Below are 576,716 nucleotides of genomic sequence, written 5' to 3'. Positions count from 1 at the left end.
TCCTAGCAGTTTACAGTACAAACCATCCTCCTAAGTAAAGGATAAGTAACATGGAACTCAGCAAGTATGCTACCCAACTAGAACAAATACAATTTTGCAGTCCATTGATTTCAAATCACAATGCCAAGTTTTATTTCATCTGTGAATATCTCCCTGTGTGCCACACACTAAGTACTTTTTTCAGAGTGTCTCTTACACCTGGTCCTTATTATCCTATCCACATTTTTGACAAGTTAAGAAAGTGAGTCAGAAGCTGAACAAAATAGACTTTTTTGGCATTTATGATGTTGCAGATATCGGCGTTGTTTCCCCTGCTCTGTTAATACATGTGCAAATGGATTTAGTGCTCCTGAAAGTGAGAAACTAATAAACACTTGCTTGAGCTAGGCAAAGGGGTCACCCACATGTCACTGAGGCTACAGTTTGGGCTCCTGATTCTTAGATTTTATTTAGTGAAGCTTCCCGACATAACCCAAGGATAGTGGCACATATAGTGGACAGATTTTGTCTCCCAGCCTAGCCCTTCTGTGCCACTCCAGTAATATATAGGGTCAAGAACTGTTCTGTAAGGAGGTAGGTGAAAATTCCTCTGGCTCAGCATAGGGCTGACATAAGCAGCTATATTTTGGTCCCCTCACAAGCCATGGTGGAGAGGCAGAAAATTCTGGATGATTCTGAGCTGCTTCAGACTGCAAAGACAGCCCGTAGGCAACTCTCGAAAGGCTGCTGTAAATTACAGCAGCCCCGGGTTGCTCTGACTGATACCAAGCACTACGCTGGCCTCAGAGCAGTCCACAATTCTGAAGGAACCAAGAAGGCTTACTCATCTTTGACCCTCTTTTCCTGGGCTGTGTCTTCAGTGATGGGCCCAGCGGGAAGTGCCACACCGAATTTCAACCCTTTCTACCACCATTTTACAGATGGTAAGTTTACATAAGGTGTGGAGAGGTGAGTAAGTCACTTGCTAATGGTACACAGGAAGTTGGTGGCAGGGTACAGGACAGAAGCCATCTCTGAGGTGAAAGACCCATGATTCATTTACTAGACTGCAGTGCTTCCCCAAAAAATGGCTTCAAATCTGTAAAAATGACTGCTTCCTCAAGGCAGCCCAGGGCCTCCCAGAGCTCTCTACCAGGCAGAGGAAATACATATGTAATCTGTATACATTCCCATGCACCGGATACCAGGATCATAGATCAGCCTCCTGTCTGCCTCTCCCCACCTGTCTGCCTGGTTAGCACTACAAGGGAGGGGGAGTTTCTTTGCTTAGGAGAACAGAGAGACTGCAACTGTGGAGGGCTCCTCGCTTTCTCCCTCTCCCTTCTGCACCTGCTCAGGTACCAGCTACAATGTAGCCTATGTGTAAGATGTTTTTGATTGACAAATTCTAATGTGAAATATTACAGTATGTTCTGTTCATTGGGACATGGTATGTTGGCACAGCTGTGTTCTTCAGATGTTCTCCAGAAAACTGATTTAGGGCTCGTCTAGGTGAAGGATTTGTGTGTAGCAAGTTATGGACCCTGCTACCGCACACTAAAAGCTCCTAATGCACTTTGACCTACTCCACTCTGAAATGGCAGTAGGTCAGTGCACGCTAGGAACTTCTAGTGAGCAGCAGTTAGTGCGTGACATTCTCATGTGCTGTAGATTTACACCCCAGTTTACAGTGCACAATCAGTTTGGCTAGCTAAGCCCTCAGCCTAATGACTGTCCCTTAATTATGATATTCCTAAATAAGTTTAACTAATGCAAAGCAGTTTACTGATGATTCACTGGATGTTTATAGGTGAGAAATTCTGATCAATACCTCACTCAAAGGCAGCTGGGATCGGGTGGCATTTAGCCAAATAGTTCCAGAATATACAATTTATACTCTGATTTGCAAGCTTGAAGGGCTTTGAAGCCTGAGACACTCGTATTTTTTCCCCTTTTTCAAAAAAATAAACAAGCTAGGAAAGTTTTCATTCAAAGTGTTACAGTAAGAGAAGACTATCAAGGTTATATGATTAAGCTCTGCAAAATTAGAAAATGCCAAAGTCAAGATTGTACATGCAGTCCTATGCAGTTTTTTTATAACTACAAAAGGATAGTAAATTGCCCCAAATGAAATTGGAGAGGCTATCCTTAATATTCTGTTCAAAACTGCTGTGGTGTGTTCCTGTGAGATGTTAATCTGGTGCCACAATCCTGTCCAGAGACAACTGGATTTCACTGGTGGGTAAATCTACTGTTGGTAATACAAAGTTTGCGCAGTGTTTTAGGATTGCTTGGGATTAAAAGTATTATAGATTCGTAAAATAATTAGTAATAGTAGTAGGGTAATGTGGGGAAACTTGCATTTCCACTGTCCATGCTGAAATAGTGCTGTGATTATACAGAGGACTTTGGGCTCCAGGGATGTCACTCTGAACTTACATTCACAAGCACTAACTTCATTTTGCAGAGCAGGAGGAGACTGCCATTTTTCAAATAATGGCCCTGGTTCTGCTCTTAATTGCAGCCAGTCAAGTCCAATGACATCAAGTGTTAATCTGGCATAGAACAGCATTCAAATACATTTTAAAACATAGAACATATCAAATCCAACAGATAGACTTGATGGCTATCATTCCTTTACTGTCACTTAATGTGCATTATTCAGTACTTTCAGCCCACACTTGTAGCCAATATATAAAGAATGTTGCTTTAGAAAACTGAGTAAATAGAATTTACTTTAAAAAACTGAAGCAGGCCAAAGTGTTGCTTGTGACTAAGGGTGCCTACCAAAATTCCAGCTGAGGAACAAGCAGGCTTGGACTCTCTCAAACCACAGGAGAGACAAATGCTGCTCTTTTGTGCAGAGATGCACTAACAAGGCAGAGTTCAGATCATGTAGAAGCTGATATTTGGGTCTGAAGTTGATGCAGGGCTACAGGTCAGACTTGACTCTGTTGAAGTCTGGACAACTGCTCCTCTGAGATGTTTGGTACTGTGAGAATGACCACACTAGGGATTTCAGTCCACAAGATTTCAGCTGCATCCAAACCAGAACATGAACAGAGCAGACACTAATCTACTCTGCAGGTCACTACAACCTGGTGGCACAGGGGCGTGCTCCTTGTGCCCCCCACAGAAGCTGTCCCAGGTAGAGCCATGCTGGGATGATAGCTTCCAGCCCTGGTGGTGGTGGCAAAAGGCACGTTTTAAACAAAGTCTCCACAATGTCCCATCTGGCGGGAAGTGAGGGATGGGTAGGAACCACCACTAAAAATTAGGCATCTGCCTATTTAGTTTACCCCACATAAACTCTGAAAAATGAAAAGAAGCTCCTTCCAAATGCAAATCCCACAGAAAACCAGAAGCACTCGAGAGATACCATATCTGGGGCTTCAGGTTTGAACATCCTCCCCAGCAAAAGGGGCTGGATTTGAGATCAGTTCTGACCCATCTCCAATTTTGCATGAAGCATGTCAGGAAAAGTTGACCATTGAGAAGGCCTGCATAGTGCTGAAGGCATAAGTACCTAATGGTGACAAGAGCTCTGTAATCAATTGGACAAGAACCTCAAAGCAGAAAAGGAATTTCTGTAAGAGGACTCTTGCCATTTGGAGAAAAATTGTAACTTGAACTGAATTGTACAAAAGAAGCAAGGGAATAAAATGTGGGATGGAGAAGAATATTTTATAGCAATTTCAAATGAAGGACAATACATGGCAATATTTGGGATGTAATGTTAGACTGCATCAGATGACTAATCTGAAGGAATTGCATGTCTGTGTTAGTGGAAATGTATGAAGTTGCTCAGTTTTAATTCAGGTACCTTTAAAGATGTCCCTGTCTAACTGAGGAGAGGACTAATATTTGAATTGTATGAGCACTACTGTTGATCTTGTAATGTGGGGAGTGGATAGCTCGACTGCTAAAGGGTAAGGTAGTGATTCAGTATTAAGAAGCTTTAAACATGATCACAGGCTTGACTTGGGACTCTGTGCATCACGTCCCAGTTAGATTTCCTGGTGGGGGTCAATTAACCATTTGGAAAGTCCCCCATTAGATGCTTGTGGGTATCAGCCATGGCAAATGCACCACGTCAGGCGCGTTGCCTTTTCGCCCCTTCAGAGCATCAATTGTTGTGCCTCCCCTCAACACCGTGATTTTATTTCCCAAAGTTGAAGAGAGGCACCTTAAAGTTAAGCTCCCAGTTGCATTTCCTGAGAATATGCAGTGAGTGAATAATTCTTATTTTTTTCCCCTTTAAGTGGGAAGTCATTGAATTTGTGATGCCATGCAACAAAGCCACTGCTCTGGAATAGAATATAGTAGGGACTGCCTCTCTTTAGGTCCCTTGTTTGAATCCAAAACAGTTAGTAAAAAATTTTAATCATTAGTATCTGAAAGGTTTGGTGGTCTCAGTTCAGCTTCTAGTGGTCATGTATACACGCACAAAATCATTCAGTGATTGATTCCCTGTGGAGCAGTTTCAACAGCAAGGACAAAGACAAAATCCTTGCTATCATCCCTACAGAACAACATACATATTAGCAGGACAACCGTTAGTGCAAGTTTCTACCATAGTCTATGTAGTAAGTATTGTGTGGCAGAGCACACCAGTCTCTAGTGCTGTCAGTCAAACACCCACTGTTCAAGAACGCCTGTATTCACTTTAAAAATAAATTGTTATAGCTCTGGATTCGAATGCGTGAGGTACTTTTACTATCTACAGTATAACCTGTGGCTCTTTCTAAGATGTCAGTGGGTGCAGTAACATTTTACACTGTACAAACAATATCAGTGGCATGTTATCATATTGACAACTCACTTCAACAGGGTGGTTAACTACACAATGATTTTACTACCAGGGAAGATTCAGGTTCACATCCTGCATTAGGTAACCAACTCGTCCAACTGCTCGAACCTCGCAGATGTCTCCCATGATCCTGCACCTCACTACCACTGATGAAGGCAAAATCATTCCCTAAAATGGGGAAAGGACTGCAAAGTCAGGGAGCAGCTGGGGAGAAGGAGTTTGTCTCCCCCTCCCCCAACGATTAGGCAATGAGGCCTCAATAGCAATACCTCTATAATTAAACAAAGAATGCTCTGTGTTTCGTAACCCTTGCCATAAACCTGCAGAGGAAGGAAGAAGCAGAAATGGAAGGATATTTCCTAGATCCCCACTCCCCAAGCAGCACAGCTCCCTTAGCCATGTTGTCCCTGGAACATTGCCACTGCTGACCAACTCCTCACTCAAAGAGCGTTCTAATGTGCAGCGAGGGTTTTACCATCGGTTTCATCTTGATAGTGCTCTGGGTCATCTGCTGATCTGGCAACATTTCCCATTCCCTGAATCTACATTGTGCCTTCCATGAGCTTCAAGGGAAGGGGATGAGGTTGTTTCAGCCCATTTCTGCTGTTCTGTGCATAATGGCCAATTCTAGTTCGTATTTGTGCAGTTTATGGCTCATGGAGGGGCCTAGGTTATATCCATTTAGGGATTACGAGTATTAAAGGGACACTCACACATTTAACAGAGATTAACAAACTAACATCTGACACCACACTTGTCAGGTAAATGGATAGCATGAACGTGAAATTGTATCAGTGTTGTACTGGGTCAAGTCAGCACCATATAAAAATCAATGGAACCATTAGCAACATCAATAAAGACATTAAGTCAAGTCCTGGTTCCACTGAAGTCAATGACAAAACTCCCATTGATTTCAGTGGGAGCAGGATTTGGCCTACAATGAACAGTTGTACCAAGAGACTCCAATGATCAGTTAGGGGAAGCTAGAGAATAATTTCCTATCACCTTATATTAAGTGTTCAAGCAGTCTAATTCAATTAAGAGTTTGGACTCTTATGTGGCTAAGAGTCCTCACAACTCTTGTAATGTACTGACTTCCTGTGTACAATATTGCTCAGTAATGACCCTCTTAAAGAGAGACCTGCTGTTACTAGCAACTAAAACTGGTTTCCTTTATTTCATGTGACTAGATGGCTGTCTATTTGAAACTGAAGGACCTGGGTTGTAGCCTGGTGTCATTTGTATAGAGCTGTCTTTTTTCCTGCCTTATCTGGCTCAGTATTAGTATTTCATCTGTGTGAGCATTGAAATGAAATAAATCGTTAAGTAGCATTTCAGGCATCCTGCTTTATTGGAGGAATTCTTTCTCACAGCATGTATGCTACACTATCTACTCTATACATTTTGAATATTACTGGTGACATTTGTCAGCCTATTCATCTCCTATATGCAAGGCTTCACACTACTTTAGAAATGGATTCTGTTCTTTACCTTCTTTCTTATTTTAATAGGATTTCTATAGATTGCAAGAAGAGTACAAAATCTTCTTTGAGTGCTCTTCAAACAACAGTTTTATCTTATATTTTACCTTATATTTTAGTGGAATGCATGTAGACTGTATATTCCTGATTTCCTGTTTGCTTTCCACTTTTCAATAATTTTCAGCTCTGATCATTTTTCCTAATTCTCTGTAAATTATAAACCCATTTAGCCCATTACTGTCACATGACTATAATTTTACACAGACAAAATATAATTTTATTCTGGGCCTAAATTCCAAGTCTGAACTATTTCCCCATAATGTGCATAAGGGAAATACTTTACTTTTTCTTTTCTTTTTTAGTTAATCACAGGAATATCTACTCTTCTGCTATGGGATTTTAGGTTAATCCAAATCTATCTGATAAATGTATAGCCATTTTTAGAGCATTACAGAGCACATATATTTCCTTATCTTCCATCTCATTTTTCCTTGTATTTGTTAGGACTTGCATTGTGCCTCTTAATTTTTCTATATCAAATGGCCTTAGCTGCAGCAACTCAGATGCATAATGTCCATCTCTGCAAAGCATTGTCATTTATAGAGTAGTCAAATTACTCAAAGTTACTCCTTTTATTTTGTATTACTGTTTAAGAAAGATCCTGTAAGTTTTACAGTCTTTCTGTAATAAAAATAGTGTAAGCACAGGCATCCCAAACTACAGACAGCTTAGTAAGGGGTGAGATTTGACTCCCAACCTTTTCTGTCAGTGAACCTGACTCCATTCCTGATCTACATACAGCCTAAAAATTATGCTAATATTATTTTTAATATAGCCAAATATTAAGAGTTAACTCAGCAGACTGGGTTACACAGCACTTTCAGCAGCCACCCTAATATGCCTCTTTGCACCGCACCAGAATAGAGCACATTTCCGAGCTGGCTGGGTCCAAACAGCACTTTTCAGCTGCCCCCCTTATTTGCTCCTGGACTCTGTAGGCTAGGCAGAGCAGCACTTCTCAGCTGCCCTCTTTATATGCCCCGTTGTACCACACCAAAATAGAGCGCACCTCTGAGCAGGCCAGGTCCAAACAGCACTTTCAGCTGCCACCTTTATATGCCCCTGGACTCCACGGGCTAGGCAGAGCAGCACTTCTCAGCTGCCCCTCACCACTCTACAATTGTTCTAGTAGTAATCCCCTTGATGAGCAAACCCCATAGGATTTTTGGGCACTCCAGGGATCTTTGGCTTAGGTAATAGAAGTGTTGTTACAGAGCAAGATAGGGAAGCCAAGAACACAAAGGAGTAAATGCAGTTTGGAGAGAGAGATTGGCAACCAGTGTGATTATAAGAGTTAGTTTATTGCCAGGTATATAAAACTTATGATACTAATAGTAATACCATACAAAGAGAGAAAAACAATCAAATGCTTACAATACTACACAATTACAGCTGGGGTATTGAAGAAAACTAGCCCAGGTTTGATTACAAAAGTAGAAATTGTACCTGGACTAAAAGAGAGAGCAAGAGAGAGAGAGAGTGTTGGGGGAAGATGGGGGGGGGGGGGGGGGGTCTCCCCACTCCATGCGGCTCAAAGGTTCCCAGGAGATGGGCTGTTCATCTTAGCATCTGGAGCGCTTGGGACAGGCAGAGCCCCCAACACAATCAGTCAGGAAAAGGGGAAGTCCCGGTGGAGCTGATGCAGCATTTGGATCCAGGCATCAGAATCAGATGTTTGAACTTGGGTAGGGGGTTTTGTAGAGAAGAAACAATGGTTCAAGGGAGAACACTAGGTTTGTTTATGGGTAGACAATGACTCAAGGGAGTATACCAGAGTGGTTCTCTTTATGCTGGACAATAGGAGCTGATCATTCCTGACTATGGGCAGTGTTCCTTCGAGGGAGCTCACAATGCAATCAGGCAGATTCAGTGTTTCGGATATCAATAACTAGAATGGTCTCATAATAGCGGAGCTGGGTGTGTGCAGGTGTGGGTTCATTTACATCAGGAGCAGAGATCTCCCATCATGCAGTGCGTCCCTGCTTTGCCAATCCCAAAGTTCAGTGCGGTTCCTGCTTTGGAGCTTGGTTCTCCATTCGGTATGCTAATTCTTCAATGTAGATGAGGCTTCTGTTCTCCATTCGATGTGCTAATCAGGATGTCTCCTTTTTACATCTTTAATGTGGATGAGGCTAGGGGAGTTGCCTTAATCCTATCATCCTTGTTTGAAAGGGTTTAGGGTGTGTTTCCCACTGCCTTTTCATTTCTTTTGGTTTCTGGTTCAAGCAGAGGCTGGGGTGGGGGGATTCATGTGAGCCAGAGAGAGTAGGGGTTTGTGCCCTGGTTCCCCAAGAACACAGAGCTTCCAGGTAACAGTTGGGAATCATTAGGAAAAGGATAGATAATAAGACAAAATATATCATATTGCCTCTTTATAAGTCCATGGTGCGCCCACATCTTGAATACTGTGTGCAGTTCTTGTCGCCTCATCTCAAAAAAATGTATCAGAATTGGAAAAGGTACAGAAAAGGGCAACAAAAATGATCAGGGGTATGGAAAAGCTTCCATATGAGGAGAGATTAATAAGACTGGGACTTTTTATCTTGGAAAAGAGACAAATAAGGGGTGATATGATAAAATCCTGACTGATGTGGAGAAAGTAAATAAGGAAGTGTTGTTATTTACTCCTTCTCCTAACACAAGAACTAGGGGTCACCAAATGAAATTAATAGGCAGCATGTTGAAAATGAACAAAAGGAAGTATTTCTTCACACAACACACAGTCAACCTGTGGAACTCCTTGCCAGAGGATCTTATGAAGACCAAGTCTCTAACAAGGTTCAAAAAAGAACTAGATAAGTTTATGGAGGTCCATCAATGGCTATTAACCAGATGGGTAGGGATTGCTGTTTTCCAGAAGATGAGCATGGGCAACAGGATGGATCACTTGATGATTATCTGTTCATTCCCTCTAAGGTTACTGTTGGAAGACAGGGTACTGTGGAAGCTCCAGATTTAATATTAACTCCTCAGTCTACAGCCTAGTGTTGGTCTCTAGAGAACTCATTTCACTCTTTCCCAGCAGGGTCACCACTGGCTGACAGTGTGGGGTGTTTCAGGCTGCCAGCTGTTCCACAGTCAACTAATAGTGTTCAGTGAACTCATCCCCATACAAGTCCAAGCATGACTGCCCTCTCACTTACCCCTGATTTAATACAGGTGTAATTCCACTGACTTCAATGGTGTGAGAGCATAGAAAGGCCCATAGTATCTTGCTAGAAGATTTTATACACGGATCTTAAACAGAAGGCCAAGAATCAAACTTGACATGTATTAACCACCACTGCAGATGGAACATACCCAAGGAGTTCTTTAATTTACAGTCTATATTTTTATGCAAAAACAGTTGTATATCATGTAATCTGTACGGGGGCAATGAGAGGGGAGAACTCTAGGGGAATAGCTCTCCCTTTTTAGCAGAGGCATAGGAGTTGGGCTTCTTTGTTCTCCTTCTATAGAAGCCCAGTTAAAAAAAAATCATTGGACCTGGAGGATTAGTAATGAGAAATAGAGCTTGTTGCTTCTAGGTTGCTAATCTGAAGCCAGTCCAGGCTGTTACTAACTACAAAGTGTTCCTATCAGAAGGCAGTCACATCCATGGTCTCCAGGAAGATTTTAGAGATCTCAGTGCCATTTCCTGTGGACACATGTCCAGATCACAAAACCACTTTTACCACTGGAAACCTTGAAGCAGAGAGGCCAGTCACTGACGAATGCATACAGAAAATGGACCCATAGAGGTGTGTGACCCGTCCGTGCCTAGGGTAGCCACCTGAAAATGCCAAGGTCAGGGCAGGCTGCAAAAGGAGAGCAGATTCTCCCAGCACTGGTGGGTGGCACTGAAGCCAGACTTCCCAACCAGGTACAAACTAGGCTTCTCATTTCCCCAAACCAGTTATCAAGAAGCCCATACACAAATAAACACAGTCCCCTTTACTGTATTTCAGTCTCCGGCTCCCAATCAGCCACTAGGTCCAGTAAAGAGACCAGTTATTTAAACTCTATGCTCTTTACTAAAAGGTTCCTCCTGACCCCAAAACACCAGTTACAGTACCAGATCAATATGAGTTTGGATCTTACCCAAAATACCAGCCAATCCTTTAGTAACTAAAACTAAAGGTTTATTGTAAAAAGAAAGGGACAAACAATAAGAGAAATGTTAAAGGATTAAAGCAATCAGATACAGACAAATGATTTGAAAGTCCATATACATCAGGTTTCTAGAAGAATTGTGGAGTTTGCAGACTTGTACAGTCCCTCTAGTGCACATCCAGTACCTGGATGGGTCTCAGTCCTTTGTTTCACAGCTTCAGTTGCAGATGACTTGGTCCAGAGGTAGATAGATTGCTGAAAGCTGAACAGGATGGAAGACAAAATGGATGCCAAGGCTTCTGCCTTATATATCCTCTGGCCCCTGCCATGCTGCTTGTGGAAATTTACAGGAGTAAGATGGAGTCCAGAGTCACATGGGCAAGTCCTGGTGACTCATCAGGTATATCCCTGGCTTCTCCCCCAGGGCCCCTTGCACCTGGGAATGTCTTAATGGGCCATTAAGCAGGCTATTGTTCTGCAGCTATCCTGTCTGGGGTGTGTCCCAGACAGCACAATTTGAAATACAGATATATCAAACATATCTGTAACTTCCATTACAATATAACACATGAACATAAACATTATCATCTTACTTAGCACATTATAGCCTTTCTAACAGGACCTGACATGGCATATCTCTCATGAATTATTATGATTTTGACATACTGATGTCAAACATCATAAATGCTCCCCCCCACACCCCACAATCCAGCCAGGTGGTCCCTCCGTGTCCAGGGTGAAACACATAGATTGGGTGGTGAGGGGAAGCTTTTCCCTGTTCTGTGGATATAAGACTTCTGTTTCTAAGGCAAGCAGTCTGGCAGCTTTCACAAGCTCTTCATTCACATGTAGATAAAGGAAGAGACTGAACCGATTTAGCCAGTATTCTCCCATTCTGATTAAATAAAGTGTCACTTCTCTTCACGATCCCTGAAGGACATGGATAATCAGATCTGATATCTGAAGCCTCCAAATGCCCTTTTGCTTTCCCTTTTGTAGGAGATGGAATTACTTGCATATTTGAGGGATAGAAAAGTCAGCAGGAAGAAGAGAAAACTGGATTTTGTGCTTATCCAGAAGCAAAGAAATCTTAGAAATCTTTAAAAACTTCTGGCAGGAGGAGTTTGAAGAGCTCTTACTGCCTTTCCTGTTTAGAGGTCTTGATCTTATTATTAGCTGCAGAACAAACTAAGGAAAATCCCTGCCAGGAAAGATTTATTACAGTTTTCTGTAAATTCTGAGGTGGGAAATGACTATTGGCTTGATAAGGAATTCTTCTATTTGTAATTGAATTAGTTACTTTTGTAGCTCAATAGATTCAGAATTAATAGCAGATGAAATACTGCCATTAAACCTGCTTTGCAAACAAGGTTGTTGACTTTTCATTTACCCCAGGATGACTCGAGTTAAAAGTTGCCCCCTGTGGATAATAAAGGGGATGGCTGAAAAAAATAAGAAGCAAGTTAAAATGAAATGAATTACTTTCTAAAAAAGTTTTCTATCTACATACTATCGGCATTACTGAAAAAGATAGTGTAAGGGATTAACTAAAAATCCTGACTCACTCAGTTTATGTAAATGATCATAAATCTTAACCTCAGCAGTTTCCTGTAATCTGGGGACACTGGACAAGCAAAAAAAAGTTGACTCCAGAGTTCTAATTCCGGTCCTTAGCTGTCACTGGTAAAAGCGCAAGCAGCAGGAATTCCAGTTGTAAACACTGATGTGCTGCCAACATTACAACAAGGGTATCCCACACTTTAACTCATAATAAACTTTGGGTGCAAGGAGTTCATGTGCTTGCAAAGGGGAGGGGTCTGGGATGAAAGCATCTATTAATTTGGTCTCCCATTTAAACATAAATGTTCTTTCATAGCCACAACCAAGGAGAGAGGCACCACCAGTTGGCAAACTAACTTTAAGGGTCATAGCATGTTTAATTTTTGTGCAGTTGCTCAAGGGAATGGGATCAAGTAGCCTTCTTTCCCTCCCTGAATTGCAGTCCCTGAATTCTCCTGAGTCATGGTCAAACCTCAAAGGCAAAGACCTTTGGCCAACTCATCCTGTTGAAAAAGTGGCAGGAATTGCCTCCCATGTGGTGGATCAGGGACATGTGCCACCAATCCTGCAGATGTCCTAAAACCTGGAGTGAAATTCTAAATATCTCAGAGCATCCCTGGAGGTTAGGCCATTTCTACAAAGTTCAAGGCCCCACTCCAGCAATGTACTTAAACACAAGCTTAACCATCAGCATGTATTGCTACTGACTTCAGGCATGTACTTCATTGCTTTTTTAGATTAGGGATTAAGTGCCTTGGTTCTTCTTCTTTAAAGCCTCCCACCTTTCAATGGGAGCAAAGTTCAACAATGTAACTTTTTAAAAGATAGTATTATTTAATTTCCTCGAGGCAATTAAAAAAGGCTCTAAAATGTTTAATATTAGTCGGACTGAATTAAAACAGCACAGTGCAAACATAGAATATTTTTCAATATGATGTAAACATTGTAATAGACACTAGTATGAAATGATTAATAATAGTTAATAGGAGGAGGGGGAAATATATTTCTTGTACTGAAAGGGACATGAAGAAAATCAGCTTTTGATGTGTCATTTTTTAGGTATGACAGCCTCCCTTTAAATTTGCTTTGTACGCTCTTCTCAGAGCCCTGAGCATGCTTATTTCCCCCCACTTTCCTCCCACCCCCAACCTCCAGCAATATTGCAATCACTGTTTTTCTAGCCACAAATCAATGTATGGGACAGAATTTCTTTCAGGTTCAATCAACATTACCACTTAACTGACCAGAGGGGTCACTGCTGAGCAAGGAGAGAGAATGTAGTCTTTTAAAACTGTGCAAATGCCAATTTCAGAAAAGAGAGACAAGATGAGTGAAATAACATCTTTTATTGGACCAGCTTCCGTTGGTGAGAGAGACAAGTTTTTGAGCTAACACAGATCTCTTCTTCAAGTCTGAGAAATGTAGTCAGTGCCATAGCTGTATACAAGGTGGAATAGATTATTTAGCATAAGTAGTTAACACATATTTCAAGGTACCATTCAAGGCAAAGTGGCCAATTAACACCTCTCTAATATAGGAGGGAAAAGAGAGGAAAAAAATCTGGGGGATGAGAATGGTCATAATAAACTATAAATTGAGTATTTCTGTTCAGTCCATGATTTTTAGTGTCTTGCAAAGTTATGAATTTAAGCTCCCAGGCTTGTCTTTTGAAGATGTTGTGCAGGTTTCCTTTGAGGACAAGGACTGAGAGGTCAGATAGAGAGTGATCGCTTTGTGAAAAGTGTTCACTAATAGGTGAAAGGGCTTTTTTGTCTTTTATCATTTTTCTGTGTGCGTTCATTTGAGCGCCCAGTGATTCTCTCATTTTACCCACATAGTTGTTATTGGAGCATTTAGTGCACCGGATGAGGTACATCACATGTTGTGATAGACATGTATACGACCCATGGATCTTGAAAAGTGAGTTGTGGGGAGTGTTGATCGTTATAGTAGTGGATATATATCTACAGGTTATGCATCTGTTCTTCTGTCAGGGTCTGGTGTGCCTTGGTCTGTGAGGAGCTTGCTTCTGATGATGAGCTTGGAGAGGTTGGGGGTTTGTTTGAGGGCCAGAAGAGGGGGTTCAGAAAAGATTTATTTCAGGATGTGGTCCCCATTGAGTATGGGTTGTAATTGTTTAATGATGCTCTGTATGGGTTCCAGAGTGGGAGGTAGATGACAACTAGAGGTGTGCAGTTAGAGGGGTTTTTATTTCTGTATTGAAGCATGTTCTCTAGGGGATATTTGAGTGGCCCATTCCATGCTGTGTTCCAAGAAGTTGAAAGCTTGTCCCTCTCACCAACAGAAGTTGGTCTAATAAGAGATATTTCCTCACCCTCCTTGTCTCTCTAATAACCTGGGACCAACACAGCTTCAAAAACATGGCATATTTCAGAAAAGAATTAACAAAGAGCTGCTGTGGTTTTAGGCATACTAAATATGCATTTTAAAATGTATCTAAATATTTATTCATATGATAGACCATTCTAGCTCTTGTCTACTGAGTAATGTGCATTACATCATATAAAAATGTTAGTCTAGTGAATATGTAAATGTTCTCTAGATACATATCTTAGTTGACCTATTAAGATTGCTTAGTAAATGTAATGCATCTTAAATCCTGCCTAAAGAACAACCATTGATGCTTATTGTTTCAAACCTGACTTACTTTTTTTCCTTTATAGTGTAATACAATGAAATGTCATGGCAAAATAATATTGGAAGCCAGGAATTAGGGAACTGCAAATGGCTGACAGTTATTGCAGGAAATTGCCAGATCTTTGAAAGATCTTAAATGTATGTGGCATTGTCGGCCCGGGATTGCATGTAATTCCATGGGGATGGTGCACAAGAGCTCTCTGGGAACTAAGAAAAGAGAGGGGGGTTGAGGCAAATTCACTCCGGTTATAACACCTCCGGAGAGCTAGCACCTAGACAGGCTCGTATATACTGGTTCAGACTGGATTCTCCAGAGACTAACAGACAAAGAAAGGACTTTTGGATAAATAGCCTGAATTTAAACTGATTCAGGGCTTTCTTTCTGATACAGCAAATGGACAGGAGCTCTTGTCCAAGGGGAGGCCCCAATCCTTAGAGAAGGGTTGGAAGGACTGATACCTGCAAGAGCACCAGGTTGGAGTTGGAGTCACCTCTGGTAAGCTTTTTAGCCTGCCTGTAGGTTCTTTTATTTTTGTAATATGTTTTCTCTGTAATGCTTTCATCTTAAGAATAAATGTGCTTGCTTATAAAGGAGTGTGTGTAACTGTGGGCAATTACCTGGTCATAGCCTTCGGAGAGAAAGCAAAATGTAGATGCTAGCCTTTTAGTGGCTTTTTGCTAGGGAATAACACAGTGTAGGCAGGGAACTATGCAGCCTGGAAAAACACCAGTTAGGACAGGGAGAGGCACAAGTCTCTGCACAAGAGAGGTTATGGTTGGAAATCAGAAGCCTAAGAGTGAGTGCCTTTGCTGGACAACAGAGGGAAAGAGAGGTGCAGTTAAGATATATGAACAGCCATACTGGGTCAGACTAATGCTCCATTGAGTCCAGTATCCTGACTTATGACAGGAGCTAATGCCAAGTGCTTCAGAGGGAATACAGAAGAGGGCAATTGTTAAATGATCCATCCCCTGTCATCCAATCCCAGTTTCTGGCAATCAGAGGCTATGGACACCCAGGACACTGGGTTTCAACCCTGAGCATCTTAGCTAATAATCATTGATGGACCTATCCTCCATGAATTTATCTAGTTCTTTTTTGAACCCAGTTATACTTTTGGTCTTCACAACATCCCCTGGCAATGAGTTCCAAAGGCTGACTGTATGTTGTGTGAAGTACTTCCTTTTGTTTATTTTAAACCTTCTGCCTGCTAACTTCATTGGGTGACCATTGGTTCTTGTGTTATGTGAAGGAGTAAATAACACTTCCTTATTCACTTTCTCCTCACCATTCATGATTTTATAGACATCTGTCATATCCCCCCTTAGTCACCTCTTTTACAAGGTGGAAAGTCCGTCTTTTTAATCTCTCTTCATGTGGAATAATTCCATATCCTTAATAAATTGTGTTGCTCTTCTCTGTACCTTTTTTAAGTCAAATATATATTTTTGAGATGGGGTGACCAGAACTGCACACAGTATTCAAGATGTGGGCATATCTTGAATTTATATAGTGGCATTATGATATTTACTGTTTTATTATTTATCCCTTTCCTAATGGTTCCTAAAATTCTGTTAACTTTTTTGACTGCTGCTGCACAATGAATGGATGTTTTCAGAGAACTATCGACAATGACCCCAAGATCTTTTTCTTGAGTGGTAACAACTAATTTATATACCATCATTTTGTATGTATAGTTGGGATTATGTTTTCCAACATGCATTACTTTGCATTTATCAACATTGAATTTCATCTGTCAATCTGTTGCCCTATCACGCAGTTTTGTGAAATCCCTTTGTAACATCTTGCAATCTGCTTTGGTCTTAAATATCCTGAGTAATTTTGTATCATCTTCAAATGTTGCCACCTCATTGTTTCCCTCTTTTTGCAGATCATTTATGAATATGTTGAACAGCACTGGTCCCAGTACAGGTGCCTTGAACAGTGACAATGGTGTCCTTCATTCTTATTGTGCCCAGGTAAGTAAATGGCCGTCTAAATGCTGATTGCCAGATCTTTCATTCCAACTTCTTTGTTTCACTGAATCTGTGCAAAGCAGCCCTAGGACTGGCTTAAACAACCATCTGAGGATTTCTCTTTGTGTAGGAGAATCCCTGAGGGGCATAGAGCTGCTGTAGCAACTTCCTATGCCACCTACTCCTGGCCAGAGATGGAGGGCTTGTGGTTGAAGAAAAGAGATATGGCAGGACTGTCAACGCCTGGTGACTGTTAGAGCAGCTAGTGCAAATTTGAGCAGCAGCACAAAGGTTACTCTTATTTATGCTGAGACCCAGCCAGTGGCAAGTTGACCCAAGGATTGATCCAAAGCAAGGTGCGTTAAAACTACCTTTGTACATGCTCCCTGCTGAGTTGTGACAAGTGCCCCTTGACCACAAGCCTGGATTGTTTGGCCTGAATGTTGAATGAATGAATAAAAGATGGATCTGAAACAAGTCCCCACTGCCAAACTTTGGGGAAGTTAGGATCCAGATTCAAACTTTGTTGCTCATGTTCATCTCTATCTTAAATCAAACCTTTGGATGCTGATATGTAACATAGAACCAAATCCTGAAGTCCTTGATCAGTTTTCACTCAGACATGGGTAAATTCTCATTAAAGTGGCCTAATTACAGATGATAAAAAAACTGAATAAGGCCTTCAGCGTCTGATCTATTGTAGGGAAAATCTGGCCCTCATGAAGTCACTGGCAAAACTTGCACTGTCTTCAATAGGGCCAGGATTTCACCCATCATTTTTATTTGCTTGGTGGGAATTTTGCTTGGTCATACATTAGCTCTAAAAACTAGTAATAAAAAATAAACTCTATTACTCTCTCTCTCTTATGTAATGATTCAACTGTTACGATCATTATCCTACAAACACTTTTGAACACACTTATCTTTAAGTACGTGAGTAGTCCAATTGACTTTATTGGAACAGTTCACATGAGTAAAGTTAAGCATGTGCTTGCAGAATTGGGACCCCATGCAGCTCGTTTGTTAGTTCTGGCTTCCCCAGAAAGTTCAGAAAGCTCTAGAACAGGACTTTTTCAATACTTTAAAAAAAAACCCCAACACTTACAAGTACAGGTCTTAGAGCATAAGAACAGAAAAAAGATGGGGAGGTTTTAATTTTTCAGTGGAGCTGGCAAAAATGTAGGAGAAAAAATCACACAAGCAATTTTTTTTTTGAGTCGGTACAGGTTCTTTCTGTAGTAACTATACTGCACCCCACACAACAATTACAAAATTTAAACTTTTGCACCATCATGCTCCAGATCAGTGCATAAAATTGCACCCATTTTAATCAAACTTATTTCCCTTCTGTAAATTGGTCCTGTGCTCCCCTATATTTCATGTGTACTGTGCAAAATATTTTGTCAGATTTTAATCCCTGCCACAGAAGTGAAGGAAAACAATATTACATAAATTGTATTTTTATTATTGAGGCATTGTCACTATGCTGTTCAGATTGCAACAGTAATTCTATTCTGAGCCTTATTTTGCCTCAACCTATAATCTTTGGTAGGAATGAGCTATTATTCTGATTTATTTTTTGTATATTCTGTTAGGAGAAAAGAAATAGCTACATTTTCCAAATGCTAAAATAAAGAGGTTGTACATGCAAAGCAACCAAAACCAACCCTCATAAATTTGAAGAAAAGTTTTTTTTTTTTCCCAGCCATCTCTCTTCACCAAAATGGAAAATAGTCAAATTATTTAACAAGCATTATTTGCCTAGGAATCCAAACTAGGCAAAAGGTAGTTTTAGTGTTAGACACTTTGGCACATTTTGCCAAGTGATGGTCCCATTCTGCTTTTTCTTAGGTTTTGTTCAGCCTCTCTTGCTCTGAGCAGTTTGCAGCTAACACCTGCAATAATGGTACTACTTCTGTGGTGGATGAGTATACTTCTGTCTCAGGGAAGTGCATAATCCTGACAGCTGCTCCATTTGCTAGGTGTTCTCCAGGTTTGTTCATCATGCTCAAGACAGTCTCCAACATAAAAGACCAAGAAAAAGGTCAAAACCATTGCAGCCAAAAGGTCATGCAGTATATATACCAGATTGCTTACAACTCAGTGGAGACAGCTATAAAATCTGTGACAACAGTGGTAACCATGTGCAAATCCTCATTATTGAAGCCTTCTGGCCTATCAGTGGAGGTGCAGGTGACTGTTGAATATTTGCCTTTGAAAGCTCGGACTTTTCCTGTGGAAGGACAAATGAGCCTTTGCAGACACTGAAGGACTCAAAGACTGCTCTAAGGTCTCTAGGTCTTTACCTTACTCCTTCTAAGAGTCACATTATCATTTTCCATTGCTAGAGACAAGGATCCTTCTTCTATCAGTTCAGCTTCAGGGGTGGGAGAAGTCTGGGATCTCTAATAGATACATTTCTGTTAATCTGGAGCCAGATGCTCCTGAATGCATTCCCTGCTCATTCCCAGCAAGTTTCAGAAGAGGAATCAGAACAAGAAAAGCCTGCTCACAGACCCAGCTGAGGCCCATCATTTTTGGTGCTTCAGTTAGACGTACATGGCAGTGGATCTTTCAGTCCCTCTGCCCAACCTACCAGGTCTCCCATCTCATGGGTAGATTCTACATCCCCAGGTGATATTCTGTGTCTCTGCATGATACTGAATGCTGCCCAGTTCAGCAGCTTAGCCTGACTGCTCTATAGAAGTCCAGAAAATGCTGCCAGGGAATAGAAACTTTCCATCAGACGTCTTTATGAAATGGAAGCAGTTTATCATCCTGGTGAAATAAACAGGCTCTTATCCTCACCGGACTTCCACTCCCTTAAATATGGACCACCTCAACAATACAGTCTCTCCCTCAGCTTGGTGAGAGTTCACCTGGCTACAATGTTGTCCTTTCACCTACCAATAAGAGACTCAGCCATGCTTCCTCCTCTTACAGTGATACGATTATTAAGATTGAATGTGTGTCCTTTCATTTGGGAACCACATCCTGTGACATCTCCCAGGGCACAACCTGCACTGTGGAATGATTGTGCCCCTTAACTCTCCAGCCAAGTCTGTCTCATACACTGCAATGCTAGTGACAAGCTACCCCTGCAGGCTTTGCTCTCACACAGCCAGCAGTATGTTGAGCACATCCAGTAAGTTGCATGAATGCTCCTCTAAGCCACTCATGAACTGTACACAGAAAGATACCAGCAAATCCCCCCTGCAGCCCCAGTCTTGCACCCCAGAAATATGCTTCTTGCACTGCTCAAGACCCCCTGGCTCAAAGTAAACTCACTAATTAGTTTGTCTTACCATCAAAGGGTATGAATATGCATGAGCTTTTGTAACCTGAGTAGATTCCCCAAACTTCAATCAAAACCACACTGGATTAGATAAAATTTTCAAATAAATGTATTGACTACAGAAAGGTAGATTTTATGTGATAAAGTGGGATTGGCATAGACGATCAGAACTGGTTACAAAAGGAAATAAAATGGCAAAACTGCAGTCTACATCTTGAACTTTACCAAGCTAATAATTCTAAAAGTAAAAGGATTTCTCTCACCCAAAACTTCACTACAGTTCATGCTAACTAGGATGCCTTTTAGTTAGGACCAGCCAGTCCCAAAGGAGTTTTCTTTTCTTTCAAGTAATCTTGTTTCCTTGTGTAGAGGTGAGGGGGGAGAGGCAGGCAAGGTGATGTTGTTGCTGTCCCTCGTTTATACTCTTCTCCAGGTGCTGGAAAAATCCATGCTGTGTCATGGGGTTAGGCAGCCCACATCACGTGCATGAGCTGCTGACCATCCCTCAGGTGAACTGTAAATTTCTTGATTACAACTCCCTTGCTGGTGAATGGCCGGGTCAGCAGATCATGGTCTCTTAGCACCTGGCTGGGTGTTGGCTACCCCTCTATTGTCTCTGCAGAACTAGACTGTGTGCATTCCCCAGAATTACAACATGCTCCAGTAACAAACATATAGCAAACTCTCATAACTTCCTGTACAATTATGATACACACATTTAAATAGGATAATGAGTTTCAGCAAATCATGCCTTTTCAAATGACACCTCACAGAGCATACTTCGTACAATGTATGATAACCATATACAAGTGATGAATATGGGGGTTACAGAGTGTTATTTTGGGGCACTCTCCAAATTGATTGTCATGCCTCTGATCATTGTCAGTATGTTCCTCGTACCATTTCTCATTGAAAATACTGCATTCCTAATGGTGATCACATCAGCTCGGACAGTCTTAGAGATCTCGGCATTAATGGCTCACTCACCATATGCAGTGGATAAAGTAGAGTTTAAAACATACAGAGCTGCTATGCCAACACCTCAGATTCATATTAAAGTAGGTGGCTTCTACCTAAACAAACCCAATAACCAAGTGGATTGTCCAAGTGGATTAGTCTATGCATACTTCCTTGACAGAGATTCCAATAATAAGAGGTGTTACAGCACATTCCACTAAGACTAAGGTGGCCTCAACTGCATATCTTTACCAGGCTGGAGACAGACAGGACATGCCCAAGCTCAGGCTACAACCAACACTGCTATCCAGAAAGTTCTGGGCGTGCACTTCCCCTATACTCTGGGTATGTGGAGACAATGATCTACAAGAACTTGAATTACTACAATAAATAATGATTTTATCCACAAATATTTTATATTCCAAAATGAGCACAAATGTCAAAATTTAAACACACTCCTGCAGTTTACAGAAGAAAATTAGATTTTGGATCGTCATTGTTCCACCAATGAAATCACTATGTAAAAATTTACAGATGGATTTATGTACTGAAAACTTTAACCATTAAAGTGCTTAACCTATAAACACAATAAGCACTTAGCTATGACTCAGAATCCTCCAAGTTCTTCAAACATTTAAATAGCTGAATATGCTCACATCTATAGGATCAGTGCACTTGAAGTAAGAATTTATCTTATTCAGCTGTATAAAGTTTAGAGGGAGTTGAAAAAAATGGTTTAGCTATGCTATCTCAGCCATAACTGCTTTGCATAGAATCAGTGAGGTTTTAAGACGCTCCCTAATAGTGGGGACTCCGTTCTCCTATAATTTTTTCTTTAAAAACCTGGGAAATTCCTACACTAAAAAACTCCATTAACCTCTAGTTAAGGTTGCTCAAGTGATCACTATAAACTGTAGCCAAACTATATGAACAAGAACATTATAATTAAATCTTGGCATGTATAGCATTATGTGGTATTGGCATGTATAGCATTATGTGGTATTATGTATCACATTGTGTATTCCAGACAAAAAAATCCATTAAAGTAACTTATATTAAAAGTACATAATAAAATGTACTGACACAACATTAAATGTGGAACATAAAATAATAATGAAAATTGCTGGCATATATAACCCATCTAAGTTAACTCCTCAGAATTAGCTTTCTAATTAAGTGCCCCATTCCTGGTACTGCAAATATACAAGGCTGTATTACTGGATGAAAAGGAAATGTACAGTACATGAACATTGACAAACGTATCAAATCATATTCCTGAGAGTAATTATCACATAAAAAATCTATCAATAAAGATATATTGGACCACTGTGACAGTGAAATTACAGAAAATTTCTGTTATTGCTCTGTCAAAGGCATCACGCTTCCAGCCCACAGCTGCATGTCACTTGTTTAATGTATTTTTCTGCCTCACACGATATATTCAGATTCTACAGAATCTTTGCTTGTCTTTCTATTTTTTTAAATAAAAAGTAATTTCTAGTCCTCAGTGGTTGCCTCCCAAATGTGTAACAACTGTAACTGATGTAACATTATATGCCTGAGTCTGTAGAGAGCCTGAAGTAATGTTCATGCAAGTGGTAAATTCTCCTTTCTCCCATTAATCTAAATGGGGTGTTAACTCTAATGACTAATAATGCCACTTTGAATATAAGGATAATTCATTGTTATTATAATTTCAAATCAATTTGATTGCTGACCTTTTTACCACCCCCATCCTCATCTCATCTGTTAATGGAATCCACAAGAGATGGGAGTTGGGAATTGCTGCAGGGAAGGAAATGCACAGGGAAGAAAGGAATAGACGTACAAAGACAGGGAAGGAGAAGAGAAACAGAGAAAGTAAGATGAGGAAGTAACAAGAACAAAGGGAAGACATAACAGTGGTCCTAACTGTGACAGATATAGCAATTGCCTTCAATATGCTTGAAGAATCTTATTGAATTAAGTTAAAGTATCTCTGGGGTCCATTGTACTAAATCCATGTTTGCGTTATTGTAAGCTGGGACTGCAGGTAACCTTTCGAGGGGGGAAATATGATATAAGGCCTGGATGATCTAAGAACTATACTGAACAATATGTCAGACAAGAATGGACTTTGGGGACAATATATATGGAGTGGATTTCCTGGGAAATATCTAGCAGGAGGTGAAAGCAAATTCCCCAATTCCAGTTATGTGAAAAAACAGCCTTTTGAAGCTATGCCCTGAGGCATGTGCCTTTGTGTACTGATCACCTGTGAGGTTATGAGGTCAAGATCAAGGGCCCAAACTGTATAAAGGAAAGCCTTAATTATTCAAGGTGGTTCTAGTTCTGAATCTGAGACAGTTAAGAACTTGTAACCACCGGGAATGCCCTGTTGTGGGATTTGAAGGACTGACACTTACCGGAGCCCAAGGTTGGCACTGGGATGACCTCTGGTAAGCTTTTAGCATGTGTGCAAGTTCTTTTGTTGTTTTTAATACATTTTTTCTATAATGCTTTCACTTTAAGAATAAATATACTTGCTTATAAACAGCTGTGTGGTAACTTGTAATTGCTGCCCATTATAGCTGTTCATAGCTTCTGGATTAAAAACAAAGTGCAAATGCTGGTCTGTTTAGGCAGTCTGTCTTACTGGGATTATCACAGTATAGGCAGGGAACTGTGAAGCCTGGAAAACCCCAGTCAGGAGGGAGAGAGACATGGGTCTCTTCCTAAGAGAGGTGACACCTGAGGAGCCAGGAGCTGAGAACGGGTGCCCTGGGTGGACCACAGAGGGGAAATACAGATGTAGTTGCCTGAACTTTGACATTACCAATGCATATACTTTCCTTCTGAGGGATGCTGAATGTGGCAATAAAGTATTGAATAAATAATAACTGTGAACTGAAAGTCCCTATATACAGAAAGGATAGTGCAGTGGTTAGGGCACTAGCCTGGGACTTGGGAGCCTTGGATCTAAGTCTCTGCTCCACTACAGAGTTCCTACGTAACCTTTGGCAAATTACTTAGTATATTTGTACCTCAGTTCTCGACTTGTAAAATGGCATTGCCCTATTTCACAGGGGTCTTGTGAGGATAAATACATTAAAGAGTGTGAGGACCTCAGATATTGTAGTAATGGGGGTCATATAAGCCTCTTAGACAGATTTTCTGCTCTTGATCTTTGTGCAATCTTCCTACTGACATCAGTGCATTATCCCCTGAGTATTGAGAAGAGTACTAGCTGTAGTCTTAAATGTATATACTAGTCCCAGTACACGCTTAAAAATGGAATTGGGCCCTCTCCACAGAATGAGTTTGACACCACCTCCCTCCCAGCCCTAGAGAAGGAGGTGAGCTATTGGGACAAAGAGTGTGGTGATCCCCAGCATCCCTTTGGGGCTGTGGGCAGACAGACATGACTTACAGCAGTCCTGATCCCTGCTACACAATCCCCTTTCTCAGTGTGCAGGTGGCAGAGTCCCTCCCAGTGTTCCAGAGGCTGGTCTTGGCAGGAGTCACCAAGATCGGAGACCTCCTGGACTATGACTAGGGGGATTGGGTGGATCCCCAAGTGCTGTGTTGGCACATGGCGCTCTCCACCCTTCAAACCCCACCTGCGCGAACTTCAGGAGGTGATGGCAGCCTTACCACCCACTGCACGGGCCTACTTTGAGCGGGTCCCACCCCTCACCCCAGGCCCTCCGGATCTTTTCTTTGGGCCTCTGCCTCGCAAGCCCCCAGCCACCTCCTCCGCACACTCCGAGCTGGCTGCAGGATCTGCAGCTGGCGTTCTTCTAAACTGTGCCATGGGCACATATGTACACGCTCATGCTCCACACTCTCCATTTCCTTGCCCTTGTGTGCCACCCTGATACCAAGCGGTGGGACTTTTTACCATCTGTCGAGGGTGAGGTAACCCACTGGGCCAGCCTGTATTCCACCTTGGTTCCATGGCCTGCTGGGGATATCTACTGGTGGCTCCTTCATGGAATCCTGAGCACGGGCATGTACCTGGCACGGTTCATCCCTCATCCTGATACCTGTCCCTTTTGCAGCATGAGGGAAACCCTGGCACACATATAACTGGAGTGCATCAGGTTGCAGCCTCTATACCAGCTCTTCCCAACCTCCTCCTGAGGTTCTGGCTGCACATCTCTCTATACCTCCTGATTTATGCACACCCCATCCGTGTCCCCACAAAGTCATGGGACCTCCTCATCAACCTCCTCCTCATCTGGGCCAAGGTGGCCATCTATAACACCAGGGAGAGGATGTTGGCCAACGAGGTGTTCTGCGACTGTGGAGCCTATTTCTGTTCCTCCGTCCAATCACGTATCTGGGCAGAGTTCCTCTGGGCTGCATCTGCTGACTCCTTTGCTATTTTTGAGGAGCAGTGGGTGCTGTCTGGGTTCTCTTCTCAGTGTCCCCTCAGGTTCCTTCCGTTTAGCCCTTTAACCTTTACGGCTGTTCCTGTTTTTTCATTTGTTGTCCCCTGTAATCAGTTGAGTCCCAGCCTCAATAGCTACTCCCCTTAGGTTGGGGGAGGGATTTTCAGCCACAGGCTTGTGCCCACCCACATCCTGGAAAGCAAATAGTAGCAGCCCTGAGGCAACTCTACGTTACATCAGGACCTAGCCAAAATGAGAAATAAGTGGCTGAGTAATATAGGAAACAAAGGCCGTATTCAGTTCCTTCTTTGTTCCGGAACTGAACAGAGACATGACATACAGGAAACATGAATTCTGAGAACTTGGCAGGCCTGGAGATTTATCCTTATTGTTCAGGAAAAAAATCACAGGATTTTAGTTGATAGGTTGGTGATTCAAGATCCCTCTGAAGTACACCCCATATCCAGGGGGATGGCAAGGCCTCTAAATCAAAGAGATCACAGAAAGTAAGGAAATTCTCTTGTTTACACAGAAGTAATGAGTAGTCTCTTTGGCTCACACAACATGAAAGCAATCACTCTGGGTTACACAATAGTATAAATAGTACTTGTATAATGCTATGCATTTATAAGCTATGTACAAAATATAGACTTTAATTAAATCCTCACAATACTCAGGGTAAGGCTATATATAAACATTATTGTTCCCTGCTTTGAGGTTAAGAACAAAGTTTTCAAACTTAGGCCACCAACTTCAAATCTGGGTGCTTAAAGTTAAGCAACTAAATACATATTTAAGGACTTAATTAAGTGGCCTGATTTTCAGAGGTGCAGAGCACCCACAATTCCTATTGACTTCAGTGGAAGCTACAGATACTTAACATGATTTTCAGGGGTTCTGTTTGCTGAAGTGCCTGAATATGGGTTTGCCTGCCTTACTTTTAGCACCCAAGTTTGAAAGCTTTAGCTCAAGTGACTTGTCCAAAATTACAGAGAGAGCGACTGTTAGAGCTGAGATTTGAATTTAGAAGTAACAGGTTATTTATCATCCCCAAGTGCAAGACCACAGGTGTGAAAGGGAGAGAGAGACAATCTCATTCACAACGCAGGGGAGAGGAGTTGGAGTCTGTTATTTACACACAATATTGCTGGTGGTGAAATCTCTGATTTATAGAGCAGGATACAATTTTTTCTGACTACATTGAGGAGTGACTCCCTTTTGGTTACTCTGTCTAGGAGAACATCTCTGCCCTACACTGTGAAGAAGACTCTCTCTGGTTCACCATGTGGCTGTATCTATACTAGATTTTTTAAAAATCTTACTCTCTCAACAGCACAGGTACAACTCTGGCAGATATGACAAGGATGAGAACATTAGTATCTATCATCCACCAGCATTTTTATTACTGTAGGGTCTAACATTGTGTCCACCTCCTCTTCTCCACTTTGCTCCCAAGCCAAATTAAAACTTAGTCACTATAGCAGCCGAAGCCCTTAGAGTCATGTGATTACATCAGACTCTAACTGTTTCATTAGGAAAACCCAAGGTTGTGAAAAGGTTGAGTATGTGAATCAAGTGTAATGGATGCAGGAACAATTCCGTGTCTAAAACACTGCTTCCAAGACCTATAAACTGTTCCCGTTTGTCTCAATGGCGGGTGATTAACTGCAACATTCACTCTCTGGAGTCCCCACCAACCCATCAGTGCACAACAGCAATGGGAAGACCTCTTCCAGCACTGTAGCAAGCATCCACACTACAGTGTTGTTACTGTAGCTGAGTCAGTAGTGTAGATGCTGCTTGTTGCAGCACTGGAAGAGGTCTTCCCATTGCTGTAGTATAGTAAATCCCCCCTCCCCCCCAAGAGGAGCTAGCTGCATTTGCAGTGGGAATAGGTGGACCTTCCTAGGCAGTATATTTTTCACAGCCCTGAGCAACATAGTTAGGGCGACCTAAGTTTTATGCACAGACCAGGCTTCCATGGCAGAAGAGAGCTGTGGGACTGACACACCCTATCCAACCAGCTGCAGCCAGACTCTCTGGGGAGGGAAGAGAGTCCTCCTACCATAGTCACTGCACAGGGAAGGCAGGCGAGAGGCCGCAGTGCAGTCAGGAAAGGCCCAGCTGGCCCTGCTCTGCCTGCCTGTCACTGTGCCACCTCCCCCCCCCGCACAGCCCCTGCCAGCTCTCTAGTCTGCACCAATGGGCGCTCTCTAACTCGGAGCCCCGCCCCTCCAGGCGGTGCAGTGGGAGGAGGGCGTCGCTCCCAGCCCAGACTGTGCATGTCCGAAGTGACGCATTGCAGGTACGAACCCGCCAATCAGCGCCCTCCTCCTCTAGTCCCTCCCTCATAGCCCTTTACTAAATGTTCTTCCGCCAGGAAAAATAGCCCCGTGCTCGTCCTTCCTCCCGCTCTTCCCCAACAGGAGCCCTCCCGCTCTCCCGTGTCCGGCGCTTCCCTTCGCTGGGGCCTGAGGACAGTGCGGGTACCGATTCGGGGTGCGGACAGGGTTCGTAGTTACCGGATCGGCGAGCCGGATCTCGTTCCTACTTCGCCAGCCGACCGGAGGGGGTGGGGGGGAGCTGCGCGGAGTGATCCTCGAGGAGAGTGAGGAGGTTTATGAGGCGCTGCTGGCCAGCGGGCTGGGCTCAGTGTGAGGCGAGCCGCAGAGCGGGCAGGTGGTGAGTGCTTCGTTACAGCCTGTCGAGCCAGTACACCCCTTCCCCGCCGCCGGGCCGAGCCACCATGGTGAGTACCTGCCAGCGCTGGTGGGCTGCCGAGCCTCGGGGCCGCTTTCATGTCCCGCTCCGCGGCAGGGAAGCCCGCACGGAAGGGGGGGGGCCGGTGGGCTCGCGGCAGTGGGGCGAGGTGGTCGAGGGGGCAGGAGAGGGGGCAGGGCTGGGTTCTTTGTGTATCGGGGGGGGGGGGGGGAGCTGACTCCCGCGCGCGCGGCCCGGCCCTTCCCGCTCGCCGCGAGCGTTGCCGATTCAAAATTCAAACTGCCAGTTGGGGCGAGCGCCATGATGCTTCGCCTCGGGGCGGGCGGGGGGGGGCGGATAACGGTTTCCCGGGGGAGGAGGCCCCTGCAGGGTGGGGGACGCCTGCCGCGGTGGCGCCAGCCCCATCCCGCGGCCCGAGAGCGCGCGCGTCTGCCCGGACCTGCGGCGGAGCCGGCCGGGTGGGGAGGCACCGCGGAGCCGGGCGGTTTCCCTCGGCGATGAGGCGTGGCGGGCTCGTCCGGCCGCCCTCGCTTTGGGCGCCTGCCTCCTCAGCCGGGAGTTTTCACCCTCGTGCTGCGCCGGTGGCGGAGGGTTTTCGTTGCCTTTCGGGGACGGCGTCAGCCTAGACGCCCCGCTCGGCGGCTGGGGGTTCACCTGGCTGGCTGGCGGGTCGGGAGGGTTTGGGGCTGTTGCGACGTGTGCGCAGAGAGAAGTACGTTACCGGGCAAGGACGAGGAAGAGCAGCGAGCGCCTGTTCGTGCCCGGCTCCTGCCAGGCGTGAGAGACCTACCGTGCGAAGACGGCCTCTTTAATTCAGTGGCTGTTTTCGGAGGGCAGCGGGGTGATTTTAAACCAGTCCCTAAAATAGCAAGCGTGTGACTGTAGCATCCCCTCTGGGTGGGAAAAGGGGCTAGTTTAACAAGGCTCCAGACTATGCCATTATTCTAGATGAAGTGGATGAATAGACAAAACAGATGCTGTGTATCAGATACAGGCTTTCAGTATAGCAATGCACGAATTTCATGCTTGCTTTGTTTTGTTAGTCTCTTCCCTCCCCCCCCCCCACCCCAAAACTGGATTAGCTTGCAAGAGTCAAGCAAGTTCTTAATATAGAGATGGGTGTGACCAGGAAGCATGGTGGCATCTTCGGGATGGCTGTGGTCAGTACCAACAGACCAAACTTGGTTAAACTTGTGAATGAGTATTGCCCAAATTGCAAGTACTAGACTAGGCAAAATGCTTTGCCCAGGGCGCAAGCTGTGGCAGCCTACATGTAATTCTAGTTCTTACATGCCAGTCCAGCTATCTGGCTGCTGATTCTGTGCTTCCCCACCAGGCTGTGAGCACTGGTTATGGTTAACAGGTGTTTGACTTAATGCTAAATTCTGGAGTACAGTAGCTTCTGTTTCTGTGGTTTGCTTGATATATTTTGTTTGGCTCCACCACTGCCTGCTGTAGAACTAACTTAGAGCTGTTGATGGTCTGCACAGCTGACAGGATGGCTAGTTCTCTTATTGATTAGGAATAGGCAAAGGCTTGCCTTAACTAGTACACTGATCCCCCTCTAGGGGGTGCATACACTGTTCAGGAATTGCAGTGCATAACTAATAGCTTTCTGCTTCAAGTGCTCTAATTGCTGTTTTAATCACCTGACCACAGGTAGATTGTTGAACTGCAGACCTAATGTTGGCTGCCTAATGGAAAAGATTTAATATAATGATGCAAGCTTTTTAAGGAAATGTTTGAGGGTGCCTTGAAATGTATTAGAAAAGTTGGAGGTTGTGAACTGCAAACAAAAAAAATCATCCCTTTGTCACGCAGATCAATTTAAAGTAATTATATTCTTTAAAAGATTATATATTAGAATAAAAGTAAGGGGGGGAGGATGCTCAGACTGATTTTTTGACAAATCAGTTGCTGATGGTGGATAGGAGACTATCCTTGCAGAGTGGACAGATTATACCTTCCAAACTACTGGGTAAACTGGCTTTCCTGAAACAAGGTGTGAATAACCTATGGTCTGTATATACTGGCCTAAAGGCACAGTATGAGTACCTGATAGTTTCCCAAGACAACTCTGGCAGCAAAGTACTTCTGTAGCTGCTACTCCAGCTCCAGAATGAAGACATAACCTCTGCTATGTCTCTCGGCTGTATTGGGTGGAATGGCTGGTGGGGACATCTAGCAACAAATTTGCTGACTCCGCCTTCAATTGCTGTTTTGCAGCAGTCCCTGCAGAGCTGGGCTCTTCTGAGTACAGATGGTGTTTGTTCAATCCTGCCCCACCCCCAGTGCAATGGACTGTTTGACTTTCTCTTCTGCTATACATCTGGGGCTTCAATAGACAGTCTCCCTCCTATTCCAGACCTTATACCCATTTTGAGTACTGCCACAAACAGGATAAATGTTCTGGGCAGTGACCTATTGGGTGATTTATATGGGCCACTTTCAGAGGAAGGAAATACTTGGGAATCTTATATTGAGGGAGTGGGGACACTCAAATAAGATGAATATGTAAAGTGGCAAATAGGATTTAGAAACCCCTGGGGTACTGACTTTCTCACTACTTAACCTGTTAGTGTTGAGTAGGTATAAATCATCTAACAGAAACGTATGCACCTGTTCTATTCTGCTTGAACTCTAAAAGAACTGAGAAGATATTGCTTGCTTGTTTTTTGTAGTGTGTGCTTTGAATGATGCTCTAAAGGCAGACAAATATAATTTTGCATATAATTTATAATTTCCTATGAACTTGACAGGCACTATAGTAATGCCCCAGAGCTTGAAAATACACTGTAAAAATATTGGACAGTTATCCAATTCTTAAACAAAAACTGTATTAGAGCTGATGTTGAGCATGTGTAGTTTAACATCTGTAGCTAGAGAAGCTTACAAAATAGTGCACATACTATTTATCCAGTAGATGCTACCATGTCTATTACTCTGCCAAACTGAGGTGCTGTGACTAATTCAGTGCTGTGGGATGGGTCACATGTAACTTAATGGATGCAGTGAACAACTATTTTTGCTTTTCTGTGGTCATTACTGCATCAGTTCTTTCACTTTGTAGGCCACTTCCCTTCAGGTCTGTGAATTGTAGTTCAGCTTTGCTGATGTGCTGGGCAAATTCATGAATAATAGTGAAATGGAACATTTGAAAGCTGGGGTTAACCCCCTTATCCCTTCAAATGTCACTTTTCAAAATAAAAATTGGAATACATGAGACTGTTTTCAATTTTCCTTTTTTGTAAATTACATATTAATTCACTCTTACTGCTTTTTCAGCAATAGATGGATTGGGTGATTCCCTAGATGAAGGTCTTGATTCTCATATGTGAAACTGACTGATAATAATGGCAATACTAAAATGTCATGCAGTAGTCCTCCCACATCTTAATTTTTAAGGCAAGTTTTTAATAGACACATCAAGATCACTTGTTTTAGGAAACATTTCATTTAGTTTATTTTAGTTTTACTTTATATTGGGATTCTCTTCAAAATAGACCTTGGTACGCTTCTGAAACTAGCATCAAACTTGGAAGAACTGACATACCTTGCATATTAAACTTGTAGAGACTAAATTCTTACCTCTTTACAACTGATATGTTTATATCTGTCTAGAGGGGACTGGTTGGCTCAGGAGACTACTAATTGGATATAGACTCTTGCCTATGTTAACTGCTCTATATTCAGCCCTGTTGAGTATTCGGTCATTACTAGATAGCTTTTTAACAAGATAGTGACCAGCCTGCTTTAGTAAGATGTGTATTGTCTATTGATAACAAATTACTATTTTTTTGTCAGCTCTGTAGCTTTACGACTAAGCTGGAACACTAGAATGCAATAAGCACTGTGGCTCAACTACCTAGGAATACTTATTTTTAAAAGCATGTTTATTAACTCTTATGAATCTGTTCATTCTCCAGTGTCTTGCTGGAATATAATACTTTTTTTTTTTAATATTATAGGCTGATCAACTGACAGAGGAGCAGATTGCAGGTGAGTTTCAAGATGCTATGCTAACAAAAAATCCAATTGAGACTTCATTGAATTGATTTGACCTTAGCTCATGTAGCAAGTTGTTTTCTATATTTAGAAACATTTAACTTAATTAAAATATGAACAAGAAGCTGCCATCTAGTTTGCAAGTATAACTTAGACTTGGCTTTACCTTCAGACAACATTGGATGCAACTGTCTTATTTCTGAAATTCTGAACATTTATCTCCTTTAAAATAGTTCAGACTTCATAATATTCATTATTTAATTATGGGAAAGCCTGTTCTTTCAGCTCTGCTTTGCATTGTTAAATTAGGCCCTTTTTGAGAAGTACATGACAGCCTCAATGTAAGGATTTAGGGTACCATATTCCTCAACTGTTATAAAGCCTTAAATATTACTTTGGCTCAATTTACTAACTGTTCCTTTAAAGTTAATGATTTTGCAAAATTAGTGTTAGTCAGTGTATATGCACATCTCTAAAAGTAAAGCTCTACATACGTTCATCCTGAAAGGTGCCTATTTCCTGTAACCAAGCTTGTCCACACTCATTGTAACATCAAATATAAGATCTTCAGCATTCTGAGGATTCTGCCAAACAGGTCTTAGTTGCCTTCTGCTGACTGCTCAATTACACTACCTTGAATATGCAAGAACTAATATTTTAACTTGCTTTTTGCATAATAGTAATGTTTCCCCAGTTAAAATAAGAGTTGGTACATGTGGAGACTTCGTGCATAATGTTTTATGCTCTTAAAGTGAGGGTATGTTGGAGGATTTCAAAGGTGTAGTCAAGGTCTAAATTTCCCACACATCCTGAGATAAACATTGACTGTTTTGGGGGGGGGGGGCACGGAGATGGCTTTCATCATTGCTGCTTTTGCAGAAGATGAACAAACTAACTTAATTAAATTAGTCATATGTCTTCTGTTACTATAGTGTGTTATCTAGTGATATAGAACTCAATCTTAATGGTTAGGTTGAGTTAGAATGGGGCAGGCTGTCTCAATAGACATTGAAAACTTAAATATATTTTTAATATCTGGGAAGTACTCTTAATGGCATTAGAATTAGAGGTAAAGTTGTCGGTGTTCAAAATCAACACTGAAGAAAAATATAACCAGAGTCCCAAGTGTAAAATTACTGCTACCTGTGTTTAATGCTTAAGAGCAACATATCTTAACTCCATATTCAGAAAAAATCTAATTTTAGATGCATATAACCACTTTTCCTAGCAGTTATATTTTTCAAACTTTTTTGTATCCTCGGTCAGCATTTTGTTTTGAATACAAGTCACAAACTGAAGAGCATCAGGGGACAGTATTGTGTATTTTATGCTGAAAGCTGAATACTCTTGCTTAATATCCAAAATTAGACTTTGATTTCAGGAGTCCTTAAAGTCAGTTTAAGGCTTATCTAATACCTTTAGAATAAATACCATGGCAGTAAAACCAATCTAATCCAGCATCAGATCTTGAAATATGTAAGCAGCTATCTAAACTTTTTTAAAGGGTTTTATAGCTGAAGATTAGTGACTTGTCTGATCATCTCTGTCAAAACAAACTTGGCTTGTCGTGGTCTTTTTTTACTGGTTGCTCAATTTAAGGGTTCAGTATTCAGCTCTGACAGGTTGTAGTAGTCTGTACTGGTAACCTTTGAGAGGACACAGGAAGTTCAATATTTGACACTTGCAACAAGAATGCAAACATGGACAGCCTTGTGTTGATTTAATTGGACAGCAATGACTGCCTGGTGGCTTTGAAGTAAAAAAGCAGAAATACAGGACAGCTTGAGGCCTACCTATTGAAGTGGTTCACTACTCAAGAGTTTAGCCATAATTGACTTATTTTTTAATGTGATAATGTCTAAGGTTCTGTTATGCCAGTTGTACATGGCACATTACTGATTCTGGAAAGTAAATAAATTATATTTATATTTATATATATATATATATGCTTACATAATCAGTTCAGTTTACATTACTTTGTATGCCAGGTTTGATTATGCATGCATTACAGTGCATCAATAGAAGTTTGTCACCAGGATAGAAAATGAAATGGTTCTAGATTTCAGGATCTAGAGGTGTTTAGGGGCTTTCCATCATTTGATTTGTTATAGTCTCATCATGAAAATTAAGTGACACTTGACTTCCTTGAAATGGACTTCGAAAATTCCGTTTACTGAGAGCACCCTTTAGTTTACTCTGTGCATTTGACAGTGCTTTGATGTCAGTAAACTTGGGGAAATGTCACTATTAGCATCACCATGGCACTACAGCATTCATTTACAAATGTACTTGATGCAAGAAAAGACTCTTTAGATATGGACATGAGAGCCTCAAACAGTCTGGAAGAGCTGGAGCAGGTTATCTAGGCAAATGGAGAAATTTCACTTTACACAACATAAGTGAGGATAGGTGTGGTTGTCTAAGCATATTGTTAAATCTTGAGATTCTAAAATTTAAAGATGGAGCTCTAAGGAAGAGAATGCACAGCCTGGAAATAAAAACTGAATTGAAATTGTGGTCCTGACACTTGAATTTTGTTTCCAGAAACTTTAAATCTTGGATGCACTCTGAATGTGTGGTATACAGCTAGTAAGTGCATTCTATAGTAAACATCAGTGTATCTGAGATGGCATCCACCATGTCAGGTAGGGGTTTGGGTTCTTCAGATGTTGTCACTTTTTGTCTAAAGTGACTGTAAATGGTAGCTTATTCAACAAATGTCTTCAGCTATGTCAACATACTATGATTACTGGTATTACTAGGTGGCTTGAGACCCAAAAATACTAGTGTTGACACTTGGATTTGGTGTTGGAGGATTGTGCTGCAAAAGTCCAGTTGACGGACTCCTCTTTATAGACAGTAACTCTTTATTCTTCATAGTGGCTCCCACGCTGCATCCTTAAGTCTCTGAGACATTGATGAAAGAAGGGTTCTAAAGAGCTAGTGGCAAAGGTCAGTCTCTGATATAGAGAACACCTGAAATCTCTTCCTGGTTGTATGGAAAAGTTAATTGCTTCATTAAAGCATCTGAAGTCCCAGTTGACAGAACTGTTCTGGGTTTTTTGAACTGCTGGGTGAAGCCATATGGTCTTAATTCATGCTAAAGTTATTGCTTGATACTGCAAGTTACCTTTCTGCTTCATGGATGAGATGTGAATTTGACTGTTAGCCTCTGCAGGTGCAGAAGCCTCCTCCAATGAGGATGGGGAAGTCAGCAAGAATTGTTCCTAGAGTTTCTGCCACTAATGAATGAATTTCTGGAAATAGTTGGTCTACCTGTCTTTAGCAGTGGGATCCATCTTTTTTTGGATGACACAATCAGTGAAGGAAATACTGGGGCCCAGATCTACAAAGGGACTTGCATTGTAACACCTAGAAAATCAAAGGAACATCACAGATCCACAAAGCCTGAGTTTTATGTGACTAGGCTTCCTCTACAATGAATGAGGAGAGATGTACCTTAGAACAAGTTAAAAATCAGAAAATGGGTGACAAGCTGCCTAAGCTATCCAATGGAAGATGATGTGTTCAAAGCCACATCACAATCTTGGAGGTAGGCACCTAGTTCCCTTTCACATTACTAAGTGGAGAGAGGTGCCTTCTTGCAGCCCACACTAAGATGCCTAATGCCAAACAACCACCAAAGGGAGGAGGTGGTGGCAGTGCTCACCTTATCTTTTAGACCAGTGACTAGAACACTTACTTGGTATGTGAGACCAGTTGCAATTACCCCCTCAGGCAGAAAGTTTGGAGCTGGTTATGGCCTTTCCTCTGCACAGATTTTGAATGGTGCCTGCTCCAGTAGGCAGCCTCTGAGCATGCCTACTTGATTGGGCCCCACATGCCATTTAGGTGGCTGAATACCCATCTTTTCCTGCTTCCTGAATCTCGGGATTGGGCATGAGCTAGCTCTGTGGACACCTAGAGGGAGGCAGCAGTGAACATGCACCGACAAACAGACTACCTTCCACCCACTGGGATCTCTGACCCCCCCAAGAACTTAGTGAGTAGGTACCTACAGTGTTTAGTGGGAATCACGTGGAACCTAAAACTAGGACTTGAGCATGTAGGCACTGATCCACATGGTACTTGCGTCCATTAGTGGAGGAAACTGACCATTTCTCCAGTAGGAGAACAGGGTGCTAGAATGTCTGAGGTGGCGATTAGGTTCAGGAAGCTGTCCTAACAATAATTAGCAAAATCATTAGCTAGTTTAAACTTTCCCTTTGTGTTGGGGGATTTGACTGGTTCAAAAATTGGTTAGTTGATGAGTCAAATATTGGTCAAATGGTCAAACTTTAAATCACTATTTTTAGCCTAGTAAGAAAGAGCAAGACTTTGTGGTCTGCAATAGGCTTTGCCATAACCTTGTACTTAAGCCTTATTACAAACAAGTTACTTAACTGAATTACTTTAACTCAGAAAATGAAAAACCAATGAAGTGATTTCCTTAAATAAAATAATTACCTTCATCAATGTTAGGTTCATATTTAAATATGAATGTCTAAAGATTGAACAGTTAGCAACTATAATTTCTTTTGTATGAGTTTTTTATTTTCCTTTAAAGTCCTTTTTAAACACATTTATGCTAGGCAGGCAGTAGGTCAGCTCTTCAAGCAGCCTAATGGGTTGTACATCTTGTCTTTGTGTTGGGGAGGGGACTTTGCACTGGCCTATGAAAGAAAATTAAATTGACCCAGCTACATCACTCAGCATGTGTGAAATCCACATCTCTAAGTCCCAGTATAAACAGTACTAGGTCGATAGAATACCTTCTATTGACAATGCACCTGAGAAGCAGCAGCTTAATCTACACCAATGGGAGAACCCCTCATGCTGGCTTGGGCAGTGTCTATGCTGAAGTGCTGTAGCACCACAGCAGCACACCTGTATTGTTTCAAGTGTAGATAGGCCCTTTGTGACTTTAAACCCTTTCCACTCCCTTTGAGTTAACTTCTTTGTTTGTATAGTTGGTTTAAATTGCAAGCTGTCCAGGGCAGGGATGGTCTTAACTTTAGTGTGCTTTGTAAATGGCCATGTGAATTGTATATATTTCTATGCTAGGCTTACGTGCAGTGTTTGGTTTGAATCTTGTAGAACAATCAAGATGCTTAACTTCCAATTAGTTCACCTTTTTCCAACAGCTGGCATTAGCATGTAGTAAAGTGAGTTATCAGAACACTTAAGTAAGCTTGCTAACAGACTGCATCATGGTCCTATCCAAAGGGTATTCTTGCTGGAATATTTAAAAGTATTTGACTGGTCAGTCGACCAGCTTGCCAAGGCTACTTTCTGTTTGGGGGAAGATTGAGAAAGTGGTGGTGAAACAACTTGGTCAACACTTCAAGAATCCAAGCTTGTTTAATCAAGTCAGTTGAGTTTCAAGCCTGGATATGATAAATGTCTCCTCTCTTGGTCAACATCAGCGTAGTTGTGCACAAAGCCTGCTCATATTTGTCAGCTGATTTTATACTGTTGAACACAAAAGTGGCTATTTTAGCCCATGTCTACAAATGGCAGAGGGCCCTGGAATGGTTGCAATTTGAGTATGAAGAAGATACTACTGGATGATCATCTGTTCCATAGCTTTCTTGAATGTACCACAAGACTTGAAAGACTCTAACATACTCATGTTGAAGAGGGGTATGTGTGGTACAGTAATTCGATGTGTGATGACCTTCGGTGTCATTTTTGGACAACAAATGGCTTTCCTCGGTGCCTCATCAGAACTAGAAGAGTTGATTGGTTGAGGTTTAATGTGCTTATAATCCATTAGCATTGCCCTCCATTCAGCTAATCTACCAGAAGATGACAAAGGAAATACTGACTTTTTGATGGAGTCTGGCTTTTATTACTTGAATAGATCCTGGTATTGCCAACCCCAAATGTTCAAAAATCATGATTTATGTAAAAATCTTGTTTGCCTTCTGCTTTCTGAGCCTTTAGGGTGCACTGGGGTCAAATTTTGATGCTTTCTCCACAGTTACAAGGGCTAGACCCTTCACTCTTGGGGGGGGGGGGGAAAGGGTTGAAATCAACAAATAACCACTTGACTCCAGGAGCTGGGGCTTTAAAGAAAATAATTTATCATGAGATTCAAGATAACCCTTAGTTAGCAACACTGCCACAGCTGCCTCCAGAAGTCCATGTAGTAGTAATGGTCAATGTGTTTTCATGTACTGGACTTGGCCAGGAGTCTGCTGTCTTCTCTGATGCAGCTCTTGTAGTTAGCCATGGCTTTGTCAGCTCCAAATTGACCTATTGCAATATGCTTTGCTTGAGACCACTCCTGAAGACCATTTGGAAACTTCAATTTCCTAGACTTTTTTCTCACTGCTGTAATGGAGATGAGTATCCCTTTTGCCAGGGAATGACTTAACTGTGACTCTTTAAGCATGCTAAGTAACAGCTAGTTGCATGTTAAATATAGAGCTGCAAACTGGTTTTATAGTGCATTTTAATAGACTTTTGTCTTAATGTATGCCTGTGCTTGCTTCATTAAAAGTAACAAGATGAATTAAATTTACCAAGTGCCTTGGGATATTCAGCATACAACATATGAGACTGTTGGTCACAACTTACTGTGACTGCTGCAGATGTATGTGTAGGTGAAAACTCTTGGAATATTTAGCGATTCTCTACACTTAGAGTGCTGCACTGGCACAACTATAGCGCTTAGTGAAGATGTAACCTACGCTGATGGGAGAGCTCCCAAAAGCATAGGTTACATCTCCCTGAGAGGTGGTAGCTGTGTTTGTTGGGAGAAGCCCTGCCATCGACATATACTGACTTACCCACTGGTGTAGACAGTACTAACTGTTGCTAAGGGGTGTGGATTTTCTATATCCCTGAGTGAGTTGAACCTTGTCTACATTAGCAGTTATGCCAGCAAAACTTGTTGCTCAGAGGGTGTTTTTTCACACTCCTGAGTGACAAGTTTCTGGCATATGTGCTTGGGTGGATAGCATCATGTTACTACCACTTGTTTAGGTGGTTTTATTATGTTGGTGGGAGAGCGCTCTCCCATCAACATAACATGGCTACCCAAGCGTTTATATTAGCAAAACTTAGGTCACTCGGGTGTGGTTTTTTTTTTTTTCCCCATGCCCCTGAGCAACAAAAGTTTTGCTAGCATAAGTGCTAGTGTAGAAAAGCCTTAATTATAGACATAAGTTTCTGTAGAATCAAGCCTCTTGGCCTTTGGAGGAAAAAGCTGCTTAAAGATATGCTTGTAATAGGGTGTTCATCAAGAGGCTATTATAGAGATGAAGTCTATAGCTGGTCTAAACTAGGAAATTAAGTTGGTGTAACTACATCACTCCAGGGTGAAAAATCCACAGCTTGAACAATACAGTTAAACTAACCTAACCCCTGGTGTAGTCAGTGTTTGCTTGACTGGAGGACTCTCCTGCCTCTTCGGTAGGTGGCCTACCTGTACCCATGTTGTGCTTAGCTGGCAGAATTCTCCAAATATTTTAGTCCTTAAGCCTCAAAATAGAAACTAGCTTCATGCAAACAAAATGTGAATTAGTAATCAAACCTCCTGGGGTTTAAGTTGAGTGCCAGTTGCCAAAAGTAAACATTTTTGGTATGGACTCTAAACAGCTTCATTATTGGATTGTACAGCAAAACTGTTTCTTGTACTAACCTTGCTTGGAGAATGTACTTGGTATTTGGGGGATCACTTGCAGGTGTTTACATCTGTCCCTGGTACATTAGATAGCAGTGAGGCACTCATCTCTAAGCTGATCTTTAATCACAACTTTTTAGGCAGTGCTAGAACTGAAACTATCTCCTGGAAACACACAATTGCACTTCACCACCTGCGTGGATTGATTACTATTTTTCGTGAAGACTAAAGTGCAACTGAGCACTCAGAAGTTGAGCTGTCATGATTCTACAGTTGTATAAGAGCCAAATACTTCTGAACTTTTTTCACTTAAGTATGAAAAAGGTTGCTGTTCAAAGGCTGCTTTTGTTTAGGATGTTGACTGAAATTGCTGTAACTGTCTACTTTAGTAATGTATTTAAAAGTGCAAATGTTTCTACAATAGTATATGAAAAAGCAGTTAATGAAGTCTCTTTTGTTCCAAGGTCTATGCTATTTTGAAATTGTTCCTGTGGCTTAGAGGCTTATGGTGCTGATGGTCACAAGTCTTAAACATGGCCTTGCTTGGTTAAGTTTGGCAAGTGGGTCAGTTGACTGGTCAAATGTCAGTTGATGACCTTTTTTGATCAAAGTCAGATGTTAACTATTCCAGCAAGAATGTCTTAATGTCAGTGGCCACCGGCCTTTTGATTGCCTCATGATGCATTGTTTCAATTTTTCAAACACTTCATTGTTTTGCATTTCTTTAGTTAAAAATCAGAATTTATTTTTAAATTTAAGCATAAGTACCTATGGCTTCTCTGGTGTCTCATCATAAGACATAACTTGAAAGCAGTAGGTACAAGCATCTTATGTAACAGGAGTTACCAATTAAAATCAAGCTATGTGTTGGCAAAACCTTTGGAAGTGGACTTGATTGGGTTTATTTGCTTCAAGCATGCTTCCTTTAGATCAGCAAAAGTAAAGAATTTAAGTATAGCTATCCAGTAATGGACTATGCTGGAGTATAGAATACACTAATGCTTGGGCTAATAAAACAAATTGGAAAAACTGATTCATTTCTGTAGAAAATTGTTTAATTTTGACTGTTACCATTTGTAGTAAAAAAAAAAAACTTTCATCTATTGGTAATCCTTTCATATTAGAAAGATATGCACATTTCTCAAACACACATCCTTCAGTTAGAGAGCATGTTCCCTGTAGTTACTGACCTGAGGGCCTCTTCCTTCTTATAAATGAAAGGATTGAATTACATTTAAGGTTTCCCATTTTAGGTGTAGCTAACCTCAGCAAATATTTAAGCTTTTAGCAAACTTGCTATGCTTTACTTCATACTTCAATTGAATTATTCTGGAGATAGAGGTGGTAGACCCGGAAACTCTACATGCTCTTCAGAGCATGGGGCTCTAGACCCCATATTCTAGAAAACTAAAGTCACTGCCTGAAATAACCAATAACCTACCTAATCTAAAATAAATTGTTTATAGCTGATCACAAGTAAATAATTTTTAGACTTTTTGATTATTAAAACCAGCAACTCAAAATTTCAGATGACTAATCTCTTGTCTTGTCAAACAGAATTCAAAGAAGCCTTTTCACTATTTGACAAGGATGGTGATGGTACTATAACAACAAAGGAATTGGGGACAGTGATGAGGTCACTTGGTCAAAACCCAACAGAAGCTGAGTTGCAGGATATGATCAATGAAGTAGATGCTGATGGTAAGCTTTCTAAGAAGCAATTTATTGAAAACAAAACTATTTAAATGTTACTAATAACTGAATTATCTTGCAGGCAATGGCACAATTGACTTTCCAGAATTTCTGACAATGATGGCAAGAAAAATGAAAGATACAGACAGTGAAGAAGAAATTAGAGAAGCATTCCGTGTGTTTGATAAGGTACTGAAGTATTGTGTATGAGGTTTGCAATTTAGTTGAAGGATGGAATAAAATGATTCCAAATCACTTGTCACTAAATCCCAACTGACTAGTCTATAAATCCTATTTACAGTAGTTAGATCATACCTAGTCACTACCACTTTCCACTATTGTGGGACTTTGGATGAAGCAGTCATGTAACAAATGGAAGGCCTGGACATATTTTGGGTGCTAGTCAATGGAAAATTACTCCCCCTGTTGGGGGTGATTGTGAAATTTTAAACCTTATTGGGAGGCATGTTAAAACATTTAATGTACATTTGGGAGTCTTTCAGAAGTTTCACAAGGCAGACAAAATTGTCAGGTGATACTTGAGTAAGGCACTTAATTAAGTGCCTATGTAAATGGTCAGCATACTTGTTCACAGCTGGAAATATCATGGCTTCCATAAATTAACAGGCACTCAGGTGTCTAGATACCTTGGCTGTACCTCATGGATTTTGCTGATATATTCAAGTGCCCTAAAAAGCTGCTTAAATTCAAACAATGGCTTGTGCCTCAAACTTAAATGTACAAAATCGTGGAGTTGAGAACTGCAAGAACTTATTGCATGTACATAACTGTTTAGAGTACATATCAAACCGGAACACTTAAATTTTTTTGAATGTTATAGTTAATTTAGTCTATGTATATTTCTATCAAGTTGTTGTACAGTTAAATTGACTGCATTTACTTTAATCTAAGAATTAAGACTACTGAAAACAAATCTGAGATGGTCCCTTGTCCTCTGCTCTCCCCATTACATCACCACTTCCAATTAGTGACACTAAATTGTGTCAAGTGCTGTATGTAGAGTAAATACAGAAGTTATTCGGATTAAATTGAATTCTCTTTAAAAAGTTTTAAACTTGTTTCTTTAGGATGGAAATGGTTATATTAGTGCTGCAGAACTTCGCCATGTGATGACAAATCTTGGAGAGAAGTTAACAGATGAAGAAGTTGATGAGATGATTAGGGAAGCAGACATTGATGGTGATGGTCAAGTAAACTATGAAGGTAAATTTCACTAACAATTGATTCTTGTTGCTTGGTCTGAGGCACTACATGATCACTTTCCATAATCCTTATACAAGTGAAGTCAAGCTTCATTCAGTTACACCAGATTACAAGAATGTGGGAAGTATCTCCTTAGTGTAGGGATTTTATGGAGAAGGGTACTTAACTGTATATACTTAACTAGTACAACTTTAAATCACTCCAACCCTTCAAATAGCTACATAACTATGTGGCTCCCAGTTAAATATACCAGTTTATTGCTGCCTTTGCTTCTAGAACTGAAGAATGGCTGTGGAACCATTATTTGGACCGGTTTCATCCAGGTGGTTAATGTGGTGTCATAAAATCCTTCCCAAAACTAATTCAACCATAAGCCGTAGCTCCTTCCAGTATGTTGTAAATGAATGAGATTAGTTAAGTGGTGGTTATATATGTATTGTATTGCATTTGAACTCTGCCCCCATTAAGGCTATTCAGATGAAAAACCTACTAGGAAATGGAATCCATTTAAATTGTTTTAGTCCAGAGTTAAATCTTAATTCTTATACACCTGCAAAAGTTAATAAAATGATCCCTCTTCAATTTGAGGAGAAAATACCTTAAAGACAGTAGTTTAAAGAACTCTAAATTTAACTAGTATGTAAAGCATTTCATATGAAATAGTGCGCCAAGTTTGTTTTCCTTACTCTCTGCTATCCTAAGACTCTTAAGTTTTAAAAACCTTAAGTTTTAAATTAAGTGCTTTACTTGATCACGTGTTAATGTGTTTTTGTGCCAAAGTGATAGTTTGGAATGAAGCTGGATAGTGTTAAGATACTTCATTTTATCCTTGAATTATACACCCATTGTAAGGACCCTTGTTGATATCGTGTCCACAGATAATTCTAGCTCAACTCAAGGGCAACCAAGGGAGTCTTTATGGATACCTTAAAGGGTAGGGTGGAAGAGGGTGGAAGGATTTGATTCTTTTAATTTTTCTAATTGCTAAGATTACATATACCTTTCTGTACATCTTAAACTCTGTAAGCATTTGGCTTTGGAGTGAGAAGCCATTTAACTTGTTATGTTAGACCTGCTGTTAATGGGACCAAAGTTGCTACTCCAATTTATATGGTCATTAAAGAGGGTAATCAAGCAACTATTTGGACTTCTAGAAATTAGTATGTGGAATTATAAAAACAAGCAATTATCAAACTGTTTTGACAGAATCTGTCCCTGTACTCTCCCTATATCTGAGACTATTTTTCCACAGGAAAGGTTCTGCTTTTTGTGAGGGCAACTAACATTAAGCACACTTTAATGGCCAAGACCAAACAAATCATGATTCACTATATACATTAAATCTAGACTCTGGTTCAGAGCTCTATTTTAGTAGTTAGCGTCCTTTCCTTCCACCCCCTCCTTCCCCCCCCCCATGGAACTGAAGCAGGGAAATGAGACCAAAGTATGAATAAGGCATGTACAATTAAGAACTGATACCTGTTCCACCTCTTGCCATTCTTCCCTCTGCCACCAAAAGAGAATGAGCAGCACACTTCTTTCTTCCAGCAATCTTTGGCTTCTCCTTCTCCCTGTGCTGCTCAGTGGCTAGTCAAGGACATCCACCCTCCACCAAGAATGCCATTAATGTCTTCAGCAGCCTCAAACTCTCACCATCAGCATGCTTATCCCTAGATCAATGAGATCCAGATGAGTAGATTCCAAGGTCGGAGGGACTGTTATTACAGGAGGCTAGACTACATCACCACACCTGCCATACAACTTCCCCAAAATAATTCCTGAACATATTTTTTTAGACAAACATTCAATCTGGATTTAAAAATTCAGTAGTGGAGGATCCGTCATGACCATTGGTAAATTGTTCCAATGGTTAAGTACCCTCACTGTCAAACTTGCACCTTATTTCCAGTTTAAATTTCTCTAGCTTTGACTCCCAGCCATTGGATCATGTTATGCCTTTCTCTGCTGTATTGAAGAGCCCATTATTAGATATTTTGTTCACCATGTAAACAGAGTACAATAATCACCCCTTAATCTTCAACTACTTCATTAACCATTTTGTAGCCTCTTCTGTCATGAAATACAAAATTGAAATAACTAGTTTAACGTCTCCCCCCTCCCATGAAAATGACTGGTAATGCAGCTTTTGTTCAGTGATCAAGGCTGGTCAGATAACAAAGAGCAATAGTATTGTACAGAGTGGAAGTCTCTTCGAAGTAGAAAAATATCTGCAGCTACTAAGCATTTGCTAAAGACATGTAGTCAGAAGGTTTCTTTGACTTAATTATGGCCTTCTAGAGATCTGTTTAAAAACAAATTTTCTAATTTGCTTCTGGTATGAGGCAAGACAAGGCCCCAAAACATTATGGGACCCAGTACCACAAATGAGCCTTCCAGTTAGTGGGACAAGTTGACCCCAGTAAGTTTAGAACTAAAACTTCAGAAAGTGGTGTGCTGACATGCAGGTCACAGGGTTCTTCTGGAAAAGAGCATAACTTCAGATACCTTTCTGTAAGGCATTTCAAACATTCACTAGTATAATAGCTATATAAATATACTAATCCTTACATTTTGAAGAGGGTGTTTCCTTTCTGTTCTGAGAAACCTTGTAGTCTAATCACAACTTAATTTGTAAGATACTAATACAACTTTTTTTGCTTTGCAGAGTTTGTACAAATGATGACAGCAAAGTGAAGACATTGTACAGAATGTGTTAAATTTCTTGTACAAAATTGTTTATTTGCCTTTTCTCTGTTTGTAACTTATCTGTAAAAGGTTTTTCCCTTACTGTCAAAAGAATATGCATGTATAGTAATTAGAATTCCATTCCTCCATGTTTTTCTCCCTTTATCTTACTGTCATTGTTCTGATGATTTTTTTGGAAATTTGATCAAAGTAACAAATGTTGCATGTGGCTTACTCTGGATATTTAAGCCCTTCTGCACATCTAAAGTTAGTTGGAGTTGGTCAAATGAGGGAACATCTGGGTTATGCCTGTTAAAATAGCTTTCTTTAGGAAACTTAGCATGTTGTTGAAATGTGGAGCCTTAACTCTGCGTGGACTATTGACAGTCAACAATATGAAACTTAAAAGTTGCACTATTGCAAAACGGGTGTATTATCCAGGTACTCGTACACTATTTTTTTGTACTACTGGTCCTGTACCGGAAAACATTTTCTCCTATTACTATGCTTTTTAACTTTTTGTTTAGCCACTTATTTTCAAAAGAATCTGCTTATGGCACAATTTGCCTCAAATCCATTCCAAGTTGTATATTTGTTTTCCAATAAAAAATTTCAATTTACCCATATTGTTTCTGTGTATCCTTGAATTATTTATGGTATTAGACTAGCAACTTTGCAGTGAGATTAGCCACATGCAGGTCATGACTTGCTTGTGGAGTGGATTAGATACTTGTTAAAATTGATTGTAAGGTGACTGAGACAAGGAGTGGCCATTTTCTTCATGTTCATTCTAAATTTGGAGAAACTATTCTAGATTTGTGACTGCAATAAATTGTCTGAAAGGAAGGTACTTCTGTAAAACCTGTTACTGTAGTTTGACTCACTGCCCACCATCTGAAGCCTTTCTTCTGTCACATGGATGATGAATCCATAGTTAACCTAATAACTAAAATTCTGTTTGCTTTCCTTGAGATTGAGATTAGTCAATACTCAAAGTAATTACTAGTTTCAAGATTTTATCAAGGAAGTGCCAGAGAGCATGTGCTCCTAAATCATTTAGGATCACGACTGATTTAATCTAAAAACAGATATTTCATAAAGTTACTAAGTCCTGTTTTACAAATTAGCCATGATTGTGGATTATAGCCATTAGCAAAGTTGAGGTATGGAGCAAGTAAGCAGCACACAAGTAAATTCACTTCATTTGGATAAGGACTAATTTAATGCAACCCTGAACACATGTACCACAACACTGGAGGCACCATGTGGCTCTTCTCTCAAATGCATCCCATCCTCCCCCAACTTGGAACAGCAGTAATGGCAGAAGTAATAGCTGAGGGCCTGCTTCACTCAGGGATAGCAGCAGGGGGTCCCTATATAGTCTGTCACATAGTCTTGGAACAACACCTCAGGAAAAACAAATAATATTGCATATTGCCATGTTGCATGCACGTTGGCAGAATGAAGAGCTAATAGAATGAGGTGGGTGTGGGGGGGAAATGCAGAACATATTAAAACTAAAAATTAAAGTGCCTTTTTCTCTTCCATTCAACACCTTGGATTTGTGGAACATTGCTCCTGTTAATGATTACCTAAATCAATGCACTTGATATGCTTGTTCATGGGTAAGAAATTAAAAGTATGTACATAACCTGAAAGAGCTTTAAACAAGGAGCTAGTGAACTAAATTGAGGGTACTGATTGGCTAACTGAAGCAGCAAGCTAAACTTCCAAGAGGGCTAGCTTTCTCAATATGCACCTTTTTAAACAAAACTCTCCTGCAATATTTCCAAACCATGCTTTACTTAGTGGATACCTAGCTCCTACTGAGCATGGGAGGAGGGAGAACACCTCAGTCCTAAGCATGTCTCATGTAAATCCAGCATCAACTTTCAACATCCACAAGGCTAAATGGGTCTGTGCCTGGCTTAAGCAGCATCCATCCAAGAGGAAGGCTTGCCTATTGATGAGGGTTCTCTAGCCTGGGATTTTGGAAACCCTGGATGAATGTCCTGCTCTGCAGATCCGATATCTTGGACAAGTAACTTAAACCCAGATCCTCAGTATTTCTAATTGAAATGAGTTAAGGACCTAAATACCTTTGAGCATCTTGGTCTTAGTGTGTCTGCCTCCATTTTCCATAAAAATGGGAATAATAGTATTTCCCCACCTTGCAGGGGTGTTGAGAATAATGCATTAGATTGAGGTGCTCAATAATTTGGTAATGAGGCCATGATGGCTGTCTACATGGCAATTAGACATCAGGGCTGGCCGGTGCCAGCTGACTCAGGCTTATTTGGTGTGGGATGTTCATTGCAGTGTAGACTTCTGGGATTGATCTGGAGCCTGGGCTCTAGGACCTTCTGAGGTGGGAGGATCCCCCAGTTCATGCTGCAGCCTGAGCCCAGAAGCCTAGACTACAATGAAACAGCCCTGCAGCCTGAGTTAGCTGTCAGAGACCAGCTATGGGTTTTTAATTAGTGTGGACATAATGTTACCTAAAACCGTGGGTCTGGATGTCTATCCTTACCTGGTTGAGCCAGATACAAGAGGTCCCCAGACTCCTCCAACTCACCCTTACTTGGCATAGCGGTCAGTGCATCCTTTTATTCTGGGGGTATGAGTGCACAAGCAAAAAGGTAGTCTCTGTATTATAATCTCAGCATGCTTGAGAAAAGGAAGTTTTCTACACCCTCGGACAAAAAAGTTCAGTCCCAACACAGACCACACATCCCAATATCTGGCTCAATGCCATTACAAGCCACAGAGAAAGAAAAGTTAATGTCCTAGGCATAAACTATTTGGCCTGCAATCGTCCATCTCCCACCCATCTATGTCCAAACACCAATTTTGATGAACTGGTCAAGGCATCAATAAACCACTCCCCTCAACTATTACAGCCACCTAATGCCATTTGCCTATTTGGACACTGACTGTGAACACACATCATCAGCCCAATGGGTCCTAGATCTTGTTTGCACTGGATACTCCATTTTACCTCCCAACACCCTTCCTTGTTACTCTTCAGGGACCCTTCTCGCAAGAATTTACTTCAACAAGAGTTCGCCTCCTCCAGTTAGGAGCCATAGAAAGAGTACTTCAACAAACATATACTAGGCAAAGAGTTCTGCTTTTGGTATTTCCTAATACCCAAGAGGAAAGGAGGCTGGACACCCACATTAGACCTCAGAATTCTCAGCAAATTTATGAAAGCCTAAAAATTCAAGATGGTCACTAGCAATGATCATTCCAGCATTGAAACAGGGATACTGGTTTCCAGTGCTTGACCTTCAGGATGCCTACTTTCATATCTCAATCCTATCTTACAGGTGATTTCTCATATTTACTCTAGGACAACCACTACCAACACATAGTGCTCCCCTCTGGACTATCAACAGCCCTGAGAGTCTTTTTCAAGGTTCTTTCAGTAGTAGCCACATACCACACTCCCAAGGGATCATGATTTATCCTTATTTGGATGATTGCCTCCTCAGTGCCCCATCTCTCCTAGAGGCTCAATGCGTCACCAAAGCTGCACTATGCCCATTTACAGAACTGGGCCTACAGATCAATGCCCAGAAGTCAATCCTTGTTTCAGTACAGCACCTGGAATTCATAGGTGTAGACCTCAACTCACTACAGGTCAGAGCTCTTCTATCTCAACACAGAGTCCTCTTCCTGGTCCCACTGATAGAGACTGTACAAAGAAGCCCACAGATATCAGCCAGACACGGCCGCTACTCCTGGGGCATATGGCAGCGAGCATGGTGGTAATACCACATACCAGGTTTCACATTCGATGCCTTCAGATATGCTTCAGCTCAGTCTACAGACCAAACGGACAGGTTATAAAAATCCCTGTCACCACCCTCCAGGATCAAAAAACTCCTTAGACTGGTGGAAAGGCTCAGCCAATGTTCACAGAGGGATTCTCTTCTCGCCACCTCACCCATCATTGCTTCTCACCTCCGATGCATCACTCATAGGAAGAGGTGCACATCATTACACAAGGCAAGTGGTCACCCATGAATATAGCTCTTCACATCAATCTCCTTGAGCTGAGGGTGGTCAAGAATGCTTACACTCACTTCCTGCCACTGATCAAAGGATCCCACACAAGTTCTAACAGACAACACAGCCTGCATGTACTACATAAATTGATAAAGGGGAGCCAGGTCTCATTACATTTGTACAGAAGCTATGAGACCATGGAACTGGTGTATCTCCCATGATGTTACACTGTCAGCAGCCTACATCCCGGGAACTCAAAACTCCATAGCGGACAGTCTGTCAGAAATTCCCATATGACCACAAGTGGGAGCTTAGACCCAATAGTACTTCACAACCTATTCAGGCGGTGGGGGATGCTGACCACAGATCTGTTCACCACTTACCTGAACAAGAAATGTTCATGCTACTACTTCAGAGCAGGGATGGGACAACACACCCTGGGCGATGCTCTTCTCCTCCCTTGGGACAAGAACATTCTCAATGCCTTTCTTCCTTTACCCTTACTGTCAAAGGTCCTGCCGAAAATAAAAGGAGATAGCTCACTGATTGCTCCTACTTAGCCGAGACAGACTTGGTACCCTTACTTGTCACAGCTTGCAACTTGTCCACGGATCCCTCTCCCAGCCACTCTGTACCTTCTCTCGCAGAACAGAGGACATACCCTACGTGGCAATTTTCCACCTCAAGGCATAACTCCTTGGGTCCTACCCCTAGAAAGCTCCTGTTCGAAGGAGGTGCAAAAGGTACTGTTACACAATAGAAAATCCTCAACACGACATCCTTACCTGCAAAAATGATCCAGGTTTCAGATGTGGTGTACTTCCCAACAAATCTCCCCAACATCTGTGACTCTTCCACATATCTTAGGCTATGCATTGACCTTAAAAAGATTGGGGCTATCTCTAAACTCTCGCAGAGTCCACCTAGTGGCTATATCAGTTTTCCCCAAACCAATAGAGGGATACTCAGTGCTGTTACACCCAACCACAAAAAGATTGCTCAAGGGTTTAATAAACCTCTTCCCACAACCTAGATTTCCTCCACCCGCATGGGACCTGAACCTGGTATTGAAAGGACTGACTAGGTCTCCCTTTGAAACCGGGGCCAACTGTTCGCTTACATACCTCTCAATGAATATGGCCTTCCTGATAGCCATTATCTCGGTTAGGAGAATAGGGGCGACAACAGCTCTGATGGCACATCCCCCCACACAGTATTCTTTCAGGACAAGGTTATGCTCAGGCCTCACCCAAAATTCATCCCTAAGGTAACCTCCCCATTTCACATTAACCAACTAATTCACCTTCCAACCTTCTATCCCAAGCCTCACCGAGACAACAGGGAGGCTATATGATATATCCTAGATGTCAAGAGAGCCCTGGCCTTCTACCTGGACACGAAAAAAGCCTTCAGGATGTTCCCTAGACATTTCCTCTCCATTGTGGAAAAATCCAAGGGCTCAGCAATATCAGCCCAAAGATTCTCCAAGTGGGGGTCTTGAACTGCAATGTTACTAAGTTTGTCATATAACCCCTCCAGACACTATTCGTATGCACTCCACAAGGTCGATCTCCTCCGCTGTTGCCTTCTTCAAGAACGTCCCTATCTCAGAGAGCTGTAGAGTGGCACCATGGGTGTCAGTCCACACTTTCGCAGAACGTTATGAGATCACTAGGGACTCCGCCCCGATGCCATCTTCAGTGCTACAGTGCTGTCATCTGTAACTGACCCAACTCCGAAGTCCCAGTCCTCCAGAAAGAGTACAGTTTGGGAGTCACCTACAGGGGAGCACCCAGAGGGACACTACTACTACTCGAAGAAGTTACTCCCCCTGTCCAGTAACAATGATTTTTTGAGATGTGTGTTCTTACGGGTGCTCCACAACCCATCCTCCTGCCCTCTACTTGGGAGTTCTTGTCAGTGACTCTGCAGTAGAGAAGGAACTGAGGACAGTTAGCCCACATGCGTTGACTAGCCTCATGGTGCAGCACGAGGCGAGACAGCACATACGCGGGCCTAATGGACACTGCTACTGAATTCTCCAATCAGCAGTGCACGGATGCAAGTGCACCTACAGTGGAGCCCCCAGCGGGACAAAGTGAGTAACTTCTTTCATAGAAGTGTGTGTGCGTGTGTCCAGAGCCAGCCCCTGTGTTTGTGGTGTGTGTTACATCACAATGGCCCCTTTCAACAGATACTGGATATCAGTTGACTGCTTAGCTACCAGAGGGTGAGGGATGGCAGCTTGGATCTGTCCTCCTATTTACTGGCCTGCATTGTCCCTCCTGGGGCTTGTTGCCAGCCATCTCCTTCAGCACGAATGTGGGGAAAGGGGAGCTGGAGATCATCCCACACTAGACCTGGGGGTTGATAGCAAGATCATAAAGGCTCAGTCAAGGCACAGAACAGTGATCTCCTAGCAACGGAGTGGCTAGTAGGACAGGGGGCAGCCCAGCAAGGCTACCTCAGGCTCCTGCTGCTCCCCTTGCAGTATCGCAGCCCCTACTATGTAGGCAGAAAGGATATAGGGAGCGAGGGAAGATGCTGGGGGGACGCACTCCCCAAACCAGGCTTAACGTTGAGGACGAATCTGAGAGTCTACTGGAAAAGGTACTTTGCTGTTACACCCTGTTTTTTCTGAGGGAAATAATACTGCCTGGGGACTAGCAGTTGGGCCTGAGCCCTGTAGGTGATAACTGACTGGAAGTGCTAAGCCTGGGGACAGCTAGGGAGCCATGGAGGGAGTAGGTGACTGACTGGGAGCCGGCTAATGCACCTGGGAGAGGGTGAGTAACACTCACTGGGAGTGACAGCTGCTGAGTGGAGGGAGTAACACCCTCTGGTGCTGGGGCCGCTGGTGAGTCTAAAGGGAAGGGGGTAATAGAGGTGAGAGTGGTGGCTTTTTTAAAAGAGGTTGATAGGGAAATCCTATTTTAAAATGGCCCAGGAAGTTTTAGTACTTTGGCCATGTCCACACTACACCACTTTGTCGGCCTATGTTAGGTGGGCTTACAGTTTTCATGTTCACACTCCCCTTCTTCTGCCAGTGGTGCGCGTCCTCACCAGGTGCACTTCCACCAACTTAACGGGTCAGAGTGTGAGACTGAGAGCTTGGGCTTGCAGCTCGGTGCTGAGCAGTGGGACTCCAGCTGTCAGCACTGCTGGAACTCACAGCTGGAACACCCTTCCTCACCGCCCCCTGCTCAATTTCAAAATAGGGCCACTACCAGTAGTGAAACTGACATTGTCAATTTCTTGGCTCCAGCTGTCAGCCACCCCAGCAGCCAATAGGCTAGACACTGCGTCACCCAAATGATGTCAACCTAAGCCTTACGCCTCTCCTCGAGATGGATTTACTAGGTTGGCGTAGCAGGCGAGTTACAGCGGCAGGAGGAACACTGTATGCTTACATAGTTAGGGCGACGTAAGGCAGCTTACCTCGACTTACCTTTGCAGTGTAGACATGCCCTTTGCGCTGGGGTATAAGGGCAGTTTCTGCACCTGCTCATTTGACATTGTGGATCAATTGCACTTCTCTCTGCGATTCAGACTCACTAGGTAGAGGGAACAGTCATTTATCTTCTAAGAGGTTTTTCTCCCTGACCAACCTCACTTTCTTCAATTTGTCTTCTGCGTTGGCTCCAGGCATATGCATTCAGCTCCTCGTGGAGCAGTCAGCCAGCTGGCCAGGCAGAAGCTGTCTCAGATGTGGCTGTGCCCAAATTCCTTATGTAGCAGGTTCAGGGTGCCACAGTTGCAATGCTCCCGCTCGCTCTCCCTAGTCTGCTTTGAGCAGACCTAGGTTTGGAGTGTCCCTTCCACACAGGCCAGGCAGAATGACCTCTTACAGCAATGCCTATGCTAGCCTCACTAGCTGTAGCAGAGACCACTCCCTCCATACAACTCCTCACCAGGCATCCAAAATTAGGAACTCAGGCGTCCAAGGTCCTCCTCCCCTCTTAAAGCAGGCACTCAAGGGGTTAATTCTCCCCCTGTGTGTATACAGTATTGAAGAAGAATTAATAATACCTAGCTCTTAAATAGAAGTCCTTGAGGGCTTAAGTGGGACTTCAGTGGTGTATTGACCTTTTTCTAGTCCTCTGCACAGGGATGAACTTCACCTTTAATCCCTTGAGTGTCATGCCCACAAGATCTTCTGTAGCACATTCTTCAACCTCGTAATGAGAGGGGGGCTCTCAAAGGTCAACGTCAAAGTTGGGCCAGAAATAACTTTGTCCTTTACACCATTCTGTCTATTTGTCTCATTTTTTATTTCCAGGACATTGGCATGGAAACAGAAGCTTTCCCCTCTGTAGTTAGTCTGCTTATTCTGTCTGGGTCATGTAACAATGTCACAATCTATTGTTTGTAACATCCTAATTGGTCCCCCACTGCTGTTTCATGCAGTCACAGACATCTAAGCTTTATGGAAGGAATCCTATAGGAACAGTGAGAAAATTAAAGAGGAGAGAATTTCGTTCCATGCAACAATTTGGCAGTTGGCAGTGATGGGATATGCAGAAAAAACGAATGAGTTTAATAAGATTTTGGCTAAATAGCATTTTAAAGTTGTTGTGAGTGGTAAACAGACTTTTTAAGATAAATTCATTTTAAGTAATGGAGAAGCATGATACACAGCAGGGCTGGGATTTTTCAAAGATGCCTAAAGGAATTAGGGACCTATCTTCCATTGAATTTCAATGAGATATGGGCACCTACCTCCCTTAGGCCCCTTTGCAAAAAATCCCAGCCTGTGTTTCTATACAAACCAATCCACATTACAGTAAAACACCACACTAGCAACAACTGGGATTGAAACTAGCTCTTGAACAGTGTGGACAGGTACTTTTTCCCCAGTGGCACCATACTAGCCAAACTGTGCTTTAGACTGCCTCTTGTAGGCACTCCATGGCCTTCTTTTTCAGCTTTTATTTTTTTTTTAAATTTCTGTGAATTTATGCATGTTTATTACAAAAAATTAAAAATGGGTGAACACTAGTGTAAAAAATTAACTTTGTGGTTTTGTGGACAGGAGGAAAAAAGCAACAGCGAAAAATGAGAGTACTTGTGACCTGGCTCCAGTTAACGAACCACCAATTCTCCTTCCTGAGTGGGGATAGAGTGTAGGGAGTTCTAACACTTCTTTTTTTAGGACTACAGCACTAACATACACACACACACGTGTGTGTGTGTGTGTGTCTTCCACTGTACTGCCTTACTTTAACAGAGAGCCTTGCATTTACAGTTAGACTAATTTATTAACATAAACACTAAAGTAAATCCTAAACATAAACCCTAAAGTAATGTATTGGATTTTCTTAACATAATCAGTTTAATAATACCACTCAATAACAGCTTTTGGAGAAATAATAAAATAAAAAGTTTGGAAAAATAAAAGCTTTTTGAAAAATTGGTAAAAATAAAAAAAATGATGGGCCTTCTATAGCACAGTTTTATAACATAATTATAATGTGGTTTTCAGACAATAGATCAGCCAATATTAGATGCCCACAGCACTGTCACAACATGGTGTTTGTCTAACATGGTTTCGACTATAGTATAGACAAGGAGACTGTCCCTCCATTACATTTTCATTATCCGTGGGTTGATTGTCATCTCATCTCTGCCATTGGGAAAGTTAAAGAACTTACCAAAGAGAGTCTGCTAGAAATCACATTTATGCTCCCAGACGTTGTACCCATTTTAATATGCTCTTCCCATCTTAAGTTCTCATGTCTTAGTACACACACAGATAGTTTTCATTCTAATTTGGATCATATCACTGGAAAGTTCATGCAATGATTCAATAATACCCAAACATTCAATTAAAAATAACATTTAGTTTAACAAAGAGCTACTCTAAAAGAGATCTTTACATGTAGTCTAGTCCTGTCTCAAGTGATGAAGTTATGTGTTTGGGATGACAGTTTAGATAGCCTGTACATCTCAAAGTATAATTATAAGTTATAAACCAGCATATTTAGCCTAAAGAAATAATTGTAGAAACATGTGGATGCTGTACAATAAATCTCTGTTTCTTGACAGACCTTTGAGAAGGAAAAAGCAAGAGAAGCATATTTGGGCCTGAGAGATACATGGTGGAAGCGCTCACTCAGAGTATGCATATTTTAGCTCATATTTTTTTCAGCTCTCATTTTCTTATTGTTCTTAGCATTTTGTCAGTGATGCAAAATTGTAATTATTATGGGAACCATAGCCATTATGTACCCACTCTTTTAAGTCCCATTCCTGCAAGCAGTTGTGCATATGAATAACGTTACATACAGGAATATTCCCATTGACTTCACTAAAGTTGCTCACTGTGTGTATTTGCAATACTGGGCCCTTAGAAGCCATGAATATGTTAGAATAAGTGGTTCCTGAATAACGCACATTAAACATACTCTGTTAAATGGGAAAAATAACAAATTTTCAGGGAGAAAACACCATGAGGTAAAAATAATCTAAATGATTATAAAAATATATGAAATTTTATATATATATATATACATATAAATATATGAATTATAAAAATATATGAAATAATGATCTAAAGCCCTTTCAAGTCAATGGGAAGCGTTCTGCTGATTTCAACGGGCCTTGGATGGACTGTGCCTAGAACGAAAGTTTCTTAATGGATTAAAACTGTGAATTTTTATAATTATAACTTTGAATTGGTTCACAAAGGAATCGAATATGTTAGACTTTTTAAGAATTCTTCATATATATCACCACAGCTTCTGTCTGAGTGTCCATCCTGTTTTATGCTAGAATTGTGAGTGTATGCATACATGACTTGTTTTCTACTCTTTGGGAGTCCTTGATGTTTTCACTTGTATGGCGCTAACCCATAGGCATGTGTTTTTATATTTAAAATCAGTACATTTTTAAGCATGTGGCCCAAAGCAAATGCTGTCAGAGTGGTGCCTTCTGAGAATTTTCAACATTAGGGAGCTGTCCCCCTTGGCCAGGAAAACAGTGGATCCAATAGGCCCCCTCTGCAAACATACCCAAAGGAGGGAGCTAACAGGGAGGAAATCTAAGCAAGATTTTCCCTTTTTTTTCTTCTTCAATTGTTCCATCAGTGGGGCAGGGTTTCTTCTTCCCTGGGGCTCACCCACAATTCTTGGGGAATCAGCTGGGAACCATGGCCATCTAAACAGAGAACCTATGCCTCTACACTAGCTGTTTCCCTGGTGGAACCCCCCCACACTCCTTGCTAGTACAACTGCAATGGGGCTATGCCGCTGGGGTTTCTGCAGAGTGTGGCAGTCCCTAGACCTCCCTTGAAATGGGATCTTTACCAGGGTTGGGGGAGGTGCTGTGGAAATGTAATAAATTTCCACCATGAACTCCTCTGAGTGAGAAGACAGGGAAGAGATAATGTGATCTTCCTTTTGTTGCTCTGCTGCCAGCCTACCCCTGCCGTCTTTAACCTGCCCACTCCTACCTGGTCCCAGGCCCCTGCATAGGTCTTCTGGCTCTGAGAGAGATCTCCAGATGATCTGGAAGAGGTACACATTATCGCAGATGAGGTTAAACTACTTTTGCATGCAGGAATGTGATTTTTATTTTATTTTAGCATGTACTTTGCTTAAAGTTGGTTCTGATCCTAGTACACTTTATTTGCCCATCATAGGCAGGGTCTAAAATGAATTTGCCTTTTTAAGGCCCAATCCACACTACAAAAGCAGCTGATATTGAGCTGCCTGCCAGGGAGACGACTTCATAAACACAACACCTTTAAAATACCTTTCTTGGCTGACCCCCTGCCAAGGATGAACCTATTTCCCTCTGTTAGCATTTCAGAAAGTACAGTGAGTACACTGAGAAAGAAGTAGATTTGGGGCATCTGGGTAAATCCAAAATCCTCATCTTCCAGCTGCATGTGCGTGAGAAGAAACCTCTCGCAGTCTGGAGTCCTCTCTGTGACTGTGGAGTGCAGAATGCTCACAGAGCCTCTACAGGCCAGCAGCCACTGAGGTAATTTGCAGCTGAAGAGAACCCAGAGCAAACTGGCAGTTTCCACTGAGAAGCACATCTGACTCCATTAACTTTTATAGCAGGACTGACAGCAAAATGTTCCGTATCCAATATTTTGTACATTCTTTTTTTGTATTTTTTCCCCTCCTGCTCTTCTATACCTAACACAAATTGGATGTTTTACCTGAAAACACTAATAGCTATGTCCATTCAGGGATAGAAAGCTAAGATGAAAAGAGTCATTCAAATGGTGTGTTCCAATTCAATTGTGGTTTGGTCCCTTGAAATGGGGAAGCAGCCACTGTCTTGCCAATCATGTTGAAATGTAGAAATTCATTGTTACAGCAGTTTAAATTGGAGGCTTGATTGCAGCTCTTGGGCACAGGTTTTTCTGAGCAAGAGCAAGATGCTTCTCATAGGTAGCTTTAAAACATCCGGCTGATAGTTCATTTGGGTGTTTTAATGATTTTCTTTAGAAAAAGAAATATTTGTTATTAATCCCTTTACAGATGAAATGACCAGGATTCAATCACTTTTGAAATGTGAGCATTTGTCAGGCTTTGAATGAATGGATTTAATTAAAACAAAGACAAATGCCAGTTTGAAATAACATTTCAAATACACTTTTATTAGAAATACAGAACTGCGCATGAATCTCAGCCTAAATAATGTTTGTTTTTACTAGCCAACACCTACGCCAGGTACTTATGTAGTACGGGATTTTATTGAAGAAGCCCAGCTCAACCCAGTGAAAGCAACATATAATTTTAAAGGAGAAGGCAGAAAGAGACTTTCCATCTTTCAACCAACAGCTGATCTTACGCTACCAGATGTTTACACATACATTCCTCCTAGCTTTGTAGATTTGGCAGGAAAAAAGCCAGCTACATATTCATTTAAAAGCACACCAAGGAAAAGTCCAAGCACCTTATGTTTTAAAGATAAGGTAAAAACAAAATAGTGGTCACAGCTATCTCTAAGTGAGAAAAGATAGGGGGAACCTAAGGTCACCTCGCCTAGCTAGCATATGTTAAATACAACTTGTCCTATCTCCACTAGAGCTGTAAAATGCATTATTTTATTTGTTTCTGTTGTCATATTTTAAAAATGCACCTTTGATCCCAGCCTAGTTAAGCCCTGAGTGCTATTGTCACAGGCTGGGCTTTTTCAGGCCCACCTGCTGGCCATCTCAGAGTATAAGCAATCCCAAGGTAAACATTCACTAAAAGCTTTTGAGTTTCCTGCTCTGTGGCCAGCACACCCTCCCCCCACAGCTGCCTCTTTTTGCCCAGTACATAAAGCAGCTGAGCCTGGTTGTTTGATGGGCTCTGGCCACTTTGATCTTTCCAGGTACTTAGCTTGTCCCAGTCAGATACCTTAATCCTGCAACAAATATAGGAAAGGGTTAGACTGTTTTTAGGTGGCTCCTAGCCCCCCTCAAGATTCCAATGAGTGATATAGTTGTCACTGGGATTTTGGTCTCTCCCTTCCATGTCAACCAACTCTGTACCTAGGGCAGGAAGAAGGCCAAGAGGGGCTTCCATGCCTAGCTAGATGTGGGGGAGATAGGACCTCCCCAAAAGGAGCTCTTTGCCCCTCAAATGGTCCTCAGAAGACCATAGCCACCTGTATTGTTCATGCCACCTGCAATCTCCACGTTTAGTAATGTCTGCAGAACTGCCAGAAGGGAAGAAGGAACAGGATTCATATTTTTAAAATGGCTTCTAATAGCTGGGGGAGGAGAACACTGAGTGTAGGCTCTCTCTCTTTCGCTTCCCCTTGACCTCTGCAATTGCCATGGGGAAAGCCTTCATCCTTGCCTGACTGCTCCCTGTCTGAGCCTTCTCACCAACTCGCATGACATAGTAGTTTCAGTGGAGCAGATAGAGAGAATACGAGTAAGTTACATATGAACTTTGAGTCTTTCAGCCAGGTGCACCAATACAATGGGTTTCTTGAACTAGCTCCGGTGGAGGTTTTTTGCAGCTGTGCACACACGTACTCATGAGTGCATCTGTTCCCTCCACATCTGAAAATTTAACCTCTTAATTTAAATCTAGTTTTTCAGCATTCTACTCAAAAATATGTTTGCATTTAGGTGGGTATAAGCATTCTTCTGCTCTTCAGAGGAGTGTTGCCATGCTTACACAATCAGTGCTTAGAATGAGCTTTTAGCTCCTGGATGAAAGGTGATATGCCATTGGCTCCATTCGGAGCTAAACTTGAGTGGAAGCAGACCCTTAAAACATAGTAATACAAAATGATGGGCCTGGTATACAGGGCCCCCACAAGGGGGGGAAGTGTACACTTTACTGGGGCCCAGAGGCCCTGGGGGGCCCGGCTCAGGCTGCAACCCCATTACCATGAGGAAAACATTTTTTATGGCTCATGAGATTGTATGTATGGGATGAGGGATTGTAGTATGTGTGAGGGAGGGGGACCATGTTACTGGGCCCGAAAAAATTATGCTTGGGCCCTGCTGGTTTATGAGCCAAATTCCACCCTCAGGTACATGCATACCATTCCTGTTGCTTTAAATGGGAGTTGTATCTGTGCCTGCAGATCTTAGTGAAGAAATCAGTACTATGAAGTGAAACCTTGATGACTTTGTCCTGTGTATACTACCCATTCCTTCCAGGATATTGACACGGCACCAGGGCAATATGATCTTTTCCCTCTTCCAGTGCCCAAGTTTGCATCCAAGTAAGTAAATCAGTGTTCTTATCCTCTTATTTTCTTAGACATTCTGTAAAGACTGTTTTATTTTCATGTATTTTTTACCTGAATTTCAGAGCTGCTGAACACCTACAACTCCCTTTTATGAGTCTTATCCAAAGCCCAAAGTCTCCCATTAACTTCAGTTAATCAGGTCCTAAGTCAGTGTCCTGACTCCCATCTCTATTATAGGCCCTGATTCAGCAAAACCCATCCTGTTCAATAAGCACGTCCTTGACTTTAAGCATGTTTCATTTCCACAGACTTCAGGATCTGAAGCATGTAGTTCAGGTTAAGTGTGAGTTTATGTGCTTTGCTGAATTGGGGCCACAATATGTTTCCATTGAGAACTGTTTGGGCTGAGTAGTGCACCTCTGAAAAACAGTCCTTTTACATCTGCAGGTACTTAAACATGAATTAAGATACCTAAGTCATTTGAGTTGGTAAATTGAGCTCTTTACAGATAGTAGTAGTAGTGAATTATCATTAATGAAAGTGGCTTAGCTATCTTCCTCTATATACCTATGGAAAGATATGCTTAAGTCTTAGTTTTACAGTATATTTCACCAATACAGAATGATTTCTGTTATGTTGTCTACTGCGCTTTGGAAGAATGACAGACAGACAGATGCATTTTCTTATACTGAAATAGAAACAGGTAGAAACTTGGTAAAACTGTAAGTAGCAATAAGAGTGTGTATCAAATGACCTTAATTGCTTCTCTGTCAAAACTCAGGCAATTTATGTTTCGTTCTGCAATTCAAAGATTCCCAACAACTTACTTCACTCCTGTAAGTACTATGTAGGCAAATATTAACTGATGATATAAAGTTTGTGGGTTTCTAAAGAGGGGGGGAGCACACATCTTGTAGTTCCTTTTTATATTTAAGCAATGCTCTTTACTGCTTTGTAATATACTTAGCATTCTGAGTTTGCTAAGGCCCCGATCTTGCAAACAGTGAAGCTCATGAGTAACTAGGCACATAAGCAGGGGTTTTTTTTGTTTGTGTTTGTTTTTTTACTACAATGAGACTACTCATGTGAGAAAAGTGACATATGGGCATAAGTGTTTGCAGGACCAGGGCCAATATGACTTTTGAAAATGATTAAACACCTCAGCTTTGCTTTGGCAATTATTCAATCTCAAAAGCCACGTATGGTGCGTATACTATAAAACAACAGAGATTGTTGCTATTTAACATACCACTGTGGAAAAAAATACATGAAAGAGAAAATATCTTGTAAGGCCTTGTAAGGGTTTGAAAGCATTTGGCTGCCTCTTTGCCTTGTATGTTTTGGAGCTGTGGATAAAATGAGTAACTGATTCAAGAGGAGTCAAAGTATGAATATTTCTTCAAGTGACTAGCTTGTGAAGAAAAGAAATAGGGATGGAAATGCCTCATGCCAGTGTGAGAGGAGAATGATTAGCTAACTTCCTCCCTTGCATTATCCTATAATAAAGCTTAAAATGCTTCCATCATTTGCAACATTTAGGCCTGATTCTGATCTCGCCAGTTGTGTATATCCAATGACTTGAGGGGAATTACACCTGCTTTATACTTGGTGAGACAGGACTCAGACCCACTAAAAGTTCCCCTTCATTCTTCCACTTAAAATGTTCCACATGTTGTTTATTAAATTGTCAATCACTCTAACCATTCACAGAATAAACGTACCAACATGCGCAATTCTGACATCTTGCTGAGTCAGCAGAGGGATCACACCCACGAATTCAGGGTCTGGCCCAGTAAATCCTCCATACACAGAACTCCAGTAAAGAAAAAAGCTGGCTTGATGCACTTTCACTAGTGATTACCAAAATCTTAGCCAGGTCTAGATCTAAGAGGCCACTGAGTATTAAACAAACTTTATTGGGGAATTATTTAATGACCCAGATTTACACACAATACACTCATATACCATACCCTTTCTCATACACACTTGTATTTCTTACAAGATGTTGTGGTTTTGTTTCTGTTTTCATCCCCACCCCGTCCAGGGATACTCTGGGCACTTTTCCTGTTTGCCTGCTCTCAAGACCCAATTTATGCCCTGATCCTGAAGACACTTACACATGATTAATTTTAAGCATGTGAATCATCCCATTAACATCAATGGGATGACTCACGTTAAGCATGTTGCAGGAGTGGAACTTTAATGATAACTACTTTTCTTGATGAATTGTCTGCATCAGATTCCTTTCAGAGCCCCTCAACACAGCTCCTGAATAGGTGAGAGGGGACACTTCAATAAGACACAAGGCCCTGGGCTCAGCATACTACCCAGTGCCCAACCATGTCCTTTGCTATCCAAGAAATAAGGGGCCATCTTGAGTTTCATATTTTATTACTAAGTGCTGACTCAGAGGTTTTATTAATTTTGTTAAAGCTGATAACTACAAGACATCCTGTAGTTCTGGTGATACCATTGTCCATTCAAGCTTCCTTTTGTGCAGTTTGTTACAATGCCACTTATCCTGGTGTTGTAATTATGGGATGCCTAGTCTCGATTCTCTGTTATTAAGTGAACTCAGAGTCATCTTCTGGCCTATTTTTTACATAAAAGTGATTCACCGAGTAGAATGTGTTGTACTACAAAAGAAAGGGAAGAGAGTAGTTCTACAGTACATGGTAGGAAACAGAGGTGCTGGTTTATTGCCATGATTCATGCATGTATTACACAGGTAGTCCAAAAATGGGCCTCGCACGCAGTTAGCCACAACAATCTGCAAACTATAAAAAGAGATCCTTCAGTCTAAGAGCGAGAAACTCAGGCACGCAGCTTGAGACAAGGGAAGGTAATAACTCACAGTGGGGCGAGATGTCAAAACTCATTAGACACCTGCTCGTGATAACTTCCTTAGCAGGCAGTTCTTACAGAAAATGTTCGCTCAAACTGAAAACAGACACAGGTGATTTAAAACCTGATACAATAGCACAAGACAGAATTTAGACTACACATATTATAGGCTCAATTGTGGCCCAGCTGTGCCTCACAAGAGCACGTGCATGGGGGGAAGGGAAGGCGGACCCATTTCTTCACCACCTTTTGCAATTCACGTAAAGGATAGCAGAACCACAGCCATAGTGCTCTGGGAAGTGCAGGAACTACTGCCAGTGTATTCTCTTGAGATCCCCTGGGCAGAAAGGGGGCAGAGGGCAGGCAGAGCCATGGCAGATTACTCTTCCGCAAGCACAATTGAGGAGGGAAAAATACATTGTGCATAGCATTCAGTGTCTATAATTTAAAACATGGAAGGTGGTGTATGAAGGGGTGTTTGATAGGATGGGGAGGTGCCTCCCCCAGAAGATGTTTTTGGAAACTTCTGGTGCTGACCATTGCCTGGTTCATTCCAAAGGCAAAACATTTGCTCTTTGGATGTATTCTTTTGATTCCAAGGATTCGTCACACCGGGCCATGGTGATGTTTGCAGTATCTAACATGGGGTGAACTCCAGCAGAGGCAGGGAACTCATCCCCAAACCTCCCATCAGTTATTAACACCTGGCTCCTGAGAGATACATTTGGAAATTATTTTAGTAAAATATGCATATGTTATCAAGGAGATCCTCTGGAAATGCAATTTATTTTAGCTGACTCACTGATTAAGAGCCAGTATCAACAGTGAGAATGCTTCTGTACTCTGCCTTTTCCACTTCAGGAATTTATGCTTAAATCTGCTGTCTTTTCCTCAGTAGATGCACCCTTTTTCTTTGGGATTAAATATAATTATCTATAGATGATTAAAATGTACAGACATCAGCAATTTCAGATTCCTAATGTGGACTAGAAGATAATTTTGACTCACGAAACAAGCTATTTGTGTCACTCGTCAATCTGTTCTAGAAGGAACATTCTCTTTTAAAAAATAAAAACCTAGTAAATGCTGAGCAACTGTATGTGAAAGTACAGCAAAGGATTGTGTTTAGTGTAAATTATCAAAGGATGTTCTCTCACTGTTAAATAGACGTTAACCTTTTATTTGAAAATCCTCTAGGATCTCATTAACTTCTCCATGCCAGGTGGCCCTTTGTGATAGAAGCGCCATTCTGTGTAAACACCATCTCCTTAAATGGGTTATTGATACAGCTGCCATACAGTATTTTGCAACAAATGAGCTATAACATCCTTTAAAATTGTGCCTCCAGCTTCAGAATTGCAGTCGAAACCTGTATGCTTTGCTGACAGATTAGATCTGTTTGGCTGCTGCTCAGGAGATGGTTCAGTGCTTCCTGTTTATTTTATCAGGTGGTTATTCTGTGGCAGAAATATTCTCATTTAACCTCAGACTAACAAACAGTTGGATCAGTAATATTAATATCAATAAGGTTTTTGATTATGTATTTTATGTAATCTCACAAGCAATTGCTGCCCTTCTTAATTTTACCCTAGTGTAACATACAGTGATGCATTAGTAATACCGCAGTGCTGCTATGTACTGGGCTAGCTTTTCAATTTCATTAATGCACATAAGCATCCTGTGAAAGGCTTAAAATGTAGCTCTGGTAAGGGAAAGGATTTTGTGAAAACCCTGTGTCGGTGTTCTATATTAACTCTTAATTATAAACCTAGCCATACATGCAGAATGAAGTCCTGCTTTCTGGCTAGTTAATTGAACGGTTAGGGAAAAAGCCAGTACTATAAACAGTCCCACATCCATAGCTAGGTGCAGTTCAGTTTCTCAGCACATAAAATAGTAATTGGTTTTTATTTGGTATTCTAGCTTTTATATATTAATTTTTTTTAATGGTATGGTCAGAATAGTTAATGGCTGGCTGGATTAAGGGCGGTGACTTTCATCTTGGGTCCTCAACTCCTCCAGATAATCAATACTTGCCAGAAGATGACTTTTCCCATTAATCACTCCAGTCAAATTTGCTCATCTTACAAATCAAGAGCCTGATCCTTTATTAAACACTGCTTGCAATGAAGGCACTAACAAAACTTCCATTTGCTTCAGTGGGCATAGGACTGGGCCCCAACACATGGTTTTTCCCAACTGCCAGCCCTACAGACCTAACCTGGTATCTGAAACTAGCCTATGGTCCCAGTCCAGCAATGCAGTCAACGGAGATCCCTGGGCAGGCCTTGCACGTCTCCATCGCTCCAGCAGCCCTCAAACGAGATCCTTTGCATTTAGTAGTCTCTTCCCTTCCAGTTAGTCTAAAAGCAGTTATCTAACTTGTGAGGCCTTTGCTTTGAGCACTCCAGTCTACTTCAGTATCATTTTGGTGCCTGTTTCCTTGGTGTTCCAGCACTTCAGTGCCTGCTCCAGTCCATCTGCACATCAGCACTTGCCCCAACCTCTTCTGTGCTTGTCTCAACATGCTTCATCTTCTTGGCACATGTACATGGCTACTTTCCCTCAGCACCTCAGGGTGCTCTTTTCCTAGAACAGCAATGCTTTGTGTTTAGGAGGGCACTTTGCTGCTTGCTCCATATTCTCAGTGTTGGAAGACCTTGCTATTCTTCTTGGTGCTAGTATTAGTGAGTGTGTCCTCCCCTCCCCAATGGCCTTTTCTTTAAAGGGAGAAAGGAAGAGTGCTCAGTGGCTTCAACCCATTCCAGTGTGGCAGAACTATGTCCAGACAGATGGCCATGCTCATGACTTCATCAACCTAGGAGTTGACCATGACATGCAGGGTTGTGTACATAGAGATGTCACTGTGTGTGTGGAAGAACCCCCTGTAAATCTTCTTGGAGATTCCTTCAAATCTGTCTCACTCATCCAATAGCCTCCCCTCAGAGTCTATGGATTCTCTTTAAGGTATCTCAGAGCTTGTACCTTATTTCTATTTGTTGCTCTGGGGCGTATTTTTAGCCATAATTAATCATCTTGAATTGCCTCATCATCCTGGAAGAGTCACCTCTCATCAAAGGAATTGACTGGGATATTAGGAGGCATCATATATGTGTCAGCCACAGTCCTTAGGGGTCAAAATGCTTGAAGAGTTGAGGGATCCCTGATCATTTCACTCAATGATCCAGGTGTGAGAATCCTGTCAGAATGATAGTAAAATAAGTAGAAGCAGAGAAGCAGAACAACAGGCAAGTAAATGTCCCTTTTACACTTTGAAATGAAGGGGCAGTAATTCCCCTTTTGTTGATCGTCTTGTAGCCCTAGGTCAGCATCAGCCTCGTTTATCTGCTGGATGTGTCAGTTACTATGTACGCCAGATCTGCCAAAGTACCAGTCTATTTTGTGCAGCTGACTCTTCAGACTGCTTTTCATTCTGAAGCTTGTTTTCCTTTGTCTGCCACTTCTGTCCTACTTTACCCTTATCGTTTACCCCTTTTTCCTCTTCCATAACTCTTGACCATAGTTTTGTACTTTGACTGTCACTCATATATATATATATAAGAGCCAAGTTGACCTGCTTCAGACAATTCTGGTTTATTACTGTAAATTATCGACAGGAGAAATGTCACATCATGAAACTGAAGTTAAGGAAAATGCTGCGTCTATTTACAAAATGAATCCCACCTCATTTCAAGCTGTCTTCTCCTGTTATTTTTTCTCTCTCTAGTTTGGGTTTTTGTCATTTATTTTAAAGGCCATTTATCCCAGCTATGGTCTTGGGTTTATGGGAGTTCCAGCCTATGATAATATACCACGAGTATTTGATTATGAACTAAGACATCCAGATCTGTGTAAGACTGCAAAAGCATGTTGCAAATTTTTTCCGTGCATCTCTCATGCCATTTTAGCTTTAAATGGAGTTTGTAGTTCATGAAATTGGCCTTAAGTCATCTACATGCTGTCACTAGACATTTTCTTAATAGCTGTTCTTTCCTGTATTTAATTTCTTGACAAATGCCAAAATGTGATGGCTAAGTGAAATTTCCTGGGATTTGAACAATACCCTACCTTCACAAACCTTTCCCATTGACAAACAAAATCAATTGCCACAAGAAAAAGCATGAGATGGTACAAATGCATTAAAAAGCATTATTTTTATGCTTGATGGAACAAGACAGAAGCTAAAATAAGAACAGAAGGGAAATAAATAAACAGATATTAAGCTACCTAATGGATACAAATAGATTTGGTTGGATTTATAACCTTTAGAGACAATAATTTTGTTTGAAGTGTGGCATATCAGATGCCACTTATGGCAGACAGTCATTTAAAATGGACTGGTATAAGTTATTTTATTTTAATGGTATGAAACATTGCAACATCCATTTCAGTTTGTTCATACATTAAAAGGTTTGTTTTCATTTCAAGATAGGGCTGACATCCTGAAGTTCCTCAGGGGGCAGGCAGAGCTGTCATAATTGATCAACGTTCCTCAGATTTGCTATGGCTAAAGGAATATTTTGTATGGAACAGAAGCTAAGAAATTAGAATTGTTTGTACAAAATTTAGGTTAGAATCTGTGTCTCAATGAGACTGAAATGAATATTAGAAAAATTATTTTAAAGGAAATATAAAATGATAACAAAATTACATATATATGATGCGCTACTTTAATGTCACTGTTTTTTCTCTCCTCAAAGTTGTTGTTCATTTTCCTAACCCTTAAGATTAGTTTCAAAATATAACTTTCTAGTTAAAGAGCCTGATCTTGCTTTCTCTGCTTGACTGGAATGGGGATTTTGGCTGTGCAAAAGTTGTAGGTTTGGGCTTAAAGTGGGGCAAAGTGCAGGGGAGGAGAAGAGAGACTGTAACTGAGCGTATGTCTACATTGCTGGTGGCATTGTCGGCAGTGCAGGATAGATTCTGTAGAGTCGATTGAGTGGCACTGGAGACCCGGGGGTATGTCTATATTGACAGCAGCACTGTCAGCACTGCCAAATCGATTCTGCCGGATCGATTGACAGCAGTGCAGACCTGCTCAATAGATCCAGAAGTTGATGCCATTAATCCACCCCTGCAAGAAGAGTAACACTGCATCGACCAGAAGGCATTTCCCATCGGCACTGCACAGTGGGGATGCTGCAGTAAGTAGAAGTTAGGAAGTCCGTGGGATATACTCAAGCTAATCTACTTAGCTTGCGTATCTCCCGTCGATTGCCACCGAAATCCGCTGGCAGTGTAGACCAAGCTGCAGGGGGAAGTTCACCCCAGTGCTGATATCCTGCAAAAAAGCCATCTGCATCACTTAAGTTCCATATTATGGGCCTGATTGTCCTGGCTGTAAATCAGAAGTAACTTCTGTGAAGCTTCACCAGTGTAAAACTGTTATGAGGTCAGCAGCAGGCTCTTAACAGGATGTTTACAAGGTGCATTGGACCAGAATTTGTTAAATACCCTACAGTATTTCAACTCAACAATATGAATTGATGTTTAATGGATGGGAGGTGGTTTGTTATATTGCATTTATTCTCATGGATGAGGAGCGAGAGGCAGGTTAGCTGAAGAGTGAAATAGAAAGAGCTAAGCCCCATTCTCAACAATGAATATTTCATTTGTGTATTGCAAATCTATTGGTTGGAAAGCTATAAAAAATTAGCAGAAAAATTCTAGACCCTTATATTATGAGCGAGATCCTAAAGCTGATGTAAATTAATGTAGCTCCGTTGACTTTGGTGGAAGTATGCCAATCTACAGCAGCTGAGGATCTGGCCCAGTTGTTTGTTTATGAAAAAGAAAGGAGTAACATGAGAAATAAGCACAAGCGAAGAATAATGACAAAATCAATAAATAGTTTAGCAATTTTAAGAAAACATTGACATCACCTTCCAGAATAAAAAGTCAGGCACCATATATTATAGGTGGGGCTGGTAGCACTGCCTATTATTAAGGCTGCCTGACACTACCCAGTATAAGACCCTGTTTCCACTTGCTCATAACTTTGCCAACATTTTAACCATTTAGACTTGAAATTTTCTGCGCTGGGTGTCTGCCTTGGGCTGAACTTTTGGAAAAATGTCCGCCATTGCCAAGAATGAGGCTAGGGAAAAAATGCATTGTTTTAGCTGTGTTAAATAATGCTGGAGTCCTTTTTTCTTAAAGTTTAGCAACACCATGCTTGGGAACCAGAACTTGAAATATGGCAGGGGTTGGCCTTTGCGTCAGGAACATGCCTTTTGCCACGCCTGTGAAAATCCCCCCACATTTGGCCAAGTTATAGGCTTTTGAACAAATTTGGTTTGCACATATTCCGTAGAACTTGCTACAGCTTTGCAGCTAAAATCTCTGAAGACTTAGTCTACATTGGGTATGCTCCAGCCAAGAGCGGAGCAAGTTTTCCCTGCAGTTGCAGCTCTGGGCTGTGGTGGGTTTGGGCACCAGAACAAAGAGGTCTCTATGCCCTATCTGCTGGGCCCAGGCATTGTGGAGAGAGAAACAGCCTGATTCAAATGCAGAGTGGACAAGGTCCAGAACAGAGAAGTGGGAGATGGTGGTAGTAGGTTTGGACAAGACACAGGTGGGGGATTGGAATCTGGTGTGGAGGAGAAGAATACTGAGACTGGGAGTTGGGAGAGGGGAGAGACTGGGCCTGGGAGCTAGAGAGGGAAACGGGGACTGGCAGCTAGTGGTGGAGGGAGACTGAGATTAGATGAAGAACTAGGTGAGGAGACTGGGCCTTGCTGGTCAAGGAGACTTGGAAGCAATAGGATGCAGGGGGAAGGAAGTCAGGGAGAGGGAGATATATCTGATGAAGATGCAGGAGGAAAACTGACATTGGTTGGGGAAGGAGACTGGGAGCCACAAGGATGGGGGGAAGCAGGTGGAGGGTCAGGAAGACAGATCTGATGAGGATGATGGAGGAGAACTGTGATTGGCTGCACAAAGAGACTGGGACAGGGAGCCTGAGATGGGGGAAACTTGGACAAAGAACCAGGAATGGGGAGACTGAGATTGGATGAGGAGATTGGGACTGGAAGCAAGCAGGGATGGGGAATGTAGGGTGGATATGGGTGGGAGGGGGAGATAGACTGGATGAGGAGCCAAAAGTGGTGTGTGGGGAGGATTGGGATTGGCTTGGCCTCTCTGTGTCTCAGTTCTCCATCTGTAAAATTAAGGTAATAATACTCCCTCAGCTCACAAGGGTGTTGTGAAAATAAATTCATTAATATTTGCGAGGCACTCGGATACTATAGCGATGAGCGCCATAGAAAAGCCCATGGGGAAATTAATAATTCTCTCTTCAGAGCAGGGTTTGAATAGCATGCAGCAAATAAGGCCTGGGGCCACCCATTAAATGGAGGAAAAAAAAGAAAATATTGAATAGCTGTTCATTCAGTGAGCACCATCCATCCTGTGCACTGTATGATGCAGGGGTCCAGTGCAAAAATAGTATGTGATCATGTAATTACACTGTATCCTAGTGCATGCACACTAGGGAGTCAAATTAAGAGTGCACAGGCAACCTTCATTCTGGATTTCCTAACTTTTGAGTGCTTGACTTTGCAACCTTAATCATGTTCTTGTATTACAGTTTTGTGCATGAGTGCAATTAAATGAATAACCAAAGATAGTGACAGGGATGTTAAGCTAGATCCTGGTATAGCTTCACTGACTTCAATGGAACTGCATTACTGTACACCAGCTGAGGACTGGGTGCATTGTCTGGTAACAAAGTCCCCGATGTCCTTTGAGTTCTTTTCTTTTACCAAGCATCATGTTGGTAGAAACGTTTACATGAACAAGCAGGGCCTGACTCACCACTACAGTGCTACAGTTTATGGTGGTGGAACTATTAGATTTCAGTGGTGTTATACCAGAATAAAATAAGAGTAACTCAGTGGTGAACCAGGCCCTCTGGTTTTAAACTTACCAAAATAGATTTTGTTTGGATATAAACATTTCCTTTTGGTATTTGGTGGTGCTGATGTCCAGCCATATGACGGCCTGACCTGCTTAGGAGCTTTTATAAATCCCACTGGCAGCCTCTCTACCTTTACAAATCTGGCCCTACAACAAAAGTTATCTTGTGGCTCTCCTTGAATATTCTATTGAAATCGTATCAAAATTCAGGTACTGGAGCAGTGAGCAATTAATTAGTTCTTGTGGAGAACTTTTACCTCACATGATGCTCCTGTTAGTTTCATATAGTAGTTTTGAGGAGTTTAACAAGAACTAGAACATAAATTGCACAACTTTGTGTCACTGTCATCATGCCTAGCTATTGGTGATCTGAATGCAGCCTACACACTGATGAAATGTTTTAGAATTGCTTGATAGTGATGCACTGGGAGTTAGTAATTCTCAGCTTCTTGTTTCCATTACACCATTCATTTAGTATTTAGTAAAACATTTGCTGTGACTTAGCCATTATCATCTGCATCAGTGAAAGTAAATATAAGTACATAGCCATCGGTGATTGCAATTCTATTCCAGTGCACCTACTTATCTGCATGAAGAAATGTTCCATGACTTGGTTCTACGGACTAAGGGCTAGATTTTTAAAGGTATTTAGATGCCTAGTGAGATTTTCAAAGGCACCCAAATACCTTTAAAAATTTGGCCCTAATGGCCTGATTCTGCAACCTTTACTTATATGAGAAGTTCCTCCCTCATGCATTGGCTTATATCTATTTGCATGAGTAAAAGTTGGGATTCTCTGCATCGACAAGCCCACCATTGCTGGAATACTATGTGCAGCACAGGTACATCAACAGAACTTCACCCATTTACACCAGCTGAGACTCTGGTCCATAGTCCTTTATGATGAGAGCTGTAATATTAAGAGACCTTTAATAGGAGACAGGTGGATGTGAAAACTAACATAGTTGGGCCAAATTTATCTCTGTAGCACTCCACTCACTTCAATGGATTTATACTAGGGATGGACTTGGCCCAATGTTGAACTCTCTTTAGCCTAAACACATGCATTTTTAAGTGACAGGAAACAAAAATCTATGTCTATCAGAGACAATGTGTGGGTGGGGCACACAGGGTCATGTGCCTCCCCCAGATTGGCTGCTTGGCCTGTATTGAACATACTCTCACAAACTGAGCATGCTCAGTAACATCTGCTGAAGCCACTGCCCTTACTCTGCCCCCCCTCCCCATTATGGGAAGATACAGGTCATCTCTGTTATCACAATGTAAGCTACCAAAACCACAGAACAGCAAGTTGTTACAACCCTGCTGTAGCGGCCTACACTTGTGTCCCATATGCTCTTGGCTTGCTGGACAAAGCTTAGGTGCTGGAACTCTAAACGCCTGCTCCAAGTGCAGACCTCATGTCTGACCCCCCTCTTAGTAGTGAGGACCCAATTGTCCAAATGCTAGGGCCCTTCCAGAATACCAGCCCGAGGGTTACCTCCCTGAGCACCTGGCCCTTGTTCCAGGCACCCCTCCCCCCCACCAGCCTACCCCAATCCTTCTTCCGCTGCTGGCCCTCTGTCACGCCTTTATAGCACCAGGTGTAGCCCTGCCCCCCTTAATTGGCTCATTTGGGTTTACCTGCTCTGCCATAGAACCCTGTGCTGGAGAATGTAAGGCAGAAGTGGTACATATATGCACTACTGTGGGTTCTGTGTAGTATAACACCATTCATTATTCTAGTCCAGTAAAAACGTAAGCAGAATATTTCACCGAAATTTGACACCAGAAGAAAAGCTCTGAATTGTCCTAGCTGGTGGGAATGCGCCTTTAAGAAATCCACTTTTGGTTGTGTTGTAGAAAGAAGGGCCAGGGCCAGGTGAATATGAAATGAAAGAGAAACCACCTCATCCTCTGTCTTCGTGTTTCCAGTCCAAAGTGCCTCGGTTGCAGCCAATCCGTTCAGTAAGTAGTCTGAAAATATGATCCAGTATAATAAGGTATGGCAACTGCCTGAAATTAATCAGGCAGAGTCAGCATTCAAAGCAACAGTTACACAGTATCTCTCTGAAAGGTTACTAATGATTAGAAAGGCAGGACTTTGGACTAAAGAAAGAACATGTTTTCAAGGAATGTTAGCTACAAAAAACTTTTATGTGTGGAATATTTCCCCTTTTCAGTCATTGGGGTAAATCCAGCTCATGTTGGTAGCTCCTGAAAGTCATCCTAGTTCTCTGCCAGCTATTGGGTGGCCTATATGGAATAGGTTTGTTGTGTCAGTTTGGTTTATGAGGAGGAGAGTGACAGAGAGAGAACTTTTGGAGGATGAAACTACGTTACAGTACTGTGTGAGAATACAAGAGGCTGAAGAAAGTCAGTGTAGCCTGGTGGAGAGGTGCAAAGTGATTGCACACTTGAGGAGTCAGAGACCACCCATCAGGGCCTTCCAAAACATTCAGAATGTGAAAAGGAACCCTGGGGCTTGTGAGTAGGACTAAGCTTTGGGAACAGAGCTTACTCCCTCCTACAATCTTATTTTCTTTGGTAGAGCCACATCACACGTTAAATAGCATTGGCTTGTATTTTTAATAAAGTGCATGCAGCATTCTGTAAAACACTTGACTATGCCGAGGCAGCTGCTATGCTGTGTCGGCTCCTTATTACACTGATCAGAATCCTCTCATTGTTACTTTGTTCTCCCCCTGTCAGTCTGTCATATCCACCTCTTGTCTCGCATCTTGAACGTTGGTGCTGATTCTGCACACACTTATGCAAATACATAACTTTAAGCCCGTGAGCAGAAACTTTTAAATCAGTTGGATTACGCACATGCATAGGTATTTCTCAACCCGTGGGTCGGGACCCAAAGTTGGAGCACCCAAATGTTTCAAAGGGTTGCGTGGCTCCTGCTCCACGGGGCTGGCTGGGCTCTCCTCCTGCTCCAGGCACCTCAATCTCTGGGGTCCCAGCACCACTCAGGTTTGGACCAGTGATCATGATGACGGGAGATCAGGTAGGCCAAATATGAATGAGTGGCACTACAAGCCCATGAGCCAGCTCACAACTCCACTCACACAAATTTGGCCCAGTCAGGGGGATGGGGCCAAACCTGAGCGGCGCTGTCACCCTGACGGTTGCAACAACTAAAGCGGAAAGCGAAGCCCAGTCAGCCCCCATAGCACAGGAGCTGCGGAGGCCATCACTGTGGGGTGAGTGCTGGGCAGGACCTAATCCCCCTGGGGTCAGGACCCAACTGAAACCACCCCAGGACCACCACCCCCAGACTATTTACTGGGTTGTGATGGGCCATAGACATTTACAAATGGGTTCTGATCCCAAAAACATTAAGAACCACTGATTTAAAGGATAGGGGTCTTTTTGTAAGCTCTTTCTGGACCATCTCTTTATTGGAAGTGGCAGGACCTAGAAGATCGAGCACAGACTTGGGAGATCTTGGTTCTATTCCCAGCTTTGACACTGGCCTGCTGGGTGACCATGGGCAAGTCATGGCACTGCTCTGGGCCTTGGTTTCTCCATCTATAAAATGGGGCTCATGACACCTACCCATTTGCAAAGTGTTTTGACAACTACAGCTGAAGAATGCTATATGAGAGCTAGGAGTTATCATCTGTGTTTGCTCAATGAGGCCTGATCCCTATTTGGGACCTCTGGCACTAACCAATACAAACATTACAAGTAGTAATAAGATACATATTATCCTTTTGCAATGCTACTAATGGGACACATTGTTCTTTATTCTGCACACATCTCCCTCCTTTACTTACTTACTTGTTTCTTCCATTTTACAGAAAATACCAGGTCCAGGAGCTTATGAGCCCACAAGGCAGTTTCCAAGGCAACCACGAACTATTGCGAGCCTGGGTCATGAGCACAGCATCTTCTTTAGCAATACATTTGGGTTTTAGAATAAACTGTCAATGGACCTGATTCTGAGAGAAAACAAAATCCTCTCCCTCTCCCATCATCCCATCCTCAGCCCCTAGAAACCTATTCTTCACCCGATGTATTTGCCCATGATGCCTTTATGATTAGAAACTCAACTTTTGCCAACAGTTCCAACGCAGTGGAACCTGAGATAGAGCAGGAAATAAATGTGCTAAGTATAGACAAAGTGGGGGAGCCATTGGCAAATGTTGCCTCTTCAGTGGCAACCACTGTATGTGTGATCCCCCTTCCCAAGGGGTGCTGTGATATTTCATGTTTGTTAGGTGTTTTAAACATGCTTAAGTATTATTCAGCATGAAGCATGGGAGGGAAAAGAGAGCAGGAGGTAACAGGAACAGAGGCAGATGGAGAATTTGAGAGGAAAGTTGGAAGTAACTGAGAGAACAAAAGGAGAGATTTGAGGGAGTAAGAGAAGAAAGCTCATGGAGAAAGAGAGGAAAAAAATTTAATAATGAGGGGAAAGTTTAAAGAGAATAAAAGAAAACCAGCAATAAAAACAAATGTCTCAAAAGGATATAAGGAACTGAAAAATAAGGTGCTAAATAGAAAGGGGGAATGAGAAAAGAGAAAAAATATGTATCTCGGATAAATGAAAGAAGGAAAAAATGGACGCACTGTCTGGCCCCACTTCAGAAAGGTACTTAATTACATGAATCATTTAGGGCATTGACTTCAGTGGAACCAACTCACGTGCCCAAAGTTGCACGTGAACTTTAAATATTTTTCCGAATCAAGGATTCTATCAGGAACAGCCGTGACTGCTACAGTTAAGGCTGCTTAAGTGTTTTTAATCTGACCCCAATTTCCACCTACTTATATCTTTCTGAAACTTTCAGCTTTGAGTTGCAATTTTCCAGGTTTAGTCTCTTTCCAAAGGTGACTTTGTGCATGTTTGTATGGTAAAGTTTGAGCAAAAATGGTTCAATCATTTTTAAGCAGGAGTGAAAAATATTTTTCATATATACTTTTTAGATCATTGGGAGTTTTGCCCAATTAGTGCACAATCCAGCAAGGTGCTGAGAGCTCTCCATTCCCACTGACTTCAATGACTGAGCATCTCCCAGTGGTATTCAGACCATAATTTATCACTGCTTTTTACCAATTTATTGCTGACATCTAGAAATATTACTTAATCTCAGCTACACATGAATTCCAGTATTGGTGTTACCTTGAAAGCTAGACTCAAAGTCCAGCAAATAATTGCTTGTCCAAGGCATCAGCACTTTGATTTTTACTGTTACTGATAATATATAGCGAGGTAAAAAAGAAATGTTAACATAAGGTTCAAAGTATTAGCTCCCTAGCAAAGCACTAGCAATTTTATCAGGTGCTAGAATTCTGACTGCGGTGTCTACAGTGAGGCACAGGCGTGAGATTTAGGAGGCTAGGTAACAATACAGGGAGAGGCATGGGGGTGGGAGAGCCATTTGAAAATACTGAAGTGGTTAGGTAAGGTTTACCTCATGTCCCTGAGTTTCTGAGGTCAGCGTGGGTTACTGGGAGGTAACGCCTACTGAGAGACAGAGCTTTGAAACTTCAAGCTAAGAGCTGGAGAAGTAATATCTCTGATTGGTCAGCCTGGCAGAGAAGGAGGAGAGAAGAAAAATCTCTGCTGATCTGAGATCATATTAACAGGGAAGTCTTTTGTAGATCACTTTTTTTTATTTACTGGAAGAATTTTGTTTTATGGGCTCCATTTCTATTTTTCTCATGCAAAAGCCCCCCACAAACTTTCCACTGATCTCTGCAGCAGATGTTCTTGTTCAAGAAGTATTGAATTAGCCCCAAAAGCAGTGGTCCCCAAACTTTTGGGGTCACACCTCCCCTTACTTGGTTCCCCCACAAGAGTCGCAATCAAAAGCTGGGCTGGGGTTGAGAGCTGAAACTGCAGCCGCAGGGCCTGGAGCCAGGAGCCTGGGCCTGGGCCTGGGGCCAGGAATGGGGCCACGAACAGAGCTGGGAGCCAGGGCCTGGGCCAATTATGAGGCTGGGGCCTGGGCTTCAGTTGGGAGTCAGGGCTGGCCAGGAGTGGGGTGCGGGGCCTCGGCGCAGGCTGCAGCCAAGAGCTGGGCGCATGGTCCGGGGCCGCAGCCGAGAGCCGAGGCTGGGGTTGCAGCCAGGTGGGTGAGTGGTGATGGAGTGGAGATGGGGGCAGAGCGGGTCTCAGTGACGCTTCCTCCCTGTCCCTGTGGGCTGGCCCAGGCCCCACCCCGCCCCCCCAAAGGTTCCTCCACACCCCTCTAGGCAGGTGTGTCCCACAATTTGGGGACCTCTGCCCTAAAGGTAAGTTTACTTCTTAGATTCGGATGTTTAATGCATGCAGTGAACATGGGGTTTGTGCACTATGCTACATCGCTGCATTCGTTGGGTTATTCTGGTAACCGCACACATCCATACACCACTTTACATGCATGTGATACAGCAGGAATGGGCAGAGAAATATAAAGTCAGTGACATGAGCAAACTCTTAGAATTTTTCACCTTGTAATAAATAGCTTTCTTGTCTCTAATGGCGTTTTAAGCCTTCTTTGATGGTGATATTCTCCCTGCATAAGACCCCTCCAAGGCACTGAATTTCAGGACTTCAGGCCATCAGAGGCAGAGTAACTGGGCTTTATGTGGTGAAATGCAGGGAAGTGCAGGGAGCTACAGAAGCCTAATCCCCACCCCCATCTGGGCTGACCTATGCAGGTCTGCTGTGGAGACCCAGTGTGTGATATGCAGGGGGTGTGGAGGAGACTGTGCACATCTGGTCCGTTGGGCGCACCTGCACCATGGGGCTTAAGTGGCACAGGGGAACCTCACGCTTACTCTCTGCACCAGAGTGAGTTTCATCCTGTCTGAGGCTGGGTTTGCCATTGTTTTGTGAGCTGAATCAGCACCTTGGGATTGGCAGCAACACTCCCACTTATAACAGGGGAAGCCTTGGAAGCTAACCCAGTGGAGCGGAAAACCTAGAGAGAACTATTAAAAATAAACGAGAGGCTACAATTGGTGAAACCTCTCTGTCTTCTTAGAGATGCTCTGACTGCTCTTAATTGTCTAGTTTGGGAACTGGCAGGAAAACATCAACTCCTTTTGTCTGAAATGGAAAAAGAGAGGAGAGTGGGGCAGGGATCTATAACTGCCTGAATGGAGGAAAAAGACAAAGGAGAGATAGATAGGGATAGGGGAGAAAACTCTGCTTTAATCAGCACTAATAAAGCTCCCTTAGATTAAAACACATTCAAGCAGAAATCTATAATATTCTTCTGCATGGTTTGCCACAGGGAGGCTCAAGTCATCTCTAATGTCTGTTTGACCTTATTTTGTCTCTATATTTGGAACTGGTGTTATTGCTGCTGGAACACTGTGTCCAGGTCTGGTGTCCAGAAATCAAGGAGAGGAGATTGGAGAGGTTTCAAAGAAGAGCCACAAGAATGATTAAAGGATTAGAGAACAAGCCGTATTGTGATAGACTTTAACAGCTCCATCAATGTAGCTGAACAAAGAGAAGATTCAGGGATCACTTGATTACAGTCAGTAAATATCAACATGGGGAGCAAATATTTCATAGGCTCTTCAGTCTAGTACAGAAGGCATAGCATTAATCCAATAGCTGGAAGTTGAAGCTAGAAATATTTTTAAGTCAGGGTAATTAACCATTGAAACAATTTATGAAGGGTGGTGGTGGTGGATTCTCCATCGCTGACAATTTTCAAATTCAGATTGGATGTTTTTCTAAAAGATCAGCTCTAGGAATTATTTTGGGGCAGTTCTGGGGCCTGGAGGTCTCACTACAAGATCATAATGGTCCCTTTCGGCCTTGGAATCTATGAATCTCTATCAACTGGGTAAGCCCAAAGTAGCTTGCATTTCACCTCCGGAGGGACTGGAGCATGAGTGGTAAGTATCTCCATGTCCCTGGTGAGGGAGATCCCTTCTCTCCTTGGGATTCTTTTAGGCTTCAGATTTGGTAGCATTGTTTAAAATGGTCTTGGTAGCCAATGAGCCAGGAACTGAGCTGAAATAAAGATAAATTAAATATGAAGAAGGGCTTCTTTATTCAGGCATTATGGGGGATAAGTGTTGGTAAACTTAAGTCTAGAATGGAAATGTATTTTAAAGATGGGAGGCAATGTGGTCTTATGGCTAGGGCACTGGTCTGGGTTCTGTTCCTGCCTCCTGCTTGACCTTGGGCAAATTGTTTCCCCTCACTGTGCCTCTGTTTTACCTCCCAGCCACCGTCTATTTAGATTGACAATGTATTTGTACAGTTCCTAGCACAATGGTGCCCCAGTCTCAGCTGAGACCTCTAGACACTACTGGAATTCAAATAATGAAAAATAGTTTTAAAGGATATTGTGTCATGGTAAACCAAGTGCAATGTGGGCTCTAAGGCAGGGAACAAATTAAGTGGATATATGGGTCTTTGTCTTTCCAGTACTTTGGACCTTGTAAGTACTGTGTGGTACCTTGTCACTTGTAAGACCCTGTTACAAAGTTAATTCTTTAACCCCATCTAAATGACTGGGATGAACTATTGAAGCCAGTAATGTATACAGAGGCGAATCTGGTTATATCAGATATCTGGTGGGCAGACTGATAACGTGCAGTTCCCTCATTACAGAAGATGCAAATGGTTCTCAGCTTCCTTTACTGTACTGAGCATACATGTGAGAACTGCTGGTTTACTAAAGAGTTACTGGTCACACTGATATGCCCAAAGTGACCTTTCCTGAGAATCAGGCTCCAGCTATGTCTCTAGCGCACTGAGCATGCCATTTGCTCCAGCACCTTACATGGAGGTGCTTCATATCTCATAGGGTTGGGCCTTAGGGCCAAACCTTCAGTGTTCACTGAAGGCAATGCATGATTTTCACCAGCTGGTCTTTTGGTTGGAGAATTCCCTCTTCTGTGAGTGGGTCTGTGGTATTCACCTTGTCAGGCTGTTGTGGAGAGCCAGCTACTTTGCTTAGAGGGAGGGAAGAGGAGACTGAGGGCAAAGGTGTATGAAGTCAAGGCTTTACTTAGCCTGTAGCTTTTTGCAGCTTCTTCTGGCGTATGGCATCTGATGGCATAAACAAGGAATTAGGTGTTAGGTAAGTGTCGTGGCTGTATCCTCTGGAGACGTCAAGCACATCCAGCCACCATCAAGATGGGCAAGAGGGCAGTCCATGGCCAGATGGATGCTGTTTGTTCATGAGCTTCACAGGGGCAAGGTGGAGAGCCCAAAAAGCCCAACAGTAAAGATGTAAATTAAACTGCCTGGACCCACACCATCTCCTTTTGTAATGGAGAAGATCTTTCAGTTCACATAGTTGTTCTGAGGGGCATGTGAGAGCTGATCCAAAGGAAGTAGGAGACACAGCTCTGCGTTGTCCAGCTGCCAAGCAACACACCATTGATCCAAACATTGTCTGTGGCCACTGTTCCTTAGAAAGGTCATGTCCGATGTACCATCTAGAGGCTCATCTATTTCAGAAAAGGGGCATCTTGATCTTAGTTGGCATTTTTGGGGTGGCTTTGAGATGCAATTGTGAAGTAAACTGTCTCGATAGTTGGCTGCATGCAGTAATGTGTCCAGGACCTTGCCTTTGCACCTGATTGCTGGGGGAGCAATGCCAGCTGGGAACGGAAGGTTGGAAACTGGAGTAGCCCAGGTTGCACCACTGATGATATGAAGGGCAGTGCTAATCATTGAGTCCAGTTTGTCACAGTGGTGACTGGAGCCCCTTGCTGGTGCACGGTATTTTGCAGGTGCAGTAATGAGGGCATTGGTGTTTGTCCATAAGGTTGCAGTGTTAGTGTGTTGCCAGCAAGCCAGTGGAGCAGTGCGACTGCCGCCTGGATTTAGGTATGTGTTTTCTTGATGTGTAGTTGAAAGGATAGAGGGGGGTCAAGCTTGATCTCCAAATGTGGTTCAAAAATGATTTGCTGATTGTTCGGAAGGACCTGCAGCTGTCACTGAGCTGACTGGTTAACAATATGGAGATGACACTGTCCTTAGTGCATTTAGTTTGTCACCACTTCAAGAAGCACTTGGCCAAGGTGTCAAGGTCAGATGACAGGCAGGACTCGAGCCCCTTGAAGCTCATTTTGGGGCCAGGCAGATGTTATTAGTGTACATGGACTTAGTTGCTAAGGTGGGCAGCCTGTCAGCTGTATATATATTTTAAGGAGCAATTACAGATCCCAGGAGAAATCTGTTGTTCATATGATGTGGCTGACTTGAACCATCAGCACACATGACAATCACTGCACTGTTAGAAATCATCTGCATACTAAAATCTACAAGTTTCGTGTTATAGAGTATGGAATATAATTTTAGCTCTAGTCCACAGTGCCTAGCTGTATCCCATGCTGACAGAAAGTCAACAAAAACAGTCCCGATATTTGTCCTGCCTCAAAGGCATCCTCAATGAAAGATGCCAGTCTACCATCTGATTGTCAGCGCTACAGCCCACTTGGAATCCTGCCTCGTAATGAGGTAATTGTGGGTTGATTAAAGGAAACAGTCATTTAAGGAGCAGTTTCTGGAGCAGTTTCAAAGTGATGCTGATCAGAGTGATTGAATGGCAATAGTTCTTCGGGCCATTGCTTCTTTCCAGGCTGGAGAAGTACACTGTCTGCGACCTTTGCCAGACCTTTGGAAGTGCACAGCATTCCAGGCAAGAGTTATAGAGTCTAGAGAGTATATTAGCAGGAGGTTGCAACAGGATGAGTTCATGTGATGCTCATGTGATGCAGGAACTCCCCATGGGTGTTGTCAAACCCAGGAACCCTGAAAGGTTTTAAGAAGGCAATTGCTGATTCCAGTTCCTCACTATTGAATGGCTGGGATGAGCTATCATCAGCGGAGGGGGCTGACTGACTCATTCTGAGAGCAGACAATACCTTCTGGTCATGATCACTATTCGTGATTACTGGTCAGCTATTGCCCGCGAGGTGGGCTGCTGCAGCATTTGCTGACAAGTGCAGGCTGTTAGGACTCACTTCTGCCCAAAGGCAACAAAGAAGGCCCTGGGCCCTACGGTTGGTATGTGTGAAGTCCAGACTTTCATGACACAGTCAATGCAGACTTTTGCAACTGATACAGTCCTAACAGCAGAACCTATGGAGAAGCTGCTATAACTGGTGGCATCCACTCTTACTGAATGGATGGCTTTGTTTTTCTACTTCATCAATCTGTTTTTTAAAAACAAACCCGACATCTCCATGATAATGGCATTCTCACCTCATAGTAAAACACGTTCTGTCTGGGCTTTAAAAGAAACATATATCTACATAAAATGGCAGTGCGCCACAGAAGTCAATAGATGTCAGTGTCCTTAGGCTCGGTACATTCAATCTTGTCCTATTCATTTTGCTGTTTATCTAAAAGCAGCTCCTTTTGTTGTGATGTGGCTGCCTCTAAGGAGGAATGCATGGCTGAGTTTTCTTTATGGATGCTTTCAACTACTTATCTGCACATGGATAACGGGGAAGTTGGGTTTCATTTTGTCATTCAGGATTTCAGAAAGCATTTTAATTGCCCTTGCTTTCTGTGCTTATTAAGCTTTTTTTTAAAAAATGAAAAACTGGTTACTCATCGATTGCTGTAGCTCTATTGACTTCAGGATCTGGCCTCATATGGGTCTGGGTAGTGTTTCTAGGCTGAGTAGAATAATAATTGGAATCTGTGCGTCAAAAACTAAGCTAGAGCCAATAAAATGATGAGCAGGTCTACACTTAAAACTCTGCATCAGCGCAGCTGCCGCTTTAATGAAGATGCTCTAAGCCTACAGGAGAGAGCTCTCCCATTGGTGTAGTTAATCCACCTCCTTAAGAAGCAGTAGCTATGTTGGCAGGAGAAGTGGTGGGATGCTTTTAATGTATCATATTATTGTTATCCCACTGAGAAACTGTCCCACCAACATAGCATTGTCTACGCCGGTGATTAGATTGGTATAACTACGTCGCTCAGAGGTGCGAAAAATCCACACCTCTGAGCGATATAGTTATGTCGAAGTAATTCCGTAGTGTAGTGCCTAGTATTTCTCTGATGGGCCCAAACATAAAGTGAAGTTCAACTGCTTTTCCTCCTGTTTCATACAGCTTCTGCAAACTACACAAAGGAAATGATTGACTATGCTTTTTTTGTTTTAAAAGAAATATTGAGCTGTCCAATGTACAAATCATGGCTCCAGTCCTGCAAACGTGTAAGCATGTGAGCTATCCTGTTGAGTAATGAATGAGACTACTCCAGTGACGAGGAATTACTTTTGCACAATCGGGCTACTATGTAGATATAGGATAATTTTTGGGGAGTTGAGTAGGGTGACCAAGTGTGAAAAATCGGGACAGGGTGTGGGGGGTAATAGTCGCCTATAAAAGTCAAAGCCCCAAATATCAGGACTGTCTCTATAAAATCGGGATATCCGGCCACCCTCGAGTTGAGAATATAGTGGTAACTTATTGCCCAGTGGACTGAAGGAGCAAAAAAAGGCTTCCTGTGTAATATAACTGAAAGAAATATATTCATTATAATCTTGAACCAGTTATCTGATATGATCATGGATCCTAACCACACTATGTTCTGTTAGATGGTGGATAATATGACTGGGTAGATAGACTGATATTTCGATGATATTCAGAGTCTTGATTAAAGTGGATTTTAAAGCATGTAAGGTTTCTGCAGCTGTCTCCACAGCAAGTATGTCAATATTAGGAAATGGCCATGGTGTACATAGCACCTGTATGCGCACACAGAACTCTTCACTCCAACTGCCTGCATCGAGTGCTGAGGAGCTGTCATCATATTACGACTTGTGCTGCTTGTTTGTCTCTGCTGTGTGCACACCACTTTGAACGGTATGAATACCTTTTCTACTAGCAAACAGGCTTTGATTCAACCAGGTCATGATAATTTATTAGGGCTGCAAAGCCATTAAGCACATACACCACAGATAACCTTTTGCTCAAAGACTGCGTGTATGCTCCATGCTGTGATAGTTGGGCAAGTTGTACTTCAGTGCTTTATAGTTACCATATGCGTGTGCCTGGCAGTTGCACAGAATGTGTCCTTGGTTAAAGTCTGTTGCTAAGCAATCGTTTCAGATAAGGAATATCTACAAATCTCTTAGGGTTAGCTTATGCACTTGGTACTCTCTAGGAGGGCTGTGGGAAAGCCTCACCGTGCTTGGAGTCCCTAGAAGGAATTCTGGCTGGAGGCTCCTGGCCAGGGCACACCAGTCTGGCAGCTATATCTGCTTTGGGGACAAGTGCAGTGTATTCTCTCTGCCACGCCAGGCCTTTTGTGCTGGATAGTTTGGAAGTTTATGATCCCATTTTCACTCAGTCCCACCCTGTTCATATGTGGACAGCGCATGCCCACTGGGGCCTAGGAGGGAGTAGGATTTGTGCTTCCCAGCTACACCATGCTAGGCCTCTGCACACGGTGCAAGGGAGAAGGCAACAGAGTTTCCTTCCCTCCTCACCCCCACTTTACTTGTGTGCACACACCATCCAAGAGCTGACCCCAAATTATGGAGGCAACTCCATATTTAAGGTTGCCTTGAGATCAGCAGTGATGGAATCTCTTGGTAGAGCAGGTCAAAACTTTTCCAATGAAAATTTTTTAAATAAATAAAAAAAAAAAAAGATAATTTCTACACAAAACTCAACTTTACTGAAATTTTCTTCTGCAAACTTTTTCAAATTTTTACTGACCCTTTTATCAAAATGATTAGTGACATTTTTCATTTGCCCCAAGTCATTTTTTTCATTATATATTTTCCGATGCTCACTCTGACAGCGTAGAGTGAGTCATCAGGGAATTTAGAAAACTCTCCAGCCAGCACCACACTTCACCAGTTGGAAGCAATTATAAATCACTAGCAATCGAAAATGACGACAAGGGGAGACTGCTTGTCTATTTCTCCTTATTTCTGACCAACAACTGGGCTATAAACCCTCCAGTGTTAGCTCCATAGAGCTCTGTACTAAATTTTGGACCCAGGCTAGCTAGCTATCACAGCTACAATACCCAAGTTATTAGCATTCTCTGTCCTAGCTGCTTTTATTTATAACCCAAGAAACCAACAGATAATTACTTCGTAAAAAGACCAGCTGCAGCACAGAGTGAAATACTGAAGTTCTCTCACCTACCCCACATCTTGATCCCTGCTTCATTAATAGAATTCATCAACCAGCCTCCCGCTCTAGCTCCCCCTATGCTATCTCCCTTGTCTACTGCCCCTCCCCAGCCTCCCATGGACCTGCTAGGCTTCCTGGGACTGAGATTATTCTTTGGTGGACTATAGGGATTCAGCCAGTACATAAAGTGCCTCCTAAGCAGAGCTGCAAACTTCGTTTCCAAGGGAACTTTTGCTGTAAGGCTCCTACGCTCTGCCATACCCCTATTTCTGGGAGTAGTGGGAGGGAGAGGGAAAGTAATTAGCTGTATGGGCTGTGGGCAAGCGTAGGTTTGTATTGAAAGGGAGTATGCGTAGTGGTCTGTAGGATGGGGATAAGGATGTGTATTACATGTGGCTGTCAAGACAGGCTGTAGGGCAGTTTGGATGGGAATATTTTCTTGACTAGTGAGTTCCTAGTGAAATGCACTCTTCTCACCTTAGCCGTAAGCTAGCTAATTTTTTGGTGGGTGATATAAAGCTGGGCTCAAACTGCATGAGCTGGATGTAGATCTGGATTTTGAACAGCTCAAAGGCTGGACTTTTGGTTTCACCCCATTCCTAATTTATACTGGTGATTCCTGTTCTATGAAACTCTGCTGGTTTTGGTCTTACCAAGGCCCCATGTCACAACCCCAAGAGCCAGCAAATGCTGTTTTCTAGCTGGCAGCAGCATATATAAATGTGCGGGCCAAGAAATGACTGTGCTCCCTTGGGGATCAGGAGGCTAAGGATTTAGATGGCTAAAAAAAGAGGAGAAAAGTTTTACATCCATGCAGTGGCTAACCATTATTTGGAAAAACCAGAACTTTCTGTGTTTGCTGGGTGGTTGTTGGAGTTCTGGCTTAATATTAAAATGACCTTCACACAGCCTCTCTCTTATTCCTTCCTGGAGAAAAAAAGCCATTTTCTCTCCATCAGCTCTCATTTCAGAACTGCGGCTTAGAAATTCTGCTGCAGCTGCCCTGGTTATTGATGCTGCAAATTAAACTACTGTCTTTAATTTCATTATACATTAACCCCTTTAAGTCTGCTCCTGGATCCTGATGTATATAATTTTAAATCACTGGACCCTTATTATCAATAGTTGGTAAGATGTGCATTTTATGTGTAAATGTCTTTATAAATGCTTCTTTGCAGTAAGTCCTAAGGCAGCAAAAAGGTCATCTATCTTGTCTAATCGAATCTCTCTTTATATCTATGCCTGCAAATACCTATCATTGTAGTAGCTAAGGCTATGTTTACACTGATGGTGGCAAAATCGCTGCCGCCAGATCGATCTTTCAGGATCGATTGAGCGGTCAGTGAGACCCGCTCAATCGATCCGGAAGTCGACTCAATAAGTCCACCCCCTCAAGTAGCGTAGCGCTGAGCCGACGGGGACACAGCGCAGTGTAAACAGCGCGCAGAAGCAGTCGACCTGAGTTACGCAAACGACTTTGCGTAGTTTGCGTAACTCCCGTCGACTGCCGCCAAACCCCGGGGGCAGTGTGAACAAGCCCTAAGTAAATCCACCAGGGAACTGGGAAACCAGCCACTGTAGTCTGAGCAGAGCTTAAAGGCTCTCTATACTTTCATTTTTTCCTTTGTAGCAGCAACAGAATAAAGGTCTTTCACCAAAAAGAAGCATCCATGAGACAAAGAGACATTACATTCCTCATCTCCACCAGGAAACAGAACAAGGGGGCTTCTCCTTCTTCTTCGGTCTAGGACCTTTGAGACTCTAGCCCAGAAAGCCACTCTTCATTCTCTTCCCCCACCATCTTCAAAACAGAAGCAGTGGGGGGGTCTCTCCCCCACCAGAAGGTACGAGCACCACCTAGACTATTGCTCCCCTACCAGTAATAATACAAACCGTCTCCATTTGCGACCCCTCTTTCCACTGGAATGGGGCTTTGCCAGTTTCACCCCTTCCAGCAGCAGCAATACTGTCAACTTCAAAAGCTGAAAAATCATGTGTCAGAACCCCTAAATTTTTATTGTGGATTTTTTAGGGTTTGTCTTTTGATTTTTGACTTCCCCAGCGTGTGTGAGAGAGACAATTAGTGTTGCCAACACGCCTAGATTTACAAAGCTGATTTGCATCTGCTCATCCTCTGCCCAGCAATTTGTTCTGCCACTCCAGCCTCATCTCTGCTTCTCCTGGGCCTCTTCACCCCTCCCCTCCCACGCTTGCTGGGCAGCTGCAGGTCCCTTCCCTGCCTTCCAGGTTGGGGGGCAGCTCCAACTCTCCACTCCACTGCCCCTTTCCAAGCCAGATGCTTCAGGGAGGGAAGGGTGGTGGGGGGTTGAGGGGGAACTGTCCCCTCACTCAAGGAGCAGGGCGGGAGGAGGGAGTGGAGTCACCCTGAGCTGCCAGGATCTTTCTGCTCCCTCCTCTTCTGCCAGAACGGCGCTGGCTCCTAAGGAAAGCAGATGGCGAGGGGAGGAGAGCTGCCTGATTCCTGCAGCAGCTCTGATTGGCTGCTCTTCCAGGAGGCAGGTAAGTGGGGAAAGCAGCCAATGAGAGGGGGATGTCTCCCAGGCAGGGCTGAAATTCACCAGGGGGCTGGAGTCACATCATCACCAGACTGGCCGCATCCTCGGACGAAATCCTGTGACATGCAAAGAAATCACGAGCATGGGCAACAGTGCGTAGCAGCACTGCACGGGTGTGCCAAGCATATGCAACATACACCAGCTCTCTGAGGCACCTCAGAGCCCTCAACTTCTCCTTTCACTCTAGTCTTTTGGGGAGCTGGGCAGCCTCCCTGCACTCTGGATAGCTTGGGCTACATTGTTTGTGCCCACCGACCATTAGGCCAGCCACTCACCTTCGTCTCTTCTTAATAAAGGGAAGCTCCAGTTTCCCACCTTGGCCTGTTGCACACTTAGTGCCCGTTTATAACCCTTTTAGATTTCACCTGTGCAAGTGTTTACAAATTCTGGCCACAATGCATTAGGTCATTTTCTAGCTCCACTGCCAATATGACTGAAGTCATCCCTAGATCCTGTCATCTGGTTTGATCACACTTGTATTTTTTCAGCAAGCCAAAAGTATATTTTTGCTTTCATTTTGGCAGTCTGAAATCAAATCAGTTCTGCAGTTTATGAATATTTTGACAAGATTTGTTGTATTTAACTGCTCTGCTTTTGGAATCTAAAAATAGAGAATGCAAAGCTGATAAACAGCAATACTGTAAAGGGATGATTATATAAAAAACACGTTCGAAACCTTTTCATATTCTTACTGACTGCATCTAACAGACTAACAGGTCTAAGTGACCTGTCCAAGGCCACAGATGGCTTCCCAGTTGGTAGTCAAGAGTTCTAGATTCCTAGTCCTGAGTCTCAAGCCCATATGCCACAGCTCTCTCTGTATCAGAGTATTTAGAACATACAGTGCACCAACCTTTGGAAATGTAATTGTCAGTCACACTAAACAAACAGAAAATGCCAATTGACTTCTGAGTGATATTTTTCAAAGGTTGGGGGCAATACTACACCCATTGAAGTCAATGGGAATTTTGTCATTGACTTCAATGGGAGCAGACTTGAGCCCATTAGCTGCATGTTTCACCGCTGGTATTCTTTACGGCTAATGGAATATCGGTGAAGGGGATTTCCAACAATTTTGTGTTTTGCCTTCCTTGCTCAGTATTGCTATTGTAACCATGCATCATCTTAACAATCCAAATACAGAAGTGACTGGATTGCACTTAACAAGCTTGGCTAAAACCCTCCTCTGTGGAAAGTTTGCTGGTAATGAAATGGAGCATGGTAAAAGTAATTTCCACTAAATACACCTCTAATTAATTTTCCTATCCCTCCATCAAACATTGTGCTGTAAATAGCCTAGCATAGCAGCTGCCACCTTACATGTTAACTGAGAAGAACCTACGACACCATTGTCTCTGGTTTCTTATCATTCACAGAGAGGCTAGAAGTATCTGTTGTACCGACTAGTCCATCAAATATGAATGAAGCAGATAGAGTGACTGGCTACACAAAGATAGCCATGTTGATTACACTGAAAACACACACAGGGGAGCGTTTCAGCCTTGTGGATGGAAAACATTGGAACAAAATTGTTTAGAAATTAGTTTAACGGTGTGCAGTTTGCAGCTGTTAGGTGATGAATTCTGCCATTCTGGGTGAGCAGTCTTATGGTTGGTTTTTGTCTTATCCAACCAAATGTATGGTATATTGGAGAGGGTGCATGCCGCCTTTTACATTTCCAATTCCACCCTAACGATCAAGTCTGTAATATGGTGTTAGCATTTAACAACAGGAACATTGAAAAGCCTGCTGTCTCTGGAGAACGATAGCAATTCTTGTTGCTTAGTGTTTAATGGCCTCCTCTCCCCCTGGACTTTGTGCCAGTGAGTATTTTAATGAACAAGGTCTAGAAGAATATTATAGTCTCACTTCATCTATTAGGACACTTTGCAAAGAAATTTATTTTGCAATGCCATAAATTATACAAACAGGCAAACTAAAGATACATGCACAGCGAGAGTCTTCTGCAGCAAACTAATTAGCAGAATGAATTACACTGTAGAAAAATCACTTAACCTTTGTAAGTTTCCTGGTACAGTATTTATTAATGCTGTTGCTTTGTTTTGAAGCAATCTGTGTGTGTTATCTAAAAAACACACTCCAGAGAACTGATATACATCATTAAGATTCCCTTTGAACACATTAATTATATAGATAGCAAAAAAAAGGAACGCCTCATGATTGTGTCATGTACACAAAGCAAAGGGGGTAAATATGTGTCTTGTTTGAAAAGTCTTGGAAAAATTAGCACCCAATGCTGCAGTCCTCACTTGGGCAAAATGCCCATTGATGAGTAAGGCTGAAGGCTTTGTTGGGCAAATATGGACCACATGCACGAAGACTGACTAAATAGATTGTGGCAGGATTTTGCTGGTGGGCTCAATGGTAATGGAATAAGATGGGTAAAACATTTTCTGTCAAAATGCTTTTTTGATGGAAACTGAGTTTCAGCAATTAAAAAAAAAAAAGTGTCTGCTTGCTGCAGAAAATTTCAATTTTTTCTTCAAAACCCTGAATGTCCAAAATTGGCTAAAAACTTAATTATTTTGGCTGGAAATCAAAATATTTTAATTCTGAAATGTTGCCACAGTGCCTGATGGCAGTTGGAGTTCATTGGCCTTATGGTCGTATTCCTCTTTGTGGATTGCACTCATCAGCAGGACTACATCTCCCATGATGTACCATGGCCATGTGATTTCTATGAGGCATTGACTCCCTCCATTAAGAGAGGAGACCCTGGTGCATCATGGGAGATGTAGTCCAACCAGGGAGCCTGTCATCCATAAGAGAATAGCAGTGTGAGGCGTTCAAACTACAACTCCCATGAGGCACTGCAGCAGCATTTCAGAATTGAAATATTTTTTTTCAGCCAAAATATTTCATTTGTTTGGATAACTATTTCAGAGTTTGATTTTCCACAGAAAATTCAACTGCTTATGGAAAACACCCTCATTGTCCAGCCAACTCGAGGATGGACCCCTGCTGGTTTTGAACCACCTTCAGAAAAGCCCCCAGTGCTACTACTGCAGTCTTAGGCTTGCACAAGTGGCCATGGCCGCCATGCTTAACCTCTATATTGTTTTTGGCCTGTGGATCCATATAGTCATGCTTACCGTCTTCCCTCCCTTTCAATATTGCCGAAGAGAGAGCTACCACAAAATACTTTTCTGTGTTGAGCACAGTCCACCTGTACTGGCTGTCCTTTGCCTGTAGCAATGTAGCACTCTTTCCCTGTAGACGAGCTGCTGTAGGGATGTGGAGTCGGATTACAAACTGTGGACATCCTTTAGATGTATTAGATTATTCTGGGCATAGAAGAGTTGAAATAATGGTAGTTTAAAATATTGGAGTGATAGTCTCTGTGATCTATAACACATAAAGAAGACAATTTTGTTGGTCTTGACATGCCTCTCTTCATAATAGTTGGCTAGACACTTTTTAAAGTGCTTAAATACTTACCATCTATTGACAGTACAGTGCCTGAACTGGCTAATACAGCCACATGAATTTTCTACAGTAGCGCAAATAATGGACTCTCGATAAGAAAAGGAAACTTACACCTGTAAGGGAGAAGAAAGATGATCTAGTTGCTAGGATCCTTGCCAGAAACAAAAGTTCAAGTCCTTACTCTGCCATGGACAACCTTTGTGAGCGCGAGCTGGTCACTTAATTTTTCTGTGCCTCTGTTCTCCCAACTATAAAAGGGAGGTGCTAGTACTCCTTACATCTCACAGGTGTTGTGAGGATAACTACATTGATGTAAAATACATCACATAAAATACATGTGATGTGTGATAAATATATTATATTATGTAGGTGTGAAAAAAGCTAATATTCTGTGGTGTATTAACAAAGGAAGTTGTGGAATACCCACCACTGGAAGTTTTTTAGAACAGCATAGACAAACACCTGTCAGGGACATTGGTTTACTTGGTCCTGCCTCAAGTGTGGAGGATGGACTTGACCTCTCGAGGTCCCTTCCAGACCTTCGTTTCCATGATTCTATGCTTAAAATGATTGTGAAGATGCTCAGGTACTAGGGTAATGGGCACCATCTAAGTGACATAGGGAGTGTAATTCCAAAATTAGATCAGAATAAAAAAATAGTGCATTCAACAGCATAAAAGATAGCAAGTATAATAAGTTCCCGTTACCAAATGCCTTTTATCCAAAAATCCTAGTTAGCTACATCCACCGTGTGGTCCCCTGTAGCCCTGTGTTAGTTAATCACCCGCTAATAACGTCTCAATTAGCTTCTTAGTGCCTGTTAGTGCTAATCAACAGCTTTGTATTGTACAGCAGTTCTGAGCAGTTACCTGAAGTTATTGAGACCTAATCCTTTTTCAGCAGCAATAGCAGTGTGGCAAGACAAGCTCTTTATTAAAGTACAAAGTATTAAGCAAACCTCAGTATTCCTCCTTTCATTCCCCATATTTGTATATCAGTGAAACTGCAGCTTAAAAGAGCACTTCTGTTTATCCAAATGCCTGGTTATCCAAAAGTTTCAAATGTCTCCCAAGATATAGGGACAAACAGGCATGTACTGTATATCTTTTTACTATGTGTACATGCATATATAAATGTACTGGTGAACTGGAAAATGGAAGCACTATTCAATTTTCCTGTGGTAATTATTCAAAAAGCCAGTGATTTAGCATTCTTTGAAAAACTTAAGTGACCATGGTAACCTGACCTTTGGCTTGTTTTCTTGGAATATAGAGAAAGAAAGAATGCAGTGAGATAGGAATAAGGTGTCATGGGATGGGATGATCACTGAGTTCACAATTTTTCAGATTATTGGGCCACTGAAGTTTATGCCCACTTTGCAGGCATGTAAATGACTGTGCAAGATGGAAGATAGTCGGGAATCAGGCTCAATAAATTTCAAGTCAGTGGCATTATTCCTGATATACACAGGTGATAATTAAAGTTGATTATCGTTCCAAGGAATATTGGGCCAATTCTTGCTGTCTGAGAATCAATGACTTTAAGGTTATTGGGCCTGAGTCTTCTCTGCCTGCCAGTCATTTATGCAGGTCTTAAGTGACCATAAAATATTATTGTTTTGGTCTGGTGGTACTTTTCACTTACACCTGTGTAAAGTGGATGTATACACAAGTGTCAATCGGTAGCCAACAAGTCTTATTGCTTTCACCCAAATACAAAGTGATTCACTCCAATAGGGAAAGAAAGCGTTAATACCCCACCAAGCCGCCTCACAATGTGTGTGTGTTCAGTTCACCCTATGCAGAAGGTGGGGCATTTGGGAAGTACATCTTTTATAGTATGTCTAGGTGGTAAGTTACAGAGCACTGCTCATGTCACTTAAAGTTTAAGTTTAACTAGCCCATGTGTGCCAGCTTTGTGTTTGGTGCCATTTGTCTTTGGTGTATTTTCCCATCTTTCATTTTGAATATTCAATTCCAGATGTTAAGGGGCACAAAGATACTCCCTAATACAAAGCAGTCATACAACTTACATTATTTCCTTGTACCACTTTGTACCTATGTTTCATAATGCTCGTCCATCTAGCTTTTGATAAGTTTTGTATTTGCCTAAGCCACGTGTTGAGCTATTCTTGTCCCAGGGCACTGTGGGGTATGTGACTTTGCATGAGCTAACAAAAATAAGTATCATACAATTTAGCATGATTACCAACAGCTATAGTTCTATATATATAATATTATATTTTATATTAATACCATGTGCATAACACTTGAGTGTGTGTGTATGCAGAATTGTTATAGTTGTGTTGGTCCCAGGATATTAGAATGACAAGGTGGGTGAGGTAATATCTTTTATTGCACCAAATTCTGTTGGTGAAAGAGACACGCTTTGGAGCTTCCTCAGGTCTGGGTATCTTACTCAAAATGTCACAGCTAAATACTAGATAGAACAGATTGTTTAGCATAAGTAGGTAACACGTATTTCAAGGGGTCATTCAAGGTACAGTGGTCTGTTAACTCTGCTCCAGTCATAGGGAGGAAAGAAGCGGGGAGAAGCAATGGTGGGGTGAGATTGTTAGTGGCTTATAGATTGTTGTAATAAACCATAAATCCAGTGTCTCTGTTCAGTCCATGATATTTAGTGTTTAGCAAAGTTCTGAATTTAAACTCCCAGACTCGTCTTTTGAAAGTGTTGTGCAGGTTTCCTTTGAGGCTGAAGACTGATAGGTCAGATATGGGGTGATCGCTTTGTGAAAAGTGTTCACACACTAATGGCCAGTATAAGGGACTGCAAAATCTGGTCCTAAATCTGTAGTGCAAGTAATACTGTAAGCGTTTCTGGTTCCGCGGAGGCCACAGCGGCTTCCTACAAACAGGGAATAGCTCGCGTTTGGCGAGTGAGTAGTCCTACTAGTCCGCCCTTAGGCAGGGTGAGCAGCAGTTACTCGCTCCGGCCCTCGGTCAGGGCGGGCGAGCAAAGAGTCAGTGGCTCCAACCCCTAGGCAGGGTGAGCAGAGGCAGATCGCTCAGGCCCTCAGGCAGGGCGAGCGAACCAGGAGTCAGTTGCTCCAACCCCTAGGCAGGGTGAGCAGAGGAGGCAACAGCTTCCGGCGGGGTCAGGAGAGCAATCCCCCTGGGGTGGCTAGGGCAAAGGGGGAAGGGGAGGGGGACGCAGGCCCACCCGTCTTCACTGCGTCCCAGCCCAGGGCCCTAGTAGTGGCAGAAGCGGCTGCCACTGTGCCGGCAGGGCTCCCGCCGCAACACACCGGCTATAAGGCGGCTTCAGCCACAGGCCGTGGCTGTCCCTGGGCTAACTGACCCTAGTACCTGCCTCCTCCGTGCCACAAAGGTGGTCCTCCAGGGGTTGCGCCGTCAGTCCTTCCTCGTCAACCGGGGGTAAGGCGGGGAGCTCCTCTTCAGGGGGCAGCTCCTCAAGGTCGTTGGATGTGGGGAGCGGCTCAGCCTCGGGCAGCTCCTCCAAGTCCAGCCCCGCTGTAGGGAGGGGCTCGGCGGCCGACAGTTCCTCCAGATCTAGCCCAGCCTCCGGGGGCGCCCGCCACTCGGGCCGCTCTGGGGTCTCGGCCCAGTCTGGCGGCTCCAGCATACGGCCCCGCGGTCGGGGTAACTCGGCCCAGTCGTCCTGGCCGGGTTGCCTAGTCCAGCTTCTCGAGGGCCCTATCCAATCCCCGGGCCCAGGTGGGGCCGGGGTTCCTCGTCGGCGGTTAGGCTCGGGCCTAGGCCTCTGCTGGCAGGGCAGCACGTCCGCCTCTGGCAGCAGTCTGGGCTCTACTGAGCTCAGGGGCCAGGCTTTTGTACTTCCCCTTCCTGTTGGGGCTCCGCCCTGTGGCAGCCAATTGGCCGGGCCGGGTTGTCCTATCCCGGCCTGGGCCCTTTGTTGCCGGGCAGACTCCAGGGCAGGGTGTGAGTTAAGCCAATCAGAGCGCGGGCGTCCTTCCTCAGGCTCTGGTTCCGTGGGCGGCCACAGCGGCTTCCTACAAATACATACTGAATAATTAAGCATCATTTACAAAGCAGAACTTTCATCTGGATCATGCCAACCTGAAATCAAATGGCAAACAAAATCTAGAGAGAGCTTGCTATGGAGGGGTAACTTATACAGATAACATAATCCTAATGACTTCTCTGACTGGCAGCGTCTCTCACTGTAGCCATGAAGTCTTTGGACCTTAATAAAAGAGCTAGAATTCCAGTCATATTGCTCCTGAAGATTCATGTACTTACAGTTGTCAGCATATCTCAGCTTTGCAAACAATTTACTCAAGAGTAAAAAAAAGGGGGACTTTACCTCCCCACGGTATTAGCTGTTGTTTCCTCAAATCAGCATCATCTACTACCTTTCCCATTTCCACCTTTCTAATTTGTGAATCAAGACATAAATCTACATGCTGGAGTAGGGGAGAATACAGGAATGCAGGAAAAATTCCAAATGCTACCCAGTAAAGGAAGCAAAAAGATCTGTAAAAATCAGATGGAAAGTAAAATAAATTAAATTTCCCTAATCTTCAGGCGCTGGTACTTCATTATCCATAATGTAAAAGGGAAGCAGCTCTTAAGAAACGGCCAATTTAGAGTAGTTATGGATCAACACACTTTAGCCTTCTTCAGGCAGTCTGAAAATTGTATTCCTTGTTGGAGATTACAAGTTAACTCCGTGTAGCTGACTATGTCATTAGGTTTCTCAGGAGCAATATAAAGTATTTTACACATGGGCTATTTATTTAGAAAATCCCCCAGTCCAACAGAGGTCATTTGTAGAGACAAATGAAGCAGGTTTATTTTATTTCTCCTGGAGACTTATAAGTAGAACATACATTGTGCGCAGATGTGTCATGAGATTAGGTTAGATGACAATGGTGCAGGACCACAGAAAGTCACTTGCTTCTGACACTGAACAGGAATATTATTCGAAGGAGGAAATATAGTAACATGAACCCTAAAGCTGTTCTGTCTCTACTTCACTGTAGAGCTTCTCCCTCAAACCTCCCCCATTTCTTCTGCTGCTTGGCTTTCTGTTACAGATTTCAAGGAACAGTATTTTCAGCATTCTTTATTGGTCACATATTAATTTTTAATTATTGCTATCATAACACTGGCATTTAGGTTTTATAAACTTTAATTAAAAATAGTTCCAAGTTGTTGAAACTTTTTTTAAATTCATCTGTGAATTTGCAGTACAAAAATTCTGCATTCCAAACATTAGATTTACAAGCAGCCATCCTATGTTGACAAATTTTCCTACTACATCTAACAGTCTATTTCCTTTTTGACATTTTGATAACTTAACATATGTTGCACGTATTTAATGATTGAAAGCACTAAGTGCTTAGCTAGCCTGCTGATGTGTATGGTATAATTATTGACACAGATGAAAACATCTTGGCATGTGCATGAAATATTTTGAGATGTTGGATTAAGTACCAAACTAGTTTGACAAAACATCAGTATGAGGTAAAACTGAAGCAATCTATCAATAGCATTACATGTATTCTGGTGTCTTAGTGAATAGACAAAAAATTGCCTTGGGAGGGGGGTTTCACATCCACTTTTCCTTCTAGTCTCTCTCTTGCAAAGAAAATGTGTATTTCTTGGGTTTACAGCAGCATCTTTAAAAATCTCCCTCCACAAGCACATAACCCACCCCAATAAAAAAGCAGATGATGATCCATCTGACATAGGCTCTGAGCACAACCTGCCTGATGAGACCACACAAGGGTCCAGCTCAAGTCAGATCCTAGCGGCGGTACTATTTAATTAGAGGTCAAAAAACTATTCTAGAACCCATGAGGATACATCAGAAAGTCATGTTAGTAGCGTGGCTAAACAACAATTAAAGGTATGCCTGGATGGGATTTTCAAACGTGTTCAGCCTTGGACTGACTTTAGTCTCATTTAGGTCAATGGTAAAACTCACAGCACCTTTGAAAATCCCATCCTGTGTGTGTGTTTGGGTAATGGGGTACAAATGTTTGGAACATATAAATGCCAAACCATAAGTCAACTTTTTAGGGTGTTCCAACAGAATGTAATTTGTGTGGTTGCCTTCCACAGAGTGTAATAGGATGAATATCAGCAAAAAAATCTATTGATAGTAAGGTCTGTGGATACAGCATTTGACAATAGACAGAAGAATGAGAGCATTTGGTTGGTTGCAGAATGTTTGACACCACATGTGTACCACCATTAGCCAAAGATAAGTACAAAAGCAAATGGCAGAACATTAGATTCAAATAAAATAAAGCATTTCAGCTTAATGCACAAGATCCCTGATATGTGATCAATACTTGAGTAGACTCGTGAAATTTGCACCAGAGTGATTACACTGAAGTAGTTACACCAAAACAAACCTCTAATGTGGACACACTGCACTGGTTTTACATTGGTGCTGTACATCTACGCAGGTGTAGCCACAAGTACAAAAATACTGTCTAAAAAGCCTGCAGCAAAACTGTAATGGTGTAATATATGTGAAAGGCTTCTACTAGAACAATAGAAAGTGATATGATTAATCATGGGAGATAGCATGGGCCTTGTGATTAGAGAAAGGAACTCGGAGACAGGCATTCTGGGGTCTGTTGGTTCTACACAAGGCTTTGTGGTGGTGATACCTTGGCCAAGTCTCTTAATTCCCATATGACTCAATTTCCCCAACAGGACAATGAGGATGAAATACTTAACCCTGCCCTGCTATCCTTTGAACAGCACCTTAGTAGCCTTGAAGGAAAGGCAAGAGTAAAACTGTTATAACTGGTACTGAATTGCTTGCTGTCTGGATTTAGCTGGTACCTGGTCTGGCAACACAATATAGAAATTTGAGACAACATTTATATTATCAACCTAGAACAAGAGGATTTTTAGCCTTGGATACTTTTGCAAAGCAACTGTTCATTTTCTAATTGCCTCCGCCAGACAATGACCTCTACACCAACGGTTCCCAACTTGGGGGAACGCCAAAGATTACAGGTGGTCCATGAGGCTTCAGTAATATTGAGGTCATTTAGCGCTGTTCTGGCCAGGCGCAGCAGCCTCAAGCCCCATGCCAGCCGGAGCAGAGGATCAGGCCCCCCAAGCCGGCTGGAGTGGAAGAGCAGGCAACCCTCAGCCCCAAGCTAGCTCAAGTGGAGAAGCAGGCATCCCGCCCCCCCCCAGCCAGCCAGGTGCCCGGCCGGAACGGGGCAGCCTTGCGCTGGTGGGGGCCCGGAGCAACCCCGGCCAACCCATCAGGGCCTGCCGCCTCCATTATCCTCAGTTCATGAGGGATGGGAAGAGGTGCGGCCACAGGGAAGGCTTAGTTTCTTACTCAGCTAAGAATAATTTATTATTATTATTTATGTAATTTAGTGTTTGTTTATAGGGGTTCTGTGTTTAAGGCCAGGGTCGCTGGTGGGATGGGGGTGGGACATGTGTTTTACCTAGTGTTAACTAGTGGGGCTTTCACTCAGAAAGGTTGGGAACCACTGGCCTACACTGATCACAAAAGCACTTTTGACCTACTCACCAGCCTCTCATTTAAACCCTTGAACTCATAGTCTCCCCAAATGGTACCAGTTTGCCGGGAAGCTGGTTTTCATTCACTGTTACTCTCTTATAGAGGGTCAGTTGTGGGACCGGACTTTGCTGTTGTAAAAACCAGCCGATAAAGGAAAGGACTTTGTCGTACCTGTGCTGTGATTGGGATGGTGCTCCTTTAGCGCAGGCTCTTATACCCCTGAATTGCAACTCTCACCCCCCATCCTTTATACAGCACTTGATTACAGGATGAGATCCTGGGCTTATTAAGTTTGCCAAATACAATAGGTCTTGCTCAGTTGTCCTCAGCAATGTCATTTAAGTGGGGCCATAACAGAATTTGTAAACTTAAATGTTTTTAATCAAATTAAACTGGATTTACTTACATAGGTTATGGATGGTAGCTTGTAGGACACTTCTCAGTGACTGTTGACTCTAAACCCTCTCTAGTGACACGTGCTTAACTTTAAGCACTGGAACAGGGTCTTAGAAATCTGGACTGCTGGGACCAAGAGCTCATTGGGCATCACAGATTCTCAGCAAAACAATAGGCAGATTTATCTGGAGGATTTCATTTTAATAATGAATAAAGGAGACCTAAAAGGTTTATTTAAAAATCAAGGGTGGTGTGTGTGTGTGTGTGGGTGTGTGTGTGTTTTTTTTAAATCAGAAATTCAGATATTGCCTATCCTGGAAGAGGCTGTGAAGAAGCAGAGAAACAGTAGGAGTAGGACATCACAAGTCTTAACAAAATGAAAACTGATTGACGTGAGAGGGGAAGTGAATTTGAATTAAGGGCTGAGAAAGCTCCCAATACACTTAAATCATCCAAAAAGTCTTCCAATAAAAGACTTGACATTCCTGATATATTTAAAAGGCGAAAGCAAACCTCCGTGTGTGGGAAGGAGGGAGGTGGGAATAACCCTCTGTCTCATCCTTTATAGATCACACACAAGCAGAAAAGGGGACACAAACCCATTTCCCCCTTCTATGCAAATCACTTTTAAGGTTAGACTTTACATATACATCAGCTGTGGTGCCACATGTCGTTCCAACAGCTCAGCAGCTACAGAGCGTCGGCCTGGTGGCGCTGTACCCTCTAAATTACAACCAAAAGCAGCCACAACAATTCTGATAGGGGCCTCTGCTTGATGCCGGTCAAATCTGAACCAAAGGGCCAGTTTTTCATCAAATAATTTGTTCACCTTATGGGCAGATTACAATATGTAATGGTCAGTCCTCTGGCAGCTGAATGAAGATCTATTTAACTTGATAGTACTAGAGCTGTGACTGTGCATACCCAAAAGCTGATTAACAACATTATTGGCCAAAATGAGTCAAACCCACAACAATGACTTCTATGGAAGTGTTTACATGGTTAGTGTTTCCCCTTTTTTGTATTGAGAGGAGCACAAGAAAAGCATAATGTACATTTAAATTGCATTAAAGCCTAACAGCTGAGGCCACATTATTCCTTCCCCTGGCTTAGTTCCTTTATGGAAGTATTTTATCCCTGTTCTACTTGTAGACATACAACAGCTTTTCCCATGAATTGCTATGTAAATGCTAAAATGCCTTTTGCAACTGGAAACTCATTGGGCACATGAGGCTCCAGTTAATATAAAAATATTGGTTCATAACTCTTGAAATATTTGTGGCATGAATATGTTAAAAACATTTAAAGCAGCAGGAAATGACTGTGTGCGAGAAGCTCTTTTTCCACAGGGGTCTATTTATTCATCTGGTGAAAGCATCTTGTAATTTAACATTCTTTTTAATATTACATGAAAAAAGAACATTCCAAGAATGCTCCATTAACAGAACATTCAGGTTTACAGCAAAGCACTCAAGTCAGGAAGTGCCAAAATTAAGGGTGAATGTACAACCTTAACTCTGTGTGCAAATTACAAGCCAGTCTTGAATTGCATCATCACATACTAATTTGCAAATAACACAATAAATCAGATGGTCTTTCCAACAATTTTAGATACAGTGTAGCACATGTCCCTTCGCTGTGGGTGCATTTGAGTAGAGAAGAAAAGCCGGATTGCTAGGTATCCCCCAGACTTGGCCTGGCTAATTCGAAGGATGAGCCAGGTCACTGAGTAGCTCAGTTAACTTTGCAGTGAGCAGGCCATGCAGAGCATCATGTCTTAGGTGAGCCCTTAGCAAACAACAAAACCCTCTGCTACATGTGTTCAGTGCATAATTGTCAAATGCTCAGGTAACACAGGCAGTCAAAAGCAATTTTCTCTGGATCAAGGCTGCCGTTCCAGGCCCCATTGCAACTATCAAACCTCAGTTGGTTTGGCTGCAAAAAGGTCACACAAATGTTTATCATGGGAAAAAGTGATTTTAGCCCCATGCCACCATTACTAAAGAAATGACCAAACTGTTTCTTACCAGCACTAAACAGGGCTTTATAAAATAAATCATTTTGCCACCTGAATCACAGCAGTCTCTGCTGTTCCCATTCGAATACCCAGCTAGAGGATTTTCAAGTAAACACCCCAGAGGACTGTTCTGTATTTGGAGTTATTAGTTATCAAGAAAAGACAAATAGCACTTCTGAAACATTGCACTGATCAGTATCATGAATTGCTGTTACCAACAGACCCAGAATAGAATTTTTGTACCGTGCAGAGTACGGTAGCCCTGCTGATGCAGCTCTCTGTATTCTCTGTACACATGAGGACACTAGGAGGCAGATTCTCAGCTGGTGTAAATGGTCAAAGCACCAATAACTTCAGCAGAACTATGACAATTTACGTCAGCTATGGATGTGGCTCTTGTGTTTCTGTGTAGAAGAGCTCAGAGAAGGCAGCCTGGTGGAAGGGAATAAGGCTTTGCATTTTTTTTCATAGTGTGAAAAATTTTTTACTGCCTGCAGGGAAATATAAATACTTTTATTTTATTGCTCTACAAAGAGAGAGAAAAGGGTCTAAACATTTTCCTTCCTGTTGGAGGCACCCTGGTTACTCAAGGTAAAATAAAACTGAGGTGGCATGAATAGGGCTTGGATGTACATTAATTCCTATGGAATCCAGGCTTCTAAAAACCCAATCTACTTTAGAGGAAATTTTAAAAAAGACAGTGGGTTAAAAACCTGCCCCCTACTGAAGTCAATGACAGAACTCCCATTGATTTCAGTGGAGTCAGGATTTCACCCAGTATACTTACTCATTCACCTGACCTATACATATTGCAAGTGTTCTGACCACAGTTAGGGGCTAAGCATTCAAGTTCTATGGGCCAAAACTCCTCCTCCTATGCACACTGATACTGCAAATGTCTTCCATATAGGGATAAGTGTTGCTCAACTTGCTCAAGTGAGTATTCTCATTGGCTTCAATAGGACGACTCACATGAGTAAACTGAGCAACAAGTTAGGCTTACAAGCAGGTAGGAATTAATTTATTTTTTCTATTTAGGGAAGGATCAGTGAAGTACAGACTTAGAAATATAAAGAACAGAGGTAGCATGTTACCTTGGAAAGATCTTTAGCAGCACTAACGACAGTACTATAAACAGAAGATTCAGCAGATGAATACCCCACAGCCCTGTAGTAATAATTACCCTCTCTACATAAAGGGCAGAAATCTCTCAAATGTCTGTACAGTCCTAGATTGTAAGTGCCCAGCTACCAAAGTTCAGATCCTGAGGGGGTAATCAGCACTTACAACAGCCACTGAACTCAGTGGGAGTTATGGGTGCTTAGTATCTTCCCTAAAGTGCCCAGCAAGTCTCAGGTTTGGGCCTAAGTTCATTACATGCCCGCTTTTAGTTAATGAATTAGGCAATATAACACTGCCGCAACTACTACTGCACAGATGCAGGGCGATTTTATGCATGTAATTCCAATTCTCATTAATGGGAATATCATGTTCACTTACTATGCAACAACTGCAGCAGAGACCTTTTGGTACAATTGTTGCTGGCAGATGACTTGCATTCCTTGACATAGACAACATACTTCCTACTAGTAGTCTGGGATTATTGGACTAGCTGACATATACAAGGCATTTCATACAGTTTCACATACCTCAAGAAGCCTGTCCTCTGTGAAAATTCCAATATTCTCAACCCTGAAGCTCTACCTCTCCATGCAATCACTTTTTAAAAAATAACTCATGCGAGTAAGTAATGGAGACAGTGGTGCAGGTGGGAGGGGTAAAAATATGGAAATCTGTGCTACTCATTTGATATTAGGGAAGCCCCCATCCTCTCTCCAGTTCGCTAACAAGATGAGAGTCATATGTCACTTTTTAGTGCAATGCTTCATAGACTGAAGCAGAACAAGAAAATGTTGATGCTGGAGCACAGATTCCTTTTTCTGGACCATACAAAGGGCTCACTCCCATTGAGGTGAATGGGAATCGGGCTAACTCCTCAGCTGATGTAAGTCAGCATAGCTCTATGGAAGTCAATGAATTTGTGCTTATTTATTGCAGTGGCGGATCTGCACCTGGGTATATGAGGGCAGAACTGGGTTCAAAGTAAACACCTTACTGATGGATCAACAGCCTTTACCCCCATCCAACCTGTTGAGCAGGCTGGCTTTATAGCTTCCTGTAGGAAAACCGGTTCAACTCCATCTGCTCTTGCTCCTGCAATTCATTTAATTATGTTGCTTTAAAGCTGTCACATTCCACTTCCTGTGCTGATGGTGTCACTGCAAACATGCAAGCTGATTCAGAAATGCACCATATCCCTGCAAGCCAGTTTCTGGCCTGACAAGTCTCATGGAAGTCACCCATATCTCTTATGACCATAAAATGACATCTCAGACTGGAGGCCCAGACATGGATATACTCATTTCACTGCATATGCTTAGGTGAGTGGACAATAATCTGGATTGTCACACCAAAATGATACAAATCAACTGAAGAGCTCACTAAGATGCTGATAAAAAAGACCATTGAAATCTTGGTCCTGTTTGGCACGGAAGCCTTGAAGATTAACCCTAGAATGAAAAAGAGAATTGGGGGAGCATGGTTCTGTTCCACATCAGCAACGTGTCCTGTACATACAGTAAAAGGGACACACCAGAATTAACATTTCAAGTAGTTTTTCAATTTCCAATTCATTGTAAACAATTCAGACAGCAAGTCTACAGAAGCATCCTGAGGGTCTTTACTCATAAACCCTCTATATTTATATAGCACGAAGATATAAATTCTAGAGTAAACAAGTCAGAGACCACAATAAATGGTGGAGCTACAGTATAAAGAGTACTTTAGTGCAAAACCATTTAAAAATAGTTGGAAATAATGGACCAGATTATCAGCTATGAATTGCCAAAGCACACATGACACAAGATAGGGTGTGTGTTTGTGTGTAAAGGTGACCTAAAGTTCACCTTTTCACTCCCTAGATCCTTGTGCTGCTCTGTGCAAGGCTGGTTCCTTTGTGTCATGTTAGAGCAGACTCAGGGCTGCTCTAACTTATTGCAATGGCCACCCAGGGCTGCAAACACAGCCAAAGACTGGCATAGCATAGGGGTATGCCAGCCACACCCACTTTCCCTAATATGCCAGCAGAAGGGAGAACGGCTCCACATCACCAGAAATTCATTCTTACACAGATACTCTCTGGCCAGGCAAGACAGCTTCAGGGCCAGATTACAGTGGTGATGAGACACAAAGTGGTCCTACTACACTGAAGAATCTGGCCCAGTATTCCTGATGCCAATTTCATTTGAAGCCACGGCTGATCAAAAAACTATAATGGAAATAAAGGTAATGCATATATATACACATATTGCTTCCAAAAATTAAGCATGGTTATCATCTATGCAGTCATGGTGTTTTATACTGAATAAAGATGAATAGGAAAAAGCTCTGTCAAGAACAACAGTAAAAGAAAAGCAAAGGGTACAAATATAATACATTGCCTGAAATCAACAATATATTTTCTATAAAAGGTGCTGGAGTATGTAATTACTAAGAATGCTGCTCAGACAGTTTACACTAGTTGGCCTGATGAAGTGCCTTGCAATAAATATTTAATCTGAAAGAAAATAATATTTTTAATACTAGTCAAAATTTGAATGAATCAGGTCTTTGGTTTTTCCACGTCTGTGATTCATGCTACCACAGCAGCCCATAGAAAAGTGTCTCTTAAATTAGATTAGTCCAGTCAAAAGCTACTGTGAGTATTGACTGTGTGTGCCGTGTAACACTGCAGGGTGAAGATAAGAATTAGCAGGTCTTTTAAAACAGCTTTGTAAAATGTGTTTTGAAGAGATACAGCTATTCTTTTGTCATCATTCCTCACATACTATGTATCTGAGTGCACATATATGTATGGCCAAATTTGGCACTGATGTAAGTTGGGCAACTTCCCTTACTTCAATAGAGTTGCACCTGCTTACGCTAGGTTTGAATTTAGCTCACGGCTGTTTTTAAATTAAGTCTTTCTCAAGAAAAGTTGAAAGGTGCATGAAATTTGATTTCAACACAAGTGCTTCTTACAGCTACACTCTAGCAGAATCTACTGTCAGTTTAGTCATCTAGCGACTGAGGCACCTCCTGCTGAAATCAACAGGTGTCTTTCCCTGACTTCAACAGATCAGGCATCTATGAAGCCAGAAGACATTGTCCTCTCTGTGCCCTGTCACTTGTTCTTTAAGGTTGAGTTTTTCCAAAGCTAAATACACAGATCAGAGTCCCGTTCTGGAATTATTTCACCCATCATCAAGTTACAGTTGTATTTTTCTGTGTAACCCAGAGATTCTTCTGTGTATATTTCTGTGCTTAGTTGAAAGGAAGAGCTTCATAGTTCCCGGGGTATGACAGTGAATGGGACAACAGGACTACTGGATTCGAGGTCCAGAGCTGTTAGGAAACATTCAACAGCAGCTTCATTTTTCCCTTGAGCTTGCAATACTTCTCCGAGGCTGTTCCAGGCTTGGTGACTCGTGTTCTGTATCTGGACTGCATCTCTCAGAACCTTCTGAGCTAGGCTTCTCCGCCCAAGCCTGCTCAGTATGGGCCCCTGTAAGTAAACAGCAATTTGGTATTAGTGCATAGCAGTATTAGCACTGTCAATTCACAGTGTGCTCCACAATGGTACAATACATGGTATGCCCCCAGGCGCTAGCACTCTGAGCAGACAGAAACAACAGATCAGTTGTGATATTTCTCAGCCTGTAGGGAGAGGATCTTCAGCACAAAATGATTCCTGGAGAAGAGGAGTTGTCCACTCCTAAATTACACATTGATTTGATTGTGGATGGATTTAACAAAGGTTGTAAAGTCTTTGATCATATAGGAAAATATTTGGGAGACCAGAGAGCAAAGGCGTAAAGCAACACTTGCATGTCTGCATTACTAAACTGAAGTGAGCAGATTTTTCTGTGCCTGGGGGGGAAATACCCCAGCTCTCACATATGATGGACCTTGCCAGTCAAAAAAAGGTTTTGTTTTCTTTAAGGAGAAATGTTTTTCCAAGAATGAGTTTTCCCCACAGTATCCTGGTGACAGACAGAAAATAGCAATTTCAGACGTGCCCAGTCCTAGTATTATTTATTTTGTATTCCATTAGCATTGAGAGGCCCCAGTCTGGGTCCCAAAGTGCTAAGGGCAGAGAGTAAATAAGGTCCCCTGCTCAAAGAGCTGTCCGTTAAGAAAAGACACAAGTGGGCGCAACAATCTGGAAGAAACAATAATAAGAACATGTGTTCATATATGCCAAATAAATTGCAAGTAATCAATATCCATGTAAGAGGACAGCTGCCTCACAGGCACCCATTTGTGGCCTGGGAAAGTTTTGCAGCACCTTGCCTCAGTTTCCCTTCTTCAGGGTTCCCAGAAACTCCACACACAGCTTTCTTTCTCTCTGTTCAAACACCCGTCCTTAGGGTCCGGGTTTATTAACATCAAAGTTCAGAACAAAACTGAGAGTCCCACATAAAGTCTACACAGTTCAACTCAATTCCCTTCTTGTAGTAGGTCACTTCCAGCTTTTCTTAGCTGGAGTGGTCTTTACTTCTCCCCTGGAGTCTGCACATGGCAGCTCCTCCCAGACCTCTGCCCTGCCTGGCATTCCCAGACCTTCCTAGATGGAGGTATTTTCAGGCACAAACTCTTCTCCAGCTAATGGGGCTGTTGCAGGTTATCCTGTTCGCTGCAGGTCTTCTGCAGTCTCTGCCATAGCTTCCTCTTGTTTCCTGTTCCCCTATGGCTCTTTCTAGAGCCCAACTGCCTTCTATCACATTTCTATATTCTCTATCATTTGTTTAAAATGTGCTGTCTCTGTCATTTCTTCAATCAATTCATTTGTGAGGATATTCACTTTTGAACAGGTAAGAGGTGTCAACCCAAGTGATTGGTTGCAGTGTTACTGGAGTGAATAATCGCAGAAAATGTGTTGCGGTATTCGCCCACTGTAAGCATAATGTGCCCTGCTATGGAAATCGTTTTGCAAGGAAGTACTTCATTTCAAATACACTTGTAAAGATATACAGAAAGGGTGAAGTGTCAGTATTTTAGATGATTACCTGACTTCAGTCCTTCTCTCCTGTGTTTGCTTTGTGTGGATGCAGTCATACATTTAACTGGAAGCCTTAGTGATCTTTGATGGGCCTAGCTGTGTCTAGCTAATATTAAAAGATGTGCAATATTTTAAAATTCTTGTGGTCACAACCTAAAACATTTGTTTGATGACTGATGGGGGATTTTTCTGCAAGTAGGAAAGATTTTTTTTTTCTTGTTGTGTTTACTTTACTATAGGTAGCCAGCAGGTGCACAATCCGTCACCATGACTAAATCCTGTATAGCAGCAGTAACGTTACCAATAACTACAGAAAGACATTACCCAACAAGATGCCACATGCTTTTGAGCAAACAAAGGAATCCTCAACAAAAGTGTCTTTGTTCAAAAGAGGAGCACACATTATTTTAATCTGAAAATCCATTTATAACTATTTAATATAAGACTTGAACTTTCAAAGCCCCAAAACGCTTTCTCTCTATAGCGCTTTCTCCCTCTGTGTTTACAAAACAGCCACTGAAAGTAAGTAAAAGGCAATGGGCCAAATGCTGTTTTACACATGTGCTTATATCCTTTCCCTTCAATGGGAGTTGTATAAGCCTACTCAAGGACAGATTTTAATCCATTGTGGGTAGCTGATTGGAAACAGAATCAAGCGTTTATGACCAGACGCTATGTAACTTGTGCATCTAAAACTCCCATGTCAGGCCAATTTTACAGATGGGGAAATTGAGGCACATAGCAAGCAAGTGACTTGTCTAAAGTCAAATAGCAAGTATATTGCAGAGCCAGAAATAGAATATAGATATCCCAGATCAAAATTGCATGCCTTAACCAGAAAAGAGGAGGTTACTTACCTGTAACTGGGAGTTCTTCGAGATGTGTGGTCCCTATTTGCATTCCAAACATAGGTGCACATGTGGGTCATGCGCCAGAGCCGGATGGAAGTTTTTCAGCAGCAGTGTCCGTTGACCTGCATGGCCACCTTACATCGCCATGTGCTCCAAGGTTATAAGAGGCTGTGTGGGGTGACGCACTCTCAATCCCCCTCTTACTGCAGCATAGAGAGTCCGCAGCAGAAGGGAAGGTGGGCAGGTATTGGAATATAGATAGGGACCATACAACTCGAAGAACCTCCACTTACAGGTAAGTAACCTCCTCTTCGAGAGAGAGATGGTCTGTCCATGTATTCCAAATGGGGGTGAGTATGGAGCAGTGATCAGCTTGGAGGTGGGTGCGAGGACGCGATGGGTAAGGCCTGCTGCAGGACAGCATGGCTGTCGGTGGGAGGAGTGGAGCCCAGAGAATCCTGCTGCGGCTGAGGAGTACGCACCGCCGGGCTGTCAGGACTCTCGGTGATTGTGGGAGCTGGCATATCTCACTTCTGCTTCGCCTTGCCCCCTGCCTTAGGCAGTGGCCCTTTGAGGTCGATACGTGATGTCTCACCCAATCGAGCCCAGTTGAGGGAGGAAATGGGGTGTGTCGCAGCGGTCCGCGATGGGGACCTGCTGAGGTGTTCGTGAGAGTTCTTGCCACTGTCCTTGTGTGCCTTCTCATGTCTCGGCAATGCCGGTGGATCCGGCGTGAAGCCGAGGGCGGAGGACACACCGCTGGTGGTGGGTGGTGCACTATCAGCACTGATGGTCCAGGATCAGACTCTGCACGAGAAACTCGCAGAGGCGCAGAAGCCGAGTGCTGCAGGTACTTGACGGGAAGGACTTGCAGATGTTGCAGCAGGCAACGACAAGGTGTGTAGAGACAAAGCATGTGCTTGTTGCTCACAGAGAATGAGCAAGGGCACGAGGCACAATTCTTGAACCCCGGAATGCGGGGCATAATCACCCGAAGGTGTCAGGAAAGGCCCCATACAGGACTGCTATATGCACTCACACACTCGCTCACTCACTCACACACAGAAGTAAGAAGAAAGGAACTAACTAACTAACTACAACAGGCCGTTCTCGTAGAGTGTAGGCGCGTGAAGAGAGGATTCCGACTCCGACCATGCGGTAAGAGGGAACTGAGGCCACGTCGCCCTGCACGGCCTCTTATAACCTTGCATGGAGCATGTCACGACGTAAGGTGGCCGTGCGGGTCAACGGACACTGCTGCTGAAAAGCTTGTGACTCCGACACACGATGAGCATGTGCACCAGCGCTTGGAATACATATAGGGACCATCGCTCGAAGAAGAGCCATCCTTCTTCCTAGGGAGCACACTGAATGCTCAGGAATCCCATAACTATTAAAATGGATCTCAAGTTCCTTGTGGTCCGGGATCCAAAGAATCACCTTCAAATTGGCACTAATGGACATCTGTGTGGGTAGTCTCAGCAGAAAGGCTGAAGAAGTAATGGGCGACACACACTGTTATCATCTAGAGATGGCTCCTTCAGAGTTAGCATGAGGCACACTGATGGGGAAACCTGTGTTGGGTCTGATATGTAAACAGGAGAGGTCAGTCTTTAGGGTCATCAATCTAATGCCTTTCATGAACATTAAAACAAAACCCACCTAATAAAAATAACAACAGCATGCAAAACTGTCCTCGTGCAGCACGGTTTTCTCGGGTCAGTCTCAAGAGAATTTTGCAGTCAAGGATCATCTGTTGGGTTGACTCTGTGCATATCATTGCACATTATTTTCTGTTCTGCCTGTATGACAGCTGGCATGCTGGAGTCTGAGGCACTCCCTCTGGTTTACTTCTCCCTGCAAATACTTTGGGATACTACATCTGAAGGAGGCTGTACACCAACTCTGCATTGCATTATACTGTATTAGCACAGGGTGGATCCCAAAGCATGGGGTAGCCCACTAGTCAGAAATGTAATGTTACAAATAAATATTTGGCTGATTGTAAGTAAAATAATCATTTAAAAAGCTATCCATTTAGCTCAGCAGAACAATCTACAAGTTTACAGAGGGCTAATCCAATGCTCTTTGAAGTCAGTTGAAAGACTTCCATTGACTTCAACACGTTTTTTTTTTGGATCAGTGAGAAACAGTGATACGGTTTTGGAGATAAGTTTTGGGGAATGTTGCTACAATCAACATTTCTGAGCCTCTTGCTGGGAATGGCTGACTTGCTGAAACATGACAGTATGGAGATTTCATCACAAGTGATTGTTAATGCTACTTTTTCCAGGCTTCTGCAATCCTAATTTAAAAAAACAGAAGAAGCACTTTAATGTTTAGTATTTAAAGAACAAGTTGAATGTAGCTCTTTGTGGTGAGGCTGTACAGAATAGCTACTTTGAGCCTCAGACAGTATTTGTAAGCTACAGACTCCCGAAACGTGCAGTAACATACACCACTGAACACGGGGTTTCCCTGAGGTATTTGTTCTTGGGAGCTGCACCTCACTAGTGAATTCCGTATTTCCCCAAGGAGTGTGGCTAGCTGTAAACAATGCCTGAATGTTGTTGCTATGTAGAGGCCATCTGGAATCTGCTTACAATGCAAAGAAACTAATATATTCGCCGAGCCACCCACTGATGGGCAATTTACATTTTTAGCTGGAAGATTTTTTTAGATTTTCTAATGAAAGTTCAGTTCCTTAGTTTCCATAGAAACACATCTGCTTGATGTGCATGCATAATTTCAAAAAAATCAGAGATCTAAGGAAGATTAGCAATTAGTATAAATAAGAGAAGGCAAATGCTTAAGGGTTTCATCTTCCTATTACAAGCAAAGGGAGAGGCTGTATTTTTGTTGTCCTTTTTCTCTCCCCCCCCCCCCTTTTTTTTTTTTTTGCCATATTAATGCAGAAATCAGTGCATGGCATGGGCTTTCTTTTCCAGTTCAACAGCAGGATTCTTTTGGCTGTCAAGAGGGCTCTTATGAGCTTCCGCCTTGCACATTTATTTAGGTCAGTGGCTCTCAACCCATGGCCCAATCAGCACCCAGCTGCAGCCCATGTGACATCCTCAGGGCCATACAGGTAGTATATATATTGTGTGGATGTGGCCCACATAGAGAGCTGCATATGTGGCCCACAATGGTAAATAGGTTGAGAACCACCGATTTAGGTTTATACAGATGGTTAGTACATCCTAGCACTACAATCACTGATTCTTTGTCCATTGATTTCGGTGGGCTTTTAAGGTCCTAATCCCATCCTCATTTACATTAAGAGCAAAACTCCCATAGACTTCAGTTGTGCAGGATCAGGCTCTAGCTGGGGGAGGGGGACAGGCTGGTTTTTAAATTGCTATATATTGTAATGTTCAGTAAAAAAAGTCACTGTCCTGGAAACAGTGCAACAAGAGCCTCCCCCAGTACTATGTTAAACAAAGATACTGCTTTCATATGCTAATTGTCTTGCTCTAACTATTAAAGCTTCGGTATTGATCTACCCAATGCGTCTGGAGGTAACTACGACAAATTCATTTATTTTTTTCCTTCTATTTTTTTTTTGGTTGAAGATAAATGTTAGCGCTTGTGAACGTAGACTGATAGCATTGAAATGATATCTTTTCTCTCTATCCACTGCTGAAAGATTTAAACCAACACTGTAGTCTTTTTTATTTTTAAACTTCCTTGTAGTGAGAAGCGGTAACAAAGTGACGCTGGTGTAACTTATCAGTGCTTGCAGACATAGTGCAGATACTGAGTTTGGCACTATGATTTAAGGGGACTTATGCCTGTAACCAGATTCACAGAAGGTGGTCTGCAAAGAAAAAGAAACATTGAGCTTGTGGGTGGAATTCTCAGAAGTGCCTATGGCCCAGATTTGCAAAGGTATTTAGGCTGTTAGGTGCCTAAATACCTTCGAGGATCTGGACCTAAGTGTCTTAGGGCTCATCTACATGGAACACGGAATTCAAATAACTATATCAGTTGAAATCTATGCTTTTCGTTATTTTAGTGCAGTCCATATATTTTGAAATGGGAATGCCCTATTTCAATATAATTTACTTTGGGGAAAAAAGTAGTTGTTTCAGTTTCAGTTTCCATGTAGACAAGCCCTTAGGACTGCAACAAAAGTCTCACTGAGAATCAGTAAGACTTCTAAAGTCATTTAGGCTGTTTTGAAATTCCCCTTTGTGGCTTTTTTTTTTTTTTAAATTTATTTATGATGAATGGAGAAGGCTCCTAAAAGGGATTTTGTTTGTTTGTTTTAAGTTTTTTCCATCAAACTTACACATAACAACCAACTGATTGAGAGGGTAAGTTCTTTCTAGTTAGAAAGTTAAAACACTGTTTTCGCTAACATCTGTTTAGTTCAAGTGTCTTATAAACAAGTGGGAGAAAAACTTTCTTTGTTAATGCCTCAACGTCTTCATCCCCTTCCAGAAAGGGCAGAGAAAGTTCCCAATCTTGGGGATCTCCAAGCAAAAATAAGGAATAGAAGACCAAGCAGAAAACCCTTTATTTTGGGGGAAAAAAATCTTTCAGGTCATCTTTATACATCACAAAGAAGCAAGGGGACATATCCAATTTTATCCTTTGCAGGATAATAATAATATAATATATATATAATAATAATGTGTGCAGATGTCTTTCTTTACTCAAGAATCAATGTCCCATGTAATATCCCTTCTCCCCCTTCCCTGCTGAGCAGAGCAGAGATTTCACCCAGTAAGAAGAACAGGGTTGGAATTCCCTTCCCCAGGAAAAGCCAATTTTCTTTGGAAGTCAAACATGCTGACTATGCCCTTACTCCCAGTGATGTCACTGACGGTGCACAGCAGCCAGCAGGATCAGGTTCTGTTTCAGAAAAGTGCCCATTGAAAGCAGGTTGTGCTTATTCAGCAGTATCCTGCAAAATGCCTTTGAAACACATTTGAAACCTTGTGCTAATATTCTCATGTAACGCAAAGTCTGCGTTGCTGCTGGGTAACATTCACCTGTGTAACTATTTAACAATCTAAACAAGCCATAAGCAGTATCTGGTGCATAAATCAGGAAATGACAAAAAGCCCTTTTGTAAAATGGCAAAGATTTAACCTGTGACAGTCAAGGCTTCCTGGTATCACAGGACAACAGATTTGCCATGGGATGATTCCTGCTGTTATTTCTCTTTGATAATCACCTTCCTGATCCATCTCTTTCAAAGGAGATGGGATTTTTGAGCTGCGGGGAGTAGTTATGGTGTCACCTCCCCGCACGATGGTCTGCCATCCGTCAGTTATTTCATCTTGCATTCTGTTTGATCAGTGAGGGTTGTGCGACATGCTAGAGCTAGATCCTTGGAAGGCCTTTTACAAAAAATGCATGAAACATAAAGAGCTCTGCCGGAGGAGTCAGTGGGTATCTGCCAAACACACTGAATTAGACAGCGTGAGCTAGATTCACAAGGCAACGTAGGCGTTGCAATGCTGAGCAGCACCAGGCCTAACTTTTAGGTGCCTAGGAAATCACTGGGGTTCACAAAGCTTCTTAGGCCCTCGGGTTCCCTCCACAATGAATGGGGAGAGATAGGTGCCTTAGAATGGGATACACAAAGGCCAGCACATTAGGAGACGTCCTGCCTCAGCTAGCCAATGAGAGATGCCAAGGCAAGGGGTCTGTCTTAAGCCCCACACTCCTTTTCAGGGAGTTTGGCACCTAGGCCCATGCTGCCAGGAGGCACCTCCCTCTCCTTGGGAGAGGCGGAAAGAGGAGGACCTTCCTCATAACTTTTAGCCCAGCAGTTAGGGTACTCAGTTGGGATTTGGGGTCTGGTTCACATGAGGAGGAGAAGGGATTTGAACAAGGGTCTGCTATCTCTCAGGTGAGTGCCCCAGCCACTGGGCTATGAGGTATTCTGAGGTGGGGCTTGCTCAGTGTCTCCTGCTGAAGCTGTTCCAAGGTGGATAAATAATATGAAAGACGGAGAGCGAGCGAGCACGCAAGCATGAGTGGCTCTGTGGCGCTCACCTGGGAAGTGGGACAGCTAGTCCCCTTCTCCAGTGACTTTTACAATTATTTATCCACAGTGGGACAGCTTCAGCACAAGAGATTGAAGGAGCATCCTCCCCCGCATAAGAAAATCCCATAACCCAGTGGCTAGGGTACTCACCTGAAACGTGGCAGGTCCCTGTTCAAAGCCCTTCTCCCCTAGGGCAGACTTGAACCGGGGTTCTCTCAGGTCACAGGGGAGAGTCCTAACCACTGGGCTACAAGGTGTAAGAAAGGTTCTTGTCCTCCTTCAGCTGCTTTGTGTGAGTTCGCATACACGGCCCAATGCGATAGGCGAGATCTGATCACTTCCCAGATGGGGCCCGGCAGCTGAGTGAGGAGGAAGAACGCCTATCTGCCCCTGCTTGTGCGCTGCTCTAGGGCTGAGGCATCCAGATGCCTACAGTGCAGCTGCAGTGTGCATGCTCAGAAGCAGAAACAGAGGCACCAAGGGAACTTTTACTGCAAAAATTAATTTGCAAAATTAATTTGCAAAAAAGCAATTTTAGGAGCCTGCAGTTTGGTGACAGCTGAGCAGGGGTTTTGTGAATCTCACTGAGGCCTGATTCTGGGAGTCAGGGGCCTAAAATGGCTGCGGTTCAGATGCCTAAGTCCTTCTGTGAATCTAGTCCCACATGACCTCATTTGCCCCCTTGGTATCGTGGAATGGTAGGAGCCAAAGTTTCATCTTTTAATGCTGCTGCTTCTGCAGTCAGTGCAGCTACTACCCCCACTCTCTACCTACCTCCCCTTCTGAAGCAGCATTTCCTGTCAATCAATGAACCTAAAGTGCTACATTTGTGAAGGCTGGAGGAAAAATGGTAGAATGTGGAAAGAAAAAAAAAGCAAAGAAGAGAAGGGAGTGACAACCAAGCTTCAGCAATGCCTGGCATCTGCCAACATCCCGGATGCTACGCAAATGGGCTTCAGACCATGGTACTTAATGGAGATACCATCCAAGCATAACTAAAAAATCAGCTCAGCATGGAAATGAACAGAGATCACATCACTGCTCAGACCACTCAATCTCTCTGCAGCTTTCACCACAGTCAATCACAAGGTACTAACGACCCACATCCATGACACAGCTGTAGGAGATGGTGCAGTACTGTAATGGCTCGATTTAGCTCCACAGTGTCTATCCTGTCTCCTTTCTCCATTGATATCTACACAAAAACACTTGAAGAGGTGGTGAGATGCCATGCACTCTGCTGCTAACAATACGTTCTCTCTCTTTCTAACTTTCAGCAGATGCAACCACTGCCAATTTAAGGATGTCACAATGACTAGAGGACAACAGCACCTAGATGAAGAACAAATGGCTCAAATTTAAACCAGGCAAGTCTGAAGTGATGCTGTTTGAAAGTGGGGATCCCCTTTGGATACTGTCCTCCCTGTCTATCAAAGTCATGAAGTCTGAGAGTTCTGTCTGACTTAGTGTTAGACTCAGACAAGCAAGTAGCTCAGGTGCTAGAAAAAGCCTTCTCTCACCTTCAGCTGGCTAGGAGACTCCTTGTCTTCTTCCCCTCAAAGACCTGGTCACAGTGATCCATGCCCATGTCTCACCTCCAAACTGGATTACTGTAACTCACTGTATCCAGTGCTCAAGGTGGAAGCAAGACAAAGGTTTCAGCTTGTGCTGAATGCAGCAAGCCCATCTCTTCAAGAGGATGAGCTATAGCAAACACATCTCCTTTGTGTTCCTATCTCTCCATTGGTTCCCATCATTGCTCATTTGGGATTACCTGATCTTCAAAGCCATCAACCCAGAAGGACACAACTACATCACAGGCTGCACCTCCTTCCACAACCCCTTCAAGACAACTGTGCTCACTTCAGACAAGGCAGCTTAACAAAAACAGGAGAAGCAGCCTGAGAATCAAGATAAAGCATTGTGAGCTGAGAGGGTTCATCTGGGGAATGAGTTTCCTGAGGAGATTAGTTTGGTACAGAGGCAGATCACCTTTAGCGCTTGCTGCAGGTCTTTTCTCTTCTGAAAAGCTTTCTCACCACAATCAGAATGAGTTGAGGAAAGGGGAAAAGAAGATTTTAGAAAAAAGTGCTCCCAAGCAGAGGTTCCTGAGAGAAAAGCCAAAGATACATGAAGCCCACCAGGGACCTCACTGTGTAGATGTGAGTTACCTGGAAAGGGTTTAGATACCATGGCAATAGGTTCTACAGAAAACACTGTAGGATTCAGAAGAGAAGTGAATGGATGGAGGAAAGAAGAGAAAGGTACAGAAAGGAAAGAGAAACTGCCTCTTTCCTCATGTATTTTCCCAGCCATCTACATCCCCCCTGATACACTTCCTGAGGCAGCTCATAATTGAAAGGGAGCCGGTTCCCCAGAACTTCCTCTGAGAATCAAAGGGAAAACCCCTACTTGCAGCAGGAACGCTCAGTGGAAGGGGATGCACTGTGTCCCCCCGGCCCTGCAGTATCTATTCTGGTTCATCAAACGTTAACAGGCATGCTGCTAGTGTGTTTGAAGCTTAAATATGATAAAACATTTATGACATAAAAGTAGGCCCTAAGGCAGCGTTGCACAAACCAGGAGGCTCTGATTTCTTCCCAAGGAGACTGAAAAGAGCAGAGGGAAAATGAAAAGAGGAATGTTTTTTCTGCCTTACTGGATTGTCATCACTTAGGCTGCAGCCAAAGCAGAAATGTCTGCGGCGTGCTCAGTACTCTACATACAGTTCTGCTTTCACTGAGACCTGCATGTAAATGAAGCAGAAAGCAAGTGACCCTAACAGGATGTCTCATCCATATGTCTAAAAGAGAATAACCAAATGCACCGCTTGTTTCACCCCCCCTTTTTTTTTCCCCTGGGGGAGACAACATTTTTCCAAGGCCAGATCTTTGTAGTTGTCATAGTAATGTTGCAGAAGTGCACTCAGAAGCCCCAATCAGGGATCAAGCTCCCATTGAGCTATGTACAAACATACAGTAAAAGAAGGTTCCTGCCCAGAAAAACTCAAAATCTAGGGCCCCAATCTCGCAATTCACTTTGCACAGGCATGCTGTTTATCCAGCGTGCAGCCGCATTGATCTAAACCTAAACAGGTAAGCCAGGCAAAGAATGGGAGAAAAGGGATACACACAAACAGAGTGCTGCTTGGCAAACATGAGGCTAGTTTTATTTATATTATTTTATCTTACGTCAATTGTGGTCTAGACAAAAAGTGGGTTTACATCCACTTCCTGTTCCCAATATCCTGTCTGATTACTGTGTCCCAGAATCCTTTGCCCTGACTGCCGTGGGATTTCAGGCTAAGTGCATGAGACTGCAAACACAAGTGGAAGCAAAGGATTTTGGGAAATGTCTTTCTCTGTTCACATCTCCTCTTTCTTCTCCCCTCCTATGTCTCTTGATGTGTATGTCTATATTTGGTCACTGTAGCCTCTCTCTCAACTTTGCAGTCTTATGCACTTTGTTTCTTTTTCCACCTTCTGCTCTCTCTCCCTTTTCTTTCCTTGGTTACAGTCAGCATCAGGAACATACAGAAGGCTATTATACTTAGAAGTGGTACCTAGAAGATCTGCAGAAGGAAACTGACTAGGGTGCTAGTCAGTTTCCCATTGTAGCCACTTGAGTGTGTGAAAGTGTCTTGTGTGGGGTGGAAATAGGAAGAGCAGTTTAGGGAGCTGCTCACCCCTACAACCAGCTCTAGATTTTTCATCCACACCTACCCCAGCCCTACTCTCTTTTACAAATATTTACAGTGGTGAGGCTCGAATACCTCTCCTGTCCCTTGGCTGGTAGGGAAGGAAGCCTATGACAAAATTTGAGAAATCGTGCTGAAAGTCTGCAAGGCTCAGATTTCTCTCAGCAGGAAATTTCACCTGCTATGTGCTTCTTTTTGAACCCAAGTTTTTGTAGGATGGAAGGGGGCAAGATGAACAGAAGATATTTTCTTCATGACAAATGAGAGATTTCCATCACCAAAGTTTGGCCTAGCATGAAAACCTTTCACTTATGGGGGAAGGGAAGAGCCTTGAAGAGATTTTCCTTGGCCAGGAGGGGAGCTTTTGAATGTCTCTGTTGACTAGCTGTCTTGCACTTACTATCCCAGGACCAATCAGTGATTTAGAAAATCAGTCCTTCCTAGGAAGACTCTAAGTGATGCAGTTGCAAGGCAGACCTGCTTAATTTCTACTTTGATGCCTGAAAGTCTTGGGTAGATGTTCTGTGACCCGAAAATTCTGTCTAAATGTACTGGTCATTAACAGGACCTTATAAACTATAGGCCCAATCCTGCAAAAGTTCACGCTCAAGTTTACTCATATCTCTTTGCATGCCATCCCTTACACTGGAACAGTCGCTCCTTTTTTTGCGTATCAAACAATTGTCTTTTCCTCCTCACATCGTCCACAAAACACACTTTTCCTGCTAAGCGTTACAAAAATGAGCCCTGCTAGCTTCTCAACTAACCTGCAGCTCACAGTGGCATCCCATAGTCCATGGAATAGTCCTACTGAACCACACACTAGAGTAAGCACCACACTTTGCAATAGGGATGGCATAGTGAGTGCAAGGCGACTCCTATAATGTAGGCCTGGTTCACTCTGCAATGTATATCTACTTCAGACTAACAAGTATCAAAGAGTATGTCTACACTGTACAACAAGCCTAGAATCTGACTCAGCTTTAAGCTCAAGCCCCGCTTCTGTCCATACATAAATCAGTCTAACTTGGGTAAGCAAGCACTCAGGACCCAGGTCCTAAGACCCTGCTAGAGGATGGGTCAGAGTCCAAGTCCTGGGGTGAGTCGGGTCCAAGCCCTGGCATTTTGCAGTGTGGATGCAGCTCAAGCTGCAGACCCAACTCAGAAGGTCTGCGTAGTGCGAATGCATCAGCATGCCTGTGGGGACTGGGTCCAACAATTGTAAACCCACGTTTACAATGCAGCATGGATGCTCCAGCATGAGCCTGGAAACACAAAATCCACAAGGCTGGGTCCCACAGACCTGGGTTTACAATGCAGTGTAAACATACCCACAGACAAGCGGACAACTCAGAGCAGTTGTATGTCATTGCTGCATCAGGTCCTATGATTTTATTGCAGCCTTCCTCACAGTAGAAAATAACTATGCTCATAGCCAGCTGTAAACAAATGTCTCCTGAACAGAATGGAGTTATTTAGAAAATCTCGATTTGCTTGGTTTTCCACGCCTGGCAAGCTCCTGAATAACACATATTATTAATGACATCCTCTGAACAATTACAGCCAGAGCCTCAGAATGCACTGTCATTGCAGGAACAGCTGCTAGGAAATGTAGAGGGATCTAGGCAGGAATGCACCAGTATGTTCAAACTAGCACATCAATCTTCAGCTCTGCAATGCTTGTGAACTCATTGGGAGTGTTTCTTTATCTTCTTTACCCTGAAATGTCTCATAAATCATATACCTTTATGCATGAAGAGATTTTGTTATATTATAGATAGTGCCACATTTTCTACTACCCATATATAAAGTCCAAGAGAGAATAAACTCAATGAGAAGGTAAAGAATTTAAAAGCTTTCTATAGCTATTGAATGGGCATTAATGGGGTGGAGGCCCAGTGGTCCACAATACAATACTTACTACAGCAGGGTACTCGCCATGGATGAGTTCCTGCTTCCCTCTTTGTGTGTGGCTAGCTCGACTGGATGGCTTCCTGAGGACTGAGAGAATTTTGCTAGCTCCTGTTCACCAGCTTGTAACACTGCATCTCACTACAGGGAAGCAGTTTATTTGCATTGTGTCTTAGTCTGCTCTGTCTTCAGTGAAAATGCATGAGATTTAAACAGCACAGAACATAGCCTCTGTCTGTTCACTTGTTTGTTAAAAGAAGCTGATGTCAGAAGACAGCACAAGAGATGACTGGTACTGAAACAGGAGGACAGGAAGATACAGGTGTTCATAGTGATACAAAAGACCTGTTAAGTTGTCAAGTCTATCTCCCCACTACAGCATGTATCAGAGATTGTCCTGAGATTATATTTGGTTTTAGCCAAAAGGCCAAGAAGTCATGTGTGCTAAAGAAACCAGACTCAGAAACATGAAGAGGGTTACAGTCTCAAGAAGGGCAGGGGGAAATCCTGCTCAAACTTCCTTCTAAGAGTACCCACAGTCCAACTGTAGCTAATCTATCCTTCATGGGTAACATTATCTATAAGGAAGCAGCTTCTTATCTACATTAATATTCTAGATCCCCTCCAGTCTGGTTTCAAACCAAAATGTAGCATGCAGACAGCACTGATTATGTTGCTGAATGATATCTAGGGGACTATGGACAGAGGCCACAGCATCTATACTAATGTTAGATTTGTTGGGAACTTGTAATTTTAGTCACTAAATTCAGCAGGCATGTCTGAATAGATGCAGGAAGCAGACCTGTTGAGTAAAGGTGCTGTTTATTTACAGAGTCATTTTTCATAGTAGCATTGTACTTTAGAGCCCCAGATAGACTTGGTACAAGATACCTGAAAGATCACTATCCAAGATGCACTCCTCTCCAGCAACTGTCTTTGATGGGGCTATGAAGGCTGATGGAACACAGGTTGGAACTTGCTGGGGCTAAGGACTGAGCACTCTCAGCAGAGAGGCATCAGCTATGGAATTAACTATTGCAGGAGATCAGGCTAAACCCAAGTCCTTTAGGGCCAGATGCGAGTCTTATACTCTCCTATAATGGTTGAATGGTTCCAGAAATCACAGGGCTCTAGAAAATATACCACCAAGTTCTGTTTCTTCCAAAATGGCTTAAATACATGGGGCATGAGGAGGGCTAGAGAGTTTGGCTCCTCTTTGAGTTTGGTTCCTTCTAAAGCTATGCAAATAGAGCCTAGATAATGTGGTAATGAGCCCCTCCGGGACACATGCAGTAAACAACCAATCACAACTGTGTGATGTATCATAGCAGGGAAGCTGCCACAGTGACACCTTTAGGTAGCTAGAAAAGACTTTTAAGAAGGCTGCAAGGATTTTTTGTCTTCCTTGGCAACAAGGAAGATACACCTCTAAATAAAAGGCACTTACTGGACTCAACCCTATTGCAGCTCCAAGGATGTCTATGGAGTTATACTGGGGATGAATTTTGCACATTATACTTTATCCTGCTGTCTGGGCCCCCATGCCATTTGAGCAAGCCTTGTGTCTAGACAAACCCTGATGATGAAGTTGTGCTGTTCCCCAAAGAGAGAACACATGTACAGAAGGTCTCTAAATTATAGCCTCTGGTTTACAGGATCACTTATAACCTTGCTTATGCCAGCTTTACTGTCTATTCCAGACTCAGGCGGGAAGCATGACAGCCATGCAGGCAATCTAATGGGCAAGCTACAGGAAAGAACTTGAAATACAACACTAAGAACTCTCCAACCACTCTTAGTGGTACTTAGAGCACAGTAATTCTTCAGCACAGAGAGGGATTAATGGTAATGTTTTTGCTGGCCTGAAGCTGCCAGTTCACTAGCTGACTTGAACGGGGGAAAAACTGTATCTGGCAACACGTACGTAATGCCTGAGACAAAAAAGGAAATGACACATGCACCTTTTTAATGGGAGCATCCAAAACCCACAGTTCTCCTGCAGGAGCCAGATTAACTAGAGGATCAGCAAAACTGAGCTCTCTCTCAAACTCATCTGCTTCCATGCTAGCAGCCGAGCTGAGTCTGTTCTAAGGATTGCTTTTCCCCAAGGAGAGTTCACAGCCGTTATTTTGGGATATTTGAAGCACAGGAACATTCCTAGGATTCTGCAACGTGCTTCAGAGTTGGAAAAAAAGAGAATCTGCTAATGCCCAAGATGGATTAGAAGGAGGCGACTAGTTCCATCAGCAGGCCAGGCATTGTCCTTGAAGCCTCATCGTGTAGGGGGGATTCATAGGGCACATGCCAACTGGATCATATACACCACCACTGGTGTCCTCTCAGAGGAACAGAATAGACTTTGGTTTTCTGTGGCTTCTTTTCTAAAATGCTACCTCAGCGTGCTTTGCAGAACAATTTGCTGGTTGCTAGTAATGGGGTAACTTTGCAGGCAAAATGCAGCAGTCCTGACACACGCACACACACTGCTAGCATATGCAAGATCTTGGACATTTTCTGTTGCCACACCCCCATGGGCTGTGAGCCTGTCAGATCTCACAAGCTAAGCAAGGCCAGGCCCAGTCACTTGGATGAGGATGTCCAAGGCAGACCAAGGTGCTGCAGGAAATTGTGCTAGCGATGACATACTGAACCAATGCCCCAGCATGGTGCCAACAGGCACTGTGTTGCTGGAGAACCAGCTGTCTTTTGGATGAGATGTAAAACCAAGGCCCAACTTGACCAACTGTCTTTGTTTTTGTAGGACAATCCTGCCTTTGTCCTTGCTGTGCGATGTGCTTCACCTAGTGAGTTTGTCCCACAGGTGGTACATGAGGACACACGTCCTGAGTAAATTTACCTTCCTGGCAGAGGAAAGCAGAAGGGAGTGGGGGCAGGCTGCAGGTTCTTTACCTGGCTCTCCCCTACTCTGCAGAATGGGAGCACATAGGGACTGAGACAGTGAGAATGGAGACAGGAAAATCAGTAAGAACCTGGCTCTTGTGCTGAGTGGTGGCACTGGCCCACACAGCCTGTCTCACTTAATGTGAACTGCGGTGACTATAGAAGAATGAGAGATGGGTGTCCCATTTCTCTCCATCTACTGATCTTCATTGCTCTGACTCTCATTCTCTCAGGTGGGAGAGAGAGAGAGAGTGATGGGGTTTGAACTGGGTGGTAGCCAATGGTCACCCCACCTACAAATGAAATTAAGCCATCTCTGGGGTGCTATGCTATAGCTGTTTAAAAGTACAAAGCAATGCTACACTACCATTATAGATAGACTCATAGACTATAAGGTCAGATATATGATCATCTAATCTGACGTCCTGCACAAGGCAGGCCACAGAACCTCACCCATCCACTCCTGTAATAGACCCCTAGCCTAACACTGAGTTATTGAAGTCCCCAAAAAATGATTTAAAGACTTCAAGGTACAGTGAATCCACCAGCAAGTAACCTGTGCCCCACGCTTCAGAGGAAGGTGAAAAAACTGCAGGGTCTATGCCAATCTGCCCGGAGTGAAAATTCCTTCCCAACTCCAAATATAGTGATCAGCTAAACCCTGAGCATCTGGGCAAGACTCATCAGCCAGACACCCGGAAAGAATTCTCTGTAGTAACTCAGAACCCAGCCCATCTAACATCCCAGCACAGGCCATATTTACCGCTAATAGTCCATGATCAGTCAATTGCCAAATTAGGGTGTCCCATCATCTCATCTCCTCCATAAATTTATCAAGCTCAGTCTTGAAGCCAGCTAGGTTTCTTGTCCCCACTGCTCTCCTTGGAAGGTTGTTTCAGAACTTCACTCCTCCGATGGTTAGATGGCAAAGAATAACAACCTAGCTAACTAAAACTGCGGCAGGCAGGTAGTCCGTAATTCTCATAGCTAGAAAACTGGTTAGGACACTGGGTTAGCATCCTAACATTCTCATTCTGGTTTTGGAAGCAGTTTCAGATAAACTGGCAAAAGGCATTCTTATTCTGGAATTATATGGAGTTATATGGTATCACTATGGCAGTTTAACTATACCGATAAAGTTCCCCATGTAGACAAATCCTTACTCTTTACAGAACTGCCATGTGATCTTTATTACCCCAGTTTGCCAGAATACTGGATTTTACGTGTTCTCTGAAAGCATTAAGCAGCACAAAGGCTCCCTAGCACCATACTGGGGTTACTTATTAGGACCAATTCAGAGGGCAGAGTGCCATCTAGTGAATCACCAACACCACTTCCCACACCACCTAGGTGCTACGTGGCCACCTTCCTTGCAGAGACTGACTCACCCGTCACTCTGTTTACTTTGTGAGATAAAATGAAATCACAGCACAAAATGGTATGGTTGCAGGCCACCAAAGAGCCATCAGATGGGGGATAATTTGTAATGACTATTGAGCTGGTATAGCTCTGAACCAACACCTAAAGCTGTTATAAACATATAACCTTAGAGGTAGCACCTGGATTAATACCTTTTCCTTCAGTGGCTAGTAAGTTTCACACTACGGTGTGGAATTATTCTACTAGCAGGTGAGTAGCTCTTTGGTTGGAAGCAGTGTAAATACATTGCTTGACAACCCCTGGAAAAATCAGGCCAGCAGCAGAAACAATGATCAAATTGTCCTTCCTTAAGTTTTTCAGCAAACTAATGGTAAAAGCCTTAAATATAGTGAACCAGCTAATTCCTATTATCTCATAGAAGAATATATATGAGATCACTTTCTATGCTACAAGGAGATTTAAAAAAAAAATCAGACATCGCAAGAGTCATTTTTGGTCTTCTGATATATATTGAAAACATATGGCACTACAAAATTGAGCACTGCCTTCTTTTGTGACTAGTAAAACCCTTTGCGGCACACTCCTTAACCTTTTGCTTTAATGAATTGCAGCAGTGTCGCTTTTGTGCTCGCCGGGAAAGGACACAATTATGTTCAGAGACAAAGAGAATCTGAGCATTTGTGATTCTCAATGAGGTCATAATGTGGAAGAGATCTTAGGACAGCAGTGTGACGGGAGTCCAATGGTTGTACATCTAGGGACCAGTGAAGAGAGACAGACATCTTCAATCACTGTAGAGTCAAAGCACCGGCAAAGAAAGGACTCCAGCAGCAGTACCCAATGGGAATAATGTACTTTATAAAACATTTATGTTTTCAGCGGGACATTTCCAATTAAGCTCAATTGGTATGTGCACCTGCTGGGAGTGATTCTCCTTTCACTCATTTTACCTTTATCTCTAGCACAGAGATATGGTACTGTCAGCCTAACATTGAATCAAGTGTTAATTTTGCACTGAGCAAGTAGTGAAAAGTTAACATCACTGCTTTGTGTTTGTTACCACAAAGTGAAACCTTTTTGGGATGCTATTAATTAACACAGTCAAATTCAGAGTTATGAATGTGCTTTCTCAACTGTATGGCACTAGGATTGATAATGCTAATAAACCCCACAGGGATGACAAGTGTATGGGCCCTGATCCTACAAATGGTTCCATGTAAGATGGGTGTGACTAGAGCATAGGAGTCATGAATTGGTAGACTATCAGTGCAACACAGGGCAGAAACCCATCATGATTAAAAATAAACACAATAATGTTTTGAAAACATTTCTTGACCTGTTTTAGTAATAACTCCAGAATGAATGTTCAAAATGCTATTTATTGCTATCATTTATGCTGTTTGCTATATTTGCATTTCACTCAATTCAATTAAACATTGAGAGAGAGATACTGTAACTTCTCTTCGTAGTCACTGCCCCAGGCTCCTTCCCAGATGCCTTCATACTTATCAATTCAGCTTTCATCCCTGTGCTGCAGCCCAAACCCCTAAGGTTGCCACCCCTGCGGTACAGTCTCCTTGATTTGCCTTGAAATGAGAGATTACATTCATGATGCTGTGGTAGCAGGGTCTATGTTTCAGATATTCTCCCCTCTGATCAGTTAATGGGGTCAGAACAATTCTGTTTGCTTTCTACAAGAGGGTCTCTTGGGCAACATGCTTCACAGCCATGCTCTGAAGGGACACCCTTCAATTCAAGGCAGTCAACGAGAATTCTAATTACAACATTTTACAACATTATTTATGCAGGCAGGTAAGAAAACAGAAAAGGAAACATGAAATAAAATGGGAATCTACAGAAATCGCAACTCTCTAAGTAGCCATTGTTAATGTTAAAAGCAAGCTGGGCTGTAGTGGAAGACAAAGATATACTTAATACAATTTATTATGACCTATTCGTTTAGCTTGTGTTGTTCCCTCACTGTGTCTCCAGCCCCGCTTTGTTCTAAGGGCCATATTCTGATGTCAGAACACCAGTGTGAAAGCAGAGTAATTCTATTGACTTAAATGGAAACATGGACATTAGCCTGTCTCTCTCAATGTGCCTGACGCAAAGCACATGAAAGCACTGACTCCAGTGAAGAATTTACCCTGATATAACTGAGATGAGCATGTGGCCCTCTAATATTATGTCTCTGCCTTCTCCTGAAGGACTGAGATGAAAGTCTGGTGCCCTCTTGCCTAGCCATCTTAATAGAGTTGAATAAAATATTTTATAGCTTATGCAAGTGTGCATGAGAAACAGCAATTGCTTTCATTATGTACTTGGGCAATTTGTATTCTCCTCCTTGGTACTAGGGTGTTTAGTGGACAATGTATGGCCCCTCTTTTGTAGATGCAGGTTTCGCTCTCAGGGCCGGAACAGATACTTAGAAATTCCATCCTTTTGCTCCTGACCCAAGTGAATTTCAATCTGCTGCTTTCTTCTAAGATAGTAAAAAAATTAAAATTAAAGAAAAAATGGACTGTACATCACAGTCAAGCTTCCCTGCACTAACTCAGCAATGCTGTAGTTGGGCTCATAAAGCTTCAGGAAAACATACTTTGTTTTGCCAAAACTGATGTCTGGGCTTTGGCTTTCATAGATTCACAATTTAAATCTTGTAGTTTAGAGTCAAAGCTAAGCTGCTAGTGTCCCTTAAATCAAGTTTTGTGAAGAAATTAAAGGTGAAACCCTAGCTCATTGACTTTAATAGGACCCAGAGTTCACTCTAAAGAGCTCTCCTCAAGCCCTTGTTTAAAGTTTGTGTAACCTTTTCCCAGAGGGGCTCCTCCCTGCAGCTGACCACTAGTAAAATTAATACTCCTAGAGAATCCTGATCCTATAGCATAAACTGGCTCAGTAACCCTCTTGGCAGAGTCTGGCCTATTTGCTGACAGATATATTGCTACCCAAGCACAGCATCAGGCATTAAAGCAATTTTTTACCTAGACATTTCTTGTCGATTGTGAGCTCTTTGTTTTTGTATTGAAGATTTAGAGGAAAAAATAGTCACTTGGTACAGTTGACCTGATGCTTTTTTTTTTTTTTTTTTGCGTGTCCTTGATGTGAATCAGTTTGAGCCCTGGTCAACACTTACCTGGCGATTTGGCGGCAGTCGACAGGAGTTACGCAAGCTACACAGAGTTCTGGATCTATGGATGCATTCTTTAGACCTGTTTTTATTTAGACCTGCAAGTTCCACTGGAAAAGGTACTCCTCATTTTAAGTCCTAAACTGTTGTGTAGAGGCTGCCTTTCAGTAGTGGAGGAAGTGAGCCTGCCTCAGTTTAAATTTGTAATACACCTTCAGATGAAAGGCACCAAATAAGGGTCAGGTCAGGATCATCAACTTATTTTTAAGACTCTTTAGTTTACAATTTTAAAACAGTTTCCCCCATTTTATTGTTGCTTATAACCAAATGCAACAGCAATTTGCTTCCTTCCCATATTTGTTTTGTATGCTGGCTAGGTGTGAAAGATTGCTTTGTAGTATTTGGTGGCATTACTGTTTCTTTAAACAAAAAAAAAGGGGGGGGGGAGGAGATTTTAAATCTGTGCGCACGTGCGTGTGGAAAACAAAACACAGAATGACATGGACTTTGCAGCATAGGTCAGAGTTTGGCCTTGCCAACTTTTGCAGTGCTTTTTTTGTTTGGTTTAGGGTGTAAAGGTTGCTGTTAAAGAATCCTTTTATTGCTGTTCTCATATATAAAGAGCATAACCATGGTGTTACAGGGTCAGCAATGCAAAAGAGTGGTTTGCTATAAGGCCCCTTTTGTCTCAGTTACTGTGATGGGATTAAGTTAAGCAACATTTGTGGATGTGAGGAAAGCAATGGACTTAATATACCTTGACTTTAACAAAGCTTTTGAAATGGTCTCCCACAGTATTCTTGCCAGCAAGTTACAGAAGTATGGGTTGGATGAATGGACTATAAGGTGGATAGAAATCTGGCTAGATCATCGGGCTCAAAGGGCAGTGATTAATGGCTCGATGTCTAGTTGGCAGCTGGTAACAAGTGGAGTGCCCCAAGGGTCGGTCCCGGGGCTGGTTTTTGTTCAACATATTCATTAATGATCTGGAGGATGGGGGTGGATTGCACCCTCAGCAAGTTTGAGGATGATATTAAGATGGGGGGAGTGATAGATATGCTGGAGGGCATATCCAAATTGGAAGATTGGGCCAAAAGAAATCTGATGATGTTCAACAAGGACAAGTGCAGAGTCCTGCACTTAGGACGGAAGAATCCCATGCATGGCTACAGATTGGGGACCGACTGGCTAGTAGCAGTTCTGTGGAAAAGGACGTGGGGGTTATAGTGGACAAGAAGCCAGATATGAGTCAACAGTGTGCCCTTGTTGCCAAGAAGGCTAATGGAATATTGGGCTGCAATAGTGGGAGCATTGCAAGCAGATTGAAGGAAGTGATTATTCCCCTCTATTCAGCACTGGTGAGGCCATATTTGGAGTATTGTGTCCAGTTTTGGACCCCCCCATAACAAGAAGGATGTGGACAAATTGGAAAGAGTCTGGCAGAGGGCAATGAAAATGATAATGGGACTGGAGCACATGACTTATGAAGAGAGGCTAAGGGAACTGGGCTTGTTTAGTCTGCAGAAGAGAAGAGTGAGGGTGGATTTGATAGCAACCTTCAACTACCTGAAGGAGGATACCAGGGAGGATGGAGCTAGGCTGTTCTCAGTGATAGTAGATGACAGAACTAGGAGCAATGGTCTCAAGTTGCAGTGGGGGAGGTCTAGGTTGGATATTAGGAAAAACATTTTCACCAGGAGGGTGGTGAAGCACTGGAATGGGTTACCTAGGGAAGGAGTGGAATCTCCATCCTTAGAGGTTTTTAAGGTGCAGCTTGACAAAGGCCTGGCTGGGATGATTTAGTTGGGGTTGGTCCTGCTTTGAGCAGGGGGTTGGGCTAGATGACCTCCTGAGGTCCCTTCCATCCCTAATCTTCTATGATTCTATGAACATCACCTGTGCTTTGGGAAAGTTACTCATTTCTCTTTACTGAACACATTCCCTGATGTAACTCAGTGAGTGCCAAATCCCTTGCTCCATGGAGGTGTTGAAGCAGCATCAACAGACAGCCCACACTCCCGTACACCACAAAACAATGGGCTGAGGCAGCTTTCTGCCCCGTGGCATGCTTGTGACTGAACCTCTGCTATGAAATAATCTCTTTATCAAACAGATCACAGGGCAATAAGTACAGTACAAGTAATTCCAACAGATAGCTGAAGCTACTGCTCAGGGGAAAGTAAATTTAAATATAATCCCAAAAGCTCTATTAGATCCCCATCTTGTCCCCAATCCTCTTGAGCAATAGAACTACACCGGTGCTGCTGCCAGTTGATCTGCTGCAGCTGCAGGGCCTGGGTCAGGATTTGCGCCTTAAATCTTGTAGCTGTATTTCAAAGTGTTACATTTTACAATTTGACCCTCCCTTAAAGTAAACTATAGCTGCTCAGCCCCACTATGTCCTAGGTGTTCAGATTTATGGTGAGGGGGATTTATAGTGAGAGAAGTAATACCTAGATCAGTATTTCTCCTCCCCCCACCCCCATTGAACGCTGGGCTCCCCTTCAGACCAATGAGCCCATTCACACAGCTTATGCAGCCCCTATATTGTTACAGGCCTAATCATCATCCATACTCCTCCTTTGTCCTGGCTAATCCTTTACTTCCCTACACACCACAGGGACACACCTTGCTCTTGTTGCAATGCTGGTCTAGACAAAGATTTCTAACATTTCCATTTTTGTAAACATTCCTCAAATACCTGTTTTCCTGTCTAAAGAAATCTGTCTAATTAAATACTCACTAAAATTCTTGACACCTTATAGCTCACCCATAGGTTTTTGATTAGCGGGAGTTGGATGCTGATCATGATCACCTCATCCCTTCACAGTAGAGTATTCCTTTCCCTCCATTTTTAAGGAATTGTGTCACTGAAACACATGGATCTGCACTTGAAAAGAACAGAATAGGCCAATCCTGTCCTGGCTTCTGTGAGTTCACATGGGATGTACAACAGGGCAGAATTATGCCTCTGGCTGTATCTTATTGCTAATTTTCTTCCAGATGTGTTTAGACTTTTTCACCTCATTCTTTCCTCTGGCTCCTTTTCTCTAACATCATAATGTCATATGCTGATGAGAACAGACCGTCCAGTTCTGTAGACACTTAAAATTTAGATGGTCCCAGCTACATCATTTGAGGTGTGAAAATTTCACTCTAACTCCTGGTGTAGACACAGCTAAATCGATGGCAGAATTCTTCTATTGACCCAGCTGCTGCAGCTTGTGGAGGTGGATTAGCTACATCAATGGAAAAATCCCTTCCATTGTTGTAGAAAGTATCTACACTACAGTGCTGCAGTTGTGCCTTTGTAGCACCCAGGCTGTAGACATGGTCCAAGTGCTCTATTGACCTATGCTTGAGCAGGGGGTTGGACTAGCTGACCTCCTGAGGTCCCTTCCAACTCTAATATTCTATGATTCTATGCCTCGAGAAACTTTGCCTTTACTAAATGCAAAAATGCCTAGGATCTATTCCTCTCACTGAATTCCATAGGAATACTGACCTTTACTTCTACAGGAGCAGGAGCAGGTCCTTAGTTATCACAGTAAGTGCATACGACATTTATAAAATAAAAATAAATGCTATCAAATAAAATACTTAAGTGGGTCCTAGGTTGTATATGTTAACAGACTGGTAATCCACCCCAACACCCTGCTCTGATGTTCATTGTGCATTAAGGGATCAATTATGACTTTAGGAAATCTTTATTACAATGTTTATTTCATTTGATATAGTTAGTTCAGTTCATTCCAAGCACCCACCCTACGCTCTGTTGTGTCCTGCAAAGACCCAATTACTCTCAAAGGAGAAGTCTACGGCCTGCCATCCATGCATACTTTTACCATAATTTCTATATTCAAGCAAAGTTCAGGAATTCTAAGGACTTTATTTTCCATTTGGATGCAAGGGAATACAGAATTCCTGTTAAAAACACACACTATTAAACTGTATCTCCAAACCTGCTCAACAGTAGCAGCTTTAGTAAATACTGCACTGGGGAAATATTTATATAAGGAAGAGTCTAATCATTCTTTTTCTAAATCACAATCTGAGAGCTGCTTGAGAATTATTTGAAATTACTATTCACATTCCTAACCTTCACCACCGATCAGATTTCGTCTGCCTGTCATGTTATTCCTGGATGTGCTGAACAAGTGCTATGTTTCAGCAATATGGTGTCTCTTTAGTGCTGGTTCATGTCACGTTAGATGTAGGTGTTAAAGTATATATAGTACATGAAATCAGCTTGACAGGTTTGTAGAGTTAAGATCTGAGTAGGATGTGGGCTGCTATGCCAAAAGAAAGGGTCTGGTCTACACTACAGACCTAGATCTGTATAACTATATAAAATCCACCCCCTGAGCAATGTAGTTATGCCGCCCTAGCCCGCCCATGTACACAGTGCTATGTTGGCAGGAGAGCTTCTTCCATTGACATAGCTAGGGGTTCTTGGGGAGATGGATTAACTATGCTGATGGGAGATCTCTCCCCCATCGGCATGGAACATCTTCTTTAAGGTGCTACAGCGATGCAGCTGTGCTGATGCAGTTTTAAGCATAGACCTGCCTCAAGGGGATAAATTATGCCACAAAGTAAACAATGCACTTAAGGCATGAGTGAAAAGCTGAAACCCACTAGTGTATTTATACTGACCTATGACCCAGCAGCACCAAAAGCACAATCATGGTGTTACTTTTACAGCACTGCTTCATTTCTGGTCTCTAGCAGGGGTTCCTCCTTCTCTCCTCCCAAGTTTTTGCTACTTCACTCCCCCTCTTTCTGCCACCCACCAGCCCCAGCTGCCATTCCTCCTTTGCGTTCACTATTCAGCCAGCAGCTCAAGTTGCCTGCCAGAGAAGGAGGCTATGATGTCTAATACATTAGTTCCTTTCCACAACAGAATGGTCACTTTGGCAGGGAAAAGTTATCTGGGATTCACTGCATTCCTCCTTTCCTGCATATGCTCCAAATGCTGCATACTGCAGTAACCTTCAGTTTGGCTGAGGTCGATGTAGATTCTCCTTCCAAGTGCACTCTGAGCATCAACCAGAAAAGGTTGCTCAGGAGACTTGTGAGATGCTCTTTCCACCTAAGACGCTCGAACCCAATCTGATCCCCATATGGTCAGCCTCGCCTTTATTGAAAGCAGAGGAGGCCAGTATTGCTATGCATAACAAAGCGTTGCTTTAGATTTTCCTCAATTCAGGCCCTGGGAAGGTGTCACCCTCTTATCAGTGCCACTGACCACCTTGTTTGTTTCTAAACCATTTGGTTCAGACCATTGTCACATAATGTCCCTCTAGCTAAAATGCCCCTTCCCAGTGACCGAAAAGTTAGTGAGTTACCAAGAGGTCCAATTTTATTACACTTCACTTTTCTCGCTCATGTCATTTTCACCAACACTGTTCTCTCCCAGCAGATATCATGGGACAGAATATATACAACTCTTTGGCTTTCCGTATTGGAAGCATTCTGGGATGTTAACATTTATCACTGATATTAAAGCAAAATTAAGGCATGCTAAAGAATGGCAGCTGTACCCCTTTGTTTGTATAGTACAAATTTTTATTTAGGTGCCGAACAATCTTAATCTTTTACTTATTCCATGTGTAAAAATCTTGATAGCTCTAAGTAATGATTATATGCATATTGCCTCAGTCCATTAGAGACAGATGTCACATGTGTCAGTGAACCAGACTTTTTGCCAAAGCTTTTGTTTGAAGCAAGGGAAAAAAGAAAAAGGCAGGTCACAATAGTACTAACGTGCTTCATGACACATACACTAAAACGTTAAGCACATCTAATGTATAATCATGTGTGTCAGTTGTCATCAATGCTTCCATCATCTGGAACACTGTGGAGGTGACTCAAATACTGTACATTTTGTCTAAATGCAAATGAAAAGGCACACTGAAGCTTCTGTGTATCTCAATAAGCCTTACACGATGGACGCTATTTCCAACATGAGCCAATCCTGAGGCCTGTTTCCCACTCCAGTTGTGCCCTGTTTATTCATAGCTATAGCTGGAAATCGCATGGGACTAGTCTGATTTGTTGTCAGGTTTGTTACGGTTTGCAGAACGAAGACCATGGATTGATTGAGTGGTCTTGATGTGAATCCAGATCACATTGGATTTTTGGGGATCAAAGCAAAAACCAGGTGGTATGAATCCACTGAATCAAAACTAACTGAACGGATCTGAATAAAGCAGCAGTATAATTTACCCAGGCAGATTCATACCTCTCTGATCTCCTATTGTTTAGCTCCTAATACATGCAGTGTGGTGTGGTGAACAGATGACACCTCTCTCACAAGAGCATCCATTACTCTGATGCTAAGTGCTAATCTGTATCAGCAATGTAATCCTGTTTGAGGAGCTTCACTGTAGCATTTACATGCTTATCTTTGTTTAGTCAAAGCTGGCAAAAGGCATAAACAAATAATCTTTACTGTACAGCTTGGCAATATGGAGTGAGTGCAGAAGAGCTGTCATTTGTTTTTGGGAGGTTTTTATTTTCAGCCTTTCCTCCTCAAGCACTCGCCAATAGTTACAGACGCTTTGACGTAATTGTCATCTGGCTGCATGCAGACAGATGATGCAGCTGGAATACACTAAAGTTTTATCTGCTGTCTCTTTGTTCATTTTAATAAAACAACCGAAGAAACTGTGCAGTGGGAAGGCTGGCATAAATATGCAAACACCGCCCTTTAGATATAGACTAAAGGGGGACAAATGAATTAATGTCGTATAACAATGGAAGGTTTATTCTATAAATACTTTACAAAATACGGTGTCCTCTCCCAGCCCCTTTCCAAAGGCCAACTGTGTATTTTCATTGCAATGGATTACACTGTACTGTTCATACAGAATAGTCACAGGGGAGTCCCTTACAGGAGACTGTACAAGGAGCCTTCTCTCTTTTCTCTACCCCTCTCTATGAAGGCCAGCAGAAGCATAGTTGGGACTCCAACCACGGTATGAATCTCTGGGAAAAGGAGCGGCTCTCTGCCCCAGCCGGTATGGAAGAAATTCACCATGTACCCTTTTTCAAAGGGTGGTGGAACCCCTGCTCTAGCATGAGCTGTTTTTGAGCCCCAGGGTGAATCAGCCTGAATTGCTCTGGGGACTCCTGCTGTTGGGTAGCTCCTCCTCAACTCAGACCCTCACCGAAGCCAGTGGCTACAAGCCACACTGTGGCCCATGCCCCTAAGGAACAAACAGCATGGTTTAAACTAATGGAGGGACTGTTGCATTCATGAGCTCTGTAACACATTGACATCTTTAATGTACTGCAAACTATTTGTTCAGGTGTTGTCTTGTACTCCCATTCATTCTAAGGCATTCTCTGAAGGCCGCCACTAACCATTCTTTCTTTGTTGATTTTGTACCTTTCCACATTGCCCAGAACTGATTTGTTTCCAAAGAAAATACCAGTGTGGCTCCATTAGCGTTTGCTCCCCTTGGGCCTCACGCTGTAAAGCTTCCTCCATAGCGGCAGGAGTCCCTAGGGCACCTTTGGCTGAGTCAACCAACATCCCTCCAAGCCCTTGAGGACAGCACACTGGAGCAGATGCTCTGAAACCCCTTGAAAAAGGGGTTCTCTCATGCACTGCCTCTACAGTCGCTGGGGCAGAGTGCACCTCTCTCTCCCCCCCCCCAGTTGGGCAGTGCTTCTTGGAAGGCACTGAGACCCCTTCTCTTCTATTGGTAGCTGAAGGCTCTTGGCACCTCAAGGACTGAAGCTGAACTGCTATCACAGAGCCTCAGAGAATAAAAGCGCATAGGTTTGTTTATTTCCTACAGACCCATGGTTGTTATGTGAAGTATGAAAAAAAGGTATTTGCTCGCCCACCCTCCAAAAATAGCATGAATGAGGACTGATTTAGGCCAACACTGTGTTTGATAATGCCAGTGAACCATGACTCCAGAGAGCAGTTGCTGACAGACATGCTCAAGCCTGTTTCTAATTAGCCAGCTCCCCACACACCGTGAATATGCTTCTCAGAATGACTGTCTCCTTTCTATGTCTTCATGGAGGAAAGGCTCAGCTAACCACACCAGTCATAAATCTCCCCCAACAAAAGGTGATTTAACTTGAAAATCCCCTGGTGTTCTGTCAGGACACCATACAAAATGGTTGCAAATCCATTAAACTGCATCTTGCAAATATGTATCTGTGGAGGATACATGGTAACTAGCATTACATGAATCCTACTGTCTCATGTGTTTAGACAAGGCATATATGAGCTTCCTTTTTCAAATTAACATTCTTGCCATCTGACTTTCATTAGTCTCTCTCAAATATTCTGTTAATCTTGTATTTTCCTCCAGAGGCATTAATATTGATTTTTTATCTTGCACACACACAGGAAGGTCATATTGTTTCCTACAGGGTAAATTTCATTCAATAAGGAACTATGCTATTAAAGCTGGCTTGACATTATTGTCAATACAGCTAAACTGCCATGATGCTTTTCTTTTGAAACCTGAATTTAACTCTCTTGATTCCAGTTGTATCTGTCATTCAACTTTTGATTCACAAGCCAAAAAACTTCGTTTAAAGAAAGGGGAAGTTGGACGAACGTTTCAGTGGAGTCTAGTTAACACCCAAAACCAATATTATACTTTTGGTACAAAAATATAGGCAAAGATCAAAATACATGAAAATGACTAGTAATGGAGCCCCTAAATAGGAAGCAGGGTTACCTTGTTATGACCCTTGCCTATGTATCTGCAAATGTTAGGGGGCAACTGTTAGACCGGTTGGGGCTTTAAATCAGTGTGTTGAGGGGGCGTGACAGAGAATGATGAACATGGCAGTTAAGAAACATGCTGATTCTGTCATTGTTCATTTAAAACATTCCAACATTTGGGATTTTTTTAAAAGGTGTAGGCCAAGATTTTCAAAGATAGGAGCGTGACGTTAGGCACCTGAATAAGTGGCCTGATGTTCCGAAGACCAGCGGACTCAGCAGCTCCCACTGGTAGGTGCACACTGCATTTAAACACCCGTGGCTGGCCCGTGTGAGCGGGCTCGGGCTATGGGGATGTTTCATTGAGATGTAGATGTTTGGACTTGGATTTCAGCCCAGGCTCTTGATCACCCCCTTCATGGAGTCCCAGAGCCCGGGCTCCAGCCCAAGTAGCCCAAACAGTCCTGTAGCCCGAGTCAGCTGACATGGGCCAGCACAGGTATTTAACTGCAGCATAGACATATCCATTGAATTCTTGGCCATAGAATCTTTGTAATATTGCTTTTAGGCATTAGCTGGACCCACTGACCCATGCTTCCAACATAGTGCCTTTTTCACAATTCTCTGCTGTGAATTTCCCAACTACTGGACTGGTGAAGCCTTCTTCTGAACCACACCAGAGCAGGGCTTCCTTCCTGCAGGCACTGGCAAATCTGTTAGGGGATATGGGAGGAGGAGAAGTGAGCTGTAAGTAGATGGGTTATTGGGCCAGTGGGAGAGGAAAAGGAAGGATTTCATCCGCATGGAAAACTCTAAGGTCCAAATCCACAAAAGTATTTGGGCACCTAATTCCCCAACTTCGGTGTCTAAGTCCCAATTTTCAGCTCCACTACGGTCTACAAAACTCAGCTGCCGCCTAACCCTATAAAATACCTGAACTGACTGGCCCCTCAAAAGTTTTTGCAATAAAAGTTCCCTAGGCACCTATGTTTCTGCCTCTGGGCATGTGCACTGCTGCCTCCCTCTAGGCGCCCGGACACCTATCTCCTACCTAAGCCCCAGAGCGATCCACAAACTGGAAGTCGTAAAGGGGTGGAAGACAGACATTTGTCTGCCTACCTTGCTTATGGGCCCTATTCAGTAGGTGTGCTCAGAGGCTGCCTACTGGATTGGGTCTCATGCAAAATCTGGCTGGAGGAGGAGGAGGTGGTGATGCCCACATCATAAAATTTCGAGGTCAGTGATTAGAGCACTCATGTGGAATGTGTGCAACCCAGGTTCAATTTCCCTCTCCACCTAAGGGGGAAAAAAGACCCTTGTTCAAAACTTCCCACCTTCCCGGAGAGTACTCTAATTACTGAGCTATGGGATATTCTGATGTGGGACTCCCTCAGTCTCTCCTGTGGAAGCTGTTCCACTGTGGATAAAGAAAGAGTCATGGGAGCTGGAGGACAGGACACAAGGTCTCTGACCTCCCAGGTGGGTGCCCTAACCCGTGGACTGCAGAGTCATTCTCACGCTCTTGGTCTCTGGCCCAATGACTATTTAAGTATTTATCCACAGTGGAACAGCTTCAGCAGGAGAGACCGAGTAAGTCCCACATTGGAACATCCCATCACTCAGTGGTTAGCACACTTGCCCGAGACATGAGAGACCCCTGTTCAAATCTTCTCCCCGTACAGGTAGACAGGGGATTTGAATGTGGTCTCCCACATCCCAGGTGAGTGCTCTAAAAGTTATAAGTTGGGCAACCACCAGCTGTTTTCTGTGCAGTGGGGCAGGTGCCTCACTCATTCTCACAAGACATGACTTAGATGCCTAACTCACCAGACTCCAGGGGTTTCTGGTTGTGGATTGCAAGCAGAGATTGGCACCTCTCTGCAGCCTCGACTTAGGCAGCTATCGCTGAGAGGAGCAGGGGTTAGGACACACCCTTCTGATCCATATCTCACTGGCTAACTTAGGCTGCTCCCTGCTTTGTGTGCTAGCTTTTGTGGATTGAGATCTTAGGCACCTATCTTTTCCATTTATTGTATTGAGACTTAGGCACCGAACTCAGGCTGTGTGGATCACAGTGTTGTTCCTGTGATTTCCTAAGCACTCTCAACACATTTTGCCAGAGTGAGCATAGGGACAGGGGATTTCCCAACAGCAGGGGAACACCTATATAGTGGATTAAGCTGATTTAAAGACTACACTACCAAAGTAGCACAAATCTACCCTTTTAGGGGCTAGGATCTGGCTAACTGTTTCCTGATCCATCCCTTTATGATTGCACACTCTATATTAAGAAGATCTAAAAATCTCAGACCTGGTTCTCCAACCTGAGTCACAGAAGACAACACTTGTCTTCCTTAGGGTTTCTAGAATCTCCAGTAATATTACTTAAATTTTTAAAAAATGTAATATGCTTTCTTCAAGGTTGCTCCATTTTTGGAAAGTCTTGTAATGAATGACTAAGTGCCTGTTGTAAAGCTCTTTCTACTTCTATCTCTGGCATCTTTCTTAAAATTAAAGACAGTGCTTCATGGAATGCTGCAGAACTCTCCTGGCACAAAGATTTTGTTTGCACAAAATTTACAGAACAAAAGGATAAATGCAGTGTTATTGCCAAGAGGATGCAACTCTTTTCTTTGCAAGGAGGCAAGAGCTATTTTTTCCAGGCCTTGGCATGCCTTATGCCCAGAATAAAAGAGGGCTGTGCTATAAAGCCTTCAGATTTACATCTGTTTCTGCTTCCCCTGTCCCTCAAAGCACTGCAGTAACAATTTATCAATAGAATGGATGGCATGTCACAGCAGTAGAGGTAGGAAAGACTCCTCTGATGAGAACAAATTTTTGTGGGAAGGAGAAATTCACATATCAACCTCTTGGTTCCCTCTTCCACTAGAATAATGCTTTAATAATAATAATCATTATTATCTAAACAGTGCCATAAGTGTTCTCAGAACTGTACAGCAGATCTGTGCTAAATAATAATAGGTCTTGCCCAAAAGGGTTTATGGTCCAAAAGCAGAAATGAAAACAATAGCATAGGATACAAGACAGATAATGATAGTAATAGTCTGCACTTACATAGTGTCCATCGTTCAACAGCATTGTACAGATATTAACTGAGCTTCACAACCTCCATATTATTAGTATCAGCTCCATTTTAAAGAGGTTCAGAGATAAATGGTGGCATATAGTCACATCCCAGATGGCAGCACAGCTGGTCTATGTGTAGGATAGTCAGAGCCATGGCTCTACCTACTTCGAACCCTTTTCAATTAATTGCTTTCAATACAGATCAACTCAGCAGCAGTCCCTCTGCTCCCTGGAGGGGGAAGATTCCATACATCCACATGGCGGCTTAAGGGGTAACAACAATCTCGTTTTAGGTGATTTGACAAAGGTCATAAACCAGTATCAAAGCTGTGAATAGGACCCAGGAGTTCTGATTCCCATAATCTTGTTCTAAGCACTAGTTCACACCATCTCTTGAAATGCCACTGCACATGCCAATGGATAGCCAGTGGCAAAACGGTGTTTCATGATAAAGCTATCAGAATAACATTTGACTTCACAAATTCTTATGCTATGGTATCTATTACTAGTGTCTTAAGTATATTACTGTATGACGTAGAGGTTTTTTATGTTATCTGTTTCTGTTCTCAAGTATTTTATTACACTATAATGACTGAGATACCAAAGTGATAAATGGCTTAGAAATACCATAGATGACAGATTAAATGGAGACTTACTAAGGTGTAGCTAATAAATATGAATATAACAGTCTGGAGAAAAATGTTTTACCTTTTATATTCCTTTCTTTTAAAACAGGTTTGTATATGGAAATTCTAGATGGAATCAAAGTGTTGCTTTTTAACAAAGTAGAATTGATATTCACTCAGGACAGGATGCAATGATAAAATTTCTAGGCACCATTAATGACCGCTTCTTGGAGCAGCTTGTTCTGGAACCCACAAGGGAAGAGGCAATTCTTGATTTAGACCTAAATGGAGCACAGAATCTGGTTCAAGATGTGAATATAGCTGAACTGCTCAATAATAGAGACCATAATGTAATTAAATTTAACATCCTTGTAGGGAGGAAAATACCAAAGAAACCCACCATAGTAGCATTAACTTTAAAAAAGAGAACTACACAAAAATGAGGAAGCTGGTTAAATGGAAATTAAAAGGAACAGTCACAAGAGTGAAATGCCTGCAAGCTGCATGGAACTATTTAAAAACAATAATAGAGGTTCAGTTAAATGTATACCACCCTCCCTGCCCCCCAAAAAGCCAAAAAACAACCTAGAAGAATACCAAAAAAATTCCACCATAGCTAAACAGAGTAAAAGGCATCCTTTGAAAACTGATGATTGAGGTGCCAAAGGCACACTCGAGGAAGACAAAGCCATTGTGGAGAAGCTACATGAATTCTTTCCATTGTCTTCACTGCAGAGGATGTGAGGGAAATTCCTACATATGAGCCATTTTTTTAGGTGACAAATGTGGGGATCTGTCCCAGACTAAGGTATAAAGGTATACAGACTAAGAGGAGGTTTTGGAACAAATTGATAAATTAAACAGTAATAAGTCATCAGGACCAGATGAGAGAGCTGAAGGAATTCAGATATGAAATTGCAGAACTACTAACTTTGGTATATAATCTATCGCTTAAATCAGCCTCTGTACCACATGACTAGAGGATAGCTAATGTAATGCTGATCTTTTAAAAAAGCTCTAGAAGCAATCCTGGCAATTACAGATTGCTAAACCAAACTTCTGGACCAGGCAAATTGGTTGAAATTATAGTAAAGAACAGAATTATCAGACACATAGATGAACCTGATATGTTGGTGAAGAGTCAACACAGCTTTTGTAAAGGGAAATCATGTCTCACCAATCTATTAGAATTTTTTGATGGAGTCAACAAGCATGTGGACGGGTGTGATATAGTTGATATAGTGTACCTGGGCTTTTAGAAAGCCTTTGACAAAGTCCCACGCCAAGAGGAAACAGTCATGGGATAAGAAGGAAGGTCCTCTCATGAATCAGTAACTGGTTAAAAGATAGGAAACAAAGGGTAGGAATACATTACAAGTTTTCACAATGGAGAGAGGTAAATAGCAGGGTCCCCCAAGGATCTGTAGTGGGAGCTATGCTGTTCAACATATTTATAAATGATCTGAAAAGATGGTGAACAGTGAGATGGCAAAATATGTAGATGATACAAAATATTCAAGATAGTTATGCCCAAAACAGACTAAGGGTTTCAAAGGAATCTCAGAAAACTGGGTATCTGGGCAAGAATATGGCAGATGAAATTAAATGTTGAGACGTGCAAAGTAATACACATTGGAAAACAACTATATATACAAAATAATGGGGTCTAAATTAGTGTTTACCACTCAAGAAAGAGATCTTGGAGTCATCAAGGATAGATCTCTGTAAACATCTGGTCAATGTGCAGCGGCAGTTAAAAAAGCTAAGAGAATGTTAGGAACTGTTAGGAAAGGGATAGATAATAAGACAGAAAATATCATAACACCACTATAAAAATCCATGGTACGCCCACACCTTAAATACTGTGTGCAGTTCTAGTTGCCACATCTCAAAAAAGATATATTAGAATTGGAAAAGGTACAGAGAAGGGCAACAAAAATAATTACGGGTATGGAACAGCTTCCATATGAACAGAGATTAAAAAGACAGACTGTTTAGATTAGAAGAGGGACGACTTAAGGGGGGATATGGTAGAGGTCTGTAAAATCATGGATTATATGGATAAATGAATAGGGAAGTGTTACTAATTCCTTCACATAACAAAAGCAGCACAAGTCACCCAATGAAATTAGTAGGCGGCAGGTTTAAAACAAACATACGGAAGTACTTCTTCACATAACACACAGTCAACCTGCAGAACTTACTGCCAGGGGTTGTTGTGAAGGCCAAAAGCATAAGTGGGTTCAAAAAAGAATTATATAAATTCATGGAGGATAGGTCCATCATTGGCTATTAGCCAAGATGGTCAGGGACACAACCCTATGCTCTAGGTAACCTTAAACTCTGAGTGCCAGAAGCTGGGATTGTAACACAGAGGATGGATCACTCGATAATTGCCCTGTTCTGTTCATTCCCTCTGAAGCATCTGGCACTGGCTGCTGTCAGAAGACAGGTTACTGGGCTAGATGGGCCAGTGGTTGACTCAATATGGCCATTCTTATAATAAGGCAATATTGATTAGCATGATAGGCTGTGGTCTCGGCACACCAGCGGCCTAACTGTCACATTTTTTGTAGGCCTCATAGCAATGGAGACTTTTAAGGGCAGATTTGAAGGAGGATAATGAATTAGTTTTGCAGATGTTTTATGGAGAGCCTCTCCCTGGCGTGAGAGGCAGCATGGGAGAAAGCACAAGGATTCTTGTTTGAAAATTTAAGAAGTGGGAGATTGAGGCTGACATCACCGATCAATTGGAATCATGAGTTGACCTTTCGATACTGAATGAGAGATGGTAGTGTGGGAGTATGTCATGAAGGGCCTTGAAAACGAAGACAAGCAGCTTATGTTTGATATAATAGAGAAGAGGGAACGACTGTCAGGATACAAAGAGAGGGGTGACGTGGTCAAAGCGACAGACTAGGAAACTGATCTTTGCAGCAGCATTCTGGATGAGCGGGGCAAGACTGCATTTGTCAAGGCCAGAGAAAAGGATGTTGCAATAATCAAGATAATGAGACCCTGGATGATAGTTTTAGCTGTGTGGAAGGATAGTAAAGGGCCGTATCTTAGAGATGTTATGCAGAAAGAATATGCAAAAAACTTTAGACATAGCCTGGATGTGAAGACCTAAGAGTTGAAGAGGACACCCAGGTTGTGGGCCTGAGTGACAGGTAGAATGGTGATACTGTCCATATGATCAAGAAAGGAGGTAGCAGGGAAAGGAAGATAAAGAGTTCTGTTTGAGCCATGTTGAGCTTGAATTGATGGCTAGACATCCATGCAGCGACGTTAGAGAGAGAGGCTGAGATTGTAATGTGAACAGAATGAAACATATGGGATAGAGAGTTAGATCCGTGAGTCATCTGCATAGAAATGGGAGTTGAATTTGTGTTTGTGGATGAAATTGCCCAGAGATAAGGTGTCGAGGGAGAAGGGAAAGGTACCAAGGACAGAGTCCTTGGAACCCCCCCACAAAAACCTAATATGCTTAACAAGGATTTTCATGAAAATTAAAAATGTACCGTGGAATAATTCCCTATGGAAAAGGAAAAGAGTTGAAAAAGTTAACATGAGCCATGGTTAAACAGTGGCTCCAGAGATAAGTAGTAACTGAGCTAACATGAATACTGTGGTCTTCCGTTTTCATAAATGAGTGCATTTCATCTTCAGGTTTCCAGGTAAAAGTGCTTTTAATTAGTGTCTTTTCTATATTGTAAGACATGGGGCAAATCCTCAACTACTGTAAATTATCAGAGCTTCATTGACTTCAATGGAAATATGGTAATGTACACCAGCTGTGAATCTGCCCCATAATTTTTGTGATTACCTCACATCAGCATGAAACAAGTCCCCAAGGAAGTAAATGCTTGTCATCCTCAAAAATATTAAGCAATCAAGCCATGTTTTTATTATCTGAATAGGCATCTTGAAAAACAAGGATGCATGTGCCATACCATGAACTAAAAATGAAATAAATGAATAGAAATAATTCATTTCCATGTTCTAATCAGTGGAAGCTGTTGTCTTCAAATTACCCTGATGCTATTGAAAGCAAGTTTGGAGACAATAGGTTGACTCTCCTGCTAAAAGGCACGTGAAATTGCATCCTAAATAGACAATGAAGGCATAATTAAACAGTTCATGTCTCCTTGTAAAAGTTCTCTCTTTTCCTTCTGCCTTGAATTCAGCAGGCAAAACAAATTCGGAAGAGCAGAGGACTTAAACAAAGCACCATATAATGTCAAACCTTGTAAAAAATGCTTAAATCCAATCAATACCAGTACCCACACCTTAGTCTAGGGCACCATAATGCCATGCAAAACTTGTTGTAAACTCAGCTGTTCACATTTTAGCATCAGCAGCAAAAGGTCTTTTACGATCAATCAGCTAAAAGGGTATTGCTGTCACAAATGGAACAAATTCAAGAAAATATACAGCAAACTGGAGTAGTGAGAGTGTGTATGTCTTATATTCACAGACGATGGTATTTTTTTTTTTTTTTAAACAGGAATATTTTATCGATATGCCTGTAAGAAACCAAGATAACCGAACAGCCCCCCCGCCCCCTAGAAGTGTTTGCAAAGAGTTCAAATCCTTGCTGCAACCACACGATTCACCAGAGCTATGTGCAGCTGACCATCTAGCATAGATGCAGCCTTAGAGAGACAAAGGGATGAAAATATGGCTCTGGCATTCTAATCAGTTCTGTATCAAACTTTAAAAAAAGACAAACATTTACACTCAAGTGTACATTAGCTACTTTTGAGCATTACAGCAGCGGCAGGAAATAGAGGGATAAAGGACAGTGGGTTTTAGGCATCTTTGAGTACTCTAAAATGTCTTCTCTAAAGCTGTTACTTCATAAGAGATTCATTGCCAAGAATACCTGCATAATACGTTTTGTTGTTAACCTCATATTAAGGTGTGTTGGTAAAGAGACTCAGGGTCACTTCTAGCACTGCACAGAGTCTCTTCTAGAACTTGTATGAAAATCCAAAATTGTCGTCCGTACAAAATACAAGAAAAAATGGGATGACAAAACACCAAAGTGACCACTCTCACAACAGCTGAAATAACTGATGTTTTAACATGCTGTACCAGGAGCTCACCACTTCTCAGAAGTGTTCAGTTATATTAAAGTGATTTTTTTGGAGGTAAATTGTCTCCTTTGGGCCAAATTCTGCACCGTCTTATGCCCCATACGACTTCTAATTTCCCTTAATATCTTTTTTAAACAACTAATCAGTATAAAAGACCTTCAACAACTCTTCTATAGGCTAAATTAAGCCTAAATTCTTCTAGTCAGTGGAGAACCAGGAATGGGGAGAAAAGGTGCAACACCCAAACGAGTAGGAAGTGAAGACATTATACTTCCATAATCAGCTTTCACGTATGGGCTATAATGATGCAACCAGAAGCTTTTCAGCAGCAAGAGGATCTGTAAGTATTTTCCATAACGGAATTTACTGTAGGTGTCTTTGTTCAAGATGATTGTCCTTGATATAAACAAACAGAGGTGGGGTATTTATTGGGTAGCCATGTGCAGTTGAGTGAGTTTCACTTTCCATTACTCCTCAGTCTCCAATCACACTAACAATTTCAAGACTAAGGACACGGATCCTTAGATAGATATAGAACACACAGCTTCCTATATACATTCCACCACAGGTGCTCGATTGCTCTTGATGTCACTCAAACCAGTTCCAGGGTTTGAACTTCCCATGGACAATTGCACGGCATTCTTGGTAGATGGCCTGAGCCTATGACAGTCCACAAGAGCCAGAGTTTGGTGACCTTCAGAGCACAGTGTAAAGTCTATTTGTTTGGTCACACTCAAGTGATTTTACAAGAGGGAATGGGGGTTTTGTAGTACCAAACAAAAGGTTCTATTGATTTGGGGTAGAATGATCTTACTCAGGCTTCTTTGTGATGGGTGCCAATCTAGACCTCTAAATATATTTGGCTGTCTCTCCAGAAAATGATAGAATTCTCAAATTATTGTACTCAAGTGCTAGTACATCCAGTATTTATATAAAAGTCATATTCTATAGAACTTCTCTGTGAATTGGATCAAACAAATTTTCATAACTAGCTTATTATTTCCATGTGTTCACACACCCGCAACAGAATAGAGGAATATCTGATAAGGATTGTTTTCAGTATTAATCTTTACAAATAAATAAATAAATAAATAAATAAATAAACACAGGGATTATGTGGTGAAAGCAGCCAGAAAACTATACAGCTTTCTGATAACATCCTTATCATCCTTGCTCCAGGCTTCAAGAGAAGCCAGGAATCATTACAATCCTTCAGTGGAATCAATAAAACCCAACTATGAGTCGAGTAAATATTTCAAATTTTTTTATCCTGCTTGACGTCAGCAACATCGGTGCCCATTTACTTATCTTTTACATGCATGATTCTCTTTCTCCCTTCCTGAACTAAAGCATGATGTAAATTGATCAAATTCAGCAAAATGGTGTGTGATGCAGGTTGGGCAGGAGTCTTTTGAATATCACAATGCACCTTTTAGTTTAGCTTGCAATATTATTTATGGATCGTCCGGATCTGAATCCTCTCCCTCGTGCTGGACATTGATTTTTTCAGAATCAAAGGAACCATATTGCTAAATGAAATGTGGTACATTTTAATTTCTTATCTGAGGGGCAATAAAGGTTAGATGGCCTGTACTTCAACCAGAAGGAAGCTGCATCTGCTCATGGGTCCAAATTCTGCCATTTTCATTGACATATTAGAGTATATGTCAGTACAAAACTGGTCCATTATCATCATCATGGAGTTCCTTCTACACAATTTTATTGGCCATATACTAGAGGAAATGATCATTAGTTATCACTGAGTTTGACTGCCCAGTGATAGTGCAATGCACGGAGATGTGGGTTAGATGCCAAAAGAGCTGCATGCTCAGTGAAGGCTGTCTCATCAGTCCCAGGGAGAAGGATGGGGAAAGAAAGCAATTCATAATCCTTTCAAGTCACCTCCTCTGGCCAGCCTAGGGGTTCCACAGGCAAGCTCCAGAGGGAGCATAGTCTAGACCATACAGGCCATGAGAAATGGTTGGTCCCAGCATGGGGCATTGGAGGAGAGAGGACTGAATGAAAGGGGAAAATGAGGAGGAATGTGGAGCAGCTTTACCCCCATCCATACTACCCGAAAAATGAAAAGACCTTCAGTTCAGATGGTTTTAAAGGGCCAGACTGTGAATCACTTACCTTCATTGTTGAGCAGTTACTCAAAGAAGTAGTTCTATAGACTTTGGGGGGACTACTTGAGTGAGTACAAGTGTTCATCAATGGGAGAAGGGGTTCCATAACCTGACCCTAAGTATTTTTCATGTTAAAACAGTAAAATATAACCAAAATTACTTTTTTAGATTAATTTTACTGCCATTAATTTGTATTTGAAAAAAGCCCCAGATATCGCTTTGTAGCAAAGGCTTGGGGATTCTGTGGCATTGCCTATGAAGTACAAGTCCTGGCATGAAAACAACATAATTATTATTAAGCATTTCTGAAATGTCTGTGGTGTACTTACTTGTTGCTGTACAAGACACATAACGAAGACAGTCAAGGCTCTCAGGAGCTTACAATGTATTACATTACAATCTACTCCAGTAGGTATACTGCATGTACACCTGCTGCACATTGCACTTGTGCTGCACTTCTGCAGAGTGACAATGTGCACTGAACAGCTCAGTTCAGTGTGGAAAGAACACAAGCTAGAACACTCTCCTGTAACACCTAGAGTCACAAGTGTTTCCAGTTAGGTGAAGAAAGAGCCCGTTTGTTTAACTATTTTAGCTTTGCCCTTGTCTACAAGTGAAGTTATCGATAAGCTGACAGACTCATTCATTGCCAGATTTGTGCCCTCAATTTTAAAACAGCAATGCTATTCACACTGGAATTTTCCAAATATAGACTTAACAACCTAGTTCTGACAGCCTGAGGGGAGAGGCATGACTACTTCACTAATTGGTGCTGATACCCTCGGGACAATCAGCGCCGTCTACAATAGAATTTTCTCTGAAAACTGACTAGGTCAATTGGATGGATGGCAAATGTACTATGTCAAACAATAACTCCTATAGGCGGAGAAGGTGCTTTTATATCAACTTTTTTTTTTCCTAACGAGTCCAACATTTATATTACTACACCCAAAAAACTACGTTAATATTATTGAAGTTCCAAAGTCAAGCATTCAAAAGTTTGGAATTGCCGGAATTAAAGTTGTCTTAAGGTTAAATCTTAATTCAGCCTCCATGTGCATATGGATTTCATAGTTTTATAAATTTTAAGGTCAGAAGGGACCATCAGATCATCTAGTCTGACATCCTGTAAATCACAGGCTATTAAATGATACCTGTACTGAGCCAGTGACTTGTGTTTGGCTAAAGCATATATTCCATAAAGGCATCCAGGCTTGAATCGAAGACATCAAGAGATTATAATACAGGCTTTAATGACATGATCACATACTATTTTTTCCACAGGATCCCTGCCTCATCCAGTGCGCAGGATGGACAGTGCTTGTTTGAATGATAAACTATTAAATATTCTATCCTCATTACTCAATGGGTGGCCCCAGGCCTTATTTGCTGCATGCTATTCAAACTCTGCTCTGAAGAGAGATTAAGTTCCTCATGGGCTTTTTTATGGCGCTCATCACTACCATATCCGAGTGCTTCACAATCATTAATTTATTTATTTTCACAAGTCCTCTGAGAGATGAAGGATTATTGTTACCCCCATTTTACGGATGTTGAACTGACGAAAAGAGAGAGATTAAAGCAAAAAGTATCCACTCATTTTGGGTGTCCAATCTGAGACACCTGAGGCCTGATTTTTCAGAGTACTTAGTATTATGTAGCACCTCATATGTTCAAAGCACACAGCCCCAACTGACTTCAGGTGCCACTGTGAGTGTTCAGCACTTCTGCAAATTGGACACCAGGGTCTCAAGACAGGCACCCAGAAAATGAGGAACATTCAATTGGCCACCTTTGAACAGTTTAAGTGACTTGCCTAGTGTCCCACAGTAACTCTGTGGCAGAGACAGCAACAGATTCAGTTCTACAGGGCAGCATTCAACTGCCTTAACCACGAGATCTTCCTTTCTCTTCCTGCAATCTCTGGCCTCATTCACTGCACACCTTTCAACTTCTGCTACAAATGAAGCGGGGGCCCTACAGACAACAGCCTCCTTCCCTACACAACCCCAATTCATCCCCAGAGTAGGTCTGTCCTGTGCACTGAATGAGGCAGGGATCCTGTGAAAAAATAGTAGATGGTCATGTAATTAGAGACTATCAGATTCATGGGGGATAAAGTAAGGTTGCATGGGCAATTTATCTAACTTCAACTTCCAGGCCTTGAATCTTGTTATACCTTTGTCTGCTAGACTGAAGAACCTAGCATCACATGAGTGCTCCAGGCACAGACTCTCTCCTGCCCATTCTCCCCAAACTTGACCCCTTCTGTCCTGGTCTCGCCAACCTATCCCTTTCCCAGTCCTGTCACTTCTCCATCCCTGGCACCTTGTCCCAGTACCATTCTGCTTGCCTGCCCAGCCCCAGTCTCCACTCACCAGACTTCTCATCCCAGTCCTACTGTCCCCTTCTAGGCTCATGGCCTGAGTCCCAGTCCCCCTCCCCACAATCAGTCCCAGTCCCTACTTCCAGCCAGTTCCAATTCTCCCCTCCCGGCTCCTTGTCTCTTCCCTCCCCACCACAGATGTTCAATCCCACTCTCCCTTCCTGGTTCCTCAGCCAATTTCAATCTTCTCCCCAGCTACTTGCCCCAGTGTCTTGGACAGTCAGTCCTAGCTCTACCCCCAAACCCAAGCTCCTTGTCAAATCTGCCTTCCCTCCCGCATCAGCCAACTGACTCCCGGTCTCTCCACCATTTCCCTCACCAGCTCCCAAACCCAGCCTCTCTACCCAACCAGTCCCAGCCTCTTTGCTCCACAACCCCCCACCCCAACTCCCAGTCACAGTTTCTCTCCTCCCCCCACCAGACTCCTTGTTCCAATCTATTCTTTTGCTTTCTCCCAGTCTGGCTTTTTGTCCCTTCTTCATTCAAATCAGGCATCATCTTCCTTTGCTCTGCCTGGTGTCAGCTGGGGAGTCACTGACAGCATAGGAGATACAGGCTCCTTGCTCACAGTTATGGGGGTCCGGTCTCATCCCAGACCAGAGCAGCAATTACAGGGAAAGTTTGATTTCATCCCTGTCGCCTTACAGGAGTTGTAAGGGGCTGGAGCATGCTCAAGTGTGCGTGGAACCTTTGGAGATTTTAGCAGCTAAACTCTATGAAGTCCTTAATGGGGATGTGCAAACTGAGATTCTTCAAAGGCTTTTCGCTCGATCAAATTTGGGTGGATTTTTACACAGATGGCAAAGAGACATGCTTGATATAAAGACCACACTCTTGCCAAATTTCAAGCACGGGGGTATTAGAGAGTCTCAAAGAAAAGATCACCAGAATTTTTTAACATAAGTAAAGAAATGGTGTTTTAACCCTAGTTTTGTTCTGAGAAATGGCTGAACCATTTTGGCTAATATTTTCTAAAAAATTCTGCCTGGGGGAGACACCTGGCATAGAAAATTTCAGCCCAAATGGTTAAAGTTTGATAAAGTTATAAGCAGAACTTCTGTTTTGGTGGGTTTATTAAATTTCACTTTTGGGGGTTTATTTATTTTTAGCAATTTTTTAGTTTTATGTAAATGATCAAAAATCAGGAGTTTTGGGGGTTTCTCCTTGTTCATCCTGTAACGTGTAATCTCTGTAATGTTCCCTAGTGTGCTTTTACATAGTACAGTTTCACACAGCATTAGGGAACCTTAATGCAACCAACAGGGTCTTTATGGACCAATTAAGACATAACACATTATTGCACTTTACAAATCACCCCGTAGTCTGCATCACTGCTCTGTGTAGAAAGCCCTTAGATAGAAATAACCATTTCTGGTGTTTATTGCATATACACAAATTTAATTTTTTTTCTATAAAAGTGTAATTTATCCAGTTCAAACCAAAAATCACAATCTCTAATTACAAGCAACTGAAAACAAGCTCTTATAATAGGAAGTACTGGGGAATCTTAATTGTAGGTGGTGCTATCAACCTGCTTATAATACAATACAATAATGAAAGCTATTGGTAGCTATAAACTGATTAATGTTTCTACATTTGTGATTTTTCTGCATTCATGACACTAACAGAAGAAAAACTGTCCTTTACTATGGTCTCCTTTCAGGTGCACAGACTGATCTAGTACAGCATTGACCATGTATTTCACATTGTGATCATTAACCAAGAGAGATTCTATTGTGCAGGACCTCCCCCTCCTTACCTCTCAATCTAGAACCCATAGGTTCACTGCAGCAACCTAAGAATATAGTTATCTGAAAAAGTCACATCACAACAGCATCAAGGATATAAACTTGGAGTGATAGGGTAGCTGCTTTATCATCTTCTCCCTATAAGCTATACTGTAGCTGTTTGTTTCCTAGTTGTGCAATTAGGGCTTTACACTGATTATTCATTATTACCATATCTCTTTTGTTGCCTGCAGCTCCCACTGTTCTTATTTCCCCAGTTATCTTTTCAGTTTGGTTTTGTCAGCTTGTGTGTTTGCTGCTTCTTCAGTTTTGTAGTCACCCACAGATTTGATCATAGTTGAATTGAAGTTCCGCACCAATGTGGACACAAGAACAAATGTATATAAACTGGCCATCAGAAAGCTTAGACTTCAAATTAGACAGAAGTTTCTAACCATCGGAAGAGTGACATGCAGGAACAGCCTTCCAGGGAAGCAGTGGGGGAGGGGAAGGGGCAAGAAACCTAGATGGCTTCAAGACTGAGCTTGATAAGTTTATGGAGGGGCTGGTATGATGGAACAGCCTAATTTGGCAATTAGCTGATCTTTTGACTACTAGAAGTAAATATGCCCAATGGCCTGTGATGGGATGTTAGATGGGGTGGCTTATGAGTTACTAGAAAGAATTCTTTCCGGGTGTCTGGCTGATGAGTCTTACCTACATGTTTAGGGTTTAGCTCAGCGGTTCTCAACCTTTTTTTCCCCGAGTACCACTTGGGCCCGGTACAGTCAGGTCAAGTACCACTTGACCCGACTGTACCCGACCCGAGTACCACTCGGGAAAAAAAAGGGAGGGGACTTGCGGCGGGGTTTCGCAGCAGCGGTGGGAGGGATTTGCGGCGGGGTTTCATGGCGGAAACAATACCCGCCGCCGAAACCCTTCCGCCGTTTCCCCATTTTCGGCGGCACGGTTTCGCACGGGCGGGTGGAAGGGCCCTTCCGGCGGCTGCGGATTCAGCGGCGCGCGTACCACCCAGCCTTCCGGTAAGTACCACCGGTGGTACGCGTACCACCAGTTGAGAACCGCTGGTTTAGCTGATTGCCATATTTGGGGTCAGGAAGGAATTTTCCCTCAGGGCAGATTGGCAGAGGCCCTAGGTTTTTTTGCCTTCCTCTGCAGCATGGGGCACAGGTCACTTGCTGGTGGCTTCACTGAACCTTGAAGTCTTTAAACCATTATTCGAGGACTTCAGTAACTCAGTCATAGGTTAGGGGTCTATTACAGGAGCGGGTGGGTGAGGTTCTGTGGCCTGCATTGTGCAGGTCAGACTAGATGATCATAATGGTCCCTTCTGACCTTATAGTCTATTAATCTATGCTACAGAAAGACAAAATAGCCAACAAAGAAAGACACAAAGCAGTCACATGGAGTACAGAGTAATTTTAAAAAAAAGAGGATCAGAAAATGCCAAAGAGGCCTGGGGAGTGCTACAATTAGCACAAAGCATCTCTGATTAAAGGCTGACAAATATTTCACCACTATTACGTGTGGCCCTGTGCTCCACCAGGAAGTTCTCTAAGGACCACGGTCTGAAAGCTACAGGCTGAGTACATACAGATTTTTGTTTCTGCGATGATGATGAAGAACAAAAATATCCCCTAGCTTGCAGCTCTCCAAAAAAATCAAAGGGTGACATTTACCCTTGTGCAAAGGTCTAAAATAGGGCCTATGCACCACTAAAATCCTATTCAAGGCTGTAAATGGGGAATTTTACCTTAAAGACCATAGATGGGTTCAGTTTTGGGTAGACACAAAAACCCACCAGAAGATTTATAAACATTTTACATGTATCTGCAAACATTCACTTCAAACCATATTTTCAAATGTAAGTGCACTGCTTAATAAAAATGCATGGCTGTTAGTGGGAAGCACATCGAAGATCATGATAAAGCAGTAAATACGCTTCCAAAACTATCAATGTCGCAACAATTAAAATATTTACTTCTGATACAAGTGCTAATTAGTTAAAGACGTTCAATCCAATCCTGAATTAGGAGGTTCAAACTACCCGAATGATTCTTGGAATAAAGTAACTCACCCTCTCCATTAGGGAGACAATGGCATCCACTGCTACCGTCAGACCCTTCCCCTCTTATTACAGCTAATCAGGAGCATAAATACCATAATGAAGCTGAGCCCCTGAAAACTCACCAGGCTGTGCATAATTTCCACGCCAGCTGGATTCACTGTGAGTGCCTCATCATACAATTGCTTAGCCTCCTCCAAACTGCCTTTCATCTCTGCAAGCCTCCCACGCATGTACAGCACAGTGTGAGATGTGGGGAAAAGGCTAGCTGCCTCCTGGATACAAAAGCCTGCTTCTTTGAGACGCCGCTGTTCCATGAAGAGTTCGGCTATAAAACAAAAACTACCATTAGTATAAATAATTCAGTAACCTTTATACTTGTAATAATTACACTTTCTCTTTTAAACAAATTAAATTAGAAGGGCTGGATCCTGCAAACGCTTCCTATTACAGTTAATGGTTTCTACTGTGAGTAGCTTCATTGAATAGGACTCCTTTTCGCAGTACGTACGATGCACACAGTAAAGTCTCAATTAAGGAAAGCGTCCCTGGCAAACTTTAAGCACATCCTTAAAGCGCTGTCCTGAAAAGGGGTGGACTTAAGTATGTACTTAAGTGTTTTCTGGATTGGAGCTAAACAGGTGCTCGATTTGGCCCTAAAAGAGCGGCATTAGTAGCTATTTAAGGCCATTTCCAAACAGATGGAATGAAGGCAGGATAAGAAGTCATGGTTGTTTGGTAGGAGGTTTGACAGTGTCAGAGTAATAGGATACATTTAACTGAGGGGAGGAAAAAAGTTTCTTATTTAAAGAGGAACTCCCACTTTGATTAATTTATCTCAATGAGTTTTCTGATTCTCTATAAAGGTCTATATTCTGTGTATTATAGAATACATGTCATATTTATTACTAATATTCAAAAACATATACCCATCATAAAGATAGAGATCTTAAATGAAAACACTAACTGAAAATGTGATTGCTCTGCTGTTTACTTTTCTCACCAAGAAGTCGTTACACTAATACTTTTTTGCAAAGAAAAAATGCAACAAGCATACTGATGCACTTTACTGACACTATCAATTTGTTTGTTAATATAAACACTGAACAAGATTTATTATGAACTAAACCCAATTCCGAATAGTCTTAAAAACCTCACAAAAGGCTTCACAACAGGACATTAAAATTTCGTTGGGCCACATACCCAAAACAGGAACTTCTGTTCATTCATGCCACCAGGGAAAAGCAACCTCCATTTTTTTGTTCTATCACCCGGTTATGTTACCTGTGTTAATGCAGAGGTGGTGGACTCATTTCTATATTCATTCCATAGTACAGTAAGCTGCCGCCTTGTAAAAGCTTGGTTCAACATTTTCAAACTCAGATGCTAGGCAACTGATTGCGTATTTCCACACTGATTTAAATGGCCAGATTTTCAGAAGCAATGAGTATCTTCAGCTCCAAGAGATGTCAATGAAGCTGTTGGGATTCAGCATGTCTGAAAATTAGGTGCTGAATCTTTAGACACCCTAGTCTGGAAATATTGGCCTTAACTTGTTGGATGACACAGGTGGTTCAAGAGATTGGTAATAGGATATGAAATTTTCTGCCTATAAGTGACCAGATCAAAAATACATCATAGGTTGATAGCAACCAAAAATCATTGCCATTTGAAGGCTGTTCCGTGGCTTATAAGATTGGGACCTCAGTCATTGCAACTGGCACTTTTATTAGCAGACTCAGAGTAGTCAAATAATGTAGGGACACAATTTCTGAACCCCATCTAATTCCTGAGGGTGGTCTTTCCAGGCCATGGGTGGGACACTATGGAGAAGCTTGCAAGTGGTTAGCCAGGCCTGGGGCTGTAATGTAGATAAATGATGCCATTCTCCAGGGTAGTCAATATGGCCTGTTTCATGAGCAAAACATTCCATTTTCAAAAGGAACTCACTTTTTAAAAGAGGCTCATAGGCTCTGAGAAGTTCTGTGTGTTATTTGCAGGAAAGAAATGGCATGCTTAATCAGAATAAAATCTCAGCATACATTCCCTTCAAGGCTCCAAGGGGATGCAGATATCTGCAGATAACAGAAAACCAGGTCATATATCTCATCAAGCTGAGGATGTGCTGAACCTTATTCAAAATGTCGTGGGCAGGCAGTATCTTATTTGCACTTCCCAAGGAAAACAATGTTTTCCTGCCAAGTGTTGTATGGCAGCTGATGTTCATATGGTAACAATGCCGACTTGGGTATGCAAAGTGACAACTCACAGCCTGAAGAAAAATACACCATTCGCTAACACAGAAGTAAAGTAGCAGCACAAGACCAGGGATAAAATCGGGGCCCCACTGAAGTCAATGGGAGTTTTGCCACTGATTTTAATGGGGTCAGGATTTCACCCTTTATTAAGAGTCAGCACATGCACTCGGCAAGGAATACGTTGCCAGCAGTGAAAAGTGCACTAACATCCTTTAGGTTTGCACAGAGGAAGAAGAGCACCCAGTACCTAGAAGGCCTTGATTCAACAAAGTATTTAAATATGCATTTAACTTTAAGCACCTGAACAGACCCACTGAAATAATCTGAAATCAGGCACATGCTTAAGTACTTTGCTCAATGGGGGCCTGAAGGAGGATAACAGGGGGAATATTGCATGTGCATATTACCATCTTAGTTGCTCTGCTACCAGCCAAAACACAATGCGCAACACAGTCCATATAAGGTAAGAATGAAGGTCAGGAGAGATGACTGTGAGATCACATACAGCCCCCAACAAAAATATGCTATCTGAAGTGTACTCGTTCTTCCTTTCAGCTGTGCCTGTGTGTCTGTAAATCCTCTGCGGTAATCACAATTATTAAAAGGAAGTGCAAACAACATGGAATCTAAGTAAGATCTACACATTGCATTTTACAGTTTGGTAATGGAACATATTAAACTTCAGTCCATTTCTTTGCAGGCTCAATAGTCAACAAAAGATGATATAATGGTGTCGGAGGCTTAATTTGCATGAAGAAAGAACGACATTGGACAACACCCAACACTGTACTTCGTTCTTTTTTAACAGATCAGCTGAGAATAAGGACCTTCCTGACAGAAGCACAAGGAAAGGGCTTTTGGGTTGGAGAAGAAAGTAAGGAAAGGAAATACCCAGCCAACTAAAAGATACCAAGGAACATATTTTAGGCTTACACGTTTCCTAGAAATTTATTTTACACTTCTATTAGTCATTCATTCCATTTATAATCAAAGCTGAAGAACAAGGAGTCATTTAATTTAGATGGATAATGCTCCCATCCTTTCGCCATTATACTAAATATTACCCTAGCATGCCATCTTAGAGCTGTCCAACATGTAGGATCCCATAGCATGCTTCCTTGCATCACCTAATCTTGCTGTAAATTGACTGGTTACCTTGTTGGTACACTGGCAACCCCCTAATAGGCAGTTATATTTGGAAAAGTTGCCATACCAGGTACATGGCCCAAAGCAGTGCAGGAGGTTGCTCCTCAAATGGAGTGAACAGAATAAGATGGGAGCTGAGATCTGCATTTCCTTACTTGTGAAAGGTTCTCAGTTTCAATGAAGTCATGCAAGAGCATTAAACTGCTGAACTGAGGAATGACTCTCCCTTCTGTGCTATTTGCAGCCTAGGATTCCAAACAGGCTGTATTTGCCTGCATGGACGCAGCATATATTTGACAGCACAACTAGCAGTTTGACACCTCCAACGTCAATCATCCTCAGACAGGCCCAGCTAGAACAATGTACTTGTGCTATACTGAACTGAGCTAAATGAGCAGGGGTTCTCAGAGAGTTTCACAGCATGACTACTCGAAAGAAAGATCATCTCAACCACTGCCTCTTCTACCAACCTCCCGGGGCAACAGCAGCAACTGCTACCATGGACAGTTATTAGGAAGAATTCAGGCATTTTTAACTTACTTTAAATAAGTAAGTGCTGTGTCTGTGAGTGGGGTGAGGGAGCAAACAATCCCACACTGCCTCCTTTCCCTCTGCTTTTGAAGCCTGGCCCAGCACTCACTGAAGTCAGTGGGAACACTCCAGGTTACTTCAATGGATGCAGAATTGGGCACTGAATCTCTTCCTCCCATCCGCTCTATTCCTTTCTCTCCTTTGTTCCCCTGCATGGTGCCCAGCCACCTATCCCTCTTTTCCCCTACTCCTGGGGACACTCCTTTCCCACTAGCGGCTCCAGATATCTCTGGCAACATCCTGTAATGTAAGAGTCTGAATGCTGGGTTTGGTGTGTGCGGGTGGTTCGCATAGCCTTTCCTATGCAGCAGTAGCCCCCAGTTGCCTGGCTCCACTCCATGTTCCCAGCCATTTCTGCTGGCATCCAGTCTTATTTACAATGAAGAATCAGCAGTAGTTGGAACAAAAGGAAAGGTGCCAACGTCATATCACCTAGCAGCAGCAAATGCTCGGTAGACCACACTTTGAGAACTTCTGCCTTAGACTTTCTAGCTGTTATTTTTGTTCTTTGAGACCATAGGTTATCTTTAGACAGCATGCTGTTTAATAGTCCCCCTCAAAAGTAACAACAGTATAATAGCCATTTCTACACCAAAGTGCCCCTAAGAGGAGTATAGTTTAGTGCTGGTCCTTAAACTACGACTTTATTCTGGGGCGTGTGTGTGTGTTTCAAAGTGATATGAAGAATAATTCTCCCCATCACCATCCTTTCCACAGAGGGAGGAACATCGGGAATTCTATCCAAAAGAACGAAAGGTACTTTAAGTGACTTTCTCTAACGTGACCAACCCAGAGCAAAATCTCAATCTTTCTGAAGTGTGAATGTAACTCACTGGTACCTGAGATGCAACGTTTATCTCTGACAAGCAGACTGTGTTGCACCATTCTATTCTGTCTGGCAGCTGGATCTGAAACACTGACCTAAGCATCATCTGAATAAACAATGCCACCGCAAACTCCGGTGCTTCATAATGCAACAAATACCTCATAGTAAAATCACCATGGGGGGAGAGAAGCCTTATTCCCTTAATACACAATATGGTGCTTGGTCACAGGCTTCATGGGGCCCAAAGGGTGACTCAGCAACTTTGTTTGCAAAAGTTGCATAATAATGTTAGGAGAATGGCACACAATTACTACCGGTCACTTTCCATACCAATGATTCCCAATGTGGAGTCCCTGTGGAGACACGCCATGGGCTACGGGGCAGAGGAGGTTGAGGGGGGCGGGTCCGTCCCATAAGCCCGGGCTGGAATGTGCCAGAACAGTGTTCCGGCACTTTTGCTGCATAGAGGGTGCCATTTTGTTCTAAAAATGGTGTCTTTGGCACAGCATGAGCTTGCATGCTCCATGCATGAAAGGTCATGTTGGCAGGGGCGTTCCCACGCTGGCAGGCGCATTCTGGGAGTACCGCAAATGAAAGGGGCCTGGGATTGTAAGTCAGAGATGCCAAAGGGGTCCTTGGGGGAAAATGTTTGGGAACCACTATTCTATACTATGGATCATTCCAAACAAAGTGCTGCAAAACGCACCAAAGAGCCATATTAAACTTAGGGGCAAATCCCTTAAGTGAGCACATAAGGACGGTAATTTTGGCCCATGCACCACAGGTTGTACTGGGAACCTCCAAAGCCAAAAGCATCAGTCGCTACAGCTGCAGCTAAAAATCCAGGCTCTGTAGCTGGGGGCTGTAACCCACACAAGCTTGGTGGATCGGTGCACCGTACACCACACACTGACCAGAATTTACACACATAAGACCCAAAAAGCAGCAGAGATGCCAAAGTCCTGCTGGTGTAGAGACAGTCAAGGACAGTCTGCATGGAGAGGCCACGTGCAACTTGCCCACATTGGAGCACTGCTCCATGGCAGGAGGGAGGATGGTCGACGGCCATGTCTACACATTTTGCAGATGTTTTGATGAAAACCCCCAAGCAGGGGCAGCTCAGTGGTCCAAGTCCACTACTAAGACCAGGGATATCCAATTACTTTTAAACAATGATTATTTTTTAATCATAACACAATTAACCGGTGGAACTCACTGCTACAAGACATCATTAAGGCTAAGAGCTTAAAATTATTCTAAGATCAGACATTTATATGGTTAAGAATATCCACAGTTGCATTAGACAGGGTGAAAATGTATATAGAATATAAACTGTCATGATGTAGAGCATAAGCCAAATGCTAACTGATGGCAGTCAAGAAGAAAGTTCTCCTCCGGGCAGGGTTTTTTTTATTATGAAGACTTTTTGCATCTTCCCCTGAAGCATCTGGTACTGGCTGCTGTCAAAGACAGGACACTGGACTAGCTGTACCACTGATGTGATCCTGTATGACAATTCCCGTGGCCCTATGATCATGAGTATTTTCCATATCTGGCATGTGAAAATATCCTACTTTTTTCATAAATATTTTTTGTGTGCACCTTATTCCCATCTAACGCTCTGATCCTGAGAGATGTTGACAAACTGGGAGTTGCAGATGGTCCATGCCTCTCAGGATATGGCCCTAACTCTGGAACTCTCATTAGCCATCATTTGCCAGGCTCCAAGCTATTAGTGTACCTTTCACTGCTGGACCCTACAGATTGTTTAGTTTTATGTAATTTTTAATGGTTTTTTACCTTATTTTTTACGTGCTGGGTTTTGGAAAAAGTATAGGAACAGAGGATTTGCCACTTCCTATTAAATAACTAGTCCACAAAGTCCAGTATGCTGCTTTTGGCAGTGACCAATATCTGATGGCTCAGAGGAAGGTGCAGAACTGACTAGGGGGTGAAGGAGGGCCCTTTTGGTTTCTCTGGGCTGTTCACAAGAGATGTTGGATGGAGGCAGTGACAGGACAGAGATCCTCCCCATGGTTCAGAGATGTTTGCATTTGGTGATTTCTCTCAGGCTCCTCTCTAAACAGAAGCTTGGCCTATGTTGGAGGAGCCTGGAGCAGGGTCTGCGAAACTGGAAGACCTAGTGATACCCATGCTGATTTCTTTCTTTCACCAGTAACATTCCACAGGGGACATAGCCACCTCACATTATTGCTCCTTCCATCCAGATTCAACATGAAATGCAACCTCCCTCCCCCCCGTTAAACGTTCCAGACTAGAAGAATAAATACTGCGGGGCAGCCTTCCTTACAGTAAATCTTTGTTCAGCTGAATACTTGCTTTGTAGTAAATGCTCTGATGTGAAGCATCAGTCCTCCTCCCGCTGGCTCCAGCTTCTTATATTTATCTAGTTTATGTGACTGGAAAGAACACCCAGCAAACCAGTAGCATTTAAAAAGAATTCATGTGACGAAGGGGCAATTCTAAAATTTCAAAGCTCTTTTTTAAACAAAAATATTTAAACTGTTTCAGCAGCTGCTATCTCACTGAAGGATAATATCTGATCCTCATGATCTCATCAAAGCTGGTAAAGAAATCTTACAAACCTGAAATAACTTTAGTAACAGAGCAATGTTTGAGGGGGCTTAGGGAGACTGCAGACTAAGGAGGGAAAAAAGCATATACAACACCAGCGCAAACAGCACTAATGTAAGTACTGCTGGGTGAGCTGAATGGCCTTACACAAGAATATTTGGAGAGGAATAGGCTATGCCCCTGCCTGTCCCCTCCACTGTTCTACTCCCTGCTGTAGTATCTGTGATGCGGCTGCATGGATCCCGGCCAGTCAGGACTAAGGATTTCAACCTTTAGCCCCAAAACATTTTCTTGTGGAACAAAGCCCAACTCCTCTAATGTAGCTCCTGTTTCCCAGGAATTGGCCCATAATAAATCAAATAAATAAACTAAAAGCGTTTTGTGAAGGGGAAAAAAAGCTTCTACTGTAGATAACTCCAGGGAACAGATGTTTTCCATTAGCTCACTGTGCCATGCTGCATTGGCTCTCTTCACATTTACGGCATATTCACTGCAATATTTGTAAAGGGTACATTTCTGATAGGTTTACTGAAATAGAAAGTGGCTCTCCCATACCCACCACAGACTGATGGGTGTGGAATAATTATCAATCATTTCTTTTTAAGTGTATCTCTGAACAAAAATCAGCTCGAGATCTACCTACTAGATTGTGTTTAGCAGGCATTTAGCCAATCTCACATCAAATTACAAGAGCTACTTTGCTGTGAACGGCCATATTTGGTAAAGTTCTCGGATAGGCAAGAAGTAATTTGTCAGATTAAGAGTGCTAGTAATGGCAAAGTGGACACCGTAGTCAAAAGAAAAGCTTAAAATAATTGATACAGGTGGAAGTAACAGAGCTCTGCTTATTAAGACTGGTTTGCAGTATTCAAAAGCTAGTACGCAGATGATACATACAGTTGCGAGTAGCCAGCATCAAAACCATGAAGTTCAGAGTAGAAATAGCTCTACAGAACAAAGATATTTGAAAGTTTAAAAACACTGCTTTTCCATGATAATATGTTGCACTCTGACACAAAAGCCGTCTTGCTGAAAGGATGCAATAAAACTCAGGTGAGGTTCAAACCTAAATCTGAACTTAAAGTTTTTTTAATTACTCCCTTTGCAAAAAAACATACTTTATGTTTTCAAAAAAAAGATGAAAAAGAGCACTGACTGACAAGATATTAACAGGGAAACGCTGGGGAGAACATTCCCTAGGTCAAATTTCTTGCTGCGAAGGATTAGCATCATTATAAACATTAACTTCTCACATCCCTCTTTCAGAATACACATTTATTACAACCCGCAGTGACTGGCAAATAGCATACTGTTCTTGTGGTATTCATAATTGGGGTTCTGAACAGTAAAAATACTACATACCATTTGCAAATCACATCAGAGGGATTACCTACAGCTGCCTCTGGTGTGGGGGTGAGGCAGTATTTTTAAGTTATTATTAATTTATTTTGTTTTGCAGTAGTGACCTGAGGCCACTCAGATCAGAATTGATCCTCAATGTATTATCTGCCAGCCGTACAAACATAAAATAAAAGACCATCTGAAACACAGTGTTTGTGCCCCTCCCCCAAGAAGGGGATGTAATGTTTAATCAACTCTCTCAAAAGGGAAAGAAAAGCTTTGCCACACCCCAAAGCCTGAGTGCAAGCTGCCAATCCTGGAAGGAGGAACAGACAGTTGGAATGTGTTGAAGGAGACTTTGAAAGGGGCAGCATGGACCCTGGTTCTCAAGGAGATGTCCACTCATTTAAACACATGCTTACACCATGTTCCTGAATACAAATGTTCTGCTGAACTGAGGCGCTGCTTCCAGGATCTGCAGCAAACAGCATTTAGACTTATTAATACAAATACCCTGACAGGACTGTTGACACCTTTAAGAAAAGCCATTACTCCAAAAGAACTAGGGCTTGTTATTAAAAGCCCAGAATCAAACAAACCCAAGCTGCCTAAAGGCATGGGTGCTCAGCTTATTGTGTGCTGGGACCTTGTGGCAATAGGCTGTACATTCAAAATTCCCAAGAGACTTAATCGTTTATGGTAACAATTTTATTCTATTCGGGTTCCTGTACTACACCCATTGTATGGTATTATGTACCTTCCACGCTGCATAAAGCAACATGACTGACCTCTGTCGAGGGTGATTCCCTCTCCTCCATTCCTTTCCCTAAGAGGGAAAACTGTCTTTTTTGTTACCATACATATAATCTGAGGGCTATTTTGTTCGATGTCTTTATGTGCTTGTTAGAGAAGACAAAGTTGAAAAACTGCTCCATGCACTTAAGAGCAGAAGGTGGTGAGGTTTGGGTTGGTTCGTAGTTCCTGCAGGAGTTTGTTCCACAGTCTTGGACTAAAGCCCAGGAAAGTTGAGTTTACCTTAGTGGTAGACTGCTCCATTGTGCCTGAGAAGTTGAGGATGGTTTGCATCATGGACTATGAAGTGGTCTTTAGGATCTATCTGCCCCATACTTGTTTGCTTTGATTAATGACACTGAAGTCTTTGCCCCATATTAGTATGTGCTTTAGTAAACAACTCCTTTACTTCATAATGAACTTGCCTTTCCTTCGTGGGAGTTTTCAGAAATGATATATGCTGTGAGTACGGAGTATTATAATTACTACTAATAGCTGAACTGATTTGATGCTGGTGCGTTGTGTTCATTCTCGGATTAGAAAAGTCACAGATGGAAAGATTTAAGTCCCTCCCTTCACATGTGCAGGATAGTGTCCTCAACACGGGGCGTGAAAGGTAGTAGCTGTTTATATACTTACTCTGGCCTTGATCCTCAGCTGCAGCCAAGGAGTGTGTAAGTGTTGTGCACTGGGCTGGTTCCTCTGAGACAACTTTTATGCCAACTGCCAACAGTCTCAAGGGACCAGGGATTGCTGGAGCACAAGGGAGCCTTGGCCATGCCTCCTAACCCAACTGTAGGTAGAGTGTGTCATAGGAGTCATTCGTCCATATGTTTCCTATTTAACAACCTCACTCTGCTGGGGTTGTTCTGTTGTGGTTGTATATGTTGGCTTTAGGATCTCTTTAGCTGCTGGAGGACCACAAGGAGAGCTTCACACAGTCAAGGACCAGAGCCTGTTTTATCTCTCTCTCACATATACACACAGACTTCTAACTTGATCAATCAGTCCCATTAGTTTTCATGCCTGGAGATATGAAACAGCATAATGGCTCTAATGGAACACAGAGCTGTTGCCTGGTGCTCTGAATGCAAGCGTTGGGACGTGCTGAGCTGCATCCTGTCGGTGTCTGGAACAGAGGAGTGCTTTGCTACAAGCTTATTTTAATGAGGAGTGGGGAAACAGTGCTTAGTTCATCCACTGATCTATGAAGCCTCTCTCAAAGAAATTAAAATATTAACAACAACAAAACAAGAATATTTCTAGCACTTGTATAGCACTTTTAATCCACAAATATGAAAGCCTTTCATAAGGTTGGCTAAGCAGCCTCCTCCTTTCAGAGATAGGAAAACTGAGCCACAGAGAAGTTAGGTCACTCATCCAAGGTCATATGGAGACTCACTGGCAAAGAGGGGAATAAGATGACCCAGATTTCCTGATACCCAGTCTGATAATGCCCTATTCCATTGAATATAACATGCCATCTTTTTTATCTTTGCAGGGAGTGGGTGTGAAGAAGGGAGGGATCAAAAATATTTGGCTGCAAGAAGCCTGAAATGCAACTAGTTTGACTTTTGATCTCCATATTGCCACTGTAGATGTGCAGAAATGTGTTGACAGTTATTCATTGACACCACACCCATATTTTCTGTCTATAACACCCAATCAACCTTAATAGCTTCTTTCCAAAGATGCCCTTAGGAACAAATCTTTCATAAAGTCTCTCCCATCCATAAGAAGCGATTTCATTTCATTAGTAAACACAAATGCTGGTATGTCTTAATGCCTATCAGACATTTGCTGTGCGAACTCCGACCCCTCTTTCAGCCATATATTGTCAAAAGCAAAATATTTTAATTAACTGATTGATTGATTGAGTCTCATTCTTTAAGAAATCCTGACTCCACTGAAATCAATGGGAGTTTTACCAGGATTTCATCCCATGTTTCTATCTACTTTAGGGTTTAAGACTCCCCAGAATGCAGTATGTAATCACTGATACAAGTGATGTCACCATTCATACAAATAGATGCAATAGCTCCATGTTTACACATAAATATGTAAACATATAAAGCCAGATCACTCTCAGATTTAAGATTACATACACTACAGATGACTTAAATCCCTTCCAATAAGTATACTGCCAATGAGATGGGAGAAGATTATTGGTATGGCCATTCTACCAACGAAATGGATTTTAACTTTTAAGATGTCTACCGCCATTGTCCCTGAGATTCCTGAAGCCCTTGACACAAAAATAACATCCTGCAGTTTAGGGGTCCCATCTTGCAATCTTTCTACTGTGCAGTATAGTGAGGGCTTACAGGATAAAACTTTATATATGAAGGGAAGATTGGACTGATGTGCCAATACAGGGCAGAATTAAGGTTGCTTAGGTGTTGCACACAGAATGTGGGAGTATGTTAACAAACAGTGCATTGGGACAGGTGTCAGAATAGTATATTTAACATTAGATGATTTGCATAATTAATTTTTTATGAGCTATCACATGGTATATGTTCTTTGCAATAGCACTTAGCAGCCTTAACTGTTATTTAATAAAGCTTTTTGTTTTGGAATGGATTTCTTTTCTCTTTTTAAATGACAGTGCTTTCCTCCCTCCTTCCCCCCAAAACTGGCTTTCAAACACAGAAGGGTCCAATGGTTTGCTTTTGATCTTACACACCCACCTGCCATACCCAACTGGAGATGGAATTCTTTAAAGGAGGTCATCTTATTTTCTGGAAGCAGCCTTCACCAACTGTTGTGCACGTCACTGTACTATGTCTAAAACTACCCAAATACACTTCTGTTTCCTCACCCCTCAGAAAACGAAAAAACTCATTGATATCCATGCTAAAGAAAGAAGAAAAAAAGCAAAGAATGAAAGGAAGCCTTTTACATATGTATCATGAAGAGCTCATTAAACTGCACCCCAGTAACATAGACTGACTTCATTAATGAAATTAGTAACCTCCTGCTTATGGCATATATTGCACAATACCATCTAAACCATGATTCAAAGCCACTCTAAAGAAGTTGAAGCATAGAACTAAACATAAAGGATCAGAGGAGTACAGTGTAAGACAGCAAAATTACTACAAAGAAAAAAGTAATCCACATATAAAACTAAATTAAACCTTTAAAAAAGTCACTCCAAGATTGCACTGAAAGGCAATCATAACCAATAGCAAGGTTATGATAAAAGCATTCATATAAAAGCTCTCCCTTGAGAAATATCCACTAGTAAGTGTGGCAACGATCACATTGGCTTCTATCATGGCCTAATAACATGGATTTAAATCCTGACTCCAATTAAAGACATTGGGAGTTTGTGGTCATTGACTTCACTCAGGAACATGCAATACACTACAAATTAACAGAACTTGTTTATTATAAACTTCAAGAAGAGGAACAACAAATGGAGTCTATGAGAAGCTACTTTTCTCTTCTTATGAAGGGCAGCCACTACTTCAATCTTGCTTTCCAAGTTCCCATATTCCCATGTCTCTGGTGGGTCTGTCATAGCAAGGGGTAAATCATAAACCTATATCTTCAATGCTATTGTTTTTTCACATTGCAGCAAAGATGTAAGCTACCTAAAGAACTCTGTAGGATGATGGACTACAGACACTTGGTTTCTTGGCACAGGAAGGTGAGCTAAACCTCTAACTTTGCTGTTCAATTCCTCCTAAAAGCCATAAATAAGCTGAATTACATAGAACCTCGTTATTTCACACAAATAACTAGAATACCCATTGCAGATCACTGAATTTGATGAATTGACAAATAAATAAGCAAGTACTACCAAAATACAGGATGACACGTGACATAATGTACCTTGTTCACTCCTTTAAACAAGTTTTAATATATTTATATTTAAGTATATTAAACTTAAAATTTAAATTTAGCATATTCAGTAATATCGTAGCAAATATACTGCATTATATTTTGTACAAGTACAGAAGTCATAATGATAAAAGACAGCTATTAAATCTTTGCTGAGAAGTAGGGTGAGACTGCTAGGTTTTATGTGAGATTTTTCAGATGTGCAGAGTAGCCATGTGAGAATGTGCACGATTCTGCTGAACAGAGTGCCAGATTATCAACTAGGCATCATCAGGCCTGGTGCAAATGGTAGTTGAAGGGCTAACTAGTAACTTTGCAGATAACAGCAGGCACAAAATTGCGGGCACAAGGATCTGTGGAAGAAAGCTGTCTCCGCAAGAACAGAATTCAAGAGCAAGAATTTTCAGCTGATCCTGAAAATTGACCAATAACACAGGGAGTGTGCCATACCATTTCAGTCCTTAACTGACAACCTTATAGAACCCATTCATGAGTTCTAAGGTCAACCCCAACTTGTAGACTTATTTCTTAGCCCCTCCCCCCTCCTTTCATGAACTCTTATAGTGACATAGAGAAGTCATGTAGGTCAAACTGACAAGGACTTACTTATCTCAAAGAGATTCAGGCAAGCAAAGGGAAAATAAAGAAGTTTTTTTTCCCCATGCATGTTTAATAATTTTCACTTCAGACTGGTCAAAGATTGAGCTGTCCCTGGTAGAAAGAATATTCAATACATGTTTTTGTTGAGTTCCACTGTAATTAGCAGCAAAAAGGAACAAACTGCCCCCTACCAATAAGCTTTTTAATAAAAATGTGCCCACTATCTTCTTTTAAAAAGACTTCTCAGTGTGAAGCTTGAGGAATTTTCTGTATGTTAAAGGAGGAATGCAGACACAAAAGCTGAAAAAATCCTGATACTGAAGTCTCAGGTCTGATGTATTCAATTAAACAAATCAAAACAAATTTTATCATCATCATTGGTGGGATCACAGTCAGCCCGTGAAGAAGGACCTCAGAGGAATAAATTCACTTGCCACTCTGGCTGATTTGGGGGGGAGAGGGGCATTTATTATATTATTTAACATCAGTATGTCAAAACCATAATAATTCATGAGAGATATGCCGTGTCAGGTACTGTTAGAAAGGCTATAATGTGCTAAGTAAGACGATGATGTTTATGTTCATGTGTTATATGTGTAATGGAAGTTATGGATATGGTTAATATATTTGTATTTCAAATTGTGCTGTGTCTGGGCGACACCCCATTCAGGATGGCTGCAGCACTAGCCTGCTTAATGGCCCATTAAGAAATTCACAGGTACAAGGGGCCCAGGGAGAGAAGCCAGGGATATACCTCATGAGTCACCAGGACTTACTCATGTGACTCTGGACTCCATTTTATTCCTGTAAAATTCCACAAGCAGCATGGCCAAGGCCAAAGGACATAAAAGGCAGCTGCACGACATCCATTTTGTCTTTAGTCTATATTTAGTCTCCAGCCTACTTCTGGATCAACTCATCTACAACTGAACTGAACTGAAGCTGTGAAACAAAGGACTGAGACCCATCCAGGTACTGGATGTATACCAGAGAGACTATTCAAGCCTGCAAACTCCACAATTCTACTAGAAACCTGATATATATGGAATTCAAATCAAATGTCTGCATCTGATTGCTTTAATCTTTTAACATTTCTCTTATAGTTTGTTTCTTTCTTTTTATAATAAACCTTTAGTTTTAGTTACTAAAGGACTGGCTGGCAGTGTGATATTTTGTGTAAGTTCCAAACTTATATTGATCTGGTATTGTGGCTGACCCTTTGGGGTCAGGAGAAACCTTTTTAGCAAAGAGTATAGAGTTTAAATAACTGATCTCTTTACTGGACTTCGTGGCTGACTGGGAGCCAGAGACTGAAATGCAGTGAAGGGGGCTGTGTATATTTTTGTTTTGGCTTCTTGATAACCAGTGTGGGGAATCAGAAGCCCAGTTTGTGGCTGGTTGGGAAGTCTTACTTCAGTGTCACCCACCAGTGCTAGGAGAATCTGCTCTCCTTTTTCAGCCTGTCCTGACCTTGGCATTTTCAGGTGCCTACCCAAAGCACGGACGGGTCACATCACTTACAAAAGTTCAATCATAGTGGAGTATTTGCAAATGGCTCTAGAACTTGTTACTCTCATTCTCTTTAAGTTCTGCACTGTGTCTAATTGCAAAAACAGTCAAACATACCAGCTTGTAGCCAAATTTGTTCAAGAGTTGTCCATAGTTGCATGGGTCCTTGCCTCAGGGCAGTATTCTGAATAGTTACTTCAGATATGGCCTGTTCCAGTCTTGAAGCAGCAACAGAAGAGGCTCTCTGTGATCCTAAAAATAAACAAAACAACAATGAATTTATAATCCATCATTTTTCCTTGGCTAATTAAAGACTGTGGGTCTGAGTCTTCACTCCACTCTGCCAGTTTTATGCTCATGTAACTCCAACGACTTCAAAACTGATATAACAGAATGGAGAATCAGGCCCTGTATATTCGTACTTTGTAACAGATTAATTTAATTGAAAAGATCCTGGATTACTCAAGGGCTGCAACTCAAACAAACAAATTAACAGACAGACAGTAATTTTAAAAAGGTCTGCTTAGCATCCATCAAGGAAGCAACCATATTTTTCTCATCTGAAAACGGATAATTCCCAAATCAAATCTATGGTAAAATACTTGCTAATAATCAGATTTATTTATAAACACATTGTCAAACTACAGATTATGGAACATTAATATGAAATCTCAGTACAATATCACAAATTTGGTTAGAACAATTCACCCAGCATGTAAATTTCAAGTGACATCAATATCATTCTACTGGTTTAGATGCCCGCTTGATTTTTCTTTTAACCTCCAGGAGTGGAAAACCTCAGAGCTTTGACTATATTAACCTTTAATACAACAGCTAAAGCATAATACATTTAGAATTCCCATCTTTGCAAACATAATACCATATCAAACACTGGTCCTTACAGAAGTGCATGGACAGAGTGCCCTGAGGCTTGCAGAGCCAGGCACGAGCAGGCTCTCGTGACCATGCTGGTGCATGTGTATTAGGGAGTACTAGGATGCCTACCACCCAAGAAAAGGTTACAAAATGTGAGGAAAATAAACCTGATCTGAAATCAGAGTTTGCTTTTAAGCTTCTAAAGACGTACAGGTAATAAAATAATGTCAAGAAAGTAGATTAAATGTGACTTTAAGGCTGAGAATACCTCTCTAAGGAGCTGCTGTGACAGAAGCTGTTGTCCAGACAACATTACCCCTTAACGCACTGTTAAGTATTGACCTTGTAGACCAAATGATCCTAGGGTTAAACCCTGTCCTGACTTGCTAGAGTCACATGGCAGGAGCAATGCTGGCTTTGCTACCTAGAGACATTCTGTCAGGATGGCTCGGAGCAACAGGGGGGACAGATGGGTACAAAGCCTGCTGAGGCATACACTGATGTTTTTTTAAAAGAACTGCTTGCATTCCCAGCAGGAGTGTGCTGCACACATATTGTCAAGCCACACATCCTTGCCAGCAGACCAGGATCCACTGGGGCTCTGGAGTGCCAGCAGGCATAGCAGCCTGATCCCCCGTCTAGCACTCTCGTGAGCGCTGAGTTGGAATCCTGCCCTATTGGGTAGATGTTGCTGGGTGGAAGAGGAATAAAATGCTCCCTTTACCCATTTGCCTTCTAAGACACCTGTGCAGCACAGGGCAGGATTTGGCCTGTAGCTTTTATATAACTCAGAGCCTGCCTGTGAGAAATATGAATGCCTGAGGATAATCCAAACATACAAATGAAAGGCTAGAATTGCTTCGGGACATATTTGTTTCATTATCTCACTGCTAACTGAGTGTCATTCATTTTAAGCAGCAAAACTTCAAACGCTTTTGGTGCATGCACCTACTACTTTGAAAATGTAAATGCTCTCTTCCTGGATGCATTCTTTAAGTTCTTACATACTTTCAAAGACATTCCTGGTCTAATGTTCCAAAGAGATGACAATGTGGTAATGCAGTAATTATGGCTTAGCTGTACAGTAAAAGCTGTTCAGCTTTGTTCAGAGAATTTATTTTATTAAACAGTTTCTTTTAACAGATCAATCTTCAGCCCCGTTTTACTTTACAGGTTAACCTCTCCCCTCCCCCCTTTAGAAGTTACGGTATTTCACTGAAATGTGGCTTCATGGAATTTTCATTCTACATTTGTTTAAACTAGAGAAAAGTAACCCTTTTTAATGGGCTCTCATCCCAACGCTCCACAGTGGCCTGCTTCATTTCTTCACCGTGAACATGCAACATTTACATTGCTGCTAATGTTGTTTATGATGACCATCTTAAGGTGATAACAGATCTCCTAAATCCTAACATTTCAAATTATTTGCGGTGTTTTGATTCTGCAATCAATCGATGCAGATTCTTAAATTAGTGACCATCACCACCTTATCTGAGTGCTTTAAAAACAGTATGCAATTATATATTTCTCTTCCAAGATGATCCCCTCTCAGAGTGTCTTTTTCGAGGCATGTTACTTAAAAAGCCCAGTCCATGATGTATGGAGCTATTTTATTGATTTCATTAGTGGGGCAGACATGAGTGTTTCATTCACATCCCCAAGAGCCTAGGGAAACCCTGGTCTCCTTTTGAGACAGATCTGGGAGACTGTACCACTTCAGTGCAACTTTGGTAGTCTGCAGAGGTTCATGCTGTGCCATGTGGGTGAACACCTACTAATAAGTTAGCAAAGCATCTATCTATTTCAAAGCAGACTTTCCAGGAACATCGTTTCTGAGTTGTACTTCAAAAATTATAGTTCTCTCTATCCCTGTGATGTATTAGTTGGGTAGTTTCAAATAACGTAAACTCTGTGATTTGAGTTTGATCCTGCCAGAAGCTGAGCTCAACTTGGATGGTAGTCAAAGAGACTTCAGCTTGCTCAGCATCTTGCAGCATAGGGCTGTTAGTATCTAATAAGCTGAGTGGCTTTTACATTTCCTTAGTTTATAGTTGTTCCCTCTTCTATGCATAATTAACCAAATAAGTGAAGCATGGTAGATGCTATGGCAATACAAATAATAAACAACATTAATAGGTAGAAATTACAAAATCATTTCCCATGCAAGTGTAGGATATAGTCTCCTGCTAGAGGAAATACCCACGTATTAAGCTCATGTTACCTTGATCTTAGCCGGAAGCAAGAGAAGTGCAAAACTGTCTCTTTCAACAGAAGTGTAAATCTTTATGTAAAATCAAACAACAAAAAAAGCACTGAAATCACACACCTCAGACTTAATGTCATGCCCCAAAACTTGCAGATGTTGGAGTAATATATTATTTCATCAATTAGTTATTTAGTGCACTTTCTCCTTTTAACAACTCACTAGATAGACCAAACTCTACATTTTGCAGTAAGGTTCTCCTCACATTTGGGGGAGGAGTCAGAAAAATAGGAAACTGTTTTTGCTTATTGCGTAAGTCATATAAGTGTATCTAAACAAGTTATAAAGCATTGTTCAAAGATCGTGAGATCAAAAATCAAGTTTAATATTTCTGTCTGAGAAAAAATCAGCCAGTGGAGGAAAATCAAAATGGTATCACAAATCAGAAAAAGAATGAAACAGCAGGGCAGCTGACTGGTATCAGTGAATTTAGTTAAGAGCATTGCTCCAGTCACGAGGAGCTGAAGAAAACAAAGAGGAGTTAATGTTGCTGGCAGGAAAAATAGAGTCTAGCACAGAATAATCTCAATGCAGTATAGCTGAGAGAAAGGATGGTGTCAAACAATGTGAATAACCCTTCCTGCAGTGAGGATGCCAGAGACTGTGAAATGACTAAACAATACCATTCCACTGCAGTGTACTCCTAGGGGATTTCTGGACGGAAACCAGAGCCTGCTCCAGAATGATCCAGAATCAAGGCAGTTACAGCTGAGGGTGCAGGGGTGAAGGCAGGGCCTTCCGCTCCCACCTTCCACTATGACCAAAGGGACCCAATCCAGGGCACTGAGCCCAGCAACCTTCTCCACACGGAGAACAGCAGCAACAGCCAAAAGAAGCAGACTTTGGAAAGCCCAGACCTTTGGAACTCCTTCCCCAAATCAGCCAGGGTGTATGGAGTAAATCAGGTCCTTGCAGCATCACCCATCCTCCACAATGGGAGCAACAGCAGCCTTCACACACCATGAACTCTGAAACTTGGACTTTGGAGAGTAAGGGGGAAAAGGGCTCCTTGGCTATAGACAGACTGTACATAGTACAAGTCTTGTGTGTGAGAGAGAGGGAGTGTGTGTGTGTGGGGGGGGGGGGGGGGGAGGGGAAGGGGGAAAGAGATCTGAAACCACCCTGGAGATTGACATGGCTCAAGGGTGTCCCAGTCATGCCCATTTCCTCTGGTAATCTGGCAACCACACAAGCGATTTCTGGAAGGAAATAAAAAAACCCATGATTCATAAAGACCCAAATCAGAGCTCCTTTCACAAGTCAGTAAGCTTTAGTTACAGTGGAGGGTGCAGGGGTTAAGTCGACCTAGTTTTCTCAGGTTGGACACCAAAAATTGAGGCACACAAAATTTTAAAAAGTTCAGTTTAAGTGATTTGCCTGAAATGATACACCGTGTCAATAGCTGAGATAGGAATAGAACTCAAGTCGCATGAGCTCCTGCTCCTATCCTCTTGGCTATAATGCCTCATTGCAAGAAACCTGTTCTTGAAAACACAGCTATAGAGACAATGTCCTTAACTTCCTTGTAAGTCAACTGAAGTAACACACTCTCTTACATTAGTGCTGAATTTGACCTGTTATCTTCAATAAGCCAAATACAAATGGCAGGACCCTGCCTCATGCATGTAACGGAAAAGGGGATTTAAACAAAGTACGGAGACTCATCATAGCAGAGAGTAATACAAGGAAATGGAATAAACAGATTAAAAATTACATGAATAGATGTGCACTGAACTGATAAGATTAGTGTTAAAAATATATACTCTAAGAGCTCAATGCTGCAAACGCACATGGGAGCAGTCCCCATGAATTCAATGAGTAAAGTTCACATGCGTAAATGTTTGTAAGGTCAAGTCCTAACCTTGTCATGCATTTTATCTATCTGTAGGGTATATATCTTAATCCTACACAATTTACTAAGAGGTGTGTATTTAACACTGAAAGACGTGGCTCAAAAAAAGTGGCTGTTTTCTGCATGTCATGTCCTTCTCTCCAAGGGTAAGTCTACACTGCATCTGGGAGTGTAATTTCCGGCTCAGGTAGACATACTTAAGTGAATGGGAGTTGCATTGCTAAGCATGCACCAGCATCAGGCCTTGTAGTTACCACAAATTAACCATTTCCTGGCCACTCTTTTTCTCTTTTTGTAATCAAGTGAGTATTGTTGAGATAAACCCAGTGATTTACTTATAAGGGCAAGAATGGGAGAAGACAGGAAAATTCTCTCCTTTAAATTATCTTTTCTAAATGTTAACTACTTCCTGAGCCCCAGAGAATACAGCCACTCCTCCTCTTCTATATATTTTCCAGAAGTCTGCATAACCATATGCTAAAAACATTACAACATGCTATTTGCATTGGGCAGTGGCTTCAAGACCTTCACATAACTTCCCCCTCTCTAGGAATTTCTCAGATTGATCATTGGGTAACATCTACAGGTAATCTCAGGGGGCTCAGTGCCATTTCTGGTTACGTGGGGAGTAGCTGTGAAGTTTGTTGGAATCACCAGTTCTCATATACTCAGATTCATCCAATTCTACATTCACCATTATGAAGAAGCGGAAGACCAGCTTAGGAGGCCTAGAAAGTCTAAGCTTGAAACAGTACTAACTACAGGCAGTTATTGCAAAATCTACAAAATAAGATTCCAGGAATGTCAGTGTGTATGTCACTCAAAAGAGATTTTAGGCTTTAGAATAAGTGTGAAGTGATAGAAGCAGCTACAAACATGGTTGAGAGATCTTTTTGTTCAGAATATTACCAGGTTGAACCATCACTGGGTTTCGCGGTCTGCTACCATCCAGTTTTTGTTCTTAGCCGTTTTGGCTTTACAAATTACATCCATGTGGTGGACAGTTACAGTTGCCATGTATCGATGCCATGCCACGAGTCCTAGACCACTGTGACATCAGAGGGGACTCAACCAATTACCATTCTTACTCTACAGCTAATTTAAATGCAACAGTTTCATTGGTTTTCTGAGGGAGACTGCACCGATGGTGCATTACTGGGTCTAACTGCCACACCTTTGTGCCCAATGGCCACCCTCACCCAGCACGATAATCCTAGACACAAATCAACACAACCACCCACACAACACCACAACCAGTATACACAATAACCCCAATATACATAGCCCCTCATGGCAGAACACACCCCTTATGTGCCACCCTCACAAATCAACCCAAATCTCCCAGCAGAGACCCCTACAGACAATAAACCTAAACATCACTCTGAAGTCTAGAACGTCTGTTTAATCAGTGATGGAAACGGCTTACAAGCATGGCTGAATGCTCCTTTTGTTCAGAAAGTATCACCAGGTTCAATCACCACTGTGATTCGCTGTCTGTTACCATCCAGTTATTAAATTCTCAGTCATTTTCAGCCTTTTTTTTTTTTTTTTTTAAATACACAGCTTTATAAATTATATTCATGCGACAGCAAGGGCTTTCACCTACTAGTAATAACAGTCGGCTCTTATCTAGCACTTTCCAATCATAGATATCAATGTACTTTACCAAAAGAAGTAAGTACAATGATATCTATTTTATAGATGGGGAAACTGAAGAAGAGATAAGTGAAATGACTTGCCCAGGGTCACACACCAGGCCAGATGCAGAATCAAGACTAGAAGCCAAAATGCCTGACTCCCAGCCCGGTTCCCAGAATGCTAGAAAGCATCACTTTCCCTCTGTTATGAAAACGGGCATTTGTTTGAGAATGGAGAAGGTTTTTTTAAATTATTATTATTATTTTCCTCACCAGAGTCAGCATCGTGAGCATCAGGGAGAGAAAGATGCATTCCATTGTGCTTTTTGATCATAGGCATTTCAGTCACGCTGCTTTCTTTCTCAGAGCTACTGTAAGGAAACAAGATGGTGTTAGGTGGCCACTGACAGAGAATTAGGTCTTCAAAACATGCAGTAATCCAACTGAACTACCATTAGATTTGATAGCTGTACCACTCAGTACAGGACAGTGGCTGTTGAAATGTATTAGGGAAAGAGTGCTGCTGGTTTCTCTCAAAAAGATCTGAAGATTGTTCATGATGCTGAAACTTCATTTTTGACAAAAGAAAGTGGAGTGGAAACTAACACTCAAGGATACTTACCGTAGGAACCAGTCTTGCTCTGGCAGGGGATGGACAGGATGCTCTTTGCCATCTCTAATTTATTTCATTAGCTTTGGGTTCTGTGCAGAAGGCAAGAACCCTTGGTCGGTGGGGGTCTTTGCAGATCAGTTCACAGGGGACATCATTACTGGCTAAAATCAGGGCCAGAGGATCCTCTGCTGCACAGACCCTTCAGCTCACCACAGGGTCACATAAGGGGCATGGACGACTGCTTCTCTGCTTCTATTCAGATTTGGTGCTAGCATGAGGATTTGATTCCTAGTCAAGGCAGTTCCAATCCTTTTGTACCAATTATCTCTTACCACATACTTGCTAACTGATCATTTTAAGGACATTAGCAGCTTACCCTCCCCCCATTCTGTCTGAACAGAAGAGAGAAATTAAGTAGTAGCCTAAGTTATTTACATTAGGAGGAGTTCCTGTCCCCCAATTTATGCTACAGACATTTGCTTCCCACTATAGCCTTATCCGGAGGCATCTGCAATTGCAGCAGTGAAGAGGGGCCTTATCCCAGTGGAAACGATGGAATATTTTGCCAGGTAGATCCTCTCCTATATTATTTCACAGCAGAACTCCATGTATTGTTATTTTTTGTGGGTGGAGAAGAACCAAAACACATTCCATGATAAGAGCACTCCCCACTATACTGTGTGCAGCACCCACCACCAGACCTCGCCAGAACCAGCTAGATCTGACCAAGGAATGACAGAGCCAGAGACGACGCCCAGAAGCAACCACCTCACAGCAGAAACTTAGAATTAGCACTAGCGGGACACAGTAGCAAGCATTTAAGGCACATTTTTGTTAAACACAGATTTTGAAATAAAGTTAACAAAAATATCCAACTAGAGAACGAATGCTGCCTCTAAATTAAAAAGATACATGGGATTTCAAAAATGAGGGATGACCAGTATAACTACTACTATTTCCAAAACGGCAATTAACAGACCAACGCAATGGAACAGTTTCTCAGCTAGTGTAAATCAGTGTAGCTCTCTTGACATAGCCTCTCCTCTCCCTCTGGGACAGGCCTCCTCTTCACACACTACCGGTACACATGGCTCAGGAAGATTTCCATGGAGCTCTGCTGATTTAACCAGCAGTTGATCTGACTCATTATCTCCTTTTTCCACATTATTTCCAGTGAGAGAGTCACTTGAATGCCGCTTCTCTGTATCTTTCTATTGCCATAGATATTTTTCTTTTGAAGTATCAGAGGGATCATGATGTCTGCTCTCACTAAAGGGCAAAGCATTAAAAAGAAAGGTGGCTGTTCTTGCCACTCTTTTCAGACACACGTCACAGCACACTGCTCACTATCCAGGTAATACTTCTCTCAGGAAAATTCACAACGTTATCACGGAAGAATAACTAATCTGGAGGCCTTATCTTCAAGTTTAATCAGTTCTCGGCATGGACTGAATTCCAAGATTTTGGTTCATCTAATATTTCATGCCTGTGTTCTGGATTTATCCTTGACTGTCCTGTCAGATAGCATCATAATAATGAAATATAAATAAGGACTGTCTTTGCCAGCTACGTATTCGTTGCCTGAAGGCCTTCTGTTGTTAATATTATTATTAACGGTGCTCACGGTTGTAGGACTAAGTAGTTATTTCTAAGCTTTCAGATCCCATTTGAAAATCCTCACATGGGCCCTGAACCCACAAGGAACGCCATGCCATCATTTGGACCCTCTCACACACAACTCATTTCAGGACTGGGCCATAATATCCCACAAGCTAAGTTTTACTTTGACATATCCTCTGAAATTGTTATTAATTTTAAGTGTTAAAACAACTGGAAAAAAAGACCTAGTTCTTCTTGCACCTCTGTCTTATCTATGCAGGAATTTTCAGAGCATCTGCAGTGGTCTTCTTTGCTTGTGCCACTGATTGACTCCCAAGAGCGATGTCATGCTGATGGTGCAGTGCATGTGGAGGGGTATTACATTAAAAACACTGCTGACATGAGGTAGAATATTGTACGTAGGTAGACGTCACCATTAAGAAGTCAATATTTGACAGCAATTACCACAGTGATACCAGCATTACTACATTATATCCCTGGACATAGAAGAGCATATAAAATGTGCAGTTGACAAAGATTGGCAGAGTGGTAAATAATTACGAGCACAGGATAGTCACACACAGTGGTCTGGATTGCTTGGTATACTGGGCCCATTCAAACAGAATGCATTTTCACACAGCCAAATGCAAGATCCTAAATCTAGGAACAAAGAGTCCATACTTACAGAATGGGGGATTGTATCCTGGAAAACAGTAACTCTGAAAAGGATTTAGGGGTCATAGCGGAAAAGCAACTCAACATGAATTTCCAGTGTGATATTTTCTCAAAAAGGGCTAAAATGACCCTTCGATGTATTAAACAGGGGAACAGTGAGTAGGAGTAGGGAGGTGATTTTACTTCTGTATAAAGCACTAATGAAACTGACACTGGAATACTGTGTACAGTTCTGGTGTCCATATTTTTAAAAAGATGTTGAAAAATTGGTGAGAATGGAGAGGTGAACCATAAAAATATATGAGAGCTGGAAAAGAAATGCCTCACAATGAGAAACAAAGAAAAAGGTCCATTTGTTTAGTTGATCAAAAAGAAGATCAGGAGGTGACTTGATCATGATATCGAAGCACCTTCATGGGGAGACAATACTAGATACTAAAAGACTCTTTAACATAGAAAGGCATACCCAACGACCCATGGCTGGAAGTTAAAGCCAGACAAATACAAATTAGAAATAAGGCATGATTTTTTTTTTTAAACAGCAAGCGTAATTAACCACTGGAACAAACTACTAAAAGAAGCGGTGGATTCTTCATTCATTTGTAATTAACCACTGGAACGAACTACAACAGAAGCAGTGGATTCCTCAAGTTGCAATGGGGGAGGTCTAGGTTGGATATTAGGAAAAACTTTTTCACTAGGAGGATGGTGAAGCACTGGAATGGGTTACCTACAGAGGTGGTGGAATCTCCATCCTTAATGGTTTTTAAGGTGCAGCTTGACAAAGGTCTGGCTGGGATGATTTAGTCGGGGTTGGTCTGGATGCCTAGTAACGTAGGTGGGGATTTTCAAAGGGTTGGACTGGATGCCTAGTAACGTAGGTGGGGATTTTCAAAGGGTTAGTGGGATAATAAAGTACCAATGACACTGAAACGGATACAGTATGCAAGGCTTGCGTGAGGAGAGAATCATCTTAGTAACTTTTGCATGTTCAAGATTTTTCCTTTTTGTTGGATTAAAAAAAAAAAGTGGGACCATTTCCTCTGCTGGTGTAAAACAACATCGTTCCACTGACTTGAATGGGAACTGCTGGATGCTCAGCATTTTTTAAAAAGGCCACGCAGGTATGGATTTAGATGCCTAACTTTGAAAATCTTGTCCAAAGGGGGTTTCTTTAACCTCAAATCCTTACTTTTATGAAGGTTGGAGTTATATATAAATAACTCCTAAGATTTTGGCTTTACTATATATTTTTTTAAAAATTGTATTATTTGTTGCCTTTCTGCAGAGCAACCAGAATATCTTGAAGATAAAAGCAGCTAATCATATCTCCATTTCAAAGCTCAAATTTGTCAGGGTCTACATAAAACTTACCTGTGCTGTGAAAAGTTATATACCATCTGCCACATATGCAACATGTATCTACAGGTCACCAGAGCTTCTTCAGGTCCTTTATGCACCCATTCTAGCTTTACTTTGGTGAAGAGTAAGCTACAAGACAAAGAAGAAAAAAAAAAAGAAAGAAAAGAAAATGAAAAAAGAATCACTAAACTTTTTCCAGGGTCTCATACACAGATCTAGCAACACTCTGGTTGGCTCTCAAGCAGATAGTATTTTCACTTGCTTTGTACATCTGGCTGGGAATGTGGGGGAGTGGGGAAATAGACTCACTAGAATGAGACTTCTCTTTAGTTCAAGTTTGATATCCCATGGGAAATCAGAGCATTGACAATGCTCCATGATCACAGTCACATTGGTAGGACAGCAAGATAGTATTAGAAACAAAGCATTTAAAAGCTTACCAGTGTTTAAAAACATTGTGAATCTTGTTTTATTTTAGGCAGCATAAAAAAACCTCATAAGAATTGCCATAATGCACAGTTGCCAAGACCAATGGTCCTTCTAGTCTGGTATGCTTCCTATGACCTGGGCTTATACCATACATTTCAGAGAAAGGTGAGTAATAAACAAAACCACCCCCATTTACACCTGACCAATTATATGATCCTATCTGCAGGAGGGAAACATTTCTTCCTGCCCATAGCTGGTGATCATCTTATGCTCTGAGGCAAGAAGGTTGATAGTCCTTGTACATTTTTGTCCTAGCTAGCATAACTGCAGATGCTATTCTTCTTCCTAGAGAAACTGTACTTCCACAGAGTGCTGAAATGCAGCAGAATTAAGTTCAGGAGAGGTTAGAAGAAGGAGTCAATAACAATACAACTTATAAGCTACTGCTAGAATGCCACTTAAGATTTTTTCTTCCATGTAACTTGCTTTGTTTTTTCAATTGGTGAAATATTAAGTTTCTTACTTACTAATTTAAACTTAGCCCTTTCCTTTATATGCTACTGTAAAATAGAGGAAAAATACTGAAATCCTAATTAATTCAATACAATAGCAGTTTCATCCAAAATACATATACAGTAAAGTACAGCAGTAAAAATAGGTCCCTGGTCCTACAGTCAGAACTATGAGGATGGACCCCTTTGCCCATGTGGAACCCCACTGACTTTACAGAGATAAGGTGTCTCAAAAGCAGTCAAAACCCAACCATGGCACCTTCCACCTTTGGAAATTAACCAACACAGTCTATGAGCACAGATCTACAGTAATATGCAGAGTGGGCAGTCACATTCTGCACGAATAGAAGTTTCCATTTGGCCTTCAAATGTAGAGCACATTGCAGCAATCTAGTCTGTGGGTGATATGGATTACTGTGGAGAAATCCACAGCTGAAGGAAACTGCAGCAATTTTGTACCCAAACAGAAGAAGAAAGCACTCCTCTGAATATAACGCAGCCAAGGATCCAACAAGACTCCCATGCTACAAATTTAAGTGAGAAAAGACAGACAGGAATAGATATTCTCTTGGACATTTTCCCTGGCTGCTTCACCCACTGGCCATTACTTCTGTCTGATCTGAGCTTGACAAATGCTACTAACAACGTATCAAGTGCTGAGACATGCTGAGCATTGAAATCAGGTGCTCCCACTAAAACCTGGGTGCTTAACAACTTTTAGGATTTGATCCATATTTTAATAAGAACACTACAAATGCTACAAGAAGTGCACTTAAAAAAATAAAATTTGGAGATGGCACAAAAAATTGGGAGTGATAAATAATGATGGGAACAGGCTGATATCACGGTAAGATGGGTTCATTTGAACAACATGTGTTTTAATACAGCCAAATACAAGGTCATATATAGGAGCAAAGAATATAGGTCACACTTACAAGATTGACTGTATTCTGGAACACACTGACAATGGAAAGGACATAGAAGATCATGACAGATAACTAAATGAATATGAGCTTCCAGTGCGAAGCTGTAGCTATGAGAGCAAACACAATCCTCAGATATAAAATCAGGGAATATCAAGTAGGAGTAGAGAGGTGGTACTATCTCTGTCCACAGCATCTGTGAGACCATTACTGGAAAACAATTTTAAAAATACTGAAAAGTTAGAAAGGGTTCAGAAAAGATCTAGGAAAATTGTTCTGAGGTCTGGAAAACATTCCTTGTAGTAAAAGACTAAAGAAGGTCAACCTATTTATTTTATCCAAGAGAAGGTTAAGTAGTAACTTGATCACAGCTTACAAGTACCCACATGGGGAAGAGATTTCTTATATTAGATTTTCTTTTTAGCAGAAAAAGGTGTAATAAGATCCAGTGGTTAGAAGCTGCATCTAGACAATAAGATGTAAATTTTAAACAATGAACGCTGACTAACCATTGGAACAACATATCTAATGATGTGATGGATTCTCCATCACTGTCCATAAAACAAGACTGTATATCTTTCTAGAAGATATACTCTAGCTCAGACATAAGTTCTGGGCTTGACATAGAGATCAATGGATGAGGTAGTTTGGAATCTATTGTGCAGGAGGAGTCGCATGACACACATCAGAAAAGCGAGACAAAAGAGCAATACTTAAAAGAAATTAGCAATATTACATCCGCGAGTGACTCTACAGTCATGGATATTACAAGCTACCAAATACAATATTAATGGAATAGAAGAACATTGGGATGAAGTATCTGGTGCCACACTGTTACCAGATTTGCCCTTCTCCTTGGGGTATGCTCATTTATTAGGGTTACCTTCCTGGAAGAGGGGTGTGATTCTAGGGGTGTGATTCTACTAATGTACTGCTTGTGTTACTTGTGTGTTCATAGGGCTACAAGCCCTCTCCCAATGGAGGTATCCTGCAGGACCTAAGGTTTTCAGGGCTGGGTTCCTCCAGCACAACCCCCCACAGATACGCACACACACACACATACACAGTTCAGCTCAACTTAGTGCGTCTGAGCAGACCGGGCTATCAGCACTCTCAGCTGACCCCTTATCTGTCCCTGAACTCAGCAGGCTGGGTGACACCACACTCTCAGTGGCTACCCTTATATGCCCCTGGGCAACACACCAGAATAGAGCAGAATAGAACAGCACCTTTTTGGCTACTCCCCTTAATTGCCCCTTGGAATCGATCAGGCTGGGTCAAACAGCACTTGAGCTGCACCCTCATTTGCCCCTGGATCCCATAGGCTAGGCAGAGTAGCACTTCCTGGCTGTCCCCTTCATATACCCCTTTACACCACAATTGTTCTAGCAATAACCCCCTTGATGAGCAAACCCCATAGGATTTTTGGGCACTCCAGGGATCTTTGGCTTAGGTAAGAGAAGCGTTGCTACAGAGCAAGATAGGGACCAAGGACACAAAGGAAGAACATAAAGTTTGGAGAGAGAGAGAGAGAAAGTGGCAACCAGCTTGATTATAACAGTTATTTTATTGCTAGGTATATAAAACTTATGATACTAATAGTAATACCATACCAGGAGAGAAAAACAATCAAACACTTACAGTACTACACAATTACAGTTGGGGGTATTGGAGAAAGCTATCCCAGGTTTGATTACAAAAGTAGAAAGTTATACCTGGACTAAGAGAGGGAGAGAGACAGAGGGAGAGATAAGTTGTATTGGGGGAAAAGGGGGGGTTGATCTCACCACTCCATGCAGTTCAGAGGTTCCCAGGAAGAGGCTTGTCAGTTCAGGGTCTGGAGGGCTTTGAGTCTGGCAGAGCCCCCAACACGATCAGTCAGGAAGAGAAGACAGGTTACAGTGGAACTGATGCAGAGTTTGGATTCAAGCATCAGAACAGAGGTTTGAGCTTTGATAGGGAATTTGTAGATGCCAGGTTTGTTTATGGATAAACAATGTCTGGACAAAAGGAGCTGATCATTCCTGGAAGGGCGTCCTTTCTTGAGAGAGGGCTCACAATGCAACCAGGTTTCAGTGTTTTGCATACCAATAACTAGAATGGTCTGATAACTGCGGAGCTGGGTGTGTACAGGTGTGAGTTCAGTTACATCGAGAGCAGAGATTTCCCAAAATGCAGTGCTTCCCTGCTTCAGCAATCCCAGAGTTCAGTGCGTGTTCCATCTTCGATGTAGATGAGGCTTCTGTTCTTCATTCATGTGCTAACTGAGATGCTTATGAGGCATGGGGAATTGTCTCACCTTTGATGGGAGGGTTCCAATTGTGTCTCTTGTATGAGGCCTGGGGAGTTGCCTCACCCTTGATGGGAGGGTTTCAGTTGTGTCCCCTGCCTTTTCATATTGAAATGCCTTTGGTTTCTGGTTCAAGCAGCCTTTGGTTTCTGGTTCAAGCATGGGCTGGTGGGGGGGTAATTCAGGTGAGCCAGAGAGAGAGAGTTGGGGTTTTGCGCCCTGGTTCCCCAAGAACACAGAGCTGCTAGGTAACAACACGTGTGAAGATGCTATAAAGCAAGGATATGATAACAGTGTTTCCCCTCTCTGTCATATCTATCTATATATATTATGTAGTTACATACACACACACAGACACAGATAAAAAGAACTGCATAACATGTTTTAACACAGCAATTAAACACTAAATAGACAAATACATGCAATTATTTCTCTTCCCATCATTATAATGCTTACTTGTTTACACTCAGTGTATGAAAGCTTCCTTGGATGAATATGTAATGTTCTATTTCAGGAAAGAGAGTAATTGGGAAAAAACTAAGTCTCAGTAGGACATTATCGTCAATCATGAGGCACAGGTACACAAGGATAGAAAAAACATTTAACTCTATAGCAACTGTTTCTGCAGAGGAACATTACCAAATCTTAAAGATACCAATACCGGGTTAACTGCTGCAATAGTTAACCATTGTTAGGAGCTTTTCACATTATGTTACAATATCATTAATGAGGCTGACGCACAAAGGGGAACAACTTAAATGGCACAAAGAAACGGAAGCTATGTTGATAATAGAAGCACTAGAGATGCAGTAATACATAACAGTTGCCAGGTGGAAACTAAATCAGTATATAAGGCTAATTATATTTCCTTGCTTCTCAGAGGTTATTACAACAATAAAGAAGAAAACACTCAAATTAAATAGATGACAATGTCATTTTATTCTCTAGCTCTTTATTTTATTATGAAGACAGAAGTACTCTTGCTACAAATGAACTTAATGGGTCTTTCCCATCAGTGTACATGCAACTCCCATGAACATAAATAAAAGTTGTGTGCAAAGACTGGATTTTATTATATTTTGTTAATATTATTTTTATTGCACTCTTGTAGGATGCTTCTAATATTAATTGAGTAGACTCATAACAGATTAAGCATATAAAAATAGTACTGCAATTATCAGTATAGAAAATGGTAATTCCATTACTCAGTGGAAATAAAAACAAAGTGATTTTGGTTAAGGCAAATGTACAAATTGCTAGTATCCACTGGTAGATATGCAAATCATTCTTGCTAATGAGGATAAGTCCAGGTAAGATAGAGGTGGAAAATAACTGGTAGCTCTTCTTCTATTTATGTTCGATAGTAAGCTCCTTGATGTAGGTGGGTTTTTTTTTAAATTTTAGATCTGTGCAGTGCCTAGAATAAAAGGGTCCCGACCCCAAATATGAATCTCTTGTCACTAACACAATACAAATAAATGACAATGTTAATTATGTCAAATTAATTCTTTACAAGGTTAAATTTTGATAGATGAATTAATTTGTACAGAGCTTTGAAGATGACCACAAAATCTTAAATTAGATTTAATTTGGATTTGCAGAATATGGCCAAATCTACTCTGTTGAGGGTTTTTTGAACTTATAGGTCTAAATTCCTGAGCTCCTCTTAAGTCCCCTTTGTACTGCTCTAACATCCTAAAGAAAAAATAAGTCTTTGTTTGAAACTACAGCTCTCCTTCATCCAACAGTTACATCTTGCCTTACAATGGAGATTATAAATTCTTCGGGTTGATGATTGCCTTTTACTGGTGTTCAATTTATAAATGGTTTATAAAGAGTTAATAAATGTTATCAGCATGCTACAGATGAGTGCTACTGTTACAAACAGCAATAAGCAGTAAGTGGTGTTATAGATGGTTATGAATGGTTATAAACAATGGTTATCAACAACCTATTGGACTCAACTATAAGAAGGATTAACCAGTCACTAAAACATATATTAAGCATTTATTAAGCCTTTATAAACTATTTATACACTGAATCTTTATTAAGTATGACCCTTTTACTATGCCTGTACAGCATCTAGCACCGTGAGATCTCTTGGTGTTACCATAATACAAATAATAGATACTACTACTTTGAAATTTCAAAAAGCCATTAGGGAATAATGAGCACTACATAATAATTTAGCTTTTTGCACTGTCATTCAACACCCTTATTTGGCCCTCAGTTCTGCAAATCACATAAGCAGGTTCTTGAAATTAAACATATACCTTGGTGCTTTGCTGAATCAGGGCCATAATTTGTTAATGTCTTCTTTTCTTAGTAGCCAGGATTCTCTAAATCCTAAACCTAAATAGAACACAGCTATTTTCTTTAAACACTGAAGAAAGAAACAGTGAAATTATCACCCAAGATATGTAGAAAATTATTTAAATTAATCAGAGTTAAAATACTGACCTACTGTATCTAAATATTTTTTAAAAATGATAGATTACATGTGTTTAAACAATACTAGAACATTTAGGAATGCATATCACAGAGGCAAGATAAATCTGGTTGCCATGTGCATCTTTGAATGAACTACTGAAGTCTATGCTGACTATACCATTGAATTAGTAAAGCAAGGCTGAGTTTTCCTAGATTCCCTATACAGAACACCAAATTTTTTGGCCTGTTTATGAGTGATTATTACATTGTTTTCTTTATCAGACCCATTAGCAATGTGATATGTGCTTTATAGAAGTGGATAAAGACAGCTGGTGGCCAGATATTTGACAAGTAATCCAAAGAATACAAAGAAAGAAAATTATAGTTTTCTGAAGCATTAATAAAATGATGAATGAGTACCTGAAATAACAGAACATGGAGGAACATAATTTTCCTAAAAAGGAGAGCTAGCTATAATCTAACAAACATAGCCTTTCGACACCAATAATTGGTTTGTTTTGCTACAATAAACAGCAATATTGGTGGTGGAAACTATTGTAGCAGTGGTTCTCAACCCACGGCCCAATCAGCACAGAGCTGCGGTCCATGTGACAGTCTAAGGGCCATACACGTAGTACTGGATACTACCTACCTAACACACAGTTAAGCTATGAGACTCCCGGTCAACATGGGGATGCTTGTGAGTGTAGGAGATGGAACCTAGACTATGGAGCTTACTCCTACACAAGATAAGAATGACCATAAATCTCGCTATGGTCACAACTAAATGTAAAACACATCTCTGTGACTTGGTTTTCCTTTACACGCCCACCCACAGGAGAGAGATATTAATTATTGTTATTTATACTTATTAAAATAATTGTGATGCACTCAGATGGTGACGAGGCTCACACAAGTGTCTAGACTGATTGTTTATTTGTTAATCTGTGATTCTTGAGTCCCACATGAAATTTGACTTAAATGATTAAGGATAAAACAAGAAAATTCAGGCAAACTTAATGCCTCTCTTAGGATCATAAACCCACACATGAGAGCTCTGAATTACGATAAGGACCAAGTTTAACTGTAACTAGGTAACTTTACCATTTTAAATAATAAATAGTACTTCTTTCCAATCTAGCACTTTTTCAGTAGATTTCAAAATGCTATACAAAGATAGGTAAGCAGAAGGGACCTCTATGGGATTTTAGAAAGGGTAGGTCAGTACCAAGGCACAGATAGAATAAAGTTCCCTTATTTAGTATGAGGATTTCCCATCACTTTGGTCCCATATAGATTGTAACAATATTGCTTGTTTTCTCACTTGGCTTTATGTCACTGAGTTGTAAAATTCAGATGTGGAGTTTTGGGCCAGACCTATCTCTAGTCACGGCCATGTCTCAAGCTCAACACTGAACTGTTTAATGTATGTATTCTTTGAAACTCCTTTTAAAGCTATGCTGAGGACTAGGTCACTATGCAAAGGTATGTCTTGCTCACATGGGCAGGGTAACACTGCTCAACAGATGTAGGGTTGGGAAAGAATTTTCCCATAGGTCAGAGTGAGGCAGGGATGCTGCAAGGGTTTCCATGTTCCCCTGCAGCATGGAGTGTGGTTCCCTTGCTGGGATCACTTGGGCATATCTCACTTAATAAATTCCCTGCCATTACAGGGACCTTTGGCATTGGTGGCACCTTGGTTTCTTCTGTTTTCTGCCTTAGCTTTCTGAGTACTGAAATGTTTTGGTCTCACTTAGTCTTTGGCCTTAAGAGAGGGGTATCTAAGTGAAACGTAATGGCCTGTGATATATAGAAGGTCAGACTAGATAATTTGATGGTCCCTTCTGACCTTAAACTCCACGAAACATCATACTATAAATACTTTTACATTAGCTTTGATAGTAAACGCCCATTTCTGTCCAAGCAGAAGATCACTACTGTCTCATAACTTAGCAGTCATCTTACCAGTTGCAGCCAGAGTCATGTTCCACCTTGAAATCGTATAAGAAAAATCCATCTCTATAATTTGCCCAAGTGTGCACACAACTCCTCCTTTGCCCTTCGGCTTGCATTAATTTCTTTCTTTGCTTATCATTTCAGGGTTCACAAGATATTCATTTAGTAAACCTGAAAAGCCTCTTTCATCTTCACTCTTTTTGGCAAAGCATGAAAAGCAAAGCAGTGGCAGTTCCAAGTCCAACCAACCTTAATGCTACTTTTCCTTTTAACTGTAACTGGTTCCTCAGGCAAGAGAGCAAATATTAGTCACCAGTGCTTTTACTAGTAACTTTTCCCTGGGGATGAAGGCTTTACAAGAGTTATCATCTAACTTGTTAATCCTCTGTACTAGTATCTTATTCCCAACAGACGACTGGATCTGATCCAGATTCCGATCACCTGTCTATCCCTCTCTGAGTATTCAGCACTAATTTGATCAGAGTTTATCTACATTTTTACTCAATGACTCCTAAATTTCCATATGTCAGTACTGACCACTAAGTGCTGGTAAGTACAGTACTCCTGAACGTCAATATATTTTCATTCCCACAGAACTAATGTAACTGATGTGGTAATAATCCCTAGTAGCAGTCAGTTTCCTTTTCTCCAGCTATAAAGCAGGTAATATAAACAATGCAAAGCAACTATTATTTTCAGGTAAAATAAGTTTGTTAATGAAGCACACCTTCTCCATCAAGGCTCATATGGAGCTGTAAATCATAATAAAAAAAGTAAAAATGGAATTAAAACATTTCAAAATTCACACAGAGAAAAATCACTTAAGGAGTTTCATTATGAAAAGAAGAGGGAAACATATGGGGTTGGAGGGTGCTAACTGTATAGCAAAGAGTGGCCATAATAAAAATACGTATCTGTAATAAAATAATTGAGGTGCTCATTAAAGTGGGGAGAGATGAGCTGGGATGACTATGCAGGGGAAAGAATTCCACACACCAAGTTAAGATGTGATCTCGAATGACCTCAGTGGTAGCAATGGGACACCTAAAACGCAGGTGGTGTCAGAATACACATCGCTGACCCAATGAGGCTCAAGGAAGAAGTCTTGAATGTAATCAGGTCCTATGCCGTTCTGTTTTTAAAACCAAACAATGCCAACATAAAATCAAAACTGCCACTTTGCCCACAGCCAGTTTAAATAACACAGGGCGGACATAGTATGATCATGATTGCTCAAACCAGTTATTAAACCATGCTGTGGCATTCTAAGCAAGTTGGAGTTGCAGAGCTGTCCTGCTGTCAACTACGCAAAGAGGTAGTTACAATAATTGAGCCTTATGTTCACAAGAGAATGTGTTGCTGCAGAAGCTCATCATGGAAAAAGAGGCACAGACCACGTTCATGGGAAAAAAAAAAAAACGTTCACACAGATCTTTCTACAGGAAAGGAATGATGAAAGTGACACAAACTCTTAACCTGACTCTCTTCCTCTGAAAGAATCCTTTCAATAAATGGGGATGCAGAGAGCAAAGTCACCTATTATTATTATTCGTTATGATTTAGATTGGGATAGGATTCACATTGTGGTAGATATTTTCCAAAAAGAGAAAGGCCCACAGCAGAGTTTTCCCTTGTCTCAGCAGTGAGAAGAGAGCTCTTATGCATTTTCCTCTCCGTAAGTAAAGCACTGATAATACCTCGCCATAATGGTAGTACTTGTTTTAAAAAGTTTCAATAGGTCACACACCACTTGCTTTAAACAACAAACATGGACAAGGGTTCAGAACTGCATATGGTGAGTCTTATGGGAAACCAGAAAACCATGCACACCCTCTTCACACACTCAGGGAAGCAAACTAATCAGAAGCCATCATCACACATCAAAGACTCAGCTGGTCTCAAAGATTATCACAAACTCCTCACACTAATTAACTGACGGAATTACCAATAGTGAGAGGCAATTTGGATTACTTGCTACCAATCTCAAAGAATTCAGAAGGATGGTTAGTGGAGGACAAGATGCAGCACACATATCCATGCACACCTTTAGCTAGTTTTGTAAATTAGAGTCCAGCAACAAGAAACCCAAAGGCCTTAGGAAACAAGCTCTTCCCTAAATCTCTTTTCAGATGAGTCTCTCTACCCTCAACAACTGAATCTACCATTCTGCCTGGAGAGACAAGGCAGGTGAGATAATATCTGTGATTGGACCAACTTCTGTTGGTGAGACAGAAAAACTTTGGAGTTTACTCAGAGTTCTTCTTCGGGTCTGGAAGACTCAGGGTAGGTCTACACCACAGAATTATTTTGGAACAACTAGGTCATTCAGGAGTGTGAAAAATCCACACCCCTAACAACGTAGTTATGCAGAACCGAGTGTTGGTGTAGACAGTCGGTGGGAAAAGCTTCTCCCATTGACATAGCTACCGCCTCTTGCAGAAGTGGATTAACTATGCCTATGGGAGAACTCTCTCCTGTCGGCGAAGAGCATCTTCATTGAAGTGCTACAGCTGCACCGATGCAACATTTTAAGAGTAGACCTGCCCTCAGAGTGCCCCAGCTAAACACAAAGGTGAAACAGATTATTTAGCATAAGGAGTTAATGCATATTTCAAGGGACCATTCAAGGTGAAGTTGCCTGTTAACACCCCTCCAATCACAGGGAGGAAAAGGAAGGGGGGAAAGCAGCTGGGGGCATGTGTAAGTTCAAAAGCTTGTCTTGCTCAGGACTAGTCCACACTACAAAAGTAAGTCGACTTAAGTTACGCCAACATACAGCCACCGCAATAATTGAATCAGTTTTACATGTCCACACTATGCTCCTTGTGTCAGCAGTGAGCGTCTTCACCAGGAGTGCATACACCGGTTTAACTGCCAGCATGTGGGCATTGTGGGATGGTTTCTGAAAGGCAGCAATAGGCAATATAAGTAACGTAGTGTCTACACTGACTCTGTGTTAATCTAACTACATCGACTTAAGTGCTATGCCTCTCGCGGAGGTGAAATTATTAAGTAGGTGTAGGGGGCAAGTTAGATCGGTGGTGTGACCCGTCCGTACTTAGGGTAGCCACCTGAAAATGCTAAGGTCAGGGCAGGCTGTAAAAGGAGAGATTCTCCCAACATTGGTGGGTGACACTGAAGTCAGACTTCCCAACCAGCCATAAACAGTGCTTCTGATTCCCCACACTGCTTATCAAGAAGCCAAAACAAAAATATACATAGCCCCCTTTACTGCATTCCAGTCTCTGGCTTCCAATCGGCCACTAAGTCCAGTAAAGAAATCAGTTATTTAAAACTCTATGCTCTTTACCAAAAAGGTTTCTCCTGACCCCAAAGGGTCAGCCACAGTATCAGATCAATATAAGTTTGGATCTTACCCAAAATACCACACAGCCAGCCAATCCTTTAGTAACTAAAACTAAAGGCTTATTATAAAAAGAAAGAAAAACTATAAGAGAAATGTTAAAGGATTAAAGCAATCAGATGCAGACAATTGATTTGAATTCCATATATATCAGGTTTCTAGTAGAATTGTGGAGTTTACAGGCTTGTATAGTCTCTCTGGTATACATCCAGTACCTGGATGGGTCTCAGTCCTTTGTTTCACAGCTTCAGTTCATTTCAGTTGTAGATGAGTTGATCCAGAGGTAGGCCGGAGACGAAATATAGATTAAAGACAAAATGGATGTTGTGCAGCTGCCTTTTATGTCCTTTGGCCTTGGCCATGCTGCTTGTGGAAATTTACAGGAATAAAATGGAGTCCAGAGTCACATGAGTAAGTCCTGGTGACTCATGAGGTATATCCCTGGCTTCTCTCCCTGGGCCTCTTATACCTGTGAATTTCTTAATGGGCCATTAAGCAGGCTAGTGCTGCAGCCATCCTGTCTGGGGTGTCGCCCAGACACAGCACAATTTGAAATACAGATATATTAGCCATATCCTTAACTTCCATTTCACATATAACACATGAACATAAACATTATCATCTTACTTAACACATTATAGCCTTTCTAACGGTGCCTGACATGGCATATCTCACATGAATTATTATGATTCTGACGTACTGATGTTAAACAACATAATAAATGCCCCCCCAATCCAGCTAGCGTTACACCCCCAACGCGAGATTGGTGTAGAAGGGAGTAATCAGTGCTCCTGAATGCATCTCAAGGGCCCCCCCTAATCCAGCCAGCATCACAGATGGGAGCTACATTTTAGTGTAGATGCTTATAGAATTAGGTCAATGTACACTGCCTTACACATCAACCTAACTCTGTAGTGTAGACCAGGCCTTAGCAACGGAAGTTGATCCAATAAAAGATATTACCTCATCCACCTTCGTCTCTCTAATATCCTGGGACCGACACGGCTACCAAAACACTGCGTACTCTGCCTAGATACAGTATTCTTCATCAACAGAACTGCACTAGCCACTTGTGGTTGCAGCTCCCCATAAAACCCTCAACTATCTTTAAGCTTTTTGTTAGATGTGCCAGTCTTGCCTTAAGTAAAACATTTGCTATTACAGATGCCAATTTCTCTTCCCTAAAGGATCACTTTTATTAGAAATTGCCAATGTAAAAAATGTAAGACAAGCAGACAGGACTTCTTTATGTATAGAATGAGAATAAGTGTCAAGTTAGCTTAGTTTATCCCCATTGTTTCTGGTATATTAAAGTTACAATATAATTGGAATTTGCTTAAATCATTATACAAGAGAAGGATTTCAGCCTGGGAAAAACAATCAAACAACTTTAAAACTCTGAAAAACTCTGTGTTCTAACTCAGCTCCTCCTTTTACACTCAGCCGTTGGGCTTTGCAAAGCCCTTGGCCATGGCTTGCCCAAATCTAAGGGAACTAGAAATGGAAAGGAACATTCTCATATTTTATTTAAAAAACACCACTGCATGTTTGTTGCTGTTTACCTTGAGAAGACAGCCTTGATAATATAAGTCAATATGAACTAATTGCTAGGGTTGAAAGATGAGATTTTTCAAAGGGGCCTGAGAGAATGAGGCACACCAACCCCATTGCACTGAATGGGAGTGGTGCACCTAACTCTCTTAGAGTAATTTGCAAACCCCAGCGTAAAGGAGCAAGTAGGGCCCTTCTGTCACAGGAGGAGATGAAGAATCTAAAGATTTCCTCCCCCAGCAAAGACACATACATGCACACTCAAACAGAAAACACACAATTTCCCTCCTCTGCGAATGCGCGCATGTGCACACGCACACACATTTTTATGTAAAAAGACTCGTTTAAGTTTGGGTGTGTCCCCAAGAAACACCTCCCTTATCCCAAAATCCCAAAATCTCAGGCCAGCCCTATGCATGGTGGTTTGATAACAGATGGCTGAATAGATACATATGAGATAGAGGGGGGCAACAAAAAATTGTCTCGCAGACCTACCCAAAAAGCCAGCTCTGTTTTCTTTCTGCAGAGGCCAGGCTCACAGATAATCACTTACTTTCTGACCCAACCCTCGAGTAACCAGCCTGAACCTCACTCCCAAAGAGACATGGAAAGTCAAGGAAAATAGCAGCATAGATCCCAGAAGTCACCTACTACAGGACAGACCCAACAAAGAAAACAACAGAACACCACTGGTCATCACCTACAGTCCCCAGCTAAAATCTTTCCAACACATCATTAAAGATCTACAACCTATCCTAGCAGATGATCCATCTCTCGCTCAGGCAGTGGGCGGCAGACCCATCCTGGCTTACAGACAGTCCCCCAACCTGAAGCAAATACTCATCAGCAACCATACATCCTACAAAAAGTCCAATCCAGGAACCTATCCCTGCTCTGCCCACACATTGACTCTAGTGACAGCATCACTGGTCCTAACCACATCAATCACACCATAAGGGGCTCATTCACCTGCACATCCACTAATGTTATATATGCCATCATGTGCCAGCAATGCCCCTCTGCCATGTACATTGGCCAAATGGGACTATCATTATGCAAAAGGATAAATGGACACAAATCAGACATAAAAAATAATAACATCCATAAACCAGTTGGAGAACACTTCAATGTCCCAGGGCACTCTGTCGCTGACCTGAAAGTTGCTGTACTTCTCCAAAAAAACTTCAAAAACAGACTTGAAAGAGAAACTGCTGAATTAGAAATTATCTGCAAACTTGACACATTCAAACTGGGTTTAAACAGGGATTTTGAACGGCTATCTCACTACAAGAAGTAATTTGCTCTGATCACCCATTCTCACCTCCTACTCAATGGTTGTCATTAGGACTCAAGTACCCGGCTTTTATCCACCTACCCCATTGTTATCTATGCCCTTGGATATGTAAATGTTGCCTACTATATATGTTACCTATTTGCTGTATCATTTCTACCAACTGCATCTGAGGAAGTGGGCAGAAGCTCACGAAAGCTTATGCCTGCTGAAATTAAATTTGTTAATCTTTAAAGTGCTACAGAACTCTCGGTTTTTTTATAGATCCCACAGTTGGTGAAAAAAGAAGAGGGCTGATTCTCATTTATCCTTTTGCTCTTTTTATACCACTCTGGCAGTGTGAAGAGGCCTTAATCTGGGTATAAATTAGTTATGTTCAGTTTAAGGTTCCTTTACACTGCCAAAATAGTGTAAAGGGGCCTTAGTGTAAACGTAAATAAGACCTACAGTCTGTTTATATGCTAGATGGTCACATCTTGTTTTGTCTTAGGGTTTCATACGATTAAGTATCATTGAATTGGAGTAAGCTTGCAGCAAATGCCCCCCTAGTTTATTAACTGCCTCCTCAACTTCAGTGTTGAGTCACCTGCAAGAGCCAATTATTTTTTTTATGCTCTTCCGCCACAGCCATTATGCCCTCATTAACCTTCTCTGGGCTTCTGCTAATGCTCTAGTTCTGTCATCAATTAAAAAAAATTGCAAAAGTGGAGCACTGCTTTTAATCTTCTGAATTTTTGTTGACAACATCAACATCAAAGTTGCTGTCTTTTCAAAAAACTCCATCTTCCTTGCAGAGTTTCCTGACATTAAGGGCACATTCGCTAGTTAAATCAGTACAAGTAGCATTGCCTGAAACATTCATTTCAAACTATGGATGTTATCTATCTATACCCATACATGCTTTTTATATGTATATGCATACACACATACATAGGCCTACGTTATACATAAATCATATATGAGAGAGATTGAATTCATGACTAGGGATTAAAGGTTTGATAGGCATGAGTCTGGAATAACTGCAGGTTAGCTTATCTATTGACTGTTGGTAGAATCTTACACTAGCACTTCATCATTTATTCTGCTTGTTTATTTATTTAAATTAATTACAAAAGGAGAAAAACCATCGATTCCAAACTTTAGGTGTTCTTAGCATAATTGTCAAGATGCTATAATATAAATCTAGCGTCTTCCCACAAACATAATCAAATATCTCAACAGACACACAAATACTAGCCCTTTATCATAGTCTCCTCCCAACCGCCTTTCAAAAATGTGGATGAGAAGATCAGCTTTGCTACACGTCCTGAAGATGAATGAATTTGGACTGTTTCAGCTGTGGAGGATGAGTGAATTTGGAATCAAAGGCCCCTCTAGAAGAACTTGCCTTAAATGTAAGCCTTGTCTTAAAACCATAATCTTTTATAGAAAGAGGGATCTAGCTTGAGTGTCTCTGCTAACCACAAGTGCAACAGCATGGCACAGGGTAAGAGGCAGGTTTCTCAGATAGGGAGGTCCCAGGCCATTTAGGGATTTATAGGTCAATACCAACACATTAGACCCTAACTCGATGATGTGAGGCACTCAGCAGAGTATTCCTGGTGAGAAGGAAAAGGAAGCAAAAGTTAGTAGAAAACTATAGACAACTGCAGCAGCCTTCATGAGTAACGACAGGTGACATGATAGAGGAGCAAGCTGTCTCCGACGCAGTTTGAGACCGGGTGGAGTGTTCCTCTCCAACACTGCCTTCTTAGAATGGATTCTTTCTTTCTAACTTTCAGCAAAACTAAGCTTCTACCACTCTCAAAAACTTTAAAGAAACCCAAACTCTCAGACAGGGCTGGCGGTCAGTATGTTTTTCCTTTCCCTCCAATTATGAAAATAATTTTGATTCCCAGGTAATTTGACCCTCTATTACAAATGGAGAGTTCAAGATGATTTTCAGCAAAGCAGAGCCGCTGAAGGTTCGCCTTTCTAGATGTTGCAAGCATCCACCTTTATCATGTGTGTTATACAGTTTGCCTGAAAGTGAGAGTTGATTGGCAACAACACAGCTTTGTATCATGGTGCATGATACATTTCATCATTTCACTTCTGGACAGAACCACCAACAAGGGCAGTGTGTGCAGCTAGAGGCCTCGTGGCAAAATCTGGAAGTCTGAACAAAGGACTTTTCCTTCTTGATTTTGAAGGTAGGCTGCCGAGGGCCTCAGTGAAACCATATCTGGGACAGCAGAACGGTCAACTGCTAAAAATGGTGACTTATCAGTGATCTCCACCAAAAGCATCAACAGGAAACAAAAAGAGATATGCCCACCACTACCACTGCCTTCAGGAAGTCGAAGTTATACAAAACATAGCAAACAAGCAGAGAAGGACCCGGCTGTTACAGAATCTTGATATTTTAAATGTCTGTTGTGGCGGTAAACAAAAGTATTAATGTTTCCACTTGGATTACCAATTTAGGTCTCCATCCTGCAAACATGGATATGGAGTAACTTTACTCACTTGTGTAGTTTAATTGAACTCAGGGGGACTACTCAAGCATAAAGTTATTCAGCTGCATGTATTTTCACAGGACTCAACCTTACTGGCCCTGACTGGTTGAAGGAACTCTGTCTCTTTCCATAGCAAGACACCTGGCAAGCTCATGGCATTCAGCAGGGAATCAGTTAAATGCCCTCCCTTTTACATGAAGCGGCCACTTAAACAGTCAAATCAGTGACATTCTTCATAAGAATTAATCCATCCCTGTATCACATGCAGAGTATTTCTGTTTATATTTAATTACTACAAGTAATATCCTCTCCTCAGTACAGCAGTTTGTGTGTTTCCTTCGCAGTGTCTCTATATGTTTTTAACGAAGGTTCAACTCCTTTTTAAACATCACCTCATGAGTCAGATTTTCAAATGGGCCCCTAAATTTGTTCATGCCTCGAGGAAGAAGGGCACAGAGCTGAAGGATGCAGAGCTCACTTTCACTTCCAGCTGCTATGCACTTGGCCAGCGGCAGAACAACTCCGAAGATGAATGCAATGGCACTCTCTTTAGGCAGCCCTTGGAGGACAGAGTGGTGGGAGGCTGCCATGTGAAGCGTACATCAACACTGAGTACATATCATCATATCAACATCAAAGTCACCTTACATCTGTTAAGAATTTGTCAGAGCTGGGAAGATAAACCAGAATCCTGATCCATGTGGCTGAAATGAAATAAAATACCTACTAATTAACCTTGTGCCAAGATAATGAAGCACATGGTGAACAATAGTGTACTTACAATATGGTTGTATAAATTATGCAACAAGATACAGATCAATAAAAAGCCCCTGTAGGATTAATAAAACTTTTTACCTGACTTGACACATTTATGGAAACTTGTATATTATTCTTACTGCTGCCAGGAGCTCTTAGTGTGAAACACTGCACCACCTTTCAACCATATTAGTAAATTAGAAACACACATGACTTTGCCATATACAAAGAGGAAGCTCAGCTGCAAACACATTTTCCTCTTTAAAATGCATTATGCAGTGTTCTCAAGCTGTCTGAAATATTGGAAGTGACCTCACTTTCTATTTATTTATTTAGGTCATTACTGTATGTCTGCCTTCCAAACTCTCTCAGTCAGAGGGAGGGAGGGACAGATTTTGCACCTCGCCCTTTGACTTGATCCAGCAAAGCACTCAAGCACATACTTATCTTTAAGCATGTAAATCAGTCCCATTGAAGAGAATGAGATTACTTCTATTCTATGGCCTGTATTATACAGGAGGTCAGATTAGATGATCACAATGGTCCCTTCTGGCTGGAATCTATGAAGGAAAAACATGATAGTCTCTTCTGGCCGTTGAACTTTGCAGAGGCCAAAATGTAAAGGAGTGAGACACAAAATTGCCCAAGATTGTCAGCTGAGCTTTAGAATCTTGTAGGCTTATATTTTAAGATGAACCTTCATTTCTTAACCATTACTGATATTGTAACCTCTACTATGGCAGAAGTGACTCCAGCAAGTACAAGATTGCACTGTATAGACAAGCTGCTCATTAGTAACAGAGAACAATCAATATGCTGTCTCTTAACTTGTCAGAAGTGCTTACCATAAAGACAAGGATTGGCGGTAAAAACTAAACAGAGGATGGAGGTGGGGCACGCACCCTTGGTATAATAAGTGGACCTGGGCTTATTTGGTCCAAAATCAGACTGATAGATTAGTTTTCTACAAAGCTCTTTGCATCCATTCCCAGGACTTAGTGATAGCTCTTTTGGACGTGCTAAGAAAAGAATGAATCATATTACAAATCCATAACAGTGCATGTGTAATAAAAAAAAGTCCTCTGGGAAAATATGTATAGTTATTACCTTTTAAACTTTTCAAAATGCCAATATTTGGCCTTTCTTCCTCCCCCACTAATAGCATGAAAACATACCTAAGCAGAAAATTGCAAATACAATTTAAATGTAGAATAGAATAAAAACAGACTCTACTGTGTGTCTGCATTGAAGTAGCACACACCAGATGATGAGATTAGTGTTCCCAGATATACTTACAGGTTCTTCACTCACAAATGACTGGTTTTATTAGAAGAAATAACTGCTGACCTTTTAAGTCCTTTATACCATAATGCTTTATAAACTGCAGTATTTTTGTGCCAAAGTGGACCCCAAACAGGGGGATGAAACAGATACAGTGAATTAAACATTTAGGGCCAGATGCTCAGCTGGCGTGATTCAGCTGAAGGACCTTCACCAACTGAGGATCTGTCCCTCTAGCTTTCAGTCAGAAAAGCTCATGCAGGTCGTCATCACGTCTTTAAAAATTAACAGGCATTAAATAAACACAGAAGTGATGTGCAAGGGTAGGACAGTTGAATCTGTTTGTGCTAGTTGACTCCCTGCTTATCCCTTCAGAGGAACCATTCATTGTCCAAATTCTGTTCTACAAATTTAAAAAGATGTTCTATTTGAAACACTCCTGTGGACTCTGAAAAAAAAAATGAAAAAAGCTCCACATTCTTGCCCATTCCTCCCAAATAATACTGCTACTGAAGAAATAAAACCATAGAATCATAGGGCTGGAAGGGACCTCGAGAGGTCATCTAGTCCAGTCTCCTGCACTCATGGCAGGACTAAGTAATATCTAGCCCATCCCTGACAGGTGTTTGTCTAACCTGCTCTTAAAAATCTCCAATGATGGAGATTCCACAACCTCTCTAGGCAATTTATTCCAGTGATTAACCACCCTGACAGTTATGAAGCTTTTCCTAATGTCCAACCTAAACCTCCCTTGCTGCAATTTAAGCCCATTGCTTCTTGTCCTGTCCTCAGAGGTTAAGAACAACTTTTCTCCCTCCTCCTTGTAATAACCTTTTATGTACTTGAAAGCTGTTATCATGTCCCCTCTCAATCTTCTCTTCTCCAGGTTAAACAAATTCCAGCCTTGCCTCATAGGTCATGTTTTCTAGATCTTCATTTTTGTTGCTCTTCTCTGGACTTTCTCCAATTTGTCCACATCTTTCCTAGAATGTAGCACCCAGAACTGGACACAATACTCCAGTTGAAGCTTATTCAGTGCAGAGTAGAGCAGAAGAATTACTACTTGTGTCTTATTTAAAACACTCCTGCTAATACATCCCAGAATCATGTTCACTTTTTTTGCAACAGCATTACACTGTTGACTCATATTTAGCTTGTGGTCCACTATGACCCCAGATCTCTTTTCGCAGAACTCCTTCCTAGGCAGTCATTTCCCATTTTGTACATGTACAGCTGATTGTTCCTTCCTAAGTGGAGTACTTTGCATCTGTCCTTATTGAATTTCATCCTGTTTACCTCAGACCAATTCTCCAGTTTGTCCAGATCATTCTGAATTATAATCCTATCCTTCAAAGTACTTGCAATCGCTCCCAGCTTCATATCATCCGCAAACTTAATAAGTGTACTCTCTACGCCATTATCTAAATAAAAACAAGAGAAAGATAACAGCAAGCCCTTGCCACTTGCACACTGGGAAGCTTTGTACTTTCCTTTTTGCTTTGTACAGGGAGACCCACTGTGGAAATGCCTCATTTCTAAGAACGCTGATTTTGATTGGCTGAGTAGCCCTGCAGCAGTTCTGCAAAGTGTCTGAGGTCAAATCTTCAAGATTGAAATCTAATCCAAGAAGGGAGATGGAATTAGGTTGGACTGAATTTCTTCTCATACAGCACCACAGCTTCTGCTGATACGACACTCGGGAACCCTCATCTTTATTCTATTTCACACCACACCACTAATGAAGTGCAGAGCTCTTGTACAGACTGCACCATATTAAAATAGATCAGAAACATGTTTCCAAACCATGCTTTGTGGTTAATTAGCACCATGTACTTATTTTTTTTCCTTGCAATAAAGTTCAAAGGAGAGAAACAGAAGTCAAAGTTGAAAAATTATTTGTATTTAAATACAAGAGGCCTTTTTGCCATGCTTAATGGTAAAATACAGAATCATTTTTTTTAATGTATGGCTTTTTCTGTCTTATTTGTTAAACTGGTTAGCATGCAGAAGAATCGCGTTTCAGATCACCTGGTTTAATGTATTAAAAAAAACAAACAAAACATTGAATAGTTCTATTCCCACCACAAGGTATTACAATTTCTCATTCACATGGTCACAGGGCTGGAGTTTCTTGTTCAAAGAGGTCTTTACTCACTCAGAAGCAATGGAAGTTGAAATACTCAGCCCATCACAGGATTAGGCTCTTAACTTGTTAGCCAAAATCTTGTTTTTGAAATATATGTAAGAACAGAGCCACAAACACCCCCCCCTTCCTACCAAAAGGCACATCAGTCTGAATCAAAAGCTAAAACCTCAAACTGACTCTTACTGTTCTACCCTTTTAAATGTTAATTCAAGTCTGTCTGTACTTTGTATAATTTTAAGATTATTTGTAAATGTCTGTACTATGTCCACTGGCCAGTTTATCTGTTAATTTTACCTGCTTCCAATATATTTGTAAAAATCCTATTCTAAGTACAAAAGCCACACTGCAATGTAATGTATCTATCTAATTGTGAAAGACACTGTCAAAAATGAAATAAGGTTTGCTCTAAAAAAATAATATGTAAGTTCTTCAGCTAGGAGTTGGCCCTGAGTGATTGAAGTGTGAATGGCTGAGCAATTGAGTTGGGTGTAGACAAAAAGAGTGATTGAACAATTGGTCTGAGTAAGGGATATCGAAACAGACATGAAGAAAACACCAGCCTCACCTAAAACGCTTGAGGGAAGAAGAAAGAAGCAAAGATGATCAAATGGCCGAAGAGGAGTCCGCCCTGATCACTTTGTAGCCAGCCCATTTCAAAGGACAAAATCTGATCAGGCTTGCAACAATGTGGGTGATTGAGGATCACACCAAGAATGCAGTTGCAGCATGACAATGCAAAACCCATAGACTTACATGGGGTCCTTTCCCTATAAAATGGGACAAGAAGATGAAGGCTGGAGGTTCGGGTCTACAACATCACATCAGCCAGGAGTACCGATGCGCATCGGCAGAACCTTGCTCCTCATCCTCATGCTCTAGTCACCTGGCCAGTGACTATCATGAGCACCAAGAAGCTGGTAACTATGACATCTGGAAGATCCCTATGTATGTTTGTCTGTCTCTATCTGTGTGCGCCTGTCAGTGTGTGTGAATGTGAATGAAAGCATCAATTGAAACATGTCTCTCTAATTTGTAGTATTGATATAATGTTAATACTGTTTTCCTAGTGTTTACATTATTATTAATGCTATTTCACTAAGTAGAGCACAGTATTAATGTTATTACAGTGTTGATACTTTTCTTTTCTTGGATACTATCTACAGAAGTTTCTGTGTTCACAATAAATGTGGCTTGTTGCCTTATCCCCTAATAAGATCCTGTAATATTTGTTATTTGGGTAACAAACTGACCTCAGTGAGAGTTTGGCCTGAGGAGAGTCTCTAATAATATTTGTGATATTTCCTACTGTACTAAATCCCTTCAGGGAATGCTACTTGGAGAAGGTACAGTTCAAATATGTATTGCATGCCCAAAATTTGATATTTTGGGCCAGATCCTTAATGCCAATATACACCAGCTGATGATCTGGTAATATTTTTTCACCACAGTGAATATGCATAGTAGACTAATCCTGATGTCAATGTAACGGCTTTATTTTTTAAACCCCATTGAATCAGAAAGATAAAATCCATGTTCTTTAATAGATTTCATTTAACCCATTTTAAATCTGGGAGGTATTTAAAAAGATTATGTGCCATTTTATACATGACTAAAGTAATGGGTTCCTTTGGCCCTAATGGAAAAGGATCAGAGCTGTAATCCTTTTTTAAATAATTAGCCATCCATAAGAATGTAGCAGGAGGTGATTTCAGGCAGAATGGAAATGGAGACTTGATATGAAAAATTCAACAGAGACATGTGGAAAATCAAGTGGATGGTGAGCAGAGCATCTTTGTCGATTTTTCCCACATTGCCAGGAAAAATTATGCTAAATTTAAAAGTGCGATGACAGGGGAAAGGCTTGTAAAGACATTTTCAAGTCAATTTACCAAAGAACAGGATCTTTTTAAAGAAAAAGGGTAATATTTCAACGCTGTGGGCAATGGATAAGTGTAACTGTGTCCACAGTTGTTAAATTCCTATGGTTCTTACTTAGGGCTCAGTCGTGAGCCACTTTATGTGCCCAGGCAGGGAAATAAGGGAGTGTAATGTGCCGCCTTACTCTTCTGCACAGGCTACCTTCATTGCACAGTGGGGTAGCCCCACATAGTTTGGGTAAGGAGTGGTCAAGTCTTGTTTTTGCTTTCAAAATGTGCTAGCCAGTGCAGAGAGGAAAAGGCTGGCACAGTTTACTAGTCCCCTGAAGCTAAGGGGGAATCAAATTGTCTCTGAGTCACAGCTGGGTCCTCAGGTAGCACAACTATGCCCTGGTCTACACTTACGTGAAAATTTGGCGGCAGTCGACGGGAGTTATGCAAGCTACGCAGAGTAGCTTGCATAACTCCTGTCAACTGCTGTGCTTCCCTTCTGCGCACCATCTTCACTGCACTGCGCCAACAGGAACTTGAATTGAGTGAATTGTGATGAAGAGGCAAATATAGCCTTGGCGGAAGAGGGCACAACTCCAGTAAATTGGTGCTTTGCTTGCAGCATGGCTCAATTTTGACCCTAGACTTTTGTTTTCTCTCTTCTTCCTCACTGTTATGAGATATTTCATGATGGCAGCACTCAGCAGATCTGATATAGGGAAAGATCTTTCCATTACTTCTTCCCTCATGTGCACCTGCATCTCCACCCAGAGTTCAGGGTTTAGCAGTTTAGAACATGCCAAGTGTACATGCACTCCGGTGATGAAATTTGCCATTCATTCATGGTCTTAGCCTGGAATTTGTTATTGCTGTTCTGATTTCCAAAACAGCTTCATTTCGCCATTGAAAGTTGTTAATAGAAACATTGCATTTCACTCACTCAGTTTAATGGTGCAGAGTGTGCCATGTTTTACAGTCCCACATATTCCATATTGCTAACAGCTCTGTGAATACTCTCTATGGCTTTCTGTTGCCAAAAAATGCAAATTCGATTGTAATTCTGCATTTAAAATTAAACAGCCTATGGAAACCCTGCATACAAAAAATTACCTTTGCAGAACAATTATGCAACCACAATCATTGAGTTATTTCCCGTGCTCACGCAAGATACGATCTAGAAAATCCTCCGATTATGTAAGATGTAGGGAGTAATCCACGTGGATTTCTCAATTATATTGTTCCACAAAGCCCCTGCTGGCACAGGCTGCCCGGAAAACAGGCTGAACCAGCTCCTCTCCTGTGTGCCTTGGCAATGCCTCCTCCCTTGCTGGACCCACCCAATTTGTGCGCTGCATAGGCTGGCTCTGGGCCCGACAGTGCGAATGACTTTGCATCCCCACAGACAGCACTCCACTGACAAAAGCATCCAGCACCAATTACAGTCATGGGCTCAAGAAGGTAAGGCTAGGTCTTCCAGCCCCCCCACTCAACCCAGAAAGACCCATCTAGAGCATCGGGACCTGCAGTCCTCCCTCTGCTCTCCATGCCTATGACCTGCTTCTTATATTAAGTAACCTGATTATTAGTCTACTAAAACAGAAATCAAGGTGAAAGTTCACATCTTTATTAATCTCAAAAAAAGTATTATACAGCAAAAAGGGAAATCCCAGCCAATTCCACTAATTTTAGACTAGTGCCTATTATAGGATTTATTGCTATAGTTGCTTCAGAAAAAAATCTCTTTCCAGCTATCGAACAGAGGAGATGGATTCAGTAATATCTGGTCTGTTTTTCTTCATACATATGACTAAAGATTATATTTGTCCCTTAACATTTATCCTTTTTAATACTCACCTTCATCCTTCTTTACCACAATTAACTTATTTTAAATGAGATGTAAAATCATGGTCCTAACTAAGTAGGTTATTAAAAAGAGAATATGGATGTTCGCTTCAGTGTTATGGTCCTCCTCTAATTCTGGCAATTACATTCTGCCTCTCTAAACTACCGCTACAGCTTCAACCGCACAGGATATTCTTCTTCACTTCCTATCCTAAGCGGTTGTGTAGAGTTGCTGTTCCCTGTTAAACAGCTGTTGTGTTCTTCCCCAGAGATGGTGGAATTCTACTGGTGTGCAAAGTGATTCCTATTATGTCCTGTACTTCACAGGAATGAAGCTTAAATAGCTCATGTCTGTAAGGGGCTCTGAGCGCTTCAGAAATAAATTGCTATAGTAATGCAGAGTGTCATGAAGGAAATATATCTGTCTCTCTTTTTTGCAATGAAAAGATGAAATTCTATTTTCTGATTATTGGGACAAAGCAGCTCCACCTTCTGTAGAAGCTGAAATTAGAGCCCCTTTGATTCCCATGAACAGGAGCACAGCTTGATGAGACTGTGCACATACTGTGGTTACTTCTTTTGCCTTCCCACCAGCCCAGCAAGTCATTCTGCAATTTTCTCTCTTCCTCACCTGTATTATCTGGGATGAACTGAGAAGCCAAGAATCTCTGTGGATATGCTGATATCCACTGTGTCAATGACTGAAGGCTGGAAATGGGTGTGTGTACCCAACTTGACGTGATAATGTATATGTTTGTAGATGCGCAGCCCATTACAATGAGGGATTGAGGTTCTTGTCCCCAGGTAAAGAGGAAATAGCTGGAGGGAGGTAGTTAGGCAGTGACAGTTACTGGCAGGTCAGGGGCTGTGGGGAATCAGAGACGGTTTTAAAATCTGCTTTCTCCAGTCAAGATAAGGAAGCCTATGTGAGGATGGTCTAACTAAATCTCCCAAACAATCCCAGGGAAATAAAGAGAAAGTGAAGCACAATGATTTTAGCCTGCTTCAGCAGATGCAAGGTCTTCCTTTAAAAAGCTCTCTTTCCTTACGTTATCTTGGTTTGAGGGTAGGAGGTCTCTTAAGGAAACAGTTATGTGACCTTTTTGTATTATGGGATATGAATTGTTCCTGCCATTATATAAAACAGATTTCGGCTTTTAGGCTGGGATTTGCATAGGAGCCTGTGAGCTGGTGCTCGAATTTTCCAGCCCAAAATAAAGGAACATCCATCAGTCAGCTGTGGTCCCCCTTCTCTCCACAGACACCTTTATGGGAACTTGAAGATTCCAAACAGAACAAATCAGCAGTAGCAGAACAAAGGCAGCACCTACCAATAACAGTCTCCACAGTCCTACAGACCTGAGGGGAGGCCTCCAGCCGCCTCCCCAACCCCCCATAAGCAGTTCTTTACATTTTACAGTCGGGGCTAGGGAGTGCCTCCTGTGCCCTGTCACCGAGCCCAGAGTTTCAACACGAGTCAGACATACAGCTCTGACAGGCTCCTTAGAAGCTTAACTTTTGCAAATTTGGGCAGTCATGCTGGCTGGCACTTGGGCTCCCTCTCATTGACTCCACTTAACTGCACATTAAGCTATCATTCACAATGCATATTATTCATCTGTATGTGCTTAGAGAAGGCCTAATGCAGATTACATTGTAACCCCCCTGAATGGGACCTGAAGGCAAGAAAAGAATAAGCCTCATCACAGGTTTCATGCAAAGAGCTTGGAAAATACAACAGTAGCTACTAAAATAGCAATGCACACAATGCTGACAACTAAGCATTCTTCAGAGACTGGATCAGTGACTGATGCTCTATGTTCACTAGAAATATCCCTTCATTAGCTGGAAACTTTGTTTTGTTACTATAGCTACTTTCATTATGAGTGGCCTTCACTAAGGCATGAGGTATTTGTTATATAAAACCACTCCTCAACTGCAGAGATGAACTTTAGGAATTACCAGCTCCCCACTTGGAGATGATTTAAACCCTCCTTGAATTTACCATTAAAAAGCCCTTCTAACGCTAAGTAACAGCACAGTGGCTATTTACAATGATTTTAATAGTATTATTTTTTAGTGCTGACAGCGCATTCAGTGCTTTACAGAACATACGGGAAAGACAGTCGCTGCCTGAAGGAGTTCAGAGTCTAAATGGATGGACAGTATACAGAATAAAAAAGACAAGCAATGATTCTGCCCCTCCCCACACACACACTCCCATGTTTAACCCCTCGGCAGTGGCAGCCTTCCGCAGGCGACACTGGCAAAGTGGCAATTGTTTATAGTCATATGTTTTAGAGGATTTGTTTGGAACCCATTGAATTTGAAGCGACAGTACTTTTGAATATGCAGTTCCAAAAGCACCCTGTTAAAAATGTACCCTGGCATGTTGTAAATTTCAGTCTCCTCACATTTTTAGCAGTTCAGTTTGATAAAAGGTCAACAGCAACAAGAAAGATACAATATCCTCCATTATCAGCCCCTAATTCATTAGGATTTTCAAAGCACAGAATTGCAAGAAGATGTTCATATCACAAGAAACTCAAACTCTTTCTAGGAAGGTACAGTTCAGCACTAGGAGTGATAAGATACCAAAAATATTCTTTGGATTGCCAAAAACATGTTTGTAACCTCAACTTTTCTGAAGGTGCATGTCAGGACAGCAACCGGGTAGGAGAATGCACAATGGAGGAAGGAATAGGAAATTTTTAAACCAAGAACAGAAGGACAACCCCTAATCTTGGAAAAGTACCTCAGTGGATCTTTATTGTGCATGCAGAGCCTCTGTTTTTAAGGTCTTATGTGAAATACCTACACTCAAGGTCCTATGTCCACTCAGTAACCTGCTTGGTTCTCAATTTATGTACTGAAAGAGCATGATAAACCACAACTAAACCACTTGTGCTTTAGCATCAACTTACTTCATTGTGACATCTAGACACTAAACTTTTTGAAAAAGGTGAGGAGTTTAAATGGAATCTGCTTGTAAACTGTAATGGAGACGAGCATTTGTAAGAGCTGGGAATGGAACATACATCCCTTTGTGCACCCTCCCTGGTTTTCCTGCAGCACAGCATTTCTCTGAGTTGGGCCAGTGCCAGTGCCCAATAATTTTTCTGCTGTGGCCTTGCTGCAGGGCTGTTTAATTAATTAATTGTTGTAGCGACAGATGCGGCCACAAATGCCATATGTCTTGATCCTGAAGCAACCAAAGAGCTCTAAAAGACTGAGATGATATTTTTCTCATCATTTCCCCTTTCCCCCATGCTCTATGATGACATTTGGTACCATTCCCACAGTGTTTAAAGTCTGTGGCGTTAATTCTAGAGTGCTCACAAAACAGTGATTAGGAGAATTCACTGTCATTTGTGAGGCCCTACAGAAGACCTTGACTCCACTGATAAACAGAGGAATGTTACACTTGGATTTTTTCAGCAGTGACATTTTCTGCACTCAAGTCTTGCAGCCTATTCTAAGCTCTGGGAAGCAGACCTGCATTATCCCTTAGGAAATAGGGTTTCTGTGGTGTTCATCAGTTCTTCTCTAGAATGGAAGTGCTCTGCATGATAATGTAAAACGATTCTCCTTCTCTCCTAAAACTTACAAATCAACCTAGCTGCTGTTTATACCCACACAGTTGTTGTAATCTTGCCTGAATAGGCAAACAGCACATACATGGTGAGACGTAGAAAACATAATTTGTTGAATAATGTTTTTCGTCCTTCATTGCATTTCAGCCTTCTATTGTGTGCCCTTCCTTATCCTGCATTAGAGAGAGATGAATTTAACATTCTGCTTCTATTCAGGACTACGCTCAAACACTCTCAGACTCAAGGTGTACGTTATTAAATTAGCCATTGGCTCAGACATGTGCAGTAGCTGATTTTACAAAATATGTAGCAATGCATTGGTGTGTTTGAGGTCAAGATCATATGCTAAAAGTTTGCAAAACACTCGGGTGTAGAAATGAGTATGGTCTGTCTAAATGCAAGGCTCCTTCTGGGCACCCCCTCGCAGCAGCCCTGTGGGGGGGGGGGGGGGGGGGCCCTCACCTCATTTTCCTCGTTGGGGAAACTCGCAGTAACTCCATGAAAGCTTGTCCTCTAATCCAGAACAAAGCTGATTAACAAAACATAGTGCAAACAGTCCATAACAAAAATATCAAAACAGTCCATATCATCCCCTCAAAGCACGTAGTCCTTAAAATCCATCTTTGGTCTCACCATACCCAGGTGTATTCTGCTACCCTCTGTCAGGACAGCAACCTCAGCCCTTCCTCCTAGGGTGCAACCCTGCTCTTCCAAGTAGGAACTCCCATACCCTCTTTGCTGGGGGCATTTTTGCCAGCATCTCTCTGCCCCCTCACTGTACCTTGGGGTCCAGCCTCCACCAGGGAGATATCAGCAGGTAAGCCCTTCTGCTGCTCCCCCGTCCTTCAGCCCTCTCTGGCCTTTGGCTCCGGCATCTCCCAGCCGGCATCTCCCACTGCTACTGCCTCTGCCTTCAGCCCCAGGCAACCCCTCTGGCTGCTCCCCTATTTCAGCCCTCTAACAGACACCAACTTCTGTCTCTGGCAGCTCTTATCTCCTGCTCTTCTCCTGATTCAGTCAGCGCTGATGACTGACTAACCTTTTATAGCCTCCGGGTGCTGCCCTGCCCTCTTATTTGACCCACTTGGGAGCACCTGGACTGGAACAGAAGAACTGAGCCCAGTTTCACATAATGGATCATCTATACTGTTATAGTCTGAATGAACAAAGGATGCACCTTTCTCAATGAAAAGACGTTTCAAAAGAATTAAACGTGTGATTTGAATCTAGTTTTGGCCTTTAGAGAGATTATTTCTGTAAAAAAATGGTAGCCCAATAACACATACTATTTGAGAAGCAAGCTCATTATAGAAAGACACCAAAAGATTTGCACAAACGTTCACTGCATGAATTCTGATATTAAGAACACAACTGATCTAGCTAGAGAACACTCCCAACAGCAGGTTTTATTTAGATACTGTCCTTCACAATAACACCACAGGGCACAATTAGTGCAATGGGAGCAGCATTTGCCAAGTATATTCCGCGTGTTTTAAAGAGACACTATTGATCCTCACATTTTTTAAAAGATCCCTAAAATTTAATAAAAGCATAATAAAAATGTCATTTCCATTAAACACAGGATTCAGAGGCTATGGAAAGTCTGTATTGCTCTTTCTCCCTGCAGAGATTTTATGTTCTGTATAACAAAGCAGGTTCTTGAATTCTGGATGTGGTTTGCTTCTGCAAAGAATGGGTGTCCAAATATAGAGTTAAGTAACCAGGGCGCTGCACAGAGGCATATACTCAGTCCTAGATATTGAAACAAACAAATAAGGGCATATGAAAAGATTGCACTTGAGAGCCTACTTAAGGCCTGAGCCTTTCAGGCATAGAGCTGAAAATAATTCCCTGACTTGCAATCGCCTGGTTGCGTTTGTCACATACTCAAGCTTTAACTGGCAAGCATGAGATCCCTGCCCCAGTGAAGATCCTGATGATCTAACAAGCCCCCAAAGATCCATTTTTGGGGAGCCCCTGGCTCCTATTTGGCATCCAGAATCACTGAAGTTTGCAGCTGGTTAGCTGTGACACCCCATGGCAATCATTGGTCGGTTGGCTGCCCATCACAAAGTTGAACACAAATCCCGGGCAACCACTGAGGCAGGATTCAACCTCCACTTACTTTATTCAACCCCTCCTCCCTGAATTCTTTGCTACCATGTGAAAAGCACAGCAAATATGCAAGTTAAGCTTAAACCATGTTGTGTGAGAGCGCTAAAAGGCAAGATACGTCTCACTGTGGATCAACTATTACATTAACTTGAAAAATAAAATTTGACTCCAACTGGCATTTCTGAATCTACTGAATCAAGTCTAAAGAAGCGCCATTGTTTATATCACTGGCAGAATGGGAGACTAAATGAGTTTCTGTCTGCCTTAGCACTAGTGCAACAGTCATAAACAACCATCCTGTTTAATTTTAAACAACATTTCAGGACAGGAAAATAATTCAATAGAAATCCTAATTCATATTTGGAATGGTGTGTGGAAAAGCCTTCATATTAATTTATAGAAATACGTTGGCGGGATAAAAATAGTTCCCCAATATTTGCCATTTATACTCAGATCTGAATAAAATGCACAGTCTCAATAGTTAAAAATGGTCATATCCTAAAGTAACTTAAATTAAACAAATATATTAAGGTCTAATTTTCCCTTCTCATGTGTTAAGTAATAGGGGAAAAAGTGGAACTTGTGCTCTGGAAAAGAAGGTAAGTTACATCTACTGGAATATTGCCCTAATGCATAAGTCAAGTTAGGTAGCAATTCAGAGCGGCTACATGCAAGTCATGATGCTCAATGGAGTTGTGCTCTGGGTAAAAGGAGGTATAGCCACAGCTCACATAAATGCCTGGTATGTGATCCTGCCCTCTCGTCTAAGAATGATTAAGGTCTCCCTTTTGAATAATGAGGCTGTCTGTATGTAAAATGAGATTAGTCACTGGAGATCATGGAACTAGAGTCCTTGGGGAGGATCCTTCTATCAATAAAATCACAGTGATGTGTAGCTCCCTTCTTTATTTACTATTTGTACTAAAGTTGCGCTCTCTAGCCCCAGTCAGGTTCAGAGCTAGGCACTGCACAAACACATAAAAGACATAGAAACTGCCCTGAGGAAAAACACAGTTTAAAAAAAACCTGCTGAACAAACGGAAGCCTCCATAAATGTGAAGAGGGGTTAGCCAAGCAAGGACAGATGCAGTTCCACTGGGATCACATTCAGACATCTCTGCACACTTCCATTAATGGATTCCAACTCATCTGCTCTCTGCTATCAGGGCACTGAGATGTTTGCTTGATGCACTAGTATTATCCTTCTGTCATTCTTCCAGCTGATAGTAATACATGGAGTAAAGGTCCTCTGATTCATTTCCACACCATATCTACAACTCCAGCAGGTCATATTTCAAGTTACAAGCACTTTCTGGAACACAATTCCACACCATACTTTAGAAATTCTGGGCAAAAGTTTCTTTTGATGTAAATGGGAGAAACTTCACTGATGTCAATGGAGTTGCACCAATCTCTGGCTTGGCAGCAGAGAATTTGGCCCTTCATTATCATCTTGGCCTTTCTTCCAGAAAGGTACTTCACTAAATACAGAGACTTGTAAGAAATTTACTTGCTAAAGTATACAGGAGAAAGTAAAGATAAAGATGAATTGGATGTGTTATCTGTTCTGTGTTGTGAAATGTAACATACTGGGGAATAAGTCAAGATATCTTTATTTGTCAATATAATACTGGTAATGTAGAAATACTATATTGCACTCACTATTCTGACTACAGAGTTTCTATTTGGCAAGCATGTGTCCCGTCCCTCTCCCCCCATTCCCAATAGAGACTGACATTAACATGGCTATTTTTGTTTACATGCTAGTTTGTGCACTAGCATTACTGATAATTGCAGAACTGTGGGAATATGGTTTGTCAGCCAACTAATGCTCTCTCTGGTGTTTCTGTAATAGCAAAGTCCAAAGTATTTCCTAATTGCAGAGGGTAACAACTTTGTGAAACACTCACCTTTGGGGCTGAAATTTGCCATGCTTGGTTTCTCCCCCAGGTGAAATTTTTGAAAAGTTTGAATAAAAGATTTAATCTTTTTTGAGAACAAGAAAAGCATGGTGCTGGTCTGGAGGAAAATGGATTTAGTTTGATCAAGGTATGAACACTGAAAAATCATATACTGACTTTGCACTGAAGAGTCATTTCCTAAATGTGTTATCTGCATACCTGTACAGTTAAGGATCTGTTCTTTCAGAGGTAATCAGCTCCCATGTCTTCAAATGAAGTTGTGGATGCTCAGCAACTCTAAAAATAAGCCCCCAAGTCAGTACACAAATGCTTAATTCCCCATGATCTGCTCCAAAATGGTCTGGAAACTTCAAATGTTTCAGAAAATCCGGATCATGTGGTAAGAGGGAACCCTCTTCCTCTAACAACTGGATTCAGGTAGCTTAAGGATATCAGTGGGTTTGGATAAACAATTTCAGATTATGGCATCTGCATGGTTAATTTGCAACATTTTGCAAGACAGCAGAGCTTGTGAAAGCTGGAAACTGACATTTCTCTTTTCAAACCCTCCTATGTCTCTTCTTCTCTAAAGGTGGCCTGCAAAGGAAAAAAAATCAGGCTTGTCCCCTTTTTTTGCTTTTTTATGGATGTAGAAAGAGGGTGTGAAAGGGTTTTGTCCAAAATAAAAGTTGTTTCCTGGTTGTGTTTTACATTAGAAATGAAGGTCTTGCCTATCTCAGAAGATTCTGACTACAAATTAACTGACGGGATCAGAAGAGAATGAAAGGCGGAGGAATGTGTAGTCATACTGTTTGAAACAGTTTTGGAGGGATTTTCTTTCCCGCCTTCACAAGTGATATACAGGGGCTAGAAAAGGCCACAGCTGAATGGTGGAGAATTCCCCCAAGTGCAGGCACTGCGCACAACAGCTGTAAGCTGACCTAGATAGGCTCCCTCCAAAGACTTGGCAATTGGCAAAGGGGTCATGCTGAGGCAGGTTCATACATCAGCATAAGGATGTAATCTGAAAAATAACTGCTGCTTCTGCAAAACACAGCAGCCTGGAGACCAACGAGGAGGTGGGAGCTACTTGTGTAACCCACATCCCTGCCACACCGCTCCTCCCAAAAAATCAAGGTAGCTTTGGGGAGAGACAACACACACACACAAATGGAGGATGGCACTGGGAGATACTCTCAGAAATATGGGGGGAAAATCTGTGACAGCGTGGGGAACCAGGAAAGAAATCTGCCCCATGTATGGAATGATAAGGATGAAAGTGGTACTACAGGGGAACTCATAGGGTCAGTTTACAGTGAAGCCAGCCCTGGACACAAAGCTCTCTGCTCCAGCCACAGCCTTCTCAGGGCCTGTGCTTCCTAGCCCTGCCCCCATTCTGGTGATCCTTTGATTCCTTTCTCCCCTCACCAAATCTTCCCTCTGAGCAGGCAATTTGCCCATCCCAACCTCAGGAGCAAGGGCCAGGGAGGTAAGGGTACATTCTACCTCATCTCCTCCCCTTTCCCCCTGGTGACCCTCTGATCTGCTACGGGGAATAGAGAAGGGGTGGCCTAATAGCAGGAAGGAAGTAGAACTCAGAATTTAGGACTAGTTTAACTTAATATCCAGCTCCTCCCCGCCGAAATGTGCCACCATGCTCCCCAACTGTCTTCTACATGTTGGGGCAGGAGGTTATCTCACAGATGGTCCTCCTGCCCTTCATTATCTATCTTTGAGGCTTGAGAAATGCCTAGCAGAATGACTCAAGTGGCCTTGTTTACCAGCACAAGTCCCTGTTTAGCAAGCACAACAGTACTCATTGCGTACATTTCTGTTATACAGCCAAGTCCTGGCTAGCAGAGGTTCAAGCAGGCATTGTGCACACCCGCTCCAATCAATATACACGTTACGTTTCAACCCCTGTTGGTACCCAGCAGAATCGGTCGGGGCTCCTAAAGATTCCATCTGAATAGAAAGCAGAACACAATCCACCCTGCAGTGGTTCAAAACAAAATGACACTTAACAGAAGTGTGTGTGTGGAAGGAGGGTGTGGGGAGGGGGAGGGGGGGGGAGAGAGGGGAATGACCCCACTGAGTACACAGAAAATAAACAGTGAACTAAAGCAAGTCAGCAGGCACAGAAAAGCTGCATTTCACCATCGGGTGGGAAGGAACTGACAGCATATTAACTGCATAAGACAGGACTCCAGGGAATTTGGAGTTGGGTATATGGAAATAAAACTGACATTTAGCCTGTTCAAAATATAACAGTACTTCCCAAACTCCCCAAAACAAGTGCTGGAAGGTCAGAATTTATTCCGACAGCTCAGGTTTGACTATCCAAAGAGATGTGAAGACATTTTAGTGACCAAGAGAAGAATGATAACTTAGCCAACTACCGCTACTGTGAAGCTCTTCACAGGCTGCAATGTTGACCGGTTAATTAGCAATCAGCACAGCTCACATGACTAAATGTTAAACACAACAGGTCTTAAAAAAAAAACCCCAAACAAACCAAAGAAAACCTCACACACAGTGGGATTCCAAAGGAGAATCTACAAAATATAAATACAAGATATTAGAAGCCACGCTACTGATATTCCCTTGGGGGATAGACCCAGTATGGCCATTCTTATGGGAATTTCTGTACCTCCACTCAAATAAATTGCCTTTAGGTGCAGTATTACTATGGTTAATAGTTGTCCCAATTTGACCAGGACTGTCCCTGGATTTTCAGATTTAAAAAAGGGGGCAGGGAGGCAAATCCTTTGTAATGTGAGGAGCCTACATTACTACTCCTAAATTCAACCAGGTATCCAGAAGTACTATCCTTCCCCCAAAGGTCTGGCGGCCTACTGCATCATATATCCACTTAAGAGGAAACAGCTGAGAACTCCACCTGTATTATACTCCTTTTAAAATAAAATATTTCAGTCCACACTAGAGATCCAAACCATAATCAAATACTCTAGGTAAGGTCAGGGAGAATAACGTGGGTGTCCTGTCTCTTTTACACTATATCATGGAGGTAAGCATCTGCTGCAGGCTTCAACCAGCACCAATTTTTTATTTCTTTTTATAATGTTTATTATATTTGAAGCCTGCTTCAGTGGCTGCATAGGAATTGCAATCCATCCCCTCCTGAGTACCACTGACACAAGATGTCACACCAACCCATCAGGAACTTGAAGGTGAACAAAGCAGGATGTGAAATAACACAAGCTCTCCCATCACCCCTGCACATGGGTTTGTGGGTGGGAAAACTGACGTATTTTGAAAATCCCTAATCCTAAATGGGCCCCTGAACTAAATTTATGCTGCGTAATGCGCAAATGAAAGCTACTTGAAATCAAAACACAGAGACTCAAGCCACTAACTCAGGCATTCAAAAAAGGTAAAAATGGGGGTGTTTACCAAGAAGTGGTGTCATGCAAGATAATCCAGCTATACTGATACAGAGAAATTTGCAGAATTCCCTTTAAGCATCACATCATCTGAGCTTTACTGATTTTAGTTACACTGTAATTGCTTGATTCAAAATCAATGAGAAAGTCAGCTAGACAGGAAGTCTATATCACTCCAGTCAAGGTCAAGGAAGACTGGAACAAAATATGAATTATTGCTTTAACTATACAGGGCAACTTAATGTTGATCGATTATAACACTAAACAGAAACTATTACACTATATGTATTTACAATACAAAAATGTTGCATTGCATTAGGGTTCAATCTTAGGACTACTATATCACTTGTTAACTAGAATTGTACCCCTACAGGCTGTATTTTATCAATACTTAGGTAAGTAAAAATATTAATAAAACTGCTAAATATACTTTTCATTTTTAGATAACTGTACAGGGCAGGACATTATTGCACATAAAAAGTATGATAGAATTTCACAGTGAAATTGCATCAGATTGTATTGGTGTCATTACAAATGTTTGCTAATACCTCATTTTTCTTTGGTGGTTGATTTTCCCCCCTTTGTTTGTTTTATTTATTGCTAGGAGCTCTTGCATAAAAATAGAATCAGTGTTTTTAAGAGTTCACATACTCTTTTTGCTTCTCTGTCACTGAAGTTATTGTTTCTGAGACCTAACAGCCACTTCCACAGCAACCAAATGTGATGCAACAGGAGAGAATTATGAATTTAGGTGGGGAATATTTATTACTGTTACTGTTACTACTAAAGGCAGGATGAGGGTCTGTCATGATTGCTTGGGGCAAGGAGTGTCTTCAGGTGCATCAGCACAGATCTACCAAAATGGGGCTTCGATCTCCATGGGGGCTCCCTGACACTACCTTAACACTAAAACTAAATCTTTCTCCTCCTCATTCAAATAATTGTCTAAGCCAAGAGAAATGCCAAAAGTGGGAAAATACATCGAAAACCCTGAAAAGCAAACTACATTTTTATAATTCTTTCAGCTTTAAAAACCGGTATGATTAGCATTGTAAGTAAGGAGATTGGCTTAATGCACATTTTAAGTTGAAAGTGTTCTTTTAAATAGTTTTTTTCCCTTTATATAAATGACATATAACAAATCATTCATACTATTTCCAGAGTATACTGATGGTTAACGACCATGTCCATTTTTTAAAAAAGTTAATTTTGTTAACATAATAATGAATCCTAATATACCCTCATAGCCTGGCTAAACAGGATGCTCCAACATGAAGGCCTTGCATATTCTGATTTTCACCAACACTAAATTTGCACAGTTAAGATGTGTCAAAAATATTAAAAACTATATCCACGTAGAAATTGTTTTTTCTCACTCAAGTGTGTTTCAGAAGCATGATACACATCTGTGTCCTTGTACTCTCACTATATATACAGTAAAGTCATATCTTTCCATGTATGAAAACTTACCTTTGTTACTCTATTGCCAGCTATGTAAGTTAATATATTGAAAACAATTTTTTTTTTTTTTTTTTTTTTTTTCAAGTCACTTACAACTGCTGTGGAAAACATGCTACTATAATGAGCCAATTTGTAGAAACGCCCTTAGCACTTTTCACTTTCTATTTATAAATTTATCTAGTATGTTCAAGTGCTGAGGCTTTAAAGTCCTCTTTCAGCCCTGCACTGACTCCTCAGGACTTGCATCCAGAGGAATCCAGAAATACAACAATGTAAGAACTGTAGCAAACTGTTTCATCACCAGGGCCAGGCACAAATTGTCCCCATGCTTAACACTCTCCTGGTGAATGACAAATTGTAGCCCTACAAACATATTAATCTAATACTCTAAGGCCTTGTCTACACTCAGAACTTATACCGTTTTAACTATACTGATATAATTAAAGTGGTACAATACCCTTAGAGTGGACACAATCATACCAGTAGAAAGGTGTTTTATATTGGTCATACAGGAAGCGGAATAAGATATACCAGAATAAGTCACCTTTGTACAGGCATTACTGCATCCACACTTGGGATTGTATCAATATAACTATATCAGTAAAAAACTCCCAACAACAACAACACCTCAACTGACACAGTTACCAACATACCAAAACGATGTGTAGACCAACCCTAAGACAAGGGTCTATAATCTAGTTGATTCATTTTACCTCAGGGATAATAATCCCTCAGGCTATGTCTACACTACAGAGTCTACATTGGCATATCTATGTCAGCATAGCTGTGCCAGCACAGCCCCCAGTAGAGACACAGCATACATCAACAGAAGGAGTTTTTCTGCTAGTACATGATCACCATCTCCCCAAACGATATTAGCTATGGAAGAAAGAGAGAAGGATTCTTCAACGAAATAGCTGCATTGACACTGGGGGTTAAGTCAGCATACCTATAAAGCTAGGAAGTGTGATTTTTTTCACTCCCCTCATAGACATATCTATGCCAGTATAGGTGTTAAGTGTAGACCAGCCTGAATCACTGTGATGGTCTAGAGCCAAAGGAATAGTTCTACCTACTATAGTCAGCAGTATAAATACAGTAGGCAACCAATACCCACAAGAGTATTGCCCAGACCAGTCATGAATTTTCAGTTTTCCATGTACAATGTATATCCTGGCAGACAGTGGAAAGGGAGGGGGGAAAAAAAATCAAACCAATGAAGCCTATCTGACCTTGCATCTGCAAACATCCCTTTTATGCCACTTTCTCTGTAGTGAGAAATAACACCCGAGGAATGAAATTACCTCAATAATATAGAGTAACTGTTCTCTCAGGTACAGTCTGGATCAGACCACTGCAAATAAATCTCACTAGAGGATTATAAAAGTGGTTCTTAATAAAATTAATGTAGTGGTGGAGAAGCCAAGGGCATTTGCTGTCACCAAACCATCTCTAATCCACCTGTAATCTAATACGGTGTTTCGTTTTTTGAAGGCTAGCTGTGGTAAGCCCTAAAACATTTTATTATATCCTTTATGTCAGAAGAACAGTCATATGGCTGCTGTTGCAATACAAATGACTTTCCATGCAAAACACACTTCCTTCCTGTTATTAGTCTCCAAGATATACATTAGATGCTTCCTGGCCTGCTTAGGTATTTGCATTAAGCACACAGTAACTATTTCTGCAAAGGCAAAAAGAAAAATGAAATAAAAATATTTAAATTGATTGATATGCAATTCCAGAAAGAGAATGTACAGGTGGAATGAGCTACAGTTCCCCACATTCTTCCACCAGCAGTTGCTTGATACAGCTGAATCAAATATTGAGGCATTTAAAGCAAAACTGGCATATCGTTGACATTTGTTTTGTGTGTGATATTTTTAACATTTAATTCACAACTGTTGTGAAGACAACTGGTTTTTCCCACCTGTTAAGAGCCCTTTCTGCCCAGCATGAAGACTCCATGGGCCTCATCAATATAGGCCCCTCCTCTGCCGCCAAAATATAGGAAGTATTCTATCACTCCTTAGGTCCTAACCATGACCTTTTCACAGGTCCAGGATCCCCTAAAAGGGTAAGTGGGACTGTTCCATTCCATACTTCTAGCCAGATATGCCCAGGATTCTGATGTGAAAAGGAATCACAGAATCACAGAAATTTAGGTCTGGAAGGGACTTCAAGAGGTCATTCAGTCCATCTCCCCACACTGTGGTAGGACCAAGCCTATGTAGATAATCCCTGACAGGTGTCCGTCTAACCTATTCTTAAAAAATCTCCAAGGACAGGGATTCCACAATCTCCCTTGGTAGATTCCACCACTTAACTATCCTTAAGAATTATTAAGTTTTTCCTAACATCTAACCCAAATCTCCCTTGCAACAGATTAAATCAATTTCTTCTTCTCTTACCTTCAGTGGACATGGAGAACAGTTGATCACCATCTTCTTTATAGCAACCACTAACATACTTGAAGACTGTGATCGGATCCCCCCACAGTCTTCTTTTCTCAAGACAAAACAGATCCAGTTTTTTTAACCTATCCTCACAGGTCAGGTTTTGTAACCCTTTCATCATTTTTGTTGCTCTTCTCTGGACACTGTCCAGCTTGTGAAGTGTGGAGCCCCAAGCTGGACATAAACCACGCAATCTTGTCAGTCCTGAGTAGAGTGGAACAATTATCTTCCAGGGCTTACATAGGACACACTTATTAATACACCCCAGAATAATATTAGCCTTGTTTGCAACTGCATCATGTTGTTGGCTCATATTCAATTTGTGATCCACCATAACCCCCAGATCCTTTTCTGCACTGCTACTGCAGAAAATGAAATGCAGAAACGACTGTTGATACTGCCTCCAGAAACTTACTTTAAGCCATCACTAAAAATTGATATACATTAAAGAACTGGGTTTTACATCCGGATCTATGCTTTTTATTGGCAGAAGTATTGCTAGAAAATCCTTTGAATTTGGAGCAGGTCAGTGCTCTCCTGCTACAGGGTTCATTCTTCAAGAGCCTGACACACAGGGATAGCAATGGGATATAAGATAGCTTCCAATAATTTGATCCAATATAAAATGACTACCTCACTAGGGATTATTTTATTAAAATGTTCTATGTATATGAAAGAATTGAGTATAAAATTGAAGCGCAGGAAGCAGCCACACAGTCAGCCTAATTACATACATCAAGGTAGGAAAATCAGAGCGCAGCCAGAGATGCAGGAAACAGCAGGAGATTTCCATAGCTCTTGTTAGGCAAGTCCTTTGTTTTTTATGTATTATTCATTCTTTTTGTTTCGTGTGCATATTGAGGTAATACTTACACTTCTTGTCATATCCAGAGCTCCAGGGACATTCTGTGTCTCTTAATGAGGGTTTGATCTTCCTTTCCTGATACATGCCTGTGGACTGTGTTTTCTAGTGGAATCATCATTAAAAAGGCAGCTCCCAGGCATTACACAGCTGCCCAGTTCATATCCATGATATTTGGAAACATTTTCAGGTATTTTTAAATGCCGCTTTGTAATCTTCTTGTTTAACTTTGCATATTATTTTGTAATTGTCCCAGACAGTAGTTAAAAAAAAAAATCACTAGTTTTCCTATTGCAACTAGAGATTTATGCTACCATTTGGTCTTACTCTTTGGATAATACTTACAAAGGAATAAAGCTCTCCTGGATATAATCTGTATTTTTAACCTCTATAAAAGTTAGGAACAGTCCAAATGGAAGGTTTCCTTCCTAGATCACCACTTTGGGATAATCTAGTCATCTGTCAGCCTTTCACATTTCCAGCTACTTCATGAGAGGATTTTAAACACGGAAGATCAGTGATTCAGTTCCTGTGCCGCTGTGGACGTCAGAGCTGCAAATATGGACCTGCCACAAGAACCTCAAGTCCTTCCGTTTCCATGGTCTAGATTTCTGCTAGACCAATTTATTAGCAATTTTTCTCATGCTGAAGCCCCTTCCCACTGACCTTGGCATGGAGCAGCAGATGGGTACTCCCCATTCCCTTGCACCATGTTCAACATAGTTGCCACCATCTCTCCGCCGCTGTCACTACCCACTCCCCACTAACGCATACCTCCCACGCTGCCATCCAAACTAATGTGATACTCCATGTGAGTGAGCTAGGCAGCCTCAGTAGGATAGGAAGATGTATTATTTTCATGTCTCAGGGTAATTTTTTTGCCTCAGAGGTCCCAAAGGAATTTCCCCCTCATATTTAGCATTATACAGCTGGCCAGGTACATCACATTTTGTTTGGTTTCTTTGCCTGCCTCTGAAGCGTAGGTTGTTGTACGGAGGTCGGATACTGGACTTGATGATCCAGTTGTCTGATCCGATATGGCAAATCCAGTCTTCTTAACAAAATGGATAGCTTAGTCTTTGCTTCAGTCTTCATCTTAGCTACCTTTTAGTGTTCACAGTTCTCAAGGAACAACTGACTCCTGACTGTAGAGGTGTGAGGACTTTATTATGACAACTATCTTCAAAAACCAAGATTATCAGAATAACCAGTAGAGCATTTCCCTACTCAACCATACATATGTGACAGTTTTAAACAGGTGCCGGTAGAAAGACCTAATTTTTAGTAACAAAAATTCTAATTTTCCCTTAGTCTACAACCCAGTGTGCACAGAAGACCACAACTCTGGACAAGTGTGAAGTAGCTTGAGGAATGAGGCTAGGATATTAATGTCAACTACAAAACGCAATAATTGATAAACACAGGATGCTAAAGCATCCAAGTTATATTAAAAAAACAAACAAACAGTGAAACACAGACAGCTCTGAATGAAGTGAAATAGTGAGCCAGCTCCTACCCCTACCAAAAAATGGCATGGTATCTTTAATGAAAGAGCCTCCATTTTTAAGATCTCATCTGAAAGGCCAGGACATAATAAACTGTAAGGAACTCAATTTGTCTCCCTCAGGAGGATGAAGGGCTAAATCAACTGTGGTGCAATTTGAACCTATGATTCCAAAGATTGTTATTTCAAATGTGGGTCTGAGACAGCCAAGCCATCCCCTCCAGCTGTACTTTACAATACATGACCTTCTTTCCTCCCAAACTGTACTGTTCCCGCAAATCAGATCATACAAATGTATCAAAGAAAGGGTGAAAGTCTGAAAAATTATACACAGCCTCAAATTAGTTTCCCTTTAACCAGGAATTTCTTCAAAATATCAACCTATTTGGGAAGGGGGTAATTTAATGTGCATCACATGCTCATTCTACATGTATATAACAAAGCATATGAAAAAAGTAGAGGTAGTCATGTGTAAGAAAAATTATACAAAAACAAATACATCAAAACGAACAAACCCTATTTTACCCATTACATGATTAATCCATCAGAAAGGCTCGAGACAGTGCATAAAAATAATACATTGAGCCTGATGTGTCACTGTGTTACACCAATTTTACACCAGTTTTACACCTGTGTAATTGCAATGAGGTTGCACTGGTATAAAACTAGACTAATGCTAAGGTACAATGCTTGTGTAAGAAGGAGGGATCTGGTAGGCAGATGTGATCTCATGGCTGGAGATACCAAACCATTTGAGACAAGCAACAAGTTAATGCAAGCAACATCACTTACCTAAAGCTCTCTGGATACTCAGCGAGAGCCATGTTGATGACATCAAGTGCATGCTGATAGTGCTTTTGGGCTGAAAAAAGAAGAGCCAGTAGATGAAGTGAATTCATATCATCTTTGCACAGTTTCAGTGCTCCTTGTAGTTGTTCTATAGCATCGGAAATCTGAAAAACAAGAAATATTTTACCACCAGTCACATATCTGATCCCCATCCCAAAGACAAAACTTGTTACACACATATGACCCTTAGAAATCTTGGCATCCTACTTGGCGATGTGGTGGGAAAACTGACTTTTGCAAGGAATTTAGCAGTCAGCCCAAATTAATGGACTGTCAGCCTAAGAAAGCTTGACAAAAGGGTTGGGGATGAAAAAAGGAGTCTTTAGTCCCAATACATAGTAGGTGGCATGCAGCTGCTACTGCAAGGTATCAGAAGAGGTAGAAGCAGTAGACATGATCCAACAATGTGACATTGGCTGGACTGGGGGGGCCCTTGAGGTGTATTTGGGAGCTCTGATTATTCCCTCCTACACCAATCTCACGTTGGGGGTGTGACGCTGGCTGGGTTGGGGGGGGCATTTATTATATATTTTTTTAACATCAATACGTCAGAATCATAGTAATTCATGGGAGAGCCGTGTCAGGTACCGTTAGAAAGGCTATAATGTGCTAAGTAAGATGATAATTTTTATGTTCATGTGTTATGTGTGTAATGGAAGTTATGGATATGTTTTTATCTGTATTTCATATTGTACTGTGTTTCTGGGCGACACCCCAGACAGGAGGGTTGCAGCACTAGCCTGCTTAATGACCCATTAAGGAAATTCACAGGTACAATGGGCCCAGGGGGAGAAGCCAGGGATATACCTGATGAGTCACCAGTCACTCATGTGACCCTGGACTCCATCTTATTCCTGTAAATTTCCACAAGCAGCATGGCAAAGGCCAAAGAACATAAAAGGCAGCTGCACAACATCCATTTTGTCTTCAGTCTTCACCTACCTCTGGATCAACTCATCTACAACTGGACTGAAACTGTGAAACAAAGGACTGAGACCCATCCAGGTACTGAATGTATACCAGAGGGACTATACAAGCCTGCAAACTCCATAATTCTACTAGAAACCTGATATATATGGACTTTCAAATCAATTGTATATGTCTGATTGCTTTAATCCTTTAACATTTCTCTTATAGTTTGTTTCTTTCTTTTTATAATAAACCTTTAGTTTTAGTTACTAAAGGATTGGCTGGCAGAGTGGTATTCTGGGTAAGTTCCAAACTTCTATTGATCTGGTACTGTGGTTGACCCTTTGGGGTCAGGAGAAACCTTTTTAGCAAAGAGTATAGAGTTTAAATAACTGATCTCTCTACTGGACCTAGTGGCTGATTGGGAGTTGGAGACTGAAATGCAGTGAAGGGGGCTGTGTGTATTTTTATTTTGGCTTCTTGATCATCAGTGTGGGGAATTAGAAGCACTGTTTGTGACTGGTTGGTAAGTCTGACTTCAGTGTCACCCACCAGTGCTGGGAGAATCTGCTCTCCTTTTACAGCCTGGCCTGACCTTGGCATTTTCAGGTGGCTACCCTAGGCACGGACAGGTCACAGACACTCCCTTTATTGCTTTGCCTTTTGTGGTTCTATGCTGTGCACAGATGCAATAACCATACTCCTAACATGACCAATCCCCATCTCTATGTTCAGTCACGAGGAACTGCCAGGGTCTCTTTGCATAGTGTGAACATACACATTTCTTGTGTATTTGGTGTCTTATGATCACTACACAAGGCCACTCATGATTTGGCCTAACGAAAGTGAGATGGAAAGTGATTTGGCCTAAGGAAAGTGGCCTCAGGAAAGTAACTTAAAAATATATTTAAGATTCAGAACAATATCAGGAAGGAGAAATGTCTATGTTAGCTGCACGGTAAAGTGCAGGCCTGACACATACAACAGAAGAATATCATTAGAATCAAGTTCCCATATGGTGGAAACCTTAGCTTTTACAATGAATGCAAATGCACCATCCAGTCTACGTAGATTGACATCCGATCTTTATACTGTCTGTTTACGAAGGAAGTTGTCAACAGATCATCCTGGTGTTTATCAGAGTCATAAGCAAAGATCTGATTTTTTTTATCTTAAAAATGCCTGTCTACCATTTGATTATTTAAGTAAAGTCAGAAAGGATTTCTTAGCACAGTAGCAATGTTAGCACCCACACAGAATCCTCCTCCTACTGCAGAATTAGGAAGAGTGGACAAACAGAGGAGAAAAATAGCACTTAAAAATGTCAACAGACTTTACTGCTATACTGGAAGCATTATACAAGTCAACCTGCAATAGACTAGACACTGCAAAGATATGAGGCAAGTTTCCAGAACAATAACACCAAGATTCTTGGCAGCAGTCAATGCAAACGTCTTTGGAAAGGCAGAGGCCAACTATCTATTGACAGATGCCACAGTTTATTAATTTGAGTAGCTATGGAACATGAGAAGCTTGGAAGTTTGAAGCAGAGATGGGGTTCTGAAACTCCAGGGCTGTATTGTAGATAGGTTGCCAGCTCAAATTCCCTGCCAGTGCTGACTTAGCAGCAATCCCATCTCAGCAGGACCACAAATCCTAGCAGGGCCTACACTAGGGAGATGCTACCATCATCTGATTCATTATTCTGCTAATAAACACATGAAAAATATTTTGCAGGAAACGTGTATCATACTGTGCATGTTGCAAAGGCTGAGCAACAAAGATATAGCTATAAAAGTGAGCGGGGCCTTCCAGCACTTGCAAAACTTGCCACACAGTGCAACATTTACAACCTTGCCTCTTACAGTAGGGTTTATTTTGATACACATTTGCTTAACAAACAGGCTGGGATGTTACCTTTCCCCTGTTGTTCATATGCACAAAATATGAAGACTTTAAAAGCAATTTGCAATGGCAGACTAGATCTCTATATTTACAAAGGTTCAAATGCTTGGTCCTGCCATAAGTGCAGGGGACTGGACTCAGGGCCCCCACATGGGGCAGGGGAGAGGGGGGGAAAGGGTACACTTTACCAGGGCCCGGAGGCCCTGGGGGCCGGGCCCAGGCTGCAACCCCCATTACCATGAGGAAAAAATTGAGGCTAAATTGTAGCTAAATGCCTGAGGATATTTATAGAAACGTATTTCTCTGTATCTATCTATCGATTGTCCAGATCGTGTGAGATTTGCTGGAGCCAATCAAAGATGCAGTGTTAGAGCAGTCTCAAGCAACATTCTGAACAGTGAGTTGCCAGGCCCTTCCCTAGAATAGAGTCTGTGCTTGTGCAGTTAAACTAGGACTTGTAGTTTGAGACTGAGAGACCGAGAGATTTGTGCTCCTCTCTGTGACATGGTCTACCATATCAAGATCAAGAACTACCAGTCCCAGAGTTCCTTGTGCATAAGCAGGAGGGAGGGACAGCTGGTGGGAGGGGCAAAGCAAAGCACCATAAGACAGTGGGAGCCAGTGCTGCTGCTGCTTCTGGTAGGATTTGCAGGCCCAAAATACATGTGAGTAAGTGTCTAATTCACTCATAGTCACACACACACCTCATACTGCCATGTCTGGTGGTGGCTATAAATACAAAGCAGGCAGCCAGTAACGTAAGGAGGTAAAAGAAAGGGAACTAAAAGAAGTTAAAGGACACCAATCCTCCAGTTTTTCAAATCAGACAAGGCCTTTCCGCAGTCAGGCAATATACTAACTAGGGAAGCAGATGAACAAAATCAAGACATTGACAGAATATAATACCTTTATAATGACCAAAAAGTTACAAACTAGTTAGCAAACTTGTAGGACTATCAGGCTAGGAGTTATGTTAAACAAAAATAACAAAGTGGGGAACATTTTTCAGAAAAGTAGAATATGTAACAGTAATTTCAGAATTCAAACCTTTTTCATGGCTCATGAGATTGTATGTCTGGGATAAGGGATTGAGGTATGTGTGTGGGAGGGGTCCCGTGTTACAAGTTTGTACTGGGCCCGAAAAAATTATGCTTGGGCCCTGACTGGACTAAATGACCTCACAAGGTCCCTTCCAGTCCTACGATTCTAAGAAATACAATATTTCAAATGCAATGACTTCAGGCCCCTTAGATTGCATGGTTTACTGTATGAGCTGTGAGTTTTAGGTCATTAACGAAACACTAATACTGGGCAAACCTTTTGTATTTGCAGAGCCTATTATTTCATGTTATAGGATGGGAATTATAGAAAGGAGGAATTTTACTGGCTAGCAACATTTCCTATTAGAAATAGTCTTGAACCAAAATACCAAACACAGAGCTTTAGCAAAGTGAGGATCCAAATGACTTGGGCCCATATTTAGCTCTTACTGCACCGGAAGCTGGCATGGGATGGGATGGGATGGGAATTCAATTGCTATCAGAAGTCCAAGCCAGGACACAGAGAGATTGTGTGGTGCAACACAGCCTATTTTAGTTAGTCTGAGAGTTAGTAGAGACAATCAAACTACAAGGTCTGTCTGTGTCCAGAAGTCTCATGAGAAGCTTATTTATATATACCCAGGATGCAGCTGTTTATATATTATAACAGAGTCCTGTGCCTTCTCTACAACAGGAGATACCATAGGACTTTTTAGCTGATTTGTTCTCCCTGAAATCACGTTCAAAAGGAGGGGGAAGAAAAAAAGGACTGTAGAAGAAATAGCTTAAAGATGTTCTCGCTACTATTTTGTATTCATTTTCCCCTTATTTAAGTACAGACTCTCTTGAAGTCTATAGATACTTTTTGGAAATTGCCCCTTGAAACTTCAGGTCTTCACTGGCAGTCAGCAGATGAAATTGATCAGTGAGTGCTCTAATTCTCAGCTGCTGGCCTCTGGCTGCCTTTCCACTCCTGTTTTCATGGGAAGGAAGGTCAAATCAAATCAAACAACTTCAGTGCAAGTTTTTAAATAGTCTGAATACCTTGTTTGTGGTTGTTACGGATCTGACATTGATTTACTTGGTCCTCGGCACAAAACATGGGAACCAGCACCTAAAATTAACGAGAGTTCTTACGCCTCCTCAGTGGGATCCCATTTCCATGGAAACAGACTGGCAAAAACATGGCAAGATTTTTAATGCTGACTTTTCAAAGTGACACTTTAAAATGTTCGCTCTACCTTGCATTTGCTGATCCAAACTCTGTTACCACAGAAACAGGAGGAGCAACACAAATAGCACGCTGGAGTTGAGAGCTAGAATTCTCATTTGTCAATTTCCTTGGTTGACTGCCAAGGGAGACCTGCCTGGGGGTAACCAACACCTGCAAATGCTGACCTTGGCCTACTAGTACTGCAAGTTAGGGGATTCTGGGGGGGAGAAGATAAAATAAAACTCTCCTTATAGATGGGAGCATTTTTAAATTGAGATGAATTGCATTGAAAAATGTTCCAAAAATGCTTCAGGGTCTGATCCAAAACCTACTGAAGTTAACTGGAGTCTTTCCACTGATTCAGTGATCTTTGAATCAGACCCTAGAAAAGCAACAACACACTCAAACATGGGCGCCTAGTATAACATCACCATACACTTTGGTGGTTGAAGGTACTTCATCTTGTTCTGCACCCACCCCTAGGGTCCACTTCTAATCACCCCACCTTACTTTGATTTCTTGTTCCTGGGAGGGAGGAAGATTTGAGGGTTTTTTTCTCTTTCCTTCTCCTGTCCCCAATGTTTGCCAGAGTGATTTTAAGCACATAGCAGAAACATGCACTGCTGAAAATATTCCATGGAGACCTCTCAGGCTAGGGAATTTTTCCAGCTTCCTTAGCACCTTAGTAGCTAACCTGGTCACCTTGCTCCATTAAAAAACAAACAAACAAACAAACAAACAAACAAACAAACAAAAAACCCTCCAAAAAAACCCCCCAGAACATTTGCATTAACCTATGGGAGTTTGAGGCCTGTATTTTTCACCTGCATTTAAGGTATCTTATTTAGTGGACAAAGCATTGGATTAGGATTTAGAAGACCTGGATTCTGTTCCTGACTGTGCCACTCTTCTGCTAGGTGGCATTGAACAAATCATTCACTTTTCTGTGCTTCAGTTTCTCAATCTACAAAAAGGAGATAATACTACTGACCTCGCTTTTAAGGGGTTTGAGATCTATGGATGAAAAGTGCTACGTGAAAGCTAGGTATTAATAAATAATAACAACAACATTATTTATTATTATTATTATTATTATTAGAGACTTTGACTATAAAAAACAATAGATCTGATTTTTCTCAGCAATAGACATTTCTGGTCAACTGTATAGGACTGGAGTCTTTATTTCTTAGCACTTTGTTACACCCCAATGAAAGTTTTAATTGTGACATTCAATAGTTAATACAATCTGTCAGAGGTTTAAAAAAAAAAAGGAAAGATAATTTATCCTGCAGTTAATGAGAAAGAGAATATGTTAGATACTTTAAATAATTAAGGATATTAAAAAATGCATTACCTAATGTTTATCATTAACTAAATTGGCAGAAGAAGAACAGGATATTTTACAGCAGTCTAAAAATAAAGATGTCTCAGGTATCTCTACTCGCTCCGAGCATGCTTTAAAGATTTATATCCCGCTAGATGGAGAAGAACTGGAACTGCATAGCAGGGGCCAGACTGACACAAGAGAGGTATCTAGCTATCAGGGATAAGTGGCAGAATGTCAAGGAGAAACATGCAGGTGGGAAAGAAATAACAAAGAAAGTTGGTATGGGGGATAACAGGCTGAATGAAAAGAACATGAGGAGAGGGAGATGATGAAATGAGATGTGAAGAGCAACATTAAGAAAGACTAGCAACCGAGAAAGAGAAAGGGAAATGACTTAAAGCCTGATGAGTTAATAAAAGATGTGAGGAGGAGGAGGAAATTATTACCAAGAAAATCTCAGCTTTATTTTTAAGGATAGTGACTGAAAATATCTATTAAAATATTCTTTTAGCATTTTTACACTTGAAAGGGACTAAGGAAGAAGCCATGTATAGCCAAACACTATCACCGAAAGAAGAGTAGCTGGATATTTTTTAATGAAAGACCTGAGTAATCTGCACTGTCAGGCATACAATAGCTGATGACAAAGTCAAATCAGCTGTTTTAATGATCCTTGCTATTGTATTCATCCTTACAACACACTGCTCTTATTATGAAAGGGTTACAAAAGTGACATTATTAACAGTGGGCTCACTTGGAACAATTAGTTTAACCTAATGAACAAACAGCTAACCTAATTAGCTTGGAAAAGTAAGAAGTATCTGACTGTTTGACTCCGTGGTGGAGACTAGGGAGAGTAAGCTGCATTGAACAGAAAGCCTGCTAATGAAGGAAAATAAACTGATCAAATTTCCAAATCTAGCTAAAAGCGTTCTTAATAAACAGGATCTTCTTAACTAAAAGGTATTGGCTTCTAAAAGGAAAAAGACCAGCTTTTTCTTCAACACAGAATGGTTTTCTTGAGGTAAGAACTGCAGTAACATTTGACTTCCAAATAATCCTATTGCCTGAAGGTTTCCGGAGCCGACAGAAATCTTAGCTAAAGATGCTCAAGTATGGAATAAGCAAGTCTTCAATATGGATAACCTGAGAATTGGTGCGATGTAGTACCTTAACAGGAACAAGACAGCGTTTGGGTGGGAGGGGACTATGATGGTGGGGGGCAGGGTACTTCCTGGTTCCTGAGGAACAAGTAAACATCTCTAGCTCACCTTCACTCTCTCCTTGCACAGATGCTTAGCGCAGGACCTATAGGTAGGGGTCTACCAAATTCACGGCCGTGAAAATCGCATCATGGAGTGTGAAATTTGATTTGCCTGGTGAAATCTGGTCTTTTGTGTCTTTTTACCATACTGTCTACTTTTACCCCATAGTATAATAAAGTACACAGTGTTTCTCAAACTGGGGGTCCTGAATCAAAAGAGGGTTGCAAGTCTATTATAGGGGTATTGGCACCTTTACTTCTGTTTTGCCTTCAGAGCGTGGCGGCTGGAAAGTGGCGGCTGCTGGCCGGGCACCCAGCTCAGAAGGCAGCGCTGCCGCTAGAGGAAGCACAGAAGTAAGGATGGCATGGTATGGCATGTAACTTATCTGCAAAATTTGCTACTTATGCTGTGACCAACCCACAATTTAAATAGACCTCTACCTATAGGGCACTGTTTGGGATACAAAGCTGGATGAATGCCTTTGAGTAATCATGCTTGGCAACAGGACTGTGATGAGACCCAAGCTGGGGAGTTTCTGCTTACACTTATGTGAACTTATTTTGATTTCCTGGTATCAACCTCATTCAATAAGGAAGTGGGGCCTGTGACTGGTTTGGTTTCATTCTTCTGAGTCATTCCACCAGCTTCTAGTGACTCAATGGCTGATCATACTGAAACTGCCAGCCGTTGCACATTCCTACCTGTCTGACGAGAGCTAGCTGCAATGAGACATAGAGGATGATTTGGTGATCTTCAGGGGCCAACTGATGTGCTCTGTAAAAAAAAAAAAAAAAAAGAATAAGAAAAGGAAAGTGAGTGTCAGATTGTACTTTTCATGATCTTCTCTAGAAGAAGGAAGCCACAAATAACACACACAAAACCATATTCCAAGAAGAATTCTGCTCCCTCAAGTGCAGAGCACATAGCAAGCAGACAGAGAAGCACGTGAGTGCTCTGCCAGCTGTGCCAAGCTCATGAAACCAGCAAGCAGGAACAGCAATAAAAACGCCAACCTTCAGGATTTTATACAGCCAGTTGCTAAGCTTCACACACTTACAGAACACCAATTTGACAGTGTGCGATAGATGAGTTATGGCAGAGCATTTAGCTATCTGAATATGACAGAGAAGAGGGCTGTGTACATTGGTAGCTTCTAATTCATGACCTGCATGACACTGTTTTAAGCAATTCAGGCCAACTGAAGTAACAATCTAACTAACTGCCTTCTACTACCAACACTAAGGCTTAGTACACGCTTACCGGGAAATTCGGCGGCAGTCGACGGGAGTTACACAAGCTACATAGAGTAGCTTGTGTAACTCATGTTGACTTACTAAATCCTCTTCTGCATGCCATCTCCACTACGCTGCGCTGATGGGAAATGCGTTCCTGTCAATGCATCGCTACGCCTTTTGAGGAGGTGGTTTAATTGAATCAACTTCCGGATCTATTGAGCGGGTCTTCACTGCCGCTCAAACGATTCGGATAGATTGATCGGACGGTGGTGAATTTGCTGCCGTCTGTGTACATGCCCTAAAACACAGCATCAGTTCCCTTCCTGGATGTTTTAATGAGGGTTCTAAAAACCATCTTGGCTACGGAAAGTTTCTGATGCTGGGTGGGGTAGGCAGGTTGGATACTTGGTGGAGAGATGGGATAACTAGTTTAATACTGTAAATAAAAAGCATTCACTGATGGTATTTTTACCACTATTTGTATTTCAAAAGCACCTAGAGGCCCCAGGATCAGAATCCCATTGGGCCAGGCGGCATACAAATACACAGATTGTCCCTGCACCAGAGAGCTAAATACAGTCTAAATACTCAATGACCAACTTTAAGGTTGGGAGGGGAAATAGACACACTGAGAGGTGAAGTAACTTGCCCAAGTCCACACATCAGGCCAATGGCTGAATCAATAAACAGTACATGTGTCTCCTGATTCCTCGTCCAGTGCCTTATCCCCACATCACACTGCCTCTCCTGTGATATGCCCAGTGATTAGCCCGTCATGGAACTGAATAAAATGAGAACCTATACTACTTTGAATTTAGAGCCTGGCTCAATGTCTAAACATACACAGAGCAGGTTGTTTGTTTTGTTTAGGGACAGGCACAGGATTTCAAACACGCTCTCGCTATCCCATTGCCCTTTCCCTACAAAGGACAAGTGCTTATAAAGAGCAGGGAAAAGGATTTCACAAGACTCCCCAGTCACAACATTTGGGTTTCCTTTTAAGGTTTTTGAAGGGTCACTCAGATAACACTCTTAAAATTATTACCGACTCCACGGTGGCTGACACAGCTAGATCATCTCCTAACCTAGTGCTCTTTTACAGCTATACCTTTACACAACAGGAAAGGCTAATCATACCAAACAGATGTTTTCTAATTCTCTGGGCTGTGCTCCAACGACCAGAGAACCCTGCACCTGTGCTGCCCTACCCTAAGCAAGTACAGTTGAAGAGTTTATGAAGGAGAAATAAAAGACTGACAAGCCTGGCAGCTAAGCACTGCCAAACTATTCATTCACTCATAAAGAGAGGTACTGCAGGAAACAAAAAACACATACTTTTTCAATGTCAGATACCACACAACTATAGTCATCGCTTGTGAGCAAAAAGCTATTGAGTTGATAATTCTAATTAATGGCTGTAGAACCAGTTAGTTTAACGTGGATAAAGAGCATCCTTTATCTCTCTTGTTTAGAGCCTCTCTCAACCTGTGGCCAGCGTGATCCACACCAAAAATATTATTCATGGGATTAAGATGTGACATGGGAGACATCATGTTGCAATGTGTATAAGCAACATGATCTTTTTATCTAAGATCAAATTTAACCTTGATCCTGACTACTGGGGCAGGATGAGCTGCCTGCTTTTATGTGGTTATTATAAAGACTTAAATAGTCCCATTAACAATATATGAAAGGTCTAAAAAAGGGGGGAAGTTCCCATGGGTGTATGTGAACACTGACTGACAATGGTTTGTGAAAGAAAGAAGAGCTGCTATTTTGTTGCTTAGCATCCCCTTAAAGGGCATTTAAAAAAAAATCAAACTGATGGAATTAGGTTTCCAGCTGAGAGACCTATGTTTAAGGATGATTTTAGGATCTAAATCCTGGGCTGGAAGAGTCTACATGTACTTTGGAATTATAAACATGGTTACACGGAGAGACAGGGTACTAGCCAGTCAACTCTTGTAACACCCACAGTTGGCTGAACTATGAATATCTGATGTTTGGCTAAAGACTTATCTGTTTCCTAGCTAGAGTTAAGATACCAGAAAAACAAGTCGCAGTCAGTGGGAAAGGTCAAAGGATAAAAATAAATACAGTTAAAAAGCAAGGCAGCACAGCAATTACATCTAAATAGCACTGTAATGAAGATACTACATGAGTCTAGGTACATGTTACTTAAAGTACGGTTCTACTGTGAAAAGAGACGATGTAAAAGGGGCACCTTCTTGCTCTTCAGATTACCATGCGGTGAGTACCCAGAGTCACATCTGCTGACTTTAGTGACACAAATAAGTTTTTACTACTATATACTGTTACTGCTGCAGAGCCAGCATGGCTGAGAGTGAGTGAGCTGGATTCTATTCTTTCTTGTGTAACATCAACAGAACTGTTAACTAAGATCCAATTACAGGGTCAATCAGTTAAATCTGCACAAACTCCTCAAATACAAAGCAACAGTCCAGGTGTAACTGAGGGCAGATTTTGACCTGCAGAATCTCTATTATAGGTGATGATGTACAAGAAGAAAAGAATTCAGTCTGACTTAAAGATCCTATGTGGAGTTTAGATGCCCTGATGATAGGTATCTTAAAAACAGCTAACATAGACAGAGTTTGAGAGACCAGTAGTTAGGAGGAAAAAACCCAACCTTTTCCTTATAAACTTGAGATACATTAAACTTGGAACCTCACAAAGTAATTCTTATGGTTAACTTTTCAAAATAGATTTAATCCTCAATTTTTGTCTTGTTTTGTAGTTTAAGAAAAAAAGATACCTCACAAAAGGTAGCTTTTAAATTTAGCCAAATGATCTGCTGCATTGTTGGTATCCTAGGAGTGATTTGGAAAGATCAAAAAAACTGTTAAGTACATCAGAAGTAGGAAGCCTGCCAAACAATTGGTGGGGCCACTAGATGATTGAGGTGCTAAAGCAGCATTCACGGAAGACAAAGCCGTTATGGAGAAGCTAAGTGAGTTATTTCCATCCATCTTTACTGCCAAGGATGAGAGGGAGATTCCCACGCCCGAGCCTTGTTTTTAGTTGACAAATCTGGGGAACTGTCCCAGATTGAGGTTTCAGTAGAGGAGGTTTTGGAAAAGACTGATAAATTAAACAGTAATAAGTCACCAGGACGAGATGGTATTTACCCAAGTATGAAAGACCTCAAGTATGAAATTGCAGAACTACTAACGGTGGTATGTAACCAATCATTGAAATCAGCCTCTGTACCAGATGACTGGAGGATAGCTAATATAAATAAGGCTCCAGAAGTGAACCTGGCAATTACACACCAATAAGCCTAACTTCAGTACCAGGCAAATAGCTTAAAATTATAGTAAAGAACAGAATTATCGAACACATAGATGAACATAACATGCTGGGGAAGAGTCAACATAGCTTTTGTAAAGGAAAATCATGCTTCACCAATCTACTAGAATTCTTTGAGGGTATTATCAAGCATGTGGACAAGTGTTGTTCAGTTGACATACTGTACTTGGACTTTCAGAAAGACTTGGACGAGGTACCTCAACAAAGGCTTTTAAACAAAGTAAGCAGTCTTGGGATAAGAGGGAAGGTCCCCTCATGGATCAGAGGTTAAAAGATAGGAAACAAAGGTCAGTTTTCATAAAGGAGAGAGGTAAATAGTGGGATGTCCCAAGGACCTGTACTAGGATCTATGCTGCTCAACATATTCATAAATGATTTGAAATTGGGGGCAAACAGTGAGGTGGCAAAATTTGCAGTTGATACAAAATTACTCAAGATAGTTAAATCCAAATCTGACTGCAAAGAGTTACAAAAGGGTGAAACAAATGGCAGGTGAAATTCAATGTTGATAAGTGCAAAGTAATGCACATTGGAAAACATAATCCCACTATCTTTACAAAATGAAAGGGTCTAAATTAGCTGTTACCACTCAAGAAAGAGATCTTGAAGTCATTGTGGATAGTTCTCTGAAAACATCTGCTCAATGTGCAGCAGCAGTCAAAAAAGCTAAGAGAATGTTAGGAAGCATTAGGAAAGGGATAGATAATAAGACAGAAAATATTATAATGCCACTTTATATATCCATGGTACACCCGCATCTGGAATACTGCGTGCAGTTCTGGTTGCCCCATTTCAAAAAAGATGTATTAGAAGTGGAGAAGGTACACAGAAGGCAACAAAAATTATCAGAGGTATGAAACAGTTTCCATATGAAGAGAGATTAAAAAGACTGGGACTGTTCTGCTTAGAAAAGAGACAACTAAGCAGGGATGTGATAGAAGTCTGTAAAATCATGAATAGTGTGGAGAAAGTGAACTAGGAAGTGTTATTTATCACATCACATAACACAAGAACCAGGGGGTCACCCAATTAAATTAATAAACAGCAGGTTTAAAACAAATTTAAGGATGTACTTCTTCACCCAACACATAGTCAACCTGTGGAATTCACTGCCAGGGTATGTTGTGAAGGGCAAAAGTATAAGTGGGTTCAAAAAAGAATGAGATAAGTTCATGGAGGATATTAGCCATGACAGTCGGAGACACAACCCCATGCTCTAAGTGTCCCTAAACCCTGACTGCTGAAAGCTGGGACTGGATCACCAGGGATGGATCACTCAATAATTGCCCTTTTGTTTTCATTCCGTCTGGCACTGGACACTTTTGGAAGACAGGATACTGGGCTAGATGGGCCATTGGTAGGACCCAATATGCCCGGTCTTATGTACTATATTAAAAACTGAAATGCTGAAGCAGTTTGCCGAACATTTTTTTTTTAAAGAACTGTTTTGGATTCATTCAAAAAGCAAAAGCAAACAGCAGCTAGTTAGGCTCTTCCTCACCTCTCCAAAGTTTGAAGTGCTTTCTTGTGCAATTCATCTTGAGTACATTTCAGGGTAGCTGTGGGACAAGACACATACAGTTATTTATCAGTTAGACAGAGAACACTTGCAATACATTTTAAAATGTTAGCATAAAGCAGCAGACAGATATTAGTACTTGTATGTAAGGCTGTGACAAACCCAGTTTTGTTTTTGGAGAAAAACAACAACAACAATTTTAATATTTGATTTGGGTTTTTTCAAGGAGTTTCCCCTCCTCCCTTCTCTGTGACTCTGAAATGGCCTTCTCTGTGACTCTGAAAAATTTTCATTAACATAATACACATAACTGAAAGGCATTTTTAAACTAGAAACATCAGAGCCAGACTCTTGGCCCTGGCTGCTTTGTGCTAACTACCCTACAGGGGCAGCTAAGTAAGTAACGCCCTGACTCAGGTATACCCAGCTCTCCACCAGCTCCTATCCCCTTCACAATGGGGGTGTGCCAGGTTGAAGAGAGGGAATGTCAGGGGTAGAGCTCATGATGCTCTGCCAGATTCTCAGCCAGCGCAGCAGTCCTCCTGTGTTTCTGCAAGTCCTTAGGCTGCTCCAAGTTATGTTAAGCATGGTTTTGGTCCCCAGCTGTGACAAGAGTTAACTCAGCACTGCTAAGGATCTGGCCCATTAGGCTCTAATTTCTATCTGTGAAGTAATCTAAAAAAGGTAAAATGGAAGTGTTCAAGGTTCTTGTTATGCCAGTTAGGAAACAATAACACACTTAAGGAGCTACGCAGGAGCCTAGAGGGCAGCGGGAATGGATAGAGTTATTTGAGGATTGAGGAGAGGGGCATGGCTTGTGCATGTAATTCATTGTTATTGGATACTGAATAGAGGAGTATGCAAATAGTTATGGAGGCTTAGTTTTCTAGAACCTGAACACTTCTGCCAAGTGGGAAGGCATCTAATAGCATTGTTCTGGATTAAACAGGCTAGCTCATATTGCTTCTCAATCTTCACAGTTCACATGGGTTTTTTTTCTTATTCTACATGTCATAAATATGAGAGGTGATGATCAATACTGCAAAGAAGTGATTAGTGTTTAGTGAAGACCAAACATCAATGTATGAGTTTATCTGACTCAACATGCCTCATGGGAATGGAAGCGGCAGAAAACAAATGACTGAATGGCATAATGCACTGAAAACACATTATTCTTCTAAAATAAAGTAAAATACAAGCACTCTGAAGAGTTAAGTAGAAAAACGGAAAAGATTCGGGCTCATATAAAAATGAAGATAATCAGTTTCTTCAGATTCTCCAAAATCAAATGTGCCATTGAATGAAACATTATTGACTGAAGTGGTAAAGCAGAACACAAGTGAATTTGGTCATACTGCAGTGTCAGACAATTTCCAGGCCAATGTGGTTGTCAAAATATAGCTGGAATGATAATGTAAGTTCTTTCTTTATGCATTCCAAGAGTTCTTCAACATCAATTTCAATCTGGAGCAGTCTCTGTTAATCGTCAACACCCCCAAAAATTACAAAAAGATCAACCAGTGATTATGCCATAAAAATATCCTGAAAGGCAGGGACTTGATAAGAAAAGTGAAGTTTTTTTTTTTTTAAATATTAACAACATAGGCTTTAATGGAGCACAAAATGAACAGTTTAAAGAAAAGACTGGAACGCTTCACTCTGGATATCCCCTTCCAGACAGACTGAAACTTCCAGTCTACTACTAAATGTTGTAAGTAAAGACACAGGGAAAAAAATCTGAGGGAAATTTTTTTTAAAAATCAACATGGACATTAATGCAAAATGGATGGTGACACATGAGAAATGAGCTCATAATGGCTGCAAGCATCTACCCGGGAAAAAAAAATGTTCTCACTTCATGCAACTGATTCTACATCTCCTAGGAAAACCACAAAATATTGGGTCAAAGTTGCTAGATATGTTAACCAAAGAAGGCAGAGAAAAGTGTGTCAAGGAGGAGTTTTGCTATTTGTTCAAACACCAAAAGTAAAATGAAAAGCTCTAGAGAATTTATAGGGGGAATCATCCTAAGCTTCTGATTTCTGGGTGTTCAGCACACTATTTATACCTCATTTAAAAAGGGGTATAGCACCTAACATATACTGAGGGAGCTGAGAAATTCTTCCATAAGCATTAACCTCACATTTAGTTAACTGAGAAAGAAGGACTGATGTCTCAGCTATCCAATGCCATTTAGCGGACTCTTGAAGATTTTGGGTCTGCTCTTCAGATGTTGCAAATTGATGTAGCGCCATTGGCTTCAGTGTATTTATGCTGATTTATACAAGTTGGAAATCTGGCCTTATAACACTGCATTTGCATCCAACTACCATAAGCATGCTGTGATTTGTGCTGACAATGAGGACTTTTGATCAAAACATATCAGGCACTTTATGCAACGAGAGACTTTACAGAAAGGAACTAAACTTCCAAAAACTATTGAAGGTGGTTTTGGAGAGACTTAACAGATTACACACTATCAGAGTCACAGTGGAAATGCAGCTTAATTTAGTTAAGCCACATGGTTTCAATGAGCGCTAGGTACTTACATACCTGGGCCTTAGGAGCTTAAGTCTTACTGAAAATCAATGGGACTTAGCACCAGATTTTCAAAAGTATTTATATGCCTCAACACCTTTTGAAAGTCTGGCATTTAGGAGCCTCGGTCACTTTTGAAAATGGGGTGTAAGATCCTTAGGCCTTAGTTCAGTGCACTTATACTGCAGTTCAAATTCTTCTTATTATATATCAAATAGGAAAGAATGTGGTTTGATTACTGATCTACAGATGAAGAAATTAGGACTGGTTCATTAATAAGCAATGCCTACAGCTTTCTAATATTAGCCTGTGCCCTCAATATACTAACTGTATGTAGTTCTTATGGCTAGCTAGAGGAACATTTTCATCTCCATTCCTGATTTGTGATATTGTATCCAAAGTTCCAAACAAACACAAAAATGGGTGGAGGGTCTGGAAATGCCAAGGAATATTTAAGGATCAGCTGAGGAATGTGAAGAGCACTTGCACTTCACATTATATTCTGCACTTGGTGATTCTTCCCCTCACCAGGACTTAGTTAAACTCAACCTATCTTCCCTTGCCTTATATGAATTCTGTATGAGACCTAAGGGAGACAAAGTTGGCACTGCAGACAGTGACAAAACTAGAACAGCAAGGGGGGAAAAAAGATACACTGTTAAAAATGCACCAACTCATCACAACAGAGTTTAGCCATTAAAGAACAAACAAACCCACACAGAAGAAATAGATGTTCTGTGGCAATAACAGATCTGTATTCCTGAAATGAAGGAAAAATGAAGGCATCCTCTCTGCTAAATACAACACATCCCCTAGCTGCTTCAGTGAGATGTAGTTCAACAACACATAAGCAGATACCTATTGAGAACAAGGGAGCCACATAATACTACACAGAGCAATCTTGTCTTATCAAGAGGATAGCTCTTACACGTATGAAGGGACTTTTTGAAGATTATTTTAAAAAGACCAAAAAGGATTTTAATTATATTCCAAATGATTCGCTTATCCAACTTCTGCAAACAGACAGTCATGCCGTAAAGCAGAAAGTGTCACAAGGCAAAAGGTTTAATTTTGAAAGATCCATGTCTCTGTCATACTAGGTATTGTTAACTATTGATAAAATACAAATTAGAAAGAGAAAGCCTAAACTTAATCAGAAAATGTCTTATATTCCATCACAAACTTTCTAACAAGAGTTGTCAAGTGGCTTTAAAGCAATTTATTAATTAGCACCAAGTGTGCTGCACCCATCAGAAATCAATTTAAATGGAAAGTTATGGGAGTTAACATAAACATGCAGATACTCGTGTGATCATATCTGACGTGAATGTGTTTATACACACAAGAACACACATTTAATCTTTCACAATATGAAACACAGGATTTATATTAGGAGCTGATTCTCCTCCTTTCATCCCCCTCAATTTATACTTCAGTTCTATGAGAAATATTTTAATCTTCCTATAACAATAAAAAATTCTCTTTCAGTATAGATTTTGAGGGGTATTTTTGGTTAAAATGCCAGATATTCATGTATTTGGAAGCAAGTATGTTTCAAAGGCATTTAATCCATTTTATTAAAAGAAGATAATCTCAAAGAGGGAAGCATAGTCTCTAGTTTCCCTTAAAGAATGTGCCAGACACCTCCACTAAACAATTGGTTCTGCCTAGTTTAATACTAAAAGCATGAGGTCTGAAAGGCAGAAACTCCACTATTTCACAACGAAATTCAGAGGCTAGATTGGACACAAGTGTAGAGCTGCTGTAGTGAAGGTTAAATGTTTTTTGGTTTTTTTTTATAAATGAGATTGCTGTAGAAGAGACAGCTTCCAGAGGAGAAAGCATTAAAAGTCACACTAAAGCTCATTAAATACTTTGATCATTAAAGTGGGAGTCCAATAGACTCCTCTACGACTTGCTTCATCAGAAGTTTTTTATTAAAGTTTCAGCACAGAGGATAATCATCTTACTATTTATTTATTCACATATTTAAAAAGTCCAAATCTGAAAATAGACTCTGGGGTCTTGTAAATCTTAGAGACAATTAAACAAAATCTGGGCACAAAGTCTTGAGGAACTAGGCCACTATGTAGGACTTGGACTTTAGAAAATAGGAGAAAGTTCAAGTTGCTAAGAACATAGTTTTATTGACGGGAACCTTCCAGGAGCAACTGCTTTGGGGCAGCAAAACAGAGACGGGAAAAAACTATGTTATAGATTACCAATGACTTTGACGGGGGCTGCCCACTCGATCAGATATGGTTGCTTGGAGAATCACAGTGACTTCTACTACTGAAGAGCACTGATTTATTTGATCAAGTTGCTCTGCTGTGGGGCAACCTGCAGCAACACCACCCTCACTGATAGCCCTGAAGAGCAGAGCTTTTCTGTGATCTGAACTACTGCCCACAGAGATAATAAACAGACGAGCCTACACTTAAGCAAAAGCGGGTGATATCGGTGAATAAATGGGCTTGGCCAGGTTGGTTGGAATGCTTGCTGATTCATCAACCACTCCAGCAGGCTCATGTTGGAACATGTGTATTGGAGTCCCAAAGTACATTAAAAGTAACTCCCAGATGTGGACCTGATGAAAAACAGAACTAAAAGCCCTTCCTGCTTTTCAGGTAACGTGCATTAGAGCACTTTACACCTCCATATGCCAGCTTCGCAGAGCCTATTGATAGTTAGAACATAATGCCAGCTGCTTACATCACTCTTTTCCTGTTCAAAGCTCTGTACAAACATGACTTAGTTCACTTTCACCGCGCCCCAGAGAGGCAGATAAGTATTATTTTAATGATGGAGAAACAGAGGCACAGAGAGGTTAAATGACTTGCTCAAGTCCACAGAGGGAGTCAGTGTTAAGCCAGGAGTTGAACTCAGGAGCTCCTGCATCTCTTTGTGACTTATGAATTTGAAAATAGGTGGAAAGTTGGACTTTGTTATGTAAATAAATTAATTCTGGAAAAATTATTACATATGTTCAATTCAAGTAGCCAAAAATTGTTGGCCATGGTAAATGAACCTTCTCCCCAAATTAGTAAGAAATCTGAGCAGAGTTTGTTTTTGTACTTTAGCATAAAAATTCTATGTAGCCTATCAAAGAAAATGGTGATCAGAAGACAAGTGAATATTCCCCAATGACCTAGGAGTTCGATTATTTTCCATAATCGGCCAAAGTTTAAACAATGTCTTTAATAAATTTCCATTGCTTACACTGAAGACTCAGAATGACTGCTTTATGCACAATATTTGATAAGTCAGATACTTTACCATCAGTAGCTTGAAGACTGTAGGTCAGACCCAAGGCCAGATATCCCTTAGCTAGGAAGTCTCCAGCGTCCTCGCCTAGGTCTATCACCATCTTGGCAAACCGTTCTCCTTCCTCCAGCTGCAGGGAAAAGATAAGCTAAAAAAATCACATTACTTGCATCCCACCCACTCCAAAGAGATTACATGGTAACCAGGACCTTGTGCGCTGTTACAAATGACCAGACAGCCGTTAGTGTAAGGAGTCTCTGTAATCACAATTCAGCACAATTTTATACAGATTAATAGTAAACAGGAGATATAAGGTCAGATTATCAGCAGAGCCCAGCACCCAAAAACAGGGTCCAATTTTCAGAAGAGCTCTGTTCCCAGTAAGGCCTCAAAATAAGATTTCAGAGGAGTTCAATATGTTGGATGCTGAGGTCATCGGAAAATCTGTCTGTGTCACTGGGAGCTGAGCACTTGTGTGATGGGGTGCACAACCCCACACTGGGCCCAAAGGGGTTAGCCCCAACTCTCCAGACTTGCAAGGCATGAGGCAACTGGATAGGAAGCTTGAAAGGAAGCAATACAGCTCAGAAGGTGGAACCCGGGGAGACCTACCTTGGTGGTGCCTGACCAAGGGTGCTGAAGAAGCGCCTACTGTGAGGAATAGAACTGCAGGCTGAGCCCAGTTGGTGCTGAAGGTTTAGTTATCTTATATTGGACTTGGAGCCATGGTGAGAGACGAATGGCAGGAAGTGACCCAGGGAAGGTAATTTGGAAGGCACTCTAATGTGCTGGATGCTGAGTGGCTCTCATCGGGCCCTGGGTTGGAGCCCAGGGGAATGGGAGGGCCTGGACTCCCCTACCAACTGCCCTTGCTGCAGGAGAGGAATAAGCCTCATTCCCCCCATGCCCCTCTAGTAAGAAGAGGGCGAGGACACTGAAAACCCGAGGGGAAGCTAAGTCCACACACGGGTGAGGAACTGGACTGGAAGGCCTTCCTTCTGGGAGATGAGGCTGGATACTGGGTGTGCTACCCACAGATAGATGCGTCTGAATTTGCCCCAAATTCTAGATTCTGTAGAACCAGAGTTCTGAATCAGGCCCATCTGTGCTTTGAACAGTGAGACATTCTTCACTGTCCAAAGTTTGTAACACGAAAAAAGAAAAAAGCACTGAAAGATGTGGGGGAAGAGAAGAACCTTTGGGACATCATGATTTAAGCCTTCTCTATACAGGAAAAGTCATACCAGTTATACCAATATAGTTATACTGGTATAACCACCCCCCATGTGGACACTCTTATTCCAACAGAAGAATGTTTGTGTGGTGGGTTTTTTTGTTTGTTTGTTTTTGTGGGGTTTTTTTTGCAGTTAAGCAACCTAATAACATAAGCTAAACCAAAGAAAGAAAAAGAAAGAAAGGGGTGGGGGAAAGGCACTCTTATAACAAGATAAATGTCTACACAGAGGTTATACCAGTGTAACTATTTAAATTAATATTTTGGCTTATATAAAAAATCCCTTTCTAGTGTGGACAAGACCTGACAGACTGACAGATGCTATAGGAGGTTAAAGTGCATTTTATCTTATTTTAATATTTGCCACAGGACAGGCACCAGTCCATGTTTTTAAACAAGAATGCTGGGCCTCTTGGTTATTTACATACAGCTGTACCACGAGCTTGCCTGCTAATAAGTGTTTGTGTATTTCCTTGTATTTGTCAACATCTGGTTTTGCTGTGCAATGTTTTCTGTGCAAACCTCAGGTGGTTTTACTTCCTCTCTTAAAATGAAAAAATATGGAAAACAAAGCACTCTTGCCCTCTCCTTGCGCTAAGCACCCTGTCACACCCAGCTTCTAATGCCCAAAGGCTTCGAGTTCAGGACCCAAATTCTGATCCAATATGTTGCACAGCTATTAGACCAATGGACCAGCCACGTTTTGTATTTTAAAGATCCAATTCTGCCAGTGTTGTGCACCCTGAAGTACTGCAGATTTTAATGGGAATTGAGGTCATTCACAGACTCAGGCTCTAAGACAGCAAATACTTAGGTCCATTTTTCCTATTATAGCACAGAGACCACTCTACCTTTTTTGGAGAGGCTGTGCAGCTGCAAAGCTAACTGGTGATTCCACTGATCACAGACTGGAGACTAATGAAAATGTGAAACACAGGTGCTGTAGAACTGGAACCTACACGACAATTACTAATCATACAGGAGCTGGCACTTTTATTGGTTATTTTCCAAAATCATCAGGCAATTCTTTTAAAATACAGTTTCTTTAACTGTCCTTAGAAGGGATCAAGATTGTGGGCAGAAAACACTTGTAAGTTTCTAAAGTTAGAGAAAGAGCTGTGGCGAATGCTTGAGAGCCCCAGAGTATGCCACATTAGCCTACAGGATAGACTGCAGATCCTGTCAGCAACAATCAACAGTATCAGCTCTGGTTAAGAGTCAGAGACCATACTGTTATTAGAAAGATCCTGCTTTTGAGAGCGCTGATTACATTTTTTGGGGTTGTTTTTTTTTAATTTTATTTAAAGGTTTTGTTTGGTATTCAACCATTTTTGAGAGAAATATTAAAGGCTTAATTGAAATATGTTCTCTTAGTACGCAGCCTTGTCAGATCTCAGCAGTTTAGTATCTCATTAATACACAGAAAAGTCTCTTGCAATGAAGCAAACCCTGCCAGAAATGTACCAGCAGACCAGGAATTTTCATTCTGCTTATGAACAGAATCTAGTTCAGTTAATACACTATTTCTCCAGGGATTTTTTAGTTGTCTGATTTGAAGATATTAGCTGTTATGTATTAAATTAATATGATATATTATTACCAGAAGAATTAGCATTTAGCAGTTCATAAAACAAGGAAATATTTATTGAAAATGCAAAAATGAAATAAGGATACTGAGTTAAAAAGCAAAGACACAATCTCCATTCTTTGCACAGATCGTTCATTAGTTATAGAGAACCATAAAGCTACACCATTGCCTAGTCTGTGCCTACTAGATCTAGACAGAGACACTCCCTTTTCCTGTAAATTTAGAAGACCAGGCTTAACACCAAAGACACTTGGTCTGATCCAAAGCCAACTGAAGTCAATAGAAAGATTCCCGTTGACTTCAACAGGGCTTGAATTAGGTCCTAAAAGTCCCTGTTATATTGGAAAGACAGAGGTCCCCCCTCTTTAACACTCCAGTCCAGGAAAAGTACACTCTTAACTTTAAGCACATGAGCAGCGCTACTGAATTCTATGGGACTTCTCACGTACTTAAGTGTAAGCATATGCTTAAGGGCTTTGCTGCACTGGGCCCCTAAGTGAATAGAAGCAGAAAATATCCCAGCACTCATCATGGAAAAAATTACCCTTCCAAGTAGTAATAATTTGGATGAATTCTCCTATCCTCTGGGACCTTATATAAAAGACACCATACCTCACTTACTAGGGGATTAATAAACCCCTTTCATCCCCCACATAGGGAGCCATACCCTTAGACACCCACTTTATTCTCTTTCACTCTTCTCTCTCTTCCTTTCTTTTTCCCTTCTTGTTATTCTTTCTTATTAATGTATGAACACTCACATTAACAACTCATCAAAAATACCCAGGGACAAGTAGATGGTACATAAAACCCTGACCAATTGTGTTACAGGCATTGGTTTTAAGAACATACGAACGGACATACTGGGTCAGATCAATGGACCATCTAGCCCACTATTCTGTCTTCTGATAGTGGCCAATGCCAGGTGCTTCAGAGGGAAAGAGCAGAACAGGTTATCATCTAGTGATCCATCCCGTCATCCAATTCCCAGCTTCCAGCAAACAGCAATCCCTGCCCATCCTGACTAATAGCCATTGATGGACCTATCCTCTATGAACTTACCTAGTTCTTTTTTTACCCGTTATAGTCTTGAGCTTCACAACATTGTCTGGCAAGGAATTTCACAGGTTGACTGTTGTGTGAAGAAATACTTCCTTTTATTCGTTTTAAACCTGCTGCCTATTAATTTCATTAGGTGATTCCTAGTTCTTGTGTTATGAAAAGGAGTAAATAACACTTCCTTATTTACTTTCTCCACACCAGTCAAGATTTTATAGACCTTTATCATATCCCCCTTTAGTCGTCTCTTTTCTAAGCTGAAAAGTCTTAGTCTTATTAACCTCTCCTTATATGGAAGCTGTTCCATACCCCTAATAATTTTTGTTGCCCTTTTCTATACCTTTTCCAATTCCCATATATCTCTTTTGAGATGGGGTGACCAGATCTGCATGAAGTATTCAAGATGTAGGTGTACCATGGATTTATATAGAGGCAATATGCTATTTTCTGTCTTATTATCTATCCCTTTCCTAATGATTCCCAACATTGTTAGCTTTTTTGACTGCCACTGCACACTGAGCGGATGTTTTCAGAGAACTACCCACAATGACTCCAGAATCTCTTTCTTGAGTGGTAACAGCTAATATAGATCCCACCATTTTATATGTATAGTTGGGATTATGTTTTCCAATGTGCATTACTTTGCATATATCAAACACTGACTTTCATCCACTATGTTGTTGCCCAGTCACCCAGTTTTGTGAGATCGCTTTGTAACTCTTCACACTCAGCTTTGGACTTAAGTATCTTGAGTAGTTTTGTATTATCTGTAAATTTTACCACCTCACTGTTTATCCCTTTTTCCAGATCTTTTATGAATGTGTTGAACAGTACTGGTCCTAGTACAGACCTTTGGGCAACACCACTATTTACTTCTCTCCATTCTGAAAACTGACCATTTATTCCTGCTGTTTGTTTCCTATCTTTTAACCAGTTACTGATCCTGGAGAGGACCTTCCCTCTTATCCCATGACAGCTTATTTTGCTTAAGAGCCTTTGGTGAGGGGCCTTGTAAAAGGCTTTCTGAAAATCTAGTACACTATATCCACTGGATCACCCTTGTCCACTTGCTTAGGCACATCAGACATCATATCCTTTCAAAATGTTGAATGTTTGCACTTGTTTGCACTTGTTAATCCATTTGTACTCATTCCTTCCAATCATAAATAATTTAAAAAAAACAAAAAAACTGAACACCATATTTTACAAATAGTAGAAAAGACAAGGACTCTGTCCCAAAGACCTTACAAACTAGATTCAGAGAGATATAAATTCAAGGAATAACAAAGTTCAAAACCATGTGGGACATCATCTGTAGGGAGATCAGTATTGGTGGAGTTTATGAAATGAATGGGTTTTAAGGAGGGCTATGATGAAGAGGGATGCGGAGTAAAAGGATAAAAGAAGCTGCAAAGATGAGAATGGAAGGAATAAAAGAAAACACTTAGGAGATAGGAAAAACAGTTACTAACCTTTCCGTAACTGTTGTTCTTTGAAATACGTTGCTCATGTCCATTTCCATGTAGGTGATTTCCAAGCCGTGGGTCACCCAGTGGGGGTCGGAGTTTCGTGCTGATATGGACTGTAAGACTGCTTGACCTAAGGCAGCATCACTTCTTGCCTTTTACGCTTACTACTCATTATGCTATCACACATGTATGGATGAACAGGTTGCCGTCCTGCAGATGTCTAGGACCAGCACCTGCACCACAAATACCTCTGATGAAGCTTGTGGAATGTGCTGTCAAGTGATGAGGTGGGACTTTCACCAGATCATAGCAAGTACGTATCCATGATGTAATGCGTGAGGAGATCCTTTGGGCCAAGACTGGACCACCTTTCATACTTTCCGCAATTGCCACGAAGAGCTGAGTGGTCTTTTGAAATGGTCTGGTTCTCTCTATGTAGAATGCCAAAGCACACCTAACATCCAGTGAGTTAAGCCTTTGTTCCTCCCTGATAGTGTGTGGCTTTGGGTAAAAAAACAGAAGAAAAATATCCTTGTTACTTTGAAAGTATGAGACCACCTTTGAAAGAAAGGATAGATGGGGACGAAGTTGCACCTTGTCATTATCTGTATATGGCAGTTCAGAGGTAAGGCCCCTAATCTCTGAAACCCTCTTAGCCGAAGTAATGGCCACTAGAAAGACTACTTTCCAAAAGAGATGGAGCAAGGAACACGTCACCATCAGCTTGAACGAGGGTCCCATGAGCCTCAACAGCACCAGGTTGAGGTTCCAGGGAGGCAGGGGTTGATGCACCTGGAGTATAAATGCTCCAGTCCTTTCAAAAACCGGGAGCAAATTAGGTTAGCGAACACTGCCCAACCATTTACCGGTGGATGGAAAGCCGAGATTGCGGTCAAGTGAACTCATATGGATGATACTGCAAGGCCTTCCTTCTTCAAGCAGAGCAGATAGTCCAGGATAAGAGGCTGGCATGTCTCATTTGGTAAGACCACTTTCTTTGATGCCCACAACAAGAACCTCTTCCATTTTGCCAGGGCACCAGACTCGACAGTTCCCTCCACATGGTTGGATTCAACTGCACTGGCTGGCTGACCATTGTCTGAGAGGGGACCATTATCGGCCTCACCCTCTCCGTGTCCTTCCCTGTTGGGAAGCGTCCGCGGCCTGATTTCTTCAACCTCTTCTTTGGCACCGGGGATGTAGAACAGTCCCGTGCCAGTGGTGCTGATGATCTGTCTGCTGGGGGAGAATTATGGTGCCAGCTGGGCATCAATGCTGGAGATACCCGACCTCTTTGTGGTTCCCTGATTGAGATCAGTGTGCTCCTCACGAAGAAGGTGCTTGGTGCCGGATCCGGTTGACGCTCTGAGGGCAAAGCGTGGCTTCCATTAGGAGGAACTTTAATCTACTGTCCCTGTCCTTTTTGGTCCTGGGTCTGAAGTTCTTGCAAATCCAGCACTTTGCAGGGACATGCCCCTTTCCTAGGCACTTCAGGAAGCTGCAGGGGTATCAGCTTACTGATATCTTCTTTGGGCAGGTCGCACACTGTTTGAAGCCCTGGGAACAATGCATACCCCGATGCTCCAAGGGGATCAGCCCCGTAGAGCAGGGCACTTAAGTGCTTAAACTAATCTAAATACACTCTACTTAAACTATTTACACCTTAAAAACTAACTAGTTACAATTTATTACAGGCACAACCACTGGTTGATACTACTCACAGAGCAAGAGGAGAATAGCGTTCCAGTGACCATCACTGATAGAAAGAAGGAACTGAGGGCGTGGCAGCTGCCTATGTACTGTGCCACAAAGGCACCACTCCAGGGGACACCATAGCCAACCCAGCACATACCACTGGGGAAAAAGCTTCCGGCGATTGTGCATACAGCGCACACACACCTACATGGGACTAGGCATGAGCAAACACTTGAAGAACTGGGAGGAATTTAAGGACTAAGGGAACTAATAGAAGGAGTGGACAGCAGAGATGTGGGAAGATATGAGTCTTGCCAAGCTCTGAAGATGAAAACAAGAAGCTTGCATTTGATGTAGGAAAGAACAAGGAACAGAGATGAGGCAGAGAAAGAGCCAGATAAGGGATTCTATGGGGGAGACATGGGGAGAAGAGTGCAATGGAAGATGATCTCAGCAGCAGCATTCTGGATGAAATGAAGGGCTTGGAGGTGAGATGCAGAAATTTTAGCTTCTGATTTGCTTATGAACTGGTCACTATACATATCTGCTATTCAGGCTGTATGACTGGTCACCTATGTCAGCTGGCATTGTTTCCGTTCCCTATCTGGATGACCTGAGTTTTATAAATAGAAGAAACACCATACATTTTTCCTGCTTGAACGTTATCCAGGACCATTTGTAATTGTCACATTAATCTATGGTATGAATAATAAAGAGCTTTTCCAAATAGTTACAAGAGCACTTCCAGTGCAAACACTCTTGTAAATATTTATTCAGACTAGGATTAATGACATTTTGGCTTTCCACAGAGATTCCTGTGAATACAAACGTGGTCACCCAAAGCCTGCTTTGAGAATAAAGGAGCTTGCAAACCCCAGCAAAGGCTAATCAGCTGGTTTTATTCATAAGAACATTCACAAATCCCCTTTTTTCCCCTGCAGAGTTCAGCCATTGCCACTCCTGCTGTGAAACTGCACCCCTCCCTCCCCAATTCTTCCACTTTTCAGTAATTCTTAGAGAGCCTGAAAACCTGCATACCTTTCATTCATATCAACATTCACTAGACCTCAATTCTCAAGCACAAATGGTTCCTGGTGTGCTTGCATTCCAGGTGGAGAAATCACTCCCTGCAGATTTTACAGATAACACCAGCAACCTCTCTGGGCTTGTCTAAATAAACACTTAGTTTGCGACAAGCCAAGGTGTGGATCTACCCTCCCCCCCCCCCCCACTAGCAGGCTGTACGCTAAGTGTGCATATGGACCTCGTGGCTGTGCACTAGAAATGTCCTAGCGTGCTCTGATCTACCCCCCTTTGAAACAGGAGTTGATCAAAGTACCCTAGGGAACTTTTAGTGTATGGAAGCAGGGTCCACTTGGACACTTAGTGCACAGCAGGCAAGTGCAGGGTACATTCACACCCTGGCCTGCCATGAACTAAGGGTTCACATTGACAACCCTCAGTTAGAAGGATCCAAGAGAGACAACAGTCACAGCAGGGCTTGGTGGCAGATGGGGGTCGGGAGAAACCATGAGCCACCTCATTCCCACTAAGCTGTCTGGGAGCATGGAACCAAGCCTGCAGGGCCTCAGCACAACTGAAAATTAATCTAATGGAGGCATAATTAATTTCAAAAGGGGCCCAGTACTAGGGTCACAAATCCTGGGATGGATCATTTGGCTCCACTGTTTGGTTGCAAGCTGTACCCAGTGTCAGCAAGCCTTAAGGAATAGAATCTGACCCTAGTCCCTCAAGGGGCAGGAACTGTGCATTCTTTTGTGTTTGGAAAATGCCTACCCCGTTGTGGGCATTACCAAAAACACATTAATAATAGTGATCCCTAGCTGTAAGGACATGCTAGGGGTGACGAGAGGTTGAACATTTCAGGTGTGGAACCGCAATAGAACACATGGTAAAGAAAAAGAAATCCCCAGGCATCATTTTAGAGGCAACAGCCTGAATTTCATTTAATTTCTTTCTGCCATTTTTTTTTAAAGTTCTCTCAGAAGCAAGTGGAATCTAAGCCTCAAATCTGTTCTGTCACAGTGCTTAAGGCTGCCCAGAAACGAGGCACAAACATGCACAGAGCTTCTTCTGCATGCTCCATGTTGAATAGGGAAAGAACAGCATGACAGCAGCAGAATAGCACTACAGACTGCAGGGGTGGAGCCCAGGAAGCTGAAAAATGATGGGAGGTTAAAAACAAAGATATAAAAAGCTACCTTAAAGCATTGCTATCTCTCACGCTGCATTATTTGTCAGAGGGAGTTTGGTCGACTGGCTAACTCCTCCCCTGAGCCATAGGGAAGCATACACAGCTCTCAGAGAAATATGTTACCAAGCTGTGAACTGCCACTGATGATATAATAATCTGGGTTATTTTTTCTCACCCCCCACCCCCCATCCTCTTTGATGGAAGCTGAACAGTTGTTAGCAGCATAACCCTGAGAGATGTTTTCCCTGAAACAGAGAGTGCCTGTTCTAGCAAACCACGTTATTTGGCCAGAGCTTTTGGCCAAGCCCATGGGCACACTGACAAGGGCGGGGGAACAGCAGGTGCTATCCCCTGGCATACAGCCACCCATCTGGTTTTCAACTGGCTCAACTTATTTTTCAAAAGGTTGAAGCTCCACCACACTGAATCTGAATGCTCCAGATTCATAAACAGGATCTGCTGCTCCCAGAGGTACTGATTTCACACAGCCAGGGACAGGTAAACGGATGGCACAGCGCAATAGAAAGAGGACAGATTTAAAGATGAAAACAAAGGGAGTGGCAGGCAGAATTACAGCGGACTGGGGCAACAGACTAAAGAAGCATCTACTAGGATGGGAAAAGTTGGGGCTCCGCTGAAATTATATGTGTTTGTAGATATATGAATAAATCAGGTATCAGACTAAGCAGCCTATGCTCTGAGCCTGTAGACAGGGGTATTTCAAACAATATTACTGTTGTTTTGGTCTTTAATTTTAGTTGTAACAAGAACAGGAGTGGGGTTTTTTATGATGATTAAATTTTTGTATTAGATTTTAGGCAGGGATACAATTATTCAATCCATTCAAAGAAGAGGGAGCCCAAAGGGGGGGGGAGGGGACAAAAAACAAACAGTAGGCAAAGAGAAGAAAAGAAGAAATGAATGAGAGGAGACCAAGTGGAAGCAGAATACAGGGGTTTGCAGCATACAGAACCGCTCACTCACTGATTACACAGGACGGGAAACTAAGTCCACAGGTTTTCAAGTTGGTTGAATCTGCTAAATCTACTGTGCCACTCTTTCCAATGCTGCCAAATTACACGGCGCCCAAGTCCAGCCCTCTGTCTGTGGCTACTGAGGCCTTACCCCTCTGCAGCATTAGCTGTTCAATCACCAGGGAGGCACATGGAAGTCAGCATTCTTGGTAATCCCTGACATCGAGAGACATTGAAATCACTCCAATATGAACAGCTGTGGCATGAATGGGAACTATAAAGAGGGTGGGGAAAATCCTGGAACAATTCTTTACCCACAGGGTATTCCATAGCACCTGTAACGGTGTCTCACCCAAAACACAGTGCCAATAGGCATCAGTGTCCTTTAGCTATACATATGTTAGTCAGTGACCAATAGATGAACTGGAAGTCATGGTATATATGAAGAAAATTATGACTTAATTAGCTTTACAGAGACTTGGTGAGACAACTTCCATGATTGGAGTACCAGCATTGAGGCATAATGCTTGTTCTGAAAGGATAGGTATGGGAAAAAAGAAGGAGGTGTTATGCTGTATGTCAAGAATGTGTACACTTGCGCCAAGTGCAAAGATGAACAACAGACCTATTGAGAGTCTCTGAGTGAGGATAGCAAGGGAAAAGAACATTAGTGATGTTATGGTGGGGGTCCATTATAGACAACCAAATCAGGAAGAGGATGAATCATTCTACAAGCAGGTAACAAGATTAGCTAACATACATAAGCTAGTATTAATTGGGTATTAATAAATAAATAGTATTTAACTTCCCTCATATCTGATGGAAGGCTATTACAGCAAAACATAACACATCCTGCAAATTCTTAGCGCGTGTAGGGGACAGCTTTCTGATTTGAAAGTTGAGGAAACAAGTAAGGGGTCATCCATTTTGGATCTGGTTTGAACCAACAGGGATGAATTAGTTGTGAACGTGAAGGTGGTTGGGAACTTGGGAGGAAGTGATCATGATCTGATCATTCAAGATCCTATGGAAAGGAGGACACGAGAACAGCAAAACAAGAACACTGGACTTCCGAGAGGGAGATTTCAATCGACTCAGAGAAATAGCAGGAAAGGTCCCATGGAAAGACCAGTTAGGATGAAAAGGAGTTGAAGGAGGCTGGCAGTTTTTAAAAGATGCAATACTAGAGGCTCAACATCAAGCTATTGCAACACAAAGTAAAGAGCCACAGGAAGCCAATGCGGCTGCACAAGGAGCTTTTTAGCTATCTAAAAATCAAAAGTGATACATACAGGAAATGGAAGGAGGGGCATGTCACCAAGGAAGCATACATGGGAACCTGAGAGTGTGTAGGGACAAAATCAGGAAAGCCAAGGCAAAGAATGAGTTATGGCTGGCAAGAAATGTTAGAGACAACAAGAAGGGGTTCTTCAAATATGTCAGACAAAAAAGAAAAATCAAGGACAATGTGGGTCCACTGCACAATGGAGAAGGTGAGCTGGTAACAGAAGATGATAGGAAGGCAGAGCTGCTCAATGCCTACTTTGCTTCAGTCTGCTCACAAAAAGTAACATGTGACCGGAGAACTAATGAAGTTACCATAGACAATAAAGGGGGAAGGATGCAGATCAGGATAACTAAAGAACACATCAGAGATCTTCTGACCAATTTGAATGAATTCAAATCAGCGGAGCCGGATGCTATTCACTGGCAGGTACTGAAGGAACTAGCTGAAGAAATCTCAGAGCCACTGGCAATAATATTTACAAATTCATGGATGACAGGAGAGGTCCCAGAAAACTGGAGAAGGGCTAATATAGTGCCCACCTTGAAAAAGGGGAAATAGGAGGAACTGGGAAACTATAGACCAGTCAGCCTTCAATACCTGGGAAGCTATTACAGCACTGTATAAAACATTCAATTAGCAAATACCTGGAGGATGAAGGGGTAATCATTAGCAGCCAGCCTGGATTTACCAAGAACAAATCATGATAAACCAGCTGGATTTCCTTCTTTGACAGGGTAAGTGATTTGGTGGTTAGAGGGAATGTGATGGATAGAACATACCTGGTCTTCAGCAAGGCTTTTGACACAGTCCCACATGACATTCTGATAAGTAAGCTGGATAAATGAGGACTTGGCAGAACTACCATTAAATGGATACATAATTTGTTAAACAACCGCAAACAAAGAATAATATTAATGGAATGATGTCAGATTGGAGGGAGGTCTCAAGTGCGGTTCCACAGGGGTCTGTTCTGGGTCCGGTGTTGTTTAACATCTTTATTAATGACCTGAATGTAAGAATAGAGAGCATACTGATTAAATTTACAGATGACACAAAGCTGAGACAAGGGCCAAAGTTGCCAATACTTTGGAGGATAGAGCTAAAATTCAGATGGATCTTGATAAATTGGAGAACTGGTTTATAGACAGCAAAATGAAATTCAATAAAGACAAATGTAAGGTGCTAAACTTAGGGAAGAAAAACCAAATGCACAAATACAGAATGGGGGGAAACTGGCTTGGCAGCAGCCCTGTTGAGAAGGATCTGGGAGTTGTGATGGATCACAACCTCAACATGAGTCAGCAACGCAATGCTGTTGCAAAAAAAGCAAATGCTATTTTAGGGTGCATTAACAGAGGCATAGAACGCAAGTCATGGGAGGTGATTATACTGTTCTACTCAGTGCCAGTTAGGCCTCAGATGGAGTAGTGTGTCCAATTTTGGTCACCAATGTATAGAAAGGCTGTAGAGAAACTGGAAAGGATCCAGAGGTGCACGACAAAGATGATCAAAGAGATGGAATGCAAGCCATCTGAGCAAAGGCTGAAGGAACTGGGTATGTTTAGCTTGGAAAAGAGGAGATGGGGGCGGGGGGGGGGGGTAGAGGGGGATATGATAGCCGTCTTCAGATACTTGAAAGGCTGCCATAAAAAAGATGGAGAACAGTTGTTTTATTTTTCCACAGATGGCAGGACAAGAGGCAATGGGTTTAAACTACAGCATAGCAGATTCAGATTCAATCTCAGGAAAAGCTTTCTAACTGTAAGAACAGTAGGACAATGGAAAAGGCTGCCTCGGGAGGTTGAGGTGCTTCTTCACTGGAGGTTTTCAAAAGGATAGCCATCTGTCTTGGATGGTTTAGACACAACAAATCCTGCATCTAAATTTAGACTAGATGATGCTTGCGGTGCCCTTCTAACTCTGATTCTCTGAAACAGAACATTGTTTTCTACTGAGACTCTTTTAATATTATTTATATTATATTAGCAGCGTAGAGGCCCTTGCCAAGTTTTGGGCCCTTTGTGCTAGACAAGACAAGGCAAAGGGTGTAAGGAGAAACAGAGGAACTGAGAAATCAAGTGACTTAGTCAGGGTCACAAAACAGGTCAGTGACAGAACTAGGAACAGAACATAGGTTTTCCTACTCCTAGTCTAGTGCCCTATGCACTAGCCCATATCACCTCTTAATATTCTTACATTATGAAGGCTAATCCTAGACTAGACTAGACTCCATTTGTCTCCATATGTTTTTTCAAAGCTCTTCAATGACCTCCCTAGAATTCATAAAGAAGCAGATGACAAAGGGACGTCTCTCCATTAAAGTCAATCCTTTAATAGGCTAATAATAGGGAAAAGGCTGGAGCTCCAAGATGTTCAGAATTTAGTGCATGTCTGTAATCATTAGCTCCTCTATATGTATTTGCACAATTGGGCCTCGAACATAATTAGGAAGACAGCGAACTACTGTAATTAACATTTGAAATTATCATTATTAAAAACACCAACTTGTGCTGTGATCCCACAAAATTTTACAAACTCTGCAAAACTGGGCAAATCCAGCACTCGGCTGGGAGAATTCTAAGGAATGGTGGGTGCAGCAGGAAGCAGCACTGATGATTCAGTAGGCACCTCTCTTTCCTCTGAATTCAAACCGGACAAATGCCCAAACATTGTCGGAGGGGCCAAATGGTGCAGACCATGTCAACTTTCCAATGAAAATTACAAATCATCTCCTGATCACCTGCGATTATAAACCTTATAGTACTTTCTGTAAGACAGTTTAAAGATGATTGGCTAGACATCACTGGGGTCTGCACTTACTCACTCCAGCCCATGAGTTAGAACACTCTTTGTCCCTATCCACGTTAGCTGGCCAAATTGTTGCACTGGAGCCATGTTTTAAAAGATTTATAAACTGGTTCAGCAAACTGTTCTTGGCACCTTGCGAGGATAGGACCTTAAATTGCCTTGGGCCCAATAAAACATTTTAAATATATTGCACCACATATGGGTGTGGAATAAAATGAAAGTTATAGCTTGTCCCAGAAAGCATTTAAATCTCATGGGAAATGCTAACCGTGGGTCCCACTGTATCTCCGGGTAGGCAAGAGTGATCAGTACAGGTGCACAAGTTTTAGCGCTTTTCTGCTCGCTTGAGGCAGCTCGTGTAGGCCCTTGAACTAATGAAATATTGATTTGCTGTTCACACCACACTTTATTTGTGAAAACCTATAATTCTAATACAGGCTGAGCAAGCCATTGCTTACTGCACAATGCTGTTAACTGTGGTTCCAATCCTAGGAGTTACTGAGAGGCTCCTCTTCAGGGGACAGATCATCCACTGGTGTAAACCAGCACAGCTCCAGTGAAATCAACAGAGCTGTGCCAAGTTACATCGGCTGAGGATCTGGCTCTTAATGTCAATAGTAGCTGAGGGTATTCAGCTCTTTTTTGGCTCAGGCTTTGTATGTATTGATTTATATGGAACAGTATTAAAGTATATTTTTATTTCAATTTACTTTGCACTGGAGATCTCTTTATAGATGCATGATAGGCATTGTGGACACACTAAATCACTTTGGCATATTCAATTAATATTTATTTCTGTTTTTTAAAGCGCTCCAGGATACCGTGTGCAAAGCTGGTACTATAAATTAAATGACTGCTTGATTAACCAGCAAAGAAACAGTTCTGTACTCCTCACGACATGCTGCAATTATCCAGAAGCATAAATGTTGTTGAAATGATTTCAGTTGCTAGCAGTAAAATACAAGATTAAAGTACTGCTTGTCTCTGTACAGTAAACTATCAGGGTATAGCAATGTACTGAAAGCATACAGTAGATAGACAAAGAAAGCACGAGTTTGCTTTTCCATTTGTATAAATGGTGTTCTGATTTCACCCTTGATTTGGCAATTAAATATCTATATTTATTCCATAATTCAACTAAAAATATGTTATTCACATTTCCAGCAAGTTAGGAATTAATCAGATCTTACGCTTCCTGAAAACCAAAGTGTGTGTTAATGTTTGTAACAAAAACCAGTTAATATTTTTTTCCCATTGGATTGGTCAATTAATTATTGATTGTGCTCTCTATTTACACTGCCATTGATCACTGCTTTTCTAACTTGATCATCTTTGGTTTAGAATGATTTGATTCTAATTTTATTACTATGTAATTTGAATGCACATAATTACTGTAATTATGACATTTAGGGAAACAGCTCTCCCAAGGCGGAAGATCTTTTAAGTTTACTGGCAAACCTACTTCTGCTGACAGAAGAATCGGTTACTACCTACTAGTAAATGGGGACTGTGTAAGATTGAAATTTTTCTGCATTTCTGTAGTTTTAAAGGGACTCCACCCATTTCCGCCCAGTTTTACTTCCCTGCAATCCCATGGACTTCAGTGTCAGGGTAGAAGCTAGCCCATTTACTGAAAGGAGAACAACAGTAATTAGTTAAGTCAATAGAATATGTACACTAAAAAAAATGAATTTTCAATTACCTGGCAGTATTTCAGTGCTGGTATCCCCATCTAGCCCCCCATTCTGCCATCATCCATATAATCAGCAGTGCCTTCTTCAGACAGAATACTTACATAGTACAGCACTACTCAGTGTGAGAAATGGTGGCAGAACTGGGCCCTCATGGAATAGTGCTTGCAGTTCAGTGAGCGCAGACATTTCCATATTTCATTGGACTGGATCCCATTCAGGGATGTAAGGGCCTGATCCAAGGGCACTGAAGTCAATAGAAAGCGGGTTTCCGACTCCAGTGGGTTTTAAATAGGCTTTAAATTGGGACACAGAAAATACGTCTTGCCATTGGAACAACTGGGTCAACAACTGTTAACCACACATCCCCTTTCCTCCTCAATCTGTGTTTATTTAGGACTCGATTGTCACTTTGCAATCTGCCATGAGTTAAGGGCTGTGCACAGCTGGACTGCCCCAGGAGCAGACCAGGCAGGGAATTCTGACTCATTCTCATTTATCTCCCAGACTCCCTTCTTGCTACACGAGTGGCAGATTATTTTTCATATGTTAGCTGTGCATTGCCTGTGCAGGGAATTTGGGGGTGCCTTACGCTCCCTTACTCCTTCCCTCTTGTCCCCCTCACAGGGGAAGAAAGCCCTTATTTTTTAATCACTAGATCTTGCCTTATAACAGCATTGAGCCCTCTAATTCCCAATACACTCCAAAAATTAGTAAATCAAGTTCTAGTATTAAAGGAAATTAGCAGCTGTGTAGCCATTCACTGGAATGGCGAGGTGCATTTCCCATTGCCAGATCTACACAATCCAAATGCCCAGACAGCAGCTCATACTTTTCTTTATTAGAGTTAAGACACCTTTTAACTTTTTTTTAAACTGATTAACCCATTTTTGTATTCAGATGTCTCCAGAGTGAGCCTGAATCTATTCCAGTAAAGTGGGCACAGCTGAAGATGGGCACTCTGGGATGACAACGCTGGACCAGGTTGGCTGGGGCATCTGTACAGAGGGGAGCGAGGGAGGTGGCTAGGGAATATTAAAAAAAACCAAAGGAAGTGTTCTCTGTTTACACTATGAGCTTTTCAAGGCAGGGACCATGTCTTTCTCTGTGTTTTTCCGGCTCCTAGTGCAATAGGACCTTGATCTTAATTGTTGCCTCTAGGTGCTCTAGTCATACACATCATAATAATCATCATAATCATCATCCCGATGTTTCCCTCAGTGCTGAAATCTAATCAAGTGCTGAAGATTATGTATGGTGCAAATGGTCTTCTAATTCTGCACTTGTAATCAACCGTTGGTGCAAAACTGCAGGCACATGAACTGTGGGAGCAAAAGATAGGCAACTAATAAACACCTGATTGCAGGCAAAAATCAGGTGGCTTAGGCCTCTAAACGTTATAACTAGTACTCAAAGTTGCATGTGCAACTTTGAACCAACAATGGACTTTGAGCACAAAATGAAACGGTTGCTGTTAGATATTTGGCCCTTAATATTAAAGGGAGGAAGAAAGGAAACAAGTAAACTAGGAGGAAACCAGTAGCACAATGTACAGCAGACAGAAGAATTCTGTTCCATTTCTTTCCTCACAGTATAGTAGCATAGGTCTTTTCATCTCAATAAATATTAATTTTATTCCATGGTTAGGTGCCTTGGTTACAGCTTCAGTGCTTACAGTAAACATGACATCATCACAACGATTTTATTTTCAGTACTGAATCTTAAAAGATTCATTCACTGTATTATTTCAGTTATGTCTGCAGGCTAGTTATAGCAAAAGACTGCATGTAGAGTAAGTGACCTGGGAAAAAATGCAGCCTTCCCTAGTGTAAAGTTTGTGTTTAGGAGGAGTCAAAGAATTGTCCATAAATCAATAAATATTGGTTAGATGGTGGTCATCTGTTTGTGACATTTATAATAGGCAGGAATCCTTCATTAGCATTCTGGCAATATCTGGGTCAGTGTTTATGAAGCAGAAAGACATAAGAGAGTAAATATATTGCTTGTGATGCTGATATCACAAGTCTGCTTTCTGTACTAGAATGGAGGCACTTATGGCTAAGTCTGCCATCCCTCAGAGCAGGGCTTTCACTGGATTTATCATTACTGTTCAGATGGTTTCGTCTAAAGCTTGAGCCAGCTCTAAAGCCAGCTAAAGCCTAAAAGTCTAAAGTCTAAAGCCAGCTCTCTGAGCTCACACAGAGCCCCACTGACTTCAGTGGTGGTCTCCGTGGATGCACACGTCTGCCTGAGTGATTCTCTTTGCAGGAGCAGGCCCTACTTTCAAAAGCTAGAAAGAAGACATTTCCTAATCATGCTCACCTCATGATACTCGAGTTCAGTGGTGAATACAATTTATCTTGAAAACTATCTGGTGAGAAAGGGAAAGCCGAATGTGCAACAAAACCTGTTGCCTGGTTTGCACTTTGCTTTTTAAAAATCTCTCTTTTAAATATAAGATATTCAATTTCTGAATTTAAAAAAAGAAGATAAAATTTGTGTTTGAATTTTAGTGCTCTGAAAAAGGGTCAGACTGACTACCAGGGAGAGAGACATCCTCTATCTACTGAACAGCGAAGCAAGGGCAGGAGCAGTGGTAGCTTGACCATATGGTATCTCCCAGGGGCCTCCATCTGGACCTGGAGGTGCCATCTCTTCTGCGAGATGATATATCTTGTCTTTTGTCACCTCATGTCAGACCTTTAACATTTCAGCACAGTTCATTTTGGTATGTGGTTGCCTTTGAAAACATATATGGCCAGATTCTCAGCTGTTGTAAAATGATGTAGAGCCACTGATGTCGATTGAATTATGCTGATTTACACAGCTAAGGATCTGGCTCCTGGTGTGAAACAAAATCAGATTTTCCACTCAAGCAATGCAGATTTTTATGATGTTTTCTTTTGTGCTTTTCACCTGATTTGTTTTACTTAAAATTTGCATCTGTAATATCTTACTGGCTGCAGGAAGACTGTGGTGGAAGAGCAAGTTCTCATTCAATTAATTAAACCAAGCAGCAAAAGACTGACAGCTGCTTCTGCTCTTTAGGATAATCAGAATTTCACGGGCGCTGTCTCCCACCCCCACTCTGTTTCTGGAGCATGTATTAATGCAACTGAAAGACAAAAGCCTGACACAGTGACTCAAGAACAAAGGACTGAGCTGTCCAGCAAAGCTATCTGACGAACAGACTAGGGGCCAGGTTCACTCTGTCCCCACCACAGCCATTAGAAGACGAACGTTAATGATTTGGATTCTATTCTGGAAATTAACCTGTACAAGTAGCCTTAGGTTACACAGGGAAACAGTTCCTCATCATCTTGTATTTTTCCTTTGCTCTACTGTGCCAGTGAATCTCATTTCAGTGACCTACTGCAAAATTTCACTGCTGATAGATATTTCACAGGGTTATTTTACTGCACTATGGCACTGTCACTGCGGCACCTAATACATTATGTAAGAAGCATTGCATCAGCTCACTTACCCAGTGCAGTGGCCCAATGCAGACCTTAGCAGCCAGAAGAGGAACAGTGGGATCTGCAGGACGCAGCTTAGCACACTCTTTGAGCACTGACACAGCATATGCCGACTGGAGGGGGGTAAAAGAGGTGTCTGATTAGACGATGCCGTTGCAGAGCACAGACAGAGCATTTCAGTGAAACGTACGCAACAGTTACGCTAGTCAGCAAAGATTCATGCGTGAGCAACAAGTGAGTTACTTTGCCTCCCTCCCCCAGCAAGACATATTATTTTAAAAATGCCAAACAGCTAGACGTGGCAGCAAAAGATTCAAGAGAACCATTTTCCCAATAAGCTGAAACACAGGTTTATCCTAATTCTATTCTTCATCTCCCCCTGGAGCCCAGCAGTAATTCACAGTGACTACAGAGACACCTTCTAGTGACCCTGAAAGGAACATAAGGAGCCTCCTCTTCAGCTAATTAAATCAAGACAAACTGAATCTTGCAGAGGTTTGGGCCTCTAAATAGGTCTCTGTCTGGTGGATTTTGTTTTTGTTCCCTCCAGTCCCATAGCAAACAGTAATACCATCAGGATCCAAAAGGTTGAGTTGACAAGTGCAGCACAATGCACAAAGCCCATGATGCTTTCACTGACTCTCTGGGATTCGGTTACAATTAACGAATTACATTTAATAAATTTAGCACTTACATAGCACTTTTCATCTTTAAAATGCTTTACCAACATTAACTAATCTTCAGCACATTCCATGAGGTAGGTATGTATTGTAACACACTATGGCCACCTGGGAATCTCACAGCAACTACGGGAGCAAAACCTAAATCCTCCTGCTCCAAAACCACAGGTCCCTACCATTCAGTCTAAAGGAGAGTGTCTATTAGTAGTCTGGGGCTTATGACACACAGTTGTGCAGTTCTGATTCCATTCACCTAAAGGCAGTAGTACAACAGTAATGTAATACGATCAGTATCCTCATGAAGAAACCAAGGGAAAGAGATTAAGTGAATTGTCTCAATCCAGAAGAAGAGTCAGTGTCAGAGCTGAGATTAGAATTAATACATTTCAGATGCCCAGTCCTAGTCTGACTACAGAATCGCACCTCTCTCTCAGTGCCCCAAAATGAAAAAAATAATTATGTAAGATTAAACCTTGAAGTACAGAAATGCAACCCCATCATTACACAGAGCAGACTCAAAATGGCTGGAGTCTTTACAAGAGTTAACATATCTATTTCTCTTTGTGGTTTGAAGGAAACTGTTTTGGGATATCAAAAGCATCTTCTTCTCTCACATGGCTCAGGCCATGGAGTATGATACAGAGACTCTCTTTACCCTCGTGGGTTAAGTTGCAGGTTTTGACATGATCCAAGAGGGGATCGTGACCTGACATATTCCAATCGCCTCCTTCTGCCTGTATTCCAGCCACAGTTCTGTTATGAGGCAAGCTCCGAGATTTTAGAGCAGCAGGGCAATACACACCTTACCCTAGTCAGGGAGCGTCAACTGAGTGACAAGACCAACCCCTAGTACCTCAACATGTGCGTTTATTGTCAAGACTGGGTTTGCAAAGGGCTGCACTGTCCACCTTTATTTAGAAGGATTACAAAGTAATTAATTAAACATGGGCGGGGGAATCTCAACTCTGGGCAAGAAGAGCTCAGATGCAGAAGAAGTGGGTGCACAGGAAGCTAGTTATAGCTCCATGATCCAGCACCAGCCAGTCAGAAGCCGGGGGCATGATCTGATTTACACCACAGGTTAAAGTCCCTTGGGGTCCCATGAAGGATAGACTTAATTGAACTCTGCTCCACCACACCCCCTTCTCACCTCTGCTCCCTTCCCATCTCTGCTGCCTCCACTAGCCCATTACCAATGGAGAGTTCCCCTGTGTAAGGGGAATTATCCACTGGCCAGAATCTGTTCATTTAGCAATGTCTAGCAAATGCAGTGGAGCAGAGAATCCAACCCAGTGCCAATGTGTAAGTACCCACTGAGCAAAGTCACTTCATTCCATGCTCTCATGAGCATTCTGAACATTAGTTCACAAAGTAGAGCTACGGTTCCAAAACTGCTTCTAAAACATTCGCAGGAGGTACATCGCTTGAAACAAGTTAGTAAAAAATGCCACTATGAATATGGACTAAGTGTGTATTTAGAAAAGAGTACAGCATCAAGCCTCTCTCCCTATCTCTGTTGTAAAAATTCAGAGAGTTATCATTTTATCCTGAGAGTTTACCTGCAGGAATATAAAAGAACAGTTTGACAGGGAATGGCACTAAGAAAAAATATCCTTCTTCCCAGTGTGACTTTATTTTGCAGAGGCTGGTGCGAAATATAAGATCAGGGTGCTTTACAAACATTAATAAATTAGCAGACAAGAAAAAACTGTTCACTCAGAGTTTTGAATATAGACGTGTCATTGCTTGGTAGGAGTAATAGATAAAAAGTAGCATTTGTGTAACACAAATATTCTGACAGCTAAAACGTTCATATTCTTCAGTTAGAATGTGGGCAGAATTGTGCATTGTTTGCAAGATTTGCCGCAAGACAGTTATAATGGACTTATTGGTGACGTGTGGAAAGTAGAGAAACGCTTGAACCCAAACTCCAGAACTGAATGCTCCTGAACTTCGGAGGGGCTCACATCCAGATTTAGACCTGCAACCAAACTTTTCAAGTTTGGCCTTCTAATAGCTGGAGTTCAACCAACACATCAGATCCACCCACCAAGCACTCTGGGAGATTAGGGACCCACATTTGGATCCCAACATTTGTTTCTAGGCTCATCTCTAGTTGAAAGTCTCTGAAGTCTGCTTTTAACTGTGTTTGTTTAATTGAGAAAGTGAAATTCTATGTTTGCTGACAGCTGTCTTGTGGGTCAGAACTAAGATGGGTGGTGAGATGTCTAAGCTGTGAGTTCTCAAGCAGGGTGTCACACACAAGTCCAGTGAGGTCATGAGCACCCACCCTTTCTTTTATGATTAGATGGATGGGGATACCAGGGGGTCATAGTTTTGAAAAGCTAAAAACCACTGGTCTAATGTGAATTTTCACCCTTCAAAAATATACATACAGTACTTTAACAGATCAGCTCCATCCTCTTCAACCCTTGGGTTGTATTAATTGTAACCACTTGGTATGTAAGGCTTTTTGGTAATGTGGAGCAAGGGTAGAATAGAGGCATCATTCAGCACATCATTTTTCGGTGCTCAAGTCCAACACCTGCAGGAATCCACTTTCCTAGAAAGTTTTCTCCATCACAAACTCTCAGATGCAAACTTTTCCCTGTCCAAATATATAAAACATTTGGTGTCTACTTTTGACAAGGAAACTACTCTCCACAACTTCTGTGAAGTAACATGCAATGATGATGAAGTCTGGTAATAGACTGCTTTCAATACAATATTTTGAAGGGGTCTCATAATTTTGTGGAGATTTAAAAGTACAGAACGTTTCAATTGGTAGAAGCACTGTCAAAGGAGTGAGGGAGGCAAAGGGAAACCAGACAGTTTTCTCCCTCTGATTAAAGTTCTCATGATTCTGAATCCAACAAAAGCTTTTCATTTAAAGGAAAATTTTTCTCCAACTGTTAAACTCAATCCCAACATGGCAAAAACTCTATTTTCTTATTATGTAATGAAGGTACAGCATCCTCTACAAAAAACTGTGCTCTGATGATGGACTCCACATGAATGGCCTGGAGAGCAATTTATGGTTATATTTCCTTGATTATTTTCCCAAGAGAGTTTAAAGAAAAGAATTTCTCCTATCAGTTACAATGGATTCCTTCAGGTCCATGCAGCTAAACTGATGGTGCTGCCTAAAAGTCTTTGTTCTTTGGCTCACTTTGATGTTTTTAACCTTCGTCTGTTCCTAGCCTCTCCTCTTCCATCCCCAGCAAAACAATGGAACAAATATTTAACAGACAAAAATAAATTCACTAAACATTTAGAGACTAATGAAACCACAAGCAGTGAGCAGCAGAGGTTTCTAAAGAATAAATCTTGCAAAGCAAACTTTTTAGCCCTCTTGGATAGAATTATACCATTAACAGATGAAGGGAATGCAGCAGATGCAACATTTTGATTTCAGCACAGCATTTGCTCTCTCTCTAATCCAGGTGCCAGGAAGTTCTTCTTTGGTATTTTTAATATTCTAGCTATGGTGGGAAAGGTTTCTCAAAAAGATGCGTTTTGCAGCATGCACTAAAAGTGCTCATTCTTTGGTTTAGTTTAAATCCCCCTGGTTAGTTGGTTCTACAGCTGTCCTTCTCAACTGTGAACGCTTTATCACCCTGGATCTTGTAAGCACCAGAGGAGCACAGCTGTCTTGGGGAGGGGGGTTGGGAGGGGTTATGCATAAAAATGCAGTCACTGATGTGGCTGGGTCCTGACCTGCTGATAATGGCTTTGAAGTTCAGAACCAAGCCCTTGAGCTGGCAATGGAAGCAGACTGAGAGCCAATGTCTGGCTGTCTGCTACAATGCACAGCTTATGGAAATCTGTCCCACTGAAGAGGTGAGCTGTCACATTTTCCACAAACAAGAGCCTCCGTGTTGCTTCCACCTTCAACCCCAGATACAGTGAATTACAGTAATCCAGCTCGGAGGTGGTAAGTGCATGGATCTCTGTGGTCAGATCCTTGTCTGGGAGGTCTGGGCAGTCTCCCAGCCAGTTGGAGGTAGACAGTGTTATTGTTCACTACTGATGATAATAATACACAGCTCTTATATAGTGCTTTTCACCAGTAGATCTCAAAGCGCTTTACAAAGGAAGGTCAATATCATTATCCCCATTTTACAGACAGGGAAACTGAAGCACAGAGCAGAAAAATGATAATACATGTCCATCCAGGGTTAGTGATAAGGATGCTGAGACTTCATATTACGTTCACTAAAGGGAAGGCAGTTCAGTGGCTTAGCTAGCTCTTCAAAGTGTTTCCCCCTCCTGACTGGTATAATTTTGATCTTGTCCACACTGGATGGAGAACACCCCTGCACCGGCAGGGAAATGGACTAGCTCAGTAATTCTCAAGCTTTTCCATAGAAAGATGCCACTCTCCCTGGGACCCCCCAACCCATCTAACTGGGATCCAGTTGGATCCATTCCCATTTAGCAACACATGAAGGGCAAGGTGGTTGTGATGCTCGTTTATGACACCTCTGGAGGTTACGAACCAGAGGATAAGAATCCCCAGATTACTTGAACTCATCATGTCTTTCCCTCTAACTTGTATGATTCTGTGAATCCCAAGTACGCACATCACTACATTCACTCTTAACCTATGACTTCATTTTTTTTCTTCTTGCCCCTGCATCTGGCTCATTAAGAAATTATAGGCAATCAGCTTCAACATTCATTATTAAAATAATTGCCAAACACCTTCGCCCCCTTTCTGCAATTACAGTTTTAAACACAAATATGCACTCACTAATGATGACCTCGTATCATCATGTACACTGCCACCAGGAAAATAGCTATGTCTGAACTTAGGAATAGTTTCTTGCTATATGTATTCCCCTCCCCCTCCCCCAAACACATACACACATGCTCTGTTTCATTTTCAGGAATCTTTGGAAATTTTCATTTGCTGTACTGTCTTCAACACACACTCACACAAATCTCTCTTGTCCTGTGCCCACCCCACCCTTATCCCAGTCAAAAGAAATCAAAGTACTGAATGTCCTCTAGATGGTTGACCTTTGTAACAGGATCTTTAACCAATGAATGTTCAATATTTTAACTTTCATTCCCCAGTGATGCTATTTAAGGAGCCATCTGAGGCCTTTGCTGCTCCCAAGGCTCCTGACTGCAATGCAAAGACAAACGTGCTTTTTTTATGCTCGTTACCTAGCAACCAGCTTAAGCTTTTGCAAGGAAACCAGCAGAAGGAGCCTCCTAAATCATAAAATTCATCTGCTCTCGATTCAGAATTATGTATCAAATATATTTATATCTTTCTTTCTAACCTTCTGGAAGGCTTTATGATGGCATTATAGGCATGTCTTTGAGTCAAACGGGAAGCTTTTGATAAAGACGTTTGCTTTTGCTGCATTGTTTTTAAATAAGGACAAAGTATTCCTGCTCCTGGTTGGAACGTGGCTGGAAACAGTTTAAAATGTAAATGAGGAGTTAATATGACTTGTTATTTGGCTGTGGATGTTATCATCAATAACCCACATATTCCTCAGTGGATCACAGTGAGCAGCTCATCTCTGTGCAAAACTGACTTTAAAGGGAAGCACCTGAAATTAAAATGAAATGCTGACAGCGTAGTGCTGAGCAGCCTTGCACCACCCGCAAACAGTAACCAATGCTCAGCCCACAGTGGCAGTGATACAGAACCAGCGGTTCTGGAAACAGTGAGCTTCCCTTCCCCAAGCACAGTTGCTGAGTGACTGAGATGCTGACAAGAACGTAACTATTATTATTTGTATAGCATCAACATCCCCTGAAGCATTAGGGTGCTAAAAACATTTCAGGTGTCAGAGCACGACTTCCTCCTCCCTTAACCATGCACAAAGGCAGGAAGGTTAAGAGCAGACAGGGGCAGTCCCTGTGGTTTAAAGGTTCTTTACTGCCTGTTCTTTTGAGGCACCAAGTTCATGGTTGAAGCCCCCCTCGCCGTTCTGCATTGTTTACTCAGCAATGCTCTCCCGTCGCAGCGAGGGTGTCCCTAGCACCTGCCAAAGCAGGGGGAGCAGGAATGATGTAAATGCTCCCAAACTCAGCAATTGCGGCCTTTGCTGTGAGTGCTATGACAGCTGTCCCTACTAGATGTTTAGTAGCATACTGGATGCTCCATGAACTTGAAGGCAAGAGCTGTAGGTGCCCTATGGGCTCAAATGTCTGGTAGGTCAAACATACGCTTGGGTAACTATCGCTGACATCACACTCCTCCGAAGGTAACTCCTCCCCCATTGTCCTTTCAACACTGCCATGGGGCCTTCCCCAGCCTCACAATCTATCTATCTGCCTCCTCCAATGCAAGGGTGAGAAGGGTAACACATTCTGGCTTCAGCAGATACATCACACTGACCTCTGCTGGCCTCAGCATGTTCAGCCATCCACCACATTCCTTCTCCCTCCCTCCCCCCGCCCCTCCCCCATTTCAAAACCAGTCATGGAGCTTTGATTTCTCTCAACATTTTTTCAAAACAAAGTTTACTTTTTAATTTGTTTTAATTAAATAATGTTTCTACCTACTGTATAAAGAGAATATCTTCAATGGCCATCTGCCTGACCCGGGAGACCATTGCTACGTCAAAGTAGGTTTAATTAACTATCCAGGCACCCGGCGCTTTTTTCGTAAGGGCATTTTTTATTACTGTTTACAGCTAAAGAAATAAATAATTCTGTAGCTATCCCTAAATAGCTACATTTCCAATTCACACAGGGAAACCTACCCGTTGGCATGAAGCACAAAACCATGCGCCCTTAGAAAAGCACAGTGAGAAGACTGGGCACAATAATGTCTAATCCTGCCCAAAACAGATGAGTGTGTTGCGCAGGCACCTTTAGCACTTCATCTTTACAGAGAACAGGTCGCCACAACTTTGGTGCATAAGAGATTCGTCAAAGGAACGGTCCGGCCCTATGATGTGTTGAGCATTCTCCACCGACAAGGAGTTCAGGACCCAGAGCACTTTGCAGGACAGGAGCCTAGAAAGGCAGGACTATGACAGAAGGGAACACGTAATAGGCAGTGCCATGCTTGTAGCTGCGAGGGCCCCTACTTCACATCCCCTGGGCTTGTAATAAATCACTTAGGCACCCAAGCTTGACAACTTTGGCCTAACGGCAATGGCCTGGTTTGCAGAGGGGTTGTACACGAGCAACTCCCACCAACTCCAGTGGAGGCTGCTTGGCTAGGGAGAGGCTGAGAGAGAAGTGGACTATCCCAAGCATCTGATCAAACTTCCTTGACATCCCCGACCAAAACTGGCCCTTCTTCCCTCACTCTGTTCGCCAATAGAGGTCCCAGTTTTGCACTTGGAAAATCCTGTCATGCTAAGTTAACCATGTTCAGCCTAGTAATCCATGCTTTGCTCTGGCAGTGCTGACAATCTGGAAAGCTGGCTTATTGGGTTGTCTGAGGGTTCCCTCAGGCAACATAGGGCTGATATAGTGGCTACCACGCCACTTGCCACTCTCAGACACCCCCAGTCCTGGTGTAAAAAACATGAGTGGGGAGCCACCACATCCCGCCAATCTCTGGCTACCATATCAGCGCATTGTGAGATGTTAACAGCAGGGGCATCTTAGAGCAGCTCCAAGTTGTGCCTTCGGACTAGCCTGGCACCCAGCATCTCCAAGACTGGGGAAGAGATTCCATAAAGTCATTTAAAAAACACCTTCATCACGGCCCAAAGCTGCATTGGCTGCAAAAGGGCCTTTCCCAGTGACCTGGCATTATAGCAACAGGGGCACTCAGCATGCCCAGACAGAGAGATAGAAAGGTGTAACTTTAAACTTTGAATACACAGGCTTGGAAGTTTCACACGTATGTTTATCAATCCAATCAAAAGTAATTCTTTTGTTTGGAAAACACATTTCATTGTACACACCTCTACTAGGATGGGTAAAAATACCTTTAAGGAATCACATATCAGTGTTTGGAGAAGCACAGCAAAGTGAAATCACTGTTCTTCTATTACTTCTATTGTTTAAATTTAGTTGTACAATAAAAAGTTTATGCTTCTTTTCATAATCTCATTCACCATTTAAAGAAACCCACTGATTTTCCCAATGTGAATATCCTACAGAGCAGTGTTCCCATCTTTGTGAACAGGAAGAACACACACAAAATAATGCATACATTCTACATCATTTATGTAGTAAACAAGCATAATTCACTGACCTAATGGTCAGACTGATACACTTGTGAAAAACAACATACTGCACTTGGTTAATTTATTAGCTGGTGGATGGAGGAAATGGCTGGAATTTTGACTTTCAAGTCTCTCTTGACTTGATGAAGGGGGAAATATGAAGTGCAAGTTAACACAAGAGGAACAGTGTAAACAGAAGGGCAAGATTGGATTTGACACCACTTTTACACAGGACAGATTTTGTGGCGATTAAAAATATAATATTGAAGTTTTCAAGATTTACAGGTCAGTGAAAGGGTCTACCAAACTGGGTTCCCGTGATGACAAAGATTTATGAGTCTGACTCCAAATACGGCAGGAAAAGTTGCATCTCGGGATGTGGGATCTCATGTCTTGGTAATGTGGTCAGGAATTGGCAGTAACTGAGAGACAGGTGAAAACAGATCTCTTACCTCTGAAAGCTCAAGTGTATTCTGCATTCTGTGGTCTACACAGACACACTGCTCATCATCCCTCCCTGCTATATTTGAGTACTTACATTTAAATGAACTCTGTTCTGCCCAAACTGCAAAGCAGTATAAAAATGTAAGCCACATCTCCCATTAGCAAGATGACGCATTGCAGAGTATACGACAGGAATCCTCTGGGAATGCTTCAGAACTAGAAATGGAATACTGCACAGATGGGACTGCTGGGTAAGGGAACTCCCTCTGACCCAAATAAGGCTCAGAGTATTTACAGCTCTTATATCAATTTGCAACACCAGGCCACTTCACTTCCTGAACATTTAAAGTCTAGGCAATCGGATAGGATGTCCTTTGATTTAAAATATTTACATACATTTATACTGAGGCAAGTGTGAGTTTTACTGCTTTTTTTATTTATTTTTAATACTGAATGTGTAATATCTAAAGGATACCGGAAGAGGTATATAAGCAGATATGTAATATGAGGAGAAGAGCAGAGTTCTCAATCAAATCATTAATGGCAATAGGTCAGCACCCTATTTATTGTGAAGTGCTTCATCTTGGGGTCCTCTGCGTCCCTACAGGAGCCCTGAGGACATGCTCACTATGTTTCTACGTTGGCTTTTGCATCTCCTTCTTTCACCTTTCTTCTACTGGATCAGCACAACCACAGTCTTGTCTGCTTCGGAGGAGTAGGTAATGCTCCTTTGGAAGCAGGCAAAGCCACTCCTTTATCTGCCAGAGTGATCACTATTATGGATGCAAGGCACAGAGCTCCCCCTTCACAGCCATCCATGCCATTGTTAGCCCAGGAAGCAAGAGACCAGGAATCAAGGGGATTTGCAAGGCACAGAGGGGAGTTAGGTGCCCAGTTCAATTGAAAGTCAAGGGGAGTTGGATACCTAATTCCCATTTAGGCCTTTGAAAAAATCCTCCCGCAAACCTGCACCTCTCACAGGACAGTGCAGTGTGTTGGCACTAGAGCATGGGGCTTATTGTTTCATTGAGCAGCAGCATTAGGCTTGTTTATGAATTGATATATTGGATGGATCTTTTTTCGTGTGAAATGATTTCCAAAACGCCTAAAGGATTCAGGAGCAAGCATCTTGTTGAAAATCTCCGCCTCAGCGCCTCACTGCTCCTGTATATTGCACACTTTATTGCTGGTCTAATCATTTCTTTCTGCTTGTAATGTACAAATATATTTAACATACAAGCTAATGAGATGCTCCCCATAGTCCCAAAAAATCCTACCGTGACACAACAGCACTAATTTAAATATTGACATGCAACATAAAGAGTTTAAGTGCCAATGTTTATTAATGCCATTCACGCATAGAGTCCCTACTCATTCTAACAACTGAAAATATTTAGAACAATGACCTTTTGATACTTCTACAGAACATTTCATTCAAGGAACTCACAGCCACTGACAAACATGAACACCCATGTAAAGCAGATCAGTATTATTATTACCCCAACATTACAGATAGGGAAACTGTTGTGTATATTATTAATATTAATATATTACTAATAATATATTATATTAGTATTGTATAATAATATTACTATAATAATAATAATATTACTATATTAGTACAGTGTTAATACTACTAGTCTGTTACAGAACTGGGAATGAATTCTCCAATTTGGACCCTGAGTCTGGTGTAATGACCAGTAAGCCATGCCCCTTCCCCAAAAGGTGAAAGAACTCTCTAGTTCAAAGGACAGGATGCGGAGACTTTTACTTTCAGGTCGCTTCTTCCAATGCAGCTCAGATTAGCAACAGCCAAAAGTCGTTACACAAAATGCACAAAGGCTGAGCGACACAGTGCCTAACTTTTAGGTCCCTAGAAAAATCAGTAAAAACAACAAGAGTCCTGTAGCACTTTAAAGATTAACAAATTTAATTTCTGCAGGCATAAGCTTTCACGGGCAGCAACCCACTTCGTCAGATGGAAGAAAGAGAAATCAGATAGGGGGTATATATATACATCCAAGGGTAAGGAACAACAATGGGGAGGATAGGCATTAGCAAAGTCCATTCAGTTAGAGTAGATGAGGTCTGTTCACAACCATTGATTAGAAGGTGAGAATGTGTGAACAGTGACAATTACTTCTTGTAATGAGATAACCATTCCAAGTCCCTATTCAGACCCCATTTGATTGTATCAAGTTTGCATATGAGTTCCAGCTCTGCAGTTTCTCACTGAAGTCAGTTTTTGAAGTTTTTTTGTAGAAGTACGGCAACTTTCAAGTCAGCTACGGAGTATCCTGGGAGATTGAAGTGCTCTCCGACTGGTTTATGGATGTTACCATTTTTTATGTCTGATTTGTGTCCATTTATTCTTTTGTGTAGTGACAGTCTGGTTTGGCCAATGTACATGGCAGAGGGGCATTGCTGGCACATAGTACATTAGTAGATGTGCAGGTGAATGAGCTCCTTTACTCTACTCTAACTGAATGGACTTTGCTAACACCTACCCTCCCCATTGTTGTTCCTTACCCTTGGATGTATATATATATACCCCCTATCTGATTTCTATTTCTTGCATCTGATGAAGTGGGCTGCAGCCCACAAAAGCGTATGCCTGCAGAAATTAAATTTGTTAATCTTTAAAGTGCTACAGAACTCTCGTTGTTTTTGCTGTATGCAGACTAACACGACTACCCCTCTGGAACTTTTCACCATAGAAAATCAGTGTGATTCACAAATCCCTTCTTTTCCTCAGGTGAAGAGGGGACTTGAACCAGAGGGTCTCCCACATCGCAGGTGAGCACACTCACCACCAGGCTACACGCTATGAAGGAGGTCCCCAGCTGGTTTGTGTGAACTCACCTGGCCTGACAGGCCCAGTCTGGCAGAGGTGCTCAGAGGGCACCTACTGGATTGCATCCTGCACACAACTTTGGTGGCTGAATGCCTATCTTCCCCTGGTTTGTGAAACGCTCTGCAGCTTACGTGACAGACAGGCATCTGGGTGCCTAGAGGGAAGCAGCAGTGCACATGCCCAGAGGCAGAAACATAGGCACCCAGGGCACTTTTACTGCAAAAATCTTAGGCACCAAGTGAGTTTAGGTGCCTATAGGATTCAGTATGAATTTTGTGCACCGAATGGAGCCAAAATAGGGACTTAGGCATCTAAGTCCGTTTGTGCATCCGGGCCCATGTGGCTGCTGCTTGTGCCCTGAGTGAAAACTGCTGGTAGTCTCAGCCCATACCTCAGGGATGAATGTCCACATTACTGAATTACCATTGCTTTCAGCACTAATTTGCTCCCTTGTTGGATGACACAGCAGGGAGTCCAGCAATTAAATGAGCTTAAAGTCTGAACTATTCTCTCATTCCTACCCGGGGTCTCCTTATGTCAAGGCAATGCGAGGAGTTTGCGTTTGCCTATGTTGTGTGGATAGAAGACCTCCATCACCTAGGTTGTTAATCTACAGTCTTTGACAAGTATTAAATTCACTCCAAAAGCTTGTGACAATAAATAAATAAATGAACACGCTCACTCCTTTGCTCTTCTCTAGTGTCTTTCACATGTCAACTTCAAAGCACTTTGCAAACATTAGCTAACTAATCCTCCCAACATCCCCATGAAATCAGTATTAGTGACAATCCCCTTTTCTCAAGATGGGGAAACTGAGGCTTAGAGAGGTTAAGTGACTAGTCCAAAGCCACAGACTGAGTTGGTGGTGGAGTCCCTATCACAGAGTAAGAGTCTTCTTTTCCAGTTTCCAGCTTATTTTAAACAACGTATTTATATGGAACATGAGGAAGGGCCTCATACAACTTGCTGTCTTATTTCTCCAGTGACTACAGGTATAAAAAAAAGTCTGGTTTTCCCGTGTTCCTTGACACCAGGGTCCAAACAACTGCTATACTGCCAAGGCAATGCCCAGTATACAACACACACATCTGGTTGTGAAATACAGTGAGAGTCTAACCAGACAGTGCTAACCTTTCACATAGGCTGTACATGGTCATTAACTCATATAAAATACATGATTCTGCACACCTCAAAACCAAGCAAAATACATCACACAGGAGAAAAACATGCTTCTCTGATTTAGGACTTACCTTCCCACAAGCCACCATGGAAAGGGCCAGCTGGTACCAGAGGTGAAATTCACCAAATGCAAACTTCATGGCTCGCTCCAAACACTGAAAAATAAATATTGGGAGAAATGTCAGAGATGCATTTTTCTCTCTGTCAAGGCTGCTGCTCAGATGCAGCTCAGTGGTCAAGTCACGGCTTGCATGAATGGACAATCTGAAATGGCCCCAGGTGATTTTTTAAGGCAATGTTCCCCTTTCCAATTCCTCTCCTAAGTTCATGGAAGGGGAATGAGAAAAACCAGGCCCATTTTCTTTAAGTGCCTATGTATGGCTTTAGGAGCCTTGTTTGGGCACTCAAAGGTGTACATTTTTTACCTAAACTGACACAGATTTGAAGCCGTTTCTAACAATTTTCAGCTACTGTATTTCCTACTCTTTCCCCCCCACCCACATTCAATGATTATTCTTCAAAGGACAGTTTTTGTTTGCAAGAATTAGGCTGACATCTCAGTAAAAACCAGGATCAGATACCTCAGAAAGCATGACATACTGCCCTCTTCTGCCCAGCGTGATACTCAGAAGGTCATACACTGCAGAAGCATCCTGGAGGCTGACAGCTCGATCATCCTTCTGGTCCGGGGCACGGCTAATTACTGCATCTCTGTTTGCCTGGTCACAAACACAAATATTAGATCAGCCCTGACAATCGTGAATTAAGAACACCAAGCCAAATGCAGAAGGATATCTGTGTGTCATTGACTGTGTTTACCTATTATCACTTCATGTCAAAATAAGCACCGTACCTACCTCCCCATTTATCTGCATGAGGCTAATCCAGAATGGCATACGTATGAAAGGAAATGCTGGAAACAGCTCATCACCATTAACTGGCAGAATCATAGAAATTACAGATGGAAATGAGCTGCTGGGCCAGAATTTCCAGGAGTCAGAAGTCCAGGGCCCCATATAAATTGTGTGCCTAATTATTTCAATTGATTGCAACTATGGTGACTGCACCTACATTTCTATATATTGCCCCAGGCTTCTGACAGTTTATTACTTCCTAATGGTACATATTTCTTTTAATCCTTTCTGCTGTTCACTTTTTATTAGTTAATTTGGGCATGTTGCCCTAGTAATTGGATTTGTCTGTCATCATGTTAATGCATGCAGAGGCCTTTTGCAATGTAATGCCAATACAATTTTTTAAAAACATAACTTGTACAGATTATAATTTATTATACATAATTTATAATTCATTGCAATGCATTGCAAATTCAATTTAAATAGAACCTACCTTTTAACTTCTAACAAGAAAAGGACAGTCCAGTAACTCACTAGGAATACCCTGAGCTGCCATGCAAGAGACCCAGGTTTGACTCCAGATTCTAGTCTCTTGGCTTTCTAAAGACAAAGGATAAAAGCGTGACCCCATTGAATTCAGTGGCAAATCTCACATTGACTTCAGTGGGGCCAGGATTTCACCCAAAGCATCCAGCCTCTGAGGGTATGCCTACCATATAACATGGGCGTGAGCTCTGACACATGTTTAAGCCCAAACCTCACTACCGTCCATACACAAAGCCCTCTGATAGGCACCTGCACCCCTCAGAACACAACTTGCTGGCTCATCTAGAGGTATTAGGATTCCAGGATTCTGGTGAATCAGTGGTATGAGGACTTCGAGGCCCATGAAGCACCAAAAATCTGCATTTATCTGAAAAGATCTCTAAGAGGCAGGCAGGGTTAGAGATCCACTGCACCACTGTCCAATGCAGGGAGCAGTTCAAAAGCTTCAACACTACCCACCGCAAAGTAAAGGATTGGAATGCTGTGTCTGGGAACTACCCAGCTACCTGCCCCTGCTATGAGGAATTTGACCAAATGCTGACAATCACAACGACACAGAATCGGACAGGACTGTCTCCAGAGCAGGGACGATATGCCTATTACCGTGGAGGGAGTGCTTTGTGCCATTCAGCAGCGCCGCTGACAGGCTTCACAGAAACCCCATCTGGAGCTCCTCAGCTGAAAGGATGAGGACTGCAGTGCAAGTTATCAAGGGCTGGACATTAGTAAAGCTGGGAAAATGAAAAGACTCCCCACAGTTCCATCAAGGGCAAAAAAACAAACAAACCACCTATTTCTCTCAAATGGGAAGGCTGCAAGGTTTTTCTTGTAATCTTATTTTTATGTCTTTTTCTTTCTAACTGTATTGAGAAGGTCTTCTCAAAAGGTTACACACAAGAATCAAGCATATAAAAAAAAATGACAGTCTATGTAGGTCTTACAGCCCACGTATATTTCATTATGATAAAAATGCAGCTGTTTCATTGTTATATATTATCTGTGTAATGCCCCATTACAAACATTCATTACCACAGTTGAAGAGGCCAGCACAATTACTGACAACCAACACAATTACTAACAAAGGGCTAAATGGCAACTACAGTTAAAGGAAATTGACAGGCCTAATTCAATCCAAAATTTAGAGGCTTGTAAAAACAAGCTTTTGCAAACTCTAAAACCAATGTCTCAACTATTTTTTTTTAAACTGCAATGAAATTAATTTTGCTTATAAAAAGATCCCTTGCAGTTTGCAGCACACATTTTGCTGCACTGTGAGAGAGCATGAGTACCAGGAAAAGAAAATGATTTAAAACTGACTAATCATTAAAGTCTCAATCTTGCAATCAGGGCCCAAAAATGTAAAGAAGTCGTTTTCACTTATTATCCAGTATGACGAAAAAGCAAATACTAAAAAAACAAGAATGAAAAGTAAATTCAATTGTTAAACTTTCCTTCAGGTTGAACCTTTAAAAAAAGAAGATAACATGGTAGGGCCAAAACGTTAAGGGAAAAAATGTATAGGATTATCCTTACTGCCAATTAAATCCTCCTACGCTTATACAACAGCTTTTAAAAAAGTTTCTGAATCAGTTACTCTGCTACAGCCACCATTTGTGAAAAACAGCTACCCTGAAAAAGCACCCACATATTTCGTAAATTGCGAATCAGCCTCACGTCACAGTCAGCCTTACCCTACTGCTATTTTGGGCATCTGTCTAGTACCGAATTGTGATTTTGTAATTGATGCATTAGCACAGATAGAAGACTCATCAAAACTGGGGAGTGTCCATTCATTTCTGCTAACAGATGGATATTATATATCGGTCTCACATGCCCCTTTGTAGGAATAAAATTGTAATTGTAACCCTGTAGATTAATTCATAGCTTTTAATTCATACCCTTATTTGTGTCAACCTCTATATGGTTATTACTGAAATCATGTAACATTTGAACTTCTCTCAGTCATACTCCATATTGTGAATGTAAAACCCCATTTTGACCCTATGTACTCCATCTTGTGTAAAAACCCCATTTTGACTCTATGTACTCCATCTTGTGTCAAACCCTTTCTAAACCTTTAGATGAATAAGAGAGTTATCTGAACAAGGTATGAATGGAGGGTGTATGTGTGTGTGAGTCAGACCCAAACTGCCAGCCTGTCCTGATGAAGTTGTCCTGATGAAGTGTGAAGTCCATCCTAGGCTGAAGAGTGTGAACACAGCCCCAAAAAGCAAAGAAGGTTCCACCCCAGAAAAACTTAATCAAACTTAATCAAAGACATCAAAGAACAAGCTGAAAGTCACGTCTGCTATTGTACCAGCAATCAAGGGTCACAGAGAAGCGACGTGACACAGCAGAACTGAAAAACCTATAAAAGACTGGGTGAGATTTCAAGGCTTTGGGGGAAAAACAGCGTTCTACATATCATCTAAAGAAGAGCGTCGGTGCGTGCCCGACAAGGACCCTGTTCTCCTCGTGCCCAGCTTCCCTGGCCAGGTAGCTGCCACGAGCCACGAACTCCAGCAACGAACCCTAGCTACGATCTCAAGCCACAATCAGGATTGGTAGCTATATATAACTATAGAACGCTTTCTGGTACGTTTGGGCGCGTGTATGTGTGTATGTGTAGGTTTAAGTTAGTTATTACTTTAGTTTCTGTCAATAAATGCGGCATACTGCCTTTTCCCCTTGAAAAAGTCCCGAGTGCTTAATTTTGCACAACACCTTTGGAGAGTCAAGATCCTGCAATAAATGGGAATCTGCCGCATATTACAGGGGTGCATGGTTTTAAAATAGCTACTCGTGCCGAAGATACTGCACTTTACCTAGAAAGAGAGCAATTAAAAATATTAAGGGCAAAGCAATGACTAATATTCTGCTTTCCAACAATGAGGTCATAAACCCACATGCTTGTGCTTTAGAATCTGGAAGCCAGAGGATGGTCCATAATATATCGATGCACGCGCACACATGTTACCACTGAGCAAACATACCCAAGACATTTTCTTATTCACTGACTATATTTATGATCATGTAATAATCTACCCTATTTCAGGATTGACAACCCCAAGCATTCAAAAATCACAAGATTCTGATGGAATCATATGACTTCAGGAGCTGGGCTTTAAGGAAATATTACGAGTCTCATGATAAAATTGTGAGAGTTATATTTTGTTCACAGTGGCTGTTACTGCAGTAATAATATATATTATACATTAAACAGGTCAGTTAGTACCTTATTAGCCTGGATATTAGAAATCATCACTCCAAGACCTGAGATACCATTTATTACTGTAATATTACATACAGGGAAAAAATTGTAACTCATTTCTTGAAAACCATTTGTGGTGAACTATTTACTTCTTCCAAGTTGAATTAAACTGAGCTCTAGAACAATATTAGCCAGGATTTCATGTTGTATTTATTTAAATGTATAATAAATATAGGTGGGATTTTCAAAAACATCTAAGTGACTTGGGAGCATGTCTCACTCAATGGTCCTATGCTCCTAAATCACTTAGACACACTCTTCTCCCCCTCCCCCCTCCCAAGACCCTGCCCTAAATTCTAAGTGCCTTTGCCCTATATTAAAAATACAATAAAATAAAAATAAAGCCAGGAGCTGCTCCTCACCCTCAAGCAAATACAAACCAAACAAAACCTATTTATAATAAAATAATACCCTCTTGGCCACAAACATCAGCCCTTATGCATACCCAAGGAAAGAGGCAGCCCTTGGAGGATGAACAAAGGCCATTTCAGAAGATGGACTCAAATACTTTTCAAGAACGTCAACACAGCAACTAAACACCCACAGCTGGCTCATGCCAGCTGACTCGGGCTCGCCGGGCTCAGGCTGCAGGGCTATACCATTGCTGTGTAGACTTCCAGGCTTGGCCTGGAAACCGGGATCTAGGACCCTGCAAGGTAGAGGATCCCAGAGTTCGGGCTCCAGCCCAAGCCCAGAAGTCTACATAGTTTTGAAACAGCCCTGCAGCCCGAGATCTGCTGGCCCTGGCCAGCCATGGGTTTTTCTGTGCTGTGTAGAAATACCTTTACTGCTTTATAGGTCACAATCCACATGTGTAGCTCCACCACAAAATACAGACCAGCACTGATGCCATGTACTCCTCACAAGCTATCTTGCGGCTACCCTCTCCACCAGTTTTAGTTTCCCAGTTGGTTTAAATTGTAACCCAATGCAGGGCACACTTCAGTAGTCTAATCTCAGGGTGACAAAGGTAAGGATCATCATGTGACTAGAGATACTCTGGCCTCCTGCAGATCATCCACCAGGATTCACAGGTGTAAGGGTTGGTCCCATACCTTGTTCCATAGAAGACAAACTCTACCTCTGTGATAGAAAGATTCAGAAGAAACCTCCATGACAGGAACATCACAGAGATTTCCTTTACTTCCCCGATCTCTCCTTTCTCTCTCTCTCTCTCCCTCTCGACATGGTGATTAGATGTGCAGCCCAGCTCTGCAAATGACTGTAGCAATACATATATTGATTCTTTCCAGAAATCAATATCAGTATTGATACTGAAAAAGAGATAGAGATGACCTTGGGCTTGTCTGCTGGGGAGAGCTGTTTGTACCTATAACATCTACTGAATGTTAAACATTCTAACTACACCCAGAGTGTAAAGTTAACCACCAAAGTACCTTGGGCAACTTTTTTTCTGTTCTAACAATGCTTGCAAATAAGAAATGTAGTTAGTTATTAGTAATACCCAGCTATTCATTAGAATTGTAAGTTTATTATCCCAATTACGTAAATGCAAGCAGAGACGTCGTACTACTACAGTGATATTTTATCTTAGCAGCAAAACTTTATGCTGCCAGAAAATGTATTGCACTCAGTACAGTTCAATGAAATCTCTACTCCATCATCACAAGATAAATTGCTTTAACATCAGGATAACTGGATCAAAGGCCCCATTATTTATACTTGGGAAATGTTCTATATCAGTGGTTCTTAACCTTTCCAAACTACTGTACCCCTGAAGCCTGAGTCCCACCCCCACGGGGCTGAGGCATGTAACTTAGTTTCATGGCGCCCCTGTGGCTCCAGGCAATTGCCTTTCTTGCCACCCCCAATACCAGCTCTGCACTTGCGACCCCTCTAAAACCCCAGGTTAAGAAACACTGTTCTATATGGTTTTAATTCAAAGTTGAATTATCAGTATGGTTTGGATTGACAAACATATCTTATTTTATCTATGAATGCATACAATTCTAAGCCTACAAATACACATCAATAATTTTTTGCATGCACATAGAAGCTTACTCTTTTTCTCTCTGTCTTCAAATTTATAGCTACATTACACTGTATTTTTTACTTTTCATGATTGCTTGAGGGGCTATTAGGATGATCTGAGAAAAGGAAAACTTCCCTTATGAGCGGAAACTGAAAGAGCTTGGCTTGTTTAGCCTAACCAAAAGAAAGTTGAGGGGAGATATGATTGCTCTCTATAAATATGCCAGAAGGATAAATACCAGGGAGGGAGAGGAATTATTTAAGTTATGTGCCAATGTGGATACAAGAAAAAAGGGATATAAACTGGCCATCAACAAGTTTAGGCTTGAAATTAGATGAAGGTTTCTAACCATCAGAGGAGTGAAGCTCTGAAACAGCCTTCCAAGGGGAGCAATGGGGGCAAAAAACTTAACTGGCTTAAAGACTGAGCTTGATAAATTTATGGAGGGGATGGTATGATGAGAGAATGTAGCTGATCTGCGACAGCTAGCAGCAAATATCTCCAACGGCTGGTGATTGGACATTAGATGGAGAGGGCACTGAGTAACTGCATAGAATTCTTTTCTGGTGTCTGCCTGGTAGATCTTGCCCACATGCTCGGGATCTAACTGACCACCATATTTGGGGATGGGAGGAATTTTTCCCTGTGTCACAAGAGAGAGATCGTGAGAGGTTTTCACTTTGCAGCATGGGGCAAAGGTCACTTGCAGATTTAAACTAGTGTAAATGGTGGAGTCTCTATAACATGAAGTCTTTGTAACGTGATTTGAGGATTTCAGTAACTCATCCAGAGGCTAGGTGTCTATTACAGGAGGTCAGACTAGATGATCATGATGGTACCTTCTGACCATAGAGTCTATGAGATCAGTGGTCCCAGGCTGTGGACCTCAGACCATTAGTGTCAATGCTGGCTTTTCTCTAGCTGCTAAATCATGTTAAAAGGCAGCCAAAAATACATTAGACACTTCCCCAATAAGACTTCTCCATATAAGTTACAGTTGCCACAAGGATGTTTCACAGTTCACACAATCATGACTGGGAAGGAGGGTGGGTCTGTTCCATAAAAAAGTGAGAGAAACCCGTGCTCTAAACTGTTACCTGGGGGACACAGCACCATTAACGCTATCAATGCAAGTTCAGCATGAGAATCTAGAGTAGACTGTTACCTCAAATATATAATAATGTATTTAACTTGTACTACTATGCCACATAATTGTGTGACAATTGTGGCTTAGTTATGTCATGTTTATTACATGTATCTGTATAAATAAAAATAGAAGCAGCAAACCCAAATAACTATTTCAGTAGTTATTCCAGTCTATGTTATGCTACAGAAAATAAAATTCTACAACATCATATAGATGAGCTTTTTAATAATATATAAAACAATCGTATGAACTACAGGCTAACAAACTCCATGCAACAGCCTCCTATTTCAGAGAGCAAGCAGCTAGGAAGTATCCTTTAATTGCTCACTTTGAAACATAGCTTTAAAAAAACCATTAAAATCTTTAATGAGTGCTTCTCCCTGCCTCCTAATTTAAGGGCATTCTAATGTTCAACTTGTGTCTTCTTATAATAGATATAATTGCCAGATCCACTGCAACCCACAGAGAGAGAGGGAGCATATTGTATACCAATGTACTGTAATATGTAATTGGGGTGATTCAATACCAACATTATGAAAGCAAAGCAAATGCCATTTAGGTAAGACTGGCAATAACCTCTGTTCAGGTTTCTGAAATTCCAGTTGAGGGTTGGATATCTTCTGAAATCCCAGTCAGAGAACTGGAATGGAATATTTAGCCTTCCACCCTTAGGGTCTCAATTCGGCAAGCAGATCTGCTTGGAGCCCCATTGATATGAGTGGTGCTCCATGTGGGTGCAGGTTCCGTCCACATGGAGCAGTTTACAGGATCAGGGCCTAACTCACTGGATCAATTTCAGCCCAGAGTGGTAGTGAACAACAGGTGTTACCATCCATGTGAAATGTGCGGGCTCAGTTTCATTTCTGGTAGATACCTACTGCATGGTCTACCTGAACCCTTTTCGGGCTGTCTCAGCAAAAAACCCAAGGATCTGAATGGGTAGGGAGGATGAATTACCCTCTCACCCACAGAATGGCCCTGAGCTGACTTGTGTGGTGGAGTTTACACTGCCAGTTCCCTTGCGGTGGGAAAAGAGAAATTCTGTTTCTGAGGAAGTTAAGGTGGCATATCCACTTACAATTTTTATCTTAGGGAGTCCTGAAATCACAGTACCTAGGATAGTTCACATGACGCCTCGCCTTTCATCACTCATTGTCCCACCAGAGAGAACACGAGCATTTCCCCACTTAGAATAACTGACACAACATGTGAGTGGATAGCAAAGGAAACTCTGAGTCATTGCTCAAAGAGTTTCTCCTTGAGACATGAAGATCAGAGAAGAAGGTCAGTTAGCCCCTATGCAGAAATAGTCAAGTAGGGACCAGGTCATTCCACAAGGTTTCTCTCATGGAATTCCCACTGCATTCATCTATGGAAGGCAGGGAGAAGCATGTTTCCCCCACTTCTCCTGGAAGAAACCATGGGTTCAGTCTACATACCTCACAAGCCCCCAGATCTGCACAGACCACAGGGATCCACCTGGACACTGGGCCATCTGCCCAGAGACCTCTTGCCTCTGCCTAGACTCTGGGTTTCCCACCACTGCTTTTTCCAGGGGCCCCCCCTTTTTTTCTTTAAAGGGGGGGCACTATTGAACAATTAATACAGACTCTGGCTGTAATGACTTTCCTTTCGGTTTGCACTGGGCACAGTAGGAGTAATCAGCCTCTGGGTGGACTTTTTGTGGCGGGAGCTCTCTGGCAGGTTTCACATCAGGTTCCTGTACAAGTGCAAAACTTTTACCCCCATGTCTGAAAATCACTTGGGAAATGTAGGGCCAGATCCTCAACTAATGTGAATGGGCACAGTGGCATTGAAATCAATGGAGCTGTCTGCATTTACATCTACTTAGGGTCTGGCCCATAAAGCACTAAATAAGTACTAAATATTACTACTTCACTCTTTTTCCTAAGTTGTGACTGCTTTCCTCTAAGTAAACTGCATCAGTAATATACACAGACAATTAAAAAGATATCATCTGTGAATTGCTAGAGAACTACAGAGCCAAATAAATAAAAAATTGGCTCTTTTCCGCTCCCACAGTGTAACAGGGATATGCAAAACGAAGCAGAGAAACTCAGACTATTCTTGGAAAGTTAACAGCTTGTGAATACCACTTTCAAATTTTCCCTTTGTTTTGGCATTTGGTAAAACAATATGACTATCATATCTTTTATTGGTTATATTTTAATGGCTTCTACTGTGACAGAGCTAATTCTGAAAAATATCACAAAAAGCAGGACAGAAAAAAAAAAGATACTAACAAGTTTAACATAAATCAGGTACACAGGCTGTATACCTGGAATAAAATATATTTGATAGCTAATACAATAACTGATGGCTTTTGAAAAGCTCCCATCAGTTCCTGCAAGAGAATGGAAAAAGGCTCTCAATTCATGCCCCGCCACCCAAATTAAAGCTGTTTATTCAAGAGGAAACTAATGTAGGTGGTGTATTTTCTAGAGCACACACTGGGCATATTCCAGCATCCATCTTCTTGGGAGATCTGCAGAAAACAAGTAGCCTTGTGTTGCAGCCTAGATGTGGCAACACTCAGGCTTGTTGTACACAATGCAGCACATCAGTTTGAATAGATCAAGACAGGAATAGGCAGAATGGCAATCTTCTATCTCATTCATCTACTATGACAGACAAACCATCTTGAGAGAAAACTTCATAATGGTTGGTAGGCTTTTGCAGATCTGTCATCATTAGGTTTATTTCCATTTGAAGAAATTCCACAACAAAAAGCAAGGATTCCCTCTCCCTTAATTTCTTACAAATGAATAACTTTACGAAGTCAGAAATTGCAAAGGAACTGGAAGACCATGAAATGTTCCAGACGTTATCACTATATATCGATAATCCTGCTCATCTTACTCTCACAAGCAATCCCACAGAAGTCCATTGGATTGCTCACATAAGTAAATAGAGCAGGATACATCCCAACATCTGTGCCCATGCATGATCCTCCCTACTCTCTCAGACTCTCCAAGGTCAAATCCCTACAGTGGACTCAAATCAGAGATGAGATCTGATGAATTTTTTCTAATGTTTATTACACTGGTGCTGAATCCATTAGTCTTGGAAACAGGCAGTTTCGTTTCCAGCACGACAGAGAAGAGGAAGCAGAAAGCCAAATCAATCTAAGTTACCCTGCCCCATTCGTGAGCAGCCAGTTCTGGTTCGTTCTGTTGATCCACAGCTGCCAGGGGAGAGACTACGCTGCAATACAGCCTCTCTCCACAAACGCTGACACTAACAAGGACTGAATAAAGGCAATTTAAGATGTGCTTCAGATCTCAAATTCAAGAGTGGGAGAGATTTTAAATGTAAATAAAGAGCTAAAAAAATGACTTTAAAGTAAACACACAAAAGCTAATAGAAAATGTTCCATTCCTGGCTCTGAGAAACCTCTGGCCAGTGTGGCCAATTACAGTACAAAGAATACTCCAGAGGGTGGTTATTAAAATAAATGCAACTACATTAAGGGAAAATCCTGCCTGACTCTCTCTTCTCTCCCACCAGCACAGAATGCCCGGCTGGAAACAGAACCAATTCCATTCCCACATCCTGCCACCCACGCCAGGGGTGCTGGAACTAGGAGATGCTGGCTTGAAGTGGTTTCCATCATGGTTTACAGTTCGGTTCAATGTCTCTCAGCACACCCTATACCAATTGTTCCAGCACCCCTCGTGTGGGTGGCACGATGTGGGGAGCCCACTGTGAGACAGGCTAGGACAAGATGCCAGGGAGCACCATGTAGAAATGCAGGGTAAGTGTTTTGGGTGGGTTAAATCAAGGGAAGGACTGGACTGGTGGAGTTACAGCTATATTGATCAACCTGCCAATCCCTGCCATACATGATGGGCATATCTCAGATGAAGGATTTCTACAGCCCTCAGACTACATTGATGGCCACAGGGGAAGCCCTGCTGATCCTTCTGGTTCTGAAGGGAAGAGGTCTCCCCCACCCTCCCAGGCAGCAGACAAGATCTCCCTTCTGGGCAGTCCACGTACCATTACTTGGCCAATGTCTGCACCTAAAATGCAAGAGCAGCACAGCTCAACTGCACTGCTGTAGCACTTCAGTTTAGATACTACCTACATCACCGGGAGGGGTTCTTCTGTCGCTGTAGAAAATCCACTTTCCTGAGAGGCAGTAGCTAGATTGATGGAATAATTCTTCCATCGACCTAGTGCTGTCTACACCAGGGGTTAGGTCAGCATAGCTACATCTCTCAGGGGCATGGGATGTAACTATGCCGATTTAAGTTTTCAGTGAAGACCAATCTTTTTGGCTGTACAAAGAGGATGAGAATTTGGCCTTCGGTTCTTATACAAACAAGTACAACTGGCTCCATGATTTGCAATAATCTTTCAGCTGTATGGTCTATTTTAATGGATTCCTTAAAGAGGACACTGTTGTCAACCATGGTAACTAACTTAGTATCAGCTGGCATCGGAAGGGAATATCTGCCAAACTCAACAACTGGGCTGCTTTTCAATGTTACTAGAATACCGTCACTTATCATGAAAATTTGATCCCCCATTTTCAACAAGACAGAAAGCATGAAGGAACACAACTGAGATCATTTCAAGAGGAAACTGAACCTCAGACGCAAACTTCAGACGTAAGAGTGTTACTGTATGTATATAATATTTTATAGATATTATGATATTTGATATATGTTTAAAAACAAAATTCTGTGTTACTTGTGCATTGTGCTATTTTGTAGTCCAAAGAACTATCACACACTTTGGCTCAGAGGCACCGTCAATGTAATACTGAAATAATGCCCAGTTCATATTAGAAATCCTCCTCCTTTGTATTGAAATGAGTAAAATGACTCCTTTTAAAACTACTCACAGAAGCAAACATGATAGGAGGAAAGAAAAAAGTGAGGACACTGTCATAGGCCCTGATCCTGCACCATAAAAGACAATGGGAGTTATGCTGTCTCCTTCGATGAACAGAGGATCAAGCCCCCAGGGGCTTTAATGTGAAAACTTTTGCCAGGAAAAGTTGTTGTACAACAGGGGCCACCACACAGCCAGGGGTTCATTTGGGTGAATAAGAGGTTAGGAGCATGACAGAAAGGCAGAAAAAAATAACCTAAAATTCATCAGAATATGCAGAAAAGCCTCCACCACAGGCACCCTCCCCTCATATGTTACTTGAAAAATTATTCCTTGTAAAACATTTTATTTCCCATTTTTCCCTCTGGATCCCTATTGCCTCCTCTTTCTGCTCTCAAACTTCACCCCATGCCTGTTCCATGGTTCTCCTCTGTGGCCGCCAGGCGTCCCCTATATCAGTCTTCAAACCACCATTATTTTCCCTTCTGTCTGCCCTTCCCCAACAACTCCCCCTTCTTTCTGCCTTTGCCCGACCATAATATGCACACACAGAGCAGACATTTTACCCAAGGGAGTCCTGCAGAGAAAAGCAGTGACATGGTCATTCTGTGCTTTCTAAATAACATGCTGGAATGGATAACGCTCCAACAGATAGGTTAGTGGGGAAACAAAGCATCCCAAGCTGGGTGTTAGACTGGATTGTTCCCAGTGAGCCAACCTTATTGGACATTTGTGCTTAATCTTGAGAGTCGATTATGGTAAATACTAAAAGACTGAGTAAAGCAGTCAGAAATCCAAGAGCCCTGTACATGCTGCTCACTGGCATGCGGTGATAGAACACTGTCGTTTTCCACTGACACCCTCTCTAGGAGGGTGAATGTGTATTGACAGTGGCTGGCTTTACAGCCTTCCAACCAAGGGGGGAACCTTGGGTCTCCTGAGGCTTCGGTAAATTAAAAAACAACCTCCCCCAACCAGCCTGCCCTGGCCAAGATCTCATGTTATGTCATAGACTTAGCAAGATTTCCCCTGGTTGGTAGCTGAACGGGAGAACTACAGGAAAAATGTCCATGGGTCACAAAGATCTTTTGGGCACCAGAGTACAGCCACTATTTCTTCTGCTAGGCAACTTTTTCCTGTGATTGCACTTCTATTTATTTGTCATGTGTATATTCTTTAAAACAGCAGCAACCAGAACGCTTGTTCGTATATTTACTCTTGAGGGAGGAGCAGTGCAGTTTCTCGACAGTACAGTTTTCACCCTGCTTCTCCTGTAAGCACTCAGCTATGGAACCTATTTGCTAAATGATACAGTAGCATGTGCATTTTTTACCAAGTAACACATTACATTCTCTCTCCTCCCTCAGACATAGGGTACCAAGCCTATGAATCTTCTCCCCATGCCCCACTGACCACATGAGGCGGGACCTCCCCAAGGATGGCCTACAGAGGCTGACACTAGGAGAAAGCTACTCCTAGTGGTCGACATCTTCACTGCTTTAAAAGCCTGCTTTCTGCCGCTTCCAAACTTTCAAAAACAATGAGTCAGGCCCCTAAAAGCCATGCGATTAGCTTAAAAATCAGGAGTTTTTAAAAAAAATCATCATAGATTTTGAGCTTTTTTTATTGGCTTTCTGAGCCTTCTGAGGGAACAGTTCCTTCATGTTTCCAAGCTTTTCTCTGAAGCCACAAGGGCTAGAAACACTTGCGGGTTTTTTTTAACTGAAAGCTGAGATTCTCTTTGAATAACTGGACTCCAGGAGCTAGGGCTTTAAGAAAGGCAGCAGATATTTTGAGACTTGTGATAAAATCACAAGAGTCGGCAACACTACGTAGATTTGCCAATTACAGTTGCTCCCAAATAAACTAATGCACTTCCTTTTTTTTAAAAACAAAAATGTATATTTTTAAACAAATACGCATTGTGTGTCAAAGCATAGCAAATCCCTTATTAATCTGAGTTGCATACTCAACTCATTTTTTTGCCGCAAAATTGTCATTTGTAAACATGAGAAGACATTTTAAAAAAACCCCAACACATTTAAATTTGCAGAGGGGAAAATATTTGTTTTCCCTTCATAATAATCACCTACAAATTGCATTTCAGAAATATCAAGAGTAGAAAAGTTATTTTCCAAACCATAATATGCGCAAATCATTCTTTGCCCTCAGCCCTTCACTGAATATCCATTTAATAAACAATAATAAAAGCTGAGTCATTAAGAAAAGAGAGAGTTGTTCCTGCCTTACTGCTGACTTATTTATTTCTGTCAACATGTGGATTCTCTGCAGTTTACAAAAACCTTCCAGAAGGCTTGATACACAAATGCTAGATACACCTTATTGCTATCCTTAATAAATATTCATTTTTGACTTACCATGGATTCACTGATTAAAAGGAGGAGAAGAGCCTCTTCTATGTTGTCTTGAGGGCAGTATAGGCTGAAAGACAAAAACTTTTTTATAAACAAGATCAGGAATTAGCCCATCAGTCTCTATTTTTAATGTCACAGGAGGACCAGTAACTTGAAACATCTCATGTATGATTCATTTGCTATATAATACCCTCTTTTTCAGATCTACACAATTAAAAGCTCTAGTGTGTATTCTAAAATGAACTATTTTGACCCACTGGAACCTTCATCCCATTCCACAACTGAGACAGCTATTTAGTCACATATTCTTCATTCATGGGAAATACTAAATACTCCAGATTTAGGTCTTGGTTTTTCAGCAACCATTTTGATTACAAGTTAAAAAAATAAATAAAAATGAACAAGACTACATGGGCCGGTAGCCAAGTTAGCATTGAGGGACACCTCAGCCAGACGTATTCCTCTCAGTGGACACCAGAATAAAGAGCAGGGCTTACTTGTCTCCTGTGTATAGCTGGGGTCTCCGCCGAAGAAGATTGCTAACGTAAGACTTATCTTCCTTGTTCATGAACTCGGGCAGAGGATCAGATAAAGGGCTCCAGTAACAGTCTTCACTCAAGGAGTGGAGGAGCACTTCAGCTAGCTGCTTGGCTGCTGTCTGCAGATCAACAGAAAGGACTGGAAATTACTAGAAAGGCTCTAACATGCAGAGGGCATGTCCCCGCACCTTACGCCATGGGAAACGCAAGTACAAAAGACACTAGGGACCTGACTCCCAGAGGTTCTGAGCACTAAAACTCCAACCGAAGTCACTAGGAGCTGTAGAAGTCACTAGGAGCTGTAGGTACTCTGAAAATCAGGCTCTAGAAGTTTGTATGGTCCATTCTAAATTGACAGCGAAATTTAGCTAGTCTACTCTTAGAATTTACAGTGGCACAGCTGTACTGATACAGCTGTAAGAGCACTTGTGTAGCCACGTTATGTCGATGGGAGAGAGCTTTCCCGCAGACATAATAAAACCACCTAAACGACGGTGGTTGCTATGCTGGCGGGAGAGCGTCTCTCGCCGACATAGCACTGTCCTCACCAGCACTTATGCTGGCAAAACATATGTCACTCAGGGGTGCGTTTTTTCACACCCCTGAGCGACAACAGTTTTGCCGGTGTAAGTACTAGTGTAGACAAGGCCTAAGAGAAACTCAGAAAGAAAGGGACACGTTAGCTCATGCAACTGAGAACTGATCCCCTGTGGATATTTCAGGCCCCAGCTACACTTCAAATGGTTGTACTCGAATCATGTTCATAGCTTTCTCAGTCTGAAACCTTCCACTCTTGTCTCAGCCTAGAGGTGAATTTTTTATTTGTTTAAAGTTTAAAAGAAAAACATTCCTTCAGCTGTTTGAATTATATGACCGTGATAGAGAAACAACCTATTTGAGTACAACTCCTCTTTTTGCTCCTGAATAACTTCAGAACAAAACAAAAACTTTATGCAGGGATGGGAATTGTGACATGTCCTTCCTTAGGCAGTACACGGAACCAAGGATCCTTATGCATCTCATCTGTCACCCTGGTAATCAAAACATAAGGGCATGTCACTTTCTGGTGCAAGTAGACACAATGTTGTGGGTAAGCTGAAGTGACTAGGAGGAATCTTTATCCTAGCATTTTCTGCCTTTTTGTTCAAATGTATTCAGTGCAACCCATTGGTTTTTGCACAGAATATACGCAGATTGTCACACAAGTATATATGCGCACACGCACTCTCTCTCACTCACCATATCCAATACATACTGGGGAGCAACTAGGCTTGCCATGTTAGTATGTTTTACATATAAGACAAGTATACCTATAAATACTAACATGTCAGTCCTAGTTGCGACAGACCATGTATTCTAATGTCAAAAATAGTAGGAATGACCTCTCCAACCTCAATCTAGTTTATCTGTAACTATGGAAAGTTCCTATTACCAGATTCCCAGCAAAATAAAAAGCTGTTGATGCTGAGGACTTTTATTCACTCTTTTTCGACCATTTCTTTACACAAGGACATCATCCTGCTAGCTAAGATGCAATAGCAGTAATGTGCAAGGTTTCTTGAAAATTGGAAAGGAAGGTTTCAATTCCATACCCAGATAATGGGAAACGGATCTGAATGGTTGGTTTTGCTGTGGAGAAATACTGCTCCACATACCTTCTTGGAGCCTTCGTACCTCTGTGCGCGGACAACTGATGGAAAGCTGTCAGCTAGTAACCAGTCTTTTCTATACATTTTATAAACGTGTAAACATAAGCTAAATACCCTACAGTATTGTGATATTAGCTAATATTTTATAGTCTCAGCATGTAATCATTTAATCAGTTTCACCCTCAGGATCCAACTCTCCTACATTTCTTTTAGAGCCATGGGGATAAGAAAAACTGCACTAGTATCAGAAAGATCTCTGCATGAAACTATGACTATTGGGATAAAACAGCTCAGAAGAGACAAGCCCCAAATGCTTTAGTCTGCTTTGACTTTAATGTACAGTACAGTAGCACTGTAAATTAGCTTCACTTTTGTTTTGAATAAGACCAAACAAATAAGAACAGTCCAAGTCTCTGATTTATATTATTTCCGCCTTTGGCTAAAAAAGCATCATTATACTTGGAGTACACTGTCAGCCTTGGAGTATAAGTGAAATATGCTTGTATGGTTTCATTTTAGCGTTTGAAAAACTAGTTTAAGTATATTCCTGCCCTAGCCCCCTCGCAGCAGCTCATTTTTTTAAAAAGTCCAATGGTATAAACACCTTCTAATCTTCCCCTAGAGATTAATTTCTCCTATGTGGCACAGCTCACCTTGTAGCACAAGGAAAGCAGCATCCAAGTACCACTGTATCAGGGTTTGGGGATAACAAATGGTTATACTTGCCAGTCCTTCAGCAGAGTGATGTTATAGTTCAGCAATAAAATCCCCCAGAATTCTGATCTCAGTCTGGAAAATGATGGGACCATTCCAGCTAAGTCATTTTTTAAAAACACCCATTTCCATGCCCAGCACAAAGATAAGCTCCTGAGAGTGTTCATGGTACGAAATAAGACTGAAACCACCTGGTGATGTTAACCATATATTTGTGTAACTACCAGCTATTGCTGGGAGATAGGGCTCTGGACAAGAACAACAGGACAGATCCAAACTTTGACTGACTTATCTATTCCTGAGAAGTGGCTTTTTCCCACCTAGCCATACCATATAAGTTGTGACAGGTACCAAAAAGTCTCCCACTTCAGCAGTAGTAACTAGTTAATGATACACATTAACAATGTCCGTGCTACTTTTCCCCACTCCCTATTTTTAATATTACGATTGAGGCACAAATATCACCTATAAATAAAATATCAGCTGCTCGAAGAACAAAACCTCAAAAACTCCTGACAGTCTCTGGCTGCTCTCTGACATGCAGCCGGTAAATACAGATATGTCCATTTGTCAGAGGCCCTTGAAAAGACAGCACACAAAAATGGCAATCCCCAACTATCATCCGCAATTACATTGTTCAGCAGAGTGCTTCACGGAGAGAAAATGCGCCACTTTAAATCTAAAAGCACTGGATGTTCCAGGAGGGAGAAGTGGTTAGCACTGCTGCGTATTAATGTGAAAAAGCACGTGTGCATCTGCTGAGTGTGAAAGAGAGACAAATTCAGGGATGCCAGAAATGCAGGATATATTTTGTTTCACATTACAACAATTGCTTTAGTTTGCAAAATAAAACAAAGTAAAATAATCTACCAATAAAAATATACACTGAACAGAACAATGTGTTCAAAAGAGACAGAAAATACCCACCTGTCCAGATCCAAAAGCTCAGGGTGGTCTTTTAGTGTTGTGTGTCTGAATTATATGTGTCACAAAAACGTCCAACAAAGGCAGTAGTCAGGGGAGGAGCAGGGGGAATCCACATTCTTACTCCCCAGCAATGATGAAGAAAGAAATTACCCACAAAACAGATAAAAGTGACTTCCCATCTTTAAACCCCTCCATTCATTTCACTTACCATTTTGAAGCTCTGGGTAGCTTTCGTTTCCACGGTCCGTAATACTTCTCGCAGGTGCCTCATTCCTTTCACAATGTTTCTAACAGGAAGGCAAAAGCAGCGTATTTAAGCCCAACGACTTGTGATGCACAACTGCTATGTAACAAATCGACTTTTTAAAAGAAGAGAAAATTAAAAAAAAAAAAAAAAAAAAAGGATAATCACTCCAAAGTTAGGCTAACAACATAAAGCAAGTCACCCTGAGGCATAGAAAGGACAATGGCCCTCCGAATCAGGCAGCATCCTTAGCATGCCTATCCCAGATGGCTTCCTATGAGAAAAATCACATTCACATTTGAAGAACAGAGGAGACATTTGGAACATTTCATGGATCATATTTATAAAGCAGATGCTGTTCCTCTTTTTGTGTACGCACTGTACTCGTTTGGAATAAACTGAGCTTGCATGATGTTCTTAAATGATGACTCTTTTTAGTTATGTTTCAATGTTGTATCACTGACAGTAGGTGGGGGAGGGAGGGCATGTCTATCCTGGAAACTTTTACCAATGATTCCAGTATAATTATCTCTCTATAGTTAAATTGTGTAGTTAGACTGGTATAACTCTCTGTGAGAATAGTCTTATTCCTGTATAAAAATGGCTTTTTCCCCCCTTCCGAAGTGGCATAAGTCAAAGAAAAAGGTACATTTATACTGGAAGAGGAGTGACCACATGGGTGATTATGCTGTTGGCCCAATCCTGTTTTCATGAAATACATGAAAGAACAGAGTCACGAACACTCCCCACCTTCCTACCAAGAGGCACTTCAGCCTGAAACATTGTAACTTTAATCAAAAGCTAAAACCTCAACTGACTCTTATTGTTCTATCCTTTGAAATGTTCACTTCAGCCTTTTTAAAATATCCATTTACTGCAGCATAATTCAAGTCTGTCTGTACTTTGTATAATTCTATTTGTTTTAAGATTGTTTGTAAAACCACTCCACTGACCATTTTATCTGTTAATTTTACCCACTTTCAAAATATTTGTAAAAACCCTATTTTAAGCATAAGAAGCCACACTGTGAAAGACACTGGAAAAAATGAAATAATGTTTGCTTTAAAAATAATATGTGAATTCTTCAGCTAGGAGTTGGCACTGAGTGATTGAAGTGTGAATGACTGAGCAATTGAGGTGGCTGTAGACAGGGAGAGTGATTGAACAATTGGTCTCAGTAAGGGATGTCCAAAGAGACGAAGAAAACTCCAGCCTCGCCTAAACATTTGAGGGAGGAAGAAAGGAGAGAAGATAATAACTTTTACCACTCAACTGGCCAAAGAGGAGTCCACCCTGATAACTGTGGAGTCAGCCCACTTCAAAGAACAAAATCTGATCAGGCTTGCAACAATGTGGGTGATTAAGGATCACACCAAATGCAGATGCAGCATGACAGAGCAAAAACCCATAGACTTACATGGGGTCATTCTTCTATAAAATGGGACAGAAAGACGAAGGCTGGAGGTTTCGGTCTACATCACCACACCATCCAGGAGTACCGATGCGCATCGGCAGAACCTTGCTCCTCACCCTCGTGCTACAGTCACCTGGCCATTGACTACCATGAGCACCAAGAGGCTGGTAACTATAACACCTGTGAGACCTCTATGTAAGTTTGTCTGTCTCCCTGTCTGTGTGTATGAGTGTGAATGAAAGTACCAGTTGAAACATGTGTCAATGAAGTATACTTTATTAGCAAGAATCTCTGTATTTGTAAAGCACAATATTGATATTGTTACTGTGTTGATCCTGTTTCCCTGGTATTTGCGTTATTAATACTATTTACCAAATTTTTGTATTCACAATAAACGTCGCTTGTTGCCTTATCCCCTAAAAAAGATCCTGTGATATTTGTTATTTGAATAACAACGCTAGTCTAACTACAGCGATTTAAATTCACATTTTAGCTTATACTGGTATAATTTTTCTATGTAGACAAACCCTATATTCCTTAAAACAAACAGAAAGACGAGCTGGGCACCTACAGCAAGACATTTTCTGTGAACATTTCATTGAATTTTAAAGCTAACTAATTGGCTTCAACTGTGTTCTCACTCCTTCCATGTCACTTTCCCACAAACATTCTAACAAAGAAGTTTAATGGCAGAAATGTTTGAGGAAACAGCAACATGTCATTGACTATCAAAAGATATTTGTGCGAAACAAATTACATGTCTGTAATCATGAGTAATCAGACTAAAAACTTCATGAAAGGAGTTATGCCCACCCAGTGAGGGGACAGAACCACACTGTAACCTTCTGTCCAATCAAAACTAATCACCATATTTCAAATTTCAAATCATGAATTCTCACGATAATCTGCGCCTAGACAATCTACAGACAGAAATAATTTTGAACAACAAATGCGGGTGTGAAAATCACATGCTGCTCAGAGACAAATTGCAAAAATATGAAGTGAAATATTTTGAGCAAGTTACTTGCTTTGAATTAGTCACTCCTCCCTAAATAGAAAATATGGTTTGTGTTTGTCAGGGACAAGAAGCTTGAGGCAGTTTCTAATTCTGGCCTTAGTCTTGCAATGAACTCTTCAGCTGCAGGAGCAGGATCTTGATCTGATATTTAGTGGGTCAGAGCAAGAATGAAATTCAATAAAATCTTATAATTTTTTAAACACACACGCATGTAAATCTGACCCAGTGTGTTAAAACAGTAACAATGCTAAATGAGCAAATATTTTGTTTGGTTGCTTTTTGTTTTGTTTTAGCATTCCACAGCCACACCAAAACCAAAAAAAAAAAAAAAAAAACCAACCCCAAAACACCCCAACAACTAAAAAACCAGCAAGCAAATCTCATGATAGGGCTGGTGTTTACCATCTAGGATGTCAATCCGGGAAAGCACTCGAGCACACACCTAAGCATATGTGTAGTTCCACAGACTTCATTGGGGTTAGTCACATGTAAGTGTGTGCTTAAGTGATTTCCTTGATCGGGACCTGGAAAAGTTAACAAAAACAAACAAAACAAGGAGGAGGGTGAAAAATTGTTCTTCTTAACCTCTGAGGACAGGACAAGAAGCAATGGGCTTAAACTGCAGCAAGGGATGTTTAGTTTGGACATCAGGAAAAAATTCCTAACTGTCAGTGGAATAAATTGCCTAAGGAGGTTGTGGAATCTCCATTGTTGGAGATTTTTAAGAGCAGGTTAGACAAACACCTGTCAGGGATGGTCTAGATATTACTTAGTCCTGCCACGAGTGCAGGGGACTGGACTAGATAACCTCTCAAGGTCCCTTCCAGCCCTATGATTCTATCTATGAAAAAGACTGTAATAGACTATAGTGCTATTTTGCCTGAGAATGAATGAATGTAGAGATACATATGGGCATTAACAAGCTGAATATTTTACTCCAAAATAGATAGTTGAATGGCCATTTAGAAGTGTTTTAGGATTATTTGTGGACATTTTAACAATGAAAAATGTGGACAAACTACATTTGTACTGTGGCTTGTGTGTATTATGGCTTAGATCTGATACCAATGAAGCAGTCTTTAATAACACAACATAGTCTAGATAGGTATTGAAACCCACCAGTCTTGTTTAGTGATAGCAATATTGTACTTACATAGCACATTTCATGCAAATACTTCTCAAAGCATTTTATAAATAAACTTTAAATATATTTCAATGATTTCACAATGCACACTGAATACTAGGATGGGAAATGAAAGAAACTGTAACCAAATAAAATTACAGGGCAAATTTTGACAGGCAGTATGTAATGAACCAAACTGGAATCTGGCCAGGTTACCTAGATTAACACCCATCCTGCAGCAGAAAGTGGCATAGGAGTTTTATTGACAGCAAGTCATCAGGATCTGATTTTTATATAGTATTGAATAGCAGCACATCACAGTTGTCTATAACAGATAGAAGAATTTACCTTGAGATGAGTGCATTACAAAAAAACTTTTCATTGTCACCACTCTCCTGAGTAGAGTTTTACCCACTCAAACTGTTTGCAGCTGGAGCCTTTTGGAACAACATCTGGCTACAGTATCAGACTCCTACTGTGTCTTCACAGCTAGCTTTGTATCTTTGTTCCCTTTATCTCATATTTTTAAAATTTTGAACTTCTTTAAATGGTTATTTACCAAAAAAAAGTTGCCAAAATAAGTCCACAGCCTGCTGTAAATGTAGATACAAGAAGGTATATCTAAATAAATCAAAGCACAGTACAGAATCCTTCAATTTTGGAAGGCAGAGTAGGTTTCATTAGTAGTTTAGAGTGGGATTTTTGAAAGCTCTCAGCTCTGGCCTAACTCTGTTCCCATTGATATCAATAGGAACACCACCACTGTAGTTCTGTGTACACTATGCTGTGGGATCTGAAAAGTCCAAGGCTAAAGCTCAATTTGGGAGTACGGTTATAATACAGTTTGAGCCAGTACACAAAACAAAATCAAATCAAACCCATATCAGCAAGTTAAGAAGTATGGGTTGGATGAATGAACTATAAGGTGGATAGAAAGCTAGGTAGATCATCAGGTTCAATAGGTAGTGATCAATGGCTCGATGTCTAGTTGGCAGCCAGGAACAAGCAGAGTGCCCCAGGGGTCGGTCCTGGTTTTGTTCAACAACTTCATTAATGATCTGGATGATGGGGTGGATCACACCCTCAGCAAGTTTGCAGATGACACTAAGATGGGGAGAGTGGTAGCTATGCTAAAGGGTAGGGATAGGATATAGAGTGACTTAAACAAATTGGAGGATTGGGCCAAAAAATGTGATGAGGTTCAACAAGGACAAGTGCAGAGTCCTGCACTTAAGATGGAAGAATCCCATGCACTGCTACAGACTGCAGACTGACTGGCTAGGAAGCAGTTCTGCAGAAAAGGACCTGGGGGTTACAGTGGACAAGAAGCTGGATATGAGTCAACAGTATGCCCAGGTTGCCAAGAAAGCTAATGGCATATTGGGCTCCATGACTAGGAGCACTGCCAGCAGATCAATGGAAATGATTATTCCTCTCTATCTGGCACTGGTGAGGCCACATTTGGAGTATTGTGTCCAGTTTTGGGACCCCCACTACAGAAAGAATGTGGACAAATTGGACAGAGTCCAGAGGAGGGTAACAAAAATGATTAGGGGGCTGGAGCACAAGACTTATGAGGAGAGGCTGAGGGAACTAGATTTGTTTAGTCTGCAAAGAGAAGAATGAGGGGGGATTTGATAGCAGCCTTTAACTACCTTAAAGGGGGTTCCAGGGAGGATGGAGCTAGGCTGTTCTCAGTGGTAGTAGATGGCAGAAATAGGAGCAATGGTCTCAAGTTGCAGTGGCGGAGGCCTAGCTTGGATATTAGGAAAAAGTTTTTCACTAGGAGGGTTGTGAAGCACTGGAATGGGTTACCTAGGGAGGTGGTGGAATCTCCATTCTTAGAGGTTTTTAAGCTGCGGCTTGACAAAGGCCTGGCTGGGATAATTTAGTTGGGGTTGGTCCTGCTTTAATCAGAGGGTTGGACTAGATGACCTCCTGAGGTCCCTTCCAACCCTAATTTTCTATGATTCTATGAGAAAGGACTATACTACAGGACGAATTGGACAGAAGTGAGGCCTCATTTCTTGGGAGACAGGATAAAGGAGGTAAATAGATCAGTAGGCTGGAAACAGAATGTCTGTGCTAGGTAAAAGAAGGGGGAACACCCAGGGGACCATTTACAACAGACAAGGTAACAATGGATAAAATAAGCCTGGAACAAAAGATGAGGTAAAGAGTAAGTTGTGCAAGGACAGTGTGTGGACAGAGCATGCTATACAGGAATAGGTTACTACAAAGTGACCAAGCCAATCCTAAAACATGTAATGCAAAGTATGGTAAATGCAATGTAATGTGTAAATGTATATAAAGGAAGAGGTTTGCTGTGTAACTTTGGATGCGTGATACACCCTAGACCCACCCCTACTCCTGAGTCAGATCAACTCAGAGTAGCTTTGGTGTATGCTAAATAAAGAAAACTGAGTGACAAAACCAGGGCAAAATTTTGGGCATTTTGACAAAAGCCAAGGAGGACTAGATTTATACAGCACCAGGAGGGAAAGGAGGAAGAAAAGAGGATGAGGAGTTTCCCTATAAACTTTTAGCCTGGTGGCTAGGGTACACTCTGGAGATGTGGAAGACCCAGGTTCAATTGCTCCCTCTGCCTGATGTGGAGAAAGGATTTGAATTTGGGTCTCCCTCATCACCAAAAAGTGTCCTTAGCCACTGGGCTATGGGATATTCTGGTATGGGTCTTTCTCCTGTTGAAGCTATTGCACTTTTTATAAATAACTAAATAGCCACTGGAGCAGAGATTTGAACTTGGATCTGCCACATCCTAGGTCGGTATCCTAACTACCAGATAATAGAGCCATTCTCATGCTCTTTCCCTGACGCACTTACTATTCATTATCATTATGAATTGATCTCAATGGGCTTTGGATGAGGCCTTAAGAATTAGTGGGGCTGAAGAGCCTGAGTGTGTTCATTTGGAAAACAGGCAGTGCGATCACAACAGCATAATGCAAAAATGTTGCTTGTTTTCGTTCCTATTAATGAGCCTCGTTTTCAGCACCCCATTGGTTTCAACAGGAATTTGGTCTGACCAAGGAGCTGTGAGAAAGGTCCAGTGGGGACTTGGAGAAAAAGGTTAAAATGGGGGATATCTACACGTGGAATGTCCTGTTTTAAAGGACACTAGGAGATTCTCATGTTTGTTCTGTGATGCAAGATGTAGGATTATAAATCCCTGCTCCCGAGGGAGCGGAAATGTTGTAACACGCAGGGGCCCAGGAAAGTGTTTTGAATACAGGCTGCCTCTTAGAACTGTTTTGTTGCGTAGAGTCCTCCCCTAAGTTGCACATAAACTTATGAAATCTTGCAACAAGGTTCTTGTTTAGTGTGAACGCTCATCTACCCTGACTCCACACTGGGCCCACCGCAGTTACCTTACACATACTTTCAATGTACAGTGTAGAAATCACAGGAGTTACTCATGGAGTAAAGCAATGCAAGTCATGGTGGAAGAATCATGCCCTCAGAATAAAATGGCTTTGAATTTTACAAATGATTCAGCAAAGGGATGGTTTAGATAATATTTAGTCTTGTCATAAGTGCAGGGGACTGGACGATTCTAGACCTTGACCCTCATCACGTTTTGGAATCCACTAGTGTGCACCCATGCTAAGGCCCAGCACTGAGACTCTGCATAGGTACAGGAGTCAGTTCTAGCATTCTGATGCAGGATCAAGGCCTTAGATTGTAAATTATTTAGGGCAGGAACTGTGCTTCTCTCTTTAAAAGCACCATTCACACCTACAGTGCTATATAATAATATTAATAACTAAGAACAACAATCATGCAGAGCATTACACTAAATCTCAGACTGATTTCTATTTTTAATACTTTTTTTTTTTTTTATCCTTTCAACAACAGTGGGAATGCTGTCTCAAGAGAGGAGAAAGCCAAACAGTAAGGCATTGTGAATCATATCCACTACTGTACCACTAATAAGTTGTCATTTATTATTTTGTTGAATTTGTGAGAAACCAGGTCTGACCTCTTCCTTTGAGCAGAGAGACAGCTATGTATTTTAAATGCTGAATCTACGTAGTTATAAACAGAGAGCATATTCACAAACCTAGCCCACTGCTTCTAACTTCTGCATCATGCCACAATTTTCCCCTTAAATTCTTGAAAACGTGCATCCTATTTCACATTCTGAGGAATATTCCCATGGGGTGGAAAAAATGTGTAGTTAACAATAATATTTATACAGTGCCATACCTGAGACAACTTTACAGGCACCCTTGTTAAAAATGAAAATAAAAGATCTAGGATGAGAGATAAAGTGGCCTCCTATCACTAGATATTCTTCTTCTATGTTTAGCTTATTATAGGAGTTATCAGAAGGGCTTGGTTGTGGCTAAGTGTTTAAAGAAAGAATTGGGAGATGGATTATTCCAGTTCTCAGTTTGCTAATTCAGTGGTTTCTCAACCACTTATTTCCACACCAGGACCTTCTCCCTCCTATCTAGATAAGATCTAGCTGGCACCCACCTCTCTTTTTTTTTTTTTTTTTTTTTTAAAGGCAATATGGGAAGATCAAGGTGATCATAACTTGTTTGAGACCCCAGGTTGAGAACCAATGACCCTAATGGATGATAAAAACTGACTGGTTCCTAGGAAGGGGATATTTCCTCCAGGAGAATTCAATGGAAAATACTTCTCCTTTTATATGTGATAGAAGATAAACATACAAAGCTAGGAAACACATGAAAACTAAAGGAAATGTGTGCAGAGATTAGTGCCGAGGTTAACAGTAATTGAAGCTTGTGTTTGGCCCTGAGCAGCACCGGGAGGCATTAAAAGCTATACAATTTGTTGTGTTACAAAGGCACAACAGGACAAAAGAATGTAGGATGGAGAATGGGTCATGTTCTTGCTTGAATGGCTGCGGCAGCCAGTCCTCAGGATGGTGAAGGATAAGGAATATACGTAGAACAGTGTGATGGGGCACTCTGAGAGACAGCCAGGAATAGTGCCAAAAGCAGTGGTTATGGACCCAAATGATCATTACTGTATTTTTAAGTAAGCCATTTGGGTCTTAGAATCAGTGAGATTATATTGTTTAGACTACTCTCTTCCCCCCCGCCCCTTTCTCCCATTGACTGTGTTTATATATTCCGCACACAAATGCAGAGCGGTGGCTCCAAAACTATTTTGCAACAGACATCAATAGAAATGTGACTATTCAGAAACAAAAACTCTAGAAGACTGGATGACAGCAGAGCTGAGAAAAACACTGGCTGGTGTGGCCTGAGGAAGGGGTAAAACCTGCTGCAGTGGGGAACAGGTGTGGGCCACTCGCCGATAAGGAATATTCTGGTTGAGAAGCAGCAGCGCAGCCCAAGCCTGTACATCGTCTGTTTTGACTGTCAGTGACATTTTCAAAAGGCCCTAAGTGGCTTGGGAGTCAAAGTCCCATTTTAAAAAAATGACTTACGCACTGGAGATTTCCGCTCTTACATCACTTTCAGGGGCTTTCAAAAAATGTTACCCTGCAAGCTTTTCTGGGCAGGCACCTTGGAAAAGGCTTTACAAAGTATCTAGTACTTCTGGGTGCTTCTAGTTTTGGGTGCCCAACTTGAGTCACCTTAAAGAAGCCTAATTTTCAGAAAGCACTAAACATCCACTTCTGAAAGTCAGGCCCCTTTTAAGAGATCTCAAGGTGGACATCCAAAATGGTGGCATCCAAAATCACTAGTCACTTTGGAAAATCCTATTCCTTGCCTTTTTATGTCTGCAAAACACCTAGCACACTTCTGGTGCTACATAAACAACAACAACATAACAATAAATCATGAAGATGAGAAAAGGACCCAGGAGAGGTCTCTACGCCCTGTGGAAATATTTATAGGTTTGATGGCAAATCTTGCACAGTGGCATAAAGCAACCATGCATGTGTAATAGACTAAACTAAAGCCAATTTTATTATGATTCTTATCTCTACGCACACATTTCCCTAAAAAAATAAATAGTCTTTCACACTAACATCTGCACAACAGGCTGCTTCCCACACTGAGGCAGCACCTGCCTGGCTGTACTTTGCATCAGCAGAATATCAATGATGCTTACTGAAATGATACAAGAAAGCTCTCTTGTGACTCAGAAGGGCAGACAACTGTAAGAGATTTGCCTTCAGATATACAATATTTTAATTAAATGCACACCAAGTGCAGAGAGGCTTCCTACAGCTGCAGAGCATGTTGGTCCCTACAGCTGGCTCTTTAACATCTGAAGGGGAGAATGGACCTTTGTTTTGTTAGTTACAGACCCTCTTTTCACTGTACATTGTGAGAGAAAGGGCTCTCCTGGCTGTAATCTGGCAGGCCGCCAGTGGGAGCAAACAAAGGCAATAGAACAATGTGTGTATCTTCAATTCAACTGTCTGGCTAGACATTAGGCAGTTCTCCTAATTAGAATCAAATACTGTGATTCCATAGTATGCATATACCACTGGGAAATGACATCATGCCATACAAGGCCATTCTCACTTGTTCGGACGTTTGTCTTTCTGGACTGACTTCCTAGTTTCACCATGCTGAATGCAATACACAGAATAAGAGAATTTCTTTGAGGCATGCAACATCAGGTGGAGAAACAGGATTTATATGTATATAAATATATATATATAAATATATCTATCTGACAAAGCCTCTTCCCCCTTCTTTTTTAATTAATTTATCCCAAGTATGTTAAGAGTTCTGAGTTCTGCTTATGCCCTCTTGTGGTAAAAACATGAAATTATTAATACAGTACTAGCTGTGAGTAAATGAGCTATGGATTCTCATACCATTTTTTCCCCCACTAGTCCTTTAACTTCATTGGCTTTAATTCCTGATTTGCACTGGTGTAATCAGGAGAATCAGGCTTTTATGTGTTTATTACTCTTCTGACACTTGGGATCAGTTTTATGGTAAAGGCTAATCTACCCTTCTAACTGGGAGCAAATGCAGAATGTATTTTCCTGCTCTAATAGTAATTCAGCAGATGGACAATATGATTTTAACTATATGTGAATTTTGACTTCAGAATTAATTTTTTAAAAGGCAGCCATTAAAATGAATTAGGGTGGGACCGAGGTGGTCAATATTAATATCTAAGGCAACCCAGTGGGTACACTGTACTAACAAGGAATACTTAAGGCTGAATTTAAAAGGCACTGAATAATGTGAATATAAGCATTCCTTATTAAAGGATATCTAGCAGACCCCAATACAGTATGTTCAAAATCTTGGGCAAAAAATATGAAACCCACATTTTTATCTGTTGTAAAAATAGTAACAGGCTAGAACACCAGCATATTTGATGCACATGAAAGATAACTGAAAAGGAAGTAAATCTTTAGTAGACTGCCAAACAGTATGTCACATTAGAAAGACATGTACCCTCTCATCCGTTCTTTGGGTATCAAGAGATTATCCCAAATGCTTCTAATTCCCTGTCATCTTAGTATATAGGGAAAGTTGTATTAGTTTAACTAATGGTGTGATTTTACACTGATTTAGTTCAGCAAGTGCAACTTTTCATATGGACACTCCTGGATCACTCTTGTGGTGAAACTGACAAGAAAGCCCCCAGGAGAGCTGAGCAGCTGGACCCCCTCATTGGACTGGGAGCTGGGTGAGAAGCTCGGGCGGCTGGTTCCCACTCCCGGATCGGAGTGGGGTGAGAAGCCCAGGAGCCTGGTTCCCGCTCCTGGCTGGCAGCAAAGTGAGAAGCCCGGGCAGCTGATTCATGCTCCGGGCTGGGAGCTGGGATCCAGAAGTCAAGGCGCTTCTGGACCACATGGCCGCTGTGTCAATTTCATGGCTCAGCTGTGAAACTGATGAGGATGGCTGGTTCCAGCGGAGAGCAGGGAACAGGGAGGGGAGAAGCCCCAGGCAGCTTCCCCCATCTCCCAGCGGGAATGGGAGGTGAAGGGGGCAGCTCGCAGGAAGCATGTGAGCCCATGAGGCAGCTGGGCTCCCTGCAAAGGAGCTCTCAGCTCCCCACACTGCCCCTCTTAGGTCAGAGGAAGAGCTTCTGGTATGGACACATTCCACCGACCCAAAGAAAGCAGCGTGGACATCAGCCACTGCTGTAATTACAGAGGTGGTTGTAAATCAATCTGTCTTAGGTCGACTTATTTTTCAAGTGTAGACAAAGATTCTTAAAAAGAATCTTAAAAAGGAAAAGGAAAGCAAGCATAGAGCCGAGGAACTCTGAAAGGAGAACACCAGCAAAAATCAACACAGCACAGAGATGTAGCTATGCTGGGACAGGGATCGCTATCACAGCTCATTCCAGTTAGCTGTGTTACAGAAGCTACAGGTTGAGCATGCAGAAGTCTAAATCCACTGTGAAAGTACCTTCAGCATTAATCATTTGTATTAAATAGCTGCATCCACCTACCCCTTCTTCAAGTGAGCCACATAAGCACTCTGTAGAGCTGCTTCTAGGAAATAGGGGACTTCAAAGTCAGAGAAAGTCACATTGCCGCCTTTTATGCTTCTTGAAGGCATGTTGTTTAAGGTCTGGAAGGGAAAAGAAGAGAGATACAATTACAGAATAATTTTACCTATCATCTGCTTACATGCATTAGGAATCACTTTGCAATGATTTGAAGGACAAGAAAAAAAAAATGATGCAGTGCACCATGCTTAAGGTTAAGATTTTGTCATGGTTATTTTTAGTAAAAATCAGGGACAGGTCACGGGCAATAACAAAAAATTCACGGAAGCCCGTGACCTGTCTCTGAGTTTTACTAAAAATAACTGACAAAATGAGGCTGACAGGGGGATGAGAGCCCAAGCCCTGCTGCGGGAGATTGAGGGGGGATACAGCACCTGCCGCCACTATGGCCCACGGTGTCTGGGAGTTGCAGGGAACCCTCCACCCATGGCAGCTGGGAACTGCAGGGTTGGTAGCTTGGAGCTCCAGGTCCCCCTGACATCTGTGGCGGTTGGGAGCTCTGGGTCGCCCTGCCACCTGCGGTGGCTGAGAGCTGCGGGGCACCCTGCCAGCTGACAGCTCTGGCTGCACCACCATGGGGCTGAAGCAGAAAATGTCACAGAGGTCTCTAGAAGTCACGGAATCCATGACCTCCGTGACAATCTTATCCTCCTGCTACAATTTATGCACCACACTTACTGTAGTTTTGAGACGCTCAATTTATGAACTTTTTGATTTTATGAATGCCTCAGTCCCCAACTACTTAGCAAACTAGGGGTTCTAATGTATCCTAACTGTTCTATTGTCTGAAATATTGAGAGGACACAACATCTTTTCAGTATTGCTCTGACATTCGTTTATGTCGATCAGCACACGTAATTCTGCCCTCAGATTTTGCACAGCTTCCACTGATAAAGTCACTGGGAGCTCCTTCCAAAGATACGATTAGGGCAATGTAGGGATAGGGCACATTTCTTCCTTACCTTCTCAAGTTCCTGCAAGTACACTTGTGCAACGACACATGCTCTCTCAAAACAAGCCATGACTTCCTCTTCCCTTTCGGACAGCCGAGCACGGGAGGCAATTGAATTGGGCGAGCGCTCCAGTGACAGACCTGGATAATAGCAATACCTTCTTAAACCCAAGCTCGCAAGTACTGAAGTCACTGTACTCAGTTTTCATAGCATAACTATTTACAAGATGACAGGGGAAAATCTCCTAATTAATATATACTTTTGTTTTGTTTATTTGCTTGCTTCAAGTATTTTTGGAAACACTGGTAGAATAAAATATATTATAAACCTATAGATATTTTGTATTCACTACCTTGCAGCTGTTTGATACAGAACAATATTGTGCATTTCTATAGCACCTTTCATTTCTACGAACACCATTATTAAAATAGGAATAATTAGCCCTATTGCACAGATGGGTAAACTGTGGTACAGAGAGATTAAGGCCCACATATGCAAAAATGGCCACAGATTTTATAGTAGTGGGTAGTAATGGGGGGATTACTAATAAGCATCTATTACTTTGTTGTGCATCCATTACTTTGTCGTGCGTCCCCTTTTGTGTTTTGTCTTTTCTCCAACTGTCCATTTTGTGTTAAAGGAACCTTGACTAGTTTATTTCACCCTCCAGTCCCTCTTCGAAGGTTGTACTTCTACAACCACGTTTTTCTATTCATTTTAAATGTTTCTTTCTCCCCCACTGGTTGCTAAGTAAAAGTCCTGCACAAACGAAGGACACTGACTCTATATGTAGAGGAAGGAGTGACACTCACAGCTCTTTTCACAAGAAGACTATCAAATGCACAAGCTAAACTAATTCATAACTTCTTCTCTGATCTCTCTCGGCTATACTCATCGGAGGAGCTACTTGCAACACTAGCAGGTTTAAAAAAATCAGAGAGAAGTGTGATTTCTAAGCTGATGTCTTTTAAATGCAGAGGGGGCTGTGGGTTTCTTTTAATGTGGTCCAGCATGTATATTCATGGTCATTGTGAAATCATATTAAGCAAAGGCAAAACCTTGTCCAGAATGGCAGCCCAAAATGACAAATGAGCATCACCACACCCATATAAGGGCTATACTGCCTAATTGTCACCCATTCTTCTCTGCAGGAGAAAACACTGACCTCAAAGCAGCATCTCAGGGCCCACTGAAAGAAACCCACCACAACCCATTAACAGCTTCACCCTCGGTACATAGCAGAGACATGATATCTAAGGAGGACCCAGAAACCAGCACTGATGCATCTGGCGGTGAAAATGGCAGGGGCTGTTGTGTAGACAGAATTCAGCCATTTCTACTTCCCTCTTGTCTAACTCTGCTCAAAACAGTGAGGCAACAGAGAGTAAAAACATGTAAGTCCACACTACAGCCTCCCCCATTGCTCCCCCCACTGGTGAATTACCACTCTAAAGCTCCAGGGTGAGGACTGAGGTCAACAACTCTGCTCCTCAGGAACAGTGGAACTTTCTACTAGAAGGGTAAAGCTCAGCTGCGCAGAAGCCAGAGCTTTCTCGGGGAGCTGATCTGAGACTGGAGCACCTCTTAGACCTCGCCTCCTCTACCATAAACACAGAGCATCTTGTATATATTTATGTAAAACAAAAACAAAAAAAAACCCCTACACACAGTGTGATTATTTGGGGAACCTAAGTATGACTTAAGAATTTTGGTCGATACTATGAAGTTGCCACTACGAAGATTGCTATATCATGAATGTCCCTCTAGCTATGTGTATCCACCATTGCTGATGAGCCTTTAAGCAGATACCTCCCAGACTAGGAGCAATAGAACTCAATGACCATCTCTTCAGGGTGAAGCACCTTGGGACAATGGGTTTGCTGAGAGAAGTCACTCCCTCCTCTTGTCTGGGGGGAAGGGAAAGGGAGTGAAGACAATAGAAATTCCCCAAGCAGGATAAAGAGACAGAGATGTTGGTGGTGAGACATATAAACTAAAGGGACTTGGAGAGATACATAAAGGAAATTTTGGGCAGCAGAAAGGAAAGGGATTGACTGGCCAGGATCAGATTAGGTAAACTGGGAGTAGAAGGTTCCATGCTTCAGAACCCAAACCACACACTGCAACAGAAAGACCCGGGCCAGCCCCAGACCACCCTGAGCTCAGCCCAAAGAATGCAAGGGAGTGGAGAGGAAACTGAGGCAGGGAAATGTATGTAAGATTTTTTTGGGGGGGGTCCCCTAGATTTGCACATTTCACATGCTACTAAAGAAAGCACAATAGTGTTTAGAATCTGGTGCGAAGTTTGTCTGTGTTAAGCATTTATACCTTACCCATGCCCCCTTGAATAGATAAGCCAGAAGGCTCACCCCTTTAGGTGAAGGTCTAGGAGATGGCATGTTTCAACCATGGAGGGAATCCAAGGGTTCATCACTGGTTTTAGGGGATGGACAGTGGGCCGCATGGCTGCGACTCTCAAGAGGGGCTGATAGATGGAAGATCTGCATGTGATCTGCCTGCACTCCATTCAGATTCCAGAAGTTTAAAACACATGATCCAATGGCAGGCTCTCTTCAGAGCAGTGTGGTGAATGGCCAAGAGGGGCTGCTTGACTGGACCTGTGATATGGCGCACACAATTTCCCGCCCAAGGGGAAAGGGTAAGAGAAAATGACCCACATGTGACAGATGTTAGTCACATCACTTCAGGCACAAGTGGAAGACACCTGGAGACTGTGACAATGAAGGTAGTCCAGGAATCTATATAGAATAGAATTACAGGGCCTTGTTTTTCTACCACAGAATGGCAACAGTTGAAGAGAAATCAGTAGATCCTTAAACCAGAGCAAGCAGACTGAAAAGCCACTAAACAAGCTTCAGAAGAGTAGTGTTTTTTTTTCCCCAAAACATTTCCCATCATTACTGCCACTGATTCAGCTCCACAAGAGGAACAAGAGTGAGAGCGCTAATGGAAACAGTGGTCCAGCAGTCACTGGCGCTTCAAGCACAGCACTTCAAGTATTTTTAGTTCGGGTCAAGCTAAAAAATAAAATGATACTGAAATCACATCCAGAGTCTGTTCCGGCTAGTTTGCTGCTGCCTTTCTGATTTGTCTTCACCAGGGAAAAAGGTGTGGTTCTCACAAGGAGAGAGATATCTCATTGTTAAATCTTAGTGAGAACTAGGCACCGAGTAGTTTTAGCTCAGTGCAGCTGGTCAAGGTAAATACTAGACTTTTCCGCTCCCCAATGTTTGCCTCAGCTGACTACACTGAGATAAAACTACCTTGTGCCTTGTCTCCACAAGGATTTTAAAATGAAATACCTGATTCAAAACATGCCACCATCACCTTTTTCCTAGCAAGACACAGTCTAACTAGCAAACACAGCCTATTTCCTTCAGGATCAGGTTTAAAGAAAACATTTATAAAACCAGGAAACAGGAAAAGTCTCATTTCATATTAGAGAACAGGGCTGACCTTATGGTTAGTGGCTCACTATACACCTTTTCTGGTAGTCCTTCTCATCCTCCGGAATAAAAATAGGGCTTCCATCCAGTTCCTTTTTCCCTCCTGTGGATCCCTCTCTCCTTCCCTGGATCCCTCTCTAATCTCAGATTCCCCAGCAACTTTTTCCCCTTTCCCCCTGGCTAAGGCAGGGAATCTAATCCAGCTCCTGCAGTGAGTGCATGCTCTAGGGAAAGGTTTCTGAAGTACTGGGGATGAGAGGGTGTCATCTGACCTGATAAATTCCTCCTCCAGTAGAATTACAGGCCTCTTACTAATGGAAAAACTCCCTGAAATATTGCACCGTAGGTAGATGCCCATCCAACCTACACCTTAACCCATCCCTGCAGCGTGTGTGGCATGCAAAATAGAAAGGGTAAGTAGACATCTGGGCTCAGATCCTAAGTGACACTGGCTAAGGGGAGTGCGGGGGAGGAAGCAAGGATAGTATTTTATTTCAGTTTCCTCTCTTTGTGCTAACTAGTCAATAGCACAGTGGTTCTTCTCAAAGCTTGAACATCTTGGAAAATACACACACATACAAAAGCTCTCATCCACTCACTAGCACTGGTACTAACATCTCCTATCACACTCATACTGGTGTCCAAAAGTCCAAATGTTGGTGGCCATTGCAGATAGGGGATGATGGGATTGAGGATGCAGCAAATAAAGTTAAATGGCAGCAAGGCAATTCCTCTCCTTCACACACCAACCAATTCACCATTAACACACGACTCCTAAAACCCTGGAACCTAAGTAGGCCAGAACTGTCTATCAATCCAATGGTGGTGCTAAAGAACACTGAAGTGCACAGAGTTTGAAGCTTGGACGTTGTGGTGTAATGTGTGTGTTGAACAGAGTTAAAAAGAATTCAGTACCTCTCAGCTGATCAGGATGGAATACTTTCAGTTTTGCAGACTGTGCTCCCCATAATGTTACACTGTGAATCTCTATTTGGGGGAAAAGAACTGCAGATGCCACAGTGCCAGTAAATTCAGAGTACATAATATCTTTGCTTAGAAGCATTGTTTCCAGTGTAAGCTCTACAGCCCAAATCAGAAACTTGGCTCTGGAAATCAGTGAACATTAAACAAGAGGATTTTTGAGACTTGTTCTCTAAGTCAGTTTTTATGAGTCTTTATACAGAAGTATACACAAATCAGTGGAATACTACTTAGCACTTTACATTAAAGCTCTACAAACTAACTAATCCTCTTTCTCTAAAGATTAGAATTACCAACATTGTACAGATTGGGAAAGCTAACAGAAGGTCTCAAAGTGATTCAGCATTAGAGTTAAAATTAGAACCCAAGAGTTCAGCCCCAAAATTAATCTGAATTCCAGATCACACTGTCTCTAAAAATAAACTGCCTGATCTTCAGCAAGATGAATCAAAGACGGAGATTGGTTCTAGTACTGTCTGCAACACACAGTTGAGAATTCTGGCAAAAATAACCCGCACAAGTCTATGCAATGTGTGTCATCAGTCTTGACATTCCTTTTCCAAGCAGCTGAGTACAGTGCTTTTGGCACTAAATGGAACGGAATGGAAGAACAAACACATTTGGCATCCATAACTTTTGAACATTCACTGCAGTATCAATTCATACCTAGCATGACTCTTAGGCAAAGAAAAAAGCTTATTCAAGCAGAGGTTCCCCACCAAAATATTCACAAAGCATTGGTTATTTGGGTCATTCTTAAAGCTTATTGGCACATTTTGAAAGGATAAACTTCTTTTTCAAGAAGAGTTCACAAGAGTTTCATCTGTTGTTACTTCTAGACCAATAGTCCTTTATAATCTTATAGCACTTCTTATAGCACTGATGGTCTCAAAGGTGGGGGAGTGGAGTTTAAAGCATCAAACAACCCCCGGAAATTGTTATTTTTCCCAAAAGGAGAGATGGAGCTAAGAGAGTAAGTGACTTGCCCAGGCTGCAGAGTAAATCAGTGGCAGAACTGGTAACTGAACTCAGGAGTGCTGGCTCCCAATCTTGCTGCTTGACCCACTTGGCCACCCTTTTACTAAAGACCACGATTACTTATTTTATTGCTGTCACTGCTCTTCTTGAACCTGGTAATGGACATTCTTATCTTCTCAGCCTCCCACCTGCTGTCAGAGGAGCAGTGACAGCTGCGACCAGGTCAGCTTTTTATCAACTCTGCATAGCCAACAGACTGCAACCATTTCTTCAGGATGTAATTATCATCCATGCCTTTGTCAACTCCAGATTAGATACTGCAATATCCTCTATATGGGGCTATATATTCAATCCATCTGGAAAATGATGTGCAGAATTCAGCAGCCTGATTATTAAATGAAGTTTCTTTTCATGGGCATATTAAACCATTGATCTAAAACCTGCCCTGGCTTGATTATAGGTTTCTGGATAGGTTTTTAAAGTGCTGGTTTTAATCTGTAAAACCCTAAATGGCCTTGGACTACAAGGGACCACTTCTCTTCCTGTGGCATACTGCTACGTTTGCAGACAGCGAGACACCAGAGCTAGAGTCCCCCAAAGTCGAGTCACCTCGTCATACCAGAGATGGGAAGGGGTGGTACGCCCTTAGGGCCAAAAGTCTTTGGAACTTGCTTCCCCCCGGGTTATAACAGTCCAAATTTGTTACCCAGCCAGCCACACAACAAGGAGCATGCCGTCTTCTCCTTCATCTGTAGGGGGTTGAGAAAGTGACTGGAGAGGGGTCAGGATAGGTGGTAATTTTATTATTAGGGGGTGATCAAACTGGTGTTCATGTGGTGACTGCTGGGGTAGCACTATCTGTGGGGAAATGCTGGAATCTATTTAATTTGTGGTTTAGAAGTTTGTCAAGGGTGCCCCTAGCATGGGACAGATGGCCCACTGTTTACAGTAGTGCTAAATTTGCATAATTTATGTTTTTCTATATAACTCTACATTTATTATTTTAATGAGGATATGTGAAGTGCAGACTTTTGGCACAGACGAGGCAGCACAGATGCTGCAAATGACTGCACTGAAATGTGCGCTTGCATGTGCATTACTTCCTTTTAATATTTTCTAACACAGGAATTGCCACATAGGATCAAACCACCATCCGCTGTTTGGTTGGGAAGCAATACCAAAGATTACGCTTCCTGTAGCCAGAAAGACTTAACCTTCACACATTGCAAGAAAGCTCTAAGCATACGACACTGCTAGAAAAGAGTCTTCTCTTCCTCACATCTTTCTGCACTTTGATGACCTTGCTGTTTGCTCTTAACAGTCAAGAGAAGCACAGGAGAGGAGGTCATTCTTAGTGTAAATGAACATACTCAATTAAATTAGAAAAATAAACCCACACAAAAGGACGTGAGATAGGGACGGAACAAGTTTTGAGAGTATTAGGAATGCAAGGATTAGGCTCAGTGCCGTTAAAGGTGCCCTGCAAAAAGATGGTAGAAGAATTGGGCTTGTAATCTTTTTTGCTTCTTTATAGTATATAAAATAAGTCTTGAAAGTTGGAGTTTTTCCTACTTTTTAAAAAGCTGAGAAAGGTCAGTCATGTCAAGTCTGGTCTCCCCAGATTTTACTGGAGGTCATTGATGGATTCTTGTTAGAGGTGGAGGGATTCAGGAGATGCAGACTGTCATCAGCTGAAGACTCATACTCATACTTGAGATGCAGACTCGTACCTCCACTGAAGGGGCGGCAGAGGTGTTGAAGCTAGGAGCTTATCCCCACTTCATAAGTAGGTTCCTACCAAATTCATGGTCCATTCTAGTCAATTTCACAGGCACAGGATTTGAAAATTAGTTAATTTCATGATTTCAGATGTTTTCATCTGAAATTTCAGGGTGTTGTCACTGTGGGGATCCCGACTCAAAATGTAGTTGTGGAGGGGGGTGAGGGGGTCGCAAACCTGTTGTAGGGAGGTAGCAGGATTGCCACCCTCACTTCTGTGCTGCCTTCGGAGCCCAGCAGGGAGATGGGTCCGATCTCCCCCATGCTGCTGGGAGCGCCCCAGCTGGGGGCCCCTAGCTGCTAGTCCTGGCCAGGCTGGGGTGCTCTCAGCACAGAGGAAATCGGAAGCCTCCTCTGGCTGCAGGAACCTCCAGACCTGCTGCCCAGCCTCAGAGCTTCCCGCGGCAGGGGGAGGTACCCCAGGTGGATCTGATCTCCCCTGTGCTGCTGGGAGTGCCCCAGCCCGGATGGAACTAAACAGCTAGGGAACCCCCGGCTGGGGTGCTCCCACCAGCACTGAGGAGAGCAGCTTTCATGGGGAAGAGCCAATTTCACAGTCTGTGACGAGTTTTTCGTGGCCGTGAAATTGGTAGGGCCCTATTAATAAGCACTGCCACTTTAACTAAATCAGTACAGTTAAAGCAGCAAAAACAAAACAAAACAAAACAAAACAAAACAACCTCAAAAACAACAAAAAACCCAACCCCACAAGTGTGGACACAGTTATACCGGTACAGCTTATTAGCTCAGGAATCAAAACAAGCCACACTGGTATAAAGTAACTTATAACTGTGTCTTCACCAGGGTTTCTACCTAGCACTTTGCTATGTTGACATCAGCATCACCACCACACCCCTAACTGGCATAATTATAAAGGAAAACCTTTCTGTGTAGATCAGGTCTAGAACAGATCTGTCCTCAAAAGCATTCATTGGCATTAAAAAGGTATTGGTAAAAACAAAACAAAAAAAGAAAAAATTAAACACTGACGACAAAAAAGCCTCATCCCTCACTCAGTTTTCAGTCTCTTAGCACATCATGGTTTCACTGCTTCTCCGGTCACCACAGAGTCTTCCAGAACAGAGAAGATCTGAATGTCTCATGTGAAAAACAGGTTTGTTTTGGGGGGTTTTTTTCAAACAAATTTTTCAATCCTCCTTTATACTCCCTGAAGGGGCAAGACGGACACATGCTAAGTTATTTTTTCCCTGGCAGGTCATTTTTAAGTTCCAATTGGTGCTATTATCTAAGCAGCAGTAGATGGCACTGACTGGTTGCTTGAGTTGCTGTTTAGACCGTGAGGCTGTTGGATCAATGGTTGGTTGCCATGTTGATGGCATTAGAAAGGTCATAGCATTAAACAGGGAGGACTGCATGAAGGCTGCCGTTTTCCTCCCTTCTGAGGAGCAGTGTAGCAACCAGTGCGTAGCAGAACCGCTTTGCACCTACTGAGAGGTTCACCAATCACAAGTTTCATGTACAGTTAACGGAATTCCATCTAATGGAACAGGTCAGCAAACCTCAATTATTGAACGGGCTCCCACAGGGATCCATCTGTGACATGCTGTACCCCATGTCCACCCTTATGGTGTGATTTGTGTATCATCCATGTTCACCTTTACAGTGTAACTGTGTTTTGTCTGATGCAAAGTATGCCATGTAAAGTGGTTTTGGAATGCTCATGGCATACTGAACATTATCGTTGTGGTAGCATGTTTCCTGCCATGTTATACATATGTACAGATCTGAAACCCTGCTGTGTCTCCAAATGTGTGTCTCACATGGTTTGACTAGATGCAGACGAACACAAAGCTGTGTTTCCACGCCCCGCAGAGGCATGCATACAGGAACAATAGACTGGCCTAAGCATCTGTGAGCACTTTGGCTCAAGTGGAAGAAATCATGCCCATTGCTGGACAGAGCCCCAGGGGGCATTGGGGAAACTTGTTAAAAGCTAAGGCATCGTTGTCTCTTGGCTTTCTCCTGGAATCCATCTTTTAAGCAACACCAAAGACTGAGAAATCTACCCACAGGGAGGGGGGGCCTGAGTGCAAGAGGCATCACAACCAGCCTGTGTGGTAAGCTGAATATAGACTGACATATTAATCTTAGGTTAAGATGCGAGTTATCTTTTAGTTAATTGTGATTAACTCTTTGAATTATTAATAATCTGATTTAGATTCACATAAAATCTTACTGTAAACAATAAACTTATTTGTGTGTCTTATCTAAAACAGTCCCTGTGGATTGAGTGTGTGCAGAGACCTCACTTAGAGTGACAGAGCTGGTGCATATCAATTTCTTTGATAAATTGACAGACAAATGTAAATGAGCTTGCAGGGCGCAGCGTACAGCACGGAACCCTGCAAGATGGCAGTTCCCGGGGTTGCATCTAGGACTGGGGGTGTTTGCTGGGGGTCTATCCTATGAGTGGCTGACGAGAAGCGCTCCTTCACTAGGTCAGGGACCGATTACATGCAGGAGGCTAGGCGTGGGCTGACCCAGGAGTGGGTGGTTTACACAGCAAAGTGCGGTAGGTCGGGGCCCAGGAGTGAGGAATTGGGGTGACACAGCTACACACCAGTCCAGACTGCGCGCGGGGGGGGAGGGGAACGTCACGCCATCTTGGCACAAATCACTCTTCAGTATTTGTATCAGTGACACACAATTGACCGCGTCGTGGAATTTGAATATGGAGAGCTCTTGCACTCACCATCCAAGCGAACACATTTACGCAAGCAGAATGCAACCTCATAGATGATCTGAAAAACCTGGATGAGTACTACTGGCTATGTTGACTCCGACTGAACCCTCAAATAATAGCTGTCCCCATGTTCCACCTGAGCAACCACCATGCAAAGGAATGTCTGAATGTCATCTCCTGGGACATCACACTTAGGCAGGAGGACTTCCCAAAATATCTTGGAATTGTTTTGGATTGTAGCTTCACACACCACCACCATCTACATAAAGACCAATGCCAAGATAAAGAGTAGGAACAACATAATCCGCAAACCAGATGGGACCAGTTATGGAACAGATGCTCACATTTTGTAAACAGCCAGTTGGCCCTCGTCTTCTCAGCAGCTGAATATTGTGCACCAGTATGGGCAGGAAGCATACATGTGAAACCTGAACACTCCTCTGGGAATTGTCACAGGAGTACTGAACTCAACAACAGTCTGGCTTCCAGTCCTCACGCATACCTTACCAACATCCCTCTGAAGAGAAGCAGCAATAATACAAGAATACAATTACCTGGTAATGAGCCCAGACTTGCCCATCTATGAAGATCTCCAATGCCCCCTACTTCAGACCCCCAAGGTGCCACCTTCAATCCATGAACCCCTTCTGATTAGTATCCAAATCTCTTAAAACCTCAGGACTATCACCAAAAGACAAGCAGTGGAGGGTGTGGAGAACAGCAGGGTCAAGAATCAAGACCGGATCAAGGATCCTACAGACCAGCCACCTGGGTTCACGATGCCACATAAAATGTGGATCACAGAACCTCATCAGAGCCTCACATGGGCACTGCAATTACCTATTACACCAATGGAAAATGAAAGACAGTCCGATGCATGAATGTGGAGAAGACATTCAAATCATGGAATATCTAGTGAACCACTGCCCTCTAAGATCCTTGTCTGGAGAAAAAGCTTTGATTCATTCCATGTTATCGGAAGCCAGAGTCAAGGACAAACTTGGACATCGATCTCTAAAGTTGCTTTTCAAATTGCTATGTGAAAGAAGAAGATGACGTCACTGGTGGAAATAATCTCAATGAATAGTTATAAAAAACCAGATAGAAGAAGGAAAGGATGGAAGGAGGATGTGCAAGCTGGCAAATCTTACATGAAAGCACATTGCTTCCAATGGCATGGCAAATTAATAGTGAAATCCACGTGCTCTTCACCTTAGTCAGATTAGGCAAGAAGCCATCAATGTCATGAGGAAATTTCAAAAGCAAAGTGGGTGCATATTGTTGACTTTTGCTGTACTTAATCTCCCTTAACAGCTTCTGTCATCATCCAAATCTTGAATGTGTGTGTGTAATAAAAACAATAAAAGATTTTGAGTATGGTTTTTCATTCCATCTTCCCCTTTAGCCCAATCTTATGCTGTTCTCCTCTTTGCCCTCTGCCCTACATAATTCCCATGACTCAATTTCAGGGTAACTCTAGATGCCAAACACTGATTGTAGCCATTAAAAAAATGTTAACCATACTTATATACAGCACTAGAAACTCAGTCATGTCAACTACAGGTTGTCAGTATTTTTCAGTAAGACTTTAGTGCTGATCTTGGGAAGTTAAATACTTTCATAAATTCAAAAAAGATGCAATGGCACTGACAAGACAGACCTCCCCACACATTTTTAGAGAGCTTTGATGCAGGACCAGGAGGGGGAAAGTTCAGTGTTTAAGACATAACAGTATCTTGTCAGCCTTTGGTAACAACATAACCTTGTTTGGACTGACCCAAGAAGCTAAAACTGTTTGTTTTTTTGTTTGTTTTTTTTAAAAGGGGGTGAGGGGGGGAATTTTTTGCAAAATCCACATTCATCTCTCTTTCCCCGCTTCATAGAAATCTTAATTAAATATTTAATTAGAATTTCAAATTTTGAAAATTTCAGCTGCTTAATGTATTTTTCCAAATCTTGATGCATAAAAGCCATTTTTTGGTTGTTGAAATTTTAAAATTTCAACTAAAATTTTGAACTTTTCTACTGACAGCCTTTTAGGGGACAAAGATAGACTGGTTTGGGAAACTTCTCAAGTATTTGGCTGAAACAGCCTTTCACTGGATCATAATAGTTGCAGAGGGGAAAAAGCAACTGGAACATAAATTCCACTTCCCACCCTCTTACAAATGCAAGACTTGGGATTCTCAACAGACAACATATCAGACTATGAACTTCCACACTTGATCTTCTCCAGAACAGCAAAGAGCAGCAATTCTTCAAAATCAAATTGTAACTACCCTTCTTGCCCTACAGCGTTACATACATAAGGCCTGAATCTCTCTTCTGTTACACTGATGTAACTCAGTTGAAGGCAACAGAGTTACACCAGTATAAAACCAATTTAAGTGGGAAATCAGGCCCCCACTGGATTACATGGCAAGGAAAATCAAATCCTCCCATTCATGCTTCAATTACATCATAGTAAATCCTCCCCGCCCCAGTGGATTGTGACCAAGATGTGGTGGAGCGGCTTGAGTGTTCCCATGATCCTGAGAGCAATGCCTTTGGTAGTCTTGCACTCCTGGTAAGATCACCTAAGGTGGCAAAGGTCAAAGGTGAGGTTCCAGATAAACAGCAATCCAAACACCACCCCAAGTCCCCAATGGCGGAGCAGGCGGACAAAGAGATCATTTCTTTCAACTACTGTGAAGGCAGATGAAGCTGCAGCAGGATGGTGGTCACCAATCATCTTAATTCCCTTGCATTGTATTAAGATCCTAATCCTGTCAAGCACTATCAGGACTCTGGTGTGCACCAATGTCTCCATGTTAAAAGAAATCATGCACAGGCATCTTCCATAATTATGTCCAAGTCCTGTGGTGATTGGTGAGTGGCAGTGGGAGCAGGACAGTGATGACCTGACACTCTATTCACGGACCATCTAACAGCAGGTGGCGACTGTTAAATGGTCATTTTTGCATTTGGACTGAGGAAGGAGTGCAACTCACCAGTTGCAACCACAACTGAGCAGCCCTTTTTTAGTACCCACTCTGTTCACCCCACATGTGAAGGGGCCTATAAAAGGTGCCTTAAACATAGTCCACTTTGCCTCCCCCCCCAACTGGATAACTGTGTCCAGAGGGATCACCTTACTGTGGTCAAAACCAAACAATGAAATTTGGAACCTGGAACGTTCTAACCCTGACGGACAATCTGAACAGTTACCAGCCACAGTGAAGAAGAACCGAGATCATAGCAAGAGAACTCAGGAGACATGACCTCAACGTTGCTGCACTGAGCGAGACCAGACATGCAGAAGGACAGCTCAACGAAAAAAGGTGGTGGTTACACTTTTTTCTGTACAGGAGCAGGTGATGATGAATGACGACTCCACAGCATTGGTCTCACCATCAAAAATGAAAATGTTAACCAACTCTCAGAATTACCAGTTAGCATCAATGAATGATTCATGACCCTCTGCCTTAAATTTGCCCAAAACCGACATTCAACAGTCATCAGTGCATATGCTCGAATTCTTGACACTGATGATGAAACCAAAGAAGGATTCTATGCCAACCTTCATCAAATTCTCTCCACCATTCCCAAAGAGGACAAGCTCATACTCCTTGATGATCTTAATGCAAGAGTTGGACGTGACTTGGAGCTTTGGAATGATGCGATCAGAAAGGACAGAGTGCGCAAGAATAATTCCAATGGAATTCTGACCAAATGTGCGGAACATGAACTAATTATCACAAAAACCACATTCTGCCCAAAAAACAAGTACAAGACATCTTGGAAACACCCCCAATCCAAGCAGTGGCATCTGATCGACTATGTCATTGTCCATGCTCGTGACCATAAAGACGTCCACATCACCAAAGCGATAACTCGTGACAACGATTGTCGGATGGATCATCACCTCATCCACTCCATTTCTTCCATCAAACTCACTTCAAAATGATGAATGCAGGAAAAAAAATCAGCTAAATGGAAGATCAATGTCAAGAGTCCCAAGGACCCAACCAAACATAACCTTTTTTGGCAGTACCTCACTGAGAAAGTGATTGATGTCAAAACCGAGATGGAGAGCCCCGAAGATCACAGGGAAGTGCTCAAATTAGCCATCCACACTGCATATGAGAGACTGCTTGGCTTCTCAACCAGGTAGCACCAAGATTGGTTTGACAAGAACAATCAGGATATCCAAGATCTGATTGACCGTAAGTGCAAAGCCTTCTGTGCTTGGCAGAACAACTTCAATTCCAAGCAGAAGCAATAAGTCCCCCATAACTCCAAATTGAGGTTCAAAGGAAAACCCACAAAATGAAGAACAAATGGTGAAAGAACAAAGCGAAGGAGATCCAACAACTCGCCAACTTCTATGATATGCGCGGATTCTTCAATGCCATCAAAGGCCTCTATGAACCCAACAACCAAGGGTTAACCCCCCTTAGATCCAGGGATGGAGTCAATCTCTTTAAGAACAACTAATCGATCACTGCACGATGGAAGGAACACTCTAAGGATCTCCTGAATTGTGACTCCAATGCTGACGACAGCATCTTCAACTTAATCACTCAATATCTCATCAAGGATGACCTCAGAACCCTACCACTGCTCACTGAGGTAAAGAAAGTCACCCAACAGATAAAGAACCACAAGGCATCTGGACCTGATGGAATCTCTGCCTAAATATTCAGAGGAGGAGGTTGAAGAGGAGGAGGAGAACTGGCTCACCAGCTTCACACTCTAATCCTCAAGCTCTAGAATTCAGAAGAAATCACAGCTGACCTTAGGAATGCCATGATCATGAATATCTTGAAGAAAGGCAACAAACTGGATTGTGGAAACCATTGAGGAATCACCCTATTGTCCACCTCCAGAAAGGTCCTCATCAGAATTCTCCTTCACCAGCTACTCCCCTTGCAGGGCAAATCCTCCCAGAATTACAGTGTGGATTCAGATAATCTCGAGGTACCACCAACATGATCTTCACTGCCCACCAACTTCAGGAAAAGTGCCATGAACAACATTGACCTCTCTCTGTACATGGCTTTCATCGACCTCGCAAAGGCATTCAACTCCATTAACCTAAGACTGTGGAGAATTCTCCTCAAATTTGGATGCCAACCAAAACTGGTTTCCATCCAACTCCTCCACACCAACATGTCCGTGACAGTCATCAGCTATGGCCCTGTAATGGACCCTTTCCTAGTCAAGATAGGAGTTAAGTACAGTTGTGTCATTGCTCCAACCCTCTTCTCCATCTTACTTGCTGTCATCCACCTTCTGAGTACTGATAAGCTCCGCTCCAGACTTGACAGCTAATACAGAATGGATGGCAAGCTCTTCAACCTCAATCGCCTCCAATCCAAGACAAAGATTATTACTAAATCAGTCACTGAACTTCCATATGTGGATGACTGTGCCCTGTGCACCCATTTGGAAGAAGATCTTCAAAAAACAGTCAACATCTTCCCTGAGGCCTACAACCAACGAGGCCTCACACACAACATCAAGAAAACGGAAGTGCTCCAGAAGTGCTGGAGAACGTTGAGCACTTCCCTGCCTCAGCAGTTATCTGTCGCAGAAAGCCAATATTGATGAGGAGATATGATACCGCCTCCAATGCAGCTTTCGGACATTTGAGAAAACATGTCTTCAAATATCATGACACCAAGAGCCAAATCAAGCTTCTCATGTACCAGGCAATCTTTATCCCCACTCTGCTATACGGTGCCAAAATCTGGGTCCTGTTCAGTCATCACCTCAAGGCTCTTGAACGATATCATCAACGGTGACTCTGCAAGAGCTTCCAAATTAAGTGGAATGATCGACACACTAACATCGGCATCCTGTACCAAGCCAAAACCTCCACTGAAGCTACTATCATCCACCACCAACTCCGTTGGGCTGGTCAAGTTTTTCAAATGCCAGACAATTGACTCCCAAAGCAGGTTATGTTCTCACAACTGAGACAAGTCCAACAGATGAGGGGAGGGCAAAGAAAGTGCTTCAAAGACTCCCTCAAAGCCAATATGAAGAAGTGCAACATTGACATAAACTTATGGGAAACTCAAGCCCTTGACCAACTAAAATGGAGAAGGACCTTGCGGCATGGATCCCAGCATTTTGAGACCCAACGAAGGCAACAAGAAACAGAGAAATGGGAGAGGAAACAACATGCTGCAGCCCGACTCAACAATCCAGATCTGCCCCTTCCACTAGAAAATGTCTGCTCCAGCTGTGATAAAAACTGTGGCTCCTGGATTGGTCTTATTAGCCACCTGGAGGTCCATCAGCAATAACTGGCTATCATTTCAAGGAAGACTATCATCCTCGAACTCTGAGGAATCGCCAACTACTACTACTACTAGTAAATCCTCCTCAAGGAAGGCCACAGTAGCAATGTAGTACAGGAGCTAAATGAAACACTTTTTTTTCCTTGTTCTTCTGCACTTTAGTTCCAAGGAGAAAATAAAAGTATTTATTGCTCAGTAGTTGCATGTTTGAGATGATACAGAAATGAATTATCCTTATCTTAGCATGCTGTAATTACACAAGTCTTCACATTGCCCCATAGTGCCCGCAGTAAAAGTTAAGGAAGTTAAGGAAACAGTTGCATCAGCATGGGGAGACAGCCATCACTCACCCATGAATCCACCTTAATTCCCTGTCTGACTCCACAAAGCAGGATCTGTCTTTGTATAGTAGAATCCCATAGATGGTATATTTTATGTAATATAATGAATAGCAAGATTCTCTTTTTGATTATATTTGTATTATATAAAAAGCAATCTTCATAGACCTTTTAAAATCTGCCTTTGGAAAGATTCTAGGCACTGTTTGGGCAGAACAACATTCAGGCAGTGGACTAATCTTGAAATGCAGAACATGCCCTAAAAACACGTTTTCTGAAATACAAATGATGCCTAGAATGTGGATGTGTATCCTATGATCAGCCAAAAGAGGAAGCTACTGTAAATTCACTTATAGAATACAGGCTAGACCAGCAGTTCCCAAACTATGGGTTGTCACCCCAAGTGGAGTCGCTTCATCAGCAGATGGGGGTCACGGCAATCCCGAGTGTGCAGAGGATGCCATTTTACAAAATGGCCTCCTCCACACAGCGTGACCTCACACGCACCGTATGCACGAGGTCACGTCGCACAGAGGATGCTATTTTGCTCTACAAAACGGTGCCCTCCAGGCAGCATGACATCGCACACACCATGTGTGTATGAGGTCAGGCAGTCCAGAGGACGCCATTTCGTAAAGCAAAATGGCATCCTCCTTGCAGCGTGACCTTGCATGTACAGTGCGTGTGACGTCACACTGCAGGGAATACACCATTTTTAAATGGCAACTTCCATGCTGTCTGGGGTAGTGGGAAACAACACATCTGAAAATGGGATCATGCAGGGAAAATGTTTGGGAACCACTGGGCTAGACAGTAGGGTCTCATGAAATACATAAACTGAATTAAGCTGTTTGAATTGTAGTTATTCAGAGACCTATCTACTTAGAATCTCTGTTCCATTAGGCTCGATATTTCTCATCCTCTTTTTTTATTCAGGGATATTAAATGAAAACTAGTTCTTCTGTTATTTATTAATCCTCATCTGATGTCACCATAGTCTATGCACAATATTATCATTATCTCCAAGGCAACCTCTTGTGATATGACAAAGGACAACTTCAAGTGAAGAATAAGCAGTGGGAACAAATATACTCCTAAGCAACAACGATCCTGTTATCATGCAAACATCCTTGGAAATACAAAGAAGGATGATAATAGAGACAGGAAGTGTGTGAGATCAGCAGTTTTGTTTCTAAACAGAAGCTAAGTTGGGCCAAATCAAAAGTCCAGGATCTAGACCAGGGGTTCCCAAATGGTGGGTAAACGTACCATTGGTGGTATGTGCACTGTTACAAGTGGTACACTGTAACAAAGTGAACTGTCCTCTTTAGGAAGCAGTGGGCCTAGGGCCAACCATTCTCTGTTCCATGATGTGGCCCCTTTAAGGAAACAGCTATTTAAGGGAGCAGCAGACTAACTGGGGAATGGGGCCAGGCATAAGCAGGTAGCTACTTGATAAACGTGATAAAAGTTGTTAGGAGACTCAAAGGAGCAGAGAGAAGGCAGACAGGCTGGAGGGGAGAATTACAAGGTAGTATCAAGTCAGGAATTAGGTTCCCTGGGATGGGGAACTAGCAAGGAGACTTGTGGGCTGGGGAAGCCTCCCTGGGCTGGGCTGGGCTGTGATCCCAGACAGAAGGGCTGTGGAGTCCCTCCATCAAGAGGAAGTAGTTGTGAGTTCCGGGACCAGATCAGATGACCTGTGCGAAAGACACTCCAGAGAGGCCATTGGCAGAGCTCCCTGGCTCATAAGGAACAGTACCATGAAGCCTTGGAACAAAGGTGAACTGTAGCCAAAGCCATCCAATGCCCAGGTAAAACCACCACCTCCAGCCAAGACTCCTCACCTCTCTACCCTCCCTCTAAAGCCCCCCTTCCCATTTACACACACTCACCACAGAGACCCCTGCACTCCAGCCAGAATCCTTACCCTCGATCTAACCTCAGGAGACTTGGTGGGAAACTGTCTTGCTGTCTCATGAAACTTTTCGTGCCATCAGAATTCCTGCTCCACCTCAGGATGAAACTGAGACATTTTAAAGTTTTTTGTGAAAAACCAAAGAGATTCCCCCACCCACCTCAGAATAGCCAGCAGCTTGGGAGCCAGGGCACGCTCCTGGGTTGTAAGAGATGCAGGTTCAAATCCTTGCTTTTCTTAAGGTGGGCCTGGTCTCCCATATCCCAGGTGGATACTCCATCCTCCAGGCTATTCTGGGATGTGTCTCTTTCTCTCTCACTCTAGGTTTGAGCAGAAGTTCTATCCTTAACCTGAAAATTCCTCCCGCCAAAAGTCTGTCAGAACTGGAACCTTCCTGCAAAAAGTTTGGGTTTAGACAAACTGGCATTTTCCGATGGAAAAACCATTTAATTGAAAAATTCCCAACCAGCTGTAAGCCTCATGTCCTCTAACCCTCTCCCAGCCAAACTCCTCACTCTTTTCATTACCCCCAGGCAGATCTCCACCAGCCAGATTCAAAAAACTTATTTTACTAGGAATCCATAAGTAAATAGAGCCTCTTAAGGCCTAAAATGTGCACAAAAAGGAGAAATTTGCATGTGGTACTTCAAACATCAGTTTGTAAGAAGGTGGCTGGTACCTGAAGCAATAAAGTTTAGGAACTGCTGATCTAGACTCGAGATTTTCCAGATGTGGCCCCTTGTAGGGACAGCCCATGCCTATGATCTCTGCAACCAGATCTTGCTTTCAGCCCATCTCTAAGCAGGACATTTTTAACGGGTCCATAATATGTCAGCTACTATAATACCATTCCTTTAAAACAAACACCACTCCTAGCCCAACAAAGTTAAGGTTGTGACTCTATATTTCTCAGTTAGGGGCCTCTAATTACAGCTTTCAAATGTCTTTAATTATTTTTTTTTTAAACTATAAAATATTTTTTAAAACTTTTTAAAATTCCACCTCATAACTGATCACGTGTGTAAACTTAAAAATTACAGATTTCTGGGCTGGGTCCTTTGCATCATTCAACCAATGTAATCTGGTCCTAAAAGTGGTTTAGCAAATCCAGGGAGAATAGTCCAAGCCTAATGGTGATTCACAGTGGCATAGAGGCCCATTGGAGCGGTTATGCAACAGATGCCTACTATTGCTGTTGCAGTAGGCAAGAGGTGAAGTGGTCAGAAGAAAGAGGGTGGCAGGATGTCCATGCACTACATCGATCCTTTCCTGCATGTTCATCCATTAATGGCTGTGACAGTCCTGTCTGAGTTAGCGCAGCCCTCCTGTTCTTCTAACAGGGCAGAGGGAATGGCCATGCACAATGCAGCACCAGAATCAGGGAAGCACAAAAGAGAATTAAGACGCCTTTACATACCATCCCCTGACCTGCATTTAGTACCTTTTGGCAATGAGTGAGGATCTTGCACAAATAAGTATTAAAGGCAAACTGAAAGGCTTGTGTATGTCTTACTCTGGTTCAGGAACCAGGGTTCTGTGATTCTCCTGCAGCAGTTTACTGTGGCTCTGACAACAGCAAGGGACTAGGAGTCAGAAGATCTAGATTCTATTCTTGACTTTGCTACTGATTCTCTATCACCTTGGGCAAGTCGCTTAGACACCCTGTGCCTTGGTTTTCCCATCTGTAAAACAAGGCTAATGATACCTATGCTCCTTTCTAAAGCACTTTGAAGATGTCAGATCAAAAAAGCAATATAAATGCTATGTGTCTTTATCATCATTAACACCTACACAGTGCAGGGAGCAGTACTATTCACACTGCTTTAAGAGTCAGTGACACGGAGGGTTGCCAACAGTCCCTTATTACAAGAAACATCCCTTATTTTTTCCATCTCTGTACAAGAAGATCAGGAGCTGATGAGTGCTGCAAAAAGCAGCAAGAAATATCCCTGGTGAATGTGGGGGAGTACTGCTTATTAATTATTAATAATATTAATATTGGAAGGAAGGGTGAGGTGAGGGTGCTAAGAAAACAGTCCCTTATTTTTGAAATACATTAGCAATCCTAGAGAAGACAACTGACCTTTTAACTCAGGTATGGGCAGGCAAATAAGAGCAACTGATTTGCATAACTAAACACATTTTAACACAAAAGAGACCATTGTAAAGTTTACTTTTATTAAGGATGTAGGGTCTTAAATAATCAGTGGGTTGTTCATTTTAAGAGCATTTCAGTTCCCCTTTAAATGTAGGCCATAATAGAAACTGGAATCTAGGTATGTTGAGAGTCCTGCCTAGACTTTATAAGTCACAGCAAAAAAAGCTATGGTTCAAGGCTGGGAACCACCTCTAAAAGTTTCCCTACAAGTGCATTTATCCAACAGACAAGACAGGAATCCATGCAGCTCTGCTCCACTTAGTACACTCAGGAGACATCTGTTGTAAAGTTACACTGCAAACTGACATTTACTTGCTTGTTTTGACTGGGTCTCAGAACACCAGATACAAGAAGAAAACAATACCAGGTAACTCAGCTTTGACATGCACCAAGTAGATCAGAAGTGATATCTGAATGAATTTGGCTTCTGACATGTTTTCCTGTTGCTAAAACAGGGTTGAGTAAGAAACGGGCAGAATTACTTGCACCACAGATCAGAGTGAGAGATAACATGCAACACAGCAAACTGAGCAGAGGGCTTCTTGAATGAATGAAAACCATCTGAAACTCATACCTAAGAGGGAATACGTACAGAATATTTGTCCATTCGATGATCTGCAAGACAACTTTCAAAACGAGTTAAACTCAGACTGGATTATGAAAAGTCCACATACACCAACAATACCTGCTGAGAGATGACATTTCTTCCCTTCCCCAACCTGCAACTCAAATGGTCATGGACTTGGAAACAGATCTGGGCAAAGGAGATGCAGCCAGTTCAGATAAAATATTTTGATTTCTGCCATTACCTTTATAATTCCTATTAGCTGCTCAAGTCCCAGCATTTATAACTAACCTAAACATTTACTTGTTGATATTCGTTTTGGGTAGAAATCTGTCCTGCAAGACTTTTGATAATGGGTTTTTTTTGTGTGTTTGCACAGCACCTAGCACAATAGGGCCCACATCCTGATTGTTTGCTGCTCACAAACCAGATAAACAGTAATATGCCAAAAAGTTTCAAAGAAGACCTCAAAAATTTGGATCACTGTCAAATGTCTATCAAATTGTTCTGGAATAGAGTATGAAAGGTGCTATACAAAAGCAAATTCTTTTTTTTTTTTAAATCAGATTCTACTCCCAGCCATCTGCTCTCTATATATCTAGAACTACTCCCCCACCCCACCCCGTTCCTCTTCAAACCAGCTCTTTTTCATCATATTATATCTTTGCTCCAAACAGAAGACGCCAAATGTCCCTCAATCCGATCCTTCTTCCTTCCTTCCATCATCATCATTTTGATTGCCTTAGAGCCTGCACTGCAATATCCCCCTCTGCAATAATTCCCCAACTCAGAAATACCAGAATGCATCACAGATACAAGGTGGGCAAGGTAATATCTTTTATTAAACAAACTTCTTTTGGTGAGCATGTAAGCTCAAAAGCTTGTCTCCGAGCTCCTCTTCAGGTCTGGGAAATTTAGACCTGGTCTACACTACAAACTTATGTCGACAGAAGCTGTCTTACATCGACTTAATGTATGCATCTACACTGCCAGGTCCCTTCCACCGACCTAACTCGCCTGTAACATTGCCTTAATTACTCCACCTCCGCGAGAGGTGTAGCACTTAAACAGATGTCAATGAGTCAGAGAGGCAGTGTAGACACAGTGTTATGTAAGTTGACTGAATTGGCCTCCTCAGGCAACAACGAGGAGGACATTCTGGATGAGAAAGAGGAGAACGGGAGACAGATGAGTGGGGGATCCATTCTCCCAGAGAGCCAGAAGCTATTTTTTAACACCCCAATCAGGCCAGCCAGTCGCAGAACAGCATGGTGACCAACTGTGATGCCTGGAAAGGCACCTCAGGTGAGTATGCAATTCCAATCAAACTGTAGAGGTTACATGCTCTTATATAGTATGTGTAATATGAAGAAAATCTGCTTCCCCAATGGCCACTCGGGCTATGCAGAGGGTTCCCCCCAGAAAACACTATTTATGTGCACAGGGATGGCCTGGGAATCCTCCATGGAGATGGTACTCTACAAACCTTTGCAGAAAGTTTCTGGGGAGGGCTGCCTTATTTCTTCCTCATTTTCCCACACCACTCCAGTATTAATTCTGCTGACATTGCAGTACACAACATAGCAGCATAAGGACCAGGTCTGTACCCTGACGCTTGCTGCATCAACTCCCTTGCCACCTCTGTTACCCTCAGGAGACTAATATCACATAGGGTCACCTAGGGGAGATGGTGGAAGTTTTCACTGCAAGTGCTCATATTGCAAACAATAGAGCATGTGATCCATAGCGATTTCCGGGTCCCTTAACCACGTTTTCCCTAACATGCCAGTGATTTGGTTGGCAGGGATCAGCACTGCCCTCAGAATCTGCAAGTCCAGGGTGACTACTACCAGCAGCGTTAAGGGAAGCGGTCTTCTGTGTTTTCTCATGGCCACAAAATTGCCCTCCTCCCCCAGAACTGCCTCGGACAAATACCGCAATTTGGGAGGCTTGACGATGGTCCCTGGTCTCAAAGCAATGTCCATGTTGCTGAGGATGAGTTGAGCATTGTCCACCTGCCCACCTGTGCTCCCGACACAGGATTCCCACAAGTTGCAGCACAAGTCCCATCACCCATGCCGCTGGGCCACACTCACCACGGCTGGAACAGCAAACTGGTTCACGGAATAGCTAGGGATTCTGATTATATTGTGTCTTGCACTTAAGTGTAATAAGGGGAGTGTTTTTTAAATAGCAACCTTGCACTAGACCCAGGGTATACAGACAATGGTTGCCATGTGCTTTGCATGCCTTACAGTGGAAAGCGTGGCTTTTAGTGCATCCTCCACACCTGTGAAGAGGCTGTCGCAGATTAGAAGGTGGGAAAAGAGAACGCGTGATGACATGTTCAGTGAGATAATGAATTCCCCTGGGCCAGCTGGCACAGAGCTAAGAGCCCGGAGGATTTCACGGTCTGAAAAACTGGACATGGACAGCAGTCCAGGAGCATGAGCATGCCTTGCAGGATGAAATGCTGCAGATTATGAAGGACCAATCAGACACGTTGAGGCATCTGAATGAGCTTCAAGAAAAGCAGCTTGAGGCCCTCTGTGGCCCCTGCAGCTTCTGTTTCAGCTCTGGAAATATTACAGAGCAGGCGCAAGGTGTTTGTATTTCTCACAACAAGAGTGCAGAGTTGAGTGGGGTCCATGCTTCTCTGGCTATCGTGTACGCACGGCTAGGCCAGGCTTTCAAAAAAAAGTGTGAAAAAGTATGCTGTTTGCCGTTGATATCAGGGTAGGGAGGAAACTGAATCATGGGAAGCTATTCCCCCTTGCAACAATGTTTTGGTCCCGTGAGGCTTTGCACGCCCTTCCCAAAAGCCACTGCGTATAGTTGCACTATGGGATAGCTAACCACAGTGAACTGCTCTGTGCATCAATGCAAAACACTGCTACGGACACAATGAACGTGGTGTGGACATGCCCAACCGACTTAATTACTGAAGCAGCTGGATGTCGATAAATTAAGTCGACTTAACTTTGTAGTGCAGACATGCCCTTACTCAGAGTGTCACAGCTAAATACAAGGTGGAACAGATTGTTTAACATATGTTCAAGGGACCATTCAAGGTGAAGTGGCCTGTTTCCCCCCACCTATCCCTGCCTTCCTTTCCGCTCTATGACTGGAGGGATGTTAACGGGCCACTTCACCTTGCGTGGTCCCTTGAAATGTGTGTTAGCTACTTACGCTAAACAATCTTTTCCACCTTGTGACACTCTGAGTATGTTTCCCAGACCTTAAGAAGAGCTCTGTGTAAGCTCAGAAGCTTGTCACTCTCACCAACAGAAGTTGCTCCAGTAAAAGACATTACTCACCTATTTTGTGTCTCTAATTTCCTGGGACTGACACAGCTACAACAGCACTGCACACATAGTGCATCACGTCAGTTCCAGCTTAAGGTACGTGCAAGGATGCTAGTAAGAGACTAAAACAACAAAAGCAGTGGTGCTGAAGGGTCATCTTTAAAAAAAGCTGTTCTTAAAGGGTGTTTTCTTGGCTATTTAACGAGTGCTGGGTAGACAGGGAAAGTGACTGGCTTTACATTTAATTTCTCATCCAGACCTTTAAAAAAAATAAGTTGGGAAGGTGCTATTCTGAAAGGAAGACTATGTGGGTTCCAGCTGATTTGGATTGTTTTTTAAACCAGTTTTCACTATAAGCAAAGACCTACAGATCAGTGCTAACTGAAAATTGCTTTGGACCAGACCCAATTTAGATCAGCTGAGGAGCAGTTCTACTGAAGTTAATGGAATTAAGCCAATGAATACCAACTGAAGATCTGGTCATTTATGTCCCCAGACTTCCAAATGAAGGGGGGAAAAATATCCAGTAAACTTTGTTTTGGAGCTATAGATTTTTGTTTGTTTTTAAATAAAGGACAACTCTCCTTATCCTGCCCTGCAGAATGAGTCTGTGCAGAAACTTACTGTTGTATTATTTTATGCACACTACTACATAAATATAAGGGTTTCACTGCTCTGTAAGCAAGTACTAGTAATACAAATTATTAATCATCATCATCATCATAATAGAAAGTGGGAAAGCTGTGTTTTCTCATCAAATTTGGCTGGGCTAAGTCTGCCCAGCAGGATTTTGTTTTCTGTCAGAAACTTATAGCAAAAGAACAGAATTGAATTCTGAGAGGCCTGCATCCCCTTGGCTTCTAGACTGATCTCATAAATCAGAGGGAAAAATGAGAATAGTGGAAATGATGCAGCATAGGTGACAATTTTATTGAATTTCACACACACACCCCAAACCAAAAGGAAAAATCCATCATGAATTCTTCATGTTTACAAACAAGAAAGATTAGCAAGAGATGGGACCTGATCCAGCAAGGCACAAACATACCCCAACTCCCTGAAGCAACAGCGGGGGATGGTGCACACACCACCTTATTGGCTCAGGCCCTAAAGAAGCAGTGCTTTTTGATATCTTTATATGCACACATTACAATAACTTATATAGCTAACCTAAGGCCTGATCAAATGCCCACTGAAGTCAATGGAAAGACTCAATGGAGGTCAAAGGTCTTTGCGTTGGGCCCTTAGGTCTGGTCTACACTACATGATTAGGGAGACATAAGTTGCCTTGTGTCAACCTTGCTGTGAAAGCGTCTTCCCTTAAAATTTCGCTCCCACCAAAATAAGTGCCTCTCTATGCTGACTTAATAACACCACCTCTCCTGAGTGGCAGAGAGTCATGGTTGATGTAACTAGATCAACAGTGTCAGTGCAGAAACTGCAATACTTACATCAACTGTTACTGGCTTTTGGGAGACATCCCACAATGCCCCACACTGACAATACCATCCATACAGGCAGAGCACAGTATGCATACACACAAGCAATTTAATAACTGCGGTGGCTGTATGCCCAGGTAAATTAGGTTGACATAATTTTGTAGTGTAGCCCTGGACTTAGTTGTTCTTGGACACATTGCGAATACACATATAGGTAGCTTTCACCAGCCCTCCCCTCCTCCCCCAACACAAGGAGTAAGTGCAAGTTACAAATTAATCAGTTACAGCATTAAAAAGCTCACTACCACAGTAGACTCACCGAATGCCACAGAAAAGAAATCCAAAGCCAGCAAAAGCAGCACAACAAACAGGTTTTTTAAAAGCAGAATGCTGTGACTGTGTGAGATCAAAACACATCCAAATTACTATCAGTGCTAACAGCCCATTCAAACAGGGTTTGGGTTGGTTTGTTTTTTTCTCTTTACATACCAGTTGAGGGTATCTGATCATCACAGAGTTCTCATTCACCTAACAAGCTGGTGGAAATGCTGAAAAGAGTAGAAAGCAGTAGATAGATAGCAATATTTTAGCAACATTTATAAAAGAATTGAAAGCAACTAAAGGAGCAGATTACAGGGTTTGTTTCCATCAGTCAATAGGTTTTCTCACTTCAAAAATTACATGCAGTTTTGCTAACTGTAGGTGCTGTTTTCAATAAGGTCTTTCAAACAGATCTGTATAATTAAAAACAATATAAAGAAAAAAAAAAAGAAGAGACTGCTATTTGTATATAAGAGGTTTGATAGAATGTAGCATGCATTGCAACAATACACTAGCCACCTTGAAAAGCCTGTATTAATGTCAGTCAGCAGTTTAAAACTTGGTGAGGTTGTGTTGAACAACTTTAGGTATGTCACCCAAAGTTTGTGTGTATATATCCTTTCCTTCTAAAGAAAACCATAGGCCCCAACTCAGCAAAGCACTCAAACATGCACTTAATTTAAACTTGAATTTTAATGAAACTGAGCACACAGTTTTAATTGCATTGTTGAATCAGGGCAACTAGTACCACAACATTTCTTATCTACTGTATTATTTTCAAACTTCTTTTTGCAAGTAAGCCAAGTTTACAATATAGGGACTAACATTCTGTAATGATATAAATATTTTAAACTGGAGAGGCATTACAGGTGGAATTTTCAAAAGCCTTCGACATGGCCTAACTTTGCTGCTACCACTAAAATCAGCGGCAAGACTCCCTCTGACTTCAGTGAGAGCAGAGTGAGGCCAATGCTGAGCGCATTTGAAAATCCTAGCCTAAATGTGTAACTACTTCTAAGATACATATACAATCCATTACCTTTGATAACAAATGCTTCAGTCACCAGGCGCAGAAGGTACAAAGGTTCATTTTCTATGGAGACGTCATCAATTCCAGCTCTGGCATACATGCTGACTGCATCCCTGTAGGATCCCTCCACGTAATGGAGCTTCCCTAGGATCAACACTGCTTCAGTCATATATTTAGGCTGGAAAAATAAAGAATTTTCTGTGGTGAGATAGGTGGAGAGCAAAACAGCGTGACCTCAGAGCAACTTGTGTGCTAGACATAAAGCAAAATCAGACATATCTGACTGGTGTTCTTAGGTATATTTGACCCTGTCTCACTGCAGGGGGCTGGCCTTGATGACCTCTCAAGGTCCCTTTCAGCCCTAAATGTCTAGGATTATATGGTTTGTCTCAATACTGCTGGCTTCCCCCATATTTAACTTTCCAAAGCTGGAGGTGGGACACAGTTGGTCCCAGTCTTCACCCACATCTACACTACAGACCTATAGCAGTATAACTACACCACTCAGGAGTGTGAAAAATGCACACCCGAGTGACAGTTATATTGACCTACTCCCCCGTGCAGTGCTTCTCCCATCGACATAACTACTGCCTCTTGGGGAGGTGGATTAACTATGGCGATGAGAGACGCTCTCCCGTCGATACAGGAGTGTATTTGCTTAAGTGCTACAGCTGTATTGGTGCAGCTGCGCTGAAGTAGCATTTTAAGTGTAGACCTGACCCTAAGCTAATGCTTTTAAGTATGAGATCAGTGGGTAATAAAGTGTCAAAAACTGCTCTGCACCCCTGTTCTGGACCACACAGCATGGGGGAGTTGATGCCCCCACATAGATCTGGTAGAGCTATTCTATTGCATTAGCAGCTGTGGATGGCACATAGAACTGGGATAATGACACTGATTATATCCAGGGTTTATTTCTATTTTTCCTAGCGGAGCACTGCTCCATCTGTCCCTGTGGCAAGCTCACTACAGAAATGCCCCCAGTGACTCCTAATGAGTCCCAAATAAGGTAGACTTTCCTCTTTTAAAATTAAATTAAAGAGCAGAAACCCATTTCCAGCCTTCTTTCCCTACCACAGTTGGGGTGACACAGGGAGTTGTGCAACCCTAGAGTCATAGTAACTCTCTGCCTCCTGCAGTCCCCACTCTACGGCTGTTGGGGTGGGTAGACAGGGCTAAGGATATGCATGTCTGACGGGTGGGAGGGAGAACATGAGGAGCTAATTTGTTTATGCTCCGCACTTCCCAAGCAGCTGTGGACCACAATGGGTGTAGGGCCCTCCTATATCCCACTCCAGTGTGCAAAGGCCATAAGTTTAGGCAAGGCTAATACACAGCCAGTTTACGTGGCCTACTGGAACTTCAAGTGCCCTGCAAAAGAACAATAATTGGTCTCTGACTGGATAAACAAGGCCTGGAAAGTCTGAGCGTTTTGTTTCTGTTTTGTTTTTAACTTCTTGGGTTTTTACATCAGAAATTTAAGTCTGGTCTCCCCATTTTTCCCAGAAAGATTCTGAGACTGGGGCATGAACAGAGAAGTAACAGGATTACAACATCGTAAGTACCAAGGAAGTGAAACCTAAATAACTAATAAGAGGGAAAGGATTTCTAGTTCAACTAAGACTGGTTTTTGTTTACACTTATTTGACTCAAAAATGCCACAGACAATTGGGAGAAAATATCTTTTTATAAAAAGAGTCAACCCTCTCCTCCTACAGACACACTTTCAATTAAGCGTTGAGAAAGCTCTCAGCCTAGTTCTTGGGCTTTCCAAAGAGTCCACCAGGAACCCCAGAAAAGCAAAAGAAATATTAGGAATATCAAGTTAAAAAAAAAAAAAAAGCATAGGAAAAAACCTCACCACTCTTTGAAAAATCCCTTCAGACCTTTGTACGTTAGAAAGCAAAAAAAGGCACACAGACCTATTTCCTCATCTTTTAATAATGCAGCATAAACTAAAGTCAGGAGTGGATGCTGAGTGAATGGCATACTAGCTAACACACAACAAACATACAACGTTTAGCTGTTTAAATTAGCACAGTGATGAGATGGAGGATCTGTATGAATGCAAAGTGTTACTTCAGCTGTTATGGAGACCTAAATGAGAAGGAAATAAAAAGCTGCAGGGCAGGTCTATGCTTAAAAGGCTGTATTGGCGCAGCTGCATCAATGTAGCTCTGTGCTAATAGGAGAGTTCTCCCATGATTAATCCACCTTCATGACAAGCAGTAGCTATGTCAATGGGAGAAGCTCTTCCACCAACATAGTGCTGTCCATCCCCGGTGTTAGACTGGCACAACTGCGTCGCTCAGCTACGTGGATTTTTCACATCCAAGTGATGTAGTTATACTGATGCAAGTCTGTAGTGTAGACCAGACCTCGGAGTGTGAAAATGCAGCAGGCCACTTTCTGCCCTTGTTCTGCAAACTGGTACCACAGAGGTTAAGAACCTGGGCCCTAATTCAGAAGAGCATTTAAGTACATGCTTCCACCCTATTGATTTCATTTCTAGGGGACTGAAACATATACTCCCAAGATGGGCAACGAAAACTCAAGGTTACAGAAAATCAGTCACTTTTGAAAATCTTGGCCCAAGTACAGTATCTACTCATACATGGAAATAAATGCAAAATGAGGACCCTCTGCAACACTTTACAAGATCAGGTCCTTAAATAGACTGCAGCAAGTTCAGGACTTCTGACTAGTGTTATTTGCAATCCTACAACAAATTACATAAGAGTTGTGTGTCCAATAATGCAGCAAATTCCTACCCTTCCAGTCAACTCCTTTCAAATGATTAAAAAGAATTAGTGTATCAGTAAAGGAGCATATCATTTACTTTAGCACTCCTAAAAAGGGATTCTTCCAACTGAAGATACTGCAAAAATGTAGTGAATGGTACATTAACAATATTGTTAAGGCGCATAAAACAGTGAGTCTGAAACATAGATAAATGATGCAGATGTTTTGTATTCCCATCTAATAATCACACCACAGTAGCATCAACATGACAATGATTTGCATCTACTGAGAGTACTTACAAGTAATTTTCCTCTGTTTAGAATACCGGTCAAATACTTTTTGGCTTCACTCATTTTTGACTCATTCTTTTCCATTAATGGAATGGAGTCCTTTATTTTGGCAAGGTTTTCCTTTAAACACTGCTCCAGCAAGGCCTCCGCGAGCAGCAGATTCCCATAGTCCTCTGAAAGACACAGATGAAGGAATAAGAAAAATCACTCAGGGCTGTATTCCCATATATTCATAGGGCAGAAAAACAAACAGAGAACCTTATCCAACTGTGTAATATTCCCCTTTATCTAAGGAGTTCAAATGTAAGTACAAGAAGACTATATTAGGCTAGGAAGAGACTGATGATTCTTCTGTTTACTGGAAGTGTTAAGTTTCCTACTAAAAAAAGGAGAAAAAAAGAAAAATATTTTTCCATCTTTATCTGAAAATGCCTTTACAATTGGAAGCATTTATTTTGGTAGCAGTTTTCACTATATTGCCATAATTAATTCAGCAGCTCAGAATTTGCACTGTGAAACCCTGTTTTTATGAACTAATAATTTAGGCCAAAATTCAGTATAGCGGCTAAATACATGCCTAACTTTACAAATGTACAAGCATGTATTACATGTGTAAGTGCTTTGCTAAATCGGGACCTTCGCTGTAGCAAATTGGTTGAGATCTTGTATGCCAAGTTTCAGATATGGCTGAAAAAATGATTTTGTAAAAATAAAGTTAAAAAAAAAAACACCCACAAACCAAACCCCACAGGTAAACTAAGGAAATGCCTGGAGCTTGATCCTACAAAATAATTACTACCATGAGTAAGACCCCATCCTGTGAACAGTTACACACATGAATAACTTACAAATGGTCTTAGAAGCTTCAGCGTGACTGTTCATGTGAGTAAAGTAGCTCACATGCCAAAGTGTTTGCAGAATAAAGACATCATTGAAATTACTGACTGAAGTAAGCACTAATGTTAGTAAGTGCTCATGTTAATATTTAAAGGGTCAAGCCTTTTGATTGTTCATATATAATAAAGGCCCAAGCCTGCATTCCACATGCACTTAAAATTCCAAGGCTAGGGAATTTTTGATAGATAGAGAATGCAGGACCAACCTGTTCCCATATTTTTTAATTTACAAGACAATTTTTAAATGTTACTAGTTTACAGATGTGACATTTTTTATACACAGAAAAATAGTTAGAAAGCACTCTGGTATTAATGCCCAGTTTTCTTGGGTGTTTTGTTTTTTTTACAAAACGCATTCAGGTGCACTCTTAATTAGTGAATGCGGTTACCACAACTGAAACTGCAAATGGCCAATTAGATATATAACTGCCCATTTGTGCATGCACTATTATCTAATTTGTGTGAACATTCACAGCAAATACTTTCATAAATTAGGCTGACAATTACATGCACATTTTTAATAATCATGTCCTAGATGATCAGTGACATAGCATGCTCACATGTTATATTTTCCCCTGCTGAGTAATAAGACTTCATAACACTACACATTGTCATTTAACATTCAAGCGAAGTCACTACACCACTTTATAAAAAGTATAGAAATATATAAACAAAAAAATACACAGTAAATTAAAAAAAATATACAGTACTTATAAGCAAATACTGCCACAGTATTTTACAAAAATTTCAACCCAACACTGTAGTTTAGAACAGCACTCCAGAGGCACAAAATCAGAATTTTTTCCTTATAAAACCTTTTTCACCCTGGAGGGACACTACATTGTTACCATAGGACTGTTGGTAGGACCGATTCGTTCTTTATTCAGAGAAATTAAACTAAAGTTTTGCTCTTTCATAGCTACCAAGTTACAATGACTTGGCAGGAGACATTTAAAAAAAAAAAAAGAAACTATAAAACTTGACATTATTACTGTAAGTAAAAAACAATAAATTTAAAAAAATCCCACCACTAATTCTGGTCTTGACATTTGCAATCAGAGCTGCATGGGGAACCCTTGTGCCTGTGCAAAATCCCAGTGAAGTCAATGCAGCTCCACACAGGCATGAAGATCCGCAGCATGGATCGAACTGCAGGAAGGGGACCTGCAGTCTTATCAATTCTACCTCCAACCAAAATCTATTTTTAAAGAATTGCAGTTGTGAAAACAAGCCCAAATACCTCAAATGATTTCCCTGATCAAAAAGGCACTGCCACATTTGCTAGGCCTGAGCTTTGAAGAACTGTATGGCCGCATCCTGCAAGTAACTTTACTCAAACAAATAGTCTCATCAACTTCAATGGCGGTACTTCTCCTGCGAGTTAAGTCACAGAATCAGGTCCTTCTTGTTTTTTTTTTTTTGTTTTGTTTTTTTAAAGTCATTTTTAGCAAGAGTCTCTATAATTACTTATCTTTACAAATTCCAAAATCTTTGTCTTGCTATGGTGTTAGTAAAGTAGCCCAGCACTCTACCCAGGAACAATTTCATAACAAAGCAACATGTCCTGCCCATGGGACAAAAACATTGGCAGGAAATAGATAGAAATATATTGGCTATTTATAACTTGCCCTCCACCCAACCAAAGCATTCAAGGTACTGTATCGGCACATCATAACAACACATTTAAACAAAAGAGCATCCTCTACAAATATAAGAAATAAAAAAAATCTTAAGAGGGTCCATAAAAGAGGGAGGGAGAAAACAAATATAAGGTCCACAATGGTCAAACTTTCATTTATTTATTTTTTACATGTGATGAAATGAGATGGATTTCAGGGGGTGAGAGCTCCACAATCTAGACCCCAGCACAGCAGAGACTAGATCACGCATCTATTTAAGAATAGATGACAGGTAGTATCTGAGCCCAGATATCTAGTAGGCGGAGGCTCAAGGAAGAGGTCTCAGATATATAGATTTTTGCCTTAACTTTTACAAAGGAGGTATCAAAGAACAAGAAGCATAAAAATCACTTTGGCCCCAATCTTGCAGACACACACACTGGTGCTTAACTTTAACCACATGAATAGTTTGATTGACTTCTAATATATGGCAGACTAGTAGGGGTACTACAGGTACTAGGCTTGAGGAGATACAGACAACTACATTATTTCTGTCCTCTAGTGAAAAATCCTCGGTTACGTAGTAGAACTGTGGGAGTGTTTGTTGGGAATCCAGCAAGGGCTAGAGTTCCTAGGTGCTTGCAGCACCTACAGCAATTGCCTCTGAACATAGTACCAAATATTAAAGTCACTGGCATATCACAAAATGTATAGTTCCAGAGGGGTAGCCGTGTTGGTCTGTATACAGCAAAAACAACGAGAGTTCTGTGGCCCTTTAAAGACTAACAAATTTAATATTTGCAGGCATAAGCTTTCGAGAGACTTCAGCTCTCTTTTTCAGATGCAGTAATACAGAAAATAGTTAACACAGAGTTGGTATCTTATAGGTATCCAGGTGCATTGAGAACAATGGGGGAGGTGGAGTCCGGTACTTAAGACCTAATGACGACCATTGAGTAGGAGGTCAGAATGGGTGAGCAAAGTAATTTACCTTGGGTAGTGAGACAGCCACTCTAAGTCTCTGTTTAAACCCAGTTTGAATGTGTCAAGTTTGCAGATCATTTCTAACTCAGCAGTTTCTCTTTGAAGTCTGTTTTTGGAGGTTTTTTTGGAGAAGTACAGCAACTTTCAGGTCAGAGACAGAATGCCCTGGGGAATTAAAGTGTTCTCCAGCTGGTTTATGGATGTTATTTTTTATGTCTGATTTGTGTCCATTTATCCTTGTGCGTAGTGATAGTCCAGTTTGGCCAATGTACATGGCAGAGGGGCATTGCTGGCACACGATGGCATATATAACATTAGTGGATATGCAGGTGAATGAGCCCCTTATGGTGTGATTGATGTGGTTAGGACCAGTGATGATGTCATTAGAGACGATGTGTGGGCAGAGCTGACAACGGGGTTTGTTGCAGGAATAGGTTCCTGGGTAGGATTTTTTGTAGGGTGTATGGTTGCTGGTGAGTATTTGCTTCAGGTTGGGGGCCCTACCAGGCGGCTTAGCAATCGGGTCCATATGAAGCCACATCCTGCCCTTCTCAACATCAGAATGGATGTTGGGATGCAAGATCTTTGTGATGGGTAATTCCTAAGGGCACTTCCCCACCTTTCTCCTTAGCGGTAAAAAAGATGGGCTAGTTTTTAAAAAGTAGTTAGGCACCTAAAGATGCCAAGAGGCACCTCGTGAGATTTTTCAAGATCATTTATGCATGGAAGTTTGGTGCCTATGCACATATGAAAATTCCTCTGGGCTCCTATCTGCATCTTTAGGAATCTAAATATTTGTAAAAATCTGTCCCACTGTCCCAAAAAGTCTATCATTCTGCTAGAAGAATGATGCTGAATTCTAGTTGATTAAAAGGTGAAGGTTTACCAGGCTGTAAAGTCTTCAGCGGAGAGCATTTTTCTCCACCTCATCATATTGGGCACTTATTTTAACTGAAAATATTGCAAAGTACTTGATCTGAGTTTAGAAAATATTATGTTTGAAGTGTGGCCAATATAAACATAGCTACACAATCTTTCCAAATGCTAGACAGCAGTTTGCAGATGAGTTCATTCTGGATGTTCTCTAAATTTCTGGATGAGCAAATCTTAACAGGATGTGTGTTCAAACAAAATGAATCATCGCAGCTGGCACTAGTCTCCTTCCCACTGAGATGTGCAGCATGAAAAAGAAAAGGGCAAATCTGTAATTTACAAGGTATATACTTGCTGAGCAGGAACTGTAAGACCAATTTCTGCCCTCAGCTATACCAAGGAACGCCCACTGATTCCACCAGTGGTAAAAAGGAATAAATGAGGGCTGAATTTAGCCATGAATTTGGTTTCCTTTGCCTCCCCCCCCCCTTAAAACTACAGACTAGTCATTCTTTCTTGCAAGTTCACATTTTGTGTCTCTCTGCTCCTCCTGCTGTCAAGTCCCATGACCAGCATTACCAAGGCATATGAAGTAAAACTGCATGATTACTTACAGAGTCACCCTCTTCTAGGAGTATTTTTCCTCTTTCCACTTTTTGTGACAGTCTGCCCTGATCAAGGGTATAATCCTTAGCACACTAGCATTTTCTTCTATGGGAAGAGGGGACACTTCAGGGAAGCTGCTCAGACCACCCTTATTCAACCTCTGGAGCAGGGCGTTCATTTATTATGTATTTATACAGCACCTAGCACAATAAGGCCCAACTTGCTTGGGGCATTAAGGCACTACCGCCCTATACATGTTTTCATTTTTTAAACTAAGTGGCTCTCCACTTCACCGCCAGCAAGGGGCATATCTCAGCCATTAGCCAAGGGTTCAAATGAGCTGCTCTCCAATTCCCAATGTAGCCATTTCCTGAGCCAAGCAGCTAACCACGGCACGCTGAAGAGCGAGGGGGTCGTGGCTCAGACAGAAGACACGTCTTCGCTAACTGCCTGGGTGTCCCCACAGCTTCCCTTAGATGACACTCTGCAGAGAGGAGATCAACCCCACTCCCGCGCTACTGCGGGCAGGCCCCCGGCTACCGGTGCCCCGACGGCGAGCCCCGCCAGGACCATGCACCTTTCAGTGGCTGGGGAGGGGAAAGGCCAGTCCGTGCGCGGCCCGGCTGACTCGGGGAGCGTGGAGCAATGCAGCGTTCAAGCTGCTAGGGGCGGCTGGCTGGGCTTGCTTCCCACCCCGGCTGGGCAGTGCATTGCATTGCATTGTACGCCTGATCAGGAGGCTGGGGCTCGGCACGGATCAGCAGCGCCCCCGTCTCTCGCCAGCGGTGAGCCAGAGTTGCCCCGCTTGACCGGCCGGGGGGGGGATTCCCTGTGCAAAGACGGCTTGGTGCCACGCGGGGATCGCCCAGCCTCACTCACCGGCGTCCTGCACGTCCCCGGCCCCCTTCCGCGGGGGGCTGGCCGCTGGCGGCAGCAGCTGCCTGGCCAGCTCGGGCAGCCTGTCCCATTGACACTCCGCCCGGCACCTCTCGATCTCCCCCTCCAGCTTCAGGTGAGAATGGGAAGCTTTCGCAGCCATCTTCCCGTAGGGGGCTCCGGTTCCAACCAGAGGGAAGTCCCAGGCCAGGCTGCTGGCAGCGCCCGGGGAACAGCAGCTGGGCTCCCCTCCCGGCCCTGAGCATGTGCACGCAGGCCTCCCTCCGCGTGCATCTTGGGAAGTGAAGTTCTAGCTGCAGCCCTGCAAGCCCCCATGTAACCACCACCAGCGCTGCAGCCGCGCCGAGTCCCTTCGGCAGGGAAATGCCCTCCCCATAAAGTTCGCTGCTTTTGCTCATACACCCTAGCAGGGCGGGGGCGGGACGGGACGCGCCACTTCATTTACTCAGCCCTTGGAACGTGACAACCAGCGCTAGGGCTTCTGATGTACCCCGGTGGCTGGTTCCTCTTCCTTCTCTTTTACTCCTCAAGTAAATCCCTCCCTGGACTCAAGAAAGGGAGTGTGTGGTAAAGGAGGAGGAGGAGAGAACAGCCCTCTGAAAATCATAATGCCCTGAGATGGCTAGGCATCTCCATAATGATGAGGCAATGGAGGCAGAGAGAAGTGAATAATAATATTGCTTTGCACTTCTACTGTGCTTTCCGTTAGAGGATTTCAGTGTGTTTAAAAACATTAATCAATTAAAGGCTGGCAATATGCCTGTGAGGCTAAGAATGGTATCAGAAACGGAGACAAAGATTAGGTGGCTTGCTTCTGGGTGTACATCAGTGTATAGCAGGGCACACAATCCATCACTCTCAGTTTGCAGAGCTCTGCTTTGCCTGAGAGACACTACTCCTTCCTACCAGAACTCATCCATCAGAACCTGAAGTGAACTCTTTTTATTTCCTTTCACCTGGTAATTCCTACTTGAAATCTTTGCATCCCTATGTAATCATTTAAAAATGTATCAGTTATAATCAAAAGCAAGTGCTATGTTTTATATACTTATACATATAACTGCACTGCCTCTAAATAAATCCATCTTCTAGCAATCTAATGCACGTTTAAATTGTTTTGTCTGTCTTCTTTGTTGGGCAGATCGGGTCCTCTCCTGTATTTTGTACAATGCCAAGCTCACTGATTGTGCTCAGTGTACCACAAATGAAACAATAAGAAATGGTTCACTTTTTCATTCACCTAAGTGCTCAAATTCCATTCCTGCTAGGGAAGGAGACAGTGGCAGAGCAAAGCTTTTGTGTACTCTGAGATACTACAATAGAAAGGCACACAAACACAAAACTATTTTTCACATTTCTTTTCCTTTAAGTTTTGACTGGAATTTTAGTGCACCTATTAACTCTTTTAGTGCTTGCTTGGATTTATAGCACATAATCTCAGCAAAAGCTCATTTCTATATAGCTTATATCCTAGCACAATTCCATCATTTTCCATTCCAAGTACAGAGCATACTTCTTTGACTTAGCTTTCATAAATAAAAGTACTTAACCCTCCCCTCCATCCCAACCTCCCCAGTTTTCCTGGGAGAAGACTTGCAAAGCAACCACACGTGGTAGGTGTTAGTGACATCCTTGAATGCATCACTGGAAGGTGCTTAGGAGACTATGTGATTGAATGGTATAAAAACATAGATAGAAATTAAATTGTTGGAAAATGAAAAAAAATCACAAAAATATGCCAGTTGGAGACTCCAGTTAAAGGACATGACAAATACTGTTGTATTTAGGTAATAACTGGATTGTGCTTCCTGGGGACAAGGTGATAATCTCCATTTCTCTCTCTATATTTCTCTCTCTCTCTCACACACACGTGTGGAAGCAAGCAGCTTCTATGAGGCCAGTTCAACTCTCCTGCAATCCACAGGAGTCCCTCCATGCAATACATGGTTGGGGCTTCCCTGGAAGTAGGGCTGAGGGGAAGAAGCAAGGAGCAGCTGCTATACAGGGCAGGCTTCCCTAAAACAGGAACTAAGAAATCCATGAGAAAAAAGGCCAAAGAAGTTACTGTCGATCAGACTAGAATTAACTCCCCGGGGAAATGGACTGGAGAGCATAGCCACAGTGGAAACAGCTATGCAACACAACACGAGAGACTGCCATGCTAACAAGAGAGAGGAGAGACATTAGAATATGGGTGGGTCACCTGTTTTGCATGTCTGGTTGGAAATCCATAGGGTTGTGGACAGGGCTTAAATTCAGCTAGAGCTGTTCAAAGCAGAGCTCTGGTAAATATTTTCAAATCCACAGGAGCCCACTGCCTCCCATGAGGTTGAAGCCCCAAGCCCTGGTGTGCCTCACAGGGCAGAGGCCCCGAGCCCTGGCATACCCCATGAGGCAGAAGCCCAAAGCCCCGGGGCTCCAGGAAATAGACTGAGAGAATTTAAGACCTGGTTGTGACCACTGTTTAGCATGGATCCCTGATTCATGCTGGCCTGGAACATGTCTCCCCTTCACCCCCGCTAAAAGGCACATATATATTTTATGTAATGTTGTTATCCCCATACAAACAAGGAAATGTGAGGAAAATGCACAACAATGAATTCTATGGTGTTTCACAAGTACATTTCCCATTCAGGGTTTTTTCCATGACAGATTCTGGTCTAAACTTATTAGCCCAGATATTTTATTGCCTAGCAAATATGAAGCGTTTTCTAGTTAATGTTACTATAGAGAAATGCATATTAACTCAATTAAAATTGTGGGTGAAAGGTTGGTCACATTGAAGTCAATGGCAAAACTCCAAGTGACTTCAGTGGGGCTAGCACTTCACCCAGTAAGTTGACATGGCCACATGGGCCTATAGATGGTGAATTTTAGCGGTTATCATGAATCAATTGTAAAGTTTTCAGTTTGAACCCAGATTTTTTACACACCCCAGAACTATCCCCACAACAAACATGGCTGCCTCAATTTCTCATTTTACCCACTAATCTTTTTTGGCTGTTACAGCTTTTCTGTCAGTTAAAACCAAACATTTAAAATCCACTGTATTTGTTGATCAACTACTTCAATGTAATAATGAGTACTTTCTGTTCTCCCAGTAATGTGTGTGGCCAGGACTAAAAAATCTTAAACTCTGAGATCTATTTCACTCAGGAAGTGGTTATTAACTTGAAAACAGGAAGCACCAGTAATGTATCTCGTAATGAAAAGTTTAACCATAAGAACCGTTAGACAATGTAACAATGGGGGGGAAAGAGATGAAGAATGAGAATGGATAGAAGGAACAGATTGGACAGAGATATTTTCTAGAAGATATTGCTGGCCACAAAATATTATATAGAGATCCCTAAAGGAACTCACTGGTTTCATAAATTGTGATGAACCAAAGGAAACAAAATAGTATGTCGTTTTTCGAACCCAGAATCTTCACAATCTTGCAGAACAAAGAAGGAAATACCTATGGTGTGGAACATCTCCAGGCACACAAAATGAAATGTACTTTCTTTCTAATGCCTTCTGAGATTCCTACATATGTACTAGGTAAGGTTTTTTTCAGACACAGAGAATGTTGCATTGAATGTTTAAATGGTTTACAAAAACTTAGGGTAGCAAGTCTGGCAGAGCCTATGTTTGAATAAGCATCCATATCTAATCTCTAACCCTCCGAGTGTTCATCCATGACTAGGTAATCTTAATGATCATCCAGATTTACACTGTCATTCCCAGGCAAACTAATTTCAGTGGTTTTTCCAAAATTAAGGAACATTACTGTCAAGCACAAGTTCATCAAGAGTCAGTGATGGTGCTATTGTGATGCTGGTAGACCAAGTACCAGGTCATATCAGAGTCCCCGTGTCTCCACTGAACACTGACATATGCATAGTTGAAATCAGTCTGACTCACCTATCTGTAAGTATTATTAAAACAGATACTGGAGTTCTAAGAATGTGTTTAGTTTTTACACTTTATGCGATGCTTATAAGTTCCTGCATGCATTAATCTCAGTTATAACATACGTATCCCACATTATAAGGTAATATTTCAGCATTTGCATTGTAAGCCTCTAGCTCACCAGCCAGGAGAGAGACATTAACTAGTGTAAAGTGCTGATCTCCTACAGAAGGTGTTAGTTCTGGCCGACAAGGAAGGTCCATTGACAACAGACGGACTAGAGTGGAACATTAAAGAGGACAAAAGACTTTGTTGTTTACTCTCTCCCGCCCCAACACATGAAGACGAGTCTTGCAAGTGAATTGCTCCCATCAGCTGAGTTTGCAGCTCAAAGCAGGGGTAGGTGGGAAAAGGGACTAAAACCCCCTAACACAGTGAAACGGTATCTATATGCTGCTTGTACTCTGGGGGACAAGGATTACTAGACATAAACAAAAGATTCCCCAGTGCTTAGTCTGGGTTAGCCCTAAAAGGCATATACAGCTTGCTTATCACAGAAGCTTCTAGTACTTTGGAAATTTAAAATTGTAACTCATTTATGTATGTATATTTACATGCTAGGAAATAATTATCTTATTTCCCATCTTTAGATAGTCTATTATAGGATTGGCTACAAGCGTTGTCTTTGGTACGAGAACTAAAGTGCAGCTGACCTAGGGTAAGTGACTGATTCCTTGGGACTGGGAGTAACTGGATATTGCTGTGATGCAAATCGGAGTACCTGGGGACTGTCTGTGACTCCATGTTAAGGCTGTTATAGTGTCTGAGGAGTTTACACTTGATAATTGGTTGGTGAAATCTAAGTACAGAACTCAAAACCAATTTGGGGTTTGGGCCCTGTTTCCTAACAGTCTGCCCTGAGGTTGGCACTCATGCTCTTGAGTCACTGCAGACAGCTTGACAGCTATACTTTCAATCTAGTCTCTCCCTCATTACCGTATATAGCTCATAAATAAAACTGGTCAATAAAACTGGTCTAATAAATAACAGAAAACAATGTGATGAATGCTTACACAAGCAAAAAGATTGAACAGATTTCTTGAGTGTCAAGGTTCCTAGAAGAAACAGGGAGTGAACCGGTATAATGTAGACAAAAGGGAACACAAGGGAGATGAGAGAATGTGATGATGCATATAAACAATATTAAGATACTGATATAAGAAAACAAAGAACACTAGGGATCACATCTGAAGCAGTCAAATTAGAGTGCTCCAGAGACATGATAAACACAACCATCAGCTGTAACGTGAAGGGAGAGGACATAAAAATGACATTAAGAAAACATGCCCTCCCCCACACAGTGTGTGTGAGGAAAAAAATGCACACTAGAGTTAAAAAAAAGCCGCAAAATAGTGGTTATCCAGCCGCCAGAGCCATTCCTAGGGGGCCCAGGGCAAATCGTCCCAGCACATAGCCGGAAGGCAGGTGGCGGCAGCCCACCTCTCGCCCGGGCCTGGTATTAAGCGCGGGGTCCCCCAAAGTGCAGAGCCTCGGGCAGTTGCCCCAATTCGCCGTACCCTAGGGAGGGCTCTGCCAATCTCTATCCACAAACCAAGCTCCACCCATTTGTTGTGACAGGATCAGCTGTCCCACTCAGAAGATTGCTGGGATGTTCAAAATATGGCAGTAGATGCCATGCTGGGTATGGCAGGGCTCCGCAGACTTGGTACCCCCTTCTTGGGGCTGGGACGTACATGACCACGCTCCCCCAATGCAGGCAGTCACCCCTCTCCTTTCCAAGTGCCTTGCCCAGCACTGCGACAGTTTCGGAGCAGAGCCCGCCTACAAAAAAGGAACAAACCCTGTGAACGGTTTTCCAACTTGTTACGGGCTTTTCGATGGAATTTCTCAAGCTATGGCAGGTTGCGGCCGGGCTCGCACAGCAACACCCCTCCCCAACTCATGTGCACCGGGGTAACCACAGGGGGCGCAGAGCTGGGCTCCTACCACTCTGGCTCCAGGCTCTCTGCAGACTCAGGCAGCCCCTGCACCGGTGACACTAGGCCAGGCAGGCCGGGGACTCGCTTTTGGGGAGGGTGTCTCCAAATCAGCCCACCCGGCAGCAGGGCCCCAGAGCGTTCAGCACAGGGCGCTGCCCAGGGCACGGGACTCCCACAAGACCCCGCCCCCGACTTGACGCGAAGGGGAGGTGCGGAGAGGGGAGGAGCCCGCGTGACCCCGAGGGAGGCGGAGTCCCAGTGGGAAATGGCGAGAGGGGTGGAGTCACGGAGGGGGCGGGGCACAGAGGAGGGGGCGTGGCACGCGGAGCACCTGACCCCTCCCCCCCTCCGCCTCCCTGCACCTGTTCCTTTGTTTTCGTTACACGTGGAATTTCCAGGAGCCGCGGGGTCCCCCTCGCCTGAGCCAGGGGAAGCCAATGGGCAGGAGGGGGCGGGGCAGAACGCGAGCGTGCGTCGGGTCAAAGGTGAACCTGGCGATGGTGGCCGACCTGACCCAATCGCGTTCGCACCTGCCACTGCCCCGCCGCTGGAGGGACGTTGTAGGAGCTGCCGGCAGCCGGTGAGTGCGGGGCCAGGCTCGGCATCGCGGGGAGTCACGCCCGGCGGGGTTGGGGGGGGCTGGAGGAGGAGGAGGAGCAGCCGCCGCCGCCGCCACAGCGCTCAGGGGCGGGGACCGACCGACCGACCTGCGGCCGGGCTGAGACTGGGTGCGATGAGTTTGTGGCGGGCCGGGGGCGGGCGGTCTCAGCGGCGGCTGGGAACCGTCCCTGGCCGTCCGGTCTCCCGCGCTGGGTGCTTGCCCCCCCTCCCCCCCCACACACACCCCCCCTCGGGCGGGCCGGTGCCATGGCGGGGCGGGGGGCGGCGAGGGAGGCAGCCCAAGTGAGTCGCCTCGGGTGGCGCGGCCGTGGCAGAGCCGGGAGTGACTGGGGGGGCCGGCTCATGCGCCAGGCCCGTGTTCTGTCCCCTGCCCCGGGGGGGACGGGGACTGAAGGCAGCCCTGCTGTTGGGTGAGGCCTCAGGGCCGAGAGGTTTGGGGGGTGGCAGGAGCGGGGCTAGAGTAACACGTAGATGGAAACGTACCGAGGCGCTGCCTTTTTTTGTTTGTTTGTTTGTTTTTTTGACCCTGACCGCGGACGCCGTTATCTGAAATGAATGAATAATCCTGCAGTCATTGCTCAGTGTTCACATGCCTCCTGGTCACTTTCCGTGCTGCTCGTTTGTCAATCGTGGTGAGGCTGGCTGGGGAGGGGGCAGTTTTGTTTTTTAAAAGCTTCAGCTCATTAAGATGAACGGCTGGCTGTCAGTACATGTTAAACTAAAATGTTTAAAGTGGCATCTCCCTTACAAGCTAGCAGTCGCTGAAGTTCAGGATCCTGTGTCCCAGTCTCTGCTGCTGTAAGTGAATCGAAAGCAGTGGAGTTGTTTGTTATATCTGCAGAAAATGTGGTCCTCTTTTTATCCTCCGTTTACAGATGGAGAAACTAAGGCAGAGAGTTTGTGAGTTGCCATATGTCATGGGGTAAATCAGTATCCGAGCTAATAATAGCACTCAGGCATTCCTGGATCTTAATTCTTGTCTAAACAAAAGTTGGTCGTGTTTAGCTGAAGGTGATTTTGTACGTTTTTAAATCAGTGTAGTTAGACCCCTGTAAAAGGCTTTGTGGACACACTTATTTCAATACAAGAATGACTTACTTCAGTTAAACTGCTCCTGAGTGAAGGAAGTGAAACAGAAATAAGCCACTCATACTTATACCTAAATAATAGTTTACACCAGTGTAACAGTTTAATTTCACACCTTCTGTAATACTGGTGCAATTTTCTCATGTAGGCAAGCCCTTAGAAACTGCTGAAGCAAAAAATGAAATTAATCACTCAATCCACAATTTGTCAATTGCTTTTTAACAGTTTAACTAAATCTTTGTTTTAAAACAATTTGAAGTTAAACTAGTGCAACTTTTTCATCTAGACAAAGCTTCTGACAATTTTGCCTCTCACCTGTAACTTTTTCAGTCCAAACACAACTGATTTGCTGCTATGATATTTTACGTGTCAATATTCTTTCAGAATGCTGTTGTACATGTGGCACCACTGGTGTATACCAGATACAGTAGGTACACTATACGAGTTAAAGAAGTGCACCAAACCAGTTAGTGAATTGCAATCTTAAGTTTGTAGGATTTGTTCTAAACAAAAGGGTTCAATGCACGATTCAATGAACAAATATGATGATTATGTTAGTGTCCTGATGAAAAGGTGTCTTGTTCTCTTACTGTTTGGTCTGTTATCCAAGACCAAGAAGATGGCTGAGAGGAACTGCGAAGAAATATTTGATATATTCCAAAGTTATGTAAACTCTGTGTAGCAGCCTGGCAGTAGGCCATAGAGTTGTGAAAGTTGCCCTTAGTATTAGCATCTCTGGAACATGCTAAGTATCGTGCTACTGCAGCTCAAAGTGATAGCAAACCTTCTGACAACCAAATAGTAATGGCAAACAGGTGAATATAGTCAGGATTTCTTTTTCTTAAGGAGTGCGTATCACTTTGTACTTCTATTTTAGGCCTGCTTTGTTACAAGCACTGACATTTCAGGGAAGTTTCTGGTAGTGTACATCTTTGTAACTTTTGTCTTAGTTCTTCTTAGAGTGAATTGCTTTAAGTGGCAGAATGTATATGAGCACTTTTGATTTCACTACATTAAATTCCATTAGTTATCTGTCATGAAATTATTTTAATGATAAATGTTTCTTCCTCATGAAAAAGTGTTTTAAATGGTGTATAAAACTTGGTACACTAATTACTTCTATCTCATGGTAAAGTACCAGAAACATCACCCTAGAATTTGGGGAATGGCACTACACTTTCAGAATAGCCACTTTGTCATTGAACAGAGCCACAAAAGAATTTAAACAAATTAAAGACCACAGTGTGTGAACTCTAAATACTTTTATAATGTACTTTCAGTTAATAAGATTCATTAATACAGCTTAATAAAACTTAGATTTGACTATCTTAATTTTATTAGTTTTAAAAAATTCTGTTTGTATAGCTGTCCTAGTTTTAAACTGGCATTTCTAAGCCTTTCCAGTGCTGCTTTGTTGTGTTTTTTTGTGTTAAGCATTGCCAGTAGTGTTCATGATGCCATGCAGCACTCTTGTTCAAACCTAAGAAAGGAGACAAAGACCTTCAAATTCAGTGGCAGTCGACGGGAGTAACTCTTCAATGCGGCGTTCTCATTGCACTGCGCTACTTGAGGGGGTGGTTTTAACAAGTCATCTTCCGGATCGATTGAGCGAGTCTTCACTCACCGCTCAATCGATCTGGGTATATGGATCTGACAGCGGTGAGTATGCCGCCGTCAGTGAAAACGTACCCCTAGTCAGCCTATGAAGATCCACAGGTTGAGATTTTAAGAAAATACTGTAAAATGCGTCTAGGTGAAGTTGCTATGGCTATTTGACTAGAAAACCTTTACAGATTCACAAGTCATTGTTGTGGCTTTGGCCTCTACAGAGATTAGCAGCTGCCCATTCACAACCTGAAAATGTAGCTTCTGAGAATTATCACAGATTTTTAGTTGGTGGTTGGAGAGATGTTGAAGAAATTCTTGGTAGCAGCCCTTCTATTTTATGCTGGGGAAAGTGCTTGACAAAACACCCATATTTATAGCCATTCATGAAGTGTGCTTTTTAAGTGGTATTAATGAAAAATATACTTGTATCCTACAATTTAATGGGGATTTTATATACCCATTAGGTTCATTCAATAAAATGCAAAATTTTCAATGCAATGTATTTTTCCATGTATATTAATGTATATATTTCCCTCTTGCTAGGAGATCATGATAGCCACAGGGATGTTTAGGATATATTTGCTATTCTGCCTGGTCTCTGCACTCCTGATCTCCTCTGTAGCTGAGAAACATGCAGAGGAGAATCATCAAGCAAATATTCGCCTGGATAAGAACCTAGTACAAGACAAAGAGTATGTATTTTGCATTCTGTTAATGTAAACTTGTATTACTCGGTGATTCACTTTGAATGTGAAATTCCAGTATACAGTGGGACTCAAGGCGCCTGATAGCCCAGTCTACACTGTATGGAGAAACTCTTAGCCAAAACTACCTTTAAACTCTGTTCTTCCCTGTATATACTGGCCACGGAAAACATTTTGGGGAGAAGTGTGCATTATAAACACCTACAGGGTGAGATTCTCATCCTCTGTCCTCTTTACATGGATGGAAGAGCCAGAGCATCATAAAAGCTCCATAGCTGATGGGAGATGGGCAGAGAACTCACCCAGCACAGGCTCCCTGGCTGTGGAAGACAGTCAAACAGATAGCACTGTCTAAATTATGCCAGAGACCTCTCCAGTCGCTGTAGCATACCAGCATCAGGAGGGCACAAGGGTGCCTTAAAACCACTGTACACTTCTCTGCCCTGGGCTTCAAGTTCTCAAGTGCCACATCTCTAAGAGACTCAACACAGAATCTCACCCGAAGTGTTGTGGACTGTTTCCCTGATCAAAGACAGTTGAATATAAACAGGCCTTTAAATATTAACTAGCTGGCATTATTTTCTATTTTCAGCCACATCATGGAACATTTAGAAGGTGTAATTGACAAACCAGAATCTGAGATGTCCCCACAGGAGTTGCAGCTTCATTACTTCAAAATGCATGATTATGATGGCAATAATTTGCTTGATGGATTAGAACTTGCCACTGCTATATCACATGTACATAAAGAGGTGAGCAGTGTTTACAACAGCCCATATGGCTCTTCCGAACAATGAGTTCTCAAAAGTAGTTCCAGTTAGAACATGTATTTTTTTTTTTTTGTGTAGTCAAATTTTCCATAATGTCAATCTTCTTTTGCTTTACAAAAGAACTAATTAAACCTTATCTTGTAACTTTGCAATCAGTGCTCCAGAAAGATTCTGTCTTAGCTTAAACTTCGTGGCCTGCTAGGGTGGATGTGGCCTGGAAGAGCATTCATTATGAGTGTGCAGAGGAGAGGACAGCCTGGGTGGAAAGGGGCATTACCAACTCTGTGGCAAGAATGTTTCAGTGCTGCTCTGAACATGCTCCTTTGTTATAGTCTCTGTTCCTCAACGGGTTGTCAACTCCTTATTTGAAGTCCACTATTTTCACAACCCCCTTACATCTACTATAAAAGTATTTGATATCGATAAGCCTATGTAACATGTGAACTTGTTTTAAGAGACTGATAGAGAATATTTGACCTTGAAAGGTAAGAGTGTGCATGAAGTGAGGGAGCTAGTTTTTCTTCACTTTAGATTGTAATACAGCTTCCAAGGCATTGTGACATTCCTGCAACCCACTGATTGAGAGAAACTACTGTAACTAATCTCTTTCTTGTAGGAAGGTGGTGAACACTCCCAGGCAATGAAAGAAGAAGAGCTAATTAGTCTAATTGATGATGTCTTACGAGATGACGACAAAAATAATGATGGATACATTGACTATGCTGAGTTTGCAAAATCACTGGAATAAGTTTTATTTTTTAAAATTTCTTCTAGTTATATGCAAATGTGACCCAGTATAATGTGATTTATTACTGTCTATTATAAACTAGTTGTACAAACCACCCTCTGTGCTGCAGTATTCATGGTAAAAAAAATGTTCTTATTCCACTCTAATTCTTCTTTAGGTTGAAATGTGTGTATTAGTTAGGAAAGAAGACTACATAATTCAGAAGTGATGGAGTTGCACTTGACTAAAAGTAACTAGCTATATCAATCTTCAAGTACTAATATGAAAAAACACTAATTACATATGCTTCAGTTCCAGTTGGTAAGCTATTTTACATTTAGTATAAGGATAGTGAGAAAGTAGATTATATTTTCCGCCATCATTTAAGAGCCCTAATTATAAAATGCCTGGAAAGAAAGAAAATGTGAACATGTCACTATAGTGTTCCTTTACAAGAAAAATTCTAACTCCACATTAAACATAGAACTTACCAAAAATAGAACTTGTATACAAGTACAAAAGTTTGAAACACAAAAATTGTAAAATAAAACAAGATTGAATGTGGTTTGTGCTTGAACTTTAAATGATATCATATTGGAGTTCAGTTCTCTGAAAAACTAAATATATTTTTAATATTTTCTGGCATACCCATTTATATTTTTCAATTTCCTCCTGGAGGTCAGGTTTTTCTATAAGTAGTACTTTACTGGATTTTTCTCTACAGTGAATCTTCTTTTTTAAGAAAACATAAGTATTTTTTATTACATTTAACGCTGCATAGCGTTTAATAGAATACAGTAGTGTCTGAAAACTCATTTTGAAGTTCATGTTATCAAACTGTCGTTTAATACGATACTTCTGTTCAGTCTTGTTCTAGACCGTGTACTGCTCCTATGTTATAGTATTAGCCAGCACAATAGTAAGAAGCTGCCTTGTTAAGGTTTATATTGATGTACCTTGACACTTAAATTATGGTGTTATTTTTAGGAAAAAACAAAGTATTTCATTACTAACACTTTGAATAGTTTAAGATACTTGAATTATCTGCTTACAAAAGTGGTAGGAATATTTTCAGTGTTTTGGTTCAACAAGACTCAAGTCAAACAGATTTAAGTAAAGAAGTGATGTGCTGCTGCTATTTTTTGACAGTCTTAAGTGTAGCTTAATCTTAGTACATCAAGCCATCAGGTTCATGACAAAATCTAAATGCGAGCACATTTCTGTAAAATATTTTCTGTATAAAACTATTCTTATATGAGGAAAAAATGCATTTGTAAAGTTTCCTGTGTTTAAATGTTTGTGCAATGAAAACTAAGTATCCAATATTCTTGTAATATCTCGTATTTTGACAGATTTATAATGGCTTATGCTGGATATACAAGCAATAAAATTTTTGAAACTTATGCAATTTGGATAAAAATACAAATATGCATTCCATTTAAAATTCTTCAGGGGAAAAAATTCCACCCATTGTACAAGTCAAACTTACTTGCTGCTGCTATTTGTATTACTGTGGTGCCTAGGATCCCTAATTGTGGAGCAGGTGTTGTACAACATAGGAAAAAGATGTTTTCTGCCCCAAGGAGTTTAAGTATAAGGCAAGAAGGGGGAAGTGCAAGGAAACAATGAGGCAATATTGATCAGCATAATAGTGGTGCTAGCATACCAGCTGCCTAGCCTTGTTACCCTTGTACCTAACCAAATATGGTAAAAAACATCTTGGTTAAAAAAATAGTCTAGGGCTATGTCCCTCTTCGCTCATTAAAATAATTATTTGACAGCATTAGTGAGTGTCACAATAGCAAATATTCCTTAAATATCAGTCTGTTCTTCCTGAAATATTGTGTTTATATTCCTGTGCACATTTTACCCTGGCTATGTTGAGCTTCATTTTAAAAAATATAAACAAGGGGAAAAAACCCAAGTTTTAAAAGAAAGGCCTTTCCATCCACACCTCAGGGGCGTGTTAAACTACAGCATGACACAGAACAGTCTTTAATGTTCAAAGCAGTCACTACAGTTAAATGATTGTACATAAATGGAGTAGCTATTACTTGCCTAATAGTCTTTGGAACCTTGAACACTGGAGTTATAGTGGCTCTAGTCTCATGCTTCAAAACACTGGTGTTAGGTGCTGCTTTGTTTTTAAAAAAAAAAAAAAAAAAAAAAAAAATCTTAAAACCTGGCTAAGATGGTTTAGTTGGGGTTGGTCCTGCTTTGAGCAGGGGTTGGATTAGATGACCTCATCAGGTCCCTTTGAACCCTAATAGTCTATGATTCTAAATCAGAGGATCTTCAACAACAGCAATGACCAGAGCCTGACAAAAGACCTGTGTTGTGAAGGTAATCTGTAAATCTAAAACTTCAAATTGAACAACTGTCTGCTGAGTGTCAACTTGCACTTTTTACTGGATAGTACATACCACAAAAGCCATAGAGTAAGATGGGTGTAGATAGCATGGACAATCACTTTACAAAGATTCTTATGAATGAGAGTAGGAGTTATATAAACCCTTTTAAATTGACCTCAAAAGGAAAATTAAGTTTACGGCCTCTTACTTTATGATGTATAAAGGAGGCAAAGAAATTTTGTTTTTCTAGTCTTTGCTTGTTATATTAGGAATTCAGATCTATACCCTGGTTTTCCTGGAAAACCAGCCCATTGATAGCAAATTTCACGCAAGTGAAACTTCATTAACAAAGCCAGAGTGTTCTTTATACAGCCTGCTTAAACCTGTTTTAACGCATTTAATTCAACTGCTTTAAAAGACAGCTGGAAGGAAAGCTGTCTTTGCTAAATAGTCAACTTCCTAGCCCTTTCAATAAATGGCTGTGAAAGCTCAAATCCAAAAGACCGCCCTAAAATAATGTACTGGTAGCTTTGATATTTCTAAAGTAATACATACATATAAATATTTTAAATAGATGGTTTTGTACAGCCTGCAGTCTAAATAAGGCCCAAATCTATTTTTCTTGATAGGGTGTTAACAAGCCATTGATTTGCCTGGGGTCTCAAAAGTCTCTGGTAGAGATGGTGATAGTATAACGAGGCTTGGCAGAATTCAGTTTTTTTTATTTTTGTAAAATTTCAATGTTTAAAACTTTTTTTTTATTTAAATTTTCAGTTCAAAATAGGGTTTAAGCATTTTGTGCAATTTTTATCAATTTAAATTTTCACAGTTGCAGGAAACTGTTGGGGGTGTCAGACATTTAATGAGGGATGTTGAGGTTCAAAAAGCTAAAGTGTAACAGTGGAAAAACTCATGTCAAAATATACAAGTAAATATCCTTAAATCAAACAAATTCTCAAGTAGCATTTTTCTTTCTTTGCCTGTCTGTAAACTTTAATGATCATTGACATTTTTTCTGTCAGTTTGTATGATGAAATCTAATACTTCCAGGCCTAAGTCTAACGCAGGATAGTCCTTAGGCCATGTGTTTCCCAAGCTAGAGCATTGCAGAGTGCATGCACAGCTTTGTTACAGCAGCTGGAAGAGATGTTTTCATTTCACAAACTAAACTGATTCTTCTTGGAATATTTCTGTGTATATACTGCTCTACATACCCATGATAAAAATCTTTGAACAGCAGTGAACATAGGATCACACCTGTACCTTGTGTGCCCCTGTGCATCCCTGCATCCAAAAGCATAAAGAGCAGGAAAGCCACAACCATCCCTCAGTTTCCTTGTATCATCTGTAACAGTGATACAAAATCAGGCTGTGGTTTTCTCTGAATGTAGTTAGTTGGGTTAATTCCCTACAAATTCTCCCTCCTTCCCCTCCCATTCCCTTTTTAAATCTTTTCCTTAAATTTATTCTGGAAAAAAAATTCTCCTAGCACTTTGCGCCACAACCGCTACAGCAGGAGATTTAAAAAAATTCAGGCCTCAAATCCCACCCGTCTTGTGAGTGCATCGTCCCCCTGACAAACAATCATAGCTCATTAATTTTGTCTTAAAGTGCCATATGCCTGACTTGCTCTATCAACTATTCTAAAGAGTGAGAAAATTCAGGGACATTTGGCTGAATTTATTTCTTGTGAGGGAGTCTGTCAGTTCTTTGGAACCAAAAGACCAGGGATTGACCTCTAAGACAGGACCTTCCACTTCCCTGTCCATCAGCAGCCTATCAACCATGAAGTGACTCCCAAAACCAGTACTAGTAAGAAGCTTGACACACCAAAAGCCACAGCTAACCAAAGACCAGCTTAGCAGCAATTACTTCTCTGCTACTGAATACCAAGACCAATACTAAGGCAAGGTAGATCAAAGCACCAAACCAAACATGGTTCCCAGCACTGATCTTTCTCCCCAAAGAAAGGGGAAGTTTAGAGACCCAAGAAGAGCTATGTACCTTCACACTTTTTCCAAGAATTCAGCACAAAGCCCTCCTGGTTAACACACTAGACTGGGACTCAGGAAATTCAGATGTATGTGGAGAATTTGCCACAAACTTCATGTGTGATTTTGGACTTAATCTCTCTGTACTGCAGTTCCCAATCTGTAAAATGGAAACAATAACATTTCTTTTCTGCCTTCCTCTGCTTGTCTTGTCAATATAGAGTGTAAATTCTTTGGCGAGGCGACTGTCTTGCATTATAAATTTGTACAGCACCTAGTAAAATGCAGCCCCAATCTTGATTAAGGCATTCAGGTTCTTCTGTAATGCTAATAAAAAATTTGCATAATAGAGATAAAGGGCAGAAATTATAGTATTAAACTTCAAAGAGGCTATTTCAGTAAAAAATGAAGAGTAATAGCCCTTATTTGTTTAAGAAATATTCTTCACAACATTACAATATTACTAACAACGCCCTGGATTATTCAAACTCAATTTCTTTAAACATCTAGTTTATTTTCACTTTTTATCTCAGTGTGTCAGTGTTTACTTGCTCAAGAGGGGTCCTCTCCACTAATTCCTAGGGTTCCTTCCACTTTTTCCTAGAATCCAGATTGAAATCCTCACCTTCTTTCTGTTCCAGTTAGGAAGGAATTTTTCCAGCACACGACCATGCACCTTCTGAAAATCCAAACCATAGAGTGGAAGTTCCCAGGAGCCAGTTTTCCTGGGGGGGAGGGAGGGAAGGATTATTCAGATAGTTTGTTGTTTAAAAGAGAGTCTGAGGTTCCAGATTCTGATCTTCTTACTCATGTTGAGTAATACCTTACTCCATGCTTAGTCCTACAGAAAGCAATGGAATTACTCATGGGGTAAAACACTACATAATACGAGCAAGGGGATCAGAATCAAGCACCTGGAATTAAAGACTGAATCTGCACATCACACTGCACAAGCATGAAATGGGATATCTTCATTCAACTCCGATAACTAAAGCGGCAGTCTCTACAGTTTCAAACAGGAAACCTTCCCTCTAGTTGCAAGGGTTTTGTTAATATCAGAAAGAACTCACTCATTTTTCTATCATCATAGTCTGCAGGTGGACTCCATTACTTGCCACCACACACAGACCAGCAAATTCCATATGCAGGTAATTATAGGTAACATTGGTTGAATTGTAAATTCATTAGAGAATCCATCCCCCTCCAAGTTCAATTTGCTGCTCTCTTTGAGGTTTTTGTTAATTGGTCAAGAGCATTCAGACAGTGATCGAATAATCATGAAAACATTCACAAATCCCAATATTTTCATGAATTTTACAATGAACAATTATTCACACCATGAGTTTATTATTCTGTTTGTTAGTCCCCTGCAGTCTAAACATTGTGTCCAAACTCTGCACTGAATGATTTCCAACAAGTACATTAAAAGAAATTAGGATTGGTTCACAAACAGAAAAATGGCAAAAGTAAAAAAAAAGAATTCTGAATGAATTCTACCAGCTCAGTAGTTTTGTCATATGCAATATAACCACTAGATGGTATACGTGACACACAAAATTCTATTCTTTGCAGTATGTAAATTAGAATGATTGACTCAGAAAAATATCAGCTATTATTACAGCATCACCTTACTATTCCTATTATAGTCAAGGGTCCCTTAATGTTTCCATTATGCAACCTTCACTTTTTTGGATTTTATAACTGGATTGTAAAAATCTGATCTGAATTGAAATTTGGCTTCCAGTAACTAACCTTCAATGTTTAGTGGATCTATTTTTGTAAATGTATTTAAAGGGATATCAAAGCAACTTGCATTGTTGTACTGTCAGGATAATGTCATCCATTAAAATAAATGTGCAGCAGGATAGCCTAAGCACCAGGCTTGGAATTCTTTGGCTCTGGAACCCCTTAGTTGAAATATGATTGGATCAATTTAACCAAGGTAGATACGGTGAGCGCCTCTAACTCTGGGGGATGTAACTATGCTGGAGATCTTTTAGAAGATCTATCAAATTCCAAGATCTTGTTTGCTTTGCATGGACATTAAAGATCCCATTTTGTAAGGTTTAGGGATCTATCCTAGTGTTTTTGGCCAAATCTTTGTCTTAGCATCAGTCCCCCTTTCATGCAGTATTATTTGTTCTTGTTGTCTGCCCTCCACGCTAGAGATCACGCTATGTATCAGTAGTGTTGTAAGTATATAGTATACAGAAGAGCTTTGGAATCTTTTGTGATGCAAGGTTGTCTATTATTTATTAAGCCAAATATGTATGGATTTCATCATCACAAAAATTCCATACACCGAGTGAATTTGCATTGTAAGGACAGCTAAGAAAAATCATGCTTCAAAAAGATGAGATTTCTGAATAGTGACCTTTTTTTCTCCTTCCCATTACCCGTATGTACCCATAAGCCATATATACTTAAATATCCCCCATTTGCGCACAGAACTCTCACTAAACTTCATGGCAGTTTTGCATGAAGACAGAGGGCAGTGTAATATATGACCCAAAATGTATTAAATACTGCCATTTTAAAACGTAATGTAATTAAGACAGTGTTGCTAACAAATGTAACATTTTATAGAACACCTTGGGAATGGAGGCTGTTCGTAACTCTGAAATGTTCATAACTCTGAACAAAACGTTTTTTCTTTCAAAAGTTTACAACTGAACATTAACTTGAGAGCTTTGAAACACTACTATGCAGAAGAATAATGCTGCTTTCCTTTTATTTTTTTAGTAGTTTATGTTTAATACAGTACTGTATTGTATTTGCTTTTTATTTTTCTCTCTCTGCAGTTGCCTAATTGTGTACTTCTGGTTGCAAATGAGGGGTGTGGTTGACTGGTCAGTTCCTAATTCTGGTGTTTGTAACTCAGGTTCTATTGTACTTTATCTTTTCACAGAGGACATTACACATTCAAGGCATTTTACAAACACTGGGTCAGATTTATTCTCCTTTGTGGAAACCAGGTTGCAGTGCACTGCCCGCAAGTCTGGCCCGAGTTTGCTTATGATGTCTATATCCCATCTCCAGTCTCTGCTCCGCCAGAGCACAGCCAGCTGGTGAAGCCCAGGGAGTGGGGTTGGGCCCATAACCCAGAATATGTGCTGATTCAGCACATAATCTTGGGAGCCCCTGCCAATGGGACCCCTTTGGAGCTGTGGCTAGAATAGAAAGCTGCTTCCTTAGTGTAATTGCTGGAAGAGAGTGGTGTCCAATGTGGCTTGCCCTTCTTGACTGGTGAAATCATCCCCAAGTGCAGCTGCCTCTGCAGGCAAAAAAGGTGGTAATGTAAATTACATTTCATTGTGCACATGGGAGTGAATCATGGCCTGTAGCTACAGTAATTAATTTCATGACAATCCATGAGGTAGATAGATGCCACTGAATGAGGTAGGGATCATAGAAATATAGGGCTAGAAAGGCCCTCAAGAAATCATCAAGTCCAGCCCTCTGCGCTGAGGCAGGATCAAGTAAACCTAGACCATCCCTGACAGACCAACCTGTTCTTAAAATCCTCCAATGGAGGGGATTCCACAACCTCCCTTGGAAGCTCAACCATCCATATAGTCAGAAAGTTTTTCCAGATATCTAACCTCAATCTCCCTTGCTGCAGTTTAAGCCCATTATTTCTTCTCCTCCCTGCACATGGAGAGCAACTAATCCCCATTCTCTCTATAACAGTCCTCACCATATTTGAAGACTGTTGTCAAATCTGCCACTCAATCTTCTTTTTCTCAGGACTAAACATGCCCAGTTTTTCTAACCTTTCTTCAAAGGTCAAGTTTTCTAAACCTTTTATCATTTTTGTCCCTCTCCTCTGGACTACCCCCAATTTGTCCATATATTTTCTAAAGTGTGGCACCCAAAACTGGACATAGGATGTCAGCTGAGGTCTCACCAGTGCCAAGTACAGCAGGTCAATTACCTTCATATGACACTCCTGTTAATACATCCCACAGTGCCATTAGCCTTTTTGCAACTGCATCACATTGTTGACTCATATTCAATTTGTCTTCCACTATAACCCCCACAACCTTTTTAGCAGTACTACCACCTTGTCAGTTCCATTTTGTAGTTGTGCATTTCATTTTTTTTTTCTTCCCAAGTGTATTACTTTGCACTGCTCCTCATTGAATTTCATCTTGTTGATTTCAGAACAAGTCTCCAATTTGTCCAGGTCATTTTGAGTTCTGATCCTGCCCTCCAAAGTGCCAGCAACCTCTCCCAGCTTGGTGTCATCCACAAATTTTATAAGCATATTCTCCACTCCATTATCCAAGTCACTAATGAAAATATTGACTAATAATGGACCCAGGTATGACCTCTGTTGGACTCCACTAGATACATCCTCCCATTTTGACAGGAAACTGCTGATAGCTACTCTTTCAACCAGCTGTGCATTCACCTTATAGTAATTTCATCTAGACCACATTTCCCTAGTTTGTTTATGAGACTGTCATGTGGGGCTGTGTTAAAAGCCTTATTAAAATCAAGATATATTATATCTACTGCTCCCTCACCATCCACTAGGCCAGTAACCCTGTCAAGAAGGAAATTAGGTTGGTTTGGCATGATTTGTTCTTGACAAATCCATGCTGGCTATTCCTTATAACCCTATTATCCTCTAGATGGTTACAAAATGATTGTTTGATAATTTGTTCTATTATCTTTCCGGGTATTTAAGTTAGTCTGACTGATCTATAAGTCCCCAGGTCCTCTTTGTTCTCCTTTTTAAAGACAGGTACTCTGTTTGCCCTTCTCCAGTTCTCTGGGACCTCACCTGTTCTCCATGAGTTCTCAAAGATAATTGCTAATAGTGTTGTGATAGCTGCAGCTAGTTCCTTAAGTATCCTAGGATACATTTAATCAGGCCCTGCCAACTTGAATACATCTAAACTTACCTAAATATTCTTTAACCTGTTCTTTCCCTAGTTTGGCTTGCATCCCTTCATGTGGAAAGTAGTATGTGTCCATGTAACTAAACTGTATCATAATGCATATACATAAGGGGGCTGAATTAAGGTTGCAAAGGTAACCTTAAATTCTGGCTTTTCCTAACTTGTGTGTGCCTGGCTTTGCAACATTCATGTACAGTTCCACTTCACCAATTTCAGGTGATACATTCCTTCTTAATAATGCCAAGATTTTCAAAAACATCTATGATTTTTGGGTGCTTAAATTGAGATACCTTAAAAAGAGACTTGATTTTCAGAATGTGCTGAGTCCCCGCATCCTCTGAAAAATCAGGCCCTTTTAGGGGGGTCTCAAGTTCGGAAGTTATGTTAATATAAAAAGCCAGTGGTAACCCACCGGACATTCTTTCTTGTAAATAGTATGTGGGCTTATTATATTTTCTGTGGCCTCCTGCCAATTGAGGATGACATGATCACATAGACTTAGCAGATCTGGTTTTCCATTCAGGAGAGGGCACTGGTACACAAACACTTTGTGGGAAGAGATGAATGCATGTCACCTGATGGGAAATCCTATGGGATCTTGCGCAGATACTATGTAAATACTGTGTCACCATTGTGTATCAGACATGGAGTTTAGGAAACACAGCTGAAGATTGCATATCTCAGCATGCTGAGATTGATCCCTTCCTTCAGTCTGTTTGCAAACCAAGAAGTGCCCGTCCACTGCTAAAGGCCCCTCCCCCAGCCTAAGGGGAGGAGCCACTGAGCCTGGAACGCAACTGAGTGCTTGGGACAACTAATGAAAAAACAGGAAGGGACGTGAGGGTCACAGGTTTAAACGAAGGGCGCCAGAAGGGGACACCGAACAGAGAGCCCCAGACAGCGCCCACTGCTCCCGGAAGGTGTTGAGGGAGCCAGTGGACACTGCCCAGAAGAACTCTGCCCAGATACGCGAGTGAACAAGGGATCAGAAGTAGACCCCATAGTCGCAGACCGCCCTCCCTGCCAACCTCCTCTCCCTGGTCTTGTAGATAGCCAATTTGGCCAGGGCCAGTAGGAGGTTGATGAGGAGGTCCCGCGACTTCGTGGGGCCATGGATGGGGTGTGCATAAATGAACAGGTGCGGAAAGAAGTGCAGCCAGAACCTCAGCAGGAGGTTCTGGAGGAGCTGGAACAGGGACTGCAGCCTGGCCCACTCAAGATAAATGTGCGCGAGGCTCTCCCTCACACCGCAATAGGGGCAGGTATCGGGGCGAGTGGTGAACAGTGCCAAATACACGCCCATGCTCATGGCTCCATGAAGGAGCCGCCAGCTGATGTCCCCGGTGGACCGTGGGGTCAGGGTGGAGTACAGACTGGCCCACCAGGGGTCCTCGCCCTCCACAGGTGGTAACAGGTCCCGCCACTTTGTGTCAAGGCGAGACACAAGGGCTAGGAAGTGAAGGGTTTGGAGTACGAGCGTGTAAAGATGGGCCCTCGGCACGGTTTGGAAGAGGACCGGCCACAAGTCGTGCAGCTGGCTCAGTGCATGGGGAGGGGATAGCAACCGCTCCTCCCCGCTAGGCTGAAAGCAGGGGAGGAGGGTACCAGTACGCGGAAAACTGGGGGCCTAAGCCAGGCGGGGGTGCAGGGGCAATGCACTCACCAGCCCGAAGATGGAAGTCCGGCTCCTCCGGCTGCATGTGGGGGGGGGGGGGGAGGCAGGAGCTAAGCCAATAGAGGGGAGTGCAGTGTGCAGGGGGGGGTCAACTAAAAAGGGGGGGCAGTGAAAGGGAGGCCACAGGCACTGGGGGTGTCAGGAGTACAGGGGCCAGAGAGGAAGAGGCAGCAGGGGAGTTGCTGCAGGCAGGGGAGCAAAAAATTACCGAACCCACTGGAGGATTTGCATGATTGGAATGCCAGCGTGAGAGTGGGTTTATATTTTAAGCAGATACATAGGTGTGGGTGAGAAATATTGTAAAGTTAAGTTTCGTGGTTTTGGTGAATTTTGTAAAATGTTTTATTTGACGCTAAATTGGAACATCTCTGTTTTCCTAATCAGGCAAGGACAGTGCTCCTAACATTGCTGTAGTCAGAGATCCAGGGACACCTCCAGCAGAATCGCCAAAGAACTAGAAATCTGCTCAGAAACCTTTAACAACGCCAGCACAAAACAGCAGAAGAGCCCAGACAATGCATCAGGACAGTCCAAAATTCAGATACGTCAAACCCAAGGACAAAACAAAAGACTGGTAAAAAGCACCAACGCAAACACAAGTCCAGTTCCTCAGTGGTTGACACCACACAAAGCCCTGAGAGAACTGTGAGCGAAAACACACATTCGGACTCAGAGCATGTGCTTCAGGGGTTGTGAATAAAAAAAAACAAGGACTGAAAGCTCCTGCGATGCTGAGTTATCTAGTCCTTAAGAAGTATCTGAAAATTATTATAAACTATTCTCCCACCTCAATAAGCTCGGCACAGTGTTTCGGTATTCTAAAAAAAATTGGGAAAAATATGATGCTTCATTCAGAAAGATGATGGGTGCTGTATCCTCAGAAGTTCTGAAAGAAAGGATGACTGGAAAGTACTTCCAATATGCAAAAGCTCTTGTGGATGATTTTGAAAAATACTTCAGTTTTCCAGAGTGTGGCTCTGAGCAGGCATGACTAGTCATGGAAAAGGTGCCTGGGTAAAAGGGGCATCCTCCAGGGTAAACAGCTGAGGTGTAAACAAAAAGGGTGATGGCCTTTGAGGGATAAATGGGTGGCTGCCAAAAAGTTACAGGCCAGGGTTGTTGTAAAAATTTTTAAAAAGACTAAAGAGGCCATGAGGAGAAAAAAAACAAAACCAAGAGATGCCCCCTAGTGGAGATAGTCAAACTGGCGTGTCTGAGAATGGGGACGCGGAATCTGACCTGCAGGGCGGTGGTGACTCTCACCTAGACTCTGACTGATGGCCCTTACGGTGGCCCTTTGGAGTCTGACTCTCAAATGGCGTCTGACGTAGAAGACGCACCTGATGGTCCCATAGAGGAACCACCAAATAACCCCGAAAATGCAGATTCTGATCCCCACCCTAATGTGTATATGGAACGGGTGAGAAGCTAGCAACAGGAATTACCTAGATTTAGGGGTTCAATGTATTGTGAGGAATTTTGTTTTGTCAATCTTGAGTGAATTAATTCAGCTGAGCAGGTCATTGAAGCCGTACACAGGGGGATGCAGTTAGTTCTCGATGACGTTAATGGTAGGCTAGCCCCTGACGAATACATTCAGCTACGTTTAGAGGGTCATAATTTAAACCAAACTTTTGTTTTCAGTGAGAAGAAATAGGGATAACCTGCCTGCTGAAGATTTCTTAAATCAGACCTCTAAACTGTTACAGTGTAATAGAGAGGCACATGTTGATGGGATGTTATGCCTTGTTGTAAAAAACGGGGGCGGGGTGGTCACAGAGTTTTAAAAATTCTATCCTCAACAGTCAAATCGTCCATAAAAAAAGACAATGTTTAGTAGACCTGACTTACACCGGTACCAATCTGTGTTTTGTGGGTTGGCTCTTGGCCATCATGTCCGACCGTAAATCTACAGATGCAGAATTGTTAGACAGGGCGAGAAAGTTACATGAGAAACTGGGGTGGTCAGATCGAAAATAGATTATGCTCAGTGATGTAGCGGCGTTTGAACTGCATTTGTGAGTCAACACACAGGTGGTGCTTTATATGACAGAGGGGGATGGGATTTTTTAAAACAGGAGGCCCAGTGTACCCCAAGACATTTTTCAGCCTGCTGCATGATGAGGATTACTACAGGGTTTTGGATGTGAAAAAGTTGTTCAGTGTGAAAAATTATTGAGTTTTGCCATGCGGTTCAGTCATGACCACTCTTGCACATTCCGTTGCTACTTCTGCTTGAGTGCGCCGTGCTCAGACAGTATGGGCATGCAGCTGAGGTGTCCTAACTGCAGCCTGTATTGTCGGTCCAAAGAGTGTTTAGATGGCATATAGATGCTGCATCGAAAAAACAAGTCGAATGCCTGTCTAAAACTTCGTGTGATAGGTGTCAGGGCTTGATCACCGGTGGTGTAGACAGCCCACCTGTGGTTTATGGACATCATTAGAAAGCCCGAATTGTCAGAAAGGTATATTTTTTATGATTTTGAATGCACACAGGAGACAGGGTTGCATGTGCCCAATTACATTTTTGCTACGTCCCTAAAGACGGAAAAATCTTGGGAATTTAAGGACAGCGAGTTGTCTTTCTATCTTTGTTAAGACCTTTATCAGCAAAAAGTTTTGGGACTACACGTTCATAGCGCACAGTTCCAAAAGTTACAACGTGTACTTTGTCATTAGATAGTTACTGAAGGAAAAGATGTGCATAGAGGTGATAACTCAGTGCAGTAAACTGACGTTTGTGGCCCTGGGCAGCTGTTTTATAGACTCTTTAAACTTCCTGCCTATGAAGCTTAGCAAGCTCCCGCAGGCTATGGGATTTGAAGGTTGCAAAGGGTATTTCCTACTTTTTTTAAACACTTTAGAAAATCAAAATTACGTGGGACCTATGCCAGGGGTGGTGCACTATGGCATCGACAGGATGTCGTCTGAGGAAAAAGCAAAATTTGGAATGAGATGGAAAATGGAAGAGATCATGAAAATTACAGAGACGGTGGATATTATAGAGAGAGGCCCTGATAAATTTGTGGAGGTGAAATTGTGTATAGATCCTTTGCAGTACATAACGCTGGTCTGTCTGCATGGCTATGTACAGATTTGTGTTTTTACAAGCTAACACGGTAGCCTTTCTCCCTCCCAACAATTATCACAGGCAGAAAAAGAGATATTCGACACCATATATTCAGTGTCTGTTGTATACTGCTCAGAAAGAAAATATACAGATACGTCATGCGTTACGGATTGGGGAGTTACAGGTAGACCTCTACTTTCTAGATGGTTATGCCGTCGTTGATGGGGTACACACGGCCTTTGAGTTTAACGGGTATTTTTTCCACGGCTGCATCATCTGTTACTGTGGAAAAGCACTGAACCCTATGATGGGGACGACTTTGGGGTTTCTTTATTACAAGACACAGCTCAAGACCAATTATCTGAAAAGACTCGGGTATGTAATCAGGACTCTCTGGGGACACGAGTGGGAGGTCATGATAGAAACAGATAGGGAGCTTGCGGATTTCTTAAACAAAGCCCAATTGCCTCAGCCTCTGGTCCCTATGGATGCCCTTTTTGGGGTAGGACTAACACCATCTCTCTGTATTACAAACCTAACCCCGGTGAAGAAATCCACTATTACGATTTTACCAGCCTGTACCCTTTTATAAACAAAACCAAAGAACACCCTATCGGACACCCCGATATCGTTCATGACAAATTTAGACCTCTCACAAATTATTTCAGAATTGTAAAAGTTAAAGTGTATCCTCACCGCAAGGTTTCTTTTTCCCATTGTTACCTGTCAGTGGCAAAATTATGTTCCTGCTATGCCAAACCTGTGCAGAAACTGAGCAGCAGGAGACATGCGCCCACACTGATAAGGGGCAGGCTCTCCTGGGGACTTGGTGCACGGTGGAACTGAACACAGCTGTAGCAAAGGGGTATGCGGTGGTGAAAATCTACGAAATCTGGCATTTGGAAGAAAAATCTGACACTCTTTTCAGAGTACATAAAATTACACCTGGGTCAGAAACAAGAGGTTTCGGGGTATCCCGTCTGGTGCATCCTATTGGTGAAGGGTGGTGGGAGGAGTTCTCAGAGGGGTCATAGGACCCACTTCTGGTCAGGTGTCCATCTTGACCCGGAAGTAATACCCCAGCGGGTGGGCTGTAAGGTGACAGGTGGGGGGGGGCTGAGGAGTAAGGCGGGGCCAACATTTGATTGATGGTAGGGCCCTTCTACTACCTGCAGGCAACATTGTTTAGAAAGCCTGCACTGTGCCAACACACATATATGAAAGCATATGCATGCCAACATGTGAAGTTACAAATGCCACAACTCATAATACATAGAAAACAGTTTAAATAACCAAATAATTCTGTCAAACAGCTCAAAATAACTCAAAGGCAACAGTCCTCACCAAGAACAATTTAACCCAAATTTTGAGTCTTTCGGCTTAAAGTCTTCTTGGGCTGCCATAACTGAAAAATACCTTTATTTTAGGAAAACTTCCAAGAAGTAGATGACCTCATTTTTTGAGCTATCATATCTTCTCAACACCTCCTCTAATTTTCCCCTCAAACTTTCCAGGAAAAAAGATTCTATCCTGGAAAAAGATCATGCCTATGAAATGTCAGGTGCATTGGTTTCATTTTGGCAAAACTGGAGCGTGAGGGCAATAAAAGTCAGGTTTATAACGGAACCTTATGAACTACTTCAACCTTAACTATGGCAATGACAGTGTCTCCCCATACTACTGCATCTTGTCCAGCTGAATTTTTTTTACTACATTGTATAGGAAATTTTAAATGATTTTAATATTGGCAAGGAAGGACATTAGTCCTCCATATAGTTATATCCACAAGAGAGCATTTGAGCAAGATCATATAAGCACTTTTAACCCCAAAACCCTTAAAGGAGCCAGATGTAGCTCTTCAAGACAATAAAGTCTGCTTAAAGGATTTACATGCAGAGTTACAGGCATACACCCTTTAGGCACTGATGGAAGACTAGTCTCTGATGACTTTCTCTCTTGGCTCCACAGATTGGGTAGATATATGAAAGCCTGCAACATCCAGGATAAGAGTCACTGCCACTCTCACCACTTGTTTCACCCATCCAGCTATTGAATCAATGTTTAGAGATGTTTGCTGAATGTTTAATAGAAGGTCAGGAGTATCTAGATATGGACCTGCGGTTTGATTCACATGCAACTCTCTAGTAAGAAGACAGTGGAAAAGGCCCATCTGGCTCAGGTTGTGATACCGTACAGTAGCAAGAAAAGCCTTCAGCTACCAAGGGAATATCTGCTAATAACTGTGGTGTAACTTGCTAAATAAGCGCTCAGCTAACATAGCACACAAAGTGAAGGGCTCACACATTGCCCAGCAATTTACATTGTGACACAGTTTCTGTCAAAATGGCACTGCGTGTCCACGTTCATGGTCTTTCGGTAACTTCCCTAGGAAATGCACTCAGCATATAAGATTTTTTTTTCCAACTTCCAGATAAATATGCTAAGCCTGGGAGCCGTGGGTCAGACTGGGATCTTTCCTCCTCATGCATCGTAAAGATTTTACAGAGCCATACATGAAACTCCACCAAAAGCTACTATATCTGCCCTGAATGATGAGTTAGCATTTAGCACCAGCCAGTTTGATGTGACTTCCACTTTGAAACTCGGGGGTTAGGAAGGCATAAAAGTGGCAGTGGTTGGGAGCGTCTCCTCAGCAATCACCGTTGCCCCAGCCAGGGAGACAAAGCTCTCTGAAGCAGAAATTCCTTGGGTTGATGCTATGCCTGGCTGCTTTACATTAGTTATGAATGTCATGTTGAAACTATCCATCTGGAAGCTAAGAAAAGTATCACTGAAAGGATTAATAAAGAGCTGCACACTCACAGATTCCCACTACAAACAGAGACATGCAGAAAACTATAATTAAGAATCCAGCCTTGGGGAGATCAAGCAGGTGGATTCTCTGGAAACCGATAACACCATATTGTCCTGGGGGGAAATTACAGCTACTAATAGCCAACCATTTTCTGCCATGGAAGGCTTGAGGTTTGGGAGATTAATGAGACTATTAGAACCTCGGTAACCTGGCCATCTCCCATAAAATTTTTCACATGCCATTATCAAAGTTATAGTCAAAACTGGCAGCAGTGCCAAAAGTAAAGGTTGCTCAATACTTCGTGTTGTAAGAATTTGTTTTCATAGGCTTATAACTTTGCCAAACTTTATTTGGGCTGAAATTTTCTGCACCGGTTGTCTGCCTCAGGCTGAACTTTATGGGACAACATCACAAGATAGCTTAACATAAAACCCCAAATCACTTTTAGCTGTTTAATGTTGTAAGGCTACATAAGGGTTTCATTAAAATCTTATCCCTTGCTGAGCTGGACACAAACCCTAATCACCATGCAAACCTGGGACAGCCAGCAGTGGCTCCAGAACTTTGAGATTCAGAAGGCCACATTCCTGGAGTTGTGTGCTAAGCTCACCCTTGTACTGCAGCACATCAATACCAAGGGGATAAATGAGCAATTGCCATATGGAATCACGCAGCCCCAGATTGCTACCGATCAATGGGTAAACTATTTGGCATTGGAAAAAGATCAATAGTGGAGGAAATTATCTTCAAGTGGTGCAAGGTAATAGAGTGTGCCCTGCCCCCCTGCACTGCCTGTGAGTATATAAACTGAAAAGGGTACTTCTCCGTGTGTCTTGGGCACTTTACTGACATTACTGTTGGCTCATCTGGAGACGTTCACACCATCAGGATACTTGGAACTGCTGGACTTTCTGATAAGCTCAAAACAAGGACGCCCCAAATCCCCCCACCCCAAATTGTCCCATTGATATTGAGGGGGTTGTGTGCCAATCCTGGCTCAGGGTGACCCTGTCTACCCTTTATTTCCCAGGTGTATGAAACGATATACCAGAAAGCTGGACAAAAGCAAGTTAAACCTTTCCTACCACCTGAGGTAGATGCAGAATGAATGCAGTGTGGCCTTTGGGAGCCTAAAGGTCACATGGAGGTGTGTTGTGATCACTCTGAGGAAGATATTCCCACAGTCTGTGCATTGCATAACATCTGTGGGACCAAGGGGAAGAGGGAGGTGGACAGGTTGTTTGCTGAATTCAGACTGCCTGAAAGTAGGCTGGGTCCCAGTATCACTGCCAGCACAGTTTGGGTGAGGGAAGTTTTAAGAACTCACTTGGGCAGGAGGCAATAGTATGGCAATGTTTCTCTGTAAGCATTAGTATAATAATGGGGGTGCATTGTATTTGTATAATACTGCTCCACCTGTTTACAAACTACGCGAATTAATGACTGGCAAGGAATTTTTACTGATATATTGATGACTGACAGTGTGTGAGCATTAGTAAAATACCTGGTGGTGTATTTCTAGATTGAGCAAAGGCAATGGCTCCTGTAGACCTGGACCTTGAAATATTCAATTCTTTTTTTTTTTTTTGGAGTGGGGAGGGAGGGAGAAGGTTCTTCACTATGTTTGCCCCTGTCCCTAAGTTGGTGTGGTACATGTAAACCTTACCAGGACCCTCAAAAGGCTGATTTCATTATTTGTGGGGGTGACGTTTCCCCCCCGCCCCCTACAATCTGGACTGGTGTGTGGCTGTGTCACTCCAATTTCTCACTCCTGGGCCCTGACTTACTCTGCTTAGGAGTGGGTGGTCCACACAGCAAAGTCAGCCCACACCCAACCTCCTGTGAGTAACTGGGCTCTGACCTAGTGAAGGAGTGCTTTTGGGCAGCCGATGATGGTATTAACCCCCAGCAAACACCCCCAGTCCCAGATGCAATCCCGGGAACTGCTGTTTTACAGAGTTCAGGGCTGTACGCTCAAGCTCATTTACATTTGTCCATCAATTTATCAAAGAAAGCTCTGTCGCTCTAAGTGAATCTCTACACACACTCCGTCCACATGCATTGTTTTAGATAAAAACAAATAAGTTTGACTACAGCAAGATTTTAAGTGATTATGGTAACTTGCATCCTAAACTAAGCTTAATATTTCAGTAGCTTTTCAGTCTGTGATGATAGCTTACCCATAGCTGGCTACGATGCTTCTTGCAACCAGGCCCCTCCCCTGTGGGCAGTCAGTGTCCTTGATGTTGCTTAGAAGATGGAGTCCAAGGGAGAGCACCGAGACAACGATGCCTCTCTCTTTTAACAAGTTCCCTTGAACCCCTGGAGTCAGGTGATTGGCCATGATGGCAATGGGCATGATTTCTTCCACTTGAGCCAAAGTTCTCACAGGTACTCAGGCCAGTCCATTGTTCCTGTATGCATGCCTGTGAGGTGTGGACCATCAGCTTTGTGTTTGTTTGCATCTATTCAAACCATGTGATAAACACATTTGGGGCTATGATATAGCAGGGTTTCATATCTGTACATATGCATGGCATTGCAGGAAACATGCTACCACAACAATGTTCTGTATGTCATGAGCATTCCAAAAACACCTTACATGACATACTTTGCATTAGACAATACACAATTACAGTGTAAGGGTGAACATGAATGATACACAAAAACACACCATACAGCGTGTCACAGGGGCAGATATAACGGGTCACACAGGCTTCACTCCAGTTCCAAAATGGAGGCAGCCAAACCCTGTAGCACACCCAGAGCCAACCCCTCCCTTCTAGATCCCTTGGTGATGCCAACACAATTAAACACTATGCCAGCCACAGGGCTCCTATACCCCTCTAGTGCCATGTGAGCCTTATATCCCCCCGACATTCACCCAATGCCACAGACTTCCAGTGACCAAGAGTCTCCCATCACAAACACCTATGCCCCATGCGTGAGGGAGATAACTTGGCTCAGTTTGAAAGCTGTTCTGGTTGATATCTCTGATGCTGGCTTTGGTGAATACAAAAGCAGAGTTGCTGGGTCAGTTCAGAACCTGACCAAAATGGTTCTGGGAGCTTCCAGCTTTGTTCAAAGCCATGTAGACTATGCCATCCATCTCTTACTGACACGGGGTTTAACACAGGGCTCTGATAACCAGGACTTGCCATGTCCAAAGGGGATGGAAAAGAGCTGGGGGTCAGGAATATCATGAGGTGGAGGACTGAGGAAGGCTATAACAGTTGACCAAACATCTACAAAGTCACATGCAAGTTAGAGATGGCTAAGTCAACTTTGTTCATCCAGTGATTCCTCTACTGTAGGGGTAGTCATTTTTTGTCAAGGTCCAAATTTCTTGCTCAAAGTATAGTCAAGGTCCAGACTCCAGAGAAAGAATAAACAATTATAATTAAATAAAAAGATGTTGGGGTCCGTTCAAAAGCAGTCCAGATCTGGCCCATGAGCTGCCTATTTACTACCCATGTGCTACAGAATGAAAATTCCCATTTGTCTCAGATGACTTTCAGTCCCCATGTGTTACTGAAGCAGCACATGGGACAGAGCAGGTGCAAGGATCGGATGTCAGGTTTTACACCTGGTGTAAGTTACAGAGAACAGTATCTAGACCAACATGAGCTCTAGATAAGCCTTTAAATAAAGCTGGTTACAGCTGAAGCTTTGCCAAAGTAGTTTATGGGCACTGCAGTCATACTTGTCCACTTTTTCCCAGGCAGCTACTTGGGCCAGACACAAGTTGGACTCTGTTGGACTCAATTCAGTTGCTGCTGGCATGGAGACCGAGAGAGCAATACTAAAGGTTGCCACCTGGTCAGTATTATTTATTAGCTTGGCTTGTTTACAGGGAACATAGAACCCAATGGCAATTAACATTGAGCCAGCCTCATTCTTTACTGTCATTAATAAAGATGAGATTATATATGAATACAAGTGAAATACACCCGAGATCATTTTAAAGCTTCCAAGAACAGTCCTAAATTTCAGCCACAGCTAGTGCAGCCAAAATTTCCATGAAAAGCATCCCTCCAAGATCAGATAGCTCAAGTTACTGTTTAAATAACTGTGGGCTGATCCCTCTTCCACTATCTCAACTCTACCAGCTGGTGGATACACACTCACATGAGTGTCTCATTTCTATTTTATGTCTTGTCCAAACTGTTGCTGAAAGTAGATTGTGTATCCCCTAAACTAGGCCTTTGTTCATGCTAAAATTTTCCCATTACATTTCCCACCATTGCTACCCCCAGGTTCTCTGCCCGTGTTAGCAATGGTGGGAGAGCTAGTGCAGATAACACCATTTTTAACTCCCATATCATTTAGACCTAATTTGACTAGTGGTAGAAGACATGGTCTTTACACTAACAGCTGCTTGGAGCTTTGTCTAGACCAGTGCTCCCACCCTGGCTATTACCAGTGAGGCTGCTGGAAAATAATGGGAATAAATCCTATGCCAATATGCCTATGGGAGTTGCAGTAGATTCTTCCATACATACATTTACAGGCATATGGGTATGTATCAAAAAAATCACAATGTGAGTGATCCATGTGCACACAGAGTATCTGTCTTTCTGTTCGTGACTAGACTGCGTGCATACATGTGCAGGCTTTTTGCTCAGTTTCACACATATCTCTGCATGTATATGTACATTCTTCTCCCTGACATGAATTCCAAGTTTCTCTCTTACCTTCAGATCTTAATTCATGTGGTGATGGAGAAGGAAAGATTCACAGAAAGACCCAACAGAGAGGTTGCCTGTACTTTATATGCCACATCCAATACAGAATTTGAGGCACACAGGGGTTTTGAAAACCACTAATATAGTCAAGAGTGAGTCCAAATTTCTCCAAACCCCCTCAGTGACATCAGAAGGAACATCTCTGCTGCTGAGAGTGTAGTTGTGGGAAGGAAGAAAACCCCTGTACAATGGTGAGTGTATGTGAAACTAGCAGATCAGTGACAAATGCACCCCAAAAATGTAACTGCCATAATCAAGCTATAATTGCTGGATCTCCTCTTTACCCTCCCATCACCAGAGTCTCATACTCTATCTGGCTCTAGAAGAAAGGCAAGACAGAACATCTCACTTTGCTCTTCTGGTGCCCCAGCAGAGCCTCTGCTGGGACATTGTCTGCTCTGCTGCCTATGTAATCCACAGAATGGCCCCAGGCTGTGCCTTCACCCGGGACCTGGAAGTTGCAAATACAATCTAAAAGTTTAACCACTGACCATGAAGTTGTTGTTTTAAAAGTACCTTGAGTCCTGCTCTAAAATATCTGTCATTATTTAAAAGTTTGGCTGGGATGAAAATTGATACATCCAGGCTTTAAAAATTAGGGAAGAAGCTTGAGCCTAAATTCAGATCCAGATGCAAACTTCTCCAGTGTTTGGGGGTGCTGGGATCTTAAGTTCTCCCCTAACCAGTTAGCTGCAAAGTTCAGTCCAGATCCGAGCTTTAGGAAAGTTCAAGATTGTTCAGTCTGGGTGAATCACTATTTTAGGTACTCTAAGAAAGGATTTTCTCTACACATGTCAAGGGGAATGAGGGGATATTTACATGTCTTCTCCTAACATTGATGCTATAATATTATTCAGTTTGGGAGGGGAACTTTAAGTGTCACCTGCCTGTTTTTCACCTACTCTCGAGATCAATTATTTTTCCTAACACCGAGTCCCAGTCCAGGCATCTCCAGATGAGGTGCTAATAAATAGCCCGAATCAACCCTGTTAGAATCCAAAATTAGTGGACTGTAATGCTCTCTTGTAATAATTGGGCCTGTCAATTTACCCTAATTGTGAGCTCAACTGTAAAAATTAAAGTGTAAGATAGTCATAAGGTATCACAATAACTTAACAACAATTGTTGAAGGAAAAAAGATGCACGAGAGACGAAGACAGATTTAATCCAAATAAAAGAGCCTGCTGACATAAGTCAAGGACTGTGTTAAGATCATGCTGGGTAAACAAGAAGGGTGTGGAAACAGAAATCAGGGAATCAAAATTGGTATGTTGGAAACTAGGCCTAATTAGTTGACAGACTAATGAGGGATGGGGCTATTCCACCCACCATTCCCTTTGTGGGTTCTTAAAGAAAGAGATCCTGGGAGAAAAACTGTCTGCTGGAATAAGCTTCACCACCCCCACTGTCTCCTGGAACCCCAGGCCTTCATCGTCCCAATCCTAAGAGATATCCTGACCAGGCTAGAGAGAGGGAGTCGGATGACACTGCCATCTCTATCAGCCCCAGCTGAATCCCAAACAGGATTGGACTTTACAAAAATCTAACAAGGGCTCCAACCCATCTCAACTAACTTCTTCTCTTTTCCCCAGAAGGACAGTTATGTCTTTGATACCATCTAAGATACTGTCAAACAAGGGGGTGTGTGCATGCTGTTTCCTTCTATAACCTCTCCAGCTAAAAAGAAAGGGAACAAAGGTGTTAAAAGAAACCTTAATTAATACTTTACATTTCACATGCTTAACTGTTTTCCCTTCTTTTCTGTATCTTTAATAGAATGTTAAAATGATTTTTAATGGTGTATTTTGCCTAAGTACTAAGTAAGCTGAGGTCTTGATATACAAAATCCCAAAAATTGTTTAATGCTGGACAGAGACTGGGTTATGTTAAAATCTTTAGCCCATATATTTAATCTAAATTAATACATTTATCACCCAGTGAGAGGCTTAACAGGTTAATACATACTTAGATTTTGGCACCTTAGTAATTGTTTTCAACTTAGTTTAAAACAAATTTGTTTGAAAATTCTTAATTGTGTTGATCTTGTTTGAGATCAACATGCAAAGCAAACCATTTCTGTTTTTGCTTAAAAAAGATAAAGGGTTAACAATTGTTTTAAAATTAGTTATTTTAAAAAGATGTTTTAATAAATGCTTTGTTTAGTTCTTTTATTTTGAAGTTCGTAGTTTCTATAGTTGGTCAGAATTTTAACTGTTCAATGAAAGTTATTTTTAAGAAAAAGCAAAAAAGTGGTAAAAATGAAGTGTTTTAAATTGAACATTTAGTTGCGAAAGCAGACTCTTACTGAAATAAGATCTTGGGTACAAACCCTCGTTAACAAAATGCCATCTTAATTCAGAGCTAGTACTGCATTAATTGTGAATTAAATTTCAAACCACAACCACCAACGGTTCTTGCCATACCAAACTTTTTGTGATTTATGTGATTATTTTAGTTTTGCAATTCTTTCCCCGTGTTTTTGCAGGGCGGTTTGTTGGTGTTTTTGTGGGGTTGTTGTTTGTCTGGTTTTGCAATGAGTTTTTACCAGTTTTGTTTTTCATATTAATGATTTTGTTGTTGTTCTGTGCAAGTGAGATAGCCCTGTGCTAGTGCTGCAGGTTAGATCCTGATAGTGGAGTAAGATGCCATGATAGCCATGTTGTCCTCAGAAATGTTGACGGTAGAACAGGTGGGCAAGGTCTGTAATAGATTTGGTCATAGACCTGTGAATGCCACCTTGGTTGTGGCAAATGGATTATGAATGCAAAAGTGGTTCCAAAAGAACATCTTGTGTTAACTCCTTTAAAAAGAAGCAACACTTTGAATGCTATCAGAGCTAAAGTTTTTTCTCAAGGTAAGCAAGCTTAACCACTAGTGCATGAAATTTTCATGTTTAAATGTACAGCTTTAACTGTAAGCAGCAGAAGATGGGGGAAGTTTTTTCTATCTTTACCCATCCTGGGCATACAGCCAAAGAAGTGATAGGAGCTGGTTTGTTCTTACGCATCTTACAGACATATAACAGCAGTCTTATGTTTTGTTTTAGCTATAAATGAAGTGAGTTGTAAGTTCTTAAGCCTTGTTAACAGCAGAAGGATTTAACTATAACTTTTGTAATATTTTATCAAGATTTTTAAATCCCAGTTTTGGAATAAAATTTGCAGGCCTCAAAATATATCCAAGTTCCTTTTTATTTTTTTCCTTTATGCTTAAAATGAAATAAGGATTTTCTTTTTGTAATTGTAATGTCTGATCCTAGGTGGTATTGGTTCATAAGAGAGAGAGATTATGTGGTGAAAACTGGATCTACAGATTTACACTCGTGAGTTTAACTGTAAGAATTAAGTAAAAGCTCAGAAGATGGCTCAGTAACTTAATCATAACAAATGCTTATAGGAAAAGATACAAAAGGAAGGCAGACTGAATTAGTTCAAACAAAAAGAACTACTAATGTAATTTAAGGACTGTGAACCAAAATTGGTGTGTCAGAAACTAGGCCTAACTGCTGGACAAACTAATGAGAAGATAGGCTATTCCACCCACCATTCCCTTTGTGGGTCCTTAAAGAGAGAGACTTGGGGAGAAAAATTGCCTAGTGAAGGAAGCTTCACCAAGATGGCTGCTACCCCCACCATGAACTGGGACCCCAAGACCTTTATCTTGATCCTAAAAAATGTCCTGATCAGACTGTACCAAAGAGGGGGCCAAATGACATTGCCACCTCTCTGGCTTTAGCCGAATCCCAACCATCACCTGGGATGAAACAGGATCAGTCTTTCACAACAGCCTCAACAACAGCTCCAGCCCATCTCAGCTTTCTCTTTTCCTTCTAAAAACTCTCTCCCGCTAGAGGCAAAGGGAACAAGAAGTGTTGTTAAAACGAAAGCCTTACTTAATACTTTACATTTCAAATGTTTTCTCTTCTCCGCTTTATCTTTAATAGGAGGTTAAAAGGATTTTTAATGGTGTGTTTGCCATGGTGTTAAGCAGACTGAGATTTCTGTATACCTGAACCTTGTTTAACATTGCTTGGCACTGGACAGTTGACTGGGTTACAACAACAACTTTGGCCCATGTATTCCATCTAAATTAATAAACAGCTCCCTCTCACATTGCTTTCAGGGCTGGCCTTTAGCACAAGCAACATGGATTCCTAGGGGCAAGATCCTTTTTGGAATGTGCAATGCATTGGCCAGCTGTCTCTGTCCCTGGAAGCAGAACCAGAGACCATACATTATTGTATTCATAATGGGGAAACTCACTTCACCCTAAATATTTCAAGCACTGAATAGGTTTGTTGAACAAAACACAATCTCAGATAATAATCTAGAAAGAACCATGCCCTCTGTATGTTCTTTCCTTTTGATAGATGGCTCCAAAAAACCATGCGTGGTTTTCATAAGATGAGATAATAAGCTGTCAGTTGTAGGAAATATAGAGTGAATCCATATACATAATTGATTCCACCTGAAAATAATAAGTGTCATGCTGCAAAAATGGTTTCTTCCCTTAAAAAAAAAAATCAACTGAGAATGTGATTGAACTTTGGGCTCATGAGCTATTTCTAATCAATAAGGCAAATACAAATGATTCAAATCACTCCTGAATCCTACAAATGAAAGTAGACATGCCAAAACTACATTTCAATATTCCAGACTCTCAGAGCATACTTGTAAACAACTCAGATATTACTAATATTCAACACAACCTTAACTATGGAACTTTAGCCAGTGCCTAAATAACTGATACAGAACCAACAGCATGCTAGGCTCTCTACTGAAAGGTAAGGATTCACCATCCTCAAAAAGGTGTTTAGTTGCCTAACTCCCATTGAAATCAGTGGGAGTTAGGTGCCTAAATATCTCTGAGGATCTGGGTCAAAGTGCCTGCAAGAAGAACATACATTCTAAACAAAAACATCTGCCTAATGCATGAAAGGAGATGGGGAGAGATGAAGACCAAAGTAATAAAGCAACCAGGTTGACTCCAAGGCTTGTTAGCTTCATGATTTCTGTATTATTTTATTTTTAATTTGTCATGCTTTGAAAAATAAGACAAGTTCCAATACAAACATGCCCACTGACGGCTATATCATATACAGGAAGGTTCTGAGTAAATGAAATTGTTTATTACACTAGGAATAAATTGTGGAGTACAGAAAAAAGGGGGCTAGAGATATGCTAATTATTTCCATAAGAAACATGCGAGACAAAGCTATCAATACTAAGACACACTGCCAAATCTGCTAGTTAGAAACCTGTGAACATTCTCCAAAATACTACAGACCCGGGTGGGAGCCATAAAAGTACTTAGGTACCTAAGCCCCAGACTCAGATGCCTAAGTCCAGTTTTAGACTCCTCTGCAATCCACAAAACTTTCTTCAAACCTGGACCAAGGCCTTTTCAAAATCTGACCAGTGGTGGTGGCTGTGGTGATGATGGTATATCTTTTAGCCCAGTGGTTTGAGCATTCACTTGGGATGTCAGAGGCCCATCTTCATTTCCCCTTCTCTGCCAGAGAGGGAGAAAGACCCTTGTTGAAATCCTGTCATCTCTCAGGGGTCTTACTCCATCCTCTGAGCTATGAGATATTTTGATGTGGGTCCCTCTCAGTTGTTCCTGAGGAAATTGTTCCACTGTGAATAATGAAAGAGTGATTGGAGCAGGAAGGCTGAACCTGGGGTCTCCAACCTCTCAAGTGGGTCCCCTAACCTCTGGACTAGAGAGTCTCTCTCTCTCTAGCCCAATGACTTATGTCTCCAACTTTTTCCGCCCCTGAGTGCAGCCTACTTGTTGTCAATTCTCAATGGCTTCCTTAATGTCCAGGCACTCTCCCCACTCTACCTCCATGTTAGCTTCCTCAACATCTCCACGCCCACCATATTGCACATTTTCCTTTCCGGCAGCTTCCCAATATCCATCTGATCAGAGCAGACAAATCCAAACACTGCAGGAGAGTTTTGATCTTAATTTTTAATTTAATGGAGTTATTTTGTCAGTTGAAGATAGACCCAACACACACAGACACCCCAAAAACAACTTCTATTCAGAAAACAGAAATGTTAAGAATTACTGGTCTTTAAGGAATCTTTGATGACTTTAGAGCTCTAAATATAGAAGCTACATGTACTGCACAGTTTTCTTGATTCCATTATCAGCCTCCTTTGGTCATATTGAAGATTATTGTGCAGGATCTTGGCGTACTGCCAAATTAGGGTTTAGTTATTGAAGTGGTGCCATTGCCCAGCTCCATGTAGGCCTAAATTAGCATTTCCATTACAAATTCTGCTGTACAGGGATTTATAGTTTGGCCATGTAAATTCACTTTGGAATAAAAGCTGATATATATCATATTGAAAGATATCAGACCACAAGGGACAAAGACCGCGCCACATATAGTACTGATAACTATGGGTGAAATCCTGGCAAAACTCCCACTGAAGCCAACGGGGCTAGAATTTCACCTCCTGTGATAACTAGAATGTATTACATGGTTATGGAATTTATCATGAACCTTGATCTCTTCACCTGCATCCAGCCTACTAGTCCATTTCAGCCTTACAATATAAATTGCAATGTACTACCGGAATAAAAGTTTTACTGCCAGTGCTTTGTAATGATCTGTGTAATATACTTGTGACTTCAACACTTGTAAATAAAAACAGCCATGCCAGAATCCAGGACTTTTACTGGCTTCCCTTATCCAGATAAGAGCAGTGTTAACCCAACAGATACTTGTAATAGCACCCCAGGATCTAGTACTTGCTCTTATTCAATACTTCTATAGCACCATTCATCTGGAATTCAAAGCATTGTACAGATCTAGGTTAATTAAAGCTCAGCTCCTCTGTGAAGTAGAGCTGGATTATACCTCTTTTACAGCTGGAGGCAAAAGAAGAAGATTGTGACCAAATTTTTCCAGAAGTGTCCTCTAAGTTTGGATGGCGAATATTGTCTAGTAGTAAGAAGCCCAAATTACCAGTCCATGCTCTGAGTTAGATTCCTGCCTCTGCCACAGTCTTGCTTTGGAATTTAGTCACTTAAGCCCAGATTTTCAAATTTTGGGTGCCTCATGTTTTGGCTATGCAGCTTGACACCCCCCAAGGTCTAATTGTCAGGTGTGTTGAGCTCCTGCAGCTTCCACTAACAAAATCAGGCAGGAGGTGACTCAGACTCAGCATTCAAGATCAGAGGCACCCAAACTTGCTGGATATTTTTGAAAAAATTGAGTCTAAGTGACTTACACAGCCAAAAAGCAAATCATTGGCTAAACCAAGAATTGAACTCAAGACTCCTGAATCCCAGTGTTTGCTCTAACTATTAAATAACATTTTAGTAAGAGTGCTCTCCAATATTGGACCCAATTCTGCAGCTTTTGAAGTCAATGCGAGTTTTGCTTTTGACTTCAACTGGAGCAGATCACAGTCACTGTTTTCCAACACAGTCATGCGTCAGCTGGGTAAACAGCTATCCTTTCCTTCATATAGCTATATACCATCTTCCCTACATCTTTAGGAACTGATGTAATATTGCAACAGAGATTACACACTGCTGGATCTTGTTTGCTAATGTCAGAAACAGATCCATGTGACTCTCCAAGATCAGACTAAGGTAAGCAAGATCTAGAAGATTAGGCAGACATCACAAAGCTACAGGGGAGTAGGGAATTGCAAACACACACATACTTCTATAAACATTTCCATTTAAAACCAGTAGTTTTAGAGCTCAGCAAAACATAGGACAAGACACGTTAGTGATAGAAAAAAAAGACTTACAAGCTTATCAAGTCCTGCAAGCACAGAATATGGTCTCCAAATAGAAGACTCATAAGAAAACTCATACTACACCTTTGATCTTAGCCAAAAGACCAAGGAGATAGCGCTGTTTGTAGAAGCAATTATTTTCTATAGAATTATAGGAAGTTCTTGTAGCTATAGCTATCTCACTTGCTCTTTGGGGTAGATCCACCAATTCTGGTGCAGGGAGGAGTAAGTTACACCAGAGGAGAGTCACCCAGCCAGGGCATGCTACATCACCAACACCACTCTCCACGCTAGAAGCTAGGAAGCAGCTTTCATATTCAACCATAACAGCCATATCACATGAAGCTGCTGAAGGGATGCACTGAATCAGTTCATCACCTAGGCTCTTCAACTTAATCCTGTTCCTGGGCTACCAGTTAGGGTGTTCCCAGTGAGTGGGAGGTTCTGGGAAGCTGCTGCTATTGTTGAAACCTCCACCCGCTCCTTCTCAGCAGACTGCCTGCCTTGAGGAGGGTTTGTCCAAGTGGAAGCAAGCATAACCCCCTCGGGGCTATTTTTGAGCACCAAGTTTAAACAAATTGTCAGGCAAGGAACAGTGTGGTTCCTTCTCCCCATCCCCCCTCAGTGATTTGTGCCAGCTGTTACTTCATGCATATGGAATACACAGTTTGTAGTTTTCCCTCACTGGTGTGAAGTAAGCATTTGGCACATGTTAAAAAACAACAACAAGCAGAGATTAACTAGTACTCTCCCATCTTTAACGACAATACCTGCCTGTAATTATTTGTAAAATTAGATACACATTCATCTTGTTGTAATCTTAAGCCCCTACATTAAAAGGGCTTATACAACAAGTTATCATCTAGCGATTTAGCAATGCGTGTGCTTCCCTCTTTCAATTAAATTGACATTGGGCCAGAGAAGCTAGTGGCCTTCAGACTTATGAAATTCTTCCTGAGCTCAGACCACCGGTGCTAGGAATTACTGATGTGCTTACTGCTCTGGAACCACCTACATGCTATTTGTAAAGCTTGAACTGCAGCTGACCTGCCAGGCGGTGAAAACATTCGGATAGAAAGCACGTAATCTAATCTTCTGACATTCACTTTCCATTAAAAAAAAAAATCCCCAAACCACTAGGGTCATGTAGTCTTGAGAATATTTCCTGTGCTTGTTTTAATATAAGATTAGCTCTTGTTTCAGACTCTGGATGTTTCACAATGGAGTCCCATTTAATTCCTTAGCCAATAATGGCTTAGTGGAAAGTAATAGTTAAAGCACAATAGATTGCACTCTTTCAGTTGCACAGAAACTGCTCCATGGCCTTCAGCAACTGGAATATTGACCAGAAAGTTAGTTACAAACACCATTCAGGGAGTAAACAGAATACATCATTTTATCCCTACTTCTAGCTGAATATACTTCAGAGAACCAATGCTTCTTTTACACACTGGGCTATAGAATGAAATCTACAGAATACCGTTAATTTAAGAAGCTGATCCATGACTCCATCTGGAAATGGGAATCTTGCCTTTGACCTAATGGGCTTTGGATCAAAGCCTAAATTTTGGAACTTTTTTTTTTTTTTTATTAGGTTAGAAAAGTCTTATGTTCTGGATTCTTTGTTTCTAACTGTAGCAAGCCTGTGTGACCACCACCAATGTTTCTGTGCTGATTCATAGGGCTGTTTAGAATCAAAACTATCAGATACTCTTCTTTCTTCTTCCCCTGTTTCCCCATGAGGGTGAAACCCATTATTCCAGACTCCCTTTCCATATTCATGGGGCTCTCAACCCCGTTTGACAAAGGCAAACCGATTAATCTAGATTAGAGCAGACAGATTTGAAAACAGTCATGCTCTTATTTTGTAGAAAATAATTCTCAGGATACTTACACCTAACATCAGCAGCTATGTTCAAGTGAATCTAAGTAGTAAAAACAAGGGAAGGGAAGGGAAAGAAAGAAAGATTCCATGGTGCTTTGGCCAAGAATAGTGGATAAACCTGATTTCCTAGTCAACATTCCCTTTATTTTAGAAAGGTGCTTGTGAAAGGTGCTGGCCTGACAGATGAGGAGACTGAGGTTTTCTATTTATCCACACAACAAGTATCGGGCCAGTAGTGGCTGAGCTCCCCTTTCCACCCACCCAGCTCAGCCCACATGCCAAAGGAATCCCCTGTAGGAAAATGAAGAGATCGGGCATCCAAGCCCTGGCCTCTCTGCTGAGATTTCTAACCATGGGGGTGGTTTTTGAAATGTGGGGACCTGCTCCCTGGGATCTGGAGTGTGGCCAATTAATTTCACACATGGCACCAGACAGCAGTCATATGGCAATGTTTTTGGGTCACCACTGACCAATGCCAGGAAGAAGTAAGGGCTCTGTAACCCATCCTCAATCCTATCCTCCATCATACACCCTCCAAATAAATGGGCTTTGACATGCAAAGTTGGGTATAAGCAAGGAGTAAAGTCAGGATGAGCAAGATGGGGGGAGAGCGGGGTGCTGTGCATACAACACATGCTTGCCCCCTTCCTCCTTGGCTGGTGTGGTTAGAGCGCCACCTACTGTTTCAAGACTTGTCTACACTGACAGTGCTGCTGTGGCGCATAGTGAAGACTCTTTACACCTACACGAGAGCTTCTCCCCTCAGCGTAGATACTGCACCTCCCCGAGAGGTGGTAGCTATGTCAATGGGAGAAGCTCTCCTGTTGACTTAGCACTGTCTCCATCGGGGGTTAGATGAGTATAACTGTCACTCTTGGGAGAGGAAAATCCACACCCCTGAGTTACATGCACACAAGTTTGTAGCGCAGACCAGGGCTCAGTCTAAATCCCTGCGTCTAAACTATTGCCAAATGCGAAAAATATGGCCCTTTGTTTTCAGAGATGCTGACAATCATAGCTCCTGTTGCTTTCAGTGAAAGATCGGGATGGTCAGCCCTTGGGTAAAAGGGAACAATTCTGTATTGGGAGGGTGGGGGATGGACAAGATGACTAAATAGGTCATTTCTGCCTCTAATTTCTATGATTCTCTGATAATGGCTACTGTTTGTCTAGATAGTCAGTGCATGGTCTATTATTTCATCCATTCCTTTGGCACAGCATGAGTATGAAAAATGCTATATAAAGCCACATTCTTTTCCAGTATTACCAGTTCCCTTGATGCTCCGGCTTCCACTGTTGTAAAAGAACTGACTGCATCCAGCTGCACAAATAACCAGTAATGTTTAAGTGATGCAGAAGTTCCACTTTAGAAAAAAATCTTTATAAGGGGTGCAAAAAAGTTTTTGCAAGAATGGTTCAAGCAGAGGTTTTGTTGTATTTTCAGCAGGCTGTGACTGAAGGACAGAGCTATTCATGCTGGTGGGAGGAACATATTGTACCATGCCTCGATATTAATTAGAGTGATTGCAATGATTGAATGTCATCCAAAAAGGTTGAATTGATCCTTGAGCCACATACAACGTGAGAAAAACCACTTTATTTGGTGCTCATCATGATTTTTTTTTTAAATTAATTTTTTCATAGTTAGCAAAAGTTAAATGCAACTATAATATCAGATAGAAACCCCACATATTTGTGTAGAGAGATATGGCTTCCAATTAATAGGCTGGAGATGGTCAAAATATTCAACATGACAAAACACGTGGTCATCTGCATCAGTTCCTGCTGGGTGCTACACATATATTAGGGGAGGAGCTGGCTGCATTTGTCCCTCAGATCATGTCCGAGAGTTGTGTGCAGCACATACAGGTGGTATGGGTTTACCAAAAAAAATGCCTTTCCACTCTGAACAGGACACTTACAGATGACACTTATGGAAATTAACAGGGATGAAATATAGAAATAGAATAGATTTATCTAAATCTTACTCCAAAACCCCATAAAATTGACCAGAAATTGAGAGTCTGTCTATATATTTCTTTTACTGCCAACAGAATTTTAGTGCATGGGTATGCTACTCTTACTTTTGACAGACTAGTTTAAACCATTCTATACATAACCCACTGCTGAAGGCGTTACAGACTTCCCTTTCTGCTAATCCACAGAGGATGAGAGTCTAGGGTTGTGTCTACACTGCAATAAAAGACCCACAACAGAGTCTCAGAGCCCTGACTTGGGCTCAAGGGGCTCAGGCTGCATGGCTATAAAACTGCAATGTAGACGTTTGGGCTCGGGCTGGAATCCAGGATCTGAAACTGTGCAAAAGCCTGGGCTCCAGGCCAAGCCTGAATATCTACACTGCAATTTTATAGCCCCACAAGCCCCAGTCAGATGACCTGACTTCAGAGACTCTGTGCCTTGAGTTTATTATTGCAGGGTAGTGGTACACTATGACAGCAGCTTGTGGTTTTAGTTTTGTAGGTTATTGGTCCTGTCCTGTGTGTCGGCCAAGGAGGCAAATATCACATAGAACACCTACCATGTTCTACAAAATTCACTAGGACTTCAAGGGTGAATCCTGCTAGTAACAACCACACTGAGAAAAAATGGTCAGCTGCAGGTCCTGTAGCACATAGTTTCTCAACCTGTGGTACGCGTACACCTGGGATTACCCCAGACACAGGCATGGGGTACATGGTGAAAAAAACCAGTGAAGGGAGGCGGGCAGCAGCCACTGGCTTCTGGGGGAGGCAGGCAGCAGCCGCCAGCTTCCAACCTGGTCCTGCCTCCTAGCTGGGAGCTAGACAGCAGCCGCCAGCTTCTTGAGACGCCAGGCGGCAGCTGCCAGCTTGGGCAGCAGTTGCTGGCTTTTTGGGAAACCAGGCGCAGTCACCCACATCCCGCCCAGTCCCAGCTGGGAGCCCGGCAGCAGCCTCCCACACTTTGCGAGCTGGCTGCCACCCGTGCCCTGGCTCTGAGCTAAGAGACAACCTCCCGCACCCTGGTTTGAAGATTGGCAGCAGGTGCCTGCTGTCTGCCCATATCCCTGGGTCCCAGCCTGTCCAGAAGCCTCCTCCGCCCCAGCTCAGAGCATGTGGCAGTCGCCCACCTCCTGGGCTGGCAGCCAGGTGGCAACTGCCTGCAACTTGCCCAGGTTGCAGCTCCCCTCCCTGGCTCAAAGTCCGGTGCCCAGAAAGTCAGGTGAAGAGCCCAGCGGCTTGCCCAGTCCTGGAGCCGGGCTCTCCCCGCAGGCTTACTTGTCAATTTCACTGCTCTAGCTGAACAATGAAAGTGACAACTATGACAGCCCCAGAGTTCACCAGTATAAAAATGTTCAGAGAGGCCCACACGGTGTGATTTGCCCCAGGACTGCATCCCTGTAGGGATGGCCATGGGGAGCACTGCTATCCACTCTAGTGGGCCACTAGCACCTGCTCATATCTCACAGGTTCCTGCCTGTGTGAGGAGAACACCATGTGACCCCGCCATCAGGCTATAGTGACTGGCTGGCATTGACCTTTGCTCCTATATGGAGGAAGGGGAGGAGGAAGGAGGGGAGAAACAGCAGGGGGTTTTGTGATCTGCCACAGCCACACAGCATTGCAGAACTCAGAACTCTCCTGCTTTATGAGAAATAGTCATCCAACAGTAAAGGGGAAAAAGATTGCATTTCTCAGAGTGGAAAATTGAGTGTTGGGGTACTTATTAAAATGTTCAGAAGTTAGGGGGTACTTGCTACTTAAAAGGTTGAGAAACACTGCTGTAGCACGTTTGTGACCTTCATTTTTAATGTAATTCTTAATAGTCAAATGGCATGGACAAAGCTGAGTTATACAGTCAATGCAAAGCCCACACATCAAAGAGATTGACTCCTACCCAAGTGAACAAGGGTGGATAAATCTTTTCACCTCTCCTTTGAAGAGGAATGATCGCACCCAATCTCAGCGTTCTGCAAATTAGAAAAATAAAAGACAACTTAAAGTGAATTTTGCACATACAAAAAACAAACCAACCAACAAAACACTTCAAAAGGAGGTCACTGAGCCAAGAAGCTACAGATTAGTATGCTTCTCTTAGTGTTTTAATCTGTAGCTAATTATCCATTGGAAATCCTTCTCTCCTGGAGCACTGTACTTTATACAGCTCAAGGCTAAAGGGGGCAATGAGGAGAGTTGAAAGAAATGGAAATGTGCAAATCCCAGCCCCAGAGGTGAGTTTTTCAAGTGGTTGCATGAAGTTCTTAACACTAATCCTGTTAATAAACAACAAGATTTGTGTGCAGAGCTCCCAAGCTTGCGTCTGTAGGATTGCTACAAAACACGAGAAATTGCTACAGCCAAAAGAGTAAACTAGCGCCTGTTTATATAAGAATGAGACTAAAAGGAATGATAAGCAGAAGAGAGGATGTGTGCACAAGGGGGAAAGGAGGACAATGGGCAGGGAGAGGTAGGAAATGACTTGTAAACTCAAAGAAAGCCACATTCAACACTAAAAGATCCAGCCTCAGGTGACCCCCACCGCACACCCTAAAAACATTCCTGCTTCCCCGACAATCCCATTCCTATAACAATTAGACTCGGAGCTGACACTTGATTAATCTGTAGAACCTTGTAAAATTGCCAACAATGACATTTTATGGCTATTTTATTTTTCCATAAATATCAGTGGAGTTCTGGCAGAGGTAGTTAGGGTTCATATTCCCATAAAATGTTTTATTCCAAAAGACCCCAACAGTGCAATATAATGTATAATCAAACAGTTCACTTAATAGTCTTTATCTGGGATTAATCCTGCTCACGCTGAACAGCTGTGAAAGTTTTTGACTGACAGGTTCATATGTAATACAACTTGACAAGAACTACTGTGGTGTCGAAGGAAAATGAGGTATTGGAAATGAACGGTTTGGAATCTCATCTTTTGATGTTAGCGGATTGGCAGGAACGTTTTTTTCCCCCCGTAAATTACTTGCACTTTTCATGAGATTTGTAAAAGAATTTCACTCAGAGAGATTACAGTTGAAGTTTAGCACCAGTGTGTGTGTGTGTGTGTGTGTGTGCGGGTGTGTGTGTGTGTGTGCGGGTGCGCGCGCGCCCCCCCAGATAAAATAGTATATTTCTAACAACAAACTGACCTGAGGAAAAAACCCCATACACATTACATTAAGTGAGACCGGACATAAATCAAGGAAGATTCCAACGCCATAGCTAAAGCATGATGATTACCTTGCCCAGCCCTCTCACAAGGGATATTGAGGTACTGGGATAGAGTGGTACAGCAGGGCTGTGTTAGAGGCAAGAGTGGCAGAAGAGAAGACTGTTGTGCCAACAGTGGGAAGATTGTGTGGAGTGTCAGAAAGGTAGATGAGAAGAGCGAGGTCTGCAAGATATGGAAGCATGGGAAAGGAAGGGAGCACACAAGTAGCTATACTAAAATGGCTTTATCCATGCCAATGGTTAGGCAGAATTTCCCCAATGTGGCCAGTTTTCGTGATTTCATTGCAACTCTCACAATAGTTGGTACTTTTCTTAAGGCACAGCTCCTGGAGTCAGATGGTTATGGGAGATATAGCTTTCATTTAAAACAAAAACAAGTTTTTAAGCATTCATGGTTTTGGATTAAACATGACCCCTAAAGGCTTACAACCTAGAAGGTAACTAACCCCCTGCCCCCTTTTTTTTTTTTAAATCTCAATCTCACAGTGTGGGGAGTGGGCTGGATTCAAGATTTTTGAATGCTTGGGAATTGGGACTACTGCTCCCCATTCTTCCCAAAACTGGGAGAGCATTGCAGAGAGATTAGGGTCAAGATTTTTCAGGAGGGAACAATGATTTTTGGGTGCCTAATGTAGAATACCTTAAAGGGGCCTCATTTTCAAGAGGGGAAGGGCTCAGCCCTTCTAAAAATCAGGCCCCTCTATGATGTTTCAAGTTGGGCACTCAAAAAATTGAGGTTCCCCCACAGTCGCTAGTGACTGAAAATCTTGGCCCTAAATCTCTTTACCATGTTCTTTCCCACTCCTCGGAAGAACTCCTATACAACCTTTTATCTTGTAATGGATAAATTACATTTTCTGTGATAGGAAGAGAAGACAGAATTTGCCAGGCTAATCATTAAGGGAAACAAAAGATTCCTCCTCTCTGAAGAGCTTAGACAATTTTAGGGAATCAGAGGATTCTTCGGGCTTTAAAAAGCCCAACAAAATCATGAGAAGTGCAGTTGCAGGTGTAAAAGAACAACACTTGAATTCACTGCTGGTAAGCAAACATGATGGTTGCTGTTGAGTGAGATAAGCCGGAACCTGCCCTTGTCTCCCTTACGAGTCATTGCTGCTCTGGACTGATAATTACATTCTCCCTGGGCTGGGTACATCGGACTGGACACTACAGGTCTCCTTTTCAACTAGACTTTCCGATTGAAATCTGGACACCTGGTAACCCTATCTGTGAGGTAGGAAACTTGGGTTCAATTCCCGGCTCCAAATAAGGGAGCAAGGGGATTCAAATGTGGGTCTCCTACACCCCAGATGAGTGCCCTAATCACTGGTCTACAAGGGGATACCACCAACTTCTCCATTTTCTGAATGGTGCCTACGTGGTGGAGTTAGGCATTTACATCCCCTTGTGAGTCTAGCCCTCAGTTTCTAAGTTTCCTTTGCTTTTGTTACAAATGGTTAAACGGGCCCAAAAATGGAAACCGAAACTTTTTTCCCTCCACAGAATTGTCAGCCAACCAAAATAAGTAAATAAAACCAGTAACTCACCCAGCTCTGCTGGAGATGGACTTACCCAGTTTGAGGGAAGAAATGGGTGCTTGTGCAAAAGCCAGGGTTAGAAAGGCCAGTCATATAGCTCAAGTCCTATCCATCTCTAGCTGAGGTGCTTGTGAATTCGTCCTTCCACCATTGTCACCTACTGCATTTAGGCTTCATCCTCCGCTTACTTTGTGGCAGAATTCTTGCTAAGAGGTGGTGTAAATAGCTCAGAGTCGGCTTCTTGTGACCAGTGCTTGTTGAAACCGGGGTGCCTTGAACTTGACAATGTTTCATGTCCACTGCTAAGGGCGTAAGGCTGAGTTTTCAACATGGATGCCCAAACCCCTATTTAGACAATAAGCAGCTTGATTTTCAGAGGGGCACTCATGCGTATCTCTAGGCCTGTTAGAATACATTAGCCCTGCTTGCTAAGCCATTGATCAGAATGGTCACTTCGCCTGATCTTTGAATGGCACTCGCTTGCAACTGGTCATATTCTCCTCAGATTCTTGCCAACCATATTGTAGCCATTTACTGTCTATCAAACTTTCTATTTTGATTCTTTTCTCAGAACTTCCTATTGAGGTGGCTGGAGGAGGTGGCTCACGTTATTAGGCCTGGTCAAAAAAATTCTATCAACTTTTTTTTAAGTGGAAGATTGGGGCTTCGACAAAACGAGAGTTTTCACGGAAAGCATTTACTTTCCTTGTAAGATTCTCCTTGGAAAAAAGAGAAACCCAAGAACTGGAAATGTTCAGTTTTTTTTTTTATTTTGTTTTTAAAAAATTCCATGAAAAAACCCCCTCATCCAACCAACTCCAATAATTATGAATGGGTTATATGTGCAATGGGCTGTTTATTTGCTCTCTTGCTAATTTAGCTGCTTCAAGATGCAAGACACATTAAGAGCTGTTACAGCCAATATAGTTAATCTCTATGTTCTTGCTAAATACATCTATCTTGTCTGGCAATGGACCCAACACCTTGTGTTAAATTTCTCATTAGCTAGAGCCAGAATTCCTGATCACACTATCTCCATGATGAAGGATTAATTCTTTCCCTTAGGTTGGGAGAGTGGTCAGCTAGCCAGGAGAGGAGATTGGGAGTTATGACTTCAGTGGGGAGTCTTATTCACTGTTCTGGTATGTGACTCCCTAGGAATTTAGGTCTGTTGTTGACTGGAAAAAAATCACCTCTAAAAGCAAGTGAGCTTGCTTTCTTTGCCATGCCTTAGAGGTTTGAGGAAAGGCACCTTATCACAGTCAATGGAGAAATTACTAATAAAAAAGAAACAATGTGCTGTTCTTGTGGCTCTTTAAGATGCTTGAATGATCTGAGATACTGTATTTATACTTGGAGATGCAGTCATTGTATTGCTATCTTGAACTTTGAGCCTAATAAGTGAAGGCCAGTGAATTTATACTACCTGATTGTGAAAGTTTGGTTTACTAGAATCTGAACCTCTGGCACATCTGTATCTATTGTATTAGTTCAAACACCCAGCATTTTGATACTTACCCTAACAAATTGGGTTAGGAAAGGAGCCAGCGAGGGTCCACAAATAAAGTATGCTTAGAATTACATTGCTTTTATCAACTAAGAAAAGACTGGACACGGGTGCATAATCAAATGTTAACTGATGAAAATGTAAATGCTTTGAAGGTTTTAGTCCTGCAAGTTTCCTCTTAGGATTTGGCTTTTCACTATAGAATTGGAAGACAGCATTTAGAGTAATAAGTAACAGATCAAATAATTCCTGCCTCTTAGCCAGGGTCCGTGTGAAAGGGTTATACATCTAGTCTGCACACTGCACATGCCCAAACCAAAAAAAAAAAAAAGATTTTCTATCCATGTGGCCCCACACACTACTTGCTGGTACATACATTTTAGGTGCCACTGTTGGAAAATATAGCCCTAAATGTCTGAGCACCGAGAAGGCGTCAGTACCTATTGCTATCAGAAACACATTTAACCTCAGTTTTATATTTTAAATTTGAATGGAATATGGACTGAGAAAATTAAAGAACATTTTAGAAGGTTTGGCCAGAAAACAAGAATTCTACTTGGAAAAAAAAAAAAAGAGATTTGAGGTTTTGAAATTCGTTTTTGTTCCACATCAAATGAAGACAAGATCTTTCGAAAATTTCCACACACACAACCCCAAAATACAAAACCACCACCAAGAGGTGTGTGGTGTGCTCACTTCTCTCACCCACCGAAACTTTATCCTGGATCTGGAGTGATACTCATACTCCAGAAATTCCATCCAGTACCTGGGAAACCGTCTCAGCAATTCAACATTTTCAGATTAAAAAAAAATGTAGAAATTCTTGATAATTCTTCATTTGGGCCCCCTCAGTGGCTCTTCTTATGAAATACAATCCATTGCTCATTTAATTCTTTAATATTTATTTAGATTGTTATTGAAACACATTCATGAAACTAAACATAATCCTTGAAATGCCTTCACTGACTCCCAATAAGATGTGCAACACACCATGACTATAGCCATAATTTTATATGAATTATGGGCACTGATGACAATTTTCTCACAGAAAACAGATGAAATGTCAGAGCCTCTCCTTGAATTTTGCTTTCCTCCAGGGAACATTAATATAAACAATGCTGCAGTGACTCATCCACTGTGAGTCAGAGGTTCACCATTGCTCTTAGGAAAGGACAAATAGCATTTTTTCCCTAGGTTCTTCCAACAATAATATTTCTCTTTGATCCAGTCAGGCGCTCATCTGCCCCAGGCTTCTTCCCTCTAGTTCCAAGTTTTGTCAGGGCAAATGGGATTTGTAACATCTGGAAGCAGGGGGCACCCATTACAAAACAGCATTCAAGAAAACACCTCTGTTGTTGGGCCCTAAAGTATTTGGGAAGCATCCGGAAAGTGCCGTATTATCATCTGATATGGAGTTCAGGTGGGGTCAGGCACAGGACTCAGTGACACGAGCAGTGACAGAAGCCAAATTATTGCTTGCTTAAAGGAGTCAAAAACCTTTCAAACTTTAGGCTTTGAGTGCATTTCAAATCCATTGGACATTTGTTGAATTCCCCTCCCCCCAATCCCAATATCCACACTCTTCATCATGATCCCCCACCCCTTCCCAGTCACGATACTGAAGCATCACAGAAATACAGGAAACATCATTAAACCTCCTGCTGTTATTCCAGTGCTGGGATATGCTGGAACTTTTGTGGTGTATGCAATTGGAAATTAGTGTGGGACACCAAAATTCACTTGTGACCTAAACTAGGATCAGGGGTTGGGTCTGCTGAGGTGAAAAGCAACTGAACTAAGCCATTGTGCCTCTTGGCCCAAAGAGTCATGTCTTTGACCTGCATTCCTTTTGCGGTCATCAATGCATTGTTATAACGTTCAGTATATGCCCAAAGGGCTTCTGCTAAAGACCTTACATGCTGGACCTGATCTGTGTCCCTGGGCAACTGAAGATCGTATCCATGCCACGTGGAACATGTAACGTTCACTTGTGTTTTTAGAAGTAAACTCGTATTACCTAAAAGTGGAACTTACCATTTCCCAGCATTCAGGACTAGGCTAGTTTCTCGCATGGTTCCAGTACAGAAAGGTTGTTTGTTTTCTATCCTTTTATTAGACAAATCAATCATTTCTTCCTGTGTCTTTAGCTGCAGCCTGTACCTGATGGCAGTAATCAATCAGCTCATTAGCCTTAGTCAGGAGAGAAAGGGCTAAACTACGGCTGTCACTCAAGGCCTGTGTCCAGAGCGCAAAAGGTGCTTCACTGCCACAGCCATCCTAAAAGAGATGCTGGATGACTTAGCCAAATTCCCCCTAAGGCTCCAGGGAGCTGGTGATTCTGAAGCAGCAGCTCTGCCACCCTTCGAAAAGGGCACAGCTTGCACTCCTTCCCCCACGCCAGTACAACCCTGCTGGACAGACTGTGTCCCACCCGAATCCCCATAGGGAACGAGCAGCAGCTCCGGCATGGGCCACCAGCAATTCGCCCTCCACAAAGGCGGTGTGGTTAGCTTCTCTGCAGAGGCATAGGGATGGGCAGATCTACTCTGTGCCCTTTGCCTGGGGTGCCCAGAGAGCAAGTGTGAAAAAAAAATCAGGATGGGAGTGCGGGATAATAGGCAACTATATAAGAAAAAGCCCTGAATATTGGGACTGTCCCTATAAAGAAGTTGGGTCACCTGGTCACCCTACCTTTGCCCCCTCACACCCACGCAGAGCCAGTGGAAATGTGGCTCTGAGTGTCGATCAGAAAAGTCCAAGTCCTTGTATCTACTGCCCAGAACGCTTTTAGTTCAAAGGGTTTATATTTTATGAAGAGAAGAAGAACCGTAAACCAATAATCTCCATAACAGCAGCATACCAACACCATCTAATCTGCAGTGTGTGTAACCAGTGAGACAGAGGGACTCACACTGCTAACCCCGTTCACCTTGCTTTGTAGGAGGTGGACAAGAAAGAGCCCCAAATCCTGAGGTCTCCATACGTATCTTTGATCACTGCTTGTTGGGCACATTGCTGATGCCTGAACACTATTTGGCAATGTTAATTCTGGCCCAGATTGCTGCCCTTCTAGATAAACCCCACAGGAGGGATTGAAGGCAGTCACAAACCCCAGAGGTTCCCCTCAGAAGCAACTCATCAGGCAGAAGGGATTTGGGGAAGGACAGAGTTAGCAGGGGCCAAGGCCTTGCAACTCCCAAACCTCATGGTGTCCATGGGGACACACACGCTGTCCTGCAAGAGTGGCTGCCCTCCACACTGCCCCACTGGCCTCCCCATCCCCTGGCAGGACAGCCCTTTCTGAGAGCTCTGCTCCAATTGAGTGAGTCCTTCTGCAGCTGCTCAGTAGCAGCCAAGACCACCCAAAAAATTAAGGTTTCTTCAAAGGTGCTTTAACTTCCTAGGACATTAAATCCCCGAGCTGAGCAGGGGCCTGTGCCAACGGGACCGACAGATCCGCTGCTGCAACCTCTACTGACCAAGTTTCCCAAACCCAATGAAGCTCCAATAGAGTGCACTCATAAGGGAGATAATGCTGGAGAAGTAACAATCGTCCCCTAGCACTAGGGGGCGCTCTACCCCTGCAGATTTCCCTGTATCTGCCTAAATAGAACATAAAACAGGCTTTTGTTGCTTCTTTTAAAAATAATCATTAATTAATTTCACAAGAAACCGATCCACACACCACAGCCCTATGATAAGGGGACTAAAAGGAACAGAAATGCCTAATCCTGAAAGTGACAAGTGAGGTGAAAAAAAACCTCTGAACTATCATGTAAGCCACAAATGTATTCAAATTTGTCTTTAACATATTAACTATATAAGCAAATCTAATTCCAAAGCAAGCACTAAGTAGCAAAAGAGTTGCCATAAAAACCAAACTGGATGATACATAGCAAACTCCTGCACATCAATTTGGATAATTAATAACTGCGAATGTAACTGCAATCTACTTATATTGAAACCAAATTGCAAAATAGCCACAAGCAGCCTCATAGAAATGAGTTACAGAAGCCAATGGGGACCGTAGAGTAGTATTAATCCCTAAACAGAGTAGCATGTACTAGTGCTTAGCCTCAGAGTAACAAGCAGTAGTACTAATCCCCAAACAGCATAGGATGCAGTAGCATTTATCCCCAAATGGTGTAGTATGTAATTCATTGTGGGTTTCCATCTGACTATTCTGTGTCCATGTCAATGAACTATTACTTTGTCTTTCCACCAAAAAATTCTCTGATTTTTGCACGCTTAGCTGTTACCATAGTAACTGTAGTAGTAAGTCTCCCCCAAAAGTGCAGTATGTCTCTCCAAACAGCAATGCAGTGATTAATATCAGAGAGAGAAGTTTTTCCTGGCCATTACAATTAACCATTGTGTAACCAGAATAACTCTCAGGAGCCATGACTTCATACTGACATTGCAAAATATGCTATTGCCACTTGTTAGCAACTATTATCTTAGGGCTAGACCGAAGCTGTAAGACTCAGCCTTGACTACAGGTCTAACATGTTACATTTCCACCCCTACTCCTAACTTGCTCCTGAGTGCAAGGAACACATTGCAGCCCTGCAAAGGATGCAGCTTATTTCCCCTCTACTCTCCTTAGTGCTGGCTCAGCTTTGATGGGCCGCAGGTTGGAGGGGTAAGGGCGATGGTCTGTCCACTCCCTATCCCTCCAGTGGCATTGGAACAATTTTTATAGTGCGGGTGCTGAAAGCCACTAAACAAAACTAAACCCTGTATATGAAGGAAACCACTTCACGCCAGGCATTACTGCTGCACTCCCCGCACCCATTGTTCCAGCGCCCATGCATCCATCTGCCCCTTCCTGCTCATGGGGAGTCAGGCACACAGCCCTTGCTCCCCCGCTGTATCTGGGCTCAAAATGCAAGGAGTCTTCCTCCCCTGCATAGCCACATTAAGGGAAGTCACACTCTAGCAATCATGCTACTGTGGAGTCGAAACATAACTCACTCACTGGTCTCCAGAGGGTTTTGCACATCCCCAGGTAGAATCCCCACTGATAACTAGTGGAATGCTCATGTGCAGAAATCAGATGTGTTCTCCAAGAAGGAGAAAACGGTAAGGTAGTCTTAAAACACACACACTACAGACCTGTGCCAAAGCCCATTGAAGTCAATGGGAATCTATTGACTTCAATGGACTTTGTATCAACTGTCAAGTCACTCTTAAACCTTCCGCACCCCAGGCCTGATTATTACCCTGGATTAAGCCTATGCATCTGTAAGATGGCTGGTAAGCTTTAAAGAGGATTTCAACAGACTCCATCTCCACCTTAACTCACCAGTGGATCTAGTGATGCAGTATTGATGAGAAAATATGGAGCAGAATTTGCATCTCATATATCCTAGCCCCAGAGAGTTTTACATTTATCCTGACTTAGTTTACAGGGAGGATAGGAAGAACTTGTAAATAGTTTACACAGTACTTTTTGACTTCAAGGACTTTGGTAAAGGAGAAGACTGATGGCCATTTTGGAATCAAATCCCAAAAAAGCTTGTTTAAAGCCTGCCCACCAGCCCACAAGCTGGCTTTAAGCATGTGTCTAAGTGCTCTCCTGAATTGGGATCTCAATTTCTGCATCAGCAATAGAAATTAAATCAGTCAAAACACTGAATGACACTGACAGAATATATCCCTGTATTCACACTCCACTCACTACTGTAATAATCTTTGTACAAGTATGCCTTTAAAGTATCATTTGAAAACTCAGTTTTCTGGTCAGTATTGTCCTGATAAAACGGGTGGCAACACTGAGAGTCCCCTGTATGATGTTATTAACACGTGTCCCAAACCCCACAGCCCTGCCCAAGCAGAAATCGGCAAAAAGGTCTGTCCTAAACAAAGGAACGTGTTGCTGCCTTAATTTGCATTTTAGCAGTAAACACTCATCAAGCAGGAATGGAAAACACAGAAAGTTTAAACAGGTTAAAAAACAAACAAACAAAAAACAGGGAATATCCTTCCACATGGACTCTGTCTCCTGGCTCTCAGTTGGAAATGGTTTTCAAGAGAGGGGTGAAGCTATAAAAAACAGGGGCAACTCCCCCACCCCAACATACTCCTCTCTTCCCCCCCCCCACCCCACTCACATTCTCTGCACCTGAGAATATAAAGGGAAACAGCCATTGGACTTGAGAGTAGATGGGTAGCCCTAAACTGAATAGTTGGTCAGTAACTTTGCTGGAAGCATGTGGTGAGAAATGTTGTTTGAATCTAATATAGTTTGTTAAGTTAGGCACGAATATGTGCTTTCTCTTTATTGTTCTGATTTTTGTGCCACATTACTTGTACTCACTTAAAAATCTCTTTGAGGTTAATACATTTGTTTTACCTAATTCCATGTGTTAAAGTGTCTAGCTAACTTTAGTTAAAGAGAATAATAATCCATCTTATTATCCTTAAGGAATAACAGACAATATATTTGGACTGTCAGGAGAGGACTGGGCAGTACAAGACACACATTTCTAGGGGGAAGATCTGGGACTGGGGGTGTTTTGGAGTCACCCTGCAGTATAACCAAGGCTAGCGAGTGCCAGGGTGTAACTGGCAGGCTGCAATTTACATAGACACTCAGGGTGTGACTTGCATGCTGGCAGGCTGTTTGTGAGAGGCCCAGATGGGAGCTACTTCACCAAGGCATTGTAAGACACCCAAAGTGCAGGGCAGGTTGACACAGCCCCCCACTGGTCTGAATTGTACCCTGCCATGTTACAGACACCAAAATTCCATCACTACACTAATAATTGATCATGGTCATCTGTCAGAAGATCACTTACATCTATGAATCTAATGCATGATATACACCACGGGGTACTGGAGTCCACTGCAGCCATAGTGCATAGGAATTTGACCTATGCACCTCCGTGGAGGGCAGATGGGAAAGTGTTAGTCATTCTTTGTGGGACTGAAAATATATTGCACAATTATCACCTATGGTAATTCAGTCTAATGCCAGGCTGAAGTTGAGAGAATGTTCACTACTGTCCTATGCATCGCCTTTGCTCTGACATCATCTTCCTTTTCTTGACTGCATGAATTGAATTTTAATGAGATCTTAATTATTTTTCCAGCACCTGCAATAATTTCAGTTCCAAGTCATTTGATGGTTGTCATTTTGCAGAAGGCATATTGGAAATGTTAGATGCTCTCTTGCTGAAAAGGAGTGAGGCAGCCTCAACACCTCCTCCACAATTCTGTGCAAGGGCTGCCTGTCCATCCATGTGACAGGACCAGTGACTGCAGCTTGGCATTGCTGTAGTTATACAATGACACTGGAAAAGTATGTGACATGAATTATCATTACCATCCTCCGCTTCAATTGCTGTGGCTGCAGGAGAATGAGCGTTATTGGTGCTCTGCCTCGGCTGGTTCATTTTTGAATGTTTAAGTTGGTATGAGCTCATATAATTGTCTTCTCAGGGCCCAGGACGGGGCTTTGAGCCATCACGTGAGCCATTGTTTAGCCTCCTTTTGTCAATTGCACAACCTTCTCCTCTGCTTGAGTATACGAGCCATTTCTCATCTCTGAGTAAAATACAGATTTACACAATTCCCGGCTGGTGTTCCAGGGCACGCTCAAAGATGTCACACGCCCCCTGACATTGCAAATGTCGATAGGGCTAGACTATACCATACCATCTGTTATGACAAAAGGGGCTAACGGTTTGCAGATGAGGGGTCATTACTGTAAGCAGCCAAGCTGAATTTCTCCCAAGGAAGAGAGACCCTACCCAGCACGGTCAGCTAAATCCCCTTTCTTCTGGGCCATTAGACATTCCCGCGTTTCCTTTGTGTTGCAGAGCTGCACAAAAGGAGGGTTAATGGCCAGGACGCTGTTGCAGACCATGTAGTCTAAGGGGAGCCTTGCATTAGGGGCTCCCAGCTGGAAGTGCACAGGCGGAGGGAGAAGATGGGCACAGGCTTGGTCTACACTTAACTGTAGAGTCAACATAGCTACAGAAGTCAGGGGTATGAAGAGCTCCCCCCCCCACCTTTGAGTGACACAGCTATGCTGACCTAATCCCCACTGTAGACACAGCTAGGAGGATGGAAGAATGCTTTCGTCAACATAGCTGCCATCATTCAAGGAGACAGTGTTCCTATCCTGACAGGAAAAACCCTTCAGTTGGTGCAGCTACTGTCTACGCTACCGGGTTGTGGCAGCATAACTACAGCAACAGAGCTATGCCAGCATTGTCTCCATAGCCTAGGCAAGCCCACATAGGCCCCCAGCATAGACACTGACACTCCCAGGAGTTCTATCGCTGTATGAACACCGCTTCCTCACATGATGCTAGATATGTTGACAGCTTTTCTACTGACATAGCTCTACATACAGTGGGAGTTTGTCAACATAGCTATGCCAATCAGGAACGTGGTTTCTTCCACAGACAGCTGACTGATGTAGCAACACCTGCATAACTTAAGCATAGGTCAAGCCTGTGATATCTGCAAGAGGGTGGGTGCAGTTTGTTATCATGGCTGTTTGAGAAACCAGAACACTGTGCACATGTGGTAAACAAACAAGTTATTCTAGGAAAGTACCTGATTGTCACCCATTACTGCTCTAAGTGGGAAATGGACTTACAAGCCCCCAAAATCTGCTTCTACTGAGCAAAGGGGCAACAGTATAAATAATAATGGATAGGTAATACAAAGCATTTCTATAACCTTCCATTCCAGAGTCTCAACAGTAATTTACAGACATGCACTGCATGAGCCTCACAACATGCCTGGCGATAAGTTAGGCAAACAGTATCCCTTTTAGAGATGGGGAAACTGAGGCACGGAGAGATTTGGGGCCTGATCCAAAGCCAATAGAAAAAGTGACTTGGTAAGGTCAAACAGAAATTTAGTATCAAAGTCATGAATCAGGCTCCCGGTTCCTAGTGCTGTGTTCTAACTACGAGGCTACCCGGCCCACACTAGCCTTTAGTTAATTTGTCTAGATTTTTTTTTTTTTATTTTCCAGTGAATTGAATGTTTATTAAGTGTTTTTAAAGTCCTTTCTGCTCTCAACTCCAATTCAGTATGTTCAGTGAAAGCATTTTATGTAGCGGTCTTCTTTTACTGTGACCTTCTGCCCTTCAGAAATATCCCTTTCCCTGTTAGAACACTAAAGAACAATATGGCTTTTGTGTCCTAGGTGCTATGTGACAATTATATTGTTTCTGTCCATGCCTTACATTCATTATAGACATTCACTTTTTGACAGCTGGATCCTTCCCTTTTGGGCTTTGGTGCCAATCCAAATCTCAGTGAAGTGTAAGAAAACAGATTAATTAACAAGCCTTAGAGATTCTGAGAGCCAAGAGATATACACAGTATATTGAATTTAAAAAAAAAAAAAAAAAGAAAAGAAAGAAAGAAAAAGGAGAAGCCTGCAATGCTTTTATAATCACTTTGAGCATTGCTGATCTGTACCTCTTCCTTTGTGACACATCTTCTGGGACAGTGGATCAAGGTCAGTTTAGGTACTGATGGGAGCTCAGGCCTGTACATTTCTTTCTTCCATGTATAGTTCAATGTCACAAAATGTCAAGGGAAGAATGGCTTGGGGCACAATCAGAATGTTCAAGGCAGTCAGTTTCCTTTACATTTTTGTAGTTGCTTTAGACAGTACATGCAACACATTCTCCAGACTAGTATCCAAGACCCTAATCACCCCTTTGCATGCAAAGAAGTTACTGCACAAGCCAGTATTCAACTCTGTGCAGCACTAGACCCATGCATCTTTTATCCTTCCACCATTTAAAGCTTAAGCTAGATTCACAAAGGGACTTGGGTGGGGAGTGGGTATCACACTGCATCTTTCCCTAGGTGCCTAAAAAGCACTGGGGTTCAAAACCTGAGTTAGACATTCAAAGACTTCCACAACAATGTATGGACAGAGATAGGCATCTAAGACTGGGATTCACAAAAGCTAGCATGCTGAGGCACCAACTAGCCAATGGGAGAGGGGTGAGTCCTTAGTTCCACCCTTCTCAGGGAGCGCAGCACCCAAGTCTGTGTTGGAGGGAGGTGCCTATCAATGCTTAGATTCTCAGCAGTGAGCCCTCGCCTGGAGTCAGGTGCCTAAGATATGCCTGGGTGGGAGAGGAGGAGGAGTTCCCAACCTAACTTTTAGCCCAGGTGGGAGACCACCAAGTCAAAGTCCCCCCTCTGCCTGATGAGAAGAGATCTGCCATTTCTCACAAGTGCCCTAACTATTGGGCTATAGGAGATTCTGATGTGGCTCTCAGTCACTCCTATTGAAGCTGTTCCACCACAGTCAGTGGAGCAGGCGGACTAGGTGCTGGGTCTCCCACCTCCCAGCTGGGTGCCTGAACCACGAGGCTACCCGATAATTCTCACTCTTTACCTCTATGGAAGAGGTTCAAACAGGAGAGACTGAGGGAGCCCTACATCACAATATCCCATTGAACAGAGGTTAGGGTACTCACCTGAGAGATGGCAGAGCCCTTCTCATCAGCTGGGATTCAGGGGTGGGGGGGACTTGAATTGAGAGTCTCCCACATCCCATGTGAGTACCCTAACCACTGGACTAAGATAGGAGGGAGCATCACCTCCTTCTCCTCCCACCATCATGACATGAGGCCCCACCTGTGACCTTGGTATTGTCCCTTGGTTTGAGACACACACTGGGGCTCATTAGGTAGGCGACCAGCTGCCTAGAGGCAGAAACAGAGGTGCCTAGGGGTCCTTTACTTCAAACACAAAAAGCAAACTTGGGTGCTAAGTGAATTTAGGCTCCTACAGGATTAGGCAGCAATGATGAAGGGGTTTTGTGAACACCAGTGGTGCTTAAGACAGGGACTTCGGCGCCTAAGCCTCTATGTGAATCTGGCCCTTAAACCCTTCTGCACTGAAATATTTTTCACCCGCCAAAAAGGCATGTCTCCACAACAGCTGGGAGGCAGGATTGCCAGCGTGGGCAGACACACACGTGCTGGCGCTGCTCAAGAGCGTGCCTAAATGTAGCAGCGTGGCGCAAGCAGCTCAGGCGAACTGCCAAAGTACAAGCCCGCCTGACCCTCGGGGTATGTTCTTGGGCGGCCAGCCCAAGCCGCTGCAGCCCCACGGCTATATTTTCTAGATATAGCTCAAGCACAGCCAGCACATCTATGTCTATGCAGATGGGAATCGCACCTCCCGGCTGCCCCGTAGTCATACCCTAGGTGGAATGCAAGGTTGGCAGGATGGCTGGGGGAGGGACGCTTGCTCTACAGGTCCTTGTGGTCTGGATTCACTCTCCAGCACTCTTTTATTAATCATTACCAATATTTAAGTTAAAACGAAACACTGCAGATTTGAATGAACTGTAACTTGACTGATGAAGAGGTGTTGCTTTCAAAACCCAAGAGGAAACCTTTCCTGTCCATTATAAACAGAAAGCTACAGCACTGCCAAAGCGGACTAGCTGCTGGCAGACCACCTCTTGCTTTCTTCTGTTAAGAAGTTGCCAAAGTGTGCAAAAATGTAAGTATTCTGTTCAGTCAGTTCACCTCATCTATAATGTACAGCCTGTTACTGTTGGTATCATTCAAACATTCTGCACTCGCTTAAAAAAAGTGCCCTTTGCAAGTTGAATAATTACATTTCATAGCAAGTATAGGACATCAAATGCAGCTCTTTGGGCAGGAAAGAGGACATTCCTTTTGTAGGAGAAAAGTTCGAACGCAAATTGAAATATGAATATTGGAATTTAAATGGTGGGGAATGGTGCATTTGTTTTCTCCCTCTTCTCTCCCCAGTTTTTAGGTGAACTTCTGTTTGAGAAAATAATCTTCCTCAATGCTTAGAATCAGCTATAGTGTAGGCAGGCAATGGATAAGCTACTGCAACTCTGCCTCTTTAAGCTGTTGCAGTAGAGCTGGGTAGGGGGAACAGTCTTTGGGCTCGTGCCGGGCAGCAGACGATGCAGAGACCCAGGCGGGGCAGCACGGGAAGGGGGAGGGGGACACAGGCCCACCCGACTCCACTGCGTCCCAGCCCAGGTTCCTAGCCGTGGCAGAGATGCCACAGAGTCAGTGGGGTTCCAACTGCAACACACTGACTCACTGTCTGGTTCTCCAGTCCCCAGACCGGGTGGCCCCTCCCCTGGGCTACTTCCTGCCCCTTTTCCCTTGGGTACCTGGTGTGCCACCATCCAGTCAACCTTGTTGGGGTAGGCGCCCGGGGCAGGTTACAGAACCCCTCGATATTGTTGGAGGAGGCAGTAGGTTGGGCAGCTCGTTGGGGAGATCAGCGGGGGGCAGTTCCTCCCCATCCAGCCCTATCAAGGCCTGCGCCTTGTCGTCGTCCTCTGGCAACTCCAAGGGCAACTTCTCCAAGTCTCGCCGTGGTATGGCCACCTCCTCGTCTGCGTCCGGCAGCTTCTCCATGTCCTGGCCCCTCTGGATCACCAGGTCTGGCACGGTGGTTGGATCCAGGGGTACCCCTGGGCCCCAGGCTGCACTCTGCTCATTTACTGGTGCCCGGACACAGGCCCTGGCCCACTTACCCAGGTACCAGGTCCTGGTCTGCCCGCCTGGGTAGGGGATCGCAGGCAGCTCTGGAGGGCAAGGAGGGACATCCTTCCCCTCCAGAACCTGGCCACTGACTGAGTGCCTAGGCCTCTCTTTTATACTTCCTGTCCCGCCCCCTCATTTCCAGGCAGGCAGACAGGCAGTCTATGGCTCCGCCCCCACAGGCCCAGCCTGTTTCTCCCTGTTAGTTTTGAGGGAGGCCACACCCACTCACTACACCAAGGAACTAGAAGCCATCAAACAGTTTCATCTATGAAACAAGCAAGAATTTGAACTTAGGTCTTCAGAAGTGGAAAAAAAAAATCTAGTATACTCACCCCTTGTAATGTTGTATTGAAAAGCTGCACATACTGAGCAGTGTCTCACTCTATGATTTGCTACTTCCATTGAGCCTGCACTGGAATAATGAACGTGGCTAAGTGGGTGAGTTAGAAGATGAGTCTATAGAATGCAGTGGTTACATGCAAGCAGAAGGACCTGTAGTGTGTTTGGGGAAATACTATTTTGTATACGAGTGTAAGAGCCATGTAAATGTAACGTCAATAAGGCAGAAATCCAAGCAAGTAGGGGGTGGTTACAGGAGACTTCTGACATGGCCACTGGGAACCTGGAAAGTGCATATGCAGCCACATAAAGGAAGGCCCAAATGGCCACAACAACAGTATGCAATCTGCTCCAAGGAAGAGCAGCAGCATCAAGCAGATTGCAGCACACTGGACAGTTCCAATATGTCATCCTGCTGTGGGCCTATCTTCAGGGCTGGATTGGCCACCCCTGCTGGCAGGCCTGTGTATGCCTCAGTGCTCATGTTTTTGGGCCCCTAATAGGATCGGGCCCCTTGTCTGCATTTGCTTAAAGAAAGGAAAGAGGACAGTCAGCTACAAGCTTTCAGAAAAAGAAGAGCACCCAAAATGAAGCAAAGAACAGACAACAATGCTAACATTGTATATTTTGCCCTTTATTTCTGCCAGGGATAAGTCATGTCTTTGCTGTGCTGCAGACGATCATGAGATAAATCTATTCTCCAGGTCACAGGAAGTGGTGACATAGCAGCAAATAAAAGCTTTCCATTCACTTCGCATCTGTGTGGTTCCCACTGTAGGAGCCAAGATTTACTTAAAAAATTTTTAATCATGCATGAAGAAAATGAAAGCTATGTAGCATATTCCCTTCAAGTCCAGGAGACAGCCCCCCCTCCCCTTCACTGAGCACTAATTCAGGGCCACGCCACTCTTAAATAAGGACCAGTGGTTACTTACTGGATCCAGTCCTAGACAGGAACGAGGAAGGAGTGAATTCTTTGCATTTAATCTGTACAAACAAAGTATATTGCGGTCATTGCCAGCAGCTGAACTGCTCCATCTGGTAATAATTTTCCATTCCAGCCAAGGATTGGATCCCCTTGTACAAGACATTCAAAGCTAGCCTGGACAAACCACTTCAATATTCTCTAGGGAACAATGGACTATAAGATCTGTGAGCTTTTCCGCCCCCCCCCCCAGTTGCTGTGTATTTTCATTTTTTTTTTTTTTTTTTTTTTTTTAATAAGTAAAGAGATGACACCAAATACTATGCCCCATACATGTAGCGAACACTGGACTCTGTTTAGAGACAATATTGTTCTGGAAGGCACCTAAAATGTGTATTATCTCCCCACACCTGGGAATAGTGCGGACTCATGTCACTACTTACAAAAAAAAAAAAAAGTGTTCACCACAGTCGACTTTGTGCTCCTGCCTGTGCCACACCATGACAAACATCTGACTCAGGGAGAGATTATAAATTTATTCCCAGCCTGTAGCATGAGGCAGTGTGCAGCTGTGCAATCACAGGAGCAGGTTAGAGAAAGAACTTCCACCCTTGCTCCAGGGGGAAGTTATCTACTACTAATCTACACCTGAAGGGTTATTTCCCACTCCACACCAGCTCAGCTTCTCCAGCCAGTGTGCAGGGAAGCAGATCTTGGCTCCCTAATTCTGCCCACCCACCTACCCATGTTGGTGGGAGGGGCTTGACAAAGGGCTGCTGTGACTCATAGGGCTGGTAGCCCACACAGGGGAGTAAGAAAGCACTTTACACCTCTCACTGCTATGCACGGGCATTGGGCAAAGGACAACCTTGCCCTAAATGATGGAGTTAAACTGTCCATCCAGACATTACAAGAGTGCTAATCCCATCCCTTGGAGCCTGAAAGAAGTCTTGTCACCCTCTCTAGGAAGGGTATGTTTTTACTAGTGTTCATTTACAATAAGGCAACTGCCATCTAGGCAGGAGATGGGAACATCTAAGGAGGCTTTCTAATACTGGTCTTCCTTTTCAGATTATTTGCTGGAAAACACAGCAGTAAACTGTAGGCATAACCACAAGGCCTTTGGATTGGTGCATGGACAGTCAGCAACAAATTTTATGGGAGTGCCAGTCAATGCCAGGGAGTCTTACAGTTTTGACAATAAAAACTAAATATTCACCAAAACCACCTTCATTTTAGATGCAGTCAATGTCCAAGTTCCTTGTGCATTTACGAGAGGAAGACACCTTACAATACCAATTTTCACCAACTAAGTTGGTCTTTCATAGACTAATGAGAGCTTTCAGCATAGGCAGAGACTAATGTACAGCAAGCTTAAAACAAAAAAAATCACAGCCAATTCTTAGCCCCACACACTGCTTTTCAAAAAGCTACAAAAGCACTAACATTTCTGTTTCTCAGGGAAACCAATCATAACGCAAGAAAAACCAATCCACCTGGAAAATAACAATGTAAAAGGACTTATGCCACTTTAATTTCATTAGTTTTAATGACATAAGAATAAAGAGGCAAATATGGACCTACTTGCCATGTGCGCCATCAAGTTCCCAGACTAGTCACAAATAGAAGTGCTACCTCCAACCAAGAGATTAATACTTGTGCCTTCTTTTGCTTTAGCTTAGATATGTACATTAGTTTTATGTAGCCCAGACACAGTTTAAACTGTCAGCCTTCCAATGGTTTATGTCTGGGCTGAATGGACTCTTCCAATTCCTTAATGATTCCCAGATGGACTCATGAGCCGTCTATCAAGGCACGTTGATTACTATCCAACTCATGTTCATCTAAGCATTCCATCAGCACACATAGCTGTGAGGAAGGATCCTCCTTTCACAGGCATAGAATAAGGATTGTTCAAAGACTATATTTAGTCAATTCATCCCCTTCTAGATGGTGTAAGGGGCCAACAGCCTTCATCTTTAAGAAGCTGAGCTCTGGAATCAGGGAAACAAAGTTGCTGCAGTAAGCAGATTAGAAGGCCAGAGGTAATAGAGTTTTCAGGCTATAATCAGTCATTACAAAATGACACTAATTCAGATAGGGATGTTTAAGTGCAGCCCCAAGGGAATTCTAAGAGCATCGTTTAACCCTTCCTCTATTTTCAGCTTTGCCAACAGAGGGCCTAATGAAAAGATAAAAAAGGAAAGTGCAGTAACTGGCAGTCTCAATTAGTGAGAAACATTCAGCCTTTAGGATTTACAGCTAACATTTGCTGTCCATGAACCCTTTCGTGCCTAATTGTTGCATGAGAATTACAGTTTCCCTGGCTAATGGTAGAGGTTTTACTTGTACAGTGCTCCGGTTTTAAATGGGGGACCCCATGACCATAGACATGGAAATCACATCTAAAACACACCCTTCTGCATGGCCTGCTGGAGTTAGCCAACATTTCTCTGTAACATCTGCTCAGAAGCCTCCTAAGCCGGTCGCTCTGGGGTTTGTATTTCTCTCCCGGTTTATTCATTTTTAGACATGTGGATTTGCAAACTGAATAAGAACATTTAAACTTTAAGCACTGCATTAAGGACCTGATCCAAAGCCCATTGAAATCAACTGAGAAAGTTCAACTCCAGTGGGATTTGGAATAGGCCCCAAGCCTTCTCTTCCATTGAGAGAAGAACGTGGAAACTGGTTACCAGCTCTTTGCATCCTGTCTTCTTTACAGATGCTTGTATCACGGATTACGTCACATCACTATTCAGTCAGATGGACACCCTCTAACGCAGAAGGGCCAGTTTTGACGGTCAGAAGTCTCAACTTCCAGATTTGTGCACTCAGTATGGAAAAGTGACTGTTAGGGGAGAACATTGAGAAAGAGGTTCTCAACCACTTTCCTCCTGAGTAACAAAGTGACCGGGGTATTATTGCTCTCTGTTAGAAACAATCAGACCAGCTTAGCTGTGTGACTTAGTTACCCTTTAGGATCTGCAGCCTAGAGAGACATAAGCACCAGTCTTACTACAGTTAATGGAAATACTTTGCTCAACCTGTACTTTGGCATAAACAGTCTGTGCGTCTTTCATTCAAAACTGTACCTGAGTGGTTTAGCTGGCAGTCATGGGTCTGTTACGAATTGATTTTGAAAACACTGACCCCAGCCCAGTCACATTTCCTCTTGCACTTCCACATTAAACCCCTGTATTCACTCTAAATATATCCAGAATCTCCAGCAATACTTTTGCAGGAATCAGTTCAACTTGATTGAAATTCACCCTGTACAGAGAACACACGCAAGTCTCATTTAAATTTACCACTGAGAGTCCCAATTAAGTTGTGCGTAGGCTTTGTGCTCTCTCTTGTACAGGGGTGAACTTCACTCACTGTGAATTTCAAGGATATTTATTCTTGTGAAACACTGGTACATCTCATACACCCATGCATCCTTCCCCCACCCATCCCTGGTAGTTCGCACTTCAGCCAGTATTGGCATTTTTGCTCTGTGCTGGCAGCAGAGATATTGAGATACTGTCCTGCTTAACTCAGAACTATTCTAGGATAGCAGAAAATTGTCATTAATTTGAAAGCATTAGTCTTCCAGCCAAGAAACGTATAGCCCAGAAGAAAATCACTTGAGATCAATAGGGAAAGACCAGTTTTGCTTTGATCTGTTCCAAGCAGAGCAGTCACGTTGGGAGGCACTTGAATATTTCATGGCACTGAAAGATGTTGCCAAAAGCGTGTCCCAGGTTTTTTTTTTTTATTTTGTAGCTATTTCCTTAATGTCCTATTCCATGCTGGGATCCTTGGAGCTAGCATAGAACCTACAGCCACAGCCTGAAGAGATGGTAGAGCATCCCTTATGCATGATCCCTGCGCTTCAGCTCTGCCAAAAATCCCAACCTCCCTTGCTGGTCTGCTTCACTCATGAGTGCCTCCGCACTGTCTTAGTATGGGAAATATTCCACTTCACTGTCTGCACAGCCACCATCTTACCATCCTTCTATCTGACCTCTGCTACGATGCCTGTAGAATGCTGCCAATGGGTAATAACTAGATGAAGGCTGAATCCACTGCCTCGTATGACAAAACGTCCTTGTTTTACTGTACCTTCTCCTCCCACTTGGCACCATGGTTACCGCTACCTTATCCTTCCCACAGTTGTCTATTTCGTCATCCCATTGCGTTGTTATAAACCTACACGGTGTCCTTTTGTGGGCAGGGTCTGTCATTGCTTATTTAATCATCACCTAGCAGAATGGAGTCCTGATTCTTGACTGAGGCCTCTAGGCACTGCCATAACACTGATCAAGTAAATAATAGAGAGAGAAGGTGGGTGAGGCAATGTCTTTTATTGGACCAACCTCTGTTGGTGAGAGACAAGTTTGAGCCACAGAGCTAGAGCGATATTGCTTTAAGTAACTCTCAAGACCATGTGCTCACTGCAGCAGCATGCTGGTAAGGCAGTCATTCAGAGGGTGCTCATGTCTCTTGATAATCATACAAAAAGTGCTATTAAGACTTAAAAACTCCTTCGTGAAGTTAGCCATGTAGAGCAGAAACACAAACTTGACAGGTGGGAGGAACTGTACAAGCAACTGCTCTGTGTCCAGAGCAGGCCAAAGCTTTATTGGCACATAGAAAGGGGCCGTGACATGGGATTCAGTTCGGTTAGGTTTTCCTTAAAGGTCTTAGCCTACAAATGTGTGAAGGACCAATCTTACTGCAATTGGCAGCCTTTGAACGAACCTCAGTGGGATCAGGCCTATAGGCGTCACACCTTTGAAAATCCTAGCCCTGCCCTGATGCTAGATGAGAGCACTGTGAGGGTGCTGTGCATGTCCCATGACAGCTGAGAGTTTTCTGTGGGAGTTCAAGAGACAGGGAAGGCACTTATTAAGATATTTGTACAAAGCCAGAATGAGCACAAACATATTAAGGGAATACAGCATATTGAAAGCTTTCTGGGAAGTTGCTCAGACTAAACAGGTATAGAAGAGTTTTAGAGAAAGCTTCTGGCTGGCTGTCTCACTGTCACAGAGGGACAGTATAGCTATGTTTCCGGGCATTCCCTCTGGAAGCCTATTTCATACTAAATCCCATGAGCCAGTACTTTGCTTGATATGTAGAGGAAAAAAACTTAGAAACTTGCTCTGAGGTTAGAGAACATGCTACCACCTCTTGTTCAGAGTCATCATTAGTGTCAGACAGATATGGCAGTCCTGCGACAACATATACAGGCTGCTGAATGTGCTCCCACTCAAGGTGTGCCTAAGGGCAGGTGGAGGGGCTCCTGTTTAATTGATATGAAAGTGGGAGAAAACCTTATTCTTCCCAATTGCTAAAAGGAAAGCCACTAACCAGAATGATGGGCAAAGCAGATGTTTCCAAACAGAGGGTATCATTCTATACCAGAACAATACTTTGCACTTAGACAGTACCTTCACCCAATGGTCTCAAAGTACTTGGGATAAATTAGGTCCCACAAAAACCCTGTGAGGTAGGTTCAAAGGGTTTTCTATCCCCATTTGTAAACAGAGAAACGGAGATACAGAAAGTGTTTGTGACTTATGCCATATTACCCAACAACTCACTGGCAGAGCCAGGACTAGAACCCACAAAGGCCAGCGCTCTAATCATTTGACCATCCTCACCTTCCTACTGTTTAGTTCACAAAGGTATGAAAGGCAGACAGAAGAACTTCACATTTCTATTATTGCCTCCTCTTTTGTGCTCTTAACACTTGGCATTAAATTGTTTAAGCTTGTGTAAGTCTGGAGTCACCCCACTGAGGTGATTGCGAGCTCACATCATTGTTCCCTTTAGCTCAATGAGAGCTTTGCCTGGGTAAAAACAGCATAAATACGTCAGGATTTTGGTCCATTACTATTATTAATAAAGTTGAAGAATTTGGAGAGTGGATAAACAGTATTTGCACAATTTTATCTTGAGGCAAAACAAAGAAAATACTACAAAGTGTTAAATTTTTATTATATATCCATACAGATAAATTCTCCCAGCAGTTGTGAACAGAAAGAATGAAGACTAGTGGTCACCCCTAACTATGCTAAAATAAATACGGGTTTTCATCTGAATTAGAAAGCCAATACCCTCAATGATGAGCAAGCTATCACATGACATCCATCTTCCTGCTATAGTGTGCGAGATCCCACCTTGTTACGCAGTGATGATCTCCAACTACATAGTATTGGTCTGTTTACATGCCAGCTATACAGTCTGGTAGGAACAAAGTGGTGCCAACCTACAAGTCTGCAGATGTAGTTAGAGGCAGCAAGATATTCTGAGCCCATCAGAAGACACTACTTTTCAAAAAACACAGCCTTGATAACAGCTGAATATTAACAAATCCCAGAGCATGCAGCTGCAGGCGAGGCATTTGTCTTTCACTCTCTGGAATGTTCAGCTAAAATCTGATTACTCAGCCTGCCAGACAGAGCTGCATATAGTTTGTATAGAAAAAGGATGACAGAATGGAAAAGAAATACAAGGGAGAAGAAAGATTTGTGTGTCAAGGGAAAGGCTCACCCACGTCTAAAACGTTTTGTCCAAACATAAGGAAACACTCCAGGACAAGAGGCTTTCTTGCCGCTGCCAAACATTTCAATCACTTGCCACTAGACTTAAATTCAACTCCAGAAGTTTCACATAAAATCTGCAGTTAAAGTGTTTTACTCACCAGATATGGTCTTTCCTAGATGAACAATACTTTGCCCTTGTTTGGTGCCTTTCACAGGATGTTCTCCGGTACATACTCTATGGGGGCAGGCACACTCTTCTTTTTCACTGTCCGTACAGCACCTAGCACAACAGTAGCCTGGTCCAGGATTAGGAGCTCCAAGAACTACAGTAAAAACAATAAAAATAAACCCTAATTACATCTCAGTGGCCACCTCTCTGCAAGTTAGGTAAGCTTGTTTTCTGGATAAATGGAGACACCAGGAAGTTTGAGTCTGATCCTGTGAGAAGCTGAATGACCTCATTTCCTACTGTGTTCCTTAGAGGTGCTCAGTACATCACAGGATTGAGACCTTATAAATGACTGGCCCACAAAGTTGACAGCCATTTAGAGACCAAGCTGTTAGTATAACCCAGAAATCCCAATTCCTAGGTCCCTTCTCTACTAGATCATGCCTATTTAAAAACCTCTAGATTTTTTTTTTATATGCTTGTTGGTTTAACTAATTCAGGACAAGGAAAGAAAAACACAGTGAAGAAAAATTGGGTCATTCAGATGGGCAAGAATTTACATCTTCAATCTGACCACAGGCCAGCATCCAGGCACTTAGTTCTACTTCTGCAGCAAAAACAGATGGGGAGGAGAACAGGGAAGGTACAGAGAGCTCATATTGTGCACCCCACACATGGGCCAGGGACAATCCCAGTCCTTGTGTGTAGGGGAGAACCACAACAGCTCCTGTCATGCATCCCCAGGGGCACAATTCATTCCCAAGAGGACAGGGAGGAAGTGGGTCCATAGTTCTCACTACTCCCACACTCTTACTGCAGCACAGTCCCTCCTGGAGTCCCAGGTAGGGTGGCAGCTACACCCTTCCAGTCAGAGATTGCATCTCAAGGTCATCCCCTTGGGGCAAAGGCAGTCACCTCCCTTACCTCATACTTTATTTTCTGGGCAATAGCAGTCTTGTGGTTCAGTCATGAGGTACAGCCCACTAGCTGTGTCTCTTAGCAAGTCCACCCCTTCCGGGGTATAAGGCAACCCTAACAAAAAGGAAAATAGTTGCACAGACCACAAGGGCTCAGGCCAACACCATCACACAAAGGAGGGGAAAGCAGGCCAATAGGCTCAACAAGAAGTCTCAGCTCCTGAACTTTTGCACGGCTTAAGGAAGAGTGAATCCTGAGGACTTCAACAAAAGTAACAAACCAACCCATCTTCCTTTTGCAGAGGGCTCAGGCTGGCCATAATCTAATACCACTGTCACCTGGCCTGCTCAGGAGGCTCTAGCACTGCTTGTTTCAAAGTACCAGCCCAACTAGCCTGAGTTTCTTCCTTTTAAGGGCCTACTCCCAGATCTGACAAGCACACAAGTGTGGTGGATTGGGGCTGATTGTGACTGCAGGAGTTCTTTAATCATTCTTGATGGATGGGGGTGGGGGATAGGGAGCTACCTCTAACATAGGTCAGAGCCTAATGGTACTTTTAGGTCTACACAACAGAATACAGAAGGTAGATATTAAAAATCAACAGCACACATGTAGACCACCTAGTACACTGCATCCTCCCAGCTAAGACATCTGGCCTGAAACTCTTTATAGAGTATCACAGGTTCACAGGAATGACAGGAGATATTTGAGACACGTTGGCTAGAGAGTATTAAAAATCCTCTACCTTCAGCTCCCCTGCTGTGGATAAATAGGATACTTCAGCTTCCAAACTGTCAATCTACATCCATTAACCACTCCATTATTCACTTCAGACACTTATTGCAACTAGAGCTGGGCAAATATCCAATTTTTCAGTTCCAAACAAACAAATAAATCAGGGTGAAATTTGGAATTTTTGGCCAATGAAAAAAGTCAATATCAATGGAGACACAGGGCCACTTTTATTACTGGCCTCAGGACAGAAATAATTCCATTGTCTGACACCTTGTTACACCTATGCTAAAATTGGCCCACCCAATTTATTGCCTTTTACTTGTTGGGCCTGATATTCAGTTGGTGTAAATGAGTTTGGCTCCATTGACTTCAATGGGACTATGTTGATTTATACCAGTTGAGGATCTGGTCCAGTGTACAGAATATTTATTTGCTTTCAGACTTTGTCTAGTCCACATTTGCTTTCTCTGCATTCTATAATTCTCTCAAAAAACAAACAAACAAACAAAAAAAAACCCGTCCACAGCCTCAGCTATTCTTGAGCTGTTTTGCCCTGTCTTAAAGTTTGCATCATATTTTGCATCAATTTGTATCATGGAGTAGCACTACAATGACCTATATATAATGATAATTCAGAGATAATTTCGGTTCTCTGAGTCAAGCTCAGCTTTGATGTTCTGTATGTTCTTCGATCAGATCCCTTCATGTGCAAAAGATATAAGTTTGTACCCTTAAACTGTGCATCCATCTACCACAACTATAGTGGCATTTGTGGTAATTGCACATCTAATGATATTAGTCACATAACTAGATATTTGCATCCACAGCTGTGTGTGCAACTGCAAGACATATGTGGGCAGTTTAGGCACACAAATGCACGTCCAGTTTTGGAGCATAAAGCTTTTATTCCCCTCACAATAGATCATCAGGAGGGCTTGAACCCTCGATCTTTAGCACAGACCTCAGTTACTTAAGCTAAAGGAGCAAGACCTTTTACAATAATCAGCAGTATACTGCTATCCACTATGTGGACTGGAGCACGGGGGACATGTAACACAGTTGACATATGTTACAGAGGGATTTGAAATTCTCTCCCTTTGTCTCTTTCTGATTGCTATAAGCCTAACTATTGTAGATCTCTTCAGATAAGATGATGTTTCTATACAAGAACAAATGTATTTTGTCAACAAAAAAGAGTCACTAGGATTTTTTTTTAAAAACAGTGAAACCTGGACAAGAACATACTCTTATTAGGCAACTGCCTTCTTTGAGAGATTGCCCTGAATCATCCTCCCCCCCCCCTCCAAGCACAGCGACTGCAACTGTATGCCACTTCTATGAGAAGACCATGTCCATTAAGCCACTGATTTTTGTCTGTCCCTTGAGTGGCTGCTTGAGAAAGATTTGACTCTAATAAAATAACATTTAATTTTGTGCATGCTGCAAAATGTAATGGTATTTAAAAAAGAAGGAGAATAGTCATGTTAAATGCAATGTGGTAGAGTCCCCAATGAGTGCTGCAGTTTGGCAGAAATAAAGCTTTTAAATGCAGCAATAGCAGGCTGGCACTATCTATTTGTTTTTAAAAGCAGAGTTTATTATTTTCACACAGCTGGTGACTGGATGGCATAAGCCATTTGGGATTTGAACCTCATTTCATTAGATCCATTTCCATTTTCCTTTGAGTCAGAAAGCAATGCCAACAAGAACAAAGCTTTTTCCATTTCAATATGAAAGCTCCTTTACATTTGATTTCTGCTTGTAATACAGTAGTTCCACCACTCTGTATAATTTGTTTGTCAGGTGCTATTTGAATAAATTGTTCTTCACAGGGCCTATGTAACTATCTTTTTTATGCTGCCTTTCCCAGACCCTACATCAAACAATGGCCTTCTCTTTGGGCCCAATCTTTCATAGTCCCACTAGGTCTGATCCTGAGGAATGCTGAACAAATGCAGCTCCCATTGAAGTTCACATCAAGATCAGCATCAGGTCCGTTGATTTCACCTTGTAAGAGGTACAAAGGAAAAAAAGTGGTATTAGCTATTTAGCCTGGAGACTGTGCTCCACAACAGGTAAAGCACAGAAGAACATGGTCCTCAATTTTGAGGCGTCCAATATCCATGCAGTGGCTCAATCACTGAAGACATATCTTATCAGGTTAACTAGGAGTCATCCAGTTCAAGAACTCAAAGTCATAGCTGGCACATCTGGAGAGACCTTGAATGACTCTTTCTTTCTTTTGCTATACCAGAAGACTGTATAGGATCAACCAGACAGGACTCAGCTTGAGTTTTTCTAATACTCAATACTTTTCTAATACAAAGAGACCTCCCATATCCTAGCTGTGGTGATTGAGAGGGTTAAGGAAAGGACTTTCTAGTCAGAAAGTCAACTGAAGAGGGTTAGCGCAGGGGAAAAGAGAGAACTGTAAACCTCTAATCATGAAGATATGCAAGCAAGCTTCAAAAGCAACACAGATTAGGTGTCTGTCCTAGCTCCATCAAGTACTGCTGGGTAAGATAGAAAATTTCCTCATACCTTGTACACATGGGCACCTCTTCCAAAGAAAGTGCAAGGATCACTCACTCATGAAAGATTTGAGATTGCAAGCAACATCATGCATGTAAGACGCAAGAGTGTCCTTAACTAGGCATGGTCCTTGAATAACTATTCTTTTGGTGCCTTTCATTGTCCATTTGTGATCCTTTCACCTTTGCCTTATAAATTGCTTAGGAATCCACAGGAACATTCAGGAAATTCTTGCTTTGTGCTTCCTGAGCAGTGTGAAGTCTCCAGAAGAGGGGCTGAAGATCTGTCCCATTGTAGACAAACCATTTAGGAACAGATTTCAATTATTTCAAGGGGACTTAGGTGCCTAAACACGTTTAAAAATCTGGCCTTAACTTCTCTGCATTGTCTACTTTGTCTATAAAGTGAAGGATGTACTTCCTTAGCTACTTTGCAGTGTGTTGCAAGAATTCGTTAGTTAACATTTGCAAAGCACTATGTAATTGCTAAGTGTTATTATCAAGATGTGTGCAGCAGCCTCTGTCATGTCATAGGGATATAGTGCTGAGACTTCACTGTCCAGGTAGCATATCTGCACAAGAGTCTCATCTCTGTAGCACAGCTGGTCTTTTTTTTTTATCACAGTCATCTAGCAAATGGTCTTATTATTTACTCCTGTTATGAAGTGTTATATGTGACTTTTACCAGCCATTTATGTGTTTTGCATAATTTAGCACACATTTATAGTTTTATCCATTTTTTGTTCCTCTCTTCCAAACTAATTTTTTACTATAAAAATCATCTAAGAAAAGAGTCATACAGTACATTAAAATTCATTGTGGTGATGAAGACATCCAGATTTCTCTTCTTATGTAACTCTGAGTCACTCCTTAGCTAAACCCTTGCAAAGAAAGAAGAAAATTGGAAGGTGCTCAAGATTCTTCACATAATTGTTTACATCTTGATTTTTCTCTGTCATACCCACACTGGTTGCAGCTTCACCACAGTTTTGACTAACCCTTCTGAGACTTCCTTTCTTTGCATATTTTATGTATCCACCAACACACTTTTATTCAGCGTTTACCATTTCACTTCTACTCGTTTTTAAAAAAAACCTGTTGTAATTATGTAATTGGAAGTTAGTGGATAAACAAACTGGGTGCCAAATTGACACCAAAAGCTAAAAGCCCATATAAACAGAACTCTGCAGTAAGAGAACCAGTAATGAGTCTGCCCTCAGTTACACCCAGGCTACCCCAGTGATCTTAGTTATGTGCTACCACTGTGATGCATTTTATATTAAATTATTCACTTATAATGCCTTCTTCCAATGCACATGCCTGATGTGTTTCACCTTATCTTGTTACCCTACCGCTGCATTTTTACTTTGCTCTTTTCCTTAGTGTAGCTACTAGAATTGTTCAGATATAACTACAGGCTGATTTGGTCTTCCATGTATATAGATTCTGCTGCTTTGAAAGGCTAGTATGCACATAACTGGCCCGCAAGCCTGATATACCTTGTTTACATAAACTGTGCCCCCTTGAGGGGTTCCAGGCAGTGCTCAGACCACAACGGCCACCTAGAACTCATAGAATTGACTGGAGAAGGGGCCAGCAAACCTGGAACTCACCAAGGGCCCCACCCACAAAGCTCCTGATTGGGGGAGACATCCAGCCCCAAAAGCTGGCTGGGAAGCTCTATTTAAACCAGAAAGAAGCACAGGAAATTTTATGAGTAACTAGAGGAATCTTTGGCTGGCTGCTACTATGGATGTTGCCTACTTGCCTGACTCCTGAGCCCTGACTTCCTGCCTGTTTCTACCTTCCCTGTCCCAGGCCTGGTCTACACTGGTGACGAAGGTTGACATAAAGTCACTTACGTCGATTTCCGAACACCTGCGTCTACACTGGCACTACTGTTAAGTCGACTTAAGTCGCGGCAAAAGTCGACTTAATAAAACCATATCTGCAAGTGGCGTAGCGCCTAATTCGAAGTTATTGCTTTGATTTAGCATCAGTGTAGACAGAACTTCACTTAAATTGATGTTATTGGCCTCCGGGAGGTATCCCACAATGCCCCATTGTGACCACTCTGGAGAGTCGCGCTGTGCTGTACCATGGTCACGCTGCCTGAAAATGTCCCCTCCCCTCGAGCCCCAAGAAAATTTGCATTTTCATTTCCTGTGCAGCCAGCAAGGAGAGATCTTTGTCATTGGACTCCTCATGGCTACTGCAAAGCCTGAACATGCTCCAGCATGGAGTCGACCAGAGGTCTTAGATCTCATTGGTCTGTGGGGCGAGGAGTCCGTTCTGGCTCAGCTCAGAGCCAGCAAAAGGAATCTGGACATTTATGGGAAGATATCCCAGGGCATGCTGGAGAAGGGACACAAGAGGGACGCGCAGCAGTGCTGCGTGAAGATCAAGGAGCTGCATCAGTCATATCAAAAAGCCAGGGAAGCTAACAGCCGTTCTGGCTCCTCGCCCAAAACATGCTGCTTCTATGATGAGGTGCATGCAATTCTCGGAGGCGATCCCACCATGGTGCCGCCCCACAGCACCAATACCTCTGCTAGGTCTCAGTCCATGGACAATGCTGAGGACTCCGTGGATGAGGAGGAGGCCGAGGAGAGCAGGGCGCAGGAGAGTCTATTCCTGACCCCAGAGCAGTCCAGCAGCACACAGGACAGCACTAATGATCCCGAGGAAGGCACATCTGGTGATTTTTTTTTCTTTTGAGCAGTTCTGTCCTTTTACATTGGGGGCAGGGGAGGGGTGGGGCAGGAAGGGGATTTCAGGCTTTTATCGGATTTACTGGGGGGTTAGCCATGGAACAGATTATTTATGTGATAAGATATACTCTGATAATCATCAGTTGATATCTCACGGTAACTTTCATGTAGGTATTTTGTTATCCTTCTCAAAAGGTTTCTGGGGAGGGCTGCCTTGTTCTTCCCTCCCCGGTAGGATACTTTGCCGCGCCACACTGCAATCAAGGGAGCCTGCATCATGGCGAAACACAACATAGCAGCATAAGGGCCAGGCTGGTATCCCGTTGCGTGCAGCAAATCTTCCATTTCCTCGTGCATTACCTGAGGAGACTGATATCGCTCATGGTCACTAGGGTAGACGGCGCATGTTTAAAATACCTGAGCTATACAGCAGATGCCCTGCACCTTTGTATTCCCCGTTGCAGTGTCCTACCGAGTCACTTTGATTACTTTTATTTGGTTTAGGCAGAGACTATGTACACACACACACACACACACACACACACACACACACACACACACACACACCCCCCCCCCCCCCCACCGCCCAGCGCTGTCCGCAGATCCCCTGGCTTCCCACCTCTGTAAGGGCATAGCGAGCCGACCCTTCTGGGATGTCAGGAATGGAATGAGGGTCTGTGTTTGCCTTGTGCACTGCATGGGGAGTATTGTCTACATTGTTGCAATTGTATCATTTTCTTCACTCTGCTAACAATGGCTACCTTGTGAATTTCTTTGCATTCTGTAGACACCTTGGCCTTGGCCCCACCTTCAAGAAATGCTGCGGAAAGACTATCTTAGATTAGAAAGGAGGGGGGGGGGGGGGAAAGAGATGACATGTTTGCCAAGCTCATGAACGCCTCTGCAGCTGCGGAGACACAGCTCAGAGCATGGCGGCTGACCTTGTCCCAGAATATGGACATGGACAGGGAGAGTCGCCGAGAAATGCAGGAGCATGATTGCAGTACCACGCAGGAGATGCTGCGAATCATGCACGACCAGGCAGACATGCTCCGACGGCTTGTGGAGCTTCAGGAGGAGTGGAGGCAGGACAGAGTCCCACTGCAGCCCCTCCATAACGCTCCTCCGCCTAGGGCTGCGCTGCCCTGCCCCTCCCACAGCCCCAAGAGGTCTCGGTGGAGAATGGCCAGGCTGCAGTAGGTGCTCGCCTCCACCGCAGAAAGCAGCAGCAGCCCCACTGACAGCTGGCCAGCAAGCAACCACACTACCCCTTGAGACTGTGAATGAACACTTCCCCCTTCCCCCATGACTTGAATGTTCATAAATAAAAGTTTGCATCATTTATTAAATCATATCTTGTCCTGGAAGGATTTGGAGGGTACAGATATCGATTGGGGGAGGGGGGGTGGACTTTTAGCAAAGGCAAACAACATACAGGAACAGAAATCAGTCCTGCATCTCATTGCAGAATCTGGTTTTCAAAGCTTCCCTAATTCAAAGTGCTCCACGGTTAGCTCTCAGCATAGTGCTGGCATCTGGCTGCTCATAATTGGTGGCCAGTCTTTCTGCCTCCACAGCCCAACTCTGGGGGAACCTCTCCCCCTTCGCTTCACACACAGCATGAAGAACACAGCATGCAGATATCACCGAAGGGAGGTTATTTTCACTCATGTCCAGCCTAGTGAGGAGACTCCTCCATCTCACCTTTAAATGCCTAAAGGCACATTCTACAACCATTCTGCAAGTGCTTAACCTGTTATTAAAACACTCCTTGTCAATGTCAAGGTGCCTGGTGTACGGCTTCATTGGTCAAGGGAGCAAGGGGTAAGCAGGATCCCCCAGGATCACTATGGGCATTTCCACACCCCCGATGTCAATTTTTTGGTCGGGGAAAAAAGTGCCCACCTGCATATTAGAGAACAGCCCTGAATTACGAAATATGCGTGCATCATGCACCTTCCCAGACCACTCCACATAGATGTTGGTGAAACGACCCTGGTGAGCCACAAGGCCCTGCAGGACCATGGAAAAGTACCCCTTGAGGTTTATGTACTCGGTCGCTAGGTGGGCAGGAGCTAAGACAGGGATGTGCGTCCCATCAATGGCCCCCCCACAGTTTGGGAACCCCATTGTGGCAGCCCCGTCCACTATATCCTGCACATTTCCAAAAGTCACTAGCCTTCGTAGCAGAAGTCTATTGATGGCCCTGCATACCTGAATCACGGCAGCTCCCACTGTAGATTTACCGACGCCGAATTGATTCCCAACCGAGCGGTAACAGTCGGGGGTTGCCAGCTTCCAGAGAGCGATGATGACTCTCTTCTCCACCATCAGAGCTTGTCTCAAGTGAGTGTCTTGAGGGACAGGGACAGGGACAAAGCCAGCTCTGAGCACAGTTCTAGGAAAGCTGCCTTTCGCATACGAAAGTTTTGCAGCCATTGATCATCATCCCACAGCTGCATAACAGTGCAGTCCCACCAGTCTGTGCTTGTTTCCCCGGGCCAGAACCGGCGCTCCACAGACTGCAGATGATGTGTTACAGCCTGCAGCAATCGGGAATTGTTCTGCTCAGTGGCTTGTAGCAGGGCAGCCTCGGTGGCATCGCTGTTGTCTGTGCTTCGGTTTCTTGCTCTACTTCGAAAATACTCGATGATAAGCCGCGATGTTTTGTGATGCTTACAATAATAGTGCAGAGTTGAGCTGGCTCCATGTCTCCGCAGCAATGGTGAGCGCGCGGCGTAAACAAACGGCGCGAACATTGGTTTCCTGTTTGTTTGGGGGAAGTAGGGAGAAGGAAGCAGCATTGCATCATGAGATGATGAAGCTCATCCCAACAGCCTCCGCGGATAGATGCACTGTGGGATAGCACTGCTTTGAAAGTTAAAATAAGTGTGGTGAGTGTGGACGCACGAGACTTGCGCAAACAGCGTGGTGTGTACATGCTGCAGCGACTTCTAAAAATCGACGGGTGAAAGTCGACTTTAAGTAAGTCGACTTCACTCATCAGTGTAGACATACCTCCTGTCTGTTCCCCATTCTTGCGTGCCTGCCTTGCTCTAGCTCCTTGCTTCTACGCCTTACCCCTGATGCTGACTCTGGCTCTGACCTTTGGCGTGGTATCTCACTCTGATGCTGACTCCAGTTCCAGGCCCGACTCTAACTTTTAGGCCTGAATGCCTACAACCCAGTCTCTGCAGCATGCTTGGACCACTGTCAACTTCTCTGAGTGGGCCCAACCAAGGAAGGATCCAGCAGAGTTCCCTGTACCACAGGGGGCATCTGCACTGCTTGAGCAGATGACGTGTCTCCACAACCCCTTTATCTGCTCGCACCCACTAAAACTTGGATGGCTCTCAGAATTCTGCCAGCAGCACTGCTTGACCCCCGGGAATGGGCAGCATGCAGTAATTCCCCAGCATCACATGTCAGGGTAGCCGGCCCAGCAGAGCAACCCACTGATTCTGGTCTTTGACTTCTGTCCAAACACAGTGACTACAGAGAGGTCTTTAAAAAAAAAAATTCCCCTTTGCCCCCACACAGGGACTATGATTGCCCAATTGTGCTAAAATTAGCGTTAAACACTGTTCAGGCAAATATACAGCATGTTGAAGCCTGAACTAGCCATGCTATGCACCTACCTTTAGGAGCACCTAGCCAAAGTTAAATCCACTCTGCTTACTGGGGAGCCAGTCCTCTTTGTTTAAAAAAAAAAAAAAGGACAGAAGCCTTCAACTACATGTGGACTATTGGACCCTAAATCAGCTCACCATTAGAAACTGAAACTTGTTACCACTAATCCCCAAGTTCACGGACCTCATGAGCGCCGTATGGGTATACACAAAGCTAGACCTCCAGGAGGCATACAAACTAGTCCATGTTAGCGCTGGGGATGAATGGAAGAATGCCTTTCAAATGCATTACAGTCATTTTGAATATTTCGTGATGCCCTTTGGTTTGACAAATGCACCTACAACATTCCAGAATGTTATTAATGTTGTACTCCGGGACATTCTGGACCAATGTGTGGTGACATACTTTGATGACACCTATTTTTTCAGACAATGCCGAACACCACACCACGCATGTCCGTTCTGTCCTGAAAAGGCTATGTCAACATGGCCTTTATGGTAAGCTGGAAAAATGTGCCTCTGATCAGTCCTCCATAGAATTCCTAGGGTTCATCCTATCTCCTGCTGGTATCAAAATGGACCCACGTAAGGTAAAGGCAGTCCTTGAGTGGGTGGCACCACGGAATTTTTGTGAACTACAATGTTTCTTGTGGTTTGCGAACCTCTATCAGCTGTTCATCTCAATGTTTTCAGAGTAAATTGCCTCTTTCACTGCCCTGCACTGAAACAACACCAAGTTCCCCTTGGCCTCCAGAGGCCTAGCAGGCATTTAGGCATAAAACTCTCATTTACCACCCGCTCCCATATTAGTCCACCTTGACACCTCACACATCTTCACTGAAGTGGACGTTTCCGACTTGGCGATCGGAGCAGTGTTATCACAAAGGCATGGTCCTCAATAACTGCTATGTCTGCATGCCTTCTATTCCAGGAAACTCACACCCACAGGGCAAAATTATAAAATTTTGGACAAAGAACTCCTGGCAATTAAGACCTCCTGTGAAGGGTGGCGTTACTATCTAGAAGGAGCCTGGTCTTCCATCAGGTGTACACCAATCATAAGAACCTTGATTATCTGTGTAAGACCAAGGCCCTCAACCAACAACAACTTCAGTGGACCTTATTCTTGTCACGCTTTGATTTCATCATCTCCTATCATCCAGGAACCAAAAATAGCAAGGCCATTTGCTTTGTCCAAGAAGGGTGAATCTTATGCTGACCTAAAGGACTTGAATCCAAAACCCCCCTGCATCCTCATAACGTTCTGGTTGCGGCTCCCCACCAAGTTCTGTGCACCCTCATACCATCATCCTTGGCCCACGGGATCCCTCCAGTCAAGCAGGAGTCAAAAGTAAGGAACTCCATGATGTCTGAGACAGATTAACCTATGTAAAAGGGCATATATATGTTCCTCTACTGGCCTCCAAGCGCTACCATCCTACAAATATGTCATGACTACCGTGGGAAGGACATTTTGGCCACTTTTAAACTCAGCACCTTAATTCTCATGTCTTCTGTGGCCTTGTATGTGAGCCACAATGCAGAGCTACTTGGTCTCTAGCAATGTATGTACCCTCTCCAAGTTGCCGCACAATAAACTTCTTGGACTCCTGCAAAAAACTCCCTCAAGACTCCACCTGGCCCCTGCACAGTCACCATCTTAGATTTTGTATTAGAATTATCCAAGTCCAGTGGGTTCATGACATTTTGACAGTAGTGGATCACTTCACAGAGATGGCACACTTCATCCCCTGCACTGGCCTACTATCCTCCCAGGAAACCACCTGACTATTGGTGGACCAAGCTGTCTGCTTCCAGGGCCTCCCAGAGTGCATCGTCTCTGACTGTGGTGCACAATTTATCTCCCACTTCTGGCAAGAAGCTCTCCAGATTTTGGGCATCTGTTCCTGCCTCTCCTCCACTGACCCTCCCTCAGAAAAATGGTCAAGTGGAGAGAACCAACCAGGTTCTGGAGCACTATCTTCAATGTTACATGAACTTCCACCAGAATGAGTGGCCGTGGCTGCTACCTCAGGCAGTCTTTGCATACGATAATGCAGAAGATGTGTCTATGGAGTGGAGCCCCCTTAATGATGGGTTCCACCCTTGGTTCTACCTGGAGCTACCTGGAACTTTGCACAACCCAGCTGCCCTGGAATGGATGCAACAGTTGCATCAAACACAAGATAACCTAAAAGTTCACCTGGAGGATACCAAGAAGAGCTACAAAAAATATGTGGACCTTCAAATGACAGAGGGAGTCCATTCTTTCGGTAGACCAGAAAGTATGTCTCTTAGCAAAAAACCTACACATCAACTGGCCATCTCATAAATTGGACTACCAGTTTCTTGGCCCCTAATGAATTCACCAGTAAATTAACCTAGTCATCTTTGAACTCAACTTGCCCCATGCTCTCTAAATACACCCAGTTTTCCATATGGCACTCCTGAAGCCCCATATTCAGGTCCCATTCCCTCATGGTCCTCCACCTCCTCCCCCCACACACTGTTACATGTTCAAGACCACAGTGAGTATACTGTCCATGAGATCCTTGATGCCAGAATCAGATGTGGCAGACTCTGGTATCTCGTGGTTTGGGAAGGCTACAAGCCAGAAGAACACTCCTGGAAACAGGTGAAGAATACCCATGCTTCTGACCTGGTAAACCTTCCACAAAAAACACCCTGGAAAACCTGGCCCACTATTGCTGGGAGGGCCCCCTAGGGGAGAGAGTGGCATGAGGAATCGCGCACTTCAAACGTGCTGAGCCCCCTGAATTGTGGATAATTTGGTGCATATGGTGCATCCACTGGTTTTGTCTGCCAATTGGAATCTGAACCGCTTTCCATAGGTCTGTGTTTCTGGAGATTTTAGTCTTTTCTAGCAGAACTTTCTCCCCATTTTCCCATCCCTTTATGCAAGGGCCTGAAAATCCACTGAATTTTAATCTCAACACTTGGCTGGTATATGCCGAGTTCAAACTCTTTTGTGTTCTCTCTGTGTGGAATTGGCTGAAATGTACATCATTTGGACATTTCTGATTGCTTTCTTCAGCTTTTTAAAATACATCTGTTATCCTAGGAGAGAAGAAAATAATGTAATATGTATTAAATGTTGTCTTTAAGGAGTTATGCTGGATGTAATTTGAATATAGGAAGCGCATGATACGTTGAAGGAAAATAACACTCTGTCCCCTTTTGTCTTGCTCACAATGATGAGCCTCAGCAAATCAAACAAATTTTTACATAGTATTTATTGGCAAGCCTTGGACATGGGGAAGGTGTGGCAGGGTACATATGAAAAATAAAATGGGAGATTTATGTAAGCATCTATTTTCACATGGATGGGATTTAGGACAGCATGTAACCATGGATATACATGCATGGGGATCCAGGAAATCAGCCATGTCACCCTTTTATAATTAAGAAAAAGCAATGATGTGTTCCTGTCTGGTGGGAAAGTGCAGTGAGGGTTCTAAGATGTTCTAGTCACATGACTAGTGATTAAATCATCTGTGATAGGAAGGGGGCAAGGAATGATTTATGTTTTGTGACCACTTTGTGCTTGTGTTTGTCAATATTTGCCCCCTACTGATCAACAGAAGAATTACTCTTCTGTGCAAGCATCCCTGCACAGTCCCTTGCCAGTGTGCTTCCAGTCTATTCTGAAAGGACCATCTCAGAAGCTGAGCAGGTAGGTCAACCTCAATGCTTAGTTACACCTTCCATCCTGCAAATGGCTCAGCACCTGCACCTGCATGATTCCCACTGATTTCTCTATGCAAGCACAGGGCTCAGTTGCATCATCAGTGCCTTTGTCCTCAGCTTGCAGTACTTACAATTAGAACTGAGCTAATAGTAGAAAAAATATTGCCAATATTTGGTTTGAAAATGAATTTTGATCTAATCCCCTTTTTGCATTTGCTTTCTGTTAATGTTGAAGTGGATGATCTTCAATATTTGCATCCCTCTGGCACTTAAATTTGTAAACCTAAAAAGAGCTTGCCATAAATATTCATGCCTGTAAAACTCAGTGTCACAAAGATCAATGGAAAGTGGACCAAAGGGGCACCAACACAACCAGAGGTAATACGCTACCAAAATAAGCAAACAAATCTAAAAGAATAGTAATCCCAAGAGCCAAACTGTCGTATTTTGCATGTAGGTTGGGCGGAGTCACAGAATAGTTTTAGGATCAGTGTCAAAATGAACGCTTGAAGACGATAGGAAAGACCAGTGTGAATCAAGTGCTGCCAAGTGGGAGTCAGAGGTGTGGGCCAGGATCAGTTGCAGAAATATGGATTACATCTGCCAAGGACTCTGGTTATCAGTATTATTTCACAGTTCATATTTTATGCCAAATGCCGATCTCTCCACACTCAAGAATTTGCTGAGCTCTTGGTAATTTGCCACACCCATCAACAAAGTTGGCCTTTATCATTTGTCAAAATGTCATTCTAGCTTCTACACATGTGATCCCTGCTCCTGAATCCAAAGCTGACAAGGAGTAGCACATATACTCATACATATATAGGTCTTGTACATGGGGAAGTATGTCAATTTTCTTCTGATGCTGGAATCTATACACCCTTACCTTTCACTTCACCAGTAAAACACTGGTCGCAATTGACAGCTATGAGGCATATCATATCTGAGGTAAGTGAATGCGACTCTCTGGGCTGAATCCTCAGCCGTACTAAGGAGTAGGTGGCTCTAAGCCACCTTTCTGCTATCCCAATCCTGGAGGCCAATCTGCCCAAGTTACACCAGGGGGCCCAGAACAGCCTGGGATCAGGAGGGCACACTGGTGACTTAAAGCACAGCACAGCATCTTAACCTCAGTATCTTATTTAGATTAAGGAAAACCACTGCAAAAATGAACAAAAGTCTCCACAGAGAGCTTAGCTTGTGACTTTTCACTGTAACTAGCAGCTACCACTCGCAGAGCAAAATGGCTGCTGTCTTTGTATATAGACCGCAGTCTTAATAATGGAAAGAAGCAGTACACAGACAGAAAAGGCCTCACAGTTTCTTACCGTCATGCATCACATGCCATTTTCTGCCAGGTTCTTCACAGATACCTCCAAGTTCATTTATTCTCCCCAGCAATATTGTCACCTTTGTCCTTCGCCTCCTTTTCTCATTTGTCTGTTTAGCTCCTTGTGTCATGTCAGATTTAGATAGTATACCCTTCAGGACCACGAGAAGGAACGTATTTTCCTCTTACTTAGATTGGCTTTACAGCAACTTAACTCCACTGGCTTCAGGAAGGTTATACCCAGTTTTGACTGGTGTGAGAGGAGAATTTGGCCTCATATCTTTTTTAGTGTCTGTGTTGCACCTAGCACACTTTTGGGCACTGGAGTGCTTGATGTTATCTTCTTTGGTACTAAACCTACTTATCTGTAACAGATAATTTGCCTAGATACCTGGCTAGAATTTTGGCCAGGACTTCATTGTGAAAGCTGATTAAGAAGCTATGCATATCTAAACATAGAGATGCAGGTCCTTAACTACCTAATAAAACAGTACTAGCATGATGCATGTACATAAGTATGTGTGTTGAAAGGGTCTTATCCTTCAAGGAACATTTGTTTAGCTAATTGCAATGCTAACGTTTACATCATAATCAGTGGTAAAGCCATTAGGACCCAATGACTTTCCACATCCTTTTTTTTTTTTTTTTTGTAATAAGGGTGTTTATGGTTCCCTGCAGTCATCTGGGATCTCAGACAGTTTAATGCAATTTCTGTGCCCTTGGGTGCACACCTACTGTTGTGAGGAGCTTCTGAATAGGTTTATCTAGAAAGTGAAACATTTGTCCTTGGATAGTTCTGTGTCTTTTAACCATTGGCCTGCGGGATTTTTATAGTGGTAATGGGTGATTGAGTGGTCCGACTTCTTGGAAGATTAGTCAGCCCCCTCCTTGGTTTATTCCTCTATTTATAAAACATATGTTTTTAAGAGGACATGTTGTCCTGAGCCTTTGGAGTTAGCAGTATATCTGATTCTGCAGGGGTGGTATTTACTTTAGCCATAGTTGCCGAACATAGAGTTTGTTAACATTCTCTTTCTAGCACTATTAATTGTCTGCCTGTGTTTCTCTAGTCATTTTGTATTTATGTACCATTCATGAAACCACACATCCCCTAAAACTGCTTTAGAAACCTCCCACCAATGGGAGATTATTGAATTCATCCCAAAGTATTTGTGAATGTGATCCCTAAGGGCACCATCAACTCCCATTGAAATCAATGGGACTCTTCTCATTGGCTTGCAGTGGCTGTGGGATTGGTCTGCACATAATACATCCAGAGAAAGAGAATGCTAAAAACCTCCAAGCCCCAGGGTCTGGCTTTTCCTCTCTCACCTCTGAACTCAGTAAGAGGGGAACATGAGCAGGGGTTATTAATATATGGCTGACTTTTGAATAGACACTAAGATTCGGTAGCTCTCTAGAGATAAAAAATCCGACCCCTAAAGCATAAATTTTCCTATGTTTAAAGATTTTTAAAGTGCTGATGGAGAGAAGAAGAAATCAGATCTGTGTGGAGTGCAGCTCTGGTATCACATGTGCGGCTGTCTTCAGTACATCTGCTAAAGAGGCTTCGAGTATCTATCATTTTCACCATCCTTCAACTTCTTTTCTCAGCTGCAGGGAACCGGCAGTACCCTCTGTGGAACCTGAACCAGATGGCATATGGACAGATGCCCTGGGTGATTAGTCAGCTGGCAGCTCTATGGACCCTTTGCATTTTTCACAACTCATTTTTGGCTTTTTCATGAAGAACCATGAGTTCCCAAGATTCCAAGGGGGCAGTCAACTCCTGCTTTTTTTGACCCTTATTAAGCCTCCCGAGAGCTGTATATTTTCACTGTCTTCTCCTTCTCTCCAAGTCCTTTCCAAGGTTTTGACCTACTTCTTTACTTCATACAGCTGCTGCTCACTGGAGTTTGCACTGTCTTCCAGCCCAGAAGTATGGGGTTTCATCTCCTCCACACTCCATTAGGCATCTAGGCACTTCTGAAAATCCCACTAAACACATAGCTGAATCTTTAGCCACTCTAAATATTTAAGGCAGGAGTCCAATACTATTGATAGCTTTTCAGTGATCTCTGCCATTCTATCTTAGCCATGCATGCATGGGGCCAGTGGTTCTGACTGAGAGGCCTCTAACTCTGATAAGGCAGCAGGTGATAGCTCTAGGATCTCTCTTTTCTTAGTTAGACATGTCTTCAATTGCATTAGCCCACTGGTCAGTGATGAATATTCTAATCAGGTTCTTCTACCATCCCCATCACCATGGAGTGTGAATAGCTTCCATTGGTACAACAAACTATGTTACTAGCTTCTGTCACATCTGGGCCTTTCTTCTTTCTCACCCCTCTTTCCCCCAAAGGAAGACAGGTGGAAGTTTTTGTTTGTCGGTTGGTTTTAAATGTACATGATGTTGTGCGTTTGTATTGGTGAAGGCAGGGCAAAGGAACACCCCTTGCATAGAGAGAATGATGGGATAAGGTTTGAGGTAGTTCTTAGATCCAGTGGAAATTTGTTCCCCAGACTTGAGCCAGCCCCTGAGAGAGCTTCATCTCCTACACGTATGAGTTTTATTTTACTGTAGAGAGCTCTACTATTGCAAAGGAAGGGGATTGTCAATCACAGTCCTTGTCTTGGACCTAGGGAGTTTGGAAGCAACATTAAGGCATTAACAAATGAAGAATAAAGACTAGGTAGGCAGCTGAGTATTGAGTGTGCTTCTCCAATACATCAGCTCTACCTCACCCTTCTCCAGGCCTCTGTTGTTGGAGTGTTCCTGATGAAAGTGGGGCATAGCCAGAGAGTCTCTGAGCTCCAGCTATTCCTGGCTGCTGGAACATCCCCCTTAGGCCATTGCAACCACCTGGCACTGGACACATCATAGGGGAGGCAAAGAATCACAGAAATGTAGAGCTGCAAAGGACCTCTAGAAGCCATCTGGTTCAGGCCCCTGCACTGAGGCAGGACCAAGTAAACTTAGACCATCCCTGACAGGTATTTGTCCAACCTGTTCTTAAAAATCTCCAGAGATGGGGATTCCACAACCTCCCTTGGAAGCCTATTCCAGAGCCTAATTACCCTTATTGTTAGAAAGTTTTTCCTAATATCTAACCTAAATCTCCCTTGCTGCAGATTAAGCCCTTTACCCCTTGTCTTACCTTCAGTGGACATGGGGAACAACTGATCCCCGTTCTCTTTATAAGAGCCATCAACGTATTTGAAGACTGTTATTAAGGCTCTTGGTCAGTCTCCTTTTCTCAGGACTAAACATCCCCAGGTTTTTTAACCTTTCCTCCTGGGTCAGGTTTTCTAAGACTTTTATCATGTTTGTTGCTCTCCTCTGAACTCTCTCCAGCTTGTTCCCATCTTTCCTAAAGTGTGGCACCCAGTGTTGGTGACCTTCCGCTGAGACCTCACCATTTCTGAGTAGAGCGGGACAGTTACCTCCCATGTCTTACATATGAAGCTCCTGTTAATATACCACAAAATGGTATTAGCCTTTCTCGCAACTGCCTGACAGTGTTGATTCATATTCTATTTGTGATCTGCTATAACCTCCACCTCCATTTCAGCAGCACTGCCATCTAGAAGTTGTAGCTAGGCATTTGATTTTTCCTTCCTAAGTGTAGTATTTTGCACTTGTCTTTAATTAATTTCATCTTGTTGATTTCAGACCAATTTTCCAATTTTCAAGGTCATTTTGAATTCTAATCCTGTACTCTGAAGTTCTTGCAACCCCTTCCATCTTGGTGTCATCCACAAATTTTATAAGCATCCTCTCCACTCCATTATCCAAGTCGTTAATAAAAATGTTTACTAGTACTAGAGCTAAGACTGACCTCTGCAGGACCCCACTTAATATGTCCTCCCAGTTGGACAATGAACCACTGATAACTACTCTTTGAGTATGGACTTTCAACCAGTTGTGCAACCACCTCATAGTAATTTCATCTAGACCACATTTTCCTAGATTTCATGAACGTGGTGTAGAACAGACTATTGCAACCCTTCTGGTGAAGGGTTAATTGATTTTGCAGTGGTATTCAGGAATATTTAGAGAAAACGTGTTTTGGATGGAAGGGAAGAGCCAATAAAAGAACCTATATGTGTGCTAATAACCCTACCAAAGATCATCCCACCTCCCCCCGGGCTCTGGGAGAGGTCAGTCCTTCAAACCCCACCCAGGGGTTTTTCTGTAGTTACAACATCACAAACACCTTGGCTCAGAACAACCACACCCAAGACACTGAGAGTCACTTCTTTATACAGTTTGGGCCTCTTGACCTCATGTAAAAGCTGATCAGCAGACAAAGGCCCCTCTTCATGGTGAAGCTTCAAAAGGCTGGGTTCTTGCAGAACCGCAGGAGTACCTTTGCATCCACCCTAGAGCAGTGGTTCCTAACACATGGCCTGGGGGCCAAAAGTGGCCCGTCGTTCCCCTCCTGCTGGCTGCAGAAGGGAGCCACTGCAGAAGAGAGCACATTGCCACGAGGCTATAAGACCAGTGCAGGCTCCTTGCTGCACCCAAGGGGATAGGAGATCAGCGCTCCCCTCCCCCTGGCTATAGCAGGGAACACGGCAAAGCAGTCCGCCTGGGTCCATAGGCGCTGGGGTCAATGCTGGAGCCAGAGGAGAGATTTCCTTGGTAACCCACTTAACTTTAAAGTTCATTCTTGCCTGGCACATTGTTTCAAATAGTCCTTTGAAACTCATAACACTTCCCAGGGTTTACATTAGTCATGGCTCTCTTGCATACCCCCTAGAGATGTTACCTACAATCCCTGACTAATACATAAACATTGGCAGTTTTGATACAATGAATTCCAAAGATACTTAAATTTAATTGAATAAGATTTGTCCAGGATATTGCAGGAAATTGCCATATGTGTCACACTTATGAAAAAGCACTGTCCCCATTTTACAGATTGGGAAACTATGCCACAGAGAGGCCTGATCCAAAGCTCATTTAAGTCTATGGGAGTCATTTAATTGATTTCAACATGTTTGGATTAAGCCCGAAGGCCAGATCTTTAAAGGTATGTATTGCTCTGCTCAGCATTATAATGCCTAAGAGGAAGAGCCTACATCTCATTTTCAAAAGGGATTTAGGCACTTTGGAACCTAAGTCCCATTGACTGTCTCCGAAGAGACTCCTAAATCCCTTTTGAAAATGAGTTTAGACTCATACATCAGTTAGGTATTGCACTGCTTTTAAATACTTTTAAAACTGTCAGCCTAAGTGACTTGAACAAGGTCAGCCAGCAAACCAGTGATAGAGCTGAGAATATATCTTCCGAGACTGCGCTCTCATCACTGCCTGGTTCCTCCTTGCAAACTGATTATTATTAACTAGAGAGTGTTGGAGTTTTCAGTGCTTTACAAAACATACCGGAATGCACAGTCCTTGCCCTAACTTAGATAGACAAAACACACCGTTAAATGTAATAGAGAGAGGACTGAGACATAATAAAGAAACACTTTTTCCCCATGTCCCAGTGTATTTGTTTCTTTTTCTAGTGGATTATTACTGAAAGGCTTAATGAAAGAAGGGCTTTGAGTGAAAAGAGAGTGGCCATTTGCTGCACTACAAAGGAGTTTGTGAGAGAGACACTATTTGTCATTCACAGTTGGTAACTCTAGCAGACTGATGGAATATATTCACTGAAATAAAACAGTCAAAGCCATTTTGTGCTAGCGGTTTGTCAGCCAAAGCAGTTACAGAACAACATTATGGGTAATCAATAAGTTGTCAATAAGTGATCACTCTCTTGGATATGTGCTTAAAATTAACTCGTGGTTTGCTAGGCCAAGGCCAACGCACTTCATTGGGGACCATAAAAAGTGAAATCAACTGCTCTGTTTAATAATTCAGTAGCCCTTCTACCCTGGGAAATGTTTAGTTGTTTTGCTGTTTTTAAAACAAGATTCATGACAAGCCTAAGGATAAATCAGCTGGACTATTAAATAGCCCAGTAAAGAACAGGAGCTGCTAGAAAAGGGAATGGTCAGGAATCCCTTGTTCTATGTCTAGCTCTGCAAAATGAATTTAGAACTAGGTTTTCATAGGTATGGAGGCACCTAAAGATGCAGATGGGCAACTTTTGGGATTTTCAAAAGTGAGTTAGACACCTAATCTTCTTAGAAACCTATGAAAACCCCAGCAGGCACCAATCTGTGTCTTTAGGCACCCAATTACCTTTGAAAACCTCTCCATATGGTACAAACTCAGGCAAGTAGTAGTAAGTGCAGTAGGCTGCAATTTTCAGACATAGGAGCCTAAAATTAGGTGTCTAAATCCACACCGAGGGGCTTATAAAATGTCTAATTTTAAAGCATTTGTCTATGGATATAAGTGCCTAATTTTAGGCACCTGTTGTGTTTTCAGCTCAGGAATGACTGTGCATATGTGCACACATGCATACAGTTTCAGTGTCTGTTTTACTGTCTGCTGCTACTACAGACTGAGTGTGGAAAGGAAGAAACCTGCGTCCGACTTAGGGAGTGGGTTACAAGAGCAATATAATATTATTAACTCTTTAGTGCCTGACTACTCACTCTACAGCACTCAGGTTTGAAGATGACTTCTAAATTATTTATTGCCAGTTTTCCCCTTTTACAGATAGTATGTCTCTAGCTCACAGGGCTGTTGTGAGGTTAATTTATGAATGCATGTAACTAACTGTATCCTAAATATATTTCATGGGTTTCAAAGCCAAAAGAGGCCTTTGTGATTATCTAGTCTGATCTCCTGTGTAACACAGGCCAGAGAACATCCCCAAAATAATTCCTAGATCACCTCTTTTAGAAAATCATCCAATCTTGATTTTAAAATTGTCAGTGATGGAGAATCCACCATGACCCTGGGTAAATTGTTCCAATGGTTAATTTACTCTCACTGTTAAATTTAAACACCTTATTTCCAGTCTGAATTTGTCTAGTTTCAACTTCAAGCCATTGGATCATGTTATATCTTTCTTTGCTAGATTGAAGAGCCCATTATTAAATATTTGTTCCCCACATAGGTACTTACAGACTAATCAATGTTTCTGGTCTTTAGAAACAAGGTTACAAAACAAGTAATTTTTGACAGGGAAATTTTTTTAAGTGATAAAAAATGAACAAGTGAAAACTGAGGAAGCTCTTTGCCAATCCTCCGCCCCCTCGATTCACATCAGACACAGGCCCAGAGTTATGGAACACCATAAATCACAGAAATCTCTACATCATTTTCCTCATTCGATGGTTACTGCACAGCACATGCTTTTTATGTTTTTCAGTCATCTTTCTTCCTTGTCTGAGTATGGATCCATTTTGTTACTAAGGTTCTATCTTCAAGTGTTAAGGATCTCTAGAGCTGGTGAATTAATGCACGTGGAACATTTACTGGGCAACTTTCTGAAGATAGCCTTGTTTAGCTTTTCTTTTCCTTGGTATGCAACCAAACAAATTCACTCTTTAACACTAATTTTCACTGGTATAATAAGAAAGCAGAAATGGACCCAACATTTTTTTCTCAAGGAAAATCTTGAGCCAGTCACAGAAATCCTCCTTTAGTCACACGGGGCCAGAATATGATCTCAGATGCAGCATGTAAATCAGAGTAACTCTGTTGAAGTCAAGCAAGTTATTCCAGATTTTGACTGGTATAAATGAGATCTGAAAATATTGAATATGTGCAAACCTCCCTTGCCTTCCAAGCTCTTCCAGCATGGCCCTACCTCCACCCCAAAGATTCCTGGACTCCTACCTCACCCATTCCTATCCAGTAACTTTGCTTCCTCAGCTGCATTGCTCAATGGTATCTCTCTCTCTCTCTCTCTCTCTCTCTCTCTCTCACACACACACACAGGCTTTACAGATATTCCATAGTTATGTTCCCATGAGAGGAACACTGGAAAATGTAATTGACATATAGGAAAGCCAAAAATATATTCAATTTTAATTTAATTCCAAGACCTCCTGTTTAAATACCATGGCACAAACCAAAGAAATCCCTCCTGGGCAACTTTAAGTTACTATCTGGCACACATTGATTTTTCTAGTGGCAAGAGGTACAGTGATAAGTATTAAGGATATATTGTCAGCCTTAGCTCTGAATTGCCTGGCTATGCTTTTTCCAGCCTGTGCCACAACTTGGACATTTATGTAAAAGGGGGGAAAAATATCTTTCCTCACTTTCTACAAATTGTGCTTTATTTACCCTCAAGATGAGAACAGCTCCTTGGGTAAACATGTAATTAGACAGTTTTGCAAGATGCATTTAATTTAATTCAGAGACTGGAACCACTTCACTGGAGCTGTTCTGGTCTGTCAGCTAAATAAATACCTGTAATTATGGTTTTTTAAAAATAAATATGATGTGCTTTGGTCACAATAGGGCAGAACAACTCCAGGACCATATTCTAGAGTAGGTATTTGGTACACCTGCAGTAAGTGAGTTAACATTTTGAAACTACCCCAGCGCAGACATTTTTATGACCCAAGATCAATTAAATCTTGTCATCAAGAAGCAGCTTGAGACATTAATATGAAATGGCTTCTCAAACCAGGAAATGTACTTCTTTCCCTCCCTCCCCCCACATCTCTTATCCCAGAATATCTTAACAATGACCAAACTAAACATTTCAAAACTGATTTTAAAAAATCACTCCTTATCTGACATTTTGCCAAATTTTCCTATTAAATGTATTTGTGTGAGTGAATTATCAACCCTTGAAAGTATGGATTTATAACAGAAGTGAAACTGACACAACCTTTATTTTGATACAGAAGTGATATTGAGTTATATAATGGGCCCAATTCTGCTGCCTTTATTCATGTGAGATCTCTGTTATGTTGCCCATTACACAAAGAGCAACCATATACTTTCAGTCTAAGGCCGTGATCCAGCAAAGCACTTAAGCACATGCTTTAACATCAGGAATGAAAGTAATTTCATCAGCTTCAGTGGGACTACTCATGTTTAAAGATATCATATGGCTTAGTTCTTCGCTGCATAAAGGCCTAAATAAGGTATCTTAGATTAAAGGACAAACACCAACATAAGAAAAACCAAAAGTTCTCTCAGGGAGAGAGCACAGTGTGTGCGTGTCCTCTGTAACGGGTTGCAATGGAAATGAATACAAGATTGCAGCTTCCTCCAGTGACTCCTAAAAATTTAAAAGGTGTCATAAACAGGAAAAAAATCCACGTCTTTTGCAATTTTGAACTAAGTAATTATCCTGGAATAATGTCACTTTTATTCTGAAATAGAATATCCACACAGGGAGCTATTCCAAAATAACTATGCTGGTAATTTCCCCTTGTAGGCAAGCCCTAGCAGATTTTCTCTTTGGATAGTAGTTTTTAACCATTTTCACACTACAATCTCCTTTTCCAATTCAACCTCCTTCTTCCTCTTAGCTTGAATCTAGCCAATAGCCACCACCCTGTGTCCAGGTTTCTTTACATGGATTTTTTTTACTAGTTATGCCAGTATAGTTATTCTGGTATAATTAAACAGCTGTAGTTATATCAATATAACACCCTCCCCTCCCACAGACACTTTTATTCCAGAATGATAGTGGCTTTTTCATTTTAGCTTAATCCCCTTCCAAAACCAACAAAAGCTAAACCTAAAAAGACACTCTTGTTCCAGAATAACAGTATCCATATGGGGGGTTTCTATCAGTATAAATATAGTGGCTTAAATTCACACCTTAGCATATACCAGCATAACTCTCCCGTGTAGATGATCCCCAGTAAAGAGGAGGAGCAGCTGTCAGTGGAGCCTTCTGTTGTATGAAAGGAGCTAGGCTTTCGCGTGTTGGAAGGTGGACTAGCTGATGTGCCTGTACACTGCTTACTAATATTTTCTGAAAGCAGATCACGCTCATAAGCATCTTTGCCGCTATTTTATGTTGCTGTGTCCTGACGTTAACCTTGTGACAACTCAGCTACAGAAAGAAAGGATGCATCGTTAGGCTTGAGGCTGTTGAATACTTTTATGTTCTTAAAGAAGGGTTTAATTTCTACGGGGAAAGCTCCGCTCCCCATGGCCCTATTGACGTCCTTCAACAGAAGCTCTGGCTTTACTACTAGTTATCCAGAGATGACACCATTCAAAACATTAACCCAAAGTAGGATTTTACCTGACAGTGGCTCTTGTATGGGCTCTGCACTTGCCACAGCCAAACTGCCTGGAATATATTTACTGATTCTAGGATAAAATATTGGCACACCAGAGATCTTCCTATACCAGACAGATGCAAATGGTCTTCCCGTAGAGAAAAGAAAACTTTGGTGATGGTGATCAGGAACAATATTTTATCTAATATTGGCATTCAGAAATATGAATGCATTGGGCAGGGATACTTTAAGTCGAAGTACAGCTGTATTGCAATGTGCCTCATCAGGCATTGCCTACAGAAGGTGATGTTAAGTCAGTTTTCTGACTCCTATTAGACTCTAAGCTCTTCAGATAAAGGAACATATCTTTCTATATATGTGCAGTGCCTAGAACAACTTCTATTGAAATGGGCTTGTATTTTGGCGTTATTGGCATGGAAGAGGTCAGATTTTTATGACACTTTGAATGCATATTGAGCTGTGTAGAAACAAGAAGGGAACACAATTTTGTTTGAACTCTGTGGACCAGATCCTCCACCATGCTAGGCAACGGAGCTATGCCAATTTAACCAGCTAGGCTCTTTGATACTAGTTTTTACATGCTCAGTATAGATGCCTTATGCTTACATTGAATGCTACAAGGAGCCATGTGGTGGCTCTAACTTCCCGATGTTGAGTCACCAGGGCAATTAACCAAAGGCTGCTGATCGTATTGAATAACGTGTCTGCAATATCAAATTGTTCTGAAGTGCCTACGTGTTTTTCATCCTGATAGTGTAATGTTTCTTGGACATGGAGAATGAAGTATTGAATAGTACCCTTCAAAGTTGTTAGCTACAATCTGTCATGCCATTGCTAGGAATAGTACTATGGGTACTCTTGTCCCCTGGGCAGGAATAGCCCAGGCAGAGTAACTGCAAGTTTCGGTTCCTGGAGTCTCCTGTTTATATCTGTGTCAGAAGGAGGTTTGCCTCTCCTGCATTAAAAGTGGGGGCCTCTGCCCACCTCAGCCTGTGCCCTTTGCCTCCTCTTTATAGACTAATTAACGGTGCAGGGGCATTGCTTCCAGCATCTCTCCCAAACACAGCTGGTCCTGGAACTCCCTGAAAGGGAGATTGTGCAGCTTGGAAGGTGGAAAAGCACAAGATAATATAGCATGAGGCTGTATCAACGTACACTTTGTTCCCTCATGGATTTGGTAAAGGGAAAAATCCTGAGCATCACAACAGGCTTCCTCAGGTCGCCTCGTCCAGCTCCAAAGACTAAAGCTCAAGGAACATCTGGGAAAGGACTACCAGAGGGGAGATGGGGGCATGTGGTGCAGGCAGGACTTCCCAGGTCTGAAGGTTGAGACTTCCCTCCATGCACAGAGGTGCAGAGGCGCATGGGGCCCTATGTGCTCAGACCTCTCTGTAGCACAGCTGGTCAGAAAAAAAGAAAAGAAAAAGGCACCAGGGGGTGGGGAAATCAAACATTTTTACAAAATCCTTCACATTTTCTTTTTGAAATTTGAAAAATTTCAGCAAATACCAGACTTGATCAAAGAGGAAAAATGGAGAAGATTTTGACCATTTCAGATTTTGGAATGGTGAAAATTTTGACAGCCAAAGGTTTTTGGTCAGCTCGGCTGCCTAACACTGCAGTAGCTGGGTCCTCTCGAGGTGCTGTCCTGCAGACAGAATGCCTCGGCACCTGTGGAAATGCAGTGGCCATACTAACTAAAGGTGCAACCCCTGATAGCACCTCTGGGTTTCAGTCATTCTCAGGCCTCACCACAGTGAATGCAGAGCAGCCAGCATTCCAGTAACATGTCAGTTCAGTCTTCTGGCAGCTTCCCCAAAGAACCCAAGTTTTGAAGAAATTTTAGTTTCACGGGAGTTGTCCCTCCCACAATGGACAGTTAGGGAGACAACCTCAGCCCCTGAGCAGTGGGACACTGAAACAGAAAAATGTTGTCCACTTAAACACATATATGTACAAACTATTGCTTACTGGTCTGTGGGCCCTTGACATTATTTTGGCCAGCTGGGTGTTGTAGGTGGATGGGGAAGCATAACAGCCTCCCAAAGGGCTCATGGTCTGTGATTGCCTTTCCACTAGCAGTTTGTCCACAGACCAGCCACCAACAGAAGCATGATTCCATAAAGGACCCCCATGGTGGGATCTGTTCACTTCTACATTCTGGGAATACGGTAGCTCTCCAGTGTTTTGGATGGAGGTGGAGCTAGAGAAGGTTCTTCCCTTTTCTGTCAGGAACCTGGACTTTCTGGACAGGGCAGTAAATGCTTTGGGCCCTATCAAATACAGGAGAGGGGGAGGAGGAAGAGACGGATCTGAGCCTCATTAATCATTTCTCTGCTTTGGTTTTCTAAGTCCCTTCTTATATTGTTCCTTAGCTGGAGTTTATGTGGCACCTTCTATCTCATATTAGCCTGGTATTTGTTAAGACAGATACAAAAGAAAATGGTTATTGACCCTGGCCTAGATATATCCCCATTCCGCTCTCAGACAAGGATAGCAGCATCACAGGGAGCTGCCTGCAAGAATGCTATGCTATGCTATGTTATTCCGAGCTGCCTCGATCTTACCATGTTTTCCACACTAGGCTGGGCAAGGATATTGTTCCTGGCTTGGGACTGTGGCACTGTAAAGACGGGCTGTGCACTGAGGGCTTGAGTGCGGTATGCCCTGCTCAAGTGAGACTCGTTGGCTCACACACAAGCTGTAGCATGTGGGCAGGTCTGAATTTATGGTGTGCAATGTCTTATATGGTGGTGATTTTGATTGTTATAATAAAGGTGGTGGCCAAGTGTCACGTGTGAAGGTTTTGTTTCCAATCCATGTGACTCCAACATATGCCGTTTTCATTTTTTCTTTTCCTATTTTCATACAGACTGTATAGACTTCTCATGCGCTACCGCCATAGGCACTTTGAATCCCCAGACATCTGGAGCCAGATGCTCACCTCTGGCCTTGGACCACTGAGAACCGCAGGTGGAGCGGGGCTTGCACAGGTGGCTTTAGGCCAGTTTTGCACACCTCAGTCCTAGGGCTTCCTTGAGCCTCTGGAGCCATTTGGAGCATCCTGAAGGTTGTTCCAATGTGCACCGCTGCCCATGTCCCCAGAGGGCTGTTATAACAGCCAGAGATTGCCAGAGCAGAGGGGAGGCCTGGCCATATCCCCTGTGCCAGTCTGTGCGTGTGGGGTGCTGTAGGAGCTGCAATGGCTGCTTCACCCCACCTCAGGCTCCCCCTATGTCCCTGGTAAGGAGGCTGTAGAGCATCTTTCACTTGTTAGGGCAGCGTTGCACCCTTCTCAAAAGGCAGGCTCTGGCCCCTGGTTTCTATGTGCTCCCCCACAAGGTCGTACTTTTTCTACCACATGGAGTGAAGTTTTACACACAGCTGCCCATTGACCGCTCGCTGTAGCAACAACCAAACTTTGAATTCTAACATAGCAGGCCAGGGACGGACCTATCTCATCGGTGAGGGGCGGGTCCTGATCTCGCTCCATGGCTGTGGAAAATCCTGAACTGAGCTGAGCCTTTCAGGGGCTCCCTCCACCCCAACATGGTAGGCTGCTTTGAGGGCTGGCTGAGGGAGTGGTTGGGTGGAGGGAGCTGCAATCCATAGCCCAGTGAGCCAACCCCTCTCCCCCACAGCAGGTTGGTGGGCATGTAGCAGTTGTGACAGTGACCACAAAGTGGCTTCAGTGTAGCTCCATAACCTGGGAGGGAGGGTTCCTTCATCCCACCCAGCCTTAGAAGTTCCCAGGGCGTAGCCTATGTAATTGCATTGTGTGCAGAGGCCAGGATTTGGCTTCGTGCAAGTGAAGTCCACTGTCCAGCTCTGCCAGCCCTCTTGGATATGACCCAGGCCATCACTTACCATAAATGGAGATGCTAGCTACGCTCAGCCAGCACAACACGTCCCCACTCCTGGGACCAGTCATGCTCAATTTGTCGGAGTTGGGCTAGTGGTGTTCCTGTTGAATCTGGCACGGGACACCATATTAATCCAATGTATGACGTGTCTCAGCAGCTATTAATGCTACCTGTAGCGATGCAGTTAGCTTAAGCCAGTGTTTTGATTTTTTTGTGCAAAACCTCCTTAGAGAAGTCACTTACTGCAGGATAGAAATGTGTCTGGGACTAGGAGAAACTATCTCCTCCAGTTCCTCTTTATGTAGTAACAGACGCCTTCACCAGCATGTCCTACTCTGATCATCTGCATAGTCCTGATCCCTAAAGGGGTTTGTAGACAGGTGCCATCCAAGGATGCCTCCTCATGGCCTGGGATGCCCTTGCAGGAACCATGTCTCAATTTCCCTTCGAGTCCCCCAAAACAACTTACTCACAGCAAAAGGTCTTTAAAGTAATATTTCCCCTTGCCTGTAGTCTAAGATGGCCAGACAGCAAGTGTGAAAAATAGGGACAGGGTGGGGGTAATAGGCACCTATATAAGAAATAGCCCCAAATATTGAGACTGTCCCTATAAAATCGGGACATCTGCTCACCTTAGAATCTAATTTGTTGAGCACTATCCAGCACCCAAAAAAGCCACTTCTACTGCTCTGCCCACCCCAAATTCAGGTTCTAGGAATTGTGGCCCAGATTCTCAAAGGGACTTAGGCATTGCAACATTTAGACACTTTTAGGCACTTAAATTTAAGATACTGAGAAAAAAAAATCACAGGAACAACACTCCCCTCCACAAAGCCTGAGTTAGGTGCCTAGGCTTCCTGTATAATGAATGGGAACAGATAGGCACCTGAAAATGTGATCCACAAATTAGATAGGGAGCTATCTAAGTTAGCCAACCTGAGGAGGGAGAAAAGATTTGAAGAGGGGTCTGTCACCTTTCAGGGGAATGTCCTAGCCACTGAGTTATGGGATATTCTGACATAGGCCTCCCTCAGGTTATGTCTACACTGCCGGCGGCATCGCTGGCAGTGCAGGATCGATTTTGCGGGTTTGATTGAGCGGCAGTAAAAACTCGCTCAATCGAACCCGGAAGTCGACTCTGTAAATCCACCCTGGCAAGTAGCGTAGCGCAGCGCAGAGGAGACTCCGCTGAAAGTAGGCATTAGGAAGTCAATGGGAGATACTCAAGTTACTGTACGTACCTTGTGTTATCTCCTGTCGACTGCTGCTGAAATCTGCGGCCAGTGTCTCTTCTGTTGAAATTGGTCAGGACATTCACCTGAGCGGTAATGGACACCTCTTCAAAAACTTTCTCCCCCTCAGGCAGAGGGGGGACTTGAATGTGGGGGTCTCTCACATTCTGCATGAGTACCCCGACCACTAACCTAAAGATTATAAGAAAGGGCCTCCTCCCATTTCATGTGTATTATGTTAAATCCTTGGCAAGTACTTGTATTGAGAGAGAAATCAGCACGGACCACAGAGAGATGCAAACTCATGAAAAGTCTTTATTGAACTAACACTAAAACCAGCCAAGATTGGCTGAGCTATCCCCTAATTGTCTAACTCTGTTGCTATGGCAACAAGCTAAGCTCTGTTGCTACGGCAACCTAGGCAATTAGTCAAGACACGAAATACACAACAACGTGAACTTGCCTGAGGGGCCTGATCCAGAAGGCAGCCTCTATGCATGCTTATCGGACTAGGCCCTGCACATGAGTTAAACTGTTGAACATCTATCTTCCCCAGTTTGGGAGTCACCGGGGGACTTAGGCAGGAGATAGGCACCTGGAGGCCTATTGTGAGGTAGCAGCACGTGTGATCAGATGGGAGCTAGGTGCCCAGCTACCTAGATGGAGGCAGCAGTGTACTTGCCCAGAGACAAAACACTTAGATACCAAATGAGTTTAGGAAAGTACAGGTTTAGACAACAGCTATGCAGGAGTGTCGTCAATTGTAGTGGTGCCTAAAAACAGGACTTAGGCACCTAAGTGTCTTTGTGAATCACACCCTGTGTCGTTTTAAATCCTGGCCTTCCCAGCCCACAAGGGTAAGTCTACACTGCAATTAGACACCCACGCCTGGCCTGTGCCAGCTGACTAGGTGTGGGGGGCTCAGGCTGGAGAGCTGTCTAATTGCAGTGTAGACTTCTGGGTTTGGGCTGGAGCCAGGGCTCTTGGACCCTGCAAAGTGCGATTGTCCCAGAGCTCAGGATGCAACCTGAGCTGGAACATCTGCATCCCTTTGCACCGCTTTAGTACAATGGACATTTTTGTTCTTAGTATTTTTTTAAGATTTAAATAATAAAAAGACACTTATACGAGGCTCTAACACTCAACACAACAAAAATCCCAGCAGCATTACTAAAAGTGAGGGGGTTTTTTTGTTTTGTTTTTTTAAGCTGGAGACAGCGATCCAAACTAGATTTAAGACCAGGTTTTCAAAAGTCAATGAATGGGACTTAGGCTCCTAAGTCACCCAGGCATTTTTGAAATTTTTACCCTTAATCATTTAATCAGGTGGATGATCCTGCACCAGACTCCACTCTGGGCCTGGTTCTCCTCAGACACTGGTGTAACGCCAATGATTTCAGTGGAGTTACTTCTGATTTATACTGGTGTGAGTGAGAGGAAAATCAAGGCCTTTATTATTATTGGGTTGGTCATTCTCAGGGAGTTGCAGAACTAACTTTTTGCCTGTTGCAGCCCTTCAGAAAGCTGCAAGGGTATACTTTAAAGCCTATTAGTGTATAAATAAGCTTGGTTTTGACTATCCTCCATTGTTTTCAACTATTATCTGTGAATAACTATCAGTTATCTTGGAATCTGACTGGCACGATGCAATGTGGGAAATAAGAGCAATTATGAAGAGGCTTACTGTTTCATGATCAAAAACTTTGCTTCATTATTTCTAGATGTTGAACTTGGACACACTTGGGAGACTGAATAGACTTTTCCAACAGGTAATTGACTTCCTGAGAGCGCCTGGAATAATACTAGTTGGCTGCTATGCTGAGAATGACTTTACTTCCATTAATTAATCACTTAGGGGAGGATTTTTCATAGTGAACCAACCCATTAGTTTTAAACATATGACATTTAGCTACATAAATAAGCCGTAGAATTGTAATTAAAAATGTGTGCTTACCACAAGCAGGGCATGCTGGGGTAAAGCAGTCTCCTCTGCATTTCCTTGAGTTACTTTATCATTTGATCACAAAGATATGGTGGTGGGGAAATGAAACTTCTTGTGATTTCATCAATTCATTATTCTGATTTATTATTTGTATTCCAGTTGCACCCAAAGATCCCATTCAATGCCCATTGTGCTGGGCACTGTAAAAACACACAGGAAGACACAGTCACATAACCCCAAAGAGTTTAGGATTAAAGATGCAAGAAGCGAGAGCTTGTCCATACACAAATTTGTACTGATTCTTACTTAAACTGGTGCAAAACCCTGCAGGGACACTTTTATATGAGTTTAAGAGTAGCTTAATATTGTTTAATCTTAAACCTGTTCCCAATCAATTTAAGCAAAACCAAAATAAATCTGGTTTAAACCAAAATCAGAGTCCAAATGGTCTTTTGTCCGGTTTAACTCAATTGGTTTAAAAAAAAATCACACTTCTGATTCAGTCACCAGTGCAACTGTGCGTGTAGGTAAGGCCAGAGTGTGACAAATAAGAGAAGGGAGGATGAGAGTCAGTGATAGGAGCATATGTGCCCATAGGTTAACTATACAGACAACTAGAGGGTTTTGAATAATTTAAGTAAAATGAAATATGCACAATCCCAATGGCCCCTCTCCTGGTCACTGTCAGCTGATGATTCTCTTTAGGTATCATGGTAGCAGTGGGTTTTGACAAGGGTTGGAAGAAGCCCATTATCATTAAAAACTCCACGTTCAACCATCCCCTCTATTCCAAGTAACCACCCCTTCTTCACTTTCACTCGCTTTGCTTCATTAATAATATTAAAAGACAAATGTTGGATGGTTAGTTGTGATTTATACTTGAAGACTAGCCATCCCCACTTGAGAGAGCCCAGCTACCCATCACATCATGCAAGGGCCAGACACAACATTTTTCCCCCCACCAATCCCCCATGGTCCTTATCAAAATAATAAACTAAAGTGACTGGACCTTGTTCTTTACGCTCACACCTCACTCTTCATTAATGTCCCTCCGCAACATCCACTGCTGCTGCAATGCCAACAAAAAAATCAAGCAACTAATAATAGCTTGGTTGAATGTCAGTGGGGGGCAGTGCTATAGGTACAGGGGAAAACTCACTGCACACTATATCCTTTTCCCTCACCTCACATTTGTTGCTTGTCTTCTTACATTTTGAGTTCTGTGGGGCAGGAATTGTGTCTTCCAACTTGAGGGATAAGGCTTAGCACATTGTAGGTGCTACTGCAATAAAAATGATAAATAATATATTCTTAATTATTTATATTAGGGCAGTGCCTTGTGGCCTCAACTGAGACCAGGGCCTTATTGTTCTAGACACTGTACAAACACACAGTCCCTGCCCCCCACATTTACAGTCCAGAGGGCAGGAAAACGGAAGTATTGTTACTCCCATTTTGCAGAAGGAGAATTGAGACACAGCCAGGTTCAGGGGCTTGCCAATGTCACACAGGAGATCTTTGGTAGAGCTGGGTATAGAATCCATATCTCCCGAGTCCCAGTCTAGTCACTTAGCCTAAGACTACCCTTCATCCCTAAAATTACATGGCAGGTTACTGAACTGTTCTTTTTTCCCCTTCCTCTCTCTATCTCCCCCTCCCTTCCACCAGACAGGCTTCTGATGCAAAGAGGAAATCTCTCCCTTGTGCTAACTCCTTTGTGTCTGCACAGACTTCACAGATTACATTTATACCACACATCAGGACATTACAGACATTATTAAAGTCAAGGACATGCTGCTTCAAAACCCAGTCCCTACCACTTGAGCGTAAGGAAAATGTCTATTACCTGTAATAGTATTAAGGCTTATATCTTATATGTGGGCTGCAGCCACTAAAGGACAAGATAACCACAAACACTTTCTATGGTCTGACATTTTAGCCAACAGATGGTAGTGTGCGTACACACACACACACACACAGCACGTACTTATAAATGGGGGGAAATCACTTGAATCACTGACAGTGAGTTGGTGATATGCTGTCAGTAAAGGCCAAACCTGCCCCTGTTCTCCCAAGCCCCATAAACTTTTGATGTGTCAGAATGTACCATCCTTACCAGCATTAACAGTATTTTTCAAGTGGCATCTTAAAGCAGTGTTTTGCTGGTAACATTGCTTTGACATCTCTTCCACATTCAGCTACACAAGAGGTATTAATCTGGAGCTCTGCCAAAAATAATAATCTAGCCATTCAGACTGGCAGTCCTACTAGTCCGCTCCATCAGTTCCTATAAACCTAGAGAGGAAGACAGCTGCAGCTGTAGCTTTGGCTGAACTTCACTCAGAATGTATGCATTCGTGAGTCCAAAACATCAAGTGTTTTATTGGCCTTATTAAAGCACTCACTGCAATTTTTCATTTAACTTTCTTCAGTCGTTTGGAAGGTCTGGTCTGCATGATGAGTGCAAAAGAAATACATGTAACAAACTAGCTGAGTGACTTAACTAGATGGGTCTTCTAGTACAAGAATTCAGAACTTTCTTGTGTGAGTTATCAATCAAACTTGAAGCCAAAATTACAGCTTAATGATCAGGTATGCTTGTTTTAGCAAGCTAATTATGCAGACACCATGGATTAGTTTTACTTAAGTGGTGAGGAAAATAGAGTGAAAACTAGAATAAGGAAGGAATACAAAATTAAGCCCAAATTTGACTCAGACTTCTGAAGTTTCAGCTGACATTGGCAATATTTGTGTATGGTATTTGCATTCTTTTAATAACATTCAAGTAGTCCACCAGACGGGACTATTATGGTATATACAATTCACAGCACAGATTAAAAAAAAGATGAGGCAAAATAAGCTAGTAAAGTGTAATGAAAACCAGAGACATCTCACAAATTAACTCCGAGCTGTTTTCCAAATTCAGGCAAGGTGAGACCACTTAGACCAGGTATTTCTTCAGCACTATCCTCTCAAATGAAGACTGATCCAAAGCCCATTAGATTCAATGGGAGTCTTTCCATTGACTCCAACAGTCTTTTAATTAGCCCCATAGACTGTTGTCAATTTATTTACTACAAAACTTACCCTCAACCATAAATGGTTCTCTCTTTCTTAAATTGTGGTCAAATGAAGATTATAGTCCCAAAACACGATCACCATTCGTTTTTCCCAATGCAATATAATAAAATGTCAATGGAAGGGCTGCAAATCTGAACCTGTGGTCTGTCTCCACAGACTTGGATTTAGACAACTTTCCATTTCCTATATATTATCATGGAAACAGTTTCCCATCTGATTGGCTGGTAGAAGGACTTAGTTAATTTATCTTGCAATTACACTGAGTCTGAACCTGAACTGGGTGAAGATATTAATGAAAGTCACGAATATACTATTACAGACCAAGAAACATTCAGAGAAATGTGAAACACTTCCCACCACAAAACAACTCAGTCTTGGGCTAAAGGGAAAGGGGCAAAGGCCCAGCTCCACGAAGGCATTTAGGCTTCCATTAAAATCTTGTCTTTGTGGATCTGCACCAAACTGTCTTGAAATGAAATGCGTTAGAGAAATAGAAAATGTCTAAAACAGTATTAATGCTACAGTATATGGGACCTCTTTTATCCCATCACACTGCTCTGCAAATGTCCCTAATAGTGACACTTCATGGCACAAGAAGATGAAGAAGCCACCTAAGATTGGGATGAAGCCCACTTCATGGGGGTGATTTATAGCTGGTTACTACAAAGCATTTGATAATATAATGGAGGCCTCTTACTGGGTTCTTCCCCCATCTCTCTTTTCTTTGTTTCTAGGAAAATGTGCATGACAGGATAGTGTAACTAGATTAAAGGTGTGATATTCCCACGGGAGCTGGGAGGAAATGCCACAGCAGACATGAAACTTGTGAAATTCACATGATGGTGCTGTCTTGCTGCAAAGCCCAAACTCTGCACTGTAGAGTAAGAGAAGACATAAGTCAGTGTTGGCTTCATCTGTATTCACCCCCCATTTCAAGTCTCCTGACACCTGCTCCTTTCGGTGCTTCCTGTGGCACTTTCCAGCAGGACCCTATTTCCATCCTGGGCTTTGTGTTGGCCAACCAGTTGGTCCAGTAGCCCTCCTGCTTGTCTGGAGGTCTGACCATTATCTTCAAGGGACTGGATTGTTTGCACTCTACATACTCCCATTCAATCGCACTGAGAGTGGAAAAAGTGTTCCATTGCTTCTGTTATAACGGCACCTTCGCCTCATTCTGGGGCCCTAAGTTGTTCATTAGGATTCCTTTATTTGGTGAACCCTGCAAACCCCAATCTCTGAACACACCTCAAGGCATGAAGAAAACCAACTGGTTCAATTTCCTGACACTGCAAACGGAAACGTTCGTGTTATTCATAGGTCAGAGTCACACCTCCCCATGGTCCTTTCTGGTTTTCTATCATTTGGCATACAAAGTTGGTGTCAGTGACCCACAATATCATTTATGGTAGATGGAGTCCTCATGGTTTACTTGAAAATTCTTGCATATATAATCATACCTTCTCGTCCATAGGACCCTTCTCTACTGGAAAACACTGATGAGGTAGGGAAGGATTATCATCCTCCCTTTACAGGTGGAGAAACTGAGGGACAGTGACATTAAGGGTTCTACCAGATAGTGATGCTAGGAACTGGTCCACTGCTACATGTAGAAGTAAGGATGGTGAAGAGTTTTCCAGTATACTTTTGCTCCTCGTAAGTGCGCTTACACGGCTGTACTTTGACCCTACATGCCTTGGCCAAGACCACATGGAGGAGCTATGGTACAGCTAGGAACATAAGCCCAAGCTCCTGACTCCTAGTCCTGTGTCCTAACCACAAGATCTTTCTTCCTCCTTCCCCCGTTTTATTATATAGGAAAATGAATGTTGGGAATAAACAGGTCCCATTTAGGCAAATCCCATTTTATATGAAATTCAGAGATTGGCCTGCCTGTGATCCCGAGATCTGAACTCCCCCAATCTTTGAGGTCAATATGAGCACATTCAGCACCAAAGCCATGGTCCTACTCCATGATCGAGATTCATCTGTTCTTGGAAGTGCTGTGTTCTATAAACAAATGCAGAGCAAAAATTTGAAACCTGAGAGTTGTGCAAGAATTCAGTGCATTCATATGTGTCTTGACAAACAGCTTTTCACAGCAAATATAATGAAATGCACTAGAGGCCAAAATCAGTTTCCCGAGAACAAAATATTACCAGCAAAATATAAGCTGTTTTGCTATGAAAAATGGTACTTTCCTCCACACCCTGGCAAAAATGGTAGCTTTCACTTAAGGAAAATGTCCCTTTCATTTTTAAAAAGCCATTTAAAAAAATGGAAGCAAAAATTAACATTATTTCATGCTTTCACAAATCTCTGAGAATGTTGTTTTTCACTGGGTTTGCTGGAGATTCGTTTTTTTTTCCTCTCCTCCTACTCCTTCCCTATTGGCATTATTCCTTCAAAAATTGCATCCAGTAGCCTACTGAAGAGGTAAAGGAAACTAGTCAGTGGTAAAGAGTTGACTTTCCAGAACTGAAGAGGATTTTAAACAAACAGCTTTTTTGTGTTACCTTCAGACATGTCCAGGGTGTGACTCATTAGTGCCTCTGCGCATCATCAGGATGATTCAGTTAGTCTTTCAGTTTTAAAAAACAGTCTTGATTTGTTCTTTTGCCCATTTTGCCTGGGTGTGTTGTTCATTTTTTCACATTGACTCCAGCCCTGTGAAATAGTTGTTGGAAGCAGTGTTCGTGGCTGGAGGATAGAAAGAGAACTTCATGCAAACATGAAGGAAAAATCCCCTCGTGTTTGCCCCAAAAACGTGTGACCCAAACATCCAGGGTCAAAAGATCATTAAAAAGAGATGGTTGAGAGTGTCAATATTAGCAATTTTGATGACATTTTTCATTGAAATACAACATTTCAAGAAATAAACAGGGTCAACATTTTATAAAAAAATTGGTCCCATTTTCCAACCAGCTCTAGTCAGTATTCATGGATGGATTGTATCTCACACTAGAATCCTGCGAAAGATATTCTCCAGTAAGTGTGGGACATGACTCTCCACCAGTACCATAATGCAATGGAAAAAAGGACAGAAGGAACAGGGGATATGTTTGTAGGGGTGAATATGCAGGAGATCCAACTCCTGGGCCAGCAAGGGATGGGAGTAATGCAAAGCAACGTGTTCAGATCCTCAGGAAGGGTATTGACAGATTCAGGAGACTGATTAACGGTGGACTTGGCCAAAAAGATAATTGTTGAGATAGAGGACCGGATTCTGGCCATAACTGGCCAGTGGAGAATTCCCAGTCAGAAGGGACTCTCACACCAGTGAGAGCAGCCTTTCTTCCAGAGACACCCAGTGTGGAAATCGCACAGGTGGAGGGAACTTCAGAGATAGGGATTGATAGGAAGATGTGAAAGGGGAACTTGAGAACCAAGCAAAGATATGGATTAGAGCTGAAGGCTGTAACCATGCGCTCCTCCTCTCCAGACTACCCCAAACTCTGCCTTTAAAATCTTCCAATCCTTTGTTGTGTCCTGCTGAGCTCCTGACCTCTATAATATCCTGTGGCTTTAAGTCCCACAGGTTAATGAAACATTGTGTACAAAAGAAAATAATTGTTTTCTTTTGCTCTTAGTTTGTGGCCTTTCACTGTCACTGAACGTGAACAAAGCTACAGGGAGTGGAGGCCCTATGGTGTTAGAGGAAGGGAAAAGATGGCCAGGATTTGAAATGATGTCATAAGCAAAGAGGGGGATACAAAGAAAGAGGGGAAGGTGAGATGCAGATTTGTGACGGCTGGGAGAAGGTGAAGGAGGAGGGTGGTGGGAGGAGACAGAGTTCATGGGAGGAGGTGAAGAGAATGAAGAGGAAGGGAATCGGTGGGGACGCCTTGTCTATGTTACAAGGTCTACTTGTGGGAGGATCCCTCAGGATTCACAGACATGCCCACATGGGTGCCTAGCAGGGAGTTGCTGAGAGCTCTGCACTAGGGAAGTGCCTTGAACCAGGATCTGCCCCTACATTTAGGAGCTGGTTTGGCTTGAGCACACAGTGACCATGGAGAAAGAGAAATTCCCCAAAGTCTGGTTCCACTGGTGCAAAGCACAGGGCCGTTGAGTTTGGATTTATTTTCTGGCTGAATTCAGCCCATCATAGTTGTAGGGAGCTCTGTTAGGTAAGCCACTCCAATTGCAGAGTTTAGGATCTATTCCTTTGTACATATTTATCCATTTTGGACATTAAAAAAGATGAAGGAAACAACCAGAGCCATTCCCTGCCCTACTGGGTCTTCTGGCTTAATGTGGCGTGTCACCACTGCCACTCGTAGCAAATGAGGAAGAGAAAAGCTAGGTAGCCACTGCTTCTGCTCCATCCACTCGCACTTGTGCCTGCTAAGGAGATTTCCAGAACAGCATGCTTGTAATAGGAGCAGTGCTGTAAATGCACTTCTACAGTAATAAACGCTTTGCCCTCCTGTCAGAGAAAAACACAAGGCTAGATTCAGACCTGCCAAATTTGCTTCCACCAGGTCCTTTGATTTATAGTTATCAAAGAATCTCACAACAGTGTAAATCAAGAGTAACTCCACTGAAGTCAACAGAGTTTCACAGGTGTAAATCTGACCCCATCTACATCAGTATCAGATTTCAGTACCTTACTGGAAATTAAACTGTCCTTCAGATACTAAACTACAACAAAACAACATTCTTTTTCCCTCTGCTCTCAACACAAGTAAACAAGAAAGGTTCCTGCACAATGATGTATGTTTATCTAGGGTCTTATTGCTAGAATTTATTCTGGAGTATATCCAAGCATCCAGAGTACAATCTATTTTGAACCTATTATAGGCAAGGCTGGTAGTAGCACTGCCTATTAATAAGGTTGCCCAAAAGTTCCTGCTTTCTGTTGCTCACAATTTTGCCAAACTTTAACTGTTTGGGTTGAAATTTTCCATGCCAGTTTTCTGCCTCCAGTTGATTTATTTATTAATTTATTTTAAAAATTTCTGCCAAAACAGTTCAACCTTTCCAAGAATGACGGTAGGGAAGAAAATGTTGCTTTGGTGATGTTTTCCTTGTGGGAACAGGAAACCAATTAGAGCCTTCTGAGCGACCGGCTCAGGAACCTGCAACTCGCTGTGTGCAATATCCAGGGGACCACAAACCTCAGCACCTTACCAGCAATGTGCAAACTCTACGTCTTTGACCAAGCTGTTCCTCAACACCACCACTCAAAGTATACAAACTCATTTAGAAACCTCACCTACGATGAACAAAGTCCAGTCCCTGCTGATAGGAGCCAGGGACAGACGGAATATATCTCAGTGTGTATGCATTAGAATTTTGGGAACCACTCAGATATGACAGTGAAGAGGGCAATAGATATCCCAAATGTTAATGCTCAGTAGGATATTGCTAACACCATGCCCAATTATGTTATGAAGAACAATTCTTTTTAAGTCTTGAAATGTAAGCTCTCTGTCTCTCAGCTGACTTCCTCTCCTTATCTAATTCCCTTTTTCTTAACATGGAGTACTTTCAGTCTCCTGTAGCAAGCCAACTCTATTCTATACTTACTCCCTCTAGTTAAGCACTTAAGGAAGAGATGGCAACCCACACAAATTGTACAGGGCAAAGGACAGTATCATGCAGTGTAAAATGAAGCTGAATCTCTGAACATGCCATCATCCATCAGCAGAGTTGCAACTGTCTTGATGTGATACACATGAAAGAAATGCATTGGATACGTCTTGGCTTTTATAAACAGACACAAGGCCAACATGAAACAATAAAAATTAGCACTTAATTATCAGCAATTGCATGATGCACTTCTAATCATACAGCACTGAAAAGGAATGGAATAATTTGAGTTGAGTGAAAACAGTGATCAATCATTGAGATATAAAACAATAGGCTACATGGTGATTTAAAGGGTTTTTTTAAATGAGGATCTGAATTTGGAAATAGTATAGGAGGGAAAAGAAAAGAACTTAATAACAGAACTCAACACTTCTGTAGCACTTCATATTTTTCAAATCACTGTACAGACATTAACTAACAACATTAACTTGAAGGCGAATTCCAGACTATGACAGTATTAGTAAGAAATGAGTATAAAATTTAGGCCAGCAAAAAAAGAAAGGAATGTGCTCAGGAGGGAGACTCTATTAAGTCTGAAGAGGAAACTGACTTTGATGCTTCTCTTTAAACAGACAGTTCTACATTTCTGCTTGGAAGACTAGTATAGAATAGGATGAAGTAGTGGCAAGATGTCAGACTGCTCCACTAATTGTAAAGCACTCTAATTTCAAATTCTGCTATTAAAGTAAGTGCAAAGCCCCGGACACACAGATATTGGGATATAGGAATTGCAATACCAGGACAGACCAATGGCCTGTCTAGTCTGCTACCCTGGGAATGTCTGTCCTGAATGTATACCTCTGTGTTAAGGGAATTCACCATCATTAATCCCGGATTAACCTTTAAAAATAAAACAAGTTTCCACAATGGCATAAGGAGAGCTCTTGACCTTGGTTGGTGCAGGGGGAGTAGAAAACCATGCTCTCTTGGAATCTCCATCACCAACAGGGTCTCTGTATGCAAAGTCCCAACAACATTCCTTCCCTCAATAAAATAAAAAACCCCAAACCACCTCTTGCAGTCTAGATAACGGTTAGGCAATACGTAAGCAGGGAGTGAAGCACTGCTCTACAATGTACAGGCTTATCAAGGTGTGCATTTGCAGAGAGGAAGGAAAAGGAAAGATGAATTGTACCAATGGACTGACAACCCCACTACAAGCTCCACAGTCCAGGAACAGGGTGTGGTCTTTTAACTATAGAGAATGCAGTACATATGGAAATGGACTCAGGGTTTCAGCTTTGTTCTAGGAGAGGATCTTCAGCTTTCCTCCTCAGCCCTTGTTTACATGGCCTCATTGCTGAAAGTCCACTGAGGCAGCTGCTTACCTTAAAAGGCACAGTACCTTGATTTCATGTCAATTTTATTATGGACATAATAGCAGGAAGGGAGGGAATGCAAAATCCAGAGAATAGTCTGATAGGAAGGGTGACATTTACATGAGGATTAATAGGCCTCTCTTCTCATCAGAGGGTCACAGAGAGCTTTAAAAGTATGAATTAAGCCTTCCAATATCTTTCTTGAGTAGGTGTTCTCCCCAATTACCAGATGGGAATACTGAGGCCCAGAGAGGTTAAGTGACTTGCCCAGGGTTACCCAGTGACTCATTGAGCGTCTACACCGCAATAAGAGGTGTGATATGCAAATCGGGTAGGCATACCTGCACTAGTTTTAATCAAGCTAACTCACTAAAAATAGCATTGAGGACGTGTCGGGTCTGTCAGGACTAGAACCCAGGAGTCTGGAATCCCAGACACTAACTACTAGATCAAGCAGCCACTCATTTTCCAGTCTAATAGATTTGCAAAGAATTCATTTGGGAAGCTGTAATGAATATTAAGACAAATAATATTTTAAACATTCAGCAATTTCATGTTGACTCCATCAAGAATTAACAACGGATTCAAGGTGTATTCCAACAACCTTTTGTCATGTATTTTGTGAAACCTTCTAGCCTGGCCATCCTAATGACATCAGCATGAGGACTGTTTGTCCTGCCAAGAGTTACCTTAAAAAGAAAACCCATGCATGTCTATGACCCCTCAGCATATGTAGACCATTTAGGTACGTATATGTTTTTGCAATGTCTTTAATTACGGATCTGTGGGACATCTGTGCAAATAACACATTTAACATAATGAAATACTTAATGGCTTGGCAAGCCCACACAGCAATCATGATGACAAGTCCCTGTCATGTTCCATCTACATAAAGAAGCCAAAGGGTAAACAGTCATTGCACTGTTCACTCTCCTGTTACCTTCTCCTTTGGAGCTTGATATTGGTACAAGCAAATGAGATGAAATCTTAAGTACTGTACAGAAAACAGCTGAAGGTAACAGCCAGAAAGTGATTGCTTTGCTGTGCTAATTGTAATAATTTGCACCTATGTAGCACCTTTCATCTAAAGAGCCCAAAACACTTTGCAAGCTTTAGTAAGTCACACTTCCGAACAAGCCTGTCAGATAGGTATAGTAAGTATTATTCTTCCCATTTTAGAAATAGGTAAACTAGAAACAGAGCAAGGGGTGGGGGGAAGGGCAAACACCAGTTTACACAAGCCCAGGATCTGCCCTCAGAGAAGGTAAGTGACATGCCTAAGTCATACAACAGAACAGCAGCAGAGCTGGGAATGCATTCTGTGGGTCCTGGCACTCAGTTCCCAGCTCTCAGCACTTGAAAATACTGACACACTCTAGATATAATTTGCCTTTAGCTATTATATATGTATTTTCTCAGAGAAGGGTTCTGTTCTGCTACCTTCCATCAGAATTAATGGACATTATCTGTGCAAATATTAGATCTGGGAGGATGCTGCTTACATTTCTGTTAACATTAGCCTGCGTGTTTAAATTAATTTGCTACAGCCATGTGCACACTCCTTTAAAATTCACTTTCCATGTACATTCACACAATGGAGGTCTACTGGCCCAAGCATTCATAAAAAGAGAATTTTAAAGCTGCTGTCACAGCTTCAGAGTTAACTATACCTTTGATCCCCCTCCTGGTCTTCTCAAGGACATCCACTTAAAGTTTCAGGCTCCTAGATGTCACCTCTCTCAGGTGGAGATCTGTGTCTCTCTCCCTCCAGACTGGGGTTTGGTTCACAAGCCCTGTGAACCTCACTATGATTTTCCCAGAAGTTCTGACCAGGGTCTAGCACCTGTGTTTAAACTTCTCCACAGGCTGTAACAGTGTATACCAGTTACCAACTAGCATTCATGAAGCAAAATATATTTATTCTTAGGGTAAAAGCATTACCGAGAAAACATATAACGAACAATAAAAGTTCCTATACTCATGCTAAAAGCTTACCAGAGGTCACATGTTAGTCATATGGGACCCTAGGAGGCCGAAGTCCTTCCAATCCCTCTGCAAGGGTTGGGGTTTCCCCTTGGACAGAGAGGGTCCTGTCTATTTGCTGAATCAAAAGAAGATCCTGTGATAGTTTAAACTCAACCTTTTATACCAAAAGCCCCTTCTTTGTCTCTTGATCTCTGGAAACCCCAGCTTGAACCAGTATATATACAAACCCACCTGGCGGGATGATACCTTTCTGGAGGCATTTACAACTGAGTGCTTCAACTTAATCACCCCCCCCACTATTTTTAGTTTCTGGAGGAGCTGTGGTAACCCTTCCCCCGCCCCACAGTGACACATAAACCACACATACATTGAATGCAATATGGTCTCTAAAGATATTGCCTGTCACAACTACATTCAGGAGTGTTCATGGAACCAGATTCTTATGTATGAGGGGGTCGTGCCAGAAGTGCATGTGCACCACCCAAGGAGAGCAAAGACACAATACCTTATTTGGCCAGTCACAGGTAACCAATACAGCTTGAATACATGGACTGCATGAGAGCATCAGCTGGGCTCGGCTGCTGCCCCAGGGGTCCAGCAGGGCCTGACAAAAGGGACTTCTCTAGGCAGAGATACCTTTTTCTCCCCCTTTTGTAGAAGGGGTAGTAAAGCTGGATAACTTAAATACTGAGACCGCACCAGTATCTATAAGGTGGTGGAGTGAAACCCTGTAATATACGACCTGGCGATATATATAAATGGGGAGGTCTCAGAGGCAAAGAGGATGGGAGAAGGGGGACCCCATCACAGGCCCAGAGAGGCTAAAGAGTAAATCCACTGTGCCCAGCTGGTGTGGGAGGGCTGGGCTCAGCTTGTGAACCGCTTGATGATCTGCTCTGTGACTGCTACTCCAGCCTTGATGTGGCAGTAGCCACTGCAGGCTTAATGAGGGAGGACATGTAGAGTCACAATAGCGCTGGCTCTTCCAAACCCTTCCTCACCTCCCTGAAGCCCTGCACTGGGAGAAGTCATAGAGCTGACCCCTGCTCCAGGAGCGATCCATCTCTTGTGTAACTCTCTTTCTTCACACACCTTGCACCACACAACCACATGGATGGTGTTGCCAGGGGTTCCTGTACTGGCAGGGGCAGGGTTTGCTGCTGGCTGAGTGAATCAGCCAAGGTCACACAGCAAGACTTGCTGGTGGAGTCAGGATTCACTCCTGCCGTCAGGACAGCTGTGTGTAAATAAGATGCATGCAAATTGTGTGGGCCACAATTTGTCAATCAGCCCCTTCACCTTTGTGAAGTTGAGACATTTGATCGCACTAGCTAAAGCCAGGAATAATGCAGTCATGTGTTATGCAAGTATCAGTCAGGAAGCACTGTACAGCTGGAAGTCTGTCAGTGCCTTTCAGCTACAGGCAGGAGATTTCAAATCCCCCCAAAAAGTTACACTTGCAGTTTGGCATTATAAAAACACTTCAGCTTAGGACAGTTAAGGAGTTACCTGGGGTTGAATGATCAAAAAAGAGATGTTTTATAATGGATTAATCCTTCTAATCACATTCTGAGAATTGCCCTCACAAACATTTGTTATACATATTCAGGGCTTTGCGATGCATTTATACATAAGGGCTGTTTTGCAGAACGTGTGCAGCAAATTGCTGTGCATAAGGCATATGCAGATAAGAGTAAAGCATCTGTTTGGAAAGACTATATCTTACTATGCCTATACCATCTTTTACATATTAGGAAGAGGTGATGTAAGACCGATTTGCTGATTGTTGGCAAACCACCACAATGGTGGAGTGGCAGTCTTGGAAATTTGTGTACTGTACATTAGCTACAATCCACTGGAGTTGTCCAGCAGAATGATTCATTAAAGCACAGTTCAATTCTGACTGGGTAAAAATAGCCCCAGTCTTATTCAACAAAACTGCTCCCTCTTTACTCAGAGACAAACCTTCTTGCTTGGGTGACACAATCAGTTTTTATGGCTCTAGTTCTGTTAGCCCTTCAAAGCCAGCACAGCACAGACTTAATGAGCTGTGAGCTATATTCCATTTTGTGCATCAGCAATACTGTTGTTTACTAAGATCCAATCAACTACATCTGCGCAAACTCTGCTGTAGCCAAGAGAGTTGCACCGGTGTCATTGAGGGGTTAATTTGGCCGTCAGAAAAGTTACCGTTAGTGAGGATGCATAGAATAGAAAGAGTCCAGGGTGAATTCTCTAAGATGAATTTCCAGGCTGCCATAGAGAAAGAAAGCATCTTTCATACTCAAAGGAGCGCAATGGATACAGACATGGTAGTAACCTACTGATGCCATTTTTCAAAAGTCACTTTTCAGCACGCCACTTTAAAACCTTCTCGTGGCTCAAAAATGGATCACAAGCTGGAAAAAGGGCAGGTGTGTTATCTGGGGTTGCAGAATTATTTTTATGAAATCATTTCAAAACATTTTAACTACCCCAGACAGCAGGCGTTATCTGATGCCCTGTTATCATCATCATTGTTTCAATGCGGTAGTACCTTGGGCCCCCCAGTCATGGACCAGAGACCCATTGTGCTAAGCACTGTACAAAGACAGAACACATGATCCCTGTCCCAAAAAGAGTACAGTACTAATATGTTCTTCTTGGATAACACTGCACACTCTGGGCCAACTCCTGGAACGTGCTGAGTGCCTGTGGCTTTTGTTAACTTCAAAGGGGGTTCAGAGCACTCGACATCACAGGATCTAGCCCTTTCCAAGACTGTCTATATTTTTCAATCAGTTTCTGGGGCTCTATTCTCCTCCAGCATGATCTGGGTAACATGCATTGGAGCACAGATGCTATCAGGAGCTTGCCATAACTTTCAACTGGAGAATAAGCTTCAAGAGCTGACACTAGTTCAGGCAGTTCAGCTGGTAACTTTCTGTCCTTCCCTTTTTCAGCCAAACAGCTCCACGTTCCTTTTTACAACTCAACGATCTGGAGGAAAACAAAATCATGTCATTTGTTTAGATCTGGTGATAATTAATCAAGGATGGGCTGGGCCACAAGGAGAGAAAATGGAGGAGCGGGGGTGGATTTGTACCGTTACTAAACCTCTGTTTTGGCAGACAGCTCAGACCCCAGCATTCCACAGTTGGGTAAGGTTTTCATGCACAGCAAACTGCAAATGCATTGAACTAATGTGAAGATAAGATTAACATTCCTTTAATTAATCCTGCTTCTTTAAACACAGCCTTAATATGTCCTCAATCAGTTATCGTATGATTGGGTGAAATTCATGATGAGCGTGGTATATCAAACCATCATTTTTCATGCCAGAGAGCTGTGTAACATTGGAAATTATGTACATGGTTGCAGACTTGTTGGGTTAGCGCTGCCAGCAAGACAATATTGGCTCAGTGGCAGAATGGTGGTGTGCTACGGTCCCGTGCAGGGGGTGGGTGTTCACTTCTAGACAATGGCATCCATTCATTGGAGCAAATGGTACTCATAGATGATTCTCCCAGGCCGTTGGACAGAAAGAAAAGTCAGCATCACGTCAAATCACCACCTCTTTTCTATTACACACAGCAGAGAAAAAGGAATGCACACAAGCATGCTTTAGTTTCCTTTGCTTTGAAAAAACCTTTCCTCAGCTCCCCTGCTGTCCTCTCTCTTTCCCTCAGCCTCCAAAATCCTTGAGCATGGTGTCTGCTTCCACTCCTTTGGCGTCCTCTCCTTTAGCTCTCTCCTTGATTCTCTCTAGTGTGACTTCTGTCCCCTCCACCTTTCTAAAGTCACTCTCATCAAGATGACCAACTGCCTTTTCCTTGCTTGAATGAATATTTCTTTTCTTCCTACCTCAATCGGTCTGCTGCCCCTAGCACCCCTGACCCACATTGTCCTCTGCCTCTTCACCAGTCTGCTGTCTGTCTGTGATTGCCTGGTTGTCCTCCTACCTTGCTGACTATTTCCTTTGGTATCTCTTTGACCTACCCTATCTGCTGCTCCTGTTGAAATTGTTCCACTATGTATAAATAATTAAGTATTCAGTGGCAAAGGGGGACATGAGCTGGGATCAGTCCCCTTCCAGATAAGTGCCCTATCCACCAGGCTGTAGAGTCATTCCCATACTGGCTCTCTGGCTCAATGACTATTCAAGTACTGTATTCTGTACACAGTGCAACTGCTTCAACAGGAGAGACAGAGAAAACTCAACCCCAGAATTCCCCATAGACCAGTAGTTAGGGCAGTCTCTTGCAATGTAGAAATCCAAGTTCAAATCCCAGCTCTACAGAGGTGGTATGGGGAACTGAACTTGAGCATCCCACACCCCACTGAATGTTCAAACTCCTAAGTTAAAAGTAATAAGATAGGCAGCTTCTTCTCTTCTCTCTGTCATTTTGTGAATCTAGCTCTTCATTTCCTTTGCTTTTTATATTAAAAAGTGCCAAGAAATTAAAGAAAACAGTTAGTTGCAGGTCAAGCTAAACTTTTAATTTGAACCAACACTACATTTTTACCAACTTTTTTATTTTGACAATATTTTTCAGAATTTTTGGATACGGTTTGACCAAAACCAATTTTTTGGAATTGACAGCAAACCAAAAGATCAGGTGTTCACTCAGCACTAACCAAAAGTGATAATGGTCAGTTTGGGGCTGTCTTTGGCCAGAGGCGAGTAATAACTGAACTGCTGGTGGGTGAGATGACCTATCTTTTTCAGAGGATCACAGGATGAATGGTATAGACAGATAACAGTACCAGACAGAGGAATGAAAAGCCAAATTAATTAGAAGTTGTGGAAAAATATGACAAAGCAAATACAGGCACAAACAAAACTCTCTTGTGCTTGCCATCAATGCATGACATCAACGACACAACTTCCTTTTCATAGTCGTGACAGCATTTACATCTTTTCTGAAGAGTGGAAGGCTCTGAATTACCACCTTGAACTATTTCCAACAGACTATGTAGATGCTGCAGGCCATGTTTTATTAAATAAATGGTTCATTGACTTCAGCTAGTACAGTCATATATGTGGTACAGCAAGTTGTTTGCTTACAATTAATGTGATATGACACCTGTTTATATGATTCAGATCAGGCGAGCACTATGTTAAAACTCAACTAATTTAATTGTGCATAGTGCTTTGGTTTGAATTTTCAAAACCAGGTGCCTAAGTTGCAAATGGAAAATATGCACAAGCGGGTGCAAATTCACATGTAACGATCACCCAACTGTGTATGAATGTATGCATTTTGCACAAGCAACAGATTTTCCTGAGATGAATTACCTATTTGTGGCCATAGGGGCACGAGTTAGAATCCCATTTTGAAAATTAGAGGTTCTTTTACAGCACAGATAAAAGCCGTACAGTGAACAATGCAAACATTACCAACTGCCCATGTCCCTCAAAAAGCAAATGAAAATGATGCACTGTGCCTGCACAGAAGCTGGAAAATGTGGCTAACTCAAACCCCTATTGTAGCCCTGCATAGTGTCCAGGAACCAAATGGCTAGATGGTGCCTCGTCTCATGCAGGGGATTAAACCCCTCTCCACCCCGGAATGGTTTGGGATTTGGGTCTTGAGTAGAGAGCAATCACTGTACTTCACATACTTCCCCCTCCCCCACCCCCTCCAGAGACCCCAGGAGTAAGTTGGTGGGAAATCGGCAGAGGACAAAGCTTGGGCTCTGTCCCCACATTGCACCAGCAAGCATTGCTAAGCTGGCGTGAGGAGGATGTTAAACTGCACCATTTCAAGGGTTGTCGGAGCTTTATTCTCCCCAGAAGCAAGGAGGAAGCAAGGGAGGAAGTCCACCTCTGGAGTGACTGTTTCTTTCTAGGGCTCCACCTGGGACAGTGCGGGCGCATGCCTGCCTATACTCAGGACTGAACCTTGCAGTTCAGCCTAGTTCCTAGATATTTGCAGGTAAAGCACATACCTCAACATGGGTCACTGATATATGCAGGAACATTCAGTATATTCAGATATGAACAATATCATGCAAAATCAAAGATTCAAAGAGACAAAAATAAAGGCTCTTGATCTTCCTGAATTGCTGATATAAGTGTAACTTAGATGAGAGAGCTACATTTGGGGTCTCCACCATGTGACGCCCCTATCTTTTAAGCTGTTCAGACTGGCATCCTGCCACCCGCAAATGGGCGAGGATCGTGGACACATTTCCAGTTGCACCTAGGGGAAGGTTGGTCTGACTAGGCAGGCCATTCATCTAGTTTTATCCCGGACTGTACTCTTTTGGGGTGGTTTGTCCCCAGTCCTGTACTGAGACAAAACCGGACATGGTTTTGTCCAGTATTGGGTAGGGGATGCCATTCTGAAGCGCCTGCTGCTCCACCCCAGTCAGTATGACCTCATACACACCATGTGTGAGGTCACGCTGGTGGGGGCAGAGTGGCATCCTCTTCAAAATGGCATACTCTGTGTAGTAGGACGTTGCATGTACTGTACAAGTGAGGTCACACCAGTGGGAGCTCGGTCACTCCAGCGGGGGTGAGCCCATGCCATTCCTGGAATTGCTAGATTGTCCAGTACTCTGGGAACATGCGAATGGCCATGCTAGGTATGGCCCCTTTGTACAAGAACAGAGGGACAGAAATAAAAATGTGAAAAATTCAAAACAGATAAAAGAAAATGCTTTCTCACACAGCATGTAATTAAACTGTGGAACTCCTTGCCACAGGAAGTTGTTGAGGCCAAGAATTTAATATCCAATCCCTTTTTTAATCTTGTTGATATAGATAACAAGAACAATTAATGACAATACAAATTTTGTAGGCACTATTGTAGCCATGTCGGTATCAGGATACTAGAGACACAAGGTGGGTGAGGTAATATCTTTTATTGGAACAATTTCTGTTGGTGACAGAGACAAGCTTTTGAGTTACTCAGGTCGCAGACCTTAGGCAGACCTCTGTGGAGGAATGCTTGTCTCTCTCACCAAAAGAACTTGGTCCAATAAAAGACATTACTTCAGCAACCTCATGCTTCTGAGCTTAAACCAATCTCTAACTGTTAGAGATCAGGATGGGACCTATGTGGGGGGCAGATTACCCCATATCTGCCTCCTGTAGGGTTCTTACCCTTTTTTCTGAAGCATCTGGTATTGGCTACTGTCAGAGACAGGATACTGGACTAGATGGACAGTGGGTCTGATCCAGTCTGGTAGTTCCTATGTTCCTATATTTGATGGGTATGGAAAAGGTAGAAAAAAAACTTGACCCACATATCAATCACTACACACCTGGGGAAATGTGAAGAAATTTGGAAACAAAACCCAACAGGCACACTATCTAAAAATGACCATACACCAGTTTAACTACAATGCCATCGCTGAGGATGTGTTTTTGGAGAGACAATGCACATGACATTGTGCAATGAGGCTGCTCATGTAAAGAAAGTGACATTCACAGGTCCAGTCTGATCAGGATCATAACTTAGCGTGATACTACCTTTGATTCAGGGAAATGCAGTTTTGTTTCCTTTGCAACACACACTCATAGTGGATCCTCTGGGGAATTCAGACCTGACAACATGACACTTTGCACAGAAAAAGCATTTCTGAACATCAGCACCTGCATTTTTTTAATCTCTAGATTCAAAGTACTTCATGTTTTATTGCCTGTGTCCCAGGTCAGATGTATTCATCTGTTAGCCAATTTGTTTTTACTTTTTCTTTCACAAGGGATGAAACAATGTTTTTTTATCCAAGCAAAGATAGTAAATTCCCAGCCTGTCCAATGCATATTGGTGGTAGTGCATATTGGTTCTGAGTGCAAGGGTGTTACAGAAATCTGCCATGTAGTGTAATCAGGCTAAAACTCTCGACCCCACTAGGTCTTTTTCTTTTTTAAATGATGATTTTGCTTTTCCAGCTACATACACAAATATGGTACAGACCCCGCAAAGTAAACATGAGTTTTCAAGAAAATATGGAATACTCCTTTTTCCCACTCCAGCATCATTCATAGAGCTGTGTGTGCATATATATACAGCTCCCCTATTTCCCTTCCTTCCCCAAAGCAAATGCACTCTGGTCATAACAAGCTATTTCCTCATGTATGTTTTATGGCAGCTATTCATATGAGGCCATTTTAGCAATCAGTAAGCACGAGTCATAGACTCGTAAACTTTAAGGCCAGAAGGGACCAACATGATCATCTAGTTTGTTACAAAACTGCAAACCACAGGCCACAGAACCTCACCCACCCACTCATCATTTTCACTACTTATGCTGTGTCAGTTTCAGATATGCTAAAGTATCCCAAGCAAACGATTTTATACAGTGTATAAGGCCTGACTGTCTGGTCCAGTGGAGATATACTCAGCACAAGACCAAAGAAGGAAGCGTCAAAGGTAGCTTTATGCCATATTGTGTCCCTCCAATCCTGGTTTCATTTGGGATGCTGGGTTGGGTCCAGGCACATTTTAGAGCAATTTCAGGGCTCCTCTACATTATGCCTGATACAACTCCAGCCTCCAGGGATTGCTGAGCTGCAGTGGCACTTCTGCCATCCTCCCTTTTCCCCAGCCACCCCCCCCCCCCCATGCTGGGGCCAAAATAGGAGTGGTGTAGAGCTGCTACACCGGCTCTCTGCCACCCAGCATTCCTGCTATGCTGGGGGCAAGGAGAAGGTTGTCATCTTCATGGCTCCTTTGCCCGCTCAGGGCAGTGCAGAGGGGCTATCACAGGGCTGAGGATCTGGTTCATAGTTTCAATAGGGTATACGATAGTTTCTTTTACAATTGGAAAAAGCATGAAAGAGATATGAATGTCTTCACTCTTGTAGCCACTTATCAAATAATCTCATAATCTAGTAATTCATGAGTCCCAGAGGAAGGTAACTGTAAGGGTCTAAAATCTCAGTGGTTCACATAGTCACTGTACCACCATGATTTTCCTGTTAAAGGGTAGGTTACAAGATCCCCCATTTCTAGGGTCTAAGTCTGCTCTCAATTACATTAGAGAAAATCCAGAATGCATTATTTGAGTTAGTGAAGTTACTCTGGATTCACCCTAATGTAAGTGGAACAGAATTTGGCCCTTAGAAGTCATCCACACTTTTTTCTTCTGTTTACTTTCAGGTAAAAAGCTAGTTTAAAGCTTAATGTTCAGAATCCTAATGAGTTTTTACAGCCAGTTTCATTTCTGGCATAAGCAGGTAAAATTCTATCAAATGGAGCTTCACCCTCCTATGGTAGCAGTGAATTTTAACCATTAAATCAGAAATGTCTGTCGTACTGACAGCTGTTAAAGCCCCATCTTGCCATTGCTAAATGCACAGCAGAGTGAAGATTCTGTCTGCAAGTCAACGGCAGGACAGGATATTCAAAGGTAATTATTTAAAATAATCTCTTGGTCCCTGTATTGTACGCGTGTAACATAGCCAGTCTGAAAACTGGATTTTTGACTCTGGTCCACATCAATAGTTTTTCCTTTGCATAATTTAGCAGGCGCGCGCGCACATACACACACACACAGTACCAGAATAAACCCTCAGACCATCATGAATTTGGTTAATTGATTTCTGATTAGTAAGTCACTTTTGCTGATCTTCCAAACTGTAGCCTGTGAATACCTCAGCAAATCACAAATCATACTGTCCACATCTCTGCAGTTGACAGGATGTCAATTACCATAAGTATTCAAATACTCTGTATTTGTTTTAGGATTTTGAAAGGCTATTTTATTACACGTTTCACTGTAGAATCTACTGCACTGACCTTGTCAGCAGTTACTTCTAAAGCCAGGCAGAATGCTGTCTGCAATATCTAAGCCCTGTTTAACAGAAACATGAAGTCCTCTTCACTCTTGGGTTTGAATGAATTTATTCTACCTCTAATGCTGCACGGCATATCTTGGCGAGTCCTAAGTTCAGCTCCATTTGTTAAGTGTTTGAATTCTCCTTTAAAAACAATTTAGCGAAGGTTTTCTATAGCTCCCATCACCACAGTATCTACGCAATGCTACTTATTTTTATAGTGTGTGGTGGTGGTTTTTTTAAAGAAAAAGCCAGTTCCAAGAGGGTCAGTGGAAAGCATAGTAACAAAACCAAGACAATGTAAGTAAAACTACATTCCGCTTGAGTCAAAGAATCTCTAAACCAAAGAGGATAGGGAACTATCGTTTAGTGAACCGTTGGTAAGGCCAAAAGGAACTCATTTAAAGTAAGCTGTTAAGAGGACCAATAAAAATGTATTTATGAGGTATGTAATTAGTTTTCTTTTTTCTGAAATGTTCTTGAAATTTGTCTCTAGGGCACCTAAAAGATACTTATTGCCTTGGTATCTAAGCACTAGAATAATGGGAAAAGTCACTTTCCAGCCATAAACTCAAAAAGACTCTTCTCATCACCTGTCATAAACAGTAAACATCTAAATTCTTGAAAAACCCACAGGACAGGAGTATTTGTTTATTTAATCACATCAGCTGTATATCATGCTATGCAGTGGGCCTGATATTAGCCTCTAGCCTGTTACTAATTTCAGTTTGTTCATTAAGGAATCACTTCGGTTCAATTCTTTGATTTCCATAACATCTCTTATTTGATTAGATTAAAATAATATAATAAAAACAAACACATAATTAATAAATAAAATAAAAACAGTTTATCTTAAAAGTCCTAGCTCTCATAATGTCACATCTCAGTTTGTTTGCTGGTTTTGTTTAAACATGCATCTCGCTGGCTGGAAAGGACCCATGCTTTGTATATGTGTTATAATATGTAATGTATATGGTAGCATTGCTTTGGATATTACAGATGGCTAGGTAGCTATCCATAAAACCTAGGTGCTGCAGGAAGTGGTAATAGGGATTCAATCAGTAGAACTTTTCCTTGAGCATCTATAACAGCTGCCATCTCGGCCAACACCAGTGATTAAACTGGGGACCACCAGATCTACAAGTATGAGTATATACCACTTGAGCTAACGAGCATTGCTTTCAAGCCGAGAGCTGTAACTCATAGTTTCTCAACCTGTGGTACATGTACCCCTGGGGTTACCTGAGACAGAGGCAGGGGGTACACGGCGAAAAACCCAGTGAAGGGAGGTGGGTAGCAGCCTCCGGCTTCCCGCCCGGTCTTGCCTCCTAGCTGGGAGCTAGATAGCAACCGCTGGCTTCTTGGGATGCCAGGCGGCAGCTGCTGGCTTGGGCAGCGGTTGCTGGCTTTTTGGGAAGCCAGGCAGCAGCCACCCATGTCTTAGCTCCCAGGTGGGAGCCTGGCAGCAGCCTCCTCCACCTTGCGAGCTGGGCTTGCAGCTGGGTGGCTGCCACCTGTGCCCCGGCTCTGAGCTGAGAGACAGCCTCCTGCACCCCGGCTTGAAGATGGGCAGCAGCTGCCTGCTACCGGCCCACATCCCTGGGTCCCAGCCTGCACAGAAGCCTCCTCCGCCCCGGCTCAGAGGTGGTGGTAATCGCCCACCTCCCGGGCAGACAGCCAGGCGGCAGCTGCCTGCAACGTGCCCAGGTTGCAGCTCCCCTCCCCAGCTCAAAGCCCAGTGCCCAGAAAGCCAGGCGGAGAGCCCAGTGGCTTGCCCAGCCCTGCAGTTGGGCTCTGAGGGAAGGCTTACTTGTCAATTTCACTGCTCTAATTGAACAGTGAAATTGACAACTGTGACAGCCCCAGATTTTACCAGTATAAAAAAGTTAAGAGGGGCTAACGCAGTGTGATTTGCCCCAGGCCTGCACCCCCCTAGGGACGGCCATGGGGAGCGCTGCTATCTACTCTGGTGGGCCGCTACTGCCTGCTCATACCTCACAAGTTCCCACCTGTGTGAGGAGAACAGCACGTGACACCGCCGTCAGGCCATAGTGACTGGCTGGCATTGATCTTTGCTCCTATATGGAGGAAGGGGAGGAGGAAGGAGGGGAGAAACAGCAGGGGGTTTTGTGATCTGCCACAGCCACACAGCATTGCAGAACTCAGAACTCTGCTGCTTTACAAGAAATAGTCATCCAGAGGTAAAGGGGGAAAAGATTGCATTTCTCAGAGTGGAAAATTGAGTGTTGGGGAACTTATTAAAATTTTCAGAAGTTAGGGGGTACTTGCTACTTAAAAGGTTGAAAAACACTGTTGTAACAAACCCACCATTGTCTGTGGGTCAGAACATACAACACACACTGACCAGTGGGTAACACATCCAAGTGAACCAAAAGCCCAAGGATGGTGTTGGGCTTATAGTGATAAATGTAACCTTCACTTTGAATTGCCAAGGTTTTTTCCTTTAAATAACTTAAATATTAGCACCAGTGCACTCCCACTAAAGCATCTATACTTTTGTCCACCCTACAACAGGATCAGATCCAAAACAAATTTTAGAACAGCATTATTGGCCAAGCCCAGTCTTTACAAAATAATTCCAATAAAAGCAGTGTCTAAGGGGAAAGGAGTTTACTGCCATTACCCATAGTTTGAATTCCTGCCAAGTGTGGCAAAGAGGATCTCTGCAGGCACTACTCTTATCTCTGGCAGCAGTACTTCCCCTCCTGAAATTATAAAACTTTTTAGAATTGTTATTTCTTTCAAAGACAATTCAAGCACCCAGAGAAAAGGCAAAGCATCTCATCACGATCTGTTTACCCCTGAGGTAGAGACATTGTGATCCAGGGCTTGGCGATTTCATAAGATGCAAATAGAAATAGGTACAATTTATTGTGGAGCCTTAAGACCAGAGCTTCAGCCCATGTAAACTGGTGTAGCTCCATTGACTGTGCCAGTACAGACCAGCTGATGTTCTGGTCTCCAGTTTCCAGCACACAAGTCCTCTGCTTTACATTCAGTCTGCATAGCACTGAAGTAAGCCCTGTATTAAACAGAAATAAAAAACCAGCAACACGGGGAGGAGGTGGAAATATATAAATGATAGTCATTGGGGCCATGTAGTGAGCTCTGAGTGGGTGGATCCCTGTCCCACCCACGGACCTATTGACCTCAGTGAAGCTTAGTGCAGAGGTCAGTGCACAGGAAGGGCCTTATACATGTATGTAATATTGTAATTTTAATATTTATCTATTTAACAAACCAAATTAAAATAATTAAAGTATGCATAACCCTCCAGAAATATTCACCAGGGATTGTGATCATGCTGTCTTCACCCTCATCCTCACACCATCTACTCTCTAGATGTCCACTCCTCATATTGTTCATGTCTTCATTTAGGGCCCAGCCTGCAAACACTTTTACTGCTCAGCATTCTGCTTACTACCAGAAGGCGTCCCATTCTATTGGCTTTACTGAGACTACTCACTGTGGGAAGCTTGAACGCCCAGATCCTGCAAACACTTACCCATTAAGCAGGATCGGGGCCTAAACCTGAGAGGATGAGGCTCTTCGATTATAAAGTTTCAGAGCAACGTCTTTATCTGTCTTACAAAGGTAGATGCATATTTGTGGTGCTTTATAAGTGTAATCAATAAAAACAATTAAAAATCCTATACAGAAAAAAAAAACCATGGAAAACATAGTGCTTATTATTTGATTAACAAAATATTTTTGACAGCTAAAATACTCTAGATGCCTTGCAAAAAAGTAATGACAACAAATAAGGCACACATTTTTAATAACAAAGGTGATTAACCATTAGAACAAATTACTAAGGTAAGTCCATCTCTTCATGTTTTCAAATCAAGTCTGGTTGCCTTTATAGAAGATATGCTTTAGCCAAACACAAGTTATGTTTTTATCAGACACAAGTTATTGGGCACAGTGCAGGGGTAACTGACTAAATCTAACAATCTGTGATGTGCAGGTCAGACTAGATGATCTGATGTTCCCAGCTGGCCTTAAACTCTACGAACTCCTTGCCGTGACAAGTGCACAATCTAAATTCAACATGACACAGCAAGTGAGGGCCATAAAGGGGGAAATGGGAGAAGAAAGACAAGAGTGATGATGATATCACGTAGTTACTCAGTGAGGTCCCAGTCACATAAGCGTTTCCATGTGGGTAGACCCTTATACTGATACAGAGCTTCACTGACATTTTAAATTACAGCATGCAGTGCATGTTAACTTTAATGGGGCTCTGCATGGTCTTATGTGGAACAACTTGCTAGATCAGGTCCTAACATATATGCGCTACACATCTTGATGCCTGTTAGATTTAGGGGGTGTATGTTACCTTCCCACCAGCTCCCTTCACTTTGCGTACTTGAGCTAATTACACGTGCAAGTAATGCCACGTGAGCCCCAATCCTGTAGTCATAACCACATGAGTTCAGTGGGGCATTTCATTGGTCTGTCCACATGGATTGGATTGCATGATCAGGACTAGAGCTGAGGGAAACTATGTTTCCATCCTGTGAAGATTTTTTGCAATTTCAAAAAGTTTGTTCACCCCTAACTGGGAGAAGAAGCCAAAATCTCAAAAATTTCTGTAAACCGAAAAGAAAAGAAAAATTAAAAAAAAAATCAGTTTGGGTCAATGGACAAATTTATTTTAATAATTTTGAAACATTACATTTCAATTTTGACCTTTACAAATTTTGTAAAATGCTAGTTAGCTTAAATTTTAAAGCAAAAAGTCATTTCAAACCAGAAATTTGTCTATAATGAAAATGGGAGATTTAAACAATTTCAGAACTTTTTTTTTTCTCCCAAAAACAATTTCAAGTTGAAACTGATCTTTCCCACAAAAGTAAATGTCAACAATTTCTGACCAATTTAATTAGGGCCTCAATTTGTAACTTTGCTGCTTTGTTCTTATTGATAGCACTGAAATGAAGAAAGATGTACTTGAACATTCATGTATGAAAGAAAAACAAAACAACAATTACCCAGTTTGAGCCTTCAACGTAGCTAAAACATACTTTATAAAAAGAAAATATTTTTGCAGCAAGAAAAACATAAAAGGTCACAAATGTGAGCACAATCTGTCAGTCTCTTGCAAAATAACCAGGCATGGGTGCATCCTGTATAAAGAATATTCCTTAGAGCCAAACAAAATTTATTATCATAGTGTTTTTTGTTTTTACTGCATGAAAAAAAGAGAATCTGGGAAGGAGTTAGGATTAATTGTAGTCACTGAAAATGAAATCGCTTGTGATGGAATCTTATGGTTTCTATGGCTCTAGTAAAGCCATTTTTATGACGTCACACTTTCATGCTCTGATGAGAAAGAAAGAAAGAGATTTTTAAGCAGCCAATTCTAGTGGGTAGGATTGTTTTACCCTTTAATTGTCTCCCTGGACTGCTGTAGTAGATTAACACAGCAAAAGGTTAGCAAGTAGAGCCTGCACTGTGCTCAAAAAACCAACATTCAATTCTTGGAGATGCTAGTTAGTTTAGAAATTGGGACTAAGGCTTGTGTTCCTTTTATAAGGAAAAGAGCAAAATTGGATCCACAAGCCACAGCAAAGGTGAAGAGAAACAGAAAGGGAAGGTGCATCTTAGACTGTCCTTGGAATCATTCACAAATGAGCAGATCAGACAGCACAGCAGTCATAGGCAGAAACAAAAACAAAAACTGATCCAAAGCAAAAACCCATTATTCAGAGCCACAAGCTGCATAAATGGTATTGAGGAAGCAGCAGAGTATAGCCTGGCTTAACGCATACATTGAACAGAGTGTTCACAATTAAAAACGATTGACATACTATATTGGAGATACAGCAGTTATATTCTAAGCATGAGGGAAACTCCACAGTTCCACTCAGATATCCCTGTGAGGCAACAGTTAACAAGTGTTGATGTTTTAATGGGGACCACAGAACAATAATACTGAGGCAGGTACAGTAGTATATAGTGCATACATTAATCGTGAAGTAGTTGAATTTGAAGGGGCCCTGCACATCTCCCACTGTTAACAGAAAAGCTCTGGGTCTTCTTATATGGTCAATCCTGCTCCAATTGAAGTCAATGGCACAACTTCCACTGGTTTTAATGGTGCAAGATCAAGACCATAGCCATGGATACTAGTATATAGCGACACAAAGTTGTGGGTAGAACAATTAGTCACCAGCAATACTGGTTACATATTTAATCTGGTTTTGATTAGTGACTCATGCACAAACAAATCCTGATTTTCTTGAAATATATTTGTCCTTTGTAAATATCTGCCAAACAGTCTAAAAATTTTCAGACTATGGGTTGCTTGTGAACTCCTTTTTTTGACTTTTTGCTATTCATTATTTATGTTGTGTGGATGGTCATCTGTCCCATGGTATCTGTTCTGCTCCCTGGTTCGGTGACTCAAACACTTAAGCAGAAGACTAACAAATAACGTTAGATAGTTTCTACCAGAAGTGCACTTTCAGGCAATTATTATTATTATTTGTAGAGCTGGTTACACTTTTTCAAATGAAATGTTATTTTTAAGTTCCTCTTTCTTTTTCCTTGATTTTTTCCCCCACAAGCCATTTTTGAAAACTGAAATCTGCTATTTTTTAAAACAAAAAATTTCAGTTGACTTCAATCGGACATAAACACATGTTTAAAGTTAAGTGCATCAATAAAAGCTTTCCTGTTCTGCACTGAAGTCAACAGGAGTATTGTCGTCAACTTCAATGGGAGGAGAATCAAGCTCTAAGTGCTTTGCTGACTCAGGGCCCAATTTTTTGCCCTCTGAAATCAAAGGGCCCTTTGCCATTCAGGTCAATGGGCGCAGGCTCAGACAATGCCTACACTGGTGAAGAAGTAACTACACATGAGAAAAAGTATTTAAAGTTAGTGATACTCTGAAAATTGACTCTAAAACTGGCATTGCGAGGCTGCATATTTATTCTCTTTCAAAAGACATCTGTATTAAAATGTGTTCTGTTTGCAAATTGCAAGACAATTTTTCAAACTGCGAGCACTGCAAACTTAGCTTAGGATCAGACAATCAAACATGTTCATTCTGGTACTTCACCAGTAATAATGATTCTGCAATTAGAATTTAGCTAGCTGACAGTTTTGTTGCTGTTGAGTAGGAATGGGTGAATTTTTGTAACAAACAACATATTCATAGAATTTAGCCCTTTTTCTGTTCACAGAATTGTTCAGGAAGAGCTCATGATTTGCACACACTGGTGTGTTTGCTCAGAATTATTGCTGAATGTTTCATGAAATCATATTTCTCTCTATGGCTGAATCCTTCACTGTAAATATTATTCTGACTACAAAATAGTTGCAGTTAGAGCTGTTGTGAATAGGCACTTATAAGAAGCCATATGTTATCTTTCTTGGTTTCCTGACTGAATTAGCATTATTCTTAGAATGAGACTTCAGTCACAAATACCTATGAATAAGGTTTCAGAATTAAATTGCTGTGAATATTGTGTAATTTCTCTTTAAGAGTCCGTGTTTTGGTAAATACTTACCGCTATTAATATTATTTGCTTGAATATTCGTGAAAAGCAAATATAAAATGGGCATTTAAACTCTGATTCAGCAAATTCCTATGCATATGATTAAGTCCTTTGCTGAGCCAGAGCCTAAGACATTTAAAATTAATTGATTAAAAAAAAAAGATAAATGTTTGCAAATACTTTGCACCATTTATCCATGTCTAATGATGAGTGAGGCTGAATGGATTCCTCTTCTTTAACTGTATGGACTCTGCAATGCTAAAAGAATTATTTTTGTTATTAGGAATAGCTATGTAGAATAAGAAGATGTAATTTTTACCTGGTTAAACTGGTACCTGGTTGAGCAGAACAACATTTTATAGGCCTCCCAGGAGCAGTGTTATCAACTCTTGTGATTTTATCGCAAATCTCACAATAGTTGGTGTTTTTGTTAAAGTCCAAGCTCTGGGATCAGGTGACTGCATGATATTTCCACCTTTCATTTGAAAAGACAAGCAGGTTTCTAGCTGTTGCAGTTGCAGAGAAAAGTTTGAAAATGTGACCAAGTGGCAATTGAAAAGAACCCAACATTTATTATTTTAAAATATCATGATTTTAACACCAATCTCATGTTTTTGGGGGGACCTGACTCATTGTTTTTTAATCTTGTGAATTGGCAATATTTCCCATCTCATGAGCTTTCAATGACTTCACAGTAGAGGCCTTCAACCTGACCTGAACTGGATGGGACCCAAATATAAGGGTTGGATTTAGGTTGCGTAGGAAAACAACCCAACCCACTCAGGCATTAGTCAGGTCATCTCTGCTCATCTTCTCCTGCCAATGGAGTTGGTGTGGCAGTGGTGGCTGCATTCCTAACGCCTGCCAGCCACCACAACTTCTCTGCACAGTGCTAGGAGAGCAGGAAGCACCCACCAGGCCAAGTTCCACGAATGAAGAGGTGGCGCTGACACAGGTTTGGAAGAAAGTGTCAGGTTAGGTTTGAAAATGACTTGACCCTCTTTGGCTCGCATTGGGCTTTCAGATTAGACCTGAGCAGTCCTCTACTTCACAGTTCCACTGAATGAAGCCATTTTCAGTTTGTGGCTGACTATGACAAGTATTATGTTGTCCGTAACATTCAGAAAATTCTTAAAAGTCTTTAGAGGTTTCTAAGTAGCAGATACAGTTCTGGGCCTAGTGAGGGCAGCCAGAGATGAAGTAGCATGGGGGAGGGCAAAGGAGGAGATGCACCACCCACATGGCAATGGCTAGAAGTATTATGATGCTAGAGACCTGGAACCTACGAAAGGTTAGTGTTCAAATCACCATTTTTATTTTTGTAAAGAAAAAAGGAAATACAGAGACGTTAAAGACAAATACTAAGCTGCTCTTTCTTTTAAGAATGTGGGTGAATTAATGTGACTACTATATGAAAACCTTGAGTGAGATTTCCAGAAATGACAAAGGATTTTGGATGCTCAACTTAAAACACTCCTAAATTGCTCCTTATTTTCAGAGTGTGGGTGCTCAGAACTCTTTGAAAATCAAGTCCTTTTTAAGGTGTCCAAATTGGGCACCCCAAAATTGAAGCAACTAAAATCATCACTTTGAAAAGAATGCTGTTAACTTTGTGTTTCCTGAGTTTCAACTGTTGAAAATTAAAACTTAATTGTTACACTAACATGTTCTTGCATTTTGTATATAAATAGATGGAGTAGAGATTTTATGCAGTGCCAACACTGGGATATCCATGTTGTTACATAGTAATTTTTAAAATTATTTCAACTGAGCAACAGTTAGAAGGACAAAAGGGGAAAAAAAAAACTGTATGTAGATAGTTGGCAACAACTTAGACTTTCAGACTTCAGTTCTCAGGCCTTGAGCCAAAAAAGTCTAAATGCACCATGGAGGTGATGAAGTTGTGTATTCAGACAGGGGTAAAAGGGAACTGAGTGCATTGTTGGCGAGGTATTTTAGAGGCACAGTGGAAATGCTATCTTCTGGGCCCTGTCCCCGCTGAAGGTAACTGATGTGCATAGCAAATAGTGTAGGAGAAAAGATAAAAATGGAACATATAAAAAATGAGGGAGCACAAGCTTCATGAAGAAATAAAAAGAGTGATGCTTATCACCGGAGATGAGAGTCATAACACAGAGGAAATACAGACCTGGTGTGTTTACTTCAGACTTTACATTAAAGAAGTGCACTAAAAATGGAGACAGCTGGAAAATGTATTGCTTTTGCCCTTTAACCTTCCATATCTTGCTCAAAGAGCAGCCATTCAGAGTTCCAGTGCATTTTTGCTGGATGCGGTATATGTAGTCATTATTATGCATTTTAAAAAATATCTATGAGATGTGCTTTTAGGGCACATTGAAGTCAGTGGGACATCTCCTGTTGGTTTAGTGGGCTTTGCAGCAGGCCCTCAAGCTCTCCAGATCTCTCTCTGAAAACCAAAAGGGAAAACAAAATGCCAGAGCATTTCTGAGTTAGAATGTCTGAGCTGAGTTACCAGCCGCATAATGACTTAGAATGTTAATCCTCCAACCATGTAAAAGCTCCCAGTTAAACAACATTGATTTCCCTTTTCCTTAGTCATGGAAAAATTTTATGTCACAAAAGGAAGTGATATAAACACATCCATGATAACCATAAAAATCACCAGAGAGAAAATGAAGTTTTCAGTTTCATTACTTTTTTTTAGTGAGATAACCAATTACAAATGAAGAAAAGTGCAGGTTCAATTAAGTAATGAAATAGAAAGGAATTAAAAGCCACAGGGGATTTCTATTTTTCTTATGTTAAAGCAGGATCTACCTCCACACCTAATTGAATTGTTTGTACTCTATAATGGTGTTTCATTTCTTTGAACAAAGGATGTCAGCATTAGCTGATACTAATTAGGAAAACAGGTTTAGAGAAACCTCTCGACTCAGATTAGATTTTCCTAAATGTAGCATCCCCCTCCCTAAGAGCCTAAGATATCCTGAGCTACCTGCGAACAATTTTGGCACAAAACAAAGATTAAATACCACCTTTTAAAAATAAAGGGCCAGATCCTCAGCTGATATAAATCTGTGTAGCTTCTTAGAAATGCAAGGCATGATCTTGTAAGGTGCTGAGCACTCAGCTCTGAGCCAGAAAAATCTTAACCATGTGTTCAACTTTAAGCATGTGAGTAGTTCTCCCACTGACTTCAAATTAAGCGCCAGCTTAAGTGCTCTGCTAGATGGAGGACAGAGCACTCAGCAGCGTGCAAGCTGGAGCCCATGAAGTGCAGAGAGAGTCACTTTAAAAAGAGAATCAAACTTTTTCAGAGCTTAAACTAAATATTCATTCTGGGTTTGGACTGTATTATAAAAATGATTATGGGTGAAATCCTGGCCTCACTGAAGTCAGTAGAAAAACTCCTAAAGACTTCAATGGAAGTTTTTCCATAGACTTCAGTGGGGCCAGGATGTCACCCTTTATCTAGGAGATATAGTTTCTACACTTAACCATAGCCACTCAGATCCAGCAGTGCTGCGTTTGGTGTAGGACCTCCGGAGGATGGAGGGGCAAAAATGTCTTTTAGCCACCTATGCACTTCTCCAGTCCTGAGGTCAGCCAGGGGCCAATTTGGCCCTCTCCATAAGTTACAGCAGCCTAAGGGCTTCTCTAGGTTACACCACCAGTAACAGCTCCCAAGGGACTATTTAGCAGCTGAGGATCAGCAGAGCTCAGCAGTGCTTTGACCATGCCCCATTCTACCTCAATACACCACCATAGGTGAGGGAGTGTAGGCATAAGCAAGGAGAATCATTCCCTTGCAGCCCTTACACCCACATTGTGCTGTAGAGCAGTGTAAAAGGGGCAGAAGATCTGCCACTCAATCCTTAATAAGAAAGAATACGCCATATGTTCATTTCATTAAAAGCTGCCCCCTCCAAAGTGCGTGGGTTTAAAGTAATTCTCTGAAGTCTGTTTGCAGAAAGATAACTCACTATTTCTCATAAATCAGGCAACTTTGGTTGGTTGCCAAGACATTCAACCATTTTTTTTTTTAGGTTGCTCATTTTTATTCCTTCAGGCTACATTTAACCAAATAATTTTACCATAAATCTGGGATTGCACTGTCAGTCATTGCAAAGGAGGCCTTGTTTAGAAATTGTTAGAATCAGTACATTCTTATTAGATGACAATCCTCAAATGTCCTTCATTTTCAAAGCAGTAAAATGAAAAACAGCTCTTCTCCAAGTTTATCAGAAGGGCAGCCAAATGCTGATGTTATACAGTAAGATCTTGAACTGGGAACTAGGATGCTATTTTAATCAGTGGACTTATTGCAGGTCTGTTCAGGGAGGTATATTTAGAACTGGATGAGCTGTTTCTCCACTGCAACCATAATCTAAAAAACGATACAAGCATAGCATTTCTCAGATATATTCTTTTGCACTTTGGCAAACACAGCAAAGGAAAATGTAGACTACAAACTAGCTATCAACAGGGTCAGGATTTAAAATGTGTGAAAAGGTCTCCATATAATGTACAGCTTGATCCATCATGGCTATTTAATCACATCCTCTAGGCGCCATCGGATTATTTTAGGGAATCACTTAGGTCGGTGCACCAAAATAAAACAAGTTCTTTCATCACCAGTTACCCTTGCAGAGTAAAGTGTATGTGGAATATATTTAAGTGATAATCTAAAGGAAATTGACCACAAACAGAGCAAGAAAGATTCCTACAGTACTGATACAGAGCTGGGTACATGTTGGAAAGGAAAGCACTCCTACAATGTAACATATTCCTAGTCATGCAATAGAAGAACAGATTTTCACAAGTGCCCAACACACACAATTGGGGCCAGATTTTCAGAAGAGCTTAGCTCTCATTTAGGTGCTAACACAAGTAGGGGTAAAAAGCATGCCAGGGATAGCTTTGCCATTGGCTGCTAGCAACCCATTGGGCTGAAATGTTCTCCTTTGGAAGGGCTGCCACTCGGCTCAAGATTGCTCATCCACTTCTGGCTCTCCCTCAAAGAGCTAAGCCCCTCACGGGCATGTTATTTGGCCCAGAAGAGGGCCATTGTGGTGGCTTGAGTTGTGGCTCTAAAGACCGGGAGACTGTTGATCGATGTTCAGTTGCCAGATCGATGGCATTAATCGTGATTTCTCACTTAACAAAGAGGGCCACGTGAAGGCTACCATCTTCCACCCCAAATCAATGCCCGATTCACAAATACAAAGGAGGCATCGCAGCAAAATAGTCTGCTACTCCGGACACAATGATCTGGCTGAACCATCTGAATGTGAAATTATAGTGGTTGCTCACATTTACAACAGCCATACGAAGAAGAAGAAGAAAGAGCTAACGAAACTGAATTCTGGGCCATGGTGTCCACTAACTCTCTGAAGTGAGTTCTAAGATGTTGGAATTCTTCTCCTCTCACTCCATGTCCCTGTCTCCTCCAAAGTCGAGTGACTACCACCCTCTCCATTGACTTTTAGAATTTTTCTTTTGATGAAGTTTGGCAATAGCTTCCTTTTGTTCAACGATCTTCATTCTTCCCTGTGTTCAAGCTTCTCTGAGCTCAGGGAAGAAAAGGGCCATCAGGAAGCTAACTATGACTCCCTAGCCTTGGTCTTGGTTAGGGCAGCTTAAGGATCTTATACTAGTGGAGGATCAGTGTAGTGGAGGTCTTCTCCACTGCATATGCTGGGGTGGTTCATGATGGGGCAGCAGAAGCAAGAACTGCCTCCAGTGTGTTATGCTAGTGGACAGTTCCTCTCTTTTGGGGGCATTCTCAATTGGCCATTTACAATGAGAATATGGCCCATTTCAGCATGGTAAAGAAGCAAGGATACAAGAGAATCCAGTGCAGTGTCTATTAAATGTGAAATCTGCAAATACTTTAGGACTCTTTACAACACGGGCTGATGTTTTGTCCATTGTTTTCATTTTATTTTTTCTATTTATCTTTTTCTTTAAAAAAATGAAAATTAATGGTAAGAATGAGGCGTCCCTTTAACCAATGGGCGCAATAGCCCTCAAGACTGGAATCCCCCCATTTATCTAAAGAACGGGCACAGCAGTTCAGCCGCAGTTCAGGCTCCCTCCCCCCTGCACTATCCCATCAATGCGTCTCAGTACTGACCTAGGAGGACAATCTGCTGGTTTTCCCAGTTTTCTTGGTACTTACTTCCCCTCACCCTTCTGGTAGTTAGCACACTCCTTCTCTGTCCACCCTGCATTAACCCTTTACAGGTGGGGAGGAAGAACGGCTTTTCAGTGTGCCTCCCAGCTGCTGGGATTCACTCCTTCCCCCGAGCAACTGAATCACTTCCACTCATCTTTTAATCTGGTCTGAAAAGTTTCCCTTCGACTGACAAAAGTAAAAGGACAGCTTGGGGGTGACGCCCTGCACTGCGACTCACTGGGATCCATTCCCAGCTCTACCATGGACTTCCTGTGTGACCCAGGCAAGTCACTTAGGCCCACATCCTATTGAGGCAGCCAACTCCCATTCATTTCAGTTGGAATTCGGTGCCTAAATACCTTTGAGATCTTAGCCTTAATCTTGCTGTCTAAGCTCCACCTCTGAAAAGAGGGATAACAACACTTCCTCTCTCCCACTGTTTTGCCTGCTTTTTGTTTAGTTACATTGAAAGCTCATTGAGGCAGGGACGGTCTTTCACTACATGTTTGTACAGCACTGAGAACAATGGGGCCCTGAGCTAGAACTCCTGTAATACAAATAATAATTTAATTATTTTCTTTTGCCTTTAGTGCATTGTTCCAGTCTCAGGCCCCAAGGCACATGGCAGCTAGAATTTCCTCTGGCATCCTTAATCACCTGGCAGTTCCAGCTGCCTTTTCTTTTTCTCTAGCCCACCTTGGTATACTTGCCTGGATAAGTCGCTATGACCAACTCGCTGTAAAGATCTTTTATTTATACACTTCATATAAAAGCATGTGTTACACTGTGCAGTGTGGCCTGGTCTGTACATTTGAACGCTATGCCTTACTGCTGTTCTAGGGGGTGCTGAGCTTGTGGTTCAACTTTGAACAGAGTCTAAGAACTGGTGCCCAAAACAGTAAGAAAACAGCCTATTGCCTGGCAATGTAATTTTTCCCTGGATCAAAGTATATTTATCACTGATGCAGACTAACTAGAAAAAAATACTGATTCCTTTACTAATGCACACGGAGGCATAAGACTCTTGTTCCAGCTCTGATTTGTACGCAGCCATAATCTAGGTAGCGAGAAAGGGGTAACAAAGTCAAAGGAAACGGGAAATAGGAAATGGCCACTATACTGGATACAGAGTCAGCTTCTTCGTATAAACCAGCTGGCTTACTAAGACAGACTTGTTCACATACACACACCAGCCAGGCTTTACGAGCTAGTAGGGTACACCAGAAACACATGCATGCTACAAAACATTACATTTGCAAAAAGAGTAGCAGGTGACTGGATGATCCAACTGGCATGTGAATCAGTCACAGTGTTTGTCAGCACAAAGATATTCACTAGTATCACCACTTAACCCTTCCACAGTAATTTGGATGCTCAAAGCTCTGTACAAACATTAAATAATTAATCAAGCTCCAGGAGGTAAATGTTATTCCCATCTTACCTATGGGGAAAATGAAACAGGACAGTTAAGTGTCTTGTTCAAGGCCACACAGCAAATCAGTGGCAGAGCTGAGACTAGAACTGCGGTCTCATGCCTCCCAGGCATCTGCTTTAGTCACAGCAAGGGCCTGTTTTTCCGGGTACCTGCAGCTCCCACTGAAGTCAGCTGGAGTTGGGGAGCATCTTTGAAAAATCAGGCTCTACGTAACACTGATTTTGATGCTGCACAGCACAGGTGTGAAGTGTTGCACGATAAAAATTGCTGAAGAGAACGGGGAGCTCCGGTGAGCCCACCCCTACACTCACAAGAGTGCGCTACTCTATGGCGGAAACATCCCAGCTGCCGAGAAGCAGGCGTGAGGGATATGAGCACATGTGGCTCAGCACTGCACTTAAGCATGCATCTCCTCAGATGCTACTTGTCTGTTCATGTCCCATCCTTTAATACCTTTTTGAATAAGGGAGCTGGCTTGCACAGGGCTTGAGAATGACTGCTACCCAGTACAGAAGACTAATGCTCTAATGGACTTACACCTACAGACAGGGCTACCTGCATCAGGACACAGCCACCTTGGGGAGCCTGTTGTGCGACACAAAGGCGTGCAGGGTAGAGACCTTTGTCATCTTCTCAGTGTTAGTGTGAGGCTAGGGAAGAATGAGGTGATGCTTTTACAATGGCTATTTATTCCTGTAAATTATAGTGCTGTTTGTTATGTAGAAGCCTGATTACAACCATGTTATTACACTGAAAGGGAAAATCCTCAACCTTGAGGGGAACTGGTTGTTGTTAACAGCTGGTGGCAAACCAGCAGAGCCTGTAGCAGACCCCCAACTATGAGAGTGGCAAGAAGGGTGGTGGGGTGGCAAACCTAAATGAGTCGAAGGGGAAAAGAAAAGAGGGAGGCGTGAGATTAGTGAGGGTGTGGGGTGGATGACTGGGCTCTGCAGCACATCTAGGGGATTTCTCCCCTTCATTGGGATGGAAAGCCAGAAAAGCCCCATCCAAAGGGGGCTAAAGGCAAATCAAGAGCTCTGTACAGGAAGAGGAGTCCTACCTAGAGAAGGGGAGACAGCACCAGGGCAAGTTACTGTGAGGGACTGTTTCAGACTGACTGAAATAAAGGTCTGTTCAGCTTCCTAAATGAGAATTTCTGGCCTGTGTATCCCACCCAAACCTCCCTTCCAGTCAGAGGCAAGATAAGCTTTAAGTTTTGATAGGAAAGCCATAGATCTGGCATTTATACAGCAACAGAATAAAAGATGGCCATATAGTAATTTCCACTGATAGTGCTATGGAGAATCACATCATCCAGTTTTCACAACCTCCCTATGCTTTTCTCTCCAGCATGCCACTCCTTCCAGAGTTAGCTATTTCTTAGGATGGATCTTTGCTTCAGTGCTTGTAAAGTTCTGCTTCTTTGTCAACTTGCAAAGGATACTCGGAAATCAGGTGTTAATGTTCAGGGGTGAAATCCTGGCCGTTGCCTTCAAAGGAACCAGGATTTCACCACCGTAGTTCAGCTCCTCAGTGACATTAATGTCAGCACCAGTGACTACATCGAGTCCCTGACATTGGGTAAAGTAGTACAGAGTGAAAGAGTCAGTACTGGAAAAGCAAACAATCAGATACCACCATAAAAATTAAGTAGCACATAAATACAACTATCACCCGTGACACTCTTCAAATGCCTGAGATAATTAAACACTGAAGACTATTTTTTGAAGCTGTAGAAGTGAGGGGGGAAGGGGCTCAGCCAGCAGCCAGCCATCCTGCTGCTCCTCGCTCCCTGGTAGGCAGGGACAAAAGGAGAGTGGGGGGGGGGGGGGGAAGCATGTGCCCCTGCTTGCACACCTCAGATTATTTAATACAGAGAAACATCTTATAAATCAAAACTAGTAACTAGATAGGGTCAGATTCTTGTGCCAGATGGAGCAGGCGACTGGTATGCCCGCTGCCTTCTGGCTTTTTATGAGAAAACATTTCCGAGAGAAAAAATTCACTGTATCTCACTCTCTGGCCCAGCTCTCCTAGGCTGGTTGTGTAGCACAGAAACCTGGGCGAGGGAGGGCAGGAAAGGTGCTTCTAATGCACCTTTCTAGTCCCCTAACCCTGGACCTAATGGGAGCCAAAATGAGTGACTACCCTGCTCACCAGGGATCACCAGAGCCTTGTCCCTAGCCCAGTCAGGAGCACCTTCCATGCCCAGAGGTGTGTTTGGGGAAGAACATGGTGTAGAGCTGGCTATTCTGGCTTTTTGTCAGCTGGGGATTTTTAGCTGGCCTATGGGCAGCTGTCTGCCGTTTGCTTCATTGGCAGAGGGACCAAGAGCAGTCCTACGTATTTAGTACAGTTAAATGTGTCATAATAGGCCTAATCTGCCACCAGGTGTTATATATAACAGTTTTCATATTATACAAACTCTTGTAAAGACTCCTACAAGTGAGGGCTTTTTCCCTCCCCCCAAGTACAAGTAACAAATCGAGATTGTAATACAATTAACATTTGTAGAGATCAAAGACAGATGTTTCTTCCTACAGGTCTAGAAGCCACTTCAAATAACCATCTGGCTGCACAGACATTAAGGGCTCACTCCTTTGCTGTGCTGGAGCAGAGGATGGAGCAGCTGAGTGGAGGAGGGGAGGCAAAATTAGCTCCAAGCCACTTTTACACCTTCCCCAATCCAGGGGGCTGGCGGGATGTGTGTGTGTGTTGCCGAAGGTGGATGTAAGACCCAAAACTGCCCAAAGGCTGCTCTACCTTCCGCCTACTTCTAAAGACCCTCCTATGCATCCTTACGCCAGCCCGGATCTCCAGCACACAGTGCACTCTAGTCCCGTAACTCCCCATCGTGCTCCCAATACACGCCAGCTACATGGACTGATGTAAAGCCAAAGATTCCCCAGGCTGAGGTAAATCCCAATTATCCTTTTAAAGCAGTTTTAAGGTCACTTTATACCACTCTGACATGGGGGAGGACCTGGCCCTAAATCTGTAAAATCTATGTAACCTATCTACAATATTTCTTGATGTGCAAAACTTTTAGCATGGCATGTTTTGTTGCATTGTTCTCCTCTCCTCTTATCATGGAATAGAAGAGAATACGCCTCGGACACTTAATTTTTTTACACAAAAAGTGGTGCTTGGTCTCATGAGAGCATAGATTGGAGTGGTTTGGATTCCAAGGTGGGCTTTGTGCCCACCTCTCTCAGGCTCTCTAGAAATTGCTGTTTCCAATTCTGGTCATTCAAATTGTGGAAATTTCAGTGTTTATTAGTTTTCATTTTCCTGCTGAGTATATTTTCAATGTTAACTTCATAGAAGAGGAGATTTTTTAAAGGAATCATTACTTCCATATGTGCGTTCATATTCCACTCTGACAGAACACTGCAATCTTTGCTAAGGTTACAGTACCAGAGGTCATATCTTCCCCTTTGAGTTGCATCTTTGATCAGAATTCGAAGTACTTTATATACCATGTGCATACTCCAAAGGCATAGATGGCTTGGTCCTAAGAACTCTGAAAAATATCCTTTATCACATGAACTCATTTTATCAAGCAGAACAAGGGTGCTCAGATCAAGACATACACTTGGCTCTTTCAATGTCAGGATAAGGCTGAGTCAGGGTTTAGTCTTCCTTTGGGTATAAATGGACAGCATCCACAGACCCAGCCCATTCAAAGATGGACATTTCAATAAAGTCTAGGATCTTTGCTATCACAGAGCACTCTTGGAATACTCTCAGAAACACTTCTTGAGAATTTGATTATCCTCTCCTCCACAGCCCAACACAAAAAGATGGGGGAGGAAAGACTGTTGTAGCCAAGGTGACAATGAACAAGTAAGTCTGCCACCAGACAGAGAAAAGCCATCTCATAGGCCTTGCGCCAGCAAAGCATCAAGGCACACATGTGAGTTTAAGCATGAGAATAGTCCCATTGAATCAATAAGACTACTTTTGCACCTAGAGTTAGGTGCATGCTTTAGTGCTTTGCTCAATCAGGGCCTTACGGAAGAAAGAGAGAATTCAATTAAACTAAAAGTGCCACTGTCCCAGCACCCAGGACAGTCACTTGATAAAGTCCTTTATGCCAGCATAGACAACCTACTAAATGAAGGAAGCCTTAAACAAAGATAGAAGACCTGACTGAAATGTGTCTTCAGAGTAATACCATACCCATCTCCCCCTCTAGATGCCTACTCAGACACTCCAGACATGAGACAGCTATAAGAAATCACATACACAAGGATCTTTGGGACTCCCAGAGGAGTTGAAAGACACATGTATGCTCTATCTTAACTAGGGTTAAGAGGTTACTTGAATGCTCTGCACTCCCCTCCCATTTCTACCCTAATAGGTATATACAATGGCACATATGTTCATTTTATATGAAATGGGTTATGGATACAGGTATGTCCAGAGCGACTGTAGCAGGGTGTCTATTTACTGAGCATCCTCTCATGGCCAGGGGATGGTTTTCAGGCCTCTTGTTAGCTTTCTGCTGTAGGACCCTTAAGAACTGCACACAGGTTTTCACAGCAATACCACCACCCCTGCCTGGGACCAGTTTAATAAGAGAACTAGTTCTTAACAGTCCTCAAGACCCCAAAATAAAGTCCATCATTGTAGAAAAGTCCAGTCTTAGCTCTGGTGTCTCCTCTCACATCTGCAGCTCTTCTTCGGTCCCAGACTGTTCTCATAGCCCATCCTCTCAGCTCGTCCTATCTGGGGCTTAGCCTTCTGGCACTGGCTCCTAGGCACCCTAAATTCTAAGCCCAAACTCTATCCAGGTTTCCACACTGCTCCCAGGGCTCTTCTCTTCTCCCTTAGTCTCAGGGTTTTCCTTGCTAAAGCCCTTCACAAACACTTCAATTTCTCTACAATTTCTGAGATTCCCCCCTTCACTGCAGCTTCCTGCTGCTCTTTATAGGATAATCACCTTAACCTCTCCCAAGTATGACTCATTCTGTAATAAAGGGTGGCTAGCCCCAGCCCTTAATGGGCAAACCACACTGTCAGAGGGACAAAAAGATATCACTTTAATCAGAGAAATATGGTACATTCACAAGCAGTTCTGGCAACAAATTCTTGATTTGCTCTGACTGGTTTCTCACAAATGGGTAAAACATTATACCCCATTCTGGTTTTATATATCCCATACAAACTGGATTGTGCAATACTACATACAGCAGGAGGGGTCCCAAATCTGTTACTTAGTGCTTTCATTCCAGACAGAAATACATCCCAATGCAAAGAACAAACTTTCACTTTAAAATGAGGTAGATACTCCTTTATGCAACATTCATTTTATCCATTCTCCATAAATTACTTGACTGAGAAGCAAATTTATCACAAATCTTTACAAGATTCATAGAGGGCCCACAAAGTGGAGAGAGGGATGAGAAGAGGTCAGTTGATCATGGGTAGTTTATTGTGTCGCTGAAAGCACATGCAGTAAATAGACATAAATCTATGTCTGAAAGGTTGTCTGATTCTTGATCATCACATTGTAGGAATTCTGAATCTGCAGAGAATAATGTATTATTCTAAATTAATTAGTCTTCATTGTTGCACAATTTTCTACTGTAGCCTGTAGGTTAACTGATTAGAGCTGCCTAGAAATTTGCTGACAGAACTTTTTTTTTGGTCAGAAAATGCTGATTTGTCAAAAGTGAAACATTTCGTGGAACCATGTCACTTTTCAAAATTCATTGAGAAGTGGAAATTGAAAAAAGAATTTGACATTTGGATTTGGTCAAAACATTCCATTTCAATCTTTTTGGAAAAGAACTTTTCAATTTTCTGCTTCAAAACACAACTCTTTAGTTTTAACTTGTTTGTTTTATACTATAAAATATACTAGACAATGACAAAAGGCAAAATCGTATCAAAATGATTACATTTTGTCAAAATAAAACATTTCTGTCAACCCAACACACTTTTTTTTAATATTGGCTCATGCCATGATGAAATTAAAAAATGTAAATATGTGCTTAAATACTTTCTTGAATAGGGACGCTTTCCTGAATCAGGGTCCCATTAAGCTAAAGTTTCTTAAATGTAGTCAAAGGGAAAGACAAATATGAAGCTTAAGCTCTATAAAACTGGAGAAAGTTTATACAATACTGAAAATAATTTACTAGAGACACCAGACTTAGCTCCTCTAGGTGCATTTGGTTATTATATACTTAATTAAAATATTACTATGCTGCAAGATGACACCCCAGAGCTCTCCCAATGTGCTGTACAGTGACTGCTATAGGCAGAGCTGGTAATAATACCTATTATTAAGGTTGCCATACACTTTCCAGTAGAATATCTTGTTTTCTGCTGCTTCTAATTTTATCAAACTTTAGCCATTTGGGCTAAAAATTTTCCAGGCTGGGTGTCTGCCTCAGGTTAGACTCATAGATCATAGAATCATAGAATATTAGAGTTGGAAGGGACCTCAGGAGGTCATCTAGTCCAACCCCCTGCTCAAAGCAGGACTAACCTCAGCTAAATAATCCCAATGAGGGTTTTGTCAAGCCGCATCTTAAAAACCTCTAAGAATGGAGATTCCACCACCTTTCTAGGTAACCCATTCCAGTGCTTCACCACCCTCCTAGTGAAAAACTTTTTCCTAATGTCCAACCTAGACCTCCCGCCCTGGAACTTGAGACCGTTGCTCCTTGTTCTGTCATCTGCCACCACTGAGAACAGCCTAGCTCCATCCTCGCTGGAACCCCCTTTCAGGTAGTTAAAGGCTGCTATCAAATCCCCCCTCATTCTTCTCTTTTGCAGACTAAACAAGCCCAGTTCCCTCAGCCTCTCCTCATAAGTCCTGTGCTCCAGCCCCCTAATCATTTTTGTTGCCCTCTGCTGTACTCTCTCCAACTTGTCCACATCCTTTTTGTAGTGGGGGGCCCAAAACTGGACACAATATTCTAAATGTGGCCTCACCAATGCCGAATAGAGGGGAATAATCACTTCCCGTGACCTGCTGGCAATGCCCCTCCTAATGCAGCCCAATATGCTATTAGCCTTCTTGACAACCAGGGCACACTGCTGACTCATATCCAGCTTTTTATCCACTGTTACCCCCAGGTCCTTTTCTGCAGAGCTGCTGCCTAGCTCGTCGGTCCCCAGTCTATAGCTGTGCATGGGATTCTTCCTACCTAAGTGGAGGACTCTGCACTTTTCTTTGTTGAACCTCATTAGATTTCTTTTGGCCCAATCCTCAGTTTGTTTAGGTCACTCTGTATCCTATCCCTACCTTCCAGGGTATCTACCATTCCCCCCAGCTTAGTGTCGTCCGCAAACTTGCTGAGGGTGCAATCCTCCAGATCATTAATAAAGATGTTGAACAAAACCGGCCCCAGGACCGACCCCTGGGGAACTCCGCTTGTGACCGGTTGCCAGCTAGACATGGAGCCATTGATCACTACTCATTGAGCCCTATGCTCTAGCCAGTTCTCTATCCATTTTATAGTCCATTCATCCAACCCATACTTCTTTAACTTGCTGTTAAGAATACTGTGAGACCGTATCAAAAGCTTTGCTAAAGTCAAGGTATATCACATCCGCTGCCTTCCCTACATCCACAGAGCCAGTCACCTCATCATAGAAGGCAATCAGGTTGGTCAGGCATGACTTTCCCTTGGTGAATCCTTGTTGACTGTTCCTGATCACCTTCCTCTCTTCCAAGTGCCTTAAAATGGATTCCTTAAGGACCTGCTCCATGATTTTTCCAGGGATTGAGGTGAGGCTGACCGGTCTGTAGTTCCCTGGATCCTCTTTCCTCCCTTTTTTGAAGATCGGTAATAAACAAAAACAACTTACATTTCAACTGAAATGATTCAGCCATTTCTGAGAATGAGATTATGGAAAAATACACTGGTTTTCCCACGTAAAAAAAACATACATATAACCATTTTACTGAGCAGCTTTAGCTCCTGCGCTTTGGAGCAAGGACTTGAAATTTGGCAGGGGATTGCCCTGGTGTCAGGGCTATGCCTTTTGCCAGCCCCATGACAATTTGCCCAAATTTGGCTAAAGTTCTGAGCCTTTAAAAAAGGAACAACAAAACAAACAAACACACAAAACCACCGCAGTTCACACATTCTCAGTGGAGCCTCATTGGAATCTGGCATCTGCATTCCTGAAGATACCATCTGAATGGAGCCTGCACCAACCCCCATAGCTCCTGTGTGTCATGTAATTAAAAAGACTGTATGTTAATATATAAGCGTAAGGAGGCTGAATTAAGGTTGTACAGGTTCTTAATTTTCTGGATTTCCAAATTTTTGGGTGCTTGACTTTGCACTTCCCTTAATGCTCTTTTAATGTAGGTTTTTGTTTTGTTTTGTTTTGGTTTTTTTTGGGGGGGGGGAGGCAGTAGAAGACATACCACATCAATCGACCACCCAAAAGCCTTTATATAAAATAATTTTTAAAAAACAAAACAGAAAACCACATCATCATCTAAATGCTCCTGTGACTGCCTCCATTTTTTGCGAGAGTGATGGACTAACACAGTACAGGCTGCATGATCTAAATGAGACACTGAGAACTTTCAGGAAAAGCTCGTACAATCTTGGTGATATCAGTAACAGAACAGCTGGAGCAATTACACCAAAGAATGGCATGCCACCTGCTGACTGTAGTTCAGACCTGTGTAACACATAGCACCTTCACTGGAGATGCTTACCTAGGTTCTCTGAACTCTTTGCATGAGCAACTCCTCAAAGCAAATATTGATACGTATGTCATAGTAGTAAGACCCTCTGTTTACAGAGGTCCCGTCCCTTTAGCAGAGACTGTGGGCTAGTTCCATTACCAGAGATATGCATCATTTCTGCGATTGCATAATAATATTCAGTACTTTCTAGACAGAGCTATTCCAGAGAATGTTACTGAGTTAGTTCAGAGACAAGCCTAACATGCTTTCAGTTCAGGTATAGGATAGAGGTTACTTCAAAATGGAATTAGAACTAGACTTTGACCAATCACCAAAATCTTGCAAGCTACTCTCATGAGATTTTGGCCCCAAATGGCAGAAATGCTGCATGCTCTGATGTTTTGTGAGATTTCCTTGTGTACGAACAGCCACTTCAAGTGTGACACGCAACCCAGAACCAAAACAGTAGGCATATGCCAATATTCAGATTTCTGATTTGGGTTAAATTCTATACTTTGTTCTCCAAAAGAGCCTCATCCATCTCTATATTTCTAGCACAAGAAAGAAAAACACACGTGGTTTTGGTTTTAGAGTTTATGGAGTCATCCATATGGGTCCTAAAGGGTCAGTGAAAGGCAAACATAAAATACAAGTAGATGTCTTTCAGGTGTTTACCAAGCAGTTCAACCGAGAATTAAATGTAAAGTAACTTTATTTACTGATTGTCTCTCTTTGCTCTTCCATGTTTCAGTTTGGAATAGAGGCATTCCAGTTTACACTCTCCATTTGGATCAACAGCAGCAAGCAATCAGTAAGCAGGACTTTTTGGTGCCCTCTACTGGTTTCTCTCTGTCCCTTCATTTCCTCCAGTTGAGGCTTCCAGAGCTTCGTTCGCTCTAAAATAAAATGTTTCCAAAAAATGCTTTTTCACTTAGAACTTGCTAAATAAGATGCAGAGGTCTGAGTGCTACAGGAGTCTCGATCAAGCCACATAAAACACCTCTATTTAGATACTCCTCAGGATGGACTGTACTGAATGGAAGATACAGAAAGACAACTAGCAGGTAAAAATTCTCTATCCGCATGCTCTGGATGTCAGAGCAGGTAGGAGCTACAATGCAGTCCCTTAGCTACAAACCATTGGCAAAGTGAGAAACCATTATGATAGTTTGCTTAAACTACAAGTTCTTTGGTGCAGGGACCAGATTTTCGTTGTATATATGTACAGGACCTAGCACAATGGAGCCCTGATTGAGTCCTCCAAGCACTACTGCAATACAATTAAATAATGCTAGGTGTCTGCCTCAAGCTGAACTTTTTTGTTGGGAGATTGGGGGTGGGGGGGGGGGGATTTTCAGCTAAAATGGTTCAGCTGTTACTAAGAATTCGACTGGGAAAATTACATCGTTTTGTCCATGTTAAAAAATTCTGGCAGTCATTTATGTGAGAAGCTCCAGTGCTCCTATGCTTTTGAGCAGGGACGTGAAATTTGGCACAGGGACTATCATTGTGTCAGGGATGTGCTTTGTGCCATCCTAGTGAAAGTCCTCCCAAATTTCACCAAGTGATAAACCTTTGAAAAGAGTCACAGTTCACACATGCTCAGTAGAGACTCCTTAGATATTAGCAGCTAAATTCCCTGAAGATTCTGTCCACGCTGAGTGTTCTCCAGCCAGGGTCTGGGTGATTGTAGCTGTGGGCTACTGTAGACTAGGTCAGGCTGGTGCACTGAAACCAAATGCAGGGAGCCGGTCTCTCCTGCACTCAGTGACCTCCTGCTCAATCCAGGCAGCGTGGAGGAAGAAGCTGCCTGATTCAAATGCAGAGGGGACAAGAGAGAGACCTGTGAGAGGGTTAAGGGAGTAGGTTGGAACCAGAAGCCTGGAAACTAGGATTGAAGGCTGGCAGGAAGGAGGGAGAGGGAAACTGACTGGTAATTGGGGGGAGACTGGGACCAGCTAGGCAAGGAGACAAACTAAGAGCTTGCTGAGGAGACTAGGAGCTGGGTGGGCAAGGGCACTGGGAGTAGAAAGAGCTGGGTGAAAGGAGGGAGATGAGAGGGGAGGAGAGACAGATCTTACAAGTAGGCATGGTGAGGAGAGAGGGAACTGGGGCTGGCTGGGCAAAGAGACTGAACAAGGAGCAGGGGGTGGGGAAACAGAGACTAGAAGAGGAGCATGGGGCAGCAGACTGCCACAGGGAGTCAGTGGGAATCGGGAACGTGGGTGGGGGAGGGAAGGTGACTGGAAGCCAAGGGGAGAGAGACAGATTGGATGAAGAGTTGGGAAACAGAGACCAGCTGGGCAAGGATTCTGGGGACAAGGAAATGAGGTGAGACTTGCATTGCATCACATTGGACCTCTGTGGCAGAGGCAGGAATAGAATAAGGTTCTCCTATGGCAGCATTCAACTGCCTTAACAGTGAGACCCTCCTTTCTCATTGCCTCATTCACTGCACACCTTCCAACTTCTGCAACAAATGAAGCAGGGACCTATGGCACCAGCCTCCTTCACCACACAACCCCAGTTCATCCCTAGAGCAGGTCTGTCTGGTGCAAGTAATGAGGCAGGGACCCTGTGGAAAAAATGTGCTCATGTAACTAAAGTTTGGAGTATACGCATATGCACAAGACGGCCAAATTAAGGCTGCACAGGCAATCTTAATTTTGGCATTTCCTAACTTCTGAGTGCTTGACTCTGCTAACTAATAATGTTCTTTTAACACAGTTTTGTGTGTGGAATTTCCTATGTTTTTTAAAAACAGCAAAACAAAGTCCATCATATGGTATAGTATTGACACCCACTAAGGCCATCAGCGTAATGGGCTGTCATGGTGGGAGGATCTTGGTAGGCTGCAGTCCCACATAGTTGGGGCTGTGGAGGGTGAAAATCCTCAGAGGGAACCAGTGCTCCCACTGTCAGGGACAGTAGGGCCCAGCAGGCCTACTCCAATGCTGCTACCTCCTGACTTATATGCCTCTAACATTGTCAACACCCTTAGCTGCATCTCTCCCGATTCTACTTTGTCATTCCCTCCTGACTTATTCAATCACCATGGAATGCCCTAAACTGAAGCTGCTGAGTAAAGCAGCAGTGAACATGAAGAATACTAGAAAAAGTTTTTGCTGTATAGCAAACTAACACTGACAGACTGATGCTGTATTTGTTTGGCTACATGACAAGCAACAACAAAGCAAAATGTACAGCAATGGGCCATGCATGCTTTGCTGATGTAGCAGGAAGACACCACCAACTAAGGAACATGGGCCTTTCATCCGGCTGCAAATGCAATAAGGCTCCACAATGCCACCAATTATAGTGCAGATGTCATGCAGAATTGTTTATTCCACCAGACAGCAGAAGTGCACAGTCAGATCACATTAAAAAAGGACTAAAGAAGGAAACAACAACATTCCAGCAGGATAAATAAAGTTAAGTGAGTGGCAATGAAAACCAATTTGTAGAAGTTGAAGTATTAGGGCATGTCTACACTAGTGCTCACTGTAACTCTACAGCGCTCCTGCGTGCCCTACACTAATTGTCTATGTGGACCCTGCTGATGCGCACTAACTGCTCTGCAGCACGCTTTGACCTAGTGCGCTTTGAAACAGCAGTAGCTCAAAGTGCACTAGGGAACTGTTAGTGCACGTCTGCACAGTCTGCGCAAAGAGTTGGTGTGCAGCTTGCTGGAGCGCTAGCTATAGAGTTACACTGTGCAGTAAGTGCTTGTCTAGACATGACCTTACTTCCAACACTAGTACTTACTTGAGACAACCCAATATTAGGGGAAGGGGTTGTATAGGTGTCACATAAATAGTTAGGTGCAGAAATATAAACAATATCCAACCAAAAGAAGAGTGGTTGCCCACATAGGTAGTGGAGTTAAGGAGACTATGGACCAGACTCTCAGCTGGGGTAAATCAGCATAGCTCCATTGAAGTCAGTGCTGCTATCACAATTTACAGCAGCTGAGGATCTTATCCTGTACATCCTTCATCCCTCTAACAGTTGTCTAACTTGATATACCCTCCCCCTCTTGCTTCCCTTGAAATCATTTGCTTTGGAGTCAAAATTCCCCTTGGTGAAAAGACTTCTGCTCACAATCAAGTTTTAAAAGTAGGCATTTAAACTCTATTCTGTTAGGTGCTGTATAAACATGGAGCAAACACAAAGGAGTCCTAGTCCATGACTGGGGGTCTTAGGCCCCACTGCAATACAAATAAATAAAATAGCAATAATAAATGTTTGCAGTTTCTTCATCATCACACAAACACATTGAAGTAATATGCACAGGTTAAAATGTTGGGTAAAAGAGTTCAGTAAGAAAAACCATTACCCCAGAGGAAAGTGCTCACCAAAAATTTTTTTTTTTTTTTGGTCCTTCCAGCATCATTTAGTTTGAACTATGCTTGATTGCTTTCAGTTTTACAAAATTAAAACAAACGATAGCCACTGTTTTGACTAATGGCATGGTCACTAGTAATGGATACCTTGATGTATCACATTTTAGTTTTGCCACAAAGTAATCTTGATGGAAGATATATACGGTTGCCACATCAGCCCTAGTTATCAAAAATATAAATGAAAGAGCATTGAGCTAGACCCCCAAACTATGGGACTATAGCTTTCCTTGGAAACAAACATATGTGAGCACATTGCCATCTGTGGTGTGACTCTGGTTTCGCTATACTTTTTAATTGCTTGTGAAAGATGCTGGCCTGTATAGTTCCAGTATACTCTGCAGAGCCCTTAATGGGGGTTCTGCCAGGAAAAACAATATATCCACTACCCCACAAAGGAGAAGGGCCAAAAGAAAACACAAGGCTCAACTAATTACAGGGGACAATGAAATGGGGGAACAAAGGCATAAGAGGGAAAGTTACAGGGTAGAAACAAGAGATCCCAAAGAGGTGAAAGTTGCCTGGCTGCCCGAAGTCCACTCTTTAGCCACACAACAACTAGAGCACAGAAAGCCTCAATTAAAAGCTTTCTTGCCCATGTGACTCAACTGGAACCTGAAAGAACCACCTCTTGGAGCTTCTAGGTCTTTACTTTCTGCCAGGTTTGTCAGCAGCCACAAGGGCCAGTTTGAGATATCTAAGGCTTCCTCTTGAAATTAACAAATGTCACTGGTTCAAGCCTTGAAACCTGCGGGGGAACTGAATACCTTCCAGGGATGCCCTTAGCCAGCAACACTTCCCCACTCACAAGCACCGCGTCTGCATACAAAACAAGGAAAGACTTTATCAGGAGGCAACGATACACGGCATCTACTGGAGAGAATACAGCAACAATAAATCAACAATGGCTCTATGAATTATAAGTAAAACCTATTTCCATGGTATCTTTGGCAGTACCTTTAATTCAGTTCACCACTGTCACAGGCTAGTCAGTTCTTCAAGGAAAGCTAGGCTGAGTCTTTCCTATGACTTAGCAGCTATCCCTCCGCTTTGCCTATGATCTAGCAACTTAGTCATAATTGTGATCCCAAGGGGGTGTGATGGAGCTTAATTGGAGTGACTGACCCCTACTGCAGAGGATCAGAGAGAGGACTCCTGAAACAGAGCTGATCGCAATGCGGGCAAGCAGACCCTGGAGAGAGAAATGCCAGTGCAAGGCAGGCTGGAAGACACCACCTTGTGGTGTGGGTGTGCCTAAGCCTGTAAAGAGCAGGGAACTCCTGAGAGAGGCAGTGGGGGAAACCTGTTGAAAGGAAACTGCATAGGAGATGCTCTGCGGGGCCCAGGAGGATGAGCCAAGAAGCAGCAAACTTCAGTGTGGTGCAAGAGGGGCTGAAGAATGATCAGTTTAGATATTTGGTTGGACCTTTTTGGTTACCCCAAAAGGGGGTTGAACTTTTAAATGGCCTAACTGGAGAGCTGGGCCACAGAAGACTCAGACAGACACAGGACATTGTGGCCAAAGAGATACCCATCAGGGGTACAAGAGGCCATGTCCCCTGCAATGCCAGGGGATGCTACAGTGGTACTCCCCAGCCAATTTGTACTGGGGAGGCTGTTGTAATGTAATTCAGCTCTGCACCTTCAGTGAAGAGTTGCTTGGTGTGGTTTCTCACCACTTATCTCCAGGTGCTACAGCAATACTAGGCCACTCTAAGTCCCCCAGTAAAGACACTAAATAGTGCTCATTTTGATGGTGATTTTATGACTTACCCACTAGGAGACAGACTCAGGCCACAGACTCATTTTATATAGGCTAGACAACATCCATTAGCTGTAAAACTTTGTTACTATTAGTGTGAGGTAGATTTGAATTAGTCATTTAGTGTTGGAAGTTTTAATAGAAGATCACCAAGTCACTGTTTGTACTGGGGAGAAAAACCCCATTGAAAAGAGAACACAAGAGCTCAGTCAGAAGAGTAGGTTTTTCTTGGGGGCAGGGACAGGCTTTTTGTTCTGTTTGTACAGTGCTAGCGCAGTGGGATCCTGCTCCAGGACTGGGGCTCCGAGGTGCTACTACACTGCAAATAATAACCAAGCAAGTGGCAGGGCACATTTAGCTCTTGTTTATTATATAAAACTCTAAATGTCAATAATTAACCCACACAAGCAATTGTGGTTCAGGGTGCTGAGAGCAGAGAAAAAATATGAATAAGGCTCAAGCTAGAGATGCTAGCCCACTTAGGAAAGGAGCACTGCCAAAGGATTTAACTGGCAGAATCTAGGTCATTGCACTAACAATGTTAAGTATTAGTCCTTGTGTTATTGTACATCACTTGCTCCACCATCCAGTGCAATAGCTTATTCTAACAGGGGTGCTGGAGATGCAGAGAAAAGGAACATTCTTTTCCTTCACCTGATTCTTCATTCCTTCTCTCATCTACTTTTGAATTAGCAAACAGTAAACCTCACAGCATTTGAGGAATGTTGATCTTACTTTGAATTAGCAAACACACACCTTGGGCCAGATCCTCAATGCGTTTAAGTTGGCATAACTCCACTGAAGACTGTGGAGCTGCAGTGATTCATTCCAGCTGAGGACCGGGCCCTTTAAAATTAAACTCTGCAACTGATATTTGTTTTTAATTCGTAGCGCTCAGACAACATGGGATCCCTCCAGTAGTTATTTTAATACTGGGAATCTCAGGAGCTGCTGTTGACCAAAGAGTGGGCAAACCACTAGATAAAGTATCTCGTGTCTAGTTTAGAAGAGTAGGAGTGCAAATCCTATTTGAATCATTTATTTAGCATGCAAATCATGCTAGCTGCCTTACCAATATGCCAGAAAAAAGGTCCCTGCCTCAAAAAGCTAAATCTATGTAGACTCCTCTATCCCCCACAAAGAAAAACCCCCATCTGAGAGAAAGGAATGCAACATGTAATCAAAATGATCCAGGTGATGGTGGGCACTCATCCCTTTGGTTCTACAACTTTTGAAGTTTAATTAACATGGAGCACCTCTTCAGCTGATTGTAGTTAGAAGTTCAAGTTGACTTTAGCTGAAGTTGGGAAGGGGGGAGGGGGGACGGTTATCCTGCCAGTCAAGATTTAGGCATCTCAGGTTGGGCACCCAAAATTAAAGGCTTAATCAGGGGACACTTGGAAATTTTGGCCTTGATATGAGAGGTCTCCCACTCTGCTAAACTAATTGGATGGTTGACAGGGCAGTTGCTAATTTATTAAAGGTTCTCTATACAGTATTTAACCTTCTAGGAGTATGATCTGGATATAAACATTCTTACCCCTCAGGCTATTTCTCTCTGTGTGAAACACACTGAAGAAATTCTTTAAACCTTATGTATAGGAAAACTGGTTCCGCAGAAACACTTTCTGCACCCGTCAGTTTCTTTCTTCTGAGATGTTACGTTTGCTGATCAATCGTGCAGGAGTCAAGCCCCTTCTCACTGTAGTGGAGACAGGCAGAATTGTCCCTTGATTGGACAGGTTGAAGGGGACCCTCCCTCAACTTCCTTCCCCATGAGTTCTTTCAAGGCTGCAGTGGTGGAGGATAACAATCTTAGTATAAGAATATCCTATTTGAGGTGGGGAACAACAACAACAACATTCTATAAGAAGGCTGCTGCTGCAGTTGCTGTTGAATATCACTGACCGTGGTGGTGGGAAAACTTGGGGGGGGGGGGGGGAGCTAGAGGAAAAGAGTGGGTTTCAAAGGCAAAGGTGGAGCTTGGTACTGCACTGTGGCGGTAGAATGGTCTAGGTCAAAAAGGGGTGTTTGGGCCTCTTCTTCCTGTTTCACAGCAGGAAATTGCTAGTTGTCCTCCACCCATGAGAGATGAGGCTGGCCTGCATGTGCTGGAGCTGCATTGGACACACCAGTATTTCCTTGGATAGCTAATTATTTCCATGTTCTTCCCCCTTTATACCTGTTTTGGATTTCTTAGTCCTGTAATGTCTGTGTAGGACCGGTTATGAGAAAACAAATTTAAAATCTCTCCCCACTTTATCACCCAAACCTGCATCTGAACAAAACCCATTGGAATGAAGAAGCAGAACTATACATTAAATTTGAGCCCTGTGAATCTTTGCTGGCAGGGATAGCTCTGTATGAATTTAAAAATGAGCTCAATGAGACAGCTAGGCCTGAGAAGAGATTCCCTCTATCACTTACTTTGTATTACACAATGTAATGTAGAATGATTATACTCCTACACTCTGCAGCAAGGAACAATGCTCCTCAATGTGGCTTAAGGAAATCTCAGTGATTTCAAGATGGTGGTCAGAAACAAAGCTTTGTAGTAGCCTGAATAAATAACATGATCTTTGTATATTTCCATTTTCCTTTATGCTTCTTCACTATGTTTTCTAAGCAGAACTGATCATCGCTATTGCTGTTGAGCGTATTCCCTTTCTATATCCCTTCAGAACATTCCCCCTTGACATTTCACTCAAGAATATAGACAGAGCTGTACTAACCTCACTCACTGCAGGTTGAAAAGTGCTTGAAAGAGACCTTAGAACAGAGCAAACCACTGTCTCGTTCCAAGGAAAGACAAGGAGGCTACAACAGAGAGGCAACCACAGTTGTGATCAGAGACTCAAAAAAATTGTTTTAGGACAGTCTAGTGAGGTGTTGACCAAGTCATCTGTGCCAGATATCTGAAGTATTAATCCAAGCTAAAAAGGCAGCTTAACAAGTGTGGGAACTTTAAAAACAAAATATTTTGGATTGAGAACTTTAGGCACCAGCTCAATATACTCTTATGAACTAGGTTTGATAGGGCCCAGTTCTCAAATGCTGGCACTATGCCACACTACTGGCTTTTGTTAGCAAGGAAGATATGCACTGGTTAATTGAGTGCTACTTAATTTCACCACTACCTGCTACTATAGCACGGTGCAGGAGAAACCTTTATCAGTCATTGAAATGCTGAGGCATTCCATGTGAACAACAGACTAAAAGAAAAGCACTGGGTGTAAGATGCAGCATGGCAGTAGCTAATTCATGCAAGATCAATAATTGATTATATTCATGGAGCTTCATAGGTTCACTATAGTGACTATTTTACGTCTCCTTTAGGGGCCTCTAGGGTGAAATCTGCTCAGCATAAGGCCTAGGAGCCAATTAACTCTTCAAAGTAGAGCTTAAATGGTACTTACATGGTGCATGGGCCTTGTGCTGCCTTTCCCTGGGGAGGTGAATTTAACCCCCTAAAAACTCTTTGTAGCCTACTGGATAGTGGTGCTGACTGTGGTACAGCAGCTCTGGAAGCCAGATCCTAGCAGGGTTAAGCTGCTGTTGAAAGTGCATTAGTATGACTTTTACTGTACACTTGCTATGAAAGCATTTTCACTCTTAAAATAACTCATTAGTAATTGACCATTAATATTTAACGTGGTCAGAAAAGACCCACGGTAGGAAAAGAAAAAAGCAGTCCCTTTTAAGGTGAAAACTTATAGAGAGCCCTGTTTCAAAAGAGGATTCCCTTCTATTTAAATGGTTGCTTCTGATTGGAGGGGTGGATAGAGTGTGGGGCAATAGAGTGTGATGTGAATAGGCAATTTAGCCCTATTTCTGTCTTATTTTGTTCTGCCATGTAAGTGGCTTAATTGTTTATAACTTGCTAGAACTATCTTTATGGAACCAACCTCTTCTTTTTAGACATTGATTTTGTTCATTACTTGTTTCTGATGTGATCTTCTCTACTGTATATGCTGCAATATAACAGCATAATGTGCTGAATTAAGACTGGACTGTCTCCAACCCACAAAAGCAAGAGAACTCAGTTATCATCACCCTTAAAGTGATCTCCCTCTCCACTAGTTGACATTCTGTGAGTGGCTATTTATGTTAAGTGGGGAGGAGGGATTTCTGCGGTATATTGGGTTAGCAAAGTGTTCAGATATAATACAATGATGATAAAGCCCTTAGGATTCTTTGATTGACATGTAATGGGAATAGCTATCAAGTTTTTGTGTAATCATCTTATTTTACACTGCCAAGCTATTTCACTGGACTGGGATTTGCACATGAAGACAAATACATGTTGACATGATGTCTATTTATAGTGAAGAGACAACTGGCATTACAATATGAATATTAATACAAAAATATTGAAAAATGAATTTGGTATAATGAAGGCTGCATAGATAAATCCTGGTATAGGAAAGGAAGTGTTGTCTGGTAGCTAGACCCTAGAACTGGGAGCTAGGACTGCTGGGTTTTCTAATTTGCTCTGCCACTGACTGTGTGACCCTTTGACAAGTAACTTGGTTATTCTGCAGTTCAGTTTATACACCTGTAGAATTGATTTAATAAATCAACAATTAATCTGTTTTGTAATTCTTGCACTAATTAGTTATTATTTGTATTGCAGTAGTGCTGAGTTCCCAGTGAGGGAGCAAGGGTCTATTGTGTTAGGCACTGTGCGCGCGCGTGCACGCATGCAGTCTCTATCCCAAAAAGCTTAGTCTTGTAAAGTGCTTTAATATCCTCCAGTGAAAACTACAACATATTTATAAATTGCCCATCACTGCACTGGCTGTATGCCCTTCACCTTATTAAGTACTGACATTTTTCCACATTAAAGGAACACATACACTACAATTGACGGAAGCACAGCCCTCGCTCACCTTAAAGAACAGACTGAGAACCTGGATAGGTAGAAGCTAAGCGGAGCATCATGGTAGTAGAAAGCCTGAACAAAGATGCATCTTATATTGCTTTCAAAATATAGTTGGGTTCTGGGTTCGATGCATGTCCAAGAGTACCAAATTCCAAGGAAACGACCGGCTCCCCAGAGGAAGGTAAATAACTTCTGAAATCATCATAATTTATTACTGGTATTGCAGAAATGCTCAGAGGTCTCAGCCATAGCAAGGCCCCAGTGGGCAAACACTGTACAAACAAACAGGAACATTCACACCTTTGTAGATAATAAAAGTGCTATGCAAGTGGCATGGCGTTACTATTGTTCTAGAAAACTGATGGATAGGGAAATGATATGTAAAGTAGCTACATTGCATAAGCTTTAAAACATTAAATAGCACAGCCACTTAAAGGTACACACAGCAGCCCAAACTATAAGCACTTCAGCCTTTATATATATCACATAATGCTAAAAATGCATGCACAGGAGAGGAGGAGGACAGCACTCATACATGATGTGCCAAAGGTTCTGAAACTAGCACACAGGTGGGGATAGAAGGGGGACACTAGGGTCCTGTCTATTCTAGACAACTGTCTTGCTTTAATTATATCTGTCTAGTTAAAACCGTACAACCCCTAGTGTGGACACACACTGGAATAAGGGTGCTTTATACTGGAATAGCTATTTCTGTACAGAAAGGGGAATAAGCAACTGTATCCTTAGAAGAGTACAAAATATACTGGAAGGACAGAATAGGTTGTACTGGTGGGGGAGTGGCATTATATGTGAAAGGAAGTGTAGAGTCAAAAGAAGTAAAAATCTTAAATGAACCAAACTATACCATAGAATCTCTATGGAGAGTAATTCCATGCGTGAATAATAATATAGCAGTAGCAGGAATATATTACCAAACCACCTGACCAGAATGGTAATAGTGACTGTGAAATGCTCAGGAAGATTAGAGAGGCTATAAAAATAAAAAGCTCAATAATAATGGGAGATTTCAACTATCCCCATATTGACTAGGTGCCTGTCACCTCAGGACAGATGCAGAGAAAAAATTTTGGCACCTTAAATGACTGCTTCTTGGAGAAGCTAGTCTTGGGAGAAGAGGCAATTCTTGATTCATTCCTAAGTGGAGCACAGGATCTGGTCCAAGGAGGTGAATATAGCTGAAGTGCTTGGTAATAGTGACCATAACATAATGAAGTTTAACGTGGGAGTGGGGAGGAGGAGGAGGGGGGAAGAGGGGACACCAAAGCAGCCCACCATGGTAGCATTTAATTTCAGAAAGAGGAACTACACAAAAATGAGGAAGTTAGTTAAACAAAAATTAAAAAGGTATAGTGCCAAAAAAGAGAAATCCCTGAAAGCTGCATGGAAACTTTCTAAAGATACCAAAATAAAGACTCAATGTAAATGAATACCCCAAATTAAATAACATAGTAAGAGCCATCGTGGCTAAAAAACAAAATAAAAAGCAGTTAGAGGCAAAAAGGCATCCTTTAAAAAGTGGAAGTTAAATCCTATTGAGGAAAATAGAAAGGAGCATAAACTCTGGAAAGTGAAGTGTAAAAATATAATTATGAAGGCCATAAAAGAAAGAAGAACAACTAGCTAAAGACACAAAAAAAATATTTTAGGTACATCAGAAACAGGAAGCTTGCTAAACAACCAGTGGGATCACTGGACGATTGAGACGCTAAAGCAGCGCTCAAGGAAGATCAGACCATTGCGGAGAAATTAAATGATTTTTTCCTTCCTGAGGATGTGAGGGAGATTCCCAAACCTGAGCCATTCTTTTTAGGTGACAAATCTGAGGAACTGCCCCAGATTGAAGTGTCAGAGGAGATTTTGAAACAAACTGATAAATTAAACAGTAATAAAGTCACCAGAACCAGATGGTATTCACCCAAGAGTTCTGAAGGAATTCAAATATAAAAATGCAGAACTACTAACTGTGTATGTAACCAGTCATTTAAATCAGCTTCTGTACTAGATGACTGGAGGATAGCTAATGTGATGCCAATTTTTTAAAAAAATTCTCCAGAGACAATCCCAGCAAGCCTGAACTTCAGTACCAGGCAAATTGGTTGAAACTATAGTAAAGAAGAGAATTATCAGACATGTAAATAAACGTGATTTGCTGGGTGGAAGAGTCAATATGGTTTTTGTAATGGGAAATCATGCCTCACCAATCTACTAGAATTCTTTGAGGGGGTCAACAAGCATTTGGACACGGGTGACCCAGTAGACATAGTGTACCTGGATTTTCAGAAAGCCTTTGACAAGGTCCCTCAGCAAAGGCTTTTATACAAAGTCAGCAGTCATGGGATAAGAGGGAAGATTCTCTCCTGGATCAGTAACTGGTTAAAAGATAGGAAACAAAGGATATGAATAAATGGACAGTTATCAGAATGAAGAGACGTAAACAGTAGTGTCCCTCAGGGTTCTGTACTGGGACCGGTACTGTTCAACATATTCATAAATGATCTGGAAAAAAGGGGTAAACAGCGAGGTGGCAAAATTTGCAGAGGATACAAAATTACTCAAGATAGTTAACTCCAAAGTAGAACTTGCGAGGAGTTACAAAGGGATCTCACAAAACTGGGTGACGGGGCAACAAAATAGCAGATGAAACTGAAGGTTGATAAATGCAACCTAATGCACATTGGAAAAACATAATATTTCTCTCTCTCCCCTCTCTCAATATATATATATATATATATATATATATATATATATAAATAAATGATGGGATCTATATTAGCTGTTACAACTCGAGAAAGATCTGGGGGTCATTGTGGATAGTTCTCTGAAAACATCCGCTCAGTGTGCAGCAACAGTCAAAAAAGCTAACAGAATGTTGGGAATCATTAGGAAAGGGATAGATAAGACAGTAAATAGCAGATTGCATCTTTAAAAATCCATGGTACACCTACATCTTGAATATTGCGTGCAGATCTGGTCACCCCATCTCAAAAGAGAGATATTGGAACTGGAAAAGGTACAGAGAAGGGCAACAAAAATAATTAGGGGCATGGAACAGCTTCCATATGAGGAGAGATTAATAAGACTGGGACTTTTCAGCTTGGAAAAGAGAGACAACTAAGGGAGGATATGATAACCATCTAAAATAAATAAGGAAGTGTTATTTACTCCTTCTCAAAACACAAAAGAACTAGGGAATCACCCAATGAAATTAATAGGCAGCAGGTTTAAAAACAAAACAAAACAAAGTATTTCCTCACACAATGCACAGTCAACCTGTGGAACTCTTTGCCAGAGGATGTTAAGGCCAAGACTATAACAGGGTTAAAAAAAGAACTAGATAAGTCCATGGAGGATAGATCCATCAATGGCTATTAGCCAGGATGGGCAGGGATGCAAAACCATGCTCTGAAGTGTCCCTAGCCTCTGTTTGCCAGAAGCTCGGAATGGGTGACAGAGAATGGATCGCTTGATTGCCTGTTCTGTTCATTCCCCCTGAAGCACCTGGCATTGGGCACTGTCAGAAGACAGGATACTGGGCTAGATGGACCATTGGTTTGACCCAGTATGTCCGTTCTTAAAATCCGTCAGTCTCCGGTTGGATAAGCATATTATATATATAATTGTAATTCCTTCCAGGGGGATGTACACCATTATCTGTATAAGCCTCTGAGATATATATCCACACACACACATTCCCTGGAAGGAATTACAATACACATTATATAACCACACACACACACACACACACACACACACACACACACACACACACACACACACACACACACACACACACACCCCCCCCCCCCCCCCCCAGAGGCTTATACAGATAATGGTGTACATCCCCTGGAAGGAGTTACAGTCCATCATAGAATCAGAGTTGGAAGGGACCTCAGAAGGTCATCTAGTCCAACCCCCTGCTCAAAGCAGGACTAACCTCAGCTAAATAATCCCAGTGAGGGTTTTGTCAAGCCGCATCTTAAAAACCTCTAAAGATGGAGATTCCACCACCTTTCTAGGTAACCCATTCCAGTGCTTCACCACCCTCCTAGTGAAAAACTTTTTCCTAATGGCCAACCTAGACCTTCCCCCCTGCAACTTGAGACCGTTGTTCCTTGTTCTGTCATCTGCCACCACTGAGAACAGCCTAGCTCCATCCTCGCTGGAATCCCCTTTCAGGTAGTTAAAGGCTGCTATCAAATCTCCCCTCATTCTTCTCTTCTGCAGACTAAACAAGCCTAGTTCCCTCAGCCTCTCCTCCTAAGTCTTGTGCTCCAGCCCCCTGATCATTTTTTTTGCCCTCCGCTGGACTCTCTCCAACTTGTCCACATCCTTTTTGTAGTGGGGGGCCCAAAACTGGACACAATACTCCAAATGCGGCCTCACCAATGCCGAATAGAGGGGAATAATAATTTCCCGCGATCTGCTGGCAATGCTCCTACTAATGCAGCCCAATATGCTATTAGCCTTCTTGGCAACGAGGGCACACTGCTGACTCATATCCAGCTTCTTATCCACTGTAACCCCCAGGTCCTTTTCTGCAGAACTGCTGCCTAGCTAATCGGTCCCCAGTCTGTAGCTGTGTATGGGATTCTTCCGTCCAAAGTGCAGGACTGTGCACTTGTCCTTGTTGAACCTCATCAGATTTCTTTTGGCCCAATCCTCAGTTTGTTTAGATCCTTCTGTATCCTATCCCTACCTTCCAGGGTATCTACCACTCCCCCTAGCTTAATGTCATCTGCAAACTTGCAGAGGGTGCAATCTACCCTAAACTCTAGATCATTGATGAAGACGTTGAACAAAACCGGCCCCAGCACCGACCCCTGGGGCACTCCGCTTGTGACCGGCTGCCAGCTAGACGTGGAGCCATTGATCACTACTCATTGAGCCCTATGCTCTAGCCAGTTCTCCATCCATTTTATAGTCCATTCATCCAACCCATACTTCTTTAACTTGCTGATAAGAATACTGAGAGAGATCGTCTGAAAAGCTTTGCTAAAGACAAGGTATATCATGTCCACCGCTTTTCCCACATCCACAGAGCCAGTCACCTCTTCATAGAAAGCAATCAGGTTGGTCAGGCATGACTTTCCCTTGGTGAATCCATGTTGACTGTTCCTGATCACCTTCCTCTCTTCCAAGTGCCTTAAAATGGATTCCTTGAGGACCTGCTCCATGATTTTTCCAGGGATTGAGGTGAGGCTGACCGGTCTGTAGTTCCCCAGTTCCTCTTTCCTCCCTTTCTTGAAGATAGGCACTATATTTGCTTTTTTCCAGTCATCAGGGACCTCCCCCAATTGCCACGAGCTTTCAAAGATAATAGCCAATGGCTCTGAAATCACCTCAGCCAACTCCTTCAGCACCCTCGGGTGCATTGCATCCAGCCCCATGGACTTGTGTATGTCCAATCTTTCTAAAGAATCTTGGACCTGTTCCTTCAGCACTGCGGGATGTTCACCTCCTTCCCATTCTGTGCCACCCAGTGCAGTATTCTGGGAACTGATCTTGTCTGTGAAGACAGAGGCAAAAAAGGCATTGAGTACCTCAGCTTTCTCCACATCCTCTGTCACTAGGTTGCCTCCCTCAGACTCTAGAGGGGCCCACACTTTCCCTAATCTTCCTCTTGTTGGTAACATACGTGTAGAAACCCTTCTTGTTCCCCTTCATGTCCCTTGCTAGCTGCAACTCCAATTGTGCTTTGGCCTTCCTGATTTCATTCCTGCATGTTCGAGCAGCATTTTTATACTCCTCCCTAGTCATCTGACCAAGCTTCTACTTCTTGTAAGGTTCTTTTTTGTGTTTAAGTTCACCAAAGACTTCTTTGTTAAGCCAAGCTGGACGCCTACCATATTTGCTATTCTTTCTGCACATCGGGATGGTTTGTTCCTGTGCTCTCAATAAGATTTCTTTAAAATACAGCCAGCTCTCGGATTCCTTTCCCCCTCATTTTAGCCTCCCAGGGGATCCTGCCCATCAGCTCCCAGAGGGAGTCAAAGTCAGCTTTTCTGAAGTCCATGGTCCATATCCTGCTGTTCTCCTTTCTTCCTTTTGTCAGGATCCTGAACTCGACCATCTCATGGTCACTGCTGCCTAGGCAAGCAAGGCAATGGCATCAATACAGGTAAAATGAGCTTGTTCATCAGTGGAGGAAATATGCAAAGCAGTAAATTTCCTCTTCAATTCCAATCCAGTTGCTGGAAGCTGAAGCGAGTCAAATTCAGACTGGAAATAAGGCATAAATGTTTAAGAGTGAGAATAAATGAGCTTTCAAACAATTGACCAAGGGTTGTGGTAGATTCTCCATCACTAGCAATTTTTAAATCAAGATGGGCTGTTTACGTAAAAGATGTTCTAGGTATTATTTGGGGGAAGTTCTAAGGCCAGGTCTACACTTACCTGGAAATTTGGCAGCAGTCGACGGGAGTTATGCAAACTATGCAGAGTAGCTTGTGCAACTCCTGTTGACTTTGTACCTCCTCTTCTATGCGGTGTCTTCACTGCGCCGCGCCACGCCACTTGAGGGGGTGATTTTAGCGTGTCAACTTCTGGATCAATTGAGCAAGTCTTCACTGATCACTCAATCGATCCAGATAGATCGGTCTAACAATGGCGAATTGCCACCATCAGTGAAGACATACCCTAAGACCTGTGACATACAGCATTATCATCAGTAGATATCAAAGTGCTTTACAGAGGAAGTCAGTATTATTATCCCTATTTTTACAGATGGGGAAACTGAAGATCAGAAGTGAAGTGGTTTGCCCAAAGTCACTCAGCAGGCCCATGTCAGAGCTGGGAATAGAACCCAGGTCTCCTGAACCCCCTTTTCTAGGTTATCTATAAAACTGACTATTTGGTTCAAGAAGCATTGATTACGGATTTTTTTTTTTTTTTTTTTTTTAAATCAGCGGTCTCTAGTAAATGTTACTCAATTGTTGTTTTACATGTGCTCTAGAGGTTGGGAAAAATGGAGGAGGTTAGTTACTGTAACTGGAGGTTCTTTGAAATGTGTGGTCCCTATCTGGATTCCAATCCCACCTCCCCGTCTCCTCTACTGCGGGCTCTGTGCCTGTCAGTAAGAGGGACCTGGAGGGGTGTTGACCCGCACAGCCTCATAAGATCTCAGACGCATCATGTGGCCGACGCGCGACGCAGACGTGGGTCAACAGACATTACTACCAACAGTTCTGGCTCCAGCACATGGTGTGCATGCACACCCACACATGGCATCCAAATAGGGACCATACATCTCAAAGAATCTCCAGTTACAATAAGTAAAAAACGGTTACTTATCTTTTTGTAATTGATGTTCTTCGAGATGATGTCCATTCCAAGTACATGTGTTTTTCCCCCAGCGGTACCCGTCAGGTCAGTGTAGGCGCTCCCTGGAGTCGTGCCTTCATGATGCCGTATAAGGCCCTGCCAACCCGCCATTTCTTCAGTTCCTTCTTGATGGCTGGCTCCGACAGAGAAAGCAGGTAGGTCTTGGAATGGACATGAGCAACACATCTCGAAGAACAACAGTTATGAAAAGATAGGTAACCGTTCTTCTTCGAGTGCTTGCTCGTATCAATTCCAAGCACACCATAGGAGAAGGAGGAGTTCCAATCATTGATTGAAGCACTGCTCTGCCAAATGCTGCATCGTCCCCGGCCTGTTGGGTGACAGCATAATGCAAGATGAATGTATGGATTGATGACCATGTTGCGGCCCTGCAGATCTCCTGTGTAGGGACATGCGCCAGGAATACTATCAAGAAGGCCTGTGCCATCATGAAGTGCACTGTCAGTACTGAGGGCTGGCACCTTTGCCAGGTCATAGCAAGTCCTAATGTAGGACATGATCCATGGTGAAATCCTCTGACACCGGAAGACTCTTCGTCTTGTCTGCTACTGCAACAAAGAGTTGGTTTGATTTATGAAATGGTCTTGTCCTTTCAATGTAGAAAGCCAGTGCCCACCTGACATCCAAGGAATGGAGACTTAGTTTTCTGCTATTGGCATGCAGTTTAAGGAAGAATACTGGGAGGAAGATGTCCTGGCGCCTATGAATCTGGGATACCACCTTAGGGAAGAAGGCCAGAAGTGGTCACAACTGGACTTTGTCCTTATAGAACACTGTAAATGTTCAGCTGAGGTTATCAGGGACCAGGAACACCACCTTCCATGAGAGGTAGAGGAATGAGCATGTTGCTAAAGGCTCAAAGGGAGGTCCCATTAGCCTGGAGAGCATCAGGTTAAAGTCCCATGCTGGTACTAGATGGCAAACTTGAGGGTATAGCCTGTCCAGACTCTTGAGAAAAAACAGGTAACCAGCCGATCAGCAAAGACTGATCAACCATCCACCCCAGTATGTAATGCAGAGAACGTTGCTAGGTACACCTTTATGGATGATGCTGCCAGACCTAGCTGCTTCAAATGCAGCAGATAGTCCAAAATGAAGGGTAATGCTACTTGTGTTGGAGGGGTGCCCTACTGCATTGCCCAACTGGAAACTCCCCCCCACTGGGCCAAGTACATAGCTCTGGTGGACAGTTTCCTGCTGCCAACGAGGATCTCTCTGAGAGGCCCCAAGCATGCCTACTCTGTGGGATTTAACCATGAAACTTCCATGCCATGAGATGGAGAGATTCGAGGTTGGGATTTTGGAGGTGGCCATAGCCCTATGTGATTAGGTCTGGCATCAAAGGTAGGATGATTGGTGTGACTACCAACAGTATCAGTAGTGTCGTATACCAATGCTGTCGGGGCCAGGCTGGGGCTATCAGTATGACAGACGCTTTGTCCCTTCTGATCTTGAGCAGGACCTTGTGAATGAGTGGGAATGCATAAAGCAGGTGGCCCTTCCAAGGAAGGAGAAACACGTCTGCAAACGAGCCCGGGCTTTGGATCCAGAATGAACAAAACTGTTGACACTTCCTATTGAGTTTTGCCGCAAACAGAACTACTTGGGGAACTTCCCACTGTTGAAAGATGCTGATCACGATGTCTAGGCAAAGAGACCATTCGTGGCAATGGAAGGATCTGCTGAGGTGGTCTGCCGGCTTGTTCGGGATCCAGGGAGATAAGATGCCTCTAGGTGTATGGAGTGAGCTATGCAGAAATCCCACAGCTTGAGGGCTTCTTGACACAGGGGAGAGGAGCATGCTCCACCTTATCTGTTTATATAGAACATCGCTGTTGTATTGTCCATTGTGACTGATACACATCTGCCTTGTAGATGGGACTGGAAAGTCTGGCTCCTGGGTGGGAGAAAACGTAGTGGGGGAGAACCCCCCAAAGAAAAATTTATCTAACTACCAATAACTAATTCCAATGTAACTATTTACAGGAACCATAGCAGAAGACCACTGGGAAAATGCTTGCCAAAGCAAGAGAAGATAGAATCTCCCATGATTGTCATGGGCAGTAAGAAGGAACTGAAGAGGCGTGAGTCGGCAAGGCCCTACATATGGCACTATGAAGGCATAACTCCAAGTGGCACCTGCACTGACCCGACAAGTACTGCTAGGGGAAAAACCTTCTGATGACTGTGCACATGGCACGTACACACCTGCTTGGAATCGACATGAGCAAGCACTTGAAAAAGAACCGCCATTTTCCTATTCTGGTTATTAAAAGGAGGGAAATGTGGTATTTCTGATACCATTGCATGGCAAGGGTTGGCAAATATTGACCTTTTAATGACAGCAGCTGTATAAATTTGTATAAAATGTAAATGATGTATTCTGTCCCATGCTTTGTTTGTTAAAACTCTACCACCACCCATAGACCACTAAACAGCTGTAACTCAATAACTTTGTTTTCAGCAACCGGAATCAGATTCAGACCAGTGACAGTTACAAAAAGCATCATTTACCAATTCCTTAAATCAACCAGTTTCCTCTCTTTCTAATTTATAGTACCAACAAAACTCCACAATGAAATTATAATCTTGTGTTGGATGCTTTAAAAGCTTGCTTTTAAATCTGATCTGTACAATTGCTTATGCCGATGCTTGTATTGTGAAAAATGCCACTGAAATCGGTTCTTACTGGAAACTGACAGAACTTTGGACCCTGTGATTTCAAATTCAAAATGTTTTTTAAAAAAATGCAGCCTTCTTCCACTTATCCACCTCCCACACGTGTCAGGAAAACCAATGGAGGGGCAGGGCTTCAACGATGGTATGAGTTCTAATACAGAAAAATGCAGTGAGGGAGTACTCTTGCCAGGGATTCAGGCATGCCATTGTTCACTGTCTCGTGTTTCTGTCTACCTCCTGCTCTCCAGTCCATGAAAGGAGGCCATGAAGACATCCTCCTGAACTGTGCTCAATAGCCCAGGCCCTGTGAGCCTTAGTAGGTTCTTTAACCTATATCAGCCACCCTGCAAACCTTATAGGTTTGACAGAAGGCTGAAGCACACAATAAGGCTCTTCAGATTGGAGGAAGGAGCAGGACCAACAGAGGGAGAGCTGAGAGGTGTTTTTCACTTCCTGGGAGCCCGCTGTAGGCTCAGACAGCAGACAAGGGAGAGGATTTAATTCCCCAGTATTTGCATGAAGGAGGCCAGGGTGTACTGCTGTGCAGGGTTTTCTTCACTGCCCCTAATCCTCTCAACTGAAGAGAAGCAAAAGGAAGGGTGGTGGGTGGATACAGGAGTTTCTTCCATCCAGTTCTGATGATAGCCTCCTGGTTAAGGGTCCTGTTCAAGTTTTCTGCTTGAATTTAAGACCCAGATAACCATAACTACATCTGATTTGCATCTGCCATTCATACACCAGCACATGCAGCTATGGAAACTGCATATACAAATAGCCAGTCAGCTGTCTATTGGGCCATGCCCAAATGCAGTGTTTGCACAAATTATGCATGCACACTGTGCTCATGGAGCCATGATTGGGCCAAAATGTTCCCTCACCCCATCTATATTTAACTCCAGTGACATCCTCTTTGCTTTGCCCTATTTCCTGTGTTAATGAGGAGTGTGTGTACTTTAAGGAGGCTAGAAGATGTTTAATGTTTTCAGCAACCACCAACGCTATAGGCCCAGACTATTCAGTAAGAAGGTACAGGAGCAGCCAGTAAGAACTGTCTCCGTATCCCAGCAGCAGAAGAATCTAACACAGTGGAGGAGGAAGTCCTCATGGATGCCTTTCCCAGGGATCAGTAGGACAGGCACTAATCTCAACATGCCAGTCCTTTAGGATTGGCTCAAGGTAGCAGAAAACCAGCCTACATGACAGCTCCTATATTACCACAATTTCTGGCTCCTAGCATAGTGGACAGGGACAAGGAGGCTATTCTTAAGCCCAGGCTAGCAGAGAATGGGAGAAAGAATGTAAAGGTGACTAAGTTGTCCTAATTTTTAAACTGACAGTCAGTTGCCTGGCAGAAGGGAAGGTAATCTATCCCTGCTAACGGCCTTCTTGAGACATACCACTTGCTTTAGTTTGTTTGTACTGCGAAAGCACACTGTGTGCTTCCGTAGCAGAGGAATGAGTACATTGTGAGCAATGCTCTGGCCTATGCTAGAATGTTTTTCTTTCTGCTCAGCTTGCAACTGGGTCAGATCATCCACAACTCCCTATCCTCACTGTGGGTGATGGTTGTTTGAGAGGAGGGACATTTTATTAGATGCATGCATGGCAAAAGTAGAGACTGTAGTTTGCAAAATACAGACATCTAATCTAACTATAGCTTATGAAAAGCCACTGGGTGAGACTCAAGATCTTAATTAGCCTACCTGTGTTTGTATGTTAAAAGCACTTTGAAAAAGTTGCTGCAGAATGAGCTAAAGGACTGATATGAGAACGAGGTATTCCCGAATGCCTGCCCTGGTTGTAAGTGACTGACTCCATGGACTTTTGGCAAATCTGTGTCAAATCCTTTCCCTGTAAGCTGTTCTTAAGCACTGTTTGGTAGTAGATCTCAAAGTGCTTTACAAAAAGGTGGTCAGTATCATTACCCCCATTTAACAATGGGCAAACTGAGGCACAGAAAGGGGAAGTGACTTGCCCAAGGTCACCGTAAAGGCATGGAGCAGGGCTAGCAACAGAACCTGACTCCCACTCCAGTGCTCTAGGCACTAGATCATGCATCATCTTACTCCTCACACTACTGTTAGGATTATGTATATAAAAGTCATGGAGGAGTAGAAGCACCCTCTAAATCACTACTATTTTCATACTTACTCTAGCCTTACTGCCATTTAATATTGTATCAGAGTGACTAAAAACCTTACTCATGTTCAATGGGCTGGGCTGAGTGCAAGTGTCAGCAGTTGGCAAGTAGAGATAATTTTACTAACACCTAGCTCCCCACACTCAAGTTGGCTAATGACAGTTAAGATAGACAAAACCCATACTCCACTCCCACTAGCACAGCCTCTGGAAGACAAATTATGCCCTTATAGACTCCTGTACACTTACATTAGCCTTTAGGGAGTTTGCCTGTATCACTGAGGATATGTAAATATGAAGAGAAAGCTATACAAATATAGCTGAGGGTATAATTTGGTCTGCAGAATCTTCTACTGGCGAAGATGCACGTGATAGAGCATCAGAGCCAGACTGAATGAGTAGTGACAATATTAAAGAGAACGTCCATTTGCCAACTAAGATCTTGATAGGGAAATCAGGGGAAAATGAAAATAATCACACATTGCCTTTTTGGAATACTTAATTGCAATGAAAAGGCAGTTATGTCCATTTGCAATTATTAAAAGTCCTCTAAAAGTTGTTTTACTTCAACTTTTTCTAGGCAACAGGGAGACTGAAAACAGGTGGAAAGCAACTTATTCAGCCTTCAGCAATATACATCCCTCCGAGTCCCATTAATTCTGCACTAGGCTTGTTAAGAGAAACACCAATCAAACTAAAAATAGTAAGCATCAGCAGACAGTAGTATTTTCATGATTCAGAGGAAGATAAGCTTTGCCCACCTTTCTTAGTCTGTTTTATTTAAATGTTGTATTCTAAAGCAATATGAATAAAGAAAGATGTAAGAGCAAATAAAGTTGTGTATTCAGTCCATAATCCTGATATGGACACAATACCAATCTTCTCTTTCAGTTTAAATCCCCAGGCCAAAAGATACCCAGTAATTTCAGAATATGATAAAGCCTCTAAATAGGATAAATCAGATTACTGGAAACTGGCTCTCTTATAGATTTTTATAGTAGTAAAAAGGAAGTAGATCTAGAGTAAACTAGATAACTACTTGTCTTTTTAAATCAGAGATTATCTATTTCAAATAAAAATGGTTGCCAACTCTGTGTCAATTATATTTCCAATCTGATTTGGGGCAAGCTCTTTAAAATACATGATTTGTTCAAAGATTAGGATATATAAAAAGGTAGAAAAATAAACCATAACCCATCACACCCTATTTCTTAAAATGGCTTGTGTCTGATCCTTATCACATCGATTAAGGAAAAAAAAATAGAACATGGCTATACAACCGTCACATTAAGATGCAAAAATATAGTTTGGCAGCCAGTTACAAATAAAAAAGGTAGTCAGAGTAGAGAAACATTAAGATGCAGGGAGTTAAAACGATAGTTTAAGATGTAACTAGCATCTAACAGGGCATGAAGTTACAAGGTTCTGGCATCAGGCAAGTTCCATTATTGGCTTAGAGCATGTGCATTCGAGGACTCTGGTTCACTCCAGCCAACTATGCAGTACATGCTTTTTAACCAAATCCTGGAGCACCACACGAGGTTTCCAGTGGTAGGAAGCTTCAAATGGAATGTTGGGATTAGTTCCAAAAAGATCATATGGGTGCCATTTTTGGACATGTGCCAAATACTGCATCACCACAGCAGTAGTATCTTTGTACATTGATTTAATAGCATTGTAAGAATAAGGATTTTTGGCAATGATATTTAGGGTGTTTTAATTAATCTAATCAATCGACAAGCATCTGGATAGTACCAATATTTGCTTCCTGAAAGAGTTAAGAATTTACTCTTCATAAAAATTTTACAAAGCAACGCTTAAATGGTTGACTCCATATGTTGAGTACTAATAAATATGCCTCACATCTGTAAACAGAAACTATAAATGCAAGAGTTGACAGAGGTTAAGTGTTTATATAGACCATTCTTGCCTTTCAAAGAAATACTGCTTGAACAATAGAACTGGGAGTATTAGAAATGCTATATAACTTATGATCACATGGGAACAGAATGCAATATTTGCTCCTGGGAACTTCTCACAAAAGAACAACTGCTAGTAAAATATTTTTCCTCCCTTCCCTGCCCTGATAACTCTTGCAACTCTGTTTTAGAGAAGCTGGTTAGGTAAATTTCCATTTTTAGTACTAAACATATGCATAACAAATGTAAATTTGTAACATGAAAACATAGGTGTGCAATGATATGTTTATTGTTTTTAAGACAAAGTATGAAGCACCAAAAATTTCAGCTTATACCAAAAGAAGCTGTGTTGATCCTAAGAAGCTAGTTTTAGGACTACCATGATTTTTTATATAAGCTTACATTTATTTAGCTTGAAAATAGAGAAAAAGTATACACAAAAAAAATTGGTTAGATACTAATAACCTTAAAGAGACATTGTCAGGTCAATTCAGAACCAAAATTTAAGTTTTGGAAAAATAAATGATTTACACAACTAAGAACAATAGAAAGATTTCAGCGTAGTTCACAACTAAGAACAATAGAAAGATTTCAGCGTAGTTATTTAAATGCAAACATTCTTCCTGAAATATCTGCAATCATAGCGGTACAGAAACATGCAAGTGAATGAATTAAGCATGAAAGGGACAGGTTTATTTTCAGTGCCCAATATATATCAATTATAGAAATAATTGCATGCTAGGATTCTTTTTAAAAAGGTTCTGTTATATCCTGAGATCTTAAACAGGTGAGGAAATTTGTTTAACTTTTTTTTAAAACAAAGACTAACTAATAAATCACAAAAACATTTAATATAAATACCTAAAGTATATTATATAAACATTGGCTTAGTTTCTTTTTTAAAGCTCTCACCATAGAATTTTATTATATATATTAGAAGTGAGAGACTGCACCGAATTGAGCAAGGCATTTGAAGTTAATCTTGTTTGATGGACACCAACTGATGGCAATATATTTAACAATGCTCTGTATATTCATCCTTACAATCATAAAAAGCAAAAGTATTTCTTGCATTGCATCATTTTATAAGTGTTACCATTGTAATCTCTGCTTCATAAGATTTGAAATGTCAAGTTTTGCTGGACTGATGAAAACTAGTGAAATTATTTATAACAATCAGGTTTCTTTTATAATCATTGACAGAAAACAGACTAGTTAAGATACAAATTTGGCCACAGCAAAAGAACTTTACCTATAGAACATAGTTGTAGCTTACAATAAAAGAAAAATGATGGTCTCCTCTCCCCATCTTGTCAATGTGGAAAAACAAGAGAATAAAAGACAAGGTTAAGAGATGAGATTGTTATATTTTGGAATATTTTGCTAGTCTACAAGGACCTGGCTTAAGACTTGTGTGTGTGTGTTTTTTTTGTTTTTTTTTTTAAACTTACTGTATGTACTAGCTTCTTTGTAGATACCATCTCATTGGTTTATATGGTCCATTTTGATTTTTTACAGTCAGCTGTTGCAAACATGGTAGTTTACCTAAAAAAATTACAGAGACCCGAGAAACCAAAGCCAAAACCAAAGCACATAGTTTCAAAGCTTAAATTTGAGTTGTCTAAAGTTTTGGGTTATAAAGGGACCCAAGTATTGTGGTGGACTTAAAGCATATGCAATCATGGAGATACTCACACTATGGTTATGTCTACACTGATGGTGGCAAAGTTGCTGCTGTCAGATCCACTTATCTGCATTGACTGAGCCGTCAGTGAGGACCAGCTCAGTCGATCCAGAAGTCGACACTATTAATCCACCCCCACAAGTGGCGTAGCGCAGCATCGACGGAAACGTGGTTTCCGTCGGCGCAGTGCAGTGAAGATGGCGCGCAGAAGAGAAGCACAGCAGTCGACAGGAGTTACGCAAGTTTTCTGCATAGTTTGCGTAACTCCCGTCGACTGCCGCCGAATCGCCGGGGTAAGTGTAGACCAAGCCTATGTTTATGGCCTTTATACATGAAATTATAAATAATTTGCTGTTACCTACTAATGGAATCCATCACTTTTCCCCCCCCCAAGCTAAGCATGCTTACTATGGATTCAGCCTTGTAAGGTGCTCATCCATCTAGGAAAGGCTCAATCCTGGAAGGTGCTGAGCAATATGTACAGGTTTAATAGCAGAAAGTCTCCAAAACTTTCTGCAAATCCTTAGTGGGAATCAAGTTAACATGGAGGAGGATAAAGCACCCAAGAAGATCTTGAGTCATGAAACTACATTCAGAATCTTTGCTTGTTTCCAAATGGTGCAGAATCAGATAGTTAAAATATTGATTTAATGATAGATGTTCAAGATAGTGTTAGACATTATCCTGTTCTGCATATACAACAAGAACTACCACCAGATGGTAAGATTACACAAATAGGCCTTTAAAAAGATGAACTGCTTCTGAAATCAAGGAGTATTGGTTGTCAAGTTCTTTGATATTATACAGTCTAAGTGCTATTAGTGCTTTCCATTTGGATCTTTCATTTGCCTCTTTTACTGTAACTACCAATACAGCCCTATCTATGTGGAAACATGCTGACTTTATAGCACTTTCAGGAAATTTAAAAAAGTGATTAAAAACTGCCAATAAATAATTTAAATTAAAGAATGGCACATTTAGCAGATAACTTAGCTAAAGTGGGAGAAAACATTGAAATGTTGATTTCAAAACTTAATGCAGCAAACCAAAATATGAAGCATTACCTGTTTTCATGAAATGTGTAATAAGAATCTTTCAAATATACATGACAGGAATTTTGCACTAATGTGCTTTGAACACGACTTGCTGATCATTTAGATTTTTTTTTTTAAAAGGAGATTTTACTGTTAGAAACAGCTTATTTGTGCCATATTTTCCACAATAAGTATTTTCAGGAGTTCATGAAAAGTAACTCTGAAAAATATATGTAGTCGAAACACTGGAACAATTAAAATGGTTTAAATACTATTTTCGCCAGGAAAGTTCTGACTGCAATGATATTCGGCAAGCAATTAGGCACTTTGGGTAGGTCTACATAGCAACTAGACACCCACAGTTGGCCCATGCCAGCTGACGAGACCCCACAGGGTCCTAGAGCCCAGGCTCCAGTCCAAGCCCAGAAGTCTACACAGCCGTGAAACAGCCCTGCAGCCCAAGCCCCGCTCGGCTGGCACAGGCCAGCTGTGGGTGTCTAAATGCTGTGTAGATGCTCTGACGTTGTATAACATGAAGGTCAGCTAATATATTTCTGTTTAACGGATACTGTTGCCAAACATACAGGAAAACCTTTCATAAGAAATGTTATCTATTCTATAGATAAACCACTGTGGTGCTCGCTATACAATTTCCCTCTCTCAAATGTTAGAGAAGCTACTCATTAAAAAGTACGCCAATTTACATCATTGAAAAAGCATGTAAAATATATTTTACACACATTCTGAATTCTTCTTAAAATGTTCAAAGATTTTCACTAATGCATCATTATGTTCTTTTTCAAAGATGGCCAAGATCCTATGAAGCAAACCCTATGGGTCAATCCTTCAATAGGTCTCAGAGGTGAGGATCTTTTTATAGGATTGAGGCCCAAATATATATCTGCCCAATCAATCAGAATAGATCTGAAATTATACTAGAATATGGTTGTTAACCTAAAGAGATGTTCTTTAATGTTACAGAATTAGGTTGTGCACATCTTTAAATAGGGAAATTTTAAATAAAAATAAATTCCAGAAAACTAAAGATCAAGCAGGCACTTTTATCCTTACATATTGAATTTAACAATTTAATTGTGTCAGCTACAAAGTCAATCTAATTTTGTAGCATTCAATGCTTCAAATGCTTTGCGCCCCTTTATAATGAAAATAAAGGAAGTCAATGTTACAGAAAAATTTGAAACGAGTTTTCAGAGTAGTTAAGTTAAATCTACTGTAACAAAAGCAGGTTTAATTTGGAAGATTGTTTTAGAAATTTCAGGTTTGAAAGCCACATATTTCCAATAAAATAAAGCTTTAGGTACTTTAAAAAAAAAAAAAAAAAAAAAAAAAAAAGACTCACTCTAATGTGATTTATTTGGGGGGAGGGAGGATGCAATAAATCCTCACCATTCAAGTAGCACTAACAACCGTTTACACAAATATAAGAACAAGTTTTCCATTACTAGTTTTTAGAATTCAAGGCATGTAGAGACCGCAGTAGATATAAAGCAAAGACCAAGTCCCTATTTTGGGCCAAAACTTGGGTGGGACTTAACATTAGAACTCTATTATTAAAAGAGCTATAAAGTAAGCTCATCTGGAAGATAAATCCAAATGAGGGAATACAGACACACACAGTGAAGGTACACTTGGGTGCAATTTCATGCTGGTGATATTTTGTTTAATGTAAGCAGCTCGTCTTAGAGCAGATTTTAAACCAGAAGTTGCATATTCATTTATACACACACGACTCAGAACATAAGTGACTTAGCACATTTGTACACATGCTTACATAACCTTTGTGAGAAGTATTTACAGGTTCAAAACAGTTTCATTTTAACAGTTGAAGTTTAACACATGAAAGCACATTAACTACTACAAAAATGCATAATGGGAATCAATTTTCCACAAGCATGAACACATTCTAAAGTGCTTTCCGGGTGTTTCAAATTAATTCCTTTCAATATGATCTTGTGTAGCGCTCTTTCAGCCATTACAAAATTGTTTTAATCATTTAAATATCTATTTGCAGATGCATTGTCAATTCACCAAAACTCTGATGAACTTTTTACTTGTACACAATTTATGTTCCATCAACATAATTGCATCTGATACTTAAGTTCAGATGAAGTTCTCAACTACTTTGGTTTAATCTTAGTTGGGGATAAATATTTGATGCAACAGAAATCACATCCTCCCCTCTAATTTTGCTGCAGAAATGAAGACATTGACAGCATTCTTTGGTAAAAATAGGTTTGGGGCATTTTATATATATGTGCGTTTATTAAAAAGTAGTCTCAATGATACTGTTGTACTGTCATTTACAGGACTTAACAGCTACTCCTGATTCAGTAAGGAATATCAAAATATTAATTTATCAATCAACTATAATTGGCTGAGACAGTATCTGCAGCTACTACAGGGGATCACTAGTATTTTTGAAACAACTTGTTTTTCCTGTCACTTATCCTTTATGTTGTAAATACTTGAACTGCTCTACAGCTGCAGCCAGTCTATTATTTTGCAGGGACTATAGAAACATTGTTAGGATTCTGAAAAGTCACCTAACAGAGTCAAAGATGAACCAATATTTAACTGCACAGTATTTGTGCATCAACTACAATATGTACTAGGTAAAGCCTATTAAAAAATTCAGTTAACTGTTACAAGAGAAGCTATGCAAATATATAAAACAGAGCAGATATACAAGTATAACACTGAACATACTGTACTTTATTAGCACAAAAAAGCCATAACAAGGCACAGCAAGCAGAAAAATACAAAGATAGAAGGGTTAGTGTTGCATACAAGAATAACTTTTCTTGTATTTGCAGCCAAAAGGTTCCCTAACTCACACAGTCACTGCCATGGAGAAGTAACATACTGTAGCAGCTGATAAAGAAACTAGGGAGCACTTAAGTGGTACAAAACACATTTTAAAAAGCTGACTGGAGATTCCAACACAATTTTAGTGCAAAAATGTCAAGGACAGAACAGTTTAAATTCTGTCCAATATTAAACAAGTGAATCAAAATTAGAATTTCAATTCCAAATAGTTTGTTCAAACAGTATCAGCGCATACCATTCTAAACAAACAATCACAAAAAGGTGCTAAATGGAAAAGTAATATCTACAAATAAAAAACCAAGTACTTTTGCAATCTGCTATTTAGTGCAGAGATTTGCCTTTTTTTAGAAACTGCATTTAAGTTATAATTCAGGTATGAACACTTTCAGCATAAAACAATGTTAAATACTGCTTTAAGTCATTTCTCCTCACCATCATCATTTTTAACTATGACAGCTAGTTGTCAGGTCACTAATTCTTATATTTAGTTTTCAGCTAGGCTTACAGACTGGCGAACTAATGGCAATAACTCAATTTAAGCAAGCTTTCCTTTTTTTAAATTTATTTCAAATAGGTATTTAACTGCCTGTCCAAGATTAATGCTATCTTGCTAATAATGTCATTTAAACCCATGAATGTTGCAAGTAGAAGTCCATTTCTGATCAGACATACTCAAGCCCTCATCTTTAGAAAACCTGGTGCACTAAGTGTGATTGATTTTTAGCATCAAAACTCTTAATGGAATACAGGTTTCCCATGCCGCTAAAAAACTGCATTTTGAAATGTTTTATTTATTGACATTTGAAAACTTGTTTAGAAGGAATAACTTTTCAAAGATGGAACCGTTTTGTTGAAAAAAATTTAAACATTATACAAATCATTAAAAACACTTTTGTTCTTTAGCATTAGATGGAATGCCCCCTGGAAAATGCCCCATAGTTGCTTCGCCCAACTACTACAGCTATGAAAAAGGAAAACATTTAGAAGAAGTTAGCAAAATATTTTTATGTAGGCCTTAATGAAAAACATGCCACTTTGTCTCTGCGTATTGTTTCAAGGGATTTGAGTTACAACTTTTACAATTACAACGTGATTTGTGTAACAGCAGACAGCATCTGACATGATACTAAACATCAAGCTTAAATATGGTATTGCAAAAAAGCTAAACACTGATGTGCTTGCTGTAGATAAACTAATGCACCAAAAAAAAAAAGAAAGAAAGAAAGAAAAAGAAAAAAAAGAAAGGCAGATTCTAGTAAGCCTACCAGGGACTTTAGATTCTGTTTATTTTGTCTTAATCGGTTCCCGTTCCAACCATCGCACCCTGACTTTTTGTTTATAGTGATATTCCTTTAGAAAGTCTTGCAACATTGATGGTAAAGGGAGGCCATCAATTCCATCATATGTAGTGCACCTGCAGATTGCTGCCCGGCAGATATACTGCAGACTAAAAGGAAAAGTCCTGTTCAGAGATACAGTAAGTAATGGTTCAAAAAACATGCAAGAGCTAGGATCTTTATAGTGTTCTAAAAGCCCTGTAACAGTGGAGGAGTGAAAGACACAGGGATCATGAGCATCAAAACTAAAATTGTGATTCCATTGCTCAATACGTGCATGTAGGGATCTGTTGTAACGACGGAAGCTCACAGAGAAGAGGTAGTCCTCTTGTGCAGAATCCCTGAGCAAAAAAGTGCCTTCAGGTTTGCCTTCCAGAAGTGCCTCTGCCTCATAACGGTCCATCACACCCCAGTAACATGGGTTACCTGTAATTTGAAGTAAGTCTGGCACAAGGCAGTGGATATAATCAATCTGAGTATGTACTTTCCAAGCCCCTTGTCTGCTGCTATGGCCATAGCTTTCTCCAGACACCTGACGTTGCTTCTGCCTGCGTGACTGCAAGCAGAGGGTTGTTGTGTCCTCTTCAGAATCACAGTTTCCCTGTGATGTTGCACTACTCTCCCCAGTCAGCTCAGTCATACCAGGGGCTAACTTTGGTCCCAGTTTATATAATGGATTAACCTGTGCTGTAGCTTCAAAAGTATGTATTTGGGCATTGGGAGGGGGGTCAACCCCTTCTTCAATACTAAGCCTACGTCTCTCTCTAAGTCTGTCTTCTTCATCTTCCGTAGAAATCAAGGAAGGATCAAATGTATCAAAAAAAGTTGAATGGGGGCTCACAGGAGCTGTATGTTGTTTAATTAGATGCCACTTTTGGGCTAGATCAGATCCTGCAGGGAAAGGGCATTTCTCAAGCATTAGTTCAGAGAGATGAATCTTTCTTTTATTAGAAAAAGAGGTTTGGACTGTTTATTATAAGTTCTCATGGGAAAACATAACCCAACAGTATCCTGGAGCCGCTGTCTCAGAGAACGACTACCTACAGTTCTGTTTGATACGCTATCCATATCATGAACAGAGCTCACACCGTATCTTCTCTCCCTCCTTTGCAAACCACTTCGTGTTCGACCAAATCTTTTCTCGTTATCCAAGGAGCTTTGGGTTTTCGTAGAACAGGAATGTTTCTTCTTCCCACCCCAAGGAGCATGCCGAGAGTAGGAATCCCTTCGTGCAAGTCTAGTTCCTGTGGCGACACACAGGTCATTATCTTTCTCAATGCTTATTTCGACAATCTGTGGGATGTCAGTGACACAATTCTGATTTCTCCTCACTGAATTCTTTGAAGGACTTAAACCCAGTTGTAAGACAATGTTCTCCCTTAAAGGGCTGCTTGGTTGTTGCGTAGCCAATTCAGGTACATGGATACTTCTATCTTTAACAGATGAAAACGTAGTAGAGTCAACATCTATGTTTTCATTTCGGTTCCCACCTTCATGATTAAAGAGATTCTGGCATCTGTATTTGAAGTTGTTCCACATCTTTCCCACTTGATCCATGGATTACGTTACCTAAAGTCAAAGAGGAGATGAAGAGACTTTAATCAAAATGTTTTGTTTTTTTAATTAATACCTATTCAGTTAATAAAACTAAAACATTCAAAATGTGTAAGTTACAGATATGGAGAAGACAGTTAATTGAAAGCTAGAAAAAAGTGCCCGCATAGTTCTGTAGTATCTATCACAGTATTTACACATTTTGAAAACGAAGTGCAGAAAAGAACGCAAGCAAGCACAAGTGACTAGTTTCCAAAAAGATATATAACTAACATCTCACCTTATGAAAATGCCCCCCATCACGCCCCAAAATAGCCAAGAGCCCACAAAAACATTAATGGAAGATACAAGTACAAAGGTAAATTTTCCATTTTGGAATTTATATTTGATGGGCACTTAAACTTCCATATAGAAAGCCATGAAAGAACTACATAATACCACTATTTCAGGGGTTAATTCTATATTTGAACCTAAAGTTTGTTATTTACATTTTAAATTACAATATATTTAAAGTTTCCAAGTCTTCATGTTGAATGTCATACATTAGGGTAAATGACCCCCCTGGAGAGTTTCCAAAAAATTGTGGTAAAACAAATAATGAAAAATGAACAGTGAAGCTACTGAAGTAGACTCCAGAAGAGTAGTTAGGAAATCAGGCAAACACACTTTCAATCCCTCTGAGAGGACAGTGGCCCTCTCTGCAAAAACAGTTAGATTCACAAACTAAAATTGAAAGGCAAGGCCATGGTACAGAGTTTCAAGCTGAATTTGGCAGACGTGAGAACGCAGACTTCAAAATCCAAGGTTTTGGATAATAAGAATACAGAGCTGACAAGTGCCTATTCCCAAGAGAAGCAGTAAGACACTCAAAAAAAACTTAGAGCTGGAAGTTAAGACACTTAAGCAAAGCCTCAAACATGAAATGCTTTACAGAAAACAGCAGCCCTGCATGATTATTTAAAAAACCACACACACCCAAAACCAAGTGAGAAGACCAGAAATTCTGTTTTTACCTGTAGCATTATACAGAACTAGCTCCACAGAGGGAGCAAGAGGACATAGCCAATTTCCAGAACTTTGTCAAAAACGAATACAAATATTAGCAGCATCCACATTGCAGTTGCAGCTTTAAAAGTCAAATCTGATAATCTAGAATCAAAGGGTGAAGAACATGGGAGCTGCATGGAATATCTTTATGAATCATATGTTCACCTATTTTGATTGCTATTGTATTTTTTGCTACCAAAGAAAGAGTTAAATTTCTGTTACACCGGGCAGAAAGACAATGACTTTCCCCAAAAGTATCAACTCTTAACTTTGACCTCGATCTTGCTGGGGTCACCATCTCTCTCTGATGACTCCAAGGAAAGGAGGAATCCAGGTGGGGAAAAAATAGGAAAACAAGAACTTGAGACTGGTTAGAAATAGCAGCCTTGAGACACAGACACAGGATCTGCAGAGAAAGACTAACTCGGTTCCCAGGAGAACTGGGGGTTGAGGAGGAAGAGGAGAGGTTGTTATACATAGGCTAAGTTGGGCCTACCTAAGGGCTGGTCTACATTAGAGAGTTTTGTCTACCAAAGTCAGCTTTTTCCAGCAAAACAGTGCTGATGAACATTCTGCAACCACCCACCCTCTTCCCTCCCTCCCCCCGCCAAAAAACTCTCCAAAACTGCCCTGTTTTGGAGACAAAATAAAATCACCTCAACAAGAGGTGTAGAGCTTTTTTTGGCAAAGTTTAAGCGACAAAGTGTCAGTAGGCACTGTCCTTGGTTATATTGCTGTAAATGGCCTCCAGACGTATCCCATAATGCCCACTGTGTAACTCCTGATATGTTGTGCAGAGTCAGGGAGGAAGGCAGGGGGTGTGGCCCCCTCTTCCCTGCAGGTGTATCGGTGGTCTCTGCTGAGCTAGGGTGGATGGAGGACACCAGCTGTCTGTGCAGCAGTTTCTGCTCAGGACTGGTCGCTTCCAGCTGCTGCTGTCCAAACTTAGAAAGCGTGCAGATACACAATTTGTGTGTTGCGGGATAGTGAGTGTGTTTGTGTTCAGCAATGTCAGTTTGGCTGACAGAGCAGTTTAAAAACAGTTGTCAGACTAGCAGGATGCCCATGGAATGATGACATTCAGAAGCCTTTATTATGGGACGCTGTGCCTGTCCTGTGAGGCATTGCAAACCCTGGGATAGCTACCCACAGTGCACTGCTCCCTGTGTCAACAGAAGAGCTGATAGGGGGAAATGCACTCCACTGACATAACGAGACAGTGAAGACTTGCAACAGCGGTTTAATTACAGCAGTGGCTGTATGCTGCCAAAACACGTATCAACAAAAAACTTTCTATTGTAGTCATAGCCTAAGTTTTGAGGGAAATGTTAAGTTTAACTAAAATAACGTGTATTTAGGCTTGTTGTTTTAACCTCTCTCTGATTCCTAAAAGGACAAGCAACTGTCAATGCATTTGTATACTGTTCACAGCTCCTTAGGGAAGTCTTTGGCAGGGGAGAAATCCAATTCGGCCTGCTGAGGTAACAAGATTGGTAAACAGGGGTGTTTGTAGCCTAGAGTCCCAGTCTAAGAATGGGATGAGTCAAGGGATTCTCCTAAGAGAAGTGCAGGCCTGGGCCAAATGTACAGTTTACCCTGGAACTGTGACACAAGGTTAACAAACTTGGAGCACCTACAGGCTGCTGAGAGAGCCCAAAGCAATATAAATAGAAGCTTCTTCTAAAACATCTTGAGAAGGAATAAAAAAAGAGCAAATCCGCAGTCTTCATACAACTTCATAAAAAAAGAAAAAAATATAAGAATTGAGTGGAGATTCTGGAAAAAAATTAAGTTAGAGCAAAAATGTTCAGATTGATTGGGCTCCCTGAAATTGCTCAAACAAGCTATCTATAACCTTGGGTCTCTAATGCTTAGCAACTACATAGTGTGAATAGATCCAACCTAATAAAAGAGCATACAAAATTAAAAAGGACGGAAAACAAAGATCACTGAGAAAGGAGAGACATTGTTTACCATTACAGACATAGCTGACAGAATTTTAGCAGCTGTTAGGAAAGCAAAGAGATAGCATCTTTTCAATAAGCTAATCAACTTCTCCCCTTATTTAAGCCTGACGAAATAAGCACTGAGAGGAAAGAATAGGTCCCTTTTCGGAAAGTCTTTAAAATAGGAACTTTATCTAAACTCCAGGCCAAGCATGCAAAAAATGTTTATTAGGGTGCAATGAATTCAGAATTCATTTTCTACGCAGGTTGATTTAAGATACCACATGGGAAGTCATCCAGGATTCAAAAGATACAGAGCTAGAGACTGGCATCTTTTACTCCCTATAAGGCTATTACTTGTCCATTTTATTTTACATGACTTAATTCTGATGTGTTTTTGAGATCTCTTATAACTATACTATATGCAAGATCCTCCCTATAGCTATCCTTACAGTGATTGCAGGTATACAGAAAGTGTACTCTTGAATGATTGCTCTGAGATTTAGATTCAGAGGTTAGTTGCGTTTAAGTGGCCTTAAATATAATGGTTACCCTTCTTAGCCAGAAAAGGCATATAAATCACTATATTCTGTCTTGAGACTCTCTCACCATGTGCATTTTGGACTCCGTCTCCAAGCTGCGGATAACATGATTACTTAAAAGTCAGTCTGTTAAGTAAGTTAAAAATATATCTTTACCTAGAAATTTAAGATTTGTCACCTATCAAGAGACTTTACAATAAAATAGATTTAATGTATGCATGCAATGGCATACGTTCCGATAGTTTATTGTTCCAAACAAAAACCTTAAAGAAGGCTTTTCCTTTTTTAAGTCTATAAACACTTATAGTGAGAGAGGACTTTGCTGAAGATCCCAAAATAGATCCTTTAAACAAATCAAGGCTAGAAGCATCTGGCTTCCCGAGGCTCCTGGTCTCACATCTAAAGCAGTGGTTCCTAAGCGGAGATCTGCAGAAGTACTTGGTGACCTGAAGAGCTATTTGATCTGATGCTGGCTCTCCTTATCTCCAGCTGCTACATCACATCAAAAGGCAGCTAAAAATATATATTTTCCTACTATTACTCTTCCAGGTAAGCAACTGCTGTAGCTGCCACAGGGATGTTATTCAATTGTAAAGCAGAGGGGATGGTGACCCATGCTCTTAAAAATGAGAAGGAAGGTTAGCCATAATACAATCTATTTAAGATAAGGTCCCACTATACTATGAAAGTTTAGGGGCAGGGTTCTCCAAAAATAATGGAGTATTTCTTATTTCAGGAAGCCAAGTGTTGATAAGAGGATTTCAGGAGGAGAACAGTTCTCACAATGCTGTCATCAGCTAGTTAGAATTTTAGTGGCAATAGGCAAGAGTAACAACTGAATGATTTAAACTACTGCTTCCTTACCCACACCCCCACCTGTAACAGTATGAGTGATCTTAAATTATTGAATTACAAGGGAATTATCTGAATAAAAGGCAGATTTAGAAGAATAAGGAATGTGGCGTAGCAGTTAAAGACTCAAAAAGATATGACTATTCATAGATGGAGCTACAGAACAAGACCAGAGTGATTACAAAGACCCAGTTTTCAAAATCTGTAAGCATCTTCTCCTCTTCCCATTCACTTGAGCGGGAGCTGAGGTTGCTCAGCATATCTAAAATTCAGGTCATCTGTGACTACTGAACGATTTTCCAATATACCCTTCCCCCAAAACAAACCCTTCCAAAGAACTGCAAATATAAAATAGTGGTAAAACCTGAAACTTTGCATTAGTGCAGCATAAAGGTTTGTAATTTTTTCTTCTAACACAAGTACAACATACAGGATTGAGTAGGAAGACTGAATATTTTAAGATTCTTATTTTAATCTAATATAGACAGGCTTTAACTGAAACCAAGAACGACTGCCTTAATTGGAAGAAAACGTTAACGTGTTTAAAGAAACAAAACCGAAATATGATAATTCAAAAAAGTTCTAGTTAGACAGATTTTTATAAATTTTAAATGGACTGCATATGTGCCTTACCAATGAAAGTCCTACAGTGTTATATTCAATAGAGCAAATGTTTTAAGTATTTGGCAGAGGGGCTAATTGCGCACACAAGTTTTAACTCATTAAAACCTAAAATCTGCATGACATCTTATCTTGAAGCTTTGGATTCAACAATAGTTTCATTTAAACCTTTCCTGTCTCCCCATCATTCTTCAAACCTGCTCCAGAAAGTGAAGGAGCAACTCACTGCCTATAATTTGTCATCAACACCATTAGCTGCTTGACGTAGGCCTAGTCCACAAGCCTTTGTGCGACCACCCAGCAGACTACCTACTTTGGTAACCCATTGTAGCGAATGGAAGAATTTCTGGAATTCAAGCACTTGTCACAGTAAAAGCTTTGGATCCATTTTGGAACAAGGCTCAAATCATTCTTAAAATAGTATTTAAAGCTTTTTTAAAAATCAAGCATCTGAAAGCTCAACAGATTTTCTGTTTCAAGGGTTTCTTGGGCTGGCACTACATTGACAAAACATGGATTACTTCTGCAGCAGCTCAAAAGCCATCTCGATAAAATATTAACACTGCCAGTGGCTATTTTACACCCAAGCAAAAAGCAACTTCACTTTGCCAGAACTTGCTAATCTTCTGGAATATACTTGCTATAGGTGGCCTTCACTAAAATGCAGCATACATTTTATAAAATTATATATAAACAAAGGGATTATTTCTATGGTACTTTCTTGGACTTGAGTTTCCACTACCTATTATGTATAGTCATTTACACCTGTGTAAAATGAGTACACGGCGGGTGTAAAATGCTAGCATCATAATGCTTCACTATAACGTAGTGTTTTACTTCCACTTTGCACAAGTTTAAGTGAATACTGAGGTAAAGCTCTGGGGAGGGGTGGAGGATAATCAGACTTCAGGAGATTCTTTAAAATGTTTCAGGTATATGCAGTATATAGCCATTGAAAAGATGAAAAGTCTTAACAGCATTAGTGAAATTTACGACACCCATTAGTTCAACATCACCCACATTTTAACTTTTGTCTTTATTAACTGTTAGAGGAGCCCTGTCAGATCATAGCCTAATTCTTATGGATGAAGTTCTCTCACAATCCTTTTCTGCAATTAGATACTGCAGCAGCTGGAACTTTTTGCTATAGGATTTTCTACTTCTTAGTATGAAAATTCTATGTTAAGTTTATCCCGTTGTCTGTCACAGCGGAGCAAGTTTATCTGACTCAAATTAGTTGAGCTGCGAGGTAAAATTTGAACTTAAAGTACTAAGATTATATACTGTATCATGTCCACAAAAACCAAAAGAATTTACCTCAATGTAATCCCAATATAGGTTTATTAAAGAACTGTGCATATTGATAAAAAGCAGTGTTTCAGTTCTTGTATTTCTTAGACTGCCATGACAACTATTTCAAACTTTGGGGAAAGCAACTTCTCAAGTCAATCCTGAAAACATATCTACATTTACACTAAACATGGATCAGGTTAAAAGTGACAGATTTTTTTTTTATGGCTTCACTGCACAAGCAAAATTAATCTACAAAAAAAGTTTCACTTTTTTTCAAATGGTTCAATATACTATTGTATATGTACGCCAACTGGAGTAAAACACTCAACTACACCATAGCACATCATTTTAGGATTCTCAAGGCAGGTATGAGATAGTATGGCTCAACTGCTTCATCTGTACTCTCCAGTGAATCTGTTTACAAGTAATAGCTGAAAAGCATAAGGATACGAAAACAAAGCAAAGTGTCTGATAGGGAGGCTCTCAAAAACCTAGTACTAAGAACCACATCCACTAACTGATCTGAGATATGAAAAACTCTTCTTAGATCGGTGGTGCGCAATTACTTCCTAAGGCAGAGGTCCCCAAAATTGTGGAGGATGGGGAGGGAGTATCATGTAGCCGTGCTCTGCACCCAGCCCCAGCTCTGGGGTGCAGCTCCGCTTCCAGCCTCGATCCCCAGGTGTGGCTCTGGCCCCGACCCCTGGCTCCCAGCCCCAGCCACTGCTCCTCACCTGACCATGCCCCCAGCCCTACCCAATCTCAGGCACCAACCTTGGCCCAGTTGCATCTCTGCTTCCAGCCAGAGAGCCACCCCCAGCTATGCCCCCATCTGGCACCCTTTCATTCTTTGTAGTCAGTTGGGAATCTCTCATTTCTAACTACTTTTAATCTTTAGTTTCTCCATACCAGACAACACAGGTGACCACAGCTATTTTTTCCCCTATCCAGATTAAAAAATTATTCCTTGCAGAGTTTAACTGAGTTTGCTAATTCCCAGTCAAGAAATGAGGAAAGGAATCAATATGCTCCCTACTTTATCCAGAGTGCGTTTGTTTAAAAACAAAAACAAACCAAAAAAAAACCTATATGCAAGTTTTTACTATCCTCTGCAGTACCCTGATTATATAAAAATTAAGCGGCAACTCAAACCTTTATTACATTCACATGGCAGAAACTTGGACTATAGTCTCTGGACCATTTTGGGGGCGGGGGGGGGGGGGGGGGGAGGCACGCGGAGAGGGTGTCAGAGGGAATCAGGCCACTTTTATTTAGGTGCTTGACTTCAAAAATTGTGGCCTGTATGGCTAAAGCTGTTTCAAAAAGCCTTCACATGATTTGTCTCAAGCACCCCTCCAACCTTGGGTAACAAGCATGGAAAGGTAAATGAAGGAAGAGATATGGGGGTCCCCAAAAAGAGGAAGAGGCCAAAACTGCAACTTTTGAAGCAGCACAGGGCATGCACAGAAATTTAATTTTGACCCATTTTGGATGGGCATGTTCTGTTCCCCTTCCCCAGGAGGAGCTCGCTCCCTTCCCCTCTTCCGCTCCAAGCTTACTCTTCATTTCCCCCGCCCCAGCAGGAACTGACTCTCCCCCACCACCATGGCCCCAGAGCAAGCTCACTCTGCCCCCCTCCCCCAACCTGCCACTGCAGCTCTGAAACCAGAGGAGTTCTGTGCCCCCAACAATTATTAGGGCCCTGCTTGCCACCCCCGCCACCCCCTTGTGCATGCCCGTGATAGCAGGAAGTTCCTTTCTCACTCACAAATTCCAAAAATAATGAATCACTCTTACAATGACAAATATACATGCAAGTTATTTTCCTTTAAAAATGCAAAGAATTGGTTGTTTTAAGAGGAACTCTCTGCTTTATTTTCGGTACAAAGTACCACTTCACTGAAAATAGGGTTCTTTAAAATGACAAATTTCCCAGCTCACTCTCCTAGCCAACCATAACTGCTATAAAGCAAACAGAGGGGAGATGTCTCTAATTCTTAAGATGTTTTGATGAGAGCCTTGTGGGAGTAGTTTGAGGCCCCACTGATTTTCTTAGTACAGACTTAAGTGACTGCTTTGAGATGCAGTGGTGCAGAAGGATCTGGATAAGAAATTCTTGTTTTAGAAAAAATTGATAATGTACAGAAATCATAGACTAAGGTCAGAAGGGACCATTATGATGATCTAGTTTGACCTCTGACAAAGCAGGCCGAAGAACCTCACCCACTCCTGTAATAGACCCCTAACCTATGACTGAGTTACTGAAGTCCTCGAATAATAGTTTAAAGACTGCAAGGTACAGAGAATCCACCAGCAAGTGACCCACACCCCGTGCTGCAGAGGAAGACTCACCTCCTGAGCCACAATCTATCTACTCTTGGTGACCAAAACGATCTGTGGAAAGCAAAGAAAAGACTTAGGCCAAAATTTATGACTTATCTGTCAACAGGATAATTACTACTTTCTTCTAGAGAAGCAGCATGTTTCTGCAGTTCAGATCTTGTCACTATTCTTCCTGTGTGGTAGGTACCCATATCAACTCAAACAGGGTACAAATTAACAAGATAGATTTTGGGGGGGAAGAGAGGAAGGAGTGGATGTCCATATAACAGACACCACATGGGAATGGGAGAAAACAATGCACAGATCCTGATCAAAAGTGAAATATGGGTCAAGAGGAAGGAAAGCTAAACAAAAAGGCATTACGAAAGGACTGGTACCAATCAACTCTTAAGAGACCACATGTTTGTTAGAGAGGATACTGAAGGGACCACTGAACCAAGCCCTCCATCCAAATGATGCACCTTCCTAGCAGAGAAAACTCTGAACGTAGTGCTTGGCGAAGGTCTGCAAGGACTACCAAAACTCAATACAGCATAACTAGTATAGAAAAATTACATTTTTGGATAGCTATGAAAGAGTGATGCCTGAAATATGTGACCCTATATAGAAAGTCAGATTTACAAATATATAAAAAGCATATTTCATTTTGTGTAGACCTTTGCACACAAAAAAATTATGAAATATGGAATTACAGAATTAGTTAAAAACTAATTTTCTCAGTTGGCTGCTTAATGAATTGAAATTGGTTTTAGTCGCAGCTGTATATGGACAGTTCTAAATGCACAGTACATAGGATTCAGTACAAAGTTCATAAAATGGTCAGGCCACCACCAAATCTGACCTAATCACATGAGGACAGTCAAACAAACTCCATAGCAAAGAAGTTTCACACCCTGTGACCATGTTAATGCACCAGTTTTTGTATATAGTTAAGAATTTTTATTGGATCATACAGTAGCAATTTTGCTGCAGTTCTACTGCTATTTATGACCACTTAAACAATAAAAAATAAAGTTAGCATAATAAGGTACTTAATATGGAAGAGTGGTAAATGATTCAGAAATATTTTTCCGGATTGCTATGATTAAGTCTTCTAGCACTTAAACTGACAACATTTTTTAAATGGGGGGAAGGGTGGGAAAAGGGATGGAGGAAGAAAAATCAGTGCTTTTCAGTGTGCAAGTCAAGTATTGCAACCCCTTTGATGACCTTTACAAAAAAGGTCATAAATAAGATTAAGATTCTGTCATGGATATTTTTAATAATAATCAGGGACAGATCATGGGCAATAAACAAAAATTCACAGACACCAGGACCTGTCCTTGACTGTTACTAAATATACCCTGGGAAGGGGGAAAAACAATGATTCCGGCCTTGCAGCTGCTCCAGTCCTGCTGCTCTAGCAGGGCTTGTCCCACCAATCAGCTGTTCAGCAGCAGCCTGGAAGTCATGGAGGTCCCTGTCCCAGAAAGCCTCAGAATCCATGACCTCCATGACCAAATCTTATCCTTCGTTGCTGGAGTTCTCTCACAACAGGGTAGAATTTAATTCTACTTCCTTTAAGGTCATCAAGAAAGTTTATTCTTCGCCAAGAACATAAAAGAATACAAATACACTTCACAACTTTCTTTTTTGTGCCTCGGGTGATCTGCAACAACGGTTTGCTCATACTTATTACAAGAACTTGTTTACCCCCTTCTCCCCCTCAAAAAGGTAGATATCTTAATGGCTGTGCCTTACCAACAAAGCATGGGGGGGGCGGGGGGGGGGGGAAGAGAAAGAGATGGGAAATGGAAGAAATAGGTCAGCTTCCTATTGCATTTCACTGACTAGTTTGGTAGAAATGTCAACTTTTATATATGCGTGTCTAATCGTCTCAGAGAGATTCCTAAATTGAGGTGTGCGCCTGTCAGGGGCAGGGGGACTGAGGAACATTTCGGGGGACACAGCAGGACCTGAGCCAGCCTCCCAGGGAGGAGGGAGGGAGTGCCACCTAGCCGTACTCTGCCCCCAGCTGTGCTCCGGCTCCCAACCGCACTTCTGCTTCTGGCCCCGCCCCTAATTGTGGCCCCAGCTCCCTACTGCAGCTCTAGCTTCAGTCCCTGGCTCCCAGTCTGGCTGCGGCTCCACACGAGGCTACGCCCCCAGCCTCAGGCCCCAGCCACAGACCCACCCCCAGCTGCAGTTTTGGTCTTGCACCCTGGCTTCCAGCCAAGCCATGACTCAACTGTAGCTCCAGTCCCACCCCTGGCTCCCAACTGAGGGGTTGAGGGAGGAAGCTGGGGGATGCAAGATAAAGAGTTCGGGTACCACTGTTCTTTTCAATGCCAAAATGATTAGTTATTGCGCTAACATACCAGCAAACTGATGAGGTAGAATATACATGTTCTGATGAGGTAAGAGAAAGTTAGTTTCAAATCAGATACTTGATCTAGTCCTTCTTCTCTAGTACTGATTTCAGAATTATGATTAAATACTTCCACTGGCACAATTTAAAAGACAGAGTAAACAGGATTGTACAGAATACAGCTTTGGGAAAAAACCTCTTAGATGAGAAGTTTGGTAAGCAAATCTTTAAAAAATATATATATATATATATATATATATATATATATATATATATATATATATATATATATATGAAAAACCAAGTTAGTTTTCCAGTAAAAAAAAAAGCAGTACGACTTCAGCTGTTCTGATAGATCAGTGAAGTGGAAATGAGTTTCATATTTAATAATGCTGGGTTTTTTCACTTTTCAATGTGATCACAGTACAAAAAACAAGAATGAAAATTAAAAACTTAGTCACCATCTGTAACAAAGCACATTAACATACATCTGCAAAAACCATTACACAGTTCTAATTTTTTAGTCTAGACAGAAATGGTGTTAAAAAAGTTCTTCAGCCCTGAAACCTCTGCTTATGTGTTGTGAGCAATCTAGACTAGGGCTGTCAATCGATTAAAAAAATTAATCATGATTATTACAGTTTTAATTGCCCTGTTAAACAATACCACCATTTAAATATTTTGGGTGTTTTCTATATTTTTCAAATATATTGATTTCTTTTACAACACAGAATATAAAGCAAGCACTGCACACTATTATTTTTATTACAAATATTTGCACTGTAAAAATGGTAAAGTAGTATTTCAATTCACTTCATACAAGTACTGTAGTGCAATCTCTAGCATGAAAGTTGAATTTACAAATGCAGAATCATTATTACATAACTCCTTTCAGCTGAGTGAGCCCTGGTTTGCAAGGGAGGGTGGATTTTCATCTCAGGGACTCAGCATGTGGCAGGGGAGGAAAGGCTGATGCAGGGAGGCTGTGCTTGCCAGGCCCCTGTTCTCTAAATTTTTGTCATTGTGATCCCATTTGGGCTTAAAAATTCAATTGTGACACTCCACCCCACCCCTCTAGAAAAAAATTGTGACCCTTCTACCTTCAGCCCCACCACCATCACCTTTGGAGCTGTGGGCTGGGGCTTCAGCTCCATGCCTTCCGATGCCTCCCCCTCCCCACTCAGAGGCATGTGATTAACACATTAAAAAAATTAACATGTTAATTTTGTTTTCAGTTAATTGCAGGCGTTAACTGTGATTAAACTGACAGCCCAAATAGCATCTTACAGATGGTATCTATTCTATTCACTGTTAACAGTGAAGACTGTCAATTGCTTCAAACTGGAAAGTGGTGAGCGAGCCCTCCTACACTACTGGCATGAAAGATTAGGGAAAACCTTAGCGATGGGGGGGGGGGGGGGGAAGAAGAGGGGGGATTGTGTTATGCAACACAGCAAAGTTAATTTCTTTCCTTTTACTAAAACACTTCAAGGCCTGTGCACTTTACAATAGTATAAAAATATAAATGCATCCAGTGAGCTGCCTATATTTACCCCTAATAATCTCTGGTGTGCCACTGTATGCCCCAGTTCCAGCCCCAGCCCTCAACCTACCCCCTCCTCAACACTTAAAATTAAATGCCGCAGTGTACATGGAAAGTTAACAAATCCAGGCTCAAATGGACCAGACCTCATGGATGCGTGCATGTACATAGGCAAGCTCCGAAGTTAGGACTGTCTCAGAATTTCCCCTCCAATAACCCCCACACGTTTAAGACATGGGAGCATCAGCATGAGCACCAATTCTTACACAGCTGCAATGGTTCTGAACAAGGAGAGAGGTGATCTCAAGTAGACAGATCCCAAACCAATTAAGGCTTTATATGTCAAAAGTTGGAATGTTAATTGTGACGATCATTCATACAGCTTTTTATATATTACCCCCTCACCTGCAACTTTGGCAAGCAACATCAGTTCTCTCCTACTGAATACCATCTAACATCACACCATAGTTCAATTTCTGTATCACACACCACATGTCGAACAATGCTATCAAACAGCAGGATGTTTGAATGGTTTTCTAATAACACTGGGAATTTAACATGCACATTGCCTGGCAAGCTGGGGGTTAAAACCCTGTCTAAGACAGAAAGCCTACAGCTACTAGCAGTCAGGCTTGTCAGAAGCAGCTCTGGCTGCCTTATCAAGACTAACTGGCAAACAAACACCTCATTCTCCAGGGTGGCATGGTAGGTAGAAGAATATAAATCCTGCAGCGAAGAAAGGGCTGGGAGGCTACAACCAGGTCTAACCTGTTTTGTGCCTTTACTCTGACCTGCATGCAGCTCTGTCCTAAACTAGACAGCTGAAGATAAAAGAGGCATTCTTCGCTATGTTTGAACACTGCAGCTGAAAAGAAACTGCACTTTACTGTTTTGTACACAGACTGACCTGCCTCAGTGCCCAACTGAAACCCTGTTACAGCAGGTTCATTTTATACTGTAGCATCAACTACCTCACCCCACCTCACTATTATAAGAGTAAGCTAACATTCAAGCATTCAATTGTTGCATTATTCTAAAGCCTTAAAGACAGGAAATTCCAGAAGCTCAGACTGCTCTGGAAATGCTAATTTATTGTATAAAATATACAGAATGCACAGTGCACCAGAATTAATAATGCACTGCAAGTTACAGTTTACATTTAACAAGAGGAAGATGAATAGAAAACACATGGAAAACATGGCTAAATTAACAGGAATCACCATTGAGAAGCACAAGTACTATTGACTTCGTGGAATTTGTACACCTAAATCACTTTGATGCTTTTGAAAATCCCACCATTCCATATTTGGTTGCAAGATCAAGCATTCAACTCAGGAAGTTTCAATGTATTAACGCAAGGTGCTGTGCATTTCTTTGAGCTTTTGTTTGGGGAAGGTAGCTTTAGACTTTAAGGAAAGACGACTGGGGTATGTCTACACAGGGATAAAAAAGACCTATGGCATGACTGTGGCTGGCACGGGTCTGCTGGCTCAGGCTCTAAAAATTTCTGTGTAATGTTCAGATTTGGGCTGGAGCCAGAGCTCTGGGACCTGTGAGGGTGGAGGGTCCAGAGCTCAAGCCTGACCGTGGTCTACACAGCAATTTTTCTTAGCCCTGCAGCCTGAATCAGCTGACCCACGCTAGCTGGGGTTTTTTTAATCATTTTAGACACGAGTTAAGAGTCCAGAGATAATCAGCTTGTTAGTTTTGCTGGCAGAACTTGTAAATCATTTGAAACAACAAATGTGCATCTAACTGCATATCAGTAGAGACCCACAAATCCGTGGATATCTGCTTTATATCCACTTTTTTTTTTTTCCTGCGCAGATGGTGGATCCGATGCGGATCTCAAATGGCGGGTAAGCAGCTGTCTGCAGCTCCTTGCCTTTGAAGCTGCTTCCCCACATTTGAGATGGAGTGGTGGGTGGCTGACGATAAGCTGTTCGGCTGTGCTACCCTACCAGCCCACAGGGGAGCCCCACACAACAGCTGATCAATGGGGCTCCCCTGCCAGATGCCGATCAGCTGTTGGGCAGCTGCCTGGAGGGGCTGGCCCCCAAACAGCTGACTGGGGGCCCCAGAGCTGCAGGTGTGTGCAGGTGCATATGACCCAGACTACAGATGGCAGTCAGAGGTAAGTTGATGGGGTGGATGCGGATCAGATGCAGATCCACATTTGTGTATCCATGCAGGGCTCTACATGATTAGTATATTTCAGGAATTTTTCTTAGGGCTTGTCTTGACTTACCTCAGAGATTTGATGGCAGTTGACCGGAGTTACGCAAGCTACACAAAAAACGTGCGTAATTCCCGTCAACTTCTGTGCTTCTGTTCTGTGCGCCGTCTTCACTGCACTGCACGCATGGGAACCGTTTTCCCATCGACGCAGCGCTACAGCACTTGAGAAGGTGGTCTTAATATACTGATTTCTGGATCAACTGAGCAGGTCTTCACTGACCACAATCGATCCAGGTAAGTTGATCTGACGGCAGCAAATCCGTCAGTGAAGACATAGCCTTATTGTGTGTGCTTCCAATTTTCACATGTTCAACACAACTTGTTTAGACTTAGCATTCTTTAAAACCAAACCAAGGGCTCATGCCCAAAGACTATGTTCCTGCCAAGTTCCAAAGTTCAGCAGCTTTGTTCAACCCTATATGCACATAATTTTTATCGTACAAGGTGTAAGTATTCTCTCATAACTGGAAAGTGACTAGGTATATTGCTCACCTTTTCTATTAAAAGATTTCCTTTAAGTATAGGCTAAGTATGAGACATATCAGTCAAAAAGGTGATTGCTTCAGAATTAAGCATGTATGAAAACAGAAGCTTTACAGGGGAAACTGTTTTATAACCGAAGATGGATAAAAATCCATGATAACAATAACAGATTTTATTTAAATCAGATTTCTTTAAGAAAAATAGGTTTATTTTTTAAAAGAACTATTTAAAATTAAATTTGAAATGGACAACCTACATTAAGGCCTAAATTGTTACAATATATTAACCATTTAACTACAAAAATACTAAGCAATACAAGTTTGCTACTGAATTTTAAAGGAAGTTCAACCACTGAATTGATGGAAGGCACTGGCTGAGCACCTGGAATTGGTTTGTGGAAGTGCTAAATCATTTTCTCATGGCAGTAGCCTCTTCTGCAGGTGCAGACAGAATATTTACTAGCTGAATAAACTGAAATGAAGAAGAGTTCAATGACTAGAGTTTGTTCAAAGTTAAGAAGCCAACTAGAAGTTGAAAGTGCAGGAAAATTTGTTTCTCTTCCAAGCTATGAAAAGAACCCAAAAAAACCCTTGGTACGAGAAGAGGACATGCTAGCTCTAAAATCTTGAAGAACATGGTGACCATAAACAATCAGTTCAATTAACTTAGTTTTAAATGGGGGGAGGGGGAGAGGTTCTTCTGTATCCAGCACAATTAAGGTCAATTTTATTTACTAATTTAAAAAAAAAAAAAAAAAGAATTCAATTTAAAACTGTGCAAACAGTCTATTTCCATCCAAATAGTTCTGGTCACAAATCGTGGGTAAAAAAATTACTCTAGTAAATAAGAAAATCATTCACCATTTTCTAACATATTAAATGTAAAAATCAGGAATCTGGTTAAACTGTAAATTAAGCTATATAATCTCTTAAATAAATGTATCTATAGTATAGCTAGGCTTGGCAGGTCTCAATTTAAATCCATTGATGTCAGACACACTGAAATATACAAAAAATATCCATCATTAACCATCAGCAGGAGTGCAGCCTCCCTTTGCATCTTGTGTCTGCAGGGATCAGGTGTCACCAGCCACATGGCCATGCAGGGAACCCTTTGCAGCTCCACTGTCAGGGCTCTGCTTACTCCCTCACCATCCAGGAGCTTGGGAGCTGAACCCAGGCAGAAACTGTTTCACAGCAGGGTAGCCTCCCCCTGTAACCGGGGGCTTGTCCTCCATCTTGCAGTCTTGTCCAGGGGAGTCTCTGCTCCAACCAAGCCAGGACCACAGCTTCCCCCACACCATCACCCAGTGTCTTGGGCCCCATGGCCAAGGAGGGAGCCCCAGATGTCTCACTGACAGGACAAGGAACCCCCTGTAGGCCTGTTGTAAGTGCTATCCTGACCCCAATACCCTTTTCATTTCCCTCAACTGTAAAAGTTAAAATAGTTAAAAATTAAAAATAAAAAAATCTGCCAAGCCTAGCCATAGACAGTAAGGAGTAGGTTTTTAATTGGTAAAATCAGTTTCACTATGCACACTCAAATCAACAGAAAACATTTCCATTTGTGATAAGTTGAAGTTTACAGATAGGTGAAGAAGGAAAAGTGCTACTTGGGAACTCAGTTTGATTTAAGAGAATTTACTTTGTATATTTTGACATGTAATGTTGACAATTTGTGTTAACGGTGATAAAGCTTTGACTTTTTGAATCTCAGCATCCACTGTCAAATACTTCTTGTCTGACCTCCACCACAACTGTGTGTAAATTGTGAAATTTAAGTTGATAAAAATAAGAAAAATGTTTAAAATTAAAAAATATATATTATTGGTCAAAATTATAAAAAATTGGAGTCAAATTCCATCAAGCCCAACTAGAGCATATCCTCCTTGTTAGCAAGTAGTAATACCAAAGGTAGTGTGAGGGTTATATTTAGTTGCAAATCAATGTTTTAATAGTTATCAATGAAAAAAAGTCAACCTTGATTTAGAAAGCTACCTAATGCACAAATAAAAAACAATATAATTTAAACCAATGTAAATCACTTGGTTTTAAATTAATCCACCCCACTATAACAGAGCAGAATATACTCTCTCAGGAAGACCCTTATAATTTAGATGTAAGTAGATAGCACACTAGAAAATGTACTGTACAGAATGCATTAGCAGAGATGAAGTAGATAATCTAATTAATCTTTTTACTATCACTTACTACTATGGATTCTAAATTGAGAAGGATACTAAATTAAGTTTGAAATATGTAGTGTTATACTTTTAAAGAAACTCATTGATGACCTGAGATATTGAGGCAGTCTGCATTTTCTTGCTGGAATTCAACATTATCTGTACCCTCAAAAATACAAACTAAGTTTCCAACAAATTGCTGCTGGCACAAGAACTAAATCATAACATTTAAAAACAAAAATAAAACATTACTAGCTTACTTATTGTTCTAGATAATATTTACAGCTTTGGGAAAACATTACCAGCATATACACCTACATTTGACTTTGGCAGAAAATTTTCTCTGAAGGATGCAATTTAACATCACAGATCCATTGAAAAAGATCTGTGAGGAGATAAGACTGCTGGAAAAACAACCTTGCTGGAAACAAGAACTGAAATTGAATTATTGACTCTGATCAAGTCAGCCAAAATAAAATTGCAGTAGCAAGCTATAACTTAACTGTAGAAAGTGAGGTGATTCAGTGACCAACAGAACAAAAGAGACAGACATTCATGAGATTCTCTATTTAAATCAAAGTGATTTACATCACCAGTTAGAAACATGGGTTTAAATCTTTTTAAATCTGGTTCTTTATTTGTGCATCACGTAGCTTTCTAAATCAAGGTTAACTTTTTCCCCCCCATTGCTCGATAACTATCAAAAAAACCCAAAAGATTCTAGCATTAAGTACACAAGAAAATGTCAAAAATAAAGTGAAAGTTTACCACTAACATGAACAAGTTAAAGATATTAAGTGATCCCTTCCTAGAATTGTATTGCATTACTAAAAAGCAAGAAAGTATTTTTGTGCATATCCTGACTGTGCCAAAACAAATAAGATTTAATATTCAAAGTTCAATACAGTTGTAACTGATTTTGTAATATTGCTGCTGAACAAATCATAAAATACAGTACAATTGTTTTATTTCCTTGTGTACTGACACTTTTTTCAACCCTTTATCTGTATATTTCAGATGTTCCTTGCTCATTTGGGTTACTCAAGGCTGACGCAAAATAAACTTTTGGGATTCCTTCATTTTTATCTTGTGAAAATACAGAAAGTGTCATCAGATATTCTCCCTCAGGAAATTTCAGGATGTAATTCAATGTATGCCAATTATATAGCTTGGTGATCCTAGAACTTTTTTCCTTTTATAGACCAAGAGAGAACAGAGGCTCTGAATGACAGCTAGCTTCCTGGATTATATATATGGAATATGATCTCCTAATATAGCACACTAGTAACGAACCATAACATTCAAATTAAGTACAAGTTTTAAAACCATCGCAATAAGAGATCAATAGAGTCAACCCTTCTAAACTCAATTTATAATTTTCATTTTTTGTAGTTCTAGTCTCAGAAGTTAAGAAATGGATCAACTTATTAAAATTGAAGAAAATTAATTTCACAATTCTTTTCTTATTTTTGCCCCTACCCAGGCAAACCAGGTAATGGCCTGTATAAGCAAAATATTATGACTACATAACAAATATTCTAATTTTTAAGCCAGTGAGGCAAAAGGCTGCTGAGGTCAAAAGTGGAGACAGCCACTATTTCTTTTTAAAGAAAAAAAAAAAAAAGTTACAAGATAGTACATAGTGTGGTAAGTCTTCAATGTGGCCAAAACTTCAAGTGCATAAACAGTTACTCCTCTCAATGCCAATATATCTCCCTTCCAAACACACTGACTGTATTGTCGAAAAACAGAGAGCCATAAAGAACCTTAGTTAAATAATTCAGGATAAAGTCTTCACCAGAAGCTTTCAAGTTGTTGATTTATTAAAGTTTTAACATCCAGAATGGCCACTGTCCATTAGGGACGAGCACAACAGGTAAAAGTCTATCAGAACACTCCATACAAGTATATTGATGGTTATGATATTATAGAGGGCAGAAAAAAGTCTCTCGGCCATGAGTATTTGGGGTAAGAACTTCATTATCTACAATAACCTTACCTTTGTCCATTACTACCAACTTCCAAAATAAAAGGGTTTCCCCCCCCAAGCAGCAGCAAGTTCAAATTCCTTCTCAGGGGCGCTCTGTTAAATAAGAAAGTTGATCATCAATTTGTTTGATCTTCCTTTCAAAAACAACTAATTTCCTTGTAAAACATGGCTATATCTAACGACCTTTGCCATAATCCAAAATGTTATAACCAAAACAATCAGACCAGATTCTTTTATTTTTGGGGGGAAGGGAAGGATGAGGAAATATCTTTATCAGTAGCCAAGTCATCCTGGAATTAAAAAAACAAAAACAAAAAACCACACACCAGTACATACTATATGGATCTGTAATGCATCCTTAATGTCCAGGATTGGTTCTTCAAGACTAACAGGTCATTAATTGCAAGTTTCTCTTTAATTTTAAACTTGGCTGAGGGATTCCATTTATTTGCCTTGAATTTACAGCTTCAGGTTCAGGGAAGGAACACTGTATGCCTGAACCTATGGATCCCGCCCCCCGGAGAGAGGTGCCAGCAAACAAAAAGTTCAGCTGAAGGGACTGACCATCACTGTCTGGTGTAAAAGAGAGTTTGATTTAATTAATATATCTATATCACACAAAAAACTCTAATTTAAAGTTAGGTGGTCATAATTTCAAATGTGTTAAGGCCTACATTTACTAGAATCTGTTGAAATCTTTTAGATAAGAAGTAACATTCAAGCAGTAAATCAAACCACTCAACTGGAAGAAGTCACTGGCTATGCACCTGGAGCCAGAGTCTGTTAAGTGCCAACCCTTCTTTTAACTGCACTAGCCACTTCTGCAGGTGCAGACAGATTATTTTCTTCATTTCAGTTTGTTCAGCTAGTTCAGTTCAATGACTAAATTAATTCACAGTTGAGAAAGCAACTGGGAGTTGAAAAAACAAGAAAGCTTGTTTCCCCTATTCCAAATTGATCTGAAACAACAGAGGAATGCGAGTAGCTGTAAAATTGACACACATTGTGACCAGAAACAATCAGTTCAATTCACTAACTACAGCAAAGGAAGCCTTTTCTTAATAAATCAGTTTTAAATCCAAAACATATTGATAAATGTATTTTCCTTATGTATCCAATCTAACACATTTAAGGTTATTTTATTTAACTAATGAAGTTTTAAAATGCTGTTTGAGCATTAAATTTCAGTCAAATGCAGCTTTGACAAGTCACAAGTAGATAAATGAATTATTCACCATTATTTACCAAAACAATGTAAAAAAAATTAAGTTCATCTGAACACATTGAAGCAGTTATGCGGCTTTAGTACAACTTCATTTGCAAAAGAATCAATGCTATATTTAGTAGTTGCACACCAATGTTTTAAATCGTCATAACAAGCAATGAATCAACCTTCCTTTAGGAAAATAAGAGTTCAAATGCAAAAAAAACCCCAATGATTTCATTAAAATTGGTGATAGGAATCAAAGCAAGCTCTGCACTTAGGATTGAAGAATCCCATGCACTGCTACAGACTGAGGACAGACTGGTTAGGCAGCAGTTCCGCAGGAAAGGAGCTGGGCATTACAGTGGACAAGAAGTTGAATATGAGTCAACAGTATGCCCTAGTTGCCCAGAAGGCTAACGACATATTGGGCTGCATTAGTAGAAGCACTGCCAGCAGATCGAGGGAAGTGATTATTCCCCTCTATTCAGCACTGGTGAGGCCACATTTGGAGTATTGTGTCCAGTTTTGGGCCCCCCACTACAAAAAGGATGTGGACAAGTTGGAGAGACTCCAGAGAAGGGCAACATAAATGATTAGGGGGCTGGAGCACATGATTTACATGGGGAGGCTGAGGAACTAGGCTTGTTTAGCCTGCAGAAGAGAAGGATGGGGGGGGGGGGGATTTATTGGCAGCCTTTAACTACCTGAAGGGGGGGTCCAAGGAGGATGTAGCTAGGCTGTTCTCAGTGGCAGAAGACGACAGAAGTAGGAGCAATAGTCTCAAATTGCAGTGGAGGAGGTCTAAATTGGATATTAGGAAAAACTTTTTCACTAGGAGGGTAGTGGTTTTTAAGGTGCAGCTTGACAAAGCCCTGGCTGGGATGATTTAGTTGGGGTTGGTCCTGCTTTGAGCAGGGGGTTGGACTAGATGACCTCCTGAGGTCCCTTCCAACCCTAATCTTCTATGATTTAATCTCAATCCACCATGTTTAAAGACCACTATAAAACCAGAAAAACAAAACTTAAAAATTGGGACTGAAATCTTGCTCTAACTGATGAAAGTAGTCCTCATCACTGCATCTTCCACCACTCAACACCTCCACTCAAACTACTATTTAAGAACACAAAGTTTACAACAGAGGGTATTTCTCACCCTGTCCATAGACTGTCCAAGGACAATTAAAGGAGAGGTCCCTTTAACTGAGTCAGTGGAAAGATTAAGAATTTCCTGGTCCCTAGAACTCAGCTGACATTAAAATCTCCAACACAGTAAAGTTTGTTAATGAGTATTTTTCCATAAGAAAATCAATGAGGGATTCTAGCTCCCAGAGAGGCTCATTGTATGAAGGGGCGAGGGGAGTAAACATACAAGGCTAATAAAATAAATTTATCTGGAAAGAAAACTAAAAATCTGAAAATAAGGGTTACTTAACATTAAGCCTGAATACCTAAGGAGAGATCTTAAATTCTAGATTTTCTCCAAAGCTCACCACTCCTTAAATTCTACTCTACACTCATGTAGGCCAATATTAGAAAGTGTCTTTACCGTCTGAATTTAATTTCTGGTAGAGGATAATGCATCACTTGCTCCAACACTACACACCCACTGGCATACAGTGCAGTCAGGCCTGTGACTCGCCCTTTTCTCAAGAAACATTACTAAAGGAGGGTCATAACTCAATTATTATTAGGATTTCTTAATCTTGAAACCATAATACTTTCAATTAAACAAAGGTTGGAATAACTTGTGGGAAAACAGGAGGCTGCTCTCTAACCTCACAAGGAAGAGAGACAACAGAAGAGGTTTGGGTATTGATTACCCTTCTGGAACACATCAGTCTCTGCATTAGGTATAGAATTGTAACTAGAATAGTCCAGCTCTTCTGAATCTAAAGGAATACCATATCTATTTGAGTTAGTAGACACAAACGGGGCTATAGCTCTCAGGATTTTGAGAGATACTACTGACTGACCTGCCACCCCTACATAACCTCAACCTTAAAGCGATAAAAAGTTTCCATGATTTCTGAAGTCTCTCTGAACACTAGTTCCATTAACTTCCCTAGAGTCAAACACCCAAGGCAACAATACAGGCTGACGAATTTAAAGAAGGGGTATGACACACTGAGATGCAATCCAGACCAGTGATATGCGGTGTCATCCTGCCCCATGCAATCTTGGGCCTTACAATAGCTTGCTGGAGGTAGCTCCCATCTGGGCCACTTACAAACAGGCTGCAAGTCATTCCCAGATGCGTCTGAGTAACTGCAGCATGCCAACCACACCTGGGTTACACTCTAGCTCTCCTAGTCCCTTATTTTCCCCCCAGAAATGTATGTATTGCCCAGCCCTCTCCTGAACAGTCCAAACATATTAAGTCTGTTATTCCTTTAAGGCAGGAGTTCTCAAACTTTTTTTTTGCTGGGACTGCATTTGAAAATATTTCGGGCTGTGATAAACGCCCTCCCCCCATGCCATGCCACCCTTACCAGCATATGTGAGCTGACTGCTTGCGACCCCCCATAATAACCTTCCCGTTTGAGAATCCCTGCTTTATGGGAAGGATATACTCTAGCTTGTTACCCCAAATATAGTTACCCAGACACTAACTACAAAGATTTCCGTCTAATAGATTTAAATGAGTACAAGCAAAGTCAGAAATGATTACAAGAAAATACAGATAAAATGCTTTTTAGTGCCTATCAAATTTTGCTTTCCATCCACTATAGTCTACCACATGCTTTCAACAGCATTACTGACCATACTTTCAGGTCTGTCTTTGAGAGTCCAATAGCTGTTTTCTGTGTCTTCTCAGGCGTGGAGAATGTCTCCCTGCCCATCTCGGAGAATCTCTTGATATGTCTGCCTCTCTGCTTTATAGTTTCAGTTCCTCTTTGAAAAGCATTTCCATCTGAGACCCAAGAGACAGGGGGTGGGGGGAGTTGGTAGAGGAAGGAGATCTCATACCGTTTTTTCGCTAAGATGCAAGTCTTTGCCCTTGCCCCCTTTCTTGCCAAAGAATGGCCATTTGATAGGTGATGGCCCATCAGCTTTGTTGACACCTGGCTAGTCCATCAGCTTGCCCTTTTTCTTTGAGAAACTGGTTTAGCCACTCCACAATTTCCTCTGGAAAACACACTTCACTCATGATTTCAGCTTATTTTCATAACTTTACAAATAATGTTGCTATGTGCATTTTACCATGATACTACTGATCTGCAAGATATGAATTTTCAAATGATATTTCACAAGGCCTGCCTTATGCAAAGATTATTCTAAGTGTGTAGGGTGTGAATACAGGGGTGCATTCCATTACAAGGACAATACAGAATACATTCTTGGTACACGTATAAATATGACATCTGACCACCTATTAGTCACATCATCATGAAGGGACTATACCAATCATTGTTTGTTATGGGGAGCCACACACTCATCCAAGGAGCTCAAATTGGAATAGGGCAGGTGCTTTACAAATGATCTGATGGACTTTGAGTCACCAGTTAAGTCATCCTCCATAAACCCCTCTCCCAAAAGTGAAGGAGTGGAAACTGGTGTACAAGGTCCTGTAAAATATGCGATAGGAGATACTGTCTGTACCTCTCCAGGAGCTCCTCACTAAGTGTATGAAAGATTATGAAATCTGTAGTCTTAGTCTGGCCGGCAGCAGCAACAGAACAGCATGCAGCTGACTCCTGAAAAATATCAAAGAGGGCTACCTGGTCAGACCTTTTGGCTTGACACGGGTTAACCACCATCTCTGCTAAGTCAAACTCACTACATACAAGGCCCTACCTACCACAGACAGAGCACCCTCAGAGTCAGTTCACACAATCTTGCTGGAAACAGATCCCTGATGAGGGTCTGTCCCTCCTTGTGCACCCATTAAGGCCACAGTCATACACTTGCTTCTCAATCATTCACTTGCTTAGCTTCCAGTTGGGGGAAAAAAACCCACCCCAAACTTTACCATATCTTACATCAAAGTCCCTCGTCAAAGGAGCTATGTAAATTACAGCATTCACTCATATCCCTCTTCATCAATTGTCTGGATTATGAAAATAAGATTAATAGCATCTATCTGTAAAAATGCTTCCATGATAAAGTGGGGGGGAGAAGTGCAGTTTGGCAATTATGCTCCTATTTGTTTCAAAGGACAAAAAATTATATATAACTGCACATTTAAAGATTATAAAAAATTGTAACTCAACTAATATAATCTGCCCTGTGTACTTAAAATATTTGACAATTTATAAATGTGCATATATTGCAGTCTTTGGGTGCATTTCCAAAGATAAAACAAATAATTACAACCACAAGTAATAAGAAGTCACTCCCTGCAAAAGTAGGTAGTATCAGAATATTGTTGAGTTGTTCCCAGGTAGTATTAGAATATTGCTGTTATATCTGACAGTTCTCCTTCATCCAACTTCAAAAAGGGTAAGAAACTCTCTGTAAAAAAAGTGATGAGCTTCAAGGCATGGTGAAGGACTGCCAGAAGAAGAATTTAGGTCTAACAAGACAAGCAAGGGAATATCCGTACAAGTCCCTCAGCTAGCAAAGTGTTACACACCGAGGTAATAGACAGAAGGAAAGCCAGGATCAGACCACACATAGCTGTATTGATTAAGAATAACCTGAATACTCAAATTGGTTGCTAAAGTACCATACATATTATATACACAAGAAGTTTCATAGGGCCTCCAAAGCTAAATTTAGAGCTGCCCTATTCTTAGCTAGCAGAAGCTTCAGGCTGGACTTTCAAAAGTTAGACCCCAAAATAAAATGCTTTGCAGTTGTTCAAGCTTTGGGTTAGACCAGTTTAATGACCACAGCTAAGTAAAAGTACTGGCAGGAAAGCAGGGGATCCAGAGAAGCCTCTTGTCTGCACATCTAACAAAATGTGGTTAAGCTTCAAATAGCAGATTCAATCTTGTTTAAAAAAAGAAATATTTTGAAACTCTTTAGGGACATTTCAACTGCATGCAGGGTGGGTTGATTTAACAAAAGAAAATTTAAATCAAGTGGAAAGCCTAGATTTAAATCAACATCAACCAACTTATCCATTTGCATTGCAGTTATTTTCTAAAGAAATCAGAATTCTCTTTGGCTGATATAACCCTTAAGACAGGTTGACTTACAACTGAACAGAGGCCTTGTACCAAATTTGGTACATCTTTTTGCTACTTACAGGGGTACACTATAACTATACACATTTATTGAAACAATTATACACCTTAATATTTTCAGATTCTTAATTATACATTTTCAGTATGCTAGAAAATGGTGAATGATCTATTGCTTATTTACTAAATAATGAACTTTTTAGCCATGACTTATGTCAAGCTGCAATAGGATGGTAACTGGAATTTAAACAAACATTAAACAGCATATACAATATATTTTTATTAAACAAAACAAAAACTTAAATGTTTTGGATAAATATCAAAACATGTTTCACCTTTAAAACTAAGAGACTTATTAAACAGAGGGATTAACTGTAGCCAGTGAATTAAACTGATTTATGATCAGCCAGGGAAAATTTTCACATATGCCTATGCAAAAGTGACTGGAGCTTAAGTTCCTATTTGCCTAGGGCCATGTCTAAACTATATACTTTGCCTCGCACAATTAGTATGTCGCGCTCAGGCACACTTGGCTCCTTGCATCGGCAATGTGCACACTCATCAGAAATGCTTGCATCAATGCACAGTGTGGTGTACCAAGGGTAGTTATCCCTTTAAGCAACTTGCCACTGTCCAGCACACGGTCTTTGGGGAAGCTATGGCAATGCATGGCAGGGCAGAAACGAGTCATGCAGAAGTGACTGGAAGTTGTCAAGTTCTTCTTCAATGCTTAGCTGTATAGCATATACAAACATTCGCCATTTGGTCTGTTCCTGTCAAATTCCCAGCATGCAACTTTCTCTATTCCATAATGTCTTGCACCTTTTTTAAAGATCCCACAAACCCACGCAGCCTACCCCCTTGGTCCATCATCTCTGACAGAAGCATGAAATCAGCATAGCTCTGCACTACTGTCCTGAAAATGCACGAGCCTCTGGTATTTCCAGAACTGCATCACCCGAGAACACAACAATTTGTGGAGGACAGACTGCTGTGGGGGACGTAGTAAAAACCCATTCAAGGTTGTTGGTGTGCTCACAGAGCACCTTTAGATGGTGGAGCACCACATCTGGGCCTCAGATATGAGCACTGAGTGGTCAGGGGTCTGTGTGGTAGTGGTGCGGTCTCCAAGTACGGCTTGCTGCTCTTTATAAAAGCGGCAGGTCTGTGGCTTGGCACAGGATTGACTGCTTGCCTGACACAGTTCCTTTGCTTTCACGTGGCACTGCTGCTATCGGTGTCATACCTCCTCTCTTGCATCCCCCGTGCAATCTGCTCACAAATTCCACATTTCTACAGCTGGTCCATAATTGTTTTTGCACAGCCTCTTCTACCCTCCCCTCCCCTCCACCCCCGAGACCAAGGCGATCCAACATCTTCAGTTTACTCAAAGCCAGAGCACATCTGGAGCATATAGCCAGCACGGTCAGCTGCATATAATGGAGACTGCAAACTGTGCTTGCCAAGCTGGGCAATCAAGAAACAGCATTTCAAAAGTTTGCTGGGCTCTAAAGGGGGTGCTTCTGGTCTTCATGACCTCTGAGCAGTGAAAGTTCACAATTGAGACCAGAGCAGTCAGTGTCAGACATTGTGGGACAGATGCTGAAGGACTGTTAGGTCAACATAGGTAAGTCTCTACACTTACACAAAATCAAGCTCAATATATAGGCCATGGCTCAATGCCATTCGGGGAGATGGTGTTACTGCATCACCGTCTCATAGCGCTTAGACTGGTGAGAGACAAAGTTAAGCATAGATCCATAGCTCAGTGCCAGGCAGCTTATGTCAACCTTACTTTGTAGCATAGACAGGCTTCAGTCTCTTGAAAATGAGATAGTCTCTTTGATATAGTTGACCCCACCTCTCAGGACTGTGGAAAATTTCACATCTTGTGCAACATAATTAAGCTGATCTAAGCCCTCGTGTAGATACTGCTAGGTCGATGGAAGAATTTTTCCATCAACCTCGCTACTACCTCTCAGAGAAAGGGATTTATTACAGTGATGGAAGAAAGCTGCAGCATTTCTAGTGTATACATACCCAAAGTTACTTAGGCTGACGTACTGTGCCATATTTATGAAGTTTTACCTCAAAAGTTAAAGGCTGTTTTCTATATATAAAAAAGAGTCTAACACTAACTTAAAGAAAAAATTAGAGTTCTGTAGCACTTTAAAGACTAACAAGTTTAATTTCTGCAGGCATAAGCTTTTGTGGGCTGTAACCCACTTCATCAGATGTAAGGAACAGAAATCAGACTGGGGGTATATATCACTCACTCACACTCACACCCCCCTCCCCCAGGTTAAGGAACAACAATGGGGAAGTTGGTATATGCAAAGTCCATTCAGTTAGAGTAGTTGAGGCCTATTCACAACCATTGATTAGGACCACACATTCTCACCTCTTAATCAACTACTCTAACTGAATGGACTTTGCTTATACCCCACACACACCCACAATCTGATTTCTGTTCCTTACATCTGATGAAGTGGGTTAGAGCCCACAAAAGCTTATGCCTGCAGAAATTACATTTGTTAGTCTTTAAAGTGCTACAAAACTCTCGTTTTTGCTGTATACAGACTAACATGGCTACCCCTCTGGAATTAACTTAAAGAGTTTGATAGAGGCTTATGGATTCATCATATTTTTTATTTAAATGTTTTAAGAGATTACAATAAATTTAGGCCTTAATGTATTTTCTATTAAATTCAGATTTCATTTTAAATAGGTTTATTTTTAAAAAAGAAATGATTTAAATAAAGTTTTTTTTAAAAATCATCCATTTTTATCCACCCTGATACTACCATGACTATGTGAGAGTTTTAGCCAGCTCTCCCACAGCCAAAAGATACTATCAACAGGCACTACATACATTCTCACTGAGGTTTTCAAAAGTCTACATCATTTTATAAACCATGAACATAGTGAGCCACTTCATATTTCCTGAAACTAAACTGCATGTTAAATGATTCATGCATTAGTGTATTCATTAAGCCTTAAAAACCAAATATTAAATTCAGTTTTGTAAAATATTTACTAGTGTGCATAATTTCTTTTTCCATCTCCACTAGTTGATGAAAGATATGTGCAGTTGTCACTATTAATTTATAGAGCTGTCAAGTATTAAGAGTAAGTTCCAGAAGGGATAGTGTGCATTTACCAAAACTTCAAATGTAACATTTTAACAAGATATAGCTCAAAAGCTAAAGCAAGCTGCCCAACAACTGAAGCCACAGAATGAGATAGCTTTAGGGCTATATTCAGTTATTTATACTTTAAATCTCACCAGAAGGCTGGATGTTTTAAGATGCAATTCTACATAGAGTAATGATTTTAAACTACTCACAATTTTAATTTTTCAATTTAACAGGAGAATACCTTAGTCTGAAATTTACTAATGGAGCATGGTACTGTTAGAGACGTTACTATTGTGCCTTTTCAGAAAAGGTATACAAGTCAAAATGCTGCTTCTATTAAAATAGATCTCCTTAAAACTTTATCCAATTGTTCTTATTTGAAAAGCTTAGTCAATGTAATGCCAGCAGAAAATAAAAACTCCCATCAACTTCTAACACCATATCTTAACTGCCCCCCCCCTCTCTCTCACACACACACACACACACACACACACACACACACACAAAAAAACTAAGCAAGCTTCCCACCCCACAAAAATCTATAAACCACAACAGGAATATACTTCCAAACCAAATCGGAAGTATGCATTTGAGCAAACAGAATCATAGAAATGTAGGGCTGGGAGGAATCTCAAGAGGTCATCTAGTCTATCACCCTCTGCTAAAGCAGGATTAAGTATATCAGACAAATATCTATCAGAAATGGTGCTAACCTGTTCTTAAAAGCTTCCAAGGAGGAGGATTCCACAATCTCCCTGGGTAACCTGTGTGACCTGTCCATGCCTAGGGTAGCCACCTGAAAATGCTAGAGATCAGGGCAGGCTGTAAAAGAAGAGCAGATTCTCCCAGCACTGGGGGGTGACACTCAAGTCAGACTTCCCAACCAGCCACAAACTGGGCTTCTGATTCCCCACACTGGTTATCAAGAAGCCAAAATAAAAATATACACAACCCCCTTTACTGCATTCCAGTCCCTGGCTCCCAATCAGCCACTACAAGGTCCAGTAAAGAGATCAGTTATTTAAAACTCTATGCTCTTTACCAAAAAGGTTTCTCCTGACCCCAAAGGGTCAGCCACAGTATCAGATCAATATAAGTTTGGATCTTACCCAAAATACCACGCTACCAGCCAATCCTTTAGTAACTAAAACTAAAGGTTTATTATAAAAAGAAAGAAAGAAACTATAAGAGAAATGTTAAAGGATTAAAGCAATCAGATACATACAATTGATTAGAAAGTTCATATATGATCAGGCTTCTAATAGAATTGTGGAGTTTGCAGGCTTGTATAGTCCTTCTGGTGTACATCCAGTACCTGGATGGGTCTCAGTCCTTTGTTTCACAGCTTCAGTTCAGTTGTAGATGAGTTGATCCAGAGGTAGGCTGAAGACTGGAGACAAAATTGATGTGGTGCAGCTGCCTTTTATCTCCTTTGGCCTTGACCATGCTGCTTGTGGAAATTTACAGGAATAAGATGGAGTTCAGAGTCACATGAGTAAGTCCTGGTGACTCATCAAGTATATCCCTGACTTCTCCCCCTGGGCCCCTTGTACCTGTAAATTTCTTAATGGGCCACTAAGCAGGCTAGTGCTGCAGCCATCCTGAATGGGGTGTTGCCCAGACACAGCACAATTTGAAATAAAGCTATAATCAAACATATCCATAACTTCCATTACACACAACACATGAACATAATCATCATCATCTTACTTAGCACATTATAGCCTTTCTAACAGTACCTGATATGGCATATCTCCCATGAATTATGATTCTGATGTATTGATGTTAAAAAAGATATAATAAATGCCCTCCCCCTATCCAGCCAGCATGACAACCTGTTCTAGCACTTAACTATTCTTATAGTTAGCAAGCTTTTTCTAATATCCAACCTACACCTCCCCTGCTGCAAGCTAAGATGATTAACTCTTGTCCTACCTTCAACAGACATGGAGAACAATTGATCACTGTCCTCTTTATACAACTTTCACATTTTGAAGGCTTATGTCCCACGTCAGCCTTCTACTGATTAAATATGCCAAATTCTTTCAACCTTTCCTCAAAGTCATATTTTCCAAACCTCTTGTTTTTGTTGCTCTCCTATGATCTCTGCAATTTATCCATATTTGGGCAACACATTAAGAAAGAGGTGAACACAGTACTCCAGCTGAGGCCTCTCCAGTGCCAAGCAGAGAGAGACAATTACCTCCCAAGTCTTGCATGCAAAAAAAACCCAACCCAAAGGTCATTCTGGGGTGTACTAATAGGAGTATTGTATCATACTGTTGACTCATTCAATTTGTGAGCCACTACAACCTCCAGATCCTTTTCCACAGAACTACTGTCTAGCCAGTTATTTCCCCATTTTGTATTTGTGCATTTGATTTTTCCCACTTAAGTATGGAGCTTTGCACATGTTTTTATTAAATTGTATTGATTTTAGACCAATTATCCAATATATCCAGCTCACTCTAATCCTGTCCTCCAGAATGTTTACACCTCTCCCAGCTTGGTGTCACCTACAAATATTTTTTAAGTACACTCTCCACTCCATCATGCACATCATTAATGAAAACTTGGAACAGTATCAGATGCAGGACAGACCTCTTCAGGATCTTACTTGATACAGGCTCAGTTTGAGAGGGAACCATAGATAACTAGTCTTTGAGAACAATCAGTGCACACCAATATCATTTTAAATATTTAGAAAGGATGTGCTTCAAATTATATGTCTGCAAAGTGCCTAGCACAATAGAATACATGGTCTAGTTGAGGCCTCTAGGCACTACTACAACAGTAATTCTAAGTAATAAGTCATCCTTCCTTTAGAGACTGAGACACCAAGCATAGGACCAGGGAGGGCCCAGGGAGGAAGGGGAGAGAGAATAAGCTTACATTAATCATACTGCTCTATGACAACTCAGATATTAAATAGGAATTTGTGAAAATTATTCATCTTAGTACATTAATCAAGGCTTTTTAGGAGTTTCTGACCAAGCTCTGTGTCAAGAGTTATTTTGATCATTCTCTAAAATTACTTATTAGACATATGAACTTAAGTGACTCGTAGCTTTCCAGTGAAAAAATAGAACTTGTACATTTGAAACTGGTCTCCACTACCTGCAGAAATCATATAAAAATAGTAATCATTGGTTTATTAATGAAATGGAAAAAAAGATGATAAATACATTTGCGTATGGGCTGGTCTACACTAGAAAATTAGGTCGACTCAGCTACGTTGCTCAGGGGTGTAAAAATCCACACCCAAGAGACATAGTTAAGCTGATCTAAGTCCACAAGTAGACAGCGCCAAATTGATGGAAGAATTATTCCATCGACCTAGCTACTGCCTCTCAAAGAGGTGGATTACCTGTGCTGACAACAAAGATAGCATCTATACCGAAGCGCTAAAGTGGCAGAGCTGCACCACTGTTGTTAGCAAGGTTACAGCTTTTCCTCTTGTTAACAGGACTGCATCTTTCACAGTAACTACCATCATCCTCATTTTCCTAGTCTTTTGACGAGAATACATAAAATATGAACCTTACATAAACGCCAAATAAACTGTTTATTTTTCTGATCTCATTCATTGTATCACTATGGACTATTCATAGTGAAAAGCAACACAGGAACAGCTGTACCAAGTTAGATTAATGCTCATCTACAGCCCATCTCCAAGAACGAGAAGTACCAGTGTTTCATAGGAAGGTGAAAAATACCCATAATGTACAGTTATACAGGAACTTGCACATAGGGAATGGTTTCTTCCTCCCCCATCAGCTTTTCTTAGCTATGCTTGTAGCCATTAATGCCTGTAACCCTCCAGAGACTGGAACAGTCTTCCAGTGTTGTCATGTGTATGAACCCATGACAAGCAATTGTACGCTACCAGATATGCCAACAGGTTAAATTGCTACTGTAATTCTGAAACCAAATCTTGATTAAAGACATTTAGACCAATGCCCATGAAAAAATTCCAAAATAGAGTGAGTGTAGAGCATCAAATATCTATCCAGATTAGAACTTCAGAATCTCTAGTTTTTTCTAATTTTGAATTAATCCATTTCCAAGGCATGTTAGTAGCATCTGTCTGTGTGAGAGACACACACAGACATCCTCTGCTTGGAAGACAGGGGGAAGGGCCTACATTAAGCCTAGGTCCTACATTTAAGTGGAAAAAAGCTTAGTATTTATGTTTTAACATGCTTGATTAGAGCCTGACTGTGGCCAGTCTTATGTTGAGCACCATCTTATAAGAAGTTTCATGGATTTCAGTACATTTCAGTGGAACTACTTGTGATGTTAAAGACTTGCTCAGCATAAGGGTGGTATAATCAGGCTTTTAAAGCATTAGTCACTTCTGGCACTTAATCAAAACTTCATTAGCCAGAGGCTACTAAAAGCTTAATTCTGTGAAGCATTTACTTATTTCTGGTAATTTTTGCAAGCTATACTCATTTTAAACTTCTACGCAGCATTACTGACAATACAAAGTGATATTACAGCTACTTTTAGAAAGATAACTAGTCATTTCATCCAAAAATGCTATTGCTATTGTGTAGTGCTGCAATATCCAAGCACAAAACTGAGCAAGCTGAGGATTAAGTTTACAGACTTGTCAAAGTTTCTAAACAAAAGATGTATGGCTGAAACTTTGAGCCACGTTCTGCTAATTAACACTGGTATGCAACTCCCATTACCCTTTCATTTCAATCAACCTAAATTTTGTTGTTAACTCATATAACTTGTTTTCATAAACTGTAAGCCCTATGGGTCAGGAGCCATGCCTTCTAAGTATCTGAGCAGTGCCCAATATGAGTGGGGCCCACCAGGCACTACTGTAACATTAAGTAGTGATTTAAATATTTCTATTTATGGTAAAATTGTGTCTATTAAGTTTCTATCCCCAAATCAACATCTCTTGGGCACCTAGAGTGAGCAAGAATTTAGAATAGCATAACGGATGTCTCCAAAAAGGTTGCCATCACAGATGTTAAATTGAAAACATGAGACATATTTGACCAACAAAAGTCAGCAGAATTAGGTAGTTTTCAGGGAAATCCTTTTTTTTTTTTTAAATTCAGTTTTCCGGAACATTGTGAGTATAATTTGCCAAAAGTCACAGAATTTCAGCAGCTCAGTCTGTTAAATCCCAGGACCATTCTGGTTTTCTATTCTTTGCACTTGGCTTTGGACTGACACAGAGGGCATCCAGAAACTACAGACTGACATCCAACACTCTACCTTCCAGCCTATGAGGAGATCAAAAAGCCCATTAGACCATTGCTTCAAGACCCACATAAGCTACCACTGAAATTCTGGGTTCATTTCAGTGGCCTGATGTTTATCTATAAACGCCTGAATGGGCTAGGGCCTAGTTAGCCTGGAGGTGGTCTCTCTTTGCACCATTGTGACAACTTTACTCAGGCTATATCTACCCTTAAACCACTACAGCTGCAACACTGCAGGTGCCCCTCTATAGCACATAGTGTAATTGTTCATTACAGGAACCAGAAGGGTTTTCCTGTCACTGCAGTTAATTCACTTCCTAAAGAGGTGGTAGTTAGGTTGACAGAAGAATTTTTCCATGGACTCTAGCGCGGTCTACACCAGAGGTTAGGTCAGCTTGTGATTTTCACACCGCTGAGCAATGTATATGGGTCAACTTAACTTGTTAGTTTAGACCTAGCTTGAATGTGAATGCTACAACTGGAAGAATTCAGGCTCAAAATGAGGAGATTAGGACATTCTCAGTGGAAAGCCCTCATCTGCACAATTCACTATCTCAGGAGATCAGATGAGCCACACTTTAGGGACCATCTCTTTCCATGGGCCTTCAAACAAAATTAAAACATCGTTATCTTGATGCATTGTAAAATATGCTAGAAGTCAAATTCGAGCAAGAACCTGGGAGTCTCTCCCAACTGGAAAAGACTGATTGCATTCTGTAGATATGATTTACTGTATGGCCACTGTTTGGTAACACATCCCTAACATCCCTTCCAACTGCTGACTTATTAAAGGATATTCCCTCCTCCTTCCAAAAAAAAAAAAAAAAAAAAGTTGTTTGACTCAGAAATGTTGATGGCTGTAAACTACAAGAGCAATGTTGTATGCACACATATTGCAAGGAGAAAGCAAAGACCCAGAAAGCTCTTCTGCTTGATTAAGTGCTATATCTTGATGCAAGTTCCTTATACTTGACTGTAAATAATTTTACACAAAAGGCAAGTGTGCACAATAGTATCGTTCTATGGAACTTCTTGCTATAAAACAAAAAAAAATTCAGGGTTTTTTAGGGGATGGTATAACCTACATTAAGGCCCTGAAATGACATGCTAGTGGATTCTCATGCCCATGCAGATTTCATTCCAGGTTCAGGTCCCAAGTGTATTTTTGAGCATTTAAATGAACAATTAAATACTGATATTTGAATCACTGCTTTCCTAACATGTGAAAAAAAATTGAAGCATCTTTGTACATAGACAGAAGAGTTCCCACTGATGGTTTTTTAAAAACCACACCAACCATCAATCAGTCAACTGGAATCACACTATTGTAAATGGTGTATTTCAAATGCTAACAATCTAGTGAATACTGTACTACATGTAACTGTAGGTCTTACAAGGTGAATGTCAGACATACAGAAAGAAGTGCCTTGAAATGTAGTTAAACTTGTCTCATGCAGTTTAAATTAAAAATGCCATCTTTAAAGAAGAAATTAATAAAGGCTATCTTTAACCATGATTCAATACTAAGTCAAGAACAGTACAGAATATTTACATACATTTTATGGCTTTGAGGTATTCTAAACTTCAAAAATAGAAAATAGCCATTGTTTTTAGCCTTATGTATTACATTCAAAGGTCATGAAAAAGCTTGCAGGATTTTCACATCTCATGTCACTATTCAGAGCACATCCCTAGCTCACTATTCTTCTGGCTCTCACAGATCAACGTAAATGAGACCCAATAATCTTCTGTGCAATTTTTCAAGATCTTATTTATTTATATTGAAAATGAAGTTATATAAAATACAAGGTAACTATCAGTTACTTTCTGTTCAACTAGTCTACCATTAAAACAGTTACTGAATCTGTAGGTTTACAATTTCCTTCAAAAGCTACATATGACATAAAACAATGTAAAAAACTCAGTGAGCCATGGACAGATTATATGAAAAGAGCAGCCTTCTGCAGTTAAATGAATGATGATGCCCACACCTTGACTGTTACATGGTATGAATATATATAAACGATCAGATGAAACACAAAATTCTGATATAAACATGATCACAGATACCAGTGTACACCACAGAAGTAAGCTATTGTGGTTCAGTGCAAGTATTAAATTACAAAGCTTATGACAGCAGAAATAGAACTATTTATTACCTCTATAATTCTAAGAAAGTAGTCACAATTTTGTGTTATGCACACATAAATTAGCCTTTCAAAGTATCTCTCATCCACATACCTTGTTGGTAAGTAAATTATATTTTTTCATTATCAATATTCAAGTAAGTAGATTGAATGTATCAGACGTTTTAGTTACAATTTTGCAAAGTAATATACATGTATATATTATTACACACAAACACGTGTATATAAAATTTCTAAATACTATCAATGAAGTGTGTTAATTTCTGAATGATCAGAATCTAACAATATGGTATTTAGAAAGTCAGTATTCTCTTTTTGCCAAGACCCTTAAAACTTGACATATACCCTCCTTGTTTGACTGAGTTTGGGGCTTAATTTGAAAGTTAACATCAAGAGACGAGTTTCCCCACCCCTGGAAAAGTGGCCAGCCTCTAGACTATAACATTTTCCAGCAGGCCCCTCTTCCTCCAACAGACGTTTCAAACCAGGGACCCTTCCCATCAAAGCCGAACTGGGGGCACCCCAGGGCGCGGCTTGCCCTGCAGTAACCCCTCCAACCTCCGCGCAGGAAGGGACTCGGCGCTGTACGCCGCACACCCTCTCCTCTTTCACTCCCCCCCCCCAGCCCCTGTGCCCCTAGGCCTTCTTCTCCTCCTCCCCCCGCTCCCCGGGGCTTTCACGGCTGGCGGTCGGAAGGGAGGCGGCCGCCGCCGCCGCTGCTCCTCCTCCTCACCTTCCTCCCCTTGCGGGCACAGGGCCTCCGCCAGGCCGGGCAGAGCGAGCCAGGGGCCCGCTGCAGCGGGGGAAGGGAACGACTCCCTGCGGCGGCGGGGGGCGGAACAGGCCCCCCCGATGCCCAGCTCCTGAGCGCGGGCAGCCCCGGCCCCGAGACACCTACCGTTCAGCTGCAGCGGGGCCGGCGCATCTCAGCCCCGTCCCGGCTCCTGCCGGGGCCCCAGCATCGTCTGCTCCGGCCGGGCCCACCCGGCTCCCGCTGCCTGGCAGAACGGCGCAGCCCAGCCAGAACCCCCTGCCGAATGGAAAATAGCTCCCCGGGCCGTGGGGCGGAAAGGGACGGAGGGGGGGGAGGGTGACAACGCCGCAGCCAATCACAGGGGACTTTTACCTTCATCGGGCCAATAGGAACAGCGGAGGTGAAGAGGCGTGGCCACATCCAGCCTATAGGAACGCTGCGTTCGTACGGGCCCCGCTAGACCCGCTCCAGCCAGCCTCCGTTGACTGCCATCTTGGATTCGGGCACATTGCCCAGTCCTGGAGTGGACTCGTCAGCGGCCATCTTGGATTCGGGCAATAAGCCCAGAGAAAGGGATTGATCACGTGGGGGTAAAATTAAATGAGGAAACCGTTAGCTGGAATGTTCCATGGCCTGGTTCTAGGCCTGGTAGGAATTAAAGGGCAGCCAGGGCCTTTCCGGGAGGAGTAGCCTGGCTCCTGGGCATGGCCAACTTCACCCCTAGGGGAACCGCGGGTGCGGCCCAGAACAGCCCGGAGACTGAAATAAGATTGGGTCTGGTGCAGGACTCGGTGCCCAGCTCTCTGCTGCACCTTGATTAGCAATGGCAGGAGAGAGCCCTTTGTATAGAGGGCTAATAGAGCTGGCTGGAAGAAGCCCAAACATCAGGAGACTAGTAAAAAAAAAAAAAGAGAGTTGGCAAAAGCCAGGGCACACTGACACGCACAGCAATGCCTCGCACGCTCTGGCCATGTTGGCTTTGGCCTAGCCTACCACAACCCACTGATACATCAACCCTAACTACAATCCCTTCCCTACCTCAACCACATACCTTCAACAGCCAGATGTACTGCAGCCCTGCTAGCCAACCACCCCACGAATACTCATGCCATCTCTGATTACAATCCCGTATTTACTCCTACCATTTAGGCCACCTCCGCCAAGTCTATTGCTGCCCAGCCCATATAACCACACACCCCAACTGTTTACTGCAAATCTGCCATATTTACAGCAACCCACCCCATTTAACCACTGCTACAAAGCTTTTAAAGTTTTTTTAAAAAGCAACTTTGTTCTGAATAGCTTCCCAGCACATTGTTCGGGAATATTTTCTTCTCTCTCCTTATTAAATATAAATATTTAATTAAAAGATCTGGTAGGATAATTTCTCATCTCAGTCCATGACACTAGTATTAATGGTATTTTAGGCAAAGTCAACTGAATATATGGTTACTCCTTGATAAACAAGAAGAATCCTAAAGGATACACTGCTAAAGTTAGATGTTCAGAAGTTAGGCCTCTTAAGGAAAGGGGTGTTGAGGTGGGAGGTGCAGGAAGGGATTAGTGTTACATTCTGAGTTGCACAGAAATAGTCTATTTTTCTTGTAACTGAAACACACAGGAGGCCGAATTCATCCCTGGAATAACTTCACTGCAGTACATTAAATGGAGTTAGACCAAGGAAGGACTTGTCCCATGTTACTCCAGTAAAAAAAGCATTTTGAATAAGAACAGAATGCATCTTTTCTTCTTGCATCTAGCATGTTAAGAAACCAAATGTTACTAAGGTGTTGTCACGCTGGCTGGATTGTGGGGGGGGGGGAGAGGGGGAAGGAGGAGGGAGGGGCATTTAGTATATTGTTTAACATCAGTATGTCAAAATCATAATAATTCATATGAGATATGCCGTGTCAGGTACAGTTAGAAAGGCTATAATGTGCTAAGTAAGATAATAATGTTTATGTTCATGTGTTATATATGTAATGGAAGTTATGGATATGGTTGATATATCTGTATTTCAAATTGTGCTGTGTCTGGGCAACACTCCAGACAGGATGGCTGCAGCACAAGTGCCTGCTTAATGGCCCATTAAGGAAATTCACAGGTACAATGGGCTCAGGGAGAGAAGCCAGGGATATACCTGATGAGTCACCAGTCACTCATATGACCCTGGACTCCATCTTATTCCTGTAAATTTCCACAAGCAGCATGGCAAAGGCCAAAGGACATAAAAGGCAGCTGCACGACATTCATTTTGTTTTCGGTCTTCAGCCTGCGTCTGGATCAACTCATCTACAACTGAACTGAAGCTGTGAAACAAAGGACTGAGACCCATCCAGGTACTGGATGTACACCAGAGGGACTATACAAGCCTGCAAACTCCACAATTCTACTAGAAACCTGATATATATGAACTTTCTAATCAATTGTATGTATCTGATTGCTTTAATCCTTTAACATTTCTCTTATAGTTTCTTTCTTTCTTTTTATAATAAACCTTTAGTTTTAGTTACTAAAGGATTGGCTGGCAGCGTGGTATTTTGGGTAAGATCCAAATTTATATTGATCTGGTACTGTGGCTGACCCTTTGGGGTCAGGAGAAACTTTTGGTAAAGAGCATAGAGTTTTAAATAACTGATCTCTTTACTGGACCTTGTAGTGGCTGATTGGGAGCCAGGGACTGGAATGCAGTAAAGGGGGCTGTGTATATTTTTGTTTTGTCTTCTTGATAACCAGTGTGGGGAATCAGAAGCACTGTTTGTGGCTGGTTGGGAAGTCTGACTTCAGTGTCACCCACCAGTGATGGGAGAATCTGCTCTTCTTTTTCTAGCCTGCCCTGACCTTGGCATTTTCAGGTGGCTACGCTAGGCACGGACGGATCACAGGTGTTACCAAAACTCTGTTGGATCAAGAACCAGTAACTTGTTGCTTGGGAAGTATGTAGGTGTCCCAAGTGCTCATTGGAAGCCCTCTTCCACCCTTCTATCCAAATGCCTTAGATCCATCACCACCAAAACAAATACGCCCCCAACTGCACTGTTACCACCAAGACCCTAAATCTGGGGATAATGGGGAAAGGGATGGATGAATGGGGGAGCCTGGATGGGAGGTGGGATTCCTGGAAATTCTGAGGCAGTTGGATGGGTGAGAGTGCTGCAATAGGTGGCTGCTGACATACCCAGGGGAGAAGAGAATTGCTGGCAGTTTGTGATTGGGAAAGTCTCATTTAATTGTTGGATAGAGGGGGTAAATGAGGGAGCTGGGGTCAGTAATGGACCCCTGATCTTGTGCTACTGCTGTTGCTGCTGCCTCCTCCACAAGCTGCCTCCCTGTGTGTCCCTGCTTCACTGGGATCCAGCAGGGAGTGCACTGGGAAGGAAAGGGAAGATACAGAATCTACCTGGCTACCTGGTCAGCAGCTGTCACGGTAGCCATAGGTTGCTGGGAGACACAAATGTAAGCCAATATGTACTGTTGGCTACAATTAAAAGATTTCCTAAAGCTCCAGGAAGATAACCACAGTCAGTAACTTCACTCCTTGGGCACAGTGGAGTTTTCTACTGTAAGGGTAAAAGCTTGTCTGTGCAGTAGAGAGCTTCCCTGGGGCTTGTCTGATACTGTGGAATGAGCTCCTCCAGGAAGTAAGGACCATCACAAACCTCACCATCTTCTGCTCCAAGTGCATTGTGCACTTCTTTGTCCTTGTCTTCTCAAATATAAACACAGACTAGCATGTACATTTAAAAAACCCACCAACATCTCAAACGTACTGAAACAAAACACTACACTGCACTCACAATTCTCTCCCTGGGGAAAGGATGAAAAAAGAATGAACCACACATGGCACAGGTTAGTCACAGCATGTAATGCACAACTGGAAGATACTGAGATACTATGGTGATGAGGATGGAATTAAAAGCCAGATAGATTAGGATGCATGAGAATCCATCTGAGACGCAAACAGATGTAATAGGATGGTCAAATGCACAAGTATCACACAAGCTGTATGCCAGCTGGCAACCCTGGCCAAAGATGAACTAAGAAGTAGTAGAGCTCAAAATATAATTATGTGTAACGTCCTTTTGGGTGGGATTGGATCAACAACTAGCACTATAATACTAAAACGAAGAAAGAGGGGTTTTAAAAAAATAGGGAGTGATTAAAGAAAACCTGAAGTCAAAAGTGAGAAAATTAAAATGTTTAGCCTCAGCTTGGAGGCTCCATGAGGCTCTATACTGGTCACAGAAGGCAGGGCCAGCTCTAGATCAAATGGTGCCCCAGGTGAGGAGCATCTTCAGCGCCCCTCTCCCCATTTGTTAATTTTTTGAATACCTCATTTTTTATTGCATTTGTAGCCCATTTCACAACTTTGGTGCACAATTTGCATTCATGATTTATCCTTGTCATATAAGATGATAAATTAGCAGTTCTCAGAAAGTCTGGAAGGTTACAGAAGATTCTAAAAAGGTCCAGAACATCCTAGGAGGTTAGTGAAAAATGAATCCTCATATGGAATACCTGAGACATTTTACTTCAAACATTCTATTTTCCCTTTTGTCGCTAACAACATAAACAGCACCCCGAGCCTGGTGCCTCCCCAAGCCCAGTACCCCAGGCACTCGCCTTGGTTGCCTGCCCCTTAATCTGGCCCTGACAGATGGCATGTATACCCCTGAAGAGAAAAGACACGGCCCTGATGGGTAAACTAATTCTTAATCGTCCATTAGTTGGTTTCATTCACCTTCCTATGAAGAGTTTGGTACTGGCCACTTTCAGAGACAGAATATTAAGCTAGATGGATTAATAGATTTTAAGGCCAGAAGGGGCCACTATGTCCATCTAGTCTGACCTCCTGCATAACACAGGCCATAAAACATCACCCAGTAATTCCTGCACCAAGCCTTTAACTCCTGTTTGAGCTATCACATCTCTTTTAGAAAGATATCCAGTCTTGATTTAAAGACTAAAACGGACCACTGGTCTGATCCTGTATTGCAATTCCTCTCTTCCTATAAAAAATCTCAGTGGTTTTAGCATTCAGAATATTTCACTTTTTTTTAATTTTCTAGCAAATTTATGTTTTTCACAATAACATATTATGAACAATTTTATGCTGGAAATTTACAAAGATTTTTCAGAAGTAGAAGGAATTTTTCTTTAAAATATAAGATCCTTGTTGTGTTATAACTTCAGCTGGTCTGTAGAGCAAATACTGCTTGATGGTGTTACTGTATTTTAGGGTTCAATTATATCTGGAAAATAGCAGCTAATTCTACATCTATCAGACTGCTGTGTCCCAATGAAACATATACAGAACTGAGACTGTTGGAAGATGTCATTCAAATGTATTATACTTTATCCCTTTTTGGAAATGACTACCCAAAATGGCAAATGTTTTAGCGTAAATGCAAAGTTTTATATCCTGAGACAGAAAGTTTGCAAGTTTAGGAAAGAATGACGTCTCTAATCAGAAACAGTGAGAAGGAGGATGGTCCAGGGGTCTGGGCGCTATCCTGAGACTTTGGAGATCAGGATTCAACTCAATGTCTGCCACAGACCTCTGTGTGATCTTGGGTAAGTCACTCAGGCCTTGTCTACATAGGAGAAAAAGTCTGGAATAGCTATTTGGAAGTGGATTAACTTACATCATACAAAGGCACTCTTAGTATGATATAAGAGTGTCCACACAGTGAGCTAGTGTGGAATAGCTACCTCACAGTAGCTATTACACAGTGAATTCCCCAAGTGCACAAGCTCTTAGTCTATCTGGGCCTCACTTCCCCCATATGTAAAATAGGGATGGGGCTTCCTTTCCTAACAGGGGGGTTGTGAGGATGAATACAAAGATTGTCAAGTGCTCAGATACTACAGTTATGGGGGGCATTGGTAGAATTAAGTTGTTATTTTTAATATGAATTTGTGTAAGTCAGCAGGTATGTTGGTTAAAGGGGACACTGTCAGATTTTGTAAGCTCGAAAGTTGTTCTATGTCACAGCAGTTATTCATGATATCTTAATTTAATTTACGCGATATATTAAAGTTGTTACGAATTGGTGAGAAATATGGCCTGTATTTCTAAAGGTACATCTGCACTGCAACTGATGGGGTGAATGGCACCTTGTATAGACGTACCTCTGCTAGCTGTACTTTAGCTAGCTTGGTAAAAATAGCAGTGAGGACATGGCAGTGCAGGCTTCAGCGCCGGTTGTACGAGCGAGTACCCATGGTGATCACATAGGTTTGTGCAGGCTGTTTGAAGCCTGTGCTACCACATCCTCACTACTATTTTCAGCAAGATAGCTAGATTAAAGTCAGTGGGCATGTCTGCATATGCTGTAGATTACCTTCATCCACGGCCACAGTGTAGATATACTATCAGATTACTGCATATTTCTGCCACTGAGGAAAAAAAAAAGTTATTTTCAATGTAATTCTGCACGTACATAGAATGACAAAACTCCACATGCCTGCAATGATAGTAGAACAGGACTTTCTCTATAGGGCCTACATTTCTGTATGTTCTACTGATGCAAAGCCAGCAAGTGTGGCCCATATTAACTCACAATCTATATTTCACATGTAGCTTTTTTATTACCCCAGTTGTAGCACTCAGTGGAGATGCTTGTCTGTGCACTGAGTTCTTTTTCTATAGTCTTTCTATTTTGTAAACACATTTGAACAATTCTTTATTCAAAATTGCTTAGGCAGTGGTCTATGAGAAAACTTAAAATGAAACGAGAGCTTTTAAAGCTTCAGAAGAGGGATATGGAGAATCGTATCTGAGAGTCCCACTACTGCCTTTGAAACTTAAAAGCGTTCTTTAAAAAAAGCCTTTTCTGGCAAAAAAACAAGTTAATCTTTTTTCTGATATGATTCCATAATAAGTGCATTGTTTGATGATTGGTGTTATCTGTGGGAGCTACGAATCTCTGACTCCTGCTATGGCCTTGGAAAGTCATTTATGCTGGAATTATAATAAAGCTTGCATGGGCACAAAAGGGGCCTAGCTTGGTACTGCCTAGGCACTTTAGGGATTTTGTAGAATGGTTTATTAGTTGCACCCAAATCCCCTCAGTGCTCTAGGGACAACGTGCTACAAGAGGGCAAGTCTGGGGCATGGTAAAGGGGGCTCGTTGATCAACTGGGATTTCCATAAGGGCTTGTCTACACTACAAGCACAACAGAGGTGCAGCTACAGCACTGTAGCTATGTTGCTGTAGTGTTGATGCTTCCTATAGTGATGGAAGGGAGTTTTCCATCACAGTATAAATCCATCTTTCCAAGAGGTAGTAGCTAGGTTGTCAGAAGCATTCTTCTGTGAGCCCAGCTTTATCAACACCACGGAGAATTTTTCTCACATATGTTTCGCAGAATCCACACACTCAACCAGGCACTTCTAATTTTGTCTTGTCAGGGACACGATTAAGGCTAGGTCTACATTTAAAATTTAGGTCAAGCTAGCTATGTTGCTGAGGATGTGAAAAAGTCACATCCCTGAATGATATAGTTAAGCCAACCTAACTATAGCTGCTGGCTCAATGGAAGACTGATTCCATCAACCCACTACCACTTCTTGGAGAGGTGGATTAACTACAGTGATGGAAAAGCCCCTTCCGTCACTGTAGGAAGCATCTATACTATGGCACTAGTGCAGCACAGCTGCAGCACTATAGCAGAGTCTCTGTAGCATAGATATATCCTAAGGTAGCAACTACAGACTAATTGCTTGATTTTCAGAGGTGTGGCACATGCACAGCTCCCACTTGCTTGAGGGCAGGTTTCCACTTAAAATGCTGTGCCACTGTAGTGCTTTAATGAAGACGCTCAAAGCTGACAGGAGAGAGCTCTCCAGTTGGCGCAGTTAATCACCTCCCTGAGAGGTGATAGCTATGTTGGTGGGAGAAGCTCTCCCGCCTACATAGCAGTGTCTACACTTGGAGTTAGGTTGGTATGACTACATCGCTCAGGGGTGTGGATTTTTCAGACCCCTGAGCAATGTAGTTATACTAATGTAAGTCTGTAGTGTAGAGCAGACCTCAGTTGGAGTTATGAGAGTTCAGAGCTTCTGAAAAAGTCAGATCTTATGTGTTTCAAATTGGGTGCCCATTAAACAGTGACCACTTTTGAAAATTTTAGCTAACTATATTTTATTTGACTGTTAGGGAAAAAAAAGTACTAGCCCTGAGAGAGTAGGATTTTGCAGGATTGACTTAATGCTTTAAAGTATCATTGTTAAGAGACTGATTGTTCTTCTCCCATGTTTGTAACATGCTCAGAAACTTAAATTTTATTCTAATAAAATCTACTGGCTACTGCTACGCCAAGTGTGTAGGAAACAGACGAAGTCTGTCCCTGGGCCTGATCATTTCCCCAGGTTCATGCAGAGTCCCCTATTTGAATGGATATTACATGGCCTGCATGCCTCCCAGGGGCACCACAGAGGGTCCCACCCCCCAGTTTCTAGGGTCTGTGCAGAAAGAGACGGGAGAGGTGAGGACAGAGCCTAGGGAGAACACCTGTCTTCTTCACCCCCCTGAAAAAGCCAAACAAAATAAACACCAAGAGAAATCTGTGCATTCCCTGCCTGTGCAGAGCAACTTCATGTTGGGAACCTCCGAGGCCTGGAAGTGGGGATTCCACCTGACTGTGCAGGATTCTCAGGCAACAGAGCTCCATTTCACCCTGGTTGCCTGGACACTGGAGGGAAAGGAAATCCCTGGAGCTGGTGGAAGGGCATAGGGCCCCCAGTGTGATGGCTCAGTGCTTCTGTAGCTCAGTGAGGGGATGAGGACCAAAGTCCCCTCATCTTCCATAGGAAAGTAAACTCTTGCACCTATGATGGAATAATTCAGAGCAACCGCTACCAGGGGAACCTCACAGAGTTCTCTTCTCTACACAGGGACTCCCCCTCCTGTGGGTTTTCTGTGAAAGGGAACATGCCTCCCTGAGGCTGAAATAGCAGCAGTGGAGTGACTCCATGAGCTGTGGGGAAGATTCCACCTTCCCTATGCGATGAAGATACCCTCTAGCATGCCTAGTTACTCAGGCGAGTAGCAGGCAACTGGATTTAAGGCTAACAATCACCAGCTTTATTTATATAGTAGTATATTTTACTTTTGGGGGGGAAGAGAGAGAGGAGGTGGTGTTAGTAACAAGATAGGAAGCTTTCCTCATTTAGGGGAGAAGTAAAAACAAAATTCTTCTATGTTGCTCTAGTCAAAGGTTGTTTTTCTTGCAGATTCTAGAATTAGAAAATATTGATAGTGTCAACAGGGACTCTGAAAATCACTTTATTTCTTACTTTTCCCAAAAGTGTCACTTGAGGCAGCATGGAGGCAGCATTCTGAGACCTCCAAAATGCCGGATAAAAACTAATGAGACAACAGTAATGTAGATCGAAAGATCAGTTGTCTGAAAGGGTACACAGACTGTGCAAACTAAGGCCCCAATTGTGCACAGGCACAGTGTCAGGCCTATGTCTTTTATTAACAATGCAGAGTGATTTTAAAGTGCAAATGTAAGTAAAACCTGCACATATTGTATTACTTCGGGCTTATTTCTGCAGTATGTGTATCCAAAGCTCCCATTGATTTCAGAGGGAGATTTGGGTGTGAGAAGAATGGAGGATCAGGTCTTTTAAGAAGAAAGGAATTTTATATAATTGAGTGAAATTCAAGATTACATATGTAGTCTTGAACAAACATTTATCATCAAGGGATTTTTGCTGTGACTAATTTAATATCTCTTGTGATTTTTTATTTAGCCATCCAATCATTTTTTCAGTAGAAATTCTTTTTCTTGTTGATCAGCTATGCACTATAAAGTCTTTATTTTGGCTTACATTTTATCCATCAAATCATAACGTTGGCTTCCTCAGAGGATTCAAATGCAATCTTCTTGTGAAAAGATCTTGCAGATACATTCCATTCAGGAATAAACTGTAAAATATTCCTTTTAGTGCTTAAGCTCAGATTCTACACCACTGTTCGTGCAGTAATTTTTTCCCCTGAATTTTAAGTGTCCATTTAAAAGATAATTCATCAATAGCTTAGAATGTATGTCAACTTTAAGGAGAAAATATAGCCAAAAATTATCTGCAGTCTCCAAGTCACAAAGGTATAATGAACATTGTATTAAGGTTTTACAAAGTAAATCTTCTCTCATGTAAATTTAATATAAATAAAAGCCATGAAGTCACCAGAGTGTTTTGGTAAAGGATATGGAATTTGGCACCATTACTGAAAAGGCTTTTAGCAATTTAGGTAAGGAAGGAAATCACCTGAGACAGGGCATGCAGAAAATGTATATTGATCAATTCCTTTCTAAAAAGTAAATCATATATGGACCATAAAGTGGGTAATAACATGTTAACTTAGGTTTTGTAACTCAATATTTGGCAGCTAACCATTTCAAAATGGAATAACAACTTTGTTCTGAGTCCACACATACACCTTTGCAAGCATTATCATGACCATATAGAAAGCCAGTAGAACAATTTATTTTGTCTACTCCATTGTCGATTAATGAGTTCTGAAGAATCAGTGCAAACCACCTCCCTTTTCTCTCTCTCTCTCTCACTCAATACAACATGGTACTGCCAGGTTGGCTAAGAACATGTGCAATTAATCATTTTCGTGCTATTGTGGCCAATACTGTATACAGTACATTCAGGCTAAAATACACCCTGTTCTCTTTTAAAATGACTGAAACAAAAGCAAAAATCTGCTCTGATCAATACAAGTACCAGATAGCTTTATGATATCCTTTAAATAGTTAGGAATAAGTAGCATTGCTGTGGTTTAGGGTATTTCTATTACAGTCAGAAGTTAGTGTGGCATTGTTGTATCCCTTGTCCATCATATTTATTTCAAATACTGTAGAAATCTTGCTAAATTTAGGGCAACTGACCCCATCTCAGTTTTGATCACTGCATCCAGGTTGATCCTAAAACAATGGACTTCTCAAATCAGACAAGTGCGTCGAACCACTAGGCGTGCTAATGCCAAGATAGGCTGTCAGATTGTAGCTGGCTTTAGTTGGTACTCCCGGAAGCTTTAGTATTCTTTACCTGCAGCCAAGTGACACTTGCTGCTATCAAAGAAAATCAAATACATTATTTTCTGTCTGATCTTTACAGCGAAAATCTGCTCTCATCAATACAAGTGAAGGGCAAACAAATCTCATCAGCACAATAGGAAGAGTATGAAAAGTAAGTTTTGATTCATAGAACATGATTATGTGCTGCACAGCTTTAAACCACCTTTGTGTTTCCAGGATTCTGGGCTGGTTGGGGCCAGTACAGTCCCCCATGTAACTTATTGTAACTTCCTACCTAGGCAGCCTCTGAGCAGCTCCGCAATCCAGAGCTGATCAGAATGGCTGAGCACTATGAGAAGCTAATAAATAAGCAAACAAAAGCCCAATTCTGTGCTCTGTTACCCCAGTGCATCTCCCTTTGACTTCAGTGGGAGTTTGCACCTGTGTGGCTGAGAACAAAATCTGGCCCCACATTTCCCAAAGAATTTGTGAATTTACTTAAGCTAGTGGGAGCGGTAAAACAAGAACACTTAGTGAGATGTTACAAGGTTACTGCAAGATGTTACAAAGTTCCTGCAATAGCAAAAATTATTTTATTTAATTAATTAGAAATATTATTAATTAATTAAAATAATTTTTGCTATTGCAGGAACAGCAGAGCCTGGTAACCTTGAGTACACTGGGAAATAAACTTGAACAGTAATCACAGAACAGAGGAGTTGATTGTAATAGGGCAGTACAAATCAGAACTAGTTTTGGCCTTAATTTAGCGTGGTTAGCCCATTCCTCTCTTAATTACAGTGGTATATTATTGTAGTAGTTGTAGTGACCACTCAACTCTACTGGAGGGATTTAGAGAACATCTCACAAGCCCTGGGTTAATGGACATGGCCAGAGGCAGGAGGGGTGTATCCGAGTGTTTTGGAGCGAATACTGGATACTTCGTAATACTTTGTGAACTGGAGCAAAAGTATTTAACCATTGGAAAACACTACTAACCAGTTCAATGTCCAGCCAGTAGAGGGCTCCATAATGCCAAGTAAGCAGGGAACAGTAGTGATACCCTGAGGACAGAGGGGACTGTGCTAGGGAGAAAGTGGTAAACTGTAAGAGTTGGAGCAGCAGGCCAGAGGTGGAAACAGATTGGGAGCGGACTGTGGAGCAAAGGCTGAGCAGCAAGAAGCTTTGGGGTGGGACTGGAAGGCTGAGACTCACACTGTTTTGGCAGGAGGCCAGCAGTAGCCACCCCAGGCAGTGGGCTGCTGGCAGGAAGACAGCGTGCAGGTTACAATGAGACTTTGTTATCTTCATATGCCTGTACTTTACTGCTGTAGAGGCTATGCCAAGAACAGATTTGATCTGCTGAAATCTTTGTGCCAAGAGTACTTGATTCGCTTTTGCCAGGCCTAGTAAAATAATTCTCTGTTGTTTATCTGAAACAGGTGAATGTTAATGAGAGCCCACCAGAGGCTAGAGCCTATAAAGCCCTAGTGCGTGGAGCCCCGACAGTGCTTGCCTCAGAGTTGACGGTCTACGTAGCACACTACCAGACATCAGGGGAATTGGCGTACCACAGCACTCACAGAACACTGCAGTCAATTACAGCATCTAGTATTGTTGTAGTTAAAGAACCTATTGACTAGGAATGTCGTTCTTGGAAACAGATAGAGGAAAGGATGACCCTCCCTTCTGATTGTAAAAGGTCTAAAGAGGGTTTTTTCCCTTTCATACATTCACAGATTCCAAGGCCCAAAGGGACCATTGTGATCATCTAGTCTGTCCTCTTTTACAACACAGGCCACAGAACCTCTCCAAAATAATTCCTAAAGCATATATTTTAGAAAAACATCCAATCTTGATTTTAAAATTGCCAGTGATGGAGAATCCACCACAATCTTTGGTAAATTGTTTCAATGGTTAACTTCCCTCAGAGTTAAAAGTTTATGCCTTATTTCCACTCTGAATTTGTCTAGTTTCAATGTTCAGCCATTGAATCATGTTATAGCTTTGTCTGCTAGACTGGAGAGCCGGTTGTCAAATATTTGTTCCCCATGTAGGTACTTTAGAATAGCCTCTAATCAAGTTACCCTTAACCTTCTCTTTGTTAAACTAAATAGATTGAGCTCCTTCAGTCTATCACTAGTTTTTCTAATCACAGGTTTTCTAATCCTTTAGTTTAGTCATTCTCGTGGCCCTTCTCTGAACCCTCTCCAATTTATCAACATTCTTCTTGAATTGCTGGCACCAGAACTGGACATAGTATTCCAGTAATGGTTGCACCAGTGCCAAATACAGAGGTAAAATAATCTCTCTACTCTTATTCAATAATCTCTCTACTCCTACCCTGTTTGGACATCCAAGGATTACATTAGCCTTTTTGGCTACAGCATCGCACTGGGAGTTCATGTTCAGCTGACTGTCCACCTCCCAAATCTTTCTCAGAGTCACTGCTTCATAGGATAGAGTCCTCCATCCTGCGAGTATGGCCTGCATTCCTTGTTCCTAGATGTTCACACTTACATTTAGCTATATTAAAACACATACTGTTTGCTTGTGCCAGTTTTGCCAAGTGAGCCAAATTGCTCTGTATCAATGAGCTGTCCTCTTCATTATTTACCACACCCCCAATTTTTATGTTATCTGCAAACTTTATCAGTGAAGGTTTTATGTTTTC

General features: G+C 42.0%; 5 protein-coding genes and 1 long non-coding RNA gene across 8 annotated transcripts; 3 read left to right on the top strand and 3 right to left on the bottom strand.

Moving 5' to 3' along the window:
- The first annotated feature begins 27,846 nt into the window (after positions 1-27,846).
- CALM2 (calmodulin 2) lies at positions 27,847-45,819 on the top strand. The gene is made up of 6 exons (XM_067565102.1): positions 27,847-27,991; positions 31,932-31,962; positions 41,156-41,299; positions 41,373-41,479; positions 42,379-42,514; positions 45,180-45,819. Exons 1-6 carry the CDS (start codon positions 27,989-27,991, stop codon positions 45,206-45,208), a joined length of 450 nt encoding a protein of 149 aa, XP_067421203.1. The 5' UTR covers positions 27,847-27,988; the 3' UTR covers positions 45,209-45,819.
- A 5,930-nt stretch (positions 45,820-51,749) lies between these two features.
- STPG4 (sperm-tail PG-rich repeat containing 4) lies at positions 51,750-75,514 on the top strand. The gene is made up of 7 exons (XM_067565429.1): positions 51,750-51,820; positions 55,256-55,327; positions 57,879-58,139; positions 59,832-59,896; positions 60,645-60,699; positions 72,488-72,592; positions 74,437-75,514. Exons 1-7 carry the CDS (start codon positions 51,752-51,754, stop codon positions 74,551-74,553), a joined length of 744 nt encoding a protein of 247 aa, XP_067421530.1. The 5' UTR covers positions 51,750-51,751; the 3' UTR covers positions 74,554-75,514.
- A 27,204-nt stretch (positions 75,515-102,718) lies between these two features.
- Positions 102,719-343,130, bottom strand: TTC7A (tetratricopeptide repeat domain 7A). Of its 3 annotated transcripts, XM_067565099.1 has the most exons (20): positions 342,725-343,130; positions 336,877-337,040; positions 333,845-334,013; positions 306,575-306,705; positions 305,553-305,674; positions 293,565-293,643; positions 290,025-290,185; positions 289,531-289,594; positions 275,063-275,200; positions 274,553-274,636; positions 261,180-261,284; positions 241,687-241,804; positions 235,855-235,912; positions 230,490-230,562; positions 222,073-222,233; positions 178,860-178,976; positions 174,872-174,969; positions 168,088-168,222; positions 152,589-152,791; positions 102,719-105,254 (listed from the first exon to the last, which is right to left on the bottom strand). In XM_067565099.1, exons 1-20 carry the CDS (start codon positions 342,882-342,884, stop codon positions 105,033-105,035), a joined length of 2,562 nt encoding a protein of 853 aa, XP_067421200.1. In that variant the 5' UTR covers positions 342,885-343,130; the 3' UTR covers positions 102,719-105,032. The 3 variants fall into 3 exon arrangements, with proteins under 3 accessions (XP_067421200.1, XP_067421202.1, XP_067421201.1); XM_067565100.1 differs by lacking the exons at positions 102,719-105,254; positions 152,589-152,791 and adding an exon at positions 154,424-154,538; XM_067565101.1 differs by lacking the exons at positions 333,845-334,013; positions 336,877-337,040; positions 342,725-343,130 and adding an exon at positions 332,974-332,984.
- Positions 343,131-349,120: 5,990 nt separating this feature from the next.
- Positions 349,121-355,555, top strand: MCFD2 (multiple coagulation factor deficiency 2, ER cargo receptor complex subunit). Its single transcript, XM_067565097.1, has 4 exons — positions 349,121-349,216; positions 352,495-352,643; positions 353,248-353,407; positions 354,042-355,555. Exons 2-4 carry the CDS (start codon positions 352,501-352,503, stop codon positions 354,171-354,173), a joined length of 435 nt encoding a protein of 144 aa, XP_067421198.1. The 5' UTR covers positions 349,121-349,216; positions 352,495-352,500; the 3' UTR covers positions 354,174-355,555.
- A 3,454-nt stretch (positions 355,556-359,009) lies between these two features.
- Positions 359,010-415,388, bottom strand: LOC137164544 (uncharacterized). The gene is made up of 3 exons (XR_010923092.1): positions 415,042-415,388; positions 414,107-414,271; positions 359,010-359,219 (listed from the first exon to the last, which is right to left on the bottom strand). It is a non-coding gene; the product is annotated as an uncharacterized lncRNA (long non-coding RNA).
- A 107,565-nt stretch (positions 415,389-522,953) lies between these two features.
- SOCS5 (suppressor of cytokine signaling 5) lies at positions 522,954-563,304 on the bottom strand. Its single transcript, XM_067565096.1, is given in 3 exon segments — positions 522,954-525,382; positions 525,385-525,994; positions 563,150-563,304. Coding segments are annotated over 2 exon segments (1,608 nt in total). The 5' UTR covers positions 525,983-525,994; positions 563,150-563,304; the 3' UTR covers positions 522,954-524,372.
- Positions 563,305-576,716: the final 13,412 nt, after the last annotated feature.

Source organism: Emydura macquarii, unplaced genomic scaffold (genome assembly GCF_026122565.2).
Source record: "Emydura macquarii macquarii isolate MOO-44397 ecotype Brisbane River unplaced genomic scaffold, CSIRO-AGI_Emac_v2 contig_2676, whole genome shotgun sequence".
Classification (NCBI taxonomy): Eukaryota; Metazoa; Chordata; order Testudines; family Chelidae; genus Emydura; species Emydura macquarii.
The sequence above is the reverse complement of the archived record's forward strand: the minus strand, read 5'-3'. Positions and strand labels throughout refer to the sequence as shown.

Bases quoted from the DNA above. Each gene is read 5' to 3' on its own strand.
- CALM2 (XM_067565102.1), top strand. The intron at 41,300-41,372 runs GTAAGCTTTCTA...ATTATCTTGCAG, and splicing joins CAATGAAGTAGATGCTGATG to GCAATGGCACAATTGACTTT. The intron at 41,480-42,378 runs GTACTGAAGTAT...TTGTTTCTTTAG, and splicing joins CATTCCGTGTGTTTGATAAG to GATGGAAATGGTTATATTAG.
- STPG4 (XM_067565429.1), top strand. From the start codon at position 51,752: ATGCTGGGGGGACGCACTCCCCAAACCAGGCTTAACGTTGAGGACGAA. The intron at 51,821-55,255 runs GTACTTTGCTGT...GTTTCTTGACAG, and splicing joins CTGAGAGTCTACTGGAAAAG to ACCTTTGAGAAGGAAAAAGC. The intron at 72,593-74,436 runs GTAAGTAGTCTG...TCCATTTTACAG, and splicing joins GGTTGCAGCCAATCCGTTCA to AAAATACCAGGTCCAGGAGC.
- TTC7A (XM_067565099.1), bottom strand. From the start codon at position 342,884: ATGGCTGCGAAAGCTTCCCATTCTCACCTGAAGCTGGAGGGGGAGATC. The intron at 334,014-336,876 runs GTAAGTACTCTC...TTATTTTTCCAG, and splicing joins TAAACAGAGGAAAATTACTT to CCTAAATATATGACTGAAGC. The intron at 230,563-235,854 runs GTGAGGAAGAGC...TTTTTTTTACAG, and splicing joins GCACTTCAAACTTTGGAGAG to AGCACATCAGTTGGCCCCTG.
- MCFD2 (XM_067565097.1), top strand. From the start codon at position 352,501: ATGATAGCCACAGGGATGTTTAGGATATATTTGCTATTCTGCCTGGTC. The intron at 352,644-353,247 runs GTATGTATTTTG...TTCTATTTTCAG, and splicing joins AACCTAGTACAAGACAAAGA to CCACATCATGGAACATTTAG. The intron at 353,408-354,041 runs GTGAGCAGTGTT...TCTTTCTTGTAG, and splicing joins TATCACATGTACATAAAGAG to GAAGGTGGTGAACACTCCCA.